The sequence below is a fragment of the Cnephaeus nilssonii genome (assembly GCF_951640355.1).
Source record: "Cnephaeus nilssonii genome assembly, chromosome: 1".
In the NCBI taxonomy this organism is placed as follows: Eukaryota; Metazoa; Chordata; class Mammalia; order Chiroptera; family Vespertilionidae; genus Cnephaeus; species Cnephaeus nilssonii.
The window spans coordinates 48941164-49517879 of NC_137072.1; the positions used below are offsets into that span (position 1 = coordinate 48941164).

The 576716-nt window shown below is 38.1% G+C and overlaps 1 protein-coding gene across 1 annotated transcript; it reads right to left on the reverse strand.

Annotated features, from left to right (window-relative positions):
• Positions 1 to 56694: 56694 nt before the first annotated feature.
• Positions 56695 to 365694, reverse strand: BANK1 (B cell scaffold protein with ankyrin repeats 1; the record flags this gene model as incomplete). Its single annotated transcript, XM_079774535.1, has 17 exons — positions 56695 to 57114; positions 57380 to 57444; positions 58634 to 58689; positions 59719 to 59748; positions 63392 to 63455; positions 64820 to 64998; positions 86203 to 86268; positions 99121 to 99429; positions 103408 to 103716; positions 107161 to 107239; positions 223729 to 223925; positions 243671 to 243776; positions 262550 to 262689; positions 272017 to 272155; positions 280473 to 280627; positions 323208 to 323606; positions 365622 to 365694. The coding sequence occupies 16 exons, from the start codon at positions 365692 to 365694 to the stop codon at positions 57385 to 57387; spliced, it is 2361 nt and encodes a 786-aa protein (XP_079630661.1). The 3' UTR covers positions 56695 to 57114; positions 57380 to 57384.
• Positions 365695 to 576716: the final 211022 nt, after the last annotated feature.

Below are 576716 nucleotides of genomic sequence, written 5' to 3' on the forward strand. Positions count from 1 at the left end.
TCTTCCTGATTCAGCCTGGAAAACTGTATATTTCTAGGAGTTTATTTCTTCCAGGTTGTTCAATTTTTGGCATATAATTGTCATATTTCTTAATAATCCTTTGTGTTTCTGTGATATTGGTTATCACGTCTCTGCTTTTATTTCTGGTTTTATTTTTTATTTATATTCTTTCTTAATGCCATTGTTTCTCAACTGGCTGTTATTATCACTGTCAAATATAGTATTAAAATATTTCTGAGTAAATTGTTATTAAGTCCCTCACTCTTATTAACTTTTAATCTCTTTTAATCTTAACTTTTACCTTTAGGGTCTAAAATGTAATTTTCGAGCTTATTAAACTATTAAATCCTTCACTAGAAAGTAAAACTTTTGGGGCTGGTTATAGCAACCATGGCTTTACAATTTTTTTTTTTTTACAAAGCCATTATTTATTTATTTTTTAACCAAAAATGCTTCTGAAAGCTTTTTCCTCTACATTTCTGATTTATTAATTACAATTCCATATTCCTGCTTAAGATTTCCTCAAGTGCTCTTATTTGATCAGGTTTTCTGTCACTGAATACTACAGGCACTCCAAATATTTTGCAAAGAAATCTGGGGCAGCCGTAATTCAGGAGAAATAAGACAGGATGTTTCCAATCAGAGGAAGTACAGAGCTTAAATTAGTAGAGCTGTTGATGCACTTTCTAATCTCAGTTGTGGCAGTAATTGCAGCAAGGCAGCCTTTGATTGAAGGCATAGCCCTAATTCAAAGCTTTCTCTTCTTTACCTGCATCTGCAGGAGCGTATTTATTTTTGTTGTTACCTGCTGCCAAGGATTTGGGACTACATAGAGTTTGATGAAATCTGGTTTTAAAACCTTAGAAAAACAAGCTGAACACAACCTTATGATGTTGTGTGTGAGAAGCCAGCAGAATAGCTTCCTGTGGAGCTTTTTTACTCACTAATCAGCATAGTATTGGGAGCATTATAAAGAGCTTTCAAAACTACCTATTCCCTAAGCCTCTTTGAACACTTAAAAAAAAGGCACAGTTACCTCAATTAGTTGTGTTTGCTGCAGTCAAGAACAAATTGTAATAATTTAAGTCTATTGTGGAGCATCTTTCATCCTGGAATATTAGATCATGAAGTGAAAACTAAAGGGCGTTGTGTGGGGTGGTTTGCCTATAAGACATCAACAATTAATTTTGATTGAAATTGGAAAAGGAGTACTAGAAAATTCATTCTTATTCATACCACTTAATCTATATGAAAATCTGTGATTAATATCTCTTGAGAATGCTATAATAATTTTAATGTCATTTCGTTTAAAGAAACCCAAAAGGGTAGGAATTTATCTAGAAGCTTTAAGATAAGCTGTTTGATTTAGTTGGTTACATTGCCTGGGAGTATATTGTAGGGAAAGGGAGGTGACTAGTTGTAATCTAGTCTCAATTTTATCATTGCCCAGCCATGTGATTTTGGGCACTCACTTATATCTATGTGTCGCAAGGTTTGGAATTAAAAAGTGATGCATGTACACTTAGATTATATCTACTCTAAGTACCTTTTTAGGGATAGTGTTGTTTGAGGAAGTCCCAATGCAGATACCACACTGAAAATAAGAAAAGAATAAAATAGTATTCCAGAACACTCAGAAGGATCATAGTTACACCAATAAATAGACATTTCTCTACAAGTGACTAGAAAGAAACCTGATTATAGTATGAGGAAGGTAGAGAGTTAGGATTTTTTGTTTGTTTTCTAATTCTCTCTTTTTTTTCTTCATTTTTTAATTAAGGTATTATATGCATACATATCTTACCATTGCACCCACACCCCACTCCCATACATGCCCTCACCCCCCAGAGTTTTGTGTCCATTGGTTATGCTTATATGCATGCATACAAGTCCTTCTGTTGATCTCTTATCTCCCCCGCCTCTCCCTAACCTTCCCGCTGTAATTTGACATTCTGTTTGATGCTTTACTGTCTCTGTATCTATCTTTTTGTTCAACAGTTTATAATTTTCTTTATTATCCATAAATGAGTGAGATCATGTGGTATTTTTCTTTCATTGACTGGCTTATTTCACTTAGCATGATGTTCTCCAATTCCATCCAGGTTGCTGCAAATGGTAAGAATTTCTTCTTTTTTTATGGCAGCATAGTATTCCATTGTGTAGATGTATCATAGTTTTCTGATCCAGTCATCTGCTGACGGGTACCTAGGCTGTTTCCAAATTTTAGCTATTGTAAATTGTGCTGCTATCAACATAGGGGTACATATATCCTTTCTTATTGGTGTTTCCAGTTTCTTAGGATATATTCCTAGGAGTGGGATTACTGGGTCAAATGGGAGTTCCATTTTCAGTTTTTTGAGGAAACTCCATACCATTGTCCACAGTGGCTGCACCAGTCTGCATTCCCACCAGCAGTGCACGAGGATTCCTTTTTCTCCGCATCCTCTCCAACACTTGTCGTTTGTTGATGATAGCCATTCTGGCCGGTGTGAGATGGTACCGTATTGTCGTTTTGATTTGCATCTCTCGAATAATTAGTGACTTTGAGCATGTTTTCATGTGTCTCTTAGCCTTCCTTCTGTCTTCTTTTGAAAAGATTCTATTTAGGTCTGTTGCCCATTTTTTAATTGGATCATTTATCTTCCCTTTATTAAGTTGTATAAGCTGCCTGTAGATGTTGGAGATTAAACCTTTATCAGTGATAACATTTGCAAATATGTTCTCCCATACAGTGGGATTTCTTGTTGTTTTGTTGATAGTTTCTTTTTCTGTAAAAAAGCTTTTTATTTTGATGTAGTCCATCAGTATCAGTGAAGAAGTTCTTTCAGCATATGTCTGAGATTTTGTTGCCTGTGGATTCTTCTAGTATTTTTATGGTTTCCTGTCTTATGTTTAAGTCCTGTATCCATTTTGAGTTTATGTTTGTGTATGGTGTAAGTTGGTGATGTAGTTTCATTTTTTTGCATGTATCTGTCCAATTTTCCCAACACCATTTATTGAAGAGACTGTCTTGACTCCATTGTATGTTCATGCCTCCTTTGTCAAATATTAATTGAACATAGTGGTTTGGGTTGATATCTGGATTCTCTATTCTATTCCATTGATATATATGTTTGTTCTTGTGCCAGTACCATGCTGTTTTGAGAACAGTGGCTTTGTAATACAGCTTGAAATCTGGTATTGAGATCCCTCCTACTTTATTCTTCTTTCTCAGGATTGCTGTGGCTATTCGGGGTCTTTTTTTATTCCAAATGAATTTTTGGAGAGTTCTTTCTAGGTCTGTGAAATATGCTGTTGGTATTTTAATTGGGAGTGCATTGAATCTATAGATTGCTTTGGGTAGTATGGACATTTTAATGATGTTGATTCTACCAAACCATGAACATGGTATGTTCTTTCATCTGTTTATGTCTTCCTCTATCTCTTTTTTCAGTGTCCTGTAGTTTTCTGCGTATAGGTCTTTTACCTCCTTGGTTAAGTTTATTCCTAGGTATCTTAATTTTTTTGATGTGATGGTAAATGAGATTGCTTTTTTAGTCTCTCCTTCTGTAAGTTCACTATTGGTGTATAGAAAGGCCATAGATTTCTTGGCATTAATTTTGTATCCTGCAACATTGCCGAATTCATTTATTAAGTCTATTAGTTTTTTGATGGAGTCTTTCGAGTTTTTTATGTACAATATCATGTCATATGCAAATAAGGACAGCTTTACTTCTTCTTTTCCAATCTGGATGCCTTTTATTTCTTCTTCTTGTCTAATTGCAATGGCTAATACTTCCAGTACTATGTCAAACAGGAGTGGTGAGAGTGGGCATCCCTGTCTTGTTCCTGTTCTTAGGGGAAATGTTTTCAGTTTTTGTCCATTGAGTATGATGTTTGCTGTGGGTTTATCATATATAGCTTTTATTATGTTGAGGTATGATCCTTCTATTCCCACCTTGTTGAGAGTTTTTATCAAGAAAGGGTGTTGGATTTTGTCAAATGCTTTTTCTGCATTAATTGATATGACTATGTGATTTTTATCTCTCAGTTTGTTTATGTGATGTATCACGTTTATTGATTTGTGGATATTGTACCATCCTTGCATTCCTGGGATAAATCCTACTTGGTCATGGTGTATGATCATTCTGATGTATTGCTGGAGCCGATTTGCTAGAATTTTGTTGAGGATTTTGGCATCTATGTTCATGAGGGATATTGGCCTGTAATTCTCTTTCATTGTGTTGTCTTTATCTGGTTTTGGTATTAGGGTGATGCTGGCTTCATAGAAGGAGCTTGGAAGTGTTCCTTCCTCTTGAATTTTTTGGAATAGTCTGAGGAGGATAGGTTTTAGTTCTTCTTTGAATGTTTGGTAAAACTCTTGTGTGAAGCTGTCTGGCCCCGGGCTTTTGTTTGCCGGAAGCTTTTTGATGACTGCTTCAATTTCTTCCATAGTTACTGGCCTATTGAGCTGTCTAAATTCTTCCAGATTGAGTTTTGGAAAGTTGTATTTTTCTAGGAATATGTCCATTGCCTCCTGGTTGTCCAGTTTGCTGGAACAGAGTTGTTTGTAATATTTTGAAAAAATCCTTTGTATTTCGGCGGGGTCTGTTGTTATTTCACCTCTTTCATTTCTGATTTTGTTTATTTGGGTCCTCTCTCTTTGCTTCTTGGTGAGACTGGCTAGAGGTTCATCAATCTTGTTTATCCTTTCAAAGAACCAGCTCTTGGTTTTGTTGATCTTTGGCATTGTTTCTTTGGTCTCTATGTCGTTTATCTCTGCTCTGATCTTTATTATTTCCTTCCTTCTGCTTACACTGGGCTTTTCTCTTTTTTTATTTTACACTGGGCTTTTCTTGTTGCTCTCTTTCTAACTCTTTGAGTTGTAGGGTTAGGTAATTTATTACCATTGTTTCTTGTTTTTTGCAGTAGTCTTGTAGAGCTATGAACTTCCCACTCAAGATTGCTTTCGCTGTGTCCCATAGATTTTGGATTGTTGTGTTTTCATTGTCATTTGTTGTCATGATGTTTTTTATTTCTTCCTTGATCTCTCTGGTAACCCAGTCATTGTTTAATAGCATGCTGTTTAGTCTCCATGTGTTTGATTTCTTTGGATTGTTTTTATTGTAGTTGATTTCCAGTTTTATGCCACTGTGATCTGAGAAGATGCTTGATATGATTTCTATCTTCTTGAATTTGGAGAGACTTTGCCTATGTCCCAACATATGGTCTATCTTTGAAAATGACCCATGTGCACTGGAGAAGAATGTATATTCTGTGGCTTTGGGGTGAAATGTTCTGAAGAGGTCAATTAATTCCATCTGGTCTAGTGAGTCATTTAGGATTGATGTTTCTTTGCTGATTTTTTGTTTAGAGGATTTGTCCAATGGTGATAGTGGGGTATTAAAGTCTCCTACTATGATTGTATTGCTGTTAATCTCTCCCTTGATATTCTCCAGGAGTTTTTTTTTATGTATTTGGGTGCTCCTGTATTGCGTGTGTATATGTTTACCAGAGTTATTTCTTCTTGTTGAATTGCTCCCTTTAGTATTATGAAGTGGCCTTCCTTATCTCTTGTTATGTCCTTCACTTTGAGATCTAATTTGTCCAATATAAGTATTGCTACCCCAGCTTTTTTTTCATTTCCATTCGCCTGGAAAACCTTTTTCCATCCCTTCACCCTCAGTCTGTGTGCGTCTTTCTTTTCTGAGGTGGGTTTCTTGTAGACAGCAGATGTATGGGTTTTGTTTTGTTATCCAATCTGTTACTCTATGTCTTTTGATTGGGGCATTTAATCCATTTACATTTAAAATTATTATTGATAGATGCTTATTTTTGCCATTTTTATTCTATACCCCTGTGTTTCTTCTTCATTTCCTCTTTCTTTCTTTCTTTCTTTCTTTCTTTCTTTCTTTCTTTCTTTTTTTTTTTTTACAGCAGACCCTTTAGCATTTCTTGCATTGCTGGTTTGGTGGTAATAAACTCCCTTAGTCCTTTTTTGTCTGTGAAGCTCCTGATTTCACCTTCAATTTTGATTGATAGCCTTGCTGGGTACAGTATTCTTGGACTGAGACCCTTCCTTTGCATGACTTTGTATATTTCATTCCATTCCCTTCTGGCCTGATGAGTTTCTGTTGAGAAATCAGTTGCTAGTCTGATGGGGGTTCCTTTGTATGTAACTTTCTGTCTCTCTCTGGCCACTTTTAAGATTCTTACTTTGTTGTTGGTGTTTGCCAATTTAATAATAATGTGCCTTGGCGTCGGTCTTTTGGGGTTCATTTTGCTTGGGACTCTGTGAGCTTCTTGGATTTGTATGGGTTTTTTCTTCCCTATATCAAGGAAGTTTTCTGTTATTATTTCTTCAAACAGGTTTTCTATTCCTTGCTCAGTTTCCTTTCCTTCTGGTACCCCTATTATCCTGATGTTGTTTTGTGTTTTCCCAAATTTCGCTTAGGCTCTCTCCCTGCTTTTTAATTTTTTTTTCTAGAAGCTGCTCTACTTGGGTATTTTTTTTCCATCTTGTCTTCTAGCTCACTGATGCAGTCCTCTGCTTCTTATAGTCTACTCTTGATGCTTTCTATTGAGTTCTTTACAGCAGCGATGTCATTTTTCATTTCTTCTTGGTTCTTCATTTCCTCTTGGTTCTTACTCATATTGTCGAATTTGTCTGCCATTCTTTTCAGCCATCTTATGACCATTTCTCTGAATTCTTTCTCTGATAGGTTGCTGGTCTCTAAATAGTTTACTTCCTTTTCTGGTGATGCCTGCTTTTCTTTCATATGCGAGCTATTTCTTTGTCTCCCCATGGTCTCTCTTCTCCGGATGTCTGGTTATGTAGTTCTCTCTCTCTTTTCCGTGGTGGAGTGAAGAGCTCCTTTGAGTCTAAGCATTTGCGCCACCTGGGACTGGTGTTCTGGGGCTCACAGCTGTTCGGCGTTCGCCGCAGTTGTTGATTTTTCAGGCCTCCAACAAGATCCACTTTCCCTTGCCGAGAGTTATGATTTTAAGGTTGATTAGAAAGGAGGACTTTTCCCACTATGAGCCAGCCACTGATATTGTTTTGTAATGCCGGGGTGATATCCAGCATCTAGAAGGGTTCAGGAATCTGGAGAAAAGCTGTGAGTAAATTAATAAAGATACTAGAAATATAATATAAATTTGTAATCCATGGGGGAGCCAGAGGAAGCTTAGCTGTAGTAGTTAAGTTCTTTGAATCTCTGGACCGAAGGCTCTTTTATTCCCACATTTTGCCCTATAGCAAAGTATATATATATATATATATATATATATATATATATATATATATATATATATCAAAGGTAAGGTTTAGGATACAGTAGGCATTGTCAGGTTGGGGGAAATGCTTTCACCATTCCAGTAGGCAATAATATGTATTGTCAGCCCTTGCTGAAGGATCAAGGTCCACCAACCTTTTGATGAACTTGAATTTATGACCTGCTGGAATTAGCCTCCAGCAGTTTTGGTTTTTGAACCAAAGTATATGTCTTTATTTTATGTGTTCTCACAAATAGTAATCCTATATAATAAAGAGGTAATATGCAAATTTATCCTCACACCCTTGCACAAGATGGCCACCCCCATGTGGTCAAAGATGGCCACCATAAGATGGCCGGCAGGGGAGGGTAGTTGTGGGTAATCAGGCCAGCAGGGGAGGGCAGTTGGGGGCAACTGGGCCTGCAGGGGCGGGCAGTTAGGGGAGACCAGGCTGGCAGGGGAGGGCAGTTGGGGGAGACCAGGCTTGCAGGGGAGGGCAGTTAGGGGCATACAGGCCTGCAGGGGAGGGCAGTTGGGAGCAATCGGGCCGGCAGGGCAGCAGTTAAGCATTGATCAGGCTGGCAGGGGAGTGGTTAGGGGGTGACCAGGCTGGCAGGCAGAAGTGGTTAGGGGCAATCAGGCAGGCAGGGAGGTGAGCGATTGGGAGCCAGCAGTCTTGGATTGTGAGAGGGATGTCCGACTTCTGATCCCTGAGGGATTGGGCCTAAACTGGCAGTCAGATATCCCCCAACGGTTCCCAGATTGGAGAGGGTGCAGGCTGGTCTGAGGGACATTCCCCCCCACCCCCAGTGCACAAATTTCATGCACCAGGCCTCTAGTGTATAAATATTTATCTCTTTTCCGTGACCAGCACGACTAGAGAGCGGACAGGAGTCCTGAGTAGGGGCGATGGGGGATTGAGAAAATGAAAGAGACAGACACAAAGATAGTAGGGAAAGCTGGGACCGGGTGGGAACTGTCCTTTGATGGAGAGACAGTGACTCAGAGCTGATATAGCACGTTTATTTTATATAGTAAGATACCAGGAAGTTTTACTAAAGTTTAAGATAAAGAAAATATGTGCATTCTTGTGGCTTCTTTGTAATCGTCACTTCTGCGTGGACCCAGATAATTGTGTTTGTTTCTGGTGCCTAGCTGGATTTAGATAATGAAATCCACCCCCTGGCACCTGAGCTAAAGGTCAGACTGACAACACACCTGCCTCTGACAAGGTATGTTTCCAGGGCATGGCTCTGCTGGGTGCCACTGAATTCAGCCAACAATCAGCTCAGGGGCATTTCCCAGGTGTTCTCTACAGTAATGTATGTCCTATTTTTATCTTTCTTGAATTTTTTTCTTATATATTATAAAAGCCTAGTATACTATATATTGTTTGCTTATTTATCTTGTTACTCTCTATCCTTCCCAATTAGAATGTAAACTTCATGATATTTCTATGGAATTTTTGCCATTGCTGTATCCTACACTTAGAAAAGTGTCTGACATTTAGAAGGTATTAAATAAGTATTTGTCAATGAAGAAATGGATAAATAAATGAGTAGCATTTTAAAAATATATATATTTTATTTATTTTTTACAGAGAGGAAGGGAGAGAGATAGAGAGCTAGAAACATCGATGAGAGAGAAACATCGACCAGCTGCCTCCTCCACCCCCCCTACCGGGGATGTGCCCGCAACCAAGGTACATGCCCTTGACCGGAATCGAACCTGGGACCTTTCAGTCCGCAAGCCGATGCTCTATCCACTGAGCAAAACAAGTTTTGGCAAGAGTAGCATTTTAAAATAACCCACATTTCCTAGTGCCCACAAAACATATATTTGTTATTATTGCCTAATCCAAGAAGGATACCAGTGCATTTTAGCCAAGTTATTGCAGTCTGCATTGGTTTGCCTTTAACATAGAGTAATTTGATATCAGAAAAAAATCAAATGTAGAGATTTGTTATTATTTTCCTATGATCATAATCTAGGCCTTTTACTTTCCCCCGAGTTTCATGGAAGCTAAAGCAAGAATGAGATGTCTTGTTTTTCAGTATCATTAAGATGTCTTCAGTGAAGAAAGAAAGAATGAAACTTCTATTGAAAAGAGACTATATGTTTGGCATTTTCAGAGGCAGGACACAGGCTCAGCATACAGGGTTGGGGTGGGGTATTGAATTCATTATTTTCTGTCACTCAGGAATCTGAGCTAAGAGACAAGTAGAGAGACTCAACTTTTGCTGAAGGGCTGCTGTGCCATGATAAGGCATGAACACTGAAGTGATCTGGGATTCAACCTACTAGGAAGGCCGAAGAAGCTAGCTACTAGCAAGCAAGGAAAAAGTGCAACCTGAAAATATCTCCCCAATACTATATGGTGAGTCCTCACATATGTCATTGATAGGTTCTGTGACTTTGGGTGAAATGACATACAATGAAAACAATTTTTATACAGGTTAATTGATAGAACAAGAGTTAAAGTTACTATGACTTCTGATCAATGTTATATTGAAACCACATTATTCTAGGACCTGCGATATTTTCATGAGAGTCAATGCATCAGATCCAATGATACTCATTTTAAAATGCAAAGAAGAACGATTCAGTGATATAGACTGGGAGGGACTCTTACTTTTTAGTAATTGTTTGAACATGGTCATTTCTGAATCCCAATAGACAGTGAAAATGCTGGCAGCTATTACACACATTTTTTTCCAGGACAGTGTTGGCATTTCTGCTCTGATGAATAGTTCTTGCATCGTGAAACATAACAGACTCAGCTTTCAGGGGGAAGTCCTTAAGCACTTAATCTTGATTTATGCACTCACAATTTATGATTAACATAATCCAGTGTTGCAATAATGCAGCAATCCAGAGTTGACTACTAGTGGTTAGGTGGTTGTTAGTTTATTGATTGTTATGAAAATGAAATGTTGGGAGAACTTCAGATTACACAGTAAAGAAATGATAGTTTAGGGATGTTGAAATGTCCTTATACTGGAATTCTTGAGGACCCAGGCACACGAGGAAGACTTTAACTTGATATTGACTTAGCCTCACTTGTTATAGAATAATACACCTCTCTTTATATTGTAGCAATTGTGAAAACACTTCTGAATAAAAAAATATACATAAAAATAGCATTAGGTGGATGGAAACATATTTAATTTACCTAAACTAGTGATGGCGAACCTATGACACGCGTGTTAGCACTGACACGCGTAGCCATTTCTGATGACACGCGGCCGCATGCCAAGGATGAAACATTTACTGCTCCTGAGGATGAAACATTTGCGAGTAGAGTCTTGGAGTTAGTTTTTTCCTCAAAGTGACACACTACCCGAGTTATGCTCAGTTTTTTGGCGAAGTTTGACACACCAAGCTCAAAAGGTTGCCCATCACTGACCTAAACAATCCTTCTTTCTCTGTTTCTGATATTTTTAGCTTTCTTATTTCTCGTTCATTCTGTTTGTTGCTTTCAATTATTTTAGATTCTAGTTGCCTGGTGTTTACTTTTGTTTGAAAGGTTGAGTTGCAAATGCCATCAATCATTTCTATTCCCTGGAGGGAATGTGAAATAAGAGAGCCATGAAGGTCTTCACCATGCCTCTTTCCTCTTCCCTCACTTTCTAATCAGCATGCCCCCTCTTTTGTTTTTAAGAAAACAATTGCATTTTTTTTTCTTGAAACTTAAAAAAAATTATTGTTCTAAGCACACTTAATTGTCTTGGGTTATAGAGGCAGGCACTTAGGGTTTGACCTCTCACTAATAAAGGCCTATTGTCTTGTGAACTGGAAGAGAGTTTTATATGATTAAGTGGTCCAATTAAGCTTAGAAAGAAAAAAAATTCAATATAAGGGATTGATATTTTCATTTGCTTTAAACTCATTATAATGTAATCTAATTTAAAAATTTTATTTCTGTGGTGGGCAGTCTGGAGTGGTACATTGAATATAGATGTTGGAGTTAAGCAGATCTGAATTTTAATTCTGAGCATACTATTTCACTCTTCTAAGCCTCAGGATACTCATCTGAAAAATAAGCTCCATGGGGTGGGTAAGAGTGTGGGCTGTGACCTCTGATTGCCTGCATTCATATCCCAGCTTTGTCACCTACCTGAGTGTTTCTGTGACTCAGTTTCATCAGCTATAAAATGGGACAGTAATAGAACCACTGCATAGAGTTGTGAAAACTAAATGACTATTAAATGACTTAGTGACGATAAAACACTTAAAACAGCCACTGGCACACAGTGAGCTCTCAGCAAATGTTAGCTATCATTACTCATAGGACTGACATAAGGGTTAGGATACTTTACATGAAGTTCCTGAAGGCATTCAACAGCCTCAGCTCTTTTTCTCCATTTTTATAGCCTTTATCAAATTATTTCTTGCATTTAATTTTTTATTTTTAGTGCAGTTCCTTGCTAACCTCACTTTTATATCATAGGCTATTGGCATCTGCATTGGTCTGTATCCTACTTGTAGTAATTGTTATAACAGGGTAACATTCTTACTATGATATTCCAGAGGAGGATGATTGACTTTTGGTAGAAAATTTTCTTTTGGTGGCCACTATATTGCATACACTGTGCCAGACTCTAAAATGTTCTGGCGTCGGTGCCCTCGAGAGCTCACCTTATTTGGGGAGTTACCTAACTGAACCACACTGACAGCATTCAATGAGCAGCAAAACTCAGAAAGAGAAAGAAATGAATAAATTAATTAATTGGGAGACAAATGGGCAAAGGAAAATGTTAGCTTAGGGATGACTTCACTTAAGGATAACTTAGGGACGGCAAATGTGCCCATGGCCCTCCCTGCAGCTCCCGGAAAGCATTACTGGGCTCAGACACAGCTTTATAATTCCTTTCAACCCAATTCTCCTTGAATCTACAGCCATCAATTTGGCATCCCAAGATGTCAGCCATGTGACAATTGGGGATAAAATGATATGGTCAATTTTGCTTATCTGGATTCAAAATGAATGCCATCTTTTGGAACAATAATTAATTCTCTAAGTATCCTCAGTCCTCTCTGAACAACTATATACTTTTATTTTTTATTTCCAAAGATGGTATTTTTGAACTAGAATTTTATTTTTTCTAGTAAAAACTTTAGAGATTCTATGCATGTGTGAAGGATGGTTTACACAGATGACATATAAACGTTCATCAGTGGACTCATTACACCTGCATGTTTCTTTGACATAAAAACACGGTCTATTTTATTTGCGTGAGAAATAAAGTATTCCTCATTTTATGCTGTAACTATTTTTATATTGGGTCCATCTGAACTTCATCCGTTGGAATCTTAATAAGAATCACATATGGTGGGGCCCATAAAATTTTGGTAGAAATCATTTAGGGATAAATTATTGTGCCACTGTTTTCAGATAATTTTATGTGTTAGAAAATTGGGTAGGATAGTCCTAGTGGCCTACATGAAGGAATTAATTTCTGCTTGATAACACATTTTGTTTTTACCAAAACACACATGATGGATAAAGTCACATACAATAACTGAACTGTATATATATATATATATATATATATATATATATATATATATATCCTCACCTGAGAACATGCTTATTGCTTTGAGAGAGATTTATTTGTTGTCCACTTATGCATTCACTGATTCTTGTATGTGCCCTGACCAGAGATTGAATCTACAATCTTGGCATATCCGGACAACATTCTAACCAACGGAGCTACAATATTTCTTTTAATGTCACTACTGTGTCAGTGTTCCATAGACAACCTGAAAATGTAAGGATAGATGGCTCTCTTACCACCAAACACATAGGGGGCATCTGTTGTTCTAGAGGTCCCTCAACATGAATGGTTTCCTTTATTACTTGCTTTCCTTTTAGACAGCTTAGGTGGTGCTGGCCACAAATGATGAGCACAAATGTAATGTGAGGCCCAATCCAAATGCAGCCGCAGACAGCTTAAAGCTGAGGTGCAAAAAATGTCAGAGAAATAACATATTTTATGTAAGTTTCAAAAAGGTTTAGCAATTCATTCCCAGCCCAAGTGTGTCTGTGCTCTTCAATCAAGGGGCTACCCACCCTGCATTCTCTCACAGCCATGACAGGTGATCTAGTGTCCAGACACTTCACTTTCAGAAAGACTGAGTTAAATTATTCTTTAGTTTTGTCCTACTTCTATCTATAATTCACCACCCTGCCCCACTACCACCAAAACCACTCCCAGCATTTTAGAAAATATTTTTCTTGTTTTCTTTTTACTTTCAATGCATTTTACTTTTGACAACTTACATGGTGCATTTTTCTTGTTGTTGTTGTTTTGCTTTTTAAGAAAGAACAATGCCTCTGCTCCAAAAGGGCTGAAGTAAATGAAGAGCTCAAGATAACACCTGTCCCATTTGTCTGGTCCTGGTGTGTGGATGAAAAGCAGCACCAGCTACGATGACAGGTGATAGATCCAAATTGTCAAACTTGTGAACATTTTTTCGTTTCTGAACCATCCTTCAAGAAAATCATAGATGAGGCCACACCATCCTCACGGGGGTCCAGCAGAGCAACCGTGCCATCTGGACTCATGTTTCCTCAAATACAGAACTGGTAGTTTCGAAATGAGCAAGGATGTGCCTGATTTGTTCTGCAGCCCCTGTCATAAAAGGCTTTACTGTTTCTGGCCTCTGTTTTTCAAGTTTTCCTTTGGATGATTTCATGTAATCATTGGTGTACTTCTTGTACACTTCTTCTGTAAAGCTCATTTCCTTCTTCTCCACTCCAGAGGTGCAGACCCTCTGTGATCTCCCAGATCTTGCAGATTTCAGAGAACATCTCATCATGATGATGAGGTAGACGATCACGGTGGCATCTGGAAGGAGAGGAAGGCAGCACTGGCTGAGCTGTGTGGTACAGCCATAGTGTGTGCCGGGTCTGGGTGGGGGGCAGAGGAAGAGTGTGAAGAAAAAAACATATTTTATTACATGAGATTCTTGAAAGGCATGACCACACCCCCACCTTCAGATCCCTCAATGTAAGCTGTTCTCCTGTGCCTTAGCACATCCCATGTCCTCAATCTACAATTCATTTCCCCTTCCTTTGTTATCACATTTTTGCTGGTCTTTCAAGTCTCAGCTCATGGTCCTTCCTTTAAGAAGCCTTTCCTGGACTTCCCTTCATATCCTGGGAGAAATAAATTCTACAGTTTTGGCTCCTATAGCCTCTGGCACACAATCTTGTAGTTACACACCATCACTTGGCTGAGAAGTCACCTCTGTAACCCTATGATTAAGTGGTGTGTAGTACACAGTCCTTTAATGGAGTTTGTGAATAGAGATTATGTACTTAATTGTCAACTCTTCATGAAATGCAAGTTCTTTTCTAGAGACATGAGTGAGGCAGGGTTTTGAGGTTAACTATTGTAGAATTATGCACTGCATGTAAAGTCTGAAAACCTTGCCTTGGGAGATATCAGCCATTCTGCTTCATTCCAGTAATTGTCTGTAATTTGTCCTTCTTTTCCTAGCATATCGCTCCTGGCAACAATGGTGTAATGCAGTTACCCTGGCTGCAGGCAGGTGTGGTTGTTAATGGATGGAATTTGATTTGGAGATGCCTCAAAGATTTACTTTGGACTTTCTCTGATGTTTCAGGATCTTGCTTTTGGCAAGCCTGTCATTTGCCAGTTGTCAAATATCAGTTGAGTCATTAGTCTGGCCTTATTATCTGGGAGCCTCCAAATGATTGATATGGCTCTGCTACACTTCCCAATGGGATGATGAAGTGTCCACTCAGCTTTGTATACCTGGTTTAATAAAAAAGTACAGCAAAACAAAAAGAATCATGCCATTCCTTTTTCTACCTGTGAAAGCAGCAAGCTGTGAAAATACATTTGAACAAGCTGTTGACTCTCTAGTACCCAGTCCCTAAATGACACATGTTCTGTTGGCAAACCCAAACCTTGCAATTCATTTCAGGCTGACAAAATAATCTGCATTTGTCTACTTTGTGTAGTGACTTTGTATATATTTTCCTTAATTCTCCACAACAATTCTGTATAGTAGAAAGGATAAGAATTATTATCTTCCCATTATAGAAAATATCCTGAAACTCAGAATTCATTTTATGGTCATATTCAGTTCTTTTATGATATTTATCTCCTGCCATACCATGCTATCAAACATCCTATTGTACAAAAGGGATATCTGAATACTGCAACCACCCCTTGTGTTATTCTCCCATCCAGGGTCTCTTTCTAAAATATAGGGTGACCCCAAAAATGTAGACACACTTTGAATGATTATAAAGTCAGTGTTTATTAACATACCATTCATTTTCCAAATTTAAAAGGATCTACAGAAATGACTAATTTTTTTGTCAGGGCCTGTTTTCAAACTGATGACCATTCTTGTCGAGGCACTGCTGATAATACGAAACAACAGAATCTCAAGCATCAAGAATCATTTCATTTGGTAGTTGTGCGCCCTCAATTCATCAACTCTTGCTGGTTTTATACCGTAAACTTTACCTTCTATGCATCCCCATAAAAAAGTCTAGTGGATAAATTTTTTTGTGTGTTCAAAGCTTAGTCTGGCTTCACCCATTATTTCAAACTAGTTAAACCTGGAAAAGGGTGAAATTTAAGTAAGTTATTGGCTGTGTCTGTACTTCAACTGTGTCTTCAAACTTCCAGTAGCATTTTAAGATGAATTTCCTTTGTTCAAAGTTGAGTGTGGCTGAAAAAAAAAAAAAGCAGCATCAATTGAGCCATGAGCTGTTAAAGTGTGTATGCATGTTTTGGGGACACTCTGTATATAGTTTTTGACAATCTTCTTTGCTACAACATTAGGATCTCTTAGCTAAACCAGTGGTGAAGGAGTCAATCCATCCCCGAGTAGAGAACTTGTCTCCAAGGAAGAGCAACCAACAATCCAAATTTCAGGGTCAGATGTAAGTGATAACTCAATCCCAGAATTGGTGGGAAATCTGTGAGACATTAGTTACTTGCCTACACAAATGGTTCCTTTCAAAGGCAAGGTGCTTATGGTACCCAATGTGATGAAGTGTCCACTCAGCTATGACGCCATCCAATCAGCAAACTAGAAATTCATATTTGGCAAGGTGAACCCAGCCATGGTTTCCTGGTATGCTGAAGCAATAGGAAATGATTGGAAAAATACAGCAACAGAAGCAACAAATAGCTCTGAACTTTTGCAGCCAAACACTGTATACCAAGTATATCAAACTCGCGGCCCACAGGCCACATACCTTGTTTATTTGGCCTGTGTTAGCCTTTGAGTTTGACATGCTTGCTGTATACAAAGTGAACTGCCAAGAGTTTTCCCTGTGGTATCCTTTCTCAGATGATAACATATGACTTCAAACTTCTGCCCCTTATATCTTGGATTTGTGTGCTGGTGGGGTCTCTCAGCCTGGCCTGCGGGGATTGGGCCAAAACCAGCTCTCCAACATCCCCTGAGGGGTCCTGGATTGTGAGACCGTAGAATTGGACTCCCTTTTCTCTGGTTCCAGGTGCGTCACCCGAGAACCGCAGCTGCCAAGTCACTGCAGCTTGGCAGCTCCTGCTTTGAGCATCTGCCCCCTGGTGGTCAGTGTGCATCATAGCTACTGGTTGGAGCGTCTGCCCCCTGGTAGTCATTGTGCATCATAGCTAATGGTCGGACGATCGGATGGTCGTTTAGGCTTTTATATGTATAGATGGCTTTCACTAGTCAGACTTGATTCAACCAAAATTATTCTCAGAGTTGAAAGTTTGTCCCTCCGAGGGCCTTCAGTTTTCTTCATTCTTGCCCAATCAGGTTTGTATCCTAATATTGTCAGCTTCTTGGCTCCCTTCCCATCACTATTTTTTCCTCTATGCTTCTGTTTTGAATATCAAGATAAATCTCAAAGAAATAGTTACCATGTGATTCCTTGTAGGGCTAGGCAGGCTGTTAGCAGGAGGAGAATGTCTGGGGGTGGAGGGAGGATGAGAGAGGGATTGAACAGACTCAGGAGCAGTAGGATTTGGAGGCGACAGGGGTGGTGGTGGTGGTGGTGGTGGTTGTAGTGGTGGTGGTGGTGCATAAGGAACTTGCAAAGAGGAGCTCTCAGGCTGGAACATCTCTCTGTGGAAATCGATGGTGGGGTTAGAAGGGGTCATTTTATTTTTGTTGGGAGTTTACTTTTTCATTTGTTTCACCATTTTGATTTTGAGGTGGTAATATTTTGATTTTGTGACTATTTTACAGTGGAAAACACTATGAGTTTTTTAAAAATAGACAATTTATAGCAATGTGCTGGGATTGGCTCTCATGTACATCCAAACTGGTGTATCTAAGAACAAGCTTTCATCTTGTTGCTTGGACACTTCTGGACAATTCTGGAAAAGACTTCAAATGCACAGGCAAACATCTGATGGACTCTGTTCCATTTTTGGATTATAAAGATCAAGTTGTCAGGCAAAACTAAGTAGAATAAACCAAGATCTAGACACTCTCACTTTCTCTTCTTTTCTTATCTCCTTTTTCTAGCGGATAAATTAATGAGTATTTTTAAACTTGGTCTAGACTTAGCTAAAAATGAGTAAGATCAAAGTATCTTGCCAAACAAGATCTACTCATATTTCCTCGATGTTGATGATGATGATGTCAGGGAATATCTATTGAGGACTTACTATCTTGCAGGGACAAAGACATTCTATTACACATATGTATTACATATATTATTTCATTCACTGCTGTCAACAATCTGAGGGTAATGATTAGTTCCAGGTTAAAGATGAAAAGCCTGAGCTTTAGAAAGACTAACCTTCCTAATGGTATCCAGCGATTTAGCGGTGGAGTTAGGAGTTGAACACTGGTCTGTTATTTCAAAGCTCCTGGTCTCCTTCTATATACAGTATTATACATGAGGTGTTTTTGTTATTGTTTTTCTTTTTCCTGAGGGGGTAACCAATAAAAAATATTCCACAAAAAGGAGAGTTATCAGTGTATTAGGCAGCATTATCTAAACTCTGAGATGACTGCTGAAGTGTGGGAAGTAGGACTTCTAGAATTGAGATTATTATGGTCCATTTCTACGTAAGCCTCAGAAAAGTCCTTCTAATATATAATGTAGGCTGACCATTGCTTTTCTTATTTTAGTCCACGATTGTCCATTTTAGCTGATAAAGGTTGTCATAATTGCATGTCTGTAACTGTTAATATGTTTCATTTGCCTACTGTGATGATTTGAAAACAAGGTCTAGAGCAGTGATGGGCAACATTTTGAGCTTGGTGTGTCAAACTTCGCCAAAAAACTGAGCATAACTCGGGTAGTGTGTCACTTTGAGGGAAAAACATTATTTCGCAAATGTTTCATCCTCAGGAGCAGCAAATGTTTCATCCTCGGCATGCGGCCACGTGTCATCAGAAATGGCTACGCGTGTCAGTGCTGACACGCGTGTCATAGGTTCGCCATCACTGGTCTAGAGGGTCCCATGATTATTTCTTAATATCTGAAAGAATCAAATTAAAAATAGCACTACATACTGAGCACCTATAATACCAGACACTGCACTAGCTGCTTCACAAGGCATCTCATTTTAATCCTTACTACAATGATACAGAATGGATTGTATTTTAACTTTACCCATGAAGAAACTGAGGCTCAGAGATGGCAAACAACTTGATGACTTAACAAGTTGTGGAATCAAATTTAGAACCAGGTCAACATGACCCATTTGATCAATTCCATAAATTTCATTGAGCATCAACTCTGGGCCAGACACAGAGCGGTGGACAGAAATTCAGCAGAGCACAAGACAAACATGGCATGGTGGATCTAAGGAGCCAGGACAGTTTGACTTCCCTGTGTGTTGAATGCTTACAGTAATGACAACAAATAAATGCATATGCTTATAGTTTATATTTTTATTTCTTGAGCCAATCATTTATAATGAGAATATGGAAAACACACCTATTAAATAGTACTTTGTTCATGTTATTGCTACTGAGCTCAACATAATATTCTTGATATAATTACAGACTTTCTGATGGAACATAACTTACTATGGACAAGACAGGATTGGGGGTAGATAGCTTTTTCTTAAAAATCACTAAAGCACAACAACAAAACCAAACAAATACTAAAACTCTCTTTAAAGGTGTTTTCAACTGCAAGTCCCAATACATAACATTTTAAACAACTAGTCAGTAAACTTGTTCTTGGAAAGTATGTTTCCCTCTCTTGAATATGGATAAAGAGATCTTAAGTCAGGTGGTAATTGCCCTAACTTTGGCCAAAAATGCCAAGAGAATTCCACTTTGACCTTCCTTGAGGTTGTCATTTTAAAGTGCTGTCTTTGTTACACATCTCTTCCCATTTCTAAATTTAAGCTGAAATTCTATGCTGAGAAGCTGCTACTTTTATCCCATGATAATAAAAAATAATTGTCTCTTTAAACCTTGAAAAGGGAGCTTGAATATTTCTGTTACTAGGAGCATGGGCATACTTCAAAAATTAAAATTTCGTCATGTTTTTCTCCCTATGGAACATTTTATATTTCTATTTGCCCTACTTCTATCTTCCATGTTGCATATATATTTTTTGTTTCAAACACAACTCCTTGTAGCTTGTTGTTTCTTATTGAAACCAGAGAACAGATTATTGTTATGAAATTTAAAACCATAAATCCCCTGAATAAACTCCCATGAGGAATATTTGAAGCAGGTCCATGTATTTACACTAACCCTTATAATTTAGAACTTAAATGAACACTGCTTATAAAGCAGAGAAATACATTTAAAAACAACTTTAGCTACCTCTAATAATATTACCTTCAAAACAACTACCACTAACTCTACCCTCTATCTGCTACCATCTGTGAGCTAAATGTTTTCCATATATTAGTTTCTACTGATGCTCACCATGAGCCGTGTATCAACTCTAATTATGTCTCATTGTACAGAAAACAGGACTCTTTTGGTCAAGGTCAGAAACTTTTAAGTGTCATAAGCAGGATTGGAGGACAGATTTATCCAATTCCAGAACTTGAGCTAACCTTCTTTTCTTAACATTCAATATGCGGCAGTTACTTATTGAGCGTTTACCATGTATAAGATGCTAGGGATACATTGGGAAGAACAGTCTTACCTTTGAACTCTAAGAACATGCAGGTCACCTGGGGGAAAGCCATATGAATAGGCAATAAAGAGCAATGAGTATACACTGAGGAGGTAGCACTTGGCGCTATTGAAATACAGAGAAAGGCTCTGCTCATGGGCATGGGCAAAGGGCAGGAAAGGTGCCCAGCAACTAGTATTTAGTTGAGACCAAAAGGACAAGTAGGAAGTTGGTCAGATATGGAAGGCTTGGAAACCAGAGTGAGAGGGCAATTCCAAGCACAGAGACCCAGACACAAGGAGGCCCTGGCATAATAGAGTAGGTAGGTATCTCCATGGTGGGGAGGAGGGAAGGAGAAGGACTATATACTGTCTGCTAAGGAGCTAGGATTACCTGATGTCAAGGAAGGTTATCTGACTATACAGTGGTCTTTGGAACTATAATTTATAGGATTATTTGCATTATTGGATCTCCTCACCATCCCAATGATTAGATTTTCTAACGCTCCATCCTCCATTGAGAGCATTTACTCTCAGTGGCTGCCTTTTAATTCTGCCCCTTGTTTGCTCTCCTCTTTATAACCAGGTGCTTCTCTTGGTTATCACCTTAGTCATGGGAGCAAAACTGAGAACACTTGGCCCCGGGAACACTGAATGCCTAATAGTAGGGCTTCTTCAATATCAATGTGAGTGTTAATAATGTGAAATCTTGGCACTGCCCTTCAGCACACTTTTCAGTGCCTGCTTCTATTCCCTTTGCCACCACTCTAATTACACATTTTACAAAACCCAGGAAGCATCATGAAATACAGACTGTGAAGGAAATCACTAAACAAAACCAAGCTGGATTATGTTGCTTCATTTCCATGATGCCTGGTGGCTATTCAAATAAATACATGCTTTTTCTTTTTCATGATGCTTTTTAGCAGATGGAATCCACTTGTGTTAATATAATTTCTATTCTTAAGAGGCATACTCTATTTTCTTCTGGGTGAATCTATAAGGAGGGAAGTGTTATCACTCAAGATATTAGCAGCCGATGGATTACAGGTAGGAATGATCAAGTTGACCAATGAGAGGAGAACAAATTTCATGATTTATTGACAGTAACTGCTGGTGGTATGGTTCTTTGAAACGCAAATGATCATTTTTCAATATACAATCCAATTGACCACAGAGAGCACTGCGGATTCTGACAGACTTTTGTTCCACAAACCTTTGTCTCTGTTTTAAAATAAGTGTTTGTCTAGCACTTTGTCACCTTCACCAGTCTCTTCATGAGCAATGCTGGGAAAGCAAGGATTGTGATTCCCATTTTACAGAAGTGGAAAGTGAGAGTCAGAAGAAAAGTAACCTGTTATAAATATTTTAGCATGTCATTAGGCCTTAAAGTTTCTAGTTTGTTGCTAAGCTTATTTAGTTTTCCTAGTGACCGAGTTGTGCTGTCTCTTTCTAAATGAGCATAGCAACTCTTAAGAGGGGCACTATATTTAGAGTTTTGGGTTAACATTTGTGCCATACATTACTCAATCCCACTAAAGCCCTCTACTTGCATACTTTTTTCTTTTGTTTTTGTCATTTTAGAGATTATATTTTAAAGGTTGAAAAATAATAGAATATGTCTGACTCTAGTTCCCTTGTGTTAAATAAAGAAGAGACAGTCCTTCTTTTATAAATTAAAAAAAGAATAATATATAAGGCTATTCACTACAGGGGAAAAATTAATAGTACCAAATGCTCATGCTAAAGAATCCTGGTGTTGCAAGGAAAGTAAGACACACAGATAACTATATAGTAATATAATATTAACAATAGCTTAAATTTATTGAGTGCTCGCTGAATTTCAGGCACTTTGCAAACATTGTTTTATTCAATCCTCACATTAGTCCTCTGAGGAAGGTAGTATTATTGTCCTCATTGTATATTTGAGAAAACGAAAGCTTAAATAGGTTGAACAATTTGCCTGAAGACATGTAACCAGAAAAGCAGAGTCAGATCTCAAAATTCCATGGTCTGACTCCCAAATTGATGAGTCCTCCTTTTTTGCTCTTCCTTTTCAAAATTGTTTAGCTATTTATGGCCAATAAGTTTTAGAATCAATTTTTCAATTTGTCTAAAATATCTTGCTGGCATTTTATTTTCAATGTAATATCTTTAAAGATTAATTGGGAGAAATAAGACATTTTAATAATAAATTGTTTTATCCAAGACCAATGGCTCTCTATTTATTCAAATGTTCTTTTATGTTGCTAATAAAGATACTTGCTTTTCTTCATAAAAAAATGTGCGTTTTTAAAACAAATCCAAGTAACAATTTTATTTTATTCTACAGCACATTTTAAATATAGATGTTAGTGCTTTTGACAGTGTTATTTATTTATTTAAAATGTTTCACATTATTGCAGGTGGCCCCTCCCCTCCCTCTTCCCCCCTCCCCTTCCCTTGGCCTGCTGTCCCAGTCCATGAGTTATGCATCTATGTTCTTTAGCTATTCTTTCCCCTTCTGACAGTATGAATCTTGAGCAGACTTTAAATGAATCCACAAAAGTTAATATATAAAAAATGAAATATGCACAAGAAAACCACAGACATCCAGATAATTCAGAATCATGCAGGTAGAAGTGATCTGGTTGGTGCTATTATTGAGTACCTTGCCTATTTAAGAATTCACCAGCAAATATCAGTTCTTATGTTCCTCATTCCAATGTAATTCACCAAAATCAGAGAATTCTAAACATACTAGTACACATGCAAAATAAATGTGCATTTTTAAATAGGTTGATTTCTGGTTATTTTATAATCTTGTTGCTAACTAAACTATTATTTATTCTGGTTTTATTTCCTGTTTGTTATTTCTGATATTAAAAAACATCATTTTTTTATGTTGACCTTGTACCTAATAACCTAATAGTAAATCTAAAATATTATATATAACTAGAAGCCCAGTGCATGATTTAATCATGCACGTGTAAGCTGTCTGTCCGCTGGTCAGCAGCTCCGAAGTCCGTGGGCCCCTAGGGCGAGGCAGGGCGGGGGCGTGGTCCTCCTCTGGGGTCTTAGCGCGCCGCCCGCCCGCCCACCCCCCGCCGCCTCCAAACCTCCAAAACGCCGGCTCGCGGCCCCAGAGGCCTGTCTGTGCCGCAGCACAGCCATGGCGCAAACGCTGATCTCGCGTCGCCGCTGGCAACGCGAGCTCAGTGTCCTGCCGGCCCAATCACCACCCCAGCCACCCCGAGTCCCGCCCCCTGTGTCACCCGCTGGCCCAATCATGGGCGTAGCGGAGTGATGGTAATTTAAATATTACCTTTTTATTATGTAAGATTATATAGTTAATAATATATTATATAGTATAATATAGTATACAATTATGTGATGATATTGATAATATAAAATATAGTGCAATATAGTTATAATAGTTATAAACATAAATGTGTGTATGCATATGTGTGTGTATGAAATAGACAAAGCAAAAGCAGACAAAACATGGAGTGAAATGAATAACTAAATCTTATACCTAAGATTTATCAATCTTGACTACAACTATAGTTTTGGACAGTTTGTTTTTGTTTATAGATGACCATAACATCTTAAAATAGACAGTTTTGTCCTTTCCTTTCCAATTCCAAGACTTATTTTTTACTTTTCCTTCTGACCAATGGTTAACAGTGAAGACAACAGTGAACATTCTTACTTTCTGATCTCAAAGGAAATAAATCTCAAAGAGATATTTTATGTGATATTTTTTGAACAGGACTAATCAAGTTAAGAATAGATTCTGAGTTTTATATCTTTGTTTTCTCCTTCTGGATATGTGATGACTGATAGATTTTCTGTTTTTGAATTATTTTTACATATTTACTATGTGGAGGGAAATGGAGGAGTTTGGGCTAAATCCTATTTGATCATATTTCTTTCCATTTTATTAATATTAGTTTGGATATATCTAGGTAATATTTTATCTAGATATTTTGTATAAATGTTTATTAGAAATTTAGTTTACATTTCTTTTCTTATATAGATTCTCATTTGGTTCTAGAATCAAGGTTGAACTAGATTGATTCTTAAGTTCCATCTTTTTCGGCTTCTTGGAACAAACTTGAATGGGTTAAGAATTATCTCGTCTTTTGTTGAATTCTACAAGATATCACCAGGCAACTTGTTATTAAAAAAAACCTAACTTCATTCTGCAGTAAGGGAGAATGTCACTCTGACAGAATCTTGGTGTTTCAGAGGAAAAGTCTTAAGTGGGATACTTGTAGGGTTTTGGGGTCTGGGCTGAAGTGGTTTAAGGGGGGTCTTTCAAGGAAGGAAACTGAATGAGATTGGGCAAAGTTTGTAATATAATTTAGGTTTGGTGGGTACAGTAAGACAAGGGACTTGGACATGGGTCTTGATAAGTAATCTGTTGTTTGATGAGCAAGTTAGTTACTCAGGTGAGTGCGCTGTTTTTGCCAATAAATTGATCTATAGAAATTTCCCAAAGCAAACTGCTCACTGAGAAGATGATATCTGAGCAAAAGACAGAAGAACATAAAGACATATGAATATCTAGTGGGAAATTATTCTAGGCAGAGGGAATAATAACTATAGAGGCCCTGCCCCAGGAGGAATGTGTGTGGAGTAGCAGGAGGCTGGTGTGGGAATAGTCAATATCAGAGCATCATTGGGACAACTAAGTCACAGAGAACATTGTAGGATGTGGAAGTTTAATCTGAGAGATGTAGGACACTATTGGAGATTTTTGAGGAAAAGAGTACCACGATCTAACTTAGATTTTAGAAGGATTACAGTGGCTAGTGATGAGAGTAGACTTAGGAGGAGCAAAATAGGATATTACAATACTTTAGGTGAGAGGTGATATGATGGTTTCTTAGGTGAGTGTGGGATCAGGATATATTTTGCAGGTAAAGCAAATAACTGGAGATAAAGCAGTTTAATTTTGAACATGTTGCTATGAGGTGGATTTTAGCTACCCAAGGTGGGATATCAGTAGGTAGTCAGATACACAAGTCTGGAGCTCCAAGGAGAAGTCTAAGGTAGAAATAGAAATGTGAAACTCTTAGCAAATAGGTGGTATATATATCCATATAAAGTCATGGACTAGATGAGATCACCTGGGGGACCAGTGGGATAAGGAAGAGCTCAGGCATTGGGCGTTAGGCTCACAATGTTTAGATGATAGAGGGAAGAAGAGGAACCAGCAAATAATATTGGGAGGAATAGCCAAAGTTATGAAAGGAAGCAAGGAGAGAGTGGTATTCTCAAAGCCTCATGACATAATTGTTTCAAGGAGGAAAGATGAGCATGGATCATATTTGGATCACCTGACATAACACCGTGGAAGTAATTGGAAACCTTGAAAAGAGCAGTTTGGGTGAGTGGTGGAAGTGAAAACCTGATTGGAGAAGGTTCAAAAACAGTGAAAAGGAGTGAAGGGGAGGCAGGGAGAATAGACCACTCTTATGGGGAATTTTGCTATAACTGGGAGAAGGAGAGATAGCTAGAAAGGTAAGTGGCATCACAAAATTTTGTACGCTAATGTAATGATTGAAAGGAGAAGAAATAAAGTATGATTCTAGAAAGAGGAAGATTGAGTGATATCAATTTATCTATTTCACCCATAATTCTGTCTGCTTTTGCTTTATCTATTTTATTCACAAACATATAAATACACATATATGTCTATAACTATTATAAATATATACTATTTATTACATTATTAATGTATTTACACAATTATATATATATAATGTTTTAAATTGATTCTTTCTATATAGAACAGTACTTCTGGTGCCATATGCCTTTTCTGTCTTCTGTTTGTTTTTGATATTGCAACTATAGCTGCCTTTTGTTTCAAATTTGCCTGAAATATATTCATTTATCTCTTTAATATAAACCTTCCTATAGTCTTTTACTTTTAAATTTTTCTCTTATAGATAGCATATTGTTGTTTCTGATTTTTCAGTGTAATTTGAGTGTCACTACTTTAATTTGTGAATTTAGTTCACTTATATTATTTAATTACTACATTACTTCTAATTTCTAAGATATTATTTGATAACTATATTTATTGTATATATTGTCTATATTTCATTAAATAGATGGATTTTTCTTATTTAGTTGAAAGTTATATGTCCTGTTTATACTTTGAGTTGTTTTTCCCAAAAGTATTAAGGCTAGTACATATGATTATTTCTTTCCCTAAAGAAGGATGCCTTTAGCAAGTTTTTATTGCCTTTGTTCTGTCTCCATCCTCACGTACTTTTTTTTTATATTGATATCCCTTAGACTTTAATTTTCTGGGTTTTAAGAATATTTCCTCTTTTTTGGGTATGTTTTGGTTTCCTACTTCTTGTTTGGTAATTGTTTATTTGTATCATACCATAAAAAGGTATTATATGGTCTCCTCTTATCCAGGAAGGCTATGTTCCAAGATCCCTAGTGGATGCCTAAAATCTCAAATAGTATTGAGCCCCATATATACTATGTCTTTTTAAATACTTACATAACTATGGATAAAGTTTACTTTATAAATTAGACACAGTAAAGGAATGAACAAAAGTGACTAATAATAAAATAGAATAATTACAACAATATACTGTAATAAAAGTTATGTGAATATAATCTCTCTCTCTCTCTCTCTCTCTCTCTCTCTCAGCAAACTGGTGTGAATTTCTCTTTTCTTCACAAATTCACAAACAGAAGATCCATTCTTACTGTAGAATAAACAACCTCAACATACAATCTTTTTTCTTTTCTTATTAAGTCAAGAAGTTTCATCTTTTTACTTAAAGGAAGTAATTTATGACTTTTCTTTGGCATACACAAATTGCCAGCATCACTTCCTTGAGCTTTGGGGCCTTCATGAAATAAAATAAAGGTTGCTTGAACACCAGCAGTCACACCGTGGCAGTGGATCTGATGGAACCAGTGTGGAGATGCTGGGCAAAGGGACAATACCCATCTCAGGAGGGATGAAGTGGGGTGGCATGAGGTTTCATCTCTACCCAGGATGACATGTAACTTAAAACTTAAGAACTGTTTATTTCTGAAACAGGAGCTATAGATAAGGGAAGACTATTGTAATTTTTCTTCTCATATTTTATGAAAGAATTTTTACATTGATTTCTTTTTTGTTCATGAATGATTCTTTCAAGAACATTTAAGGATGAGTTCTTGTATGGTAAATTTTCTGAGGCCTTCTATACCCAAACATATTTTCATTCCACTCTCATTTAAAAATTAATATTTTAGTTGTATATATTCTGTTACAACATCCAGTCCTTTCACAGTGCAAAAATATTCCTTTATTGTCTTCTTGCTTCCAGTGTCCCTGACAGCTGATAGAAAGTCATTATTGTTCTTTTTTGGGTTGTCTATCCTTTCTCTCTAGCAGATAGCTTATAGACATTTGTTGTCTCTCAATTTATGATAAAAATTTGTTTTTGAGGTCTCTTAATTTATGATAGTGTGTTTAGATGTAGATTTTTTTATTCTGTTGGGTACTCTTTATTTTAGATATTGGAACAATAAAACAAGATGTGGTTTGGCTGCATAAATATAATGCCAAATATATTAATGTGCATGAATGATTTTTCATATTTGCCTACTTACTATGCAGAAAATAATATCTATCCATTTATTGATTCTTATTATGCTACACTCTGTGCAAAGAGTTTTTCATGCATTATTTTTTAACCATCACAACAGCTTTTATAGATACTATTGTTATTTCCATTTTTAGGAGATAACAGAATTGAAGTTTAAAACACTTTCATAACTTGCCAAAGATCATTTTGTTAAGGCAGGATCTAAGTCCAGGGTGTTTAACTCAAGATCTTCCCCATATCACGTTGTTACATTATATGTCTAGTTATATACACATCGTGACAAATTTTTCCTACTTGATTGATCATGTATGGTTTTGTTTAGTATTTTTTTTAAAAAGAGAACTTTTACTTAACTACAACTAAAAATAAATGACATTATTACTTACATTTATATGTGTGTGGGGAGGGAGACAGTTTTCATGCAAACTGCTTTGAGAATAATTTAAATTTGGTGCAATCGTGATGAAAACTTGCTAACTGCAATGTCTGTCAGAGCAGAGAATGGCTGTGCAAATGAAATGGTTAGAGACACTCTTTGCTCATTACTCTTTCTTCTGCAAACTGTCATCCCCTCCTTACTCCTGAATAACTTCACTATTAGTAAAACAAATGTAAGATCCACATTTGAAAGAAGAAAGATTGTTAACTAAGAGCTGTGGGTAAGGTTCTAAGCCGCTCTGTCTTTGTTCATAGGAGTACACACTTGTCATCTGTAAGTCCTGTTAACTGTTTTTCCTAATGTTGTTCCTTTATGTCTAGATCTGATGACAAGTTGGAAAGGCAGCAGTAGTATCAAAATCAAACTGATAAAAATGGGTAAGGGATGCTGGGGCAGTGGTGGGAAGAATTTAAATGCCAATTCTAGAGTCACTTTCTTCCTAGATAATTAATCAGAGGTCGAATTATAATCTCCAAAGAATATATGTGATTTGAGTTTCAAATAAAAACAAGTGCTATTTCAGTTCTTTTACCTGTCACCTTTACCATGTCTCTCTCTAACGTCTTACTAATTCTGTATTGAATTTGAGACCATGTCAACGTGGGAGGAAATTCTTTTGACCGAAACAGATAAAACTTGTAGACAAGGAAGCTATTTCTTCTCTTTTTCTTTGAACTTCTACATTTGTGAATCTCCTATTGGTTTGGGAAAGAATTTTATTTTATTTATTGGTGTTCACTTGTAAAAAAAAAAAAAAAAAAAAAGAGGCCACTGTGTTCTAAAAATAGTTAAAAAAAAAAAGAGGCCACTGTGTTCTAAAAATAGGATTCAAATAGTACTGGTTGCTGTGATGTAACATTTTAAAATATATATTTTTATTGATTTCAGAGAGAAAGGGATAAAGTGATAGAAATATCAATGATGACAGGGAAGCACTGATTGGCTGCCTCCAACATGCCCCCTACTAGAGGCAATGCAGGCATGTGCCCCGACCTGGAATCAAACAGTGAACTCCTGGTTAATAGGTGGACACTCAACCACTGAGCCACGCTGGTCTGGCGACTGACTGTAACTTTTATGGTTATACCTGTCATAATATTAACTACCATTTATTGAGATGTGCCAAAAAATTAGAATACACTATTTATGGTCCTCTCAACCATCTGTGGGGTAGCTATTGTTATCCTCACCTTACAGATGAGCAAACTAAAGGAAAGTTCTCAAGGACACCAGACTATGAATGTCAAAGGCAGCTTTCAAATGGAGGTACACTTCAGTGCCCCTGTCCCTCACCCATCACTACCTCCTCATCTTACCTAGAGTATAATGGATCTTTACTTCTCTTCACTGTGCTCATTCATTGTCTTTATTGAACTCACTTTGCTCTTTCTCCCTTGGTACCATGTCAATAAGTGCCTTGCTTATGAGTAGTTAAATGATGACATCCTAGGCCAAAGACCTGTGTTTTTATTTTCAGAGCACATTTAATATTTAACAGTTTTCTAAATAAAACATTTCTCTGCTCAATAATTTTGAGTGGATTCAGACTTGTACCAACTTACTATTGGATTGCAGGTGGGAGAACAGGAAGCATGTGCAAACACAAAGACGATTTACTTTGTTTGTTGTAGTTTATTTTCCTTGACATAGCTGAATCTAGTAAAGGAATTATGCCTTCAATGTTATATAACCCACTGATGAATTGCTACCAGAAGACATCTATAGATTCGATTCAGTTAGGAGGTTGCCTTCTTATGGCTGAGCCATCTGATGAGTTTTCTCCCCTGCTATTTCACAGTGCCTGTAATGATTAGTTCAGTTCAAAGGCTAATTTATAGTTAAATCAGATAATATGATTTCTAGAACCAAGGATGTCTATTCATGCACTGTTCAACATGGCAGTCACTTGCCACAGGAGGTTATTTAAATTTAAATTTAAATAAGTTTAAATGAAAAAAAAAGTAAAAATTAATTTCTTTGTCATTACTAACCATATCTCAAGTGCTTAATAGCCACATGGGGCTAGTGGCTACTGCAGTGGACAGAGAAGCTGTAGAGAATGTCCATCGTTGCAAAAATTTGTATTGGGCAGTTCTGCAGCATAAAAATGACAAATACAGTTAAGAATAGTTAGTTCACAGGGCATTCTGTTCAGCATCACTTGAGTTACAGAATAAAATGGGTCATGCAGCATTGTGATTCCCTTTGTAGTTATTTGCTTCCTAGATATCTACTGGGAGGAAGCGGTTCTGTCATAAGCACACACAGTGATTGACTCCCAGCGGCTCATAAAATATTTGCTCAATGTTGCATGAATGAGAATCAAGAAAATAAGATGAATAGAGTGAATATTTGGGCAGTATAAATAAAGCAGCCATTTCCTTTCCAACCTGAGTTCTGTTAGCCTTCAAGATGGAATAGTTGATCAAAGAGTGTTTTGGTTGTCCAGACTCTGAGGCCTAAAACCCCCTGTCACTAGAAAAGGAAAAAGGAAGCCAGAGCTTAGTCACATGGTCAAGTTTAGTTTACTCTGATTTGGAGAGGGTGTCTGTCAAGTCAGGGTGGAACATGTTGCTTCTTCTAGTTGAATGAGACTCTGAAAAGGAAAATAATCTTTTTATTCTAAGTATTTTAATTTATTTCCCACTCTAGAGCTAAGTCAGGAATAAGATTGGAGAAATAATTGGGAAGTCATTTACAGAAGCTTTCATCTTTTGGGTTATGAGAAAGCCATGATAAGGAAACCACTTGTCTTTGCAATGTATTAGATTACAGCAAAATATAGCGGTGCTCCGTCTTTATCTTCATGTCTCACATGTTTAGTAGGCATATTCTATATAAATAAAGAGAATGAATTACAATTGTGGATATAGTAGAGAACATTTTTTTGTGTGTGTGTGTTTGTGTGTATGTGTGGTTGGCACGGCTGGTGGGGGGAATGGAATCAGGATTCGTTTTGGCACTGTGAAAGAGAGTTGGACTTGAGATTTAGTTGACATTCCTCTTGCCTGTAGTTTACCACATGTTTTATGGCAGGCCATCCTTCATATGGTCACTTAGAAAAACAATAACTGAAGCGTGTGTGATTAACCTCACCATGCACGTGGTTTTCTGTAAGGCATTCCATGGTTGTCACAGCACGCTCTCCTCTTGGCCCAGGGCTGCACCTGCTGACCCAGATCTATGGGCATGCCCTCGAGTTGTTTTTCCACTGCGAGTGGAGGGTTTTATGCTTCCACTCGTATCCTTTCATCTGGTCCTCATTTTGTCTAGACAAGCATTTTTTGAGTTAGCAACTCCAGCTAGCGTACAGAACAAGGACACCTGATTCCAACATGGATTAGATTTGACTCCTATCTTGCATTAAATTTTATTTTTCCATTAAAGTCTATATTCAATATTATTTTGTATTATTTTCAGGCATACATAGTGGTTAGCATAGTGGTTAAATAATCATATAATTTACAGTGTCCCCCCTCCCTCGATATTTCCAGTACCCACCTGGCACCGTGCATAGTTATTACAATCTTATGAATAATATTCCCTACGATGTACTTTACATCCCTATGACTACTCTTAGGAGATGGGGTGAAAAGGTGAAGGAATTAAGAAGTACAAGTTGGTAATTGACTCCTATCCTGATTTCACTAACTGGATGCTCTCAACAACTGACACATGAAGGGAATCAGCAGCTCAAGGCACATCCTCGGGCTTTGGTGCTGTAACTTTTACATGGGAACGTGCCTTGGGAGGGTAGCTGGAGATGAGAACATTGTGGTATTGTTTTGGTATGATCTCCAGCAATCTTGAAGTTAGATGTAGAGACCAGGAAGACATTGGCTTCAGGTTTTCTTAAATTCTATTCCCCAAAATACAGCACTACTCAACATAGAGAGATGAAAACTGAAGGAAATTAATCAACCAATACTCCTTTAAAAATAATTTATGATTGTAGCTTTTTACTTATCTAAATATTTCTTCTTTATCTCTGAATACTTTATAGCTTTGTGGACTTTTGGGGAAAAAGTAAATCTTTTTATAGTGTAACTAGAGGCTCAGTGCATGAAAATTCATGCACTGGAGGGGGGTCCCTAAGCCTGGCCTGCCCCTTCTCATAGTCCAGGAGCCCTCAGGGGTGGGAGGCAACCTGGCGATCAGGGGAAGGCAACACCCCCATCACACCTCTGCTACTGCCACTGCCAGCAGTGCAAGCCTCGGATGGTCCTGGTTATCTGAGCCTCGGGCAGCCCTGGGCGGCTGTGCAGCTGCCATCCGAGGCTTGCCTGTGCCTCAGGCTGGCCCTGGGCAGCTGGGGGGCTCAGAGGACAGGGGGACTCTGGAGGCAGGTGTGTGGAGCGTCCGGCTGAGGGGTCTGGGCACCACCATCTTGTGGCTGTGGGTGCTGCCATCTTTGAGGGCGTGACAGTCAATTAGCGTATCCCCATTGGCTGTGGGCACTGCTGTCTTTGTGAGGGTGTGATGGTCAATTAGCATATTCCCTTTTTATTAGATAGGATAACACTTTAATGTCAAACTGATTAGAAAGTAATTGGCTACTCACATGACAGATATGTTAAAGTGGTAAAGTGTCTCCCAGCTGGCATGGCTTAATGGGTGAGTGGGGACCTATGTACCAGGAGGTCGCAGTTCCCTTTTGGTTTTCCCGGTCGATAAATGATTCTCTCTCATCAGTGATGTTTCTCTCTCTGCCTCTCCCTTCCTCTATGAAATCAATAAAAATATATTTAAAAAAAGAAAAAAAGAATGGCAAAGTGTTTATCACACAATTTTGTTCTCTTTTTCCTTTCTAAACATTTTCCCTTGCTACAACAAATAAGGTTTCTCCTTGCAACCTTGCTCCATCTGCCAGTCCTATAAAAAAAAAAAAAAGAGACTGCAAACCAAATTAAGCTCCGTGGGAGTTTAGGAATAATAAAGAACTGGAACACGGCTGGTCCTGCCATCCCACACAGAATAGAAAACACTCTGAGTTAGCATTGCTGGTAAATCATACATAATCAAGAGATAAATGTCCCCTGTGTTTTGATAGAAAGCAGGTATTAAGCGGTGAGTTGGAAGGAATACATCAAGCTGCTGAGCTATATATATATATAAAAAAAAAACACCTTAAGAAATAACACTAGAATATTGAACCCAATTTAAGAAAGCTTTGGCTGCTTGCCTGACAAGGTGTGTCAGAGATGGGCAAGAGAACAGGTTCTCTCTGGAACTTCCCGGCAGCGCACAGCGCTTTCTCTTCCCAGGGAGCTGTGTTATTAAGAGATCCAAGTGTGTCCTGAGGATGTTAGCTGAGATTGACTCTGGCAAGCAGCCCTGGAAAAGGAAGCCAGTGAGCTCCCATTCAGAAGTGCCCTGAAAGTGTTTGTGACATGCTGGACGAAGTTGAACTCCATCACGGACATGTGGCACAGTCATTGTTTAAAGCTCCACAGTCACACGCAGATCGATGCCTCTCTGGAGAGGTAATTTACTTCTCCTGACAGGTGCGCAGGAGTCCTTGCCACACTAAGAATGCCACCAATAGCGCATTTTAAACCAGGGAGCCATTGCTGGACCCTCTTTAATTTAGTTTTCCAATTAGCTTCTCTAACATTAAAAATCTACCCATTTTTATAGCAAAAGGGTTCAACGTGATGGGAAAGGAATCCCGAGTGTGGCAGGTCTGAGGGACACACCAGCTGCTGTTAGAGAACATGTATTTAAATCTCAGTCTTTTCTTACAGTTGAAGCTGCAAATTGCTGAAGGCTCTGTAGGTAAAGCAAACCACTTCTCCAATTGCCAAAGGACTTTTCAGGTACCTTGATAAGTTTGGTGTTCTTTATAGGAGGGTAAAACTATTTTGGGAAAAAAAAAATTGAAATGAAAAAAACTAACAAACAAAAAAAATAGATTTGTCCCTCTGGTGAAATACTCCAGAGCTATGTCGATGGCTGAGAGGTTTCCTGAGGACAGTTCTGAGCAATTTTCATAAGTACGAGTGTCCCGGTGCATGAAATTCGTGCACATTAAAAGGAAATTATTTAGAGGAAATATTTTAATATTGCTATTTGCCCTTTCTCTATAATAGAAGTGTCAGAGGTGAAAAATATTAGTAAAATGTATATGAAAACCTTCCTCCTGTCAGAGTCTAGGGCACGCCGCGGGACCCAGAGTCAAGTCCCCACCCACCTGCGTATGCCTCAAAATCATGCAAGCCCCAGACCTGGCCGGCTCCACCCCTGTCAAACCCCACAGGGAGGGAGGTGCACCCTCAGGTCCCCTGGCCTGGCCTCATGTCCCCCAACCCCGGTGCCAGGGCGGGGGTGCAGCCTCAGGTCCCCAGGCCCTGGCATGAGAGTGCAAGGGCGTGAGGGCGTGAAGGCGTGATGACCATTTGAATATTAGCTCTTTATTATATAGGATGTTTTGGAATCTGTTCATGTTAAGCCTCTTTCTTTAGTTTGGACAGTTGTCTGCAGGCACAGGCATGTTAAAAATTGTGCTACCTCGGGGTCTGATCTCCCATTGCTTCTAGACTAGCCATGTAAATGGACCCCCTCCCCTCCCCCTCTCCCTGCTCTGAAAGAAGCTGCATTCCCCAACTCTGGGGCATGTACATAATGTTTAGGTTTCAGATGAACTGGTTGTTGGGATGATCCTTCACCCTGAGGATCGTGCTACCCAGTTGTTCCCATCTGGGGTTGATTGTACCATCCCCCAGGGGACATTTGGCAATGTCCAGAAGTATTTTTGGTGTCCAGTGCTGGGGGATCACCTAGCAGGTAGCAGCCAGCCAAGAATGCTGCTACACACCTTGAAATGCCCAGGACAGCTCCTATTCAGAAGTGACCTTAAAATGTTGGTCGCTTGCTGGAATATGTTCAACTCCGTCACGGACATGGAGTTTAACATATTATTTGGCCCAAAATGTCAGTAGTGCTGAGGTTGAAAAACCTTTTGCTACACTGTATGATGATGGCAGACCTTTTGGTCAATTCCTCTGCCCAGGTGACTTATTCACATGAAGCCAGCAGCACAAAGGCAGCAGGGGGCTGACGCAGCGCCACCGCCAGGGAGGTGAGCACTTGAAAACTCAGCTTTCCTGTGAACATGGTCTCCGTGAACCTTGTCTCATGGCCTAACATTTCAACCTTGGGAGAATGTGCTCAAGAGAGCTGTACTCTCTCCCCACAAACTGTGGATAAGTACACAAGTGGCTACCCAGAACACCTTTCTTTACTTCAAGGATCATTTACTATGTACTTTCTATTATGTATTAGCTACAAATTACCGATTACTTAATTGGTGTCAGGTGCATGCTAAGTGCTTTACAGGTTAATTTATTTCACTCTTACAGTATGAACTGATGTCATTATGTGCGCCATTTGTGTACATGAGGAAACGGAGGCTTAAAAGCAGGTCACTCTTTGTAAATATTGAGCTAAGATATGACGGTGAGTCTAGTTTGACAGTGAAACATATATTCTTAAGCAGACTGCTAAATTAGTGAGTACCCAACTAGGTATGATGGAGAACAATAACTAAGACACACATACCAGCTTGAAGATACGTTGCCATGCTTGAATTGTTAATATTTAGGCATAAACACCATGAAAAATAAAGGACCCAGGCTTTTATATAGTCATCTGAACCAAATGTCAGGAAAAGAGCTGCTGTGCAAGAATTCTAAAACATAAGTTTCTATGTGTTTTTTTTTTCTTTTCATTTTTTTTTCCTGTATCTTCAGTACATGGAATAGTAATTGGCACACAGTAGATACTAGATTTACATTGTGTTGAATTAATGATCAGAATCAGATAAAGATTTCCATGGTGACATTATCTATCAAACCCATGTTGCTTCAAATGTCAGTAATTCCTTTCAGAATAACTTAACCAAACACAAATTAAATCCAAGCAGACACCTTCTGGCAGCTTATGGAACACAAGGAAATACTGAAGTGCAAGGCCATGGGAAGAACTCAGGGTAGTTCTAGAAGGCTCTTGGACCTTCATTCTAGTGCTGGGACCAATTAACAGTGTTGTTTGAGTCTCCAGTCTAAGATTTGAAGAGCTTCCACTTGGCTTCTGCTGAGACAATAAGTTGTCTCCCCCAGGTCAGGTGATAACTTGGTCCAATAAGTTGTGGCCAGAGACAAGTCAGTGCAAATGTGGGCAACAAGCAACCACTGTTTGTGGCACAGCAACAGACAGAGGAGGAATACGTGGCCAGGATGGGCACCTTCTAAGATGCGTGGGATGCCAGTGTTGCTGCCATAAGAATTTGCCTAGTGGCCTCTCAGTCTGATATTGATACCTCCTGCCTTAGCATACCAATGAGAGAGAGTAGCTTTTGTTGGCTTTCATTAGCTCTTGAAATTTTTTGTGTATTTGGAACTTAGTTTAGGGAGAGAATAGTGTCCAAAGAAAGCATGTTATTAAAGTGATTAGATTTTTATACTTGGTAATTGGCAAACACCTATTGTTGGCAGATGAAAGTTGGTTTTAACTGATGTGCTGATTTTCTGAATTAGATGGGCAAACTAACGGTCTTAGGCTTCTCTTTCAATTTCGAAGTACAGAATGGATCATGTACTGAACAAATTCTTATTTCCCATAAGCAAAAGCCCAATGTCTTAAGTAATTTGCAAATAAGATTCCTCAGTCTCTGGTGAAGTGTGTTTTCATTCATGTGCATTTAATGCTTTTATTGAAGCTTTCCACAATAGATATATCAGGAATAATATTGGGTGATTTGAATTAAAGAGGAGTGGTCACCTGCAGAAGAAATGATAGAGCCTGAGGTGTATTGTAGAGTAGGGGATCATGTTTTCTTCTCCCTCATTCAAAGATTGGGTTTGAAATCATTGTCCTAATTCATCAGGTCAAAAGGACATTTCCACGGACTTTCTGCTTTAACCAGTGGTGTAATCCTGGCATCATTATGTGGTTGTCTGTGATGTGTAGAAACTGCAGGTCCAATAGGAATACAGAGCTGATGGTTTCAACCTGTTGTGACTGGATTGTAAGACTCTTTTGAGGGAGATGACCACATTGCTGGCTTAATCAAAAAAAGCCCGATCCCTAGCCGGTTTTGCTCAGTGGATAGAGTGTCGGCCCTCCGACTGAAGGGTCCCGGGTTCAATTCCGGTCAAGGGCATATGCCCTGGTTGTGGGCTCGAACCCCAGCAGGGGGCGTGCAGGAGGCAGCTGATCAGTGATTCTCTCTCATCATTGATGTTTCTATCTCTCTCTACCTCTCCCTTCCTCTCTGAAATCAATAAAAACATATATATCCTGAGAGGACCTACCTGAGCTCAGTAGGACCACATTCTAGCATGTAGAGCATATTTTCCATATGAACACCTTTCTAATAATGAGGTGTGTTACTTTTCACAGAAGTGAGAAAATGTATCCTATATTGAGTGCAGACATGTTCCTGACTTTTTCCTCCTACTCCCCTGTCCTTCTTACTCATTACAAGATGCTATTAATGGCCAAACATCACTTATTAAAGTGCAAGGACCACAGATCACTATAGCAGCTGAAGATTCTCATGGAAATTTGCTTAGTGTGGCATTCTTTTTATTTTTTAATATATTTTATTGATTTTTTACAGAAAGGAAGGGAGAGGGATTGAGAGCTAGAAACATCGATGAGAGAGAAACATCGACCAGCTGCCTCCTGCACATCCCCTACCCGGGATGTGCCCGCAACCAAGGTACATGCCCTTGACCGGAATCGAACCTGGGACCTTCCAGTCCACAGGCCGACGCTCTATCCACTGAGCCAAACTGGTTTCGGCTAGTGTGGCATTCTTATACATACAAACTTAATGGTCATCCTATTCCTTACATCCTGGCTTTTAAGGCTCTAGAGGATTTGTTCTTTGGATGTTTCTCTGAAGACATTTCTACATTCTACCCCTCACTCACCCATTTCAAGTACACTTAATTTTCATCAAACATCTCAAGTATATTCCCAGCTCAGATCTTTGATTTACCATTTCCTGGGTCTGGTAAGCTCTTCCCCTATATCAGCAGAGGGCTTGGGCCTTCATTCTATGCAGTTTCTGATTATATTTCCTCCCCTGACCACAAAATATAAAATGGCAGTCTTGTCACTTCTATTTCCTTCTTCTGGCTTGTGTTTTATACAGCTCTTACTTCCACCTGGTATAAAAATCTATCTATATAAAACTCTAACATGCAAATTGACTGAACAGCAGAACGACCAGCGGAATGACAGGTCACTATGATGTGCACTGACCACCTATAGAATAAGAGTTAGGCAGAATTTGAAGTGCACATGGCTTATCTTTAAGATCCTTCCTATATTGAGGTTTGTTCCATATATCAGATGTTCCATTTCTGGTGCTGCTTTCTCAAACTTTATAGTTTTTGTCCTTACCTCTTTTGACACTATTCTGCTGGAACCCCTTTCTTTTAGAATTTGGAGAATTTATGCTAACAAATTACAACTAATACTAATAATTTTCAAATAGTTTACATAATTATTAATTTACTAGGTACATGCCCTTGACTGGAATCGAACCTGGGACCTTCCAGTCCGCAGGCCGATGCTCTATCCACTGAGCGTCAAAATTTGTGCACAAAATTTGTGCACGGGCGGGGGGGGGGGGAGGAGTTCCTTCAGCCTGGCCTGCACCCTCTCACAATTTGGGACCCCTCGGGGGATGTCTGACTGCTGGGATTGGGCCTAAACCAGAAGTCGGACATCCCTCTTATAATCTGGGTCTGCTGGCTCCTAACCGCTCACCTGCCTGCCTGCCTGGTCACCCCTAACCACTCAACTGCCTTCCTGATCACCCCTAACCACTTGCCTGCCTTCCTGGTTGCCCCTAACCACTCACCTGCCTGCCCGATCACCCCTAAGTGCTCGCCTACCTGCCTGATTGCCCCTAACCTCCTCTGCTTTGGCCCCCGCGGCGGTGGCTTCGTCCAGAAGGATGTCCAGAAGGTCATTCAGATATCCAGTCTAATTAGCATATTACACTTTTATTATTATAGACAATTACTCAAATAATTCAGATGATTAATAATCACGTTGATAAATTAATATTTTGCTACAGGGCACCTTACTAATGAGAGAGGGGCTGAAGTCTGCCATCCAATTATCATGAGTTCTCCCAGCATTTGGATGGTGGCTGTCTATTTGGTATTCCTGTTACTCAAACTTATTTATTGACTACTTGATAGTGACTCATGTGGTACTAGCAATTCAGATGTTGTTAAGAATGTAATCATACACTTACCTGAAGGAGAATTTGGCAGGGCCATATGAAGCATGTGGGAAAATACCATACAACAGAACAAAAATGGCTCCAATGCTCCTGAATGGAACATGGTGGTTCACCATCTTCCCACGCATTATTTCTCCAGAAGACAATTCATTTTGTTATCTCTAGCATGGAATCAAGTTTAGGGAAGAGGATAGTTTTTATTCTGATATGTCAATATTTTAAAAAACAATTGAACAATGGCAGTGGTAATTTCTGCAGAGCTTTAACATGCATCAACCTTTACGTCTGTACTATCTTAGGTTGCAGAGATCTTAGCTGGAGACCAACTATATTCATTGTTGATGTCCAGATAGAGTTAATGAATATGAAGAGAGGCCACCAGAAGTTAACTTCCATAACGGGCTGAGGCAATACCTAGGGCAACATTGCTCTATTAATGAAGTAGCTCATAATTGTCACTAATGCTTGTTATCCAATGGCTATGTTTGAGTCCAACAAGAGGTAGTTCTGAATCCTTGTTGCAGATCTCTTCAGAATAAGGACTTGGATACTGACTTTATTTCTGGACCCCCTCCCAACCAAATAAAGAGAGTATCTTTCTGGTACATATTGCAACAATTTTCTGAAGAAATAAAAACTAGGTAACATAATGATCAAAATAAGGGTAGGTAGTTTCAATTTTAAAGTCACAGATGAATTTGTGATTGTTAAATGCTGAAATCATTTTACAAATAACATAATCAACATGGGTCTAAATGTGTTTTATGTCATTTTAAGAGTAGAAAACAAGTATGGATTTTAATTACACTAGTTTCCATTAGTTTTATCTTTTCTTGTGTTTTTTTTCTTTTTTCTTCCCTCCACCTTCTTTTTTTATTATTTGCCTTCAGGCTTTTCATTTATCTGCCAGGGACCTCCTTCTTCCTTTGGAGGCAGGAAAAGTGGGATTTCTCATATCAACTCCAGAGAGCATTGTGTCTTTTCTATTTTCTTAAAGGATAGAGAAGGTGACTTGCTTCCTCATATCTAATTTAAGATGTTCATTTGGAAAGAAATTTTAAAGCAGCAATTTCTATTTCTTACACTGAGTTTCAAAGGTTGGTTTTATACCTATTTTTGTTAGTTTGTGAAGGGAGGTACGTCTCTGAACAGATTGGAAATTAGAGATTCTGTAGGCTTTAAAAAAGAAAAACTCTCTCATTTTTGCTAGAGGAGTTAGCAACCAATTTTAAAACTTAAAATGAGCCTCATATTTCTGTTCCTTTGGGGCTTATTTTGCATCTTCTGATGACCGATATGTGCAGTCTTAAAGCAAGCCCCATGTTTTTCTCAGCTTTACTGTGTCTTCCTCACACAGCTGTCAGCGGTGCAGTGTGTGGGCTTATCTGTGGGTAGAAGAGCTCTCTGGGTGGGCACTGTCTGTGCCCTCGAATGCAGATGGCACTCAGGGGATGGAGCAGCCACTTTCTTTCTCTCTGTCCTCCCACTCTACACTCTAATAAAAATTCCTCCTCGGTGTCTGCTGCATTGTGGGGAGGTTGATTAGCCTACGGTTTCCATTTTCTATGTTTACAAAGAAAATAAGAGTTTATAGGGAAGCGACGCAAATGGATAATTTAGTGCCACAATTGGTGCAGGAAAAGGAGGCTGATGATGTAGACAAACCTGGAGTGAATTAAAGCTTGAAAAATAATTTGTAAAGAAATATGAAATTACTTCCAAAAGTCCTTTCCAAGATTAAATTTACAACCTGGGTGAGTCCTAATGCATAATGTACTTGCTAGTTGTGATCAAATGAATTATAAGCTTTGAGGCATTACATACTTCTGAGGCCAAAGTTATTTAGGTTACATTAACTCTATATGTGCACTTACCTCTCTCCAGGTACTGAAACACACAAAGCGTGTCCGTTTAGAATAAGTATCTAGTGTGAGTAGCTATTCTTAAGTAATGCCTATTTTTAGAAAATGCCAAGTCTACTAAAAGAGAGCAGTTGCTCTGCATCTATATAACTTCTCCATCAATATCAATAGAACAATTTTACTTTGAGCGAGAGATATGGAGCAATGAATATAGTAGGAAGGCCAAGAAAAGGGAATTTTCTATTTGAAATCGCTATGGGAAAGCATCAATTTCAAAAAGAAATCAGACTTTCGAAATGGAATATGCTTGTTCTCTCCAGTGGTTAACATTCATTTAAAAGTTTCAGCTGTTGTTTTGTGTCCCTGCAAGATAAGCCAGACTGCATTGATTTATATACTTGTTGGCATCAGTTCAGGTGCTCCAGTAAATGGACACCACGATGGAATTAGAAATGCACGAGATTTATTGGGGGAAGGGCATGGGAGAGACGCAGGGGAGGGGAGGGTTAGGCAAGGAGTGGCTTTAGGCTGGACTGCTTGCCTGATACCTGTGAAAGGAGTGGGGGAAGGAAGAATGATTTGGTTGAATGATTTGGTTGGAAGAGCCAAAGCATGCAGTGCCTCTCCAAGAATGCGTTGGTGAGGCACCTGGGCTGCCCCAAATCAAAGTCGTCCGTGAGAGGAGTCCCAGTTGGGCAGAAATGGCCTATCTCTACTTCCTGCTTCGTGAGCAGGTGTTGGCAGGGGTCGGGGGACAGCCAGGGAGGGTGTGAGTACTGAAGTGGATCTCAGAGATGGGGAACCTAGCATTGGCAGCTCACTGGGCTCTTTGCAACAGCCTCTCTATTTAAAGGCCATCTGAGTGGCATACCTCTAGGGGTAGCATACCATTATGACATGTTTGACTAGTACTTAACTCATGGAAATTTTATGTCCTTTCCCATCCATTTCTGCTAGTCTTAGCCGTTAAGTTGCTGTATGGAGGCCCAAGAGTTTTAGTATATATTTCATTAAACCTCATCCATTTATTGCTCTGTAATTGGCGTCTGTACCCAATCACTCTGCTCATTCGGGCTGTCTGTTTCCATGGGATGTGTGACGTAAAGAAAAGCTGAGAGTCATGACTGATCTCTGTCCCACAGCCGAGGCTGTGCAAAGTATGTCCTATTTCTGACACAGTTTTTTGCTTCTATTTCTCTTAAATGTTTTCCTCAAGGTGTGCCCCTGACTGTTTAAAAGTAAATTCATCATTGTCTCTGAGATTAAGGACACTTGTTGGGAAAGCCACCCCCCCACCCTCACTCCCCACCCCCTGCCTCTAACTTATTTGGGAACCCACAGCGGTGGGGAAAGGGAGGGGACGGTGGCTCTGGGTGAGAAAAGGATTCATGACCTTTCTGCCCATAAGCCTGCCTCTCCTCCTGAGGGTGGTCATAGCAACATTCCCATCCTAATGCAGTCCCACCCGGAGGCAGCCTCTGAGACCTCAGGCTGGGCTCTGAACCCCAGCACCCCATTGTGCACACAACCCAAATGTGTTTGAGACACACTCTTCAGCCTGCAGACACCTACAGCATGTCACCCGCCTCTAAGACGTGGTGAATCATAAACCTGGACAGCAAGGCGGCTGTACGGTGCCCCATGTGACTCCTGGGCTTTGTGCACGTCTTCCTCTTGGGGCTCCTGGGACAGGATGATTTCCCTCCGAGAGAACAGAATGACGAAAAGAGGTGTTACAGAATTTACCAGGTGACTGAAAAATACACAGGCGTGCCCGGAGATACAGGAAAAACCCATTTATTTCTCGATGTACTAGTACCGTGACTCAGGGGAGCCTGTTTCCAAAACCTGAGCAAACCAATATGGAGGAAGCTTTCTCTTTATACCCTTTGGTTTCTTTGTCCCCCAAATAAGGATCAGACTTCTGGACCTTTCTCGGGCTTTGCAAAAAGCCCCGTGTGTTGGGATGGGGGCCGTGAGACCACACCTAAAGGCCTGGCCTGGCACCAGCGCTGATAACCCCCTCCAGGGGTTGTATATTGTTCATGGTTTATGGCCTCTGTAAAATGGGAGTATTTAGGTAAACAGGTCTTGCAAGACCAGATCATTAAGGAAGGGGCAGTGACTAGACTATAGACTCACAGGAATGTGCATTAGGGATACTAATTAACTAGGTACAGAGTCAGGCTGCTGGTCTCCCCCCAAAAAAGGTCTTATTTTCCTCATCAGAGGCATCAGGAAGGCAGCTTTTAACATCATAAAGGCACCTTTCCAGATTAAAAAACAGAAGATGCATAATATAGGTGGTTTGAAAAAAAAAATTTCTAAGCTGACTTTGGGATGGCATTTTTTGCATAAGTCTTTCACCCTGATATATTTCCTTTCTAATTTAGTTTTATGTTCACGTAAGCCAGGCCTCCCATCCTTTATCCCTGGATCAAATGTGGATATATGTACTTATTTGTGTAGATCCTTTGTTAAAGGTTTCCTCCAAACAACTTGGCCACCCCCTTCCACAGAGGTAAGGATGCTTTCCCCAAATGGGACACACTTGGGTTGAAATGAATTACTGTGAACTGTGAGGTGATTAAGTGCTCTTATAATTAGCATTGCAAAGAGTACAGCTCCTAAAAAGTACCTTTGAGATTCAATTCCAAAAAGCCATGGGTAATTCTTTTTTCAGGGATGCAGCATCAGAAAATCAGTTGCTGCCACTACTAGTTTTTATCCATATCATTCCTAAATTAGGCTACCACTAGGTCTACAGGAGGGGAGAATGATACCCAGCTGTTCTCTTCTCTGCATGAGTGAGACTGCTGTCAAAGATCTGTGTCAGGTTAGCGCCCGGGGCAAATGTTTACTGTTGTAACGATTCTGTCAAAAGCAAGTTTGGGTCCTGACAGCACATTCACTGTCAAATTGCTGGTGGACACCTGCTCAGTACAGGCTGGTTCAGACACTCGGCTGATAGGAAGAAACCCGATTCGGTGCTGTTTCCATAAGGAGCAGCACTTGAGAAACCCTCTTCTGATTATGACCTCAGGCTGCCACTTTCCATGCTTCTTCGTTGCCCATCTGGCCTTAAAAATACACCATTTCTGTTATAAAGCAGGGAAGGCTTTGCGTGGAAAAGTTCGTGTATTTCTGGCACTCAGGGGAACTAATAACAGAAGCAATACCATTGAGTTAATTGCTCAAAAGGTGAACCTACATTTTTTTATTCGAAATTGTATTTCCTAATGGAGTTAATGAAATAATAATGCTGAAGGAATTAAGCTGATTCTTTCCAACAGCACAAAGAAAAGTTGGTCTTCATCTTCCTTCCTTACCAAATGTCTAAATTGAGGCCATAGTTTGCTGTATTTAGTTTGCTAGTCTCCTTTTGGCACGGCGGTGGAATAGTACATATTTAAAGACTAGTATTTGGAACTCTGCAAACCACATAAGTGTTTTTGCTGGAGAAGTTATTTCTGTTACTTGCTTTACTTACAAGTTGACTATAACACATCATGAAGTTTATGCCCTATATAAATGGCTTTAATTAGGTTAGGTTTATGTAACTTCTTCTTGTTTGTATAGGCTAAATGCGGGCACAAAATTTTTTTTCTAAAAACACAAGAAGTTCATTAAATGTCACAGTAAATAAATGAAATCATATACTACTTAAATCTAGATCATTGTCTTTGCATGACAATATTGCATTTTGGTAAATTAAGTGGGAAGAATAGGCCAGTATTCTTGGCAAAGCCATCCCAGATGGTAAGTGTAATTCTTAGACTTCCAGTTTACCAACATAAGAATTCTTCCTCTCCTCTCCTCTGGCCTACAGAAACAAATGTGGCCCAGATGCCTGATAAATATGTGGGAATCATCCTATATGCTTGCAGGAACATTTGTCATGGCCACATCTAATTTAACACCAAGAAATATTTTCAGCTGCTTCTATCTAGCTGATACATTTAATAACAATATCAGAAAGAATTTTGAGGAATTTTGAAATGCTGGAAGAGCTAATATATGATGAAAATCCCAGTAGAGAACAAAAATGCCAGCATAATACCTGTAACACACGTTTGTTTGCCAAGTATTATGCAGTCAAATTTGATTTTGTAAAATAAAATATAACAAAAGGTCAAGAAAGTTCAGAACTCTAATCATTGGCTATTTCAATTACATTATTATTGTCTGGCTACCCGATAAGACAACCTAGTTTTAAGCCCCTCTGGATATAGTTATTTTAGTATCTCTGTGTCTTTCTGTTTAATACTTCCATATTACCTCTCAATCATTCACAGTACATTGGATATGAATAGAAGTGAAAAAATGTCCCACCTGCTTTCCTTATTATATATCTCAGGGTGGTGATAGCGTTGTTGGGGTGAAAATCCAGATCTCCTAAAACCCTGTGTTACTATGTAGTTATCTAACTCTTGGTTTGTAAGGGTACAATTTAATTTATTTTGGCAAGTATTTTAGAATATTCAGAAAGTGGTCTGGTGGATATGAGGAAACTTCTATTATTGAGTAAATAACACGATGAGTAAAGTATTGGGGAAAAGATAATAAGATAGAAAATACTTAATTTCTTAGGGTAATCCCACTCTGCCATGTCCTTCCTGTTCCTATGCATGCTTATATGTACATAGTTATTAAAATATTGTCTATAATGTTGTGTTCTAGTTCACAAGCACTGTTCTGCATAGGCCTCATGATAATGTTGAGTTAATACCCTGTGGGGAGTCTTTCCTGAAACCCTGAATAATCCCCCATTCTCTCACTCCCTGACCCTTCCTGATTTGTATCTTTTCCTCAGCATTTATAATCATCTGACCTTATAGTATATACCAATTTCTTTTTTAAAATATGCTTTATTGATTTTTTACAGAGAGGAAGGGAGAGGGATAGAGAGTTAGAAACATCGATGAGAGAGAAACGTTGATCAGCTACCTCCTGCACACCCTCTATTGGGGATGTGCCCGCAACCAAGGTACATGCCCTTGACCGGAATCGAACCTGGGGCCCTTCAGTCCACAAGCCGAAGCTCTATCCACTGAGCCAAACCGGTTAGGGCTATACCAATTTCTTCAGTGGCTAGCTCCCCTAAAATATAAGTTCAATGTAGGAAGGCATAGAGGAGTGGTTAGCACATAGTGAGCACTCAAAGGAACATTTGTTGAATAAATTGATTAATAAATGTCCCAAACACTGTTGTTTGAATGGATACCATTCTTTTGCTATTATAGTTAATGCACTAATAAACATCTTATTGCATAGGTTTGGCTTCTTTTACATTTTTCCTTATGATTACACTGATAAAGAAAATGTATTAAAATATGAATAATTTTTATTTTATTACTCTTTTTTATTCAATCTTTCCTTCATTGATTTACCAAATATTTAAGTGTCTGTGCTGGCCATTATTTTAAGACAAGTGACAAAGTTGTGAAAAAGGTAGATGAAGTTTTTGACTTTATGGAAGATTTATTCTAGTCAGGGAGATAGGCAATAAATAAACTGAAATATTAGATAGTGATAGGACTATGGAGAAAATTGAAAAAGAAGAGGAAAAGGTATACTGTTTAGGCAGAGATGTCAGAGAAAGCCTTTCTGAGAAGGCAAGTTTTAAGGGGATTCTTGAATGAAGTAGGAGGTTGAGCCATATGAATAGATGATGTAGAGAGAAAAGCAAGTACAAAAATCCTGCTGCAGTAGTGTCTTATATTGCCATATTATGCCAATGGAGTTGGGTCTCATTAATTTTATTTGCTCTTAGCTAAGTATTTTTTTGGGGGAACTAATTTACTAAGTGTAATTTCTATTTTAGGTTAGCTTTGATGTCTTTGATCACAAATAAGGATAAACCTTTGTTCCCTGTATTTTGTCCACTACTTGCATTTCTTCTTAAATGAAGTCTTTGTTGCTGTCCTTTGGGAATTTACCATTGGCATCTTGTTGCTTTTCTTATAAATTTGAATGTGATCTCTATATATTAGAGACACAAATACTTCTCTGTGTATTATCATTTAAGTTGTGGTTTTGCTACTTTTATTGTATAGCTGTCCTCTGTGGCTTTATATGCATTTTAATGGAATAAAATGATTTAAGAAGCATCTGTGATAGATTGATTATATTAAGAGACCTAACTTCTCCCCTCCTACATGTATCCACATCCTTTGCCATACGACGTTTTCTTCTCTTCTGCATTGACTATGGGCCAGCCCTGTGACCTACTTTGGACAGTGGCATGCGGTAAATGGGGCAGCAACAGAGGCCTGAAACAATAGGAAAAGAACTTATGCAATTGCTGTCTCTCTCTTGCTCTCTGCAGTTGCCATGGGTCTCTGCCAGGGCTACACTGCAGGAGGATGGTAGACACTTACTACAGAGGCAAGTTGTGAAGCCCTCGCCCAGGCCATCCTAGATTAGCATAGCCAGCTGACCCTCAGGTAGGTAAACAAACCGAATCAAGACCAGCAGAGCCACCTACATGAACCCGCAGATAAGAACATAGTCACAGGCAGGACTCAGTCCTGAGTAGTTGAGTGCCCACATACTTGTGAGATAAATAAAGACTCATAGTATACAACAAGGAGGTTTCATAGCTGTTTTCTATGTAGCATGTCTGTAGAATAGTTAATTGATAGAGTGCCCATCTTTAAACTACCACTCTGGTTGTGTTATTTGTGCCCTGCGTTGTTGACTGATTTTAGTGGAATACAATTTTCTAAAAATGTTAAAATCAAATGCCAATGTTGGTCAAATAGTAAGATCCCATGGTATCACCATGCCCTAACATGCACTGGATGGGTAAATTTGTATTGGTTAAAAAGATAACAATTCAGAAAAACATCCCATGATGGAATGACTTAGTGAGGATCAAAGAATTCTTTGCCTAGTAAATCAGCATGAAAGAGGGGACTTCTGGCTAATGAAGAAGAATACAGGCATTTCCAAGAAGGGAGGATGAACACACTTCTCAATCTGATACTGTCCTCTCTCTGTGGAGAACAAAGATGTAACAATGTTTCATCAAATGACTCTTTGTCTGTTTTTCTGAGAGCACTAAGGTCATGCCCTTTATCCCGGGGACATCAAATCACAGTGCTCAGTGATTGTCAAGTAAATGGCATCATTGCCAGAAGAACTTATTCCCTGTTGTCTATTGTTTCTACATCAGACCTGTAATGGCCCTTGGTCTTAAGAAAACCTTAGTATTTAGCTCCAAGGTAAAGCAAATGGACCAGAGAAAGCTATACCAAGCTTTCTATGCGGACCACTGCACTACACCTGATGTGAGTGCTTTACTCTGCTCAGCCTCATGGCCTAGAAAGAGAAATAACTTGAACTTGAACTTGCTGAGGTCACCCATTAGTATTTAATTCACCAGCTTTAAAAACAACAACATTTTTATCTTTGTGCATCTATTATATTTTAAAACCAAGGAAGTTATAATCCAGCCACAACGCTGATAAAAGTTTAAATATTTCACTTGGGCCAGGTTTTCTAAAGATTTTTGTTTTTGTCTTTGCAATCTATACCTTCAAAGTATGATTAAAGTTGGATTATGAGGTTATTAATAATAAAGACCTGAACATATTTTAAGAGGAAATAATCATATTCAACAAAATCTAAAATTTCTATGTAGAGAAGAGAGCTAATCAATAAAAAATTTAATGCTGCTGTTGCCTTGATTATAAATGTAAGTAAAATTATTCCTGAATTTGTAATTTAGTATTTTTAGAGTTTCATGAAAAGTGAGTTTAATGAAGGTCATTTGATTTAACAAAATATTGTTTAGAAATAACATAAAGAAAATCTAAATTCCACAAGTAGATACTCAATGAATAAAGCTTTGGCTGCACCTCTGATAATACTGGGATTTATGTTTTCTAAAAATATGCTGTAAGATATTATATATATGCTTAGATTACATAAAATTCAAAAGGATTTTACATTGATTAGACACATCTGTGTAATCTGATGAATATTACATTAGATTGATTTGAAAATGGATTTAAGACAGCATCTGATAACATTTATTCATTTAACAGACATCAAGTAAAAAAATTGAAGCCTTATCCAAATTTTTTTTATCTTCTCTATCCTATCCCATCAGAAAATGTTGTTGACTCTAGCACCAAAATATGTCTAAAATCTGCCTTCTCTATCACCATATTTTCCCCATTCGTATTTCAGAGACTGAAACGAGCGTTTGCTTTTCTGGATGAAGAAGTGGCTTGTTCTGTAGGAAAGCCTCACACTTGCATCTCTGCTGCCTTTCTCAGTTAGGCGAGGAAGCAGCTAGTTTTTATAGTGATACAAGGGGTGTTTTGTTAAAACCAGAAAGATCAATTTTAACCAATACCTAAATGGGAAGGTCTATAAACATTCCAGTCAAAATAAGCTCTAGAGAAATGCTGTACGTCATGGTACCTGTAAAACAGCAACAATGTATTATTGCACATTTAATAATTTGTTAGGAGGATAGGCCTTATGTTAAATGTTCTTGCAAAAAATATGATAAAAAAATAAAATAAAATAAAATAAAATAAAATGAAAACATGATATATGGTCATAACCGGTTTGGCTCAGTGGATAGAACGTCAGCCTGCGGACTGAGGGGTCCCAGGTTCGATTTCGGTCAAGGGTATGCACCTTGGTTGTGGGCTCATCCCCAGTGGGGGGTGTGCAGGAGGCAGCTGATCGTTGTTTCTAACTCTCTATCCCTCTCCCTTCCTCTCTGTAAAAATATCAATAAATTATATATATTTAAAAAAGAAAAAGAAAAAAGAAAACATGATATATGGAAGCCAGGATGAGAACATATGATGACCACAAAGTAAGGTTCCTCTGGTCTTCACCGTCACTGTTATGACAGGTCATCTTCTGGGAACCCCAAGTCTGCTGCTGCAGAATAACTGAGAGGCATCGGGCATGACTGGCCAGTCTGAGTCACAGAACACCTCCTTTCGCAACACGATGACAAATGTCAGTGACTGGCCAGGATGCCTAAGGTTCCTTAGTGTGACTGCAAATGCTTTTGTTGAGTCCCCTGCATCAGTTCACATGACCACGAATCCTGTGTCTTTCTTTTGCTCAAATGAAGAAAAGAGATAGTGCTAGGGGCAAAACGGTAGCACCTTTATCATAGCTGATGTAACATGTCCATTGTCACCTTGAGAAAGAGACAATCCATCAGAAATTATTGGTTGATTTGCTGAGGCAAAGTTTTCTCTCTGAGGGCCATCTATTGCTACAGAGGACAAAAAGCCAATCTGAGCAACACTATCCCACTGGTATTCAGAAGCTCAGAAATGGCTTCAGTGTCTGATACATTTCACTGCACAGCATCTCTGAGTGATCTTGCACCATTCCGAGTGGAACCAAGCTTGATGTTGATTTGAAGACACCCAAAATTCTATCTAATAAAGACAGAATATGCAAATTGACCATCACACTGCCAAAAAGATTCCCTCAGCCCCACTGAAGATTACTATGGTAAGTGGACCGAGAAGATTTTCAGCAAGTGTGAGAAGCAAGAGTGAGAAGCAAGCCTTGGTAGGATCGAGGGAGAGCTGGCGGGCTCAGGGCCGCTGCCGCCTGGGGAGGCCCTCGGAGTTCGAGTTCGATTCTGAAACTGCAGGGACCCGCTCCAGCACAGGCTGGGGGGGAAGCTACACTGCTGCCCGCCCAGCGCCAGATCCCTGGTTAAGGAAGTGGGTCCAAGTTGCAGCCACGGGGCCTGGCAGGGCTGTCTCACCCTGGACCATCGTGGCTGAGCTCTGGAAGGGGCGGCAAGTGCCTCCGGGATCACTGTCTGCCCCCGGGCCGCCTGTGGACACCAGTGGAGCAGGCGCGGGTTGAACAAATGAAAATGGGACGCCTGTGCCTCACGCTGTCACGCCCTGGTCTCCGGTGAGGAGAGGGCAGCGGGATGGGGGCGCAGCCTCGGGACCCTGTTAGGAGGCACTGGGGCTCAGGAGGGGCTGGGAGCAGAGGGCCCCAGTTGCCGGGCTGACAGCAGGACGGACCTGAGGTGCCTCCAGTCACCTGCCCAGCACTGGGCCGCGGGCCCTCACTCCAGAGCTCAGCCATAGGAGGCACTGGCCCCGGGATGTTTTTCCTGTTATCTGGCTGGAAGTACAGGAGGCAGTTGAATTAGAGTCATGATTGTAATTTAATTTCTCCAAACTCAGAGCTATTTTCTATCCAAATACATCAGGGGCCAGGAAATGTTCAAAGAACTGGGGAACCATTCCCAAATCAGGAAGGGAAGTCACAGGTGTATACTATTGCTATGAATACAGTATTTCCTACTACTTACAACATATACAATGTAATGTATTATATGCCTTCCTATAGCATGAAGTACATATTCTCATAGAGTAATACTGGTAGATATGTTATAGTTATGGCGGTATGTCATATCCTATCTATACTAATAAAAGAGAAATGTGCTAATTAGGCCGGAGACCTTCCGGATGTCCTTCTGGACAAAGCATGGTGGCGGGGCCAAGGCAGAGGCAGTTAGGGGTGATCAGGCCAGGAGGGGTGGGCAGTTGGGGGTGATCAGGCTGGCGGGGGGCGGGCAGTTGCGGGCAAGCAGGCCAGCAGGCAGAGTGGTTAGTGGCGATCAAGCAGGCAGGCAGGTGAGCAGTTAGGAGCCAATGGTCCTGGATTGCGAGAGGGATGTCTGACTGCCAGTCCCTGTGCGATCAGGCCTAAACTGGCAGTTGGACATCCCCCGAAGGTGTCCCAGGTTGGAGAGGGTGCAGGCCAGGCTGAGGAACATCCCCCCATGCATGATTTTCGTGTACTGGGCCACTAGTATATTAAAATAGGAATTAGTGTTTTACTCAGAGAGGAGTTTACTAGTTTACTTGCTTCAAGACAGTATTGTGACTGAAGCTGACTTTTATTATTTGCAAAATTTACAACTTAAACTTTTGCTTTATGCTAAATAACCGAGTGCAAATCTTGAATGCCAAATAAGTATCATGCATGCCAACACTTTCCTCACTCAACACACCATTATCCATGGCAAACACCATTGATGGATTTCGGCACAGTTTCCCATTGAACCCACGTTTTAGGTGCCATCTCATCAGATCATTGCACGCATCTTTCAGCCATTTTTTCTTTTCCCATTAAGTGGAAAATGGGGCCAGCTTACAATATATACATAAAATATAAACCAGTTTTTTAAAATGTAGAGACTTCTGTATTGCAAGATTACTCAGACTTCAGTACTTTGATACTTAACATGCTCTTCTAAAAGAGGCTAAAATACATAGCACCCCTGAGCTCACTTGATCCCAAAACCCCTTCTTAACCCCATAAGAGTCCTGGTAACACAGCTTGGGAAACAATGCTATAGAATCTTACCATTGACAGATTTTTGCACTTCTGATGTTTATGGGTGACCCAAGTGGGCATTTTTTGCAATCATTTGTTTTTTAAAATAATGATATGGATGTGATTCATATGCTATAAGGCTGTACCTAAGAGCCAGTCAGATAACAGTCAGCCTTGTGTCTCAGGCAGCATTCACATTTCAAGGAGGATTTTACCCCCAAAACTATCTTCATTGACAATTTACTCCAAGTCAAATGTTCTAAGCACTTCCATCTCATCTTAGTAAAATGACTATATATCCCAGCTTATGCCTGAAGTAGTCCTGGTTCATGCCTGCTTTTCCACTGTACTTATTAAAATGACTTCATTTACCATCAAAGGCATCCTCTTTGAATGATAAATTAATTAACTGATCTCCTTACACTTAATTCTTTAACAAACAATGCTGATGTTGTTACTATTAACACCATTTTACCAAGAGACTGGCGTAGTTTGCACAGCGAGGACAGAGCTGAGCCAATATTCAAAGTAGGTCAGTCTAACCTCAAAGCTCATGCTCTGGAATATAGTACTGTCCTGCTCATGCAATACATGATGTCATTTAATATCCATAAAATTATGTCAGAAGAATTATCTTCTGCATTTTGAAGATGGGAATATTGGGGAAATCATGCACTGTAATTGAGAATCTTGCCTCTGCTGTTATTTAAAGCTCAGTCCCACTCAATAAGTTGGCTGACAATTGTGGCTGGTACGGCTACACAATGGGCTGCAATAAGGTCTTGGACCAGCTCTGTGCTAATCTGCTGGGACCCACTAGATCCAGCTCATGATGCAGATCTCTCCTAAATATTTACCAATTTAGAAAAGCAATACACAGTAAAATTCAGGTAAGTCTAAGTTATTAAAATCAGACTCCAGGAGCATTATAGAAAACAAGAAGGAACTCAGATGAGCAAATACTTGGTGTACAATAATATTAATAATGACACAAGTTAAAAGGTTATTTTCTTTGGAAAAATAGTAAGAACAGTCTAAAAACTGGAGTCTCTATTGGTAGAATAATCTGATGTTTGATTTATGACAATGCATTAGAGTCAACCATTCTTTTGAGTATTTAGTGATGCATTTAAAGTTAAGCCAAATGTATTTTAAAATAAAGGAATTTGATGAGTTGATGTGGCTCAGTGTTTGAGCATTGACCTATGAACTAGGAAGTCACAGTTCGATTCCCAGTCAGGGCATATGCCCGGGTTGCAGGCTTGATCCTCAGTGGGGGGGAGGGGGGGAGAGGGGCGTGCAGGAGACAGCCAATCAATGATTCTCTCTCATCATTAATGTTTCTATCTCTCTCTCCCTCTCTGAAATCAATAAAAATACATTAAAAAATAAAATTACAGTTATTTATGCTCTGATAAGGATTTCCACTTGCAGAAAATTTGGTATAAAGTTAACTGTTTTCATTTTAACAACACTTTTTAAGTGCTAAACTCATTTTACTTTACAGTCTAAATCAGGGTTTCTCAGCCTCTTCACTTTTGACATTTTGGAGTGGAAATTTCTTTGTCCTGTGGATTAAAGAATGTTTATTAGCTTCCTTGTCTCTGCATCCTAGATGCCAGGGCTACCTTCTCTGTAGTCATGACCATTAAAAATGTCCCCAGATGTTACCAAATGTCCAGGGCAAAAGAACAAAACCACCTCATTTGAAAAGTACCGGTCTAGATGCTTCCTTTTTGTTATCCTAGAAAATTGACTCATGCAAAAGAAGGGAGTTCATATTGAACATCAACTCCTTTTATAGCACTCAGGACCTGTTCATACTTCTCTAGGAGTCAGAGTCATGGTAAATTTAGGAACCTAAGGAAAGGGCTGGCTTTTGGCTAAAGTTAGGAGTAATGGCTTGTTAGGAACAGATCTGGTTTGAGGAAGGGATGAAGAAAAAGATAAAGTATATTAGCTACAGGCTGCTCAGGCTTCCGGAAACAGCACAAAATACTCAAAAGTTCTCTTGTGAAGGTCTTTCCTTCTGGCAGTGACGAGGGCTCCTTGAGAAATGGCCCAGGCCTCTCAGGAAAGTTCACATGTTTCTAGTCTACATCCCGGCCCCTCGGCCCTGTCCTCCAATCTCTCATCTCTAAGGCAAAGCTTCTGTTGTGTGGCTCCAATTTGATGGACAGTATTCCATATGTTAGGGAGAAAGCCCAGAGATCATAAATATTGCTTCCTATGGAGCATTTACATTTGGGATCATTTCTACATTTGGGTTACCCTTCCTCTGCCTGTGCATTTCTCTACTTTTTACCTCTTTCTTCCATTCAATAGGTATAATATGGACTCTCCTGATCCCCCAACTCCAACCTTGTCTAGCCAATGTTTTCCTTCTGGCAAAGCCTAATCAGCCAAGGACAGGATGAGCCATGGTAAAGGAAGCATACAGAGGACCTCACATTTTTTTGGTTTCTTTTTCCATGTGTCTCTGTGACGGCAAAGTGGAAGATTCCAAGGGTCAGAGTGTCTTGGGAAAGAGGCTATTAAGTGATTTTATTCTAAGTTAGCCCAGTCCATCAGGGTGGAGTTTCAAAGATTCTGAATTTAGATTTCCATCTATGTTAAAGATCTGAATAACACTCAGGCCTTATCTCCTTCTTCCACCCTTAACCAAGTCTCAGGTAAGAGATGATCTAATTGCATTTTAATCAGGAAAGTTAACATTTTACCTGTCACTGAATTTCACAATTTTAATAAGACTAAAGTTACTGGTGGAATTGTCGGCATCAGTCACAGGATAATATGGCAGTTTTTAACTTTACAGACGTTGCATACATTTACATTTTATAAATGGAGAAAATGATAGAAAAGCAGTCAGTTTTCCTACTGCTCTCCCTAACTGTTTGGGTGCGACAATCCTCACAGATGGGGGCTCAGTGCGTGGAAAGGCATGTCATTTCTTGAAAGTGTAAATGTGAGTATATAGGCTGAATTTCCAAATATAGTAATCAAAAGCAGCTTCTATAGGGATTAATTAAACCGATGACTTGATGAGCTTTTAAAAGAATGTTTATACTATTGAGAATCCTCTGATAGATGTTTTTCAGAATCACTTTTAAAAAAATAGTCATTCCTATTACTATTTAGAACAGTGATGGGCAACCTTTTGAGCTTGGTGTGTCAAACTTCGCCAAAAAAATGAGCATAATTTGGGTAGTGTGTCACTTTGAGGAAAAAACATTATTTCGCAAATGTTTCATCCTCTGGAGCAGCAAATGTTTCATCCTCGGCATGCGGCCGCGTGTCATCAGAAATGGCTACGCGTGTCAGTGCTGACACGCGTGTCATAGGTTCGCCATCACTGGTTTAGAAGCTAGAAAAACACCATTTGTGTTTATTCTACTTTATGGGCACTACACAGTGAAATTAATCAAGCTCGCTTGTTTTCAAATGATTTTGGTAGACTCTCTCTGTAACCTGGTAAGCAGAAGAATTTAGTGGTTAATTCTCATGTATGGATTTTGAAAGTCAGACATAGCTTTAAACATTCATTTTATTTGCAGCAATTGTGCATGAACATCATACAATGGGAAATCCACTTTCTATTCTAAGCTAGCAAGGTGTGCCCAAGAAGTAAGTTGGTGAAATTTTAAGTCTTTTAATAAGGAATATAGGTTGTAGAAATATATATTAATATGAGATACAAAAAGTTAGGAAAACAATTTTCTCAGGATTATAAGCAAATAAGCACTAAATAAGGGAAGGTTTCCACAAGCATGCTGTGACAATAGTTGTTCTGAATGTGAGAAATTCAGGAAATGGGCCAAGCACTGCAAAGGCAAATATGTGTTGAACAAATTCGTATTTTCATGGTTATTCCAAGGACAAAAGGAGTAATTTATTAAGGTTAGTGCCTAAAACAGGCCCCATAACTGCTCCAGAGCATTTTATTTTTCTGCTCTTGTTTTCCTTCCATTTTCAAAATAGGAAATAGCTGCTTCAGTGGGAAAGTGCATTGTAAAATGCAAGAATTTCATTTTCAAAGAATGCAATTGCTGGGGCACTCAATTTTAGGCTTGATATACCCATCTGAAGCAGATACAATGTCCATAAATTGTGGCAATAATAAAATCTGAAATCCAGAGGGCTGCTTTTTCTTTCATGGTATAGATTTGCCCTGAAGACAGCAAATCCAAATGCAAGCTTGCTTCACACAGAAAGCACAGTGTCTGCAGATTCTTGTTTCATTATAATAACCTGAAAACGAGATCACAGGAAATGTATCAGTGAATAATGGATCATCAATTGAAATTGATTAGCTAGCATGAAATCACCCCCATACATAAATCTTTCTAAGGAACAATCACCTTTGGCTTGAAAAATACATGGGTTTATTCTTTCAGAAGAAGAAAATGAAATATTTAAGAGTATTCTGTTTGCTAGACAAATGATTCCTTCAAGTTCCTAATAAGGCTGCTTTAGGGTGTTTTTTTAAAAATTTTAATATAGCTGTTTTTCTTACCTTCCTTAGTGATCTTTTCTGCAACAGAAACCAAATTCCTTTTCAACTTGGAGTCGAGCAGGAGGCTAAGAAAACAAAAAAAGATAAAGAACTATCTATTTCTTCATTTTTTAGACTGAGCAAAGAAGCATAATAAAGTCATAGTTGCCTTTCACAGTCACACAAAAACACCTTTGTAGAGGGAACTGACAAGACAATTCTCCATCTTAAAAAGAAAGAATCACTGTAAAGCTTAACTTCATCAAAATCCTGAGTTCAAATTTTATTTCCCAGTGTTGGGAATTTGTATTCTTGTCTCTTATCCAAAATCTTACTCCAAAATGACATGTCATGGTTGTACAGTCCTTTAGCTGGATCTTCATTTGACAAAGATATTTTCATAAATTCCTGGGCCTAGCAGAGTGAGTTTAATGAGTCTATGTATTATAGACTCATTAGGTCTATAGCCCATTGGTGGGTCACAGAATGATCCAGAAATGCAAATACTTCAATCAGTTCTTAAGAGTGAATGGCTTTTATGATTACTTATGACTTATTTGAAACATTAGAGATATTGAGGGTTATTAAAATTTGGTACACTAAAATTGGTTTATTATGAGAAGTTACCAAGGGCTCTAATCCTGGATTTTAGCAAGAAATCCAACTGCCAATGACTTGGAGTAACATTTTCTACATCCCATAATATAGATAGTTGGAATCACAATTTTTATGAAGAAAAATTTGTCTTTAGGTCATTATCAGTATTGTCTTGAACTGATCTGGGTTTTCAATTGCTGCTGTTTTTGTTTAGTGTTATTTTTAACTTCTCATTAGCAATTCATTATTAGTTCACTCTAGAATGTGAAGTAATGCATATTTACATGAACTATATATATATATATTTTCTATAACTAGACATTAAGGACTGTGTACATTGTGAGACAAATATTTTGTGATTATATTCTTACTGCTAAAGATGATGTCTTCATACCTCCTCTAGGATTTATTGGTCCATACTAGTACATGAGGAATTAAGCACACTTTGGCCTCAATGCCTTTTTCCTTTGGTCTAGTTCCTTTCTTGCTTTTTTCCAAATAGTTGATTTCTTTAAATTAATGCTCATGGATTTTGCACACAAATGCTTATGTAAGCTATTTTATTCATATTTTCCAAATGTTTCAAAGCATAATCAGGAGAGAAGGCTCTTATGGTCTTTCTTAACAAAATTCTTTTTTTTTTTGCATTTTATAAAAATCAAGATAAATACAACCTACCTTATTGCCGAGGGGTAGGCTATATAAAGTATTTTCATTGTGGACACGTTCGTTACCTAGAAATACAAACTCTGTTATTATCTCTTTAGTCATTCACACATTTAATGATTCATTCATTCAGCACCTTTAAAAATATGTATATATCCAAAGAGTAGAATACGGGTAAAGAGAAAAATTACTAAAGAGATAAAAGGGCATACCAAAAAGGCACACTTGGCAAGTATGCTATTAATTTCTCCTACCCATAAAGATTCACTTAGGTAGGACACTGAGGAATTGCTTCAGCTCAGAAAGAGTTCAACACCTTTGAATAACAACCCCCACTTGATTATTCCCTCTTCCTTTATTTTTCTTTTCCCCATGTACCAGGATTCGCCAATAGCAAAATACACTTTTTAAGAAAAATGATTCCTAATACCTCCCGTTGGCTCATTCTACTACCTTCCTGACTGTAGCACAGGCTTCCCATTTTCCACCCCAGCCACACTGCTCACTTCTATTGCTTCTCCATCCCCACAGTCAGTGCTTTGGTTCGGTCCATAGACACTTGCTTCTGATTATCCAACAGCTGCCTCGCTGACCTCTATTTCCTCTTTGCTGTCCCAAGATTCTGCGCACATTCCTCCCCATCACACTAAAGTGAATCACTCTCTCAAGTGTTATTTCAATTTCACTGGTTCTATCAATAACTTCCACTCGTCAAACATCAGCTCTTATTTATATATACTGTATCTTTATAGCAATTCCCATGGTAGAATTCTTACCTACATTTTACATATGAGGAAGCTGAGGCCTAAAGAGTTTAAGTGACTTGCCAAAGGTCACAACTAGTAACTTGTAAAGAGCCAGGACAGGGAGAGTTCAAAGTACAAGCTTCTTTTACTATATAACAAGGCCTCTAGCATTGCTATTCTAAAACTTTCCCACAATTTATTGGTTATCAAGTGGTTTTGCATATAAACACAAAATCTATGTGAGATTATACACTGATCTGCCTAATAACATTAGGTTTAATGTGTATTGGAGTTGGTTTACTATGTGTGTTGACTTAGTCCTAAATCCTCCCATACATACCAAGCACTTACCGTTTGGATGGTGCACGATGGTGAGCTTATCTAGAAAATAAAAAGACAAAAACCATCTACTGGGTTTTATATAATATTTATTTTAAGCTTCCTTCTTTTTATTGTTTTTATTGTTACTTATCTTTAAGGTGAGCATGAAATTTCACAATCGGATTTAAAAAATACTAACCTCCATCCACTAAGTGTGAGAAACCATGTCTTTTATTACCTTTGTCTTTTTTTCCTTTCGGTGCTTGTCCCAAGGTATTCTGATTTTAGATATGTTTGACACTTAATAAAAGCTTGCTATTCTGCTTCAATAATCTTTTAGCATGGGCTACTCCATTCTTTTATGAAATTAACATTATTCGGTAATAAGTACATATAGTACAATTCAAACATTTTTAAGAGTATAATTTTGACAAATTTATGCAGCCAGTTAGGAAAGAGAACATTTTCTCCTCCACAGAAAATCCTCTTGTGCCCCCTTACATCAATCCTCACCCCACCAATATTTCTGATAGCCCCTGATCTGATTTCTATCTTTAGTGGATTAGTTTTATCTAGAATTTCAGAGCATACTTCTTTGTGTCTAGCATCTTTCACTCAGTATAGTATCTGTGATTGTTTTTATATCTTTTCCTATTTTGTATGATATATTACCCAACTTAAGTTTAGGCTTAGTCCCACTGAGGGCCTTAGAAAAGACATGGGGCTCTCTGTAAGTCAACCCTGAAAAAAGCATAAAGCCAAGCCTATGTAAGTTCACGTCAGTAATCGAACTCTCTGCTAAAACCAGAATCTACACTCATTCAGATTAGACAGCAGATTACCTATAATGTCTAATACTTAATTTTTTAAAGGCAGAGATATGAAAAAACTGAAAAATATAAATCATAGAAAAGCAAATGAAAACCATCAATAAAAACCTGAGATGACCCGATTGCTGACTTTAGCAAAGATTTTACTGTAGTTCTGATAAACATAGTTAACTTCATAAAAAAATGGTTTTAAGGAGTGAATAACAAAGAAATTTCAGCAAAACATTGAAACTATATAAAATAATGAAATGGAAATTATATAAATTAAAATTATAATAAAAGAAATAAAATTTTATCTGATGAGCTTATCAGCAGATGGGATATAACAGAGTTAATAAAGTTGAACACAAAACAATATAAGTTATTCAATATGATGAACAGGAAGGTAAAAATCGTTAAAAAGAACAGAGCCTCAGAGACATGTATGTAGAACAATATAACACAATGTAGCATGAATATAATTAGAGTCCCAGAGGCGATAGGAGTGAGTTTTGGACAAAACATTTAAAATAATGGCCAAAACTTTTGCCAAATTTAATGTAAACCACCTCTGTACAGTTCCAAGAACTTAAACAAACAAACAAACTCCAAATAGCATAATTGTTAAGAGGACTCCATATAGGAAACTATAGTCAGACTACTTCTAACCAAAATAAATAGATATTCTTGAAAGTAGCCAGAGAAAAAAAATTCGCATTTCATATAGAGGAAAAAGGATAGAAATACTAATTTCTCAGCTGAAATAATGGAGGACTAAATAAAATGTAATAATATCATTGAAGTGCTACAAATAAAAATGACCACTTAGAATTGTAAATCCAGAGAAAATAGCCTTCAAACATTTGTTGAAATAAAGACATTTTCAGGTAAATAAAATCAGAGAATTTGCAGACAGAAAAATTGTAATATAATAAATGCTGAAAATGTTATATAGGGTGAGGGGATATTGGAAACAGAAAATTATACATAGCAGGTAGATGTAAAATATTAGGGAGTTTTTTTTCCTGTGTTCCACATGGATCTTAGAGCGGCTTGGTTTTAGACTTGTAATAGTGGGTCTACAAGTGGGTCCTACTCTAAGTCATGGTCCTTACACCTTACATTTCGTGGCATCACAGCAGAATGCCAGGTATTTTAACTAAGTGTTAAGGAGACCTATCTACTCTGTCTGGGCAGGAACTCAAATATCCCAATATGGCTTTTTTCTAACTCCACTCAAATTCTAGAGTCTGTTCTGCATCCAGTGCCCTCGAAACTGCTACCTTGTGTGCCTCAAGTGGTCTTGCTCTGCAGAGTTCATCTCCCAGCCACAGCTCTGTGGAGTCCCTTGCTCCCTCTGAGGCTACCTCTACACAGCTACTGCTTCAGTGCTCCCTGGTCTTGGATCTTTGTCTCCTCAGTTTAATAGGGCTGCCTTGTTTTGCACAGTTTGTAGCCAGGAAATTAGTCTCTGGGAGTTATGGGAACTACTACAGAAGTTTTGCTTGTCTCTGGGATTCTAGCTTTAGGCTTTCTACTGTCCACTTCTTGAAATCAGTTGTCTCATATTTTTGCCCAGTATTAGTGTTCTGTACAGTGGGAGAATTTATTTGCTACTAGTTACTCCACTTTGGCTGGAAGGAGAGCTAGTAGATTTCTAATTAGGACATCAATGATTAAAAGCATTGACTTTGGATTCAAACAGAAATAGATTTTAGTTTCTAACCTATATGTCTTCAGATGTCTTAGTGTTTCAGAGTCTTAGTTTCCTTATTTATAAATTGGAACTAGTGCCTACTTAAAAAGGTTACTATAGGAATTAATAAGGTAATGTCAAGTGTATAGTAGATAGTCAATAAATATTAGTTACTACTACCACTTAATGTTCCTTAGTAAAATTATTTATTTTGTAATTTTTTACTTTGTTAAAATTTTCATCTCATTCCACATTAGAATGGAAACCTGTAGAACTTAGTTATCTGTTATTTTAGGAGTATTTCTTTTTTAGAAAACATTTCTAAGAGAGCTAGAAGAATTCTCTATGGAAAAGTAGGTAACAAACCAATAATATGAAAAGGGTGACTTTTAACAGGGTGACTTTCAACATGAAGCACTAGCTAAAAGCTATGCAATATTACTGAAAATGGACAAGATGAAAGCTTGCAAGCTTTACTAGTGGTTGTTAGTTTTTAATTATCTGGCAGGAGCAGGGACTTGGGGAAAGAGTGGTCAGATAGTGAGAATACATTTATTTTCAAATTTGGAATGTGTTGTTTATCTTTGGAGAAGATTTACCATCTTAACAATGTTTGATTTGTGTTAACATTAAGATGAGTATTGTTCGTTTTTTGTTTTTGTTTTGCCCTGAGAGCAACTGTTAAATATTAGCAAGGGGAATCTGCATTGCCAAGAAGCAGGCTAGCTGCAGGGGAAGGCAACAGGAAATTTCAATATAAAATGATCCACATGTGGACAGTTGTGAGGACTGACTATATTGAGACTATTTTACCTTATTAAAAAAGTGTGACGCCTTAAAAATGTAATACTCTGTATAAATGACTCCTGTATAAAAACTGGAGCAGAATCATCTTGTTTTCAACTTACATCGAAATCAAAGGAAAAAAGGGTGACTGGCACTTCCTGAATGTCCATTATGGGTCAGAGGAGGTGAAAGCATTTAATATGTTAACTTATTAAACCACTTTCAGCTATGGGTACTTGTTCCTGTTTTGCAGACCAGGAACCTGAGTACCAGGGGTTAGAGGCATTGTCTGGTCACACAGCTGAGAAGTGATAGAGTATGGATATGAAGTCAGGACTGCTTGATTCCAAAGTCCTTGTGTTTTCCCCTTCTTCACACTATCACTTTTGAATAGTAGGTAAGTTGTACTTACCATAGACATTTGCTTCTTCTGGCCTCTTCCCAATAATGCAATCCCGTAGTTGGCGTAGTTTTTCCTAAATGAGGGAACAACCCAGAAACAGAAATCAAGATTTACCCAAATTTTTATGGGTCAAGATGAAACACCAACTACTATAGCCAATTGTTTATTTATTTATTTACTTATTTATTTATTTATTTACTTACTTATTTATGTTTTTATTGATTTCAGAGAGGAAGAGAGAGGGAAAGAGATAGAAACATCAATGATGAAAATCATTGATCGGCCACCTCCTGCACACCCCCTCCTGGAGATGGAGCCTGAAACCTGGACATGTGCCCTGACTGGGAATCAAACCATGACCTCCTGGTGATGGCATTGGCACAGATTGAGAAGCATGGACAATGATCAGTTACAAAACTCTACAACCAGCGTTCTTCACATTTGTTTGGCAAAGTCACTGCTCTTGCTTAGCACTGCAAAGCCTGGACCATGTCTTACCACCAACCCACAGCTAGAGCTGCCCCTCAAGACAGATGGTTTCTGACATGGGGTCATCTCAGATGTACTGGGAAGTCCTTTTGCCTAAACTATGCCCTGTGGATATGACATATTGTTTATACTGTTTTCATGAGCATTGTTTTAAAATAAAAACGGATCCCTTAGGAAAGACAGCATATAAAGTTATTAGTGATTATTTATACTTTGGCCTAAACTAGCTAATTAAATGTGTTTCATCAAATACCTGCCTGACAACTGGTTTCTAAGACACTGGAGCTTTCTGTGATGAGAAGATAAAAACAGTTGGAATGTTTTGGTGGCCTGTGGGATACATAGAATAAGATGCTGATATCCCTCCCTGAGGAATGTCCCCGGGTATATATGGTGCATCTTGTTTTCATTCTCATTGCTGAACCACCTATTCCAATCCCCTCTCAGGATGTAAATTATATTTATAGAAGACAACACTAGTCTTATCTGAAGTGAATGCTCATGGCAGGTTAAAGGGAAGAGAAAATAATACTTCTTACATTGCATTTAGGACTACTGCCTGATATGATTTCAATCATTTTCTTGTTTCAAATCTGGTCTAAATAATACTCTTCTGAATGTTGAACACATGTTCATGTATGGATGAATCACGCTAATTTCATCAATGAGATTCATAAAGCATTCACTCTACTAACGACAGCCTTAGAAGCTGGTTAGGTATTAGCTCTAATGCATTGTGTCTCAGGACTGAATTCACCAGTGGTTTGTAAGCATGCAGTCTGGATATTTTCAACTTTTAATTGGTAGTTTGAACACATCTACTTTTTGTAGCTATTTGAAAACAAACAAACAGTTAACTGTATTTCTTGTGAAGAGTCAACATTTACAAAGAGGCTTGGAGCTCTGTCCATGGGGGAATGTTCCAGAAGGGATTGGGGACAACATTACCTGCTGAATCATTTCCAGGCCTGTCTTTCCCATCTGCCAGTGTTTAAATTTCTCAAGGGCTTGGTCCACAGACAGTTTCCCATTCTTCACTTTCTCCTGCAGGAGGATGAGTTCGTCTTGCCCAGCAGCCAGGCAGCCCCTCAAAGTGGAACAGGCTTGACTCTCTATCCGAGGTCTGTCTGCAATATTAGGGGAGGGTGTTTCAACAAGAAGTCAGTCTATGGCAACTGGAAAAGAAAAACTCTAAGAAACAAGCAGCTTGAGTTTCTTGTTCTTGCTGGTCTAGGAGTAGTTACAGAATAAATCAGTAGACATTGTTAATGATTTTTTTCTAAGGATGGTGGTGCCTGGCACGTAGAGTCATGGTTAAAAATAATGTGTTGCATCTCTGAAAAGAAAGAGAAGAGGAAAAACAGTAGCAAAAGTTCCACCCTGCACTAGCCGTGGGCAGTGCCAACCACATGGTCTTTTTGTGAGGATTCATTTAAAAATGTGCACAGAAATACTTAGCATAGTGCCTGCCACATAGTAAGCTAAATAAAGGTTAACGTTATTATTAAAACTACATATTTGTGGAATAAACACAATCTTTTCAGCTTTGGGAAAAGAGATCTCAACCAAATTCCTAATGTCACAAGAGGGTTAGGAACATTTGAAAGTTTATTCCTAAAAGATTTTAAAATAAATAATTGCAGGTCATTTTGTAGTGAACTGCTTTCTTTTTAAGAGTTTATTTTTGGAGCAGCCCAGGTATTGTTTGCTCAGCACAAAAAACAACAACAAAAAACAACAACAAACGTTAGATGGTCCGATGTTCTGTGTGTGGCTGCTAATGCCTCACGAGAGGCTGCCTCCAGTGCATAGGTGCAGCCATGGGGGACTTTAGTGTTTTATTTGTCCCACGTGGGGTTTGAAGATACACAGGATCCACCTGCAGGCCTTTGGGGTTATTACGTGCTCTTCTCGCCACATCCATCCCTGTCACTCCTGACACTCACTGGATGGATCACACTTGTGCTGCCTGCCTGGCTACAGAACTCATTGGAGTTTGTAGCTTCTCATCCATATATTTCTATGAAGTCCAACATACTCACTGCCTTATCTCAGGAGGGGTGGGGTCACTCAGCAGCAGCAGCACACGTGTTGTGCACTGTCAAATCTAAATATGCCCATAAAGTCTAGAAGCAGAGAATAGGTGGTCCTACCCCTGTGTACTAAGGAGCTGTCCCCTGGAGAAATCACTCCTTACTTGGGGTCCCTTCTTCAAGAAAGAAATAGATCAATGAGACTGTCTCCAGAGCATACAGACAAGGGCAGGGAGACGGCGAGGGCATTCAAATTCTCTAGGAATAAGGATTCTTTGACAGTGTCAGGGTTGGTTAGTCTGGAAAAGAGAAGTTTCTTTGAGCACCTGATGGCAGGTTTAAGTATGTGAAGAGGACTTGAGCCTTGGGGCAGTCTTGGAAGGACTTCTGACGTGGCTCTCAGTTTTGAAAAGAACTCTAGCAGGGCATCTGGGAACAGGGATTCAGAGAGGGTCCCTTTCTGAAAAGATTCCCATGCACCTAAAAATGCTCCGTGGCCCATAATTCCCACGGGACTTCCTTGGCTTGTCTCTTCTCTTCAGAAGTCCTATTTCCCCAGAACTAACAAGATGTCAACAGATTCGGTACTCTAAATCTATTCTTTCAGGGATGACGAAGCATGAAATCCCAGGGGAATTGGAGTTGCTCAAGTCAGCCAGAGGGCTCACTGGTTCAGCAGCCAAAAGCACAGATAACAATTGAGGTCTTGCTCCTTGTACCATGTGCTTTTTATAGGTCTCCACACTCCAGTTCAATTCAGGAGATGCAGTGTGCTGGAGAATTTTACCTGCCATTCCTGCCAGCGTGTGGAGGGTTAGCATCATCATCTAACAGCTATGCTGTTTAACTAGAACCTCCCTTCTATCATCTCTTTGCCTAAATATGAATCCATTTTTATCTCAAGTAACCCATGCATTTTTAAGTAACCCTGAATTTTCTGCTTTTTGTGGAAGTTGTCACAAGAAAAGTCTTCCTGGAAAACTGTACCAACTTCATTTTTGCTATACATGCAGATTTAGCTTAACTAAAAAAAGAAATAATGAATCCTTTTAATAATATTCATTTCAATCACCCCTTCATATTTCAAATTTTAGCTACTAAATTAAAAGTAAGATGATTCTTTTTTGGGGGGAAGAGGATTCAGTCCCCTGTAGTTGTGCAGAGAGAACAAAATAACAAGTCAGGAGCAGCAGAAGTTCTATGTACCAAGTCCCGGAAGTGGGGTGTTCACAACTAGACTAATTTTTCATACATCTGCTTTTACCTTTATTTTCACATGAGAAAGATGAAAGAAAATTGCTTGATAAATTGCTATTAGGCATGATAAGTTGCAAAGGAAAATGATTTAGGCACTTTACTAGGTTTCTTCCCAAGGGTAGGCTAGTCAAACCAAGATGTGCAATCTGTAATTTTAGGTAGGGTGTGCAAAATTGCTTTCTTGTATTTAGATTACTATTTTATGGAGGATGGAAGGATTTTTTCTTTCCTCCCCAATTTTATACATATTGTTAATTTTCAGAAGCATTAGTATGAATTTAACATGCTTTTCCATGGAAAGCATTAGTCAGGCTATGAAGTGTACATACTGCAGACTCTCGGTCTCTTATTGTAAAAGCTTCAAGACAAACTGTAGTTTCTAAAATTTTTTTTTAAATCGCTTCTTGGCCTTTTGGCTAAGATCGAGTGTAAACTTTTAGTTTCTTTTGGATTATTCTCTCTACAACACATTCCATTTGAGCAAATGTAGGTCCTATAAACATCAAGAAACCTACTGTGGTGAGTATATACATCTATAGATTAGGTAAGAAGGAAAATTGGGCTTTTCATTAAAATTCTTTCTCTTTACTCAGTGACTGGCTAGAATATATTTTTACTGAAATTTGGAAAAGAAACAACTTGATTGCCCAACAACAAGGAATGTAAAATATAAAATATTTGCTTAATAAATATTAGGTAATTATTAAAATAACTAGAGGCCTGGTGCACGAATTCGTGCCTGGGTGAGATCTGACTGGCCTGCCCTAACTGGGGCCGATAGGGCTGGGCCGGGGGGGAGGGGCTGCATGTGATTGGCCAGCTGGCCCCGCCCCTGATCGGGGTGGGGGTGGGGCAATCGGGGCAGCAGTGCACCTCAAAGCAAAGGGTCATTCTGGCGTTCTGGTTGCTTGGCTTTTATATATATAGATAGCAATAACTAAAAAGACCATGTGGCAACATGAAAGTGCTTATTATGTAATGATAAGTATAAAAGTGTAAAAGCAACATAAAAATAGTATATAGAGTAAAATTTTAACAATATCAATGTCGTGTATATAATAAAGCATAGGAGAACATTTTTAAAGATGATATCAGTTGATATCAGTTGCAGTTGCTCTGATCAGAGGTGATAACTTTTTTTTTCTAATTTCCAACACTATAATACTATGTTGTTTTCACAATAAAAAACATCTTCCACTTTGCTAATGGGGTTACCCATGGAATCCATGCCAGATAGAGTATACTTTATCGTATTGTACCATCTTACCAAATTATTTTGGGGGCAATTGGAAAGAACTTGTCAATAATAGTACTTGGAGAATCAGTGATCAAGATTTGAATCTGAAGTTACCGTTTTGTTCTATAGCCAGGGCATTGGCAGGTAAATAAGCTCAGGTCCACATGCTCAGACTAACAAATACCAGGAATGTAGACTTATTTGTAAGTTCCAAGCAAGTCTCCACATTTCCTTAATGTAGGGCTGCATATTAACAAAGAGTCTGTCCTTGACTAAACTTTGGCCCGACCAAGTCCTTTTCCAAAGGACGCTCACCTTTGTACTTCCATGTTTATCTTTGTGTTGCCTAATTTCACAGGAATTATGCTAAGCCAGAATCTCCCCCTCCTGATATCTGATCAACCTCAATATTTGATCAGTTTCCTTATCGTACATCATCCCCCAGGTAATGTCTGATCACCTGCCAGCCTTCAGCAGGAACCCTACTAGGTCAATTTAGCCAGAATCCCTCTTAACCGTGATGTTTTCCCTTGGTAATTTTCCATCCATTCCCTGCCCCTTCCACACACTCTACTGCTTGGCTATAAACCTTTTTATATTCAGACTAGAGGTCCAGTGCATGAAATTCGTGCATGGGTGGGGGTCCCCTCATCCCAGCCTGCACCTCTCCAATCCAGGACCCTTGGGGGATGTCTGACTGCTGGTTTAGGCCCAATCATGGGGATCGGGCCTAAACCAGCAGTCGGACATCCCTCTCACAATCCGGGACTGCTGGCTCCTAACCGCTCACCTGCCTGCCTGCCTGATAGCCCCTAACTCCCCCCCCTGCCAGGCTGGTCGCCCCCAACTGTCACCCCCTGCTGTCCTGGTCACCCCTCATGGCCCCCCCCTGCTTGCCTGCTAACCCCCACTGGCCTGGTCACCCCTCACTGCCCTCCTCTGTAGGCCTAATAGCCCCTCACTGCGCCCCTGCCATCCTGGCCCCCCCAAAAGCCTCCCCTGCTGGCCTGGTTGCCCCTCACTGCCCCCCTCTGCCAGCCTGGTCACCCCTCACTGCCCCCCTGCTGGCCTGGTCACCCATCACTGCCCCCCCTGCCGGCCTGGTCACTGCCAACTGACCCCCTCTGCTGGCCTGGTTGCCCCACACAGCCTGCTGTTCAGTTGTTTGGTCATCCCTCACTAACCCACCTGCCATCCTTGTCACCCCACACAGCCTGCTGTTCGGTCGTTACTAGGAGGGTGTCCTGACCAATTTGTGTATTTTATTAGTATAGATATGAGACCAATGTCTCCTCTACTGCAAAACCACACTGCAGTGGTCCCTGTAGGTAAACCATAGTCCTTCTTACTGTTTTGACAATCATCCAAATAATATTTTCATTGAGAATTATCTTTGAACATGACCTTTACATTACCATTTAGAAAATAAAGTACTAAAAGACAAAATGACTATCACTTAGTGTTAGTGTTAGAAACATTTTAGTGTTTCTCCTTTTTTTTTTTAAACCCTCACCCAAGGATATTTTTCCCATTGGTTTCTAGAAAAAGATTGAAAGGGAGGGGGAGAGAGAGAGAGAGAAACATCAATGTGAGAGACACATCAATTGGTTGCCTACTGGGGCTGGGGAACCTGCAACGGAGGCACGTGCCTTTGACTGGGAATCGAACCCAAGACCCTTTGGTCCATAAGCCAATGCTCTAACCACTGAGAAAACTGTCCAGGGCTAGTGTTTCTCCTTTTTAATTGTACAGTTATTTTATTTTCCTAAATTGGGCTGATATTTTTCCTGCTCTTTTTTCTTATTCATATAACCTAAGAATGTTTCCATGCCACTAAGTATCCTTTGAAATGTGTTTTAGTGGCTATGTCTCAAAGTTTGTAGAGTCAATACAGTATTTAACCATTCTGCTACTATTGCTATTTTTTATTCTTTCTACAATTATATATTCTTACTTAAAAGTCTTTTACATAAATCATTGGCTGTTATGCTGTTAATTGTCTTAGAACAGACTCCTAGAAGTGTAATTTTTTTTAGTTTAAACACTTGTAAAGGTATTAATACTTAGAGCCAATCTGCTTTCCTGGAAATGTATTGCTATATTCAATCTCACTGAGATGATGGAGTGCCTCACTTTTGCACTTGTGGTAATATTTTGCATTATTTAAGTAAAAAAAAAATCACAAAATCTTAATAATTTTATAATCTAAACCTTTCTTTCACTGCTAGTGAATGTCATGCCAATATAACACTAAGCACTGTGTAAACACTGCAGAAGTAGCAGACTTAAATGACATTTATGGCAGGAGGTGCTGCATTAATCTTTTTATTTTTCTAAACGATTGCCTGATTTCAGCTCTGTTTTTCTATCTATCTATTATCTATCTATCTATCTATCTATCTATCTATCTATCTATCTATCATCTATCATCATCATCTATCATCTATCTATCTATCTATCTATCTATCTATCTATTATCTAATTTTCTTTGTGAATTTAGAAGCAGTCTTCCAAACTGTTGTCTCCTCCCTCCCCCCCCCCCAAAAAAAAATATAAATCCTTTCAATCTTTTAAAAATGATTGGGATTTTATTAAATCTATAAATCATCTTAGGAAGAATTTAGACTATCTATTTATGCAGAAAAATGATGTTCCTCTTTCCTAGTGGGAACTTTTTGTGTTTTCAATGTATAGCAAATATGTTTTCTTTATCTTGTTCCTAGCCTTAAGGAGAATAGCTCTACTCTTGAACTAGGAAGATATTTCTAAACATGCTAAGAAATCATCCATCTTTTTATTATGTAAGATTTTTAAAAATTATGAATAAACACTAATGGTTTATGTCTTTTTCATCATTAACTGAAATTATCATGTATTCTTTCTTAATGAAATAACTAGCGTATTAAATTAATATTTCTACTACATGGGGTGGTTCATATGATAAAAAAAAATCTTTTACTTGAGTTTGAAATAACCCAGTGGCAAAACTCACCCCTGATTATTTTTTGAGTTAAAACATTCCTTAGTTATTAATCTAGCAATATTTTTTAAGATTTCTTTTTTTACCTGTTTTTTAAGTATAAATTAAGTGTATTTATTTTTAAAGTACGTTTTATTATTCAAAGCAGTTTCAAATTCATATTAAAATTGAAAAGAAGGTTTCCCATCTACCTCCTGCCCCCACACATGCATAGCCTCCCCCATTGTCAATATCCCCCTATCAGAGTGGTACATTTGCTACAATTGATAAACTTATATTAATACATCATTGTCACCTGACATAATTTTGTGAATTAGTATTTCTCTTTAAAAAGTCATATACTTTCATATCCAAGAAAAAAATAATTCCTTTGATTCTGTATACTTTCATGGTGCATTTTTTTTCCCAATTGGTGTTTTCTCTTGATTAGATTTGCCAGAGGACTTGCTAATTTCCTCTTTTTAAAAATAAAATTTTAGATTTACTCAACATTTATTGTGTTTTCACATATGAATTTTTCAAATTCTACCATTATTTTTCCATTTTTATTATATTTATTTCACTGGCTTCATTCCCTAATGTTTTTCTAAAGTGTCTGTTTCCTGTCTTCCTTCTCCTCTGTAATAACTACAGTTTTAAGGCTCTGATGTTGGCTCTGCTTATAAAGTGTGTAGGTCTGTTTTCTAAGCAGTCAATTGTGTTTTAATTTTCTTTGCCTTCAGAATTTTTTCAGTTGTTTTTATTTTAATTTTTGTTATTAATACTTTAAATATTGTATTGAGATCACAAAGTATGTTAAATATATACTATTAAGTTTATTTTATCAGCTAGCATATTAAATTATCAGTTGGGGATCTTGAAAGTGTACATTACATTAAGTACAAACATTCTAATTTTTATATGCCCCCTTTTATTTATATTTTTTCATTTTTACTACTTTACCAAAGATTCAAAGTGTTTATAACCTTTCACTACTACTGTGGTTATGTCAGGTTCTTTTATTTTATCACATTTTATTTAAGTATTTTAATCCTTTAATACTTGTCACATAAAAGTATGTGAATGACATGCTTTTATCTGAATTTTAAAATTTAAATAAATAGAATGATTTTCTTTGTCTAATAAGTACTTTTGCCATGAATTCTATTTTTTTCTAAAATTAAGATTGAAACAACTCCTTCGTTTCTGTTTCTTTAAGCAATCATTACTCACCATTAATTTTCAAATTTTCTTTAGTGATTTTTGGCAATGTATCTTTTTAAAACAACAGAGTTTGATTTTGTCTGTTATCCAAATTTGAGTCTGTGTCTTTTGTAAAAGAGAACTATAAATTTGGACCTGATAGATGGGGGTACAAATCTCACCTCTGCATCACCCCACCTTTGTCAACATCAGTTTTTCTGTCTTTAAAATGTGTATAAACTTGCTTTGAGGCACAAGCAAAAACCCAGGAAGTCAAGAGATAGTTGTTATTATGATTACCTGGATAGACATTATAGTAGGTGATTATAAATAGGGGTTTAAGAGTAAAATGGAATTAAATTCACATTTGACCTCTACCACTTATTAGCTCTGTGAACTTGGTTACATAACCAATCCTTCTTAAATAAAAGAAAATATCTATCTCATAAGATAGCCATGAGGACATAATGAGCTATTGTATATAAATGCTTAACACAGTGCCATTTGTCCTCAACGATTGTTACTGCTCTGTGAGGATGTTCAACTGACACATGTATTGTCATAGCTGTTGTTCTTATATATAATCTGGTTTTGTATACTTTTTTGTGCCATTACTTATAGTTTTTTACTTTTTTAAAAATTTATTTTATTGATTTTTTACAGAGAGGAAGGGAGAGGGATAGTCAGAAATATCGATGAGAGAGAAACATCGATCAGCTGCCTCCTGCACACCACCCCCCCCCCCCCTGGGGATGTGCCCACAACCAAGATACATGCCCTTGACTGGAATTGAACCTGGGACCCTTCAGTCCACAGGCCGACGCTCTATCCACTGAGCCAAACCAGTTAGGGCAGTTTTTCACTTTTTAAGTAAAGACTATATATATATCATCTATACTAATAAAACGGTAATATGCTAATTAGACTGGATAGAACTGACGTCTTCCGGACAAAGTTACAGTGGCGGGGGCTGAGGCACAGGTGGTTAGGGGTGATCAGGCAGGCAGGCAGAGTGGTTAGGGGTGATCAGGCAGGTGAGTGGTTAAGAGCCAGTGGTCCTAAACATCTGGACAGATGACCGAACAACAGACTAGGGTCCAGGCTGGGTGCGGCAGAAGTTAGTCCTGGGTCTCAGTGGTGTGGCGGGAGTCAGTCCTGGGTCCTGGCTGCCCGTGATGCGGCGGCGGGAGGGAGCTGTGGGAATGGAGCCATGCTGCCATTGGCCTGGCCTCTGGGTCCCTCCTCCCACCCACAGGCTCCAGGGAACCAGAACCATGCTGCAATGGGACTGGACCCTATCCGAGGGGTCCTGGATTGTGAGAGCGTGCAGGCTGGGCTGAGAGACACCCCCCCCCCCAGCACATGAATTTTCGTGCACCGGACCTCTAGTTTATGTATAATTATGTAATATTAAGTGATTTGGAAGGTACATACTCTATTTATTTTAAAATAGTGGTTACTTTTCTAAATTTTAGAGATTTTTTTTTACCTTATATTGTTTTATTAGTAAAATCACAAATAAAAGGGCATGATTTTATTTTTTTCATTTCTTCTAGTTTTAGACATTTTTATAGTATTTGAGAATTAGATCCATATTATTATAATAAAATTATGATTTGATGCATTATGTATTTGTTCTTTATCACCAATGTTTTACATTCACATGGTTTATAAATAAATTTATAATAATTACTTAAATTGAATCCCATGGAAAGGAGTTTTTAGGGTTAAAATAGGCAGGTTTAGGAAGTTTTAGGAATTAGGGGGTCCATGGGGAGAATCACAGGGCTGCAAAGCTGGGAGCTGCCCAAAAGTATACATTCACAGAATAATAGAGCTTCAGAAGGTGTACATTCACAGAATTATAGAGCTTCAGAAGGTATACATTCACAGAATAAGAGAGCTTCAGAAGGTATACATTCACAGAATAAGAGAGCTTCAGAAGGTGTACATTCACAAAATAAGAGAGCTTCAGAAGATGTACATTCACAGAATTATAGAGCTTCAGAAGGTATACATTCACAGAATAATAGAGCTTCAGAAGGTGTACATTCACAGAATAAGAGAGCTTCAGAAGGTATACATTCACAGAATAATAGAGCTTCAGAAGGTATACATTCACAGAATTATAGAGCTTCAGAAGGTATACACTCACAGAATTATAGAGCTTCAGAAGGTATACATTCACAGAATTATAGAGCTTCAGAAGGTATACATTCACAGAATTATAGAGCTTCAGAAGGTATACACTCACAGAATTATAGAGCTTCAGAAGGTATACATTCACAGAATTATAGAGCTTCAGAAGATATACATTCACAGAATTATAGAGCTTCTGAAGGTATACATTCACAGAATAAGAGAGCTTCAGAAGATATACATTCACAGAATTATAGAGCTTCTGAAGGTATACATTCACAGAATAAGAGAGCTTCAGAAGGTATACATTCACAGAATAAGGGAGCTGCCAGAGGGCATACATTCATAAAATAAGGAGGCTGGGAGCTGCAGAAGGTATATATTCACAGAATAAAGGAAAGGAAGCCACTCATTCAGAGAGGGAAGAAGAAGGCCAAAGAGAATAGGAAAACAATAAGGGAGAAGAAGAGGGGAACCTCAGGTGAGGTTTGAGCTCTGAAGCTGTTATAGTGACCAATCAAAGGGGATATCAAGACACAAAGAAATGCAGCCTTAGAAAAGAAGGACTTAGTGGGTCTCTATCCCCACATGGGAGTCTGTGCTTGTTTCTCAATAAATTTCCATCTTTTCCTACACCGCCTTTTGTCCATGGTTTCATTCTTCGACTCTACCTGGACAAGAACCAGGGACGCCATCATGGCATCCTGCCCAGGGGAACCCCATGCGTTCCAGTTCAATTTTTGTGTTTCACCATGTTTTAGTGAATTAATTTCTCAGTACAAATTCTTTAAGACCATGACTTCTTTTTTGAGCTATTTATTTCCTTAATCTCTCATTTACTTAGAATATTTTTCTGGTAACAATTTTATGATGACATAGAAACGTTATCCTTTCTGAAACCTTAGATATCCAAATTATATATTTGTTTTCTTCTGACAAAACAAAATACCTGACTAAATATAAACATAAGTAACAATCTTTTCCCAATAAAATGTGCAGTCCTTTAGTTCAAAGTTTTGTTATATAGATTATGTAATTTTAAACTGATTTTTATTTTTTAAAAGAAAATCTAAGTTAAAATATTTCCTCAGTACTTTAGGATTGTTTCTTCACCTTTATAGTTTAAAAGATTTGCTAGGGTGCTTTTAAATCTAGATATATTTCTTTACTTTTTTTGGATCATAGTGAGCACAGACCATCAACATATTCCATTTCCCACTACCTCGTTCTCCAAAGCTTCGTTTATCTATTTATTTATTGTATTGTCTAACCTATTTTAAATATATCTATTATACAAGAGTTGGGTCTCTGTTCTCTGTATCCTTTGTTTTCAGCCTTTCCATGTACTGAGAACAAACCCTTCTCCAATTACTTCTCTATTTCAATAATTGATTTCACGCACTGTCAGCCTTTTTGTTGTGACCAATGTGGATTTTAGTTTCCTATTGAAATTTTAGCTTCTAACTTGTATTTTTATTATACTTTCTCTTGCCACTGATCCCTTTTCTTCATGTCACATGGTTCATCTCATCCTGCCCTCTTATAAAAAATGTCTTTTACCAGCTCACTTTCATCTCAGCCTGAATTTAAAGGCTCACATACTTTTTATAGTTTAGTGTCTTAGAACATTTTATAAAAAGATAAAATGTTTTAAAAAGTTATAAATTGTTAGTTGAAGTGTGTGTGCGCGTGTATGCGTATGTGTGTGTGTGTCTGTATGTGTGTGTGTGTTTCCCATTATCTCCATGTTAATACCTTGGCACTTTGTGGAAGACATGGCAATCTTACTCACTATAGAACTATTTACAGAAGTTATCCCGAGTTTCCAAGATGAAAAGTTCCTTCCTTTCCTCTGGAGTAATTTTTTACGTTCTCATATTATTTGACCTTCTTGAAAGAGAACACATCTATAGAATCATGTTCACCAAGAGACTTAGTGTTTATTTATCCTCTGAGTCTATTCCTTGTGTTCAGATCAAACTTTGATTTCTACTCTAGGACCGCAGAGGTCTTTGGTAGGTGTGGTTCACAGCTCAAGATCCCAGCGTGTAGCAGGCTTTTGTCTAGTGCAGCTTTGTCCCCTGCAGGTGGGCCATGATTCTTTGGCATTACGTACCGACAGGTCTGCAATCCTAGCTCCCTGCATAAACTACTACCACACCTCTTCTTCACCATCCCTCCACCAGAGTTCTACTTCAGGCTCTTACGAGACAAAATGTCACATGAAACACCTCCTCTCACTTTCTACCGAGGGGACTACTCTTTGCATGTACACAGAAAGACCAGAGCTGGAGAGGGCAGAACGTTTACAAATTAGCATCTGTGTGAGTGATGGCTGTGGATCAGTTGGGGGACTACTGACTTCATTTGTTTCAATCTTTTCAGTCTTAGAATCAATTGGAATAGTTCCAGCCTCTAGCATTAGATTTTTCTGGTCTTTGTTTTCACTGTTATTAAAAATTCCATCTTACTGATGCCTTGTCTCCACAAGTATTTTTGAGAAGGCCACACTGTGGGCTGTTGACACATCACTATTTTAGACAAGAACTCAGCTATTACATTTTTGCCAGGTATAAATTTAATAAAAAAAGCTTTTGTGAACAAAATGGCAAATGGAAATGCAAGTTATACTGAAAAACAGAACTGAGTCCATTATTCTTTTATGGAGTACAAATGACCACATTTTGAAAATTGTCTTTTTTTTTCTTTTTAATATATCTAGTACTGGCAAAAACAGCTTCATGAAAATACCTCAGAGACCAGTATTCTCTTTCCCCAAATAAGGGTAATGCCATCCACATTTTCCCAGGTCTCCTACTTAGAGAGAGTTTATTCTTTAACATTTATCAAACTGCTGCAGCACTGGGCGCTTAGAGAACACACCAGATATATTCTCTGACTATATCTTTCCCAAGAGCATGAACACCATGAAGGCCAGCCAATAACGATTGTGCAGTCTGTAGAGAAGAATTAGTGGGCAGAGACTGCACCAGGGATTGCAAACTCATAAACCCACAGGGGCCAGGGAGATAGAAATACAGGGCAGAGAAGGCTCAGTGCTTGCTTATTAAACACACCCAAATAGTCTTCATTATCACAAATAACTATCTTCTTTTTCATGTTTTTATGATAACATGAGTCTCTTGATATGTTTTTTTATTTTGCCATTTGGATAGAATTATAATTTTAGAGAAATGTGTCTCAAAATAATAAAACAATAAGGAAAGCATGTTAACAAATGATAATAGCAAAAGTCGTTTGTAGCAAATGATATAATTACATGATAGGAAATGGCTGGAGATTTGAATGAAACATGGGTTTAAACATGGCAAAAACATGGGTTTTAACATAGCAAACATTAAAAAATTATTTTGGAAATATATTTAGAAGCCAAATTTGACCCTATGCCTCTGAAATAGTTTCTTTTGGTTAGATTTTTTTTGTATGTTGGTCTTGAGATTATTGCTCATTCTCATTCTCATGTGTTCTACTTTAGCCCATGTTTACGGTCAGACTTAACCAAACACATTTTAGAACCTCTACAAACAGTTCTTATGCCCATCTAAGGCTGGGAATCACTGTACAGGCATCTGGTTAGGGTGGATGTGCTCCCTCCCCTCAACTTAACCCCACCCTCAAAGAGAGGGTTTGCCTTTCAAGAGCAATAGCAACAACATTTCCTTGATTCAATTCAGTGCTGAGTATTGAACAGTGTGGCTGAGATCTGTGATGTGACTCATGATCACAGTGTGGCAGTTAAGATGTTAAGAATGCTAAACCTCATTAGTTGCCATGTGCCATGTCTGAAGTAGGACTACATTAATAAAATGGGGCTGATTCTGAGGATAGAAAAGGCCCCTTGGCTGCTGGAAACTATCCATTGTCAACACTATCATGAAAGTGCAACAAGGAACTTGAGAGGCTGATGAATCGTGAGCTTTAGCAAGGGCTAACGCTATGCACCAATTGTTCTGTCGAGATAATGGTGGCTCAAGCAACTTCCTGACTTAATAGCCTTTAAGTAAATCTTTACTAATATTTGAGATAGTCTGTCTGCTACCAGATTGCCTGCCTAACTGAGGGCAAGATGTGTATTATAAAATTGAATAAAAGCTAGCAGGACCAGGGCTCTGGGGAGCCTCTCCACTAGAGAAAGGTTTCTGCCTGGCCACCAAGCCTTCTAAATTCATATTTTTTGTCTAGTGCTTTCATTTGTGTGTGGTCCCTTTTCCAGATCCTGAATCCTCCTTGCAAAAGGTTGTGGCATTCTGGTGCCTAAAGTGGGGCATCTGGATAAGAAGATTCGCCTGAGCAAAAAACGAAGACAAAAGGAAATTCACCAGAAAGGTGGGAGGTTCACCAAAAAGGTAGGGAAACTCATTGCACATAAAGCCTATGCCAGCTTCAGAGTTGCGAACCATAAGTGGGCAGGAACGTCTTTTATTTCAGCCAGGCTATAATGGGGAAGAATTTGAGTAAAAGGCAAAAACATCATTGTAAATTTTTAGCCTGGCTGCACAAGGATAAAGGAATTATAATGTCAAAAGGTACTCTCTTAAATAAGGCTCAAGGAAAACAAATGCCCTTGTCATCTTTAACTAAGTGGGCTCTTGTTCTAACTGCATTATACCCAATTCATATTGGGGATCAAAAATCTGTAATACCTAAGGCCCCAGATCCTCCGCCTCTAGTGTGTAAAGGCTCAACAGCTAGAGAAAATGGGGCTAATGGTTCTTTTACAAAAGGAATCCTTAAAGCTTTGTCTGAAAATTACCATATAATGCCTTGGAACAAGCAGATTTTAGCTAAAGCAACTTTAGATGCCAGTCAATGCTATGGAAAGCAGAATATAATAAAATCTGTGAACAACAGGCTGAGATCCAGGCTGCATTCTGGCTTCAAGTTCCAGGCAATATAAAACATCTAAAAAACCATGAAAAGAACTCTCATTAATTAAGTCTTGTCTATGTGTTATGGGTGCTCGCCTGTTAATTGTTGTTTTATCTATTTTTGTTGTTTGGTTTAAATTGTTTATTGTTAATCTATTAAGCATGCCTTTAATTTAATTTAATTTAATAGAAAAGAAACATTAAATGGCCAGGCCATTACAAAATTTCCTCAGAGCAAACAGAATGTGGTATGGGGAGAGAGAGAATATGAGCGGTACACATGGCTGATAACACAGGTTCTAAGAAAATTCCATAGACAAAGGGAGGTAACTAAAAAAGACCCACACCCATTAATTACCCCTTGTTAACATTTGGTTGAGGATATGCTTGTGTATTTCCAGGAAACTTCTCCAAGCCCGTGTGGATTCCTGCAAGAAATATTAAACTTCAACATGGATCCGAGGGAGGAACTGACCAGATTAATGAAGACCTTGCATTTGGAACCACACCCTGTACCTGCAGCTGCAGACAATTGACTACTCCATCCACAGATAGCAGTAGCCCCAAGCAACACACTGAAGATAAGGAGTGGTAGGAGAATCAGGATGACAAACAGTCTGGAGATGACCTGGGGGATGGTGAAGAAGACGGTCCAGAAAGCTGAGCAAATTTGTGAGGAGACCAAAACCCCAAGAATGCCTGAGAACATTTTTCTTGCCATGCTAGCAATCATCAGTTGTCCAGTAATACTACCAGGGGCAAATGGGAAAGTACATTGGACTTATGTTCTTGACCCTCCATGGGTAAGACCCCTTACTTGGGCTGATCCCCCACCTAGTGTAGTCACCAATAATACCAAGCACCTTGGTCATCCAGGAGGACCACAGGTGGGACAAGGAATTATATGGGCAAAGTGTAATTACAAGCCACCCAGCTTCCCTTTTGTATGACACAAAATCCAACTACTGCTCCTTTGTGTGTAGAATTAAAGAGAGGTTTCTGGCTAGCATGGACACCAAAGGAGGGGAAAGCAAAAGCCCAAATACATCTACTATCACTACTTGCTCCTGGGAGAGGTACAAAAAATGTAACATTACTAAGACATCTCTCCATTAAGCCTTTATGTAAAAAGTTTTATGAATGGCACCCCACCAAGGAAGAAATTAATTGGCAAGACTGTTATAGTGATCACTCCACCAGCAGAAAATTTAATAACAGTTTTCCCTTTGTGGATTGGAGCCCCTAAGGGTCTGCATATAGTAACAATCGCACCCTAAAATGGAAGGGGACCGCATCCTATCTATATGTTGAAGCTAATCACTCCATCACATGGTATGGAGGAGGATTTGTTGGATCTCAATTACAACATGATAATTGGCCCCTATAAAACACACAATGTAAATTAGCTGCTGCACTTGCACCTATAAAATGGTATATTTTTAACTATAGCTCAGATAATTCCATTCGTACCTTATGGGAAACTCCCACTAAGAGAGTATTTGCCACTGCTTGTGTATTTGATCCTTTTGTTCTCCTCTCAGGCCCCATCCAGATGTGCCTTAATGCAACAAGCCATCTGTATGAGGTGTCATGCACAGGCTACACACTATCCCATTGTATTAATTCTACATTCCAAAAAGATTCCCTCATGATTTCAAAATAACCTGCTTTTGCTTGAGTTCCTGCTAACCTAACTGAGCCTTGGGAATCTCATCAAACCTACAAACTGTTACATGACCTGGTAAAAATCTTAAAATGACAAAAAAGATTTCTTGGAATGTTAATTGCAGGATTCTTTGCTCTTGTAATGTTACTTACTTCTGTGGGAATTGCTGCTTCATCCATGGTACAAACTGTTCAAACTTCTCAGTTTGTACAACAAGTTAAGGAAAATGTAACTAAGACCTTGTCTATACAAAAAAGAATTGACAGCAAGTTTGAGATAGAATTATCAGCACTAAAGTCTACAGTTTTGTGGATGGGTGATAAAATCCACAGCCTAGAGCAAAGAATATCCTTACAGTGTCATTATTATTTTTCCCAGATTTGTGTTACCCCTGTTCCCTATAATAGTACCTTATATCCTTGGGAAGCAATAAAATATCACCTTCTTGGTTCTTGGGGTAAAGGTAACACAACCCTTGATATTTTAGAATTACAACAGCATATTGTACAATTATCCCAGGCAAACTTACAAATTAATTTCTTAGATGCCTGGAGCAATTTAAAAAGGACATGAAAGAATTTAATCCTTTTCACTGGATCTCCTTACATTTGACTCTTAGCATAACCACTATTGCCTGTCTTATTCTTGTTCTTATATGTTTATTTCTAGTCTGCAGATTTGGAATGAAGCGTCTTAAAAGGACTCAAGCCCTTCAGGTGGCATACACTTTTCAAGATTTATTAAGAAAACGACAAGGGGGACATGCTGGAAACTATCCATTGTCAACGCTATCATGAAAGTGCAACAAGGAACTTGGAAGGCTGATGAACCTTGAGCTTTAGCAAGGGCTAAAGCTATGAACTGTTCTGTCAAGATAATGGTGGCTCAAGCAATTTCCCGACTTAATAGCCTTTAAGTAAATCTTTACTAATATTTACTGACCTTTGAGATAGTCTGTCTGCTACCGGATTGCCTGCCTAACTGAGGGCAAGATGTGCATTCTAAAATTGAATAAAAGCTAACAGGGCCAGGGATTTGGGAAGCCTCTCCACTAGAGAAAGGTTTCTGCCTGGCCCTCATGCCTTCTAAATTCATATTTCTTGTCTAGTGCATTCATTTGTGCATGGCCCCTTTTCCAGATCCTGAATACTCGCTGCAAAAGGTTGTGGCACTTGGCATTGTCCAGGAAAAAAATAGCATAGAGAGAAAAATATGTAACATGTCTGGGAGACATGATCAATCTTAACCATGGATCATTGCATGATTTTGTGAGCAGGGAAAAGTAAGCAGACTTTTCCATATCCTTGAAGAAGCAGCCCTTACATTCCTCCAGCCTCTTTTGACTTGATCATGTTTACCTAGCAGTTTTCTGGTTACTAATTTTATTTTATAGATACTTTATTATTTGGCAGGGGCCCAATGAATGCAAACAATCTAATCAGTAGGAAAGAATATAGTCACTGGAATGTATAGATTTAATAGGTTGGAATTGGGAATTATAAATTAATAGTCCTCTATGATCTTTTTGTATATGACTTAGACTTCAAAACTGTGATCAACTCCAAACTCACTAACAAAATTTAGGTCTCTGGCTTGCAACATGAAGCACAAAACCTTGACTGGCCTGTGAGGCTCAATTTTGGGAAGGGGTGGAAGTGTGAAAGCAGCACATTCTGCTATATCACTCTGGCATTTTCTAATTTCAAAACCAAATTGGTCTCCCATCCAAGTACTAACCAGGCCCGACCCTGCTTAGCTTCCAAGATCAGACAAAATGGGGCACGTTCAGGGTGGTAAAAAAAGAATGAATTCTAACCATTTGCAACAGCATGGATAGACCTGGAGAGCATTATGCTAAGCGAAATAAGTCAGTCAGAGAAATATAAATATCACATGATCTTACTAATTTGTGGAATATAATGAACAACGTGAACTAATGAACAAAAACAGATCCAGAGACAGAGAAGCATTGATCAGACCGTCAAACCTCAGAGGGAAGCCAGGGGAGGGTGGGGGTAAGGTGGAGAGATCAACCAAAGGACTTGTATGCATGTATATAAGCCATCCAATGGACACAGACACCAGGGGTTGAGGGCATGAGTAGGGGGGTGGGGGGCAATGGGGGGATAAGGACACATATGTAATACCTTAATCAATAAAGAAAACAAATAAAAATAAAATCACCAAATAGCTAGAATAGAAAATATCTAATGACATTAAAAAAAAGTGGGGAAAATTTATTTTGAAATTGCATTTTGACAGCAACTTTTATTTGCGATCCAAAGCCCTCAGAATTTTCCTTATATTTTTTCAAGATGTAAGAACTGAGTTGAAGAAATCTGTGGAGTTTCCATGGAAATGGTGCCAATTCTTTTTTTTCCTTTTTTTTCTGTTCCTCAGGAAAATTCCTTGGTTTAGTAATAGTGTAACTTCCTGGCAATCCCTTGGCAGTTGTGAACATAGGGCATCTGAAACACATTCTTTTAGTGGGAAAATAGTTGGCTCTCATAAGTCCCTTTTCCTTTCAGCATATAGTGAAATAAATAATTTCTTTAACCTTTTTAAAGATAACTTCTACAGTTTCTTTAGAAAATTTTGACTTTGACAGCTATTTAATAAAAGGGCCTTTTTTGTTGTTGTTGTTGTTGTTCTCTACCAAATAAAGAGATTATCATTGGTGAAGCATGTACTGATTTTCCTATTATACCACAGAATCCCAGGATACTTCAAAAGTATTCATTAACTCAAGAATAAGCAGTTTTGATTGCCTTGTATGTCCAATGGACTGGACAGTCATAAATATCTTAAAAGGTTTAGACAAAAATGGTTGGATACAGTAAACCCTTTTAGGTACTTATAAGTCTTTAATTAAAAAAAAACATTCCCAATTATTCTTAATTCTCTTCTCTTTCTCAATTTACAGTAACCAGGGAGGTTTTAACTTTTCATGAGGCTTATATTTCTCTAGTCCTTGAAAATAGAACAATATTCTTTTCTGTTCTGCTGAATTACTGATGTCCAGAATTAAAGGAATCTAGGGAAACTGCTCTAAGTTGAATAATCAAGAACATAATCAAGAAGTTGAATTTAAATATCTAGAAAGAAAAATATATCTAGAAAGAAAAAATTGATTAAAAATTTCAATGTCCTACCCCTCAAAGAGTTTTAAAAATCACTGACATTTTGAAGCAAATTAGGTAATAAGATATGAACAGATATTAATCCAAAAATTTTATAATTAGGTCCTTGTTTCTTTTTATTATTCTCTCCTTCCTTTTTTTCTGGGCACAAAGGGACTATTTTTCTATACACATGTTAGAATAATAATCAGTCTCATCTAGGCTTCATGGACACTGGCAGTCTTTCCATAAATTGTTCTCTGTTAAACAACCAGAAGAATAATTGATAAGATCAAGCCTTCCAAGGATCTCTCATTACATTTGTTACTTGTCACCTTCCTTCAGCTCCTGTAGCCTTTTCCCATGTCCCCCTTAATTCTAATAGAATCTAAATTAAAATATGGTAATTGAAAAATTTATAAAAAGTGCTTCAGCGAAATATTTTCTTAAAGAGCTCAAAGCATCCCCTCTCCTTACTCTTTCCAAAGCCCTCTGAGGTATGTGGAGGTGTCCACAGAGGAAGGGTCTTTTTAAATTTGTTTAATTCTTCAGTGACTGTTTGATGCTAATTGCACAATGAAGTTCTGCATTAATTTCTTATGCGAGCCAAAGGCTTGGTGGTAGAATAAATATGGAATCTTAGAAATGGAAAATTGTAAAACCGAATTTTTGCATGTAAATCTATAAGCAGAATAGCCAAGTGATTCATGGGAGACTAGAAGCTCAGCTTTGTCATGTGTTGCCTTCAAACACCATCTACTTAATTGGAAGAATGATCAAAGTAGAAGCTTTTTTTTGCTGTGGAAAAGACTACTTGAAGCCATGGATGAATATTAATCATTTTAGGGACACAGCTTTGCTTGGAGGACATTCCAATGAGCAGGTCCATTGAAGTTCTGTATATAATACTCAGTAGGTTTTTGAAGTTGGCACAGTCAGTACTCAGCCATCTTCACAATGGCACAAAAGGTGACTGACTATGTGCATGTTGAGTAGCTATTGTGAAATTTCCTGGTTTTATTTTAATGCCTCTCTCAATAATTTACTGGTAATAATTTCAAGGTATTATTATTTTGGACTGAAGTTTTTCCAAAGGTAGGTTGAAGTTAAAAGTATCTGAGCATGCTCATTGATTATCAAGCCAGCTAGTGTTGCTCCACCTCTGCCACCTTTTATATTTTTCATTTTTGACCTTTAACTAAGGCCTTATTATCAGAAAAAAAAATCATCATAAATAACTAGATTCTCTTTTTTCACTAGGAACCAACTGTGTGAAGGAAAACTGGAGGCAGCTGCCTCTTTAATAAGCAAGAGGAAAACAGTCCTCTTGTAGGATAGGTCTCTATAGATACAGGTTTTAGCTCTCCTCTGCATGACAATTGCTCAAAAAATGTTTGGATCAAGTGTTGAAGGCAAGAATAGTGAGAAAAGGGTGCAAACTTTGATTGAAGTTTAGTATAGAGCACAAAAAGCCCAAGGCTGGTCCCATTTTGGGGGCAATCTTGTGGCCCTCCCTCCAAGTAATCTCGGAGGCTTCTCTCTGAAGGTCTATGGAAGCATGGTCTCTGATGCATGTTTGAGAGTTTGTCCTACTTGACTGTCCTAGAGCCCTGATCAACATCATCAACACCACAAATATGCTGGACTTTGCCAATTAAAATATTGTTTTGTATTAGTATTATTATGGCAACATTTTATTTGGGTTAGACAAAAGAGTAAAATTAGTCAAGTACACTTATTTACTTCTATCCCAAGAGACTTTATTTAGTGTTCATAAGGCTTCTTTAACTCTCACTTAGAGATAAACAAACCGAAGTGTGTGTCAGTACCTTGTTTCCTGGGACCATGGAACTTGTCACCATCAGACTGTCTTCTGGCTGCCTTTTGTTGAAACACTAAAAAATATAGCACAAGTTATTTATTAAACATAATTATCAATAAGAACAAACTCTGGAAAACTCCAAGAAACTAGAATGCAACACATTATTTTTCTTAGTAATAATTCTTGAATTGCATTATTTTTGAGTAGGAGGATTATTAAGTTTACAGTTTTCTCATTTGTGCAGCTTATCAGTCATTTCAAAAGGCATTTTCTGTGGGCTGAGTAATATAATGCCGGTGCAATGCTTCATTAAACCATTTAAATCAAGATATGATTCCATTTTGATATCAGGTAAAGATAAAAGCTGCCTTTTGTTAAAAGTGATAAATGTTAAAATCATATGAAAAATTCCATTTGCACGGAAATTACTCATGCTTGACTTCTTGGTGATAAGCAAGGATAATGACTGTTTCTTCCAAAACAGATGAAAAGACTGCTATATTTCACAGATGTAATAATACAAAAACGCACTTTATTCCTGCATCATCTAGCTGGACCTCAGAACCATTAAAGCAGCTTATTTGAATTATTTCATTACCTAAAAAGTTCTTTGTTCTCATTTATTATTTCTCACAGGAAATTCTATGAGACAAGTCAGCATTACTCATCTCATTTTGCAGATAAAAGATAAAACTGATTGTTTAATATTTATTGAGCACCCACAAGTTCCGTATAGCTTCTGAAATTTGTTAATGAAAAAATGTCTACCTTTTACAACTTGACTTGAGAAACGGAACATTACAGTTTCATTTTATTTTTATTTTTATGGGTAGCTTGAATTACATGGTTTGGGAACTGAAAGAGGCCTGAGACTTAGTTCAGTCTCGTGTGTTTATAAGTGAAAGAGGTGGAAGTAACTAAATTATAAAGGGCTAAGTAATTTTGCAATGATAGTACAGATATGACTTACACCCTCAAGCATTGAACTTTAATCTATTGCTTGGTTCTTTACAACACTACTGTCTCTTCACTTCCATAACTATTTGGTTCAGCCCAAGTGCCCATCAGTAGATGAGTGGATAAAAAGCTGTGCTATATTTACACAATAGAATACTATGCAGTTGTAAAAAAGAAAGATCCCTTACCCTTTGAGACAGCATGGAGGGACTTGGAGAGTATTATGCTAAGTGAAATAAGCCAGCGAGAGGAAGACAAGTATCACACGATCTTACTTATATGTGGAATCTAATGAACAAAATAAACTGATGAATAAAATAGATTCAGAGACATGGAAAGGTAACAGACTGACGAATCTCAGAGGGAAGGGGTGGGGCAGGAAGAGAATTTATATGCTTATACACATAACCCATTAACACAGACCATAGTGTGGTGAAGGCCTGAGGTGGGGGTGGGGGTGGGGTCAATGGGGGAAAATAAGGGGACATCTGTAATACTTTCAACAATAAAGACAAACTCGCCAAAACCGGTTTGGCTCAGTGGATAGAGCATCGGCCTTCGGACTGAAAGGTCCCAGGTTCGATTCCGGTCAAGGGCATGTACCTTGGTTGCAGGCACATCCCCAGTGGGGGGGGTGCAGAAGGCAGCTGATCGATGTTTCTCTCTCATCGATCTATCCCTCTCCCTTCCTCTCTGTAAAAAGTCAATAAAAATATATTAAAAAAAAAAAGACAAACTTAAAAAAATAAAGATAAGAAGGGCCTATAGGGAGGGGATTGAAAAGAACCTTAGAGCATTTTCAATAGGCTTGTGTCTCTTGCTCTTAGCTCACCAGGATTTTCTAGAAGAATGAGGCTGAGGATGTGGGAGGAAGAGCTGTCCAGTTGAATGGTGCTTGACCACTATGATCAGGAGACCATGCATCACAGAAGTTACCTTGGATCTCTGTCTTTGGTTTTAATATTCTTTAAACCCATCTAATACTAAGGTCATATCAGGGTTACTCCAGATGACACTATTTCGATTTTTTAAAAGTTCCCTAAATCATATCAAATCAATAATTATTTATGAAGCATACTAGAGACCCGATGCATGAAATTTGTGCAAGGGGCTTGGCCCTCGCAGCCCCGGCAGCTTGCCTTGGACCTCATAGCCCCGGCTTTGTCTGGAAGGTCATTTGGCTGTCCAGTCTAATTAGCATATTATGCTTTTATTATTATGGATATAAGTTGCCAGTTATTGTCAAGAGAGAGAATACTCTACTGTCCACTTACAAACAGGAGAAGCAAAGATTTTCAAAATGTGATGTATTTAAAGAAAATTATATGCATGAAATGTTTCTGGTTGAAAATCAATTTTCTGCTTCAAAAGTTAGTATTTGGAAAGCATGCTAAATATAACTTACTGGCAAGTTCTGGGGTTTTGGGCTTACATTTTTTTCTAAAATAAAATAAAATATACTGATAGATATATGACCTGTGACTATGTTTTAGAATATTAGTAGAATTTTTAAAAGTGTTGCTTGATTTTTTTTTCCCATTGGCCAGTTCTAAAAGTCTTGAAAAAATAAAACACTTTTGAAATTTTAATAACATGCAGACACTCTGTACTTTTCCCCCAATGTTGTTACGATAATAACTAAGACTGTTTAGTAAAAAATTCTGTAGTGTGTCATCATCAATCTGGGAAATAACCAGAATCCAAAGATAAATTCAGAAAATATGTTCTTCAGATAAAAAGTACATTAATTGGTAAGTTTTAGGAATTCTGCTGAATTTTGAAGCTACTGAGAACTTAGAAATGTAATTATTTTTCCAGTATTTTGACATTAATTTGTTAAAAATCACTTTAGGTTTTATATAAAATATATTTTATTAAAACATGTTTTGTTGACAAGTGCCCAGCTTCCATGAAATACAATAAATGTTAAATCAATACTTTCAGTTTATAGATTAAGAACTTGCAAGCATTATACTTATTTATTGTTGAGATTTTATCAGGGTTTGTTGTCGAAACATAAGGGATGAGTTGGAGAATTGCAGAGGGAAAGTAGGATGTTTTGGGTAGTACTGATAACAGAACTTTTTCAAGGTAAGAAGTGCACTAAGTCTCACCCCACAGTACAAAGATCCTCTCTACCTTAAACCTCCCCTGAATTCCCTCCAGCTGCACCTATTACAACTGTTCCTTGCTTCCCCCTCTATAGACAAGTTCATTTCCTTACAAAAACCATATTAGCAATTAGCATATTGCCAAATACACTAATTTCTCCCTGCTGTGAAAACTAGGAGGTGTTTTTGAATATGAGGTAATCTTGGAAAAGACCTACATTAACTTGTTTCCTGAAGAAAGAGCTAGCCCATCAAAGTGATCGCTGATGCAAACATGCATTCCAAAAACGTGAATATTGTTAGCCTTAGGAAAGGAATAGATAGGTGTAATATTCCAGAATTTGTAAATCTTTCTTTTATAGTAAATATACGTAAATTGAAACATTTAAAATTGCTTCCACCAGTGAGACCTTTGTTCTAAAAAGCTTTATACACTTTATATTTACCATGTTCACCCATACTACCATTATAAGAGATAAAAATACAATCCATGATATGGTGGGAACTGAGCATTCGGTTATGGGTCATTCAGAGTTATATATGAAAGACCATATTTTTGTACTACAATATTTGTGGTGAGCAAGATGAGAGTCTGTTTTAAACATATAGTAATTGAAAGAAAATCTGTATACCAGAATATTAGTGTACTTGGCATAGTGGAAAGAATGTAGTTTTGTCTTAATATTAACAACATGTGTGACATGGTAAAATGGCTTTGTTATTTATCTTGTTAATAAAGTTAGGGCTTAGATGAGATGATCTTTAATGCCTCAGTCAGATGCTATCAATTCTTTTTTTCCAAGTCATTGCAGGCCAAATGGTGCCTGAATAAGTTAAGTGAGTATAAATTTAAATAGAATACTATATTTTTGAGGAAGAGATTATTTTGGCTGGGAGCTTAGCCCAATAGAAAAACCAGAAAGTTAAATCACAGACCAATGTTAATTTTTTATAATATATGGAGATGATCCTGTCACTGTGTTTGAATTCTTGGAAGATACTGCTTTTGGCCACATTTGATTGCATTAATGTTCAAATAATGCTATCAAACCAATTATGACATATGTCAACTTTGATGACTCTGCACCAGTGAAATCTTATTTTTCTCTTCCTATGTAAAGAGAATAAAGAAAAATTAATCCATTATTATTAGTTGTCAGTGCTTTCAAACATTAAAAGAAAGTCCAAGAGAAAGTCAAACAATTCTTGAGATTCAAAATAATCTTAAACAATGTAAATGTCCCAAATACCACCCCTATTTATTTCAAATATTGGCAGAATGACTTCTGTAAAATTTTTTTTTCTAAAATGGAAATGACATTGAATGGAAAAAATTAGCATAGTATAAAATATTCAAAATGTTAAACAAAGCAGAATTATCAGAAAAGCAGAGGAGGGAGAGAAGGTGAAATATAATGAATTCACTATTTGTCTTTCCAGGTTGCTTCTGAAAGAACAGTCTTCACACCAACCTCATTTGCAGCCTATTTCAAGCAAAAGGACTCTTCCAGAACTGCTCTTTTTAGATATCTGATAAAGCTTATTTGGCACTAGAGGCCCAGTGCATGGGTCTCTTGGCCTGGCCTGCAGGGATCAGGCCGAAACCAGCAGTTCGACATCCCCGAGTGCTCTCTCGCACTCTGCAAAGTTGCTGTCGCTCAGCAGCTCCTGCATTGAGCATCTTCCCCCTGGTGGTCAGTGTGAGTCATAACTACTGGATTACTGGATGGTCTGCTGGTCCTAAATGTCACTTAGGTTTATATATATATATATATAATTTCAAAATAGCTAAGGTAATGAAAAGTCTGTGCAATAGCTAAATGCATTTGTAAATATATGAATCATAAATGATAAAACCCTTGATGTTCCATACTCATTAGAAGTCTAAAATGAAATGTTTAGAACTAAATGCCTATCACTGATTCTTGAAGCTAGAGATTTGATGTAAAATAAAACATGCAGATCTGTACTGTATTCTGGGTTCTCAGGGAATGCTACTGTACAGGTAGCAGCAGTGTGTTTATTATTCACTCAACAAACTTCCATTAGGTTGCTAACTCTGTAGTCAAGTGCTATGCTAAGTCCTGAGGATACAAAGGTAAGTAAGACTCAACCACAATTTCCATACTGTCCTCTTTAAGCAAAGGTCAAATGTGTCATTAGTGCCTACTGAAGAGAGAGGATAGAGATTAAAATACTCAGAAAGGACAAGGGTCGTAATGCAGCCCTTACAGCCTTACTCTTCCTACCTCTTCCTCCAATGTGCACCCTGAAAAAGCTAATTATAAAAAGGGAGAATGAGGTGAAATAAAGAAATATAAACAACCCCTTTGTCTGGCCAGCAAAGACAGGGAAGAAAATGTTCTAATCCTGTAAGTGGTCATACTTACTAATCAAACTGAAACTCAGAATAGAGGTATAGTCTCTTCTCAAATTGGCTAAGGCAGTGGTCAGCAAACTCATTAGTCAACAGAACCAAATATCAACAGTATAATGATTGAAATTTCTTTTGAGAGCCAAATTTTTTAAACTTAAACTTCTTCTAACGCCACTTCTTCAAAATAGACTCGCCCAGGCCGTGGTATTCTGTGGAAGAGCCACACACAAGGGGCCAAAGAGCCGCATGTGGCTCGCGAGCCACAGTTTGCTGACCATGGGACTAAGGTAAACTGTGCACTCCAAGCAGCTTAAAATCACCATTTAATTTACTAGCAATATTCCATGTTATTAATTTGGGCAAATTTATCAAACACAGGTTACCACATTTGGATAGGTACACTTTGGGTAACATAGCCACAGATTGTCATCTCAGCCACATAATATGAAGATCTCTCACCTGAAACTAGTTTACTGCCAGGCAGACATATAGAGATATAGAGTCAGGAATAGGGCTTTTTTTTTTTTTGAGAATTTGCAAACAGCCACCAGCACATATGAACTCATTCACATGATTATAGTTTACTGTTGAGACTGGTAGAAATGGAAAGTTGGAAAGCACACACCTGTGTGAAGGAAAATGGCACAGAGATTCTAATTCAATGGCAATACCAATGGATGCTTTTGTTTCCTAAGGAGAAAACATAACTTTTCTTTTCAATTCATAATGGAAACTTTGTCTGATAAGAGTGTTTCCATAAAAGTCCTCTCCCAAACCAGGAAATCTCACTATAAATTATTCTTTCTACTTCTAAGGACCTTAATTTTACAAGAGTAAAATACCAACTGTTTTTGTTGCATATTTACTCCTTAGAATGCAAATAAGAATCTTTCCTCTCTAGAATGCTTCCACTAAACCACTGGGCAAGCAGGTCTTATTCCTCTTGTTACGAGGCATGCCACGTGTATTGCTTGCATAGCACTGGGCTGAGGGTTCATCTCCTCCCATATGATTTCATTCTGACTCATTGCTTGAGTTTACTTTTTGACCATTTGTAGTCAATAAGAATATGATGTAAGTGTATATATTACTCTAGTGACATCCTTAGTAATTTTCCCTATTGTTTCAAAGAGAAGTGGTAGCGTTGTTAGAAAGTCACTGTAATACTCTAGAAACTATGATGAGTTCACCTTTTGGTTCATATTTAGTAGTCACCAAAAGTAATTTCTCTCTGTGTTTTTTTGTTTGTTTTTGTTTGTTTGTTTTGTTTTCCTATATGTCAGGAAATATTGCTATCCTGAGAAGCAACCAATAGGATCTGAATCTGGTCATGCTTACTTTGAACAAACATTAAATACTAGGTATGTTAATAAGACTCTAAGAAAGAAAATTTCTATACATGCAGATTGAAAATAACATATACAGAATGGGAAATTTCAAAAGAACATGGCTGTGCCTACTTGTTCTATGTAATATTTAATATTGGTAGTTAATAATTTTGAAAAGTCATGCAAGATGATGTCTTGGGATAAGAAACCCAATGGAAGAAGCAAAAGGCACAGTACCTGGGGAGATATGGTGGGTCCTGTCTTGCCTCTGTACTACAGCACACCTTTCAGCATAGAGACTACCATTTCTGCATCCTACTCCGTGCCCTCTACTATACATATGTAGTTGTAGTTCTCATGAATACTCTCCAAAGTAGGTATTAGTATTTCTTTTTTTAATATTAAGCAAATAAAACAAGATCATGTAATTTCAACATAATTATAAAACTTTTAAGTGGCTAAGTCAAATTCAGTTTCTTCAGGCTTCACAAGCTTCATGAATTTCACTCTACCAGCTGCCAGGTCCCCAGAGGTGCTTCCCAGTGGAACAGCCCCACAGAGCACCTTATTTTTCTCTAAAGAATACATATTTAAATTAGAATAAAAAAGGCACATACATTAAAAGTGCTGGTGAAAACTATTGTGAATTCAGGAACTCTAAAGTGAGAATAAAGAAAATTTGTGTTGATAGCTAGCTGTTTGACACATCTATGATTTCATCTTCAGATGACCGTTCTCTCAAGTATTAAAATGTTTACTCTGTCTTAACAATGGAAACAAACTAGGTCATGGTTTCTCAACCTCGGCACCATTGACATCTTGGACTGGATAATTCTTTGCAGTGGAGCCTGCCATGAGCATTGCAGGATGGTTAGCGGCATCTCTGGTCTCCATCCACTAAATACAAGAGTACCGTCCCAGTCGGGACAACCGAGGACGTCCTGAAACATTGCCAAATGTGTTCTGGGAGGCAAATCCCCACCAGTTAAGAACTACTACTCGGACTATTAAGCTTCTTACTGAAGACATCTTTAACAGAGACTCTAGAAATGCCATGTTTAGGAGAAAAATATCAGCATTCACTCTGCTGCTGAATGAAAATCTAAGCACTTGATAATATTTGCATTTATTTTCACAGGAAATGCAAATCCTTTAATGTCAATTCATACCACAGTTGCATACTGCCTTTCCCCTCCTTCACTAATATAAAGAAATTGAATTTCTGGAAGATGAGGCTAGAAAAAGTTCATCATTATTATGCCAACACTCTAACAGATGGTCTGCAAAGCTCTTCTTAAGTTTTATTCAATATCTCTGTGATATTCCACTGTGAGAAGGAGAGAGTACATTAAAACACTTGGGTTACATAAGCAGGCTTGATACCCTCTAAAGAACCAGCGTGCACCTAGGTCTGAATAACTGCTCCTTTGAAGAGCCGCACCAGCCCCCTTTCAGGGGAAGGAGAGAAGCAGAGATAAAATCACAGGGGAAGACAAGGATAATGACTTACCAATAGAATGATAAATGTTTCTCTGCCCCAAGAGCACCTGTAATGTTCATACCAAATCCTGAAGCTAAATGGTTTGGACAAGGTCACCCAGCCAAAGAGGAGGACCAAAGGTCCCTGACTTAAAGCCTACTTTAATCCACTTGGCCATATTTCTTCACTAATGAGGACAAAGACCGTTCCACTCTGTTACATTTACAATGATATGCATTATTTTTCCTAAGAGATTTTACAAGTCCCCCCCCCCCCCTTGCTTTGCATTTCAACTGCATTGTATGTGATCCATTTCAAGTATAAGTAAATTGCAAGTGGAAAATTCCCAAGAGCTACTGAGTTGTACTTGACATTTTGGGGTCCTTGTAGCTGAGTGGCTCTCAAAAAGGTCGTACACAGCTTTGTTGCACTGCAAAATGCCAAGGGCAACTGAGTAGCAATTGAAAATTGAAAGGGAAATTATATTCTACTCCAAATCAGAAACATGGACTCTGAAAAGGATCTTGGTTCTATTAATTATGTGAGAAAAAATGGGAAATTGTCCTTTGATGTTAAAAAATTTTCCCCAATAGGCAATCATCTCTTTGCATGATTTGTGAATATAGTTTCACTACCAATTTATCTATACTATGCAAGTGCTCATTTTCTTTCCTTGAGTTGTCTTAAATCAAGAATGCTGTCACCAAGAAGCACTGTAAATCCATGTTAATTTCTCTATATTCTCGAAGCTTAATGAACCTGATCCTTTTCAATATTACATGGAGAAAAAGGTGGGAGAATACAATAACTGAAAGCAAGCAGACTTCAAAAACTTTACATTAAAAAATGAGTTACTTTTTTGTGGTTGTTAACATAAAATTAGGTATAGTATAAGAGGGATAGAATTTTAAAAAATGAGAAACATAGCTCTCAAGTAAAATAATCCATGCATTTACTTGTGCATTGATGTTACATTTTTGGAAGTAGGAGACGGTGGTGATGGTGGAAACAGCTTCGCTCTGATACGTTATGCTGTATGAAAGCAGTTAGAATGCTTAGCTATGTGTAAATGTCCTAGAACTTTGTCCCACCCTGTGTGGGTCCCTTCTCCACACAACTCAGGGTAACAGTTACTTACATTTATGTGTTTATATGTTTATTACAGGATATGATAAAGGATACAGAGGCACAATCAGATGAAGAGATACATAGGGTGAGGTCTGGGAGGATCCCAAGCCTATACGTTTCTGTCCCCATGGGTGTGTTCCCCTCCCAGTATGGACATGTGTGCCAGCCTTGGAAGCTCTCATAATCCCCTCCTTTTAAGATTTTATAGCAGCTTCTTCACGTAGACATGATTGATCCTTAACTCCATTTTCCCTTCTCAAGAGAATGAAGGTTGGGCCAAGCTTCTAATCATGGCTTGGTTTTTCCAGTTACTAGCTCCTCATTTCAGAGCCCACGCAGAGTTGCCTCATTAGAACAAAAGACACTCATATTACTCAGGAAATTACAAGGGTTTCAGGAGCTCTGTGCCAGGGGTAGACATTCTATATAATAAAAGGGTAGTATACAAATCAACCGAACGGCTGAATGACCGTTCACTATGAGGCGCACTAATCACCAGGGGACAGATGCTCAATGTAGGAGCTGCCTCTTGGTGGTCAGTGAGCTCCCACAGGGGGGAGTGCTGCTCAGCCAGAAGCTGGGCTCATGGCTGGTGAGCAGAACGGCCCGCCTCCATGGCAGCGCTAAGGATGTCCAACTGTGGCTAAGATGTCAGTTGGACATCCCCCTGAGGGCTCCTGGACTGTGAAAGGGTGCAGGCCGGGCTGAGGGATGCACCCCCCACCCCTGCTCAGTGCACAAATTTCATGCACCGGGCCTCTAGTATCTCTAGTATGTATATATATTTAATTATCTCACAAAAGCCAACATGATTTTCCTGTATGACTGGTTTGTTTGCCTAGTCCCTTTGCCAGTATTTTCTTGAGTTTCTGAAAGCGTAAGTTGGAATTCTGCATCCTGCTTTCTTCTTTCCTTCCCTGCTTCACATCCTTCTTCTTTGGCTACATTAACATACCCTGGATGTGCCTATATTCTGCTACCACTTCAGTGGTAATTCTATTTAATATATTCATGTGAGCTAGAAATAAAAAGGGAAGATCTGGTGACTTTTACCCCATGGAATGCAAATAACTTCAAGAAAGAATTGGCTGACGAGGAAACTACCTTTTATATACTTAAATGTAATTTTTTTTTTAAATTATACATTATAACACTGGTTCCTCTCTGCATATAACACACATGTTGTGAGAACAAACTAGGTTGTGGTTTTGAATTAGAAAGAATTCTTATGAAGTTTAAAGGGTGTCTGGCTTATAAGTATGTGAGATAAATAGCCTTTATACTTTCTTAGAAATTCAAGATTTCTAAGATTCTTTAAAGTTCCTTTGTGTGTGTGTGTGTGTGTGTGTGTGTGTGTGTGTGTGTGGCCAGAGTGGCTCAATGGTTGAACATCGACCTATGAATCAGAAGGTCGCGGTTCTATTTCTGGTCACATGCCCAGGTTGCGGCCTCGAACCCCAGTAGGCGGCGTGCAGGAGGCAGCTAATCAATGATTCTCTCTCATCATTGATGTTTCTATCTCCCTCTCCCTCTCCCTTTCTCTCTGAAATCAATAAAAGTATATTTTTTTTAAAAAAAGAAAAAAAATGTAGCTAAGATTGCCAGATATTTTATCAAATATTAAGCATTCCAGACAGCACAAGCAACAAATGAAGATAACAAAGACAACATGAGATTTGAAGAAAAATAAAAATCCCCCAAATCCTATATAATAAATATGTAATATGCAAATGGTCGTTACACCATGAAGTGTAATGACCGACCGCGTAACAGCCAGATCACGGATCAGCCAGAGGGTGGGGCAGTGAGCTACAAGCAGGCGGCGGAGAGCTACAGGAGGGGGCAGGGCAGCAAGTTTTGAGTGGGGGCGAGGGAAGCTACAGGAGGGCGGGACAGCAGGTGGAGAGCTACTGGAGGGCGGCAGTCAGCTCCTGGGGAGCTACTAGTGCATGGATTCATGTGCAGGACTACTAGTTTAAAAATAAAAGCACAATGAAATATAAACAACAACCAAATTTTGAATTATTATATACTGTCCCCCCCCAATAAAAAGAAAAGAATAGTACACCAAAGAAGAAACAGAGAACAAGAAAGAGCTCATAGAAAATAAGACTATGGCAGCCAATTGAAGGTCGAGAAGATAAAGTGCAAAGAGGAGAACCACACAACAGGAGAGTCTGTACTTGTGGTCCAGAGAACTCCAGGCTCACGACAGAGAAGATGATGTACCTCCTTAATGATTTCTAAAATATAACCAAATTATTGTATTAAGCTACATCTATGTTCTCGCTTTAAAAAATATTCATTGGTAAATAGCAACCTTGTCAATGAGCCAGTAATATTCTCAAGGTTACTATGACAGTCTCAGAGTTTTTAATTACAGCTTCTCCCCTGCCTTAATAATCTAGATAATTGTTCCAGCACATATAATTTTAGCTGAAACATTTTTAAAATTTGTCATCATTTCCTATTTTTAATAGTTTTTTGAACATTATCAGCAGCAGATTACTGTTAAATACTGGTAAGTACATTATACACTGGTAAATAACATATATACTGTCTCAGTTTTCTTATACAAATCTCTCAATGCAAATAGCTTAAGTAATAGAATGGTTTCTTTTGAACCTATCAAGCACAGATAAGTAACTGTGTTCCTTTAGGGTGGATTTATGGTATACATATCTAAATTTTCTATTTTGGTAGTTGATTTAGATTATTTCAATGTGTAATGTATTTCCTCTTAGCTTTAGTTATCACCCAAACATTTTGTTCAAAAATCTCTAATAAAGGGTCACATTGTACTCTGTATTATTTGCATATTTGTTGCCTAGAAACTCCTCTGAGATGGAGACGTTGTTTTATTCCATATTCTCAGTTCTTAGGATGGCATCTTAGCCCCAAAAGGCACTCAACGCATTCATTTGCATGCCTTGCACTGATGAATAAAAGTCCTCTCCTACACATTATGGACTCATGGAGTATACCAAACCAGAGTGTTAGTAAGTGAGTGGAGTCAATACTCCTCTTGGGGTTTTGATACAACTGAGTAACAAATGAGAAAGAAACATTGATATAGAAAATAAAGTAGAAATTCTATGACAGACGAAGTGAATCTTAATCATTGGGGTGAAATGCAGTTATCAGAGAAATTATGGTTATATATCTGAGATCCTAGGATCTCTTAAATGGAATTAGGAGCCAAAAGTTAAAGTACCTACTTTATTTTCTTATGTTGCACATCATTCAGAGTTGAGCTTCCCTCTTGTAGAATTATGGAGGGAAATGTCAAAAAGAATTTCTTCACACATGCTATGGTTTCATGTTCGTTGGAAGGTTTCTCAAAATTATCCTTCTTAATGAAGAATTAGAAACCAGACCCTTGCTCACTAGTTCTCTTTAATCATTGTTTCTAAATTTTACAATAGGCCTGTGTAACTTACCTATGATATGGAAATATATTTTTTCTCTTTGGGATTTTAGATCCCACCAAAAAGAGGACAATCCGACGCCCGAACAGACACAAACAAACAACAAAAGACGTTACCTTGAGCTATGTAAGGGGTGGTTTCTGCTTTCCGAGGGATATTTGTGGGTCGAGGTGTAGGAGCAGGAGGCCTGTTTATAATGAAAGACCGGCCTCCAATTCTTTTCTTTGTACTTAAATTGGCCAGGATCATGTCATAGTCACTGTCATCAATCTCCTCAAACGTGTACGGGTCCTCCTCCTCCTCCTCCTCCTGCTCCTTTTCATCGGTCTGTTCGTCCTCTCCTCTGGGCTCACCTCCTGTTTCCTGATTTGCACTGGGGTCCCACCAATTTTGACTTCTTTCCATTTGGCCTTCCAACATTTTCCCTGCTTATGAAATATTTAGATGGTGGTTACTCTTCAATTATATGCAATAGTTTTTGATGTTCATCTATTACTTGCCTGAACTTCCCCTATAATAATTTATATATTATATCCTAAATTCCAAAAAAAGAGAAAAATGAACCACGGAATTTACCAGCATATCCTCCTGCAGTTTGTAATTGCTAACTTTGTTAAGAAAAAAGTTTGTTTGAGACACGGATTTCTTTCAAAACATAAATAAGCATATAAATGGTTTTTACGTAGTTTATGAATGATTTAGTATCAGGAAATTGAGTTATAAAATTAAGCCTCAAAATCCAAATGCTTTGAAAACTTGTGTTTTTCAAGTATAATACTCTTAGATTTTTTTTTTTACTTGACGTCATATTACTTTCATAGATGTTGCACTGGGCATTCTGCCTAAAATTTAATTTCTCTGAAAACAACAAGGTGGGATATCTAAAAGCACTTTCATTTGGTTTCTTATGGTAAATCTCACTTTGATGAGGACAAACTGACCTTCAAACTCTTGACTTCTACAAGCCAACATGAACCTCATTCTTAGGTAAAGCAAAATGAAAGTAGGGCTTATGACCTAAAAGAGGACCTGAATATTAATTCTTATGAAAAGAATGAATAGTCTTTGATGGTTTTTATACTTAGTAAAATCTTTACATATTTTTATGAAAATGTATTAAATGTTTTAGTAGCAGTTACTTAGAAGATAAAGACATCATACTTTGATTAATGAATAAGTTGAAAATAATTTTGATGGCTCTCTGCCAGACCAATGAGAATTTAAAAAAATTGTCCTTTGACAAATGTTTTGCTTAAAATATTAATGAAAACAATAAAATGGAAAAGATTTCAGTTACTGACAAACAAATCATTACTTTTCTATGTGGTTTTGGGAAATTCAGGCATGTGAACTAAAGGAGGATGAGTCTTTCCCTTGGGTGAAACTCTGACCAAAAAAATTAAGTTAACTTACAGATGTTTTAGTGGAAAAAATTAGGAACTACAGAGAAAGACGAGTTGTAGAGAAGAGTAAGAGGAGATTATTATATGAAATTCATCAATTTTGGGGGGAATGGGCATATGAGGAGAGACCAAGATCATTTTCCAAGTCTTCAATTTGATTGTTTCAGTTAACTTAACCTAATAAGTATACAGGCCAAAACACTTGTAACTAACTTTTAAAAATAATGTATCTTTATTGTTGAAAGTATTACAGATGTCTCGCTTTTTCTCCCCATTGACCCTATCCACCCTGCTCTCCCACCCCTAGGCCTTTATTGCATGACTGTCTGTGTCTATGGGTTATGTATACACACATACAAGTTCTTTGGTTATAACTAACTTTAAAACACCATGACTTGCCTTTCCCCTAAGAATAATACAATATTGAGATTTTGACTTCATGACTATTTCACTGACAGCATCACAGGTGAAGCCAGATTACGTGTGTGGGAAACACTTTTACAGTCTTTTATTTTTGGTGGAATGTGCCAACTATCTTACTTTTCAGAACTGATTTCCTGAACTGTTACCTTTGTTTCTCCACCCACTTCCCCTCCCAGCTCTTTCTAAAGTTGGGCTTGCACCAGAAGTAATACACTTGACTTTTTATTTCCCAGTGCATCAGGTGATACTTTTCACGTTAGAGTGGGACCTGCATTTTCTCAATGCAGGTTGTACATTAGTAAGTAAAGATTACAATGATTCCAATTTTTGAAGTAATTGGGGCAAGAGTGTATAACAAAGAGAAGAATCCCTAAAACCCCAGGAAACCTGTTCAGAGAGGTATTTGACATGTTCTAATTATAGACTCTATGGTCTTGGATCTGAGTCAGAGAGGGATCCTAAGTTATAGCTGCCTTCAAGCTTATTGTAAAGATAGAAAGAGACACGCATGCTCTTTATAAACTGAAAAGTGGCCTGTAGTATTTTATATTATTGTTTCCTACAGTGAATATGTCTATAAATCCATCATGGGGAATTTGATTCTTAGGTCATTGATGAGGAGGCCTTTCTTTTACAATAACTGGAGAACATATGGAAGCTACTCTTAAAGAACAATTCCTGAAGGTATCACTATCTGAAGTCAAAGATCACATATAAAGTCACCAGCCAAAAAGTAAGGGAAGCTTTCAGTCTTACTTTCCCAAACCTTAATCAAAATATTTTAAGAAAAATATGTTGGTATTTTATTTTCCATTTACTGCCAAATCAGCCCTATGAAAAGATGAGATTAAAAGTAGCAGTATATGAAATGTGAAAACAGAGATTTTAAATAAAAGGTGTGGGTTTTTGTTTTATTTTGCGTTTTATATTTGGTACTTTTCAGAAAATATATTAGCCAAAATTACACTTTTGGTCTTAGATATTTTGTGAATACTCTGAGCAGAGTAGTTTTAATATTCCTAATCAGCATAACATATGCAGAAATTTCCATTAGGAAAAAATACAATTTAATATTAGTTTCTTTGAGAAATTTAACCTGGTAGAAGACAACTTTGCCTCTCAACAATTAATTTTAATACTTACATGAAATTATTCACATCTGTTAAAATGACATAAATATACCAGAATTTTGATGCCAGTGTACTACTAATCTATGTCACTCCCCCCACTCCCAAGATTGATCTGTCTTAATGGTCTATGTGAGCTTGGCACTTGGTAGGCAATCAATAATATCTGCTGAATGAGTGAATGGATCAGAGGAGTTGCTTCTGAGGTTTTCCATACTTTCCATTAAGCAGTAGTTTCCATCTCTAAATACAGTGCATGACCTTAGTACAGGTTAAGTTGATCAATTTGAACTTTCATAGAGACAGGGACTTCAAGAACACAAATATTAAATGTCATAGCTTCAAAATTTACTTTTTGAAACAGCACTCATATATTTTATAACCTTCTAGGACTCAACAACTAAAGTACTGTGACAAATGGAGTTTTGATATTTGTTTCATCTTCCTTATTAATTTTTCTTTGTAAGAACATTTTCTGAATTTGGAAAGTAAATATAAAATAGGGATCAATAAAGTGAGTGAAAATGAGCGACTGTAAGAGTGAACGTGAAGATAGAAGTTTGTCAGTCTGTTGCATACTCCAGGCTAATAAGACCCAAATCCCAGGAAACCTGTTCAGAGAGGCGTTGGACACATTCTAAGTACTGATTCTATGGTCTTGGATCTGAGTCAGAGAGGGAATCCTAAGTTATGGCTGCCTTGCAAGTTTGTTGTCAAGATAAAAAGGGACACACATGCTCTTTATAAACGGAAAAGTGATCTGTAGTGTTCTATATTATTGATTTCTTCAGTGAACATGGAAGCTCTTCTTGATACTCCCTAACCCCCCTTCTCCCCCATTACACCCCTTAATCCTGCATCTGGGAGCAAATGCGGTCACAGCCATTTAACTGTTCTCCCACTTAAGCAATACATGTGTGGGGTGTTCTTAGACTCTGGTCTCAGTGCAATGTGATAAGCCTTCAGCCACTGGCTTCCTTTGAAGCTACCGACTGAGTGAAATGCCCAAGGTCATTTTCAAACCTACTCTAGCCTTTCTTTTTTGCTAGAAGAGCATTTTTTAGAAGCAAAGTTGTCATTTACTTTTCCATATTAACTGAGGTTTATTTCATGGGAAGAGTTTACAGACTATTTCCTTGTTTTATTTTTATTTATTTTTACTTAATTAAAGCTTTGCAATGAGACTTTGTTCCAGAAGAAAGGAAGGAAGGAAAGAAGGAATAGAGGGAGGGAGGAAGAAAGGGTTAGTGGCAGGGATCTCTGGCCTATTTCCCAGGCCCCAGCTGTTAAAGAACAGAGTAAAGTTGCTCTTAGTTTTAGAAGCTGATCTTCTCTGTATGGATTTGCCACTGCCTATATGCTATGTACTTCTGTCAAAGTGTGTGTGTGTGTGTGTGTGTGTGTGTGTGTGTGTGTGTGTGTGTGTGTGTGTTTTAAACCTTGAATTTACCTTGTAATGTGAAGGGAGGTTTATCCAGTTGCAGGGCAGCAACTGCAGATCGCGGTGGGGGAAGAGGTGGTCTGTCATCCGTGAGTGGTTCTTGTGAGCTGATTTCTGCATTATCTCCAGGAATGAACATATACAAGTCATCATACTGGTCCTCAAAGCTCCCACTGTCAACCTCGGGTAGGCTGTGCTTGGTCTCCGTGCCTGATTCATCCTCTTTTTCTTCCTTTGCTGTTTCATTTGCCTCAGCTCCTTCAGCACTCTGCCGCTCTGTCTGCCCACTTTCATGATGAAATGCTGGGTTCTGTATGGCTGTTTATGATAAAGATTGTATGATTTCATTTAAACAAACCATCTGGAGGCATTTCCTAGTTTGTAATTTCATACAGAAGTGGTAGTTGCTAATAAAACTTTTATGATGTGGTATAGTGGAAAGCTGACAAATGCATAATTTTGGTGAATAGTCATTCTTGGGCTTTTAAAATATTTACCAAATGAACAGTTAAAGCTCCATTATATCTTGCTACCCCAGTATGAGGCACACTCATACGTATAATATTCTGATTCTCTAGAGTTCCTGTTTGAGCAGATTCATAGATATGACTGCATTATTGCATTTTTATTGGAAAACAGTATAACTGACATAATAAGTAATAAGTGATGGAAAAGGTAAAGATGAGGAAAAATAAATCTTACCTTGCTTGTAAACAAGGCAATAAAAATATATTTGTGATTCTTATTTAGTTATTATTTAAATATTTACTTATCAAGAGATGATACTCTAATTCTTGAAAATGTTACTTGAGAAAAGTGTTAATCCATTTTGCATGAGGAAGGCATCCAAATTACCCATAGTAGGTGAATCTTTCTAAGGTTCAGTTCTCACCTATAAAATGTATTCTATCTTGAAACTTAACCAAATTCCCTCCATCTGAGAATCATAGTTCCAACATTTGTGTTTATACTGGATAAAATAAATGCTCTCTAACCACTCAGGAAAAAGATTAAAAAAAGATATTATAATGCAATACCTTTAAATCTTAAAAATTGTTAATATTCTCTTTATAATAAGTCTGCTCTAAATTAAGGATCCACAAAATTTTTAAATAAAAACTTTTGATTCTCTGCATTGCAGGGAATATGTGAATTGTTGTCAATGTCAGTGCAAAGGAAAAGCAGATAATTGTTTTAAAGTGCTGCTAAACTAAAGTATAGCTAAAGAAGCAGAAGAGCGGAGTATGGAAAAAGGACAACAGTGTGGTGATTGCCAATGGGAAGGGGGATGGGAGGATGTGGAGGGATAAATGGTGATGGATGGAAACTTAACTTGGGGTGCTGAACACACAATACAGTGTACAGGTGATGTACACTGTGCACCTGAAACCTGTGTAATTTTGTTAACCAGTGTCACCCCAATAAATTCAATGAAAAGAAAAAACAATGTGGGGAAAAAGAAAAACAATTTTTAAAATGCAAGTTTACATTGTAGAAAATTTTCAGCAGTAGAAATATCATGCCTCTGAGGGTACCCCAATTTTTCTATACTGTCTAAGCAACAGACTCTCCTTGGTCCTGTTGATCATTCCCAAACCGGGAATCTAGCCCTGGAGAGTCAGGTAAGGTAGTGGGTCCACAGGATTTAGGAAGCTTCATAGCAATGGTGGGAGCCATGGGAATCTGCTGACTAAGGGTGGAGCTCTATGCTTCATCCCCTCTCCCATTGAAGGAGCCTGAGGCCTGAGTCCCGTCACGCTGAGTTTCACATATGAGACAGTTCCAGGTCCAAACTGTCTGTAGGAATGATATTGTTCTGTGCAAATCACTGAAATAATGTTTCCTTACTACTGTTCTTCTGAGGATTAAATGTCATATTGAATATATGGCCATTATTAATGATGGTCTGTATCATCACTTTCATTATTATTAAAAATAATAATAACATTTATAACATTAAAACTTCATGTGTTAATGCATTACTTTAATATTTAGCATTCTTTTGTGTTCTGTGATAATGTTTGAAGGAGTTTCCTGATTTTGCCAAAGTATGCTCCTTAAAGCATTGTATTTGAATTTATTTGATTGGCAGGTCAGCCTATCATTTGGAAAACTAGTGGTCAATAATACTTAACTGAGCATCAACTGCACACTGTTAAAAGCACAAATGCCCCGAGGCAAAAGCATGCTTGATGTGTGAGATGTCACCATGGCTGTGAACATGCAGGGGAGTGGTGACAGATGGGATGACGATCTAGGGACTTGCGGGCAATGATACAGATTATATGTATAATGTACAGATTATACGTATCCTTCATGACATAGTGTATTTGGGTGGCAAATGTGGAAGTTGCTATTGGCAGGGTTTCTTAAAAGCTGTGTTATTGACATGTTGGACTCCTGTGTTGTATGGGGCATGTCCTGTAGGATATTTAGTAGCATTCTTGTTATCTCTGCTCTTAAATGCCAGTTGCAAATCTCCCTTCTCAAATCATGTCAATAAAAAAAAATATCCCTTCAATAAGTCAGTCAAAAACAAATACCATTTGATTTCACTTATATGTGGAATCTTAAGAACAAAATAAACAAAGAAAAGTGAAACAGACACAGACACTGACACAGAGAGCAATCAAATGGTTGCCAGAGGTGGGACTTGGGAGACTGTGTGAAGAGGTGAAGGGATTAAGAAGTACAAATTGGTAGTTATGAAATAGTCACAGGGATGTAAAGTACAGCATAGAGAATATAGTCGATAGTACTGTAATGACTATGTACGGTGCCAGGTGGGTACTGAAAATATCAGGGGGACCACTTTGTAGAGTATATAATTCTCTAACCACTATGCTGTACACTCGAAATGAGTACAAACTAACACTGAATGTAAACTCTAATTGGAAAAAAACCTCTATTCATTGACAAATATCCTCTTTTGGGAACAGAAAATAGCCCTCCATTGAGAGCCACAGTGCTACTGCAATGATCCAGGGGAGCTGATGACAGTGTGGACTAGTAATAATCACAATGAACGCGGGAAATGGCTGAATGCTGGCTCTATTTTGAAGCTACAGCCAACAGTATTACCTGACAGGTTGGATATGGGGTAGGAGACAAAGTAAAAAAGCCATGATGACCAGGGTTTTTGGCCTGAACTGACCAACGATGGAATCTTCATTTGCTGGAATGGGGAAGTCAGTAAGTGGAGCAGGTTGGGTGTGGCAGGAATCAGGGCTTCCAGATTTGGAAATGTTAGGTGGGAAATGCGTATCAGACACGCTCGTGAAGCAAACTGTCCCATACCAATGAAATCTGACATAATGGGCGCAGTGACATAGCTACAGGACACTGAATTAGTCTTCAGACATGAGACTATAGAATTACATCCCCTTGCAGCCAGTGAGGAGCTTAGAGAATGTCTTTGTCCAACTTTCCAACTTCCTAGCTGAGGAAGCTAAGGTCTGAAAAGAATGTTTAAAAATAAAAAACACACTGAAAAAATATAGTTGTTACATAATCAGAATATTTACATCAACCTGACTTCTGTATTTTCTTTGGGTAGGAAAAACTGGTGTTTGATTATTAAGCATTGAACTTAGAAGTACTTAAATTAGCAAAATAATTTCATAATATCTGTGCCATATTATAAATTGAGAGTATTTAAGTTAATTACCTTTTCATGCTCTCTTCAGCCTTACTTTTCCAGTTACATACATGTAATACAAACATTACATATATACATGGTATATGACATACAGGAACACTTACTGGGAAAATATGCAGAAAGTGAGGTAGCATCCTCTTCATAGTCATATTCTTGTTCATTATTTCTACTAATTTCTTGGATCTGAAAAAATGAATGTAATTTTCAATAATATGCATTAATCTTAATAAAACTGCATTTTATTATTATTATTTTATATTTTTATTGATTTCAGAGAGGAAGGGAGAAGGAGAGAGAGAGAAACATCAATGATGAGAGAGAATCATCGATTGGCTGCTGGGGATCAAGCTTGCAACTCAAGCATGTGCCCTTGACTGGAATCGAACCCGGAACCCTCCAGGCCAACACTCTATCCACTGAGCCAAACCAGCTAGGGCATAATCTGAATTTTAAATATGCTAAATTAAAAGATGATACATACAAATAAAAAATAGTTTTAAAGTTTTTATTTAAATACTTTAATTTGATTACATTTCCTATCGTTATATTTGTGCCATCTATGATTGCTCAGTGACACATAGTATTTAAAGTATAACTGGGGCAATAGAATATCTAAAATAAGCAATACATTCATTTAAAAATGAAATTTACTGTAACTTCTTTAAGATTCAAAGAAATAACCATGAAATTTAGGTGTAATAAATAACTCCCAAATAAAATTGAACACAACTATTTCTCTTGAAAACCATGAAATTTGCTTCCTTTGAATATTTTTGAATCTTTTTACCTGTTCAAAAGGCATTCTTAATCACATCAAGTATATAACACAGTGAAAGACATGAAGTTGTAAAGTGGTTTATTTTCAACCTTTAAAAAGAAACCAAGAAAGGGAATTTATGTTTGTCTCTCTGAAATCAGTTCCTCTACACTTAGAAGGGAGAATTACTGAGAAAGGACAGAAACCTATTCTTTCTGGAATTGCTAGTCTTATAATCTCTGAAAGAGGCACTGGTTCTACATTCAGGAAACATCTTTGTGTTCATCGAGAAAGTTAGTAGATAGCTCTATTTATGCAAAAGCATCGAGGGCAAAGAATGGCGCCTGTTGAATTAACATAGGTCATATTTTGTCACCATGAACTCCACATAATTATTCAAATGACTTGTGCCTTTGTTCTTAATAAAATTGATTGAAATAATTATGTTATTTGCTCTTCAATTGGACTGACCCTTTAAAATTGAAAGCATCCATATTACAACATTATTAAATTTATGGCTGCCTTGGTATGTAAGGATATTTGGCCTACATATTGATTTCAACAATTTGGTTTGTCACCCACTTTGGCTATTTGGAGTCCAATGGAACTTCCTCTTTTTAAATAAAAAAACTAAAGCTATTTAGAGAAGCAGCCCAGTCTTTCATTTCTAGTGTAATCATAAAAATAAAAATCTCTTCAGTATTTTTTTAAGAGAACTTGATGCAGAAGCTCATGTTCTATTTAAATTATATTTTCCCCTTAGTGGACTCAATCAAATGATATGTAAATCATGTAACTTTACTGGGGAGATTGACATGTTGATTGATATTTGTATGCTTTGGTATTAAAATAATTGTTTAACATAGCCATTCATTATTTCCAAGTAGCCTGACCTCTACATTTCATAAAGTAGATAAAAAACCCATTAAAAATCCATAATACTCTTAAATCATAAAAAGAAAGTTTTTGCTAATTGAAAAATAGGAATGGTTTTCAAAGATTTCAGGAATTATGTAAACATTTTCTTTATACTATTCACAAGTATAGATCTTATAAACCCAAGATCAGCGGGAATTTATAAAAAAGCTGTGTCCAAGTGTATATAAGTGTAGGTGAGTTGACTGAGGTTGAATCATAATGCCATCAATTTGCTGGGAGGGTTAAATTAGAATAATGTAAGCAAAACACGTATCAAATCTACCACATAGTGAGTACTCAATAAATACAATCTGCATATGTTAGATTTTCCTTCATCATATAAAATATAGATCTACATTTAAGAAAGAATAGTGACCACATTAGTTTAAAGGGGGGGGGGCATTATCAATATGTACCAATAGTTATTTAATGCATGTCTTCTTAATTGTGTGCCTCTTGAAGTTCTGTAATATTAACTTTCTAATTAGAGTGTGGCAGTATGATTTCATTAGTAAAATTATTAAAATAGCTCTATAATTTCAGAGATAATAGAGATGATAAGAATCATGAAATAAGAGATAATCTAATTTTTTAATAACTTTTACCCCCTGAATTTGGAACCTGACTTTATTTGTTCATTTATCAAATATTCATGCAGGTCTGCTATCTAAATACTGTTGGCAATTCAGAAAAATAAGTTAAAAAAAAAGAGATGTAATTCCTTCTCTCAAAAAAATCACATTTTTAATCAGGAGAGGAAGAAAAATAATAAAATAATTAGAATACAACATTTTATTTATTGCACCATAATAAACTCAGTTCTTACAGGTGAAATAGAGAATTAAGAAATAATCAAATAATTAAGGCAAAGTTTTATTTATTTGCTTTTTGTGTAAGGAGATTGAATTAAACATATTCTTAGAAGGTAGAGGGTATAATGCTAAGTGAATTAAGTTAGACAAAGAATGATAAACACAGTATGTTTTCACATATATGTCAAATCTTAAAACAAAACAAATAAACAAACAAAACAAAACAACTCATTGACATAGAGAACAAACTGATAGTTGCCAGAGGGGATGGGTGAAAAGTTGAAGGGGAATGTCAGTCAATAAAGTTAATGGTAACTAGACTTAAAGTGGTATTTACATCATAACATATATAAATGTTGAAGCACTATGTGTTGGACATATGAAACTCATATAATATTGTGTGCAATAAAAATTTTTAACAAATTTATCTTGACATTTGCCTGATTCTCAATTCTCTAAATGAAACATCCAGCATAAAAAATAAAATCTATTAGTTAAAATACTCAATGTAATAGTCCAACCCATAGAGAGTCCATGAGGTACACAATGTTTAATAAATTTAAAATCTGAGAGATGCAAATCAAAACGACAATGAGATACTATCTCACACCTGTCAGAATGGCTATCATCAACAAATCAACAAACAACAAGAGCTGGCGAGGATGTGGAGAAAAAGGAACCCTCGTGCACTGCTGGTAGGAATGCAGACTGGTGCAGACACTGTGGAGAACAGTATGGAGTTTCCTCAAAAAACTAAAAATGGAACTCCCATTTGACCCAGTAATCCCACTTCTAGGAATATATCCCAAGAAACTAGAAACACCAATCAGAAAGGATATATGCACGCCTATGTTCATAACAGCACAATTTACAATAGCTAAGATTTTGAAACAGCCTAAGTGCCCATCAGCAGATTAAAAAACAAAACAAAACAAAAAAACAGTGGTACATCTAACACAATGGAATACTACACTGCTGTAAAAAGGAAGGAACTCCTACCATTTGCAATAGCATGGATGGAGATGGAGAACATTATGCTAAGTGAAATAATTCAGTAAGATAAATATAAATATCATATGATCTCACTCATTTGTGGATTATAATGAGCAACATAAACTGATGAACAAAAACAGATCTAGAGACAGAGAAGCATCAATCCGATGCTCAAATCTCAGAGGGAAGGTAGGGGAAGATGGGGTAAGGGGGAGAGATTAACCAAAGGACTTGTATGCATGCATCTAAGCCTAACCAATGGACACAGACATCAGGGGGGTGAGGGCATGAATGGGGGGGAGCAATGGGGGGATAAGGACACATATGTAATACCTTAATCAATAAAAAAGGGAAATAATTTTAAAATCATTTATTACAAAAGATAAACTAAAAAGAAAACTGCTTGTTGACTGAGGTATATAAAGTTCCACATGGCTTTGGCATCTAGTACTGTACAAATTGATCATAGTATTATGATTTTGAGGGAGTGAATAAAAACAATCTTCATATAGCAGCTGTTGCCCATATCTCTTTATGAGATTCTGCAGATATTGTAATTAGCGCCAGCTCTTGCCCAACTTTCCACTGTGTTAATCATAAATGATTGTACCAGCTTTAAAGCATATAGCAATCTGTGGAATGACAATAATAAGATTCATGCATATTTAAACAATAACAAGTTGACCCTATAATATTTCATATATTACCAAAAATTAATGCACTGGGCTACAGAATCTGAGATGAGATTTTGATTGAAATAATAAAAATTATTCTTACTAAATGTTCAGAATAATATTCAATGTTGTACTAAAGTCATGATAAACAGAAAACATGGAGTCTCAGAATTTTTCTTCAAGGGTACATTGTAGAAATACATATCTTAGCTCTCATTATATCTTTTAAGAGGATTTGTTTTTCCTTTGACCATCTAGGAATATAGTCTAAAAGCATATTATAGCATTTAGATCCCAAATTTAAAATGAAATAGGAAAATCCCTGAAAATAGTTCATACATGTTACAGTCAAGATCACTGATGACCCTGGTGAGGGGAATTAGAATGGAATAGAGTGAATTCATACTGGATTGAAGGATCTTGAAGAGTAAAATAAAGAATGGAAGGCATCTTGTATATAGAGTCCCCTATGGGGGTCCAATATGTGAAGAAGGGCTGTAGGACAATTGTGCTTAAGATTTGTTTTTAAAAAAAATGAGTTGAAGATGTCGGCAAAAAAGTGCTTTAATGTAGGCAAGGGCTATGGAAATGACATGTGTAACATCCAGAGTACAGGTGCACAAAACACTGTGAGATGCACAATATGAACATTTCATAACCCCAAACCTCAGTTTACAATTAGTGGGGAAGAGAAGGAATATAGATAAGGCAAAATGAAAGAAGCTTTAAAATATGTACATACTTGCAAAGTGCTATAAGACAGAGAGAAACATGTAATCATGTCCATGGCATTAATGGAACAGAGAACATTTCAGAGTAGGTGGTATTCAACCTGAGTCGTAAAGGAGAAGTATAGTTTTAATCTGTAAAAAAGAAGGGAAGGAACACATTCTTGGTCAGTGGGTGAGCATGACCAAAACAGCAGGATGACTTGGTGAATGGTTCATAGTTGGTTTGATTAGGTTGCATGGATTAATCTATTTGGATGTCAAGATGGGCTGGTGCATTCAGGTTTTATTTTATGAAGTTTTAAATGATTTTTACCGTATATGTAATTATTTTTCTAAGAACTGAGAAGTAGCACGTTTCTGCCTGTGTTTTTGAAAAATAATTCCAAAAGCAGTGTGTAAGAGGGAGAGGGGGTTATTTTAAGAGTCGAGGTGAAGGGTAATGATGATAGTGAAAGAAATTAGTGGAAAAAGCAGATTATAGGAATACCAACGAGATGGAATAGACATTTTTACAGCTTCAGTGCTGAAGGCTGGAGGCCAAGGATAAATGAGACTATGTTAAATTTTTGTTTAGCATAATGACATCTGGTAACCAGTTATAATGCTTAACACACTTTCTTTTTATGACACTCCTCCAGAGAACTCTTGCCATTTAGGGCTGAGGACACTGATGGAAAATAAGTTTTCTATGCAATTTGAGATGAAAGTTTGAGGTGAAGATATAACATCAACATTCTTGGAATATCCTTTACATTACTTCATGTAACACTTGGAAATATATATCAGAGTGGGTATATGGGTATTAAATGGTGAGTACTCCAAATATTTTATAAAGTTAAGGAGATTACCAACTTGAGAAAACAGAAGGTAGTTCATGTATTATTAGTTTATCAATTTGATCAACAAGACAACTATAAAAAACAGGTTGATAGAATTAAATTGCAGAATCACTAAATATAAAGTCCAAATTAGATTGTAAAGATATTTTTAAAAGTGCTTAGAAGCAAGCAATTGAATAGCAAACTATGCATTATAATCAAATTTTACTGTATTTCTTTCTAAAAAATTGAAAATATTTCAAGCAAGCTTGCTATGAAGTTAAATGGATTAGACATAAGTTGCCTCTGAACAATAAATACACTGAAAAAACACACACCCGTACACTTGTTTCCACCACTTAAAAATGAAATTAGATGTTGAAAAGACTGCAGAAAGAAAGGATTTAATAAAAGAGAGAAAAAATGTCAGAGATAGGAGGATATAATCACACTAATCAAAGGTCAAAACTAAGCAGATAATAATTAAAAAATGTTTTAATTAATTTTAAAGAGAAAGAAAGGAGGGAGAGAGGGAAGGAGGAAGAGAGAGAGAGAGAGAGAGAGAGAGAGAGAGAGAGAGAGAGAGAGAGAGAGAGAGAGACTAATGTGTGAGAGAGAAACATTGGAACCTGCATACTGTGTATGTGCCCTGTTCAGGAATTGAACCAGGGACCTTCTGGTGCATGGGATGATGCTCAACCAACTGAGGCACACTGGCCAGGGCCAGAGAATATTCTTAATTATCTTTCCTTAATTTCAGAATGAATTTAGAACTCAGCTAAATTATCATGATGAAGAATTAGTTTCTGGTACAGGAGACTTTATTAACTCATGTAACAAGTTAGCTCCTTACTATGTAGTCTAGACATACCATCTAACATTTTGAATCATGATAAATTATCAATAACCTTGTTTAATCAGTCAATACATATTTATTAAATGTTTTCCATGTACATAGGCTAGGCAACTTTTCAGGGGCATATACAAAATATGTAACATGTTCTGAGGATTCTGAATATATAACTAGGGAAATAAAAGTGAATTTCATGAAACAACTATAGTCTTTGGTTTGACTAAAGACCACAATAGAAGGTAAGAAGAATGAAATCATTCTAGGTTGGAATAATTAGAGCAGGAATTTGAAAGATGAGTATAATTTGAGAGATAAATCTTAAATATAGTCCTAGCAGCTAATGTATGCTTTTTGAGGTGGGTTTATATGTTTCCAAGTTAACACGTTGGACTTAGTGAAAAGGTAGTCAGGTTTACATGCATGTTGACTACTTTTGAGAGACTTTTTTTCTTTTTTTTTCTGAGCTTTTGAAAATCTAAGTGAGAGTCAAAAAAACTAAGTGGGGAAAAAACAACAAGACAAGCCAAGTAATAAAAGGCTAGCATTGTCATCATCATAGTTGTTGGACATTTCTTTTATCTAAAAGCAGAAGCAGGTGGTTTCTGAAATACAAGCCAGAAACAAACATAAAATATCACTTAGAGACCCAGCAATTTACCACAAAGATTATAGTACTATTTAGTTGTTAGGAAGTGTTATTTGACAAATGAAACAAAAGACCCTTAAATTTATATTATTACTACCAGAAAATAAGAGGTTTTGATAAATTAAATAGAAGAATCGCAAAGCTTAAATGGTTACTAATCTATTTATTGCCATTACGTATTAACTTAGCCAAAATAATCCCTAGATTCCAGTGCAGAATAAAATTCAGTTTTATTGATCAGAACACTTAAATCATGAAAGATCAATAGTCAGAAAAGTGAATCATAAATTACTAAAGCTATAGTGAGAGAGTAATTAAAATTTCTCGCCTCAAACCTTCAATTTGATGGCAGGAGACAATTTAGGAGAGGTTGTTCCTATGGGGAAAAGTCAGTACAGATAAGAGTATATAAAAATACTTATTTTCTATATTGCATATAATATTATTTTTATATACTGCAATGCACCATACTACTCTAAGTATTTTTTCCCATTTAAAAATTTTATATTGAAATTGTGGTGTTTAACTAGTAACACTATTAATATCATTCAGTAGCAGAGCAGTATCTCATAATCAGAGAAATGCGTGACACAGATATATCCCCAATGAATACTTTCTTCTATGCCAATTTACCAGATTCTACTCAAATCAGTTTTCAGAAAAACTTTTACCATTCTGCTTATCTTTGATGACTGCATTGGCAAGATGTACACACTTAGATCTTACCTAAACACAGACTTATTTAAGATGATGTATTACAGAGGTATACACCTGAAACCTGTATAATTTTATTAACCAGTCACCCCATAAATTCAACAAAAATGTAAAAAGAAACATTATGCAAAAATGCATTTTCATTTACCAAAGAAAACTTAAAACTATAGCAAAATATATTTGACTAGAGGCCTGGTGCACAAAATTTGTGCATGGGCAGGGTCCCTAGGCCTGCCCAGTGATCAGGGCCAATCTGTGGGGCGACTGGCAGAGCGATTGGGGGGCCACTCCACTGGCACCTGCCTTGGCTGTGCTGGGGCCTGCAGGCTGGGGGCAGCTCCTGCATTGAGCATCTGCCCCCTGGTGGTCAGTGCACATCATAGTAACTGGTCATTCTGCCGGTTGAGCCGCCATTCAGTTGATTTGCATATTAGGCTTTTATTATATAGGATAAGTTGTTAGGGGAACAAAACTGTTGAAAGCAAATTTATATTGCCTTTATGGTGACATAAAAGGAAAAAAATTGTGGTAGAAGAAACAACATTGTTATATATTAAAGAAATATACTTCCCCTATACCTGCATATAATATCAAAATAGAAGAGCATCAATAAAACCAATAAGCTCACTTTGGAAGAAAAACATAATTTTCTTTAGCACAAAACTCTGAAAGCTTTTAACTTGTAATAAAATAAATTTTATTTTGTGGGAGCTTTAACCAAGACATTAAGGGTGCTGATTTTTATATTCTATAATTACTAAAAAATGAGCCTCATTCCACTTTATTCTGCTACTGAGAATAGCAAACTTTCTGGTAGTGAGGTAGTAATTTAGCATTTTAAAACTTCAAGTGACTTATTTGGCAAAATTCAGTCACTTATGAAAATAATTCATAATCTTCATATTCATAGCCGAAAGGAAATCAGGACTAGTCTAATGGAAATCAGGGTGTGCCTAATATTAATTGTCTTCTGGAAATAACTCCATAAGTGTGTAACCTTGTGTGAAGTTTACATAAATTTGCCTAATGCAGTTTATCTTCAGCTTTACCTTTATGTATCTTGTAAGAAGGATTTTTCTAGTTTGAAATGCAGATAATTACTTCTATCCTAATGTTAGGCCATGAGATTTAACTGGAGAATGGTTTCACAAAGTAATAAAGTTTAAAGTAGTTGTTTTTAATTTAAAAAAATCATAAATATGGTCAACTCATCTTTGATAAAGCAATGAAGGCAATGCAATGGAGCGTAGGCAGTCTCTTCAAAAACTGGTCCCGGGCCTGGCCGGTGTGGCTCAGTGGTTGAGTGTCGACCTATGGACCAGGAGGTCATGGTTCGATTCCTTGTCAGGGCACATGCCTGGGTTGTGGGCTCAATCCCCAGTAGGAGGTGTGCAGGAGGCAGCCAATCAATGATTCTCTCTCATCGTTGATGTTTCTATCCCTCTCTCCCTCTCCTCTGAAATCAATAAAAACATTTAAAAAAAATTGGTCCTGGAACAACTGGGTATCCACATGCAAAAAAAAAAAAAAAAAGAATCTAGACACTTACCTCATGCCCTTCACAAAAGTTAATCAAATGGATCATAGACATAAATATAAAATGCAAAACTATAACATTCATGGAAGATAATTTAGAAAATAACTGTTCTTGATCCAATCTTATAACTGAATATAAATTATGGCATAAATAAATTTTAGTAATATGAAAGAACCTAGATGACCTTGGGTATGATGATGACTCTTTAAATACAACAGCAAAGTCATGATCCAGGAAAAAAATAGTTAATAAACTGGACTTCATAAGAATAACACCTGTTCTGTGAAAGATGACATCAAGAGAATTACAAGACAAGCCACAGACTGAGAGTAAATATTTGCAAAAGACATATCTGATAAATGACAGTTATTCAAAATACAAGGTAGGGCAAATGTAGATTTACAGTTGTTTATATGGAAAATAATACAAAAATTAATAAATAATAATATAAGAATAAACCCCATGTTTTGCTTATTCAGAACTGTAGACCCACTTTTGCCCCACCCGGTATATAAAAAACATTTAAAATTCAACAATAAGAAAATAAAAAACTGATTTATAAAATTGACCTTAATAGAAACCTCCTCAAATAAGATATACAGGTGGCAAATAGGCATATGGAATGATATTCCACATCATATGCCATCAGAAAAATAAAATTTGCAATAAGGAGACAACGCTACATACCTATTAGAATGACCAAAATCCAGAACACTGAAAACACCAAATAAAAAACACTGATGAGAATATGGAGCAACACATACTTTCATTCATTACTAGGGAGAACACAAAATGATACAGCTACTTGGTTACACGGTTTCTTACAAAAGTGAACGTTCTCTTACTAACAATATAGCAATCTCATTCCTTGATATTTGTCGAAAGGAGTTGAAAATTGTTGATTGCAGCTTAAAAACATTTGGAAGCAAATAAGATACCCTTCAGTAGGTGAATGGATAAATAAAGTGTGATGCATTCAGATAATAGAATATCATTCAGTGATAAAAAGACATGAACAACCAATCAAGGTATAGAAAGACATGGGAAGCCTTAATTGCATATTACTGAGAGAAGCCAATCTAAAAAGGCTACCTACTATATAATTCCAACTTATGACATTCTTGTAAAGGCAAAATTGCGAGTCAATGAAAAGATCAGCGGGTTTGAGGCATGATTGGGGAGAGAAATGAACAGTCAGAGCACAGAGGATTTTTAAGGCAGTGAAACACTTTGTATGATATTATCATGATAGGTATATATTATTATACTTTTGTTCAAACCCATTGAATGGACAACATCAAGAGTGAACATTAAGGTAAACTGTGGACTTTGGGTGATTATTATTTCTCAGTGTAGGTTCATCCTTAGTAAATGTACCATTCTGGTGAGTGATGTTGATAATTGGGTGGCTATGTATACGCAAGGGCCAGGTGTGCATGGGAAATTCATTTAACTTCTTTTTCAATTTAGTTGTAAACCCAAAAACTGTTCTAAAAAATAAAGTCTATATAAAATTAGAAAGGAATTCATATGCCTTAGACAGTGATTTAATGTTAATTCATTTTGTCTGAAAGTGCCTCTAAAACTGTTTAGGGTAAAATTCTATAGAAATCAAAAATGTCTTGGCACATATAAATATAATTATTGACTCACAAATTCAGCCAGACTTTTAACATTACATACTAATATTATGTGTATATATTTGAACCCTTTACATTGCTATGGACCATGTAATTAAATAGAAAGGTAATAATTGAGTTACTTTATTTACAAATCCAGCCAGACTTTTAACATTACATACTAATATTATGTGTATATATTTGAACCCTTTACATTGCTATAGACCATGTAATTAAATAGAAAGGTAATAATTGAGTTACTTTATTTGAGATTTGCATTTATTAACAGCTGAGACAAAATAATGAATATAAAATTGAATTTTATGCCCTGTGTTTGAGGACATTTTGAAGTTTTATAAAGATATATTCCACATAAAAAAAAGTTGAATTGCTTGGAAATTCATCAAAGTGAAGCAAGTATAGCTCAGTTTAGGCAAAATTCAATATCTGGAAAATTACATCAATGGCATAAAGACTATTTTTTATTTACATATTTAAAAACATTTATTCGGAAATCACTAAATATTGGAAACTAGGTTAGACTAAATATATAAAAGCCAAGCGACTGAATGGCGGGGGGAGGGGGGCACGAGGCAGAGGGGGGATGCGGGGGGGGGGGCAGGGAGCATGGTCAGCCAACCACACGTGGCCCCTCAGTTGGAGGGACAACTGATAAAATTTTGCAAGAAATTCACAAGTCTCAGGGTGGTGGCTTGCATCTGAGACATCTTTGAAAGATAATAAAGCATTTAAAAACAGGGCCTGGGAGTCATGGGCAGCCACGCAACATAATCAAGTGTGGACGTGGGAAAGCATAGGTCATGATATGGAAACAATGGGTTGCCCAGCTTAACTGTAGGAGGGTAAGGTCAACAGATGTCTGTCTATAGGCGCTATGGATGCACACAAACGCTAGTTGCTCTTCCTGATTCCTCAGTAACTCAGGCCTTTGGATCAGGTGGCTGGGAGCCGGGCTGTCTAGCAATGCAGCCTGCAGAGCACACTCCGAGATGAGGGCCATCTTGGCCATTGCCGGAGTTTTGAGAAGAAAGAAGGCCCTCTTTGGTCCTCAAAGAAGAGAGGAGCAAACATCAATAATGGCATTTGAAAGCACCAGCAAGACACCATAAACCCATATCATAGTTGTATGGATGCTGATAGAGGAGGGGGAATGAGGCACCGGTATCAGGGGCCAGAGAAAGCAGGTGGCATGCAGCACAGAGGGCTCCAGGCTTCCCTGTTCATTTTCCCTGGCTGCCCCTGCTTGCAAAAGAGCCAGGTATTTTTTGAGAAGCGGGAGACAGCTACATTTTCACATTTGGCTCGGGTACAAACAGAGTGAAAAATGTCTTACAGATGTTTCTTGTGTTCTGAGAAATAAAAACAGGGATGAATGGAGATATGTTATAATCAGAAAATCTTGCTTTAGGCCCCAATCTTTCGGAAAAAACACACACACAACAAAAAATGTTGTAAGATGAAAATATTACACGTAAAAACATATGGGTTTCACAGTAATAACATTTGATAACTTAATGGGATGTTTCTCCTTGGTATCACAGAACTAAAGTGTGTGTGGCTCTTATTCCTTCAAATTGCTACCTCAAGCAATAGATACAATTACGTGTTACTATACTCCTATCACAAATGGGATAACAGAAATCATATCACAAATGGAATAATGGAGGCAGAGAAATGTTTTAATGGTTTGTTCAAGGTCACTAGATGAAGTGAGTTTCTTCTAATCAGAGTTTCATACAGAATTCCTTTCTGAGATATATGTCATATATGGCTAGAAGCACTGTGATTTAGGAAGATCTTGATTGCACTTCTCTACATTTATAAAGCAATTAACATTTTCAAAGCAGTTTCATGTACTCTAGTATGTCATCATCCTCATATCAGTGCTACCAGTTAGGCAGGAGGAGCCCTACCTATAAAGATAGATGAAGAGATAGTGGCTTAAAGGACAACATCATATATTTCACTTATATGCAGAAACTAAAAACAAACAAACAAACAAATTAACAAAGTAGAAACAGACTCCTGGATACAGAGCACAGAACAATGGGTGCCAGAGGGGAGGTAGATTGGAGGACTGTAAGAAAAAAAGTGAAGAGATTAAGAAGTACAAATTGGTAGTGACAAAATAGGCACAGGATGTAAAGTATAGCACAGGGAATACAGTCAACAATATTGTAATAACTATGTATGGTGCCAGGTGGGTACTTGAAATATTGCGGTGAATACTTAGTAAAGTGTATGATTATCTAACCACTAGGCAGTACATCTGAATTTAATACAAAATAGTATTAAATGTAAATTTTAATTAAAAAATAAAATTAAAAAAAGAGATAGTGGCTTGTCCACAGATCACAACATATAAAGGAGAAAAGGAGAGAGATTCAAGTCCAGGATAACCAAGGGTGTGGGGTTCACATATTGTGGGTCCAAGTCCGGTGCTTTTTACACTACAACATGGTGCTTTTTGTCTAAACTGTCTGTGCTGTAAACAGATGACACTAAGAGACCTAGTGAAAATAATAGATATCTGGAAATGAAACTTTATTCAGTGAAGAAATAATATCTAACTACAGATCAAAGTTATCTTATATAATAAAAGCATAATATGCTAAGTGTCCAGTCGTCCAGTCGGCTGTTCAACCAATCAAAGCATAATATGCTAATGATATGCTAAGGCCGCTCAACCGCTCGCTATGATGTGCACTGACCCCCAGGGGGCAGATGCTCCGACCCGTAGGTTAGCTTGCTGCTGGTGTCCCACCCATCGGGACTGAGCGAGATGGGCCAGACATGCCCTGGAGCCCTTCCATGGTCCCTCCCCAGCTGGCCAACCTCCCGCATCCCTCCCCAGCCCCGATCGTGCACTGGTGGGGTCCCTCAGCCTTGTTGCTCCCTCTCGCAATCTGGGACTCCTTGGGGGATGTCGGAGAGCCAGTTTTGGCCGGACAGTGGAACCACTGGCCGCTATGACACTCAAAGCAGGAGCTGCCCCCTGGTGGTCAGTGTGCTCCCACAGGGGGAGTGCTGCTCAGCCAGAAGACGGGCTCACGGCTGGCGAGCACAGTAGCAGTGGGGGGAGCCTCTCCCACCTCCATGGCAACACTAAGGATGTCTGACTGATCCCCAAGGGCTCCTGAACTGGGAGAGGGCGCAGCCCAGGCTGAGGGACCCACCTCCAGTTCACAAATGTTGTGCACCGGGCCTCTAGAATTCTATAAGTTAAAATAATAAAGGCTTGAAAATTTATGTTGGTGGTAAGAATAAAATGGAAATTCATCTCCTTTATCTTTGACTAATAATGTACTTTCTAGAGAATGTGAATAAGAGAAAATTATGGAGGTAATCCAACAAAATCTAGTAATCAATTAAAATCCTGTGACACAGTTCAGGATGGATGATCACCATGACTTTGAAGTCATTTAAAGATGACTCTGAATATTCCCAATGATAGAAAAGTCCGTGTTTTTTTTGTCAGTTTACCTACAATTTAAGTTTCCAGAACATGTTACCATTTTCAACAGAGAAACATGTTCATCAGGTAGATTTTACCTGCCTTTGACAGATGTAATAACAAACGAAATAAAAGTAAAACCCCACAAGCTATAGTTACATTTGTTTGTTTTCTGTCAGGAAGACTAAAATTACTTGTAAATTATGGTTTCAGATTACTTTACCTCCCTGGCCCCCATTACCAAATAAAATTTTATATCCATGCTTTCTTTCTTATTTCCTGAATCTTTAGCCAACATTTCAAAGATAAGCCAAAGCACTCAGCCTGTTAGCACTGAATTATCTCTGAAACACTTTTGTTTGGCAGCCTTGTAGTCATTATCAACTCTTCCCGTGCTAAACCTGTTGACAGGTCATTTGCTAAAACAGAGGCGTTGGATTTGTGCTTGTTTCTCTAATTATTTTTATCTGGCCAAATTGCTGTCCAGATATGCATTTCCACTTTATCAAATATTTATGGATGATGATGCAGATGGTAGGTATTGCATTTTAGGAATTATATTCCATCACCCTTCAGTCAACTTATTCTTTTTCAGACTTGCTATTAGCTCTATGTTTTCCTTTTCTTTTACTTTTAAGAAGAAATAAGTAGAAATCAGGGAAAGATGGTTTTTTAACTAATGAGTGAACCAAGCTTTATTGTCAGCTACAGCTGTAATTTGCTGACACGCTTTCTTTAGCCAAAGGTAATGCAGCTTGACTCAGGTTACCCCTATGTTATCCTTTGTGAAAGATGCACTAACTGAAAAATGTGTGGGCCCAGTTCATTAAAGATAAAAATACAGTCAGAAGGCACTTTGAGTAGATTATATGTTATGAAAAGATTATCTGTCAGGAAGATCGAAAATACGGTAAGTGAATTTAGAATTATGACATCCTACTCAGAACCATCTAGTTATTTGTGACTAGGCTCAGAAATCCATTTCACATTTAATCTCCATATCTTATGTGAGAAAACCATACAAGAAAGCACTGGAGAGTTCCAATCATCAAAGTTTCCTGTTTATTCTGTACCCTGTCCTAGAAAGAATAATCTAGATTATTGCATTTTTAGCAGGTTGAAACCAAAGATAACTTTAAGATGAGGAGCATTATCAGTAGAGTTGTGATCTTAGCTGTGGATGCACATTAAATTCAGGTGGAGAGCTTTTATAAACTACTTATCCCCAGGCTCCAGCCAAGACCAACTAAATTAGAATCTCTAGAAGTGGAGCCCAGTCAATGGCATTTATCAATGGCTCTGCTGAGGAGTCTATTATGTATCCAGGAGCAAGAACAACCATGAGGATAGTGATTTCAAACACAGATTTGGACTGAGATGACCTAAATTAAAAGTGGCTCCTGACTATCAATTATAAACAAGCTGTTTAATCTTTCTCAGAGCTACGTTTCATCGGTTTCACGGGTTAGATGAGGTAATTCTTGGCATAGATTAAGTATTATAAGTATTACTAGTAGCCCGTTTGCACAAAGATTCGTGCAATAGACCTTCATTCACCTGGCTGCCTGCTCCAGTTTTCTGTAGGCACCAGGTTCCCAGGCCTTGGCTGTGGCCACCGCCTTCTGCCTTTTTCAGGGTCGGGCTGCGGCACCCAACATCCTTGCTAAGGATCGCAGGAGCCGACCCCCAGTGGTTTCCTGCGATCCATGCAGGCTCCCCACTGGTGCCCAAGGCCGGGAAAGCCTCCGCCCCAGGCTTTCCTGGCCTTGGGCTCGCCGCACCCAGCATCCCTGATACCGATCACAGGAGCCGACCCCCAGTGGTTTCCTGCGATCGGTGCAGGCTCCCCGCTGGTGCCCAAGGCCCGGAAAGCCTCGGCCCCTGGGACCCCCGGGAGCGGCGGGAGGGGCCGGGCCACACCCCCCCAGGTGGCCGATCGACCCCCGGAACCCCCGGGAGGGGAGGGATGGGCCCGGACACGCCCCCCTAGGTGGCCGATCGCCCCAGGCACCCCCGGGAGCGGCGGCATGGGCCCGGCCACGCCCCCAGGGTGCCCATCGCCCCAGGCACCCCGGGGAGTGGCGGCATGGGCCCGGCCACGCCCCCCCGGGGTGCCGATGGGCCCGGCAACGTCCCCCCGGGGTGCCGATCGCCCCAGGCACCCCCGGGAGTGGCGGCATGGGCCCGGCCAATGGGCACCGCCATCTTGATCTTCTCAACGGCAGATATGCCACCCGGAGTCCCGCCCCCAGCCTCCCGCCGGCCCAATCGTGGGCATAGCGGAGGTGCGGTCAATTTGCATGTTTCTCTATTATAAGGTAAGATTACTATTATGCAATGGGGGGAAAGCCACCTAATGTGCAGGTGAAGTGTGACAGCATGCACCAACTTCTGAAACTGCATTTTAGTTCCTGGACCCCAAAACATGATGGCATTCCAGATTTTCGCTATCATATCACTTCCTGAAATAAAACTTAACATTTTTTTCTTTATAGGTAGCATTGTGCCTTCTTGAAGTAATAAAGCGGTGTGATTAAGAGTATGAACTTAGGAGCCAACATTTAAGTTCAAAATATGACTATGCCTTCTATTAGCTCTGTAATATTGGCCACAAACACTAAACTTTCTGTCCCTCAATTTGCGCATCTTTAACATGGGTTACTAACAATACCTGCCTCAGAGGACTGTTGTGATATGTTCCCAGCACCTTGTAATGTACCAAATAAATGTTAACTTTAACGATGATAATAATAAAGATGATATTAATAGTGAACTCCTTTACTGATGTTTTAATTAAAACTATTTTCCATGAGTGGAAAAAATCCAGCACTGTGCCAACCAGACCTTTTCATTGTTCTTAGCTATTCTCCCATACCATGTGCACCAGAACCAAGTGTGGAGAATAAAGTTTTCAAAAACAAGCTTGAAATTCTCTCTCTTTTTTTTTTTGCCAGTTCAAAGAATTTTGGAAGTAATGATTCAAATCCATAACTACTTCTTAAAAATGGTTTGAAAGATAATCTTTTATTGATAATAAACTAGTAGCATCTTCTTATATATGCATTTGTTTTATAAATATGTCTTGATCACATATCATATGGTTATATGTGATCAAATATTAATGTTGATATTAAAGGCAAATTAAGAGAATCCACAAGTTATTGCTATGTTGCAGTTCTTGCATAAAATCTTTTTTTGGAGCTTTGATAAAAAATATTCTTAATGATATCCTTAGATATCTTGAGTAGAGATACTTGATTTTCTCCATAGTGTTGAATATCATATTTAGCATTTTATGATTCTTTTTGTACATTTAATAAAAATTTAAGATAAAAATATGCTGTACCAGAGAAACATTGTGTAACTTATGAATTTTACTATGTGTTTCCCTACCATAGGAATGAGAGAGTATTTCATCACAACCAAAATGCCTCTGGAGGATGCCATGTCATCAATCAAGGACCCTAATGGCTCTCACAATTAGTAGCCGGCATGTGTTTACAACTAAAGCTGTGGAAGTACTTGTCGTAAGGATTCACTATAACACATCTCACCTGATGAAAGGCACATAATCTTTTATTGCTTTCCATGCTTTGAGGGCTTTAATTTTTCTAAAGCCAAACAAGGTCTTTTCACATCGTTTTTACTTGACGCTTAATGTGCCAAAGGTATACTTTCTGAAATAAACACTAGTATGAGCTATTAAAACACCTCAAGGCAAAGCAGACAACTTATTAAGTTTGACTTTATGAGGCTTCACGAATTGCATCTTGTGGAAGGCAAATAAAATCCTTGTATCTGTCACTGCCTTTTTCTTAATACTTCACAGTTGCCATTAAAAAAAAAAAAGCCAAAGCTTCTAGCAATGGTTGGTCCATGAGAGAGAAGTAAAATGTAGAAGAAAGTGGCTCTAGCACTATATTTTCCATGGGATTGCAAATTCAGGTGTCAGGAGCTTACATGACATTCTTGCTCTGCCATGTCCCAAGTTTGTTATATATGGAAGAGAGTGGCACCAACCTTTCTTTTAACTGATGTCTCAGTGTTAACCTGAGAGCCAGCATCTATGAATTCATAACCCTATATATTGAAGGCAGTGTCCATTCATGCATTCAACAAATGGACTACCTAATATGCTCCATGCAGTATTCTGGGTAATAAAAATATATTAATAAACAAACTGTGATAAGAATCCTGCCTCCATGGAACTTCACTCTAGTGGAGTTCAAACAGATAATAAAAAAATAAGTATATAATGTGCCAGGTAATTACAAATGCTATGGAAAAAGTAAAGGGACATAGGTAATACAGAGTAGAATTGTTATTTTACATAGCTCAATTACTTCATATATACATGACTATGAAATATATGTCTGAATATGAAATACACACATATACATATATGTGTATATATGCATACATACATTCCCATCCTCTATATTTCCCACTCTACATGCTCCTCCAGAAACTTACCACTTCCTCACAAAAAGTGTTTATGTTCTCTGTTCTTTTTAGTTTCCTCGACTAAAGAGTAGGACAGAAGTATCTCTGTTATTTCTGAAGTTAGGATATGAAAGTGACTCAGGATGTTCAGTCTTAAAACTCAGTGACCAGACTATGAGGTATATACTCAATCATATAAAGAGGAACAGAGGCATAGTACCAGCTAAGCTCTCAGCCTAGAGCTTCAGTTACCAGACATGTGAATGATCCATGTTTGAGTGTTTACTCCAGCCCTTGTTTAAGCTGTCCCAACTGCACTCATCTGCAGCAAAGCTGAATGGCCCCTTCTGAGCCTTGCACACCTAGCAGACTTATAAACAAAATCAATCATCATCATGGTCTTGATCCACTAAGTTTTGGGGTGGTTTGTAAAGCTCTATTCAGTGTGTTCCTTCCAATGTTAAGGATTAGATGGCAAATAAAACAACTTGAAAGTAACTTGGATGACTTAGAGAGGGACCACTGTGTCGCCCACCATAGCGACTGACAACAGCAGCATTATCTATTTTAGTGGGTTACACCCTTGGTAAGGTGTATGAGGTTGAAGTCTTAGAGAAGAGCTGGACATTTCTCCGGGAATTGCTTTGAGTCCTGTGTTCAGGTTTTCCCAGGGCAGCATGGAACCTGAGATAAATTTGTGTATTGAAGCTCTACTAGCTAAGGATGTATAACTTGAAATAAGTCATTTAACATTTAAGACTCTCTTTTTGTGTGTTTGTGTGTGTATACACACACATATATACTTACATATATGGTTTTAGGGTTAACAATAGTAATAATAATTGCTAATATCTTGAGTGCATTTTATGTGGTAGGCACTGTACTATGCGTTTTTCTTACATCATCGCTTTTGTTCCTAAAACCATTCAATTTCTAAGGTATTATGGTTATCTCCTTTTTTTTTCTTTTTTTTTTTTTTTTTACAGAGGAATGAAACAATTTACTGAGAGATTAAGTAGCCCAAGATCTACCGTAAGTAATGGAGTGGTATTTACAAAACCAAGTTTTTGGAGAGCATTGTCCAGTCTCTTATTCATGATGTGTCATATCAAATAAGATCATATACATGACATATGTAAAATGCTGAATACATGTACATGAACAAAGAAGCAGGACAAGATTGTACATACGGAAGGAGCAGAAGTGCTACAGAAAATGAATTGCAAAGAGAATTTTGGAAAGGTTGGCCACTACAGGCACTGACCATACTACTGTTATAAGGTGTGAAGCCAAAAAAATGAGGAGCTGGGAGACAGGCAGCCCAGACGCCATGTCCCTGCTGTGAACGATAGGGTTTCAGAGAGATGGGAGAGAATAATCATAGAGGAATGAAGCAAAGGGACCCTCTCTTGGTTTCGGTATCTTGTGGTACGTTGATTACTGGCTTCCTGATGATATCCATGATTAAATCCCCAGAAATTGAGGATATGTTCCCTTTTATGGCAAAATGAACTTTGCAGATGTGTGTGGTTCACTTAAGGGTCTGGAGATGGGGAGATTATCCTGGATTATCTTGATAAATCTGATATAATCACAAAGGTCCTTATGAGAGGGAAGGTGATATAAGTTGGGGGCAGGGAGGGATTTGAAGATGCTACATTGCTGGCAATGAAGATGGGGAAAGGAACCATTAGTCAAGGAATGCAAGAGTGAAGGCAGACTCTAGAAGCTGGAAAAAGCAAGGAAGTGACTTCTCTAGAGCCCTTGGGAAGAAAAACAAAACAAAACAAAACAAAAACTAGCCCTGCCAAATCTTGACTTTAGCTCAGTGAAACTTAATTCAGACTTCTGACCTACAAGGTTATAAGAAAGTTCATCTATCTGTGTTGCTTTGAATCACCAAGTTTACGGTAATTTGTTACAGCATCTGGAGCTGATTAATCTGGTGTATAAGTAGGTAAAAACTTGCAGAGGCTTGAAAAAGTACACCACTGCCAGCACTGTGACATCAAGATCTGGTTAGACAGCTAGAGGACTTCACATACAAAAAAATTCTCAAAATACCTCCAAACTGGAAGTCAAGAGTTTGATATTGACATGAATGTCCAGTAAAAGTAACGAATAAGGATCCAAATCCTGTCATTTCACAATGAAATTTGAAAGCATACCACAAGCTAGAAGACAATGGGGCAATGTCTTAAAATTTCTAGGATAAAATATTTTCCAGACTTAAATTTTATATCCAGCTAAATTATTAAGCAAGGGTGAGGTTAGGCTATAGATATTGTCAAAATATTTTATGGGACATGCACCATTTCTCAGAATTTTATCTAAGAATGTGCTCAAAATATAGAAGTAAATGAGGAAACAAGAAGACATGGGACCAAGGAAAGAGAATTCAAACAAGAGAGCTAGTGGCTGGGAGACATTAGTGGGCCCAGAAGGCTGTCTGTACGGATTAGAAAAGAATTGCCCAGCCAAAACCAGTTTGGCTCAGTGGATAGAGCATCGGCCTGCGGACTGGAAGGTCCCAGGTTCGATTCCGGTCAAGGGCATATACCTTGGTTGCGGGCACATCCCCAGTAAGGGGTGTGCAGGAGGCAGCTGGTCCATGTTTCTCTCTCATCGACGTTTCTAGCTCTCTATCCCTCTCCCTTCCTCCCTGTAAAAATCAATAAAATATATTTAAAAAAAAAAAAAAAGAAAAGAAAAGAATGGCCCAGGAACAGATAAAATTGACAGACCATTTGATAATTGTGAATGCATTGGGTTGAGGTTTAGACTATTTCAGAGGGATTGGATGTGACTTACTGATAGTAATGCAGCATATTAAGCAGCAAGCAAACAATAGCAATAAAAATTAGGTCCTACACACTCCAGGGAGAAAAGAGTGAAATAAGATAGGAAATGTAATAATTGTTCTCTGAATGGCTCAGCTATGAATATTATTAAATAATTATTTTGTGCAAACATTGAATATAATCTAACCAAAATGAAGTGTATAACTATATTAAGAGGATGGGGGAGGGGGTAGAGTGGGGAAGAAGATATGTTGGGTGGAGATGTACAAGAGTTAAAACTCCCAAAGTCTATAGTAGCAAGTTGATAATGATATCTAAAACTAATAATCATGAGCTAATACTATAAAATATTAATTTGGAAAAGTGAAAGCAAGAAAAATGTAACAAAAGAACAGCACATATAAATAAATGTGGTGCCTCTAGGGCATCACAATTGCAAATGGAAAGAATAAAATTGACAACATCTTTTCTTTTGTTATAAACGCTGTAGAATTACTTGGCTTTACAACTGGGTCCACATGAGACTTTCATACAATAAAATAATTTAAAAATTTTTGTTTCTTCTCTTTTCACTCTCATTATGGAATCAAAGAACATTGAAAAATGTACTTCTGGAAATGAGAAAGATATACATTTCTGGAGAGAGAGAGAGAGAGAGAGAGAGAGAGAGAGAGAGAGAGAGAGAGAAAGTATCAGGACACACAGGTCTCTGCTTTGCCAGCAATGAGCTGGGTGTTTTTCCTCATCTCCAGTATGAGGGCATTGGACTCATTGATCTCTAAGGCCCCTCCCAGCTGTAATAAGCTGTCTCTCTGATTTCATTGCCATGTACCAGGCACAACAGTATTTAGCTCATGTTCTTCTGCTCTTTTTTATTTTTCAATTGACATGAAGCATTTTTTAAAAATCATAGATTCTACAAATTTCTTAAGAAAACCAATAACTGCTAAGAGACAGATGCTGAAACTCTTACAAAGGACAAAGCAGAGCAGGTGGGATCATGTGCAACCTTGTCTAAGAGCAAAAGGGTCTTTGCGAATGAATCCCAGCTTTTACAGGAATCCCCCAGAGGTTGCCTTGTGTCAGGAATAGTACATGAACTGCAACAAGCATTTCTGCAGCATACAGCACACTAGCCCCCAGGCTGTGCGTACTCTGCATGGCAAGCTAAAACCAAATAACTCATTCTTTAACTGGAATTTGACAACACTTAATATAGATTTCATTTTTGATAGCTTTGAAAGAAAGTTTCTTTCCTACTTACTTATCCTCAATTTTAACCCAAATATAGACCATAAAATAGTAAAGCTGGAGACCACCTTAGTCCAACCTTTCCATCTCAGAGAGAAAGAAATCAGGGGCATAGGGTGATTAAGTGCTGTGTCCAGGGTCACGCACAGTGATTGGCAGCACTGCCAGGGTCTCTGCACCATGTTGGTAAAGACGAAACTACCTAATATTGCCAGGATGAGCTTGTTATTAAAGCTACAGTAAACATAAATTGGAAGAAACGAAGTAAATATAAAAATGGTAGGAAAAGCTTGAGCTCAAACTGCGGATTGCTGGTGGATCTGATAGAAAACAGAATCCGGAAGGCATTTAACCAAAAGCTTTACATCATTGACGGGGTTATGCCAACTTTTTAATTTGACAGAAATAAAAAATATTCCCTGTAATCAAACACTCTGCCCAAGATTCTGGGCTATAATAAATTAATGAAGTGAGCATCTCCACTCTATTAGATTATCAGTGGCTACCATTTTCTAAGACAGAGATAATAAAACACCATACCACAAATTGCTTTATCAGCAAGTGTTCCTTTAGTGCCAAGTAATTTTTAATTCTGGGAAGGAAACATGCTGGATCAGCTTTGGCAATGCATTTAAAAACTTCAGGCCCTGAAATCTCCACAGCCCCATGCTCCAACTTACCACTCTCACTTTTTCAGCCATACTTCTCTCTTCCTGTTGCTTTCTGTAATAGAGACTTTTAGAATAGCAAAACTGGAAGGATGTTACAAGGATTCTCTAGGCTAACAATTCAGGAGGAATAAAGTAAATTGCCTGAAAGAAACTATTATTGCTACTGCTGGTGAAAGCCTCACCAAAAAGTATTACAAGACTATATAACACTTTCCCCAATTGTTTAAGGGCTCCTGTCTGTCCGATTCCGGAGTTATCTCCATATTCTTTCAGACCCAGAGCATGCAGCCACGCATGCCTACAGCTCCTTATGTGGGCAGGTGCTTTGCAGAATCAAAGACTAGGTTTTCAGATAGAAGATTCCATAAAGCTTGTGATCTAGAAAGATGGAACATAATCTACAGACATGAGAACAGATTCTGTCTTTGTGAGTGGTTCAAATTAGCTGTCTGGAGAATAAACAACACTTCCTGAGGGGATTGTGGACTTCCATACCGGTTTGGACTGACAGTACGATGAGCAATCTAAACGGTCCAGATTTTAGCACTGGAAGTCCTGAAGCCCACCCAGGAAACATTTCATTTCCTGGCAAACTGAAACAACATGTCCCCCATCGTACAAAGTATTGTTATTTTTAGATTTCCAAGTATTTGGGGAAAATCATAGGATTATATTTTGTCATAAACTTTTAAAAAGCTTGAATCTTAAGAAATAGGCATTTTACATCCAAAATCTTTTCATTTCTAGCAGTCATCTTGCATACATTATGGACTTTGGGAAATGTACATCTTACTTTTTATTTACCTGGAATTTAAATGTTTCACCAGAAGCCAGGTGGGAAGGAGAATATGCAGAATGAGTCACCCTCAAAAGAGATATGAAAAAGGCAAACGAATTCTGAATAATGTTGCTGTGCTCTAGTCTACTACAATTTCTATGAAGACAAGCTCTATAAAAGGACTGATAAGATAATGGTATGATTTGAACTTAAGATCATGGAATCTAAGATAATCTTGGTTGATTAAGAAGAAATACTTGTGCCCATATTTCCTATGCTCTCACTTTGGGATTTTGCTAGATTTGCTTACAAATATCTACATTATTTTGTAGCCCTTCTTTTTCAGTTATAGTTGGCTTGTTTTGAGAGAGTCCATTAAATGGTCATTAATAAATGATTCCCAAAATTTTCCTGTTCCCTTTTGCTTTTTTTTTTTATTATCCCTATTGATCTAAAACAGCAACATGGTTATGTAAGAAAAACACATGATTGAAATAAGGCCTGAATTAAATTCCTTCTTTGACCAACAATAGCCATATAATTTTTAGACATCCTTAAGAATCTGTAAAATGAAGGATTTCAACCATGTAGGTTGAAAGCATTGCTTATATCCAACACACCTATGTGAACCAAGAAGCAGTGAAAAAGGGCCTCTATCATTAGCTTTCAGGGTTCAGAAAGAATTTTGTACATTCATAGGTGTTGGTGAGCATGCTATGGCAAATTATTCTCTCTATACCCTTTAAAGACTGGGTATGCTTAAGAGATGACCCAAACACACACACACACACACACACACACACACACACACACACACACCAACACACACACACCAACACACACACACACACCACATATACACACGCACACACACACCACACCACCACACCACACACACACACACACACACACACACACACACACACACACACACACACACAGTATTTGTTCATCTTTCAAAAGTCCTCATTGGTGTTTTTTATTTCTTCCAGATATACAGGAAACTGTTTTGTGTAAGGCACATGTAGAACACTTGGTAAGTCTTATGGAACCTTACAGTATGGCTGAGGTTTGTATGAATTAGAGCTCCACATGGTTACTTGCTCGAGGGCCAATAAAAGCCATTTACTAGACTCCTTTTTAAAGTCAACAACATGACACCCCTGTGAGATATAGCTTCTCTCTTTGTCTCTCTTTAACCCTTAGACAATGAGATCCACAAAGGTACAAAGTACAAAGCAAAAGCAAAACAGAAACAATTTACTTGCTTAGGAAAACCCAGAGTTCATCTGGGACACTGTACGGGGGCATGCCTGCTACAGTCTTGTAAGTCATTCATTTTTTCAACTGTAAGTGACCACAGTTGCAAAAACTGTCATAATCACTCACTCTAGATTTATTGCATTTCAAGATTCAAATGAGAATATTCTCACAGGTACAAGCTAAGGAAGGTAGGATAGCAAAGGAACTAAGGAAATGGGCTTTGAAGACCATGGAGCAGGATTCAAATCCCAGCTCACTCGCACCAGTCAGTAGGAGTTCAAGAGTTTCATGACCATCCTAAGAATTCCTTTCCTCATATACAAAATGGAGATAATATGGTTTACCCAAGAGTTGTGATAAAGATTAACATCTTAATATATGAAAACTCCCAGCATGTTACCTTGTATTAAGTAAATGTTCAATATATGGTAGCCATTAAGAAAGCATTTTTAGTTAACTTTATTGGATACTTATCATATGCCAAGCACTGTTCAAAGTACTTTAACTCATTATCCTCACAAGAATCTTATGAGCTAAGTACTATTATCATCTCAGTTTTATAGATGAGATAATGGGAGCAAAGGTAAATATCTTGCTTAAATTTTCTTGCATAAGTAATTTGTATTTTGATGATCATCAATGTTTCAAAATATATTGCATTCTGTGATCTACTTTGTAAAAGCGAAAAGAGATGTAATTACATTTTGTAAGTAGTGAGGCCAGGACTCAAACATGGTTGTTAGGATCTGGATGATTTTTGCTTAATCACTATGTATACTGTTTCTGGAGATCCTCTGATTCTACTGAGGGTAAAAAGATTTGAAAGAAAAATGCATCCCATTTTTACATGTCAAAACAATTGGCAAATGTCAATTCTTTTTCTAAAAAGTTTGCAAATGACAATGCTTGTTCTTTGAAAATACAATAGCAGTAAATTTTAGCAGAAACGTAGTGAAAATTAAGGAAAATATCTTGAACTCATGGGGAAATATATTTAATAATTAAAATATATTTAATAGATTTTGCCGGGTATGCACAGAATGCAATATATTTTGAAGCATTTAAGGGCATCAAAATAGAAATATTTTATGTGAGAAAAAAATTCTAATCATAGAGTCATTCATTCTAATTTGCAGCTAGAGCCAAAGAATACCATGTTTGTTTGTTGCTTTGCTTGTTTGTGAACAGGAAAAATAATTGAATTTCTCTTGTGAATCTATGCAGTACCTAGGATGCTCTCTGATTATCTGCCCATTTTGCTTTTTCACTAATGCAGTTATTAATTATTACAATCTGGGGCTGAAGAGTATATGGATCGGCTTCTGGAAGCTTTCCTAAGAATGTGTAATCAGAAAATCAAATAGAACCCCCGGAAAGTGGTAGGTAGTGGTGTCATGCTGTTGGATGCTTTGCTGGTTTTGCCACTTAAAGCCATCACTCTGCAGATGAGGACAGATTGGAAGTGACAAGGTGGGGATTCAATCAATAACCACATTATACAAAAATTCTGATAATAATTTGGTTAACCATGTCCCTTCTGCCCACCTCTGCCTATGTTCTTCATCCTCATCCTCATCTTAAACTCTGAAATCCAATTTTCAAGCCAAATTCTCCCTTCCTCTTTTAACTCTTTTTTAAAAAAATAAACTTAATTTTTAGAGAAGTTTGAGGTTCACAGCAATATTGAGGAGAAGATATAAGATTTCTCATATACCTCCAGTCCACAGACATGCATAGCCTGCCCCATTATCAACATCTTCCACCAGAGAGGTCCATTTGTTACAACTAATGAACCTATAATGACACATCACTATCACTCCAAGTGTATAGTTTATATTAGGACTAACTCCTGGTGTTGTAATGTACATTGTATTGTATTAGACAAATGTATAATGCCATGTATGCATCATTATAATATCCTACAGAGCAGTTTTATTGCCTTAAAAATGCTCAGTGCTCCACCTATTGCTCCCACCTCAATCCCTCCTAATCCCTGGCAACCTGATCTTTTTACTCTTGCCATAGTTTTTAACACCTGGTTTTTATTTTGCTTGCACTTTAGCCTCATTTAAACATCTCATCCCTCAATTTATTAGGCTTGTGATGGTTTAAATCTCAATCACCAAACAATCTAGACTCCACGGTCAATCACTTCTACTTGCGTTTCTCATCACCCTGCAAGCCAGATCTCCTTGTCTTTTCCTGTGTTTGCTCAAACATTACTTAATTTAGTGCCAATCTGATCACTTGCCTTTCTTTGCCAGCTTTGGAGAGCCACGCCTTTAACATTTATCGAGGCAGACCTCCAGGTATGAGTCCAAACATGAAGCTCTTCCCAAACAGGTTATGTTCAGGTGAAGTCACCTGGATGGGCTGGTGCTTCCCTCAGTTTCCAAAGTTGGCCTATCAACAACCTCAGATTGTTTGCCTTCGTCTACTTCTAGTGCTTGTACAGATTATATGTGGCACCTGCTTCATGATAAACCTAGAGCAGTGATGGCGAACCTATGACACGCGTGTCAGCACTGACACGCATAGCCATTTCTGATGACACCTCAGTGGCCGCATGCCGAGGATGAAACATTTGCTGCTCCTGAGGATGAAACATTTGCGAAATAATGTTTTTTCCTCAAAGTGACACACTACCTGAGTTATGCTCAGTTTTTTGGCGAAGTTTGACACACCAAGCTCAAAAGGTTGCCCATCACTGACCTAGAGCCTTACCAACCACACATACTCGTAAACCCATTTTTGTTTTCCAAGTTAGATTTTTGCATCCCATCCCTGGGCTCTCAGAAGCTAACCTGAGCCTACCTATGATTTTGGCTTCTCTCTCATCTCAATTCACAGCTGAAAGTTATCTTCCTCCATGAAATTGAAGCAGAACAGCCTTGCACAGATTGGTTGGCACCCAAAGGAAAATTGCATAATTGTGAAAATGTGTCTGCATGTGTGTGATGGACTTCAGGCAGGCCTGAAATCCGAGTTTGCCAATTGATGTTATGCCAAGGAAGTTGACCTTTGATTCATCCAATCTCATGACAAAAGCTCAGGCATGTGCTGGGGTTGTTTTATTGTATCTAGTGCACAGGCAAGAATGTGTTCAATCTTTCTAATGTTCAATTGCAGTTAGATGGAGGATGGGCAAGTGGTAATTTCACCTTCCTCATAAATATAGAAAAGAAAAGCTATTTAATTGATAGGTTCCTCAATCTGCGTGGATGGTATTATCAGTAGGTTTTTGACCCTATAAATATGTGGGAAATTGGGTACCATCTTATTGTCTCCTGTTTTGTGTAAATTTTATGTTTAAGTTTTTATATTTTTTTAGATAAACAAATTATGTAGCTTTAATAGTGTGGTATTCTGGTATCTTTCTGCCTATCACATCACCATTCTATTTTGTGACTAGCACACAGTGTATTTTTGGTTTCTAAATTCAGATGCTCAGAGCTCAGATCACTTTTATTCACCTCTTGTCAGCTTCTTCTTCCACCACCACTACTGTCTACTGCCTAATGCACCCTACCTCATTAATAGTCTGGGTAACTTGAATTTGCATTTACCTTTACATTACATTAGATTAGTATTATTTGTTTATACTACTATTCTATTTGAAGCTGATCTTCTCTTACTGAGCTTTCTCACTTTAGTGCCTAGAGTATTATTAAGTGTGTAATAAATTAGTGAATGTTCTATCTTAATGCCACCTATTTAATATTTTTTGAAAGTTATCCATCTTTATATCCACATTGCTTTGTTATTTGAGGGACTTATAGTGATATGCATTGTGAGCAAATTAAAATTGTTTAGTAAACAGTAAGCAAATTAAAATTGTATGTAATAAGTTTGGAAGACTTTCTCTGTAACTAAGATAGCTAACACATGTGGGCAAAGTTGCAGAGTGGCAGTATGCAAATAACATTGAGCTTGAAATCAGAGAATTGAGTTCCAGTCCAGTTCACTGGCTCTGTGGTCTCAGCAAGGACCCACTTAAATTGCCCATGCCTCAGCTTCCTTATCTCCAAAATGGAGTTGAACTAATGTTCATTTCCTTCTAGTCCTGTCAATGTTCTGATTTATTCACACTTAAAGAAAATGCTGTTTGTACTGTATTTTCTTGTTTTCTGATTTCTCTTCCTAGTCAACACTCCAAGTTTTGGTCACTCACCCCAGTTGCTTTTTGTTACTGCCCTTTATTTTGAACAAATCTTGAAAGATAGCAGATTATATGCATTTCAATTATTCTTATGCATTTTAAATATTATCTGTGAATTATGATTTTATTGAAATTATTGATGTTTGATGATTTGCTAAAAGTTTCTTTTTAAATTGTATAGATCATTCAGTTTCTCAACAGTGAAGTTAGTCAGATTTCTATCCATTGAATAATAGTTTCTCATAGGAATGAAATTGCTATTTTTTCTTTTTATTAGATGATGTATCACCAGTCAATATTTATGCTTTCAAAATAAGTCAAATTGTATTATACCAAGTTTTACTAGTCTGCAGAATGTGGTATTTGCAGCCTCCATCGAGTTTAAAAATCCTTCATTGTCAAAATATATGAGCAAAATTTGTAATAACTTTTGTTTTTCCTAACACCATTTTCTTTTGTCACCTGATGCAAACACCTTATATTCTCTCCAAGATTCAGGTTCTTTGTCTTTAAAACAAGCGGGGGAGACAACTCACAAGGGTCTTAGGAGGATTAAGTGAGATCCTATGCATGAGAGCACTGTGTAAAACATTAAACATGAAGTGAATATCATTTGTCATATTTAAAATATTTAAATGAAAACTCTTAAGTTTTAATAATTTTGGAGGTAGAAATAATATACTTACTTGAATGAAATTATTTTTAGGAAGAAGGCAGGCAGCTTTTAGTCATTGTGCTCAGAATCTACAGACTGTTTTTTCCTATTGCTAATTAGGCAGAGGGACTCCAGGCTCAGCATCGCACATGCTGACTGACACAATTTGTGACTCCTGTCCTTGCCCATGATGCTAACTACAAGAGAGCCTTCCAGCCCATTCTGGCTCCTGTAGGCATTCTTTGACATTATGCTTCATAACTGCAAAGCACGAGGCTTTTCCTCTTGTCAGGCTGTGTTCTGTTTGGCGTCAGCCTAAGTGCCATTAATTGCCCATTTTCTGAGAGGTGTGAGATCACTGCCCTGGCCTCTCTGAACCTTGGATGGAGCTCAGTCATACTTAAGTTCTCCAAGTATAATGTATGAACCCTCCATCTGCACTGCCAAATGTACATTGGATTCTAAGCGACTCCGCTTTCAAGGTACCTTCTATAAATTATTCAAGAATTGTAGAATGGGTTGAAACCAAGCCTGTGCTGTTTTAGGAGAAAAAGAAAACCAGGTGAAAGGGTTACTTAAGTAAATACAAGGAACTTATAATAAATTTCTATAATGCACAGCATGCAAGTTTCTTTATTTAATTATTTCTTGTTAATGAAGTCGCTAGAAGGAAATATAATTCCAGTTTTACTCTGAAAGCTTTAAGTTCCAGAATGGAGCAGAATGTAATTATTCCCTCTTTCACTTTTTTACCATATGTCTGCTGCTAGGGCTGGAGTATATTTAGGACAGAATTTTAGGAAGGAACTGATGTGTTCTTAAGCCAAATTATCCAACCTTTAGGCCATATTTATATAAACTTTTCTATAAAATTGAGTCCCATTCTGAAAATACAGAATGAGCAGAGAATACTGGGAATCTACAAGCTTAATTAGCAGCTCTTAAAACTTTTCAACTATCATCACTTCACATCACATTTGGGAAAAGGAGAAGAAAGCAAGGAGCGAGAGGTAGCATATGAAATCATCAAAAAGTATTTGTTTGTTGAAAAAATTACTTTACAGTGGAGAAATCTAGAAGACATCACTTTTTTCAACTGATCAAAGTTAATATAAATAGTAATGAGAATAAGCAACATCATGTCTCTTGATACGACACACTGAAAAAGGCACAAATCACTGCTCTGGCATTTTTACAAAAAATAAATAACCTAAATTTAATCATGATAAAAAAAATTCAGACAGGCCCAAACAGAGATATTTTATGCAAAATAACTGTAATTTTCAAAAGTGTTAGTCATGAAGGAAAAAGAAAAACTGTCGGAGATTAAAGGACCCTTATTGGACATGACAACTAAATGCACTCTGTGATACCGAGTTGGATTCTGGCTCAGAAAATTATATTAGGAGCAATTGACAGAAAATAGAATAAATTCTTTAGACTAATTAATAGTATTATACTGTATCAATATTTCTTTTTCCGTTTTAAAAATTGTTATGTTGCCATTTAAGATGCTAACATTTTGGGAAGCTAGGTGAGGGTATTATGGGATTTGTACTATGTTAGTAATATTTTCTAAGTTAAAAATGACTTCAAATTTAAAAGGACAAAGAAAAATGTAAACCACAGGTAATTTACATGTCCTAGATCACAAAGTGGCACATGGTGTCCCAGGCAGGGCTCCACCCCAGGGCTTCTCATTCCAAAGTCATGCTGCTGAGAACACAGGAAAAAAGCAATTGCAATGTGTTTTAAATTTAAGCTTGTACTATATTGCTACACCTGAACCCCAGGTTTATCATTCTATAGAAAAGACCACATTATTCAGTAAGAAATGGTTACCAATCATCTATTTGAAATTACTTCTAAATTCAGCCCTATAATTTTATGAGTAGGAGCATAGCCTCAATTTTTCCTACTGAATTAAAAATATATATATACACATAAAAATATATATATTTAAAATATATATACATGAAAATGTGATATATATATATATATATATATATATATATATATATATATCACATTTTTTTCTCCTAGAAAATCTGTACCATTTCTTAACAATGTGGGGTAAATTAAGAGAAAAACACTCCCAATGAGGCACAATCCCCTTGACATTTTCTGTCACTTTCATGAGGACTGCCCTTAACACTCGATGGCCTCAGAATTGATTTGTATGAGCACTAACTTCAGAAATAACAAGGACAGGTGACTTACCTTGCTGAATTTTATGTTTTTGACTACACAAATGAGCACAATATTTTGCTTGGAATTTAAAATGAGTAAGAATAAAAACTTTATTAAATATATTTTAATGACATATATATATATATATATATATATATATATATATATATATATATATTAATTTTTATCAAGAACAAATCATATATGATTTATTGCTAGATAGCTAAGCATTAATTACTCTATTAAAGATAGAACCATTTTCCCCATGAATCTTTTAATGTGAAATCTAGTCCTGCTGCCGGTGAGGTGTACTGTGAGGGAAGAACTGAACATTAAATTCACACTTTTCAGAACCCTGATATCCATCATAAATTACTGAAGCTCAAACTCTTTTACAACAGTTTATCCAGCTGTTTAAGTACCAAAGTAAAACTATCACCAAACTCCTCACAAACTTTTATGTTACAAACCTAAGACCACTGACTATTCCAGCACCTTCCTAGTTTGCACATTCTGACCAAACCTTGCCAAGACTGTCCCCAAACCTTGAGTATCCTCTTCCTACATTATCACTCTTGATATGCCTTCTCCACTGTTACCCATTTGTTACCCATGAGGTGGTCTCCCTTGAGGGCCAGACTCCCATGCAGCAAGTAACAAACCTAACTTTGTTGTCTACAAATGTGTTTCTGGAGGTTTTTGGCTGATAGGCATTGGCGAATGTTATTTTGTAGAGTAATCTTAATTACTAGAATTTTATTTTGTACCTAGAGGCCCAGTGCACAAAATCGTGCACAAGTAGGGTCCCTAGGCCTAGCCTGTGATCAGGGACATGTCCGATGCTCCACAATACCCCGCGATGCCCCTCAAAGCTCGCCTCCACCATCCCACGATGCTCCCTGCCCCGCAACGCTCCCCGCCCTGCAACCCTCCTCTGCCCTGTGACACTCCACAACGCTCGCTGCCCAGTGAAGCTCTGCAATGCTTGCCTCCACAGCCCCGTGATGCTCCATGAAGCTCCCCACCCTCCAACGCTCCTCGACACTTGCCGTCCTGCAAAGCTCCACAATGCTCGCCATGGCCACCCTGCGATGCCACTCACTGCCCGCCACCGCTCAACAGTCCCCAGTCCTGCTCTGCCCACCCCCCCACCCCCATTCGCCATGGTTCCCCGTTGGTCGTGCTGCGATCAGAGCCTGTGGGATTGGGGGGGTGGGGGGTTGGGGGACTGACCGAGAGGTGGTCAATGCACCTCATGGCAACTGGTCATTATGCTTATGGTCCTGGCCTTTTATTATATAGGATTTTAAGATTCTTGAGAAGTGATTTTTCTCAGACCTGTTTCAATACCTTTGGAAAACAGTTAAGTACAAAGACAAGAGAAAAATGAGTACCTATATTATCAAGAAATAGAATAAAAATCCCCCATATTGGAAATAGAATAAAAATTCCCCATATTGTGAAGATCCAAATCACTTTATGAGCATGAGGAATGAAGTGCAATTCTCTCCTGGGGTTGACAATAGGCAACAGCTCTCAACCTTGGCTGCACAGGAGAATTATTCTAAGGGGCTTTTAAACATATGAATTGCCTGGTGACCACTTTAGACCAATTTAATTATAATCTCTGGAAATGGACTCCAGGAATATGTATTTTAAAAGCTTCCAACATGATTCAAATGTGAAGCCAGAGTTGAGAATCACTACTTTGGAGTGTCCATATATCATTCTACTATAATACTTATTATAATGTTTACTAAATGCCAATCCATTCAACTACCCATCTGTTTAAAAAAGACTTATTTTGTGATTTGCTGTAAAGCACCATAGTTGCAAAAAAGAGAAAGTTGAACATTTAAGAAGTTACTTTACTCTGATAAATTTGATGAAAACACAATAAAACCTGCTAGTAAAACCTGAATTTGGAATGGCTGCATCCTGACACAAAGGAGGTTTCTGAGAACTGGAAAGTCTGATCATTTTAGAAGATGCCATTTCTGAACAGATGTATACAGAGAAAAGAAGGAATAAGACATCCACTTAAATAGGCACATCAACTCTAGAGATAAAATGATGTGGTAAATGTCAGGGGCAGCTGCTGGGTCACACCTCCATGCTCATTAATTTGTCTAGTGAAGGCCAGGCGCTACAAAACTGGAGGATAAAGATGTGGCTTTCATAAAATGTTATGTAATGATCTCCAGAGCCAAATATTAATCTTTTTTTGGATCAGACCTGGTTTTGAATTTATGTATAGTGCTGTTTCCTTTCATGAGTTTGAATTATCAAAGACTTGCCCATTATAAAAATGAAGTTCAAGAATGATCCAAGCTAAAATGAGTCAACAACTAACTCAGTCCCCGAAGAGTTCTCTAAATATTTGTGAAAATTTAGTTCTTGGAGCTGTGATGAACGCACACGTTGTGTGCCACATCTACAGTCAACAGCTAATGTAAGAGTGGGAAGGAAGTGTTGCAGTGGAAAACTTAATCAAGTGTATTAAAACACTCTGAAAAATGCTTTGTTGGTGCACCCTATGTCTCATAGTCTGCAAATAAAGGAGCAGAGTGAACAAAACATTCATAGCAACTAAGAAATGTGAACATTAATGACACCATCATATGTGTAATTATGAATAAATATGTATGTCAGGGGACATCCCTGGAAGTGAAAGCATAGGTTATTTCAGTGCTAAGTAGGCCTTTATAATTATCTTAACACCCAGGAAATGTTTCCACCCTTTAAATTTATAGAACACACATGCTGTAACAACTCAAAAAAGCACAAAAGTTGAGATAAACAATGCCACAAAATTTGCTAACTGTTCTAAAATTTAAGCGTTTTAAATATACATATGTAAATTACATAAAATATTTCTAATGTTTAATTAACATTAGAAATAAAAAAAGAGGCAGGATAAACTGGTTTGGGTAGTAACTGCAAACATCTCCGGAGTTTTACTCAAAAAATGTGTGCTTCTTGCTCAGGAAACAAACATTTTTTGAGTTAAACTCCTGAGATGAGTTGCCAGAGGACCCCTGCTCTCCAGGGTGATCCTGGGGCTGCGGCTTTATGTCAACCCTGCCTCTAGGACCACCTCTGCAATGGGAAGGGAATGTGGAGAATCTTCCTGCTTTCTCCCACAACAAGACACAACAGTGCTACTCACATTTCATTGATCAACCCAGTTTAGCATCCATACTGACTTCAAGGGAGCAAGCAAAAAACAAAACAAACAACAACCAAAAACAACCATATGTCCAGGAGGAAGACTGGAAATTTTGAAAACAAGCTCTAAACTTGTATCAGATTCAAATTAAAGTCAGAGCAATAGAGGTAAAATATAAATTCTGCTCTATTTTTAATATTTGTAGTGAACAGAAAGGCTTTTTTTCCCACTTAGGAAGTCCTGAAAATTATTTGGAAAAGTAATAAACACTGATTGTACAAAGACCTGAAGGTCATTGAGAGAGAATAATTCACAAGAGATAAGCTTTGTTGGTATGAAATATTTTTGTATTTGTGCTTTTATTTATTTTAATTAATTTATTTTAAAATCTTTATTGTTGAAAGTATTATATATATCCTCTTCCTCCCCCCATTGATCTCTTCCAGCCCACCCCTGCCCCCACCCCAGGTCTTAACCACCCTATTGTCTGTGTCCACAGGTTATGCATATCTATACTAATAAAAGGGTAATATGCTAATTAGACTGGATGTCTTCCGGATGACCTTCCAGATATCCTTCCGGACAAAGCCATGGTGGCAGGGCCAAGGGAGAGGTGGTTAGGGGTGATCAGGCCGGCAGGGGAGAGCAGTTAGGGGTATCAGGCCAGCAGGCAGGTGAGCAGTTAGGAGCCAGTGGTCCTGGATTGTGAGAGGGATGTCTGACTGAGGGGTTCTGGATTGGAGAGGGTGCAGGCTGGGCTGAGGGACCCCCCTTGTCTATAATAGGCCTCTAGTCTATAGTAATAAAAGCGTAATATGCAAATGGACTGAATGACCAAACAGCAGAATGACCATCGGGACTACCTTTAGGACGACCACGCTATGACACGCACTGGTGCCAGGCAAGCCAAGGCGGGTGCGATACGATTGGTTGGGGGGGTTCCGCCATTGCCCCATGATTGCCCTGCAGTGGGAGGCCCAGGCCAGCCAAGCGATCACACCCCATGCCTGTTGCCCACAGAGGGAGGTGACCAGTGGTGGGGGAGGGGAGGCAGTGCCGCATAGATGGCAAGCAGTGGCAGCAGCGGGGGCAGGGCCAGCTGCCAGCAGCCAGGGGAAGGAAAGCACAGATTGGCCCTGATCACTGGCCTGGCCTAGGGACCCTACCCGAGGGGTCCCAGATTACGAGAGAGGGCACAGGCCAGGCTGAAGGACACCCCCTTCCCCTGTGCACAAATTTCGTGCACTGGGCCCCTAATATGCATATAAGTTAATTGGTTGATCTCTTCCCACCCATCTACCTTCTCCTGCCTTCCCTCTGAAGTTTGACAGTCTGTTTGATGCTTCTATGTCTCTGGATCTATTTTTGTTCATAAGTTTATGTTGTTCACTTTTAAATGAGTATATAGGATGATATGAAACATGAGAGTCAGTCTATGAATGGTTAACACCCTGGAGGCCAAATTGAAATCCTGGCTCTGCCACTCACAGGCAGCATGACCTTGGGGAAGTAACTTATCCTCTCTGTGACTCAGTTTCCTCATTTATAAGTGGGGACAGAACACTGATGTCTTCTTCATAGTGTTTTATGAGAAGTAAGTAAGTACATGCGACATACACACTTTACTCATATACTATTAGTAAATGTTATAAGTGTTTGCTATGATTAATTGGACTAATTATCCATTAGACTCGTGCCTTACAAGGGCTGAATCAGTGTTGAGGATAATTTGGTCTGGTAAGATAAATAGCCATGCTACCCGAGAGACAGTGTCACTGAGACTGCGCCTTGGGATGTCTGGCTCCAGCGGCACCTCTAACTAGTTGCGCGTCCTTTCGTAGGCCACATTTTCTTGGCATCTCCTTTCTTTCCTCTCTTTCTTTTGTTCTTTTTAGGCTAAGTGAGCCTAATTCAATTCAACATGTATTTACTAGGAATTCTACACTGTAAACAATGTAAAAACTTTACTGTGTAGCAAAGGAACAATCACATTAGAAAAATGAGTAAGTTAGAAGTAAATTTGACGTAAAATATAGAGCTTCAAAGTTAGAAAGAATTTTACCAGGTGGATGGTGATAGGGTATTCCAATACAGAGAGCATAGCATGACAATGCTTTAGTAATTACAGTAACCGCCATTCATCGAATGCTTACAAAATGCCACGTACATTTACCTTTATTTCTTGTCATCAGAAAACTCAGAGGGGTGAACTGAGCATCCACATTTTTAAAACTTGAAAGAGGCAGGATAAACTGGGTCAGCAGGACAGAGTTTTGTTTCTCGAAGGGAGGAACAAATCACAACTTATTCACTTTCAATTCCCTCAGCTCCCATCACAGTAATCAGTAGACTATTCTATGACTTGAGCATAATTTTTTCCTTTTAAAAATTACTTCCTTTCATTTTCATATTGGAAGATATTATGTACTGATAATAAACATCATGGATACTCATGATTTAACATGCCAATATCTTACATGCAACAATTAAAAAAAAATTTCTGTGCTATAAAGCCAAGCCAATTAGTACTGCAGTGACAAAAAACAGTAACACTAGTAAGTAGCTCTCATTTCCATCATGCAACTGAGAAGTTAACATTATTTCTCCAACATTATGGAATTTCTGCTATGGGCATTCAATAATATTAAGGGGTAATAGATTAATGAAACTAAAGAAAACGGATTGTGTGGGGTAAATCGGGCACTCCACTCTTCACCTGATCAATGATTGGCAGAGGTTGTCATCTTTCCCAGTGATTGACACTTCAGGCCACATTCACGATCATATGATCTCAGAACTGTTCAGATACTAAAAGGATCTTGCTCCACCCTCTCATTTCTTATATAGAGAGATATTTAAAATAAGCCTGGGGGATAGTTTTCTTTCTGTTTGTATAGGTCTCTAAGAATGAAATGACATTTATTCCTGCCCCCAGAATCTCATTTTCATGTTTGTCACAATGCTAAATGGCAAGTTTGTCCTGAAATCTCGTTGAAATCTTACCTTTAATTAAGTTAGTTTCTTAAAATGTTGTTATTCTATAAAAGTGCCAGTGGAAGTAATAATAACCAGCCTTAGACATAGAGTTATTGTACTTAACATTTCTTGTGATGTGTGTAATAATTCTGAGAGATAAGTTATAAATGACATCCTATCTCTGTTTTCTGGATAGAGACGTTTCATCAAAGAGCCTTTCCTGGTAAGCTAGAGGTTTTGAAACTGGAATTAATTATATTTTATACACAGAGAACAACTCCTTGGTATCATTTTCATAAAATTCCACTGTATCCTTACCTGGAAAATGGCATTGGTCTTGACTTCTACTTTGTAGGCTAACAACCATAATCCTTAACTATATTTTTAGGACCTCTTTTCTAGAGTTTTTTCTTTTTTTTTTTTTTAATTCCTCCTTTTCAAGCTATCTTAGGTCTTTTATATCCTTTTGGAAATTGGGCACCTTAAGCTGAACACAACAGTTCAGAAAATTATGATTAACAAATATTTAGGTTTCTTGTAAAATTAATTAAATTCTCTGCTTATGGGGGTTGGGTGTCAGGATGACTTTATTTGTTAAGCATCCCCCTTTCTTTCCTACTGTGAACATAATGGTCATTGAATACACTGGAAACATATTATGGTTGGCTGTGGATTTTTATTTCTGAAGTACTTTAGGCTTTTATATTATCCTCTGAGTACTTCTCTGTGATGCTTACGCCACAACAATAATGCTGCCCCATATGATATTTGGGTTACTTTTTGGCAAATGAATTAAAATAACATTGAAAATGAATAAGATGATTTGGGGAGGCTTTGAAGCACTGACAAATCGAATGCTTCAGGCTAAATCATTTCTTTCTGTGTTAAATAGCTTGTTCAATATCTGGAGCCTTTTTACCTCCTTCTTCAAAAAAATGCCTTTGTGGTGGGAAATCTTTAATTAGTTCCACCCATTTCCTTTAAGCTCATGGTTAGCTTTGAAATAGAAGAGAAGACTTCACTGTGCCTCAACTAGATCAGTTATTCACAATCTGGCCTTGCAACAATAGGAAGCCTCTAATTATCTGAGGGGATGTCCTGAAATTATAACAGCTGCCATGCTGTGCCAGGCATTTTTTATTCTTTACACAGACATACATACGCCCATCTCCTTGCCCTGCCTGAGTCCTCCTGTCTGCAGCCCTTCAGGAATGTGCTTCCCCTCAGTGTGTCCTCCTCCCTCCTTTCTAGCTTTCTTGGGAAGAAGCATCCAGGCAGGTTTCCCGGGCCTCCTCACCCTGAGGGAAACCAGCCACATGCCGGGAATGCCTGTGAGCGACACCAACAAAATGAAAAGGCAAAGTATGGAAGGGAAGAAAATACTTGCAAACTGCTTATCTGATAAAGGGTTAATATCCAAATATATAAGGAATCATGCACCTCAATAAATTAAAAATGTATAGAGGCTAGCCAAGGGTTTTTCAATGTTATTAAACTTTTCAAAGAAGCAGCTCTTTGTTGTATTACTTTTTGTATACCCTTTTTGTTCCCTATTTCATTTAATTCTGCTCTAATTTTTATTATTTCCTTTCTTCTGTTGACTTTGGGTTGGTTTCCTTCTTTTTCTTTAAGATGTAATGTTAGCTTGTTTCCTTGGGATCTCCCTTGTTTGAGATAGGCCTGTAATGATATAAACTTCCCTCTTATTACTGCTTTTGCTGCATCCCAGAAGTTTTGATATGTGGTATTGTCATACTCATTTGTCTCTATATATCTTTTGAGCTCACCTTTTATTTCTTTTTTGACATAGTCAAATTTTAGCAGTATGTTGTTTAATCTTCATGTATTTGTGGGTTTCTTTACTTCTTTTTTACAGTTGATTTCTAATTTCAAGGCATCATGGTCAGAGAATATGCTTGGTAAAATTTCAATCATCTCGAATTTGTTGAGGCTAGTTTTATGAACCAACATCCTCTAGAACAGTGATGGCGAACCTATGACACGCGTGTCAGCACTGACACGCGTAGCCATTTCTGATGACACGCGGCCGCATGCTGAGGATGAAACATTTGCTGCTCCTGAGGATGAAACATTTGTGACTAGAGTCTTGGAGTTAGTTTTTTCCTCAAAGTGACACACTACCCGAGTTATGCTCATTTTTTTGGCGAAGTTTGACACACCAAGCTCAAAAGGTTGCCCATCACTGCTCTAGAATGTTCCATGTACATTGGAGAAGAATGTATTATCTAAAGTTCTGGTATGAAAGGCTCTCTTAAATGCCAATTATGTCCACTTGGTCTAATGTGTCCTTTAAGTCCGATATTTCTTTATTGATTTTCGGTTTGGATGATTTATCTAGAGCTGTCAGTGAAGTATTAACATCCCCAACTATGATTGTGTTTTGATCTGTTATGTTTTCTTGATGTAGTGTCCCCTTTATCATTATAAAATATCCATATTTGTCTCTTGTTACCTGGAAATATATTTTGTCAGATACAAATATGGCTATACCTGCTTTTCTGTGGATATTATTTGCTTGGGGAACAATTTCCCACTCTTTCACTTTGGATCTACCTTTGTCTTTGTGGCTTAGATGTGTCTGTTGAAAGCAGCATATGGTTGGGTTTTGCTTTTTGATCCAATCTGCTACTCTGTGCCTCTATTGACGAATTCAGTCCATTTACATTTAGGGTAATTATTGACATACTAGAGGCCCGGTGCACGAAATTCGTGCACGGAGGGGGGTTGTCCCTCAGCCCAGCCTGTACCCTCTGCAATCTGGGACCCCTCAAGGGATGTCCGACTGCCCTCTCACAATCCAGGACTGCTGGCTCCCAACTGCTTGCCTGCCTGCCTTCCTGATTGCCCCTAACCACTTCTGCCTGCCAGCCTGATCACCCCCTAACCACTCTGCTGTCAGCCTGTTTGCCCCCAACTTCCCTCCTCTGCCGGCCTGGTTACCCCTAACTGCCCTCTCCTGCAGGGTTGATCACCTCCAACTGCCCTCCCTTGCAGGCCCGGTGCCTCCCAACTGCCCTCTCCTGCTGGCCATCTTGTGGTTGCCATCTTGTGTCCACATGGGGGCAGGATCTTTGACCACATGGGGGCAGCTATATTGTGTGTTGCAGTGATGATCAATCTGCATAGTACTCTTTTATTAGATAGGATGACATTTCTTTCTTTTTTATCCTCACCTGAGTATATGTTTCCATTGACTTTTAGAGAATGTGAAAGAGAAAGGGAAAGACAGAGAGAAACATCAAAGTGAGAGGAATACTTAGATTGTTTGCCTCCTTCCTGAGCCCTGACCTGGGCCCCAGCCAGGGAGGAGCCTGCAACTTAGGTTCATGCCCTTGATCAGAATCTAACCTGGACTCTGCGGTTGGCAAACCTAGACATTATCCACTGAGCCAAACCGTGTAGGGCAGGTTATGACATTTCTTAGCCCTCCAGCAGCGGACCTTCATTTTTTTCTCCAGGAGTGTGGTGGAAAAGCCCTAGATCACTTTTTTGGATTCTTATACCCAAGTTACTAAGAATATTACCAGTGGCATACAGGGAGCTTAGCCAATGAGGGTCAGAAAAGGTATTTCCTCTGTAGTTCACACCTATCTCCTGTGATCTCCGGCTCCACCCCTGCCAAGGCCTAAAGCCTCCAGCCCTGGGCAGGGACCCCCAGCTGGCTCTGATCGCCCTGCTCTACCCCCAGCCAAGGCCGCAAGCCTCTGTTTGAGGCTCAGGCCCTGGGCAGGGACCCCCAGCTGGTTCCAATTGCCCACAGACACCCACAGCTGGCTCTATCGCCCGGCTCCACCCACGGCCAAGGCTGCAAGCCTCTAGGCTTGGGCCCTGGGCAGGGACCCCCAGCTGGCTCTGATCGCCCACAGGGGACCCCAGCTTGCTCTGATTGCCAGGCTCCGCCCCAGCGGCCAAGGCCGCAAGCCTCTGGCAGAGGCTTGGGCTCTGGGCAGGGACCCCCAGCTGGCTCGGATCACCTGCAAGGGACCCCAGCTGGCTCCGCTGGAGGGCTCCACCCCAAGCCAAGGGCTAAAGCCTCTGGCTGAGGCTTGGGCCCTGGGCAGGGACCCCCAGCTGGCTCCGATCGCCAGGCTCCGATCACCAGGCTCCGCCCCAACGGCCAAGGCTGCAAGCCTCTGGCCAAGGCTTGGGCTCTGGGCAGGACCCCCAGCTGGCTCTGATCTCCCTGCTCCGCCCCCATCCAATGCCGCAAGCCTCTGTTTGAGGCTCGGCCCCTGGGCAGGGACCCCCAGATGGCTCTATCCCCCGCTCCATCCAAGGCCAAGGCCTCAAGCTTCTGTTTGAGGCCTGGGCCCTGGTCAGGGACCCCCAGCTGGCTCCAATCACCGCAGGGGACCCCAGCTGGTTCCAGTGGCCCAGCTCCACCCACAGCCAATGCCGCAAGCCTCTGGCTGAGGCTCGGGCCCTGGACAGGGACCCCCAGCTGGCTTCGATCGCCTGCAGGGGACCCCAGCTGGCTCTGATCACCTGTGGGGGACCCCTGCTGGCTCTGATATTCCCCTCTGATCTTCGGCTCCAATATCCCAGTTCCAACAACTGCTCTCCAAGGCTGCAGCCATCTTGGTTAGGTGTATTTGCATATTCCCTTTCTGATTGGCCGGTGGGCGTGGCCGGTGGGCGTGGCTTGTGAGTATAGCGGAGTGATGATTTGCATATTACTGTTTTATAGATAGGATGTGGATTTCCTGTAGCCATTTTATCCTTCATTTTCTCTTAGCTCTGTGTTTCAATTGGTTCTTCTCCTGTGTGTTTCTGCCTGTTTTTGTTTGGTGGTATTCCTTACTTCAAAAGAGAAAAGACCCAGATAAACAAAATCAGAAATGAAATAGGAGAGGGCACTATAGCCATCGCAGGTATACAAAGGATCATATTAGAATACTATGAAGGATTATATGCTACCAAAATTCAGTAACCTAGAAGAAATGTATAAGTTCCTAGAAATATATAACCTTCCTAGACTAATTCATAAAGAATTAGAAACTTTAAGTAAACTGATCAGCAGTGAGGAAATTGAAACAACCATCAAAAATCTCTCCAAAAATCAAAGCCCAGGACCTGATGGATTTACCAGTGAATTCTACCAAACATTCAGAGATTTAAAATCTATCCTTCTCAATTTTTTTTTAAGAAGCCAAAGAAGAGGCAATATTTCCTAACACATTTATGAGGCCAACATAACCCTGATACTAAAACCTGACAAGGGTAACACAAAAAAACCAAAACTATAGACCAGTATCTCTGATGAGTACAGATGCAAAAATCCTAAACAAAACACTAGCAAATTGAAGACAACAATACATTAAAAATAATACATCACAATCAAGTAGGATTCATTCCAGGGGCACAAGGATGGTTCAACATATGCAAATCAATCAATGCAATACACCACATTAGCAAAAGAAAGCCAAGCTCAAGCTATGAAGGCAACTTAAGTGCTGTTGATGGGTGAATAAATAAAGAAAATGTGGTATAGATATATAATGGAATATTACTCAGCTTAAAAAAAATAAGGAAATCCTGTCATTTGTGACAACATGGATAAGCCTGAAAGGCATTGTACTAAGTGAAATAAACCAGACAAATAAAGAGAAATCTGTATGACATGACTTGCATTTTAGAATCTAAAAAAAAAAAAGTTGAACTCATAGAAACAGAAATTAGAATGGTGGTTGCTAGGGGTTGTGAGATGGAGGAAAGTGGGGGGCGGGGGAAGGTGGCAAAAGGGTATAAATGTTTAGTTACAAAATGAATAAAGTCTGAAGATCTAAAATACGGCATGGTGACTATAGTTTCTAATAATGTATTATACTGTTGAAACTTGCTAAGTGCATGGAATTTAAGTATTCTCACACACACACTAAAGATAACTATGTGAGGTGATATGTGTTAATTAACTTGATTGTAGGAATTCTTTCATAATGTATGTGTGTAAGTCATCCTTTTGTATACTTTAAATGCATTACATTGTTATTTGTCAATTATAGTTCAATAAAATAAAAAATAATTTAGTAAAGTACCAGCATCAATACATATTAATCATATTATATACTAGAGGCCCGATGCACAAAATTCGTGCAAGAGTAGGCCTTCGCAGCCCAGGCTGCCTCGGCTCTCACAGCCAGCCCCAGCTGCCTTGGCCCTCGCAGCCCTGGCTTTGTCTGGAAGCTTATCCAGACAGTCATTCTGCTGTTTGGCCATTCGGTTGGTTTGCATATTACGCTTTTATTATTATAGATAAATAATAACTTGTTACAAAATAGAGATGGGTAGGGGGATGGGTGAAAAAGGTAAAGGGGAATAAGTGGTACAAACTTCCAGTTATAAAATAAATAAGTCATAGGGATATAATATACAGCATAAAGAATATAGTCAATAATATTAGAATAACTTTGTATGGTGACAGATGGTTACTACTAGTATATTTCTTGTGACAGCACACCTTAATGTATATAAATGTTGAATCACTATGTTATATACCTGAAACTAATATAAATATTGTATGCCAACTGTACTTTTAATAAAAAAAATACCGACAAAAATCCCATTTATAATTTGAATAAAAACCAACTGCTGAGAAGTAAACATAATCAGAATGAGACCACAAAGAAAAATGTAAAACTATTCTTAAGGACATGAAAGAAAACATGAGGGTAAATGGAATGACATACTGGTTTTTTGGAGAGAGAGATTTACCATCATAAGGGTGTCAATTGTCTCTTAGGTTATTTTGTAAATAAAAACAATCCCAATCATATTTTATTGCTTAAAACTATACAAGGTTTCTCTAAATTTTGGAAGAAAAAACAAATTCAAATATCCAACACATTTCTGAAGAAGAAAAGCAATGGAAGATGCAGAATCGGCCTTACCAGATCAAAACACATTTTGATGACTTGTTTATGAATAAAAAGGAAAAGCAATAGAACAGAACAACTGAAAGTATAGAAACTGACCAAAGTACACATGGATATTTATTATGTGAAAATGGTGGCATAGAAATAAGTGGGGGAAATCAGCTAGACTTTTTTGGGACAATTAGGTACCCATTTGGAGGGGAAAAAAAGTAGACCCAAGCTTCACTTATTAAACCAACAAATTCCAAATGGATAAATGATTTAAACTTAAGGTTATGAAAGAAATATGACAGAATTCTTTATAATCTCTTCAGTAGTCTTTCTAACATTGACACAAATTGCTATAAACCATAAAAAGAAATGATTGATGAACTTGGCATCACAAAAATGTTCAATTTATTTTACAGAAAAAAAAATAATGTAAGTAAACTCAAATGACCAAGAAGGACTGAGAAAAAAAGTTTACCATTTATGTTATAGACAAAATGCTAATCTCCCCAAAATCTAGATGACTCTTCAAAATGGAGAAGGAAAAGACTGACAACCCAGCAATAGTAACAATAAAATATATGCATTCCTATGTTTATAGCAGCAGCCTACCTAATAAGACAAATATGCAAATTGACCGTACCTTTGCCATGCCCATGATTGGCCAGGAGGCGCGGGGGGGCAGGACTCGGGGTGGCCGGGGTAGCTGATGGGCCGGCGGCGCGCTGAGCTGCGTCGCCAGCAGCGGCACGAGCTCAGCGTCTGCGCCATATCTGTGCTGCGGCACAGAAGGGGTCTCTGGGGCAGCGAGCTGACGTCCCGCCGCGCGGACCATCAAAAGCGGGGGAGCTGATGTCCCCCCACAATCGAAAGCAAAAGTGTGGGAGCTGGGTGCCTGTCCACTCAGGCACCAGGCCTTTCAGAAGCCTCCGCCACGCTGGAGGCTTCTGAAAGGCCTGGTGCACAAGGGGACAGGCACCCAGCTCCCCGCGTTCAAAAGCAAAAGCGTGGGACCTGGGTGCCTGTCCACTCAGGCACCAGGCCTTTCAGAAGCCTCTGCCACGCCGGAGGCTTCTGAAAGGCCTGGTGCACCAGCGATCGAAAGGAAAGTGTGGGAGCTGGGTGCCTGTCCACTCAGGCACCAGGCCTTTCAGAAGCCTCTGCCACGCCGGAGGCTTCTGAAAGGCCTGGTGCACCAGCGGACAGGCACCCAGCTCCCCTGTGATCGAAAGCAAAAGTGTGTAGGGCACCCTACACGTGCATGATTCAATCATGCACTGGGCCTCTAGTTATTTATAACAGCCAAGATCTAGAAAAAGCCCAAGTGCCCATCAGCAGATGAGTGGATAAAAAAGCTGTGGTACATTTCCACAATGGAATACTATGCAGTTATAAAAAAGAAGGATCTCTTATCCTTTGCGACAGCATGGATAAACCTGGATGTTACTATACTAAGCAAAATAAGCCATCCATAGAAAGAAAAATACCATATGATCTCACTAATATATGGAATCTAATTAACAAAGTAGAGTGATGAACAAAATGGAACTGAAAGCATGGATACATTGAACAGACTGTGTGGTGCCTGAGGGGAGATGGGTGAGGTGAGTGGATGAACAAGGCAAATAGATTACCTAAACAACATATATGCATACCCCATGGACAGGGACAATAGTTTGATGAAGGCCAAGGGAGGGGAAAGAGGGCATTGGGGGAGGTGGGCAAAGTGGGAGAAAAAGGGAGACATCTGTAATAACGTCAACATTAAAAATTTTTAATAAAAAATTATTGGCAAAGAATATGAATAGAATGTTCATAGAAAATATCAGGCAAATCATTTGAAAACATAAAAAGATGTTTAGTCTCATTTAATATAAGAGAAGTGAGAAATTCCTTTACCCTTATGAGAATGGCAAAGTATTAAGAGTTTGATAATTCATAGCAAGGAAAACAAATATTCTTCTACATTGATTTAGAAAGATGTAAATTGATTCACCATCTATGGAGGGCAATTTGGCAGCCCCTATCAAAACACATATACAGGTATCCCCCTAAAATGTATACAGGCTTTGAATAATTATAAAGGCAGTGTTCATTAAAATTTCATTTTCAGTATGTAATAGAATTAGCTGTTAAAATGTGTACATTTTTGGGACACCTGTGTTGATTTACATATTTATATTTGTATATTTGTTATATGTACATACTAGTATATATATATATCGATATATACATTAGAAGTCCCTAAAAATGGGGCAATCTATATCATAGAAGACAGATGAGATTTTGTTCTAATGACCTAATTGAAAGAGCAGCTTTCACATCATTTATTGAGCCTTTTTAATTGTTTTCTCTCCATTTTTATGTTTTTCTGAAGACAACTTATTCCTTAAAAATTCTGATGATTGACTCTATGAAAAGGAAACATTTAATAGCAGTGTGAGTCATTTGAGGCATTTCAGTAAGAGCCTGGTAGTTTTCCTACTCAGAACAATAAAGGGTTGTTTACTGTTCTTTCTCTTTCTGGATTATATCCATAGCTTTATTGGTTTTCTTTGAAGCCATTTATACAAATTAATTTTATATGGTCAAAAACCAGTGCTATCCAGTTTTAAATGCTACCAGAGGCAGTCTTTTTTTCTTAAAAATGTTTTTGTTACAGAGAGATATAACAATGCTATATCTCTTTTCAAAGAATAGGATTTTACATTGCTTTTCAAAGAATAGGATTTTACATTGGCTATTATGTTGCAAACATTTACTTAAATTTATTTCTTCTTGTCTTATTTTCACACATATATTATGTTTCCATTTTATAAAACTGACTAGAGGCCCAGTGCATGATTTAATCATGCACCTGGTGCACCAGCGGGCTGTCCGCCGGTGCCCCAGGCCTTCCGAAAGCCTCCGGCGCTGCGGAGGCTTTCGAAAGGCCTTGCGCCGGAGCAGACAGGCGGCCAGGTCCCCCGCTTTGGCCTTTGATCGCGGGGGACCTGTCCGGCTGGCTGTCCGCAGGCGCCCCAGGCCTTCCGAAAGCCTCCGGCGCTGCGGAGGCTTTCGAAAGGCCTTGCGCCGGAGCAGACAGGCGGCCAGGTCCCCCGCTTTGGCCTTTGATCGCGGGGGACCTGTCCGGCTGGCTGTCCGCAGGCGCCCCAGGCCTTCCGAAAGCCTCCGGCAGCCATGGTACAGACGCTGAGCTCGCGGCGCCAGAGGCGCCGTGAGCTCAGCGTCCTTCTGGCCCAATCAGCTACCCCGGCCACCCTGAGTCCCGCCCCCCTGCGCCTCCTGCTGGCCCAATCGTGGGCGTAGCGGAGTGATGGTAATTTACATATTACCATTTTATTATGTAGGATTGATTCTATCTAATATTTGCATTACTGCTTGTTTTTGCATGTCCCATACTCTGATAATTCATCAGAGATAATTAGATGCAAAAAACATGTGTTATCTCAAACATAATTATCTGCCAGCTTCTTTGCCAAATAACATCTACTGAGTTTACATTTACATGGGAAAGCTAAATCTTAAGGGAACAATGATTCATCACACTGATAAAAACAAATGTCACAGTATCTCAATTTTTGAAATTTGATGATGTCAGTTAGATGTTAAATAAATGTTAGTGTTTACAAGAAACATATTGCATGTAAGTCTGTATTTCAATAGAAAAGATACTTTAAGCAGAATTCTGTCCTTAAATAAGAAAATTAATCAAACATAATGACATTTTTATTGTGGTCAAGCCATTATACTCCTTTAAAAAAAAAAAAAAGCTGGAAATAGCCCTACCTGGTTTGGCTTGGTGGATAGAGCATCGGCCTGAGGACTGAAGGGACCAGGGTTCAATTCCAGTCAAGGCCACATGCCCAGGTTGTGGGCACAATCCCAGTAAAGGGCGTGCAGGAAGCAGCTGATCAATGATTCTCTCTCATCACTGATATTTCTATCTGTCTCCCTCTCCCTTCCTCTCTGAAAGAAATAGTAATATATTTAAAAAACAAAACAAAAAAATAAAAACTGGAAATGGAATACACTGTAACAAATTATGGTCACTGGTGTCTAAATTGTTTCAGCATACTTTAAAATATAGCCATGAAAGCTTTCTAACTTCCTTGAACAGTCTATACATCTGGAAGTATTTAATCAGGAGCTAAATGTCTACATGTCAGGAATACTTGAAAATAAAAGTATTGGGAGAAAACTTGGAATAGAGAACTACCTCTATGGAGTAACAATTAAATTGAGTACTTACTACATTACAGACACATAATATATATTATTTTAGTTAATCTGCTATGGAATTCATAGTTTTATGTCTTTCCCATGTAATTTAATGTCATGGAAGGCAAGGATTTGGTCTATGGTGTTCACCAGAATATTTATTGGGCCTCAGTTTCACCATTTGTAAAATAATTGGCCCACGTTATATAGTCTTAGAAGAATTCTGTGCTTCAAAATATTGTAATTCTAAAAAATAAAGTCCATCATTTTTTTTAGCCTGTAATTACAAAATTGGGTAAAAAAAAATCACTAGATTTTCATTGTTTTACTTTTTATTCAATAGAGTACCTATTTTATTTTTTTATTATAACTTTCAAAATTGTTTTAGAAATACTTCTTTAAAACTAAATTTTAATACATTGTATTTTTTCATTGGATTTTGTTGAAATTGAAGACAGAAATATTTGATTTTTGGTAAGTGCAAATTCATCTTTATGCATATTAAATAGAATCATCTGTTTTTAAAATAGTAGTTCTTATAATAGTTCTATCATTTTTCTTTAAGAACAATGGAGAAATAATAGAAGTGATTCACTTTTTGTCAAGGATAAAATTTCTGGCTAAAATTACCATGAGTCTGACTCAGTGTGGGAATTCATGTGACCTCATTGATATATGGTCCGAAAATACATGGAAGTAAAAAATTAGAGCAATTCAACTATTTCATTAGTCTGAAATTGGATTCTTAAGAATTGTCAACCTGCTATTCACATTAACCTAATAACTAATAGGGGAGAAGAATGGGTCATGCCACAGAAATGCCTTGGTTTTATAAGTAACAATGGTGTACATGATCAAAAGGATGTAGATAGTAGCACAGAGTGACCTTCGTGACAAGCACACTTTTAGGGCTACTTTGTGCCATGAGGCGTATTCCAATGTCGCAATCCTCCTCACTTTGGGCACATCATAAGATGGGGTTGCACTTAATCTCTGAGTTAGGCTTGGTATGTGGCTTCCTTTGTCAGGAAGCTTGAGAACCAATGTGTGATTCACCCTATTCCCTGGCCCCTGAGGCAGAAGTGTGGAAATATGAGTTGTGATGGACTCTGCCAGACTGGGTTCCTTAGTGACTTGATGAGCAGAGGCCCTGAGGCTGAGCTGCATTCAACGTGTGGAGTTTGTGTGTGTGCTTTTAAGCCACTGAGGATTTAGTGTCTTCTCTTATTGCAGCTAGGCCATCCGGTCTGAAACAGCATTTCTTGGAATTCAAGGACTCTCTCCAACAATATGCATCAATCTTGACTAAATGCACAAAGTCCTTCCTGATGATTTCCAGAACACTAAAGTGTTCCGACTTCCCGATCCATAATATTTTTGATTTGTAATATGATTAATTTCATTGTTAGAGTTAAAATAAATTGAATATGCATCTCTGTAAAATAAGCCTGCCCTGAATATTCTGATGCACAAGATTCAGGTTGCATATAAAAATCTGGTATTACTAAAACTTTAAATATTGCACCCATTAAAAATGCCTGTGTTAAGCTGGCAGATTATTTAATTAACACCATTTCTCTACTAAAGAATAAGCTTTTCAGAAGCATTAGTTATAAAATTGAATAAAACTCAGATAAAATTTTATGATATTCATATAAAGCATATGGCATTCTAGTAAGAATAAAATGAACTTTGTGGTTGATAACTAAAATATGATGCTTATTTGGCACGTGAGGGGCACAAACCTGGATTTCTTTTTATGCAAGTTTTTGATTTTAGAAAGATTGATGCTCAAAGGAGAAAATTGCCAAATCAACATTTTATTTTGGCTAGAAAATTAAAGAAGATGTTAAGATGCCAAATCTACAGGAACTCACTAAGTTAAATATTCCATTTTAATGACTAAAACATTTTCAGACCTTTTTGTACATTATTTTTGTATGTTCTTTGCCAGCATTAATCCAAATCCTGGATAGCTCAATATCTTCCCAGTTCACAGCAAAGTATTAGACTTAGAAAATTAGCTTAGAAAATAGAGAAATTTAGCCCCTACTCTCAGCATCTTGTGTTATTACTATCGATTTTCCCTGTCATTGAAGTACAGATCCAGAGACAGCCAAGATGCACTTAGAATACTGAAAAGAGGCAGCAAAAAGCAATATCTCTAATTCACTGTTTATGACCACAGCTACATCAGATCTTTGGACAAACTGAGCACCTGAGATATTTCTTTAAATGCCTTCCAGGGCTAGTTTATATACATATCCGGGGCTGAAAATTATTTGCTGAATAAATTAATATCTAACCAGAGTCTTTCCCTTGTTTGGGGAGGACATATGGTGTAAAAATGTCTTTGAGATAAGACCTCATGGGAAAAGGCATACAATAAAGAATAATATATCTGAATAAGAAAACTGGCAAAAAAATAAGAGAAGTTAGCAAACACTGCTAGTAAGGATCATTGGTCATGGTGCCATTCTCATTTTAAGAAGGCTTGCACATTTATTTATTCATTTAGGAAATAGTGATTGATCCTTTGCCATATCTAGACCTGTGCTCTGTATGATGAATAAAGGGCGGAAATAGAAATGAATGGTCTTTATGGAGCTTACAGCCTACAGAACAGCCAGTAAATAAAACAAATAATAACAATTATGTCTAACATTTGAGTGTTATAGCCAACCACTAGTAAAAGTACTTTTTAATAAATATTGGCCAAGGTGCTTTTTTTGTTTTGTTTTGTTTTTTTATTTCAGAGAGAGGAAGGGAGACCAAGAGAGAGATAGAAACGCCATTAATGAGAGAGAATCACCAGTCAGCTGCCTCATGCACACCCCCTACTGGGCACCGAGCCCACAACCCAGGCATGGGAAAACACAATTAATTATAGGCAGAGCAAAGTTCTAAGCAGTAGCACAAGGCCTGCACCTCTCATGTTGTAAAGTCTCTCTCATGCATTGTAATGACTGCAACAACGAAGGATACACAGGGATCGGTGGGCTTTTACGGCAAGCGTAAGAGTCTACACTTTCATGAAGGATTTGCCTTTAATCTGCAACCTGAGGGAGTTAGTCAGGAAAATATTTTACAGCACTTGCTCCCAATCCGAATAAAACTAAAAAATAGCAAAACGTGCTTAATGACAATCTAAGTGTTATCTCTAAAACCACTAATAATTCATTGAAAATAATCTTACATTGACTCTCCCATCATTATAGAAGTAACTGCTTGTAAGGCATTTCACCTTGAAACAGCATTTCCTTATCCATATTCTAAAGAATTTCCCCTTGACATCCCTGAACATAGGTTTCCAATGAAGCAGATCCCCACCCCCTCATTGTCTCTCTTTATGTTAAACATAAGGAGCCATGCTTGTTCTTTCAGGCTTCATGGGTACCAGTGAGCATACTGTATGGTGTACACTAAGGTTTCAGTTGAGAGCTATGTTATCAAGATGAAGCCCTCCAAATGAAAAGTCAATACCACAAGAGGCTGACTAGAACGTCTATGAGACATAATAGAAGAGCTGCTATTGAAAGTGTATTAGACTTGGAGTCATATAACATTCCTGGGAAAGTGCATTATGTGCAACAACTATCTGAAACCACAGAATTAGTTGTTGCTGTGGAAGTTTGCTATTATCAATTCATTCCTGAAAATCTTACCTTTTTGTTTTGTTTTGTTTCTTTTTTTATATTACACTAGAGGCCCGGTGCACAAAATTCATGCACTACGTGGGGGCAGGGGGTATTTCTGAGCCCGGCCTGTGCTGTCTTGCAGTCTGGGAGCCTTCGGGGGATGTCCAACTGCCGGCGTAGGCCCGCTCCCCTAAGCTGGCAGTCAGACATCTTTAGTGCTGCCGCAGAGGCGGGAGAGGCTCCTGCACTGCTGCTGCGCTCGCCAGGATCTTTGTGTTTCTATTTATTCAAGGTCAAGTATAGAGAAGAATATTGTTTAGGACCCTTGTCTGACCCTATTCTCTGCATTTTGATCCAATTTCCAGAGGATGCAGAGCATTCATCTTAATCAAATACAAGATGCTCCAAAAGGAAGGTGGGGGAAGGTAGAAGAGGGTAAAGGGGGGATAAATGGTGATGGAAGGAGACTTGACTTAGGGTAGTGAATACACCGTACAACATACAGGTGATGTATTATAGAACTGTACACCTGAAACCTATACTTTTATTAATCAATCTCACCCCAATAAATTCAAGCAAAAAAAAAGCTCCAAGTCATACCTAAGCAAGCTGTGAACAGTCTGGCCGCCTTCTAATGAGCTCAAATCTCAGATTCTCACAATTGCTTTCTTTGTCTGTTTTCAGAAAGCTTCAACTATCCCAAACATCTGGGAATAGGCTTTCTCCTCTGTTCTGTATTGCCACCATCACCTTCGGAAATTCCCATTCTCAATGTGATTTTAGCATCATGTCGTGTTCAAAATGTTCTTTCCTTATTCTCCCATCAGTTTTTCTCTTGCTTGCTCATCAGTAAGAATTTTATCTATGTGGATTTTCCTCTCTCTTCCTCTTCCGTAAGAAATGTTCTAGCATTTTCATGCTAGGTGAGGAAACCCTCCTTACTGATGTTTTATTTCTTTTCTCTGTAATCCCCTGTGATTTTTAAAACTTTCCATTTCAGATCAAATTGGTCTCATTTCCTTCCTCAGCAATGCCTGTGCTTTTTGTTCTCTAGCAGCACGGACTCCACCCACTGCCCTGGCACTTCTCTGGTTCTGTCCCTGCAGCCAATGGGACATCCTGTAGCACCCCACTCTGCCAGTGCCACGGAGGACTCGGCAGTGAGCCCCGAAGCCCGGAGGCTCCTTTCTGACTCCTGGCACGCCCAGCGGCCTACTTTTGAGACTACGTGTTCAACACACACACACACACAAAGCAACATTTCTGTACCATTCCACCTCGCACCTGAGTTTTTTAGGCAGGCCCAAATCTACCCAGAATCTCGTGGGGAGAGCCTGTGACATGAGAGTGCCATATCTGCAGTCGCATCACAATGTTCTTTACATTTTGTGCTTAAATTGAATACGCCGTTTTCATTCTGTGGCTGTTTAACAGGTTCCCTGCAAATGCCTCCCAGCAACTTTGTGGCTTCCCTGTATACTTATTTTAACATTTGTCATGTATTATTCCATCCCAGAAGGTTAAATCAAATTTCTTCTTGCCTGCAATTTAAATTGCGGTAAATATGCCTTTTGACATAATTCCCAATGAATTATTGATGCCCCCTCCCTCTCACCACATAGTCTCCTGTGTGGGCATTTCTTCTTATCACTTGTGTGTATTACACTGACATGAAATTGCTGTTTCAAAGGTTGTGTTTTTTTTTTTTTTAATTCATATGCTACCTCTTGTTACCAGCATTCCCCTCCCATGCCAGGCCACCACCAGCTTTATCTCATCTTTTGCTTTCTCTAATAATGTGTCTATGCAATTGGTTGCTTGAAAACAGCTACATTTTATGCTTTTTGCATCTTATTCTGAATCATCCTAAAAGTCTTTTGTTTCTCCACTGCCGCTTGATTTTAACTTGACTTCTCCCAACAATCTTCTCCCTTCTATTTTCCCAGTTACCTTTCATGCTACTAGTTCTGCTTGGTCCTTTCCTCATAAGTAGCAATTGGGTTAAGGTTTAAACCAAAAGAAGTAGCACATAAAGATGGAAATCAGACAACCTGGGATATGTAGTTTGATCCTATTATATATGAGCCTTGCGAACTTAAAAATTTCTCAGAGTAACTACTTTTTTTTTCAGTAAAATAACAAACACAGGATAATTTTAAAGACCTGTGTATTTATGAGTTTAATGTTATTTTCTCTGAATACCTACTCCATACCTCCTTCCCAATTTGACTAAACCACTCCTTCCTCTCTGCTGCTTTGTACCTCTTAAGTTTTCTAGAACCAAATCAAGACCATTGAACTGTAACTATTTCTCCAGAGATAGTGAAGTGATTGTGAGCATATAAATTCTGGAGCCATAATCTGGAGCATGAATCCTGGTTCTAAATTGTTGAATACTTGCTGTAATTTCCGTGGACTCTCTGTCTCAGTTTTGTCATCGAGGCATATAATAGCACCAACTTCATATAAATGTTGTAAGAATAAACTACTTAATGCATGTAAAGGACTTAACATAGTGTCTGGCACATAGTAACTGATTAGCAAACATAATGAGTCTCCTTCAACTGTAACCTCTTTGATGGCAACATTTCAGTCCCACTCATTTATTTCTCCCTAGAACCAAGCATATTGCCTGGTATAAGTGCTCAATTAATGTTTAATGAATTGGAATAAGCTGAGTAAAAGCATGCTTTGTGAAGTCATGTAAGACACTTGACAAATGTTTGTTTTCCTTGTGACAAGTTTTATTAACTTCCCTGAAGGAAGAGTGAATACTGTTTTCCTGATCTGGAGAAAGTTGGTCACAGAAAAGCTGTGTATGCAGGAGCATATGACCTGGAATCCAGGTGCAACAGAACCAGGTGTTCTCAATGTCAGACTGAGATATGCTGCTTCAGGAGCTGACTATGGGTCTTAAGTTCACATCGCCCAAGTCTCACATCTTGGCTAATGGCTAATACTTCTTGTCTTTGAAGATGGCTTTATGTGATTTATTCTGGCTCTGTGAACCAAGGCTCAAGGTGGGCTGTGGCTGGGAGTTCAAAGTGTATCTGAAACAATTTGAAGTTCCAATCTATTTGTGAATCAAGACTAATGAAATATCATGGATATTTAATAATTTATAATCCTTGATATATCAGTGGCAAATGACTTGCCTTTCTTTTTATCCATACTTTTAGAAGTTTGTAAAAAAAATCAAAGAATTGAATAACTACATTCCATATTAACCATTCTTCATGATGTCTATACCAGTCAGACCAAACACTTCTTCTTCTTCTTCTTCTTCTTCTTCTTATTACTTATTAAATTGAACACTGGTGGTCCAACTTTTCTAGATAACAAACTCTTGTCTTGCTTTTTGGCATTAAATGGAAGCCTACTATATACATTTCCTAAAACCAAAATCAACTGCTCATTTTAAAATCATCCTTATATAATGACCTCTGTGTGGTAAAAAAAAAAAAAAAAAAGGAAGAAAGTGGAGGAGAAGAAAGAGAAAGATTGTTTTAAAAAAATGGAAAGTTGAGTAAAACATTCAGTGAACAGCCTCTTTGAAGAGGTTGACTAAAAATAAAATTGCTTCAAAATATTGCACATGAACTATGATACCAATTTCTAATCATTCGGTTCTGATATGCTCTATATGAGCATATATTCTAAGGTATACAACAAATAACGCATTAATAATGAGAATTCTGAAGACTGCATATGATTTTTTGAAAGTTATAAATCAGAGATTAAAGATTACATCTGTAGCAGAACGCTTTGCTTTGGTTTTCAGAAGAGGATGTTGACGGACAATTCTTTATGGGCATCATGTTTCTGCACACCTTATGAATAGAGATGCTGGCTGCCCCGTGTTCAGGGCTACATTTTCAGATGTAAAGTGAACAGCCATGGAAGACTGCAATAGCATCTGCCTCTACAGCAAAGGAGAGTTTGCTTCACAGCCTTGGGAAACAGGATTAGTGTCTCCCTCGGGCGCAATAAGCAGGCAAGTTCACTGTCCAGAAGAAAGGCCCCCGGATCCCTGAAAACAGGCTTCCTCCCTTGAACCTCATTTGTGAGTGCAGGTATTACCTGGCCCTCTTCATGCTGCCCTGTGGGAATTAGAGCTCGGGGAACCAGCCTAAAAGTAACAAATGGGTAAGGAAAATGGACTTATGCTGGGAAAAACTCCTGGGAAAACAAACCTCTCTTGATATTTTGTGTTTATCACTTCGCTTGGGTTTGATGGAGCAGCAAGCCACAGAACAAAGAGCTGCTGACTTTGCAATAAGAGGGCTACCAAGCCTTCCCAGATATCATAAGGCTATGAATTAGTTCCAAGTGCATCATTCCAGCATGGCTTACACGAGTAGAAGATGGAAATTTCTGAAGAAAAGTCATATCAGCACAACAGCTGGCAATTATAAGAACTGATATGACAACACTGGTAGGTAATCAGAAAACTCCGCGGGCAGCCGACCATGTAGATCTCTCTCAGGGAGTGTCCGCCAATGTGAGAGCAGCAGGTTTGCGGAGAAGCTACACGATGCTGTGCTGCTCTAGGAGCTGCTTGCTGGGACTGGAGGCTCATGCATCGTAAATGTTGCTGCTTTCACAGGCACTCTGTGTGGCTTCATGGAGAAAGGTGCTTGGTTTTTTACAGTGTCTTAGCTAGGAGACTGTTTTAAATGAAGAAAAGGTTGGCAGATAAAACCAGTCTGAAACTCTCTTTAGATCTCAAAGAAACCTTATTCTTGTGGCACTGCACCATTAAATTAAGAAAAAACAGGCTTTATCCTCACCAGGGCTTATAACACGACTCGTTACATTTGCTTCAGTCCAGACCCAGTTGTGTGTACACTTTGTGGCACTGCTTTTTATGTAGGTGGTTATGCAATGTAGAAACACTGCAATGGAGAGTGGCAAAAGCTATTTAGTTTCTTCTGAATTTCAAAGAGTCTATTGTTTTAGACAGAAAATGTTTTCCCTATTTTATTTTGAGTAAAAAGAATTAGACTAAAAGGCAGATGGCTTTAAAATATTATAAATAGAAATAGGTCAGTGTTTTGTCTATTTGTTCCTTCATTAGAATATTTCTTTTATATTTATTTTAACAATCTCATCTCTAATAGAAAAAACCATAGTTGAGCTTCTCCAACCCTAAGGGAGAGGAAAAAACTGTTTCTGTAAAGAACTTATTTAAAGTAAAACCTCTGTGAAAAATGATACCATTATAGCTTTTAATATAAATGGATTTTATAAGTTTTATAATTGAACCCCAAGGTATATACTAGTAAAAATTGCAATATAAAATAACATTATGTACCTGTAAAATATAAAATTAAGTTATAAAATAAAAGGAATATATTTTTCAAAGTAGAACATTTTAACAGCCAGAAGAGAAGGCAATTATAATTCCAGTTCTATATATTGATTAAGATTTTTCAAATTTTTGTTCCTATGGGGCTTCATGAAGGTGCATTTTCTTAAAGAAGGATTACTCATCAGGAACAAATCAAATAGCATTTTCTATGAGCATATAAGAAGACTGTGTTCTGTTGACCTCATCTAATTAATCTATTGGTGATGGATGGTCAACCAAACTTGCATCCATCCATGATTAATGGTATAGCAATGGGATGAATAGAAAATGGAACCCACCTGGCTAGGATTCTAGGTTCCAGACACTTGATTTATTGAATAAAACATCTATATTAAGCTCTCTAACAACAAAAAAGGAGGCAGCACTAGTTGCTGGAGAAGATACAAAGATGACAAAAGATAGCTCTTGCCTCCAACTCATATGTAGTGTAATGGTTGGTGTCCAATGACTTGTACAGAAAAAAGGTGCTATGGGACCTCTCACTATAGGATGAGGTTTCAAAGGAGGGAAAATGGAAATGATGTTAAGGATATCAGGAAAGGATTGATGGAAGAGAAAGAACCTGCAGGATGGACTTTTTTTTTGACAGGTTGTAATGATGAAGTGAAGGGAAGAGTACCCAGTGGATGGTAGGTTCGAAAGAGGGAGTCAGTTTGGTTCAGTGTATGAGAATAGGCCTTTGATAAATAGTTTGGTTGAATATTTGCTTCTTCCAACATGAAAAATCATTGGTACTGTTGTTGTGTTTGCAGTTTGTGAAGTAGTATATCTCATAGTAAAATAAATTAAAATAGCACAGAATATTTTGATGAAAATATGGAAGCCGAAGAGAATTAATAAACAAGCAAGATAGTTAGGTTGGGTGGCAAATCCAAGATTAGACTAATGCCATCAAAAGCAGTTCTACAGGTCAATAATAACCAGATAGAAAATATAATGAAAATTACATTTGTGTAAATAAAAATGTTGCTAGATATGAGTCTATTAACAAGTGTCTAAGGCATAAATTGAGAAAATTATAAAACATTAATGTAGGATGTTAAGAAAATAAAATATTTGGAGAGATATTTATCTTATCTTACTTCTGAATAGAACTATTCAATATTTTAAAGACCCCTTACATTTAATGCATGTAAGTAAAAATATCAATTAGTAATTGGAATCGCAGATGGCCAAATAAATTCTTAGAAATGTTAACCTTTTACTAGAAGAATAGCCATGGACATTTGGAAAAGACTAACATGGGAGAACATACTAAGCAGATATGAAAATGCTATAAAGCTATAGTAGATAGGATTGTATGGCACTGGCAAAAGTCTCATCAAAGATCAACAGAAATATATTATAAGTAAAAAAAAAAAAGACTAGTACATACATAGGAATGCAAAATGGCATTTCACTAGACAAAACTATCTACCACTAGAATAAGTATAGATAGTAAATCCACTGTTGGAACAAGGCAAATTTGTACATTTGAGGGCAAAAATTTGACAATATTCTCAGAACTTAACTGTTCATACCTTTAGATATAGCAATTTTGTATAGATATATCAATGATGATTTAATTGTAGCATTACATATAATAGGAAAAATATTGGGGACAATCTAAACATATACCAACAGGCGATTAAAGAAATACCATATTCCAATACTCTGGAATACTACACAGCCATTAAAAAGAACATATTGGCAAGAAAACTGGTGAACAGGTATTCAAGTTGAAAATGGCTAATTGCAGGATGGAATTTAAATAGTGGTTTTTATTGGTTGAAGCCAGTGTGGAGAAAAGCAGGCAGGAAAGACAATTCAAAAGTATCCACTCAACTTCAGATAACTGGGAAATGGCAAAGAAATTAAAAGAAAGAGCCAAAAAGGAGCTCTTTGGTGGAGATGATGAACTAATTTTTAAAATGTCAACAGCTTGCCCTAACCGGTTTGGCTCAGTGGATAGAATGTCGGCCTGTGGACTGAAATGTCCCAGGTTCGATTTCGGTCAAGGGCATGTACCTTGGTTGCGGGAACATCCCCAGTAGGGAGTGTGCAGGAGGCAGCTGATCGATGTTTCTCTCTCATCAATGTTTCTAACTCTCTATCCCTCTCTCTTCCTCTCTGTAAAAAGTCAATAAAATATATTTAAAATAAAAAAATAAAATGTCAACAGCTTGCCAGAGATAAATCCATGCCTATAGGGTCAAGTAATCTTTGACAAAGAAAGCAAGAACATGCAATAAAGACAAGCTATTCAATAAATGGTGCTGGAAAAATCGAGCAGACACATGCAAAAAGAAATGAAACTAGAGCACCTTGTAACATCACATAAAAGAAAAAACTAAAAAATGGATTAAAGACATAAATTTAAGACTTGAAATCATAAAGCTCTTGGAAGAAAACATAGGCAGTAAAACCTTGGACATTTCTCTTAGCAATATTTTTTTCTGACATTTTCTCAGGCAAGGGAAACAAAGAAAAAACAAACAAATGGGATTACATCAAACTAAAATATCTTTTCACAACAAGGGAAACGATTAACAAATAAAAAGACAGCCTATTTAATGAAAAAAGATACTCACCAATGATAAGGGTTAATATCCAAAATTTATAAAGAACTCAGATAACTCACCAAAAAGCAAACAATCCAAAAGTGTGCAGAGGACCTGAGGTGACAATTCTCCAAAGACTTACAGAATAGACAGAAGATGACATACAAAAGGCCAATAGACATGAAAAGATGCTCAACATCACTAATCATTAGGGTAATGTTAACTAAAACCACAATGAGATAGCACTTCATACCGGTCAGAAAAGCTCTCATCAGTAAATCAACAAACAACAGGTACTGGTGAGGAGGTGGAGAAAAGGGAACCCTGGGCACTATTAGTGGGGATGCAGATGGGTGCAACCACTATGAAAAACAGTGTGGGGGTTCCTCAAAAAATTAAAAATGGAACTGTTATAAGACCCAGTGATTCCACTTCTGGATATATATATATATATATATATATATATATATATATATATATATCCTGAATTACTAATTTGATAGAAAATATGCACCCCCATGTTCATTGCAGCATTATTTACAATAGTTAAGATATGGATACAACCAAAGTACCCATCAATAGATGAGTGGATAAAGAAGTTGTGGTACATATATACAATGGAATATTACTCAGTCATAGAAAAGAATGAAATCTCATCATTTGTAAGAGCATGGATGGACCTAGAAGGTATTATGCTAAGTGAAATAAGATAGACAAAAAAAGACAAATATCATGTAATATCACTTATATGTGTATTCTAAAGAACAAAATAAATGACCAAACAAAATTGAAACAGACTTATAGATACAGAGAACAGACTGGTGGAGGCCAGAAGGAAGGGGTGTTGTTGGGGGGGGCGGGTGGTGAAATAAGGTGATGGGATTAAAAAGTACTAATTAGTAGTTATAAAAAAAAAGACTGGGAATGTACACTAAAGCACAAGAAATATAGTTAACTAGAGGCCCGGTGCACAAAATTCGTGCATTGGGGGGGTGTCCCTCAGCCCAGCCTGCACCCTCTCCAATCTGGGACATCCCTCTCACAATCCAGGACTGCTGGCTCCCAACTGCTCGCCTGCCTGCCTTCCTGATTGCCCCTAACTGCTTCTGCCTGCCGGCCTGATCACCCCCTAACCACTCCCCTGCCAGCCTGATGGATGCCTAACTGCTCCCTGCCAGCCTGTTTGCCCCTAACTGCTCTCCCCTGCAGGCCTGGTCACCCCTAACTGCCCTCCCCTGCAGGCCTGGTCACCCCTAACTGCCCTCCCCTGAAGGCCTGGTTCCCCCCAACTGCTCTCCCCTGCAGGCCTAGGTCCCTCCCAACTGCCCTTCCCTGCAGGCCTGGGTCCCTCCTAACTTCCCTCCCCTGCAGGCTTGACCACCCCCAACTGCCCGCCCTTGCAGGCCTGGTCCCTCCCAACTGCCCTCTCCTGCTGGTCATCTTGTGGCAGCCATCTTGTGTCCACATGGGGTCAGGATCTTTGACCACATGGGGGCAGCCATCTTGTGTGTTGGAGTGATGGTCAATCTGCATATTACTCTTTTATTAGATAGGATAGAGGCCTGGTGTATCATGCACTCGAGGGAGGGGGGCGTCCCTCAGCCCAGCCTGCGCCCTTTCACACTCTGGGAACCCTCGGGGGATGTCCAACTACTGGCTGTCGGACATCCTTAGCGCTGCTGCAGAGGCGGGAGAGGCTCTTGCCACTGCCACTGCACTCGCCAACCATGAGCCCAGCTTCTGGCTGAGTGGTGCTCCCCCTATGGGAGCACACTGACCACCAGGGGACAGCTCCTGCGTTGAGTGTCTGCCCCCTGGTGATCAGTGTGTGCCATAGTGACCAGTAGTTCCGCCATTCAGTCTATTTGCATATTAGCCTTTTATTATATAGGATAATATTATAATAAATATCTATGGTGCCAGGTGGGCAGCTGAATTATCAGAGGGAACATCTGTAATGTATATGAATATCTATCTGGTGTGCTATCTACCTGAAACTAATACAAAATAGTGTTGAATGTAAATTCTAATAAAAAAGTAACATTTAAAAAAATGTCAACAGCTCCAATTGATGAATTCATTAACCAGGCAATTGCAAGAGGATGTTAGTGGATAGTTTGAGAGAGGCAAATAGTTGGGGTCCTCTACATAAATATGAGAGTTGAACCACTGTGGATGAGCTGCCTGTGGTGGTAGAGAAGGCAGAAAGAAATATTTCAAAGGCAAAACATTGGCAATGCCTGTGTTTAGGCAAGAAGAGAAGGGCAGGAAAGAACACAGGGTACAAAGACCAGAGACAATGGAAGAAAACTTGGCTTGCTTGATGTCATTGGGCTGATAGGAGAGAGTCTAAGGAGGGTAAACCATGTTAACTGCTGTAGAGAGAAGTCCATCAGAAGCAAACCTTGAGCACAGGTGACTGACATGTGGGATACTGATAACCTCTGAGAGAACAATCAACGGGAATGAGTGATAAGAGAAGATTGATTGCAAGGGTGTGGATGATAGCACCCAAATAATGTATTTGATATCTCTCCATTCCATTTGCTTTGTAACCTTTCTAATTATTTTATCAGTGAGGCAGCAGAAATGAGTTGAATATAAAGGAGTGAAACAGCAATGACAGTAAAATTATTCCTGGTGACTAAACTTACATAAAGAGGCATCTTCAGGTCTACCTATCAAATTTTCCAATTTGTACACTAGGCATTTCAATATACCACTTAGCAGGGTAAATTGCTTCCCATTCTTAAGAGACCCAGTTGGATGGAGCTGAGAGGTGGAGGGGAAAGCAGAGGATGACAGTATTTTAAATTGCCCTGCAGGGGCTATATTTACTCACTCTATCTAGTAAAAAACATAAATGAAATAAGACACATTTCTTTAATCTGTCTGAAACCTTTAGTTTCCTTTTCACCCGAAGCACAGTGGCTTTTTAAAGAACCATTTATTTGTTTTAGAATTTCTCCAAAGTAGTCAATTTCAAAATAATAGTGTGACAGTGAAATCAATGTGATCACAAAAAATGCAGGCAGATTGTGACTATGAAGGAGATTCTAAGAAGAGGAGAAATTCTCTTAGTTGAATCAAAAGATACTGACTAAAACAAATACAATTTGATTCACCAGGAAAAGGAATCTCTTAAAGTCTCCTTAAAGTTGGCAGCTTAATGCCTTCATGTGTCGGAGACTCTCCCTGAGTAGCTGAATAAGCTAATAAGAGACCCTCATCATAATAGAATGATCTAGTAACACGAGAGGTGGGACATGGTGATGCTATATTTGTGTTCTGACAAGAGCAATGTCACTGTCACCATTTCATTAAACAGATGTGTCCATCTAATGAAACTTCATTAAATACTAGAGGCCTGGTGCATGAAAATTTGTGCGCTCGGGGGAGCGGGGTCCCTCAGCCTAGCCTGTGCCCTCTCACAGTCCGGGAGCCATCAGGAGATGTCCTATTGATGCCTTAGGCCCTCTCCCCACAGTCTGTGGGAGGCAACCGGGAGGCTGATTAGGGGATGGCACTGGTGGCTGGCGCGGCCCCGCCCCCACCCCCCATCACCCCTCCATCACGACTGGTAGCTGGTGCCCCCCCATCTTCCCCCCCCCACCACCACTGTCCCCTCCCTCTGCCCGCTGGCATGTGCCTTGGCTGGCCTGGTGCTGCCTGCTGGTGGCTCTGCCCCCCGCCAACTGGTCGTTCCACCATTCGGTCGATTTGCATATTATACTTTTATTTTATAGGATTGTGTCCTGACTATAAAATGTTCAAAATGTTGCTGTTAATAATGAAATAGTTTAATGTTATCTCTGGATATCTTCCACACAATACTGTTATTTACATTTACTGGCAAATAAACGGAGGAAAAGGATTTAAGAAGGAGCATCACTACCTCCAATCCACATATTTTCTGCATTTGACCTTTATTACTACTTCATCTTCTCTTCCTTCTCAAATTAGAAAGATAAAGATAGACAGTCAAGACGTTTTCAATGATCATCTGTTTAAATCGTTCCGTCTTAGAAACCGAGTCTCTCAGAGGTGACTAACCTGGGGTCAAGTAAGGTGTTAATAGAAAAGGCAGAGCTAAAAATCCTGTCACTTTACTCACAGTCCTTGCGTTTTACGTATATGACAAATTGAACAGTTACTTAGCTTTTGGGTGGTTAATGACACATAGTTATGCTTTAAAATCACTTAATGTGCAATATCTAGATCTTGCAACATAGAATCTCATACCTGAAACCTATATGTTCATGTTGAACAATGTCACCTCCATCAATTTAATAAATAAATATTAAAAAAATAAAATTAATCTTTCCTGTGAGACTGAAAAATCACTTATTAATTAATTATTTGTGAAGATTTGGTATGTTTCAGCAAAGCTGGACAGAACAATAAAAAAAAAAAGCTTAGAATCAGACAGGGAAGACAAACTAATAACCACCTCCATTTTCTTTCATCACAGATAGAAATAATTTGTCTTTTCCTCTGCTTGACCCCTATTAATTTCTCCATTTCTTGTTGTCTCAGTCTGCAGCCTCCTCAGACTTCTGAGGGTTCTCCACTGCCTACTAACTCACCATCTGCCCAGTCAAACACCATACTCGTGTGTGGTAAAAGTGCATAGATATGGAATTCAGCATTCTCAACCAGAAGCAGAATGCTCCCAGTAGCCAAAGGTTCTTACTGGTGTTAGCTTTCCAATCTCACCATGCCAATTTGTATATCGTTCCCCCTTATCTGCAAGGGAATCATTCCAAGACCCCTAGTGGATCCTGTGACTGGGGACAGTACCAAACCCTAAATATACTACAGTGTTCATATATATATATATATATATATATATATATATATATATATGATAAAGTTTAATTTATAAAGTAGGCACACTAAGAGATTGAAGCTAATAATAAAATAGAATAATTATTATAATATACTGTAATTAAAGTCATGTGAACATGGTCTCTCTCAAAATACCTTATTGTGCTGTACTCACACTTCCTGTGATGATATGAGATGATACAATGCTAACGTGATGAATGAAATGAGGTAGATGAGATAGGTCTGGTGACATAGCATGAAGCTACTATAAGGGCTACCTGAACACAGGCACTGGGATTCTACAATAGTCAATCTGATAATAGAGTTGGCTTCTTAAGTGACTGAAAGGCAGGAGTGTATATGCTGTGTCCACTGGACAAAGAAATGATTCATGTCCTGGGCAGGATGGAACAAGATTTCATCATGATATTCAGAATGGTGCACAACTTAAAACTTATGAATTATTTATTTCTGGAATTTTCCATTTAATATTTTTTTAGACAATGGTGAATGGTGGGTCACTGAAACCCATGAAGAGTGAAACCACAGATAAGTGTGTGGGGGGGACTACAGTACTTGTTTATGTATAAAATTGTAAATGTTCTACATGTATCCTTGAGTAGAAAATAAGATATTTAAGCAGAAGGACCATGATGACTCAACATTTTTTAAAATCCATTTTCCTTACAAGTCAGTATGGTGCAGTAGAATAAGGGGCCCAGAAGCCCCTTAATAAATTCCACTTGCATTTTTAGACTGTGGTGATTTGGTGATTTCCAGTAAAAATATCTTCCTACTTTCCTTTATTAAAGGAATGATAAATGAGAATTCGAGGTTTTGCTGCCAGATCTACCTGTAATCATTCATCTGGACTTCAGGCTTTTCATCTGTAAAGTGAGGGAGAGCACTTACCCATCTCTAAGACCCCTTCCTGTGCTAACTTCTAATGGGTTGATGTCAGAATCCTGACTCCTGAGGATGAGATCAGGGAAGGGAATTACTACATTTTCTAAAAAACGACACTGAGTGCTACTATGGGAGGGAGGTTACTAAACTTTAAAATCTCTGACTACTTACACCATAATCCATGCATTGTTTTTAAAAATTGTGCAGCAGGTTAGCCACAAAAAAAATGTTCTTGTCAACCTAGCTCATGATGGATAGATTTCTGCTTCTCTGGCCTTGGTCAGAGAAGCTGTGTTGGTGCAAGCATCACTGTCATTTAGTGGACTGACTGACCACATTTGATTCACTAGCTAATGAGCCTGCTTTTCTGTTAATGCTAAAGGTGCTTGCAGATAACACGGGGGACTGTATGGGAGAAGTGTCCTGTGATACTAACATAATCTTTTGAAGGGTATTGGCATTATTCATTATCCTTTTAGCTTTGCCTTAGCCTTGCAGGCATTCTCATGCTACACTTGACTTTTCAAATTCCAAAAAGATGCCCCTATCTCCATTTTCCTCGTCTCTATAAACCAGAACATCAGAAATCTACTCTCTAGGAACCAGAATGATAATAGCTTTTGGAGCTGAAAGTAAACATGTCTAGCTGTACAGTGTGCGCCTTCAAATTTCTATGTCCTAATCATGCATCCATAGGAGAATTCTGTTTTTATAAGGCAATCCATGAGATTCTATACATCAGAGTGAAATTATCCGCCCATCACAGAGTCCTCTTGATGATATATATTCTCAGCTAGTCGAGGTGTCAGAGTTTCTCAAAATGCCTGCACTGCCATTCAGTCTGCCACCAGAGTCCTGGAACCCAGCCACCGTGTTCGCGGGGAAGCCGTGCTCCGGCATCGGGACTGTGCAGAGCTGAGCGTGCGCGGTGGATGGATGTCAGTCTCTGCTATTCACACAGCTGCTTGGGATCCTGCTGACACCCTCATGACATCCAAATGCCCAGCTCATCAGAATTGTCTGCCACCAGGTGATCATGGTAGAGTGACCATTGCAAGGTGAGTGTCAGAAGAAATGTTTTAAGATGTTAACTCATAACTGTGACGAGAGGCAGTGCCGTGAAATTCTCAGAAAATAGCACCAGATGGGCCAAGCTGGCACACAACTATCCGAAACAGCAAGAAATATTTTAAGCAAAAAGCATTTGGGCAGTCTGCGAAGTAAAGAGAAAAACGACAGTAAGTGTTTTTAACATCACTTAGGAAAAAGGGTATATGGGCTTTAAATTCAGACTTGCTTTTAAATCCCAGCTATTTAACTTACTCGCCTATTTTAGGAAATTACTTATCAACTTTGAGTCTTAATTTTAAAGAATCCATAAAAAATGGCGATGGGAGTGTTTTTTCTGGCAGTTATTGTGAAGATTCAGTATGTCAAGTACATAGTGTCCAGTACATACCAGAAATGGTAAGTGTAAGCAAACACGGATGCCTATATAGCAAATCTAGGATTATTTTCATGTGCACAAAGTGCAGAAAAAAACTTGGCTCCAAAGCCTGTGTTTCCAGTTACACTTACAACATCAAGACCTTCAAACACAATATTAATAAATTAAGTAAAATGAAAAAAAAAGTATCACTTTAAGTGGAATATTGAAATGTACACCTGAAACCTATGAGACCCTATTAACTGATGTCATCTCAATAAATTTAATTGAAACACTTTCAAATTGTCCACATAATCTTGAAATGTTCACACAGCGAAAGGACAATGTCCCAGTCTATTCTCTTCAAGTTTCCAGGGTGAGTGCAGCCAACGTTTTCTTTATGACGTGTGAACTGCCCCTAAACCAGTGACTCACGGACCCAACTCAATGGAGAAGGGCTGTGCAGTGCCCACATGGTGGGTTTCTTGGAGAAAGGCCGCCCAATCAGTGTCTGTTAGGTCCTGAATAATCACATAAGTCAAGCTTACTTCTTATTATTAATTAGAAGAATAAAGCTACTCCAATAGTAGGTAACTGGACTCAGGGACCACAGGAATACAGCCACTTTCAACACGGGAATCTTCCGAGCCAATGGCTGTGAGACTGAAGGAGTGAGAGGATGAACAGAATGGTCCAAGGTGGTCCCACTACTTAGTAAAGGTAAAATGCAGAGATTCAGCTTAAACAGTTCGCATCATCAAAGGCATTTCTTGCTTTATGTGAAGCAATACAAAGCTAAATGAGATTCTATGTGTATCTTCTTGTTAGGTGATATAGCTTCCAGTGAAATGAAGCTTATAGCCAATGGGAAGGAATGGAGTTGTTAGACTTATCATCATAGGGAAAGATATGGCCGTGGGATGGGCCTTTGGAGGAGATGATGAGCGATGCTCTTTCAGAAGGAAGCAGTCGGGAGGCCTGGAAAAGATTAAGATGTCAGGAGAAGTATGTTCTTGCAAGTAACGTGCTGTTAAATTATCTGACACTGAGTAATTCATGTGCCTCCCCCATAATTGTCCATTTTCTATCTGTATTATGAGGGCTCTGTGGTTTCTCCTTTCTACATAATTCTCCTCCCCAAAGGAAAACCAATGATTGAGTATTTTCCCTGCAAATTCATGTGGGCAGACTTTTTATTATTCTGCTTGTTCTACATTGGCAGTAAGGCAGCGCAAGTCGGGGACTGAGCAGGAGTGATGAAAGCCAGAATGCTTTCTGGTTTGTTCTCAGATAAGCAGAGAGCATTATCTTCCGAGTTAGCCTGGCGCTTCTCCAGGTCTGCACATTATCTCAAGTGCTGCATTCTAGGTTGGGATCAATTTGATGAACTTTTATTTTTTTTAAATATATTTTTATTGATTTCAGAGAGGAAAGGAGAGGGAGAGAGTGATAGAAGCATTAATGAAGAGAGAGAGAGTTATTGGTTGGCTGCCTTCTGCATGCCCCTTACTATGGATTGAGGCCACAATCTGGGCATGTGCCCTGACTGGGAATTGAACTGTGACCTCATGGTTCATAGGTCGATGCTCAAACCATTGTACCACACTGGCCGAGAAACTTGATACATTTTGAGGGTAAGGTATTACCAAGGGGGTTGCTCAAACAGCCTGAAATAAATTATATCTAGGGCTTCCAGGTGAGTGAAGATCACTTGTTTCAGTCCTCTCTTCTGGGTTTTCAAATTGTAACTAATAATAATAAAAACAAAACAAAAAAACAGAAAACAGGTGGTATTAAAATTGCCTGACAAACAACCAAATGGGAGAAATCATTTGCAAACAACACCTCAAATGATGGGTTCATACCCAAAATATATAAAGAATTCATACAATACAACAACAACAAATAAACACTCCAATTAAAAAGTGGGCAGAGGGCCTGAACAGACAGCTCTCCCAAGATGACAGAAATAGCCAGAGATATAGGAAAAGATGCTCAACTTCATTAACTATATTAGGGAAATGCAAATCAAACCCACAATGAGATACCACCTTGCACCTGTTAGAATGGCTATTATAAAAAAGACAAGTAATAAGAGGTGTTAGGGAGGTTGTAAAGGAAAAGGAACCCTCATTCCCTGCTGGAGGGAATATAAATTGATACAGTCATTACAGAAAACAGTGTGACCCAGCAATCCTCCTGGGTATCTAACCCCAAAATTTGAAAGCCTTTATTCATAAAGATACATGTATTTCTATATTCATTGCAGCATTATTCACTGTGGCCAAGACATGGAAAAAAACAAAACAAAGTGCTCTTTGCATAAAGAAGATGTGGGACATACATTTAATGGAATATTACTTCTCCTTAAAAAAGATACAACACTGCCATTTGTGATAACATGGATGGATCTTGAAAATATCATGCTAAGTGAAATAAGTCAGATGGAAAAAGTCAAGAACCATATGATTTCACTCACATGTAGGATACAAAACTAAGAGCAACAAACAAACAAACAAGACAATCAAACGAACAAAAACTCATAGACACAAACAACAGTATGGTGGTTACCAGAGGGAAAGGAGGGGAACAGGGGAGGTAGGAAAGGGTAAAAGGGGTCAAATATATGGTGATGAATGGAGACCTAACTGTGGGTGATGAACACACAATGCAACAAGCAGATGATGTTTAATAGAATTGTACACCTGAAATCTATATCATTTTATTAACCAATGTCACCCCAATAAATTGAATAAAGTTAAAAAACAGCAAAAAAAACCCACCAACATTGCTTAACCATTTAGAACGTTGTGAAGGCAAACATGATGATAAAAAAGAAGGAGCTAGGCCTAGTTTCTGTGGAATGCAGGATCGAGGCACCAGGGGAGCAGAGGGTATTTAGACCTGCCTTCCACCTACAAGGGCGTCCCACACTGGCCCTTCCCCTTTTGCTTGAACATTTCACTGACAAGAAACATGTTTCTTGACAAGAAACTCATGTCTGGTTTTTAATGCTTTGATTGTTAGGGCAATTATACTCATTTTGAGCCCCTAAATTATATTTTGTTATAGTCCCAAAGTAGCATATAGAGAATTATATTTTAATCTATTTAACATTATTTTAAATGAAAGGATAGCATTTTAAAAATCCCATAGCAATTACTTTGAAAATGCTTAGTTTGAAAACACTTTAGTTTTCTTTTGTGTAACAGTTATTGAGCACTATGCAGACATCGTGCTAAACATTTCACATCAACTATTTCATTTAATCTCCACAACAATGTATAAAATAGACACAATTATGTCCATTTTACAGATTAAGATACTTGAGTGCTTTGTCTCAGTTAAAACCTATGGCTAATTTCTGGAACTGGGATCTAAACATACTACATCATAAAGTTATTATTAATTTTTTTCTAGTTTATGTTGCTTTAATCTACATTCTTACATGTCACTTCTAAGTGGAGACATTGGATAAGTTTAAAATGTTGATGATCTTACATAACTTTAACCAAGGAGAGGAGCAGGGAAGAGACCATTTTCTCCTCAACAAGAAACTGAGTATCAAATTCTTGTTACATAACCAGGCTGCATTATCTTTCAAGAGGTTGGTGGTAGAATGACATACTGGGCATCCTTTTTCTTGTTTTATATAATAGAATAACAACATAAGTGGTAAAATACATGATGTGAAAGGTAAAGAAACAATGGCTCTAGCTATGTGGTGGAGTTAGAGTGAGAAAGAGGGATAGCCACCTTGCACTAGGAAATGAAAATAAGTGCAGGTCACCGACACCGAAAACCAGCAAGAGACCTTGTCTAAGACCTGATCATTTTTTTCTAATCTAAATCTCGAAGGGATCTTTTGAGCAATCTATCTGACTGTGTGGTACATCAATAGATACAATGGCTATGCCAGAAAGATCTGTAGTCCCGGGTTGGAGTGTCTCTTAGTAATGACTTCATTGCTGTTTCTGGCTGCTCATTTGGTCTAATGTGCTCCCCCTGGCTGCACCGTCGCCCGCGTGTGCAATAGCTCATCTGTCATCCTCCTTTCTAGAGCACCTGTCACTGGAGCATTTATGAGCTGTAAATGAGGACTGCACGCTTTATGCCCATGGAGCTAACATTTTAACATAATCCCTCATTAAGAAAGGTTTCTTTTTTCCTTTCGTTCATTAATTCAACTCAGGCCTACCTACCATTGATCTTTACATTTCTAATGTTTGGCTCTACAAACCATACATTGTTCTTCATGAAAAACAGATAAAAAATTAGAAAATATTCCTTCTGGTGCTCAAAGCTGCTGTCTCATCTAGCAGTGGGAGATTCCTTTTTGGTAAAGTGCAAGATTCTCCCCTCCCTTTGTGATTTTAAGGCATGAGTATCTGTTATACGTCAAGTAATTGCATGTGGTTCATAAAAATTCTCCTCAGAAAATCGGTCACATGTTTGGTGAATTGTAGTGACAAGCATCTTAGGAAAATTCACAAACTCATTGAATTTAGGTTCATGGATATATCTTTTCCACCACTATCTTGGCATTTCATTTTCTACATGCCAAGTCTCCAAGCCCTTACTCAGTCCCTTCGCACCATCAATCTATCATCTCACTGGTCTGGCTTCTTGACAAAAGAGTTCTCATACCTTGGGGTTTATTGCCACCTTTTCCAGGGATAATAATGTGTACTAAGGGCTTTATTTGAACTTGATATTCTCACTGTGTGTGGACATCAGGCGAAAAGCAAAACCCCACAAATGAGTAGTAAATTTGCCAAAATGTAAACACTCAGCTTCATTATTTCCTCAAAGTGAGGTTTCCTGAGGAGGGTGTTGTGAACTGAATTGTACCCCCGCCCCCAATAAAAGACATTTTGCAGTGTAACTCTTGTGACCTTGTTTTGAAATAGGGTCTTTGCAGATGTAATTGAGCTTAGATGAGTTTATACTGAATTAGGATGTGTCCTAGGTTGAATGACTAATGTCCTTTTAAGAGGGCCATCTGAAGACAAAGACACACAGAGATGCACACGAGAACACCATGTGATGTCACGGGACACCAAGAATTGCCTACAACCACCAAAAGCTCGGTGAGAGCCAGGGGGCAGACTCTCCCTTAGAGCCTTGAGGAGGAATCAACCTTGCTGCCACCTTGATATCCTACAGACAGCCTCCAGGACCCTGAGAGAATACATTTCTGTTGTTTTAAGCTACCCAGTTTTTGGTAATTGGTTACCGCAGCCCTAGAAAACAAATACAGAAAGCAAGCGGTACAAGACAGTTGAGAAATATTAGGCTTAGCATATGTGTACCATATTATTATTCATAAAGCAGAAGGCAATCCCTCTACTTTTTAAAAGTCACAAGTTAAAAATTCGTATTAAAACGAATACCCGATACTGAGTATTTGTCACTAAGGAGGAAGGAATGCAGGGAGAAAGGCAGTTGGCAGCATACTTCCTCTGCTCTTGTTCAGAACATGGTTTATTCTTCCCTAAATGGATCCGGAAAAGAAGTAACACTGCCGGAGCAAGTTTGCTGCCAATTTCAAAGTTCTCTGATCATCTGTCCTACAAATACCTTTTAATCAGTCTATTCTCTCCACGCAATCCTGTCCTAGTGTGATCCGGATACGGTGTTTACTGAGCAAGAACAGAGTCGCTGTCATTGTGAGTGGGTTTTCTCATTATTCACCCTTTCAAGATAAAGTGTCCTGAGCAAGGCGTTTTCTATAAATATGACATGAGATTGGAAAAAGGAGATGGGAATATTTCAACACCTGCTCACTTATTATTTATGCTACCTTTGTTCTCATCTTAAAAACATCAACTTAATGGATGAAGGAGCACTATTGTATCACGCCCAGGGTTCTTACACATAGGAAAGCTTCAGGAAACAAAATGTCTTGTTTTATTTCATTTCCATCATCTAAGGTTTGGTGTAAAAATTAACCTTGACTCACATCCAACCTCTCTCCATTGCACCAGTTTAAATAGGTGTGGGGTGCCCTCTATTGGTGCAGATGTGGGCAAAAGGACTTGCCTACTTATTTGCATTGGTCACTAATCATTAGTATAATGATGATTTTTGCTTTATTTCTTTGGTTGTCAGTTCATTGAGAAAGAAGGAAGGGAGGGAGGGAGGGAGGGAGGGAGGGAGGGAGGGAGGGAGGGAGGGGAAAGAAAGAAAGAAAGAAAGAAAGAAAGAAAGAAAGAAAGAAAGAAAGAAAGAAAGAAAGAAAGAAAGAAAGAAAGAAAAGAAAAGAAAAGAAAAGAAAAGAAAAGAAAAGAAAAGAAAAGAAAAGAAAAGAAAAGAAAAGAAAAGAAAAGAAAAGAAAAGAAAAGAAAAGAAAAGAAAAGGAAGAAAGAAAAGAAAAGAAGGAAGGAAGAAAGGGCTAGAAACATCAAAATTATTGATTTGGTTTTAATTATATGCAACATTTACTGGGCCTGAATGGGACATGGCGTTGCAGAAATGTAGGAGCAGTATAGGCTGAGCATCAACTCCTGGATTTAAAAATCTGCTTTAACTGTGAAAACGTTTATTAACAGCTCATGTCCCACTTTGCTACTATGACCAACACAACACAACTGTCCTACTGATTTTTTTGTAACAAAGGCCTGGCATTTATTTATTTTACAAATATTTACTGAATATCTTATGTGCCAATGTTATAGAGGCTGGAGACATGACAGTAACCCAAACAGACAAATTTCTTTCTTCAGACTTACAATATAACAGATGTTTTGTCAAATTAAGCCCTAGCCAGGTGCTCAGTGGTTAGAGCATTTGCCCATGGACTGAAGGGTCAGGGGTTCAATTCTGGTCAAGGGCATATACCTCATACCTTGATTGCAGGCTCAATCCCTGGCCCTGATCAGGGCACGTGTAGGAGGCAACCAATCCATGTCTCTCTCTCACATCGATGTTTCTCTCTCTCTATCTCTCCCCCTCCCTTCCACTCTCTCTAAAAAAATCAATGGAGTAAAATATCCTTGGGTGAGGATTAACAACAACAAAAATTATAAGCATATTTGAAACACTTAATAAGTGTTAGTTATTTTTATTGTTATTACTCTTTTCATTATGACTACTATGGAATTACTAAGCATGAATATCTTTTTTCTTAAAGTTTAATTTTCTATTTAGACTGGGAATCTACTGTATACATGGGAAACTCCACTCTGAAGACAAATACAGAAAATCACACTAATTAGAATGTTACTAGTACACATATAAAGGCAGGTATATTTAGACATGATGTATGCTAGTACTTTGGGTCATTTATTTATTTCTGTAATAGACAAAAGCCACGAGGATCTGGCCTAGAAACTAGACAGTTATTAAGAAGCATCCATCAGGTAGGTACTCACTTTGTTCTAGAGGGAAGTATACTAAAACAGCACGTGGCCATTCACTTGCCATAGCTGAGCACTAAAATGGTCATAAAAGTCTCACATTTTTCTATTTATGAGCATGCATTCATGATTACTTTGTTTCATAAATGTGATGGGCTCTGAATATAAACAATAAAAACAAAAAAAAACAATCATTTGTATCCATAGTTATAATTTTGGCTAGATTGATGAAGGAAAATCCCAGCAAATGTTTATACTATATAGGTTTGTTTCTATTGCTTTGTAGGCAATGAAATAATCATCCTTAGTTTCCACATTAGAAGACTAGAGTAACAATTATAGGCATCCTCTTGTACTTCAGTTTATCAGAGAAAAACATTTTTTTTTAAATCTCAAAACCTGCATTTTTGTTTCTTTGTTTCCTCATTATAGCCCATAAATGTCTGCATTATATAAGTGTATGAATCTAAGGATTTGTTTTTCTTACCAAGAGATACTTTAAACTAATGTCTTTTGAATTTCAAATGGTAAAAATAAGAATGTTTTAGATTTGTTCAAGGAAATGTGGAATAATAGTGCAATTATAAAATATTTCAACTTGAGATGTTAACTGTAAAAATAATGGCTTTTAGTTATCTCTAACTTTTCCCTGTAAATTAGTGTTTGGGGTAAAGTTTATGTAAACAGTTCTTGGCAAGAAGAAAAATAATACTATTATCCTATATAATAAAAGGCTAATATGCAAATCAACCAAACAGTGAAATTACCAGTCACTATGATGCGCACTGACCACCAGGGGGCAGATGTTCAATGCAGGAGCTGCCCCCTGGTGGTCAGTGTGCTCCCACAGGGGAGTGCTGCTCAGCCAGAAGCCAGGCTCATGGCTGGCGAGCACAGCGGTGGTGGTGGGAGCCTCTCCTACCTCCATGGCAGGTCTAAGGATGTCTGACTGACGGCTTAGGCCCGGGATGGGGGGGAGCATGTGGCAGCTCTAAGCCATCCGTCGGACATCCCTTGAGGGCTCCCAGACTGTGAGAGGGTGCAGCCTGGGTTGAGGGACCCCCCCCCCCCCCCCCATCCCACGGGTGCACAAATTTTGTGCATCGGGCCTCTAGTTGAATAATAATTATTCAACATATTTGTAAAAATACATTTCTTATGTTGTGTTAAAAAAAACACACCTCTGAGTTCTTAACCAAACTGTAGGTTAGAATTAGTTTTTAAAAGTAATCTCTTCACTTGTAAGTAGTTTTATATTTAAAGAAAAATTGTGAAGCTTCCCCTGTAATTAAGAGCTGATATTAATGTAGTACATTTCTTTGACTAGTGAACTAATATCAATCCAATACTAAAGTCCATGTTTTATTCAGATTGCCTCAGTTTTTACCTAACATTCTCTTTCTGTTCTAAGATCTCATCCAGGATAACAAGTTACATTTAGTTGCCATGTCTGCTTGGTTGTGATAGTTTCTCAGTCTTTCCTTGTTTTTGATGACTTCTCTGTGTTAAGAATTGCTGGCCAGGTGTTTTATAGAAATGTCCTTTAAGAGGGAAGTATCTAATGTTTCTCTAATGAATAGACAGAGGTTATGGGTTTGGAAGAGGAAGACCACAGAGGTGGAGTGCCAATCACATCACGTTACATTACGTCACGTCACGTCACATCACATCACATCACATCACATCAAATCACATCACATCACATCACATCACATCGTCACGTCACATCACGTCACATCACGTCATGTCACATCAATGGCTCAGAAAGACTGTCCAATGGCTCAGAAAGACTCACCGCTGTTGCTCTCCTCCGTCACCTGACTGGGGCAGTGTTGGCCAGGTTTCTCCACTATAAAGCACTACCCACGCCCACTGCATACTGTAGTTTGTGAGGAAGGAAGTCACTATGTGTAACCCACACTTTAGGGGTGAAAATTTAGCATTTTTAAAAAACTTTAATTTTGATATGAGTTTTTAAAGAAAGAGCAAGAACATGTATACATAGAAAAAGGTCTCCTTTCTTATGGAAGGACTTCTCTGGGGGTGGTGTTCCAAATGGCGGCAGGACCCACTGGAGAATTCTTAGCCTCAAAAATTTTATCTGTGTAGGTCCTAGTTTCCCTTTAAATCTGAATAATTCCAAGATTTCACATAGAGTTTTTACATCTACCCCATAGCTTTTATTCTGCTCTTTGAATATTCATCCACCGTGCACATTGTAACCATCATCTTTAAATTTAATCATCATGGTCCCTGTGGCTTATCTATTACAGAGTTATTACTGAAAGAAACTAGAAACACCATAATGATGGAAAATCTCCACCAGTGGGTCTGGCCAGTCACATCTTTCATCACCTTACTTCATCAGTTAGCTTGTCTAGAGGCAAGGCGCCTGGCAGTCCAATCAACTCCAGGAATAATATTTCTTAGGATCTCACTTGTGCGTGCAGACAGACAGACACACACACACACACACACACACACACACACACACACACACACACACACACCCCTTACTTCCTTAAAGTAAATTGAGTTTATAGGTGTTCCTGCCCATGGTTTAATGATAAGATGCTCTGGAGCCAGTCTGCTCCTAGATAAGTCAAGACTTCTCTCATGTGGCATATTTTTGCTCTTTGTTTTCCCCCAGAATTTCACTTTGACAAGCCACATCTACTTCTTATTGCAGAAATTCAGGCTCCATTTCAAGTAACATTGAGTAACTGTGAATGGGAGGCATTGTGAGGGACATTTTCATATATGCTATATTTTAAAAGCAATATACTGATCTTATGTATTTATTGCTTCTATTATCTAGGTAAGAAAATGGGGCCATGTATTCTTACCCCATACCAATAGTCCTGTTCTCAGTTGTACAAAATTTCAATCCAGAGTTTAACATTCATTCTATTACATAATAAAATAATAGCTTTTACAGAAAACTTAGCATGTTCCAGGAACTATCCTAGAGGTTTACATGAAATGTCTCATTGAGTGCCCACACAATGTTAGAGAGGAGGTTTAAATTTAAGGAAAGAGAAGCTTAGAGAGTGTTAGATTATTACATTATAGTTCTAATTAATGGTCTCCTTATATTCACATCCTTTGCCTTGTAACTCTATAGTCACCTCCCATATTGACTCCAACCTTGTGACTTGGTTTGGCACAGGCCAGTGACAACCTTGATGCAACCAGAGGCTTGAAAAGAAGCTTGCATGTTTCTGTTTTCTGTCTCACTTCCCTGTGTTCATCAAGGGAATGTGACCAGGTTAGCCTGAGAAGATGGCTGGTCTAGCCTGCTGGGAGGACACAGGAGACATATGCATATGAGATGACATGGAGCAGGGCCAAGCCATCCCAATCAAGAGCATCCTAAGCAAGTCAGCTCCTGGCTGACCTGTCAGCTGACCACAGACACATGAGGAGTCCCAAGCCTCAGTGACAGGGCCAGGACTAGAGTGAGGCAAGTGAGGTATTCATACTGGGTGCAAAATTTAAGGGGGTACCAAAAACCTCAGAAATAACAAAATATTACAATAGTTCAAAAAATCAAAATGATGCAAAACTCCATGATGAACAAAATATCAACATTTTCTAAAGACTTATTACTGAGTTTCCCCTTTGCTTCCTGTTTAGCAGAGCTACCTACCTAGCCAACCTGAGGAATCATGAAAAATAACAAATGATTATTGCTTTAGGCTACTACATTTTGGAGGTTGTTTCTTACACATCAATAATGTACTGCTAAGAATTAATTTCAAGATTATACAGATAATACTTGGAGAATCTGCATTCAAATGAAAGCACTTTGACCACAAAATCTCCCTTTCTCATCTTGACATTAACGAGATATATATTTTAGAAAACCTTTCACACAAAAAATTCTGATTTTGAAAAATGTGATGATGAGTGAGTATTGTGATAAGTAGTATAAACTTTAAAGTCAGATGGATCTGAGTTTGAATCCAAGCTTTCAACTTACCAGCTATGTTTTCTTGGAAAGTTACTGACATCATATCCCCACCTTAACTTGTATGCATATATGCATAACCTGTGTACACAGACAATGGGGTGGTGAGGGCCAGGGAGGTGGGGAAGGATGCAAGTGGACTGGCAGAGGTTAATGGGAGAAAAAGGAGGACCTATGTAATACTTTCAATAAAGATTTTATTTAAAACAATGTAACTAGCAAATTATATACTATATTTTATTAGAATTAGATAAGAATATTTATATGATAAAGTTTAATATGGTTTAGAATCTAATGTGTAGAAAGTGCTTGATTAATGTTCATTACTTCACTTTGAAAATATTAATACTATGTATTTCCATTTCCCACTTAAATTATGTTCACTATACCCTCTATTTACAAGCCTATACTGCTCTGAGGCTTAGCCTAACAGGAACAGCCAAGGTGAGGACAGAATAAGGTTATTGTTTAGCCTTTATTTTGGAAAGACATGTTTTATTGAAATAGAGAAAAGGTTTTCTAAAATTTATAGGTTTCTATTATATTGGAAGGTAGGTCTGGTAGATTTGATCATGGAGTGTTACACACAAATAAAATCCAATTTAGGCTGAAAGAGAAATAGGAAAACCTGCTTTTCTAGACTTGGTAGATTGTGGTAGGAAAGAAGACAGATAGAGAGTGCCCCTCTTGGAGCCACAACCCTTAGAGGGTTGGATGTAGCATCCTGGTATGGAGAAGCCCAAGAACATCAAGACCCCTAGATAAACCCAACCTTCTTTGTGGCACCATGACCATTAGGCCTTTGGAAAACAATGCTGGTGTAAGATTTCTTGATAGATGAGTCTGATGTAGCCTCACTGACTGAGGTCATTTTAGGCAGAAGTAAGGAGCAAGGGGAAAGTATAAAAAACGATCATCCAACAAAGACTGAGTTTCCTAAAATGATTGCTTTGATTATTGAATTGTAGTGAATTTACTAGATGATAATAAATCATTCCCCTTCTCACCCTTGGGATGACAGCATTGTGAAAACAGGATCTGTATCAAATGTTTTATTTGCACATCTGAATGTCAGTTGTAAAACTTTGCAACCTGTTTATATTATTACATAACCTCTGGAGAAAAGAAGTTCCCATTCACAGGGCAATTCTGTTGAAGGTGATGCAGAGGTCAGGGAAAGGGCATGTAGGCAGGGTACTTATAGCATCCACTGTATAAGCTCAAGTACAATGTGGGTGTCAATGTGGTGGTAGTCTCCCAAACTACTACAATTTTAAGATTTTTGTCATTTTCCTCTTTGGTAGGGATATGTTCATACACTGCCCTTTTACTTGCAAAATACTGGTAACTGAAATGCTTAAAAGCCAAGTTCACTATTATTAAAGTCCTAAGTAATACACATTCATTTTTTTTATTTAATGTACTGCATTGCAGTGTCAATTAATAACAAAATTACAACAGTAATAATTACTTATACTGTCTCACATATACTAAATATATATTAACTAGAGGCCTGGTGCACGAAATTTGTGCATGGGGGTGTGTGTCCCTCAGCCCAGCCTGCACCCTCTCCAATCTAGGACCCCTCGGGGGATGTCCGACTGCCCGTTTAGGCCCGATCCCATGGGCCTAAACGGGCAGTCAGACATATCTCTCACAATCCAGGACTGCTGGCTCCCAACTGCTCGCCTGCCTGCCTGCCTGATTTCCCCTAACCGCTTCTGCCTGCCAACCTGATAACACCCTAACCACTCCCCTGCCAGCCTGATTGACGCCTAACTGCTCCCCTGCCAGCCTGTTTGCCCCTAACTGCCCTCCCCTGCAGACCTGGTCACCCCTAACTGCCCTCCCCTATAGGCCAGGTCCCCCCAACTGCTCTCCCCTGAAGGCCTGGGTCCCCCGCAACTGCCCTTCACTGCAGGTCTGGTCACCCCTAACTGCCCTCCCCTGCAGGCTTGATCACCCCCAACTGCCCTCCCTTGCAGGCCTGGTCCCTCCCAACTGCCCTCCCCTGCTGGCCTGACCATCCCCAACTTCCCTCCCTTGTAGGCTTGGTCCCTCTCAACTTCCCTCCCCTGCTGGCCATCTTGTGGTGGCCATCTTGTGTCCACATGGGGGCAGGATCTTCGAACACATGGGGACAGCCATCTTGTGTGTTGGAGTGATGGTCAATCTGCATATTACTCTTTTATTAGATAGGATAGAGGCCTGGTGCAAGGGTGGGGGCCAGCTGGTTTGCCCTGAAGGGTGTCCCAGATCAGGGTGGGGTTTCCCTTGGGTTGTGGGGCAGCCTGGGCGAGGGGCCTGTGGCGGTTTGCAGGCCTGCCACGCCCCCCCCAGTGACCCAAGCGGAGGCCCTGGTATCTGGGGTTTATTTATCTACAATTGAAACTGTAGCCTTGAGCAGAGCCAAGCCTCTTGTTCGCTCCATGGCTGCTGCCACTTCTGTTGGAATTAATTTATCTTTTATAATTGAAACTTTGTACCCTTGAGTGGAGGCCTGGGCCTGCCAGGGTGTGTGGAAACCTTGGCTTCCTCTATTGCCAGGGAAACCCAAGCCTCCCTCCTGCTGGCTCAGTGGCTGCAGCCATCTTGGTTGGGGTTAATTTGCATACTCACTCTGATTGGCTGGTGGGCGTGGTGGTGGGCGTGGGTTGTGGGTGTGGCGGGGTGATTGTTAATTTGCATATTACTCTTTTATTAGATAGGATGTTTAAAAATGAATGGATAATCCTGAGAAGGAAAGAACTGTTGCCTGGAAGAAAAACTGTCTATAAATTTCTATCAGTGTCAGAAGATTTTTAATGACTTACAGAAACAGGAATAAAATATTCCAAATATTGTATATCACTGATTCTTTTGATATAATGGAGAATAATGATAAGCAAACATGATAAAACTTGGGATTCTTATGATAATACTGGAGGCCCAATGCCCAAAATTCGTGCAAGGGGCTCGGCCCTCGCAGCCCTGGCTTAGTCCAGAAGATAGTCGGAAGGATGTCCAGAAGGTCATTTGGCTGTCCGGTCTAATTAGCATATTATGCTTTTATTATTATATATCATGTCATGATTTGTGAGAGCAAAGTTCAGCAGAATTATTCAGAGGAATAGATGTTAAACATGATTACATTTATCTCCTTGTGCATAGATTTAATTTTGTAATTTACATTTTCATGGTTTATGGGTTGAATTAATGAATCACAAGGAAGAAATTTGCAAACATGAAATCTAAAATGCACATGGAAGGACCATGTAAAATATCGCCACCTGGAGCTCTCCTGAATCAGACTGCAAGCATCTGTGCTTCTTCTTGAACCTGACAGACATCTTTAATACATTCAATTAAATGTGGCCTTTCATGACGTTTTCTATTCCCTGACTCTCAAGGGAACCCAAGGGCTCACACACTGATTAATCTCCTGTGAGATGGAGGGTGTCGCTCCTGAATATGTTAAGGAATATAATGCATAATACATATTTGCAGCCTCTTCAACCACCAACCTCCCTCTCACTGCCTCTGAATCCAGCTCTTACTTTTTGCAGGGTTCACATTTGAATACATCTACTTTGAGAGAAAGGTAAAACCCTAATGAATATTCAGAAGTTCTGAGGCCCTGAGTTTAGGACACATTTCTCCTGTGGCATCTACTTGTCAAATTGAGAGCATGTTGGAGGAGTGCTCAGTCCTCAGGTAGATATGATATTGCATGTCTGTCTTGTAAATGGTTGGGCCAGTTTTTTTCTTCATTTCCCTTGGGGAGTATTTGGAACAGAGGAGGTTAAGTTTCCTGCCACTCCCCAAACCCCTCTTCTTTTGAATGTAGGAAAGAGTAAGTGCCCCCACATGGAAAATACAGAAAAAATTAAATATGATAGTAAAACAATACTAGCCTCAGAAGTAAACTTCTTTGGGCAAACACCCTCCAAAGCAGCATTCCTTGTAAATGTTGATGTTTTTCTCAGCTTTGTGCCACCTGAGAAATTGATATTCAGGAATATGGGTTCAAGTCATGGTGAAAGAAAAGTTGACTAGACAGGGCTAAGTAATAAGATCTATAACAGTACACTATAGGATTTCCAAGCTGATATCAATCCATTTATCAACACTTGATACTATTACTTAACAAGTAAAGAATCTACCTGTTTCATTTTTCAGGGCTTGCTTCTCTATCTTTTCCAAAATGTAAACATGGAAAATAATACCCAACTTAAAATCTCAACTAAACTATTAAGCTTATCAAAAAAAAGTGCATTATTTTGCATTTCTGATATTATTGAGAACAATTATTTCATTTGTAAATGCCTTTTCTCTCCTAAATATTAATAAATCACATTGTTGTCTAGAAATTCACCAGAAATTCATATATTGTTGTTCTATAAGGTTAAGGCTATACCTTTCGATAAGGACACATATGTAATACCTTAATAAAGAAAAACAAAAAGGCTATACCTTTCATCTACTTCTGGAAAAATCAAGATACTTGCCAAACTTGGCACTTCTCAAATTTCCATGATTTCTCTAAGATTACCAAGAGTAATCTCTTTAATGACCTGTCATTTCATGTGACTGAGCTTTAAAACTTGGATTAATTTAAAAGAGTGAGATGGCCCTGGCCAGTGTCGCTCAGTAGTTACAGTGTTGGCCCAGGCACCAGAGGTCAAGGGTCGATTTCCTATCAAAGGCAAGTACCTCCGTTGCAGGTTCCTTCCCTGGCCCTGGGCTGGGTGTGCATTGGAGCAACCAATGGATGTGTCTCTCTCACATTGATATTTTTTTCTCTCTCTCTCCAGCCCTTCCACTCTCTCTAAAAACCAATGGAAAAAATACCTTAGGGTTAGAATTAACAACAACAAAAAAAGAGTGAGATGGCCTTTAATCCTCTCTAATTTTCAAATCCTTGGTTTATGTTTTTGTTTTTTCCTTTATGTGTTGCTTTGACTTTTCTAGTATGAATATGCTTCACTTTAGAGGAGATGGAAACAAAAGGGGTCTCTACATTTTGTCATCTGCTACCCTAACATTAGAGCAACCCCTCCAAGCTGAGCTCTTGGCCCTTCTTTATGATAGGCTTAAGTCATTAAATAATTAGGCTTAATTAATACAACTTTAATCCTTCAGAGCATCTATTAGGTGCCAAACACAAGGTGGCACATGCACAGGCTCATGCCACTTCCACTTTTTTTTGGGCACTGTTTTTCAGAGCCATTTTTTTTTTTTTTTTTTTTTTTTTTTTTTTTTTTTTTTTTTTTTTTTTTACTTGCTATGAAGTCAGATCATCACTCCCAAAAGAGCTGATACTAATTACTGGGCAAGCTTCAAGAGAACACACCTCTTTTTACACCAAAAACCTTTTCTATAATAATGGCCCAGAGTATATGGATAAACAGTGCAATGAAGATGGGGCGATTTCAGTTTATTTGGTGAGAATTTGAAGTAGCCTTATGGGAAGAGAAACTTTAACATGAGTTCACTGTGTGGATACCATTTGCATTAGGTTATTAAGACATGGCACTAAATATTATTTGAAATAGGTATCAGTTTGGTCGAAACCCATTACAGATTTAATTTAATTAGAAGTGAGATACATACAAGAAATTTTGTGGATTGAAAATATAAGCATTATGGAAAGGTCAGAAGCCATCAAATCTGAGAAATTTGGAGCAACAATTGAGGGAGTGGAGAAAGAGATTTCAACCCACACAGCAAATCCAGAGTCAACTTGGGGTGATTATTTTTCTTTTCTTTTAATATTTTAATTTTTTTTATTCCCTTCATCTATATCTCCCACCCTCCATCCCCCTCCTTGCAACCACCAATCTGTTCTCTATATTTATGAGCTTGATTTTTTGTTTTATTTTGTTTTTGTAGATTTCACATAAAAGAGAGGACATATGGTATTGGACCATATGTGCCTGGCCATCTCTCCTTTGATCTTCTCTATGTGTTCTTTTTCAATATGAGCTCATTAGAGAAATTACTATAAAACTCTATTCACTTCTTTGTAAAATTTCCTCTCCGTGTTTTCTTATTGTAAAGTTAAAATTTTATTGGTTTATGTTTATTATTGAATTACATTTATCATTTGCCTGTGATTATTGTTACTATTTAATAACCCCAAATTAAGTTTGCTTATTGTTCAACCTTCAGAGAGATGAATTTTTCTGCAGGGTAAGGGAAGAATGTGTTCTGTGTTATTTTTAAAGGAATAGGCTCCCATTATATGTGTATAGATAAAGTTCCTTCTCACTAATATGTTTTGTGTTTTTGCCAATTTTAAATACTCATTACTAGACTATATTCCACATAGTATATGGGCTGATGTCATCATATCTCTATTTTGACTTGACTTAATATATTTCAATAGGCTGCAACTCTCAGTTTTTTCATTTTCATGGATTCATTCAGCAAATATACACTGAGAGTTTACTTTGTGCCAGACACAATTCTGCCCTCCCCTGCCAGCCCGGTTGCCCCCAATTGCCCTCCCCTGCTGACCTGGTCACCCTCAACTGCCCTCCCCTGCCGACCAGGTCCCCCCTAACTGCCCTCCCTCCCCTGCCAGCCTGGTCGCCCCCAAATGCCCTCCCCGGCTGGCCATCTTATGGCGGCCCTCTTGTGACCACATGGGGGCGGCCATCTTGTGCAAGGGTGTGATGGTCAATTTGCATATTATTTCTTTATTATATAGGATATTTATTTAAACATCCTTAAATTGATTTGATTTAATCAAAATGAGAAAGGCCCGTAGTACAAATTATTAGCACAGTACCTCAACCCCCAAATTAGAGGGAAGGTTTAATTGAGGAGCCTTTTGAGAACTCAGATAAACTTTCTTCTTCCTTTTTTAAAATCTTTATTGTTGAAAGTATTACATATGTAGCTTGCCCCACCCCATTGTCCCCTTATAGCCCACCCCTGCTCCCTGCCCCAGGCCTTCACCACCCTATTTGTGTCCATGAGTTACGCATATGTGCATACAAGTTCTTTGATTAATTCCATCTATGGTTGCCACACCCTTTAGAAAACTGAAGTATCTTTTTTATCTGGGACCTGAGTACTATTATCCATTTAAAATGCATTCTCTCTCTCTCTCTCTCTCTCTCTCTCTCTCTCTCTCTCTCTCTCTCTCTCTCTTCTCTCTCTCTCTAACCACTTGGTTTGTTCCTGGTCCCTCTTACTCACACTGGTTTCTTTTCCTTCTCTTGAGTTCTTGAATAACTATGAATAACCAAAGTGCTTTGAGGGAGAAGAGGCTATGGGAAACATAACTAGGGATGCTTAAGCTGAGATGTGGACAGTGGAAGTTGGCCAACTGTAAACATTTGTCAAATGTCTTCAGAAACAAGTGCAAAACTTCTAAGGACCTTCCCTAAGCAAAGGGAGATCATGACATTGGAGGAGCCAAGGGAAGTCCAATAGGACTGAAGCTGAGGGAAAGAGGGGAGAACTGGGAAAATGAATCATTATATAATACTGTTTTACATTTTTGCAACTCTTTTAAATATGGATTTCCTGGCAAGTACCATGTCTGATGCTTCTCAGATAGTTTTTCCAATATGCTATACACTAAAACTTGTTGATTTGGACATTGACTATAAGGAAAAACAGTGTATTAAGAAGTCTCAAATAAATTAGGGACTCCATACATGCACACATGCACATATACATTTATTGGTTACCTGCAAATACCAGGCACCATTTAAAGAAAATTGCACGTATCAAATTTATTTAATCCTCTTAATTATTATACTCATTTTACAGAGGACCCTAAAGCCCAAAGAAATTAAGTAACTTTCTCAAAATTAAACTAATAAAAAGTTTTCAAAACCAGAACACCAGGTGGAATAGCTTCTGAGCTTAGGTATTTAGTCACTATGCCATGAAAAAAATTGCTTTTTAATTAATTTTCATGGTAAGCTAATAAACTGTTTTCCTTAAATTAAAAAAAAAGAAGAAGTGCGCTGTTATAGTCATGTTTGCCATTTCCATGGTCTTCCCTACCTTCACTATTTCACTGTCTAAAGCAGGGGTGGGGAACCTTTTATTTTGCCAAGGGCCATTTGGATATTTATAACATCATTCTCGGGCCATACAAAATTATCAACTTAAAAATTAGCCTGCTGGATTTGGTCAAACATTTAATTAACTCACCCATAATGCCTTTGCAGGGCCAGACCAAATGATTTTTAGAGCCTTATATGGCCCACGGGCCGGATGTTTCCCACCCCTGAAAGTCTAGACCTTTTGCCTAAAATCTAGGTTTTGGTATCAAATTTTCTACTGGCATCCAATTGAAATATAAAACAAGCACTTCAACTCAACCTGTCCCCGTCCCAAACTGAGCCCACATTTCCCTCTCAGATTCCCTTTCCTCTTTATTCACATGCCAGTTAAGAGTCCCACCATTTACTCAGGCATTTAAGCCAGACACTTGCTGCTTCTCCAATCCCAGTATCAGTTCAGCCACCATGACCGGTTCTGTCACCTTAATGCCTCTCTAAGTGGACTGCTTTTTGCCTTCCTCTCTATCTATCTCAATTCAGCTCCCCATTATCATTCACCTAATTGGTCCCTTTGCACCTCATGTTTCCTTATAACACATTCTCTATCATGTGGCCAGAATGGTTTTTCTAATTCTTGATGCCTATCACTCTCTTGCCCAAATCCCTTAATGTTCTCCATTGTCCCAAGGACTATGTATTAATTTGTTAATATGACTGGCTTCAAGCTCACCTCTCTAGCTTTTTTTTACTGCACATTTTCCCTTACGTGCCACATATCTTCTTTAATGTTGTTAAAGGCACATTAACTTTTTAAAAAATAAATCATATTCTCTCCTTCTAGCCTCCTGCTCATCTTGCCTAGAATGTCTATTATTTACTTCTTCTCTTGGCTAACTCTTACTGGTTTACTGGAAATCAATTAAGAGGTTGGATGGCACTTCTGAGTGTTTAAAAGATATCCTTATTAACAATACTTATCACACTTATTATGGTCATACTAGATTGTCATATCATCAAAGGCAGAATCCTTTCATTAATATTTGTATCCTTTAGGTGAGCCACAGTACCTAGCACCCTGATTGGTATTCACTAAATATTTGCTCAATAAAATAATTTATTTTTAATAAATAGAGTACCTCAAAAGCTTGAAATTATAATTTTCTGTTTTTCTTCTTTTTCTCTCTTTTCCTCCCTGCATTTTATTTCTCAGGTCTATGTATAGAACTTGCTAAAGAGTCTGATTTTAGATTAACACTTACCCTACTTAAAGTATGGAATTAAAAAAATGAGAAATATAAAATGTTTAAGACTCTTTTTTAAAGAAAGAGCTCAATTTTCAATTTTTCTCTGTACAGTGATTTAACTTTAAAATGAAAACAATTTTAGAATTCCTTCTATCTTGCACATTCACTTATTTTCCACATGAGAGCAAAGTTGAGATGTGTATATGCTGTTTCACTTATTTATGTTATTGTCTCAATTTTGGTTTTCTAGCAAAACCCTTGGTATACAACAGTCTAAAGAAAAATCTGGGCCTCGAGCTCTCTGACAAAGAACAGGCCCAAGACGCCCAACATAGGCCTTTTCCTTTTGCGTGGTGTATTGGGGGTGTTTCCCAGTATGGTGATGAAGGGGCCTGCCAGATGGACCAGGACGTTCAGTGTGCATTAAAAGCAGGCTCTGAGACTGTGGGAGTGAAGGAAATTTTGTGGAATGACTTTGGGTGATGCAGCTGCAGAATCAATTAGGCTGAATAGAGTCTCTGGTTGCCAATTTTAGGAATAGCAGAAAAATGAAAATGCTGAGGCTGGTAGTCACCCAGATGTTTCGCCCTGCTGACGGGCACATCAGTATTCATTCTTCCTGATCTGTCTTTGGTTCTTGGGCATACCTCATGATATAAATAAATATTGCTCTTACTGTCACATGAAGGCCGATCACTGGAGGGGCTGGAAAAAGTATAGTAAAAGCCATATTCCATACTTCCATTTTCATAACTAAGGAGTCTCAGCCACCCCTACACAAGTGGATCATCAGGAAAGTCAGTAACAATAACACTAAAAATGAGGAAGAGAAACAACTTTAAGGAAATATTGGGGAAGTAATGGCAATACTAATTCAATTGTCAAAAGGACACAGACAACAGTGTGACTGATGATGGCTAGAGGGAGGTGGGGTGGGGGCTGAGTGAAGATGGGTAAAGGAGGGGAAATGGGGGTCATCTGTAATAGTTTCAACAATAAAGTAAAAAAAAAGATAAAAGACCTAAATAAAACAATTTTTGAAATAAAATTCAAACCTCCCTACTTTTATTAGAAAGTAAACTTCTAGTTATTACCTTAAATATAAATAAAATACATTTTGGCATATATAAGTTATATATATATATATTTATCGACTTTAACATATATTTTATAATATATATATATAATTATCACACTGTGATATAATTACTATATATATATTCCCACAGTCCCATTTACTGCTGATTAATGAAGGCTGTAGTCCACCAGGAAAGGCCCCCACATTCATTTTTCAGCACTGGCAGTTCTACTTTATCCCTGTGCAGGTTTCCACAACTAGCAAAGTAACTCAGATCACAAGGAAATTTATTTCATCTAAACTAGGACTTTTTGAAATACCAGTAAGTCTGAGGGTGATCTCAATTAGAACTGAGTGAGAAACACATATCTTTCTCTGCTTTGTCAGCTGAGAGGCCTAGAAGGAATCGCAACCCAGTAGCAATGGGCTGCATCCTGATCTTGATTTCTAAGACCATTTTCCAAAAAGAGGAACAAAGCCTCCTTGAGATATGGCTGATACTAGGACAGGCAGGAAGCATACAAGATAATATGCAAGACATAGTGCCAGAAAGTAGTGTTAAAAAAATAATGATAGATATATCAAGGTGACAAAGAAATCAACTGAAACATGCCCAACATGCCCAAAACATGTCTACGCTAGAAGAATTTGAGCAACAAAACAAAGTAGGATTATAACCCAAAGTAAAAGATAAACATAAATGAGTCCATATTGATATAAATAAATTACTGCATAAAACAAATAAATGGGGGAGATGGGCAATCCTCCTGTGCAAGATTCTGTGCACTTTATGTAAATAATGGCCCCCAAGGAAATGAAACATGGACATCTGGCCATGCCCCAGGGGTGACCTTCTGCTCACTATGACTCTGTCTGGGATGGGAAGTCTTGGCAAGGATTTGGTGTTTTATTTTATTTTTTTAAAGGAGGTAAAGCATAAATCTCCACTATTTAAGAGTGAGCTGTGTATAGTGACTTTCTTTCAAAGAGGACAGTATGGGGGGCGGTATTTTATAGTAGCGGACTCTAGCAAATACTGCTCCAGTCTGGTGATCAAGGAGAACATCAGTGGTGAGTCCTATGGGCAGCCTGAACAATTGATGTGATTGGCACTTCACCTCTGTGGTCTTCTCCCCCAAACCCACAACTTCTGTCTAATCATGAGAGTAACTTTAGATAAGTCCCTCTTGAGGAATATTCTACAAAACACCTGACCAGTAATCTCTAACACTGAGAAGCCATCGATAACAAAGAGAGTCTGAGAAACTGTCACAGCCAAGAGGCACGCATCTAGGTAGATATGACAACTAAATGCAATGTGGTGTCCTTGAAGGGCTCTTGGAACAGAAAAAAAAAAAGATGTTATATAAAAACTAAGGAAATGTGAAAGTCTGAATAAAGTATGTACTTTAGTTAACGGTAATATATCAATATGGGTTTATTAATTGAGACAAATGTGTTCTAATAATATTGGGGGTTAATTATATATAAAGCTGAGTAGGGAGTATTTGAAAAGTATACCATCTTCATAATTTTTCTTAAAATCTAAAAGTATTCTAAAATATAAAGTTTATTTTTAAAAATGACTTTACAAATCACTTTATTTTAATTCCTGGAAAAGTAAAGGGGAAAGTCCTTGCCATTGGAGTATTTAATATACAAAACATTAATCATTCTAATCACGTTCATTTATCTAGAGAAATAAGTAAATGCCTCATAATGACATACAGCGGAGGGAATGCTGAAAGAACAAATGTCTTAGGGGAAATAAATTAGAATGAGTAGACAACAGATGAATGTGCTCTATGTAGTTTGGATTTTAGATGCAACAGAGAAGCTAGGAGCTGAATTTGCTCTTGTTCAAGTTAATCATGTCATTTAGAGAATATTTGAGCAGTACCAGAGAAGCTAACTTAAGGAGATTGGTTACAGTAATTTTAGTGCTTTTTGAAAATTACTTTCTTATTCATGCTTTTTATTTTATCTTTGCTTGTGCCCTCCTTCAGAATCAGCACACATTTACAATTACTTTTTAAAATTGTATTATTTGAAGTTTGATTTATCCTGTTAGTGTGCATAGATAATGTACAAAGCATGCATGATAAGAGTTCTCACCCAATATTCCACATGTTCTACATTTCTCAGAATCCCTTGTAGTTGAGTTGGGGCCAGATGACTGGTTTAGGCCTATGATTTGTGAAGGAAGTGATGTCAGTTACTTCTGGGCAAAAGCAGTTAAGAGCCCAGGAAACAGAAATGTTTCCTTCCCACTGTAACTTCAGAAGCCATGATTCCAGCTGCTGTTGCTATAAGATGGTGTAGCAGTCATTAGCCTAGTTTTCTGAGTTATCAGGTGGGGTAGATCTCCTTCCCCAAACCCTGATAAACTATGATGAACATGAGATATCCTACATAATAAAAGCATAGTATGCAAATTGTCCCCTTGACCAGGAGATCATCTGGGAGTTCGACCAGGGGGTGGGGCTTGCCGGGGGAAGGGAGGGAGTATCCAGCCAGCAGCTGCAGCAGCCACTAGGGACCCTACCAGTGCACGAGTTTCATGCGCTGTGCCTCTAGTGTATTATATGCTATATTAAACTATAAAACACTGGAGTTTTTTTTTGTTGCTCTATGAAGTTAATTAACTTACTACAACTAGAAGAAAAACTGCATATATTTTAAAAAATTAATATTACATTTTAGGCTATTTCATAATAGGTAGTAAAAAGTAACTTTTAAGATTTCTATAAGCTTTACTTGTCACCATTTCCAAATTACAATGCTTTATACCACACAGAAATACTGTAAATGTTAAAAGGCAGCAGGTATAAAAATTATGAATAGTGATAGAGGCCCTTGTTGAACAACCCATTTGGAAAGGAAAGTGACTCGGTCAAGCCAGGAAAAATGACAATAATTCAACCTACTGAAAGAATAGAGATTTAAGCAAAAGATTATAATTTCATTGCATAAAATTTAGGAAAAGACACATATCAGGTAGAAAGAGTAGGTAAGTAGTACTACTGCTTGACCTGATTTTCAGAAACATAGAATAAAGAAACATAGACCATGCTATTGCTGGAGGTAGAGAGAAATGGGCATTGACTGGATATAGTTTAAAGTATTTTAAAGACTAACTGTAAGATGCCATGTGTAGTTTTGATAAAACATAGGAGTATGAACAAGGAACACATTCGTACTCTAGATGTAAAGGTATCACAGACCAGCTTTAGAACACAGTGTCATTAGTCAATAAAGAACATGGGTTTTATGGACTGAGGTTCCCCAAGAGCTATCTGCAATTTACTTAATCATGCCTGACACATGTGTTTCAGGTTTGTTTTTCCTGGTAATTAAACTTTTTAACATGACTGTAGTTAGAACTGTTTGTCCCATGTTTCATATATTCCCTAGGATCCTCCATAAATTAATTACTTGAAGGAAACTTTACAGGTTCTATCAATTATGATGTTACCCATAAATGAGATTTTCAATGGCATTTGATGATACATTAAATAATAAGTAGGTTGAATTGAAGAAACACCCATTTCCCTTCTTTGTAAATGGCTTTAAAAATTTTAAATAAATACTTTCTCAAAATGTGTACATGGGCCTTAGGTTAAAGCACTGATGACATAGTATTTCTCTCCACTCAGCTAATGAGTAGTCCCAGTGCCCTACTAATGAGCCAAATGTATTTTTCAGAAAATTAACAGCCCTCAGAAAGATTTACATTTCAATTTACATCCACAAGGCAATTTTCCGACACAGCTGTTTTCCTGATTGACTCCTTAAAAACTTTTCTTATAACTTTTTCATTGCTTTGCTTTTAGAATTGCAGTGTGGGTGTTGAATCGTGCTATGTTAATTTAGATAATGTCTTCTTCAACTTTAGTAAGATTTTTAATGCTATAAAAACAAATGAAGATCCCTGTCCTCATAGTACTTATATTCTCAGTGGTACAGGGGGAGGCATATAATAAGTATTGTTACGTAGTATTTCAGAAAGCCATAAGTGCTCTGGAAAAATGGAAAATGGAGCCGATAAGGGAGAATTGAAATGCCAGGTGAATGAGGAATTGGGGTTGGCAATTTTAAGTAACGTTGTTAGAGTAGACTTAATTGAGATGCCATTTCAGCAAGTTCTTAAAGAAGGTGAGGAAGTCAGACATGTTCCTGATGGTGAAAAATAAGAAGATAAACAATGCCCATAAAATACATGGGCAGTGAAGGATTGTGATATAGCTGGAAATATACAAAATTTGGAAGCATTTTGTCTAGCAAAGTTGTTTTAACATGGTATTATGACATTAGTGCAGTCACAGTAGTGCCTGTTCAGCTTATTGGTATATTGTTCTGTCTATAGTTGAGTTCATGGTTTGGTTTTGTCTGTCTGTTTGTTTTTAAGCTATGGCCATAAGGCCACTGACTACATCCATCAGGGAGGCTTTTTAACCTTGGATTGTCTTGGTTTGACAGAAATGACAATTTAAAATTTCTGTCATACTTAAACCTAAAACTAGGTTTGCTCTGGTTTCTAGAATTCACTTGGGATGGAGGCTCTCACTGTTCATAACTTCCATTTGATCATGAGTTTCTCCTTCAAAGATTTTAGTCAACAAATCATTTCCCCTTTACTCTTCCCAATTGTTTTCTATTGTAAAAGCCTCTTAGCTTATCACATACACAACCCAGGTCACTCATCTAGTTACTGCTGGATAGAGAGATATTGAAAAACCCATTGTAAACAAATAAGTTGTAGGACTACAGTCTCCTTCCTTCAGCAGAAAGCTGTTTCAAAAGATTAGCATATTCTTAATGCTGCTAATGAAGGTTTTCATAATTCCCTCTGGAGGCTTCATCATAATTCATGCTCAGACATGCTTGGCCTTCCTTCCGGAGGTAAGAGATCCCATCTCCTGTGCCATGCCTTTGCCTCTTGGCTTCGCATCTACACTGGACAGCTGGCTCGTGTCATTCTGGCCCTAAGGCAGGGTTCACAGTATTTAAGTGGTTGCAGTGAGACACATTTTTAGACACCAGCTTTTTTGGCAGCAAACCGGAATGAATGAAAAGATTGAAATCACTTTAAACAAGCCAGCAATAATGATAGGACAATCCTGACTGCTGAATAACAGTGTCTCACAGAGCTTATGTGTCCACAGTCATGGCTCCATCCATTCGGTGAATTGTTGTCACTGTCATGAGGTCTGAACAGAACTGTTTCTTGCCCTGACCAGCTTTCCACTAAACTTGTGAGGCAGAAACTGTCACCTTTTTTCAATAATTATTTAACCTTCCATTGGTATACACTCGCTTACTCTTCTTTTTGCAGTAAGTTGTTTTTGTCTCTATATTACATTGTGCTACCTGGTTCAATATTCTCTTTGATAAGCATCACTATAACATTATGTATGCTAAATTATGTTTTAAAATACATGTGGATCAAAACTGGATGATATACTTGTGAAGAGATTGCAACACAGCAGTGACAATAGCTGCTGGGGAAACACTCCCCTTTCTTATTGGGTACAGATATAACAATCTTTTGAATTAGGACAAAGGTGGTGATGCCACAGCCATATAAACTTTGCACTTCTTTAATATGCATCTTTCACAGACCTGTTTTCTCTGAAAAAGAAATTACTTCTAGTGGGTGCTCTCATGCTTACCTCTTTATTTTTCTTATCTTATTCTGCTCTAATCATTATATTTGCTACCTGTTACTCCTACACAAATAACTCTCAATTTTGTTTCTATTAGTTTCTCCAAATAATCTCCCTTTTTATACCCCTACATCTACCATGGACCATTGTTTTTGATAAATTTCACTACAACTACTTGCCAATTATTCATGACAGTATGTTGAGAACTCATGTTTGCATTTGAAAGGGAGCAAGGTTTGCAGTGTAACTAATTCACACCATAAATTCTGGAGGCAAGAATATTTTTCAGTGCACATTCTCCAAATGATATTATGGTATCTCCACATTATAGGCCATTTTTAAATCCTCGCCTGAGGGTATGTTTATTGATTTTAGAAAGAGGAAAAGAGAGATGGGGAAAGAAGGGGAGATAGATAGATAGAGAGAGAGAGAGAGGAAGAGACACACACACAGAGAGAGAGAGAGAGAGACAGACAGACAGACAGACAGACAGAGAGACAGAGAGAGACAGAGAGAAAGAGAGAGAGAGGGGGAGAGAGAGAGAGAGAGAGAGAGAGAGAGAGAGAGAGAGAGAGAGAGAGAAACATCAATTGATTAGTCGCCTCCCAGACTTGCCTGACTCGGTATCAAACCAAAAACCTAGATCTGTGCCTGGACTGGGAATTGAACCTACAACCCCATCTTAATAATTATTCTCATCACATAGCTTTATGTTTAGTCTTATCCTGTAATTTTTGCCCCCCCCCCCCCTAAATCTATTGTTTTGCTTCTTATCTACCTTTGAGGGATGACTTAACTCCATTTGAATAGAAACACTTCTATGTTCTATCTCCGTTCCCGGGACAATGGGTGGTCTTACCTTATTTCTTCTTTCATAAATGTAAAAATGCTACTGACTACTGATGTAGGGGAGAGACAGCTCATTAAAGTAAGAAACAGCCATTTAATGAATGACATTTATTGCAACATCACCTGTAATTTCACCTTTGATTTTACTTTCAGAAGCTCTTTAGACTGTGCTCAATGGTAATGATGGTGGTGATAGCTGTGTCTCACAAAATGGCAGCCCTCCACTTTCTGACATACTACAATTTACTAAAATACCTAATATAGAAATATTAAAGAAAACTTAATTACAACTGGACAACTACTCTGAAGACATAAAAAGTCCCCTTAGAAAAATAATGCTAAAAACATTGCAAAAGTTTGTATGAAAGGCATTTGCAAATTCCAAAGGCCTTTCATATACACAATTTGAAACTTAACAACATTCTGATATTTAATGAAGTAGATTTCAGAAAGAAATAAAATGAGAGTTTTCTCTTTTCTCCCTCTCCAACAATCCTGTGATGTAAGATAAACAATGAGTGCTCAATAAATATTTGGAATGACTGTGGTGACAGGAATATAGTGATGAGGTTGCCTTTCTGGGTGGGAGAATTATGTGACCATGAGGTTGGAATGTCAAGGAAAGGACACATAAGAAGGTTGCAGGTGAGGCCTTGGCTCACTCAATTAGTATTTTTTATTCTATGCAGGTCACTCTGGGTCCCTTTGGCTGATATAAAATGCATGCCCCTTCTCTTCCACTCTTATAGTTTATGCTAAAAAAGAATCATTCCAGTAATTACAAAATTCATGGGGTGAGACCCTGAAGTTAGTAGGTTCTTAACACTTTTATGGCTAGCCATCTTTTTAAAAAGTCATTTAATGAAGATTCTAGCTCCACGGTTTGCTAGCTCTCCAACATGTGAGCCTCAGTTTCCCAAAATGTAAAGTAAGTAGTAAGTAGTTCCTTACAGATTAGTGGAGAAGGTGGGATAAGGGAATGTGCATGAAGCTTCTAGCCCAACCTATTACACAGTAGGTCTTCAACAAACAATCAGGCCAAGGCTCCCCACTCCTACAGTATTATTGCAAGCAAGCTGCAGGCTTGTTCCGCATCGCGGGTCCAACATGCTGTAATGAGCCAGATTGCTCAGATAATTGGCCTTCTCCCACCAAATGCAAGACTGACAGATTTAATATAAGTCTGTGCAGTTACCCATTCCTGTAATAGAGCGTTCTCATTAAGGAAATGGATTAATTGGCTTACTGATGTTTCAGTGAAAGCCAGATCTGAATAAGTAGACTCCGCAGTACTGAGAAAAGCAAATTAAACACTAATAAAGAGAGAAATGTGCTTGCTTTGGCTGAAGTCTCAGCCATAAGCTCAAATCAAGACTCTGCAATTAAGATCTGTCAGTGTGAGTGGACATTTATGTCTGACAGTTGAAACTGCTCTGATTTCCCCCGGACAGTTCACTCTCCCCAAACCACTCACACCGGTTGGAGGCTGCACGAGTGTCTCCGCTCTGGAAGACTTTCATCGGGGCTGCCTAACCCCTCGTCAGGACATGTGTCTGATACAGACCCATCCTTCACTCTTTTTTCCCATAAACAGCTAATAAGACATATTCGGGACAAACTAAATTAGAATAAAATATTCATCAGAATTGTTCCCAAAGTATTACGAAGCTCATGCTTCACTAGAAAATTTTGTCTTAATCTCTCTTCTCCCAGTGAACCACTGTTCTATCTTTTCAAAATCTGGAAAGACTCTCTATTATGATTATTTTAAGGAAAAATATGTAAATAAACACATATACATATACATATATGCATATTATTCATATCAGCATCCTTCTTGCCCTATTAAACGGATATAAAAGTGTTTGGCCAGTGTTTTTTCTCTTTATCAGAAAAACAAATTTTTCTCTCTATTGATCATTCCCATTAAATTACAATCATGTAATTTCCTCAATCTTTAAAAAATGAAAAAAATGAAAAACTCTTCTATTGATCCCATGTTACCTACCAGCTATAATACCTTTTCTCTGTTTACTTTTATAGTAAAACACACCTAAGGATTACTCTATACTCATTATTCCTCAATTTCACTCCTTTTCTGACTTGATCCTCTCTAATCCTGTCAAGGCTCATCACATCTATACCCTTCCCTGCAGCGCACTTCAGACAAACTACTCTTGATGGCCACATTGCTACCTACATTCAAAGGTTGATTCACTTGTCCTTATCTTAGTTAACCTGTCAGGAGCACTGAGACAGTTGACCACTTTTCCTCTGTAGATTTTGAGGTCTCTCCTTATTTCAAAGGATGCTTGCTCCTTTTTGGTCTTTTCTACTGGTACTCCCTACCACCTCAACTTCTCAACTTTGGAATATCTACTAGTCATTTCAAATGTAATATGTCCAAAACAAACTACTGATCTTTTCCAGCCAACCTGTTCTTCATACAATCCCTCACCTCAATGCATAGGAATTCATTTCTTACACTGCTTCTACCACAATCCTTAGAGCCATCAGTAACCACTCACTTGTATTTTACATCTCACCACCAAATAATCAGTCTGTTGACACTCCTGTAAAATTCCAATATATTTCAAACATAACTACTTCTCATGATCTCTGCCTCTGTTATCCTAGTCTAAGCTATTATCATTTTATCACCTATCTTCTGGATTATTGGACTAGTTTCCATTCAAGTTCCCAATCTTCTTGCCTTGTCCTGAACAGCAAGCATGCTGTCAAAAGAGCAGCCAGAGAGTTAAATCAGAATATGCCTCTCTTCAGAATTCTCTAAGGACATATTTTCTCTAAAATCTTCACCATTGCACATATAAGGCCCTACATATCCTGGCCTTTATTACCTTTCTGATCCCATATATTCCAATTATCTTTCTCTCTGCTTAAGTAACATGGGCCAACATGCTCTTTTACAGCCTTTGCATTTGCAATGTTTGCTCTCATTGGAACAGTTTTCTCCCAGATATCTGAATGGATTTCATAGCTTTCAGGGTTTTACCAAAGGCTGCCTTCTCAGTGAGGCTTTGGAAACTACTCATTTCAAAACTGCTCCCAACTCCTCCCGTATACCACCCCAAATCTCTTTAAACACTAATGTCTGTCTACCATATTATATGCTTTAATTATTTATTTGTTTATAGTTTTTCTTTTTTTTCCAATTTGAGTCTGAGTTCCAAGATATCAGGAGTTTTAGTCTGTTTTAAATTCCAGTGTTTAGAACAATACCTGGCATCTAATAGTCCCAATAAATATTTGTTGGAACAATCCATAAATGGATTTGTTAAACTAAAATCAGGGAAATTATTGATTTTCTGGCTCAAGTAAAAGTAGATTATTTAAAACAAATCCAAAATTTGTCCTTCAACTGATACCATCTAGTTTCCAGTTATACTATGTGTTTAGAGGCAAAATAAATCAGACAGAATCCTTAATTTCTCACATCCATATATATCACAGGAAGATATCCTACATAATAAAAAGGCAATATGCAAATTGCATCACTCCGCTACGCCCACGATTGGGCCGGCTGGAGGCGCGGGGGGCGGGACTCAGGGTGGCCGATTGGCTGGCGGTAGGAGCGGGGGGCGGGGACTCGCGAGTCCCCGACTCCCGCTCCTCCCACCGGCCATTAGGCCAATGCTGCGGAAGGACCCATGGGGCCGGCGGAAGACGCTGGTGGTGGCCGATTGCGTGGCTGCTGGCAGCAGTTTTCCGCCAGCACCAGTTTTCCTCTGGCCACCCGCCCGATCGGAGCGCCTCCCGGATTGGAGTTCCTCTCGGGGTAGCCGATCGCGCTGGCGGGAGGCGCTCTGATCTGCGGGTGGCCAGAGGAAAACTGCTGCTGGTGGAAAACTGCTGCTGGCAGCCAGGTGAAAGTCTATTGCCCGAAACTTCGCGCAACGGGTTTCTAGTTCCTACATAAAGAGAGATGAAGAAAAATTAATGTTGCTAGGCTCAGAGCTGTGGTATTTAATGAATATTTCGTATATGTATATATACTATACTTCTTTCATTGGATTATATTATATACCCTTTTCTATCCTTAAGCATCAAGAATGATTAAAATGCAGAGCCAGTTAATAGAGAATTCCTGAGACTTATATTTTCCCACTGAACTTATAATTTATTCGCCTTTGCATACTTTCATTCTGAAAGCATAATGCCATTTCGTGAGGTCCACTTTCTAAAGCTGTGGTGTCAATACCCATTGTTCTAATTAACATTTGTGATTAATTGCACACTCATTGAAACTACATTTCCTTATGACCAACAGGCGTGTAAACGACAGCTCTAGACTATTCTGTTCTGCACAAGCTAATTGGTTTGAAAGAAGCCAGAGAAAAACAAAGGGATTCAAGTTTGGAAGGTTTCTGAGAAATCTGAGGATTATTAAACTTAGGACTTCAAGGAACTTAGAGACAATTTAGACACCGTATGCAGGGGTGTAATCCTTGTAAGAAAACTGCACTGTCTGTATCTGAAGCAAATATATAAAAGATAATGAATTATGTATTTAGAATGAGATGCTATTTCAATCTTGAAAAAAATTTAATGATATGTTAATGATCTCTATTGGACAGGAACTGTAAGCACATATATATGGTTTCCCCCTATTACTTTCATGAATTGCCTTGTCACCTATGGATAGTCAATTGATTTTAACTTAATAAGCATTAAAATCATTACCTACTGAGCCAATAGATAATCAAAATAATACTGTTGCTTGTTCTCATATACCATGGCTGCTTTCCAAGAAGCTATGGCATTTGGAACAGTGAAGATCAGAGTAGAGATATTATAAATTCTTAAATATACATTTGCTAAGACTGAATTTGTCACCCCCGCTGTTTTCCATGTACTCTGAGATTAGAATCCTGGAAAATGAGCCTAAATGTAGACTGAGGGTCTTACCATGGGTGTAAAAAAATATTTTTCAAAAAGTGAGGATGAATATATATACAAATAAATGTTGCAAGATAAATCTCATTTAGGAATGAAATTATGCCATCTCCTCAAAGGCTAAGATTTTCCTCTGCCTGGAACAATGAGGCATTACTTCTCTGGGTTCAGCTATTGTGAGAACAAAGTGTCTTCTAGGGTTTATTGAAAGTCATCAATTCTTGAAACAATTGTTTTAACAATAAAGTATTTTTTAAAAAAATACTGATTATACAACTGGGGTAAAAATTTATTTCACAATTTTGAAGTAAAGGAGATAAAACAGAACTTGGAATCTGAAGGATGACAGATGATTCTATTATGATCAATGTCTATATACCCTTTTAATAAGAAAATAGCATGGAGATAATAAACTGTGTCTATCCCAAAAATTGGAAACATAAAACATGCACTCTTTCAGCATGACAAAATCTATTCTTTGTTGCAGTTTAACTAGAGCTAATTTCACCTAAGGTGATACAAATTGATAATACAATAATCTGTATAAGTGCTTGAGTTGGAAAAAAAACAAACACTCAAGGACTGTTCAGATATTTTACTCATCTTGCTTTTCCCAGTGGTACTTGCCCCCCTAATTCTCCCAAATGATTACACTGTCCTGGAGACTATTGGGTCTTATCCTGACTTTGTTGCTTCTGGTTCCTTCTGTGTGGAGGCAGATAAGGGGTAAGAACCCAGAACAATTTTTTTGGGAGGTTATATTATGTGTCTGTAAAGAGAAAATATAAAGATACTGTTAGCTGTTCTAAGAACTTTATGAAAATATGAATAATTTATTAGGTAGCAATACAGTGAGAAAACAGCAGCTGTGACATATGTGAATAGTTCCTACTGTGAATTACAAATCTGGTTTTTGCTTGGCTCTGTTACACCAGACTAACACCGTTTCAGGGTGAGATTATTGTAAGCAGTTCACTGGGCTTAGTGGCCAGGAGAAATGTCTTTCCTAATGGTCATTCTAGTGATGTTTGGCCTAAGGATAGTTTTCTTAATTAATAATTCATAGTTGATAAAAATAAATTTGGAAAATCACCATTACAATTTCTCTAGTTGGAATTAATATGTCTTCTATATGTTGCATTAAACATATAACCTGTGGTAAAATATGTAAAGAAATACTTAATTAAAATTTTTTTTTTCTCAGCATAACTGGGTAGGCAGAAATAGCATAGATTCTTGCCTTACCCAATTCTTTAGTTTTCCTAATGTCTGTTTCTTGCTCTCACTTTTTTCTCCCATACAAGTTTTATCTGATTTTTTAGCTCAGTGGGCACATTTTAGACAGGTTCTAAAATCAAAACAAAGATAGTTTTTGTTGTGCATTTGCATTTTGTAAAACTTAAGAGATTTACACTAAAAATTTAATGAACAATTATTAACAAATTATCATATTGAAGCAATATCAAGTAAGTATTAGGTTAAATCTCTCTCCTCATTGTCTGTGATAATGCTTGTTTAAGCCCAAATATTATCAAAACAGCACAGTATGTGATAAAATAAGTAGTATTGCTTTGGGCTCTTAAATGTTACTATTCCTCTTTCCTCTCATCAAGTCTGTCCTGGATTATTCCCTAGAAGTAAATATCAGTTTTATATAAGGGTATTAAACTATGATTAGGAAAGAAAATTTTTATCAAGGGAAATAAATCCCTTCTATTCTTAAAAGAGAAGAATTGTAAGAGTCCAAGGCAGAGCTGCTGGGCTTGGATATAGGGAATGTTTTGTCCCCATGGGGGAAAATTTGGCCACTTCCTGCTTCTATTGGCTCAGCACTGTATCTGATTTAATGAGCTCTTAAAAACGTATAGGTTGACTTATAAGTGGCATTCATATTTTAATCATTTTAAGAACAGAAAATGAAATCCGTACATTCTCAGCAATGAAAATGGATATATAATTATGTTTTATTCTTAAAATATCAACAACTTGTTTTTATATTTAAGTTGAATATATATAAAATAAGAACTGAATTAAAAATAATAACTACCTTAAATTCTTAGAAAAGTAGATATATAAGTAATAGGAAAGGAAAGCAAAGTAGATCTTTTAGCAGATGTTAAGTGCATTGCCTATTAATAAATACAAGTTATTAAAAGTTAACAAATCTATTTTCAAATGTTACTTTTATTTTTACCAGCAAGAATTGGGACTGTAATAAAAATGATTCCTTTAAAAGGTAACTATTGTTTTTCTCTTTCTCTCTCTCTCTCTGTCTTACTAGGTAGGTTTACTTTATGGTATTCTGCAGCTAATCAAACAAAGACACCAATAAATGGCAATCTTTATTTTCTTCTCAATTTTGTTTAATCTTTTTCTCCCTTGAAGTAATAAAAAATGACAAACATTTAGAAAAGAGAATCATTCTATAAAAAGAGATTAAAAGAATAAAAAGCATCTATATTTACTTCACTTTTTTCTATTTCTCTTTTTTTATTGATTAAGGTATTACATATGTGTCCTTATCCCCCCATTTACTTCACTTTTACTTTTAGTAAAAAAAAATCCTACTGCCTGTATTTTTAACTACCTACTATAAATATGTTTATGAGTTCTTCTGTGCTCTAAACACAACATTTTTTGGTATATATTTTATTAATATCCTATTTTAAATGTTAAAGCTTTTAAAAGTAGATACATGGTCCTTCCCAGTTCATTATTGTAAACAAGTCAAAGAATAATATATATCTTATGAAAAAATCACATAAGATGACTAGGTTTTCTGGTCCACGTTGGAGCTTACATTTGCTCTCTCTGCTTTTTCCCCACAATTGCACATTCCATTCCTTTCACCCAGATGCATCCCTCATGTTTTTCCATTAAATGCTTTTTATTTAAAATTCTGTTCATGATTTATCTTCTTCTTAAAAAATTTCCATGTGATTGCAGTTGTTACAGTTATGACACTGCCTTCCATTTATGGGTATTTTAATATTTATGAAGATGTTTTGAACATTTTTATGTTCATCTATTTCATTATCTACTGAGACACTAGCTATTGCTTTATTTTTCATGAACAAGTTCAGCACTGAGACTTTCTTTTGCCTGAGGTACTTTGCTCATTGAGTACACTGCCACCACAGGGCTTCAGCCTTAAGCATTCATAATTTAAGAATATAAATTATTGCACATTTTTCCATTTACATAGAAATATTCTTTTACCATTAATTGAGAATGCAATTATAATCAGGAGTTAAATCCATGTGCTTATCTACAAATCCTTTCTTTTTCTAAGTAAGTCTTCTCACTCCAACCCAAATTGATTACATGCTTCTCCATTAGACATTGTTTCATTTAACTACAATTTGCTATAATACAGGATAAAATATTAATTTACTTCTTACATAATAGTATTGAGGCAAAAAAAAAGTTTTGTATATTTGTTAACACAAGTCACTTTTTAAATTCAAAATGGTAAAAAAAAAATTTAAACCCAAATTTAAAGGTATTTTGTTATTGAATTTTAGCCCTTTAATACATGTAGAAACTGCTTTGTCTCCTCTTTGGTTTCTGGGTTCCAATCTTCAATAAAATTTTTTCATATGAGATTCAACAGAGTTATAGATATATCTGTATACTACCAAAATATAAATACTGAAGATGGGTAATGAAAGATAATATTTTAATGGTATACAATTTTAAGGAATACAGAGAAAGGCAGTAGTTTTAAAAGGCTTTAAATGGAAAAGAATTGGACTTAGATGAGAAATACAGCTGTTCTATATTAGTGCATAACCCCAAACAAAGGGCAGTTTCTGAAGTTCAGATCTGTAAAATGGGAGTAAAAATACCCAATGACACAGATCCTTATAAGGAGGTAATGGAAAAGCACCAAGAAAATGCTGACACAGAAGCACTCAGCAAAGGCCAGTTTGTTGTCTCTTTCTCTTCCTTTCCTGAGTCAGATCTATACGAAACAAAAAGAAGGCACTTGATCTGGATAAAGAGTAAGATACCTTTCAGGTAATATTATGAAAACAATGCCACTAATCTCAGGGATCTTAAACCAGTAGATACAATGTGAACAGCCAATTCATAATTTCATGGTGGATGCTCAGCATCAGGAAAGTCAAACAACCTCCACTCTGATCTCGGATATTTTTATTTATTTATTTATTTATTTATTTATTTATTTATTTATTTATTTATTTATTTAATTGTCTATGTCTCCTTTTTCCCCAATTGACAGCCCCCACCCCCGATCTTGGATATTTTCATAGTTGTGTATTTCCATGTGAATGTCCTTTAAGACTTGCTCCAAACCTGTGTTATTTATAATTCCACTATTCAAAATCATTTGTTTAAATAATTCATAGTAACTATACTTACAAGTCAGGAAATGCAATAAATCGCATTCTCATGCTCAGTAATTGGTCACTGGCTACAGAATTTATTAAATGGACAATAACGTATATGAAATGAAACTTCTTACTTTTTTGATATTGACAACAGAAGTATACAATCTCTTTTCATCTCTTGTCATTTGAAATAAAATAACAAGCACATACTTTATCATCTATTTGCTAGGTAAATGCCTAATATTGCCAGAACAAGTATTTTACACATTAGAAAACTGGCAAATCTAAATACTCTATCTCTAAGAAAATAAAATTTAGTAAGAAAATATTAAAATAAAGTCACAAAATAGCTCTAGATATTTAGATAAATGATGGGAAAATGCACGGGGTAATGTTTTAATGCATTGCATTGGCCTGAATCTAGTTTTAAGGATAAGAAAAAAAGCTGTTTGTGGAGGATTTGGAAAGATCCTCAAAAAGATTAAGTGTGTGTATTGATGCTAAAACATTGGAATATTTGCCAATATCAAAACCCCTTGTACCATGATAATGAACAGTGTTAAATGTCTCCTTCACCAATGGTAAATTTCTGGAAGCCTCTAGAATTTACTTATTTATTTAATGTTTCTTCTAGCTGAATTTTACTTTCCCATAGCCACTTCTCTTAAACAACTACAGGAAAATAACATTAATTTTTTATTAAGAAAGAGTGAAGAAATAAAATGGAGTCATTATAGTCAAGCTGTTAAGTTACTAAAATCAAGTAGAATAAAGCATGAGGAAATGATCCTATTCTTAATTTAACTGGCCTGAGACCTTAAACTTTCTGAGCTGTTCAGTTGTGCATCAGATCCTGGAAGAGAACCCTGTGGAAAACCACTTGACATCCATTATCCAGACCACTGGGAATCTAGGCGATTACCATCTCAGATCAATCCAGAGTCTCAAAATGCAGGACTGATTCTTCCTGAAGAAGTACTTTTTAGTATAAAAATTCTCAGCTTTTCTTCCTTCTTTGGAAACTCTGGGTATTGCTTGGTGGTGGAACCTAGTATCCTTAAAACTAGATACATAGCTTAAAACCCCTGAATAAATTTTTGCCATTTATTTCTAGCCACAGCCTCCTGACTGTGTATCCTCAACATGATCTTGGTTGAATTTATCCAAATCATGCTTTTACATTTTATGCCTTTGGAAAAGAGTCTTTGCTATTGTTATTATTCAACATTTACTATCTACAAACTGAAAGACATTATGGTAGGTACTACCGGGAATATGGAATAAATGAAGCATGGTACTTGCCTCCAGGAACTGAGAAGTTGATAAAAATCAACACTGATTGACTACTTAATTCATTTCAACACATTAGTAGTGAACCTAGGATATTTGCCAAAAACTATGTTAGGTACTGGACATACTGTGGCAAATGAGATAGAACAGACCTTGCCTTCACGATATTCATAATTTATTGGAGAGACAGGAAAAAACCCCACAATAAATTTTAAAAAACCTAAAAACATTCACCAGTATTTACTTTAAATTATAAGTAGTTTCACAAAAGGGTCCTCCAAGAATGAATAATAGAAGAATAACACCTAATAAAATTAACATTTATTGAGTGCTCATTATTTGCAAGGTTGTTGTACATGTTTTACATGTATTTATATTTAATAATCATAACCATACTATGGAGAAAGGTGTTCTCTTTATCTCCATTTTACAATTGAGAAAACGGAAGCATAAAAAGAGTAAGTGACTTGCTCAGGGGTACATGGCTACAGAAAAGCAGAGCCAATGTTCAGACCCAGGCAGGTGGCTGCAGAGCACATGTTCTCCGCCTTTTTCACAATATTTCTAGATTATACTAAAATTTTCAATGGAGATTAGATTAGAGCTATGCTGTGGTGGGTCTTTGATGCCCAATGACTGAGAGGGAAGACCTCTTAGGAGGCCTTTTCAGGGCAATAGACCAAAAGAGAGAAAATGAGGTATATATTAAGGGAGCCACAGAGAGAATAAAAAGAGGGACCAGATGCAACAGATTACAGCTAAGTAAAACTGTTGAGATATGATAACTGAATTGATAGTCTGGATGGGAGTTGTTTGAGGGAGAGGGAGGTTATAAAAATGGGATCAAGGTTTAGTTGGACACTTTCTAGCTACTTCATCTCTATAAGTCTCTTTCTCCTATGAAAAAATTGGAAATAGTAAATAAAAAAAATAGTAAAATTAAAAAAAAAATAGTAAAAACTTCCAAAATGCATGTTGGAAACTTAAAATAAGATAATGGAATTAGAGTGTTATGCAGAGGGTTTGCACAAAGTTAGTGTCCTTAAATGACATTTGTGACTATCTTATTATGATTTGAAAATAGCCGATGATTATGCCATTAACCAGGATGGAGCAAAAAGATATTTGGGTATATTGAGATCCAAATGCTTGTAATATATCCAAGTAGACATTTTCAGCTTGGAAGCTGAAACCAGAGTCTTTAGTCAGAAGAAAAGTTCAGATTAAAGATAATCATTTAGCTATCAATCACAAGAGACAATTGCAGAAAGAATCAGCTGGTGGAGAAAGAGAGGAAAGTCAGTGAAATTTTAGGGGTCAGTGAAATTTAAGGGTCAGTGAAATTTTAGGAAGAAAACCAGTGCCAAAGCTGGAGCCAAAGGACATCTGAGAGGAATGAGTGAAATGAAAAGGCAGACCATTCATTGAAAAAGAGATTGAGGAGAGAGAACCAAGATGGCCAGCATAGGTAAACGCCTGTACTCGCTGCCTCCTACGACCACGTCAATATTACAACTAAAATACAGAACAACTATAATCCAGAACCACAGGAAAGCTGGCTGAGTGTAAGTACTACAACTAGTGAGGTAAAGAAGAAAGCACACTGAGACTGGTAGGAGGTGCGGAAGTGCGGAACGGGCTGGTCCAGCACCCAGGTGTGCTGCTTTTTTAATCAGGAGGGAGATCACCTTTTTGGAGACTGTCTGGAGGAGCCCAACCCCACACCAGACCCCCAGCCCAGGGTCCCAGAGCTGGGGAAAGAAGTCCCTATAGGCCGTAAGAACTATGCACTGTAAAAACCAGTGTGGGTTGGGGCTGAGTGGCACATAGGCTGCTGGAGACCTAACTGCTCCTCTTAAAAGGCCAGCACCATGAACTGAATTTACAAGCTCCCACTTCCTCTGAGCTCCAGTGCCCGGTGAGGTTCTGGGGGACTCAGACACATACAGGGAGAAACTGGACTGTCTGGCATCAGGGAAGGAAGTTGGGGGCAGTTTTCTTCCACATGGAGGTACTCCAAGTGGTCATTGTTCCCATGCTGCGACCTCCCTGGTACAGGGCTGACTGGCCACCATTTCTGTTTGTGCCACCATGATGATTCACTGAGACCTTGCCCCACCCAATTTACAACCCCACCCCAGCTGTGTGCAGTGGCTTTTGTATATGAATGACCTGTACTTTCTCAGCCTAAAACCTGTCAAACAAGCTGCAGCTGGGTCAGGGAGACCCAGAACTAGCAATAAAAGGCCCAAGGCTGGCACCAGCACCAGCCTGCCTTTCTTCACAGCTAGGCCTTCACTGACACTTCCAAACCTGATACAAAGAAGAGGAATCTGCAGATCTCTCTGTAGTTCCTGCTGGGTGGCCCTAGGCAGTGGCTGACTTTCCACCTTCCTGGAGACCCAAGAGCCAGTATACCCAGTGGTCAGTGTGAGACCATACCAGATTACAACTCTTCACATCCATAAGAGACACACTCAGGGGGCAGACTCAGTGAGCACTAAAGCCCCACTGAAGCAAGTCCTGCTCCATAAGGGTGTCTCCTGCACAGCAACTCTCCCACTGTAGTCTCAGCTGGTCCCCATACCCAATTGTCCTAGAGGTCAATTCCCTACACTGATACCAACAGCAATCAAGGCTCAACTAGAACTGTGCTCACAGCACACAAAGGGGTGCACCAAGAGTGTCCACCTCAGGTGATTGGGGAGGCCGAGCCACTGGGCCCTATATGACACCTACCACACAAGCCCACTATATCAACTCAAGGAGACCTAGCAGCTCTATCCAATACATAGAAACAAACACAGGGAAGCAGCCAAAATGCAGAGACAAAGAAACATGTCATAAATGAAAGAAATGGAAGAAAGCAAACTACTGGATATAGAGTTCAAAACCACAGTTATAAGGTTACACAAGAATCTTCTAGAAACCTCCAAGGAACTTAGTGAGACCTTCAAGGATCTTAGTGAGAAGCCCCCAAAAATGTAACAGGACCAGTCAGAAATTAAGCATACACTGACTGAAATAAAGAATAATATACAGGGATTCAACAGTAGATTAGAGGATCCTGAGAATCAAATCAATGATTTGAAATATGAGGAAGCAAAAAACATCCAACCAGAAGAGCAAAAAGAAAAAAGAATTCAAAAATGTGAAGATAGTGTAAGGAGTCTCTGGGACAACTTCAAGTGTAACAACAGCCAAATTATGGGGGTGCCAGAAGAAGAGAGAGAGCAAGATATTGAAAACCTATTGGAAGAAATAATGACAGAAAACTTCCCCTACCTGGTGAAAGAAATAGACTTACAAGTCCAGGAAGCACAGAGAACCCTAAACAAGAGGAATCTAAAGAGGACCACACCAAGACATATCATAATTAAAATGCCAAGGGCAAAAGACAAAGAGAGAATCTTAAAAACAGCAAGAGAAAAAGAGTTAGTTACCTACAAGGGAGTGCCCATACAACTTCCAGCTGATTTCTCAACAGAGATTATGCAAGCCAGAAGGGAGTGGCAAGAAATATTCTAAGTGTTAAATAGAAATAACCTACAACCAAGATTACCGTACCCAGCAAAGCTATCATTTATAATTGAAAGTCAGATAAAGAGCTTCACAGACAAGAAAAAGCTAAAGGAGTTCATCACCACCAAACCAGTACTATATGAAATGGTGAAGGGTATTCTTTAAGAAGAGGAAAAAGAAGAAAAAGTTAAATATAAAAAATTATGAACAACAAAGTGACAACAAATATGTATCTATCAACAAGAGAATCTAAAAGTCAAATGAATAAAAAATCTGATGGACAGAATAAACTAGTGAATGGAATAGAATCAGGGGCATGGAAACGGAACAGACTGATGATACTCAGAGGAAAGGGAGTGTGGAGGGGTGCAGGAAGAGATTAGACAAAGTTCTTATATGCATGTATGCATTACCTATGGACACAGACAATAGGGTGGCGAGGGCCTGGGGTGGGGTGGAAACCGGGTACATGGGAGCTTTGTGGGGAGAGGAAGAGGAATATCTGTAATAATCTCAACAATAAAGATTAAAAAAAGAAAAAGAGATTGAAAAGAAAGTAGAGTTCTTGGGAGTGTGTGTGTGTGTGTGTGTGTGTGTGTGTGTGTGTGTGTGTTTATGTCTTCTATTTGTTCAGAGAAAGAGCGGGTCTGAGTCAGTTCTTTGTAGATATGAATAACAAATCAAAAGAAAAAAGGTAAATGCAATATCACTTATTATGGATCTACTATATATTTAATGTTTTCACATTTATTTCAACAAGTCCTAAAAACACCTTGTAAGGAATTATTTTTCTAATTTTCAGATAAGGAAACTGAAACTGAGAAAAAAACAGGAGTTGCCCAAAGGAAAAAAAAACAAACTTGAGTTTCATTAAGTTAGGATTCAAATCTAATCCTGACTCAATCTCAAGGCCCTATGAGTAGAGGAAAATGAAAAATTTGACAAAGAAAAGAAGGGAGTTGAGGGAGTTTAACAGGGTGCTTCGTACTGCAGATTTAGACTTGGAAAAAAGTAAAATTCTATAATAGCCACTATAATAGCCACTATGGTGCATTTAACAGATTTTAGAAAGAGATTGCTAACTAGCTCCAAAAGCTTAACTGAGACATGAATTTGTAATGCATGCAGTCAAGTGCAGTTATGTGACTTGTTCCAGTTTCTTCAGTTCTAACAGAACATCAATATTGAACAAAGGCCAGACTTCTAATTGTAGGCTGGCCTATTAAAATATATGCTGAAGATAGCAGTTTGGCTATTTATCTATGAATTCTCAAAAACTAAGCTAAAATATTGAATATGGAAAGAATATGAGCAATTATTTTATTTAAAATATTGGATCTGTTTAAGGGTATTATTATGTAAGTGAGATAAAATAAGTCCTTAATTTTGAAGCTTGCCTTCTATTCCATAAATGAGTAAATACATGCTGAGCATATCAGGTGCATTTGATGTGGGAAGGGAGTCATTATACATGATCAGCTCCTAGACTCATCCTATATAATAAAAGCCCAGCGACCATAATGTCATAATGACCAGAATGAACGCTCAACCAGTCGTTATGAGGTGCATTGACCACCTCTGGGTCCCTCTCCACCCCTGCCTGCAGGCTCTGATCACCGGATGGCAAGCAGTGGTGGAGCGGTACTGGGGACTGGTGAGGGGAACCGGGTGGGTGGTGGCGGCGGGGCGGGAGTGGGGACTGGCAAGCAGGTGGATAATGGCCTTAATTGCAGGCTAGGCCTAGGGACCCTACCCATGCACTGGGATTTTGTGCGCTGGGCCTCTAATAAGAAATAAAAACCACATAAGCAAAGCAGACTATGCTACCACTCAGATTCCATTAGTATACTACTATACACTAAGTGGAGTGGAACAGTCTACTAGAGAACAAAACAGTATAGGAAGTACCGAATGAGCAATGCTAAGAATAACAGAAATAAAGGGCCAATAAGAGTAATGTTCACTGGCCTTATCACATAAAGCCTGTCTTCTGAGTAATTGATTCTCTACACCAGTCAGTTAATCACTGCTCTTCATTAAAATACTCTATGTACTGCAACATCTACCTCTCTGCACCTTCATTCTGAACCCTTGGCCATTTGAAAATGATCATGGTTATTGTCTATCAGCCAAACTCACTAGAGGGCAAAATCATCATGCTCTCTCTTTTTCTCTCTCTAACATACACACACAAACACACTCACACCAGCCCAATCACTGTACACAAGGGCAGAGTGTCTAATTAAGTCAATGAGAGCAAGATGTCACAGGATTCTTATCACCAACCTGAGCAATAGAAAGATTATCAGTCAGAAGTCCTCCTAAAGAGCCCGCTAGAGAAAGTGCATGGATGAATGATTTTTCATTTCATATATATATTATTGATTTTTTACAGAGAGGAAGGGAGAGGGATAGAGAGTTAGAAACATTGACAAGAATCATCGATCAGCTGCCTCCTGCATACCCCCTACTGGGGATGTGTCCGCAACCAAGGTACATGCCCTTGACTGGAATCAAACCTGGGACCTTTCAGTTCACAGGCCGACGCTCTATCCACTGAGCCAAACCGATTAGGGCTGATTTTTCATTTCTTAAATTCAACTGAAGATTATTTATGACTAAGATCTTATTAACATACACACCAAACTACATGACCTCTGTGGTGGAAGAAAGAAGACACCATCTGGATACTGTTCCTAATTTAAGTAAACATCTGTTGGTTCTACACCATCTGTTGGTTCTACACAACTCCATAGGGGCCCAACAGAGAAGCATATATTTTCCTACCTACTTATACATTGATGTAATCATTTTATTTTAAGTGTTCAAAACTGATAGAGATGTATGAAATGACATGCTCAAGATAATATAAGAAAATATCACGTTACTTTGCTTAAAACACATTATAATTTTTGCTATATACTTTATCTTAAATCACAACATATCTCTTAATCTGTGGCCAAGTTATAGTTTATTTTCAGTATTTCAAGTGCTTTTGATTGAAAATATAAGTTTTTATAGGACTGAATTAATTTTCAATATTGTACTTGTTATTGACATAGTCTGGGATTTTCTCAAGCATCCTGTTAAGTAAATTGTGGTTCACACCCAATTGTGGATTTAAGTGCCAACACTTTTGCTCTTTGTCCAGCCACCTTTCATATTAATTCCCCCAGAAGACATTGTCAGAAACTGACAATTGAGTAATTTATTTGAAAGACCTTTATGGATTATAGAAATATTTGGTATTATTATCTTTAACAGTACTGAAAACATGAAAGAAGTGTAGGTGTTAATTAGACAACTTTATGAAAACATGAAAATTACTCATTAGTAATGAAGAGGTTCTGTTCACAGGTTGTATGCAAATTATTAACCTCTCAAAGGAAAAGGGTCACAAAAAATGTAAGAAATGTGACTTGAGGCTTCTTCATCTTTCTCCCTCCTCCACACAGCTAACAGTAAGATACAGAGGGCACTTATTTGTTTATGAATGCATGCAAATGGTTCTCTTTTTTTCTGTATTTTTAAAAATCATGAGGCTTTTTCCTTTTACCCACTTTATTCAGTAATGACCAAATTCACTGTATTTTAACTCCCTGTGAAAGCCTAAAATGAACAAAGTTTCACTGATGGGGAGGGAGTTAGGAAGAACTGAGCAAATAACTAAGTCAGCTGGGCGGGGTGGCAAAATATGCTTGAATTTAAAAATATGTATTTCTGCAGGACAGAAGTAAGGTCCATTGGTGTATTGTAAACCTCAAACATGAAAGAATATCTACTCCTTTCAATAATTCTGAAACAACTGTTTGTGGAAAAACTGAATTTATATGTATTAATCTAAGATTTATCAGAATGTGATTATAACATTAAAGCGATTATAAAGAAAGATTAAAGTATTTTAACAGCATAATGCATATTTTAATTGCATATTTTTCCTCTACCAGATTTAGCTATGTTATTAAAAAGACAGAGCTACCATAATTTAGAATATAACATTTCAACATGTGAGTATCTGGCATAATGTCACTAAGAAGGTATGACTTTTGGATTTATATTAACACATTTTTTTCTTGTGTGTTGACTTTTAGGGGAGTATAACTGAAGTCCACCAGTAGTTAGAATAGGGTTGCAGGGAATTGTGATGTGCTGACTTAATAGTACCAGGGGCAAACACACAAGGTTGAACTGAGTCACTGACTTACCCGAGATAGATGGCATGTTTTCATATGGCACTGATCAACGATGACATACAGTGGCTAATTACTAAATGAATGTACTCATCAGATATATAAGAATTACCATAAAAATTCTTTCCAGGAATAAAAATAATTTTTATTCCATACTTGAAGAACATAGAATAAAATCAATCTACTTTATTAGTTTTATTATAAAACTTCATGATGTATTTATTTTAAATACAGGAAAAATATATCCTGTTATAACTCCAGATAGTGAATGATATACATGCTCTTCTGATAACTCTTTTGCTATTTCTTGAAAGTGGGGTGGGGGGGGGGAGTTACATTAGTTGTCATTTTGCTTTCTGGAAATCACATATACCAGTTACTTTTAGAAGTCCAATATCACACTGATGTGATCTAATAGTTAGAATAAATGCTAACAAGTCCAGAAACTATTTATAGCTTTCAATGTTTTATATTAAATGTTCATGGGCAATGAAATTATTTATTTTGTGAAAATGCAAATATTGACAAATTCACCAATAGAACCATTGTCCTATTACATTTTTCTCGGAGCCATCAGAAGTATAATTCACTTTTTTGAGCAAAATGTGTATACTTCTGTTACAAACAGACAATCATTGCTTTTCTAAAGTTGGTTATGAAAACACAAAGTATGTTTTATGTACTAAGGTAGCATCCGTTTCTTCAAAATCTTCCCTTGGTTGCATTCTTACAAAATTAATATCCAATAGTGTTCTAAAATTTGGGGCTTCAACCTCCTTAATAAGAAACTGGAACTTAATAAAGAGAGAAAAGGAATCACAGGTGAAAAACAAATTTAAGCAACATTATTTAATTTTTATGGGGTAAACTTTTTGAATGATTATCAGAATGTATTCTTTTAACCTAATAATTGTTTATTTCATTTTATGTGCCCAAAAACGTCTTTTTAAAAAATTTTAACATGTTTATTTTACATCATGATTTCTTTGTCTTTATGGATACAATTTTGGGAAATAAATATTCCCTTCTCTTTTTCACTGCATATGTATTAGTAGGGGTAGGAAACACAGAATATGAAAGAATAGGCCAAGGGTGTAGAAAGTGGAAAGATAAAGCTGAAGAGAGAGGAAAAGTGAGTGTTTATATGAACCCTTCTGTACCTAATAATGTCTTATTTAGACTTTTGAACAAAAGGATGAAGGTAAAGATTTTTATTTCCTTCTCACTATCTCCTCTCTAATATTGAACAGGCTATATGGAAGCTAAAAAGACCAGATAAATTTCAAAAAAAGGCTATGTAGGAGTGGGAGTGTGGAATCAGAGGTTCTTTATAGCAAAACAAAAATAAGTTGACTAATCTTGCAAAATGCTTAAGACAATGAATGACTCAGGACCGACAGACACTACCAACTAGTTGCTCAGCAGCATCATTTTCACAAAGCATTGTGTGTATGCGCACGCGCACACACACATTTAATAAAAAGAATTTTAGACATGAAATGGGGGAGACTTACTGAGAAGTCTTCAAAGATTTTCTTGAGTTCCTTGTGACCATGCCTTTCAGCAATACATGCTGGATCTGAACCCTCCAAATTTTTTATCTGAGACGCCCAGGTTGCTCCCGAACACTGAAGCAAATGAATAGCCAAGTTCTTGAAGCCAAATTTTGCTGCACAGTGGAGAAGAGTCGGAAGTTCTTTGAAGTGAGTATCTATAAGCATAAGAATTAGTATAATTTAGTGTGTTTATCATATCTGCAATCCTATGAGAAAAAAATCGAACACAATCTGCTCCTCAATGTCGTTCCCACGTAGCAGAGCAGACTTTCAATGTGATTTTACATATAAGAAACCGTCAGTGGTTTTAGCAATGCAGAATCCGCCCCTTCTATTCCTCATCTTAAAATATATATAAACTAATATTCTCACTAGCATTAATGTCTAGCTCTTACTTGTGGGTAAGTTTGATTTGGAAAGGAAGATCAACCTCTCAAATATCTATAATAATAAAAGCATAATATGCTAATTGGACTGGACGTCCTCTGGACAACCTTCTGGACGGAGCCCCAGTAGCAGGGGCTGAAGCAGAGGCAGCTGCCACGGTTGGTGGGGGCCCAAGGCAGCCGCCACAGTGGCAGGGGCGGAGCCCTGTGCCACACCGGCAAGGCCAAGGGTGAACCCGAGTGGGGGCGATGAAAGGATTAGAAAAGACAGACAAGAGAAGGAAAGCTGGGGCTTGGTGGGACGCTCCTTCCCTGATGGGGAGCCAGCAGCACCATGGACTACAAGCCCTGTCTTTATTTTATAGCGGATGCCACGAGGCAAAGTAAGGGCGTGGTCAAGATGTTTACAGCATTCTTGTGGGTTTCGATCCTACTCAATTACATGCACCTGATCAAGCTTTGTTTACTTGCAGCCTATATCACTTAGGTACATGGGGCCACATGCTTGGACCATAGGTTCAAGCTTACAACTACAGCTGTTGGCTATAATTGTGCTGGGAGGGCTCTGACCTCCAAGCTGGGACTTGCACGAGGCCAGGAGAGGACTGTGCCCTCTCATCAGTCCAAGGCTTGAACCTGTCCAAACACTGTAGCTGCACCCCACAGAGCCCCTTGCACGAATTTCGTGCATCGGGCCTCTAGTAACAAAATAAAACACTAAATTGTAATAACTCCTTTTGACTGTAGTTTGATATTATCAAACACTAAATAACAAAACTAAATAAGTTCATCTATACAACTTCCGTGTTTTCTACTGCCAGGCTAGTATGCTTCCTTCTGAGGTTGAAATGAACATTAAATTCCTGGAGGGGTTATATATTAGATTTCTAGGAGAAATTGTTTTTCCAAAAAGTAACTGCAACAGAAAGTCTAGGTAAACAGTTTTATAAACATCTCCAGTTTGGAAATTTCCATTAGGATTTTACAGCTTTCATATCAAGGTTTTGAAGTTTGAATTTCATAATTATAATACTTATTAGGCATCAATTAGAATACATCATTAATTATGCATGTCTATAAAGTGATAAATGTATACTGCTATCCCAATGACAAAACACACACACACACACACACACACACACACACACACACACACACTGGTGATGATGATTTGTTATTCTACACTTCCACATGTAAATGGAAAAATACGTATTATAGAAATTACACACCAGCTTCCTTTAATAGCTGTGGCTTGCCAGTAGCAAGCAAAGGGAAGACTTACAGCAACAGAAACCAAGGCCTCAAAGCAAAAGTCAATTCTCTTTCAGCAAAATTGTACAGCAATGAAAACAGCCACCATACAATGTTTTTGAAAACTGAATCTGGCCTCATTTACCGCTTTGCTATTTTGCAGTTGAGAAAAAAAGGAAGAGAAGAAAAATAAACCTTGAGTTTTCAATTCACTTGGATGTTTCAGGGCTGAAGAAATTTTGTTTGTCAGTATATGTTTTAACAGAAAACAAAACAAAACCTTCCAGACATGTTAAGAACCTTATTGTAAAAAAATAATTTACCCTTCAAAATGTGTTGGGACTAAATGGTTGTATGTAAATCTATTGTCATATTTCAATAATAAACGCATTGGTCCCTTTTTATATGATGTGCAATGGGTCAAAATTATCAAATATTTCATGAAGATAAGCTTATGAAAGCTAAGGTAGAAACCAATTTTCTTTTTATTTATTGATGTATTTGTTTATTTATTTTAAGAATCTGAATTGTTGAAAGTATTACATATGTCCCCTTTTTTCTCCCATTGACCTTATAGACCAACCCTGCCCCCCATCCCAGGCCTTTACAACGCCATTGTCTGTCTCCATGGGTTATGCATCTGGTACCAAATTTCAAAATAAAAATAATATATTTTCTTAAAAATATCTTAAGATATCATTTTCTATTTATTTTCATTACAATGCATTATAAAATGTAATTGTCTGATGTAATTAAACCAGCCAAAGTTAATAGGGAAAAGTATTTGCAGAGTAATATTAGATTTTTACATGCCCTTGATCATGTCTTTGCCACATCACTCAATATTTAAAAAAATCATTACCTGGCAATCTATGTTTTATGCATTGATCCTAAACATTGCTATTCTGGCAAATTTTTAAATCACTCTCAATGCAGCTGAAAATGTTATTTTTATTAAATAAGTGTTTAATCATTATAGGAACAGTTCCACCTTTTAATCTAACCAACCTCCACTGCCAGTAAATTAATCAACATTAAGGTAATATAATATTTTAAAAACTTCATTAAGAATCTCTCTACTTATGTACAACAAAAACAGTAATAAGGACTGCAACAAGTGGTCATGTTTTTTCAAGGAACATGTCTTAACAGTCTTGATACCCTGAACCATGTTTTCTGACACACAAGAGGAAGTTCTGCTGACTTAAGATTTTCTTACTGTTCGCCCTGGCCAGTTTTTCTCAGTGGTTAGAGCGCTGGCCTGCGGACCAAAGAGTGGTGGGTTCAATTCCCGGTTGAGGGTATGTACTTCAGTTGCAGGTTCGATCCTGGCCCTGGTCTGGGCATGTGTGAGAGGCAATCAGTCAATTTGTCTCTCTCACATGTATGTTTCTCTCTCTCTCTCTCCCCCCTTATCCCTCCCTTCTCTGCAAATCAATGGAAAAAATATCCTCTGGTGAGGATTAAAAAATATATATTATACTGCTGATACTATAGGGGGTCACAAGTTTGAAGGTTACTTTCTTTATCTTTCATTTCTTTATTTTTAGCGGTAGCTTAAAATCCATTAATCTACTTGCATCCTTTGTGAAGTTATAGACAGAAAAGAGGTTTGGAGGACACCTTTCCCATCTCCTACATAGGAAAAGAATTGTGTTCCTAGATGATATTCTAGGTACTGTTTGCATACCTCTAATGATAGTGTGATTTACTTCCTAAGACACCTGTTTCTTGGTTATATAATCACTAGAGGCCCAGTGCATGAATTCATGCACAGGTGGGGTCCCTTGGCCTGGGTGGTAATTGGGGCTGATCGGGGCCTGCGGGGGAGGGACCGAGGGAAGTTGGCCAGCTGCAGGAGATTGGCTGTGGGAGCACACTGACCACCAGGGGGTAGCTCCTGCGTTGAGCATCTTCCCCCTGGTGGTCAGTGCACATCATAGCCAACCTTAGGCTTTTATATATATAGATTACTTCTGTTGAGGTGAAATGTATTTCTTCTAAATTTCTATATCTTCTTATCCTTTGAGCAACATAGAATGAAAGCTACAGCATGCGCTTAGAATCAGCAGGCTCTGCCATTTTTTCTCTATGTGAACTTCAGTATGCTACTAGTTATCTGAGTCCAGCCTTCTCATCCAAATTTGTAAGGCTATTGAGATCATTAAATACTTAACATATAAAAAGTGCCCAGCAAGGTGTTTGAAACATTCAATAAATATTGGTTTCCTTCCATTTCTCTCTCTGCATCAAAGCATCTTTGTCCTAAATCACCTTTGTTCCAACCTTATGATCCCTAATTCTTTTCATTACTATAAAATACTTACCATCCTAGATTGGCCCATAATAGTTGGACCTTTATAAAATGAACATCAGTTTCAAACTGCCCAAATGATCATCTACACAAACCCTTTACATTGTCTTGAATGGGGTTATTTTGCCTGCTTATTTTCATTAAGTAAGAAATGCTTAGCCTGCTAATGTACATGGCCAATAACTAGAAAATTTCTAACTTAAGGTTTTTTAAAATTAAAATGTGACAATTAACCTTTCAAAGAATTTGAAATGATTCATGAGAGTTATATTAGTTATTTTAATGTTAATCAATTCATGATCTTTAGCATTATTTTTGCAGGACATCAAATTAAATAAACTCAGTATGTGCATATCGTATTATATTAATACTAGTATATGTATGATATTCATATATATTAAGGTACTCATATCAACCAAGTGTGATTAATACTAAGGACTAGTTTGGGTTTTTATATTATACATTTTATAAAATCATACTTTTTATATATTCACTTTGATTTTATTAAGATGAAAATTTGATATATTGGTGATTTCCTCTGTATTTGGAACAGGTATGCTTGTAAACAGCATAAGGTGAGGAAGTCCTTTAGTTTAAAAAAAGCTTGCTGTGAGGTAACCCCCTATCTGGCACGCTCAGCATCAGAGAGTGAGTGCTGATCAAAAAAAGTGCCTGGGACTCAGAGGAGTATTACATGCTGCCCCTCACTATTCTTCAGTCTTCGTGGAAATCTCCAGCACATGATTGCTAATGCTTTTACTTAGAGATATTTACTGTTTTTATTGAATTTTTAAAAATTAGTTATTGTCTTAAACTCATAGAATTTATTTTATAGTTTATAATCTTACTATCTGATTAAAATAACAGAGTCCTCAATAAGATATTTAAAAAAAAAACCTTTTAAAATATGCTTAACCTGCAGTATACCTCTGCTTCAATTTATGGCAATTTTCATTTAATCAACCAAGGTTCATTACATCTACTTTTATTGCCAAAGTGTAAATAATGAAGCCATTATTCACACTAAGGTCTGGCCAATTACTCTTGACTTTTTTTATGTTTTTCAATTGTTTCAGCCAATGTCTGTCAAATGGGAATTTAAGGAAAACAGAATATAATGTCTGAGAGATATTTTTCAAGGAAAATCCAAGTTTAATAGTTTTTAAAATAAAATAAATAGATGAGTTGGCATGTAGTAAAGAAATTGAGTCACATATTTGTTTGTGCTGAGCCATTTCTAACAGTTCAAGGTAATCCCTATAAAAGATGGACAATGATTCCATTAAAGTAATCAAACCAAAGCTTTCAAAAGATTAACCTAGTTCACCAGAATAATAAAATGGGAATATATGCAAGGTTAGAATATCAGCTTTAAAAATTTAAAACTAAGATGAGTATGCAAACTGGAAGTACATGACCATGTAATCCATTTGCTCTCATAAATCACTATCTGTAATCATAAATATTTATTCACTTGGAATAGGATGACCAGGTGGCCACTTTAGGACAAAACAATGAAACACACAACATAGAGAAGATAAAATCAGGAGATACGTATTCTAATACCAGCTCAGCCACTAAAGCTGTGGTACTTAAGAAAGTTCCTGCATGTCCCTGAACCATTTATAAAATAGAGGGTTGGGTTCAGAATTGTAGGACTTTTGACATCCTTCTGAGATAGAAACCACACCACTGATGGTTTTAAAGTAATTTTCCCTGGATGCTAATCAGATATCAATTAAAGGAGTAAGGACCATAGTATTTGTGAAGATTGAAGAAAGGTAATGATTTTTATTATTTTCATCATATGTTTTGGAATCTGATGAAATGTTAGTTTTCTGCGTATCTATAAAACACAATATTGCTGAGTTTATGAATCCAATTGCTCTGTGACAGGAGGAGCATGTATGCAACACATGAGGTATCACTCTTCTCATCCTGTAGAAAGAGCAGACATGTATAGCAAACCTATTTAGAATTCCAAACAATAAAACTTACTGCCAAGGTTACCATGTTTCTAAAACCTTGATAATATAAATTACATGAAAAGGGAAATAATGGTCCATCAAAGTCCTTTGCTGCAGTTTTGTTATCTCCCATATTATGTAAAATATTAGAGGCCCATTGCATGAAGATTCGTGCAAGAATAGGCTTTCCTTCCCCTGGCTCGATCCCGGCTGCCTGGGAGCCTGCAAGTCCTCACTCCTGGTCACCAGGGAGTGCCGCTCCTGTAGCTCCCTCCGCCTCCTGCCCTCCCCTTCATAGCAGGCATCCCACCCTGCCAGGCCGCTTCATGCCTGCACATACAAATTAACCCACCATCTTTGTTGGGTTAATTTGCATGCTCACTCCTGATTGGCTGATGGGCATCATGGAGGTATGGCCAATTTGCATATTTCTCTTTTATTAGTGTAGATTAAGAGTGGGAAGCCCATAGATATACACATTAATATCAACCTCAATTGTGTATTCACCTTGCTAATTTTTGTACTTGAATTCTTGATACTGAAACATTCTTTAAACTTGTATCCATTTTGTAAGTTCCTTGTTAATTTTCTAAAGAAACTTCATACCAGTTATTCTTTTTACAAATGTTTTAAATAGTTAAATTTCCAATCAACATTATATTCAAATGAATCCTGATTTCATCTTTAAAAAAATTAAAAATGATGCCTTTTGTTATTTTAAACCCTAAATTGAAAATAATACATTTAAAATTTAATATTATTTCTCTTACAAGAGACAATATTGTATAGTTAATGATTAAATATTAAGGCTTTGGAACAAGATTACATGGATCGAATCCCAACTCCAGCATTTATGAATAGTGTGTTTGGACAAACTACTAGAACTTTCTGTGTCTCAATTTTCTGAACCATGAAATAAGGATAATATCTATTCAATCAGGTATTAAACCTAGGTCCAATGTATTTTTTTCATACAAATAAGTACAGTTGATCTTCATTATTTGAAGATTCCATATTTGCAAATTTGCCTATTCATAAAAATGTGTTTGTATGTCCAAATCATACTGTGGCATGACCAGTCATTGGTGGACACGTGCAGAGCAGTGAAAAATTTTGGTTACCTGAATTGCACATTCCCAGTTGAGGTCAGACAATGCTTCCTGTTTTGGATCTCATACTGTAAACAAGTTCCTTTTTTTTAATCACACCTTTGTGTTTTTGTTGATGACTTCATTGTTGAAAGTGGCCCCCTGCTGTAAGTCTGCAGTGCTGTCTAGTGTTAATAAGCACAAGAAGGCTGTGATGCACTTTGTGTAGAAAATAAGTGTATTAGATAAACTTCATTCAGGCATGAATTAAAATGTCATTGGTGGTGAGTTCAATATTCATGAATCAAAAGTATATATTAAATAATGTGCCTTGAAACAGAAACACACATAAAACAAGGTTAAGTATTGATCCGTTGATAAAATTGTGACCAGAGGCTGGCGGGAACCTTGCCCTGTATTAGTCCTGGGAACAGTGGCTCAGTATTCTCTTGTTCAGTGACTGTATAGAACATAACTACTATAAATAACGAGGATCAACAGCAATTCCAAGCTATCTAGAGGCTCCTTTTTCCTTTTGGAGAGAGAGTTCAAAATAGGTTTCAATTGCAATGCGGCCAGTCATTTTCAAAAGTGCGGTGCCTTCTTTTCTTTCTTCCCCACAGCTAAGGAGGCTCTGAGTACAATCCTGTGGGACTGAAGGAGGAAGCTGTCCCAGTCCAAGCCCATGATTTCTGAGACATTCTCCCTGGCTGTCTCTGTGTTTAGGGCCTACCGTTTTAAAATGCAAACTGGGCATGGTGAGAGCTCACATTGGCAACCACTCTGGAGATAGATAGAGCCTTAATTCTGTCATGTTTATTTTTCTTTATCAGGCTTATTGGGCAAAACAATAGGAAAAATACAGGATGAAAGTGAATCCTTACTCTGTTGTTCTTAGGTAATACAAATATCTTTGAGTGATTTACATCTTTTTAATTTTAATGAAAATTCTGTATTTATGTGGTAACAGTATGTTTAAGATTTGGAAGTTTGTTTAAAGTATAAAACTAGACTCTGGAAGACAGATGTTCTGTATATGCAAATATCTGAATAGTGAACTGACAAGAAGAATGAGGAAAAAAAATGGAGCATGTAAATTCGAGTCCAGAAAAAGTTCATTGTTTACTGAACACCCTAGAAGGTAGAATCCACCATAAAATTAGCAGCAGTAATAGCAAGAGAAAGAGAAAACGAAAAAGGGAAGAAGAAAGAGAAAGGAAAGGAAATGTGATGGCTAATGAGTGGGGTTGAGAGGTAGGGATTTTAGGCACCCAGGTCAGAATGAGCAGGACATGTAAATAGCAGGTTGGCGCTAGACCGTTTGATCTCAGAGAAGGAGTGTTTGAGGACATAATGTGAAATGCCTCCTTATCCAGGGCTGTGGGCCAGGAATAGCCAGAGAGTAATAAGGCAACATACAGAACAAGACTAAGGTAGGCCACAGGCCACATGAACAGCCTGGGAGCTTGGAGACTATGTCTGGGGATAATTTTAGGAAGAAAAGGGTGATGCACAGTTCTTACCAGAACTTCTTGGAATTGACAGCAATTAAGGTTAAATCTCATAGTGTTTGAACACATTTACTTATTATCCACTTTCCACTAGCAAACCCAGACAGTGATGAGGTAATGAAGAGTGGTGCTGCTCCGTAATTAACCAATCCAGCTAGTCGGTGGTTAACCTTCAGTTAAAATAAGAAACCTCTAGAAATTTCAGTCTATACATGTGTGATTATAGTCTGTTCCTCTGTGTTCATTAAAAAATACCTTTTGAAAATTATCAACATTGACTCTGCTGAATCTTAACAGCAAAGGAGCCGAAAACAGAAAGGACGCAGGAAAGAGCCTAGAAAGAGGCAGGAAACCCGGAGAAACAAAAGTGTGGAAACCGGGTAGGCTGGGTTGGGATTAGAGGGCTCGGTACTCTCCTGAAGGTCACATCCTACAGGTGGTAAGCTGTCCACTGGCTTTGATGGAAATCCAAGAAATGTGCACAAGAAGTACTAAATCAACCTATCAGGCAAGTATGCTTGATTTAATTGTGTGGGTTTTTTTTTTAAAGATATATTTTATTGATTTTTTACAGAGAGGAAAATGAAAGGGATAGAGAGTTAGAAACATCGATGAGAGAGAAAAATCGATCAGCTGCCTCCTGCACACCCCCCACTGGGGATGTGCCTGCAACCAAGGTACATGCCCTTGACCAGAATCGAACCTGGGACCCTTTAGTCCACAGGCTGACGCTCTATCCACTGAGCCAAACCGGTTACGGCTTTAATTGTTTTAATTAGTGAGGATTATTCAGCATTTTTTTTAGGGCTTCTTATAGTCTCCAGCACCAGAATTACATTTATCCAATGGAATACTATGTGGGCATAAAAAAGAAGGATCGCTTACTCTTTGTGACAGCATGGATAGACCTGGAGATTACTATGCTAAGAGAAATAAGCCAGTCAGAGAAAGACAAACACCATATGATCTTACTAATATGTGGAAACCAATGAACAAAATAAACTTATGAACAAAATAGGTCCAGAGGCATGGATGCATAGAACAGACTGACAGATCTCAGAGGGTGGGGGAGTGAGGGGTACAGGAAGAGTTCAACCAAAGAACATTTGCATGTATATGCATAGCCTATGGACACAGACAATAGTGTGGTGAAGGCCTGGGGTAGGGATTGGGGGGAGTTGGGTGCTCAGGGGGAGGGAAGTGGACATTTGTAATACTGAAAACAATAAAAAATATTGATTTTGATAATAAGAATGAACTAAGGCAAGGAAAAAAATCTGGGCAGTTCTCTGGGCAATGAAGTAACTGGGTAGAGCTTCAGTTACCTATGGGAGCACCATTTTATGTAATATATAAATAGAATAAAAATGGAATATGAGAATGATTAGGGAAGCCCCTATTTGCAGGATGAATTGGAAAGAAAGATGAACGATGTTACAGAAACCTGCTAGAAAAATCTTTCAGGAAGAAGGACAGATAATTGATGGTCTAAATTAGAGTGGTGGCAAGGAAAGTAAACAAGAAAGAACAGAGATGTCAGACATCTCAAAAGAAAAGTTAAGAGGACGTTGTGATGGACTGTGTAGGCTCTGAAGGAAAGAGCTGGATTTCAGATAACATTCAGGTTCATGACTGTGAAGTTACAAGGTAAAAAGAAAAAGAATATTCATTAGAAAAAATGACAAAGGTTATTGCCATGGAGATGTACAGGTGTGGGTGTTGATAAGGTAGCTGCCAGCAATATAATTGTAAGGGAATAAGTCAAATTAGAAATATGTCTTTGAGTAGAGCATATTGGTTATATACTTAGCTCCTGTATCATTAAATATTGATAATCACCACGGAACACTTGTTTTGTGGAAAAGAAGGCATTCTGATATAGGACCCCAGACAAAGTCCCATTTGCCATATAAGGGAACATTCACATCACAGATTGGGATGTGAATATCTTTAAGGAGTACTTATTTAGCTTCCTACACAAAGCAAGATATGGTAACTCAAAAGGCACTGCATGAAACAGAAAATAGCTCCATCATTCAGGTAATAGCTCCATAATTCAGCCTGTCTTAACACAATAAGCAACATCTACCTTTTTTTTTCACCAAGTATTTATATTATGGACATGGCTCAAATTATATCTGTTACCGCACAATCCACATATCCTCTATCTATAAACTAGAATAGAATGTTTAGGAAGATTTTTCTACCCACTAGATTACAGTTTCTTCATAAACCTATTAACAAGCATTTTTCAAATTGATTGTTGGGGGTCCCAAAAACTGTGTGAGTAAATTACAGTTGTTCAGAGCTGTCAAAGACTGAATATGATAATGGTAAGTGTAATAGTTAATTTTTGTGTCAACTTGGCTAGGCTATGGTGCCTAGTTGTTTAGTAACACACCAGCCTCGCTGTTACTGTGAAGGTATTTTTAGATGTGACTAATATTTATGTCAATAAACTTTGAGTAAAGGAGATTACCCTCGTTTTGCCAGTTGAAGGCCCTAGGAGAAAAGACTAACGCTCACCAAAGAGGAAGGAATTTTGTCTCCAAACTGCCTTTGGACTGAGGACTACAACATCACCTTCTGCTGGAATTCCCAGCCAGCTTGCCTGCCCTGCAGATTATAGAACTTTTCAGAAATGTTAGACATTTGAAGACACTTGGCTAATGGAGTGAAGAAAATGACTATGGGGGTATAGGTAAACCACAACCTATAGGTACAAGACATTAGAGTAAGTTCTTCTATATCTTTGAGTTCCTATCCTTCTCAGAGTATTGCAATGATTCCTTAGTCCTACAGTGACACTACAAAGATCTTCCATAACTGTATGTCAATGGCAGAATCCAGAGATCAAATGAGTCCCTTTAGGATGTGGAAGGAGGTATGTCAAGAAATTCAGAGAGTAAAAGCTGTAGGTTTGAGAATCATTACTTCACAACAACTGCACAAGTTAGAGCGGGTTACTTAAATAGAAACTTACTCAACTTGTTAATCAAAGAGCCCATTTTTATTTTGCGTGTGTGTGGGCATGTGTGCATGGGTATATACGTGAGCCTAACCCATATGTGCATTTTCCTTAGTAAGATGAATGAATATTTCCTGTTATCAGTTACTAATGAACAGTATTTATGCTTTTTTTTTTTTTTTGGTAACCCTATGATGAACTTTAGATGTTTATTACTGTTAATCCTGAAAATCCCATGTCCCAGAGAAGATGAACATATGTGTGCTGGTTATTTGGGCACAGGCAGTTCAGTGCAGCACATTCAGAAGGCGTGTGTGCCAATTTTTCATGCTGCTGATGGCAGATGCCATGGCTAAGAAGTAAAAAATAAAAGACAAACTAGTGACATTATAAATAACTGCCTTATATTCTTACAAATAAGCACCCTTGTTTTTGGAGCCCAAATATCATTATTCTATATCTCCTTCTATCGAGGGCCTTATTGATTTTGCTCTATGGTTAACTTTGTTGCCATTAACTATTTAATTAATGTACCAAATGTGTATAGAGCGCTAGAAACTCTCCTAGCCACTGGGAATCAATCCCTGAACAAAACAGACAGGGCTCCTTCCTAAAAGACATTATTTGCCCATGGAGGCAAATAGGGGATTTGAAGAAAATCATGCACTATGAAAAAAAAAATCACTGTACTTCTAGGATTGCAAAAAATAACACAAAGAGCATCTGAGACAACTTGCCTCTTTAAATTATTCATGAAAGTAGTCATTTAAAATAATTTAGCAGAAATTAATAACCTTCCATCTCCCTGGAAAGCTTCTTCTGATCACCCCTCTTTCTCTGGGCTCCCATGACCCCTGGAGCTCCTGCTCACTGCAATATAGGTCACAGTTGTCCAGGGGTTAGCAATGGGGCCCACAAAATGGGCTCTACCACTGTTTGGGCAAGTAATGTTACTCCCCATGCCTCGTCTTTAAAGTGGAGATTAAAATAGGATCCACCTCAGGACTGTTGTAAGGATTAAAGCATGCCCAGTGCTTACATTTTTCTGGACACAGAGTGCACAAAATCTGAGTGTTCGCTTTTATGAGGAGAGCGCACACTATTTTAGTGGCACTTATTTTTGTGGTTATTGTTTTCACTTCCCTGTTTTGAGTTCCCTCTGAGTGTGTGGGTTGTGTTTTATTTACCTCACATTGCTCTACCTTTCCTCAGTATCTAGAAAAATATTTGTGCTAGCTTACAGTTTCACCAGCAGTATTGTGCATTGCTCCACATCTTTTCTATGTTAAGAATTATGAAGCAATTTATGTTTGCCAGTATGACAGATGTGATACTTTTAATTAATATTATCATTACAAATATAGCTGAACATCTTTTCTTCTGTTACCTTACAATTTCATTTTTCTTCAGTGAATTTCTGTTAAATAGTCCTTATTTCTGTTAGATGCTATTTTTTCTTATTGAATTTTTGGATTTTTTTTCTTTTTTAATATTTATATTCTAGATAGTAACCATTTTTCAGTTTTATATGTTGTATTTACTTACCTGATGGCTTGTCTTTCTTTTTTTTTTAGTTAACCACATAATATGTATAAAAATCTACATGTACACATATACAATGTGTTTTGATGAGGCATTCAAAGTTAATACAAAAATATACATCTGATTATTCTTCTACTTTTCTAGTGCTCACAGATCTCACAGGTAACAGGATTAACAGATCTGGCCAGTACCAAAGACAACTGTAGATGAAGACTTCCCAATCAGGATACTTCGAACACTGAAAAATTTTACTTGTTTTTCTTTTAATATATTTTTTCTTTATTGATTAAGGTATTACATATGTGTCCTTATCACCCCCCCATTGCCCGCCCCCCAACTCATGCCCTCACCCCCCTGGTGTCTGTGTCCATTGGTTAAGCTTATATGCATGCATACAAGTCCTTTGGTTGATCTCTCCCCCTTACCCCCACCCTCCCCTACCTTCCCTCTGAGCTTTGATGGTCTGATCAATGCTTCTCTGTCTCTGGATATGTTTTTGTTCAACAGTTTATGTTGTTCATTATATTCCACAAATGAGTGAGCTCATGTGATATTTATATTTCTCTGACTGGCTTATTTCACTTAGCATAATGCTCTCCAGTTCCATCCATGTTGTTGCAAATGGTAAGAATTCCTTCTTTTTTTACAGCAGCGTAGTATTCCATTGTGTAGATGTACCACAGTTTTTTACTTAAACTGTTTCCAAATCTTAGCTATGGTAAATTGTGCTGCTATGGACATAGGGGTGCATATATCCTTTCTGATTGGTGTTTCTAGTTTCTTGGGCTATATTCCTAGAAGTGGGATCACTGGGTCAAATGGGAGTTCCACTTTTAGTTTTTTGAGGAAACTCCATACTGTTCTTCACAGTGGCTGCACCAATTTATATTCTATCTTATAAAGTCATATGATTAAGTTCACAATAAAACTTGATATCTATTAGAGCTGATCCCTACCTTATTTTTTAAATTATTTTTAATCTCCTTTTTCCTTTATTTGCCTATAATATTTAGGATCAGCTTGTCAAATTTCATTAAAAAAACTCTAAAGAAATTTGAAAATATCTAGCATTGCAGGATAAGTACATACCTGTTTAACTCAGAAATTCTAATGGTAATTATTTCTACTGAGAAATTATCACACATATACATGGGCATTCCTATGAAATAACGTTCATTGTAGGATTAATTGCAATGATAAAAAATCAGAAATACTACCTGTTAATAGAGTATATACTAGCACATATTGTGGTATAATCAAATAACACACTACTATAACTATTTCAAATGAATGACCTAGCGCTACCTATACACATGTACACATATAAAAAATAGTGAGCTGAAGGAAAAAAGGTGTTATACAATTTACATAGAATTTACAAAATTGCACAACAGTATATGAACTGTGGAAACAAACATATAGTAAAGGAATTAAGAACTGCATAGTAATGATCATCAAGAAATTTAAAGTACTAGTTGCTTTTCAAGTGTGTGAAATAACAGGGAAATGTGGAGAAATTGAATGAGATCTGAAATGTTTTATTTCTTAAAAAATGTTGAAGCAAATCATGACAAAATGTTAAGATTTTTTGCAAAGGTAAGTTGTGGGTAAAAGATTGTTCTCTATTTGTCTGTATGATTAAATCATTTGATGATATAAAAAGAGACAACACAATGGCATTTCATTCTCCTCTACTCAGATAGCAAATGGGTTATATTTTCTGTGAAAGTAAAGCTATTACAAATTCAAGATAAACCTTAGACCTACAGTCACTACTATGTATGTATGAATATCTAGTGAATGCTCTACATTTTGTAGACATATTAGGAAATACTAATCTGAGTCAATACTTTCACATGTCACTGGACTGGTGATCGTATGCTGTTCTCTTTCAGATTAATATATTGTTGCCGAATGCATATATGCTTTGACATACTTTTCTAGATGTTGGTGTGGGCTTTTCAAAGCCTGTTCTCCTTTCTGGGTGAAGGTAAATAATCTGCCTCAAAGTAACCTACTTTCCTTTTTCTAAAAACTGCCACATGCAATAATTGAACCAGCAACTATAGCTTCTTTTAAAAACAAATTGAACTATTTATTTTTCCTTTCCAAGACAAGAGATTATCTGCACAACCCAGGCTTTGGAAGGCTTCAAAGATTCATGTACCTTCTGCAGTAACAGGAGACTACTAAAATGGCTTGAAACAACTGTGCTTGGCCACTTGTGCTTTTCTGCCTTGTCGCCATACCAAATTGGGGGCATTGTAACTGATTTCATGCTGACCCAAATCACGTGGGTTTATAAGTAAATCTACAACCAAAATGGAAGTTGATCAAAGTCATACTTACTCTTACTTTAAGGAATGCATTTAGATACATTTTTTTTTTATTTCAGTATCACATGTATCAGTATAAAAAAAAGTGCCTGTTACAATCCCTTATATTGATTTCACAGTCCCTGATGATTCATACACTAGAAAGTTGTGCATGAATTATTTCTATGACTTGTATTCAAAAGTTCTATATTACATTAATATATCAAGTTTATCTGAAAACTTTTTATTATTCTTCCCCCAGGGAGAATGTTTTTCTATGGAAAATTCTTACCAATGGAAAATGTGTTTTAAAATCAATAATGAAGCATTTCAAAGAAAGAGAATATTTATAGCTTTTCTCTGCCACTTCCCACCAACACCCCACCCCCTCCAAATTTGCCTGCCTAGGGTGGAAAAAAAGTCAAATGAGGAAGTTTGTTGACTGGACAGGAATGAAAATGAAAAAGACATAATGCCATGGAATAGCATTTTACATATCTATATAATAAAAGCCTAAGCGACCATTATGGTGGAATGACCAGAACGACAAGTCACTATGATGTGCACTGACCACCAGGGGGCAGACGCTTAACGCAGGACCTGCCTCCTGGTGGTCAGTGTGCTCCCACAGGGGGAGTGCTGATCAGCTTGAAGCCAGGCTCATGGCTGGCAAATGCAGTGGTGGTGGCGGGAGCCTCTCCCACCTCCGTGGCAGCACTAAGGAGCAGTGAGCCAAGTGGTAAGGAGCAGTGAGCAGGCAGGCCGTAAGGAGTGAGGGGTCTCAGACTGCGAGAGGGATGTCCGCCTGTAGACTTAGGCCCATGGGAATGGGCCTAAGCTGGCAGGTGGACATCCCCCAAAGGGTCTCAGACTACAAGAGGGCACAGGCCAGGCTGAGGGACAACCCCCCTCCCCAGTGCACAAATTTTGTGCACCAGACCTCTAGTTATAAATAAAATAACAATAAACCAAACTCATAAATTATTAAAAACAACTTGAAAAAGAAAAGAGGATGGGGCAATAGTAAGATAGACAGTTTTGACTCAAATATCATTTAGTTCCAGACATTTAAAGAACTATACGCATCTGTGAATATGCCAAGGCTCATCCTTAGGGGAGGTCAATGCTCAAGGTCAATTTTTTATGACTACCATCCCTTCATAGTTCCCTAACCTCCAATTTATTTCAGCTAAAATATAGAGTAATTAATTAAAAAACAACAACATTTCACCAAAACATTGAAGAACTGTCCTAAGGTACAGACATCTGAAATTACACCTGGTCATCATTTGCTGAATTTCTCTCTCAGAATGCCTCTAGTGGTATTTCTGTAGAAATTCCTCAACAATTTACCATTTCTTTCCTAAACGTTCTCCTCCCTCAACTAACTTTACTTTATGTATAAAGACATATCAACCCCTATCATAGATTCACCTTGAAAATTATGAAAATGCAAGTGCAAAGTCTTAAAGACCAGGTATTCTGAAGCTGATATTGATGAAAGATTATAGGGTCAAGACAGCCAGCAAAACATGTTCATGTTCATCTTGCATATTTTTATTATGCAATTTGTATCATGTCATTTTGTACTTCAACTAGGAATTAGAGCCCAATGTTATAATAGTCATTTGTTCTTTTATAGGTTTAAAAGCAACTATTATATAGCAATATCCAAATAAGGTTTCTGAGTGGATTACTTAGCTTGTATTGAACTTTCCATTTCTAGCTTCTGCTAAAATGTGACTGATTCATAAAAAAAATTTTGTCAAGTACAAAATAATCATTTAATTCTAGTAATGGTTCAAAATTTTATATACTACTAACTTTCTAACCGTTGCAAAAAGAGAATAATATTTTCTCTATGTCAAAGGTCAGCATGAGGATGGGTTGTTTGGCTGGTCTGTAATACACCGAAGCAACTTGGGGCTGGTAAATTTGCTTGCCAATTAGGATCACCTGGGAAACTTTAAAAAGCACTGAGAGCTGGGACCCGACTCCCCCCGATTCTTCTTGCTATAAGGTGTGGCTTGGCATGGAGACTTGAAAAGGACCACAGTTGATTATACTGTGCAGCCAAGGCTGAGAACCACCTCTGTAAGCCCTTGATGCTCAAGAAGTCTGAGGACTAGCATCAGCTTTTACCTGGGAGCCTGTTGGGAAAGCACAAGCCCAGACTGTGCCCCAGACCTACCGAGTCAGATCCACATTTTCAGGGGCTCTGATGTAACCCATTCAGAATTCTTTTTCTATTAAAATAAGGTACCAAGCTAATCCATCCATTCCAACTCTAAAATTCATATATATATATATATATATATATATATATATATATATATATATATCCTCACCTGAGGATATTTTTTCCATAGGTTTCTAGAGAGAGTGGAAGGGAGGAAGGGAAGAGGAGAGATAGAAACAACAATATAAGAGAGACACATCCATTGGTTGCTTCCCACAGGACACCCCACCAGGGGCAGGGAAACTTGAAATTGAGGTATGTGCCCTTGACTGGGAATTGAACCCGTGACCCTTGGGTCCATGGACCGACATTCCAATCACTGAGTCAAATCGGCCAGGACCCAATTCTAAAATTCTTATTTCACAACCTAAACAACACACTGAGAAGCACTTTTAAATTTATCTAGAATTCTTTACCAATAAAAATGAAAGACTACAACCATTCTATCCTGTTCAACCCTACAATTCTCATTCCACAAACCTATATAAATAAAGTGCTGAGGGAATTCATAAAAATGGTGTCATAACTCCATTTTCTGTTTCCTTTCTTCCTCACTAAAATCCTATCCATCATTTAAGACATAAGTAAAATAAAACCTCCTTTAGGAAGCAGGTCCTGAACAATAAGGTATATTTTCTCTAAAATTCTATCATCAATATCATGAGTTCCACAAAGTTTAGCACATTATTTCTTTCTGTTATAACATATATTATCTCACTTCTCCAATTAAATTATGTGCTTTCAATGAGGAATTATGTCATGTTCCTTTTCCATCCTAATCTAATCTAGGTAAAGTATACATAGTTAAAATATATGCATTGCTGCCCCAAAGCCTGCCAGCCTGAAGACAGAAATGCTTGGAGTAGACAGGGGCCCTACAGAAAAAAATCCTCTGCTCATTAGTCCTTAATATGCCTATAGTAGAACTTTCATATTCTTTAGCTCCACTCCTGTTTTACTCAACATTCCATCTCTATCACAGTGTTTGGCACATACTGGGCATATATGTAAGTGCACTATGGAAAGTATGTCAACAAACAATGCAAGAACAATTTTGAATATATACTACTGAGCTCATGATATCATTTAGAAGTGTGTGTTTTGGTAGTACATCCTAAATATACTTTCTTGATACACACACACACACACACACACACACACACACGCATTATTTTCATCATACATATAATACATAGTCTTTAGAAAATACAGATTAAGTAAAATTTAAAAAAAAATGTAATCCCGGAAATTTTACAACCTCAAACACAACTAATGCTAACAGGTGCATGTCTGTCCAGATCAACAATTTATAGATATAAACATATATGTTATTAAACATATGTACCTTTTATTTTTATTTGTTTTTTAAATGTTTCTACTGACTCTAGAGAGAGAGAACAGGAGAGGGGGAGAGAGAGAAAAAAACTACGAGAGCTAAACATTGGTCAACTGTCTCCTGCATGCCCCCTGCTGGAGACAGTTGACCAACTTGGGAATTGAATGGGTGACATTTCAGTGCATGGGACAAAGCTCAACCAACTGAGCTATACCGCCCAGGGAAAACATATGTACTTTTTTTAAGATGATTGCATTTTACTGCTATATACGCTACTTTTATTGAATTAAGTATATATGAAAGCATCATTCCAGCCAGCCTATTAATTTAAAATAAAATTTTTAAAAATATATATTTTTATTGATTTCAGAGAGGAAGAGAGATAGAAACTTCAATGATGAGTGAGAATCATTGATGGGTTGCCTCTTGCATGCCCCACACTGGGAATCGAGCCGCAACCAGGGCATGTGCCCTGACCGGGAATCACACCATGGAATCAAACTCTGACCTCCAGGTTCATAGGTTGACACTCAACCCCTGAGCCACATCAGCCAGGCAAAATAAAATTTATTTCTTACAGTTGCTTTAATGAATGCACCAAAAATCATTTAATTAATTATCTATCTTGTGAAGATTAAGTTACTTCCATTTTTTGTAATTATATACAATGTTGTAATTGTTGATGAACAGTCTCTATCATAAGTGTACTTTGTGAAATATTTCCTTAGCATAAAAATCTAGAAAGTAGATTTACTGTTTTTTGTTTTTTTTATGCACATTTTAGAGCTTGTGATAAAAAAAAATAATTGCCAAATTGACCTTCAGAAGTTTTGTAATAGTGTGCTCTCTCACAAAGTGATGGGAATTTTCTAAAATATCTGATCAGCAATTCAAATATATTCTTAGCTATAAAATTTACTACCAACTGACATACACTGAAGTATGACATTAAAAAATAATTGATGCAATTGTGAAGTACTCACATTCTTTTTGAGGGTAGATTTCAGTTTGAAGAGATTGGAACTTATAATTTGGTATCTCTTGTTTGAATATGGATGTCAGAATATCATCAAGTTCTTCCATGTCATTCTGTTTTCAAATGAAAAGGACATATAGTTCAGTTATTCACATAGAAACTCATCTTAGTGCAATATAATAATAAATTATTAGTTGGAGTAAATACCGAGTAATCTTCAATAATACTGTTACCATTTTTAAAGACTCATACAAAACATTAGGGTTTGACTAAAAAACAATTATTATGGTAATAGAAAAATAGATGCAAGAAACAAGTCTTTGCTTTTGGATGAGCAACTTTACTTAAATACTTATTAATTACAAAAGAACATTATAGCATGTCAATAATAACACTGAAATTGTTTTAATTAAATTTTGTAAAATATATGATCTATCTATATAAAGAGCCAGGGTCCGTAACGTCCAAAATGACCGAACAGATGACCGAACACTGGAAGTCAGTCCTGCAATCAGCACTGTAGGTACCATGGCAACCCAGCACTGACTGCTGAGGGGGCTGCAGATCAGGCCTGGAGAGAGGCCAGGAGAGAGAAGTAGGGTCTGATCCACAGCCCCCGTGGCAGTCAGTGCTGGGTTGGCGCTGCGGAAGTCAGTCCTACAGTCAGTGCTGGGTTGCCTTAGTGACCCAGCACTGACTTCTGCCACTGCAGGCACAGAAACCCAGTGCTGACTGCCAAATGGGCTGTGGATCAGGCCTGGGGACAGGCCTGGAGAGAGAAACAGGGTCTGATCCGCAGCCTCTGTGGTAGCTATTGATTAGCCCTTGCCTCTCTTTCTCTCTGGGCCTTGCCAGCAGCCACAGGGGCTGCTAATCAGCCCTGCCTCTCTGATCAGGCCCTGAGATAGCCCTGGAGACACTGACTGGCATAGAAACCAACCAATCAGAACCTAATCTGGGTGAACTGCGAAGGCAGAACCTAAGGTGGGGGCTGAAGAGGGGGTTTAAGGGCAACAGCTGTTTGGTATAAGGTGTAAGAAAGTGGTTCAATTTTTTTAATGACCAGTTTGGCAGCATAGTGCATATGGCTGGCTATCAGTCCAGATATAGGGATTATGTATTTTTGTCTGCCAAGAGCATCTCCTGCTGCTGAAAAAGGCTTCTCCTCTCCTCCCCCCCATTTAAGCAATCCTATCCTATATAATCTATCTTTACTAATAAAAGGGTAATGTGCTAATTAGACCAGGTTGACCAGCCATCTTCTGGACGTTCAACTTCCTTCTGGACAAAGCCATAGTGGTGTGGGCCGAAGCAGAGACAGTTAGGGGCGAGATCAGGCCAGCAGGGGAGGGCAGTTGGGGGCGAGATCAGGCCTGCAGAGCAGAGGCAGTTAGGGGCAATCAGGCTGGCAGGGGAGAGCAGTTAGGGGCGAGATCAGGCCAGCAGGGGAGGGCTGTTGGGAGAGAGATCAGGCCGGCAGGGGAGGGCAGTTGGGGGCAAGATCAGGCCAGCAGGGGAGGGCAGTTGGGGGTGAGATCGGCCTGGCAGGGGAGGGCAGTTGGGGGTGAGATCGGCCTGGCAGGGGAGGGCAGTTAGGGGTGATCAGGTCAGCAGGGGAGAGCAGTTAGGGACAAGATCAGGCCAACTGTTAGGGACAAGATCAGGCCAGCAGGAGAGGGCAGTTGGGGGCGAGATCAGGTCAGCAGGGGAGGGCCGTTGTGGGAGATCAGGAAGACAGGTAGAGGGGTTAGGGGCGATTAGGCAGGCAGACAGGAGAGCGGTTAGGGGCCAGCAGTCCCAGATTGCAAGAGGGACGTCCGACTGCTGGTTTAGGCATGATCTCACAGAGATCCCCCAAGAGGTCCCAGATTGTAGAGGGTGCAGGCTGGACTGAAGGAACCCCCCACATCCCATGCATGAATTTCGTGCACTGGGCAACTAGTGTTTAATAAAATAATAAAATAATGACTCTGGTTCTTCAACTTAAGGGTTAGAAATGGGATAGGATTATTTTATTTCTGTGAAAAGGAAAAGAAAATATGCATCTCAGCTTTTTTTTTTCTCTTTCAACTATAGAGTAACTATATGTCTACTTTATTTCCCTAATTTTGGAGGAGGCAAGTAGAACTTAACTGTTCTCCTATTGATGGCATAGCCTATTACAAAGACCAGCATCTTTTAAAATTGTGTTTTGTGAAGCTTTTGATGGAACCAAATTGACTTGAGACATAGATGGTTGTAGCCGAAGAGATAGGCCAATGAAACAAAGCCATTGGTGGGGAGAGGATTATGGAACAAAAGTTCCTAATTAAGATTTTTGAAATGATTTCCAAATAAAATTAGACATATTGCCAATACATAGTCTCATAAATTAAATGGCTGGATTGAACAAACAGACACTTGTGTTACTCTATTTCCTCATTTTTCAGTAATCTGAGTGCCTCAAATAGTCCAGTGACTTAGGGCTAACTGTATTTTCTAAGTTCTGCTGGGAGAGGCCTTGCTGGGAGAGGCCTTGCTGTGGTGAGCACATCTTTAAGACATAAAAATGTCAAATCACTATGTTTTACACCTAAAAATAATATAATATTTTGTGCCAAGAATTGTTCGTTAAAAATAGAAGTTGGGGAGGGAATGTAAGTCCTTTTCTCAATCTATAGCTATATAGTATAGAGAAAAACCCAATATTAATCTATTTACTGCTGTGGGCTATGTGGAGCTCTTAGCACTGAGAGAGAGGGGGAGAGAGAGAGAGAGAGAGAGAGAGAGAGAGAGAGAGAGAGAGAGAGAGAGAGAGAGAGAACAGCAAGCTCTGCCTTCAAGGAATTCACAGCCATATAATTACATATGGGCATCACATTGAGTTCTGGGTACTATGATAGAAAGTCACTATGGGTTAGAAGCAGAGTGGGCAAAAGGTAGATGGCTCAATTCCACAAAAAAAGAAATGACCAGGAAAGACTGTATGGAGCAGATGCATACAAGGAACATTCTGGATTAACTGAACAAATTGCTTAAAGGCATGGATGAATCATGAATCATGACCCGGTTATGTATTTTTGGAATTTATATAAGACTATAGTAGAATGAGAGAGAAGAAAGAAGTAGGCATTTCAAAAGGTACCTGGATATAAAACTTAATAATTCATACTATAAACATTGAGAAGTTTAGGGCCTATATGTTTGACATGGAAATGTTTATTATTTGGATTAAATCAAGTTTATTTAAGTTGCAGCATTATTATGAGCACTTATGTGGCTGAATATTGATATTGAATGAAACCTATTTTATAAATAAAGATGTGAAACTTTTATATTAGCAATAATTACCCTTTTTTAAATTGAGATATAATAGGCATATAACATTTTTGGTTGTAGATGTACAATGTAATGATTCAGTGGTAGTATATATTGATTTATTGAAATGACCACCACAATAGGTATAGTTAACACCCATCACCATACATAATTAAATTTTTTTCTTGTAGTGAGAATTTTTTTACATTTTTAGCAACTTTCAATTATGCAGTAAAATATCATTAACTATGGTCACCATGATGTGCATTACATCCCTATGACTTTATTTTATAATTGAAAATTTGTACCTTTCAACCACCTTTATTCATTTCTCCCAATCCCAACCCTAGCTTCAGGGTACCACCAACCTGTTCTCTTTATCTATGAGCTCAGTTTTTGTTTTAGATTCCACATATGAGCTCCAATAGTATTTGTCTTTGTCTAACTTATTTCACTTAGAATAATGTCCTCAAGTTCCATACATGTTATCACAAATGTCAAGATTTTATTTTTTTTCTTTCCTCATGTTTATTTTTTATTTATTTTTTAAATGTCATTTTATTTATTTTTTTTACTTTTTTTTATTGGTCAAGGTATTACATAAGTGTCCTTAACCCTCCATTGCCTCCCCCACATCCCCCACTCATGCCCTCAACCCCCTCTTGTCTGTGTCCATTGATTAGGCTTATATGCATGCATACAAGTCCTTTGGTTGATCTCTCCCCCTTAACCCACCCTCTCCTACCTTCCCTCTGAGGTTTGATGGTCTTATCGATGCTTCTCTGTCTCTGGATCAGTTTTTTTTTTGTTTTTTTTTTAATATATTTTATTCATTTTTTACAGAGAGGAAGAGAGAGGGATAGTTAGAAACATCGATGAGAGAGAAACATCGATCAGCTGCCTCTTGCACACTCCCCACTGGGGATGTGCCCGCAACCAAGGTACATGCCCTTGACCGGAATCGAACCTGGGACCCTTGAGTCCGCAGGCCGACGCTCTATCCACTGAGCCAAACTGGTTTCGGCTGTCTCTGGATCAGTTTATGTTGTTCATTATACACCATAAATGAGAGAGATCACGTGATATTTATCTTTCTCTGACTGGCTTATTTCTATTAGCATAATGCTCTCCAGTTCCATCCATGCTGTTTCAAATGGTAAGAATTCCTTCTTTTTTACCACAGCATAGTATTCCATTGTGTAGATATACCACAGTTTTTTTTGTTTTGTTTTGTTTTTAAATATATTTTATTGATTACTTACAGAGAGGAAGAGAGAGGGACAGAGAGCTAGAAACATCGATGAGAGAGAAACATCAACCAGCTGCCTCCTGCACCCCCCCCCCACTGGGGATGTGCCCGCAACCAAGGTACATGCCCTTGACCGGAATCGAACCCGGGACCCCCCAGTACGCAGGCTGACGCTCTATCCACTGAGCCAAACTGGTTTCGGCTACCACAGTTTTTTAACCCACTCATCTGCTGATGGGCACTTAGGCTGTTTTTAATCTTTTCGTGGGTAAATAATATTCCATTATCTACATATGTCACATTGTCTTTTTCCATTCACCCATAGATGGACACAGGCTCTTTCCATGTCCTGGTTATTGTAAAAAAAAAATGCTACAATGGAGGTGCATATATCTTTTCCAGTTAGTGTTTTCATTTTCTTCAGATCAATACCCAGAAGTGGAATTAATGGATTATATACTTAGTTCTATTTTAATATTTTGGGGAACCTCCATACTGTTTCCCATAGTGGTTGCACCAATTTACATTCCCACCAACAATGCATAAGGGTTCCATTTTCTTCACATCCTTGCCAATATTTGTTATTTCTAATATTTCTGATAATTTCAATCCTAAAAGGTATATGATTATATCTCATTGTGGTTACCCTTTTAATCTTTTCTGGAAGTCTTTGATAGGAGCAATGGAGCAAAACATTGTTAGCAATATTTTTGCATTTTCTTTACACTAAAGCTCAAAAGAATACATTGTAGCTGTCTGAGATGAAGCGGGAAATTAAGAAAACATGAAAATAATAATACCAGTTTGTACTTTTTTCTCTAAATTTGTGTCAATGGTCACAAGAGTTCTGCATAGTCTATTACCTAGCTGGTAATTTTACATACAGAGATAAACTTGCTATTTCTTTCCAAAACTAATAAGATTTAGTAGGTATAGATTGGTGTGCCATAGAGTTGCTACACTCATAAATAAGTTAGTCATAAGATAACCTCTGGGATCACTACCAGCTCTGAGATTCTGAGACACAGATGAGAATTCAAGGAGCAAGAGTTCCAACTAAAAATGGAGGTACCATGATACTTCAATATGAGAAATGCAATAGCATTGAATTAAAGAAATGAAATAGCAGTGTCCTCGGAAGAAAAGGTCCTTACAATGTAGATGAAGACATTTTATTAATTAGGAAATAATACAGATATTTTACAATATTCTAGCCTAGCATAACTAGTTGAATCACTTCTATTTTAATTTCATAATCATATTACTAGTGTTATGCTTGCATATAAATAAATAGCATAGAACACAAAAAATAATCCCCAAATTATTTCTCTCTAGAAAATATCCTAACTTGAAAACTCTGATTTGAGTAGTTATGCTATATTAATATTAAGTAGACATCAGAGCAAAGAAAATTACCAGAGTGAGAAAGGAACATTATGTAATGATAAAAGAGTCAATCCACCAAGAAGACAGAGTAATCCTAAATGTGTATGCAAAAAAGCTTAAAATATGTGAGATAAAGATGAACAGAATTGATAGGAGAAATAGATAAATCTATAGCTATAGTTAAATACCCCTCTTTCAAAATTGATAGAAATAGTGGACAGAAAGTCAACAAGAATATAGAAAAACTCAAACACTATATCTCATTTTCCAATGATCTAACCAACAAGGATCTAATTAACAGAACATTCCATTCAGCAACAGCAGATTACACATTCTCACCATAGAAATAGCAATGAGGAAGAGAAACACAGATCAGCTGCTTCCTGCACATCCCCTACTGGGGATTGAGCTCACAACCCAGGCATGTGCCCTGACCAGGAATCCATCCAGTGACCTCTTGGTTCATGGGTCCATGCTCAACCACTGAGCCACAACAGCTGGGCAAGGAGATGATTATTTTAAAGGATTATTTTAAAGATCAAGAAAATTGACAAACCTCTAGCAAGATTGATCATAAAACAAAGGTACAAATGACAGATGTCACAAATGAAACAGGAGATATCACTGCACACCCTGCAGACATAAAAAGGATAATAAGGGAGTACTGTGGACCACTCTATACACATCAATTTGACAAGTTAGATTAAATGAACCAATTCCTTAAAAGGTACATACTACCAAACAAGGTCTTTCTCTATTATTTCTTACAAATACATGTAAATCTACAATTTCTATTAAGTAAGAGTTTAACTGAATATAAACAAACCAGAAAAAAAAAAGATATTCATTACGCAAAGTTGAAGTCCTTAAGATAAATAGCTATTTACATTGACCCCTTCAAAGTCTAATTTGTTTCTTTCTTGGATGAGGAGTGTGAAGGCTGCTTGAGTAGGAAGGCATTGAGAGACTTTAAAAGAACTTTAGGGCAATTTTTTTTTCACTTGGATTATTGCTTTTTTACTTAGTTTTCAAACAATTCTCAGTGAATATAATTCTTTTTTATTCTTTGTTTTAGCTAGTGTGATCCAGGAACAATGAGGAAAATAGTGTAGGAATAAGTGGGAAGGAAGTAGAATGTTTCTAGGACCTCATTTGAAGAGATTTTCTGTTCTTTAACTATTTAGTCATTTAAAATCAATTGAGATTTGAGGTTCAAAAGTAGAAAAATGGCATTTCTGTGCTCTAATTTTCTTTTTTTATTGATTAAGGTATTAAAATGTGTGGTTATCTCCCCATGGCCCCCCCACCCCCCAATCCTGCCATCACCCTCACCCTGCTGTTGTCTGTGTCCATTGGTTAGGCTTATATGCATGCATACAAGTCTCTTGGTTGATCTCTCCCCCTTACCCCTACCCTCCCTAACCTTCCCTCTGAGGTTTGAGCATTTGATCAATGCTTCTCTGTCTCTGGACCTTTTTTGTTCATCGGTTTATGTTGTTCATTATAATCCACAAATGAGTGAGATCATGTCATATTTATCTTTCACTGACTGGCTTATTTCACTTAGCATAATGCTCTCCAGCTCCATCCATGCTGTTGCAAATGGTAGTTTAATGTAAATAGTTGGTAGATACCTCAGATCTTTGGAATGGTGTGAAAGGTAAAATTAATGTATACAATGAACTAGACTCAAAGAGTTTTGGTCGAGAATATGTTTGTATATTTTCAGAAAACAACTCCGAGACCATGTGGATTCTGGCAACAGAGAGGAATTGACAGGAGTGCTCCAGCCATGAAGACAGAAGAGAAACAGTCCAGAGATGGAAGACGCTGACAATGCCTTGCCATACTAGCAGTCAGCAGATGTGCGTTACTACAGATTGCCCAGGACCAAACCAGAAAGGATCGGACCTGCATTACCACCATTTGTCCACCATCCAGAACTGAAATATCATTGCTTTTATGTATACATAAAGAACTGTTGGACATAGAAATTGGGACTCAAAAGAACTGTTGGCCCAGAAAGAAACTCACTAGAGACTGATTCATTTGCCTCTCAGCATAACCATTATTGCTTGTCTCATTTTCGGTTCCTATAAGTGTATTCCTAGTATCACATGAGCTCACCCATCTAGGGGAAAAGATGAACAACATAGACTGAAGAACAAGAACAGCATCGATCAGACTGTCAGACCTCAGAGGGAAGGTAGGGGAGGGTGGGGATAAGGGAGATAGATCAACCAAAGCACTTGTGTGCTTGCATATGAGCCTAACCAGTGATCACGGACAACAGGGGGGTGGGGGCATGCATGTGGAGGGGTTTGGGATGGGAATGGGGGAGGGGAGATTTAAGGACAAATATGTGATACCTTAATCAATGAAGTAATTAAAAAAAAACAGCATCCATCTTATATGAAAACTGCTGTTTGAAATTTTAACCCTGCTAATTGCCTTCTGTAAATTCTTTCTTGCTAAGACTACTCCCACTTCAGTAAGGCCATTAAACTTTCCTCAGACAAGGTCATCAGTGCTGGCGCCAGACTAGGCCTCTGGTTGAGGTCTCAAGGCCCAGCACATACGGGCTCTTTAAGAACTTGAAAAAGGGGCCTGAAACACTCCATATTTGGGAGACAAAGAAGGTAAAATCATATAAATAGGGAAAATTCCTGCATGTTGGGGCCCAGAATTTGAGAGACATTTTCCTCTGGACCCGCGCGTAATAAATGTAACTCCATCTCTCTGGTATTGCTTTGTTCTTCTTCGGTTTTCTGTAACATAAGTAGTAATAATAACTACCACATATAGGGCACTTATAATGTGCTAGGTTTTATATAATTTTCATAACATTTCTACAAGATAGATTTTTTTAATGTCTGTTTTTATAGAAGTGATAATTTGGGCCCCCCAAAATCAATAACACTCCAAATGGCAGAGCTATGTAGTAGAATAAGAATTTTAACTTATGCCTTCACATTCTAAATAAATTGCATTTTATACCACATTCTAGTCATAGAAGGAAAAATAAAATCTGAAGTATAATTTGAGTAAAGTAAAAAATAAATTATATCCCCATGGTTTCACGATGGACATCACATTCTTGTTTAGGCATACCTAGAGGGGGGACACAGAAGGTGTCTATTGCCAACCATATCTATTCTTTTGTGTGTTTTTTTAATTGGAAAAACAAAAGCTCTAAAGTTGTCCCTTTGGCTAAAATTCTCTAATGTAGCCACTCTAGCTTCACAGGTTTAAAATGTGAAAATTTGGCTTTCCCAGGTTTAATAGCAAAGATGTCAAGCAAAGGAGGTTTTAACATTGATGGTGGGTGAAGAAACCTATAAAGTTGGCTACAGAATATTAGTTTTAAAAATCGGTTGGAGGAAGACAATAATAGAGTTTTGATTAACAACAGAAACAACTTCAGTGACATAACCATAGAAGGCTTGTGAAATATTCATCATAGGAGACAACATTTATGAAATAGTTGCAGCATTTTATACTTTACCTTCAGATATCTAAAAGGGAAGTCAGTAGTTGAGCTGAAAACATCTAGTTCTTATTATAACAAATTGCTATACTGTTTAAGTTTCAGTAGTAAAAAAAACACAAAGGTCACTTTATTTATTCTATTGTTCATAATGTGTGCTGTGAAAGGAAGCCAAAATAGCCATTTAAAGGGGAATGTGATAAACAGTGTACATAACATATCTTAAACAAAATTTCCCACTGAAGCTTGCAAAGAAAATGATAGGTAAAAGAGCGAAGCAAATGCTTGTTAGAATTATGGAAAGCCCTTTTCTCTTTGCCTTTTTTCTTTTTACGTTGTGAGTCCAAGGAGTTGATTTAAAAGAGTAATCTAAATAAATGAATACAATTTTATCTTTTGTCAAATTTATTTTTCTATGTTTTGAGTGAGTCAGTTCTTAGAATTTCAACATATTAGTGATGACATATGCAAAAATAAATATAAAAATATAAAAAAACACAATTTAAGGCTACCTTTATATATTGTTATTGATTCATATTGTTGTAGAATCTCTTTCAATAACTTAAAAGTTATATTCTAACAAGAAGAAAATATATTTTGAGATCTGAGAAGCCTGTATGGAAATGTCTGCTCCAGGACTGACTACTTATCCTATCTAATAATAGAGTAATATGCAAATTAGACGTCACTCCGCGACAAAAATGGCGGCCCCCATACCCACAAGATGGCGGCGCCCAGTCCCCTCAGCCCCGCTGCTGGAGTGTCTGGCCTGTCCCACCAGCAAACAGAGCACTGAGAGCAGGGCATGGTTGCTTCCTTAGTGCTGTGGCAGCGGGAAGCCGCCAGGCCCTGCACACACGGAGCCGGTGGAGGAGCAGGGCATGGCATCTTCCCGATGGTCACCGCGGCGATCGGGAAGCCGCCAGGCCCTGCACACACAGAGCCGGTGGAGGAGCAGGGCCTGTCGCCAGGGCGATCGGGAAGACACCAGGCCCTGCGCACACGGAGCAGGTGGAGGAGCAGGGCCTGTCGCCAGGGTGATCGGGAAGATGCCAGGCCCTGCGCACACAGAGCCAGTGGAGGAGCAGGGCATGGTGTCTTCCTGATGACCGCCGAGGCGATCGGGAAGACTCCAGTGCCAGCAGAGCAGGGCATGGCGGCTTCCTGATCTCGGCAGCCGGGAAGCTGCCAGGCCCTGCAAAGCCGGGCATGGTGGCTTCCTTAGTGGGGCAGTGGCAGGGAAGTCCCCAGACATGGCAGACAGAGCCCAGACAGCAGGGCTTGGGGGCTTCCTTAGTGTGTCCGTGTCTGGGAAGCCCCCAGGCCCGGCAGACAGAGCACACTGCAGGGCATTGGGGCTTCCTTCACATGGCACATGGCAGCAGCAGGCAGAGAGCGGACAGCAGGGCATGGGGGCTTTATCTCCATGGCTGCAGGGAAACCTCCAGGCCCCGCAGAGAGCAGAGAACCATGGGGAGTGGGCCTAAGCCATCAGTAGGATATCCTCTGAGAGCTCCTGGATTGTAAAGGGTGCAGGTTGGGCTGAGGGACCCCCGTGCATGAATTTCGTGCACCAGGCCTCTAGTAGATCTTAATAATACTTATCACAAAATTGCATAGAGTTTAAATTAAAATATATGTAAATCTCCAGTAAATATTAATTTTCTTTTCTCTAAATACTATGATGTGATCTCTCAGATATAACAACACATGGAAATAATAATTGTGATTCAGAAAAGTACACAAGTCTATCAATGAGAAGACTTGGTCCTTAAACTTATTTTTGCAGCAACTGAACAAATAAATTAGTTTTCTTTTTCTTTCTAAATTCTTTAATTAAATAACATATCTTTTAAATTATTTTGAATGTAGGTTTTGCTATTGTAATACAGAGACCAAAAATGCCAGTGGCTTAAACTAAGATAGACATCTATTTATCTTTAACATAAAAACCTGGAATTCAGCAAACCTGGAATTCGACATGGTAGTTCCCTGGTTAGGAGATCAAGGCTCTATTTTGTTTTGTTACTATATGTCATCCTCATGTTCCTAGATGTTTTATCCATCATTCCCTTGTTGGCACTGCAGCCAAAGTAAAAAGTCAGTGAGGGGGAGAGCATGACTCCTACCCCTCTTTTAAGGACGTGATCAGAAATGTGCACATATCACTTCCAGTGACATGCTGTTGGCTACTAGTTCTGTAGCTATACCCAGCTGCAAGAGAATCAGGAAGTGTAATATCTATGTGAGCAGTCATATGTCCAGATAAAAATTATGTTATTATGTAAGAAAGAAAAAATAAATACCGGGGGACAACCTGCAGTTTCTGCCATCCCAGTCAATCATGCAAATGTATAAACATCATAATTTATATAAAGGCAATCTGATAAGTTTTTTAAATAAACTTTTAGATTGTTTACTAACACTTGATTGTGCTGAATTTTTCAACATTGACCCCCTGTAAATAATGTCAAAGTCTCAAAACTTTAATTTGATTAAACTTGAATAGATTCATTAATGGGGATATTTAATGACCATATTGATGAAATACAAAAAGCCAAAGTTTTCTATTGTGGACATTAGATAGAGTCATCATAAGCAGCATCTCTTATCTTACCCTTGCCTCCCTTTAGCAATCATTTTGTAACAACCTACTGTTAAATATGAAATAAGACAAGATTTAAAACAAATATAGCACTAACACATACAGAGAAATGTCTTTTTTAAAAAGCTTCTCAAGCTTCTCTTGTGCCATGATTGAAAAAAAAAAAATTCTGGAATTATTCTACTGGATTGTTTTAGGCTCTAGTCTCCAAGCTATACAACCCAGAATTGGTCTCATCATTTCCTCTTTCCGAGTTTTTTCCTTTGTTGTCCTCCCTTTGCCTTGCTCGTTCTACAGCAATCAGAAGCAGCACTGCTTCAGCCAACATTCCAGTAACCTTCTCGAACAGGGCTGTTGGAACAAGGGGCTCTGGTGGGTGGGCCACTTGCGTTGGGTGGCAAACAATGTATACATTTCTTTCCCTTTGTCATTATTTCATCCAATGAAATATGTATTGAGTAGCTACGTACATCTCTGTCAGTGTACCAGGTTTTAGAGATGAAACAGAGAACCAAATAAGATAGTATCTCTGCCCTCGTTGACCTTGGAGTCTAATGAGAGGCAGACACTATTTTGAGAAATATCGCACACATCAGTGTCCAATTAGAATGTGATCAGTGTTACAAAGAGATACATAGGGGATGTGTGGGGTCAGAAAGGCTTTACTAAATGAAGAGATGCTAAAATTAAATTTGGAGGATGAATTAATTAGGTAAAGATAGTGAGAGAGAAGGAGGTACTGAAAACATGTTTTAGTTACAGAGAGGAGCTTACATAAAGGTCCTGTGATAGAAAATTAGGTACTAAAAGTCCAGGAACTAAAATCAGGCCAGTGTGCCTGGAAGGGGCGATTAACTTGGAGAGAAAGAGAGGTGAAGGTCACGACCGGGCTATATTGTTCATGATAAAGATTTTTTAAAAATCCACACAGTAACAAAATTATTGGAGTGCTTAAGCAGGAGAATAACATGCTAAAATCTTTCTTTTTAAAAGAACCTCTCAAACTATGGACTTAAGATAAGTAGGCCCTGTGTAAGAAACCAAGGGGACCAGGTGGGAGGCGATCACAGTTGTTTAGGCAAGAGGAAAAGTGGTGGACCAAAGTATTGGAACTTGGGAGATGTATAGAGATGTAAGTAGTAAGTAAAACTGATATGGCTTAGTGATGAATTGAATTTGTAGGGTGATGGAATAGAAGGTATTAAGGAGACTCTTACTTTTCTGTGTGTATCCTTAATTTAAATTTTTTAATTTAAATTTTTTTATTGTTGACACTATTGCAGATATCTCCCATTCTCCCCCCACCCAACCTTTGCCCACCTCCACCCAGCCTCTGGCTCCCTCTCCCTTGGAACTGGATTGATGATGAAGTATATCCCTAGTTAGAAAGACTGGGGCTTATCTAGTAAAGAAGAAACACATTTTGGGTATATTTTATAAGTTAACTAGAGGCCCGGTGCACGAATTCGTGCACCAGTGAGATCCCTTGACCTAGCCTGTGGGATAAGGCTGAAACTAGCTCTCCGACATCCCCCGAGGAGTCCCGGGTTGTGAAATGGCACAGGCCAGGCTGACAATCCTCTTTAATGGAGAGTGGTCATAATTTCCAATGTAGTTAAGTATATTTTTCTTGGCATGAAATTATGGACTATTTCAGTTGGAAGTGACCCTGGCGATCATATACTCTAGCTTCTTCATTGTACACATAGGGGAGTTCCTTCAGCACTAAGAACACTGAGTTCTCAGGAAGTAAGTGATTGCTGATTCAGTAAAGGAATCTAACTCCTGCTCCTGCCCCATAGGGAAACTAATTTTCCTTTGCATGCTGCCACTTGCCAGTTTTTCAAATGGCAATCACTTTGTGTTATCCTATTTTTTTAAGCAATAACTATCAGTTGTGCCCCTTGCATTGGGAACTACTTGTGTGACATAAACTGGGTGTGCATAGATGAAAGGCACAATGCTCCTGCCTTTAAGAAACTGAGGGTGGAGGGAGGATTAGTGTAGTGTGCTCTACAAATGAGCAATCCTGATGGCCAGAACATAGGAGTTATGAAAAGAGTTAAGAAGACATGGAGTTGAGTTGGAAAAGATTTGTGATCCTGCAGCCTTATGTGCCAATCAAAGGAGTTTGGACCTTATCCAGGGAGCCACTGGAAGTCTGTAGCCAGGGAGTGTCTTAGGCAACACTGGCATTATGGTGAAGAGACTAGATGCATTTGTACCTCTCATCAACAGTTGATGAAAAGAGGAAGTAAGTTGTCCACCAAACTTTTGAGGGAGGCATGGGCGTAAAACAATTACTGAAAGATCTGGGAATTTCCAGTATCTCCCAATGAGAAGAATCTCCGGAAGATTCTTATTTTTTAATTTTAATTTTTTTTATTAAATGTATTGGAGTAACAAACTATTTAATAAAGAGGGAATATTCTAATTGACCCTCACACCCTTGCAAAGATGGCAGCACCCACAGACAATAAGGAGGGAATATGCTAACTGACTGCCTCACCCTCAAAGATGGTGGCGCCCACAGTCACAAGATGGTGGTTCCCAGTCCCCTTAGCCCTGCAGGGGCAGCAAGCATGCGGCAAGGCCGGGCCCATCCCCAGGTGGGCCAGGAAGCTCCGCGCACCTGCCTCCAGAGTCCCTCAGTCCCCTCAGCCCCACCAGCCTCAGATGTTAGCTGCCCAGCCACCTAGGTCCAGCCTAAGGCACAGGCAAGCCTCAGATGGCGACTGCCCAGCCGCCCAGGGCCACACAAGGCTCAGGTAACCAGGGCCGGCCAAGGCTTGCGCTGCTGGCAGTGGCAGCAGCAGAGGTGTGATGGGGCATCGCTTTACCCTGATTGCCAGGTGGCCTTCCGCACCTGAGTGCTCCCGGACTGTGAGAGGGGGCATGCCGGGCTGAGGGACTGCCCCTCCAGTGCATGAATATTCATGCACCAGGCCTCTCGTTGGTTAATAAAATTATGTAGGTTTCAGGTATACAGTTCCACAATACATCATCTATATATTGTATTGTATGTTTACCACCCCAAGCCAGGTCTCCTTCCATCACCATTTAACCCCCTTTACCTTCCTGAACATTCTTTAAAGGTGACAACTGCTAATACCTGAGCTTTAACTTAGTGAAGAAACTACCATGCAAGGGAACTAGTCACAACTGGGAAATTCCAAATGATAAGAGAGTTCCCTAAGCCTGTACCTTGTCTCACCCAACTGCATCTGGCTTCATGTTGTCTCACCCAACTGCATCTACCTTGTCTCACCCAACTGCATCTGGCTTCATGAAACATCTGCAGGTAGCAAACCAAAGATTGAATAATATATATATAATTGCATAAAAACTGGAAATGAAGTGTACCTAATATGAAGATGAAAAGATTTAAATAAGTGTAAAGTAAAACACGCAAAATGATAAATACATGGAAAGCAAAGTTACCATTTTACCAATAAAAAATACAACTAAGAAGAATTAGTTGGTACCATTTCAAAAACTCTTAATGAATAGGATCCTAATGCTTTGATCAATAATTCTGTTCTTTTAGCATTCCAACCTAATTTGGTTTTTATACTGTACCTAGTTTTTCCTATACAAAGTTAACTTTATTGTTTTCCCTAGACACATTTGTAAATAGTATGAAAGTCTCAAAGGTTTTAATAATCTCAGTTAAGTAGGAGTTACTAGTATTTCTAATACTAGTACTTGAATTCTAATTATCTTCCCAAATTGGGCTTTGGATTTTGTTTTTTCATTGAATCTCAGTTGAATTCACCATTATAGGTTATGATGTGGAAAATGTATCTTTATGAGACTATGTGCTGGGATTTAGTATCTATTCAAAAAAGATGAAATGATTTTAGGAAGCAGTTAGATAATTAAGCTGGTTTTGGTAACGTATTCTCACACCTAATGGACATCATTAAAAATAAACTGAGAGAATCAAATTTCTCATTACCATTTCTTTTCTCAAATTCATAGAATAGCCATTCTGCTATATGCTCAAGAGGTTTTAAATGATAATGTAAAGTCTCTTATTGCAAATTCTAGGATTACTGAAAAATAAAACCCACACAGGTTTCTCATTAGTGTTCCTTTCCTCAAATTCAAAGAATGTTCATGTTATTATATGCCAAATAGCTTCTAAATTATTATAGGTAATATTTTATTACTAATTTTTAGGATTACTTGAATCACATCTACCATTAAAATGTATAGGAAAACTCAAGCTAGCTCTTACAATATACCATTCCAGCTAAATAGGAGGGTATATGTTCTTACAAACACACAGTAACTATAGTGAATAAAATTACAATGTATATTATTCTTTGAATAGAATTGTTCAGTGGACTATTTGCAAAATATCCACATTTCCCAATTAAAAGACACAGTAGTAAGCACATGAAAGAAACAATTACTGTAATGTTCTATAATGGAATGAAAAAAACAAATGTTTTTACACAATTTCAAAAATATGATATATGGGGGGGGGGAATCAAATGTCAAAAATATAATCTACGTGGGAGAAGACCCACGCGCCCACAAGGAGAAGCAGTGTGGGCTGGACCACCTCTTTCGAGGCCAAACATCCCTAAAACACGCCAAGGAAATGCCACTGTGCTTCTTTCTTTTTCATCAAGGACAGAGTCTGCCATCCACCATCTTAATGAATTCATAACAGGTAGAGCATGTGTGGTCCAGATGGCAGTGGATTAGACAAACCCATGTCATACTTGGTCTGAGAGCTGGGGAAGTCTGACTGAACTGCAGACTCTTCCTTCTTTTAGGTGTTTGATGGTATAGCTGAGTCTGGTCTGAGATCTGTCTCAGGATTAGTTTGATCTAATCCCACAACTTGTCTAGGTCCCCTGATGACAATAGCTAAATCTCTAAGCTTATCTATCTTAAATTGTATATATTAAACCTAATCTCTTAATGATGTTTCTTCTTACACTGCAGTCTGCTGTCACCAAACTAGAATAGTTCTACCTCAGGACTCTCACCTTGAGTTTAAAATGGCTCTTTCCTGCCAATGACAGCATGAGTCAAGCTGAGACCGTCCCCATTCTTCCTTTCACTAGACCACCAGGGCTCGGTGGAGAGGAGAATCCTGAAGATGCAATCATAACCCTTACTGACCTCTCATTTCTGACACTGAGAGCGAAAATGAAACAGAGCATTTTCTAGTTTTATCTAAAAGTTTTCATCCACTCAAAGCTGTAGAAGAAATCAACACTTGTACTTTACAGAATTCTGAAAAACTGTCCAAGAGTTATAAATTACATTTAATTTTGACTCTACATAAAAGTATTTTCCTCCCTAAAGGCAAAACCAACACAAAAATGTGTTTTGGGGACTACTTTACTTCTATGTTGACTATATATTAACAATGCTATATATCACTTTTATTAATCTTTTTGTAATGAGCAGAATTTTTAAAGTAGAAGATATGGTAGACTTGTCACAAGAAAATGAAACATTCTGTATTTCAGGCTATTACTTTTGTTCTTGCTTTGCAATTACAAAATAGACATTTTGTCAAATGTCCACAGACTCTCTGGTTTGACAAATGGTATTTTACTGCCTATCCTTCTCTAAGACATTTTTACCATTTTCATTGTTCTAAAATATGTCATTCATAAGGGAGAACTCTAATAGAAAAATGTGTCACACAAAATAAATAACAAAACTTCCAATTCTAAACTAGCTTAAACATATAAGGCTTCATGACAACCTGTCAACTTCACTATCATTGATGGTTTTGTTACACATTATTTTGGAGTGTTTTGTGGTGAATTTGAGGATCACATTGTTCATTTGACTACCTCTTTCATTGTCCCTTCCATCTTGTACTCTTTCCCTCCCCCACCCCCCCACACACACCAAAAATGGCAATTAAGCAAGGTTATACTTCTAATTATCTCATGGCTATAAAAAGAAGTGACATTTATTTCAATCTGAGAACTTGATGGAATAAGCACATAAAGGATAAAAGTTCCACATCAAGCAAACTCCCTCTCTATTGAAAATGGGTCAGGTAACAAGAAGATAAATAAAATGCAGAAATTAAAATAATGGCATAAGATTAATCAAAATGCAATAATTACATTCTAATTTCTGAGGGTAGGGGATTCATAGCATCTACACTCACTGGAAAATGTCCCAAACAAGGGCTCTCTGAGGAGACCACAAACTCCTCACCAAGTCACCACTGCTGAATAATAGAAGCAACCTGGGGCTTCTTTGTACACTTACAATACCCTTTTGTATACTTACCAGAAAATGTTAACCTCTGGATTTCCTAACAAACATTGTTAATTTGGAGCAAGAATTTTCACTATCAGATAACAGTGAAAATGAAACTAATAAAAAATACTAGTACACTGAGCTTGGAAATTTCCACACGAAAATAACAATCTCTATCTAGATTAACACCACAGGCTCCCTTTTGGGGGGTATTCTTGGTTTGTCTGACTTCTTAATCTCTAAGCATCAGATGGCCTGACTTTTTGTTTGTTTGTTTTGTTTTGTATTATCCAGACCTGGATAAAGAGGAAATTAATTTCTTAAGACTTCTCTTTAATCCTTCTGTCTTTCTTTATCTGCTCTGTAACAGCTTTAAAATGAGTCCATCTCAATAGCTATTTTACAATTGGTAACCTGTCTCTCAGTGACATTATCTGGAATGGTTGACTTAAGCAAAGTAATTTATCTGCCACACAGAGGTTCTGTTTCTTCCCTTTCTATTGATCAGTAATTCATTCTTATTCAACCAACATACAGTGTTTCTACAAAAGTGTGCATTCTTTTATCTGCATTGGGTTTTTACACCATTATCACCTTCATGGAAAGATCAACTTACCTGACACACACCACCTCCTGGACCTGCCACTTCCAATAGGCCTCCCACAGCCTTTTCTGTTGTATAGTATTTCATCTTAGTTTTGGCCTTAATAATTCCATCACAGTAGACATGGACATTGATGGAGCCAGCAGGAAAATCTTATAAAACACAAAAATAGAGTTAGGAGCTGAGTATATAATTTATCTCTCACATTATTGTACCTCTTAGAGAATATGAAGGAAGGCTTTAAGAATTCATAATGATTTTACTAACTTCTGGCACTGATATTTTCTTTTTTATCTTTATAAGTTAGAAATCACATAATAGAATGTACAATTTTACAAGATAACACATAATAAAAGTATAATAAAAGAAACCTTACAAGATAACACATGGTAAAAGTGTAATAAAAGTAAAGCACTAAGTTCTTTCTCCCTAACTACTAACTTACATTAAAAAAAAAATCTGTGATCATCTTTAAATAATAGTTTATAATTTAGAACAGTAAAATTGCTCATAAAAAAGTATTTGTTACTACTCTTAAGAAGAAAATTTCCATAAATTATAGACAAGTTTCTCAAAATTGTCTTTGAACAGAAAAAGAATAGAGTCAATTGAAATTATAGAACTTCTACTCAATTGATTATAATGAAAAACCTTTGGGAATGCAAGATTTAATGCCCTGTTATTTAAGTACCAATCACACCATACATTTATTTATCCAAAGTCTTTTGTGAACATCCTGTTTAAAGTGGTTAATATACTTCATTGTGAATTCTGACCTAACACACTAACAGTTAAAGTTACCTAAGAATTTTGGGCTTCCTGTGAAAGAATAACAATAAACAGTCATTTCAATAGCAAAGTCATTGTGTTTTATTGAAACAAAAATAAACAAGACTTATCTTTAAATTCATTTCCAGAACATAGTTTAAAAACTTTCACTCTTCGTCTGGAAACATTTTCCAAATTATCCTGGGAAAATTTTGTCACCTTAAACATCTGGGGTTTGGAATAAGCCATTAAGAACAAGACTAAAAAGCTACTTATAATCCTAATCCCTGAATGAAGCTTTGAATATTTAAAAGTTCTTAAGATTTAAGCATTAATTTTACTTTATCTCCTAAAGTAAAGGATCTTATAGTATTGCTTGAGGTAATCTAAAGCCCACAAAAGCAATCTGAAGCTTAGCTAGATGAAACTGAAATTTCCTCTTGCCTGACTAGACACTTAACCTATATTATAAAGGAGAAGCTCCGTCTTCCGAAAGTATCTGTCCAATAGAGAATGGAAGAGAAATAACAACAAAAGACTGAAAGTTGTAAAGTGCATATCATCATCTACAGCCATGCACATATGGTGACAGGGGTTCTGGAGTTTTTGGAGTGAAATGAAATCAATCTCAGTAAATTTCATAAGGATGATTTTGAATGAAGAAATTGATTTTGTTTATCTGAAAAGAGATTAGGAGTTTTATAATGGGGTGATGTTGTTGCCTTTCTGAAAGAAAGTCAGGTGATAAATGATAAGAGAGATATGGTCAGATTTACTTGCTAGGTCTTTGATATAGAATACTAAAATATTCTAGAATAGAAGATTAAAATAAACTCATTTGTTTCTTTTTTTTTTAATATATTTTATTGATTTTTCACAGAGAGGAAGAGAGAGGGATAGAGAGTTAGAAACACAACATCGATGATAGAGAAACATCGATCAGCTGCCTCTTGCACAACCCCTACTGGGGATGTGCCTGCAACCAAGGTACATGCCCTTGACCAGAATCGAACCTGGGGCCTTTCAGTCCGCAGGCTGACGCTCTATCCACTGAGCCAAACCGGTTTCAGCAAAACTCATTTGTTTCTGATATCTGGAGCCATTCATTGACTCAAAACTTTGCCATTGGATCTATTGATAATGATGCTGATTTTGGAGTAATCCTCCAGAGAGATGTCCTTTGAAATACTGTCTTTGTTGTGTACATTTTCACATCTATTGAATGTCAGTGATTAAATAAAACCTAATTACCATTTCCATATGGATTCATCTGCTCGGGAGGGCCTCCTTCAGAAGGTATTTCTGAAATGGCCTTTCTTTGTGACCAATACCCATGTGGCTTGAACATTATTTTACATTAACTGTGGGCACTATGGTGTCTACATTTTATAGCTCTTCAATGAAAATAAAATCAATTACTTTAATGGTTCAAATAGAAGAGAGGAAAAGTGAATTCTGGTACTTATAATCTAAAGTAGGCAATTCACATTGAACACTGGAGGTAAACACAAAGATAGGCCAACGTCACCAAGCAAGCAAGGGTGTAAGAGTCAGCTATGAGGAAGCAAAAAGGCTTACAATGGAAGAAACACAATAGAACTCCTTACTCTCATCAAACATAGATACACAACAAAGTACACTTACAGAGGAGCAGTGGTGCTAAAATGTTCTACTTAAATTTCAAATCTCAAGCTCTAGGCTCTTCAAGAGTCCTTGTCAACCTTTCCTGTCTCTGTGATTTAAGTGGTCTGTCCTCCCATCTGAAGGAACAACTAAAGTAATTTATGGAAGATATAATCCAAAGGTATTTCTTAAAAGTCAGAATTACATTCACTAATTCCACTTAAAAGGATATTTCACAAATCCATTATTTAAAAGTGTTTCACTTTCTATATTTCCATTGTATGAGAAGCTGTGTTCCTTTGTGAACCAATTTTAGCCCATATCACATGGTAAACCTTAAATACACCTACCAAATGTTTCCATGGGAACTGAAATCAACATGACTCTTTTGATTAGAACAGTATAATTAAATAAATACTGGTAGCTTCAAAACCTTGGTCATGCCTAAAAATTAATATAAGTTTTATATATGTTAAAGTCATCTTCCTGAAGATGATATAGAAAATTTTCTTATTGTTATTTTTATAAGCAGGTTTAGATTAATACTTGGTACATCCTAAAGTATTTTTCATCCTTTTAAAATGAAATATGATGTTATAATTTATATTATTCAGAACTTAGTTTCCTAATTAATAGACTTTATATCATTGTGGATTCATTTTATATTATTTTCAACTTTTAATTGGGTGTCCCTGTGTTGTATAAAATATTTTTCTGGCTGAGCTGTTAGGTATCAGAGGAATACCCTCTTCCTTCTGAGTAAGAATTAGTTAATACTTCTAGTTTAAAGCCTTAACATGTATTTTTATATGTTTTGGCATAAACTGGACTATAGTAAATTTAAATTCTTTCAGCACAAAACAGTTTGTCTCTGAGACAAACCTGTGGATACCAATGGGAAGGTTTGGTTTTAGAAAATAAAATAATTACAAGTTTATCAAGTTATTGAGCTGAGAAGGAGAAGGAAAAATTTAGAGGATATTTTCTCAAATGAAAAAATCCAGTTAATATTTATAGGTGTGTCAGAAGGGAAAGAAAAAGAGAAACTTAGGATTTCTTCCCTGTGTAGCACACTGTACTTTCATATAATTTTGTTATTCTCTGAATTGTTACTAAGTTAGAAAGAAACATACATTTAAAAAGAACATTAATATGGCATAGTGTTGGGTTGAAGAAAGAGAAATCTGAGACCATATATTTGATTTCTCAATGTTGAGAAACTAGTAGTACACACACACACACACACACACACACACACACACACACACACATACACACACACATTTAGATGGTTAGGAGCAGGTATCCAAACAAAGAAAATAGAGTATTTGGTCTTAGGGGTAACCTTTTCTAACAGAAATGCTAGTTGCCTACCCCAATGTATATTATCTTCTTCCTTTTAGAAAGAGATTTTGATTTTCTTTTGTTGTTGCAGGACACAGTTCCATCCAACTAAAAAGACTAGCTTTTCTACTCTTCCTTTCGGCTAGATATGACCTTGGGATTAAGTTCTGGCTAATAGGAAATTTATTATAATTTAATGAAACTTTCATTTCTTTATCTCAGTGGTGTGCTGAGAAACTAACTCTCCAGAAGGAAAGAAGAAGAAGAAGAAGAAGAAGAAGAAGAAGAAGAAGAAGAAGAAGGAGGAGGAGGAGGAGGAGGAGGAGGAGGAGGAGGAGGAGGAGGAGGAGGAGGAGGAGGAGGAGGAGGAGGAGGAGAGGAGGAGGAAGGAGAGGAGGAAGAAGAAAGAAAGAAAAAAAAAAAGCCCCAGTATTTAGATTTGCCCATATCTGTGGTGTAAATAATTACACTATGGCAGATTTCAAGCTACCAACGTGTTATGGACTGTATGGTATCCCCCCACCCAAATTCTTAGGTTGAAGCCCTAACCCCTAATGCACTGGATTTGGAGATAAGGACTTAACCTTTTGCACTCCGATGTCGAGTGTGACTCGACATGGTTAGCATCGGTAGCAGCTCGTATGTCGAGCCACACTCGACACGTAGTTTCACCGTTGGGGGGGGGGGGAGGGGGATTTTTGTCTATTTTTCCAGTATCTTTTCTTGTTTTCATTAGCATGAAAGGACAAGTAAAATGTAAATGCCATCTCAACTGATGCCAAAAAAGAAAAAATGAAAAACCGATAACGCATGTGAAATTTATTAGGAAACTAGTACATGATCTTGTTGGAGAATTCAGAGATGGTACACTAACTTCCAAGGGTAGATTATTATCCACTAACTTAGAGCAATGTTTAGATGGAAAACTCCATATAATCACACCTCACCCTAACAAAAAACACAAAGATTGTGTTGTTTGTTCTAACAGAAAAATCAAAGGAGGAAGAAGAGAGACGATTTATATTTGCGAAACATGTGAATGTAAACCAGGTCTTCATGTGGGTGAATGTTTCAAAAAATATCACACCATGAAAAATTATAGAGATTAAAATTATTCTTTGAATGTATCAATAATTTGAAATATAAAAAAATCCAAATAAATAAGTTTGTATGAAAAGAAATTCCAGTTTTTTATTCTACTGCTGCGCTTTGTAAAATCTGGGGTATTTAAAAAATTAAATCCCGAGTAGAATAAAGGAATCGAGAAAAAAGCAAGCGAGTGCAAAGGGTTAAGGAGGTAATTAAGGTTAAATAAGGTGATAAAGGTGGGGCCTTCCCTAATAAGACTGGCATTCTTATAAGAAGAGGAAGAGATACCAGAGAAAAGGTGCGCAGAGAAAAGGCCATATTTGGATAGAGCAGGTGGCCATCTGCAAGCCAAGGAAGGGGATTTTGCCATAAGCCATCTGTTGGCCTGTTGATCATAGACTCTGAGCCTCCAGAGCTGTGAGAAAATAGATTTCTGTCGGTTAAACCATCCAGTCTGTGATATTTTGTTAGGAAAGTCTGAAAAGTTTAAAAGTGGTGTAACTGAATATGAATTAAGGAAGAGATACAGAAATTTGGCTCTATCGATCCAGTATGAAATGTCCCCAGCACACCACTACGTCATCATATGGCTCTGAACATGGGTGTGATGGCAAAAGTCTTTGGAGCCATCTTCTTCCATAATAATTATGGCCACACCCTAGGACTGTGGAATGGTGACTAGAAATAAGCCTGTGTCCTGGACAGTACTGTGAAGCTGCCATACCAGCCCTCAACACAAACCAGATTTAGTATAAACAACTCTGGTTATTTATTCAAGAGAACATTTATAGGAAGCAAACCACATTTTAAGTCATGTGACTGATTAACTTGGTCCGGATGTTCAAAAATCAAGTCACATGAGCATGTTTTCTAGGCTGAAAAGAGACTGGATAGGGGCCTCCTCTTGACACTGATGCATCCATATTCTTTAAAAGAATTCTGAGAGCGGGAAGGAGTTTTTGATATGCGTCCACTTTAATTTTTGATCACTCCATTTTAACTTGGTATTCAAAAAATTACAGAAAAATGTTTTAAAGATGATGTGCAAAGAGTAAAGCTGATTTATTTATTTATTTATTTGTTTGTTTGTTTGTTTTAATTTATCTTTATTGTTGAAAGTATTACAGATGTCCATTTTTCCCCCATTCACCCCTTCCATCCTGAACCCATCACCACCCTCCACCCCAGGTCTTTTTAAATGGTTCACCACACCCCTCCCTGTGTTTAAGGGAATTGCTAGAGGGAGAGATTGACACTTTGTTCCTCCATTGGATGTCTGTTTAAGTGTGGTCTTATATCTTATCTTTTAATCTCAAAAAATCCCATAAATAAGTACTTGAAATATAAGTAGATAAGTCATTTCATTAATAAGAAAATTGAGGCACAGAACAATGAAGAGACTTGTCTAAAGTGACCCAGTAAATGGCTCCACACAGAATAAAAACAGCTCTCTTGGTCACTAGTTTGTTTCTTTGGCTACCTGCAGATTCTGGACCAATCATTAGCCTTTAAGAGCATGCTGGGCACTCTCTCTGACTCTATAATTGGTGTAGAGAAAAGGAAATCCTATTGTACAGTCAGTGCTTTTCAACTGAACTTCCTGAGATGATGGGTATGTTCTAATAAATCATTTGAAATGTGATTAGTGCAACTGAGGGACTGAATTTTCAATTTTGTTTAATTAAAATAAATTAAAGTTTCAAAAACCAGATGTGGCCAGCAGCTATAGTATTGGCCAGTGCAGCTACAAAGCATACTTACTCCAGATCCACAAATACATCATGACATCAGTTTACTAGGTGTTAACTAGCATTTACAAAAATGAAAATAAATACAATCCCTAGTTCTCTGATTATAATGCCCATTGCATGTTCTTGCATGTTGTTGACTTTTTCATTATTGCTCTTAACATATTAGCCAGAGTTATTTAAAATTCTCTGTCTGAAAACATCTGTGCCACAACTAAATCTGGTTTGAAGTTTGCTTTCTTTCTTTAGATTAATTCTTTTTCTTGGCTTTTGGTATGACTTGTAATTTCTCATTGAAAACCACATATATTGTGTCAGGTATAAGGAATGGCATGCAGTGAGAATGTATAGTAATCTGGCTAGGACTTGGGCTGTATTTAATGTTTGCTGTAACTATACATATCAGAAATTTCAAATTCTTCCACTGTCCTTGTTTTTGTCCTCCCTCTTGACCTTGTGTTTCCCTAAGTGCTCCTCCTCAGAAAGACTGCGTCTTGCAGTACTGTCAACTGTAATGCATTGCCATTAGACTGAACCCTGCAGAGTGGTGCTGGTGGTCAGGCTGAGAGAGGGGAAGCATTCTAATCTTATAATTCAGTCTCTTAATGGGCCCAGGTCTCTTGGTTTGACCTTCACAGATGTTTCCTCCCCACTTCCAGGAAGACCAGAGAGGGTACAATGGGGTGCATGCCCTTTCCCAGCTGGGATAAAACTCTGGAAAAGTAGTTTCTTCTGTAGAGCTGCCTTTGTTATGGAGAACATATGTGGAGTATTTCACCATGATTATTCTTCCTCCGGCCTGGCAGAGCCTCCAGAAGATCTCAGATCTTCACTCTGAGAAGCAGAGAGGTTCCTGGAGGCAAAGCCCACAAGATTACAGTCCCCAGGAGATTCTTACTCTCAAACTGGTCCACACTCAGCCACCAGAATTTCATCAAAATTACCATGGAAGTGCTCCTACTGGTTTCTGGCTCTAGTGACTTCTGCTCCAGAGGAGCAAATCTTGGATGTCACTCTCTTGATGTACGTTTCTCTCCAAATTTTGGAACAGTGGTTTGCCCTGCAACCATACTAGTAGTTTTCAATGAACTCAGGAAAAGTTATTTATTTTCTGTTTGTTCAATTTTTTCTTGTTGTAGAATGGGAGTGACAATATCCAAGTTCTACATGACAGGGCTAACTACCATTAGCCTAACTATTGCTTTTAAAACCTTTGTTTTAGTTATGCATTTATGCATATGTACTGGCTCATGATATAAAATGTAGTTCTCACTAGGGCTCAAAAATTTTTAAGAAATTGTGCCATGTGGAAGAGAAAATAAAGTTCTGAGGCCATTTCTGTGAGACATGTCCTGTACATATTCCCACATATACTCATGGAATCAGTCTACATATTCCTACATAGCACACAGCAATTAAAATCTCATAAGAAAATCTCTCATTAATGTGCAGAATATACCAGTTGAAAGAAAGACTTGGAGAAGTTTACTTAGCACAACTAGTAAGTAGTGGTTTGTTTTGTTTTGCTACAAACTTGCTCTTTAACTATATAGACATTATGAACTAGTATATCTTGGAAAATATAGACTATCAGCTTTCTGCTTTACTGAAAAACATTTGCACTTTGACATGCTTTACTCTTTGCACTGCTCTTAGATACTAAGTAAACTGAATATAAAAATCTTTTATTAAAATTCTCATAAAATGTTAATATAAGTAATTTTATTTGACATTTTGGTCTGCTGTTTGTGAAATATTATCTAAGTTCTTCTTAATTTGCTAAATTGATCTTTTGTAGTGATTTTAGTCTAACTAGATTTAGTTTAAACTCCAAAACTAATTAGTTAGAAATTATTCTTCATTAAATCATTTAAAACTGTGCCATAGGAAGTAATGGTCTTTGGAAGAGAAACAAAGAGACAGAGAGTTCTTTCTCATCTCATTTCTGTACATCCTTGTCCATGAGAGGAAGCAGTATCTACAATGTTATAAATGCTTGGCATAGTCTTTCCTTTCTATAATTGAACTCTCACTTTGGCTGTGCGAGGAAATCCATAGAGGGGACTCATGCTTTGAATAACAGCTACATAAAAACCTCAGGATGCATTTGATATAGTCTTTAACTTTAAATACTTTACATTTCTAAATTTTTAGTAAGATTGCATATCTTTTACTTTAACATATTTTATGAAGTTCAGATTTATAAGGTTTTGTAAGGTAATTTTATTCTCTGATTATAAAAAGATAAATTAAAAAAACAAGTTGTCCTAAATTGTATATCAAAACATTCTGAAATTAATATAGTTGCTTTTATTTTAGTACAATTATCATGCCATGTGTGGATATTCCATCTGATATTATTTATCGAGGTGCAAGCAAAGTTGCATAATGAAATGGTTAGCTTCATAAATTAAATAAGGAAAAGAAGGGATGATTGTATATAGAAATGTTAGCCTGATGACAAAATAGTGAGAAAGATTTATGCTTTCCAAAACAACCAAAAATATACTCAAAAAGACAGAGAGTAGGAGGTAGAGAGGAAGAAGAGAGAAAGAGGAGCAAAAAAGATTTCAAAGTTCATAATGAACATCCAAATATCTACTAGTCCTATTACAATAAAGCTGATAATTTTAGATCCATATATACTAGTTGGTGTATATTTGAGTGCTTTCTGCTGACACATATAAGAACATATGATGTTACTGGATGCCATTTCACAACATGGTACACAAGCTAATTTCTCATAATTTACACATTTGTACTTTTGCAAATTCAGATTAATAGTGAAAGTTAAGCACAGGAAACACCTGCAGGACAATATTAGTTTCTGTAGGGAAGTGAATAAATTTATTGAAAAAAATTCAGGATGATATTTTATATTTATTAAAGCATAAAAGAATTTCTTACCTAAAGCTTTCATACACCAGACAGATTTATTCCAAAGGGCTGGCCGTGTTCTAATGCATTTATTATTTGACATAAATTCAACTTCCACCATATCACCGATTACTTCATCTCTCAAAATAATAAATATTTCACCAGGATTCTATAAGATGAAAAAATATAACCCAATTAAGCATTTGAAAATTTTTATATTAACTAAATAACCCATTACATTCATTAATGATAGAGGTTGCACGTGGTCATTTTATGTCTTCTATCATGTCCATATTTTCAACCATGTTTAGAAATGAAATATGTAAATGTGATACTCACTACATTTTGAGCTTATGGAGTTGTTGTCTATTGAACACTTAATTTTCCCCCAATACCATACTTTGAAACTGAAAACGTAGTGATAACATAGCTGCTCCCCTTTCCTCTTGCCTCTTCCGTGTGTGTGTGGCTCTGTATCTCAGGGGAGTGAGCATCACTTCACAGACCTCCAGAGAGCTGCAATTCAATTGTTAAACAGACCCTTTTTCCAAATCTTTTCCCTCCACCTTTCTAGAACTTGATGTATTTCTCTATAAATAAAAGGACTGAACATTAAATATGATTTTTTAAAATTTAAATATGATTTTTTTAAAAAAAGAAAAAATAGTTTTAAATTGTACCTGAAAAATATTCTCTTGCTAGCCTATTTATGATGGTTATCACTGAAGGTTATTGAGTTGACAAAAGGTTATAAAACTAAAAGCTTAAAGATTTTTATTAAGGTGGGAAAGCTAAATCTATGTACATAATATAATAAGGGTTATTGAAAACCTCTTGGAATTATTTTAAATTAGGAATGAAAAGATTAACATTAATACAGAGAAAAAAGAAATGAATATTTATTAAACATATATTTTATACTAAAAATGATTTTAAGCACATTTATATAGAGATTTTTAAAAATTCTAATCAAAACATACACACACAAATACATACATGCAAATAAATGCACACACGAAAACCAGAATGAAAACTATTATATTTACCTTTTCTGAATAGGGTAACTAACATACAGAGTTAACCTGAAGATGAATCAGAACAACCCAAATTCAAAATCGGTGCTCTATTTTACATCATGTTGTTTAACCTTTCAAATTAACTAAAATGAAATAGTATTTTTATGATTATCCCATATATCACCCTTCAAAGGCTTTTTTCAAAGTCAAACTAAACTTAAGTTCCTCACAAAATAAACAGGAGCCTCTTATCCAATTGTGATTACCCAAAAGTCATTAATTACAAAGTTGTTTTATTTAAATGTTATCTCCCTAAGCAAAAATCAACCACCAACAAAGCTTACATATTTAATGCTCTGTACCAAAGAGTTTATACAAATTCCTTGATGTTACAAAATCATTTCAGCTGACACACACATCCACTTTGGCCATTTCCACCAGCACCCAGTGCTCCCAAATATTTTCCCATAGGCTATTTTGATCTAAATCTCTCCTCACCAATTAAATTGTACATCAAGAAAAGATCCCACCTGGCTGGTGTGGCTCAACAGCCTATGAACCAGAAGGTCATGGTTTGATTCCCTGTCAGGGCACATTCTCGGGTTGTGGGCTCGATCCCAAGTAGGGGATGTGCATGAGGTAGCCAATCAATGATTCTCTCATCATTGATGTTTCTACCTCTCTTTCCCTCTCCCTTCCTCTCTGAAATCAATAAAACTATATTTTAAAAAAAATAAAAAAGAGCCCTAACTGGTTTGGCTCAGTGGATAGAGCGTTGGCCTGCAGACTGAAGGGTCCCAGATTTGATTCTGGTCAAGGGCATGTACCCAGTAGGGGGTGTGCAGGAGGCAGCTGATCAATGTTTCTCTTTCATCTATGTTTCTAACTCTCTCTCTCCCTTCCTCTCGGTAAAAAAACAATAAAATATATTTTTAAAAAATAAAATAAAATACAAAAGAAAAGATCCCATATCCAGGGAACTACCACTATTCCCCCCCTCACTCTTGCCCCACACATCCAATATGTCAGAAAGACTTTTTTGTTTTCTTCCCCGTACCTTGCCCAATGCACTACTTTATCTGTGTCCTGCAAGTTAGGACTGTGAGCCTCTTCTGCTCCTCGTATCTTCAACCTCTTCTACCTGGCACCTCAGGTCTAGCACAGCTCCTAGTTCCTTTGTTGCTCATGTCTGTCACCTTTCTTCCCATATTTAATGACTTCTCATTTCACTTTGGCTCAGATCCCCAATTCCTGCTTCGAAGTTCTTCAGAGTTCTGTTCCATGGAAACATCACTTATTATTTAGCTGTGTCCTCTGTTTCCACACCATGTAAGCCTAAGCATCCTCCCCAATGTTTTATTAACCCAGGCAATTCATCCTCATTCCTGCGTGTTCCAACAGGCTGCTTCTTAAGCATCGATCCTCTCCTTGATAGAAGGCACGGCTCCACCTTTCCACCAGAGAAAAGTACTAAACAGAAGACAAGCATATGACCACCCCAGATGAGGCACTGACATGTCCACCTGTACGCAGGGCCAGCTTCATAGGCAGGCAACCTGTGCAACTGCACAGAGCTCTGTGCTTAGCAGGGCCCTGAGCTTAGTTTAGTGTTCTGCTGTCACTGCCTAAAATACTTAATAATTTGAACAAGGGCCCCTGTGTTTTCATTTTGCATTAGGCCTGCCGATGAGGTAGCCAGTCCTTTTTGTACATAATGTTGGCTTCTCATTTCATTCCTTATCTCCCTCCATCTCTCCATACTTAGCTTCTCCATCAAAGTCCAACTCAGGTTTCACCAGCTCCACAAATCCTTCCTACAGTTTCAGCCCATGAGGAGTTTTACAAATCCAAAGGAGTCACAGAGAATTTACACCTACACTCCTTACTTGACCCCTTCAAAGTTATGCTCTCTGCTCTTAATAAGCGTTCTATGTCTAAGGCTTGCCTTTCCAGCTAGATTTTAAGCATCCTGAAGGTGTTTTCATTTTCTCATATCATTGGGGAATCTTGCAAGATCTTTGTACCTAAGATACAGTCTGCTCATGTTTTTAAATTAAGAGAAAAATAAGACTGTGAAAATGGAGCATACTCTGCTGTACTTCTTGTCTCCCTCAGGACTCACAGCCTCATCTGGTCCCTGCATCTCCATGCAGGAAGTACCTGCTCCAGGAGGGAAGGATGCACTTGTCCAGCCTTGTCGTTGTGGACATCTTAATTAAGGGGGAAATTATATGGACACATGTAATTCCATGGAGAAAATGCTGGGATAGTCAAGTGGTCAAACATTTAGTTTTATCCATTATGAAGTTGTTATTTTGCTCTCAATCTTTTCTCTGTTTATTCCTTATTTAGTTCTGAGCATTTGAGTAGAAAGAAAGGGTTATTACGCTTATTATCACTTCCAACTCCTAATGTTTTGCTGCATTAGTCAAAAACTTTGAGATGTAAACAAAAGGGCTAGAACTTGGTCTACAATATGACATACAATATACAGATAGTGAAGTGTGTGATTCTGTCAGGGTGGGTGTCTTTATTTAGCACAGGCAACAAAAGAATTTTGATCCTAGGGGTGATACTATGACTTTTGTACATGGGCCGATGGCTCTTTTCCTATATCCATGACTACTTTAAAGCCACTAGCTTAGCAAGTGTAGTTTCATGGTCCTTCTTAAGCTCGGACTGTGCAGATTGCTACAGTCATCATGGATCTGACCCTTGGCAATAGAACAGAGATTAGCTTATGGTAATGGTTCTAAACTGAGATCCTAATTCTCATCCTCAGAATCACCTGGGAAGATTCTAAAACTCCCAATGTCCAGGCCATCACCCAGGGCATAGAATTTAGGCAATACTATTATTTTTTTAAACCTCCACTAGTAGTCACTATATGCATCTTAGTTTGAGAACCACTTGGTTAAAGGGAAAATACTCCATTATATTGGTCACTGTAAATTTAAAGCCTGACCACCAATAGGGCAGTACTTCACAACCTCGACATTTTTGGCTTTGATACACACAGTACTTTTTTTGCTACTTTTACTGTAATTTTTTCAATTAAATCACAAGATCAAACTTTAGGTTAAGAATGATCACAAAGAACTAGTGTGTGATTTGGTGTCAGAAATAAGTGGGCAGTGCTGCTAGCTTCTACATATTGTTTTACTCTGGAATCGGAGCCAAGTGATAAGTAGGTAGGAAGTAATCTGAGATTCTTATGGCTTGCCCACGGGCCCATACCGGCCACATCCACCCAGATAGTCTCAGGGTTTCTCTAGATTTTTAATTCACATAATCTGTGGTCTGTACTATGGGCTTGGAGACTTATATTATGGTTGCAGCCAGAGAGGTATATCAATGAACAGGTCAAATAAAATGAAGGCCTTTATTAAGGAATATGCCGTGTTCTAGGATTCAGATAGAAAGACAATTCAAGTTATTATAGATCTAAATGCCGACAAAGCTGGTTAAAGGGCCTTTAGCAGTTATAACTGTAACTTTAAGAATTAAATTTGCTCAAGAAACCAAGTGACTGAACTGATTTTTAAAATGTGCTTCAGTCTTAGAGACTTCCTCTTAGAGCCTCAGGTGTAATCCATAAAAGAGTGCCTGGAAGATAGCTATCTATGCTCACCGCTGTGGCACCAATGCACACACAGGATGGGGCCCCCGAGTCTGGCACGGCGGAGTGCCTCTATGACAAGCACACCCTGGGAGACAGTGATGCAAGCTAAGCCTAAGGCTGGCTTCCCAAGCCACAGGGTGACTTAGCTGGTCACCAAAGCACCTCATGCATGCTGTGGCTACCTTTACCTTTCGTAAAAGTTGTACCAAATCATCTACTTATGTTCTTTCCTTTGCACCATTCCTTCGTATAAAGAAACTTGATACCCACCTCCCCCTCCTTCTCACCCCGCAAAAGAATAACTGGAATCTCTGCTGAGAGATTACACAGCCCCAGCAAGGGATTGGAGACAACGGGGTAGGTTGAAGAGAGGTCTCTGAAGGGGAGCGCTGGATTTTTGATGCCATTCTTAGGTGATTACTACTGTGAGGGGGCATGAATGTATCTCCTTTCTTCTGGGACAGGATTTAACCTTGGCACTACTGACATTTTTGGAGCAGCAACGTCACTGTTGTGCATTACAAAATATTTAGCAGCATCTCTGGCTTCTACTCGCTAGATGTCCATAGCAGCCCCCAAGTCATGACAACCAAAACTCTCTGCACACTTTGTCAAATTTCTCCTGGGGGAAGGGAAGCAAGATCACTCCCAGATGAAAATCATTGCTCTGAGGGAATTTGCCAGAAGAATTAATGAAATTAAGACTTTGAAGTAACACAGAGCACCTGGAAGAGACACTAGAAAATATTAATCAGGTCCAGTTCTGGATTAGATGCTGTTCCAGTGGGGGAATGCCTCCCAGGTGGCATTTTCATCATGGATATAAAATTGGATAAGATTCATTAGAATAATGGGTGCATTGGGCAGACAGAACTCACTGACTTCATATCTCTCATAATCAATTACCCCTCAAGACAAAATCAAGAGGAATATGCTAGGAAAAGAAATGCCTTGGCCCATAAAAAGATTTTAAAAAATCAAAATAGCTAAAGAACATATCTGCACACCCCATGGACACAGACAATGGTGTGGTGAAGGCCAAGGGAGGGGGAGGCAGAAGTGGGTGGACGTGAGCAGAGGTGGGGGAAATGGACATCTGCAATAGTGTCCACATTAAAAATTTTTAATAAAAAAGCTAAGAAATAAAAATATCAAAATAGGACAAAGGATCTTAATCCTAAAAGATGGTAAAGAAAGAAGCCAAAATTAAGTAGCAGATTTAACCTGTTAAATTTCATCTAGGTGTTTCTCAAAGAGACGGGGAACAATTCAGATAAATAGAGCACTAGAGGCATATCTTCACCAGTGAATGAAACACACACACACACACACACACACACACACACACACACACACACACAAATGCTGATGAAAAAAAAGCTTTTCTGCTGTTTTTAAAGTGGCGCATGATTTTCAAGGCCCAGGGAATAAACAATCCATGGAAAGTAACAATGCAACCATAAACAATCCATGGAAAGATGACGAGGCTGAGGGAGCAATGCTCCCAGGCTCTTGGGCTTAAAAGCAGCAACAGCAGCCTCAGTTAGATAATCCACTCACGCTGATTCTCCCGCACAGATGAGGGGACGAGGGAGGGGACGGAAAGCACTGCTCTGGGAGGCAGTCCCCAGACCCAGGCGGCTCCACAGCAGGAGGCAGTAACAGGGCAGATAAAAACAAAACAAAACACACACACACACACACACACACAGACACACACACACACACACACAGACACACACAGACACACACACACACACACACACACACACACACAAAACAAACAAACTCCCTGTGCATCAGAAAGACAAAGATCATGCCACTAGGGTGAACTCACAGAAAACTCAGCGCTGGCATGCTGGAAACACAAAAGCCCATAGAAACATGAATAGATTTGGGGGATGCTGGGTGTGAAAGGCACACCTCCAATAAGAGCTGGTAGCTGGCAACGATAGCATTGTAAATTTCTAGATTTTGTAAGATGGCAGAGAATCAACTATCACCTCCTGGGAGAGGAGGCTGTATTCTTCAGGGGTCTCCATTTACTAAGTCGAAGCCTTCTCAGAAATGAGTAAGTTCAAAGGTTGTGCTTTCAGGCAACAGGCATAGACTGAATGTTTTCCTGTCAAATCTGGAACATGCTTTTCTCTCATTTGTTTGCAATTGATGTCTCCTGCGTGCTTGGCAATTGTCATATAGATTCCGATTGTGTACTAAGATCAAGGTTTTGAGAGAACACAAACTTTTGACTGAGGTAACTATTGTTAGTCCAAGGATTAGCTTATTTTTAATTTTTAGGGTTGTGGAACGGGTACTAAAATGTTCTTTTGTGACCTTTTAACTCTTAGGGTTGCTTAAAAAGTGGGGTGCCCAAGAGAAACTTGAAAAAGAAATCATTTCACTTCAGAGGGTCAGGAAGAATTATTTCCATGTCAAATAATAACTCGCCATGATTCTGCCAATGAAAGAACCCTGGTCCTAACCAGTCACCTCTGCCTGGAGGACAAGGAGCTTTCCTTTTTGAGTTTTAATTTCTCTGAAAATTTAACATTGGAAAGGTTTTATATTATTCAAATTTTACTGTACAGATATTTTTAAAAGCAGTTATTTAGAATCATTGCATAATTCTTGGGGAGCTAGTTTTAGTTCCAGAGGGTTTTTTTTTTTCTTTTTTCTTTTCTTGTTCTGCTTTGATTTGATCTACTTGAGAACAGTTCTCATTTTTTTTATTACAGTCTCTTCTATTTATTGCTGTCTCTTCCATTATTTCTGACCCAGTAGAAGCCCCCAGTTCTGATTGTTTAGCCTGAGGATCCTCCCTTGAGTCCTTTAAGTGGGTTACAGTTTTTTCCTTGCCTGATTATCTGTGCTAGTTACCTTGAACCTGTGCAGTTTAGGTTCCTGGGGTCTCTAAGGAAGCACCTGAGAAGTTTTTGTTTCTCTGGAGGTAGCATAATAGTTTAAAAATGCGATTCTTCTGCTTAGGCATGGAATCTGGGGGTGAGAAAATGAAACTTTGCCCAATGGCCCAGAATGGGCAGCTTCCCCCAGGACCACTGGTCTCAGCAGGATCAGGAGAGTGTCTCCCAACACACACCTCCCAGCAAGCAGACCATGCAGCCCCTGCCACCCAGTCACATAAAGCCACTCACAGTACCAGAAGGTCCTTTGCATGCATCTCCCACGGCTCTCCTGTATCTTTGGCTATTCCCACTAAAGACACAGACGCTGAGCAAGCATTCTTCCATTGTCTAGAGATCACATAGCCTGAGATTCCAGTCAAGCTCTACCAGGAGGCTTATTTCAAGTAAGACAAGAGGAAAAACGTCAGCAACATGTGTTCATGTAGTGACCTTCAGAAAACCACCTCACCCTCCATTAACCTTTTATTCCCGAAAGGACCAGCTCTTCTAGATCTTATGATATTTCCCCTTGATAATATAGGCCTTTGATACATGTTTTATAATGGAAATATTGAACACCCTGAAAATAAGTATTTTCAAATTAAAGAATATATTTCCCCTTATGAAAATAAAATATTTGCTTTGGTTAATACAAGCCCAGTGTTCTTTTTTAGGTAGCTTGATATATGTAGCAATTGTCAATCTGTTTACAATGCATCAGTAACAGTTGATAAAATTAAGCTTTCATATATTCTCCAGCAGTCGATTGTTTGACAAATAAGGTATCAAATGCCTACTCATGGCCAGATGTTGTTTTGGGTTCTGAGGACATAGCCATGAGCAAAGTAGGCAAAAACACCAGTCTTTTTGGAGCTTACATTTTATTGACATGCAGTATCCATTAAAACAATAAGGCCACTTAAATGATAAGGCATCTTAACTGACCTCACAGGGAACTTCGGTGGGAAGCACCATTGCCAGTGGTCGGCTGCTTCCTGGAACTTCAGAGAAGTCTTCCAGTTGCTTCCTCTCACTTACTTCGCCAGGATGTTCCACTCTTATGTCTGTCGGAATACTGAACTCGAGGTAGTCGTTAGAACCTAGAGAAAAGGGCATGGATGCCTATTATAATATAGCGAAGGTCATTTTATTTCCTCCACTGTTATAAAGACTAAGTGCTGAGCAACCCATTTAATTCATATATGGAACAACCGAGCTGAGTTTAAGAACCAATGTTAATAATTAAGATAATGCTACACAATTAAGCTAGTGTTATAACCTTAGTAACTAAACTATAGCAACTACATATGTTCATTACTAGTTAAATATTTTCCCTGAAAAATCCAACCACCACTTAATATTTTTCTCTTACTATTAAAATAGCAAATCTGAAAAATGTGCAACTATGTATTTTCAATAACTGTAATTAAGAAAATTTATTTCATTTTAAATGGAAACAATTTAAATCAGAAGAATTATTTACCTTTTACATATATTTCTAGTTTTTAAAATAAAAAAGCTGAACTAGGAGACACTCACTAAATAAACTATTAAAAACACTAGTTTACTGGTGGAATATTAGTGTTCATCAACATGTGAATATGTTCTGTGGGGAAAAAAGTTCTATATTAAATAAATTGGGGGTTTTTATGGCAGTTTTACTAAGAAAACTGAAATATGCTAATGTGAATTTTGAATTTCAAAGAAGAAAAGAACAGCATTTAACTTTTTAAAATTTTAACATTTAGTAATTTAGCATTTGACCTCAATCATTGAAACATTTTTCTGTATTGAAGAAAAATATGTTGTGTTAAGAGAGATAATAATATTGTTATTACTCAGTGCTTCAAAGCCCAAAGCATTTTATTAGGACACCAAAGTAATGTGGCTGAAACCAAGGCTGTCACGACTAGATCTCATCTGTAGAGTGTTCGGCCAACCCCAAGAGTAGTCCTCAAATTTCCCCAAAAAAATGGCATTGGAAGAAAGGAAAGAAGCCCCTGACAGCTAGAAACTGGCCAGAAACTGTGCAAAGCCCTTGGTGTTGCTAAGAGCAATATCAACATCGGACAAGGCCCCTCTGTCACCTTGCTGGACCAAGTTAGAGATGAGACTGTTTTGTAATCATGTCCGACTTCAGGCAAAAACATGAACATTGACCAAATGCAAACATGACCAATTATTCCAAGTCCTGGCTCCTGTGACTGTTGTTGCTTCTTCACCAATTCCAGCCTCAGCTTTTTATTTCTCTTGCCTTCCAGATACAGTAACCAACTCCTCCCCGTTGGCCTGGAATTTTCCTGGTTTGGGCACTGAAAATGCTGTGTCCCAGGAACCCTCTAAGACGCAAGCATACTGGGAAGGTGGGTAACCCTGCTTCTTGATAAGAGTCATGATTGTATGAAATCATAAAATTACACTTGCTTTTCGACAGGAGCCATGCATCCTCGAACCCTCCCTCAAATCACTTAACACAAGCCTAAATCCTACAACATGTTTGTTTTGTTTTGTTTTGTTTTGTTTTAACAACCTCTTCTTGAGATACCCTATGGTTCCCCATGGTGCCCTCTATCAATTACAAATAGCAAAAAATTCAAATAGTTCAAATACAGGTGTGTTCTTAGTGATCTCTGGCTAAGAGATATTGACAGGATAAAAAGGAAGAAGAAGAGCCAAAGGCAATATAGATGGAAGTATAGAATTTGGTCTCATAGTATCCAAGAAAAGTGAAGTCACCATTTTTATACAGGTAATTCTATCAGGATAGCAGAGTAACAAAGGAGATGCCCCCTAGAGAAAAGCTGTCCTCATGCCACAGCTAAGAAGGAGGGTGTGTTTATTCTACCTTATGAAAGTTGAAGAATAAAATCACAAAAGCACCTGGGATTTGCAGATTTCTCCTAGGATTAGTCTTGCTTGAAATGAAATTTAAAAAATGGCCTTTATTTCTCTAACAATTCAAAATACTTCCATAAAATGTGTCATTCTTTCAGTGTCTCTCTCTTTCACACACACACACACACACACACACACACACACATATACATCAAAACAATAGAAGTTTTATAGAACTGTCTCAATAATTTTGTGAATTTATAAAAGAACAAAGACACTGATTGTATTTAATACACCTTAAAAGAAGGAGGTGTAAATTATTCTACCACTGAAGTATGTAGGTTGTGTTATAATAATTTCTCTGTACTAATAGGTTAAGATGAGCTATTTTATTTACCCTGAGGACATAATCATAGATGTACAAAATGGTTTATCTCACAGAAGCACAGTTTATATTGCAGAAAATTGGAAGCAATATGAGCAATAAGGGACCAGATAAAAATATGTAATGTCAATAATAAAAATTACATGAAAAAATATTTAACAAGGAACAAGTTTATAATATAATTGAAAAAAATTCCAGTTACAAAATTGTCAACTTGGTAGGTTCCCATTTTAGCTAAAAAATAAATAAATAAATAAATAAGGATCTCTGGTTTCATATTTCACATGTAAAGGAGCCTTTGAAGTCACCACTCATTCTAACAAACAGAAAGCTGAATGGACTAAAAAGTCAACAACTCTTTTCTTGATATTTAAGAAAGGTGCAGACACAGCACAATTGCTGACCCCAAAGTTGAAGAGACAGGCAGAGGCAGGCAAATACAGATATCCTCCGCAATGTAAGCAGAGAGATGGAAATCCTAAGAAAGAATAAAAAATAATTTTAGAGATCAAAAACACCAACATATGTGAAAAATGCCTTTATGGGTTTATCAGTAGATTGATAACAACTGAGGAAACAGTCTCTGAGCTAGACAATATCTCACTAGAATTTTAAAAACTGAGAAGCAAATAGAACAAAGACTGAAAAAAAACAAACAACCCATAATGGAATATCCAAGGACTATGAGAAACCTGTAAATGGCATAACATATGTGTAATGGGAATACTAGAAGAAGTAAAAAGAGACAAAGGAACAGAAGAATTATTTCAAACATTAATAACTAATACCAAATCATAGATCCAGGAAACTCAGATAATACCAAGTAGGATAAATCCCAAAAAAGTATAGGAAGAAATAACATTTTGACATGGCAGAAGATCAAAGACAAAAAAGAATAAAAAGCTAAAAGAAAAAAAAAACCTTACCTATGCTAGAACAAAAATAAGAATTATATCTGAGTTCTCAGAAACTATGCAAGCAAAAAGAGAGGGAAGTAAAATATTTAAAGTGTAAGAAAAATGAACCTCAAACCCAGAATTCTGTACCGTCTGAAATGAGTCGTTAAAAGTGAAAGAGAATTAAAAAAAAAAAAAAAGTGAAAGAGAATTGAAGACTTCTCATACAAACAAATACTGAGATAATTTGTTGTCAATAGACCTGTCTGACAGAAAACTTAAAAAAAAAGGTTTTCAGTGAGGAGGAAAATAATATAGGTTAGAAACCCAGATTTACATACAGAAGGAAAGAGTATCAAGAAGAAACAGCTAAAGGTAAAATGAAAATATTTATTTTTCTTATTGTGATTGATATAACAGATAACAGTTTATTTAAAATAATAACAATGTATACAATTACACATGTATATACTGATATATATATATATATATATATATATATATATATATATATTTATATGTAAATAAAATGAATGATGGCAATAATGAAAGTGAAGTGATGGGAGAAAGGAACTGGAGTCCCTTATAACCAAGGACATATGGAGGAGACCACATTGAGTTTGTAGGAAGTGCAGAGGCCCCAGAGGGCTGGCCAGGCTCCCACAGACAGTAGCTAAAATTCTGGAGGGATATCTCAGCTGTGGGGGGTTCCCCCTGAGAAGTTTGGGGTCTAAACCCCAAACTGAGCTCCCCAACTCAGAGCACCAGAACTGGGAAATGTACCCACGTAACATCTGGCTGTGAAAAGTAGCAGGGTTTCCATTCAGCTAGCAGAGACAGCTGGAAATGCAGGCACCCTCTTAAAGGGCCAACACATTGATTATGTGGGCAGCTATTTGCCTTGGGCTCCGGCAGAGGGAGGGCAGAGTGGACTAGAGCTGTGTGAGGAAAATCCAGTGGCTCTGGGGAGAGAGCTGGAGGGGACAGCCACTTGGATCCTTGTGCTGTCATTCCCCCATACTGCAGAAGCCATCTTTTTCAGGCAGACCTTTACCATCCAGGAAGCATTAGCCTGGGGGGAAGCAATTGCCCCACCTATAGGAAACTCTCTCTACCCCACCCTGTGTTAATGCCACCCTGAACTCTAGAGCCTGAGGCTCATTAAGTGACTGAGTCTATCAGCCTGCAGGCAGAGGCGGGTCATTGGTGCTTTGAGTCTTTACCTGACCTGCTTCTGTGCTCGGGTCTAGGAAAAGCAGACAGTGGTGTGCAGTTTGTTCCTTTCCACACACACCCAGACCCAGCAGATGGCTCCACAAGCTGTGGGTCACTGGTAGCTCCAAATAGGGGTACTCAAGGCAAGTCACAAATAGCATCTGACATTGGTCTGCACCAGAGACCCTTTGAAGAGACCAAAAACCAATAAACCCAGTGGCTTCAGATAACAACAGAGTAGGATCCAGTAAGCTTCACAAGGAGATATTGGCAGTCTCCAAACCTGGCTGAGGTGAATTCCACTTCATGTGATAAGCAACTGCATAGCAACCTGCCAGCTGTGTTGGGGGTTGAGCCTGTCAGCCAGCCTGAGGGTTGAGCCCACGCATGAATGGGCCAATAGCAATCAATACTCAATTACAACAGGAGGACCCACACAATGCACACAAGGGACATTATTAGAGCATACAGGTCAGGGAGACTGTGCCACTGGGTCCCACAGGTCACCTATACTTAAGGCAACCCTAGCAAGACTTGGTGTCATAGAAACAAACCCAAATAGGCAGCCAAAATGGGGCAATAAAGAAGCCCAAAATGAAAGAGAAAGATAAACTCTAGAAGAGCTAATACATAGAAACAAACCCAAACAGGCAGCCAAAATGGGGCTATAAAGAAGCCCAAAATGAAAGAGAAAGATAATTCTCTAGAAGAGCTAAATGAAATGGAAATAAAAATTTATCAGATATAGAGTTCAGACTAATGATGGCAAGGATGCTCAACAGCATGAGAAAAGACATAGAAGCTATGAAAATTACATTTGGAAATGAAGAATTACATAGCAGAAATAAAGAATACATCTGAAGGAATAAGCAGCATTATTAGAGGAAGCCCAGGATCAGATCAACAAATTAGAAGACAAGGAAGAAAAAATCATGCAAACAGAAAACCAAAAAGAAAAAAACAATTTAAAAACAGGAGGGTAGCTTAAGGGAGCTGTGGGACAACATGAAATGTAACAATATCTGCATCACAGGGGACCTAGAAAGAGAAGAAAGTGTGCAAGGGATAGACAACCTGTTTGAATAAATAATGGCAGAAAACCTCTCAAACCTGGTAAAGGAAAAAGTCATACAAGTTCATGAGGTACAGAGAGTCCCTCACAAGAACTCAAATAGGCCCACACCCAGACACATCATAATTAAAATGCCAAAAATTAAAGACAAAGTAAATCTTAAAGGCAGCAAGAGAAAAGCAATTTGTTACCTACAAAGGAGCTTACATAGGCTGTCAGCTGATTTTTCATCAGAAACTCTGCAGGCCAAAAGGTAATGGCATGAAGTATTCAAGGAAATAAAAAGCAAGGATCTGAAACCAAAACTATTATATCCAGCAAGTGTATCATTCAAAAGAGATGATAAAGAGCTTCACAGACAAAAAAGTCTAAAGGAGTTTAACATCACCAAACAAGCATTGCAAGAAATATTAAAGGATCTCCTGTAATAATATGAAAAAATATATACATAGAGAGAAACAGAGGCATAAGAATAAAAATGGCAATATATAAGTATCCTATCTAATAAAGAGGGAATATGCTAACTGACCATCATGCCCTCACAAAGATGTTGGCGCCCACAGCCAATAAGGAGGGAATGTGCTAATTGACTGTCACACCCTCAAAGATGGTGGCACCCACAGCCAATAAGGAGGGAATATGCTAATTGACTGTCACACCCTCAAAGATGGTGGTGCCCACAGCCACAAGATGGCAGCAGCCACTCCCCTCAGCCCCGCCGCGGTGGCAGGCAGTGGCACAGCCAGGCCCACCCCCAGGTGGGTCCAGCCGCTCTATGCCCCTGCCACTGGAGTCCCCCGGTCCCCTCAGCCCCCCAGCTGCCCAGGGCCAGCCTAAGGCGCAGGCAAGCCTCGGAAGGCAGCTGCCCAGCCGACGACCGAGGCACAGGCAAGCCTCGGATGGAGGCTGCCCAGCCGATGCCCGAGGTGCAGGCAAGTCTTGGATGGTAGCTGCCCAGCCGCCCAGGGCCTCCAAAGGCACAGGTAACCAGGGCCGGCTGAGGCTTACGCTGCCAGCAGTGGCAGCAGCACAGGTGTGATGAGGATGTCACCTTCCTCTGATTGCTGGGTCACCTCCTGCCCCTGAGGGCTCCCAGACTGTGAGAGGGGGCAGGCTGGGCTGAGGGACGCCCCCCTCCAGTGCATGAATTTTCATGCACCGGGCCTCTAGTCTGTTAATAATAGACTTAAATGTAAATTGATTAAGTGCTCCAATCAAAAGACATAGAGTAGCTGTATAGATAAGAAAATATGACCCATATGCACTGAGTGGCCAGATTATTATGATCTCTGAACGCATAATAATCTGGCCACTCAGTGTATATCCTATATAATAAAAGGCTAATATGCAAATTGTCCCCTCAACCAGGAGTTCGGCCAGCAGGAAAGCCAGCCAACTGCCCATGTCCCCCTCCCCCTGGCCAGGCTGGCTGGACCCCACCCATGCACGAATTCATGCACCAGGCCTCTAGTATATATGTATATACTAGAGGCGGGTCATTGGTGCTTTGAGTCTTTACCTGACCTGCTTCTGTGCTTGGGTCTAGGAAAAGCAGACAGTGGTGTGCAGTTTGTTCCTTTCCACACACACCCAGTCCCAGCAGATGGATCCACATAGTATATATATGTATATACTAGAGGCCCGTTGCACAAAATTCCTGCATGGGGGATGTGTCCCTCAGCCCAGCCTGCACCCTCTCTAATCTGGGATCCCTTGAGGGATGTCCAACTGCTCATTTAGGCCTGATCCTACCGGGACTGCTGGCTCACAACTGCTCGCCTGCCTGCCTTCCTGATTGCCCCTAACCGCTTCTGCCTGCCAGCCTGATCACCCCCTAACCACTCCCCTGCCAGCCTGATTGATGCTTAACTGCTCCCCTGCCAGCCTGATTGCCCCTAACTGCCCTCCCCTGCAGGCCTGGTCACCCCAAACTTCCCTCCTCTGCAGGCTTGTTTGCCCCCAATTGCCCTCCCTTGCAGGCCTGGTCCCTCCCAACTGCCTCCCCTGCTGGCCATCTTGTGGTGGCCATCTTGTGTCCACATGGGGGCAGCCATCTTTGAGCACATGGGGGCAGCCATCTTTTGTGTTGGAGTGATGGTCAATTTGCATATTACTCTTTTATTAGATAGGAGGATAGAGGCCTGATGCACGGGTGGGGGTCGGCTGGTTTGCCATGAAGGGTGTCCCGGATCGGGGGGGGGGGGTTCCCTTGGTGTGTGGGGCAGCCTGGGCGAGGGGCCTGTGATGGTTTGCAGGTTGGCCACACCCCCCGCAACCCAAGTGGAGGTCTTGGTATCTGGGATTTATTTATCTTCTATAATTGAAACTTTGTAGCCTTGAGCAGAGGCCAGGGCCGGCCAGGAAGCTTGGTTTCCTGCATCACCAGGGAAACCCAAGCCTCCTGCTTGCTCTGTGGCCATAACCATCTTGGTTGGGTTAATTTTCATACTCACTCCTGATTGGCTTATGGGCGTAGCTTGTAGGTGTAGCAGAGGTAAGGCCAATTTGCATGTTTCTCTTTTATTAGTGTAGATATATATACACACACACTGAGTGGCCAGATTCTTATGTGTTCAGAGATCATAATAATCTGGCCACTCAGTGTATATGCTCTCTACAAAAGAACCACCTCAGAACAAAAGACTCACACAGGATGAAAATGAAGGGATGGGAAAAAATTTTTCCATGGAAATGGAAAACAACTGGGGTAGCAATACTTATATCTGACAAAATAGACTTCAAAGCAAAGGCCATAAGAAGAGACAAAGAATACCCACACATAAACGTTCCAACAAGAGGATATGGATATAACCCTGGTAAACATATAAGCACCCAGCATCTTGGAGGACTTTAACAGAGATATTGATAGCAATACAGTCATAGTAGGGGATTTCAACACCCCACTGATTTCATTGGATAGATCTTCCAGTCAAAAATCAACAAGGAAACAGTGACCCTAAATGACACAGTAGAACAGATGGATTTAATTGACATTTATAGAACATTTCACCCCAAAGCTGCAGAATATACATTCTTTTCACATGTGCGACATTCTCAAAGATAGACCATATGTCAGGACACAAACTAAGTCTCTACAAGTTCAAGAAGATTGAAATCATATCAAGTATCCTCTCATCACAATGGCATGAAACTAGAAATTAACTATAACAAAAACATTCAAAAATATTCAAACACATGGAGATTAAATAGCATATTATTAAACAATGAATGGGTTACCATTGAGATCAAGGAAGAAATTAAAAAATTCCTGGAAACAAATGAAAATGAACACACAACAACACAAAATCAATGGGACATACCAAAAACATTCCTGAGAGAGAAGTTCACAGCACTTCAAGACAACCTCAAGAAAAAAGACACAATATAAGAAATATTTCATTCAAGGCTATTATTAATGACTAGAGAGAAGCCTGGTGCACTAATTCGTGCACCAGTGGGGTCCCTTGGCCTGGCCTGTGGAATCAGGCCAAAACCAGCTCTCTGTCTTCCCCCAAGGGGTCCTGGATTGCAAGATGGTGCAGGCCAAGCCGAGGGACCTCACTGGTGCATGATCAGAGCCAGGGAGGGACACCAGAGGTTGGCCAGCTGGAGAGGGACCGAGGGAGGGCTCCAGGGTGTGTCTGGCCCACCTCACTCAGTCCTGATCAGCCGAACTCCAGCAGCAAGCTAACCTACCAGTTGGAGTGTCTGCCCCCTGGTGGTCAGGGCATGTCATAGCGAGCAGTTGAGCAGCCTTAGCATATCATTAGCATATTATGATTTCATTGATTGAACGGATGCCTGGACACTTAGCATATTAGGCTTTTATTATATAGGATAATGATTATTAATAATGATAACAAGTCCCAGATGGGTGGTTAAGTTGGTTGGAGTATCATCCCATATACCAAAGGGTTGTGGGTTCCATTCCCTGTCAGGGTACATACCTAGGTTTGGTTTAATCCCAGGTAGGGCATTTATGTGCTTAAGGGAGGCAACCAATCAATGTTCCTCTCTCTCTCTCAAATCAATAAACGTATCCTGGGGCTGAAGATAAAATAATAATTATAATAAAACTTCTTACCTACTATATACATATATATATATATATATATATATATATATATATATATATATATATGAAAATACTCAATATAGCCAAGGAAATGTTGGTTTCTAAAAGGAAGGACATAAATCTACTTTGTTGTAAATGTTCATTTTTTTCCCTGGCACTCTAACTACACAAACTCTACCAGCTAAAGTTCTCTCTTAGTTAGGCTGAATGTATATTCTTGGTACTTTAGTCTTTATATATATATATATATATATATATATATATATATATATATATATATATTATTGATTTTTTACAGAGAGGAAGGGAGAGGGATAGAGATCTAGAAACATCGATGAGAGAGAAACATCGACCAGCTGCCTCCTGCACAGCCCCCACCGGGGATGTGCCCGCAACCAATGTACATGCCCCTGACCGGAATCGAACCTGGGACCCCTCAGTCCGCAGACCGACGCTCTATCCACTGAGCCAAACCGGTTTCGGCGGTACTTTAGTCTTTTAATTTTAGTTCATAACATTCAGGATAATTCCAAAGTATATGTAAGGAGATTTTATCTTTTGTGGCCTGTGTGTTTAATTTTACTGCATTTTCATCCCATGTTATTTATTACATTTTCTCCTTTTTTACTACCATTTTTCTCTCCTTTTCGTTTTCCATCACCCATTACTCAGTCTTCCTATAAGCACCTTTTCCTTCCAATCTCTTAGTCAAATTTGTCACACAGAAATAGTACCAAACCTTGCAACTCAGAGTGTGGTCTTCAGACCAGTTGCTTATCAGAAATGCAAATCCCCAATCTCCATCCAGACTACTGGATCAGAATTATAAAAGGCAATTGATTTTACATTGCAGTTTGAGAAGCAATGTGCAGTAACAATTTATACCTTGATTTGATATGTTTCCATAATATTATCACAGCATAAACCATTAACTAAAATTATATCTGTCTCCTTGTTTCTTGTCTGTCTTTCTAGAATGCAAGCTTTTGAGGTCAGGCAATTCATTCTTTTTCTTCATCTCCATATCTCCAGTGCACACAGTAGGGCCTTTCACATAGTAGATGCTTAATATTTGTATAAGTAGACATAATAATAACATGCTATATATTAATGCATAGTAGGTTCAATTATTTGTTGTGTGATTTAAAGATTGAATAAATCCATGCTTAACTTGCCTTTGGGAGGGAGTATCAGGGGCTCGAAGGATGGCTGGTATCTACTGTACATTAATTTATTCCATCTAACACACTCTTGCCTGACTGTCTAAAGAAAGCACATTTGTACCTCAATCAGTATAACCCTAAGACAGGAACTAAATAAAGCCAGAGAAAATCACCATAACTTAGCAGTACTAAGTTTGCTTCTTGATCTCCTACACGTATCACTGTGTACTTTTTCTTAGAGTTGCTAAGGCAATATTTGCATTACCCATGCCATCGAAAGTTATTTCCTGCAGCTGAATATCCGTAGCACTGAGACTTGGAAATCACAAGGCTAGTTAATGAAACAAACCCTAATTATATCCTCCATGAAGCAGTTCAATATGAATTAGTGATAATCCTTTTCAGAAATTGTCCAGAATGAAATAAAAATCAAGGTCTATTGAATATTACAAACAATAGCTGACCACTGGACTTTAAATTTATGTTATTTACTGAATGACATTTTGAAATTTTTAATATTGGCTGTTACATGTTTTAAATTTAGGCTACAGAAAAAATTTGTGCATTTACTGATTATTCCAATTTTGAGTGTTCAATTATACATGGGACATATAGTTCATGAATAATGTCTTTTTGTTGTCTAAATATTGTATTGAAATACCTAGGGCATGATAATGCACACTCAACCCAGGCAAACTCAACAATTTACAGTTTCTTTTGGTTATTATTTTCTTACAATTAAGAAAGAAGCATAGTTTGATTTAAATATTGATTCATAAAATATACAGTTGAACATTGTTTCAAATAATGTTGTAATAGCATGACACAATAATTTGCTATGTTATCTGAATAAAAACCCATAACTATGAATGGAATATTACTCAGCTATAAAAAATAATGAAATCCTACCATTTGCAATATCATGAATGAAACCAGAGCGTATTATGTTAAGTTATAGATGAAGAAAGATAAATATTAATGACTTCACTTATATGGAGAATCTAAAGAACAAAATAAATGAACCAACAAATTTGGCACAGGCTCATAGGTACAGAGGTCAGATGGATGCCAGAGCGGAGGGAGTTGCATGAAACAAGGTGAAGGGATTAATAAGTACTAAATGATAGTTATGAAATAGTCATGGGGATGTAAAGTAAAGCATAAGGTATAGAGTCAACAATATTATAACTTCTTATGGTGCCAGGTGGGTACTCGAAATGTTGGGAGGAACACTTAGTCAAGTATATGATTGTCCAACTGCTATTCTGTATACCTGGAACTAATATAAAATGATGTTGAATGTAAATGTTAATTTAAAAAAATTTGAAGAATTTTAAGAATCAAAGATGCCTTCCAAGAATTAAAAAAAAAATGTATATATGTATATGTATATGTGTGTGGATATATCCATATGTATATGCATATGTATATGCACATGTTTATACATATATGTAAGTTTATACATATTCGCATACTATGTGTATATGAGTATATGAGACAAGAAAAATATTACTATTATCTTAACTGATTATTTATGAGAAGTGATAAATATCATTTTAAGAATTTTCTTCCTCATTCATTTATGTATAACAGACTTTCAACAACTCACAAATGTTATTTTTCCAATCAGTAAGACAAAAATAAACATAATAAAGAAGCTATTTATCATTTTTGTTGGATGAGAGGATAGCAGCAATTCCATTTTTCATAATCAAAATTATGTATTTTTATTTAAGTGATATTCATTATGTATAATTTAGAATACACAAATAAAGAAAAAAGAAAATGGCCTATAATTAATTATATTCCCTAGAATAACTTTTTGATATATATCCTCCTAGTCTCTGTTTGAAGAATACAAATGCATATTTTTGAAAAATTAAAATGGGACAACCTTAAATGTATTTACAATATTAGGTACAATAATAATACTTTATATTCCAACTAGAGGCTCGGTGCATGAATTCGTGCACAGGTGGGGTCTGGCAGGCCTGCCTGGATCGGGGCGATTGGGCCAGGCCAGCCAGGAGGAGGGGCTGCAGGCAGTTGGCCTGCCAGCCCTGCACCCTGGTCAAACTCCTGGTCGAGGGGAAAATTTGCATATTAACCTTTTATTATATAGGATGACTCTTTGCCATCAAGATTTTCCCAAGCGTAGACCTTATTTTGAGCACACACTTAAAACTATAATACCTGTGCAATGCTGGAATAATGAATTTCTGTCAAACATTTAAAACTATTTATAGATAGCTTTCAAATTCTGTGAGTCAGAAACTGTTCCTCCCCCATATATTGTTCAGCTAAATAAGATGATCTTTTATTCCTCTTCTAATAAGTTTAAAAATGTGAAGACAACATACTACTTTGCATTAACTAGAATTAAAAAATAAAAAGGTACAACTAATCCAGGAATAAAGTAACACAACCATCTATAGTAAGATCAATAGCAAATATTAAAATTTGCAAAGTAAATGATGAGGTTCTTCTGGCTTTTAGGTAGAAAATAAAATTGTAATACTGTTTAGAAAATGATTTGAGTTTATTTTCCTCCTAATAAACTATAAGTAGTTTATTTATTTTGACATTACTCTGTATATGCATATCCTCCTCCCTCTATATATAATATATATAAATATGTACATATATGTGTAATATGTATGTTTGTGTGTGTGTGTTTGGTGTGTGTGTATATGAGTGTGTATGTATATGAGAGAGAGAGAGAGAGAGAGAGAGTCCCAAAAATACGTATACACAGCTTAACAGCTGATAGTTTAATTTTGAAAATAAAATATATTATAGTAAACACGGCCTTTATAATTATTCAAAGTGTGTGTATACATTTTTTGGGACACCCTATATTTCCTATATCCTAATTAAGAAGACTAATACCATATGTTAGTTGTTAAGATAAAAACCATTATGATGACTAGGTGTTCAGGTTGGCATTCTCAGAAGTGGGCCTTAAATGTGAAATGGTGAAGAAAGGAGAAAGAGAACATTTGAATCATTGGAACCATGCTCCCATCACACTTTTCTTCAATCTCCCTGAGAATAAGAAATGGACTCTCTTGTTCATTGTTGAACACATGATAGGTGCTCAATAATTATTTGTAAAATGAAGGGATTAATCCTATATAATAAAAGTCTAATATGCTAATTGCCTGGTTGTCCAGTTGTCCATTCAACCAATCAAAGTGTAATATGCTAACGATATGCTAAGGCCGCTCAGCCACACGCTATGATGTGCACTGACCACCAGGGGGCAGACACTCCGACTGGAAGGTTAGCTTGCTGCTGGGTCTGGCTGATCAGGACTGAGCGAGATAGGCCGGATGCACCCTGGAGCCCTCCTGCAGTCCCTCCCCAGCTGGCCAACCTCCTGCTTCCCTCCCTGGCCCCAAATGTGCACGGGTGGGGTCCCTCAGCTTGGCCTGCACCTTCTCACAATCTGGGATCCCTCAGGGGATGTCAGAAAGCTGGTTTTGGCCTTATCCCGCAGGCCAGGCCAAGGGACCCCACTGGTGCACGAATTCGTGCACCAGGCCTCTTAGTATATTATAATTGGAAATGCTTGAAAGTGATGAGGCTAGGGGAAACAGATTAAGAATGGAAAAGTGCCAACTTCTCTTTGCAAAGGATCTACCTGTAATTGTCTTCCCTTTGAGACTCAGGGAACCATTCATATTCATGACTATTTTAATGTATCTGTTTTTAGTATTGCCTTTGGTACAGGTATTTACACATCGCTATAGATCCTAGTGTGAGACAGGCTTCAGGACAATACAGAGGACTAAGTATAGGGAAGCAAGAAAGAGCCATGTGTGTCTAATCTGACCTTCTCAGTGGCTCAGAGGAGAAGAGCACCAGCCTATGGAGTAGCTAGACTTGGAGAAGGATTCAATGGCTAAACGGGAAAGGAGGGAAAAGACCAGAAGGACAAGAACAGGATCCTAGAAAGATAGATCATTAAGAAAGAGGAAGGCACATCCTTTTATAATGTCTAAAAGTTAGAGAGGACCCTGATTTTGGAAAAAGTAATTAAAACATGCCACACATTTGTAGTACCTAAGTTTAAGTAACAATAGAATTGCTTTGTTTTACTCCCATAAATGAATAATTAAATTAGATAATAAAATCATGACTAAAATTGACATAAGAATATTAATTTCAAATATTAATTACACTTCAAATACCATGCCCTCGCCACTGGACTTGAATTTCTCTTCCATCCTCAGTGCATGACTACATTATCTTAGCAAGAGAGTCTAACTCCTGACCCTTCCCCTTGCAATGCAGCAGGGTCAGCTGTAAGTTACTGTGTTTAGTGATGTCTTCTAGCTTAACAAGTGAAAGGGAAGCTATAATCAATTTATTGCCTAAAAGGAAAATAATTTTAAACAGAGATCAGTTCTAAAATGAATGCCCATGATTTTATAAACAAACTTCCTCAGGAATATTAATAACAGCTACAACTATTGAACATTTACTATGTGCTAAGTACTACTTTTAGTGCTTTGCATCTATTAGCAGACAATACTCTACAACTCCAAGAGATAGGAGATAATGTTATCTTTAGTTTATAGATTATTTTTTTTTATTCTTGAACAAACATTTATGAAGTACCAGCTATGAACCAAGTGCTATACAGGATGCTGGAGGTGAGCCTTACTACACAGGATTTGAAATGTAATGGGTGGAAGCACACAAATGCGGAGTGGAGCAGATGTGGGGAAGTACTGGAAAGAAAATTAAAACTAGCCTTGCCTGTGTGGTTCAATGGTTGAGCACAGACCTATGAACCAGGAGGTCATTGTTTGATTCCCAGTCAGGGCACATGCCCTGGTTGGGGACTCAATCCCCAGTGTGGAAAATGCAGGAGGCAACCAATCAATGATTCTCATCATTAATGTTTCTACCACTCTCTCCCTCTCCCTTCTTTTCTGAAATTAATAAAAATACATTTCTGTCCTAACCAGTTTGGCTCAGTGGATGGAGCATTGGCCTGAGGACTCAAGGGTCCCAGGTTCGATTCCGGTCAAGGGCATGTACCTTGGTTGTGGGCACATCCCCAGTAGGGGGTATTGCAGGAGACAGCTGATTGATGTTTCTCTCTCATCAATGTTTCTAACTCTCTCTCCTCTCCCTTCCCCTCTGTAAAAAATCAATAAAATATATTTGAAAAATACATTTCTAAAAACTTAAAACTAGGAAGGCTGATGGGGAGTTCAGGGAGATGGGGTGGGGGTTGGTGTTTTAAATGAAGAAAATACGTTTTTGAGCAGTAAATTAAGTAACTCTCCCAAAGGCCATACAGTCAGCCAGCTGTTGATGGAGTCAAAGAGGAACTAGCGAGGCAGAATTCAGAGACCCCCCAATCACTACACCAAACTGTTTCCTCAGCCACAGTCAAATTCATGCATATGACAGTCCATTGTCACAGGAATGATATGATAGAATCAAAGACATGGCATTTTTAGAGCTGCTAAAAACAATGTATGGCCCAAAAATCCAGTGAAAATGTATAAGGCATTAATTCTTACAATAATATGAGATTATATTCCACTTGACATTAAATTGATGTCCTAGTTAGGATTGCTAATTTACACAAAACTGGAAGCTTATGTGTGTGTGTGTTTGTTTACCATTCTGTTGCTCACCAAATTATCTCACAAGTATATTTTATTTTACAGAGAATTTCCAGGGGTGGTTTGTATGTGGTCAGATTGACGCTTGCTGCCAGAGGAAATGACTCAATGTCAAACATGTGGAATTGCTACCAATAAGGAATGACATTTCTTCTCTGTCTAAATTGGATTTGAAGGAGACAAATGCATTTCTGGCTTTTTCTCTTCAAATATCTTCATTCTATACATTTATCTAGGAGAACTTGAACTTTGATAGCAGACTTAAATTTTTTTAATGTTGTTTACCAACATTTTACACATTTAAAATAGTAATCAACTTCTAAAATGGATATATCTAAGAATATATCCATAGAATATCATGGACTCGGTACCTGAGGTTTTTATTTTAACTTACAAGTTATATAAATAAAATCTTCAGTGCTGTATATATGTAAATAAGTTTAGGATGAGTTATAGTTTTTAGTTTCATAGTTTCATGTAACTAGATAAAATGACTTTGAAATTTTATCTAGTTACATGAAAGTAACTAGATAAAGCTTCCACATAAAAGTAGCCTTTTAAAGAATACATTGATTTATTTCACTTTCTCAGGAATATCATATATAAGTATAACCTTTCCTTAACTTGAATAAAAACTATAGTAACTGAGTCTACTCACCTCTGTGGCAGAAATAGGTTTAGCTTTTATCTCATTTATTCAGTGAGATATATTCAAATGAGAAAGGACTCTTGGCAATTAGTCTTAGGAAAATTTTCCTTGGGGTTACCTTGTGGATAGGCCCCTAGGTCTGTTTGTGTTAGGGTAAAAATAAAAGGTAACATGTAAGTCTCAATTACTCTAGGTGGAGGTTTATATATATTCTTATATTTAATCCTCACAATAATCATAAAAGATGCATACTATTATTTTCTGATTTTACTGGTGAATAAATAAGCTTTTAAATTTTTAAAAAATTGTCATAGATCACCGAGCTGAACTCAAATCCAAAATTGGACACCAAACCCTTGACCACAGAGTGAAGGTTTCCATGGAAGGTTAAGAGTCTTGGCTGAACCACATCTTGCCTCACACACAAGCAGACTTCCCTCTGTTCAGAGTGAAAAAGGGCCCTAATGACCCACTTTGTTAGCTTCATCTGTGACAATGTTCTGCTTCCATTGTACTCATTCCCTCTTCCCGTCTCTGAACATAACCATCGTCTTTCATTCTTTTGTGAAAGATTCAGAAGTAGCCAAGGTAAAACCAATGAGTCACTGATGTAGTAACTGGTAAAAATTTATTGTGCACACACCAAAAAGACGGTTTGCAAACCAGGAGAACTCAAATCCAAACATGGAATGAGGCTTAGGGATGTACCACTACAAAGCAGCTTATAGAGTAAGAAAGTAACATGTGCAAGGTGATTGGTAATTAAGCTAAATTAATAACTAAACTGGCTTTGTCTGCTCAGGGAAACTTCTAGGCTAGTCTTTGTTTGTTTCTAAGACTTTCATGCATACTTTTTTCCTTTTTGCCTACTGTGCCCAGTCCCATTTTCCTCCTAATTTTCAACATTCTCATCAATGGTTGCTCCCAGTATAAGACCATTCCCAGCTTCCCCATAATAATAGCTCTTTGGATACACAGTACTTCATTAGAAAGTGTCACATGGATCATATTATTTACATATCATTTACTTTCCTGTAACTGATGGCCTTTGTTTCCTTCTCAACTCCAAGTATTTGCCAAAGGTCTGCAACACAGTAGAAACTCAATAAATGTCAATTAGCTAAAACAATTAGTGGAAAAGCAACCAAGCCAAAAGGGAAACCATGTATTTGCTTGTTCCTTATAGGCAATACGGATGTTTCATGGGAAAATTATGCAAAGTGGAGTAGTGCGGAAATACCAATTATACACACATGAAACTAACTAGCATGAAGAGTGGGCAAACATGTTAGACATTGACAATATGGAAAAAGTATTCCTAAAATTTAAATTAATTTCAGGATTATGAAAGAAAAGTATTTCTAATATCTAAATATAAAAATTAAGAGGGAACATTATAAAATGCTTGATTCTCATGTTTCAATTAACAATGAGAAAATACATTTCAGATATCAAAAGATTAATATGAAGAAAGTATATAAATTCATGAAGATCAGATTAATTTGTTATGATTAATGTGCTGATGAAAAGGACACTATGTTATTAACCATTTCATGTTATTAAATCAAAGTTAATATGATGGAATATTTATCATAAAGAGTATAAAATAGGAAAGAAACATTGACAAGGAAATGTGTAAAAAAAATATCCTATAATGAAATGAGACAAATAAGAGAGATGAATACTGATAGACCAGGAAAAGCAGATAATATTTTTTTTTGCAATTTTGAAATATGATGCCTGAAATGATAAAGAATACACTTTGGTTAAAATGGAAAATGTTTTTAATTGAAATTTCAGAAACTTCCTTATTTTAAAAGGTTTTAAACATTGCTATACTATTAGAGAAAGGAAAACTTTCAAAATCTCACTTAGCTCATGAGGAAGGTAACTGAAATGAAAAGACTACCTAATATTGCATTCAAATTAAAATATATTACAAACTTGTAAATGTAAATCAAGACACAGGGCCTAAGGCATAACATACATTAAACTGTGACCCTATTCAATCTAGACTGTGGAGGTGTCATAGAAAGAAAGCTTAGGATCTCCCCACCGAATATATAGATGATGGGTTAGGAGAGGATTCCCTGCCTATGACAGCAATGGCCTCAGCAAAGCTCATTCCAATTATTGCCACTTCAGGTTTTCATCCAAGACTCTGGAAAGTAAAATTCTGGATGATTTTAAGAACATTACAATTAAACTTAAGCATGTATACATCTAAAAAGTCAAAAAGAGTCTGGTACTCCCAAAGTACCCTAAAAATTATTTTTTCAAATCCAACAAAATTTTTCCAGTCATGTATTTACTAGAGGCCCGGTGCATGAAATTCGTGCATGGAGGGGGGTTGTCCCTCAGGCCAGCCTGCACCCTCTCCAATCTGGGACCCCTCGAGGGATGTCCGACTGCCCGTTTAGGCCCGATCCTGGTGGGATCGGGCCTAAACGGGCAGTCGGACATCCCTCTCACAATCCAGGACTGCTGATTCCCAACTGCTTGCCTGCCTGCCTTCCTGATTGCCCCTAATCGCTTCTGCCTGCCAGCCTGATCACCCCCTAACCATTCTGCTGCCAGCCTGTTTGCCCCCAACTTTCCTCCTCTGCCGGCCTGGTCACCCCTAACTGCCCTCTCCTGCAGGGTTGATCACCTCCAACTGCCCTCCCTTGCAGGCCTGGTCCTTCTCAACTGCCCTCCCTTGCAGGCCGGGTGCCTCCCGACTGCCCTCCCCTGCTGGCCATCTTGTAGTGGCCATCTTGTGTCCACATGGGGGCAGGATCTTTGACCACATGGGGGCAGCTATATTGTGTGTTGCAGTGATGATCAATCTGCATATTACTCTTTTATTAGATAGGATAGAGGCCTGGTACAGGGGTGGGGGCCAGCTGATTTGCCCTGAAGGGTGTCCCTGATCAGGGTGGGGTTCCCTTGGAGTGTGGGGCGGCCTGTGGTGGTTTGCAGGCCGGCCACGCCCCCTGGCAACCCAAGGGGAGGCCCTGGTATCTGGAATTTATTCTCCTTCTACAATTGAAACTTTGTAGCCTGGAGCAGAGCCAAGCCTGGGGCTCCCTCTGAGGCCGGCAGCCATTTCTGTTGGGGTTATAATTGAAACTTTGTAGATTAAGCGGGTGGGCCTGGCCAGGGTATGCGGAAAGCTTTGCTTCCCCTGTTGCCGGCGGCAACCCTGGCCTGCTCTCTCAAGCTCTGTTCTGCTGCCATTTCTGTTTGAATTTGTTTACCTTCTATAATTGAAACTTTGTAGCTTGAGTGGAGGCTTAGGCCTGGCAAGGGCAGGCGGAAAGCTTGGCTTCCTCTGTTACCTAGGAAACCTTGCTCTCTGTGGCTGTAGCCATCTTGGTTGGGTTAATTTGCATACTCGCTCTGATTGGATGGTGGGTGTGGCTTGCGGGTGTGGTCAATTTGCATATTTGTCTATTATTAGGTAGAATTTAATATGTGGATGCTGAAGTATCTGATCCACATTCAGGCTCTGTCATTTTCTAGTTGCCTACCTTCTTATGCTGTATTTTTACTTAAAATTCAGAATGGTAGTTTTGAACCTTATTGTTTTTGTGAAGGTTAAATTTAAAATGTGTGTAAGGTTATTAGAACAATTTTGGCTCATATAAATTCATAAGTGAAAATTAGAAAAATAATTTTTAAAGTTAGGAATAATGGAATGGATCAATCATGAACAAATAATCAAATAATGCAAGCACTACCAGTATCTGAGAACTGGACTTATGAAGGGAGGAGCTCAGACTCTGACTCCGCATGGTTTTCCCCAGATTCCTCCCACAACTACACTATGGGTCCTGAACAAATAATGAAACGTCCCGGGGTCTCAATTACATCTCTTGTCAAGTATGTTGGAAAAGATATTATTTGAAATCAATTTAAACTCTAGCACGAGTCTATGATTTATTTATAAAAAGAGACTTTTAGAAATAATTATTCATATAAAGTCCTAGAAAAATTGTCATTATAAATTTATATCTTCTATTTTTCATAATAGTTCATCCGTTTGTAACTCATCTCTGGAACACTGTATTTTGCTTCTCCCTACATCAATATTTTGCATAATTCTGTGTAATGAAAGTTATCTATGCCTCCATATATTAATCTTTTGTTTCATTATTATGAACTATTTGTTCCAAACTGGAATCTTTCATTAGAGTGAAACATTGATTTTGGGAGATTTTCATTTTCTCATGGAACAGTTGTTAATACATCATTTCTGAGCCAAAGGCAAAATGTGACATCCTGGCCTTTCATTTGAGATTTTTAAAAAATGTTATTCCCACATTCATTCAGCAGTAGAGTCCTAACTTGCCACTTAAGCCTTGCCTTTTCCTCTAACACATCATGATATTGTTTTAAAATGATCCTATGTACATATTTGGCAAGTACTCTCTTAACTTTTAAATAGCCTATATTTTATACTATAAATATTTTTCTTTGGAAGGAAATATGCAAGAATGTTAACAGTGATTGCCTCTAGATAGTCATTCTGAGTGACATTTTTTCCTGTTTACATTTACTATTCAGATTTTTTACAATAAACATATATTATTTATATCATTAGAAAAAATAAATTTAAAATGCTTAAATATTTTTTTGGATTAAAAAAATTCTTCTGCATAATTCAAAATTAAGATCAAGTAAAATAAAAAAAATAAATGTTGGGAATTATGTAGTATCTTTCTTAAGGAGAATAGAAAGAAAATAATTTTATAACTCCTTTTTCCTAACTTCTGAACAACTTTGAAAGACTAAGAAACAATTACAGATTAGACATAAACCATAATTTCTTGTATTTTAAAAGAATTTAAGTAAGTTATAAATAATAGATGATTGTGTATGGCCTACTCATTGTGAATAATGGAACAATGATGGAGAAAATGTCCCTTGCTTAAGAAGCTTCAGATTAGAGAAAGCCATGTCAGGAGACTGGGTGGCATTCAACTGGGGCTGAAAAATATATGTTCTCTATTACCATAATTTTAGCTGAATTGAATTTCTAAGGTGCTTGAGAAAAAGGAAATGTTGAATAAAAGCTAAGTTTCTTCATATGAAAAGTTATTAAAGATATAGATTAGCATTACTTATATCCCTACAAATACATTTTATAGCATTATGATACTATTAAGAGCCCCAAACAATACAACTGTAGGATGAACTTAAGAAGAGGATTTATATTCATTTCTGTCTTCCAAATATTCTTATTATAATTCAAAAGAAAATCATAAATGCAGAGTAAAGAGTCCAACCATAAAAATTTAATAAATAAAGATAGTTGCTGGGAAGACATGTAAGTCTAACTCTGCTATTATGCAATATGCAAATGGGGATATTTTTTTTAAATTGCAGTGCTCCCATTTTATAGGAATATTAAGATACTAGTAAAAGTAATTTGAAATATCTCATGCAAACTTAAGGTGAAAAATACATATCCTGTACTAATGTAACTGATGTCTCATTTGGTGGTACCATAAAATGTCTGATTTTTTAAATCTATTTTTACTTATCTACATGATTTAAATAGCCTCTGTTGTTTCTTGGTTAATAATTAAATTAAAATATAAGCACCTATCACTTTATTCCCTATATAAAATATAAAAATATAGTAAATCAGTGTTAGGTGCATCACTTCGTATCAAGCTATTAGTTAACCTGATATGATCCCATGTTTTATCTTCCAGCATAAATGTGAGTGTGAATGAGAAAATGTTACTGATGTTAAGAAAATAAAAGTTTAGAGTGTCTGTCTAGGAAAATAATTACTGAGACTGGTCAATGGTTGGTTACCAGTTAGAGTGAGGCGTGTTTAAGTCAAACACAGATAGCACGTACAATTTCCTTCCAATGGCTCAGTCATCACTTCAGGGTGGAGTTCAATGGACCGTATATTATAGATTTGTAGATTTCAGGATATTGACTACCTTGATATAGATTTCACAGCTAGATATTTTATTCAATCAGAGATAGTCGTATTTTGCTTTTTTGCTCTACACATAGTTTCTTCCTTTTAACCCTATAATTATTCTTCAGAGAAGCCTTTGAATGATGCTGTTAATACAGTAGATGGGAGGAAGAAAGATGGCAGTATAGGTAAACACCTATACTCGCCACCTCCCACAACCACATCAAAATTACAACTAAAATACAGAACCACCATTATCCAGAACCACTGGAAAGCTGGCTGAATGGAAGTTCTACCACTAGAGAAGTAAAGAAGAAAGCACACAGAGACTGGTAGGAGATGAAGAGGCCCGGAACAGCTGACCAGGAGGGAGATCATCTCTGTGGAGGCTGCCTGGAGGAGCAAGGGGTCCCAGCCCCACTCCAGACCCCCAGCCCAGGGTCTCAGAGCAGGGAAAAGATGTCCCTGTAACTACAGGCTGTAAAAATCAGTGAGGGTTGGAGCTCAGTGACACAGAGCCTGCTGGAGACCCAGCTGTTCCTAAAAGGCCCGCACCACCAACAGAACTTATAAGGTCCTGCTTCCTTTGAGCGCCAGAACCAGGTCTAAGCTTTGGGAGACACATTTTTGTCTGGCATTGGGGCAGAAACTTGAGGGCATCTTTCTCCCAGACAGAGGTACTTGCAGTGATCATTGTTCCTGTGCTGGGACCAACCTGTCACAGGGCTGACTGGCAGTCATTTCTGTATGCTCCACCCTGGTGATTCCTTAAGACCCCACCTCATCCAATGTATAACTCCACCCAAGCTGCTTGCAGTACCTTTTGCATATGAATGGCCTGTCCTTGAAAATCTCAAACAAGCTTCAGCTGGGTCAGGGAGCCCCAAACCTATCAATAAAAAGCCCAAGACTGGGCAGTGGCACCAGTACCAGCCTGTCTTGCTTCACAGCTGGGCCTCGTCTGGGCATTTCTAAATCCAACACAAAGAGGAGGAATCTGCAGATCTCTCTGTAGCTCCTGCTGAGTGGCCCCAGGCAGTGGCTGACTTTGCACCTCCCTGGAGACCCAAGAGCCAGTATACCCAGCAATCAGTGCCAGGCCATACCAGATTACAACTCTATATATCCATAAGTGACACATTCAAGGGGAAGACTCAGTGCGCTCCAAAGCCCCACTGAAGCAAGTCCTGCTCCATAAGGGTGTCTCCTAAACAGCAGCTCTCCCACTGTAGTTGCAGCTGGTCCCCACAACAAATGGGCCTGGAGGTCAATTCCTCCCAGTGACAACAACAGCAATAAAAGCTCATCTATAACAAGCTGTTCATAGCCCACAAAGGGGTGCACCTAGAGTTGCCATCTCAGGTAACTGGGGAGGCTGATCCACTGGGCCCTATAGGACACCTACCACACAAGGCCACTCTATCAACTCAAGGAGACTTAGCAGCTCTACCCAATACATAGAAACAAATACAGGGAAGAAGCCAAAATGTGGAGACAAAGAAACATGACACAAATGAAAGAAATGAAAGAAAGCAAACTACTGGATATAGAGTTCAAAACCACAGTTATAAGGTTACTCAAGAATCTTCTAGAAACCTCCAAGGGACTTAGTGAGATTTTCAAGAATCTTAGTGACAATGCCAAACACATGGAAAAGGACCAGTCAGAAATTAAGCATACACTGACTGAAATAAAGAATAATATGCAGGGATTCAACAGTAGAGGATTCTGAGATTCAAATCAACAATTTGAAATATGAGGAAGCAAAAAACACCCAACCAGAAGAGCAAAAAGAAATAATAATCCAAAAATATGAAGATAGTGTAAGGAGCCTCTGGGACAATTCAAGTATACCAACATTCGTATTATGGGGCTGCCAGAAGAAGAGCGAGAGCAAGATATTGAAAACCTATTTGAAGAAATAATGACAGAAAACTTCCCCCACCTGGTGAAAGAAATAGACTTACAAGTCCAGGAAGTGCATAGAACCCCAAACAAGAGGAATCCAAAGAGGACCATACCAAGACACATCATAATTAAAATGACAAGGTCTAAAAACAAAGAGGGACTCTTAAAAGCAGCAAGAGAAAAGCAGTTAGTTACCTATAAGGGAATGCCCAAATGATTGTTAGCTGATTTCTCAACAGAAACTATGCAGGCCAGAAGGGAGTGGCAAGAAATATTTAAAGTGATGAATAGCAAGAACCTATAACCAAGATTACTCTACCCAGCAAAGCTATCATTTAGAATTCAAGGTCAGATAAAGAGCCTCACAGACAAGAAAAACTAAAGGAGTTCATCACCCCCAAGCCAGTACTATATGAAATGTTCTTTAAGAAGAGGAAGAAGAAGAAAAAGAAAAAGATAAAAAATATGAACAACAAAATTCAACAAATACATACCTATTAACAATTGAATCTAAAAACCAAAATAAACAAATAAGAAATCTAATGAAAGGAATAAACTGGTGAATGAAATAGAATCAGAGGCATGGAAATAAAGTGGACTGACAATTCTCAGAGAGAAGAGGGGTGGGGGGGAGAGGGGATTGAACAAAGATCTTGTATGCATATATGCATCACCTATGGACACAGACAGTGGGGTGGGGAAGGCCTGGAGCAGGGCAGAAATCAGGTGAAGGGAGGCAATGGAGGGAAAAAAGAGGGACATCTGTAATGTTATCAGCAATAAAGATTTTTTTAAAAATACAGCAGATGATCGGATCCCATGTGGAAATGAAACATGAAAAGGAAGAGCAGCTTTAATAAAAATGAAGAAAAGAATCCACAAAGGAAGTGGGATTTTTGGAGTAGCAAGGAATGACACAAACTAGCCATTATGTTGTTAATAACATAATGATCCTGAGTAAATGAAACAGTGCACCTTAGTTTTGATAAAAAATGGAAGTAGTAGAAATATGGACTAGAGGGCACTATATTAATAATGTGAATATAGTGAAAGCTACCTGGAGTAGTGTTCAAAATGCTGTTAGTAGCACAACTAAAAATATCCTGACCAAATGCTTTTATTTTATTAGCATTAAAGAACTTGTAACTATACTCTGGTGTCTAGGACTAATACACTAATAAAGATAGATAGATATAGATATAGATATAGATATAGATATAGATATAGATATAGATATAGATGATATAGATATAGATATCTATATACATATGTATATATAATTCCTCAATACAGATAATAATGATCCCAAAATGCCGTTAAGAAAAAATACAAAATAAAATAAAATAATGAAAAATAGAATTTAAAAACATAAATTGATTAAAAGAAAAAAAGATAAACTTCTTCAAAGAGAAGCTGAATTTGTATCATCAATTGAGGAAAACACCTTGAAACCTCAGTCTCTGCAGCCTCAGAATAATTGGAACTGTGTTATTAAATCATGCAAGTCAGAGAAGCTTTCTGGGACAAAATAAAACCCTTGTGCAAAAAGCATCACACACCTGAACTCATATTTATAATTCAGACTTTTTGAGTAATATACTTTTCAAACAATCCATCATTTTAATTGGAATTCTGAAGTTATAATGAACTATTCATTTCTTAGAGAAAGAAAAAAAAAAGAAGATATTCAATCCTTGAATCTAAAAGTTGGCAGCTAATAATTTTTCAAACCTTAATACATTCCAAAAGTACAAAAACAGTTCTATGGCCTTTGTCCTAAATATATCAAGTTATCATTATGCATTTACTATTAGAATTGATTCATTATTGTCTGAATTAGTGAACAAGCAATGTAGGGGTTTTAAATCATATTTCTAATTTTCTAAAATGTTTTACATAATATTTGATTATGAGCAGCCTGTCAGATGCTCTAAGGCACTTTGAATTTACTCTGTAGGTGATGTAGAGCCCATAATTGAGTGTGTGTTTTGGAAAGATAGAGAAGAAAGAGAAAGGCCACCAGCAGTGAACTGTAAAAGAAAAGATGATGATCCAGGACAGTGGGGAATAGACACACTTCTAAGGCAGAGAAACTAATTAAATGTGAGAAAGAGAGGTAAGTTTCTGTGATAGCACTGGGGTGATGGGAGTGTAGTGATGCCTTTAACTAAAATAGTGAACACATGGAGCTATATTTTTAAATAGAGGGAGGATCAGAAAAATAATAATTTTAGTAAATCTGAATGGGGGAAATAAATAATGTGAAATGTAGAGGAAAAGTGTGGGCTAGAAAAGTGACTAAAGGGGTCCATGAGGTCATAACAATTTTCAAAATACTAAGATGTAATTTGCCTATGATAGTGCACAAGTAAGGGAGAGTAAAACAACTGTCATCTAAGCATTGATAATAAAAGCAGTGGCACCAAACTTTAGTATTAACCACCATACACAGTGGTTAAATGTTAGTTTTATCCTATATAATAAAAACCCAGCAACTGAGATGGCAGAATAACCAGAACAACCAGGGACCAGAATGACCATGGCCCCTCACCCCAGCTGGTAGCCCCCCAGCGAGCAGTTAGGGGAGATCAGGGAGGCAGGCAGAGTGGTTAGGGGTGATCAGGCAGGCAGAGGTGGTTAGGGGTGATTAGGCAGGCAGAGGCGGTTAGGGGCAATCAGGCAGGCAGGCTAGTGGTTAAGGGCGATCAGGCAGGCAGGCAGAGGCAGGCAGGCAAGCAGTTAGGGGCATTAGGCAGGCAGGTGAGTGGTTAGGGGCAATCAGGCAGGCAGGTGAGCAGTTAGGGACCAGCGGTCCCAGATTGCGAGAGGGATGTCCGACTGCCTGTTTAGGGTTTAGGCCTGATCCACAGGGATTCCTGCGTGATCGGGCCTAAACTGGGAGTTGGACATCCCCTGCGGAATCCTGGATTTTGTGAGGGCTCAGGCCAGGCTAAGGAACCCCTCCCCACACCCTCCATGCACTGGGCCTTTAGTATAAGATAAAAACCCACAATGAGATACTGCTACACAGCCATTAGAATGGCTGAAATTAAAAAGACTGACCATGTGTTGGTGAGAGTGTTGAGCAACTGGAACTCTCAACATTGCTGATGGGAATGTAAAAAGCTATAAAACATTTGGAAAATTGCTACAAGGACTAATGACATTGAGTATCTTTCCATCTGCTTACTTGGATATCTTTTTTGGTGATGTATCTATTGAAATATTTTGCCTAGTTTTTTTATTGCTTTGCTTTTTTTCTTATTATCAAATGGTGACTTCTCTCTATATTCTGAATACAAGTTATTTAAGATTAATTTTCTATTGATTGTGCATAAAATTTTCCTGCCTTTTGCATGCTCGATAATTTTTGATTTGCTATTTGACATTAAGGGCTTTGCCTTCTTGGGTGCTATATTCCTATAGATATTCTTGAGGCTTGTTCTAGGATGCAGTTACTGTTCTTGAAAACAGTTGGATATGTTTATGTCTTGCTTTTAAATTTTATTAGGCATGGCCAGAACAGTCTTTAATCTAGGGCTCATTGTGCTCCCAATACCTAGGCAATACTTAAGTATCCTACTTAATTTTTCTTGGATTATAGGTTTTCTTCTGTTCTTGGTGGAAACACAAGTTATTCTCAGCCCTGAGTGAGTTCCTGAGAGTGTCCCTCTGCTCCAGGCTCCCTCTCAGGTCAACTCCTTCCTCTCCATTAAGCTACCTTGAGAATTCCAGTCGCTTTAGCCTCCCTGTGCTTCCACCTTCATATTCCAAACTCTCAAAAACTGTTCACTCCACTTGGGTTACGCCTTCCTGTATTATGGCATGGAAACTTTCTCCAGATAGTAAGCTGGGGCAGTTAGAGGACTTAGCTAACTATTTCCCCACAGGAAAAACTGAACTGCCTGATATCCAGCATCTACAAATGGGTATATAGTCCATTTTATTTAGCTGTACTGTTTCCTAATTATACCATTTTGGCAAGAAGGGAAAATCCAGTACATGTCTTATTAATATTCTATGTGGCAAAATGCATATAGCCCTCTGCTACAGAATGAAGTTCAATAGTTATGTCAAGGAAAAGCACCTGTGTAATTCTTTGAGTTGATGCTAATAAAACGCCTGCCACTTATTGAATTTTAGTGTAGTGCTAAAAAAGAATGTGCCTCTCTTTTCTAACTACATATCGGGTGAGGCAGGATTTTATTTGCATATCACATGTTGCTGATGCCAGTAAGAGAACTGAACTGACTTTTATTAAATCAGACATTAAAAGTTTTGCAAAAAGATAAAGCAATGACACGTTTCCCACTAATTGATTTTATTTTGAAAATATAGCCCTTTTGCCCTAGCCAGTTTGGCTCAGTGGATAGAGCATTGGCTTGCGGGTTCCAGGTTCGATTCTGGTCAAGGGTACATGCCTAGGTTGTGGGCTCGATCCCCAGGTGTGCAGGAGGAAGCTAATCAATGATTCTTTCTCATCATTGGTGTTTCTAGGTCTCTCTCCCTCTCCTTTCCTTTGTGAAATCAATAAAACTATATTTAAAAGAAAATACAGCCTTTTTTTTTTTTACAGGACAATGAAAAGATAGGAAAAATCCAGGGCAAGAGGAATAGGGAAACGGAGACAGGAAAGTTAAAACAAGGCCAAACAGTGTGGGCAATTTGCAGCTGGCTTGTAAATAACAAGCCATTATCTTCCCCAGACCAAGGACACTTTGAGAGCAAATGTTTAAAAGTCTCCCTAAGGAGTGAATGCAGGAAAAAAGGGGGGCAGTGGAAAGGAACAAAGGGCAGATTTACTCCCTAAACCAGGGAGGAGGAACCTCCCCACCATGCCCCGCACCCAAGGAAGATTTGGATATTTATAACATCATTCAAGGGACATACAAAATTATCAACTTAAAAATTAGCCTGTTATATTTGGTTAAACATTTCATTAACTCACCCCTACTGCCTTGGCAGGGCCAGACCAAATGATTCTGCGGGTCTTACACAATCCACCAGTGGGCTGGAAGTTCCCAACCCCTGCCCTGAACCGAACAGCCAGTAGTTTCAGGGTTTGACAAGATAAAGTTGTCAAGTGCTTCTCATGAATTCTGGGAAGGCCACAGCAAAGTAAAATGGGACCTTGCGGATTCATCTGCACCAAAATATTCAGCAGAGGAATTCTGAAACCTATAGACAGGAGGGTATATAATTCCTCGGACCCCAGATTAGCTGAGAGCCCATCTGTGCTTCATAAGCCAGGTGTATAGGTTTGCTAGGCTTGCTTCTTTAATACAAGTGCATGCTTCAATTGCTTTAATAAAGTTGGCTTCATCACAACACAATCACCTGGCGTTTCCTCACTTAAATTCATTCATATGAGAATACAAGAATCCAGGTTGGGGACAGCCCTCTCCCTCCAACTCAGGGGGCTGCCCAGGACACCTCTCTGGAGTCTGTGAGAGGGGCCTCTAACGCTTTTGCATAGATATATGTTCGTTTTGTTAACATGCAAGAGATATCTTATTTTTAAGTGAATTAATAAATGTTTCTTAACAATTCTACATTTTAATTTTTGACATATTAGAAAAAAAAACAGTAGATTTAACTAACATAAACAAAAGCCCTCCAAAAAATTTTAAGAATATACAGTTGTCTTGAGAACAAAATGTTTAAGAATTGCTTGCCTAGAATTATAGATTTGAAAGTCTTCAGCTTAGAGAAAATGTTTTAAGCCACATTTAGGAACAGTCAGTTCATCAACCTCTGTACATTCAATCTGTTTGTTTTGCCCTTTAAGCATCTTTATAAATTGTCCTCTAGTGGGCATTCATCTCTGTGTTAATTCCTTAATTCAGGCCCTCATCATTTCTCTCCTTACCTAGTCTTCTAGCCATTATCTCTACACCACACTATCAAAGTAATCCTTATATACATCCTGTATCATATGATTTCACTCACATGTGGAACTTAATGAACAAACTGAACTACCACCTTAAAGAAAGATAGATTCATAGGTAGCAGGCAAACAGCTCTGGTGTTGGAGGTATAGGAAGGGTGGGTGGAAGAATTGAACAACAAAAAAAGAGAGAATTTATGGACATGGACAACAGTGTGGTGATTGTGGGGGTGAGTGGTGGTTGAAGTGGTCATATAGGGGATAAATGGCGATGGAAGAAATAAAATAAAATAACTTGCCTAGTTTACGTTATCCATATTTGAAAGGGCTTTAAAATTAGTGCCTTGCTGTTAAAATTTCAGCTCCATAGAAATAAGAAAAACTCTGCTGATTGCCTCTAAGCTAGTTCTCCAGGCTCTTATACAAAAACACCTGTAAGTAAATTACAGTCATTCAAAGCTACATGAAGTTTTTTCTCACTGAAATAGATTTGCCCTGGTCTCAAAATAGTTGTTCATTTTGTCATACCCCAAAAATGAAATAACTTAAATAAAAACAAGTAATTGAAACTTCCTAGAGTCATTTTTTCACCCTCTATTTATGAGAAACAGTCATTATCATAAATATGTGGCTAGACAATAGTGACTCAAAGGTTTCTTTTCTAATCTGGTAGACAATTATGCAACAATTAGATACCCAGTGCATGGATTCATGCACATTGAAAGGAAATTAATTAGAAGAAATATTTTAATGTTGGTATTTGCCCTTTCTCTATAATAGAAGTGTCAAAGATGAAAGAAAATTAGTAAAATGTATATGAAAATAATATATCAATTGGTTAATAAGTAAACAATAACAACATGATATAACAACAAAGACATGAGATAAAAACAATAAAAACATGATATAAAACAATATTGATAAAAACAATGACTGATAAATTAATTAAACTTATTCCAATATCTCCCTGTATACTTGCGATTGGCATCAGTGAGAGCTTTATATGTATCGTGCATGCACGAGTCAACGTTTATTTTTAAATTGCCAGTGCTTGTCATATGTTCTGGCTGGTTGGTTGGTTGGCCGGCCAGTCAGCCGGTCAGCCGGTCGCTTAGGCTTTCATATATATAGATAGGATTGACTATAAATTACATGAACACAATGTTTAAATGACTGAAAGCAATCACCCTATGTAAGGTCTGCACTTTCTGCTCATTGAAATTGACTGAAAATTTAAAGAAATTTGTAATAGACAGTGGAAATGAATTTCATTGTTGCTATTTATGTCATCTGCTTACAATCTAAGAGTTTTGAATTTATGTGCAACATTCTTTTTTTAGTTATACTATCATCATAATGTGGCCTCTCCTGCCCCAACCCCTTCATAACTCACTATAAATTAGAGGCAAGGGCATTAGAAGAAAGAATATTCAGTAAAGCCAAAAGTAAACTTAACTTTTAAGAACAGATTTTATACCATATTTTCTTCAAACACATCCAACCAGAGGTCAAAACAAAAAAACATAGTTTCCAAACATCCTTTCCAAGGGGGTTTATCACTGGGATACATAAAACCAGTTTCACCTATAGTAATCTCCCCCCAAAAAAAATTTTAAGGAGGAACCATAACACAAACGTTGCAATTTAATTAATGTGCACTACTACACTTATTTCCAATCTGTTGTTATAAACATAAATCAGTGAGTTTTCTTAAACTGTAAAGTCTACCATGAGAAAATTAGTCTTTCCTTTGACATGACTCTGAATTCAAATATCTAATGCAGTGTTATGTGTGCTAACAAAACATGAAGATTACTTAAACCACATCATGTCTACAATGAAATAGGCCTATTTACTGTGTTTGATAAGTGACAGGTGATGGGAAAAATAGAACACAGTTCTTATTTATTGAAAGAACTTGTTTTCATTTCATTTAAAGAACCCTGGATAGGTTATTTTTAAAAATTGATTAAATATCAGCTGTTTCTAAGGAATCCCTTTCTCAGATAAATTTAAGTATAACTTCCTGTTGAAAGGAATTTTAGAGACAAAATATGCAGGTTTAGGGAATCTTAGAGATAAAAAGGGTTCATGGGAGAGGAATGCATAGATGGGGGCTTGAAGATGCCAAAATGCTTATCTTGTACAGAGGATAGAGAATGGCACAGGAAGGGGGGGTGGGGTCCAGGCAGATGGAAACATTTCGGGCCTGAGCAATTAAAACAGCCATAAACCAAGGACAGAGGTATCTCTGGCCTGAGCATCTGGGAGATCAAAAGCAACTCCAACCAGCAAGATAAGGGGGAGAGGAAAATTTTTCAGATTATGGAAATACATGGAATTTCAGATCTAAGAAGTTTAAATAATTATGTACAGGATAACCTTTAAAATAAATATCTAAACACATCATTATAAAAATGAAGAAACCCAAGTACAATGAGAAGATCTTAATAGTTGTTAATGAGAAAAATAAGTTGACTACAGAAGAATGGTTGCCAGATAATCAACTTCTTAATGGCAACGCAGACAGGAGAAGAGAGTAGGGACATGAGAAGAGAGTACGGACATGAGAAGAGAATAGAACAATACTTTCAAGGACTGAGAGAAAATAACCCAACTGCTATATCCACTGGGCCTATTTCCAGCGATGATTAAAATACAAACTGAGGTAGTTTATTACCAACAAGGCTCACTAAAATAAATGTTTAAGATATGCTTTATGGAAAAAGAAAATTATCTCAGGAAGAGAGTTGAGATAAAAGAAAGAATGGCATATAAAGAATAGTGTAAATAAGTGGTTTAAACTAAACAAATATTGGTTCTCTAAAAATCAAATACATGGAAAAATGTCAGATAGAATAATTATTCTATAAAACTGGAAAAGGAGATGATTCAAGTTAAAGCATTACAAAAGGCCTTTATACATTTTTAATAAGATAGAAAATTAAATATGACTAATAATTAAAATGGTTAATAATACTATTTTAATGGTTACATTAAGTATACATCTTGAAATTCCTAGTATATCACTGAAAGAATAAAGTAGCACACAAATGGAGTGGGGAGGAACTCAATCCAAAAGGAAGCAAGAAAAGTTAAAGAAAAAATAAACAAAAAAATGAAACAAAAGAGGAAGCAATAAATAAGATGGCAAAATTGAATCCATTATTGTTTTTTAATAAGGTACATTTACAAGAGCTAAACTTTTTAAAAATTCAAAGAAAGTAAAAGGAAATAAATATTAAATATAATACAAAATAAATAAAATTTTATGATAAAAATACTTTTTAAAAATTCAAAAGGTTGTCTTTTAAAAGGGAAAATGAAATTTACAAACTTCTGGGAAAATTAATTGCTATTTAATAAAAGAGACACAAATGAATGATCTTTAGAAATAAAAAAAGAGCACACAATTTCATATAGAGCAAATATATAAAATAAAGAAATGTTATAAACAATTTTATGTCAATGAATTAGAAAACAATTGAAAGCAGCAAATTCTTAGAAAAAACACACAACAAAAATGACTCAACTAGAAATCCTGAATGGTTCCAAACTGTTATATATATTCAACTGAAACATTCAAAGAACAGTTCATTCACATGGGAAAAATAATCTGGCATCTAACCACACATTGCACACAGAATTAATTCCATATGGATGTCATAATTTAATGAGAAAAGTCAAAAGTTTCAAATTTTAGAAGATGTATGTATGACCTAAAAGAGGCAAAGATTTTCTAGACAGGATATAGAAGTAGTAAATTAAAGAAAAATATTGACATATATAACTATATTAAGAACTTCTGTTTATAAAAATATTAACTATAGCCATACTAGTATTTCCTAGTCCAGTACAATTCAGGATTAAATATTATATGTAGTTTTTGTGCAACTTTAAATTCATTTGTGAACAATAACTTATCCTTTCTTTTAGTTTCTAGACTTTAATATATTTGAAAAATATGAAAAAAATATTTTGTGGAATCTAATTTAGGTTTGTTTGATACCCCTCATGCTTTGTCTAAGGTTGTGTATTTTTGGCAATAATATACAGAACTTTTTATCATTAAAAAAGTGAAAACCCCAACTGCACCAAAAACATTTATAACCTGCACTTAAAAACTCAATTTGGCCTGGCTTGCGTGGCTCAGTGGTTGAGCGTCGACCTATGAACCAGGAGGTCACATTCAATTCCAGGTCAGGGCACGAGCCCGGGTTGCAGGCTCGATCCCTACTGTGGGTGAGCCAATCAATGATTCTCTCTCATCATTGATGTTTCTATCTCTCTCACTCCCTTCCTCTCTGAAATCCATAAAAATATTTTTTTTAAAAAAACAAACACAATTTGTACTCTTCTATTACTTTTTGAATGGTGTGCTGAAATGTTTTAGAAAAAAAGTCATCAGGATTACATTTTTAAAGCAGAAAATAATAGGGAGAAGAAAAGGAACTGTCAAAAATAATTACAAAGAATGTAATGAGCAAACAATAATAAAAATGTAATAAAATTAGAGACTGAAGAAAATAATTTTCAAGAAGAAAGACTCTGAGATGAATTCACTGATAAAGCAGCTTTTCAGCTGACCTTGAAGGAGAGCTGGGATTTCCACTGAAAACAACAGTGGTATGAACGTAGAAATGGTTGACTGTGTTTGTTCAGTGGGAGGTGATGCAATTATCCTGTGTGCAGCATATACCTGCACTAAGGACAGAAACACCTTTGCTGGGGCCGTACCTTCCAGGAGCTGGAAGACCATGCAAAAAGGATGGACTTCATTTGAAAAGCCATGAGGCCTCATTACCAGGGAACCAGAGCTCTTCCAGCAGGTCACAGCTCAGATGGAAGGAAAGAAAAGCAAATTGCTTCTGCACAGTTTGTTTCTGTTGTGTGGTTGTTGTTGTTCTTATTTTGTTTCTCTAGTAACTCTAATGTTACATAGCTATTCTTCATTTTAGACTTCTTCTTTTATGCTTCATGAAGCTAAAAATTTTAAATCTTTGGTTTTGTAATATGAAAACAAAATTAAAATGTTAAGGTTATTTGAGAAAGAATTAGCAACTTTCCCACTACCATTACATTTATAAGTTGACAATAAATAAACTACAATAAGTATGAAATATTTAAATATAAAATAAATGTAAATGTAAATAAAATAAAGCTTAGAGGGAAATGACTTAATTGTTGAGAGCAAACCAGAGTGCCTGCAAAGGTCCAAAGAAAAAAGATATAAGAATGAAGACTAAGAGCAAGGGAGAAAGGAGACTCATCAGATGTGCCCTGCTCACAGAAACTGGTTAACATTTTTTTAAGGGGATGATTTATAAACAACAAAATTCACAATGGTAACACTCCAGAAATGTTCATTGTTTTTATATAAGTTTGAGATAAGATCATTTATATTACATACTAGAGGCCCGGTGCATGAATTAGTGCACGAGGGGTGGGGTAAGGGGGAGGGAGAGGGAGGCTGTGGGAGGTTGGCCGGCAGGCACTGATCTAGTTGTGTAGATGTGCTGGGGTAGCAGCAAGCAAAGACCACAGACAGAGCGCCCCCAAATGGCCTGAACACCAGCTATGCTCTGAGGTGGACATACAGCTCTACTTCGCTGCCCGGGGCAAAGTTGCTGACAGACAGACAGGTCGGCTCTCCTACCTCGGCCGCACATTTTCTCAGGACTCCACTCCCAAGCATGACAGGTAGCTGACTTAGGCCAGTGGTGGCACACCACCGTAGAGCGCTTGCCAATCAGCGGCTGGGAGCCTGGAAAGACGTGGGGCCGAGCTAGAAGTGGGGCCAAGCTAGAAGTGGGGCTGAGCTAGAAGTGGGGCTGAGCTAGAAGTGGGGCCGAGCTAGAAGTGGGGCCGAGCTGGAAGTGGGGCCAAGCTAGAAGTGGCTGATGAGGGCAGAAGGGCGAGCGGCGTGGTGGGGTGGCAGAGGTAAGATGGTGGTGGTCTTACTTTACATCTTTGCAGTTAGGCTGCTGCCTTGCCCCTTCTGCCCACTCTGAACTGCTACTCTGTCTCCATCAGCATTGGGGTCGCTCTCCTCCTACAGGCTTCCCAGACCCAGATTCTCCAGTGCCCCGAGCCTTAACAGGGGGGGAGGGACTGCAGTAGGTTGGCTGTGAGAGCACACTGACCCCCAAGGGGCAGCTCTTGCATTGAGCATCTTCCCCCTGGTGGTCAGTGCGCATCACAGCGACCGGTCATTCCAGTCATTTGGTTGTAATGGTTGCTTAGGCTTTTATATATACAGATAAACAATGCAGTAAGAAACCTAAACATGTGGAAAAACTAGAAGCAGACAATGAGCTAAAGACACAAAAAATAAAGAAGTAGAAGACAGAAAACAGATGAACAATGGTCAAAATAATTATACTACACAGAAAGGTGGGAAACATATAAATTTGTATTAATCCTAATTTGGGAATTAAAGAGACAGGAAATTTAGCTTTCTTAATTCCTAAAAAGGAAATAAAATCCTCAAAACAAAAACAAAAATAATGATATTAAATATGAATTACTATGTCTTTTTAATTTTTTTAGCATTCAAAACTTCTCTCTGAAAATTTGATTTATTATAAAATATCTTTCTCTTTCATTACGTTTTATAAAATGTTGTCTGAGTTTTCTTTCTTATGTAAATATATTAGAACATTTAATTATTTCCATGACTATTCTCATTATCAGGTCATGTTTCTAAATAATAAGTTCCCTTTCTTTTTTTATATAATTTCTCCATGGGATAGAGAAGTAGCAATTACAGTAAAAACTGAATTCCTTATTCTTTCATTTTATATCACCCATTTTTTAAAAACTAGACTTTATGTATCCAACACAACGATAGCAATTTTTGTCAAGGTTCTCAACCCATATGTAAAAGTTATTTCATGCATGGTTTATAAATTGCTTAAAGTTCTACATTCTGGTTGCATGCTCATAGTTAAGACAACTTTATCATTTCTGAATGTGTTTTCCTATGCACATTGTTGTGTTTTTCAATTGGTATGTGCATCTAAGTTACTCTAAGAAATAGAGTCCAAAATTTGAATGTGGAAAGATGAGAGTTAATGATGTCTTCAAAATAATCCTAGTTTTTCATAAAGCATGAGGGTATTTTAATTTAAATATCAATAAGAAAATAATTTGAAGATATACAAGAACACTACTGACATAACCACATAAAGATAGTCATCATAAAATAAAAACACTACAACAACAGGTTTTCGGTCAATATTTTTATGTAATAGTGACAGCATAACTTAAGTGGCCATAACTCATCTCTTTAAGGAACTAGAAATGATAGGAGTGGAGAATCATTTAAAGTTTTGCTTCCAATTTGTAGTGTTCCTCTGCCTCGGGGCTGGGGGATAGGGAGAGAATTAACATACAGTTACTTGTATTTTATGTCCATTGTATTGAAAATTTTTCATTTTCCAGTTGTAACATTTTTCCTTTTCAACAACAACAACAAAACACACGCAAAAAAAAAAAATTAATGCACTTGAGGAAAACAAACAAACAAACAAACAAAAAACAGAGGTAAGAAAAAACTTGAGGACTGCCAGTTTCAAAATTTTACTGTATAGTCAACATTTCCCCTTTCTATTCCTGAAAATCATCCCCATGATCAAGAATGAGAAACAAGTATGCAAATGTCTTATTTACTGAAAATAGAAAACAGTGAAATTCTAGACCTCCAGATTAATGGAGTGGTTCCAAAATCAGTGACGATGAGCTAAAGCATGTGCAGTAGGAAACAGGGGAGAGAAACCTTGAAGACTTAATCTAGAAACTGCAGGTTTCAAGAAGAGCTAACAAACCTACCTCCCTCTAAGGGTAGGGGCCACACATTTTTATATTGTAAACATGATGCGACAGTTTCAGGTGGAAGCATCTGTGAAAGCAGTTTGGTTCCAAAAAGCAGAGAAAGTAGGGTTAAATGAGGAACTACACAGAAAAGACATATTTGCAGAAAGCAATCTATATATGTGGAAAAAGGGAAGTAAAGTCTTTCATTGTGGGGGAGAAAAACAGAAGGAACAGAACAAACAACAAAAACCCACATTGCCTACCTCCATTGGCTAGACAAAAAAAAACACAAACTCACTTTGTTCAGTGGCACAAAAACAAAACAAAACTGAGCAACCACAGAGTCTATATAAAGATTCTACAAGAGAAAGAGAAAAAAGTAAAACCAATAGCACATCAGAAACACACAGCTAAGAACATGTAGCCATAAGAGAAATGGAAAATTGTGATCAAGCATTTCACCATGAATTTTTAAAATGTAATAAATAGCAACCACCTCTTTGAAGCAGTTATGTAGTGCAGAATGCAAGATGTTAAGGAGCAGTTAGCAAGACAAGAATAAGAGATGAATTGTAAACTTTCAATGCTCAACCAAACAGTGTAATGGGAAATAGTAAAAGCACCATAAAAGTGAGAGATAAATTGGACAATATAGAGGGGAAAAGAAAGTACTGAAAACATAAGAAGACAGCAAAAACTGATGTGATAATACAAAATAGGTAATGAATATTAATAAAGAATCAAAATGAATTGTTTGAATGTATCACAAATAAAATAAATTTGACCTACACATAAAAGGAATCCCTGAATTTTAAAAAAATCATCATAATAAGATTGTGCACAAGTTTAAATATATAAATCAAGACATTGTTTCTGAACTAAAAGAAGACCTGAATCTACATCTTGGGGAGGGAGTGGATTGATACAAAAATAGCCAGGTCTATGAGCAAAATAGTTTAGAACAGTCAGTGTTAACAATAACGGAATTTTTGGACTGGAACCTGGATTCTTTGTCTGCCAGAATCAAAGAATGAATCCATGGACAGAAAGTGGTATAGCAAAGGAAGTTTTATTGAAGAACAAGTACAGACTCCCACATGGGGAGAGGGAAGGAGTCCCACAGAATTGACTCCCACATGGGGAGGGGGAAAGTGTCCCACTGAGTTCCTTTTCCCTATGGCTTATAAAGGCTGCAGATCCTGGTGCCTTGATATCCCCTCTGATGGGTCACTATTCCCTTAGACTGGTTACTATAGTAACTCCTGGCTCAAAGGTTGAACCTCACACAGCACATGTGAGGTTCTCCCCCCACCCCCCACCTCCTTCCTTAATTGTTATCCTGTTCCCTTCTGGCTTTCTTCTTCTCCTTCTGAAAGAAGGGCTTCCTTTTCTTTATTTTGTAAATATAGACCTTTTGCTGTTCCCAGCTCCCTCATTCTATGGAAACGTACCTGTTGTAGCTTTTCAGCTCTCCCATTCTATGGAAACGTACCTGTTGATGCTCTGCAGCCCTGTGCTTCCTCCATGGTCCCCCTAATTTTCAACATTTCTAATATTTCCTAAACCTGTCCTATCTTACCCCTAAAATTTCTGTTTCACTAAGATAACATTTCAGTGAAGTCATTAGATTTAAAACACAAATGAAGAATCCTTTAGTGAACCAGGCAAATAAGATCTCCCGAAATCCTACAATGCTAGAAGAAAGAAGAGCAACATGGTCCTCAGTCAAACTGTACTTCAAGTACAAGACAAAAGACAAAGACTTTTGAACATGCAAGATTTCAGAAACATTGCTGCCAAGGGCCCTTCCTCGGGAATCTAGGAGAGGGGACTTATCCAACCAAGAGACGATTAAAAATTCAGTGACAAACTTGCCAACAGTATAAGGTCCTTTGGGAAGCAAATCCTCCCCCAGTAGACAGTGGAGGCTTATGAACCATTGTAGCTCTTGACAGCTTGACTACAACCACTGATCCAGAACCTCCCAGATGAGCTGCCCCAGATTCCTCAACCATAGAATCTGTGATAGAACTATTGCTTATTGTTTTAAGTTGCTAAATTTTAGGGTAGCTTTTTAGGCAACATAGATTACTTAAACAAGGCTTTAAAAATATTGAATTTGAAAATGTTGGAAGGCTGGAAAATAGAAAGAGGATTTTTTTAAGGAGAGTTGTTAATGTGTTATGAGTCTCACCATCCGCCACAGGGAAACCAGAGGGATACCACCATCCTCACCCATAGTGATAAGGGCTGCCAGCAGATCATTGGGGGTTGACAAGTGTTCACTGAGACTCATGTTAGGCCCATGTTTGGAAATGATCAAAGGCAAGAGGCTGTGCCTGCATTGTTGCTCTGAGGGCAGGATGGTGGTGGCTGTGCTGGGAATGGATTGCTTGTGCAGTTTGTCAGGGCAAATGACAAAGGAATGGTTCTACAGACAGACCTGAACCAGGTGAGAGAGAGAAAGGACCAGCCAGGAGATATCTCAGAGAGACTTTGATCAGAAGAGACACATGAGGGAGCCATGGAAACCCACAGTTAGAATCTATATAAGGTGGACCACCACACTATATGCTTAGAAGAGAGGAAACACTCTCTGCAGGTGGGGCATTCTCAGTGAATGAGGGGATTACCAAACAACCCAGAAACATACTCCAAGAAAAAGAGCCAAGCCCTGTTCGGTTTGGCTCAGTGGATAGAGCGTTGGCCTGCGAACTCAAGGGTCCCAGGTTCGATTCCGGTCAAGGGCATGTACCTTAGTTGTGGGCACATCCCCAGTAGGAGGTGTGCAGGAGGCAGCTGATCGATGCTTCTCTCCTATCAATGTTTCTAACTCTCTATCCCTCTCCCTTTCTTTCTGTAAAAAAAAAACCAATAAAATATATTTTTAAAAAAAGAAAAGAAAAAGAGCCAACACTTTATCCTATATAATAAAGAGGTGATATGCAAATTGACCATCACATCCTCACACAAGATGGCCACCTCCATGTGGTTACAAGATGGCCACCACAAGATGGCCGGCAGGGGAGGGCAGTTAGGGGTGACCAGGCTGGCAGGGGAGGGCAGTTAGGGGCACTCAGGCCTGCAGGGGAGGGCAGTTGGGGGCAACCAGGCCAGCAAGGAAGGGCAATTATGGGTGACCAGGCCTGCAGGGGAGGGCAATTAGGGGCAACCGGGCCAGCAGGGGAGGGCAGTTAGGGGCAACCAGACTGGCAGGGGAGGGCAGTGGGGGGTGATTGGGCTGACAAGGGTGGGCAGTTGGGGGCAATCAGGCTGGCAGAGGAGTGGTTAGGGGGTGATCAGGCTGGCAGGCAGGCAGACGAGCAGTTAAGAGCCAGCAGCCCCAGATTGTGAGAGGGATGTCCCAAATTGGAGAGGGTGCAGGCTGGGCTGAGGGACAACCCCCCCCCCCCGCCCCAGTGCACGAATTTCATGCACCATACCTCTAGTATATTATATAGCCACTGGAAAATAAGAACCCCACCTCTTTCCTGCAGCTGGAACACTAGGAGTTAAAGGGAAAGTGCAGGTTGAGAAAACCAGCGAAGGGGCTGACCATAGCACCCCTTCCACACCAGGCCTGAAGCAGAAGAGACAGGGGAGGGCGAAGCTTTAACGTTAGTAAGCCTCAGAGTTCTGACTGTTACGTGGAACTATAATTAATTAATGAAGGAGCCCTTGCATTTTGTTCTTTAACACAATGGATATATGATTAAAACAAAATTTGTTTTTAAAGTTAATAAAAATAACAGTATTTCATGCCAGTAATAGATATCATACAATTATCAACACAACAAAAGCTCCGAGTTCTAAACCAGACCTTCAAACACGGGACTGCCTCTGCGTGGTAACATTACAGCAAGTTACGTAGGAATCTAGCTTCCAGAACCAAACTGCTATACAGCAGCTTAGCATACCATTTTTGTCCAGCCACGTATAGTCTTATATAAGCTTCCCTAAGAAATATATTTATAAACCATTTTAGAACAACCCATAAGCCCTTATTGGAATATTGCTAAAAATTGACAACCTCTACGCATTTTGAGGAAAGTGCAATATACTGTTAAATAAATTCACTTTCATTTTCATTTTTTTCTTTTTTATCCGAACATCCAGATATTCATTCTTTAAAAAACTTTAGATTTTTAAAAAATTATAATAAGTAGACAAAAAAATGAAAACAACTAGATAAGGAAGATTGGGTAACACTACCTCCGAATATGATGCTCTCGATTACAGAGATGTAGTCTTCGGGCCCCTGCTCAGTTGAGATCTCCCATCTGCCTCCAGGGATATTTAACAACTTGTAGAGCTGATCTGAACTCGCCACCCCACACAGCAGGGTAACCACACTTTCTGGTGAATGAAGTACCTTTTCCAGGAACTGACATTTCTTTGGAGTCAAGTCTTTAAGCAGGCTATCCGATAGTATCAAAAGTTTGCATTTGTAAGAGTTTAAACTCAGCAATTCCAAATCCCGAAGAGAGTAATTCTCCAAGCCGTACAACAGGATTGCTTCCCTTTTCACAATGTGTAAAAATACTTTTCTCAAGTACAGAGCCCATTCCTCAGCATCCTCTTCATAAATCATTAGGATGTCTTTTGTATTTTCTGGAAAAAAGAGACAATAATATATTACTTTTCTTATATTTAAAATGCTCCCAGATGGTTATATTGTTATTTCTCAAACACTTTAATGTACTCCTGAGGGGATGTATTAATTTGCTAATATGAGACTAATAATATAATTCATATTATCCCCATCATAATCATATGGGATTAAACTAATCCTTCAGATGCAACCAAGTTCATGCTTTGTGTAAGTCTACACTGTATTCACTGTACAAATGTGAATCTAGAAGATGCTCAAAGGAAGTGAGAGGCCTGGCAGTAGAATAAGAGAATTTTCTATAGAATTAGGGGCTCTGGGCTACCAGGTATGGCTCTGCCAGTAACCACAAATTTACCTAGATTATTATATTTAACCCCTTTGAGCCATTGTTTCTTTTACCTAATGAATCAGATTATTCTGAGAAGAAATGAGAGAATTTACATTAGAGAACCTCAAAATCTTCCTCCCAGGTCAAGATGGGTACATAAAGACAGGTTATAGAATTTCCATGCCCAGAAAACCAACAAAATAAAAATTAAAAGAAATTCAATAGCAAAAAGAACCAATAAAGGGTACTATTGCATGTCATAAACTATAAAGTTGATTCTGATAAAATAAATAGAAGGTTCTGGTGGGGAAGTACTAATCCTAAGCTATCTCCCACCCTAGAACTAGTACCAATGAAAACACTGGAGTTACCAAAACCACCAAGTTTTCTCTTCATATAAAAACTATCTCTGATGACAGATGCTTTCTCTTTCAACTCATTGATTCCTAGCACTATTTCTTGAACAGATATTTGACAACAATTTAAAATATATTTACATATATAGAATGAGAAAAAAAAAAACATCTGGCAGAAAACATATGAGAAGCATATAGTAGTTGTGTATGAATCATCAGTATAGTTGTTATTCTCTAAGTAGTGTCTCACCCAGCCTGAATGCTAAATAAATACTTGTTGAACAAACACAGGCAGAGTGTCATAATTCAGTATGTTTATGTTTGAGGAACAGTAGAGGAGAATTTCTTTATATTATAACTAGCCAGAGTAACTGCTGTATAGTTATAGAATAATTGCAGTAAAACTTAAAGCAATAATATTTTTAATTACCAAGTACTTAAAATAAACTAGTACTTTTCCTATTTTACATATGTTATTCACTTAATTCTCAAAATAACCCTATTAATAAAGTAATGTGATTCTGATTTTACAGATGGTAAAATGAAATTGGTATTAGAATTAGGATTCTAATGCAGGCAGTCTGACTCCACAGTCTGTACTTTTAACCTCAAAGAGCAAAGATCACAGTAACATTATTTAAAAGATTCAAATAGATTTATTATAGTGAGATGAACTAGATTAGTTAATATTAAGCAGTCTATAAATTAATCCTAATATGCAATGTATGTGAAAGCTTACTGGGAATCTGATTTCCTCTCAAGGGAAAAGATAAAATAGACTACATGACGTACTCCGAGAGCGGTTATCTATGAAGAATTTATAGAACTTCCTTCTTGACTCTCAAATTTAAATCAATAAAATTATAGACTAAATTGTGAAGGTTTATTAAAGTATAGCATGAACACTGCCACATTATGTGGTTGGGTATCCCACTACCATAGAAAGACAACCATCAGAAATCAATTCCAGAGATAATCATAACCTACCTTTCAAAACTGCCCAAGAAAATGACTCTTTCTCAATATTTTATGGCTATTTTTCCTTATGTTGAAAGTGAGTTTTCCTTTTACATTTGTATTGACTTACACTGAGTCAATAATCACTGTTTGAGTTTTTAAAAACCTGAGGATTAGCACTAAAAGCCAACCCTTCCTTTTCTATAGATTTAATTATTTGGGTCTTTTAATCTTTAATTTTCTCAATTATTACTTACTAAGAGTTTCTATGTACCAGGTATGTTGCTAAGCATTTAACATGCATTACTTCATTTAATAGTCACAAAACTGCACGAAGTTAGCTTTATTATCCTTATTTTACTGATAATGACATTGAGCCTCAAGGAGGTTAGGTCAGGGCCATGAAGATAGTAATTGGTATTTCTGCTGCTTTCTAATCTTTTTGTATAAAACTGCACTGAGTCAAACTACAAAAATCAATACAAGGCCTTTTCATATCCATGGTATTCTTTTCCCTTATCCTAGAAAATACAAGCTTGTCTTTGAATAATATCTGAACTATAGACCCAACAAGAGTTCTCTATGAAGTCTCAAGAGGAGCCTACTGACGTTGGCCTTGCAATGCACTTCCATTTATACACTTAAACTAAATAAAATGTCAATCATCGTTCTGCCCATTTAAGAAGCTCTATTGTCATTAAGGTTGGCCAATTTTAATAGGCTGTGAAATGAAACAATAAATGATGAACCTAAAATATAGGAATGCACAATTTTCATTCCTGAAAGCTTCAATTTGTGATTAAGGTCAGCAAATAAATTATTTAAAATGTAAATCTCCAATCTAGCAACATAAAGTAAATGAGAACATTACACAATGGTAGGAACAAAATGGAGCCATATTAATTTTTATAAATTTACTGTAAAGTGTTCTTTCAGATTTCATAATGATGCCTTATTTATCTTGCAAAATATTATAACAAATCCTTAAACTTGAAAGTAATTGTATCAATAACTTATATCAATAATTGCTTTGGCACCAATAAGAGATTATACTACATTTTGCCAAAAGAATGAGACTGATCATAAATCAAAATTCTTCTTATTACATATTTTTAGCTTCAAATGGTAGATTTTTTTTCTTTTTGAATAAGATCCCTTATCTTACTCATGTTTGTGCCTAATGAAGAAAGATTACATGTGTATCTATTCAATATTACATGTTTTCTAACTGGTAACCAAAGTACAGGAAAAACAAACAGAAAATTGCAAAGAAATGATTTGCAGCCATAATGGACTCAGTAGAGATTAACATAAACATTAATCTTGATATAATCGCACACAAATATACCAGTACTCAGATTATATAGTAAATATAACTGAATTGATTTTATACTCTAACTTTGTACTCCCGTACAACAGGGGAACAAAACTAGGGATTTTCTATAGGATGAAGGTAGTAAAACACAGTATAACTCATATTTCTCCTCCAGGAAAGTTGGTGAATTTCACTTATTCATAGTGGCAAAAAGTACCAGGTGCTTTCTGTATATATCTGTGTAGTAGATGCTGCTGATGTCCATCCCATATGTCGCTGGCCACCAGCTACATCTTGATGGTCAGTTGTTAAGCACACTGACCTCTGCTTTGCTGCCTGGGGACTTTCTCTGGAGCTGAGGGAGCTGCTTGGCAGATCAGAAGTGCTGGGGATTTAGTGCATAGAGGGCTGGGGGAGGGCACGAGGGCAACTCCTAATCAATGAGGGATGGAAATCAATGTGTATATAACTCAGCTTCTGCCATCTTCGGTGGGACAATTCTGAGGTTTGTTCTACAGAGTAATGAGAGGGTTTCCAGTGCTATTGAATTGTAACTGCTCATAATATTATTCTGCTAATTAATATATACATTATTGGCTTGTCTCCCCTGCTTGTCTCACATTTCCCATTTTTCTCACTAGTACTGAGCTCACCTCTAAATAAAATACCTGCATTTGTGTCCATTTCTCAGTCTTCTTCAAGGGAAATTAACATATATGTTAATTAACCTAGTTCTTCCTTTTAAATACAGGAAAGTACCAACACATTTTAAGATTATGCTTTTTAGCTATAGTGAAAAACAACCAGTAAATTTATTTTTATACAAATGTAAAACTTTCCCCTTTCTTCTTCTGTTTAAGATGCAAACAAATGTTTTCATGCTTTACAGAACAACCTTGGAGGATACATTTTTTCTCTTTAAAAAAAAGCATAGTGTTAACTTTTACAGGTTTATTTTGCTAAGACCTTCTATTCTTCACATATAAACTGCAAATGTTCAACTCCCACCACTATCAGTTTTTATCACTAGTACATATTGTTAATATTTCATTTAAAATTATAAACATAAGATTCTAGATCTGTAAGGAGGTTTTAAAATGTTTCAAACTTCTTTAGTCCACGTTTGTGGAATTCTATTTTTGCAATGTCCATCTCCTTTCCCAGCTCTGATGGCCATTACTCTACAGATTATTGAATCTAAAATAACGGTGATCATAAGACAACCCATTATTGTAAGAATACTGTGATCAAATAAGCTATAATATACTTATTATATTATAGGTTTTAGGATGAATTCTGATTTCAGAGAATTTGAGTAGGCCAAAACAAACAAACAAAAACATTGTCAGAATCTATTAAATATGGTATTAAGATCATTTCACACAGTCTTTTAAAGGGCTTTGCATTTCTCCACTTCACACTCAACAATGATTTCCTTAGGACCTGAATATTTTCTGTGATCTCTCCAGATTGAATCTTCCCCTAGAGAGCATGCATATGCACTCAGAGTTACAATTGCAGTAGCAGACAAAACCCCTCCAAGATTGTTAAACTAATGTAAAACAACTGTTTTAACAAATTGGAACCATAAGACTTCAGAGAAAAGACTGGGGCAGAGATAAGGCTGATAACTTTTTAAAATATATTTTTATTGATTTCAGAGGGGAAGGGAAAGGGAGAGGGAGAGAGAGATAGAAACATCAATGATGAGAGAGAATCATTGGTCAATTGCCTCCTGCTTGTCCCAAACTGAGGATACAGCCCCCAACCCAGGCATGTGCCCTTGACTGGGGATTAAACACTGAGCCACACGGGCTAGGAGAGGCTAAGAACTTTTTAACTCCCAAATGTCCTTGGCTCTTTCTTTACTGGGGAAACCTGTATTCCATTTAAAAACAAGCAAACTAAAGCAAAATAAAAAGTTTTCAAAAATTTTCACTTGCGGCAATTGCTTTACAAGTGATGTCAACTTTTTTCATCATGTATGCCAGCACTGGGGAAAAACTAACTAAAGTTACCATCGTGGGGATTCACAGCCTCCTCTCTAGTCTTAGACTCACAGTCGTTTATCTAAGGGAAGGCCAAGTCTCTGAGAAAGGATGCTTCTCTGGGGCTAAACATGTGTATAATGTGTCATCTTCTAAGCATTCTCCAGAGTCCTGCAGCTATGTGTACTGGGGGAAAAGGAATATCCACATCTTCCAGTTCTTATTAGTTACCATCTCCACTGACACAAATTCCTGAAAACCAAATATGTCACCATAGCACACATATAAGAGTGGGAACTTATGGAAATGAGGTGTAATGGTATATCACATCAAGCCCTAGAGGTATCTCATAGAGATATTCTATGGGCCATGAATGTGTAGTGGCAATATATACACATAGGAAATGGCTGAATATCTACAGAGAATGAGAATGTTATGGTAGGAAGGAAAAAATATAAGTCTTTGGAACTGTTCAACCCCATTCCTCCATCATCACTAAAATAGCAAACTAAAACAAATACTGGAATAATTATAAAGATTAGTGCCACCAACAAAAATTTGAAAGATATAATAATGGTGGTACTTCTTTACATCTCTGCTTAATTCATTGGTTTGCTGGTATAAAACAACTATTGGTTTTCATAAATATAACCAGGTATTGATATCACCTGCTGTTGTACAAATGACCTCTTTATTGGATATGAATGTGTCTGAAATGTACTGGTACCAGTCCCAAGTGAATGGTGGCTGCATTACAGGCTCACTGAAGAAGAATGGTGGAAGGAAATTTTCCTAGTTGTCAGAACCTTGAGCGGTATCTCTAATTGTCCACTTTGCTTTAAAGAAAAGGCCTGGACTATGGATCTATATTCGGTAAAAGAAGAAAGAGTGGAAAAGGATATGCATATTTCAGATTAAAGTATATAAACTAGGTTACTAATTAAGAAAACATATCTTTGTAATATGAGCCTACAAGTTACTTTCTTCTACGTAATGATATCCTTACATTCTTTGTATCTTATATAAATGCAAGTTAGATTTGAATTCATGATTCCCTGTTTCTTTGTGAGTAACTGGGCTTATATAACAAGCCTATGGCCACACTGGTGATCAACAAATGCTTGCTGAATATTTTCTAGAATTACAACTGAGGTCCAGTAGGATCAAGGTTTGATCATTTTTTAATATAGCGGTAAGAAGATTCATCTTGGAAATACCTTTCCCTGTGGCAAAGTACTTTCCACAAACATAAAGTTAACTTCAAAGAAAAACATATAATTCAGCAAAGTTAGGATACAGATCTTGAAGATATGGGACAGATATTACCCTTGAGTAATTACACCACTAGACTAAATTTTCATGACTTATATGGATTTGTCAAATGCATAGAAATGTATACTAAAAATCAAATTTTAGGGAGAAGAACCAAGATAGCAACACAGGCTAATGCCAGTACTTGCTGCCTCCCACAACCACATCACAATTACAACTAAAGTACAGAACAACCATCATCTAGAACCACCGCAAAGCCAGCTGAATGGAAGTCCTACACCTAGAGAAGTAAAGAAGAAAGCGCACTGCGACTAGTAGGAGGTGGGGAAGAGTGGAACGGGCTGCTCCGGCACCCTTTGTGTGACGCTTTTTTAATCAGGAGGGAGATGGCCTCGGCAGAGGCTGCCCAGAGGACTAAGGGGTCCCAGGCCCACAGCAGACACCCAGCCAAGGGTCCCAGAGCAGAGAAAAGAAGTCCCTATGGGCAATAAGAATTACAGGCTGTAAAAACCAGTGCGGATTGGGGCTCAGTGACACACAGGCTGCTGGAGACCCAGCTGCTCCACTTAAAAGGCCGGCACCACGAACTGAACTTACAAGGTCCCACTTCCTCCTGATCCCTCTGAGCTCTAGTGCTGGGCGAGGCTCTGGGGACCCAGACATGTAGGAAGAGAAACTGGGCTGTCTGGCATCAGGGCAGGAACTCAGGAGTGGCTTTCTTCCAGATGGAGCTGCTGGCAGCAGTCATTATTCCCATGCTGGGACCTCCCCTTTGCAGGGCTGACTGGCAGCCATTTCTGTTTGCTCTACCTTGGTGATTTCCTGAGACCCCACCCTACCCAATTTATAAACCCATCTAAGCTGTGTGCATCAGTTTTGCATATGAAAGGCCTGTCCTTTCTCAGGCTAAAAAACCTGTCAAACAAGATGCAGCTGGGTCAGGAGCTCCAAACTTATCAATAAAAGGCCCAAGAGTATTTGGAAAGATGGCGACCGGCAGGAATGTAGGGAGAGAGAGAGTGTGAGTGAGGAACCCATAGAGGAGAGTGTAGACGTGTGTGGTGTGTGTGTATGAGCTAGGGTCAGTTAGATTCTGCAGGTCTTCCAAGGGGCTGCCTAACCGGGCAGTCCTAGACGGCGGAGCCCCGCGCACAAAGCGGACACTTCTCGGTGGCTGGTGCGGACGCGGGGACCACGCCATCTTGAGAAACAGAGCTGCCTGAGACTCGGATCCTGGCTTCAGACACAAACCAGGACCCTGCAGCCACTGGGGACAGAGAACTGCTATCACAGCTTCAGACCAACAAACAACAAGAATTCAGACTTCCTGGCAGATTTCCGTGAGTCAAAGAGCCTATCACCCTCCCCGCAGGTGCGCGGATAGCACCATAGTAACTGATAGACCTGCCCCTCGCCCAAGCTGCAGAGCTTTGTGCAGGGACGTGCTCCCCCTTAGGGAATTTGGCACACGGAACAGAAACAGCTCCCCTTCAGGGAAATCTGACAGTGTGCACAGAGGGCTCTCCTTCGGGGAATTTGGGGGAATTTGGCTTGCGGGTCACAGCTCCCCTTTGGGGAATCTTAGAGCGCGCACAGAGGGGCTTCCCTTTGGGGAATTTGGCATGCAGGACGGACTCCGCCCCCCCTTCGGGGAATCTGGGAGAGTGCACAGAGGCAGCTCACCTTCAGGAATTTGAGAGTGTGTGAAGCCCTAGCCAGTTTGGCTCAGTAGAGAGAGCAAACACAGGACGCAGCTCCACTTCAGGGAATTTGGCAAGCCGGACACAGCTGCCTGGGATCCCTGACTCACAGCACATTCACACTAAGAGCCAGTGAACCCAATTGTTGGTGCATGCACACACAGGGACCCTGATTCTCAACGAGAAACCGCACAAGGCAACAGAGACTCTGACACTCGATTCTTGGTGCAGACACAGGGAAACTCTGACTCCTGGCACATACTAAGGATCTCATTTTCTGCACATACCAACAGTGTGGTGCAGATAGGGCCCCTGATTCTAAGTGTGCACATGAGACCACATGGAACACTGGGGACACTGACCCTGGGCAAGTCTGGTTCCCACCAACCAAAGGCAGCCACATGTCCTAGTGTCAGAGCACTTCAGTGAAACTAGGGTGGAGCGAAGTCCCCACAGCACACGGCCTAGGTCCACGCAAATGGAAGCTTGAGCTTTCTGGTGATAGGCAGAATGGGGAAACGAAATAACTCACAGAGGAAAGAAAATGTGGAGTCGCCAAGAAAGGAAATTAGTGAAACTGAAGCTTGCAACATGATCGCAAAGGAGTTCAGAGTAATGGTTGTGGAATTTATACATCGGATGGATGAGAAAATCAACAACTTATGCAAGAATCAGGAAGAAGTGAAAAGTGATATAGCTACAATCAAAAACACCATGGAAAGTTTCAACAGTAGACTACAAGAAGCAGAGGACCGAATTAGTGAGTTAGAAGATCAGGTACAGAAACAAGCTCAATCTGAACAGCAATTGGAGAAAAAAATTAAAAAGCAGGAGGAAAGCCTAAGGGAGCTTCGGGACAACATGAAACGAAGTAACATGCGTATAATAGGGCTGCCAGAAGGACAAGAAGAGCATCAGGGATTAGAAAATCTATTTGAAGAAATAATGACAGAAAACTTCCCTGATATGGGAAAGATAAAAGTTACACAAGTACAGAGAGTCCCAAGCAGGATCAACCCCAAAAGACCCACACCAAGACATGTCATAATTTCAATGGCAAATATAAATGATAAAGAGAGAATCTTAAAGGTGGCAAGAGAGAGACAGAGAGTTACCTACAAAAGAGCACCCATCAGATTGTCAAATGATTACTCAACAGAAACACAACAAGCTAGAAGAGAATGGAAGGAGGTATACAAAGTGTTGCAAAGCAAAGGACTGAATCCAAGAATACTATATCCAGCAAGACTATCAATCAAAATTGAAGGGGAAATCAGGAGCTTTGCAGACAAAAAAGGCTCAGGGAGTTTATCACCACCGAACCAGCAATGCAAGAAATGCTAAAGGGAATACTGTAAAAAGAAGAAATAAACAGGTAAGAAGGACTACAGACACAAAAATAGATATGCCTACAAACAAATACCTTTCAGTAATAACTTTAAATGTGAATGGACTAAATGCTCCAATCAAAAGACATCGAGAGGCTGAATGGATAAAAAAACATGACCCATATATATGCTGTCTACAAGAGACCCACCTCAGAACAAGAGACTCACACAGATTGAAAGTGAAGGGATGGAAAAATATCTTTCAGGCAAATGGAAATGAAAAAAAAGCTGGGGTAGCAATACTTATATCTGAAAAAAAAGACCTCAAAGTAAATGCCATAACAAGAGATAAGGAAGGCCACTTCATAATACTAAAGGGAGAAATCCAACAAGAAGAAATAATTCTGGTAAACATATACGCACCCAATATAGGAGCACCCAAATACATAAAAAAAAAACTCCTGGAGGATATCAAGGGAGAGATTAATAGCAATATAATCATAGTAGGAGACTTTAATACCCCACTATCACCATTGGACAAATCCTCTAAACAAAAAATCAGCAAAGAAACATCAATCCTAAATGACTCACTAGACCAGATGGAATTAATTGACATCTTCAGAACATTTCACCCCAAAGCCACAGAATATACATTCTTCTCAAGTGCACATGGGTCATTTTCAAAGATAGACCATATGCTGGGTCACAGGCAAAGTCTCTTCAAATTCAAGAAGATACAAATCATATCAAGCATCTTCTCAGATCACAGTGACATAAAACTGGAAATCAACTACAATAAATACAATCCAAAGAAATCAAACACATGGAGACTAAACAGCATGCTATTAAACAAGGACTGGGGCACCAGAGAGATCAAGGAAGAAATAAAAAACATCATGGCAACAAATGACAATGAAAACACAACAATCCAAAATCTATGGGACACAGCAAAAGCAGTCTTGAGAGGGAAGTTCATAGCTCTACAAGCCTATTGCAAAAAACAAGAAACAATGGTAATAAATTACCTAACCCTACAACTCAAAGAGCTAGAAAAAGAGCAGCAAGAAAAGCCCAGTGTAACCAGAAGGAAGGAAATAACAAAAATCAGAGCGGAGATAAATGACATAGAGACCAAAGAAACAATACAAAAGATCAACAAAACCAAGAGCTGGTTCTTTGAAAGGATAAACAAGATTGATGGACCTCTAGCCAGGCTCACCAAGAAGCAAAGAGAGAGGACCCAAATAAACAAAATCAGAAATGAAAGAGGTGAAATAACAACAGACCCCGTTGAGATACAAAGGATTTTTACAAAATACTACGAACAACTCTATTCCAACATACTGGACAACCTGGAGGAAATGGACATATTCCTAGAAAAATATAACCTTCCAAAAATTAATCAGGAAGAATCTAAACATCTCAATAGGCCAGTAACTATGAACGAAATTGAAGCAGTCATCAAAAAGCTTCCGGCAAACAAAAGCCCGGGGCCTGATGGCTTCACAGGAGAGTTTTACCAAACATTCAAAGAAGAATTAAAACCTATCCTCCTCAGACTATTCCAAAAAATTCAAGAGAAAGGAACACTTCCAAGCTCCTTCTATGAAGCCAGCATCACCCTAATACCAAAACCAGATAAAGACAACACAATGAAAGAGAATTACAGGCCAATATCCCTCATGAACATAGATGCCAAAATCCTCAACAAAATTCTAGCAAATTGGCTCCAGCAGTACATCAGAAAGATCATACACCATGACCAAGTAGGATTTATCCCAGGAATGCAAGGATGGTACAATATCTGCAAATCAATAAACGTGATACATCACATAAACAAATTGAGAGATAAAAATCACATAGTCATATCAATTGATGCAGAAAAAGCATTTGACAAAATCCAACACCCTTTCTTGATAAAAACTCTCAACAAGGTGGGAATAGAATGCTCATACCTCAACATAATAAAAGCTATATATGATAAACCCACAGCAAACATCATACTCAATGGGCAAAAACTAAAAACATTTCCCCTAAGAACAGGAACAAGACAGGGATGCCCACTCTCACCACTCCTGTTTGACATAGTACTGGAAGTATTAGCCATTGCAATTAGACAAGAAGAAGAAATAAAGGGCATCCAAATTGGAAAAGAACAAGTAAAGCTGTCTTTATTTGCAGACGACATGATATTGTACATAAAAAATCCGAAAGACTCCGTCAAAAAACTAATAGACTTAATAAATGAATTCGGCAATGTAGCAGGATACAAAATTAACGCCAAGAAATCTATGGCCTTTCTATACACCAATAGTGAACTTACAGACAGAGAGACTGAAAAGGCAGTCCCATTTACCATCGCGCCAAAAAAATTAAGTTACCTAGGAATAAACTTAACTAAGCAGGTAAAAGACCTATACACGGAAAACTACAGAACACTGAAAAAAGAGATAGAGGAAGACGTAAACAGATGGAAGAACATACCATGTTCATGGATTGGTAGAATCAACATCATTAAAATGTCCATACTACCCAAAGCAATCTATAGATTCAGTGCACTCCCCATTAAAATACCAACAGCATATTTCACAGACCTTGAAAGAACTCTCCAAAAATTCATCTGGAATAAAAAAAGACCCCTAATAGCCACAGCAATCCTGAGAAAGAAGAATAAAGTAGGAGGGATCTCAATACCAGATTTCAAGCTGTATTACAAAGCCACTATTCTCAAAACAGCCTGGTACTGGCACAAGAACAGACATATAGATCAATGGAACAGAATAGAGAATCCAGATATTGACCCAAACCACTATGCTCAATTAATATTTGACAAAGGAGGCATGAACATACAATGGAGTCAAGACAGTCTCTTCAATAAATGGTGTTGGGAAAATTGGACAGATACATGCAAAAAAATGAAGCTCGGTCACCAACTTAAGCCATACACAAAAATAAACTCAAAATGGTTACAGGACTTAAACATAAGACGGGAAACCATAAAAATACTAGAGCAATCCACAGGCAGCAAAATCTCAGACATATGCCAAAAGAACTTCTTCACTGATACTGCCCCTAGGGCAATGGAAGTTAAAGAGAAAATAAACAAATGGGACTACATAAAAATAAAAAGCTTTTTCACAGCAAAAGAAACTATCAACAAAACAACAAAAAAGCCCACTGCATGGGAGAACATATTTGCAAATGGTATCACTGATAAAGGTTTAATCTCCAACATCTACAGGCAGCTTATACAACTTAATTAAAGGAAGATAAATGATCCAATAAAAAAATGGGCAACGGACCTAAATAGAATCTTTTCAAAAGAAGACAGAAGGAAGGCCAAGAGACACATGAAAACATGCTCAAGGTCACTAATTATCCGAGAGATGCAAATCAAAACAACAATGCGGTACCATCTCACACCTGTCAGAATGGCTATCATCAACAAATCAACAAACGACAAGTGTTGGCGAGGATGCGGAGAAAAAGGAACCCTCGTGCACTGCTGGTGGGAATGCAGACTGGTGCAGCCACTGTGGAGAACAGTATGGAGTTTCCTCAAAAAACTGAAAATGGAACTCCCATTTGACCAAGTAATCCCACTCCTAGGAATATATCCTAAGAAACTGGGAACACCAATAAGAAAGGATATATGCACCCCTATGTTCATAGCAGCACAATTTACAATAGCTAAGATCTGGAAACAGCCTAGGTTTCCATCAGCAGATGACTGGATCAGAAAACTATGGTACATCTACACAATGGAATATTATGATGCCATAAAAAAGAAGGAATTCTTACCATTTGCAGCAACCTGGATGGAATTGGAGAACATTATGCTGAGTGAAATAAGCCAGTCAATGAAAGAAAAATACCACAGGATCTCACTCATTTATGGATAATAAAGAACATTATAAACTTGAACAAAAAGATAGATACAGAGGCAGTAAAGCATCAAACAGTCTGTCAAATTACAGCAGGAAGGTTAGGGAGAGGTGGGGTAGATAAGAGATCAACCAAAAGACTTGTATGCATGCATATAAACATAACCAATGGAAGCAAAACAATGGGGGGTGAGGGCATATATGGGAGTGGGGGGGGGGGCAATGGTAAGATATATACACATATAATACCTTAATAAAAAAAATTGAAAAAAATAAAATAAAAATAAAAATAAATAAATAAATAAAAGGCCCAAGACCTGGCACCAGCACCAGCCTCAGCCTGCCTTGCTTCACAGCTGGGCCTTCTCTGGGCACTTCCAAACCTGATTCAAAGCAGAGGAATCTGCAATCTTCCTGTAGCTCCTGCTGGGTGGCCCCAGGCAATGGCTGACTTTGCACCTCCCTGGATACCCAAGAGCCAGTGTACCCAGTGGTCAGTGTGAGACCATACCAGATTACAACTCTTCACATCCATAAGCGACACATTCAAGGGGCAGACTCAGTGAGCACCCAAGGCCCACTGAAGCAAGTCCTGCCTCATAAGGGTGTCTCCTGCACAGAAGCTCTTCCATTGTAGTCACAGCTGGTCCCCACAGCAAATTGGACTGGAGATCAATTCTTCCCAGTGACAGCAACAGCAATCAAGTCTCAACTACAACAAGACTGTGCACACAGCCCACAAAGGGGTGCACCAAGAGTGTCCACCTCAGGTGATTGGGGAGGCTGAGCCACTGGGCTCTATAAGACACTTACTACACAAGGCCATTCTATCAACTCAAGGAGACTTTGCAGCTATCCAATACATAGAAACAAACACAGGGAAGCAGCCAAAATGCGGAGACAAAGAAACATGTCACAAATGGAAGAAAGGAAACTACTGGATTTAGAGTTCAAAACCACAGTTATAAGATTACTCAAGAATCTTCTAGAAACCTCCAAAGGACTTAGTGAGAATTTCAAGGATCTTAGTGAGAATGCCAAAAAAATGGAAAAGGACCAGTCAGAAATTAAGCATATACTGACTAAAGTAAAGAATAATATATAAGTATTCAACAGTAGACTAGAGCAGTGGTCACCAAGTGGTGGTCCATGAGGTCCAAAAGGTTGATGACCACTGGACTAGAGGATCCCAAGAATCAAATAAATGATTTGAAATATGAAGAAGCAAAAAACACCCAACCAGAAAAGCAAAAAGAAAAAAAATATGAAGATAGTGTAAGGAGCCTCTGGGACAACTTCAAGCGTATCAACATCCAAATTATGAGATTGCCAGAAGAAGAGAAAGAGCAAGATATTGAAAACCTATTTGAAGAAATAATGACAGAAAACTTCCCCTACCTGGTGAAAGAAATAGACTTACAAACCTAGGAAGCACAGAGAACCCCAAACAAAAGGAACCCAAACAGGATCACACCAAGACACATATAATTAAAATGCTGATAAAGGATTTTTTGCACTGGAACACCTGGGCAGCATGGCTTCCTCGGATTCTTTGTCTGTCAGAGTCTAAAAATGAAACCACTGATGGAAGATGGTATAGCAAAGGTGGAAATTTACTGAAGAACAAGCACAGACTCCCACTTGGGGAGGGGGAAAGAGTCTCACAGCACAGACTCCCATGTGAGGAGGGGGAAAGAGTCCCACCAAGTTCCTTTAACCACAGTTTATAAAGGCTGTAGTTTTTATGCCTCGATATCCCCTCTGATTGGCCACTATTCTCCTTTGGCTTGGTCACTATAGCTATTCCTTAGCTCAAAGGTCAAACCTCACATGGGATAATATAAGTAAGGCCCTCCTTTATTTCGTAAATATAGATCTTTGGCTACTCCCAGTTTCCTTATCTTATGGAAATGTAACTTCTGCCTTTCCCTTGTCTTATGGAAATGTAACTGTTGCCTCTCCCAACTCCCTTGTCTTATGGAAATGTACCCTTTTATAATTCCGTAGCCCTGTGTTTCTTCCATGGACCCCCTTAATTTAAAAATATTCCCTAAACCTGCCTATTTCACCCCTAAAATTCCTATTCCAATGCCAAGGGCAAAAGACAAAGAAAGAATCTTAAAAGCAGTAAGAGAAAAGTAGTTAGTTACCTACAAGGGAATGCCCATATGACTGTCAGCTGATTTCTCAACAGAAACTATGCAGGCCAGAAGGGAGTGGCAAGAAATATTCAAAGTGATGAATAGCAAGAACCTACAACCAAGATTACTCTACCCAGCAAAGCTATCATTTAGAATTGAAGGTCAGATAAAGAAACTCACAGACAAGAAAACCTGAAAGAGTTCATCACCACCAAACCAGTACTATATGAAATGCTGAAGGGTATTCTTTAAGAAGAGGAAGAAGAAGAAAAAGGTAAAGATAAAAAATATGAACAACAAAGTGGCAACAAATACATATCTATCAACAATTAAATCTGAAAATCAAACAAATAAAAAATCTGATAAACAGAATAAACTGGTGAATTAAATAGAATCAGAGGCATGGAAATGGAACAGACTGATGATTCTCAGAGGGAAGGGGGGTGTGGGTGGGAAGAGATTAGACAAAGATCTTATATGCATATATGCATTACCTATGGATACAGACAATAGGGTGGTGAGGGCCTGGGGGTGGAGTGGGAACTAGCTGGAAGGGAGCTATGGTGGGGGTGGGGGGAGAAGGGGACATCTGTAATAATCTCAACAATAAAGATTAATTTAAAAAATCAAATTTTACTTTATGTAGATTGTACTTCAATATTTATTATTCTAAAATAAATATATAAGAAATTAATAAAACTATAAAAATAGAAAAAGATATGTCAAGTGGCAACTGCTTAACAGAGTTAATAATATATTTAAAATATCTTTTAAACTCTACTAAATTTTATGTTCCCATAATACCTAAACCTAAAAATATATAGTCAAAATTTGATATAAATCTATATTAATTAGTTTAATAATTTCAGTAGACCTCTAATCTAAAAGTTGTAAATTCTTTAAAAGACCCAGTGGATGTTAGTGGAGACCAGGATAAACCTGCAACCTAATCCCAATCCTTATCTATTGTTGCTTTGTTAAACTACTTTGGTCCAAGGTCTTCTGTGTCTGAATGGGCAACTCAGTCTAATTCCAAGATTTCACATTACAAACTCTACTTTCTGAAAGATATACACCACATTAGCCAACTTCAATAAAAAAGGCAACATTTTATTTCTCTGCTGTCTTATTTCTCAATGTGATTAACAACTTAAGCATTGAAATGGGATATTTCTTTTCCATCTCTACCCCCATCTCCAACACAAGCCCCTGAGTTTTCTTACACTAAAAAGTGGCTTACCACATAAGTATGAATGTGAGATATTTCAAAGGAAATTCCATTCAGTAGAAATAATATAGAAAGTGCATTCACATGAATATGATGGTGTGTTTTATGCTGTATGAAACAGTTTTAAGAAAAGTGTTTGAATTCAATTTAACTCAAAAACAAAACTTTAAACTGAAGACACAAGTTAAAAAGTTTGAGAGACTTGCTGAGATCATATCAATAGTAACTCAGGAAGCTGGGCTTAAATTCACACCATCTACTGCCAACTCTAGTTTGGGTATCAAGCCATACTGCAGGCAATATTACTGAGAAAATGAAATAAAACTGCAGTCCCTTCCTTGAAGTTCCTCATGGCCAAGAGCATATAATGAGTTGATCAGATTAAAAAGAGAATAACTTCAGTTCCACTGGCAAATCTAATTTTGCTGTCCTACTTCTGAACGAGACAAAAGAGTGTTGGCATCCCCTAGTTTCTTTGTCCTCCCTCACTCCCCATGTCTACCCCTTCTTTCCAAAGCACAAGATGTGGTGTGGGGGAAAAAAAAAAGTGATAAAAGTACCTCTTTTCATGACTTGAGAGCCATGACTAAATAGTTTATGTTTTTCTTCCTAAATTCCTTTCATGGACTTTAAGCAGATCTAACAGTGCAAATGAATGCTTTATAATTCCTATTACTGAAGTATGTATAAATCAAGGCTACAATAAATACACTTCATGTTCTCAAACTCTAATGGAATCTTGAAATCTAATTACATTAGCAAATATTTAATTATCATTTAGATACTAATGTCTTTCAACAGTTTTGTTATGTCCAGAATATGATGTCACCATATAAGAATATAACTGAATAAAGACACACTTTTAGCAAAACATTCTGTGGGAAGTTTATCTCACATCCGACTGTAGGGATTATAAAATATTTTATAAATGGCTATATGCTAGAAAACACATAAATACTGAAACAAAGACAAGGACGAATGTCTACTCTTTTGTTCAGAGCATTCCAGCAAGTATGTAACTCCCATCCCTCCCTGATGTCTGTGTCCTCTGCAGCCATTCTTGACCAGAGGGAAATAGCAGACCTAGCAAGTATTTTTCTGCCACTCCCAGAGGCACCCTGGAGCCTCCTGGGGACTATGCTCAGGGAAAACTTGACTTCTAGGTAGAGCTCACAAAATGGCAAGTAATGAAAACACTGTGTCTCTTGAAAATTCCTCAACTCTGTTAAGCACTTGATAACAGCTACATTGCCCCATTGTGACTCCATTCTCTTCTCATAATGTGGTCCAGGGCCTACTTGCATCAGAACCACTTTGGGAGTTTCTAGAATCAGAATTTTCTGGAATTGGGGCCCAGGAAAGAATCATTCATCATGCAACTAAGTTCATTCAAGTTTGAGAATGACTAGTCCTTTTTGTACTGAAAATAATTCTAGTGACATATTTGATGATGATAGCTACCATATTTTTCTCTCAAGTTTTGCTGATATTTTAAAAATGAAGACTGTAAACTTTTCTAATGAGAAAAAATTTAAATGATTTATAATGTTATTGATGAAGTAATAAATGCATGTGAATAATTCAATTCACTAAAATCATTAACTTGTTCAAAATCTGCCTTATTTTACCCCAGTGATTTTGTTTGTCATATAAGGGCCAAATTGCTTATTTCCAGACAAAGCACAACATTTGAAATTATGTATCAAAAATTTAGATTGAATTTCTAAAATAAATACTGTGTTTATGATGTTAGCCAAAATTATAAAAAGTAATATAGATTGTGATTTGAAGGGGAGAGAATTTTACAATGAAATACGTGGTTAAGTAAAAGCAATTTTGAGTATTCCACTTAATGCTAACTTTTATAAAAATTTATTTTTTTATATTATTAATTCCCATGCTGCAGGTGTAATATTAGGTAATTAACAACCCAGAACTCAGGCACTAATCTGGTTACAAAAGCCAAAGTTAAAAATAATAAAAATGTTTAATTACTTTACTCATGGCTAATATTTTGTACAAGACTGAATACTAAACTCTTTTCTGAACTGAAATAATGAAGCACTGGGAATTCCTGATGGGGCCGTTTTAATTAATAACTTGACATTTGGAAGTGTATAATATAATAATACCTATGCATGAATTCTTATAAAATTGTGAACTTCTAGACAATGAAATACTACTTTAGAATATAAAGAACCAGAAAGAATTATTACACATGTTCCTATATTTCTTCTCTCCTATTAAAACCTATAAGGACGCAGTCCATAAAAAATTTAAGCTGTACATCATATAAAAGTTTTAAACATAAAGCTATGTCAAGAATATATGAAAATAATGCTACATTTATTCTTAATTTTAGTAATCCATTTTATTTATTGAATCCATTTTATTTATTAACTAGAGGCCCAGTGCACAAAATTCATGCACAGATAGGGTCCCTAGGCCTGGCTGGGGATCAGGAATGATCAGTTTCCCCACCTCTCCGCCTCCTCCTTCCCTCACTCCCTCAGTGCCCACCCCCATCACCACTGCAGTTCACCCGCCATGTTCTGCGCCACCCTTTGGTGGTCAGCGCACATCATAGCGAGAGGTTGAACTCCTGGTCAAACTCCCCAGGGGACAATTTGCATATTAGCCTTTTATTATATAGGATTACTTACATCTAAAAACAGTGTAGATATAGTCCCATTTGTTTATTTTTTCTTTTGTTTCCCTTTTCCTAGGAGATGTATTGGCGAACATATTGCTACAAGAGATGTCTGAGATTTTGCTGCCTATGGTTTCTTCTAGGATTTTTATGCTTTCACAATAAACATTTAAGTCTTTTATCCATTTTGAGTTTATTCTTGAGTATGGTATAAGTAGGTGGTTTAGTTTCATGTTTTTGCATGTTCCTGCCCAATTTTCCCAACACCATTTATTGAAGAGACTGTCTTGACTCCATTGTATGTTCTCACCTTTTATCAAATGTTATTTGAGCATAATGGCTTGGGTTGATTTCTGGGTTCTCTGTTCTATTCCATTGATCTATATGCCTGCTCTTGTGCCAGTACCAGGCTGTTTTGACTATAGTGGCTTTGTAATATAGCTTGGTATATGGTATTGTGATCCCTCCGACTTTGGCTTCTTTCTCAAGATGACTGTGGCTATTCGGTTTTTTTGGTTTGTTTGTTTTTTCTTGTTGTTTTTTTTTGTTGTTGTTCCACTTAAATTTTTGGAGTATTTGTTCTAGATCTGTGTAATATAGTGCTAGCATTTTAATAGGGAGTGCATTGAATCTATAGATTTTTTTGGATAGTATGGACATTTTAATGATGCTAAGTCTACCAATCAATAAACACGGTATATTCTTCCACTTGATTATATCTTTTTTCTCTGTTTTTCAATGAGAGTTTCCCCAAGTACAAGTCTTTTACCTCCTTAGTTATTTTTTGTTACAAATTAAGAAATTTGTTCTTAATTTCTCCTTCTGATAATTCACTATTGGTATATAAAAATGCCATCAATTTCTGGGTGTTAATTTTGTATCCTGCTATATTGCCAAATTCATTTATTAAACCTAATAGTTTTTTTGGCAGTCTTTAGAATTTTCTATGTACAATATCATGTCATCTGCGAATAATGACAGTTTTACTTCCTCCTTTCCATTTTGGATGCTTTTTATGTTTTCATATTGTCCGAATGCTGTGGCTAAGACTTACAGTACTATTTGAATAAGAGTGGTGAAAGTGCAGATCCCTGTCTTGTTCCTGTTCTTAGAAGAAATGATTTTAGTTTTTGCCACTGTATGGGATAACATATTTGGCAATGATACATCTGATAAAAGATTAATTTCTAAAATATATATTACAAAAGGAAAACAAACAATCCAATTGAAAAGTGGGCAAAGGACCTGAATAAACACTTCTCCAAAGTGAACATACAGATGGCCAACAGACATATGAAAAAGTGCTCAAAGTCACTAATCATCAGAGAGATGCAAATTAATAGGACAATGAGGTACCGCCTCATACCTGTGAGAATGACTACCATCAACAAATCAAAAAATGATAAGTGCTGGTGAGGACGTGGAGAAAAGGCAACCCTAGTACATGGCTGGTGGGAATGCAGACTGGTGCAGCCATTATGGAAAACAATATGGAGTTTCTTCAAAAAATTAAATATGGAGCTGCCATTTGACCCAATGATCTCATTTCCAGGAATATATCGTAAGAATCCTGAAACACCAATCAGAAAGAATGTATGCACCCCTATGCTCATAGCAGCATAATTTATATAGCTAAGATCTGGAAACAGTCCAAGTGTCTATCAGTAGATGAGTAGATAAAAAATCTGTGGACCATTTATACCATGGAATACTATATAGCAGTAAAAAAGAAGGAACTCTTACCATTTGCAACAGCATGAATAGACCTGGAGTGTATTAGGCTAAAAGAAATAAGCCAGTCAGAGAAAGACAAGTATCACAGGATCTCACTCATATGTGGAATCTAAAGAACAAAATAAACTGATGAACAAAATAGAACCATAAACAGAGAAGCATAAATCAAACTATTGAATCTCAGAGGAAAGGTAGGGGTGTTTGGGTAGGTAGGAAGAGATTTATCAAAGAATTTATATGCATAGTAGAGGCGCAGTGCACATAATCCGCGGGGGGGTAATGTCCCTCAGCCCAGCCTGCACCCTCTCCAATCTGGAACCCCTTGAAAGATGTCCGACTGCCCATTTAGGCCCGATCCCAGTTGGACATCCCTGTCACAATCCAGGACTGCTGGCTCCCAACTGCTTGCCTGCCTGCCTGATTGCCCCTAACTGCTTCTGCCTGCCAGCCTGATCACCTTCTAACCACTCCCCTGCCATTCTGATCAATGCCTAACTGCTCCCCTGCTGGCCCAATTGCCCGTAACTGCCCTCCCCTGCAGGCCTGGTCGCCCCCAACTGCCCTCCCCTGCAGGACTGGTTCCCCCCAACTGCCCTCCCCTGCAGTCCTGGTCACCCCCAACTGCCCCCCCCTGCAGGCTTGATTCCCCCCCCCCCAACTGGCCTCCCCTGCAGACCTGGGTCCTACCCAACTGCCCTCCCTTGCCAGCCATCTTATGGTGGCCATCTTGTGTCCACATGGGGGCAGCCATCTTGTGTGTTGGAGTGATGGTCAATTTGCATATTACCTCTTTGTTAGATAGGATGCTTAACCCATGGACACAGGCAATAGTATGGTGAAGGCCTGGGTTGGGAGGCAGGTGCAAGCCAGAAGGGTTCAATGGGGGAGAGGGGGAACATCTGTAATACTTTCAACAATAAAAAAATTTTTTATGAAAAAAAAATAGTGTAGAGAAATAGCTAACAAAATATTGAATTTTCCTGTATATTTTTCCTGAGCTTGAAAAAACATGGTGGTATTATTTACCACTTGCATTTGAGGAATAACTAGATCTCTTTTTTATTTTTAATCCTCACACAAGGATATTTTTTCCATTGATTTTCACAGAGTGGAAGAGATAAAGGGAGAGAGAGAGAGAGAGACAGAGAGAGACAGAGAGAGAGAGAGAGAGAGAGGGAAAGAGAAACATCGACATGAGAGAGACATATTGATTGGTTGCCTCCCACATGCACCCTGACCGGTGCTAGGTATGTGCCCTTGACTGAGAATTGCACCTAGGCCCTTTGGTCCTTGGTCCAATGCTCCAACCACTGAGCAAACCAGCCAGGGCAGCAATTACTATATCTTAATGTAGTTTAAAATCGTAAACAAAGTTGAAAATCAGCAACAGATATTTAACAGGGTGAGATTATTGATACAGTTAACTCACTGGAAATTCTTATTTCCAGACAGTCATATCTACACTAATAAAAGAGAAATATGCAAATTGACCTACTTCTGCAACACACCAGCCAATCAGGAGTGAATATGCAAATTAACCCAATAAAGATGGCAGGTTAATTTGCATGTGCAGGCATGGAGCGAAGACTGAATGCTCCAGCCCGAGCGAAGACTGAAGACTGAAGACTGAAGAGGCTTGGCTTCTCCGCTGTGGCTGGGGCAAAGGCCTGGGTCCCGAGTGCCGGAGGAAAACCGGTGCCAGCAGCCAGGGGAAGAAAGGCCTACTGCACGAATCTTCGTGCAATGGGCCTCTAGTTAACAGATAATAATCTTTATCCTTCTATGACCCTGATTTTCACTAACATTTTATAGTTCTCTTCACTTGGATTTTCAGATAAGTATTTTGAAATTCAACAGGCAGGATGATTTACCATGATCTTCTATAGTATCTTAATAAAATATGTCAATGTCAATTCCCTAATTATTTATATCTTTTTATATATTTACTAAATAATCCTACATAATAAAACAGTAATATTCAAATTGACCCTAATGACGGAATGACTGGAAATGACTGGTCACTTTGGTGCACACTGACCACCAGGGGGCAGACACTAAACGCAGGAGCTGCCCCTGGTGGTCATTGGGCTTCCGCAGGGGGACCTCCGCTCAGCCACAAGCCAGGCCGACGGTTGCGAGTTCAGCGGCAGTAGCAGGAGCTTCTCCCACCTCCTCGGCAGCACTAAGGATGTCCAACTGCAGCTTAAGTTCACTCCCCCTAGGGAGCAGGCCTAAGCTATCAGTTGGACATCCCCCAAGGGCTCCCAGGCAGCCAGAGAGATGTCTGACTGCCAGCTTAGGCCCGTTCCCCTGGGGAGCAGGCCTAAGCTGGCAGGTGGACATCCCCCGAGGGGTCCCGGACTGTGAGAGGGCACAGGCCAGGCTGAGGATATGTTCCTTCTAGAGGCCTTCAGGAAGAATCGTCCACATGCCTTGCCCAGCTTCTAGAAGCCATCCACTGCTCTTGGCCCACGGCCCCACCCCTCCGTTTTCAAGCCAGCAACATTGGGCTGAGTCCTTCTCATGCTGCCCCGGCTCTGGTTCTGCCTCTCCTGCTTTCCTCTTTCACTCACTTGCATAATCCATGATACTCTTCCATCTCCAAGTAAACTTATTACAATCTTAATTCCATATTCACAAGTTTGGCGATTAGGATGTAGACACCTTTGGGGAGCCATTATTTTGTCCACCACAATGCTTGAACACTGCTTTCAACTCCAGTTCCTTCTCTTCCTTTCCTAAAGACTTCTGAAGTAAAACAGATCATGTCCAATATATGCTTGGCTTCTCCTAACACAGTGTTTGTAGGTAGGACAACCCTGACTAAATTGCTGAAATGATCATGGTTTAGATTTCTCATTGAGTCAAAGCAAATGACACATTAGGAGCATTTTCTAAAAGTCAATTAGTAGGGGGTTGAAAATTCTTTTGAAGATGCAAAGCATTAGGAAGCTACAAATGATTAGCCTTGTACTCTTCATTGCAAACATTTTACAATATATTTTAATCACATCTCTATTACACTTTCATGATTTTAAATATCCTCATGGCCTTCATTAAAGACATTTTTTCTAGCATTTTATTGTAGATATTTCACTTCCTGTTATTTCATTCACCTCCAAGGTCTTTGAAAGTAGCAAAACGTTCTACATTTTTATGATTATTAGCTAGAAACTGTGGTTGTCTAATCCATCCCTTGGGAAAAAAAATGTTTCTAAATTGATCTGTTGATGGGTAACTATATCATCTTTTATGTTGCACATTTTACTATTAAAATGACTTTATGCATGGCTACTCTATTGACTTAAAAGAAAGAAATGTTCACATGGGAGGAATGCTACTCTGATATGGATGTATATATGCGTCTGTGTGAAATTGAAATGAGCTCATTTCAGAGTTACAGAGTGGTTAAAAGGCCAAGCTCCTAAAGTCCAGATTCAAGCAGATAATTACCCTCTCTGAGCCTGAATTTCGCACTTGTAACACCTGGATAACACCACATGTGAGATCAGTTGTTGTGAGAATGAAATGAGATAGAATATGGAAAGCGTATCCCAGAGCCTGTCCTTAGCTATAAGTATCTCAATACTATTTCATTTCAATGCTCACCTTCTGTTTATGCAAGTGATAATAATTTTTCACTGATGGTAGTGGTATAAATGTTCTTTTACATGTATTATATTTAAGCCAAAAAAAAGTTACTCTAAAGAAAAATGTTTCTTAAACAAGAGGATAGGTAGTATAGCCAAAAATTGAGGAAGGACTTATGAGAATGACTAAAATTTGCAAAACACTGTCCCAGGGGACTGTACTCATGACTACATTCCGAAATGAGTATGACTTTCTGGAACAGCAGTTACGCATCAGGAGTCACCCCCAGTACTCAGAGAAAACACTGCTAGCTGCTGCTAGTCCCTGCTAACTAGTTTCAATGACTGAATTATTCATATTTCTGCAGGCTGAGGATTTTTGAGTCACTGATTTGAATTAGAGTGAATATAAAAAGAAATAAAGGCTTTCAGATGTTCCCATCCATATTTCACTTAAATACAATCCCTGAGGGCTGGAGCCATTCTTTGTGTATCCCTGGAACCCAGCACATGCAATCAGGAATAAATGATTAAAGAATGAATGAAGGAAGGGCAGATAATTACTCGTGCATAAAACTATAGAGGCATTAATTCACTTTTTCTTGATAAATATCCTCAATCCCAAATGCCTAGAGAAAGCAATTTTAATTTCTGCAGTGCTTTTCTTTGAATATAAGATACATAAATTGAATTACTATGAGTCAATCATTCCCCTGAATAATTAATGTCATCATCAACATACATAATGCCTTCTGAGCATCAGAGAGGTTGCCTGGCTTGCAAAAGGTGAAGGTCCATTAGTTACAGAGCCACGACTTGATCCTATGCTTATTTGACCTCAAATCCAGTTCAACCAAAAAAGTATTTCCTATGTTATTAAAAACTATTCAGTATTAAATACCACATGATTTAACTTATATGTAGAATCTAAAAAAGAAAATAAATGAAAAAACAAAACAGAAACAAACTCATAGACAAAGAGAACAAATTGATGGTTGCCAGATGGGAGGAGGGTCAAGAGGTGGGCAAAAATGGTTAAAGGGATTAAGAAGTACAAATTGCCAATTATAAATTTAGTCATGGAATGTAACGTACAGCCCAGAGAATATAGTCATTAATATTATAATAACTATATGTGGTGCCAGATAGATATTAGCTTTATTGGGGTGATAACTTTGTGAGGTATATAAATATCTAACCACTATGTTGTACATCTGAAACTAATAAAATAGTGTATGTCAATTGTAATTGAAAAATAAATTTTTAAAATTAAGGTAAAATTTATTCAGTCTTTATATTAATGAATAATGATCTTGCATGGAAGATGATCAATTCTTTTATCCAAAAAATTGCTGTGGATTTTTCTTTTATTGTTTTCTTTTGTTTCTAAACATTGTAGAATATATGAGGAGAGAGCAAAACTGAAATATTTATGAATGAGAAGTCACCAAATGGCCATACTAATGTAATTTTAAAGTGCACATACAGAAACTAGACCACCAACTTACACCACACACACAAATAAAGTCAAAATGGATAAAGGACATAAACATAAGACGGGAAACCATAAAAATTTTAGAAGAATCCATAGGCATCAAAATACCAATATCTTTACCGATACAGCTCCCAGGACAATGGAAAATAAGGAGAAAATAAACAAATGGGACTACATCAAAATAAAAAGCTTCTGCACAGAAAAAGAAACCATCAACAAGACAACAAGAAAGCTCACTGCATGGGAGAACATATTTACCAATGTTATCTCTGATAAGAATTTAATCTCCAACATTTACAGGGAACTCATACAACTTAACAAAAGGAAGATAAACAATCCAATAATAAAAAAAAAATAGGCAAAGGACCTAAATAGACACTTTTTGAAAGAGGACATACAAAAGGCCAAGAGACACATGAAAACATGCTCAAAGTCACTAATCATCTGAGAGATGCAAATCAAAACAACAATGCGGTACCATCTCACACCTGTCAGAATGACTATCATCAACAAATCAGCAAAAGACAAGTGCTGGCGAGGATGTGGAGAAAATGGATGCAGACTGGTGCAGCCACTGTGGAGAACAGTGTAGAGTTTCCTCAAAAAATTAAAAATGGAACTCCCATTTGACCTAGTAATACCTTCTAGGAATATATCCCAAGTAATTAGAAACACCAATCAGAAAGGATATATGCACCCCTATGTTCATAGCAGCACAATTTACAATAGCTAAGATTTGGAAACAGCCCAAGTTCCCATCATCAGATGAGTAGATTAAAAAACAGTGGTACATCTACACAAAGGAATACTACGCTGCTGTAAAAAGAAAGAATTCTTACCATTCACAGCAGCATGGATGGACCTGGAGAGCATTATGCTAAGTGAAATAAGCCAGTTGGAGAAAGATAAATATCACATGATCTCACTCGGTTGTGGAATATAATGAACAACATAAACCGATGAACAAAAATAGAGCCAGAGTCATAGAAGCATCAAACAAACTGTCCAATTTAAAAGGGAAGGCAGGGGAGGAGGAGGGTAAGAGATCAACCAAAGGACTTGCATGCATGCATATGAGCCTAACCAATGGGCACACAGTAGGGGGGTGAGGGCATGTACTGGGTGGTGGGAGCAGTTGGGGAGAGGTCAATGGGGGGGGAAAGGAAATGTATGTAATACTTTAAACAATAAAGAATTAGTGCACATACAAATGTCAAATATATTAAACCTACGAAGCTGAACAAGTAAAGCTATTAAAGTAAATGTAGAAAAATAAAAACTAGAATACATACACCACTTTTTTCTATTTTTTAAAGTCTTTGTGAGATATTTTCAATTATGTGCATGCATTGTTTTAGAAAGAAAGAATACTAAAAATTTAATCTTCTAGACATACATGGAGGATATTAAATTTCATTTGCTTTTAGACTCTAATCATACTTTTTCTCTCTGCCCCAGACGATATTTTAATTAGCTAAATATTCTGTTATATTAAAAAGTTATAGAATCTTAGTAAAAATAACTAAATTACTTGTTATCAAATTAAAAGTTAATTTACCATTAAAAATGCCTTAAACTTATCTTTGGGTAAAAAGTTCCATGAATTTTTAAGATTATTTTCATAATGAAAGGAAGCCTGTTTGCAAACCTAACAATTGAAAAACAAATACCAAAACCAAAGCGGTTATCTAAGGGAAGAGAGAGGACTCTGAGGATATTCAGAAATGTGGCATTCAGAAGTAGATACATCATTATTTATGCTTTTCATAAACTTAATTGGATTCTCTAATGTCATTCTTTGTGCCATTTATCACCAAGCATCTATTAATGTGCTTATCTCTGCTGACTGATGTCCGAGGTTACCCCCTTCCTTTAAAGAGCATTCAGTCTGTCTGAGTAATAAAAGTCATTGTCATATTGATGTTTTCTACATAACCTGTTAAGTTAGTCAATCTCCAAAATATAAAATTCATTCTCTGGCTAAATTATTTGCAGTTATATCAGCTTCTGTTGTTTCAAGTAGAAATATATTTCAGCAATAATTTATTTGGGTGACTATTAATAGCCCATGTGCTTGCTTCAAACATGTGTTTCATTGAAAAACACTTTTGAAATGGAAGCAATCTGTTTATGGCCATGTAGTCAAGTTGCTCTTAATTTTGGAATGTTTTGATAAATGAAATCCCAATATTTAAACAATATGAGGCCACTTACATAGCTTACATAATTATTGACACAGTAGCAGGCTTACATGGTTTAATGTGAAAATACCTATAAAGACACCTGCTCAGTTGAGATGCACAGATGCTATTTAAAGATAAACACACACCACAAAATGTTCTTATATTAGAATCCCCTATTCAATTTCCTAGTTTAATTTGATCCACACACTTTACTTTCCCTAACAGAAAATCACCTTCTGATTTTCCTCCTATTTTCTCTAGAATAGCCCATAATCAAAGCTCCCACCTGATTAGATTAATCTTTAAGATAATTAAGAAAGTGTGTGTGTTCTTCACAACCTACCAATGCCATTTTCCCTCCTCTACAGCCCTGAGTTTCCCATTATAAGCCTCCCTCCCTTTCATTCATTCAAAATGTGGTCATCAGTGAAAGATTTAGACCTTTATTTACACATGGGACTGGAGAGCACCTACAAAAAATAGCTGAAAGCTGTGCTCTCAAGAGCTATTTGCCATTTAACAGGGATGACAACTTTGTGCCAAAGAACTTGTTTCTCAACCAATGTTGTGATGACAATACATCCCATGGTTAAATATTTTTCGAAACAATGGATTCAAGGGAATTGAAGATACATTGTTAGTTGCAAAATTTCTCAACCCATTGGAAAGTTCTAACATGTATATTCAAAACTTATTTCACCACAGGACACTTTTTTCAAGAAACATATACCCTACAGAATACAGTCCGAGTGACATAGTACTAAAGGACGAAAGCCCTGGAAGTATGAGTTCAAGTTTTCCAGGTATTGGCCATCAGGTAAGAAAAGTATGTCACCCTTCACAAAGTCCCACATGGCCATTCACTCACTTAGCAACACAGCCATAGTAACTATCGATTACTGGGCACTTACTATGCTGCAAGTATTACTAAGTGATTTTTCATCTTTTCATAATGAAGTAACTACAGAGAGGTCTTGTAACAGAGTTACCTAATCGCACAATTAACTACTAAGTGATGCAGGTAGGCTTCCAACTCTGAACCTAAGCCTAGATTTTTATATGCAGCAGATCAGAAAATTATTTTAAGGGATGCTATACTACTTATAATATTACATATAAACATACTTTTTAATGAACCTTCTATATTTTCCTAAGGAGAAATGAAATGTGTGTTAATTGCTAACTTCTCATCAATCTGACCCTAATTAAAAAAAAATAGAAAAGCTGTCCCTTTCCTTCCAAAGTTACAAATTCTTTCTAATTAGGTTACTCAGAACTAGAAATTCACTTAAGGGGAGCTTTCTGTTATCCTGTTGACTCTCAAAGATCTAGGTGAGATACTGCATAGATTTATATCCTATAAGGAATCAACTGTTCAGACATAACAAATAATTCTGAATATATCACTAAACTTTACCTATAAAACTAAATATACTCTTATTTTTATCTATATGATGTTATTAGAAATGTCTTTATTGCAAAAGTTAATATAGTCTAAGTCAAATTACTGTGATCCAGTTTTGTGTGTGTGTGTGTGTGTGTGTGTGTGTGTGTGTGTGTGTGTTGATGGTGGTGGTGGTGTTTGTGGCAGGCATGGGGAATCCTATATAATAAAAGCCTAATATGCTAAGTGTCCAGTTGTCCGGTCATCCGTCCAACCAATCAAAGCGTAATATGCTAATGATATGCTAAGGCCGCTCAACCGCTCACTATGACCTGCACTGACCACCAGGGGGCAGACAGTTGACCGGTCGACCAGTCACTATGATGTGCACTGACCACCATGAGGCAGATGGTCAATGCAGGAGCTGCTCCCTGGTGGTCAGTGTGCTCCTACAGAGGGAGCTCCGCTCAGGCATAAGCCAGGCTGAAGGCTGCGAGTGAAGCAGCGGTGGCGGGAGCCTCTCTCACCTTGGCAGTGCTAAGGACGTCCAACTGTGGCTTAGGCCTGCTCCCCGGGGAAGTTGGACATTCCCTGAGGGCTGCCGGGCTACCAGAGGGATGTCTGACTGCCAGCATAGGCCCAATCCCCCGGAGATCAGGCCTAAGCTGACAGGTGGACATCCTCCAAGGGGTCCCAGACTGTGAGAGGGTGCAGGCCGGGCTGAGGGACCCCCACAAGTGCACAAATTTTTGTGCACCAGGCCTCTAGTAATATATAATTGTGGGCTAAGTATCCTTCAAGAAAAAAGGAATAAAAATTAACCACATTTTTTATTTTTAAAAACATGTCTTAACAGAATTAAAATTCTCAAAATGAAGAAAATATTTTTACCCATTAACTATTAACAGACAATTCTCATGTATAGTTCCATGTCATTTGCTTTCATAGCAGATCACAGGTTTCATCACACTCTATTTATAGTGAATACCCAAAGAAACCTAAAGTAGAGATATTATAGTGTTTAGTATAGTGATGAGAAAAATTAAACACAAGACTGGAAGAACTTTTATGAAGCTCTCAATCCTGTGATTCATGTGTATGTTAAACTTCTAAATATAGAAGTTTAGAGAATGAGCCATGTAAACACATTCCTTCTAATAAAAAAAAAAAGTTGAATGCTAGTTCTGGCTACAAGTAATAATATTTACTATTTGCTAAATACCTGCTATGAATGTTCCAGGCACTTTACACACAGAATTACCTTTAATTATTATTATGTTCATGTAAAATAGGTGTGTTACCCATTTCAGATATTTAAAAAATCAGATCTTAGAAAAGTACTCTGCTCAATGTCACACAACAAGTAAGTGACAGATTCCATATCTGAGTCAATATAGATAAATACATATATCAGTATACATACTCAACCCCCAAATGCAAACACAACTTGGAGTTTCAGATATCTTTTAAAATAACATTTGTCAATGTTAAATTGGAAGAGAAATGTATCAGAAAACAGGTAAGTGATTAGGAGATTGGTTTGGTCTATAATACAAGTATAGATCTTGATATATTTTAAATTGCAGTGCTCTATGTAAGATAGATCCAAAGATCTATCTTAAATTCCTTTTAAGATAGCATTACATGTTTTGTTTTAACATCTCATATAGTTTAATACTAATAGAAAATTGGATATTTTTCCTTCCCATAATTTCATGCAGAGGTCACATTTTCCAATTAATGATTCAATGAACCAATTCTATAATGAAATGTTACATGGAAAGACCTTTTAAATATAGAAAGCAATATCTTGTTACATTTGCTCACAGAACTACATCAGAGTGGAAAGTTTCCAACTTTGTTATTTGATTTAAATAAACCAAGATGCTATATATTTCTTTTAAACCTATGACCTTTTATGCATAGAATTTTCTTCCAAATTAATCCAATGGAAGATTTAATAGCATTTAATGTTGATTTTCCCCAAATCAGTGCACAAATATAATGCAATTCCAATGGAATAAAAGGCATCTCTTTTGGTTGGTGCAGAGTCCACAACTAGTAGATGATGAGCTAGTATTCTTGTGATCTGGACACCAGTGTGTTCCAGGTGCCAACAGCTGGTTCAGTGCCTTCCTGATTTCCTCTATTCTTTATGGTGATAACCAATATCCCCCAGGGGCCAGTCAGGAAAATTATTCCTGGTGGCCCAGCCTAGATGTTGCTCCCAAGACACATAAATTATGTAACAACTAATTCTCTACGTTCAAGTTCTTTCTGCTTCAAACTGCTAGATTGCTTTCTACTAAATGCCTCTAAATAATTTGTTATACAACATCCCAGTTGTTCCAGGGAAAGCAAGAGAAGTAGGTAAAATAATGTAAAATGCAAGTAGAAGAATAAAAGAATAAATATCTACTAATAGCCAAGAAAACTGTGGTAAAGAAGGTTTCTCGGGAGAACTTTCCTTTGCAGATATTGACTTAGAAATAAACAAATATATCGGTAGGAGAAAATAGAGAATTCACAGTGTAAATTCCAGGATATATGAAAGTTTGCTACATGGCAACGATGGTATATCTATTCAATAGAAAGAGCATGGTTTGTTTAATAAATGCTGATACTCAATTAATTGCCCTTATTTTTAAATTTTCAGTTGGATTTCATTCTCATGCTATTCACAAAAATACATTCCAGGCACATTGTAAAAAATTTAAATGTTAGAAAAAAAATGTAAAAACCTATATTGGTCATGTAGGGGTTAGTAAGACTCCTTCAATCAAGACAGGAACAGGAACTATGAAAGAAAAGTTAAGAATATTGAACCAAGGAACATTAAAATATATGCAAGGCAACAAATGCCATAATGAAATCATTTAACAAATGATTATTTTAAAAAATGTTTGTGATGTATAAGATAAAGTTTAAATCTTCAGTATGTAAAGCCATCTTACAAATTATTAAGACCAAAGGCACAACAGCAATATGAATAAATGATATAAAAATGCTAAATTTTAATTAATATTTTATATTTTTAGTGAAATGTCACTATGAAAGTACATTGTGTAGTGGGCATGAGTGGACAGGGGTTCTCTCTAAACTGCAGGAGGAATTAGGAATTATGTTAGTATTTATGAAAATTATCTGGTAATATATATTCAACAATAGTTCATGAGAGTGAAATCAAATCTTTAATGGATTTCACTGGATTTTTTTCTGAAAGTTTAAAGCAGTATTATCCAAGATATACACTGAGTGACCAGATTATTATGATCTCTGAATGCATAATAATCTGGCCACTCAGTGTATATCCTATATAATAAAAGGCTAATATGCAAATTGTCCCCTCAACCAGGAGTTTGACCAGCAGGCAGGCCGGCCAACTGCCCATGTCCCCTCCCCCTGGCCAGGCTGGCCGGACCCCACCCATGCACGAATTCATGCACCTGGCCTCTAATATATATATACATACACTGAGTGGCCAGATTATTATGCGTTCAGCGATCATAATAATCTGACCACTCAGTGTATAATGCAAATCACATATGCAATTTTAAATTTTTAACAGCTACATTAAAACAAATAAAAATAGATACAATTAATTTTAATGTTTTATTTAATCCAATAAATTCAATATGCTTTAACATGTAACCAATAAGAAATTACTGAATGATTTTATATTCTATTTTCTATGCTAAGTCTTTGCAAAACAGTGTATGCTTTATACTTGAGGCACATTTTAATTTGAGCCAACTATATTTCAAGTGCTCATGAGCCACAAATCTAGTGGATACAGTGTTGGGTAGCACAGTATGCTATTTTTTGCCCATCAGCCAATAGAGAGTATATAACTTGTCAGTAATCTAACATCACAGAAAAATATGCATTCTACACACTTGTCAGAGAATACAATTTTGAGCTCACTGTCATTGTTATCAGAAATCTATATGAAACAATTAACATATAACAAGAATTGTCAAAATTTATAATGTGACCAACCTGCTTGAATGTGTTTTTATTAAGCAACATTCAGTGTCGTGGATCCATGGACTTATTTAGGGTTGGAGTTTACCAAGTGGGTATGACAGAGAAAGAGACAGGATGGGAGTCCAAGCATATGCAAAGATGTGATTAAAATAATGATGTATGGATTCCAATTTGGATAAAATTAGAAAGTAAAGGTAAGAAATTATTCAGCATTGAAACAAAGTTTTCATAAAAAGAAATATTTTCCACAGATATTCATGCTGAGTGGGAGAATAAGTGTGAGGGAAGGAAGGCGAAAGAAGGAGAAAAAAGAAAGCGAAGGAAGGAAACAAGGACTAGGAGGCACTCCAGAAATATGGAAGAAAAGAAGGAAAGAAGAAAGGGAGGGGAAATGAGACAGAATACTTAAACATGTGAGACAATATGTTCAAAATGGAATTTATGGAACATGAACTCTAAAAATTTTCATAGGAAAAAAAAAACCCCTCTTGTGTGATGTCATGAGCTTTTGAGTACAATTACCATAGTAGCACTGACCTTAAAACAAAAATAACAATAAAATCCTTTCCTTGATGCCATATCTCCTCCAGCTACTGCTATCTTCCTACACTCTGGCTGCCATGCTTTCAAAAGCAGTCTGCATGGTGACCATATTCTCACCTACCTCCACCCTTTAACTCATGCCAATTTGGCTCTCATCCCCTTTGCTAAAGCTACTTATTTCTCTCCCTAAGGTCATCTGTAAGTCCCATAACGCCAAATAAACCTGCTAAATTTCAGTCCTCAGTGTAATGGAACTACTCAAAGAATTTGGGCTAGTTCACCACTCTTGCCTTCCAAAAACATTTTGTTTTTGAAGTGTTGCCATTATACTTTTGTTTTCCTTCTTTTCTTTTTAGCCTCTCTCAATCATATTGGGCCAACACCTCCTTTTCTACCAACATGTAAGTATTTGTTTCCCACAGGTCTTTATCCTGGTTCATCTTTTCTTTCTAATCTAAACTCTTTCCTATGTTATCTTATTTACTGGCATAGAATGTTATATTTTAACATATAATTTAAATATATTAAGTGGTACAGTTTAAAGTACTATATATTTCCTAATTTTACATCTCCAGTTTGAGCTGCCTTTCTGAGCTCCAGATCATAGTGTCAAATTGTGTACTTACATCCTACTTGACTCTTTCTTAGGTACCTCAAATATAACATATCCCAAGTTGAAATATAGATGTTCTTCCTCTCATGTCCTAACTATTCCTCCTTCCACTTCCAATCTTTTTCCATTGGAGTAAATGACAACTTCTTGATTCTCCCATTTTTCCAAGTCACAAATATGGAATAAATTCTTCACATTTCTTTCTCTCTCAGAATCCATATCTGCTATATCACAAAAGGCATGTAATAGTTCTTAGTAAATCTGTTTATTGGTTAGTAACTCCTAATTGTTCAAGAACTTCCATTGTTGACCTCTTCTTATTTATTGTACCAATAGCAGCAGCTCATATAATCTTCTAAAAACCAAAATCTAATTAATTCATGTCTGCCTCTGTTTTAAAACTTTTCAATAGCTACTTATTATGCTTTGGGGGTTTTTTTTAGTACAGATTTATGCAATTTAGTTTCGGTTTACTTCCCCAGCTTCTTCTGCAACTCTCCCCTTGCTCATTATAACACTGAATACATAATACTTGTCAAATCTTGAAAAATTTATCATTTTGAGTCTTATCTTTCATTTACATCATTACACTTCATTTATCACACTTGAACTTCATTAATTTGTGCCTATCTCTCTAGTTCAGGAAGAGAACACTGAATTCTGATCTTGTTTTTCAAGGTGATCATTAATCCCCTTATTAACTTATCAACTGTTACTTAATAAAGACACTATACTTACACATTCTACCATGTTACTAAAAATATGTTGATCAAAGACCAATCTCTGAAGTACAATAATCATTACTTTAGACTGATATTAATCTACTGATACCATGTGTAAGTTCTCATAATTCCCTATCAGTGAAGCTATTTTTCTTCATATGCCAGGGGGATTGAGATAACAGCTAGTACATTATGCTACTTTTATTAAGTAAATGTCATAAACATTCCTTTACTTTGTATGCCTCAATAAAATACATTTTTAAAAAATGACAGAAACAATATGCTATAAATTTTTCAAATAAGTAAAAATATCCTATTAACAAAACATGAATGACACTTGTTATCATTTTATAACATCATTTGATAACCACATAATTCAAAAATCTAAACTTTTTGACAGAGCTTAAATCTTACAATATAAACCTATGAGTGAATTATTTTTCACCAACTCTACAAACTTCAAGTTTAGAGACAAAAATAACTACATGGGCTTTCTTCAAATTTTAGTGATACAGCTAGAAGGGGGACCACTAGACTTCCTCATAAGGTGCCCTATTTTCAGTGAATAAAAGAAATAGAATTAATTCTCAGATTGTTTACTTTTCAATGGAAGATGCATAAAGGACATTATTTTTACAAAAACATTGTTCTAAAAGAAGCTTATGGAAACAGATGTAGCAGTATTTGAGAAATAAAGGCACTTTAGCTTGAACTTTTGTTTCTTCCAAAAGTGAAATTCACTCAAAGTCCCTCATGTAAAAAGACAATGGGGGGGGAGGAGAAAGGAGGAGGGTAGGGTTTGGGGGGGGGGGAGATGAAGGAGGAAATGGGAGGATAAGGACACATATGTAATACCTTAATCAATAAATGAGATAATTGTATTCCCACAGGCAACTTGTCATAAACAGACAAGGTCAGATCAAGTGCAGCTGGGCCTTATTTGGCCTAGAAGTAGAAAGTCAGAAACTAAGTCTATTTCCTTTGTCTTTCATTCCTCCTCAAGTCTTTAATCTCATCTTCTGTTATTATCCATCTGGCATATGAGTCAACCTGACTGTCATCCTTTATTGTATATCATCAACACTGACCTTCCACTGGTAAGCCTCACTATCTCTTATTTGAAAGGAAAGAAGGGCTTTGGTGAGTCCAGCAAATCTGCAAAAACCAGACAACACCCACCCTTGGCCTTTAATCAGTCAACTGGCTGGCTGCCTGTCTTTGAATCAAGCGTCTATGCTGGCCCAAGTGACTGTTTCTGAGAATCTGGGTGATACACGGTTCACCCATTTTACATGAGTATGGATGGATAGGACATGATAAGGGAAGGGCCTATGGTCTATGAAAAAAGTATCCGGAGAGGAAAAAGGTCTAAACTTTTATTGAAAAGCAATGAGAGAATTAAGGAAGTCGTCTCATTAATTAAAATCAAAACAGAATTTTGCCTCAATTTTATCTCATTCAATTTTCCAATAGTGACCTTGTAGTTCACTAATTGTACTAAAAGTGCAGCTTAAGTACAGCTGAAATTTAAAAAAAATATATCAGTCTATTAAGCTAAATAAAATGTGATTGACCGATGTAGGAAATGTGTATACTTTAAGGATTTTTCATATAGTCACAAGAAATATTTTACAGTGACATGATTTTATAGACTCATGCCACTTTGATATGGAATGTTTCTCCACATCTTTGTGATGTGGGTGTTTCTCCATCTTCCACCCCACCCCTCCAAAAGAAACATGGTGACTTAAAATTAAGTCAGTTTAGGAAACTTTTTGTAGGAAATGAAAGAACACAAGGAATTATTCAATATCTTCATATGATTATACTGAACAATATAACATCTTGTCCAAAGTAGATGCTAATCTTCTGATGCTCTCACTTATCAAGGTAATGTGATATCCATATGAATTCAAAGTAGGAACACAATAAATTGTAGTTATTAAAAGAAGGCCAAAATTTCAAGTGGTCCTGACACTATGTTATTCTTCTTAAAGTTAGACATGATGTTATGGATGAACTGAAACAAAAAGAAATGAGAATATTGACCCTGATCAAAGAATGACAGTTTTTAGTATGGATCAGGACCAAAAAAATGAGGAATATAGTAAGTGGAATTCCAAGTCAGGAACTGTTCTTATACTTTTTAGTATGTCTTATAAAATAGAATACATAAAACATAGAGCAATGGGAATTACTAATATGGAAAAATGGCACAGAAGCTGAAAAGAAAGGAAAATATGACACATAGTATAACAAAACATAACTTATTTTAATGAACTGGATACAAAGGAAATCTTATAAAAGACCACAAGGCATTGATGAATTACTTCTCATAATTACAAAGGGAAGTGGTATTTCTGGATTATTTCAATGCTGCGCACTTAGAAGCAACAAAGAAATTTCGGTCCAGTGGTAAATGTCTAAAAAGCTCATTATTTTTATCTGAGTGAAAAATAAATACCAGAGGAGTATAATTCCATACAATATATGACATATTTACCACCTGGATTAATTCAATGTCTGCTGTAAAACTTAGATACTAGTCTTTATATTTAAAACAGAAATGAATTACAAAACCATATAACAACTTATTTTTAAATAATAGTTTCTGGAATGTTTGCCCTTCCTATTCTTATTTTATAGCTGTCTTTATATATTCCAGAATATATAAAGTAATAAAATAGCAACTGTAACTTAGATAATCAGGTTTAAATTCTTAAATCTGGATTTATATTTGGCAGGAGTATTCTTTACTTCGCATTACAATTTTTTCCCCCCAGCAGTAATATTTTGGTAAAATAGATTATCCATCTTCTTATAATTTGATGAGGTATCTCACAATTTTCTGTTTAATGCTTTACACACATACACACACACACACGCACACACACACACACACATATTTTAATTGGGTCATAACTGGTGCCCCATGGTTGGGAAAATAAAACATGATCTCATTCTGTCCTATTAAATTTCTATTTTATTCTTTCCTGTACCTGTCCTAGACTGATACCATTTTAATCAACCTATCCTTAGTTCTTCTCATTGTGAATTCTTTTTTTTATCATCTTCTCAGTACTACTAACTACAATATTTCCCCAAGGATATGGCAGTGTCTTTCTACAGGAAACCATACTCCCTCATTGTCTTTTTATGTGGGAGCTTGATGACTTCATTCATTTAAGTTTCCCCCTAAGGCAACATGATCAGTTTCTCAATAAGAACTCTATATTTTATATGTAAATGTGACACTATCAACCAATGCCCTACAAATTCAAATCATAGCTAACATGAATTAAGCAATTACTACTTTGCTATGGCTCCCCTGAAAAGCACTTCACATGCATGTTTCTCTTTTAATTCTCAAGACCACTCTTTCAAATAAAGGTTATTGTTCTCCCTGCTTTTGCTTTTTATATGGATAAACTGAGATAATGATTTAGTTATTTATCCAAGATCATAGAGTGGATAAGCAATGAAGCTAGACCGGATGTGAGGCAATCTGAGTCCAGAGGCTTTCATAAGTGTTCATGATCACCTGCAACATGTGTTCAGACAGATGCAGCAAAAACGTTCCTCGGCTACTTGGGACTTTGCTGTCCCAAGTATTACACCAAATATGCTGCTGTTTAGCCTAAAATCATAAACAACTGGATACGATGGAATTATTTCATATTATAGTGAAAATGCCCTAAGAAACAACACCTTTTTAAAATCTCAACAACATTAATCTTATCAAAACTTCTCCAGCTGCTCTGAAGAAAGCAAGTTTTACCAGCCACCAGAGAAGAATCAGAATCAGAGTGTCTCTGTAGAAGGAGAAAGCTAGGTTGTTGGCCATGTTGGAAGTATGCAGTCAGAGGAAAAAGCTTCAAATCTTCAAGAACTTCAAGCCATAGGAGAGAGACCCAGACAAACCAAGATCCTTACAAGCTATGTATAAGCATGTAGCACAGACAGGAGAGATGCTTTCTGTTTGTAAGCTAATGATATATTTAACACTCTTCACAAGAGACATCAAATAATTTTAATATAAATACAAAAACAACCCTAGCTGGTTTGGCTCAAAAGATAGAGCGTCAACCTGCGGAATGAAGGGTCCCAGGTTCGATTCCGACCAAGGGCACATGCCTGGGTTGCGGGCTCGATCCCCAGCAGAGGGCATGTAGGAGGCAACAAATCAATGATTCTCTCTCATCATTGATGTTTCTATCTCTCTCTCCCTCTCCCTCCTCTCCCTCCTCTCCCAAATCAATTATATATACATATATATATATAACCAAACTATAGGGTGGGGAATAATTTGTGCTTTAACCTTTTGCACTCGGATGTCGAGTGTGACTCGACACGGTTAGCATCGGTAGCAGCTCTTTTTATACTCTTTGAATGTATCAATAATTTGAAATATAAAAAAATCCAAATAAATAAGTTTGTATGAAAAGAAACTCCAGTTTTTTATTCTACTGCCGCGCTTTGTAAAATCTGGGGTATTTAAAAAATTAAATCCTGAGTAGAATAAAGGAATCGAGAAAAAAGCAAGCGAGTGCAAAGGGTTAATAAATAAACTGTTTATTGAAGGTAGCAGTTTAAATTAAATTTTAAAATCTCTAGTTCTAGAATAAAGCAAAGGAACAAAGGGAATACATTTCTATCCACTGTGAATCATTTTTACATTGTTTTAGTACTGGGTACCACTAAAGGACAAGTTGAATACTCATAGATATCTCTGATGGCAGCATACACAGATGTCGCTACAAGTACACCATACACCTAATGCTAAAAATATCTCTATAGGCCTAAAACCATGTTTACCATTTTAGATGGTATTTATCATGTTACATTTGTATTACGACACAACTCTTATGGGGGGATAGAAGATTGTTGGTGAAGTGATGCATGGATGATCTTCAAATAATGATTAATTATGGGAGAATGGGCAAATCATTCCTTGCGTCTCAGTTTTCTCTTCTCTAAAATGAAGCCGTTGCACTGATCCCTAAGTTAAAGTCTGCCATACTGTGGAGGTGCCCAAAGCAGAAAGAGAGGTCACACAAATGAGAGCTCCACTTAATAAAAGGATTAATCCAAACTAGTTCTCTTGGAAGACTAGTCCTAACTAGGAACGGGCCTGGGTTAATATCAAAAGACAACTGACAATATAAAAAAATGTCATTACTTTGGTCAAATAAGGAGGTAAATAAAGAAAATAGTAAGTACCACATTAGGAAGGACCAAATGAGACGGGAGGGGGATGGAAGGAACAGGGATAATCAGAATGAGAGAGAGGTGGGTTGACATCACTCCAGCATTATTCCGAATAGCAAGAGCCTCAAAATATTACTTGAGTATCAAGTAAAATGAAAGTCACTTTCTGGCTGTTCTGCTCAATCTAGAAATTTAAAACAAATTGCAGTCCCTTTCATTTAACTAAATTGTTAACGGAAATTATAAAACAGCTCACCTGCTCTAGGTTCCAAAGACACGGCTGGTTACTTACAAGTGTAGCTAAGGCTCCATCAGAGCCACCGTTTTCAACATTGCCAATGTTTAATATTTGAAACTTAACATATTGAGCTATCACGGGCTCCAAATCCCTTCTTGTCATTTCCCATTGTCACAAATATACTTCCCATTTTAACTGAAAATCAGCTTCTTCGACTTTATATATTAAAACATGCACTAGCCAAGAGAAGCAACTGAAGCCAAAACTACATTACCTGAAAAAATGCTAGTAAGCTATGAGAAATTCTATTCAGCAAATTCATAGAATTTCACTCAGATTTTCTTGTTGCATTTCTCACTGTGAACATCTCCAGTAATCATAACACCCAAGTGAAGGCTTAAAAAAAAAAAAAAAGTCAAACTGCACACTTTTTATAATATTATAAAGTTCACAAATGCATTTGAAATACTTCAACAAGAACTGACTACAAATGCCATGAAGTCAGTTTGACCTGTAAATGCATTTAGGTATCCAAACAAGTTGACCGTTTCTTCTATTTAACAAGTGAGCAACATCTGTGGAGTGAGGTTGGTCTGCATTAGCCGGATAAGCAGGTCGCAGTCCACCCGAGCAATTTCCCATTTTCAGCATTTTGAAAAGCTGAAAAGCGGGCAGGTAAATGGGAGGCAGGGAGGGGGGTCGCCACTGACAGAGGATGCCACAAACCTTTGGGAGGTTTTGCTGTAACATGTGGACAGAACTTTTAGGATCACGCATAACTTTAAAACACCCGCAAATCTTTAAAACACGTCCCAAGGTGATTTGAGAAACTAGAGGACTCTGTCCTGATGCTCTGGAAAGTTCCAGCTACCTGCAAGTTGGAGACACGCCAGAACACAGATTGCACTCCCACCTGGTTGCGTCCACACACCCCCAGCTACCCGCCACACACACACACACACACACACACACACACACACACACACACACACACACACACACACACACACACACCTCCCCGCAAAGAGCTGGGTTGCCAGAGGGACTGGCAGGCAGCGCTGGTCCCCATGTGGACCAGATGGCCCTCTGTCTCAGCCGCCGAGCCCAGTGCCCAGCCCGGTGCCTCGCGGGCCGCCTCCCGCTCAGCTGCCCCAGGGCGCGCCCACCCACCTGGGGGCGCTGGGCCGCTGGGCGGCTGCTCCCGGCGGCTCCCGCTCGCCCTGCCGGGCGCTGCAGGCAGCATCGCGGCGCTGGAGCCAAGGCGCCTGGAGACGGCCGCCTCCCAGCTCCGGGGTCTCAGGACTGGAGGGCCGCCGCGGGCTGAGGGTCTCCGGGCCTCTTCCCTCCGCAGCCCGCACCCGCCGCAGGCAGCCGGGGCCAAGGTCTCGGGTTACACAGCCAGGGGCTCAGGCGTCAGGGTCGGGCTGGGCTCCGCTTTGCAGGGCGCCCTAAGGAAGTGAAACTGCTCAGGGGCTTGCTCTTGTGTCCTTTTAGGCTGCTTTAGTTTCTGACACTCTCTGGTCCTGTTCCCTCCTCACCTTTTCACCCAGGGTATCTTTAAAGCTGTGTTACCTGTTACTGCAGCTCTTCTTGTCCCATTCTAGGCCTCCCACCATACCCCCACTTTGGGCAGAAATAGTTGGAAAATGGGCGGTAAGAGAGATATACAGGTATGGATCTAAAAATTAAGGTGTAGATGAAGGTAGTATTTAAAAATATATATATTTCATTTTGCACAGACTTTCTAGGTTAGATTCATAAGGTGTAAAGGACTCAGTAGAAATTAGATAAGGATCTAAGTAGGTACTCTAAACCGGAGTGCTCTTGGTTGCTTTGTTTGCTTTAAAGGCTGAGAAGACTCACAGTTGCCCCAGATTCTTAAAATAAATTTCCCTCTTCTTTCAAAGATCTCTAAATTATCTTATAAAGTAAAAAAAAAAGTTGAAGATTAATTTGAAGATTTGGTAATAGTCTGTGGTTTAAATGCCCCCCCCACCCCACCCCACCCCCCAACCCTTCCCTTTTTAGAAAAGTAACCTGAAAGGAAGGCTTGTGTAGCAACTATTTATCTCACAGTCTTTTTCAGGCACACCATAAATATCAAGTATCAAAATGTTAAATATTTGTCACATAACTGGCCTTGTTTTATACTTATAATGAGGAAAACTTGGAGAAGTCTGTAAAATGTCAACAAATTTTGTAAACTATTATAGACCTAATTGTTTTTCAAAACTTCCTCTAAACTCATAATTAATTTTAAGTTGATCTCTGTATTTGAAATAATGAAGACATTTTATCTAATTTAAGAAATAATATATTGACAAGTTTATTGTCTTCTGTGAATGCCTGTTTACTAAGAGCCCTCAGTATAATAAACTCTCAGTCCATATAAACTCTTGGTCAATATTTTCAAAAATTCAATTGTCAGGAAAGCATAACTCTTCTTAAACAAACCCACTGGGGAAACAATGTCTTAATGGATGCATTTGCTAATATATATATATTCTTTTTTTTAAATATATTTGTATTGATTTTTTTTACAGGGAGGAAGGGAGAGGGATAGAGAGTTAGAAACATCGATGAGAGAGAAACATGGATCAGCTGCCTCCTGCACACCTCCCACTGGGGATGTGCCCGCAACCAAGGTACATGCACTTGACCAGAATCAAACATGGGACCTTTTAGTCTGCGGGCCCACGCTCTATCCACTGAGCCAAACTGGTTATAGCAGTATATATATATATATATATATATATATATATATTCTCCACAAAGGATACTTTGACCAAGATTTTGAGGAGGAAGGAAGACATATAAACACTCCACCTTATACTTCCCAAGTAAGCATCCAAGTCTTCAAAGGCATCCTAGTTCGTTCTGTGGAAACACATAATGCTCACTTCATCCAGGCAAGCAAAAAAATAGTTGATAAGGATAGTCTTCAGATAATAAATTGTATCTGAAACACACATGGAGCAGTCTTCCTGTATGAAAAGCCCTGGACTGGGACTCAGAAGGCCGAGGTTGCCATGTGGACTCTCCATCTTTCTATCTCGGCGACTGGTGTAATTAATATTTCTATAATCTCAGCTAAATGAGGAAATTAGAATAATTATAGCCAAGTCTTTGCCAGCTATATAACTTTATGATCCTGTTTCCTATAATACACATAGAAAAAACAAGATTTACATTAGATAGGAAAGTTAACTATAGCTCCAGATGCTCACTTTCACTATTTACATCAATATGATACTAGTAAATGGAAAAAAAGCAAAGCAAAAAATGTGTATAAAATTATGGGTTGGTTTTTAAAAAAAACTATTTTGTTTAATAAAGCTATGTGTTAGAAAACCTTTCAAAATCTTCCACTAAAGTTCCAAAATTATTCTAGCTATGTATTTGTTTCAGGTACTGAATGAGAACACAGTTCTTGTTCACAAGTTATGAGGTAGTGTTTCAGCCCATTTACTTACTTATTCTTTTGTTTCATTAGTTGTTGCTATGAACAGCTACTCTGGTTTTGTTTGTTTGTTTTTAAGTAATCAATGTGCCCAGCACAATGTTTCACAATGTTCATGTCATTTTGTTTTCAAAATCATATGGTTTTAACCATAATTTACAAATGAGGAATCTGGGTTTTAAAAGTTTTAAGTGACAGAGCTGGAATACAGTCCTCAGTTTGACTCCATAGCCTGTCCTCTTAACAATCCTTTGTTCCTTTCAAGGTCGCATAAAGTCATTGCTAAAGATTTCATAGACACCATAAGCAATTTTATATCTAAACACATATAAAAATTGCTTTTTTTTGTACCCACTTTCCCATAGAACGATAATCTCATAGAAATAAACATTCATATTTTTTAAAATAAGCATGAGCTGAACTCATAATTCATTACAATGTCGGTGCTATTTGGCTGAGGATATGTAGACACTGTTTTCACAAAGAAAGGAAAATGTGTGGAGATGACACACACACACAGATGTAGTGACTTAAGTCTTACATGTATTGTAAGTTTTCCCATGCACTTATGAAAAGATATTTTTAAAATATGTTCACTCATTTTGGTTTTGTTTCTCAGTGTCAACTTCATCTTTAGTCACAGTTGACTTTATTTTACCCCTGCTTTTTCCCTTAAGGAAATGATACTGTCTGAAATTCTGAGTTATTTCTTGATTCTTGTTCTTAGGGAGGAGGCACTTAGTAATTCTCACTCTAAGATACTTTTCAGGCAGAAGGCCACCAGCAACCTGTAACTGCGTGTTTCTGATTTTACCTGTGTTATAGAAGGATTAAAAATGCTAGCCACAGTTGGTTTCCTGTTTCTCAATATATCAAACTCTTGGATCCATTGACTTCTTGCATTTTTTTTCTAGCACCATGTTGATAACCTCAATATTATTTCCCACTTTGTGGAGATTATAAGAGCCCCACGGTGAGTTTATGTTCCAGTAAGTGGATGGCTAAGGTTGCTCACTGTTGCCTTGTTGCCATAACCGATTCCTTGGGACCTATGCATAGTGGATTATTTTGCTAATGCTGTTGGTTTTATTTCTGCTTTTAGATTCTGTTCTTTCCTAAAGGATCAATGTATTATACAAGTGAAATCATATTTTGCTTTTTCCTGGCTATTTATTGTTGGAGAATTTTCCTCTTGAAAAACATGTCCAGATTTTTTTTTTAATTTAAATTATTTATTGTTTAAAGTATTACATGAGTCTCCTTTTTCCCCTAGTGACCTCTCCCCGGCCATTCTCACCCACTAGCACATGCCCTCATCCCCCTACTGTCTGTGTCCATTGGTTATGCTCATATGCATGCATACAAGTCCTTTGGTTGATCCCTTACCTCCTCACGCGCCCCCACACCTTCCCTCATGGGTTGGACAGTCTGTTTGATGACATGTCCAGATCTTTAGATATTGAATTATATTCTTCTCACAGTTATGCTTTTTATTTGCTAGTTCAAAATTAGACCAAATACTGGAAATGTTTGAAGGAAATTCCTAGCAATACTATTTTATTATTGTTACTGGGAGGCTTTCTTCATTTTCTTACCCTTTCTCACATTTAACTGAATTTTTTAATATTAATCTGTGTAATGGGCCTTGTCAATATATCCACATCACAATCCTCATAAGCTGTGTAAATACCTTACATTACATGGAAGCTGGAATTGAGTTAAGGATGTTGAAATGGGAAGATTATTTTAGATTAACCAAGTTGGCCAATGTAATCACCAGGGTACTTATAAAATGGAGACAGGAAAGTAAAGAAAGAGAGGTGATGAGGAAGCAGAGATTATGGAGTAATGAGCTTTGAATGTTGAGAAAGGGCTACAATCCAAGGAAGCTTCTAGAAGCTGGAGAAGCAAGGAAATGGATTCCCCTGCAGAGCCTCCCGAAAGAACCAGCCCTGCTGAAACATTGACTTTTAGCCTAGTGAGACTGATTTTTACCTTCTCACTTCCAGAACTGTAAGAGAATAAATTTGTGTTGTTTTAGATCACTGAGGTTGTGGTAATTTATTACAGCAACAATAGGAAACTAACACATAAACTTTCCAGTGATAAATTGAGTGTTAGGGGAAATTCCTTAATAAGAATTTTTTTTACATTCTTCTAAATAAACATATGGAAGAGAATATTCAATTCCCTTTAGCATTAATTTTCTAAGTCTCTGTGGAGCAATAGCTCACTGTTAATTGGTAGTTGTAGTAGCTTTTTGATATTCCATCCTGCAGGGCTATTTGCATTATGTACTTGCTTCTGTTCTCGGGTGATTGAATAGAAGTGCTGAATCTTCTCTTTTCTATTAGATTGAGGGTGACTTGTCGAATTAACCAAGTTTTCTGCTGATACTGCAGCTGACACCACCCCCTCTTGTGCTAACAAGTGACAGGGAATTTGCTCAGTAAATCTGAGTTTTAACAACTAATACTATAAAATGTTTGAATGCCAAGATAATCCAAGATCCCCCATTTCTCTTTTTGGTTGTTTTGACTTTCTTTGGGAACTCTGGTAATTGTTTTATATTATTATCCTATAATTATTAATTTGATTAAGATTTCAGCCCCACTCCCTATCTAACATGTAATAATGTTTTCCTTCATACCTATTTCACCACAGGTCTCCCATTATCTGAACCTGTTGGCTTCACTCCTCCACAGGATGGATAGAAGGTAACATTTCTCATCCTGGAGGGCATTCCCAATGGTTAGAGGCTGGGAGTGAGCACTGAAGGATTGTGGGTTTAATTCTCAGTTAAGGGTATGATCTCCCATGGGAGAGGCAACCACCAGTTGTGTGTGTGTGTGTGTGTGTGTGTGTGTGTGTGTGTGTGTATCTCCCTCCCTCCGTCCAACTCTCTTTAAAAATCAATGGGGAAAAAAAATCCTCTGGTGAGGATTAACAACAAAAAGAAAACACTTATTTTCATTACTCATTTGTTAATTCATTCAAAAAGAATTTAGTAATTTATACCACATACTAGTATAAAACACAGTGCAGGGCCCTGGATATATAATGATGAAAAGACAGTCCTTGCTTCCCAAAAGTCTGCTTTCTAGTCATTCTGCTTCAATTTGGTGGAGAATTGTATAGGATAAAGAAATACTAAATAGATCTATGGTGATTGAAAATACCTTTGGACCATTGGATGGATCAGGAATATTCTTGTAAGTAATATGATTGTGTGGGCAGTTTTTATTAAAAATAAGTCATGGTAAAGAAACTTTGAAATTGAGAATGTTTGAAACTAGAAGATAGCAGCAGGAAGTGGTTGGAGAAAAATTTCAACAGGAAGAGAAGCAAAGATAATGTATTCGCCATCGTAACTGCTTACGGCAGGTTCGAAGAACTGTGCCCCTTGACACAATTCAAAAATTGGGAGAGAATTGAGAAGGTAGTTTTTATATCTACCACATAATTCCATAGGATGGTAAGTAGCCTGTTCACAGTTTAAGAAGAGAAAAAAATGGAGACATTTACTTAAGGCAAGTGAAGTAAGTTTCTTTCCAAAATCCACATCCTCTTGGACTATGACCTGAAAAGCAAAAGTCATTGTAGTCGATGTGTCATTCAAAGAAGAAAAAGAAGTTAGAATAATGGACTCTGCAAAGAACTAAAAAGGGAATAAAAACAGAAAGCAACAATTTATGGTGAGAATTCTCGCTAAAAATATGAGTTTTCATTTCCCAAAAGCAAATAATAGAAATGTTTATAACATGAAACCAAAGCCAAGAGAAAAGTACCTGAGAGTTCGTTTTACTCCTTTCCTGTGGCTGGTTTGGCGTTCATTTCCCACCTTTTGATAGACCAGCTGTGTGGTATCAAACTGTGAGTTGTCTATGAGGTTTCCGAATACAGGCCCCTCAGCAGCACAGGCTCTGTACTCTGCTGCAGACTTCATGTAGAGCCCATGGAGCCTGAGCCTGTGAGGAATGCTGGGGTAAGCACAGGCCATCCTTATTGGGACCAATAACAATATTTCTTCATGAAGATCTCCTAGAATCAAAAACATCATGTATGCTTTTGAAGGAAAGGGAGGGCATTTCTCAGGGGTGAGTTATTTGTAAGTCTAGGTCAAATATATGTAAGAGAGGGATGTTTAAAACTATTTTGAAAAGAGGTAAGAGTTTAAGTCATGGGCATGGCTATCTCCCAGGAGGTAGCTTGACTAGCCACAAAAATAGAGGAAGTAAGGGGGATAGTGAATTTGTCTAATGGCCAGAGATGTAATGGGAGAGCACTTCAAAAATTGTGGCTGAGAAATATAAGAAATATATTTAATCTTGTGAGTACTGCTGAAAATTTTTGTATACTTTTTTTTTTTTTTTTTTTTTACGTTTAGGGTCAATTATCCCTACTCTTGACCAATTTAAACTAATTAAAATACAGTCTCTAAAGTCATCTCAATTTAGGAAAAGGCAAGTTCTCTTTGGTACATTGAAGCCATTTTCACACGTGAATTCCATCTTACACTAAAACAAACGAAACATGATAATAGATCAGGAAAGCTATTGTAACATACAGCTAAATATGTGATTTTATTTTCTAAATCTTTACTATAACTTACTCATCACTGTAATACCCTTAGCAAGATGATTTTTTTTCTCAGTCTTCTTCCCTTGAAACTCTGCTTGAAGTGGATAGATGCCAACTATATTGATAGGTTCACCTTTTATATCTTTCATATGAGGTAAAAAGGATTCCAGTTTCCGTGAGAAATAGATTGCAATTTCCATCTTGCCAGCCATTTCTTTTTTATCAGATATATTGCCTAGAAGAAGAAACAGAGAAGCTACATGTGGGGAAAGCATGTGATATTTTTTCACCCTTTGCAGAAGTACGTATTATGCAAGGGTCTGCATAGTTTCCTGTCACACAAGCATGACCAGTGAGAACAGGAGTCATTAGGGTCCTTTCTATTCCAAGGAGGAGGCCCATCTACCTACCTCCTACTCAAACATACTAGTAAAGGGAAGAAGAGATCCACTATCTGACATGTGTCCCAATGAACTGGAAACCACAATAGAGGTCAGTTTGAGACTGGTGGCCTCTTTGTGACTCTGAAATGGGCTAAGTAGTTAATTCACATATAGTTCAGATCAACCCTGCTTTAACAGAAACCAAAGGGGATTCCCTTCTTGAGCTTAAGAGTGGATTTGTCAATCAATCTAAAATTAAATAATCTGAATAGATTTGACTACATCTTCCAGTGACTTTCTTGTCCACTGTACTTATTCTTACTTTTACTATAACAAACTTATATATTTGATTCTTATTGATTTAAATGTAGCCTACTCATAATAAGATGTAAGTCTCATAAGAGACTTTATTCATTTTTTATCCCCAGGCCTCTCATAGTTTCCAATATAGAGCAGGTAACTATATGTGAAAACTAGTAAGTGATTAATTAATTACTGTGAGAACTATTAGAAACATAAAGTTGAACAACAACAAAATCGCAGGTCTCAAAGAGCTTTCAACCTAATGAAGAGGACAGATATGTAAATAATTTACATAAAGTTAAACCCTAAATAAGCTTGCAGAAGAAATTGGTTAAGCCTAAAGTGGAAGAGGTGATAAAATATCTTTAACAAGCCTGCTGAGCAAAGTATGATTTGGAGTTTGGTGCTTTAAGATTATGGATTATATCCACAGTCAGGTTATTTCCACAGAGATGATGGAGGTAAAATCGGAGAGCAACTGTGCTATTTGTAAACCTTGGACTTTTATTATTTAAACAGCTTCACTGCTGGTAGCATTGTTTAAGATTTCAGCAGAAGTCATGTATCAGCCTTAACTCTTTTGTCTGGACATGATAGATATGAACCCAGCTAAAAGCAGTTTATGTAATATGTGATATATTAGTGGATCATGTAACTAAGCTATGGGAATGGGAATGGTATACCTATGCCTTGTGGAAAACAGAAATAAAGGATTACTCTCTCTTCCTCTACTTTTTTTTGTCATATTCTAAAATAGCCTCAAAAAGTTAAAACATTAGCTTTTCAAAATGGTGGCCAAATAGGTGGACGTATCCTGTGCCTTCTTATGGAGCAGATAGAAGGAACAACTAAATCAAATAACATTCACCTGGAATTGGTGAATTAAACACAGTTGGTGAGACAATCTGTGACTGGAAAGGACAGAGGTCACCTGGAGAATGGTAAGATCTGGGATCTGGGCTGGAGAGAGAGATACGCAACCACCAGGACGAGAGGGTTAGAAGGAATCTGTGCTGCACCAAGTCTGCGTCCCTTGGGGACATGTGTAACACTTGACTGTGTAGGAGGGTCCACAGGGCTGCTGGCAGCAGGGGAATCTAAATATAAGTCCACAGCCATGAGAGGCTACACCCAGAAATGCAGCCTAAGGAATTGCTCTAACCATACGGTACCGGGGAGGGGGGGAGGGTTGGGGGCAGAAACTCACAGTGGTGTGGTACTTTTGCCTTTATCTGCTAAACACAGTTTATAGGACAGTGCAGCTGGAATTGCAGTTTTGTGGAGTCTGGGAAGAGCCTGTGGAAAGGAGCAGTGCAGGGAGAGGTGACCAGGAATCTGGCACTGGGACATTCCAGACCCTCCAACCATAAGCAGCCATTTTTCTCCTGAGGAGCCAGCCACGCCCAATAGCACCCACAGGACAACTAGTGCAACTGCACCCAGCCTGGAGCTTTACAGAGGAAACAAAGAATCTGAGTAGCCCCAGGGAGCCCTGGGAAATGGATTGAGGGGCCGTTTGGTCCCAGAAAACGATAAAGCATCACCCCTACCTAAAACTAGTGTCAGAAATAGATGCTTGTATAAATAAGACTGAAAACAGGCAGGCAAACAAAGCAAGCAGATTGGTCCCGCCTGCCTGAAACCAACTGCTGTAGACACAGACACAGAGGAGCAGTGGATTGCTGGGAACTTCAACATGATGCTGACTATCTAACAGGAAACTCAGAAATGGCAGATAGAACAGTAGAGAGGGGCATTAAACTAGCCCCCATGGACATTAAACCTGGCTGAAGCAAATGACACTTCATTTTTTATTTATTTTCTTTTAATTAAAAAGAAGATAAATTTTTTCTTTCTTTTTTTAACCTTTATTTTTTGTATTATTTTTATTCTTTGTATTATTTTTCCTCATTCTATTTTTATTATTTTATTATATCTTATTTTTTCCTTTTTCCACCCTTTTCTTCCTCACTTCTCCCATTTTCATCCTGTTTCTCTTCACCTATCCCTGCTTTAATTTTTCCCTCTCCTTTATTTTTACCCCTTGTTAAAAATTGATCTTCTTTATCTGCTTTATTGATGTGTTATTATTATTGTAATCTCTGTTGGCTTATTCAAATATCTAATTTCCTCTCCCCTGCTCCAAGTCCATACACTATTCTTTTTTCTCTTTATTCGCTAGCCAAATTTTTTTAAGCTTTTGTTTTTCCTCTCTTCTCTTGCTCTCTTCTTCTCCTAGTTGCTTAATTAGTTTCACTCATTAAACTCAAGCCTATCTGCTCTCTCCTCTATTATCCTTTTTCAAAATAGATGAATATATGGATAAATAAATTTTTAAAAATTTAATTTCATATTTTTATTTATTGATTATTTTGTTTTTTATTTTTCTTCATATCCACTCATTCTCTTCTTACCTCCTCTATGCTAAACCATGGCCATTCCCCTATTCATTTAATTCCTTTACTTTACTTTCTGAATATAAGATCTGCCTCTACAGATTCTGTCTTCCCCCTTTTTTCAGGTGTTTGTTGTTTGCATTTTTTGGTTTATTTGTTTGTTTTGTGGAGTCTTCTCCCCATATATGGACATATTTACCCCTTCTTTTTCTTTTCTCTCTTACCTTTTTTCGTTTTCTCAATATCATTTTTGCTCTCTTTTCTCTCCCCAAATTCTCTTTTCTCTGGTGGCAATTTTATTGGTATATCAGTCATGAGTACATTCCTGTTTTGTTCCCTTTATGTTGTTTCTACTTGAGTTGTATTTTCTGCTGTTTGGTCATGTGGAAGAGAGTAAGCCATATAACCAGACACCCTGGGAGGAGACTCCATCCACAAATGGGACAATAACACTCAAGACCCAACTACACCAAGGGAACCCAAATATCCCAAGTAGGGGGGAATCCCTAGAATACCCAGACCAGAAGACCTGAGAGATTGCACCACTGGGTCCCTCAAAACATCTACTATATAAGAAAAACTCAAAAACTAAATCGGGGTGACAAAGAAGTTTGATCTAATACATAGAAACAGCCACAGAGGAACATCAAAACTGGGGAGACAAATACACAACCCCAAACAAAAGTAAAGGAGGAATCACCAGAAAATGAAGTAAATGAAATGGAGGCAAGCAATTTGACAGAGAAAGAATTCAGAGCAATTCTTATAGGGATGCTGAAAAGGATAGAAGACAAATTCAACAACATGTGTAAGAATAAAGAGGAAGTGAAGAAGAACCTATAGAAAATGAAGAATTACATAGCTGCAATAAAGAACACAATAGAAAGCATCAACAGTAGACTAGAATAAGCTGAGGACCACATCACTGAGCTAGGAGATAAGATAGAAAACAACACCAACACCCAAACAGAGCAGCAACAGGAAAAAAAAACAAAAACTTAAAAAGCAGGAGGAGAGCCTAAGGGAACTTTGGGACAATATGAAACAAAAGCAACATCCACATAATAGGGGTGCCAGAAGGAGAGGAAACAGAGAAAGGAATAGAAAATCTCTTTGAAGAAAAAATGACAGAAAACTATTGGGGAAAAAAAAAAAAAAAAACCTCACACAAGTCCAAGAAGCAGACAGAGTCCCAAACAAGATGAACCAAAAAAGACACACACCAAGACATATCATAATTAAATTGGCAAACAGCAATGACAAAGTAAGAATCTTAAAGGCTACCAGACAGAGACAGAAGTTACCTATAAAGGATCTCCCATTAGACTCTCAACTGATTTCTCAACAGAAACTTATCAGGCATGAAGTGAATGGAATGAAATATACAAAGTGATGTAAAGCAAGGGCCTGAATCCAAGAATACTATACTCAGCAAGGCTATCATTCAAAATTGAAGGTGAAAAAAGGAGCTTCACAGACAAAAAAAGGCTAAGGGAGTTAATTACCACCAATTCAACAATGCAAGAAATACTAAAGGGAGTGCTGTAAAAAGAAGAACTAGGAAGGGAAGAAGGAACACAGGCATAAAGAATAAAAATGGAGACAAATAAACTTAAATGTAAATGGATTAAATGCCCCAATCAAAAGACATAGAGTAGCTGAATGGATAAGAAAACATGACCCATATATTTGCTGTCTCCAAGAGACCCACATCTTAACAAAGGACTCAAACAGGCTGACAATAAAAGGATAAAAAAGAATTTTTCAGGCAAACGGAAATGAAAAAAAAAGCTGGGGTAGCAATACTTATATCTAACAAATAGACCTCAACGTGAAGGCCATAACAAGAGATAAAGAATGACATTTGATAATACTAAAGGGAGCAATTCAACAAGAGGATATAACACTGGTAAACATATATGCACCTAATCCAGGAGCACCCAAATACATTAAAAAAAAACTTCTGGAAGATATTAAGGGAGAGATCAACAGCAATGCAGTCATAGTAGGGGATTTTAATAACCCATTGACACCACTGGATAAATCCTCTAAACAAAAAATCAGCAAAGAAACATCAATCCTAAGTGACTCAATAGATCAGATGGAATTAATTGACATATTCAGAACATTTTACCCCAAAGCTACAGAATATACATTCTTCTCAAGTGCACACAGGACATTTTCAAAAATAGACCACATATTGGGACACAGGCAAAGTCTCTTCAAATTCAAGAAGATAGATATTATATCAAAATGGTATAATATTATAAATCAACTACAATAAATACAATGAAAAAAAAATCAAACACTTGGAGGCTATATAGCATGCTATTAAACAATGATTGGGTTACCAAAGAGATCAAAGCAGAAATAAAAAGCATCCTGGTAACAAATGATAATGAAAACACAACATTCCAAAATCTATGGGAAACAGTGAAAGCAGTCCTGAGAGGGAAATTCATAGCTCTACAGGCCTACCTCCAAAACCAAGGAAAAAATGGTAATAAATTAGCTAACTCTACAACTTAAAGAAATAGAAAGAGAGCAACAAGAAAAGTCCAGAGTAAGCAGAAGGAAGGAAAAAAATAAACATCAGAGTGGAAATAAATGACATAGATACCAAGAAAAACAATACAAAAATAAAAAACCCAAGAGCTGGTTCTCTGAAAGAATAAACAAGATTGATGAACCTCTAGCCAGGCTCACCAAGAAACAAAGAGAGAGGACCCAAACTAACAAAATCAGAAATGAAAGAGGTGAAGTAACACTGACCCCACAGAAATTCAAAGGATTGTAAAAAAATACTATGAACAACTCTACTCCAAAAAAACTGGACAATCTAGACAAAATGGACATATTCTTAGAAAAATACAAGCTTCCAAAACTCAATGAGGAAGAATCAAAAAACGGAATAGGCCGATAAGTATTCATGAAATTGAAGCAGTAATCAAAAATCTTCCAGCAAACAGGGAAAAACCAAGATGGTGGCATAGGTAAACACCTAAACTGCTGCCACGCAGAACAATTTCAAAACTACAACTAAAAGACAAAATGTCTATCACCCAGAACCACAGGAAAGCTGGCTGAGTGGAAGTTCTACAACTAGAAGGAAAGAGGAAAGAGCATTGAGACGTGCAAAAGCACTGAAAAGCTGAGGGACGGAGGTGTGCGAATTGGGCTGGTGGTGGGCAATTGGATGTGCTGCTTTTTTTCAACCCGAAGGGAGACAAGCTCCCGATTACTCTGAAATCCAGTTTCTGGGGAAACGCGGGGGACCCAAACTCCTACGGGGAGAAGCTGGACTGTCGGCCATCGGGTCAGAAAGTGAGGGTGACTTTCTTGCAGAGGTGCGCCCAGCAATCATTGTTTACTGCGCTAGAGCGCAGGACGCGGGGACTTGGAAACACGAAAACGCAGAGAAGGCTGACTGGCAGCCATCACTGTTTGCCACGCCTTAACCTAGTGACGCCCTGAGACTCCACCCTGCACAATCTACAAAGACACCCAAGCTCCATGCAGCGGCTTTTGCATATAAATGGCCTGCCCTATCGCAGCTTAACCAAACAAACTACAGCTCTGGTCAGACAGCTCCAAAACCTCCAATCCCCAAGCAAAGAGGAGAAAACTGTTGTTCTTGCTGAAGCTCCTGCTGGGTGGCCTCAGACAGTAGCTGACCTGCACCCCATTGGAGATCCAGAGCTAGTGTATCTAGTGGTCTGTGTGAGACGACACCAGATTTCAACTACTCTCATAAGGGACACATTCAAGAGGCAGACTCAGTGAGCACCAATGCCCCACTGAAACAAGTCCCGCCCCATAAGCGTGTCTCCAGCACAGCAATTCTTCCGTTATAGACACAGTGAGTCCTCACAGCCAATTGGCCTGGAGGTCAATTCTTCCCAGTGACACCAACAACAATCAAGACTTAACTACAACAAGGATGTACACACAGTCCACAAAGGGGTGCACCAAGAGTATCCACCTCAGGTAACTGGGAGGCTGACCCATTGGACCATATAGGACACCTAGCACACAAAGCCACCCTACCAACTCAGGGAAGCAGCGAAAATGAGGAGGCAAGGAAACAGATCACAAACAAAAGAAATGTAGGAAAACAAATGACTGGACATAGAGTTCAAATCCACGGTTATAAGGTTTTTCAAGAATTTCCTAGAAAAGGCCGATAAATTTAATGAGACCCTTGAGGACATGAAAAAGGACCAAATAGAAATTAAACATACACTGACTGAAATAAAAAATATTATACAGAGACCCAACAGCAGACTAGAGGAAAGCAAGAATGAAGTCAAAGATTTGAAATACAAAGAAGCAAAAAACACTCAACCAGAAAAGAAAAAAGAAAAAAGAATCCAAAAAGTTGAAGATAGCATAAGAAGCCTCTGGGACAACTTCAAGCGTACCAACATCAGAATTATGGGGATACCAGAAGAAGAGAGAGAGCAAGATACTGAAAACCTATTTGAAGAAATAATGACTGAAAATTTCTCCCACCTGGTGAAAGAAATAGACTTACAAGTCCAGAAAGCGCACAGAACCCCAAACAAAAGGAATCCAAAGAGGACCACACGAAGACACATCATAATTAAAATGCCAAGGGCAAAAGACAAAGAGAGAATCTTACAAGCAGCAAGAGAAAAACAGTTAGTTACCTACAAGGGAGCACCCATATGATTGTCAGCTGATTTCTCAACAGAAACTATGCAGGCCAGATGGGAGTGGCAAGAAACATTCAAAGTGATGAATAGCAAGAACCTACAACCAAGATTACTCTACCCAGCAAAGTTATCATTCAGAATTGAATTCAGATAAAGAGCTTCACAGATAAGAAAAAGCTAAAGGAGTTCATCACCACCAAACCAGTATTATATGAAATGCTGAAAGGTATTCTTTAAGAGGAAGAAGAAGAAAAAAGTAAAGATAAAAATTATGAACAAAATATACATATCTATCAACAAGTGAATTTAAAAATCAAGTAAATTAAAAATCTGAGGAACAGAATAAACTGATGAATATAATAGAATCAGGGGCATAGAAGGGAGTGGACTGATAATTCTCAGGGGGAAAGGGGTGTGGGGGGTACGGGAAGAGACTGGCAAAAATTGTACACCTATGGATGAGGACAGTGGGGAGGAGGTAAGGGAAGAGGGTGGAGTGGGAACCGGGAGGAGGGGAGCTATGGGGGGAATAAAGGAGAAACAATTGTAATAATCTGAACAATAAAGATTTATTAAATTTAAAAAAAAACAGAAAGAAAAGAAAAGAAAAAAAAAACTTCCAGCAAATAAAATCCCTGGTCTGGTCAGCTTTATAGAGGAGTTTTACCAAACATTCAAAGAAGAACTATCCTCCGCAGACTATTCAAAATATTCAAGAGGAAGACACACTTCCAAGTTCTTTCTATGAAGCCAGCTTTACCCGAATCCCAAAATCAGATAAAGACACTTCAAAGAACGAGAATTATAGGCCAATATCCCTGATGAACATAGATGCTAAAATCCTCAACAAAATTCTAGCAAATCAGATCCAGCATTACATTAGAAAGATCATACACCATGACCAAATGAGATTTATCCCTGGGATGTAAGGCTGGTACAATATCTGCAAATCAATAAACATGATATATCACATAAACAAACTGAGAGACAAAAATCACATAATCATATCAATTGATGCAGAAAAAGAATTTGACAAAATCCAACACCCTTTCTTGATAAAAACTCTCAGCAAAGTGGGAGTAGAGGGATCACACCTCACCATAATACGAGCCTTATATGACAAACTTACAGCCAACATCATACTCAATGGGCAAAAACTAAAGCCATTTCCCCTAAGAACAGGAACAACACAGGGATGCCCACTTTCACCACTCTTGTTTGACATAATACTGGAAGTGCTAGCCATAGCAATCAGACAACAAGAAGAAATAAAAAGCACCCAAATTGGAAAAGAAGTAAAACTGTCATTATTTGAATATGACATGATATTGTACATAGAAAACCCCAAAAACTCCATCAAAAAACTATTAGACTTAATAAATTAATTCAAGCCCTAGCTGGTTTGGCTCAGTGTATAGAGCTTAGGCCTGTGGAATCAAGGGTCCCGGGTTCGATTCTGGTCAAGGGCACATGCCCAAATTGTGAGCTGGTCCCCAGTAGGGGGCCTGCAGCAAGCAGCCACTCAATGATTCCCTCTAGTCATTGATGTTTCTATCTCTCTCTTTCTCTCCCTTCCTCTCTGAAATCAATAAAAATATATTTTAAAAAATAAAACAAAATAAATGAATTAGGCAATGTAGCAGGATACAAAATTAACACCCAGAAATCTATGCCTTTTTTATACACCAATAATGAATTCACAGAAAGATAACCTAAAATAAAATCCCATTCACCATTACAACAAAAAAAAACTTAAGATACCTAGGGATAAACTTAACTAAGGATGTAAAAGACCTATACTTGTAAAACTACAGTGCATTTGAAAAAAAAAGAGATAGAGGAAGACATAAACAAATGGAAGAATATACCGTGTTCATGGATTGGTAGAATCAACATAATTAAAATGTCCATACCACCCAAAGCAATATAGATTCAATGCAATCCCCATTAAAATCCCAAATGTCATATTTCACAAACCTATAACAAACATTCCTAAAATTCACCTGGCATAAAAAACGACCCTGAATAGCCGCAGCAATCCTGAAAAAGAACTAATTTGGAGGGATCTCAATACCAGATATCAAGCTACATTACAAAGCAACTGTTCTCAAAACTGCCTGGTACTGGCACAAGAATAGACATACACTAGTAGACCAATGGAACAGAACAGAGAACCCAGAAATTGACCCAAACCACTACGCTCAATTAATATTTGACAAAGGAGGCAAGAGCATATAATGGAGTCAAGACAGTCTCTTCAATAAATGGTGTTGGGAAAATTGGTCTGATACATGCAAAAAAATGAAACTACACCACCAACTTTCACCATACACAAGAATAAACTCTAAATGGGTAAAGAACTTACATGTAAGATGGGAAACCATAAAAATCTTAAAAGAATCCATGGGCAGCAAAATATCAGACATATGTCTTAGCAATATCTTTATCAATACAGCTCTTAGGGCAATGGAAAATAAGGAGAAAATAAACAAATGGGACTACATCAAAATAAAAAGCTTCTGCACAACAAAAGAAACCATCAACAAAACAACAAGAAAGCCCACTGCATGGGAGAACATATTTACCAATGTTCTCTCCAACAAGGGTTTAATCTCCAACATTTACAGGGAACTCTTATAACTTAACTAAAGGGAGATAAACAATCCAATCAAAAATACGGGCAAAGAACCTAAATAGACACTTTTTGAAAGAGGACATAGAGAAAGCCAAGAGACATATGAAAACATGCTCAGAGTCACTAATCATCTGAGAGTTACAAATTAAAACAATAATGTGGTACTATCTCACACCTGTTAGAATGGCTATCATCAACAAACAAGTTCTGGCGAGGATGTGGAGAAAAAGGAACTCTCGTGCTCTGCTGGTGGGAATGTAAACTTGTGCAGCCACTGTGGAAAACAGTATGGAGTTTCCTCAAAAAATTAAAAATGGAACTCCATATGACCCAGTAATACCACTTCTAGGAATATACCCCAAGAAATCAGAAACACTAATCAGAAAGGACATATGCACCCCTATGTTCATAGCAGCACAATTTACAATAGCTAAGATTTGGGAACAGCCTAAGTGTCCATCAGCAGATGAGTGGATTAGAAAACTGTGGTACATTTATACAACGGAATACTATGCTGATATAAAAAAGAAGAAACTTTACCAATTGCAACAGCATGGATGGATCTGGAGAACATTATGCTAAGCAAAATAAGCCAGTTGGAGAAAGATAAATATCACATGATCTCACCCATTTGTGGAATATAATGAACAGCATAAACTAATGAACAAAAATAGATCCAGAGACAGAGAAACATTGATCACACCATCAAACCTCAGAGGGAAGGCAGGGGAGGGGAGGGTGGTAAGAAATCAACCAAAGGACTTGAATGCATACATATTAGCATAAACAATGGACACAGATACTGGGACAGTGGGGGCTTATCCTGGGGAGTGGGAGTGGCTGAGGAGGGGGTCAATGGGGGGAAAAGAAAACATATGTAATACTTTAAACAATAAAATAAAAAAAAGTTAAAACACGCCCAACTGAAGTAAACTGCATAGCATCGAGAGTTACCCTGTCTGGTATCAAGTTTAAAAAAATATGGACACAAATGCCCATAGCAGCATTATCCATATAGTCATAAAGTGGAACCAACCCAAATTTCCCAGCAACGAATGAATGCATGAAAAAGTTGGTATATCCATACAATAGAATATTATCTTGCAATTAAAAAGAATGAAGTACTGATGCATTCTATAACATTAAAGTTTGTGCCAAGTTAAAGAAGCCAGTCACAAAAGACCAGATATTGTATCACTTTATTTATGTGAAATGTCCAAAATAGGCAAATCCTTAGGGACAGAAAGTAGATTGGTGATTGCCAAGGATTGGGGTTAGAGGCAGATGGAAAGTGACTGCTGAGTGCAGGGTTTCTTTTTAGGGTGGTAAAAATATCATAAAATTAGATAGTGGGTTTGATCATGGGACTCTGTAAACTAATAATGACTGTATTATACACTTTAAAGGGCTGGGGTTTATGACATGTGAATTATATCTCAATCAAATTATTATAAAAATTCATAATGAAGGGCATTTGTTGACCTAGATTAAATTAAGAGCTAATCTTTGCAGTCATGAAGGGAGGTGTGGAGCATTCTGATTCATTTGGTTGAGGTCAGCTGATCATCCTTGGGACAACCAACAATAGTTAGAGGAGTGAAAATATGTAGGAAGATGACCACAAAAATTCAGGGCCTTAATAACTTGAAAACAGAGAATACACTTTTTTTTTCAAGCAACACAAAATGCTAATTAAATTTCATATCTTAGACTGAGGAAAAACCTCAATAAACTCCAAAATGTAAATAACACTCTCATTACTTAGTATGCAATAAAATTGGAAATTATTAACAAAATCAGAAATAAGAAAAAAACCTCTAGTGTCTATAAATTTTAAAACAATACAATTCTTTCTTACACTCTTGGTTAAATAAGAAATATAAAGGCAAATTCCAAAACATTCAATAAGATTGGGGGAGGGGGAGTGGCATCTTATGTAATATAGCTAAAGTGCACTTCAGAAGAAAATGGATAGCCATAAAAAAAAATGTACAAGAAAGAGTGCATGTAGATGTATACAGCTTTCAAGTTTATGACTTAGAAAAAGAACAATATAATAAATCTCTAAGCAAAAGTGATGAAATTTAAAATTGAAGTAAAATTTACTGAAGTAGGAATTCCATTTCTGGCTATGTTGCAATAGCTGGTATCAGACTAAGCCCCCCACCCCACTACCAATTATAGCTGAAAATGTGGCAGCTGACCTTGACCTGCACCTCCCTGAGGCCCCAGAGCCAGCAGACCTGGTGGACTGCTTCAGACCACATCGAAGAACCACCCAACCACCTCCACAAATGATACAGTCAAGAGGCAAACTCAGTAGGCAACAGAGCCCCACTGAAGCAAGTCCTGCTTCTTGGGGATGTCCCCTGCCTAGCTGATCCTTCATGGTGGTTGGTGTCACATCCAGTCCTTCTAGCCAATTAGCTTGGGGGTAAATCTCTCCCATTGATGTGCCAACAGCAATCAAGGATCAACTACAACAGGAGAGTATACTCAGCCCACATGGGGCATGAACCTGGAGTGCCCAGCTTGGATGACAGGGGAGGCTGTGACACTAGACCCTACATGACACCTACTACATAGGCCACTCTACCAAGCCTGTGAGATGTAGAAGCTCTACCTAATACATAGAAACAAATACAGGAAGGCTGCCAAAATGAGAAGATAAAGAAACATGCCCCAAATGAAAGAATAGAACAACGCTCCAGATGAAGAATTAAACAAAATGGAGATGAGCCATGTACTATAACAGAATTCAAAACACTGGTTATAAGGATGCTCAGTGAACTTAGGGAAGAGTAGATTAACTTAGTGAGAACTTCAATAGAGATCTAAAACATAAAAGTAGAGATAGAAAACATAAAAAAGAACCAGACATAGATGAAGAATATATTACAGGGAATCAACAGTGGAACAGATGAAGCAGAGGATCAAATTAGAGATTTGGAAGATAAGTAAGCAAAAAACATCCAATCAGAACAACAACAACAAAAAAAAAAGATAAAAAAAAAAATGAGTTCTATAAGGAGCCTCTGGGACAACTTTAAGTGTACCAACATTCACATCAGGGGAGTGCCAGCAGGAGAAGAGAGAGAACAAGGACTTAAAAATCTATGTAGCCAGCTTTAATGGCTCAGTGGTTGAGCATTGACCTATGAACCAGGAGGCCATGGTTTGATTCCCAGTCAGAGCACGTGCCTGGTGGGGCATGCAGGAGGCAGCCATTCAGTGATTCTCTCTCATCATTGATGTTGCTATCTCTCTCTCCCTTCCTCTCTTAAATCAATAAAAAACAAGCAAACAAACAAACAACTATCTAAAAAGATAATGGAAGAAATCTTCCCTAACCTGGTGAAGGAAATAGACATATAAGTCCAGGAAGTGCAGAGAGTTCCAAACAAGATAAATCCAAAGAGTATACACAAGACACATCATAATCAAAATGCCAAAAGATAAAGAAAGAGAGAGAATCTTAAAAGCAGCAAGAGAAAACAGCTGGTTACCTACAAGAGAGCTCCCATAATACTGTAAACTTAATTTTAACAGAAACTTTTCAGGCCAGAAGGAATTGGTAAGAAGTATTCAAAGTAATGGACATACAACCAAGATTACTCTACCCTGCAAAGCTATGATTTAGAATCAAAGGATATAAAAAGAGCTTCTCATTCAAGAAAAGGCTAAAGGAATTCATCACCATCAAACCAGTACTACATGAAATGTTAAAGGATCTTCTTTAAGAATAAGAACAAAAAAGTTAAAACAATGAATAATAAAATGGCAATAAATACTTATTTTTCAACAGTTGAATAAAAAAACAAAGTAAATAAACAAGCAGAACAGAAACAGACTCACAGATAGAACATTTTTACTATTGCCAAGTGAGAGGGTGTTTGGGGATATGGGTGAAAAATGTGAAGGGATTAAGAAGTAAAATTGGTAGTTACATAATAGTCATAGGGATGTAAAGTAGCAGATAGGGAGTATAGTCAATAATATTGTAATAATTATGTATGATGTCAGATGGGTGTGAGATGTATCATGATGATCACTTAGTAAGTTATGTAATGTCTAATCATTGGGTTATACACCTGAAACTAATATAATATTGTATGTCAACTGTAATTGAAAAATAATAAAAAAGTATTTAAAGTAAAAAAAAAAGTAAAAATGTAAATAAATATTTTTAAAGTGTTTTATCAAGACTTTTGAGAATAGGACAAACTGTATACAAGAAACCAAATCCTCATGAGAATGGAAATGCAGGAAAACAGTAAGTTCTTTACTAGATGTCACACACACTCTTAAACAATTGCTGATTCTTACCATAAAATATAGGTGTAGAACAGCAAGAAGTAGATTAGAGCTTGCTGCAATCTCACTGGGCTTGGGAAGCAATTTAAAATTCAACATTATCAAGACTTCTAGGATTGATGGCTAAAATTACAGAAAAAAACAAGTCACAGAAAATGAATCTAGCATACAGATTATAATTTTTGTAGATATATTTGCAAATTCCTAAGCTGTAAATACATAGAGTATTAGTTCAGAAACCAAACAGAAAGTGGCAAAAAAATGAAGCATGAATTTTTGTGCTCTCCTAGTGCTAGAGTTCAGTGTCTGCCACAGAGAAGCCATGAGAAATACCTGAGCCTTCCCATTAAGAATCCAGAAAAAAACATTTCCTTCAACTAAATGCAAATAGGAAATAGACTAGCCTTAACTAGATCAAGGTAAGCTGACCTTACCCAGTTTGAATACTAAGGGGAAAAAAATGTTCTATTCATTGGAAGATTATATAAACCAAGGCCTCTACAATTTTTCATAAGCAATGTCAAACATTCAACAAACTATGACAGTCTTGTCAAAAATTAAGAACAAATGTCCAAAACCAAGAGAAAACACACACACACACACACACACACACACACACACACACACACACACACTGCAAAAGGAAAACATGCCTGGTTAATCTAGCTCTTTCAGTTATAGACTTGGATCTTAATGTACCTGTAATGAATGGACATGTTTAAAAAATTGATAAATAAATTTCTTTAGAATAATGGAATCTCTATAAAATGAAATTTAAAAAGTCTTAACACTGAAAAATGCTAAATTATTTAACTAAAATTATCTGAAATTAAAATAAAATAAAATATTTACTTACAGATTAAAGTTTCAGCAAATGGGAAGGAGATAGGTTTATAGGAATTTGAAATACAGGCAGAATAATGGGGGGAGAAACACAGTAATAAAACTTCCTAAAAATCCCAGGAATCCCAGGAAGTGACAAAAGAGAACAAATAAGTGACCTAACATTTGAGGAGATAATGATATTTAGGAAATTTCTAAAACAAAATAAAAGATATAAAACCACAGATTCAATAACTTTTATAAAGCCAATCAGAAAAACAAACAAACAAAAAACAAAGATAAAATCACTCACAGAAAATTTGCTGGAGGCAAAATACAAAAGCAATGGGGGCGGTGGGGGTGGGGAGGTGGAGGTTGGAGACACTTCACTTTAAAAGGAACAGCCATATTTTAACAGCTGATTATACAACAGAATATATGGAAGCCTAGTGGTAATTAAATATCATCTTTTAAATACTAATAGAAGACATTTTTCAATTCAGAATAATATAATCAGCAAAAAATATCATTCAAAATAAAGGCAAATGAAGACATTTTCAGGCAAAAAGAAAGAACTGAAGGAAATTGTCACCAGTAGAAACACAATAAAATAATTACTGAAAGTTCTTTAGGGAAAAAGAAAATTGTCCTGGATGAAACCACAGTAATGCAGGAAAATTAAAAAACAAAACAAAAGATGATCAGAAAGTGCAATTATTTCTGTAAATCTAAGTGAGTATTTATGTAAAATGGTTATTATAATACCTTTTGAGTTTTCAAATATGTGTAGATATAAAACACATGATAAAAATAATACAGAAAACAAGAGAAGATAAATAGGATTCAAATGTCCTGATAATCTTGCCTTGTCCCTAGTAATAATAATTTAAGACTGACCATAACAATTCAGGGATCAAATTGAAGTTCAGAGCAAGGGTCAGGAAACAGTGTCTGAAAAGGGTCTCATAGCAAATATTTCAGTCTTTGTGCATCATGTAATCTTCGCCAAACTATTCAACTTTATAGGGATGTAAATTAATTCCATTATTCCTCTGTAGTGTGAATGCTGTCAGAGACAATGAATAAATTAATTTATTATTATGAGTAAATGAAAATAAATCACTTATTCCAATAAGACATTGTTTACTACAAAAGCAGGTGACAGGCTGGATTTGGGCCATAGTTTGCTGACTCCTTTAGAGCCTTTACTAATAAAATAGCTAAAATTGTGTAACATGTATAGCTATAAACCAAATAAGGGGAGGGAATAGAATATTTTAAAAAATAATTTAAAAAAAGATGGGATGAAAAGAAAAGCAATGTTATTGAGAAGTTTTGGTAAGAAAATAAATTAATAATGATGCCACATGGTTATTGTTTAAAAGAAAGTTATATGTTATTGAAGAGATTGGAAGATTTTTGATTTGTGTATTGACAAAATCAGGTGAAGTATTTTTATTTTAAGTGTTAGTAAACACAGTTGGAATTGTATTTTTATATAATGTCTTGTTAAAACATTTTCCCATTGCACAGTGCTTGGGCAATCATATTAGTGTTCACTGGAAGGTGAAAGTAGACAAATAAGTTCATAAAATAAATCCTAAAAATCTTTTATTCTTCCTTAATTTAAGTTTTCTTTATAGCTCTAAATTGACATGTGGACCAGCCTCTTATCTTATATAATAAAAGCCTAAGATGCTGTGTCCAGGCGATCAGTCCGCCATTCAACCAATCAAAGCATAATATGCTAATGATATGCTAAGGCCGCTCAACTGCTCACTATGACATGCACTGACCACCAGGGGGAAGACGCTCCCACCGGTAGGTCAGCTTGCTGCTGGGGTCCGGCTGATTGGGACTGAGCTAGATGGGCCGGACACACCCTGGAGCCCTCCTGTGGTCCCTCCCCAGCTGGCTAACCTCCTGTGTCCTTCCCCAGCCCTGATCATGCACTGGTAAGGTCCCTCATCCTGGTCTGTGCCCTCTCACAATCCAGGACCCCTCAGGGGATATCAGAGAGCTGGTTTCAGCCAGATTCTGCAGACCAGGCAAAGGGACCTCACTGGTGCACAAATTCATGCACCAAGCCTCTCATCTTTAAATAAAAATGTTTGATGTTAAGAAAAAACAAGCCTCTGTGAAGTTAGGCTGGACCATTTAACTGCTATTAAGCATATATGGGGCATGCACATAACTGAGAGAATTGTGCATTTCATTGCACCTATTTTCTTTCCCAGAATATACAATAACATCTTCATATATTTTCTGTTAAAAACTAACTTCAAATAAAAAAGAGGAATTTTTTGTAAATCTATTATAAATAAATGACTCTTTGATAAAGATATATAAATAATAGATCAGCTCTCAGATATTGCTGCCATGTACTATTAATTAAAAAATTAAAGATCAAATCTACATTGAAAAATACATCTTGGGATCTAAGCTGTAATGTGTCTAACAGGGAGATTAAATTTTATGGGGAATGAAGTGGCCTTTCTCACATTCATGATGGCTCAAGGCCTTTGAACAGTCTATTCCTCTTCAGTACTACACACACTTCTTTACAGATCAGTCTCAAAACTCACTTTTTTCTGTTCATAGTCAACTCATTTTTTCTGGAAACATTCCTGGAATGAATATCACCCAGATTTGTTCACTGTGTGCTCACTAATACCATAGGCAGCATTTGCGAACATAGGCAGCATTCTCACTGTGATTATTGTTGCCCTCATTACCCTGAGTCTGGTGGTGTGCCATGTTTTCTATACATCTCCTGTCTAAGCATGAATAAACTATTATGTTTGGCACATCTGAAACATTCTGGAATATTCTAAGTAGTTCTATAAACTCCAAGAGATTACCAAAGGAAAATAAACACAACCAATAGAAATCAGCCTTAACAAAGCACTGGTAGTGAGACTAGCAAGATTTAATTTGTCTTCAAGACTCACATGCCTTTTCTTATTCTATATAATTTCTAACAAGCACTCTATCCCCAACTTCTTGGTAGAAATTCACTAGACTAAATCTATCTCATTTACTGTTGTATCTCAGTTGTTATTGTCTATTTCTTTTTCACATCTCATGAGGCTTGGCTCTGCTTGAATTCAGGAGATTGACTTACTATTTACTGCAGCACATTTTAATTGACTTCAAGTTCCTGTTTGATATTCGGTATGCAAAATACTCTGGAAAGAAAATCTTGACAACAGAGTCTTATTTCTTATTTGCTTACATTATTAATGATAGAAATAAATAACATGTTTGGCAAAACAGAAACCAACTCATAGATACAGAGAAGAAACTTGTGGTCACCAGATGGGAGGGGATGTTGGGGGCATGGGTGAAAAAAGTGAAGAGATTAAGAAGAACAAATTGCCAGTTATAAACACAGTCAAGGGGATGTAAAGTACAACTTAAGAAATATAGTCAATAATCTATCTATATATAAGCCTAATATGCAAATTATCCCCTCAGGAGTTCGACCAGGAGACTAGGAGTTTAATAGCTCACTATGGCATGCACTGACCACCAGGGGGCAGCACGGAACAAAGGAAGGCCCAGGCTGGCAGTTGGCAGCCAGGGAAGGGAGGACCTGGCCAGCAGTCGGAAGGCCCCAATCGGTCCTGATCACTGGCCAGGGCTAGGGACCCTACCTGTGCACAAAGTTTGTGCACCGGGCCTCTAGTATTATAATAGCTCTGTATGTTGTCAGATGGGTACTAGACTTACTGGGGTGATCACTTTGTAAGTTATATAAATGTCTAATCACCATGTTGTACACCTGAAAATAATGTAATATTTTATGTAACCTGTAATTATAAATTTTAAAATATGCATTTAATTAAAAATGATATTTTACCACAGATCAAGATTAATATTTGATGTCACACAAAGAATTGGTTTGCCAAATCAGACTTATATGAATCAGAGTTCCTACCTAGTATTCATACATACATACTGGACTGTTTTCTTCCCTCCTTTATGCCCTTATTATATAACACTAGGTTATTAATAGTAGTTAAAATTATATCACAGTACTAAGTTATGGGATATTGAGAAGAAGAAACACCACCCAAGAACTTTACATTCTCTCCTGGGGAATAGTGTGTTTTTGGTTGTAACAGGATAGTTTTTCCTGTTAGATAGGAGTATGATTTTGTTACCTTTTTTATTTGGAGATTTTATTGGTTTGAGGGTATATGTATGGGTGTCAAATTGACAAGGAGTAGACTGTAGTAGTTTATGTTCCAACTTAGGTAGGCTATAGCACCATTATTTAATCAAACACTAATATGTGTATTGCTGGGAAGATGTTCTATAGATATGGTTAACACCTACAATCAGTTGATATTAAGTAAAGGAAATTACCCTCAACAATGACTCTGGGGCTCCTCTAATCAGTTGATAGGCTTTGCAGGCAAAAAAACCTGAGGTTTCCCAGAGAAGAAATCTGCCTCAAAATTGCAGTGTCAACTCTTGCTTGAGAACTTCTATTGCTGGCCTGCCCTACAGATTCCAGACTTGCCAGCTCCTGCAATTGTATGAGTCAATCCTTGCAATAACTAGTCTCTCTTTGTGTCTGACCCTATCTCTCTTGCCTTCTGTATGTTCACATAACACATGTAAAACTGACTGAAAATCATAGTTAGTGGTCACAATACACTTTGCCACTAGAAATGAAAACCAACTGCCTACAAGAAGATCCAGAAAAATGCCATTCTTGACCTGTTGTCCTGACCTGCAACATCCCTTAGTAGTCCATTCTCTTTCGTCTGTGAGCAGGGCCACAGGCACTCTATAAATGGTTTCCTGTGCCAGAAGTTTCAGGAAATCACTCCTACCACAAATTCATGTTTGCCCCTTTAATGTCAGTTGCTCCAATTTTCTCATCTCATTGCAAACTCTGCTCTTTGTTTCTCTACTTGAGTCTTTGCCTGTCTTTCTTGGAAAGGGATTTTTGCTTCAATTCCCCTTTATCTCACAGCCTGCAGATGTAAATTAATCCCATTATTTCTCTAAATCCACCCACACAAAGCAGAACAATTGCCCCTCCTGCATGGAGGCTTCTCTCTGAAGTGTCCAGGAATATTCTTTCCCAGTCAAATCAGTGCCTCTCTTCCTATGTCCCTTAGCAAACAGTGGCATCCAAAATAAAACACAATATGACAATAAATAATACTAAAATTTTTATTGCTACAGTAAGCACATTAAATTACATATTGTTTAATTTTTGAAAATTATTTTTCAGTTATTTAATTATATACTTGAAATAATGAGTAAAATGTGGTACGTGACTAGTAGACCTAAAAACAGTCTACAATCTCAAGATTAGAAATTTATTACATGAATAACATTTCCTTTTAATGGTGGAGCTGGGTGAGCAAGTAATTGTGATACAATATCCCAAGACCAATAGGGAAGTTCTACACATAGTGATATTGAAGCATAGTAGAATTCCACTTCTATGTAACAGGTGATACTGCAACCAGACTTTGAAAGATGGTCAGGAATTTTCTAGACAGTGATAGTGGTAAGAGCATTCCAGACAGAGAGAATGCCATGTTCAAAGGCTCAGAGATATGAAAACGTATGCTGAGCAGAAAATCGGTCAGAGTATGATGAGGTATGTAGAACACTAAGTTTAGGATTGAACTGTGGAGACAATCAGCTGCAACACATTATTTAAACTTTATCCTACAGTTAATATGAAGCTGTGGGAGGTTTCAATGCATAGATGAGACATAAAATATATGACTTAAAAAAGAATACAAAGCCAGAAGAGGACAAGACTAATTAGGAAATTATTACAACACACTACATGAAAGTTGGTGAACCAGAATCCACCCAGTTCTGAAAACTAGAAACCTGAGCCATCCTCATCTTCTCCCTCTCCCTTGCTGAGACAATTACCACATCACTGAAATATGGTGACAGCCAGTCAGACTCAGCTCCTAGTTAGGAGCATATGTGCATGTTGGAAAACTGAGGTGACTGATTTTGAATACTGTGTTCCCCCCGAGTGTAGCCAGGTGTGCTTTCATGGTTGTAGGCTGAATGCAGAGTAATCTGAAGGCGCTAATGTGTGTTTTAGCAAATGGTGGGAAGAGAGCAAGAGATAACAATGAGGAAGGAAGGTGTTTGAATAATCTTGATGAAGATGATGTATGACTATCTGAGCAGCCAAAGAAACAGTCACCAATGGAACTTGTGACAGCAAAGAGAAGGCTCCAGGAAGTCTCTGAAGATAGGAAGATAGGAGCATATTTTGAAAATAGCAGGCTAAAATCAGGTTATTATGGTCCAGAATCATGTATAAGGGGAATAAGGTAGGAACTCAATCTATAGAATTGAGATTATTATTTGAGGGGGTGATCACAGAATTAAGGTAAGGATGCTATTATTGAATTAGAGAATAAAGTCATAACAAGAAACAGTAAAATTGACCTAATGTTGAATCACTGAAAGTTAGTCCAATGATGAAGATCACAGCTGGAACAAGCACTGATTATTTGAACACAAGATATAGGAAAAAATGTAACAGTATCTTCCAATATTTAAGAAAACAATAAGAGAGCAATTTTATGAAGAGTATAAGTAGGCTTCAGAGAATAGATCCTTACATCTCCTATAAAGCAAGAGCTGATAATTGAAAAGTAATTGAAGTTTTTGTCATCTGATATATATAAAATATCACCAACATTATATTGATTTATTGTGCTATCATGTTAATAAATATAAATAAACTAGAGGCCGGGTGCATGAAATACGTGCTGGGGGGTATGTGTGTTCCTCAGTCCAACCTGTGCCCTCTTGCAATCTGGAACCCCTTGCGTAGGGTCCCCAGACCTGGCCTGAGATCAGGGCCTATCAGGGCTTTCCTTGCCCCGGCTGCCGGCAGCTGGCCCTCCCCCCAGCTGCTGCCACTGCTTGCCATCTCTGTGGCGCTGCCCCTCACCCCCTGCCACTGGTCACCTTTCTCTCTGCAGGTGACAGGCGTGGGGTGTGATCGCTTGGCTGGCCTGGGCCTCCCTCTGCAGGGCAATCACTGGCTGGCCCCACACACCCACCATAGTGTTGCTGGCCGGTGGCCTGGGCCTCCCTCTGTGGGGTGATCAATTACAGGGTTCCATGATCAGTCGCCCAGCAGGGGGAGACACTGCCCACCTGCTGCAGCACCACCAGCCACATAGCCTGGGCCTCCTTCTGAGGGGCAATGGTGGGGCCCCCTGACCAATCACATTGCACCCACCTTGGCTGGCCTGGCATCAGTGCGTGTCATAGGGTGGTCATCTATAAGGTCGTCTGGACAGTCGTTCTGCTGTTCTGTTGTTCAGTTGATTTGCATATTATGCTTTTATTATTATAGATAATAATTTAATACTCTAAAAGCTTTCATTTATGATGCCTAATCCCTTACTATTAATTTTTCCTCATGAATTCTTATATTTCTTAATTATGTCTTTTGCTACTATTGGTTATTATCAGTAATCTAATCTTCCCAGTTGGGGAAGAAATGACAATACATTTCAACCAGCATCATTGTCATCCAAAGTCTCAAATAGTTTTATTTACCAAAACAAGGCAGCTTGTTTATCTGTGATAAACCTTACTTTCAGTCCTTCTTTTCCCCACTAACTCTTTCGCTATCATTTCTCCAAAATTCTGATTTTTAAGAACAGAGATAGGGAATGAGCCAAGTGAGTAATGGCAAGGGGAAAATCTAAGAAATGACAGACAGGAAAGGTCTGTAACTGGAAATTTGATGACCAAAGCAGAAGCAAAAGTCCAAAGACTTCTTGTCAAACACAGAGATTATGGGCAGAGCAATTCAGAAAGTCAGAAGCATCCATGCGGTGAGTAACTATGAGGACTCGACAGAAGAGAGAAAAGCAAGGAGCAAAGTCAAACTGTTAACAGACAGGAAACAGGAATCAAAAGAAAGAATAAACCAGGCTGAGCCTTCAGATGTCAGAAGGAACCCACAGAGTCTGGGCAGACAAAAGCAAAACACCATGGTGATCAGACTTTAGTAAAAGTAGTGTACTTTCTCTGAGGAGTTAACCCGGAGTTACAGGTAAAACAGGTAAGTGGCTACCCATGGTCGGAAAATACAATGGAATTTTAAGAAAAGGAAAATAATGGGGGGAAATTAATATTTGGATTTTATTTCATTTATCTGCTGGTAGGACAATGGTGGGTAAAGAAGAGAAAGGAATTGAGGCTAAAGTTCTTAAGAATTCAGGAATCTAACAGTTCCAAAATGATTTAAACTATATAGATATCCGGTGCCTAGTTTTTCTAAAACTTTGATTATCAGTTTTTCATAGATCTTATTTGTTATCTAAGCTACCTGAAAATGTTACCTGACTGTGAACCTCAAAGATGACTCTTAGTGAAGGCATAAGGAATATAAAATTTCATTTTAAACCTGATTAGAAGCAGTGTAAGTTGAGGAAAAACTAATGTTGTGGGGAATATACACCATTTTTTAAATGAAAGCATTTTTAAATAAAATATTTCCATGCATCAGAATTGAAAGTTTCATTGATGTTGTTACATTTTTCTAATTATAAAACAGTAAAATATTATTTACAGATTAAATATTATACAATGTGAGTAAGGCAATCAAAGTTTTGATGAATTCTATTAAAATCTATTTGTTAAGGACTGCAAAATTTTTTTAAATTCAAATTGGACAAAAAGTTACCAAATCTCTTAATAATTAGGAGTTTAGTCTCAATAGTTATTCTATTTTTCATTATTAATTTGGACAAAAGTATACACATACATTAAGTCTTCAGTAGTGGTAAAATGAATTACTATATATTTGGTTCCCTTTGTTTTATGGTTTACCATAATATGCCATAATATTATGGATAATGGAAGCTTATAAGCCAAAACAATCAAAGACAGTTAAACTAGACTTTAAACAAAATGTGCTTTATTAGCACCATGTCAAATAGAAAATTCAATGCTAAATCTAATTTTAGTAACCTGGTAACATTAGTTGGTACATACTTTTGGATATAGGGCTTCATCTAGAAGTATCAGTTAACACTTTTAGCCAAGGACAATTTCAAGAAAACACCGAGTCAAGAACATTGAGAAGGAAATCCAAACACAATCCTGAACACAACAATTTCCCAAAACACTTAATGTGGGATGTGCAGCCTGGTCATTATTTCCTTTGTGCTTCCATATATAATGTACTCTTCGCTTTGATGTTTTAATATTTTTTCATCATTAAAAGATAAGGAGATAAAAACTTTTCAAAAATTTGAATACAGTGTGCTTTTGTCTGAGCTTTGTTCTGTTTATTATTCATGATGTTTATTGTATTTCTTGGATGCATAGATTTAATAAAATTTGTAAACTGTTCAACTGTCTATTATTGTCACAAATACTTTTCTGACTCCCATTCTCTCTCTTCTTCTGGGACTCAATCTAACTAATAAACTGCATATATGATAGGCCACTCAATATGGTCACACAGGTCACTGAGACTTTTCTTACTGTTTGTTATATTTCTCTTTTTGCTTGATTTTCAATAGTTTCTATTGCAAGGTTTTCAGAAGTTGCATTTTCCAGCTCTTCTTGGTAGTCCCCAAGACATGACAACTGCTAAGTATTGAGATGTGACACTTTTCCCTACTTATCTAACTCTTTCAATTCATAATATAGGAAATTACACTTAGATGTATGAAAGACAAATAAAATATGAGGAATAGATAATTTTTATATTACAGAGAAAATTGGAAAGGGTTTTTGTTCTAATAAGAGGGGGAAATTTTATATATGGATAAGTCTCCGTGCTGCTCTATTTGATTGCATTATGATTTATTGCTTGTTTGTATTTCTTTGTACCGTGTTTATTGGCAATAGTGGAAGAAAATGAAATGTTTATTCAGCTTCTATTTCTGATACTTTTATCTACCAGAATTATAGAGGAAAGTTTGTCATTTATCTCTGTAATTTAGTTTTTCATCTTATGTCATTACAGGAATGCATTTTGCTGTCTTCAGATAAAGAAATCATAAAAAAATGTATTTCTTGTTTTTGAGGGAAAGTTTCATAATCTTATCTTGCTTCATAAATATAAGCATATTCTACACAAATTTGAGGCATTGAGGCTGTTGTCAATTAAATAAGTTAGAAGCAAAAAATTTCCTGAAGAAAATAGCCTGTTGTACGTTCATATTTGTAAACATAATTGTTGAAATATTTCTTCAGCTGTAGATCCAATTATAAATCTTGAAATCACACCATAGTAGAGAAATAAATTCATAACAACCTTTTTTAGTAAAGAAACAAATAATCTGAGACTTAAGGCTTCTGAAAATTAACAAAATAATTGAATTTAGAATATTTGATAAAGAATTATAGCTAATTTTTAAAAAGGCATTTTTATTTAATCTACCACTAAGTTAGCAAACTATTTAGTGATTGCAGGACCACTCAAAACATTTTCTAAAAGTAAAGTTATTGAAATTCCTCTTTTTAATATTGTAATATGAACCATAAGTAATTGATAACATAAATCAAAGCAGTCTAACATTTCTCTAACAGAAATAAGAAGCGATCACTTATCTAGTACTGAAGTGGGTGAGGGGACCAATTCCTTGTGAACCTGGAATAATCACATCTTGGGAAGAGTGAACATGAGCCTCCACGGGCTGCCCTAGTCACACTCCCACAGCAGAAAGCACATCAGATTTCAACACCAACAAGCATCAACGAATTGCCAGTGGTCACTTATTTTGCACAGTACCCCAGATCAATAATATGTCTCTAATACCCATTTGAAAAATCAAATTATGATTTAAGAACAGGCAACATGTAACACCATGTAATCTTTACTGAAAGCCATCTGTTCAGCATTTGCGTAAGTTCTATTAAATAGCATTTTTGTATTTTATATTATTACTAGAGGCCCATTGCCATCTTCGTCTTTGCTGCTGACTCTAGCCGAAGTCTGCCGTCTTCATCAGCCAGGCAGAGGCCAGAACTCAGCTACATGGCCATAACTACCCTACTGCGAGGGAGGCTGGAAACGTTATGTACCGAAGAGAAAGAGAAAAAGGATTTTCATGTCATGAAGCATCTCTGCTAAAATAACCACAGAAAAAAAACAAAAAGAGAAAAAAGTGGTGTCTAACTTTCCTGTGTATCTTATTCTTTTGCTTTGAGCTCACAGTTATTTGTTCTTAATTTGTGCAGATCCTTAGAGTTGACATTGGAGATGCTTTCCTCCAAGACAATTTGGCTTTGCTGTTATTGATAGCCAGAGGACACTGCTGGCCTTTCCTTTCCTGGCGGATCAGGGCTCAGTGGGAGTCTCAGGGGAGTTCTGCTTAGTGCTCAGCGTGAAAACCATGTTTGCTCTCAGGTCAACCCAGCCTCTTCAATCTGTTCATTGGTCAGAGATCACAGCTCTGGACCCAGCTCATAGGACTGAGCATAGAGATTGCCTTTTCTTCTTATAATATGAACAATGCTCTAAGAGTATGTTTTAGTCAGGAGGTAGTGGTTTTGTAGTGGGAGGACTTATAGTTAAACCTATTCACCATACAGATAAAAATGTAGATCCAAGGCAAGATTTTTTTTTTATCTCCATGTTTAAAGATTTCACTTTGGCCTACTTCTCCCTTACATTCTCAAATAATTTTGAAATTACTTTTTTCTCAAATGACAAAAAACAAAATACATCTTCAAAGTTTGTTTTTGAAGACAAACTATAATTACATAATTTATGCCCTTAAATATACTGTATATACGTCTATGGCTAAAGTATATTTTTATTTATTTTTATTTTTATTATATTTTTTCTATCACTATTTATCCCCCCTATACCCTTCTCCACCTTTCCCACCCCCCTTGTAATCAATCACCACATTGTTGTCTGTGTCAGTTAGTTCTTTTTCTTTGTTTTCCTTTTTTGTTCAATTCTTCCCCCTCTCCTCCCCTAGTAAGTACTTGATAAAATTTTATACAATGAACTCAAATTTGAAAACTGGTATCAACAAAATACTTAATTCACCAGTCACCTCTTTGCACAACTTCCAGAAATTTCTGATGACATGATTCAGTCTTTTTAGTATAAAATAAAGTTTTGCATGTTATTCTTGGTTCACAAATATTTTGAAAATTTTCTAGTCTATTCCAGCTGGAAGAGTGTTATACAAAATATTTACAGTAAAGAGACTGTCCCAGGATTTTTTCATTTCTAACTCAATTTTAATGGTTTTCAAGCTGTGTCCTGGAAACCATAGTGTCCTATTGAGCATATTAATAAGTATCCTATAACAAAAATGTTCTATGATCAAGTAAATATGGAAAAACTCTGTTTATTAGGGCTGTCCTTTAGAGATTAATAATGTTCATTAGCACACTGAGCTCTTGATGTATTTCCACACTCTCAGTGAAAGTATACATTTTGAAATCTTTTTGGGGAGCAATTTAGCATGATCTCAAGCAAAATTTTATACATTTTGGTGACAAATTATCACATGGACTTTTTTGCCACAATTCAAAAATAATGGTGTTTAAAAAGAAGGCATCCACAACTGAGCATGGCTGCAATATCAAGCAACTGAAGCAGAGAAATTATATTTATGCATCAAACCATGAGACAAAACTGGGTAAGTGTCAACAAGAACTTGCAGTTGGAAGGGGCAAATAGTAGCATGGCACAGGTCATATGAGGGAAATGTCCTAAGTTAGTGAATGCTTTTAAAGCGCTCTTTGGCATTCTTTATTATATCCTAATGAAAAAAATGTGATTTTGGCTTATGAAAAAAATATAACTCTGGGCTAAGTCAAGCAATACATTAGATGAATTTAATATTTGTAGCTAATTTTGATAGTTTTAATATTAGAGTTGCAAATAACTTTGGGAGGGGATGGAGGGGCACACTGGTTTTATCTTATCTAATGAGAAAAATTGAGTACATTGGGAATTACCATTTTGAAGCATGGAAAAAAACACAAGTCAGAAAGGCAATTAAAAATTATTATATACTTCATTATTTTATCTAGCTCTGCCTTAACAGGAAACATCTTCATTAACTGATAATGCTATACTAGAGACAGAGCAAGTCACAAAGCAAGAAGAGTCACACACATCAGAAATAGAAGAACACAAAGTTATGTTTCATTTGCAGGCAACTTGTTTCATATTGTATTTTATTTTTTTCTTTATTGATTAAGGTATTACATGTGTGTCCTTTTCCCCCCAATACCCTCCTCCCACTCATGCCCTCACCCCCCTGGTGTCTGTGTCCATTGGTTAGGCTTATATGCATGCATATAAGTCCTTTGGTTGATCTCTCCCCCTCATCCCGACCCTCCCCTACCTTCCCTCTGAGGTTTGAGGGTCTGATCAATGCTTCTCTGTCTCTGGGTCTGTTTTTGTTCATCAGTTTATGTTGTTCATTGTATTCCACAAATGAGTGAGATCATGTGATATTTATCTTTCTCTGACTGGCTTATTTTACTTAGCATGATGCTCTCTACTTCCATCCATATTGTTGCAAATGGTAAGAATTCCTTCTTTTTTACTGCAGCATAGTATTCCATTGTGTAGATGTACCACAGTTTTCTAATCCACTCATCTGCTGATGAGCACTTAGGCTGTTTCCAAACAGCCTATGCTGCTATGAACATAGGAGTGCATATATATATCCTTTCTGATTGGTGTTTCTAGTTTCTTGGGATATATTCCTAGAAGTGGGATCACTGGGTCAAATGGAAGTTCCATTTTTAGTTTTTTGAGGATACTGTGTTTTAAATGAGTCTTTATTTACTTCAGAATTATATTAAATTAGTAACAGAGAAGTTAATAAGGATACTTAATTTATAGAGGTAATTTTAAGTTCATATTTTTTTATATTTACATTTTTCTTAAGTATGCTGTTATCCCTAAGTGAAATCTACATGAGTATTTAAGTTTCAAGGAACATTTCATATAACTAATACACAAAGTTTCAGCCATGCCATTGCAACTGTAGTATGAGCATATAAAACCCAATGTGTCACATAGAATTATTTCAAATTCACTTATCTTTGACAGTTTTTCCTAAAACACTAAATTTAAGGAAGGTTAAGTTTTTAAGCCAGTGTTTTGAAAGCTATAGCTTGTGGGTTATTAGTTGTCATTGAACATTTCATGAAGATAAAAAACATTTCCATGTTCCTTATATTCATAATTCTATATAATAAAGAGGTATATGCAAATTGACCTTCATGCTGTAATGCTATCACAAGATGGCTGTGTCCACAGCGGAGGAAGGGTTCTTGTAATGAGCCATAACAAGCGATCAGCAGCGACCTGAGGCTGCGTGGCGCCGGGCTGGAGCAGGGGACCTGAGGCTGTGCCCCCAGCCCAGCAGGGCTTGATGGGGGAACTCAGGCCGCGCCCTCCACCCTGGGACTGGGCCGGGGGAACTGAGGCCATGCCCCCTACCCAGTGGGTCTTGACGGGGGACCTCAGGCCGCACCTCCTACCTGTCAGGTTTTGATGGGGGACCTGAGGCTGCACCCTCCACCTGCTGGGGCTTGATGGGGGACCTCAGGCTGCACCCCCCCCACCCTGGAGCTGGGCCAGGGGACCTCAGGCTGTGCCCCCCCAGCAGGGCTTGACAGGGGACCTCAGGCCATGCCCCTCACTCTGGTGCCGGGCCGGGGGGCCTGAGGGTGCGCCGGTTACCTAAGACTGCGCTTTCTGCCTTGCGTGTGCTGGGGAACCTGAGGCTGCACTTTCCACCCAGTGGGGCTTGACAGGAGTGGGCCAGCCAGGTCTGGATCTCACTCAATGGGGGTGGAGCCAGCCAGGTCTGGGTCTCGCGCGATTTCGAGGCTCATGCTTGTGGGTGGGGACTTGACTCTGAGTCCTGCGGTGTGCCCCAGACTCTGACAGGAGGAAGATTTTCATATACATTTTACTAATTTTCTTTGATCTCTGACACTTCTATTATAGAGAAAGGGCAAATAGTTTTATTAAAATATTTCCTCTAATTAATTCCCTTTTACTGTGCACAAATTTCGTGCATCAGGCCACTAGTATATTTATAATTCCACTACAGGGAATCTGGAAGCCATGTTTGGTTTTTGCATGCAGCATAGTTAGATATAACTATAGTCTGTTATCACAGCTGAAAAAGTGAAATAGGCACAGTACCATTACTTTGTACTTTGTAAAGGTTTTTTTATTAAATATATCACAGAAATGAAAAGAATAGATTTTAGAGTTGAACTGCCCACTTTGAAAGGCAAGATCTGCTGCTTCCAGCTCTGTAGTTTAATTTATTTGTGGTTCTGTTTTCTCACTTTTAAAATGGAGATAATAACAGGACCTGCCTATAAAGTTTTCATGATGATTAAATGAACTAATACTTGTAAATATTAGGAAAGGTAGCTTTGCTGGGGCCCTGGTGGACAGTAGAGGACTGGATTTTGATAATGGCTTTAGGTATTAATGCATCAGCAGAGATATGATGATAATAATTATACTATCATTTAATATTAATTTCTTATAAATATTAACATTGCATTCATCACTGTTAGAAAAACTATGTTTACAATAGAATAGAATACAAAAATAATGCCATCTTCAATTTCTATAAAGAAATATTCTATAATAGTCTTCAGAGTTTCATAGATGTCATTCCATTTATATTGGGGCTTACTTTCTAATAAGCATTTTGCTGTGCAAGGTCCACTTCTACAGCTGCCCACTGTCTTTTGAAGAGAAAGACACAAAAGTAAACAAATACTAACAAGCAATGCCAGCAATGGAAGCATGAACAAAGTCGTAACACTGACGAGAAGTCATCACAAAGGAAGTTATGTTCAGGTGAGTTTTACAGGAGTTAAAGTTCCCTTATGAACTTTGTTGGGTTTCTGCGACAGACTTAAGGGTTAGGAGGTGAGGAGGACAATACTCTAGACCAAAGGAACCTGAGACAATTCACAGAAACCTGAAATAGCATCGACATTCACAGAACTATATGCAGTTTGCTAGTGTTTTGAGAAGTGGTGAGAGATGTATGCTGTGGTATGAAAGGTGGACTTTATTTTAAATGTGATGGGAAGGTTTTAATGGGCTTTAAGCAAGGGAACAAATGATTAATATATATATATATATATATATATTATATATACTATATAATAAAGAGGTAATATGCAAATAGACCATCACTCCAACACACAAGATTGCCACCCCCATGTGGACACAAGACGGCCACCACAAGATGGCCAGCAGGGGAGGGCAGTTGTGGGCGATCAGGCCAGCAGGGAGGGCAGTTGGGAGGGACCAGGCCTGCAAGGGAGAGCAGTTTGGGGTGATCAGGCCAGCAGGGGAGGGCAGTTGGAGGGGGACAAGGCCTGCAAGAGAGTGCAGTTGTGGACGATCAGGCCTGCAGGGGAGGGCAGTTAGGGGTGACCAGGCCAGCAGAGGAGAGTAGTTGGAGGCGACCAGGCCTGCAAGGAAGGGCAGTTGGGGTCGGGGGGGGGGGGCAGGCCTGCAGGGGAAGGCAGTTCGGGGGACCAGGCCAGCAGAGGAGGGCAGTTAGGGGTGACCAGGCCTGTATGGGAGGGCAGTTGGGGGTGACCAGGCCTGCAGAGGAGGGCAGTTGGGGATGACCAGGCCTGCAGGAAGGACAGTTAGGGGCGACCAGGCTGGCAGGGGAGGGCGGTTAGGGGCAATCGGGCTGGCAGGGGAGCAGTTAGGCATAAATCAGGCTGGCAGGGGAGTGGTTAGGGGGTAATCAGGTTGGCAGGCAGAAGTGGTTAGAAGCAATCAGGCAGGCAGGTGGTGAGCGGTTGGGAGCCTGCAGTCCTGGATTGTAAAAGGGATGTCTGACTGCCCGTTTAGGTGGGATTGGGCCTAAACGGGCAGTCGGACATCCCTCGAGGGGTCCCAGATTGGAGAGGGTGCAGGCTTGGCTGAGGGACACACACACCCTGACCCCCGTACATGAATTTTGTGCACCAGGTCTCTAGTTATATATATAAATGAATATATACATATGAGTATATGTCTATAATATATCACAATCTAGCACCCATTTATGACAAAAACCCTCAGCAAATTTGGAACAAAAGTTTGTTAGTCAAAAAAGGGCGACTAAACAAATCCTACAGCCAACTTTATACCCAATGGTGAAAGACCAAATGTTTGCCTCCTAATATCAGGAAAAAGACAAGAATGTGCGTGTCCCCCACTTCTACTCATTCTATGGTGTTGGTGGTTCAAGCCACTGCAGCCATGCAAGAAAAGGGAATTAAAGGCATCCAGACTGAAAAAGAGGAAGCAAAACTGACCCCATTCATAGATGGCATGATTGTTCTTAGAAAATCCCAAGGAATTTATTTTTTTTTAAGCTGTTAGGACTAATAAGTTAATTTGGAAAGCTTGTAAGACATAAGTTTATTAAAATAAATTGTATTTCTATATATTGAAAGAGAATCAGAAGTTAAAATTTAAAAAGCAATATTATTTACAGAAGCACAGAAATTAGGAAATACTTCATAAATTTGATAAAATTTTGTGTTATGGGCTGAATGTTTAAGTCCTTCCCCAAATTTATATGTTAGGGCCCTAACCCTCAGTGTGATTTTATTTGGAGATGGGGACTTTGGGAGGTAAGCAGGCTTAGATGAGATCATAAGGGTGTGGAGCCCTCCCAGAAAGGCCCATTTGAAGTACACGTTTAAGTACTGTGCAGAGAGCAGAGCCCACCAGCCCAAGACCTCCTCAGGTGTGCCCTGATGGGACACAGATCTACACTGTGGAGGTGGATGCAGCTCTCACTGCTTTGTACCAGGGTTCCTCAGCCCCCAGACTACTGACAGTTTGGACTGGCTGATTGTTTATTGTGGGGGTGTCCTATGCATTGTAGGATATTTAACAGCAATCCAGGCCTCTATCTACTAGATGCCAGTAGCACTCCTCTATTTCAGTTGTGACAACCTAAAAAAAAAAGTGTCTGGATGTTGTCACATGTCCCCTGGGGGCAATATCTCTCCTGGTTGAGAATCAAATGGGATTGGTTGGTTCCTTGTACCAACCACTAAAGAGTTTAATCAGGAATCCAAACATTTGTTCTGCTTCTGTGCTTTCCAAACCATCTACTGAGGTGGCATTATTAAAGAGCGGGTGAGACCAGATTCCCTGGATTCACAACCAGATTATGCCATTTATTAGCTGACTAGAGGCCGGGTGCATGAAATTTGTGCACGGTGGTGGGGGAGGGGGTCTCCTCAGCCCAGCCTGCACCCTCTCCAATCTGGGACCCCTCAGGAGATGTCCAACTGCCGGTTTAGACCTGATTGGGATCAGGCCTAAACTGGCAGTAAGACATCCCTCTCACAATCCAGGACCACTGTCTCCTAACTGCTCACCTGCCTGCCTGCATGATTGCCCCTAACTGCCCCCCTTACCAGCCTGGTTGCCCACAACTGCTCTCCCCACTGGCCTGGTCACCCCAGACTGCCCCCCTGCCAGACTGGTTGCTCCCAACTGCCCCTCCTGCTGGCCTGGTTGCCCCTTACTGCCCCCATCTGCTGGCTTGGTCACCCCATGCAGCCTGCTGTTTAATCGTTTGGTCGTCCCTCACTAACTCCCCTGCGGGCCTGGTCGCCCCACGCAGCCTGCTGTTCGGTCGTTACTATGAGGGCGTCCTGACCAATTTGCATATTACCCTTTTATTAGTATAGATGATGATGGTCAAGTTTCTTGACTCCTCTGTGCCTTAGCTTCCTTGTTTCTAAAACTGGGAGAATGATAGTATCTACCTTACAGGATTGTTCAGAAGATTAGATCACAACTTTTGTAAAGCACATTAATCAGAGCCTAGTATATAATACTTTATTAATAATTTTAATTAATTGTTATTATTAGTTTCACTTACACTCTCTTAAAGATAAGTGATTCTTTCTAGTCTACTTGACAGTTATGTTTCTCCTTATTAATTAATACATCGACATTCAGCTTTCTGCTAGTCTTCTGTAATTTTGGTAGGGGTAAGCTAGAGCTCTGAATTTGGTCAGCTGTTTGATGCACTTGCATGTGGAGATTCTGCAAGCTGAGAAGACTGTGTATTGCCATAACTAATTAAAGAAAATAGAGGGAGGTGTCTGAGTAGCTCTATCTCACTACCTGCATCTTTCAATTTCAACAAGTTATTGTTTAATTATCATGCTATCATAATAATTATAATAAAAATAACTCATTGCCCTCCCCTTCCATTAATTAGTTGGTCATGTACATATCAATTCACCTTACCTATGAAATGAGACTAGGATGGAGCTAAAGAGTCTCTATGTTCCTTTACAGCACTAATGTAACCATGAATATAAATATTCACTAGAAATGTTCCTAACAGGTTTATGAGCCCTATGTAGTGAAGAGGGGGGCTTTGAGAATTTAGAAATGACAAAGGCAAGTTTTGATTGGGTGGGAAATAAGGCTGAATGGGGCTGTGCAAGGAGGAACCCTGGACCACACAGATTAGGAACACAAAGAAACTGCGCTGAAGATAAGCTTCTAAGTCACAACTGTGCACAGCTTTACCTGCTCATAGAAGTCCTGCCACAGCTGTCTCCCACCCTGCAGGGAAGAGAAAGGGCCCAGTCTGCCTTCCTGACATCACGCCCTACTGACAGCTGGCATTTGGAGAAATCACTCTTCCTGAATGACAAGTGAAAGTTAAGCTTTTATTTTCTAAAGGAGCTCATAGCATTGAGTCAACTCCTGAAGTGACAGCTTAGTTTCCCTGACAATGCAGCACGGTGCTCCTCCCTTCAGCCTGTGAACAGTGCATTGACTTTGACAGCCCCATTGTCACTCCCTGCAGAGCCCCAGGAAAAGGGGAGAGGGCTGGGTGCTTGCTGTCCATTCCAGTTGTTGTCCTGCCAACACTCAGCGCACTCCCACCCATATGGCTGATGTCTGCAGCCCAGACTGTCACTTCACCCACGCTCCCAGTTACATGCCTGCAGTGCACTCTTAATACCAAGCTGCCTTGCAACTCTCCATGGAACAAGCTAACATATAAATAAGTAACACTGCTATGAAGAGAAATATGTTCCAATGCAACTGTGGGTGCACTCTTTCATTAAAGTAAAAAGAACTATGTGGGGTGACTCTAGCCTTGGGGGGCAAAGGGCATTTAAAAATATGAATACGAAATACCAGAATTGTTGGAAATGCTGATTCAGTCTGGGCATGGTAAAGTTAGCTTTAAGAAGAATATTTATCTTCTACATATCTAATCTTCCTTCTGGGGGAAAAATGAAAATAATCAGGTACCTACCCTGATACTTGTAATAAAATCAATTTTTGTCCTTGGACCAGCAGGCCTTGTTTGATCTATGATTAAAGTAGTACTCAAAGAATTTGATCTTTTTAATTCTTAACTGTGTCTAGCTAAATTTGTTCCTACAAGTTACTTGAAAGTGAAAAGCTGGCTTTAAGTTTCTGAAATGCAGTGTTAAACTCATTTGTTGTGAATAATTATATATTGTGTTTTGCTTTTATATCTAAAGGTAAGTGGGAGTTATAATTTTTCATGAATGCCTACCACTTTACAAAATCAAAGTACTCAGTAGTCTGTAGAGGAAAGCTTTTGTTTTTGCCCCTGGAATCTGAAGGGACTGTCAGTAGGAACTGCAGTGTCAGGAAGGGCTTGCTCTAAAGTGACTTGAACATTTAGTTACATTCACCTGGATTTATATGTTTAATCATGAAATAAGTAAAGTACTGTGGTCTAACTTGCTCTTAACTAGAAAAGAGATTGTTTTGGAAACCTTTAGTGGGTTCCTGGCACACAGTATATGCTCAATGTATGCATGGTCAATAATTCATTGACTATCTAAAATGTTTTCTTTATTAAATTCTTCTTCATTTTATTTAGAAATAAAAACTATGATTCCATTCTCTGCCAGGCTAAGTTGAGAACACAATGGTGACCAAAACCAGAAGAATTTTAATATGAAAATTAAGTTGATTTAAATAAATAGAATTTTCTTTATAATTGTGAAAGAGTCTCCTTTGGCAATTCTCTCAATGCGGTTTCTCTATGCTGGTACTCATAAAATCAGTTGCAGACTGTATTTCCTGAAAACACATTTGAATGAGTGGTTCACCTTTCATAGGGAACAACTTCAATCTGTGTAAGTGAGGATGACTGAGCAGCAGGTGCAGAGCCACGAGAAGGAATTGTGTTGAAAGTGTGCTAAGATTATGAAGTAGGACAGTGGAGTTACTAATTTGACCTCAGATAACATGCAACTCTGGTCATCTGATGCAGCCCTTAACCTCAAGTAAGACTCGTAAAAAGTCCTAAAACTTATCATGACCTATAAAAGGCCCACCTACATTGAAAAGCTCTTAAAGAGAAGTCCAAGTTTCAACATTCAACATATCTTGGCAGGACACAATACATCAAGTGTGGGGATTTTTTTTTAAAAAAAAAAAAAAACTGTCCCTAATAGTTTGCTGTCAGAAAATGCTAGAGAAAAACTTTTTAAAAAATTTAATAAAAAAATAATTTTTCTTATCTTCTTTTGTTCAAAATTATCTTTATTTCCCAAATAAAATGCTTTAACTTAATATGCATTAACAAGGCTATTCAGATCCATGACTGTTTCAGTATACCAAATTCAAAAAGTTTATAAGTAAACAGTTTATGACAATTTAAAAAACCTGTCTAATATCTTATATTCTCAGGCCTTGCATTTCAGGTTTCCCTCCAGAAAGCATAAAACACAGAGTTAATTTGTTATGTTTGCATTATTTACAGTGCACTTAACTTCAAATAACAAAAGACTTAAGAAAATACTTAAACATAACATAACAGAAACATAACAAGAAATACAGAGATAAGGCAATTACAGGATTCATTAATGTAAGGATGACACAATCTCAGCCTTTGACCTCTCTGGTCTGCCACCATGAACTTCATATCGAATTCCTTTGTGGAAAAAGAAGGCTGCAGCAATTGAGCGATCATTTCCTTGCACAATAATTTGTTAGGGCCGGAAGAAAGGATATATTTTCCTTTAGTCCCTTTTCTGGAGTAAAGACAACTGCCCAGAAGCCTCTAAACCAAACTGGTCTTCACATTTCACTGGACAGGATTGCATTGTATTCACTTTTCTACTCCTAAACCAGCCACCGGAGGGAGAAAGGACAACTGTGGAACTGCTGCGTTGGGGGCCTCAGTAATGTTGACCCACACCCTGAGGACTAGTCCTTCTCCCGGCCTCCCATGGTGGACAATATAAAAGGAAAATTAGGATTCTGATGCAAAGAAGGTGGGGTTCAAAGGAAGAAGAGGTGAGGTTCTGTATAGCACAGGGAGTTGGAAAATATCAACCTTCCCATCATGCATGCATATTTTTACACCCCCTAGAGCATTTCCACGATGATTAAGATTTCTCTACCAAAATATGATCAGTTTTGGCCCTAGAGTTAAGCACCTAAAGTTTGAACTGTTTGAAGGAACTTAATATTATATACTTGTAAGAAACCTGTGTTTTATACTATTAACTCCCATACCCCTCTTTTGGAACATTTTTTAAAAATATTTTATTGATTTTTTTACAGAGAGGAAGGGAGAGGGATAGAGAGTTAGAAACATCGATGAGAGAGAATCATCAATCAGCTGTCTCCTGCAACCCCCTACTGGGGATGTGCCCGCAACCAAGGTACATGCCCTTGACTGGAATCGAACCTGGGACCCTTCAGTCTGCAGGCCGACGCTCTATCCACTGAGCCAAACCAGTTAGGGCTTGAACATTATTTTTAACACTATCACAGATGTTCCTATTTCTCCTCCATTTTGCCCACCTCTTCCTAGCACCCACCCCCTTCCCTCTGATCATTACTTACACTCCCTTTTTTAAAACTGTGACTTCCAAGGAGAGTTTTCCTTCATTTCTCCAGCTGTTTAGAAATATATAATAACTCATTTGAGCTCCAAATATAACTAAAAAATATCAGTCTCCCTCTCTAGGGTCTCATTTGAAAAGTTTTGTGTCATTTAAATAAAAATACAAACAAATCAAAAACTTGGGTGTGATTCCATATAAACAAAAGTCAGCAGTAGTTGCTTAAGACTTTACAAATGTTAAGGTATACTATTAAATGTCTCTTTCTGTCTTAGGGGAAAAAGCAAAAACTAAGCTACATTCACATGATGTGGAGATAGGAGTATAGCCAATTGGTTAGGCAATAAAAGCACATTTGGTGTCATTTTCACACAGAACACAAATGTGGTGAGTGAAATGGTAGAGTCTAGAGGCCATTGATATTGATAGGCTCAGCACTCCAAGCTCTGTAAATTCCTAACTGCTTTCTCCACAGTATGCAACTGATATGGTCTAGGACAGTGGTCGGCAAACTCATTAGTCAACAGAGCCAAATATCAACAGTACAACGATTGAAATTTCTTTTGAGAGCCAAATTTTTTAAACTTAAACTTCTTCTAACGCCACTTCTTCAAAATAGACTCGCCCAGGCCATGGTATTTTGTGGAAGAGCCACACTCAAGGGGCCAAAGAGCCGCATGTGGCTCACGAGCCGCAGTTTGCCGACCACGAGTCTAGGACAACAAATCTAGGTGCAAAACACCAACACACCTCAGTAGTCTTGGCAGATATTACTGAATCATATAATTATAGATTTTCACAATGTTTACTGCTGTCCACATAGTATCTCCATTCAATTTTATAAAGATTTACATCTAAGAGAATTGATTCTTAAATTATCATTTAAAGTATAAGCCTCACTTACTAGAAAATTACTTAGAATATCACATGTTTCAATTACCTTAAATAAAGGAACCATCAGTCTAGAATGGTGGGAATGCATTTTGATAATACGACATGAGAAAGACAAAATAATCATCTCCCTTCTTTACACCATAGAGAATGGCCTTCCATTAAAGTATGAGCCTTATCAAGCAATCCACACATCCTTAAAAGAATGATGAAGCATCCTGCCCCCAGCCTGTCATCAAATTCTGATGACAAACACCAGTACTACCCCTGAGCAAATGTGCTGTGATCTTTGTGGATATCTTTGTGGGGGTAGATGTATAGATCTAGAAATAGATATAGGTATAGTTGTAGATGTAGATACAGATATGGAGATAGACATATGCATAAATATAGTTTTTAAACCACTATACTGCACTGTTTCTCCAGCATACTTAGTGCTCAGACATTAAGTGAGCAGAACAAGCAATATAAAATCATTTCTCATTTGTATTTTCCAAGAATTACAATTTAAGCTCACTGATCTTTTTATTTGTTTAAATTTCTTTGTGAGAACAATAGGTGTTTAAGATGATTTTCATGAAGGGCATAGGCCCTCCTAAAATATCTCCCTATGTTAAGCCAGTTCCCTAGACCACAACTGGCCCCTTTGCCCTATATATTTCAGTAGCTTCAGCAAATAAGCAAGAGTTCATCTTGTCCTTGCCTTTCCATACACAGTAGCATGTTTACTGAGCTGCTCCTTAAAATAAGGTAAGAAACCTACTTAGAAACAGTTCTGTAAAGTTGTTGTCACTGCATCTATTTTAAGGATAACATTGAAAATGCTGCTCATTACTTCCAATAACGTCCTCTTTGTGAACAACTTCAAGAGAAATTTTTGTTGGCTCTTAGTACCAAGAACAGATATTCAGTACTACCCCTGAGCTGTGTAACTAAAAAGGTATCTTTTGCATCTGAGTTTCAGAAACTTAGAGCTAATTTTGAGGCCTACATTGAAGTTGTGTATAGCCATGTGGAGTTTTCACTGTAGTCTCATCTTGGCTTATTTTTTTCTCCATCCTGTTTATTTTTTTAAACCTCTTTCACTGCAGTTTAATGTGTGATTTTTTGTCATATTTTATGTACCACTGTAAAGTATAATTTTGTTTGGGAAGGAAGTTGATAATAAATAAAAATTCCATTATTTTAAACAATGTTGCTCTTTCAACAAATATTTGATAGGCACCCAGTTTGTTCTGAGAAGAATGATATGTACTATCCTATTTTATCCACCAAAATAATGCTGTAGTTTAAGTATCATATATTTTATAGGGAAGAAATTGAGTGTCAGAGATGTTAAGTTACTTGCCTACCGAGCAGAATTGTATCCTTGGTGAGCAGAATCTCAAAGTCCAGTGCTCTTGTCACTAAATCCAGAGCTACTTTTGGAATTAATTCAGATGCATTTTACAGTTGCATAATAAAATCAGGCTAATTACAGGAATACTTACATTTTGAGAATCTTTTGTTGTTTTTTTTCTTTTTTATTTTATTTCCTTTTTCTTTATTTTTATTGTATTTTTTCCATCACCATTTATCTGCCCTATACCCTCTTCCACCTCTACCCATCCCCTTCCCTCTGCAATCACTTTTTAGATTGCAGATAATTTAGACCCATTACTCTGGCATCTTAATCACAATGATCACCCCCGATGCTTGACCAAGTAATGTGACTAAAATTATATTTAATCTACCTTTTAGTTGGCAATATGTTTTTATATCTATTCTTTCATATTTTCTTTCTATTTCCTTGAATAAAGTCAAGCAGGTGCTATCCCACCAGGTAGCCCTTATGTTAAAAATATGATAACTATAAATATCCATGCTTAAGCTATAATGACTATCCCTCCATCACTAGGCTATGAAGTAAAAACTCATTAAAAAGCTCACTAACGTAGTGAATTTGGAACTTTGCCACTCTTTTAATCACCCAACCTGTCATGTCTTTATTCATTTATGCTTATTCTGAAGATTTGCGGTAGAAAAGAGAGATTATCTCTAGTTTCCTAAATGATAGCAATACTGAACATGATTCATATTTAATACAATCAGCAGGTGGCAACGTCTGTTATTATTGTAAATCAAATTAGTTCATTTTGTACATTTGCTGATTTGGTCTTGTTATGTGTACTTTGTTAAGAGCATTAAATCTTTATAAATATTGTTAAACATAAAAGTGACCTTAATCTCTAAATAATCTCTTCACTATCTGGACTGTTTGCTGTTGTTGAGTCAATTACAGGCGTCTACTGTTTTGCCCCCTTTTGCCTCCCTCTACCCTGCCTCTGCCACCCCCAGGCCTTCACCACATTATTGTCTGTGTCCATGGGCTATGAATATATGCATATGTATTCTTTGGCTGATCTCTTCCCATCCTCCTCCCCTCTGAGATCTGTCAGTCTGTTTCATTTATCCATGCCCCTGGTCCTATTTAATTGGACTTTTATTGATTTTTATTTATGCTGTAAGGCCATGAAGTCTATAGAAGAATTTATGCCAAATTAAACTGAAGAATGGTAAATTATGTGTTTTTAAAGACTCCACTCCAATGCTAAAATGAGTGTAAACCATGATGAGCATAGTATAAATCCGTGTTCAGACCGAGGACAACCTGAATATTTCAAATTGGCTTCTCCAAGAGCATATACTGAGGTGTTGAGATCTGTGTTCAGAAAGTTTTTGCAGAGTGCTAGGAGGCCAATGGGAGCAGGATTAGCAAAGGGAGAAGTTGGGCTGCGATGCAGTTGCAACAGCAGTTTTAGTCAATGCCACCCAGAGCTCAGAAGCAGAGATGGAGATTGCAAGATGGCTGTGGAGTAGGTGGAAGCTACATTCACCTCCTCCAGGTGCCAAATGGATTTCCAGCTCAATTATAGCACAATCAACCAGAATAACCAACTGAAGGGTAGCTGAGCAGAAATATTATAACCAAGGATTTACAGAAGAAGCACATAGAGACTTACAGTAAAATGTGCAAAGATGCACAAAGGGCTGGCCCTCGCACCCACGTGTGTTGGTTGAGAACTCAGAGTGATATCTTAGCTACAAAAGTCCTCCTGAGGAGCATGGGGTCTTGACCCTCTGCTGGGCCCCCAATCCAGAGCACCAGAGCTGGGAAGAGGAGCCCACATAGCATCTGGATGTGAAAATCAGTGGGGGCTCTGTTTGGCTGGGAGAGAAGGGAGTTTGCTAGAAACACGGGTGCCCTTTTAAAGGGTCTGCACACAGTATCTTGCTCTCAGACACTCACTTGGGGACCCAGTAGAGGGAAGGCAACTCATCCCATATGGGAGTCACAAAGCGAAGATCTGGGTAGTATGGCCCCATAGAGAGATCTGAAGAATCACACACTGAGGTCCTGTGCTGAGTCCCTATTCCACAGAGCTCTTAAACATTATCTACCCAAGGTGGAGCACTCCTATTACTACAGCACCAGTCAGCGGAGTGCACTATGCCAGTCCTCAACCACTGACGACACCACCTGCTAGCTCAGGTCCTACAGAAGGTCTGGTGACTGCACCTAGCAGGGACCTTCGGTGTGCTCTCCTTCTGGAGAAACTCTTAATAAACCAATTACAACTAATGACATAGAACCAGTAGCCAAAAACCCTCAGCAAACAAAAGTCCTGGGCCAGATGGCTTCACCTATGCTTCTCCTCTTATTCCAGAAAATTCAAAAGGAGGTAAGACTCTCAAGCTCAGTTTACAAGGCCAGCATTACCCTAATTCCAAAACCAGATAAAGATACTAAAAAGAAAGAAAATTATAGGCCAATATCCCTGATGAACATAGATACTAAAGTCCTCAACAAAATACTATATTATCAAACCGGATCCCCCCACTCCTGGCAACCCCTGATCTTTTTACTGTTTGTATAGTTTTGCATTTTCCAGAATGCCACATAATTGGAATCATATAGTATGTCGCCTTTTCAGACTGGCTTCTTTCACTTAGCAATAGGCATTTAATTTTCCTCCATGTCCTTTTGTGATTTAATAGCTCACTTTTTGCTAGCGCTGAATGCTACTTCAATGTCTGGATGCACCACAGTTTCTTTATCCATTTATCTATTGAAGGACACCTTCGTTGCTTTCAAGTTATGGCAATTATGACTAAAGCTGTTATAAACATTCATGTCCAGATTTTTGCATGGAAATAAAATTTTCAATTTCTTTTAATAAATACCAAAGAGTGTGATTGCTGGATTGTCTGGTAACGGTATGTTTAATTTTCTAAGAAACTGCCAACGTGTTTTCCAAAGTGACTTTGCCATTTTGCATCCCCATAACAATGAGAGTTTCTGTTGTTCCACATTCTCACCAGCATTTAGTGTTGTCAACATTGTGGATTTTGGTCATTCAACTAGGTATTCACTAGTATCTCATTGCTGTTTTATTTGCATTTCCCTGATGACATTGATATCAAACATCTTTTTATATGCTAACTTACCATCTGTATATCTTCTTTTGCAAGGTGTCTGTTCAGGTCTTTTGCCCATCTTTAAATTGGGCTGTTTGTTTTCTTATTGTTGAGTTTTAAGAGCTTCTATATATTTTGGATAACAGTCTTTTATCAGATGTGTCATTTGCAAATATTTTCTCTGTGGCTTGCCTTCTCAATCTCTTGACATGCCTTTCATAGAGCAGTTTTAAATTTTAATGGAATCCATCTTACTAATTATTTCTTTAATGCCTTAATGGTGTAACTAAGAAGTCATTGCCATAACCAAAGTCATCTAGGTTTTATCTATGTAGTCTTCTAGGAATTTTATAATTTTGCATTTTACATTAAGGTCTATGATTCATTTTGAATTACTTTTTATGAAGGATATAAGGTCTGTGTCTAGATTTTTTTTCACATGTGGATGTCCAGTTGTTCCAGAACCATTTGTTAACACCTTATGCTGTTTTAAAAACTAAATACTTGCACCGTATAAGAAAATTAAATTCTAGATAAACTACAAAATCTAAATTAGAAAATAAAAAAATATTTGAAAAAAATAATGGGGAATAATTACATATACTCTGAGTAGAGGTGAACTTCCTAAATTAAGCAGAATATCTATGTGCCATAAATATGAAAAATAGAGAAATTTGACTGTGTCAGTCACAGAGAGTATCTATGAAGAACTTAATGTTAAGAGGCAATGAAAAGTCTAAGGGAATTTTATTTTATAAAAGACAGAAAAGAGTTGATAATTGCACTTTACAAATTAATAAGAAGAAATAAAAAGGGAATTCCTTAAAAAAAATTCAAGAAGAAGGAGGATGAAAAGGAACAAGACTAGGAACAGAAAAAAAATGTATGGTCTGCCAGAGTAGTAATTAGGAATATGCAAATATAAATAAGAATGAGACATTTTCTTCCACTTACCAGATTAGCAAGAGATAAAATGTTTCAGAACATCAAGTTCTGGCAAGGTAGTAGGCCCTGCAACATGCTATTTGTGAGAATGCAAATTGATACAATCTTTATAAATGTAATTTTAAATTAACATTTAATTAACAGTTAAAATCTGTGTATCTTTGACTAAGCAGTTTTACCTTTATAAACCCATTCTCATAAGTTGGAGATGTTTAAGGATGTTTATCCAGTTTATTTTATTCATCTGTGGGAGGACAATAAAATAAATTATGCTACATCAGCACTGTTGGAATACTGTGCAGTCATTAAAAGAATTCAGTAGACCTGTTTGGTGCTAAGATAAAAAAATGAGCCCTAACCAGTTTGGCTCAGTGGATAGAGCGTCGGCCTGTGGACTGAAAGGTCCCAGGTTCGATTCTGGTCAAGGGCATGTACCCTGGTTGTGGGCACAACCCCAGTAGGTGTGCAGGAGGCAGCTGATTGATGTTTCTCTCTCATCAATGTTTCTAACTCTCTATCCCTCTCCCTTCCTCTCTGTAAAAAATCAATGAAATATATTTTAAAAAAAGAAAATGATCATGATAGAATGCCAAGCCTAAAAGGTAAATAGCAAAGTTGTACACTTTTATTTTCATAAATATACATATATAGTAGATTATGTATAATGCATAGACATATATTTATGTAAATGCAAAGAAAATAGAATGCTACATTCAAAACCCTTAGAGTAATTTTTCTGGTGAATAGCACTGGATAGTCAGGATGGGGAAGGTTCGGCCTTTTCTACCTAATTTGTTAAAACATTGTAGGATTATGGGTGGTTTTCCCTTCGTGTTTGTGGAGAACTATTATTAATTTTTAAATATAAAAAGTGTTTTTTAAAAAAGCACAGCCCTAGCCGGTTTGGCTCAGTGGATAGAGCATCAGCCTGTGGACCAAAGGGTCCCAAGTTAGATTCCTGCCAAGAGCATGTACTTTGATTGCAGGCTCCTCCCTGACCCCGGCCCAGGTCAGGGCCGGGCAGGAGGCAACCAATCGATGTGTTTCTCTCACATCAATATTTTTCTCTGTCTTTCCTTCTTTCTTCCACTCTCCCTAAAAATCAATGGAAAAATATCCTCAGGTGAGGATTAACAACAACAACAAAAAAGTATAAAAAGTTTATGAGATGAACACTTGGATAGAAACATAGCATGCTAATAGAAAAGCGAAATCCATGGAACTGTAGAAATAGTGGTAATAATAGTGAAAGCTATGCAACTCCAAAATCTATTATCCCAAATGTCTTTAGAACTCAGATTATTTTTCAAATTTCCTAAAGGTAACAAAGTGTGTTTACCTATTGGGATAGGGAGGGGAGGAGAAAATAGAGTAGATTAGGAGAAGGGAGAGGAGGAGAGAAGAGAGGAGAGATGAACAGTAAAGAAAAAGAAAGTAGAGTGAATGAGGAAGAGAAGGAGTGATTGGCATAAGGAAGAGCCCCTGTGTGTGATGTCACCAGGAATATTTGAAAGTAAACTGGCCCTAAATTGTCAAAAGCGCTCCTAAGTGTAGAATAATCTGACGGACCCTTGCAATATGAGCTGGTAACACCAGAAACTGCAGTTAGGCACAACCACTAGGATGTCTGTAATGATGGATGTGTGAAATTATCAGAAAATGAACTAAGGTGGAAGCATTAAAAGTTGAAAGAAAATTATGAATTTGCGCCAACATCATATGCTTCAAGATATTACTGAATCAAAGTGATCTTGCCATGTTCCATAATAATTCTAATTTATGATGAAGCTAATATTTCCTGGTCTTGCAATGGCTCCATCTCAATATTGCAAGGCAGTTTCTCATCTTTATTTAGCCTCTGAGCTGAGGACAGTTCGGCACAAACTTGCCCAGGAGGCTCATGTACCACCCACTCACACCTACACATCCCAGTGCCTGGTACTCACAGATGGCCAATTTCCCCCACAAATGTGATTGTGTCAATCAGTAGTGAATTAAGCCCAGAGATTTTTCTTATGAAACCTTTGTCCTGAAGTGACTTGCACAGGAACACACAGTAAGTTCAAAATCTATTGACTAAAACCAGTTTTGGGGGTTGGTAGAGCCCTCATCAAACGAAGACAACACTTTTATCCTAAATAAGAAGGTGACAAGGAGAAATCTCGCTAACATAACTCACTGAGTTCTAAAAGTGTTCCATTTTGGGATTTTATTCCTTGTTTTAAATATTTTACTTTGGCTTGGCATACAATATTACCTGTTTAGGAGGTCTCTTTCTGAGTCAACAGTAGAAAAGCAAGTCTATTCTGTGCAGCTATCATTCACAGGAAGTCACTGGCGAAAGACCTGGAAGATTACTGCTTGTGGAGATACTTAACTGTACATTAGGGAAACTGAGCATCGTATAGGAGCTATACATATAAATCTTTTTCAAACCAAGGCAAGAGAGAAAGGAAACAGAACTGACACTTCACTACAAAGGGGCCAAATTCAATTTTAGGCTTAGTATTGCTGTGATAGGTGACTAGGTATCTCCAGTGTCTTGGAATAAGACTGAAGGCTAATTAAGCAATTCAAATGGAGGAAGTAGCAATGCAGACAACACTAAATCCATCACTCATTCTCTTATGCTCCAGATTCCTAAGACATTCTGGGATTCTTTTTCTGCATTGCACAAAAACTGAAGAACCTTTAAAAGAGCTTGGCTACAAGTAAAGTTTGCATTCAACCATAATAATATTATTTTGCTGGCTTGAGCAATGTTTAAGAACCTGGTATTATAGTTCGGTATTTTTCTTTTGTTTCAAGTTTTTGAGTACACAAACGTGTTGTCATAAATAAGAGATGACTAGACAGAAGCCATTATGCCCTAAATGTGACTTGAGACAGTTCTCACCATTCAGACTCCTGCCTATTTAGTACCACAGGGGGTTTATAAACCTATTACTACTTGACAAGCTTTCTTTCAAAATCTTATAAAGACTGAAGTGGTGAAATAACAACCACTTTCCTGAGAATTTAAATTGTGCTGTAATTTGGACTGAAGGCTCAAGGCCTTGGATCCTTCTCTGCAAGTTTTCCCGTGTCTTTGTTAGAAAATGTCATCACAATGTTTCATATTCATAGTCACCGTAACAAAGGTGCCTTGAAGGTCTTCATAAAGAGATAATTAGAAATAAGAACTCTGGTTGTAAGTTGCAAAATCAACCTGACCTTGCTTTAGTTAAAAAGAAAGTGAGAATTTATAACAATATAGAAGGGTCTCATGAAAAGTTATTATAGAAATGTCTGGAAATGCGAACAGGAAATCCATCAGACACAACCTACGTTTTGTCTCTGTGGTTCTCTAAACATCTTTGTTCTTTCCTCTCTGCAGATCTTTTGTCTAGCTTCTCATTCCATGTGACAGAAGAAGATCGAGTTACAGGCCCTAAGATTATAGCATCTCTCAAAGCAATGCTGAACTAGAACATGTTAATTCAAAATAAAAAGTGATGGGGTCAGTTTAATTGGCCTTGAATCAGTTACCTACCCTTTATCTGATCAGAGAGAAATCCACTACAACTATGGATGGAAAGTAAGCAAGTGGAGGCCCACTTAATATCGTTTTAATCTACACTCTAGGATATGTGAACTAAAGCATCCTCTTTGGATCCTCCACAGGCAAACACACCCTTCTTCCCACACATGCAGTTTTAAAGATGCCTTCACATAATGATGTAGGCAGACTTCTCAGATAGTCCCCAGGGAGTCCCACCTCCTAATATACATGTTCTTACATAACTCTCCCCCATGAGTGTAGGCTGAGCCTACTTACTTACTTCTAACCAATCGGATATGGCAAAGATGATGATAGATCACTTCTGTGATTAGATAACAAAAGGTTTTGACTTCGTTCTGCCCAGAAGATTCACTCTTGCCTTCTCAATTTGCACGCTTTGATGAAGCGAATTTCCGTATTGGAGAGGCCCACGTGGCAAGGATAGCCTCAGGCCAATAGCCAGCCCAATGACCCATGAGAAGCTGATTCCTGCCAATAATCACATGTTTATCTGCTTGGAAGCAGAGCCTACCCAGATCAAACTTTGAGATGACTACTGCCAGGCAATACCTTGATTGCAGCTGGTGAAAGAAAGATCTGGAGGCAGAGGTTCCTACATTCCTAACTCACCGAAGTTATGTGATGATAAATGTGTATTGTTTTAAGTTGCTAAGTTTTGGAGTGACTTGGTATGCAGTGATAACTAATGCACGATACGTGATCTACTTATCCATCTACAGCTGCAAATATGCTCACCCCCAACTTTGTAAAGTGACCATCCAAAGTCATGAATGATTCCTCATCCAGAGGTAATATCTTTGAGCTATTTTGCTCCCAGTTTAAAATCTCTGGATGACATCCATTCTTCCTCTGATTTAATCTTCACTTAATCTAGGGTTACTTCTTTCTGCATTATAAACTTAATATTAATTTACAAACATTTATTGAGAAGCTATTACTTGCCAAGCATTATTCTATGCACCTGGAGTATATCAGTGAACAAAACACACAAAGAAATGCACCGTTATAAACTTCCATCCTGACATAAGGAGATAGAAAAAGTTTGAGTTGGAAATTTTTTCATTTCGGCATCTTTAAAATCTATGCACATCCAATAATTGATGGCATATTATAATTTGATTGGCGGCTTTTCTTCTTTCTTAGTTGTGCATAAGATAATGGTACATCATGAAATTATCAATCCTTAGCTTTGCTGAAATACTGCAAGTAAATTACAAAGTATATTATAAGATATAAATAGTATGAAAAAAAAGTTGAGTAAGGTAAGGAGATCAGGGCTGAGGATATGTGATGGGGATTAACAGTAGCATTAAATAGGGTGGTCTGGGTAGGTCTTTTTCTAACTTATCAAAAAGGTGACAGTTGAACAAAGCCTGAAGGTGTGAAGGGGCGGGGGGGGGGGGGGGGGGGAGGAATGCAGGTTAAAAAAAAAAGAAGGTGTGAGGGAGATAGCTAAGCAGGTACCCTAGAAAGAGCATTGCAGCTGGAGAGAACAGCTAGAGGAGACGCCTCCAGGCAGAAACATGCCTGGCATTTTCAATAGTAGCCCACCGGCCCCTGTGCCTAAAGCTTACCTAGGCAATAAGAAGTATAAGAGAGAAGTGGACAATGGAAATCTGCTCAGGTAGGGCCTTAGAGGTAGATGCAAAAACTGGCTTTTTTTCTGTCTAAAGCTGGAAGAGCTACTAAAGGATTTAAGATGAGTGAGAAAACCTGGCAAGTTTTAAAGAGTTACTCTGGCTGCCATGTTGAGATGAGGGTGGACTCCAGCAAAGGTTCTGCTATTATTTTATCATTTGCATGTAACGCTAAAAATATTATAAGATGGGTTCCTCTTTCTTTTGGTTCACCTCACTCCAGTGTGGGAAGGAAATTTTAAAAAATCATATTTCCTGTTCAAAGTTGATGTAACTAGACCTAAGTCTTTAATTTGATTATACATATTTTATTGCAAAGGAATTAAAGATATTGAACTTTTATTGAATATTTATTGGAGGTAAAGATAAAATTCAGAATGAGTTTAAGGGAAATATAAGGAAATAAATATTTTTGAAAAGTTGATTTTAGGTAAAAAAGCATCTATATCAAAGCAATGAGAAGTTTCCTTATGATTCAGCCTCACTTTTTGGAAAACTGAATTTGAATTTGGGGTAATGTCCCATTTAGCAATGAAACTTCAAATATTCCTCTTGACTTGCTTCACCTTGTGCAAATATCCATCGACTGTGGGGCTGCAGAGTGTGGTATGTGGTTAGTCAAGGAGAAGGACTCAGGTATTCTGTATCTCAGGATCTGTGCCCATCACTCTAGATACACTTGCACTGAGAAAAGTGAATTTCAAGAATATGTAATATTGCCCACTGATGACAACATGTGGCTCTCTTCAAAATGTGCTGCCCTTTTTCCTCAATTCAGGAAATTGAAATCAGAAATACAAAAATGGAGAAAATAATGATCAAATTTCAGAATTCTGTGATTTAATTCTAGTGCTTGATTTGCTTGATTTTCCTGAACCTGTTTGGATGCCAGCTCTGCAATGAAATATCTGTCTAACACACAGCTTTAGAGAACAGATGAAAAGAGATTAGACTTTGCCTTAAAACAACTTGCCATTTGCATTTGGGAATTGTGAAGGGGAGGATTAACTTGTGGTATTGTCCCATATAATACCCATTTGGTTTCTCTTGAGGTTTATTTCCATTTGCTCTGCTCTAATGCAACCCTTACTATTTCAATAAATGGTTAATCTTATTCTCTATCTGGGAGGGTCCTGTTTGCAGCACACTCTAGTCCATATGCCAATAACAATGTTCAAATAATACAAACACTGGCTTTCATCATTGCAAATGAACTCATTTCAAAATTGCATTTTATAGATTCTTGTTATTCTATATTTACACAGCTTCATCGTGGTCTATATTCTCACTGCAAACTTAGTGGAATTATTTTGGCTATACACATTCATTTGTACAACACTGGGACAGGAAAAACACTAAACAAAGCAGGCTCTGTAGTTGATCATTATTTTATAATCATGGTACTTGAAAACTTTAATGGAAGAAAAAGAATAATTAAGAGTGAACAACTATGCCCCATGGATACTACCTCTTAAAATATGTGTAAATGTAGAGTTATGATTGTAATAAAGTTACACTACAGCTAAGCTAATAGAGCACATTTTTATTAATCCATCATCTTTGCTCTGCTCCAGTAGGCCAACCTTGAAATGGTCACAATACAAATGAGCTTCATTTTCTTCATCTGTAAAATGAGGAATTGACTTAAATAATCCGCAAGGTCTCTTTCAGATCTATAAGTGTGATTCTCAATGTACATATTCTGCTATATTATAACTAGGCACATTATACAGAGCTATTATGAATAGCTATAATTATTAAAACTTTTGTACAACAAGTTTTTTTCTTTAATGTTTATTTTTCCAGCATCAGCAGTTACTATTGACATCAATGATGAATTATCATTACCATTCTCATATTGACATTTGCTCATGGTGAAAAGTTAAAGCCTGGCCATAGTGAAATACCTCTAGCTCTTACCACTTTGCCCACTGGCTCCCACTGACTGACCCCTGAGCCTTTGCATGTGCTGTTCCTTCTTCACAGGTCACTCCTGCTCAGGATGCTCCTGACCAAGCCCCCACTTTTCCTGGCCAGCTCTAATTCATGTTCCATGATCCCTTTCAAGTCAGCCCCATAGCACTCTGCACTTGGCCCTGTTGTTATACAATACATTGTAAACACCTATTAATGTCCATTTCCTATTATACTGTCAATTTCAAGAGGGCGGGGACCAAATTGTGGTTTTTGTCCTTACACCTGCCAAAGCTCAGCACTGCGCCTGAAGCAAGATCCTAGTAAGTGCTGCTAGACATCTGGCCCAGAAAGATGGAAAGGAGGTATACCAGGGTATAAGGAGGCAAAGAGATAGCAGATGGACAAGTCTAGTTAAACATTATAGACTACATGCTGAGATATATTCCTGTGTATCTATTAGCTTCAGGAAATGTGCCCTACACAACCACATCTGGGGTTCCTCATTCCCTAGAGAGTAGTTGAGGGAGAAGAGGCTCAGAGAACATCACTCACCCCTGTAAAGCTTCAAAGAAAACTAAAGCAAAAGTAATTGGGAGCTGCCCTTTCCCACAAACCACACAAACATTTAGATCCTCTAATTTCATAGGGGGTTGGGGAAGAAAAATGTTTACTTGGGTGCATACAGTTTGCTGGCCTCTGAAAAAGATTTCAGAAGTGGCAATTTTTTAAAAGGAGATAAACCAATTTCCCCCCATAATCTCACTCATATGTGAATGGATGTGAAAGAATCTAGTGCAGAATCAAATACAGAGCAGCAAGTAAACTGGAATTTTTCTGGAATTGAAACGTAAAAGTTTAAATTAAGGCAAATATAGCAAAGGTGATTGCATCGTATGGTGTGCATATATGACAACCAAAGGGGTAATGTCCCTGATGATTAGGGAGAAGTATTAGCAGCAGGTGGTCTAAAGGGGGTGGAGAGTATGCCACAGAAGAGTCAAAGCCAGGATAAAATGGACAAATACCAACTTCTCTGCAGTTTAACAAGGGCCTGCCAGTTCCTCTACATACTCAGCTGTGCACAAACAAGTAGATCGTGTGAGCAGAAATATCAGGCCTCTCCAGCTCCCCCTCCCCCGCCGGCTGAGCATGCAGGCCTGTTCACAGGAATAACAGAGGGTAGGAAGTGTGATGAGGGTCCTAGAATGGGACTCCCTCCTTGCAAATAGCCGCCTGCCCCTGGTGAGCAGCTTCTCATGCTCAGAGATAAGTGAAGAAGGCTTATTTCATTTGCTCTTAATCTAGTCTACCTCTGGGTATTGGAGGCAGATATATTAAAAACCTGGGCTGCTAACGGCTGGAAATACTGACTTGTCTCATAAGAAACACTGCAATCGACAAATATCTAGTTCTCAATATTCTCCTGAGGTATTTGACAGAAAAAGCACTATCAACTTGTCGCTTAACTGAATTAACTGAAAACCAAGCAAGGTCAATTTTAAATGCATGTGTGCAGCATGTAAATGTGCATATTCAAACACATAATTGCATAGCATTTTCATAATTGTATAACATTTTCCAAAATACAGTAACAGCAAGCATGAATTTATGGGGGGAAATATTCTGCTCTCCTGCCAAAGAATGAGTTACATTTATGGAGAATAATTTGGTGAGATAGACCAATTTAAAATTAAAACTGAAATAATATTGTAAAGGTTAAATCCTTACAGGCTCACTCGAAAATTTAGTGATGAATGCAAGTCCCTCAGCTCTTACTCCAAATAGCTCACCAGCCAGTGCCTCAGCCTACCGCGGGTGTTTCATAGCCTCTATATATTGCGGGTGTTTCATAGCCTCTATATATTCAAAGTTGATGCTTGGGGCAGTTACTGTTTTCCTCACCTTCTTCCTGAAACCGATGCACAGTTTTCTCATGGAAAAAAGATAGGGAGACAAAGAAATCTAGCACTGATTTTTCAAAAGCTACCCTGTCATGAACTCTATGTGCTAAATAAAACTGAGGTACGGTGGAAGTGGTTTCCTTGGCAACGATAGCTACAAAAGTCATTTTCAAACTTTGAAAACTTTCTGTGCTTTTCTTTTTTACTGTAGAGATTCAAGTGGCACAAGTAACCAAATCAAGAGTAAAACTATGAGGGAAATAAGGGAAGATTCGAGGCCCTAGATGTGGACAGTTTGGTTAAATCACGGCAAACTGGGAGTAGAATAACAGGTTATGTGATATAAAAAGCTGAAGTGGGAAAGAAATGAATTATTTAGCTTGGTTCAAGGGAATAGAGGTAGGTATGAAATTCAGAAAAGAAAACTTAGTCTGTCAAGAGAAATACCCCAAAGAGAGAAAAATAACGAGTTAGTAGTTCAGTTACAAATTTCAAGAATAGTCTCTGAAAAGAAGGCAGGCAAAATGCTGTCCTCCAGGACAATGGAAAAGTGAATCATTACAAAACATTAAAGGGTGGATAAGAGTAAGCCAATTAGTCCCAAAGTGAAGATTTACTCTCTTCCAGCCTCTAAATATTATGACTTTTTGGCTCACTTGATCTGTAGTAATTATTTTTTAATAGAAAAGACAAAAAAAATTGTAATTATAAACTAATGCATAGGATCTCTCTAAAGAGAAAGCAAATACTAATGGGCACATTTTCATTCTTAAAAGCAAAATGTGTACACTTCTGAACATCTCAAACCAGGGCATATTTTCGAGCTTGTGAAAGTGGTGAAGAGCCTAATTACTCTAACAGTGTGTTCCCAGTGGAACCTAACAAGGCTCTAGCATCCTATTTGGAAACAATAGGTGGGGCAGACATGGTACAAGGCTGACAATTTCAGGTTAAGCGCTTCAACAAATCTTTCAACACCTCGGAGAATATGACAGTCACAAGGCCACTTGCTCCATGGAGAGGGCCTCCATTTACACTAAAGTCTGTTTCAACTGTAGACACAGAGGTTCCCAAAGTATCTCCATGCTCTCAGGGGAAGGGAAAATCTATTCTTAAGCACCTGTAACTGAATTGTCTCTCACTGTTCACTATATATAGAAATATCATTTCTGATAACAGAGGAACCATCACCCACAGATTAAATTATAGCAATACTTACGTATTTCAAGTGCCTACAGTGCATTATCGTCAATCTTCTCAAGAATGCTATTTGCCCAGCTTTCTCTCTCTCTCTCTTCCCGCTCCTCTCTCTTACTCTCTCCGTAAGGGGGTTTATTTGGTCTAAGCTTAAATAAGAGCCTAAACCAGGACTTCAACTCAGCTATACATACCTCCAGAGCTCTATTTTATTTTGCTACATTCCTAAAGCTTATTCCCTGATATTCAAGGCTTTTCAGAATCTGATTCCAATGTATATTATTACTCTTTATCTTACCACTGTGTATTATAAGTCCTATATGTAAGATGAAATGAAACCACTTACTGTTCTACATATATTTTCTGTACTTCCATGTACAGTATTTACAATGGGCACATACTAATGATTCCAAGCCATTTCCCTATGGCAAATCCCAATTGTTCTTCAAGATCTCACTCAAATACTTCTCCATATTATTGTACCTCTTCCCCTATCAAGAAATTTTGATGTGTTTTCATAGCATAATATTTTTCCTTGTTTAAATAACAGCACTCTTTTTAAAAAAACCAAAAAACTTGGATGCCTTTTATTTCTATTTCTTTTTAAATTTATTTTTAACTAGAGTTAGCATAGATTATTGTAATAGTTTCAGGTATGACATTTATCACTCTTATCCTGGTTTTGTTATTTGTAACTCTCTTATCTGTGTGATTAGCTTCTATTTAGTGGTAATAGCTATATCTGATTTAATTAGTTGCCAATAAAGTATTTTAAAAGTGGATAATGATGAAAATATTTTTGTTGACTTTCTTAATTAATGAATAAACCTAAAATGATCCATTTAGAAATCAGTCAGGTCCTCATTGTCATCAGCATTAATGCAGAGGTAGCTTGTGAGACATAAACTCCTGAGTACTATATGAAAAATATAATTTGTGGATGGTTAAGTATAGCTTCAGGGAACTTTATTAAAAATTCCATAGTATTAAAATATCTTCTCTTTCTAAAATATTACACATATATTTCTTGTGAAATATCTTAAGATGGCCAAGAAGTTGGAAACTGTCAGAAACAGTGACATCTAGTGGTCCAATGAAGGGAAAGTTCTATGAAAGCATATGAAAAGAGACTACAGATGGCTTAAGACCCTCTCCTCTTAGAAATTTCCTTAACTGAAAGTAATTAAAATAATGATAAGGTAATAATAAAATAATAGGTATTATTTATTGACTTTGTACTCTACAACAGTCTGTTTTAATAATTTTCCATGCATTAGCGCATTAATCTTCATAAAATGCTGTTAGTAACTATTGTTATTCCAATTTGCAGATGAGAAAATTGAGATTTGCCCCAAATCACAGTGAGTAATTCAATGAGCAGTGATTTGTGCCCAGGCCCCCTGACTCCCAAGTTGTTACTTTATTCTACATTTCCTATAATTTTCTTTTTTTAAAAATATATTTTATTGATTTTTCACAGAGAGGAAGGGAGAGGGATAGAGAGCTAGAAACATCGATGAGAGAGAGACATCGACCAGCTGCCTCCTGCACACCCCCCACCGGGGGATGTGCCCACAACCAATGTACATGCCCTTGACCGGAATCGAACCTGGGACCTTCCAGTCCGCAGACCCACGCTCTATCCACTGAGCCAAACCGGTTTCGGCGATTTCCTATAATTTTCAAGTGGACACAAAACTGTATAATATTGGCTCATCATTAAACTACCAATAGTGTAAAACCAGGATTGAAACAAACATATCATCCTGGTTATCCTAGAATAGTCTATAGTCTCATCTAGAATGGGTTTTACTGATCTTTGAATTGTAAGTATTCTAGAATATCTGGAATTGGACAGTGGTCTTATTATCTTATAATCAGGATCTCAGAAGACAGCATGTGTTGACTCAACAAAGGGAACCATCCATTGGATTTTTATTTAATGGGTTTGTTTGATATGGAGTTTCTAGTTGAGGAATCTTTACAATGAAATTCTACGCAAAGAGCCCTGGCCAGTGTGGCTCAGTTGGTTGGAGCTTTGTTCCACACCTTAAAAGAACACAGGTTCAATTCTCTATCAAGGCAAATACCCAGGTTGTGGGTTTGATCCCCAGTTGTGGTCCATATGGGAATATGGAGCCAATTGATCAATGTTTCTTTCTCACATTGATGTTTCTTTCATTTTTACTTCCTCTTTCTCTAAAATAAATAAAAACAAAAACATAAAAATGAAAATCTATAAAAAGAATATAATATAATTATAGAGCTGAATAGGACTTACGTGTATATGTTTTTTTCATCCTCCCTCTTTATTTTACAGATTAGGCAACTGGGAAACAGAGTGACTTGTCACAATATGTAACTAATTAGGATGTGCTCCCTTTTGGGGAGTACGTTATTAGAAAATACATTTAAATTTCAAGTTGGTTTTTACTGCTCATTCTTATCCTTTTGAAAATGTTTCCTTAAATACTTACCACATGCTGTATGCTACTCTGGTTTCTAAAGATACAATAATAAATAAAACCAATCTTTGTACAGGCTCCTGGGAAAGACTGACAAGAAGTATCTTGACAGTCACGAGGCAGTGTGGTGAGAGCAGCAACTAGTATTCTAGATGCATATAGCTAGAATAGCTCCTTCAGAGTTTGAATAAAACATGAAATCTTAAGGAGGGGAAGGAGTCAACTAAATGAAGAGTACAGGGAAAGGAAGCAGCTTTCCAAGCAAAGGGAAGAGAATGTACAAAGCCCCAAGCTAAACTAAGCATGGGACATCTTGAGGGAACTTAGGGTAGTTTAATGTGTCTGGACTGTAATGTTCAAGCAGAAAGTGGTGGGAGATAGATCTGGGGTCAAATTGAGATAAGCTCACTGTGACATAGAGAATGTATCAAAAGGCTCTTTCTTAGAGAAACGGAAACCCATTAGGAGACTACTGTAATCCTAAAATGCCAGTGACACCGAGTGAAGCAAAGCAGATAGATTCCAGAAATATTTAGAAGATACTGTTGACCAATTATTCATTGAACACGGAGGAGAGTCATTATTGATACCAGTTTTTGGCTTGGGCAACTGGCAGATGTTGCCATTTACTGAGATGCGGAAAGTAGAAGATGTAGTGATTATACTCATATTTCTGAAACTCAGTAGAGTTATGGCCTGGAGGTAAAGGTATAAGAAGAACCAACAAGTAGATATAGCTGAAATGGTAGAAGAAGAAGGTATTGTATATAGCCTATCACTCAGGAAGAGCCCCAAAGAACATTAATTTTTCAAGGACTGGTCAAGGAAGAGGCGCTGGAAGGGAGACCAAGAAAGTATTCAGGGAAGAATAATGAAAGTGCAGATAGAAGCTTGTCCTAGAAACCAATAATAAGAGCATTTTTAGAAGAAGGGAAAAGTCAACAATAATGACAAAAACATAGTAACATAGCAATTGCAAGTTAAAAACTAACTATGTGAGATTTGAAGCTCTCACTAACCCTATGAAGTCAGTTTGATTATTATACCCATGACACAGATGAGGATAATGGTAGTGCCTAAATCATAGAGTCATTGAGAGATTCTACTGCAAATGTTTCCATTCCTGTAAGAATAGTTCCAATAGAATGATTAGGAGTAGAAGCCAAGTAACAGTGGATTGAGAAGTATAAGGGAACCAAGAAATTAAGCCAAGAGATAGAAGACATATTTAGAGAACTGTTTTAGGATAAAACATGGTTTGCCATGCAAGGGGGACTCAGGAAAAGATAGTGGAAAGGTTTAGAGGAGAGAGGGAAATTGGGATGAAACCAGGAAGGAGAAACTGCAGAACACAAAAGGACTGATTGAGGTAAAGTGATTGACACAAAAAGATGCTTCAAGGATAATAGATGTGAGATACAGGGTTTTGAGGTCACAGTGAGTAATCAAAAACATTAGTTCCAAGTTGGAATGAAAGTCAAGAACCACCCTGAGTCAACTGTAGTTTGAAAGAGTCCCAGAACCGGTGAACTGGTGAAGTGGTTAACAAAGGATCAATTCACTTAATCTGGAGGACCCTCCTCACTTATTGAAAACAGTGTATGAATGGATTCTGGTTTTTGCACTGTACCAGAATAGAGGTGCAGATTTTATGCATCTCCCTTAGAGGCTTAGGTCTCAATTTTCTTATTTTTAAAGAGAAAAGATGGGCCATTACAACATGTAAGCAGAAATAACTGCCACTATTATAGCTTAGATGCTGTCGAGGTGTCTGTCCCCTGCTCCCAGTGGCCTGGTCAAACTTAGCATGAGCTCTAATTGGTTGATCTTCCTTCCATGGGAAAGTCTAGAGCTTGATTTCTGATCTCAATGAGTTTCCAGCCACTAACTTTCACATAGCTCTCTCTGGCCCACATTTTTTTTTTTTGGAACATGATGCCTCAGGCCAGCCCACCAGTGCAAACCCCAGGCTCTATATCTAATCCTACTCTCAAAAATTACTTCAAGTATTTTGTAATTTTATTTCAAATTTAGTAATTGGATTCATTAACATGCAGAGGTTGCCTTTGTACTTTCTCACTAACTCCCCACATTTTTCAGCTTTGTTCGTCGTTCTCCCAGTATAGCAAGTAAACCATTCACCGGGGCTTAAGCAAAGATTTTGGTCCACGTTAAATCCCTGCATGTTCCGCTACTACCCCAAAGTGGGCTTAGCAAAGCATTTCTCAGCGACATTGTGGTTTCAGCAACATTCTCTTTTTACTGAGAAAATATCTTTTCTCTACATTTTCACAACTAGAAAGTTTAACATGATATGTTAAGAATGTTAAAATATCTTCATACGCAATTCTACCTTCAGAAATGCTAGGTCTCTGCACGTATTCCATGAATCATAATCATCTTTACCCACACTAGCTACTTCTGCCCTCCTACCAGACTTAGCTTTCTATACTTCATGCTATTCCTCCAGTACCCTGAGCCTGACACTGTCTTTACACCTTGAAATTCAACAGGGAGTTGACTAGACCCAGTTCTTATTTCCCAAATAACAAGGTTAATTTTGGTTTGCATAAGAACGAAAGAAAAGATGTTGTTTCAGTTAAAGCGTCAGAGTGGAAAACTTGAGTGTGCAAAGTGCACCTAGAAGTGCTGGTATTACAGGGTAGACAAGCTAAAAAGAATTAGAGATAGAAGGCACTGGTCATAAACTTGGTCAGTCTTAGAGCTCTTGAGGTTGTCCTTATTCCCCAATAAGCACAATATCCATATTCTGTTAAAACTAAATAAAAATAGGATATAGAGAAAATGCAAAATGGGCAATAAATTGCTTACTGAGCTTATTTTTACAATTATGATAGGAAGAATATCCTACTCAAACAAAAGACTAATTAGGTCTTTTTCTACTTTCACTTTATCCTAGCAACATAGACAATTTCTTATTTTGATAGCAATAGAAACTAACATTTAAGTAGTAATTCCAAAGTTATAAAGTTCTGACATACATTATATTGCTTAAAATACTGTGTGAATTCTAATTACGAGTATTTGGACAAAAAAAAATGAAGGTCAGAGAGGGCTAACACAAACATCTTCTCACCCCAAGCCTCTTTTTCCTTTGCTATTGATTACAAAAGAATAACTAATTTAAAATGAGATGCCTTTTCTCCAGGATAATATACCTTTTCACTGTCAGATGTATTTGCCAACCAGGATTAGGTATAAATAAATATAAGGGCAAAATGCTACTGAAGTTTAGACTTTTGTCTTTGAATATTTGATCTTTAAAGCCATGAAAATGAATCATAGAAAGAGTGCGAGAAAGTAGGAGGGTAAAGAAATAATATCCAAAGTAGCAGAACATTATTCCAAGAAAATTGAGACTGAGTCTATTTTTAAACAATGAGCCTCCTACTTATGAGCCTTAGGAACTTCAAAAATCATAATGTGAAAGTCTAGAAATCTATTTCATGGTAAATTTATCAAAATTTTTTGCAAAAATGAGTGCTCATATCGGTGTTTTACATATGTGAATTAATTAATATGATATTAGTAACTAAGATTTAAAAAGGCAACAAATTAGTTGCCCACCTACCATGAATTAGAACCCTTGTTTTGAGTTAGTATCTTGCTTAATCCTTATGACACCCCTGGGGTGAGAATTGTTACTCCTCTTCTGCAGATAAGGCAACTGGGGCTCCTAGAAAATATCCTCCAGCAATTGTACTGTTACTGAATAAGTAAGACTTTAAAACAGGCTTTTTCACTACTTATTCTGCCACCCAACACTGCCTCCAGACATAGAACATAAAATGTAAAGTTGACCTGCATTAATAAACTTCAGAACACCAGATAGAGGGTGTCAATAGGTAAAGGATTTGGCTACTGACAGTGAAAACCCAGCTCCCTCCTCTTCTCAGGGGAACCACTGTGGGCACACTCGGAGTCCCTTGCAGGCTTACTGCACATTTATTATGTTGAGTACGTTGACAGGAAAGGTTAAGATGCTTGACCAAAAAAATCACATTTGTACCAAAAAAATCCAAAATGAAAAGCCAGTACTATAAAAATGTGAATCACAGATATTGATACACAATGGAAGCAACATATATACTAGTAGATACATAAAAAAAAATTAAACTGAAAATAAATGCAAGCATTTCTAACAGAAGAATGGATAGAGAACAAGATCAACCATGGCTCATGTGAGAAGCATGCATAACCTGGGCGTTCGTGCCTGCCTCAAAGTAAATAAAGAGCTGAGGGATATAATTGGTCAGCTTACTCATCATGTAGCCCTGGAGAGATGCAGCAGGAATCCCTGGCTATATATCACTGGGAAGAGGATTAGTCAGGTTACATCTGGGCTAGCAATTTCATAGCTCTGCCTCTTCTATTCTTGATAAGAGTGAGGTGATCAGAGAAAAGAAGAACCAAACATTGCAGGAAAAGGCCACAGAAACTTTGCTAAGATGTGACCTAGGACCCGTGTTTTTGTCTGCACTAACACTGAAAGTGAGCTCACCCCTCCCACGGAGCACATGCACAGAGTAAAGTCCCAAGTGACTAAATGTAGTATGTTCTGTGGATTTCCATGGAGTTCCATTTATTTCACTTCCTGGCCTTTCTACATGTTGCTTCCTTTTTACACACTTTCCTCTCCCCTTCTTTCTCTCCTCTACCCTGGAGAGCTGATTTACTACTTACACCTCAGTTGACACATCATTGATTTTCAAAGGCTACGTTAGATCACCCACCTTGGGAGCCCATAGCACTCTGTAGTTATTCAAACTGGAGCAGGTACCACACTGCATTTTGACTGTGGATTGCCTTGATTCTCTGAGCAAATACGATTTGAGCACCTAAGACATGAAAGTGATTGTTTTCCTTTCTAGATCGGGAGGATATCATGATGAGCAAAGGGGAACATGGTTGTGAACTGTGTGGATCCATTTACACCAGATTTTTTTTTCCAATAAATACTGTTGCCCTTCACATCAGGGGATTTTCCATCTTTGGAATTAACCAACCACAGATACAAAATAGTATTTTTGCATTCCCAACCTCGGATTCCCAACCATGGGAGTTCAGATGCCAAGCAACCAAACAAGCAAATATAATCCAAACAAAACGAGACAAAAATGAAGGGCCCCTGTAATTATGAAATCATATTGTTCCCTATCACACCCCTCTAAGCTGTCAGCTAAGGTTTGTTCCCATGCTAACTCCAGTGCGGAAGAAAGAGATTTAAAGTAACAGATCAAAATAATAAAACAATAAGTAATACTTAGCAAAAAAATAACAGTATACAAAATATTTAATACATACTCAGAGATCTTATATCAGGATAAAATATTACAACCTACAAAAAGTACATTTAAGCTCAAACTAAGAAAATGGGGTGAACTAGATTTCAATCTGCTTTTATAAGCACTCTAAAAAAAATAATTTTATCTGAAATCTTGGTGTATTTTATAACATGGAAAATGCTTTTTTAAATATAAAATATTTCATCTCCATTTTTCTTTTTTTGCCTGCATTTGTGAAGTGTTCTCTTTGTTAAAAGCATTTCATATTTTACCACCTGTATAAGTTAGAGTAGGTTAGGTTATACTGCAATTAAAAACAACTCCAACTTTTAGTGCTGTTGTACAACAAAAGCTTAATTTTTTCACATGCAAATTTGCAGATCTGGACATCTCCCATGCTGCTGTGCTGTGTCAGTTCCAATTTCTGTGCTGCAGGTGACTCAAGGCAGCTGCGAATCATTCTATGCTTCTGAGCACCAGGATGGGGAGTCTCAAAGCCCAGATCGTATCCATTAAATGCTTCTGACTGGACTGGACACATATCACCACTGTTCACATTTCATTGGCCTAAGCAAGTCACTCTTCTGGGCATAAATTTAAGAGCATGAGGAAGTGAGGTCTCCCATAGCCAGGAAATAGAAGAGGAGTTGACATTGGTGAATGCCTACCGCACCATCAAATACTGAATAGCCAATGTTAGTGGATTTCTGAACAATGTGTAAAATGCAGATTTTTAAAAACTTGTCTGCATTGAAAAGAATTGAGTTTATTTTTAAAAAAATCTTTGATAGTCCTTGATAATAATTACTAGAAAACTTTTCATGAATTTTAAAGTGGGGAATGTTCCTGTTCTTTCACAATTAAATTTCCATGAAAATTGTACTGGTAGCTTCCAGATTAATAAGGGTTAACTCATCCTTTCCCTCCTAAATGTTGCTGTTTTGTGCTGTTGCTTCTATAACAAATATCCACACACATTAAATTCTACAAACACCAAACTAATCAAGACCAAAAAAAAAAAATAGACAAAATATACATACCTATATTTTAAGCTACCAACTTATTTTATTTAAATGGCTGGAGGCATATGAATATTCCAAACCCATTGTTTTCACTGTGCTCAACACAACAAATGTTTTTAGTTGAACACATTTTAGTTAAGTACATAGTACATAATGTATTTCAATAAGTTTCTAATCTTGCACTAGAATATATGAAAGCTCCACTACTGTACAGTGGAGGTCAAAAAGCAGACTTTATGCAATTCTAATAATAGCAGTACCTTAACCCAAAGAAAAAACAAAATAAATTTTTGTGTGTGTGTGTGCACGTGTGTGAGTGTGAGTGTGAGTGTGTGTAATGCAGCAAAGAAACAATTACGTAAATACCTGGGAAGTTAATGAAAAGCAAATTAAAAAAATAATTCCAAAACTATTGGTACAAAGAGAGTGACTCAGTTTAAATACGTGCTCTACAAAATAATTTAATTGCTAGTGTGAAAAGGGAAAAATACACAATATCAAAATTAAATGTCAAGCTTTTCTTTCAAGTTAAATATGTAGCTATATAGCTGAAAAACAGCTCACCACAAAATATCTAAAATTGGTGTACAGACTATTTTAAAACTATTTTTAGTACATATATGAACTATAAATGTGAAAGAAAGTTAGGAAAATTCCTTCTCAGGGGCCAAAAATGAAGCAGCCTTATGAGTCTTGAGAGCAAAGGAGAAACTTAAGCCAGCAGCTTTCATGGAGTGCCTGTCACCTTCAGCAACATGGAGTTGTAATTTCAAAAACCAACTAGGAGATACAAGGCATTTGAATAGTTGTTGTATTGGAGACCCACTCATAAATCTGACAGCTCTAATGGGCTACATCAACTGTAAAATGATGAACTAGAGAGAAATTGCTTTGCAAGAGAACTCAGCAAGGAAACTTGTCTGGAGGGACCCACTCCCCACCTCACACAGCCTCTGAGTGAGGTTGGAATGGTTGAAATAGTCCCTGAAAATGTATAACTAGAAGCTAGTCATTATGTACTAATTGCAGGTCTGAATTACAGTACTTGCTTGATGCAAAACACACACACACACACACCAAGAAAATAGATTAAAGTGGCCCAGTTATAGCAGAGATTCAGTGTGGCTGGTGGAAATTCATGCAAATCATCTTTGCAGGATTCTCTCTGCATTGTACATTAGTGGCTTATCTCTTACTGAATATTACTCATTGTATATCAGTGAAGAATGAATAAATAAATTGTACTGAGACAATTGTGGTATTCATATGAGAAATAAAAGTAAATTTGAGCCCTATTTCATACATACACAAAACCTAATCCCTGCTGCTAATAGACTTAAATGCATATGTAGTAGATTGCCTTGATAACCCTGGGACATGAAAGATGTTTGTGATCAACACGCAAAGAACATGTTTATGAACATGTTATGTAAGAAACTAGATTAAAGACTAAATAAAATGTGCAAATCCTGAGGGAAAAGAATAATAAATTCAACCGTATTAATTAAAGAACTTCTGCCCATTAGTCCTGCCTTCATCTGCTGTTGTAATAATGAGGTGTAACAAATCACGTCAAAATCAAATGTCTTATAACCACTAGCATTATTTGTCTTGTTGCCGGGTCTATAGGTGAGCTGGGGTTGGTTCCAGACCTAGGATTGAGCTAAGGCTGCTCCAGGTGTCCTTCTTTTACTAGTTTCTCACCAGGATATGCTCTCCTTATTGAGAATGGCAGGAGCACAAGATGGCACCCTGAACCTCACAAGCAACATTTAATGCCTTGCTTGCATGACATCTGCTCAGATCTCATTGGCCAAAGCAAGATTTTTGGCCAAGCCCAACACTAAGGTGACAGGGTATCATATTCCCACTGCTCTGCAGGCGGGTCCCTATAGCTACATGGCAAATGGTGTGAACAAATCACCCTGCTCCAGGGAGTGAATTGTCACCAGTACTCCTATCAACCACTGGTACCTTAAACCACATGAAAAGCAAGCCAATATTTGGGTGAAGATGTTTATCACATGGGTAACTGACAGTGGAGTATTCTACCAAATATAAAAACATGTTTTATGAACCAATAAGAAGACAAGCAATATGAATTAAAATAGGCAAAGATATAAAGAGGCACTTGACAGAAAAAGAAAGCATGAAAATACAATAAAAAATAAATGTTTAAATGTATTGCAAAGAAACCAAAATAAGACAGCATTTCACACCCAAATGCTGGCAAAATTTAAAGTATCATAATATTAAGGGTGGGTGAGAATGTAGGGTAACTTTTATACTACTTGTGGGAGTGTAAGTTAGTGTGTTCATTTTGGAAAGCAACTGACATTATCTTGTAGCCACAAACATATTTAAATTCTTTGAATCACTAATTCTTCTCCAAAAACCCTTGCACACAGGCTCCAGAAGACATGTACATTACAGCATCTCTGTAAAAACAAACAGGAAAAGCAAATTTCCATCATGGTGAACAGAGAAATAGGAAATGGTACAGTCCTTAGATAAAATATTTACAGCGGTGATAATAAATGAACTACATCTCTACAAACCCCAATAAATGAAAAAACATAATGTTGATTTTTAATAAAAAGCAAGTCTCAGAAAAATACAGAGAACAGATACCATGATACGAAGTTCAAATAAAAGTACAACCAAACAATTATGTTGCTTAGGAGTTATTAATATATTGTGAATGTATAAAGAAAAACAACAGAATGATAAACACAAATTTCAGTGAGAGTTGAACAGCAATGCATGTTTTCTTTTTTTAACTGTATTTTGAGTACATAGGTGCTGGTTTTACTAGTCTTTACACCTTATATACATATTATTTTATAGCTGAACAAAGTAAAAAATTCAATTATCGAATTAATTAGCAGAATTTTGTTTTTCTTCTTGAGCTTTATTTATGTCTTTACAAATTGGTATTTAGTCAGCTGCACATCCAAATTTTTAAATACTGTCAATTCTGTAACTTTTTTAGTGTTTCCTATCTAGACATATTCACTACAATACTGCTCTCCACTGTGTTTGAATTAGGATGGGAAGCATTTAACAAGTGTTCAATTAATGGGGTATGCAGACACCTGTCGCTGGCTAAATTTAGTGGTTAAATTTAGAAAAGTTCCAAGATCAGCTGGCTAGAGAGAAATGAAGAAAATATTTTTAAAACAGTAACAAAGTGGTTAAACCTTTTCTCTATAAGTTGTTTACCTTGAAATAACTTGGAAAATGCCCTCAACTGCATGGACCGGTTCTCTGTGCAGCCTCATTTCACAGAACTGAGGCACAGAGTCGTTATGTAACTTTCCCAGTCACTCAGCTGTGAAGTGATGATGGCGTTGCTTCGCACGCCTACTCTTACCCACCATGCCTTACAAAATTAAATGTTAAAACAAAATCACAGGGCAATCAACTTAACTGTCAAGGAACAAAACACGTACTGATTATCATTTGTAAAATATAAACACCAGCATTTAGAAAATCTGCGAATTAACTGAATAAATTATGCACAGAACGGTACCATTGGTACTTTGCTGTGTATCTGTCCATATGTCTTCTCTCATTCTTTCCAACCATTCATTTTTTGTTGCCTCGCTTCCTCTCCATCTTTTTTTCTCTCCTCCAGGATTATCTGCTTATTTCCATCCCCAGAATGTCTCTCTTACAAATTTTCCACAATTTTGTCCTGTTTAAGTTATTTTCTTGTATTGAAATGAAGATAAAATCCAATAAAAGAGAGAATCCTAAGTAGCCAGAATTACTTTAGGTTGAAATAAGGCTGTCTTTAAATAAGTGGTTTAATTTACCTATTTCAACTTATCTAATAGGGGGACTATTCTCATCTTCATGCTCAAGAAAGTTTAACTTTTGAACTCTACCACTTCCAGTTAAGTGTGTCTCAAACCCAGGGCGCCAGGTCAGGCCAAAAAAAAACCAAAAACACCCCTCACTTTCTTATGTATCAGACAAGCTTCTGTGGGTTCTGGGTCCTTTAATCATACCCATATTTTTCTTCTGCTCTAGTTTAAGACTAGAGGAGAGTACAATTCTGTCACGTTAGATATGAGAGGGTAAATGCTAGGGGCTTCTAGGACAACGTGTGTCATCCTTAAATAAAAGAATGCACTGCCTTCCCTTCTGGCCTGTGGATATTGCTGTGCAGGAGGTGAAACCAAGCTGGTGCAACTGCCTTGCGACCATGAAGGAAGCAGATGCTATGCTGAAAATGACAGAGGAGAAAAATGGAAAAAGAAACCCTGGATCTTTGATATTGTCATTAAGCTTCTGAATAAACCAATATTAAAAATGCCACACCTCACACCTTCCATGTGATAGCAGATTTGCCTTATTGTTTCCTTATTAATACTTGCAGCTGAAAACATCCTACACATGCCCTAACATCCACTCTGTCTCTCAAGAAAAGAAAGTTGAACACAATATTATTAGTTTTCTTGGGATTATAGAATTCAAATGAAATATCTGATTGAGAGGCAATCTGGAGCTGAAAGTCAACTAGAAACCTCAAGAGTCACCACAGCAGACTCCCAACATGTCCCACTAGGAAAAACCTAAGACACTGTTTTCTCCTGGACTTCATGGGATGTGGAGTTGTCTACCTTGGCCAATATCTTTAAAAGCCCCAACTCCATGAATGACATCAGGGCCACACAAATGAAACCCTTGAACAAATGATGAAATTTCACAGAAATGGTTCCAGGAATTTTCTTGATCCTTTTGTTCCACCCTCTGATCTCTGTCACCACAGTCTTGAACTTCAGCCATGTTGTACATCAACTCATACCTAAGAATTGTGGTGAAACTGTGCTACAGACTTCCCTCCAACTGGATTCACCATCTGATTACCTGAACGTTGTCTCTTCCCCATGGCCCTTCAGCAAACTCCATAGGGCACAATCATATGATCTCTAAAACCTCTGTGTCAAAATACTAGCACCAGTATCAAATCACAGACAGATGTCTTACTATACTTTGAAATAGCAGAAATTCTGTCAGCTTCAAGTCCTCAATGCTAAACTCACTAAGTCAGCTTTTTTTTAAATTTATTAAGCAAACATTTTATGTAAATAGGTAGTACTATTAAAATTAACTGGAATGATTTACTAGAAAAAAATTATTCCTTTGGTTTTAGAGAAAAACTTTGTTCAAACAGAAGTCTAAGGAAGTCATATTTCCACATTCCCAGAGAAAATGAATTTGGTCACACTTGCCATCTTTGCTAATACTGTGCTCTACCATCTTACACACAATTTCATTTCATTTGTAACCTATAAATTATAGAACAGAGTCCTGGCATTGTTATTTACATGACCCAGTAAACGCCAATATTTCCATCTTACAGTCTTCCAGGAAGATCATAACAGAGTTATCATTGAGTCTGACTGTCTAAACCCATCTTCTAAATCCCAGTTTACTAATATGTATATCTAAGATTTGATTAAAGGTCCTAATTAGAAAAATAACAGTTGAGAAATCTAATTCTAATGGGTTAATTTCTGCCAATATTAAAGCTGATAATGCCTCCTCCCACTAATTAATAACATTAGAATTCTCTTCTGTTTTTAAGGGTGAATTTTTTGGAATTTTCCATAATAACCTGATCTTGCTTTAAAGAGACACCATGAAAAAGCAAACATTCGCAGTTTGCTGAACAATTAAATCTGTCACATTGCAACTGGCATTCTCAAACACCCTAGAAGATGCTGCTCAGTAGAAATTTATTCGATGAACACTTGGCACACACATCCAGAGCCCATCCTTTGAAAAGCAGAATATAAATACCTGTAGTGCTAATGGGTCTTTATAGAGCCATTTCTAGGGAAAGGCAGAGCAGCATTACATTATTTGAAATGGTTTTCAGCTACAGCATCCCTAGGGATTTGCAGGAATAAGTAAGAAGCTATCGCTATTACAAACTTAAATTTTATAAGCATCTGTGCCAGTCATTTGCCCACGACCATGTGCAATGTAGTTAGAACAGTGTGTAATTGATATTCCTGTGTTTACAATGTTGAATTCACATTTTCAGGATATTATAAATTTATGCAAGGATATTGATAGAACATAACCACTCCATGTAAAAGAAAACATTCAGATGAAATAAAATTGTATTAAAGGTAATTAAAACTGCTACAAATAGATTCTGCCCCAAACATGTATGGGTTAGCATAGGTAAATTTATCCCTGATAGGTGTTCAGAGAAAAAGTCAACTTTTAAGACCACTAGGATATTATTTGTCATTGATACTGGGATCAGGGGGAAGGGTAGAAAGCTCTCTGGTTGTTTATGTTCTTATTATGTTACTAGTGGCCCAGTGCACAAATTCGTGCACATTGAAGGGAAATTAACAGAAGAAATATTTTAATATCATTATTTGCCCTTTCTTTATAATAGAAGTGTCAACCAAATTCACGATCAACAATGACAGATCGAAACACACATGTGCAATTGGCACCAGCCAGAGCTTTATATGTGTTGCACATGCACAAGTCAACTTATCCTTTTATATATATATATAATAAACTTGTTTAATTAGACTTGCTTTCTGATTTAGCTAAACTTTTTCCAGCCTAGTGAAGCACCCCAACTTTTCTTTCAGGTAATTGTCAGCAACACAGCAGTAAATATCAACATGAAGCAGATTATTATTGTAGATCACACAGGGAGAACAAAGGGTAAAATATTTAACTGCAACAGTGTTTGACTATATTCTGCACAGTGAGAAAGCCTGAAGTCATTTTCAAGGTCTACCATTTCTTACTTCTTTTCAGTCAGGTCAAGTTTCTAAATCTCCATTTTTTGGCTAATGAAAAGAAAATATGAGTCCACCAAGTCTTCTACTGTGAGGATCAAATGAGATGAGGCACAGGAAAATGCTTCACAGACAGTTGGTTAACGTGTACCTGGCTATAAAGGAAGTTGTGTTCCTGGGCTAAAGAAACTGCAAGAAGACTAGTCGGTAGGGAGAGAAAGCCAGGCGTTGCTACGTGACGTCATTACCTGGATGGACACTTAGCATACTAGCCTTTTATATATATACTAGAGGCCCGATGCACGAAATTCATGCAAGGGGCTTGGCCCTCGCAGCCCCAGCTTCATCCGGAAAGTCATTCGGCTGTCTGGTCTAATTAGCATATTATGCTTTTATTATTATAGATAGAGAGAGAGAGATGTTTTCAAATGGACAGTAACTTGGAAGAGAATAGATTTTGAAGGCAGACTTTATGGCTTTCATTTCTTCATTCTGAATATTAACTAGTAGCTCAATAAAAATTCTGGTTTGTAGGGGAAACTGACTGATTGATCCAGTTACAAATATTTTATGGAATTTGGAGACAAACTAAAGAACCTCTTATAGTATTTTTTATCCCTAAATGTCAAAAGATGTCTTAAGGAAAATATTGTGTATGGAATTTGAGGATCTTTTTGCATTTTTTATTCTTTGCAATTTCTATAACTGATAAAGAATTCCTTAAAAAAGTTAAGGATAAGTCAAATAACCCAACAAGTGAACAGACAAAATATATGAATAGGTATTTTACAAAAGAGAAAACAAATGAATCCAGGAAATGCAAATTAAGCCTTACAGAAGTACCACTTGATAAACACTAGGTTGGCAAAGTTTGTTTTTCTTAAATTTATCTTTATTGTTGAAAGTATTACAGATGTCCCCTTCCACCTCCCCCCCCCCCCACCACCAATATGCCCTCCACCTTTCACCCACCTCTCCCAGGCCTTCACCACACTATTGTCTGTGTCCATGGGCTGTGTGAATATATGCACATAAGTTCTCCAGTTAATCTTTCCCCACCCACCACCCACCCCTGCCATCTCTCTAAGATTTGACAGTCTGTTCCATGCTTCTATGTCTCTGGATCTACTTGTTCATCAGTTTATTTTGTTCATTAGATTCTACATATGAATGAGATCATGTGATACTTGTCTTTCTCTATCTGGCTTATTTCACTTAGCATAATACTCTCCAGATACCCCCATGCTATCTCAAAGGGTAAGGGTGTAATTTTCAGAATTAGATTCAAATGCTATCCTTTTTCCATTTGACTTATTTCACATAGCATTATAACCTCAAGATTCATCATGTTGTTGAAAATGGCAATACTTCACCTTTTATGTGGCTGAGTAGTATTCCATTGTATATATGTACCACTTTTTCTTTATATATTCATCCATTGACAGACATTTATGCAGATTCCAATAAAATTTTAATTTTGATAATTGAAGAATTACCTAAATTGAAATGAAGAAAGAATTTCCAGTGACACAAAACAAACTGTAGAAGCTCAGCTGTGAGAGATTTGACCACAGGGCTCCTCTGGTTTGGGGCTCCTCTAGCTTGGTGAGCTCTTAATGCATCAGAAGTTTTCCATGGTGCTTTTTAAAGCTTTAAAATAAAACCGAATTTGGATTTTTCTTTTTTATGTGTTTCTTCACAGATATCTTGACAAGAGAATCTAAAACTGTCACACTCTCTTCCACAATAGTAAAGCAAAGGCAAAAAGAAGGTTAGGGGTAAGCAATGTCACAAAAAGATGAAAGCAAGGACCACAGAGTGAGGCCAACTTCTTTTATTTAAAAAGAAAATTATATTGATATTATAATAAGAGATGGTAGAATACAGGAGAAAGTCCTACTCATAATCTAATAGATTTATTTCTTTGGTATTTCAAGGAAGTATATGTCTCTCAAATGTAATTAAATATTACCAAACTAGAGGCCCGGTGCACAGATTCATGCACCAATGGGGTTCCTCAGCCTAGCCTGCAGGGATTGGGCTGAAACAGGCTCTCCGACATCCCCTGAGGGGTCCCAGATTGTGAGAGGGCGGTTCTCAGGTGACACACCCTGGAATCAGGCTCCCTCCTCTCTGCTGCCAAGTGACCACAGCTCAGCAGCTCCTGCATTGAGCGTCTGCCCTCTGGTGGTCAGTGTGCCATAGCTACTGGCCTGTTGGCTGGTGGGCCAGTCGCTTAGGCTTTTTATATATACTAGAGGCCCGGTGCATGAAAATTTGTGCACTGGGGGAGGAGTCCCTCAGCCTGGCCTGCCCCCTCTCACAGTCCAGGAGCCCTCAGGTGATGTCCTATTGTATGCCCGAGGGAGCAGGCCTACGCCACAGTCTGGCCTCCTTCTGCAGGAGGCGACTGGCTGATCCAGGGAAGGCACCGCTCCCATCACACCCTTGACGGTGCTGCCTCTGGCCTTCCTCTGTGGGAAGCAACCGGGCCAATTAGGGGAAGAAGACACCCCCATCATGCCGCTGCTGCTGTCACTGCCAGCCGCCGAAGCTGCCTGAACCTCGGACTGGCCCTCACAGCAGCAGCTGCCATCCGCAACTGCCTGAGCATCGGCTGCGAGGGCCGAGGCTCAGGCAGCTGCTGCGGTTTTGTCCAGAAGGATGTCCAGAAGATGTCCGGTCTAATTAGCATATTACCCTTTTTTTAGTATAGATACTAGTAGATAGATCAAACACATGACTGTCAAGTTCAGCTTTGTAGATGATCCATTTATACCTAAATATGGTTCAGAAAAATGACCTAACTTTTCATGGAAGCCAGACTCCATTATGTTCCCCAATGATCCTTGCCACCTGGTGTTCACACTCTTGTGTAATTCCTTCCATGTTGTACTAGGGATGGTCTGTGTGACCCATAAAATAAGGCAAAAGTGCTACCATGTCAGTTCTGAAATTAGTACTGTGGCTTCCCTCTTGGTAGCTTTCTCTTACACTCTCTCTCTCTCGCTCTTGGATCACTTGCTCTGGGTCATGAGCAGCCTTGTGAGAGGCTCACATAACAAGGAACCAAAGCTCCTGCCAATGGCCACTTGAATGAGCTTGGGAGCCAATCCTCCAGCCCTTGTCAAAGTCTTCAGAGACAAGCAGCTTAACAGACTTGACCCACAACCACCCAGCTAAGGCACTCCCAGGTTCCTGGCCCCAGAAACCAGTGCCATGGTAAATATTTGTTGTTTCAAGCTGCTAAGCCTTGAAGTAATTTATTACGTAGCTAAAAATAGCAAATATACTTCTTATCTCCTTCCTCTGGCAAGAACATTCTAGGACAAAACGAGGCTTCTGTGCAGTACGTTACAGTCCTGAGGGCAGGTGTGGGAGCAGGGCATCGCTTACCTGCTGTGCCCAGAAGTGATGTCAAGAAACAGTATCATGAAGAAATTACAGATAAGGACAAAGTAGACAATTTGTAATCAAGATGCTACTATCAAACAGGATGGCAAAGAGATAGGACAAAGGACAACATTAAAAAGAAATGGGGGTGATGGGGCCTGGAATACCTCTTCTGAGAGTCTGAGATTGCCTTATCTGTTTTTGGTGCCCCTAAAACGGATATGCCAGAAGTATTTAAAGAGGCTGCTGCCAGCAGATGTTAATGTGACATTCAAAGGCTGCCATGGTCAAGACCAATTTCTCTTTAATTTCTCTTACTAATCCCATTTCTCTGCTTCAAATAGACACAGTACTTTCTTATCACTGTGGTTTTATGGAAGCCATTATATCCAACAGGAATTCCTGTCTCCTATTCACATGTCCCTTGGACTGGACCTATCTTTGGGGTCAGTTTGATTCTTTTTGCAGTCTCCCCTCAACAACACAACTCTTAGGGATCACTCCCTCCTCTTATTAAGAAATCAATACCGGTGCCACTCATATACTGCCTTCATTTTTTTGTGCTATCTCTACAATATATAAACAATTTCCAGAGGGCAGTATTCTTTCTTAATACATTATTGTATTTTCTACAAAGATTCTAGTATAATACCATTTATTTGGTGGCAGCATGATAAATATTGGTTGACTTCTATAAATTTTCTTATTGCAAAATGAAGGCCTATTTTTCATAGACAGTTTTTTTAAGAGTCAATCAAAAAAGAGGGGGGAAAAATCAACGTACCACCCAACAATAACCACTCAGTATTTTTGGTATAGACTTTTCTACAGGTGTATATGTGTTATGTGTTGTGTGTGTGAAATGGAATCTGATTATGAACTTGCTTATTTGACAATGAAGGGCAAAACTTATTAACTGAATGCCCACTTTGGGGGCCTTGAGCAGAGTCTTGGGATGTAATTTTTAATGTAACTCTACATTAATACAAGGTACACTTTGCCTATAAAAGGAATGTGTCACTTATTTCAGACCCTGTATGGGCTATTTCTATTAAAAGTATTGCTATGATTATAAGCAACATTCTTAGTATGGATTTGAATGCCAATTCATAAATGGTATCATCACCACAAAAAAAAAATAAACAACTATTTCAGTGAGATTTAAATAAAGCAGACAAAGAAGTTAACTGCAACTCAACATCTATGTCTAGCTCTCCTAATTTTCCAATATTGCCCCCAAAAAATCTGTCTGCTTTCATTTTGTCACACTTAAACACGACTCTAAAAGTGATGGAAAATGACATAATTGACACTCCTTTTCCCTTCTAATGTTCCTTGTTTTAATCTCTCTTTTTCTATAGTTTTTTTTTTAATCATGTGACTTACCTATTCAGCTTCATAATCTACGAAATGGCAAATAATGGTACTTATCTAGCAATATCTGGCACATAACAAACACTTTAAAATGTTACTACATATTGTATCTGTCTTGCTTTCTCACCTTAACAGCACATTTATGCATGCATGCATGTGCCAGCTTGTACACGTACACACACACACACACACACACACACACACACACACACACACACTCACCTTTTTTTTAAACCAAGAAGCACAACTCTTACAAGATTCTTGATGTGTTACTTCTATCTGTGTCTTCTTCTTGATTACTTCAAAAAAGGGTCAGTTACATAATTAATTAAGCAGGTAAGTATGAACGTCTCACAAGTAAAGCCAACAGATTATTTCTGTTTAATAATAAAATGTTCATTAGTTTAAAAAAAAGTACAGATTAAAGATCACTAGAAGTAAACAATTTGGATGGCTTGAAGACTGGGTATTAATGCACAGTTAAAAACTTGTAATTAATATCAGAGATATTTATTTTCTTATTGAGAGTGAAGGGTTGGTATTTCTAGACTGATAATCTATAGCAGAAAATTGTATTAAAAACCCTGATATTTAATCTTAATATTCTCCTAGTACTCTCTTAATAACTGCTAAATGTGCCATGATCCTGGCCGTGCATTATGACTACAAATCACATCTGAGTATGTAAAGTCCTTCTCCCCCAAGAGACTGACTACTGGCTCAGGAATCCCACAGACCATGAGGCAACATGGACATGACTATCTTCACCCCCAGTCACGGCTGCAGGCAAACCATAAGTCCTGACTACATCTCAGCGACTGAGCATGGTGGCAGCAATGCCAACAGTCCTAGCTGCAACTCAGGCATAAAACTCATTCCTTTTTTTTAATATGCCATTGTATTTGATTATATTTTTTATAAATCTTCATTGTTGGAAGTATTACATATGTCCCCTTTTTTTCTCTCATTGTGGATACATAGCCTAGGGCAAAGGAAATTGAGGGGAAAAAATTTAAAAAGTGAGACTACATCAACATAAAAAGCTTCTGCACAGCAAAAGAAACCATCAACGAAATGAAAAGGGAGCCCACTATAGGGGAGAACATATTTGGGATGAAACTCACTGTTGAACATCAGAGCGATCTCGGGGAAGAACTTTCTCTCTTCAATGTGCCCTCTCCCAAATCCACTTCTATCTCCAGAATCCTCGGGCTCTCTTTACTCTCTCTTACCCAAACTATTTACATGAAAGTACAAATGACCAAGAATTCTTAAAGTATTATTTTTCCAGGTAATTGCATTCATTTGGAGCCAAGCTTTAACTAATGGAAACCATTTATAAAAGTTATAAATGTAAGCATCGGTCTTAAATTACTGTATTTAGGGACCAAAATTATTTGAAAACACATCACACAGTCTCTTAACTAAGCCATCCTATTGGCAATAATGAATCTGAGAATGCAGGTGCCATGTATCTGGTATTCTGCATCAAGTGAACAAATCTGACATTCACAGTATTGGATATGTTTTCCTACCACCAGAGACAGGCCTTAAGGAGGATAAAAGCACCTCAGCTGGGGACAAGGGTAGAAGGATGAAGATAGAGGGTTTTAATAACAATGTCATCTAACCACTTGATTCTTAAGAACTTACATATTTCATAAATGTAATATTCATAACAAAATTAAGTAATTTTATCAATAAGCCCATTCTGCTTTTGTGCACATTTAATAATTCACTCATCAATATTTATTGAGAACCTTCTCTATCCAGTGACTTGCTATGCTCCCTTTCAATTACTTTAATCCTTATCCAGGAAGAATTTTAAATACTCTACAATAATACATAGCTAGATTTTTTTTTTCATTTACTATATCATAAGCATTTTTATGTGCTGCTAAAGATATGACTTATATCTGACACATTTTTCAAAAAATAATCGTTCTTGACATTAACTGAGTGAGAGGTAGCTGGGGAATGCGCCTTTCCGGAAATTAATGAGAGGCATTATTAACACCATGAAAGCCCTTCCCATAATTCCAAACCAGTTTACCTGGAAAATTTCCAAGGATCATCACCATTTGTTCCCAGTGCAAGAACGAGGCAGCTTTTATTGGGTTGGAGAGATGCTAATATCCCTCTGAGAACTTATTAGGTATAATTTATTTACATACTAGACACTAGTATATCCTCACAAGGTGTTTTTCAGGCTTCTTCTTGCAAAAGAAGTGCAACTGTGGTTTGTTTCCAATGCAGCTCGCCAGGCTTGGAGGCTTTCCTGTCAAGGTTCTGGTGAGTTTTAGAAACCAAGTGAGAGTGATGGGTTTCCCAGCCTCGGGCCTCCTCTGTGCACAATCAGAAGGCGCTAAAGGCTCGGCTGCACTATCTATTTTGCTTTCAAAGGAAAGCAGGCTGCATAAAGGCACAGGCATTGGAAGTGAGCAGAGGAAGGGCAAGTGCAAAGAAATGGGGACTATTGTATTTAGGAATATCCTAAATTTAACAATAGTCTTCTAGGCCACCTTCCCATTTGTCTAAAATAAATATGATTCAAAGAGGAAAATTACAAGGTAGCATTAAAGCTCACTTCTTCCATCCTTAAAAACACAAAGATTAGTCAAATTTTTCATAATCAGGCTCTGAAAACAAGACGAAAGTAGTATGCCGGGACAGGGCAGAAGAAGAAAGCAGGGCAACATTCAGGCAAGGGCCCCCGGTTAATATGCTGCTACCACATGGAATCATAGTTGCTGTTAAATGTTTGACAAGAAGCTGAAGAAGTGAAAGATGAGAGCGTGTGGATTCTGTGAGTATAATGGATTAATCCTATCTAATAAAAGAGAAACATGCAAATTGACCATACCTCCGCTACGCCCACCAGCCAATCAGAGCAAGTATGCAAATTAACCCAACAAAGATGGCGGCAGCCACGGAGCTGGAGTGAGCAAGAGTCTTGGGTTGCCAAACTTCCAATCCGCCCTGGTCAGACCTGGCCTCTGCTCAAGGCTACAAAGTTTCAATTATAGAAGATAAATAAATCCCAGATACCTGCTTCCAGCTGGCCCTGGCCTCCTCTCAAGGAGGCGCTGAAAAAAAAAAAAAAAAAGGAGGGGCTGGGAGCTTGGGTCGCCGGGAGCCGTGGCCAGCCTGCAAACAGCCATCAGCCCCTCACCCAGGCTGGCCAGGCATCCCAGCCAGGACCCTTACCCCATGGGGGCAAACCACCACAGGCCCCTAGCCCAGGCCACCCCAACCCCAAGGGAACCCCACCCTGATCCAGGACACCCTTCAGGGCAAACCAGCCGGCTCCCACCCATGCACCAGGCCTCTATCTATACTAATAAAAGGGTAAAATGCTAATTAGACTGGGAGACCTTCCAGGAGACCTTCCAGGAGACCTTTAGGACGTTCTTCTGGACAAAGCCATGGTGGTGGGGCCAAGGTAGAGGCAGTTAGAGGCCAAGAGGGGAGGGAAGTTGTGGGTGATCAGGCCAGGATGGGACAGCAGTTGTGGGTGATCAGGCTGGCGGGGGTGGGGGGCAGTTGGGGGCGAGCAGGCTTTCAGGCAGAGTGGTTAGGGGCAATCAGGCAGGCAGGCAGGCAGGTGAGCGGTTAGGAGCCAGCAGTCCCTGATTGCGAGAGGGATGTCTGACTGCCGGTTTAGGCCCGATCCCTGTAAACCGGCAGTCGGACATCCTTCGAGGGGTCCCAGATTGGAGAGGGTGCAGACCGGCTGAGGAATACGCCCCCCCCCCATGCACAAATTTCATGCACCGGGCCACTAGTTAAAGAATAAATAGAAGACTGATTAAGTATTAAAATATTTTTTCCTTCTTTTTTTTTTTTTTTTGGCAGAGGTTTTGTTGTGATAAAAGCCCATCAATAATAAATTGTGTTTTCTTCGTTATTTTTCCCAGCACTGATCAGAGTATCCACCCACCTTCCTCTTCCCACAGCTCTAGCTAGTGCATCTACTTGCCCCCCTTACAGTAAGGGGACCAGTCCCTGTTAGTCACAGCGTGCTCCCAGACCACAAAGTGTACAACCTCCACTTCCTATTCCTCCTCTACTCCTACTATACCGAACTGGCCTTAGAACAGAGGACTTGAAATACTTTTAAAATTATGAATTAAAGTTATTTATTAAGAACCTGTTATGTGCTAGTCTTAGATCCATCAAATTCCAAGTGCCCTGCTCTTGCTGTTGAACTGCATATACAACTTTTGGTCTATATTTTCTTACAAGTTATAGGTTTTAAAGAAAATAAAGTGGGGCAGTAAAAGATTCAAGATGTTTCTTTACTCAAGAATGCCTCAGCTACTTAAACTGCTGCATGAATATTTGTATATCCAAGAAAAAAATTGTGAGGAAGGTACCCCAAATTCCTGGACCATGTTACTTCTCCATTTTTGCCTTCCTTTGCCTTCCCTCCATTTTCCCTACCTTCCCCTTACATCTCTTCCCTTCTTTTCTCTTTCTCTGTCCTCTCACTCTTTCCTTCCTTCCTTCCTTCCTTCCTTCCTTCCTTCCTTCCTTCCTTCCTTCCTTCCTTCCTCTTCTCCCCCTCCTCCTCTTTCTTCTTGTTCTTCTCTCTCTCTCTCTCTCTCTCTCTCTCTCTCTCTCTCTCTCTCCCCCCCACCAGACTCTTGTAGGCCTTTCAAGGAATTAAAACAGACAAATTGATTTTAAATTTCTTACAGAGAAAAGAGAGCATATTTAAAAAGAAAGAGAAAAATGACTAATCATTTCCTTCTGTGGCAAAAATTGATTAAGGAAATAAAAGATAGACCTCTACCTTGCTTAGCATATTACATATTTAGGTTATCTAATTTCAGCTGAGCTTTTGCTGCTGCTTGGCCAATCTCCCCTTGTTGATTTCATAATGCATTCTCCAAAGCATCTATTACAACCCTCCTGCTTTCCTGAGGTCCCTGTCCTGCTCCCCCAGTCCACCTAGCCCCACCCCAATCCAACTCTCAGCAGATGATTTGCCTCCTACTTCACCAAAGAGTGGGGGGGGGGGGCATCCAACACAAACTCTGCCATTTGTTCTCCTTACACCCTCACTCTAATTCTCCTCAACTGGCTTTTCCAAAAATAGATCATTATGTGTCCTGATTTTGATACTAGATGAAGTGGGGTTCCTTTCCGCGCTGGGTGCTGCTGGGAGTGGCATCATTGTGATATCCCAAGAGAAGGAATTTCTGAGACACTCACAGGAGACCAGTGATTTTATCTGTGTGAATTTAAATCCCTGAATTTCCAAAGTCCCATTTCCTTTAATCTGGTCATACAAGAAGTGTAGCTGGGGTTTCAGGAGAGCAAAACTCAGAGCCAGTATCCAGAGTTTCCATTCCATGTTGGAGGAGGGGCCCAGACAGCATCAGGCTGGCTGCAGTCCATTAGTCCATTGTGTGTGGGGCTCCGCATGGCTGTGGATCACGCAGGAGCATGCCAGGAAGCCAAGCATGAGCCATGAGCCAAGCATGCCAAGAGGAACCAAGAGTGAACTTCTTTCTTCTGGAAATTATATATCCCAAATTTCTGTGCTTGTAGTGGCCATGCTCATTTTGGCCAATGACTTCTGTTCCCAGGTGTGACTGACAGGCAAGTATCTTTCCTATGTCATCCCAACTACTTTGGGCATGCATCTGTCTTCCCTATGTGGTTCCCTCCAACAGTATTTTTCAGGGTACATGCCTATAATGTCTGGCCTTCCCTGTGCTCCTTTCCTATTATTAATAACTGGCGATTACAACAGTATTAATTTCACTCCTCACGAGCATCTCCATCTTCCCTATATCCTGTGCTTCTAGACCTTCCTTCTGCCTTTAATAGAGTCACACTTTATTCCCACATCCTCCAATTTTCTTTTTTCACTTCTGAGCAAAAATATAAAGAGCTTATGTTATAATCTAAGAAATCTTTACCTAAAGCATCCATCGGTTTTTGTTTATTTTTAACTAGAGGCCCAGTGCACAAAATTTGTGCACTCGAGGGGGATCCCTCAGCCTGGCCTGTGCCCTCTCGCAGTCTGGGAACCCTCAGGAGATGTCCGACGGATGGCTTAGTCCCACCCCCCCTTACTGCTGCCACAGAGGCAGGAGAAGCTCCTGCCCCCACCGCTGTGCTTACCAGCCATGAGCCTGGCTTCTGGCTAAGCAGTGCTCCCCCACTGTGGAAGTGCACTGACTCCCCCCCTCCACCTCCATGCAAGTGCAGTTGAGCAGGATTGGGCTGAAACCGGCTCTCTGACATCGCCTGAGAGGTCCCAGATTGTGAGAAGGCGCAGGCTAGTCCGAGGGACCTCACCAGTACATGATCATGGCAGGGAGGGACGCAGGAGTTTGGCCAGCTGGGGAGGGACCACGGGAGGGCTCCAGGGCATGTCTGGCACATCTCTCTCAGTCCCAATTTGCTGGACCCCAGCAGAAAGCTAACCTACCAGTCAGAGCATCGGCGCCCTGGTGGTCAGTGCACATCATAGTGAGCAGTTGAGTGGCCTTAGCATATCATTAGCATATTAAGCTTTGATTGATTGAACAGATGACTGGACAACTGGACACTTAGCATATTAGGCTTTTATTATATAGGATAGTGACTGGTTTGGGCTTCTATATAGTAGATGTGAACATTTAGGAAAAAGAGATTCCCTGTGTCCATATTTATTAACTCTGACGGTTAAATGAAGTAGAGATTTACAAATGGATCACAAATACAAGTTTCAAATCAAGCATTTAATTGAAAAGAAATTCAATGACTAGTTCAACAAGTCCCTGACATTCATTCCAGCCCCATGAAATTCTTTTTTCAGTGGGTTTGTCTCTGTGTTCTGGGGTGAGGGGAAATCAAACCCTCAGTTACTACTTTCTGAGATGTCCACCATTCACTGCGGACTTTGGACTTTGGTGATTGTCCCACATGGTTCACAGGTGCATTCTTCCTCATCCCCAGCTAAAGTAGGGCTCTCCTCACAGTCTCTCTCTCCCACCCATACTACACCACCCCCCATTCTGCATCTGCTCTTCTCTTTGTGAATCTCTGACATTCATTCTGCTCCTGCCTCATGCTGCAATACAGACAACTTGTGACTATGTCACACACATCTGCCTAGACGAACCACTCAGGTCTTTCTTCTCGGTGGTCTTGTCAGCGCCTTGAGTCTACCTGGCAAAAGAGGCACAAGTCCCTTCTGCTGTGACATCCCCCCGTTGGTCTTCACTGCTGAATCTCAGCTTGCATGGAGCAGGGAACAGTTCTTCCCTTTCTCAGACACCCACGGTGACTGCCCTTCCAGCTTCCCCTGTGCCTCTTTTCCTCATCCCAAAACTTGAAGCCTCAGGGAGTTGCAAGACTTGTTCTGACTCATCAAACATTCTCTCTACCCTTAGTTCTCTCAGGAGATAGAACGTTTGAAATTTCACTGCTGCAACATTCCTTCCCTCAGGCAATTGATGCTGCAAGTCCTAGATGTCTAAATGACTTGTTAATATGTAGACAAGACATCTTGCCACAATGTCTGTTCCAATTTACTCTAAAGCCATGCATACTGATACATCCAAACATGAGCTTTGGGGCCTCACCTCAGGTACTGGGGCCACCCAGTGTACAGACCAAGCCCATAGCCACACTTCTAGCTATGCTTTCCTACAGCCGTCACCAGCCAGCTTCCTGTTAAATGATGCAGGATTCTGTGGAGGCTGTCCCAGTGCTCCTGCTTCCTGCAGCTACCACTGTTCTGCTCCCTAATATCAGCTGCTGTTAAGGGTTGTTTGGCACTGGATGGGCCGCTGCCGTTGCTGCTCAGAGTGGCCCTCTAGGACTCCTCACAGGAAGGGCGGCAGTGTCTTTCATAAGCCACAACTCTTGCTCAAGCAGAACAGGTTTCTCACACACATGGACTTGCCTGAGCTATAAGATACAGACCATCAAGATAACTTGGTCACTATTGTGGGACAATTTCCTCAATAGAAAGAATTATGCATTCCTAAAAGAGCTCTTACCATTCCTCTTAACCCCAGTGTGCACCTTTCCTTCCCCATCCCCCCGCCTACCCCAAAGTCTATTCCCACCTGGTAGTTAGTGCAAGTTAAAAAAAAAGACAAAGTCAAAACATGATGATCATCTGCTCAAAGCTCTCCAATGGCTCTCTACATGACTGGGAAGAAAAGCCAAATTTTTACCAAGGTCTACACCATGCTATGGGACCTGGTTTCCTATTTTCTCTTCCTATACTCTGGCTTGCTGCTTACTTTGCTGTAGTCTCTCTCTTTTTAACCCTGGTCCTGGAACACACTAGCATGCTTCCACCTCAGAGTCTTTGCAAATGATGCAGTCTCCTTTCCCTACAACACTCTTCACTCTGGCGATTTGCCTGGCTCATTCCTGTATTTCATGCAAATATTTGCTCAGAGGAGACATTCTCACTGAAGCCTACCCCTAAAGTTGCAACCTCCAGTGCTCCTTACCCTTTTTCCAGATTTATTACTTTTACTAGCACTTATCACTTTTTAACATCCTCATGCATTATTTATTAACCCTGTTTATTTACACCTCCCCCCCGCACCCCCCCCCCCCTACACACACACACACACACTAAAGTGTAAGTTCCATGATGGCAGTGATTTTTATCAATTGTCTTTTCACTTCTCCATATGAAGTACTCAAAGCAATGCCTGGTACATTCACTCACACAATAAATATTTGTAAAATCAATGAAAGATGCGTATTTCTCAGGAGCTGACTGAGAAGCAGGGAAGGTGCCACCCTTCCATCTGGTATCTGCAGAGCTCCTTCCCTGAGTCCTCCAAAGGGAAGCTGTCTCTTGGCACCTTCTTCACCTCAGCAGGGGTCTTCCTGTTTAGTCATTCAATCTTCAAAGAAATTGAGTAAAGGTACAGCCCCCTTTCTTTTTGTGGGGAATTTGGGCTGGTGCCAGGGTTCTTTCTGCCCCACAGATCTTTCACAATCTAGCTCAGCAAATCCAAAAGCTTCCAAGCAAATTAAAGCTGTGATGCTCTTTTCTAAATTCTGAGTGTTTCTAAATGAATGTGGTTTTCCTAAGAACATTAGAGTAATAATGGGAATAATTGCCTTTTATGGAGCATCCTCTCTAAGTTACTACACTGGGTGCTTTATATATGTTTAATTTAATCCTCAGAACCACCATGTAACAAAGGTGTTATGTTCATTTTACATATAAACTGAAGGCTCCAAAATGGAAACTAATATTCCCATAGTTTACAAAGAAAGGATCCTAAAGCTCAAAAATATTTCAGAGACTTCGTGAGCCCCTGCAACGCTCACAAAGACATCAATTCTGAAAATACAAAAGCCTTTTGTCCTCTTATGTCTATTCTCTAGCAAGTTCATAAGCCCTATTGGGAATTAGGTTGTGTCTTCATCACCTGGCATATACCTGCCATGTATTTCTTGCTAAATAAATATTGATTAAATTCAATGAAATCAAACTTCATACCTTGCAAGAACATGATATTTTGAGATGTAATCCACAAAGATAATTCATTACACATCTTAGAGTGATAAGTGGTAATGGGAAATTTAGACACAAGGTAATTCCCAAGAAAGTCAGAGATAAAAAAAAAAAAAGACTTAGATAAAACTATTGTAATTTGAGATGTGCCATTGTGTCATCACTGATTTTCAGCAAATAGCAAGAACCACAAAAATCCATTAATTTTTTATCTGCCCTAGAGCAACAGTCCATAGCAATAGATTAGAAAGTAATATTCACATTGAAATGGTCAATATTTCAATCTTTTGTTTCTGCTGTTTCTAATATTCTCTGAAAGAATGAATCCACCCCAGGGGGCATGAATAAAGAAATTGTTATATTGACATACAATCCACTTGAATTATAGTTGACCAAGTGTTGGTGTAGCTGATGGCTTTTATACTTATGTCACTTGACAATGTCTATTGCATAAAACTGCTTTGCCATAGTGTTGTTGGGGAATTTTTGAGGTATTCCTTTCCCCACTGAGTGTTGTGGGTGGAGTCCTTACAATATCTTGAGAAAAGAATTCTCTGAGACTCACACAGGAGGATGAGTGGTTTTTATTTGTGTGGAATTACATCTCTGGGATGCCAAAGTCCATTCCAGTAATAGAAGTGCAGCTGGGGATTCAGTAGAGCTCAAAGCAAAGCCAGCGTCCAGAATTTCCATTCCATGTTGCAGCTGGGTCCAGTTCAGCATCAGGCTAGTTTACAGTTCATTAGTCCATTGTATGGGGGTCCACATGACCCTGGGCCACACCAGAGAATGCCAGGAAGCAGGAGCGAGAGCCCTGTAAGCAAGAAGTCAACCAAGAGGGAAAAAAAGAGAGCAAACTCCTATGTTTAGGGAATTAAATATCCCATACTTTACGCCCTTGCAGTGGCTAGGTCTATTCTGGCCAATGACCTGTTCCCGGGTGTGACTAACCACAAGCACCTTCACTAGTCCCCCCAATTTTACTGGACATGTATCTACTTTCCCTTTGTTGGACTCCTGGGGAGTATAATGTTGTAGTTTCCTGACAAAGTTACCCAAATGACATACCTACAATATTTGGCCTTCATTTATTAATAACTATGTTATTTACAATGGTATCAACAGTAAAGACAGAGCATGCCTCTTTACTATATCTCTGTACCACATTCAGACATATTAGGGGTCCTAAAACATTCTGAATTTTGAGAATCCAACAAAAATCTTAGTGAATTCCCCGCTGTAAATTTAGTCTTACCTCTATACTGAGTTGAGTGATTTCCATTCTGGCCATCTGGAACTCTGACTAGGCTTAAAATGGTTTTTAAGTAAAAATACCACACTAGCTAAAATAATATTTCTAAGACCCATATTCTATTTGCTTAGAAAACAAATGTACTCAAACTAAAAGGAAAGAGATTATTTGAGTTGCCATTTAATTCCTAACAATTCCATTGTATTACCTATTCTTTTTCATGTCCAACTGGATATATTGCCTGTCTCTGGGGAATTGTTTCTGTGGGACATGGGAAGCCAGGATTCTAGGACTATTTGGCTACCCAAGAATTTCTAGAGAAACACAGTATTTGTGTTGGTCTTCCATTTTGTATTCAAAGCCCCTTTAGTTCTTTTGGGGAGACTGCATCATACTGATAGAATCTTATCACTCAAATTACTTTCAAATAGATAAAATTATCAAATACCTAACTGATAATAGCCTGATTCCTTACCAGAAAACTCTACTCAAGCAGTCACAATAAAAGGGAAACTAAAAATGAATTACCATACTCTGATAAACACTCAAAGCAGTGAGTCAACGTACCTCATTCATCAACTCCAAAGGACCCAAACATGGGGTTTGTTATTCCCTATCACATCACCATGAGAACCAAATGACTTAAAAAGATATCTGAGCAAAACAATTCTCTGGTAATACAGTTAAATATGATATTCCCAGAGATCAGGTTATCTTATTTTCGAACATCTATATATATATATAAAGAGTCAGAGACGGGAATTCCATAATACCAGAACGACGGTTGCTATGATGCCCACTGTGGCCAGTGAACCAGCCCAATCAGGGGGTGGGGCCAGCGGCCAACCTCTTGCAGCCCCTCCCCCTGACCGGCCCTGCCCCTGATGGGCTCCCACCACCCTGATCGGCCCGCAGCCCCTCTTCCCCGCCATCTCCACCCCCGCTCAGGCTCCCCCACTCTGATCAGGGGCAGGGCCGGCCAGACAACCACCCATGGCCCCTTGCCCAGGCCGCTGGCCCCAGATCAGCCCCCCCCCCATTCTGGGGTGGGGCCAGCTGGCCCACTGCCCACAGCCCCTCCCCATGGCCGGCCCCAACCCCAATCAGCCCCCACCACCGTGGTCGGCCTGTGGCCCCTCCCCCCAGCCAGCCCGGCCCTGATCAGGCCCAATCGGGGAGAGCTGGCTGGCCAACCTCCCACCATCTCCTCCTCCCAACAGGCCTGGTCCTGATCAGCCCCAATTGGGGCCGGGTGGGGCGGACCCCACCTGTGCATGAATTGGTGCACTGGGCCTCTAGTGTTTTTATAACTGACTGCTTTTACAATTAATTTCAGAAGTCTGAATCTGCACACCAAGATTAACTAGGAAAAGAGGTAAGTACTGTCTCAGCCCAAAACATCCTAGAAAGTTCAGAGCCAAGACAGTGAATCCAAAACAGAACACATGCTCTTTGCCATGGAAAACAGTGTTATATCTCCTTATTTGTACTTGTCTAATTTATGTAAACCAGAGTCAACATGGACAAATTCGGGTCATGTCTGTTTTGCCTGACAGAGACAGTGAGGCAAGCACATCCAGACCTCACCCCATGAGACGCTTCCAGGAAGAAGAGCCCCTCCCTGAGAGAAGCAGTCTCTTTGAGTTGGGAACATGAATGCCGTCCTTTCTGCTGCTAGGTTTTGGGAACTAGAGCATGTCACAAAACACTTTGGCATTCCAACCAAGAAGCCAGCTTTCAAACAGTGTTTCTTTCTTTCAGGTGTTGAAAGATGCTATTCCTCAAGCAGTAATGATTCATTAGCATAATAGCATAGAAAAACAGATGACCAAGAACTGTGTGAATGGATTATTCTATTGCTGGGATGGGTAATGAATCATCATTTCCACTCAATACTCCTCCCTGCTTCTCATTTTGGGTAGCTTCCCCTTTTGGAGGAAGAAATTCTGAGGAAGAAACTTTATAAGCAAGAGTTGGGAGATGATGCCCTTTAGCTCTGACTCAGAAAGTTGGCTTAGGAAATTTAGCTACACGTACCAATATTTCAAAGTCAAGTTCAATATTTTCATTAACTTTTAAAATTTCACACACACACACACACACACACACACACACACACAGAGAGAGTTAAGGTTAGGTCTTTGTCTTAAAATATTTTTTCTTAAAAATACATTTTGATACAAAGCTCAAAGGTATATTTTTTTTAATATCAAACTTTCTCTTCCTTCCACATACATGGGCAGGGATTTCTCTTAATTAACTGGGCTAGGCTGCGAGACTTTTTCCTGATCAATGATTTAAAAGTTTCTTATAGCAAAGGAAGGGAAGGAAGAGAACCGAAGCTCTAAGAGATCTTAAACACAGAGGCGAATCTAATGCATCTAGCAGCTTTCTCAGAGACATAGCATACACCTCCATTTGCATCCCTACAATTCCTACTTTACAAGTGTATTTTTTTAAAAAATCAGGAGCATATTCTTTTTAAAAAAATATATTTTATTGATCTTTTACAGAGAGGAAGGGAGAGGGGTAGAGAGTTAGAAACATCGATGAGAGAGAAACATCAATCAGCTGCCTCCTGCACACCCCCTACTGGGGATGTGCCCACAATCAAGGTACATGCCTGTGACCGGAATTGAACCTGGGACCCTTCAGTCCGCAGACCAACGCTCTATCCACTGAGCCAAACTGGTTAGGGCAAAGGGGAGGTCAACTATTAGCTCAGCCTTCAAGACCTACATCTCCACTCGTGTTCTCATCCAGTAGACAATGGTGTAAAGAGAGAGTGGGAGGAGAAGAAAAATACTTTCTGTATATAAGACAAAGTTATTGTTTTGTTTTTGTCATCTTCTTTCATTTTAAAAGAAAAGTTTGTACCTAAGCCAAATCTAGGAGTAGAATGACAGCTGGAAGCCAGATCAGGTAATTAGTGAGAACTGTATTGGATGGAGAATCCAGAGGGCTTTGTCATACCTCAGCTCTGCTCCTAACTGGCTGTGTGACTTTGGCAAATCCTCTTTCCAATTCTTACACGAAGGGGATTAGGACCAAATGGGCCAGTTCCAGTGAATTTCCCCAATAAATGCAAATTTCTAGCTAAATGAGACAAAGCTAAGGCGAGAATACGGTACAGCCTCTCGGATCCTCCATCAAGTAAAGGATCCAAGAAAGCTGTGTTGGGGGAAGTGGTCCTGGGATTCGGTCCTGTTAGTATCCTCACTGTATTCCACCACGAGGCTTCTCACACTTGGGAAAGGAAAAAAGGGAAAGCTGGGAAGGTGATTCAAGGTACAGTTCTATTTTTCAAGAAAAGGAAACATTCATACCCGTTTTATGAAAAACCATACCTACAATACAAGCCTGTTTCGTCAGTTGTTCAAGACTACCTCACCCAGAGGTGATGTAAGAAACATTCAAACCTGGCCACAAATGCCGGGAAGCAGAATCTCAATGGCTTGAGCTAATGCTCCTGAGAACGGCAGTGTTGCACTTTGTTCCATACATTACAATCAAAAGAAGAGATGTAAGTTGGTTACATGAAATCCACTGATGATAGGTTAGGGAGGTGGGAGAAAGCCAAGCAACAGGCAGGTGGGTGTGGGGGGGGGGGGGGCGCGTATCTGGGATTGGATAAAAAGTAAAATGATAGACACATGTCTTTTACTTAGGTAAGTGCAGGATAGCAACAGTCAACAATTAATAACAATGAGGGGATATGTGGTCTCCACAGTGTGTCTATGCTTTGAGGGGCTGGAAAAAGGGAAATTACTTAGACATTCCAACCATATGTTATCATAGGTGCAGGAAGACAATAAACAGTCTCAGTTAAGGTAAAGATTGACCTTTGTCAGGGAAGATACCAGCCTAGGACATGACTACTCACCATAAACTGCTTTTAGTTTAAAAAGTTTTAATTTCAGACCATCCTTTGTGGTTACCTTAGGCCTCTGAGTTTGTAAGGCTACCATGCAGGCCTTCCCTGAGCTAGTCAGGTTAGCATGAAGCCTCTTTTCACACACGATAGCAAAAACTACTATTTGCAAAGGATTAGCACATTTTATAAACACGAGAATGAGAAACCTATTAAATTGCTGTTTGGAAAATTTGTCAAAATATTTCACCAAACCTGAAGTGTTACATTTTACTCATTTACCATAAGACGGTAGAAATTAGTGTTTTGAAAAGTTAAAGAGCCCAGCCGGTGTGGGTCAGTGGTTGAGTGCCGACCTATGAACCAGAAATTCACAGTTTGATTCCCAGTCAGGGCACATGCTTTTGTTGTGGGCTTGATCCCCAGTCGGGGGTGTGAAGGATGGACAATTCTCTCTCATCATTGATGTCTCTACCTCTCCCTCTCCCTTCCTTTCTGAAATCAATAAAAACATATTTTAAAAGAAAATGGTTAAATGTTGTTTTTATTTAGTCCTGCATGCAGTTTATATTTAGGGTTCAGAATAATGGGGTGTCTATACACTCCTTTTGAGAAACTGCTGCCATGCATTTGAGCAGCCTCAGCCCTAGATTCATCATAAATATTATTGTGGACCACTCATTCTTACTCCTCTCTTGGTAATTCTCTTGGAAAATAATTTCTCTACCTTGCATAATGATTCCACCTTTATTAAGGGCCAGCTGTATCTGTTATAATGTAAAAGAGTCCTCTGCACTTAGCCATGCGGCTAAATGCCTGAATGACACTAGCAGGTTAAAATAAAGTATGTATTTAAATATTTAAATTTGAAAAAGTATGTACAATTTAAAATTATTTTGATCCTCAGATTTGGTGTGCTCAGCATTGTGATGTATGCAAAGCATAGCTATGAGTTGGCAAAAGGAAGATATTTAAACATGCTATGATTCTGTTCTTTGATGTTAAAATTAGAAAAGGAATTGAAAAACTTAGTTCCTTTAAGATTAAAGCAAACACATGTCATTAATATAAAAATCGATTCAATGCCTTAAATGATGCAATGAAAATGGAACAGGACTGAAATTCACAAATATATTAGTTCCAATGATAAATATGATAGAATAGAAAGAACATAATCTGTGGAACAACACAAGTCTGGTCTGAGTTGAAAAAAACAACAACACCTAACTTAAAAAACCACAAGTCTGTTATCATAACAAAATTACTTAGCCAGTCCAATTTCTAGCTTCCAGATCTGTAAAAGGGATCCATACCATTTAACTTATATTTATAGAAATTAGTGATTCTGCGTATGAAATAATAGCTGGTTAAGTCACTCAGCATCAGTTTTCTTATCTTTCTTGTGCCTAGTCAAAACAAATATGACTAACATAAAAAAATACAATCTGCCATGAACCAACTTTGCAAATTTTAACATGCTGGCAACAGCAGCAGCAGAAGAATGCCCTTGGCTGGATTTTGGCTGCTATTCCAAGAGACACATGATTGGCATTAAGTGCTTTCCCTTGGGAGAAACATCGATGCCTGGGATGCTTTCCTACTCGTAAGTTTTCCTCTCACTTGCAGCTTTTTAAAATTTTCCTAATTCCCCAAATATGTGAATCTTTGATGATGAAACATCTGTTATTTGTCTCCCATATGAGTGAATACTTCCAAAAAAATTAAAATTTCTATGAGAAATAAAAAGTGAAAAAATGTGGTTTAAATGTGTGGGCAAGTGCACTACCAAAAGTGGACACTCAGAACAAGGTAGACTTGCCCACCGAGTAGCCCAGCACTGGTTCTGACTCGACCTCCTCCCCAACCTGCGGGGCCACCATAGGATGTACATCCAGCCTGGGTGAGGAAAGGAAAATGCATGATCCTTGCATGCAGCTCATGTCCCGAGGAGAAGAACTGGGGAGATATGTGCATATAATTATTGCTCACCAAACACACCCATCGAATTAAGTCATTAAATCACCCTCCATGGAGCAAAGTGTGCAAGGAAGTGGAGAGAGGCCGGGAGAAGTCCACTATGAAAGACCTCTCCACGTGAAAGGAGGTCATTTAAGAGCCAGAAGTGTATTGACAAATGCACTAAGCCTTTGTTGGGACACAGTTTAGTTGATAAACACAAACAAGTTACGAAAAAAATTACCTATTCAACTCCAAAATTTGCTAGCTATATGAAATAGATGATAGAAAAGGTGTGAGAATTCACCATCGCAATAGTTATCATGACAATCACCAATACCATACAGGGTGGAGCAAAAGTAGGTTTACAGGTATGAGTACATGAAATACAGAGTTTATTCTTGTATTATTATTAACTAGAGGCCTGGTGCATGAAATTCGTGCATGGGGGGAGGGGGGAAGTCCCTTAGCCTGGCCTACACCCTTTCTCAATCCAGGACCCCTCAGGGGATGTCCGACTGCCGGGATAGGGCCTAAACTGGCAGGCAGACATCTCTCTCGAAATCTGGGACTGCTGGCTCCTAACCGTTCACCTGCCTGCCTGCCTGATCGCCCCTAACCACTCTGCCTGCCTGTCTGATTGACCCTAACCACTCGCCTGCCTGCCTGATTGCCCCTAAGTGCTCACCTGCCTCCCTGATCACCCCTAACCATTCTGTCTGCCTGCCTGGTCGCCACTAACTGCTCACCTGCCTGCCTGACCACCCCTAACTACTCTGCCTGCCTGCCTGATCACCCCTAACCGCCTCTGCCTCAGCCCCTGCCACCACGGCTTCATCCAGAAGGACATCTGGAATGATGTTCAGAAGGTCGTTTGGCTGTCTGGTCTAATTAGCATATTATGCTTTTATTATTATAGATTAACTAGAGGCCTGATGCACGAAATTTGTGCAAGAGTAGGCCTTCCTTCCCCTGGCTGCCATCACTGGCTTCCCTCTGGCACCTGGGACCTGGACTTCCCTTGCAGCACCGGCTTCATCCAGAAGGTCGTTTGGAAGGATGTCTGGTCTAATTAGCATATTATGCTTTTATTATTATAGATTATTGTATTATTTTAAATTAATTTATTATTATTTTTAATTTTAATGTTGACATTATTGCAAGTGTCCCTTTTTTTTGCTTCTGCCCACCTGGGCCTTCACCATACTATTATCCATATCTATGGTGTATGCATGTATATAGCTAATTCCTTTACCTCTTTATCAAATCACCCCCACACCTCTCCCCTCTGGCATCTGCCAGTCTGTTCCATATATCCATGCTTCTGTTTCCATTTTGTTTGTCAGTTTAGTTTGTTCATTAGAGTCCACATATTAGTGAGATTATATGTTATTTGTCTTTCTCTGACTGGCTTATTTTAATTTTATTTTATTGATTTCAGAGAGGAAGGGAGAGGGAGAGATAGAAGCATCAATGATCAGAGAGAATCATTGATTGGCTGCCTCCTGCATGGCTCTTGCTGGGAATTGAGCCCACAGTCCAGGCATGTGCTCTGACAGGGTATCAAACCATGACCTCCTGGTTCATAGGTTGAAGCTCAACCACTTAGCCACACTGACAGGGCTGTATCTGTTGTTGTTTTTTAAGATTTTTAAAAATTGATTTTTAGAGAGGAAGGAAGGAAAGGGAGAGAAAGAGAGAAACATCAATATGCGAGCAAAACATCGATCAGCTGCCTCCTGCTCAACCCCTACCAGGGATCAAGCCCACAACCAAGACATGTGCCCTGAGCAGGAATCAAACCAGCAATTTTTCAGTGCCCAGAATAATGCCCAACCAACTGAGCAACACCGGCCTGGGCCAAACTTCTATGTCTTTATTCTGCTTCTCCATGATGGGATACAAAATCAGGTCACAAGTCTTCTGATGTTCAGTACATAAAACTCAGCTTCTATATGTCCAAACTGGCAGGAAGAACATCTTTTTTCTGAGTTTTCCTCTTTAAGGATTCATAAAGACCCCTCTAAATTAATCATTTGAACAGATTTTTCTAGGCTTACCTATTGGACTAAATCAGATTGCCCATTGTGACCAATTTTTAGACCTCAAATTTAAGCAGCACCCACTGCTGGCCTACTCAGTTTCTCAGAAGGTAGCTCTATATACTTATAAAGTATGGGGCCTGGTGTCATTGCTAAAACGAGCACAGTCCAGAGTTTGGTGCAAGGCCCTTTCAGTAAATTTCAGTAAAACTGCTGGTCTTGCAGTGTTTTCTCAGCTGCTAGGAAGAATACACCTGTCTTCAATTTTATGCTCAGCAACAAGTGTCCCATAGGTCTAGCCCCAGGGTTATATGTCTGTATAACTTGGATTTTTTTACTTACTCATATGCATAGTTTTAACTTAGGACAGAAGGTTGTCAACAGAACAGCTGGGTCAAAGCAGATTCCCCTGTAAGTCACCTAAAGTACCTTCAATCTTCCATCTCAGTTACCAGCCCATTGTTCCTGTTTCAGTCTCTTACTTCAGCAGCCTCGTTACTTTTTTTTACCAGACAATATTGTCAACAATAAACAAAATAAAATAATTTGTTTTAAAAAGGAAGAAAATAAATCAAAGGATGTGTTTAAAGGGGGGGGGAGGGAGATTTCTGATCTATCCAAAACTTTCTGATAAATTTCACTTCACAGCAAAGTACTCTAGATCTTGACCCCTCTTGCCAAAAAGATCTCTGTGCTTATAAAACAAATGTTTGCAGCTTTTCACCAAGAACTCCCAGCTCCTCACAGCAATGAGTAGGAAGACAGGACAAGGAGTCACCTCTCCCTACTGATTGGCTTAATACAACTCTCACTGTTAAAAGCTCTCTTTTCTTTCCCCTCTTTTCATCTCCAAAACATCGCATCCCGCAAAAATAAGTAGGCATCCTCTCTTACCTAAATGGAATTTATATCATTTTTCTGATAGCATACGTATGGTACATATCATCAATATATAAATTTGCATTGATATTTTATCTTTCCATCTTGTTTGAAATATCGTATCTTTTCTCTAAAATTAATACTACTATCAAGATCCTGTTCTTTCCTAACTGCTGAGGGAACTTGCGACTTCTTTCTCTAATTGAATGCTTTCCTTCAAACATATTGTCCTTATTTGCCTTTTTAACAACACGCTTGCATTTGGCATCTCCCACATGTACAACCACCCCCTACCATTATCTCTGCCAGATTTCTTGAATGCATTATCTATCTCAACACTTATTGATTTTATTTCCTCACCCTTTCATTTCTTCTGAACTTATTTGAAATCTACTTGCCCTAAATGAGCATCTATATCTAAAGCAAGGAATGGCTTTCTTCTAACCAAATCTATATAGCTTCACAGCACCTTTTCTTTTGTTTCTCCTTATAATAATTGATGTTTATACTTGATCCTCCATATCTCTTGTGGCCTTGAACTTTGCCATTTGTTCTTTTTTTTTTTTGTACTATTTTTGTGAGAAACATCACCCACTTTCACAGGTTCAATGATGCCTGATTGTCAAATCTCTACCTTAGGCTCTGATTTCTGTCAACTTTTTGCCTTTTCCCCCAGCATCCATTTCACTATTTGAATACTGCAAACCATGAACTCAGTACTGTATGCCTAAATTTGATTCACAATTCTGTTCCCATTCTACCTCCACAGCCTAAATTCCTCATTTAGAGATGAACATTCAAAATCTTAGATTTATCATCCATTCTAATCTTCTTTTTATTTCTTATATTCAATCAGCTGTCAAATTCTGTAAACATATCCATCAAAATGTCTAAGATGCATCCTTTTATTTTAATTCAAACTCTCACAGCTTCTTGTCTAAGTTATTGCCATTGCTTCTCAAGTGGTTCATCTAATTTCAGCCTCCCTTTCTTATACATCCCGGAACACTGTGTTCAGTTTAGTTTTGTAATACCTGAAAGTCCTGTTTTCATAATTATGGATCAAATTTCTCATCATGGCTCTTTAGTTTATGATAAAATGGTTTCATTTACTTCTCCAAATATCTATTGTTTTGAAACAAAATTTTCTGCAGTTAAATTTTCTCACCACCTTCTCCAGATTTTGCCAAATATTCTCCTCCCACCACCATCACACACAAACATTCCATGTTCAGTTTAGTCTCCAACTTTTTTAATAATTATTTACTAAGATAAAATAATATATAAAAATTTTACCCAAGACAAACCTCTGCTTCTTTGAACCATCTTTATCTCTATTGCTTCACTTTTCTCCTAATTTGTTTAACAATTGTTAGTTATACCATATGCTTTGTACCCATGTTACAGAAGACCGGAGAAAAACCAAACAATGCTTAGAGAAAGGGGAGTTACATTTTCTTATAATTATGCGCAGGCCCAGAGAAAAATGTGTCTTTCAAATTCTGAACCCCCCCAACATGGAGGAAACTTTTTTTATTTATACTTTTTCTAACTCTTTGTCTCCCAAATTTGGAATGAGACTTCTGAGCCTTCTGAGAAAGAAGGCCTGCGTGCTGGGAAGGGACCATGAGACCCTATCTCAAAGCCTGTTCTGGTGCCAGCATGACAACTCTGTCTGGGGCATAGTTTATGGCCTCTCTGGAATGGGAGTAGTCTTATTTTCCTTATTATTTAAGCAAGCAAGCATTTTCAGAAGCCAAAATAGCAGGGTTAAAATTTCAAACAGCAGTTTTTATATAAGATGGAGGCTTCACCCATACCAAGGGTGGTTATTCCCTGGGGGAGGGGGGGAGTGTTTATACTTGATTTAAAATGTTTAGATCACTGTCCACTTAATTTACAGCCTTCCCTATTTAAAATTTCATTTCAATTATTCAGATAAAATTTTGACAATTGCCTCATTTAAGAACCATTAGCATTCATCTATCTCTCTTTAACTTGTTTATGCTAAAGCATCCTGATTACAAATGAGATAGCATATAATAAGTACCTTGAATTATAAACCTCTGAATCAACAGGGTTATGTTTAAGATTAAAAATGGTGGCAGAGTAGGAGGATGCTGCATGGACATGCTCCCAGGAACAAGCTGGAATTACAACTGAAATACAGAAAGGCTTCCTGGATAATCAACAGAAAACTCATAGGAGAGAACCCTGATACCCAAGGACTGAAGATAGAGACCACATAGAGACTTGTAGGAGGGGCAGAGGCATGAAAGGGCTGGCTGGGCACCCATAGACGGCAACTGAAGTCCTGGAGAGATATCTCAGCTGTGGTGGGGGAGCCACTGAGAAATCTGGGATCTAATTTTGAAGCTGGGCTTCCTAGCAGAGAGCACCAAACTGAGGAGGGTACCCACATAACATCTAGCTGTGAAAAGCAATGGGGTACAGTCTTCCAGGGAGTGGCAGCTGAAAGTGCAGGCACCTTCTTAAAGGGCCAATGCACAAAAATTCCCTGTGGAGCCACCCACCTTGTGCTCTGGCAGAGGGAGGGTAAAGTGGACTAGAGCTGTGAGAGCAGAACCCAGGACTGGGGTCTCGGGAGATAGAGCTGATACCCCAAGTTTACTGGGCTGAGTCATTCCCTCACACAGCAGAGGACATATTTCCCATGCAGACATTTGCCTTGCCTGAGGGAGGAAGACAGTTGACACATCCTATTGAAAAACACCTTTCCCTGAGGCCACTTAAGAGATTAAAAGTAACAATTAGCCTCCAGGCAGAAGCAACTGCCCCTACCTTGTTGAAAAAAACACCTGAGGATGATTGCCTGGGGGAAATTCAACTCAGAATCCTATTAGTCTGTATTGCCTGATCCAATTAGTCAGAAACAGCCTTTAACACTGTCCTGCACTAGAGATTGAAAGGTGTAGAGGATCTACCTAATACATAGTCACAAACCCAAACAGACGGTAAAAATGAGGAGACAAAGAAACAACCCCCAAATGAAAGAACTAGCAAATTCTCCAGAAGAAGAGATAAATGAAGCAGAGATAAGAAATTTATCTGAAACAGAATTCAGAGTAATGATGTTAAAAATGCTCAACAGTATGAAAAAATATAAAGTAACTATGAAAAAGAACCATCTGAGATAAAGAATGACATAACACAAATAAAGAACACATTGGAAGAAATACACAGCAGATCAGGGGAAGTAAGGATCAAATCAGTGAATTAGAAGACAGAGTTGAAAATATCACTCAATTAGAGAACCAAAAAGAAAAAAAAAAAAAACAATTAAAAAACAGGAGGCTAGCTTAAGGGAGCTGTGGGACAATGTGAAATGTAACAATATTAGAATAGTAGGTGTGCCACAAGAGGCAGAAAGAGAGAAAGGATTAGAGAAGATGTTTGAAGAGAAAATGGTAGAAAACTTCCCTAACCTGGTAAAGGAAAAAGTCACACAACTTCAGGAGGCACAGAGAACTCCAAACAAGAAGAACCCAAATAGACCCACGCCTAGACACATCATAATTAAAATGTCAAAAATTAAAGACAAAGAGAGAATCTTAAAGGCAGCAAGAGAAAAGCAAACTGTTACCTACAAAGACTTCCCATAAGGCTGACACCTTATTTCTCATCAAAAACTCTACAGGCCAGAAGGGAAAGCAAGGATCTGAGACCAAGATTAGTATATCCAGCAAGACTATCATTCAAAATAGACAGTCAAATAAAGAGCTTCCCAGACAAAAACAAACAAACAAAAAAACAAAAAAAGGCTAAAGAAGTTCATCACCACCAAGCCAGCATTACAAGAAATGCTAAAGGGATTTCTGAGAAGAAGAAACAGAGAGAGAAACCTAGCCATACAGAATTAAAATGGCCATAAATAAGTACCTCTCAATAATAACCATAAATGTAAATGGATTAAATGTTCCAATCAAAAGGTGTAGGGTAGCTGAATGAATACAAAAATATGACCCAACTATATGCTGTCTACAAGAGACCCACCTCAAAACAAAAGATACACACAGGATGAAAGTGAAGGGATGGAAAAAAAATTTCCATGCAAATGGAAAAGAAAACAAAGCTGGAGTAGCAATACTCATATCCAACAAAATAGACTTTAAAAGCATCATGCTAGGTGAAATAAGCCAGTTGGAGAAAGATAAATATCATATGATCTCACTCATTTGTAGAATATAGTAGTAATGAACAACATAAACTGATGAACAAAAATAGAGCCAGAGGGGGGAAAATATTCTAGAATATAATAGAAGTAATCCTGTTATTTGCAGATTTTTAATATTGCCTATGACTTTTGTGATGTCATACTGTTAGTACAATTTTGGTAATATTATTATACTTAAAATATTTTTATTCTTTTTTTTTTTTTTTTGACTTTTATTTTTTATTTTTATTAAGGTATTATATGTGTACATATCTTACCATTGCACCCCCACCCCCACCCCACCACATTGACTTTTATTTATTTATTTTTTTTTTTTTAAATTTCTTTATTGATTAAGGTGTCATATATTTGTCCTCATCCCCCCATTCCCATCCCACCCCCCTCCCCATGGATGCCCCAACCCTCTGTTGAACTTAAGCATTGGTTAGGCTCATATGCATGCACACAAGACCTTTGGTTGATCTCTCCCCCCTCCCCCCACCCTCCCCTATCCTCCCTCTGAGGCCCGATAGTCCGATCGATGCCTCCTTGTTTCTGGTTCTGTTCTTGTTCATCAGTCTATGTTGTTCATCATTTCCCCTAGATGAGCGAAATCATGTGTCACTAGAGATATACTTATAAGAATTGAATGTGCGACGAGCAATAATAGTTATGCTGACAGGCAAATGAATCCGTCTGTAGTGAGTTTCTTTCTGGTCCAACAGTTCTTTTGAGCTCCAATATCAATGTCCACCAGTTCCTTATGAGTACATGTCGGCACTGACCCCTCAGCTCTGGATGGTGGACAAATGGTGGTAATGCAGGTCCGACTCCCTCTGGTTTGGTCTCGGCCGGATCCAGGGGCACGGCTTCACCTGGATCCAGGGGCCCACGGCCTCACCCGGACCCGGGATCCAGTCTCACTCGGATCTAGGGGCACACAGCCTCGCCCAGACCCAGGATTCAGCTTCATCCGGACCCAGGGGCGCATGGCCTCACCCGGACCCAGGGGCGCGTGGCCTCTCCCAGACCCAGGGTCGCGTGGCCTCACCCGGATCCAGGGGCCCACGGCCTCACCCGGACCCGGGACCCAGGCTCACCCGGATCCAGGGGCCCACGGCCTCACCCGGACCCGGGGCCAGGCTCACCCGGATCCAGGGGCCCACGGCCTCACCCGGACCCGGGGCCCAGGCTCACCCGGATCCAGGGGCCCAGGGCCTCACCCGGACCCGGGGCCCAGGCTCACCCGGATCCAGGGGCCCAGGGCCTCGCCCGGACCCAGGGCCAGGCTCACCCGGATCCAGGGGCCCAGGGCCTCCCCCGGACCCGGGACCCAGGCTCACCCGGATCCAGGGGCCCAGGGCCTCCCCCGGACCCGGGGCCCAGGCTCACCCGGATCCAGGGGCCCAGGGCCTCCCCCGGACCCGGGGCCCAGGCTCACCCGGATCCAGGGGCCCAGGGCCTCCCCTGGACCCGGGGCCCAGGCTCACCCGGATCCAGGGGCCCAGGGCCTCGCCCGGACCCGGGACCCAGGCTCACCCGGATCCAGGGGCCCAGGGCCTCGCCCGGACCCGGGGCCAGGCTCACCCGGATCCAGGGGCCCAGGGCCTCGCCCGGACCCGGGACCCAGGCTCACCCGGATCCAGGGGAAAATATTTTTATTCTTGAAATATTATTTTTTTGCACATAATATTATTGTATGTAAGATAATTTTTCTTGAATAATTGGTGTTTAGTGCAAGTAACGTTATCATATTTAAAATTGTTTTTTGAGATAAAAAAAGAACTATCAAAACAGATGGACTTTAATAAAGTAATTAGAAATTAAAAAAACAGGATTATGTTTAAATACAAAGGTCATACAATTTTTGAGATTGAAGGGAAGGCAGTTCAGCAGCGATTTCTTGAGCATGTACTATGTTCTGTCCTCTAAAACCTTTCCTGGGACAAAGACCCTGGCTTTGTAATGTGGATTGGTAATCAAGGGGATTCATTTTTTTTTTTTTATTTTTTTTTTTTTTACAATGGCACATCATCAATATTTTTTTAATTATCTGAACTCTAAGTATTCAAGTAGAAGGTGGCATATCATTTTAATGTCATAATAGAACATTGTTTAAAGGCCCAAACAATAATTATTTAATTATCTAGGTTAATGTATCTCTGTTTACCTTGCTATTTATATGTGAATGAAAATAAGTTGTTTTGAGGCTACATGATTTCTGTCCAGTAGAAAAAAATAACTTACACTTTTATTGTCCTGCAGGACATTAGCTATTTTTTATAGCTAACCAAGCACTCCTTTTCTTTTACATTTTTTAATTGAATTAGCCTAGCACTCTTAACTTAGCCTTCTTTAAAAGCTCTTCTAATGAGTTATACCAATGAACAAATATATGTTCCTTCTATATCTGCATGACAGTGAATATTAAAACCAATATTATTTCCTGCCTGTCCAATTTTAAAACATTTACAAAGATGAGGCATATTTTTCTGTCCCTATGTTAAACAACACTGGGACCAACTTAAAAAAATTCTCAATAAAATACACATGCTCCTAAAAGATAAGACTATAAAACAATGAAAACAGTATGTGTATTAAAACTAATAGCTTGCTTACAAAGATTTGTTCTAAAACCCTTGCTTTGCTGTTCTCACCAATCCAAAGCTACTATATACAAACTCTGTCTAAACCTTGGCAGTTCCCAGCCTTACAAACCTCATCCTAAAATCACCCTGTTCAGCACCTAAAACCCTAAAAATATTCTTACTTAATTTCCCCTAATTTGAGACCCTACTGCTGAAGTCTCCAAAAAGTCACCAAATAATGAATAAACCTAAGTGCATTAAACTGTAGTAAAGCAGAATTCCATGTTAGCAGTGTCTCAGAAGAGGGGAGTAGAGGGAGAGATTTGTAGATTTTTTTACTTCTGAGTTAAAGTGGTTCCATTCAGGTGGGTCTTTCAAGTTGTTCTAGGGAAAGGAACGTATGGGGAATGGGCAAAATTTATAATAGTTTGATGGATGCAGTGAGATGAAAATCTTGAAATGAGTCTTCAAAAATCACTGTTTGAAAAATGAGATGTTTATCCAGATGAGCAGATTATTATCTCAGAAAAAATGGACTTACATGGATTTACTGAAGCAAACAGTGAAAGTATTTATTGGTTTACAGTCTTATCTTTCCAGAGCAAATATTTCTTGGGCCCTAACCGGTTTGGCTCAGTGGATAGAGCATTGGCCTGCAGACTGAAAGGTCCCAGGTTCAATTCCTGTCAAGGTCATGTACCTTGGTTGCGGGCACATCCCCAGTAGGGGGTGTGCAGGAGGCGGCTGATCGATGTTTCTCTCTCATCGATGTTTCTGACTCTCTATCCCTCTCCCTTCCTCTCTGTAAAAAATCAATAAAAAATATATTTTTAAAAAGATTTCTTGGGACAATATCACCTTGGCACAGGTTATCTCAGTTCTTAGTGCTAACAGCTGTGTCTGTTGATGTAGGTGGTCTCCTTTCTAATTAAGACCCAGTCAAGTTGGTATTGTCCCTAACTTCAATGAGTCTAATAAACCTAGCTTGACTAGCTCAAGATATTATTGTTTTGGTCTTAGAGTGATTTATAGTCAGCAAGAGATATTTTTAACTCATAGAAAAATATTTTTTGACATTGGGTCAAGTTTAAATAATCTAATTTTAAATAGATGACCAATAATTGCTAAAAGAGACATCTTATGACACACAATGTAATAAAATTATTCTATTAAATGGATTAACCAAAGAACTTATATGCATATATACATAACCCATAGACCCAGACAATAGTGTGCTGAAGGCCTGGGATATGGAGTAGGGTGGAGGGGTTGATAGGGGGAAAAGGGGGACTTCTGTAATACTCTCAATAATAAAGATAACTTTTTTAAAGTGAGGGAGCTATATATTTTAATTTGGTTATCTAAATATGTCATAATTAAATAATTATTTTAATTATGTTTTAAACATAATTAAAATATTATTGTTTAACAGAGAACATTCATGGAATCCCATAAGTTTGTCATGAGAAGATGGTTTCATTGTTGTGATGTTTAATTTTATGTATCAACTGAGCAAATAAATAGCTAGTAAAACTATTTTCAACTATGCGGGTACTCTTGGAAGAGATCAGCACTGAATCTGTAGACTAAGTAAAGGTCCCCTCAGCAATGGAAGTGAGCATCGTCCACTCTGTTGAAGGCTTGAAGAGAACAAAAGGGCAGAGGAAGGACAAATTTGCTGTCTGAGTGAGCTGGAACATCCATCTTCTGCCCTCAGTCATTGGCACTCCTGCCTGGTTCACAGGCCTTATGGTTGGGACTGGAACTCCACCATCAGCTCTCCTGGGTCTCCAGCTTGAAAAATGCAGACCATGGGACTTCTCAGCCTCCATAATCATGGGATCCAATCCCTCATAATTTATCATCTATCCTATTGATTCTGTTTCTATGAAGAACCCTGACTAGTACAGTTGTCAAACAAACTTGATAAATGATCATTGTATTGTAGACTCAGTATTCATATTAACACATAAATAGAACTGAGAAGCTTTATATTAAAGAACCAGTTTAAATTATACATAGCATTACCTAAATTTATTTGGCCATAGAACTCTTTATTTTTATAACTTTAAACAGTCTATAGGATTGGGTTCAAATAACATTTGGAGGAAAACAAACCGTGACCTTAAACTTGTTCTTATTTCTGTTATATGAGCTCAAAGGAATTCTTGTCAAAGGTATTATTGTAAGCTACTAGTATACACATACTACTTTCTTAAATACTTGATGACAATTATGATTGTTTTAGTAATTAACTCAGAACTAAGGCTAGCCTCTAAAATATGGATACCAATAAATCTAAGTGTTTTGTTTTTCATAATCTTTATCACTATTAGTTTACTTTAGCTCACTTCTTTTTCTTATATAATATTCTGCCTGCATCTTGTGTTTACAAGATTCAATGGAGAACATTTTAGGGTCAATTTTTTTAGAGTAAATAATTTTTCTAAAGTAGTTATTAAATGGACTTTTTCTACCACTTGCTATTGAATTATATCTTGCTAACACTTTAAAACTAAAAATCATAAAGTTCCCTGAAAAATAAAACTTGTGTCATTTTATTCCAAATTTCTGCAGTGAAATAATCAAGATGTTTTATAGTGTTTGGATAACCAATACTTCAGGATTGTTTTCAATAATTCCCAATAATCTACACTAATAAAACGGAAATATGCAAATTGACCATACCTCTGTGACGCCCACCAGCCAATCAGGAGTGAGTATACAAATTAACCCAACAAAGATGGCGGGTTGATTTACATATGCAGGTGCGGAGCTAAGATTGAAGGCTCCGGCCCAAGCGAAGACTGAAGACTGAAGACTGAAGACTGAAGAACCTTGGCTTCTCCACTGCGGCCAGAGCAGAGAAGCTAAGCCTAACTGCGGCCAGAGTGGAGAAGCCTCGAGGCTTGGCTTCTCTGCTGTGGCTGGAGCAAAGGTCTGCATCCCAGGTGCTGGAGGAAAACCAGTGCTGGCAGCCAGGGGAAGGAAGACCTATTGCACAAATCTTCGTGTAACAAGCCTCTAGTCTACACTAGTAAAAGAGAAGCATGCAAATTGAACTTACCTCCACTACACCCACAAGGCACGCCCACCAGCCAATCAGGAGCAAGTATGCAAATTAACCCAACCAAGATGGCTGTGGCCACGGAGCGAGCAGGAGGCTTGGGTTTCCCCGGCAATGGAGGAAGCCAAGCTTCCCACACACACTGGCCGGCTCTGGCCTCCACTCAAGGCTACAAAGTTTCAATTATAGAAAATAAATAAATCCTAACAAAAATGTCTGCAGCCATGGAGCAAGCAGGAGGCTTGGGTTTCCCTGGCAATGGAGGAAGCCAAGCTTCCCACTTCCACCCCAACCCCGACCTGCCCTGGCCTCCACTCAAGGCTACAAAGTTTCAATTATAGAAGATAAATAAATCCCAGCTACCAGGGCCTCTGCTTGGGTCACCGGGGGGCGTGGCTGGCCTGCAAACCACCACAGGCCCCTCTCCCAGGCCACCCCACGCCCCAAGGGAACCCCCACCCTGATCTGGGACACCCTTCAGGGCAAACCAGCCGGCCCCCACCCGTGCACCAGGCCTCTATCCTATCTAATAAAAGGGTAATATGCAAATTGATCATCACTCCAACACACAAGATGGCTGCCCCCATGTGGACACAAGATGGCTGCCCCCATGTGGACACATGATGGCCACCACAAGATGGCCAGCAGGGGAGGGCAGTTGAGAGGGACCAGACCTGTAAGGGAGGGCAGTTGGGGGTGACAAGGCCGGCAGAGGAGGGAAGTTGGGGGCGACTGGGCCTGCAGGGAAGGGCTGTTGGGGGGACCTAGGCCTGCAGGGGAGAGCAGTTAGGGGTGACCAGGCCTGCAGGGGACGGCAGTTAGGGGCAAACAGGCTGGCAGGGGAGCAGTTAGGCATCACTCAGGCTGGCAGGGGAGTGGTTAGGGGTGATCAGGCTGGCAGGCAGAAGCAGTTAGGGGCAATCAGGAAGGCAGGCAGGCAAGCAGTTGGGAGCCAGCAGTCCTTTGATTGTGAGAGGGATGTCCGACTGCCGGTAGGATCGGGCCTAAACGGGCAGTCAGACATCCCTCAAGGGGTCCCAGATTGGAGAGGGTGGAGGCTGGGCTGAGGGACACCCTCCCCCCCATGCATGAATTTCGTGCACTGGGCCTCTAGTTTAATAATAAAATGGGAATTGTAACTTCCATTTGTTATCCCATATAATACCAAACGTGTAGGAGTTTTTCAATCTTTTTTTGAAATTATTTCATATTTTAGACACGCTGATGCATTGATATCTTCAATTCATGGGCATGGTTTTCAAAAATACCATAAACGAGGTACTTTGAATTATCTATAAGGAAGCATGAGTTTTGTTTATTAAAGTAATTTCATAAGGATATCAAGGATGCTTTCTGGCATTTGAATCTGAGAATGATTTTTTTATAGGATCAGGCCTCTTTCTGTATTTTTAGAGAGGGTTAGTATTCTAATGCTCTACAAGTACCATGAATTGTACTCAAGGAGAAAAGGGTGAAAATAATCTACAGAAGATAAAATCTTAGCAAAGGCAAGAGACAATGTCTTGTGCCTCAACCATCCACACTACTTTCAGCACAAAAGTCAGATTTTTCATCGGCGGTTGCCAACATCCTTGCAGAAGCTTCCTTATAAATTCTGACAGTATTGCTACCCATTTCTCAAAAGGACCTGTGGCTTATCTTGCCAAGAAAGCAGTTGTGCAAAACACAAACAGCAAAGAAACCTAGTTAGGCTAGAGCCCTCCAGGAAACTACAAGTAAAAAGTGGCAAAACACACACACTCTCCCCAGTATTTATTGTACCTGATAAACTTTGAATACAAATTGAATATTTAATGAAAAAAGACTCGAACATTTTAAATTGTTCTATTTTTTTGCTTGTGTATCATAACCACAGATAACAGGGTGTGGATCTATTTCTAGCTTATCGCAAAGCCTCAAGCCACCCAGGGAGGCTTTTTTTTTTTTTTTTCTGTTGGTTGGTTTGGTTTTGCTTTTGCCTTTTCCCACTTGAAAAGCCTGGGCAGTGACTAATAGAGGAGGAGATTCCACTGGAATTTGGATGAGGCTTTTCAAAAAGGCACATAGACACTTCAGCATTTATAAAAGCTAAACCAGTGGCTATGTCCCTCCAGGCATAACAGTATCTCATAATTAGTCAACTGTTAATTGGGGAAGAGACCTCACTCTCTTCCTAAATGAGCTTTATGCTTAAGGCTCTGTTTTTCTTGCTTGTAAAGAAATGAGGAAAGCAAGGCCTAAAAAGGCAGCGAAGGATTTAGCGTTATCTTACTGAGACATGAATCATTTCAGTATGTCCCTTAAAACTATGGACTTGCATTTTAAGAGCACTGTATCAAGTTAGAACAAAGGCAATAAAATATTAAATTGAGTAGAAAATGGCATGAAGGTTCATAAATGTGAAGTTGCTAAGAGCAAGATGGCTTACGAGGGATTACAAAATGTATGTAGTTATAGTAGTGATATCGCAAAATTTCCACTTTTCACTGGCCTTGTTGCCCTCTACTACCCATTTGAAATGGTCTTTCAGAAGAGAAAGAGGTCACTGTCAGTGATTACTTGGTATAAAACTGCAGCATCTCCAAATCCAGGACCTCTCAAGCATAAAGCTTTCTTAAAATAAGCTCCAAGAGGGGGACCGATCTTATATTCACCCAATCTGAGAAGATGTGTGGTAGCAAGATCAAGTCTGAATCATGGTGTCTAAAAGCCAACTAACAAAAAATAACACAGGTTACAAAAGGACATTTTGTGTTCATTTTTAATGATTAAATGTTGCATATAAAAACTCACTTATCTTGCATAGTCAGATATAAGACTTTCTAAATAAGCAAATTTCACAATAGTTTTTGAGTCAAGCTTTTGATTTTCTTTCCAAATCAAGTTAGGAGTACTTCTACAATGATTACCCATTCCATGTCTTATTAAACAAATATATCTAACAACTTTTTGTGGATGGCTCAAATTTATTAAAAGTAGCAATTATAATATAGTGCTGGAAAAATACTACCACCTTCAATCTTATTGAAAGTAGGCAAGTTCATTACCCCTAAAATAAGTGGGTCAAGACTAATTTATTTTTATTTTTTGTGACTATTTTAACCATTTTTTCTCCCTCTTGTCAGTCTATTTGCTATTACTCTAACAGACCCCTTTATTCTTCTTTGCCCTGAGTTTGTTCCTTCTAACCTGCAGCTCAACTGAGCTGTCATAATGCTGTCTGTATTTAAAAAAATAATAATAACCCATATGTTCTGAATGAAGGGCTAAGGAGTTCCTCCATGAATAAAATAAAAAGGTCCATGAACTTAAACCCAAGTATCTATCTTTGATCCTGTGCAGATCTTTCTCTTTTTTTATTCAATCTGTTTTTTCACCTGTGTTCACTAATTAAGTAATATACCAGATAAGTTACTTTTAAACTCATGAGTTATTATTGTCTCTATTTAAAAAGCAGAGTTTTACATACTACTTGCATTTTATAAAACTTGATTTGTCCAGAGCTCTTATCAGAGAAGATCAGTTACCTCTTATTAGGAAAACAAAATAAAACAAACACTTCACTGGCCCGTTCACTCAGTTCGTTGGAGCGTCATTCTGAACACCAAAAGGTTGGAAGTTCTATTCCCAGTCAGGGCACATACCTAGGTTTTGGGTTCCATCCCCAATTGAGGCATCAACGGGAGGCAACAGGCTGATGTTTCTCTCTCTCTCCCTTCCACTCTCTCTTGTGTGAAGATTAAAAATAAAAATTAGCCCTGGCCAGTTTGCTTAGTGGTTAGAGCCGTGGTTGGCAAACTGCGGCTCATGAGCCACATGCGGCTCTTTGGCCCCTTGAGTGTGGCTCTTCCACAAAATACCACAGCCTGGGCGAGTCTATTTTGAAGAAGTAGCATTAGAAGAAGTTTAAGTTTAAAAAATTTGGCTCTCAAAAGAAATTTCAATCGCTGTACTGTTGATATTTGGCTCTGTTGACTAATGAGTTTGCCGACCACTGGGTTAGAGCATCAGCCCTCAGGATTGAGGGTCGCAGGTTCAATTACCTGTCAAGGGCATGTACCTCCTAGGTTGCAGGTTCCTCAGTCCTAGTAGGGACACGTGTGGGAGGCAACCAACTGATGTTTCTCTCTCACGTTGATGGAGATGCTTCTCTCTCTCTCTCTCTTCCTCCTCCTCCCTCCCTCCCTTCTACTCTAGACATCAATAGAAAGAATATCCTCGGGTGAGGATTAAAAAACAAACAAACTGAAAAAAAACTGGTTTACCTGGCATACAGTAGGCTCCCATAGTATCATAAATATTTATTGAATGAATGCATAATATACTGATATTTTATGTATATATACATATATATGTATACACACATATGTTGCTTGTCATGGGTCGGCAGTTTTAACTAGAGTATAATCATATGACTTTATTATTATTATTATTATTATTATTTTTATTATGACTTTCATATTAGGCATAATACAAAACCAGGATTTTCTCTATTTCATTCCCTTTTACCAAAAATTGGCGATACATTTTCTTCGGTCTTTCTTTGTATGAATTTTCATCTCTATTTTCTCTCTAAGCACCCTTTATCCTAACCTTCCATGCCTAACATCTCTTCACCAAATGTTCTCTGCAATAAAAAAAAAAACAAAACCCACACACCTTAAAATGGAACCACTGTTTGAATATAGGCCACAAACATTCCATGTGGTAACTCAAGAGGATGTAACAGTTTCTGCCTTGTGCCCAAGGGCCCTGACCTACACATACCCAGGAGGCTGACTGTAATAACACCTCAGTGTAGGTGGTGCTGTTTATTAAGACATCACATAGAAAACAGATGGTTACAACCTAATCTCCCATGACTGCTCAGCATGACCTTGTCATCACCAACTACATGGTGTCATTAATCTTACTTTGTGAACCAACTGCAGAGCATCCCATTTCTGGAACATTCACTTATTCAGTGAATTTCTCAGAAGAAAATCACAACCATATTTAATTAATAATGGATACTTTAAAAAAACTTGAGGCTTAGAGATTCCTGTATTATATCAGAGTCAGAGTTGACAGAAAATTGTCCTATCGTTATTATTTAATGGGACAGACATCAATTGGGTATATAAAAAAGTCCAATCAGAGTTGTTCCTCAGAATTAGAGAGTGGAAAGAATGTGCCTCACATTTGGAAATATAGTAATCTCACTTATTTTTTTTTCCTGATTCCCTTTTAGAGAAAACTGATTTACCTGATATATAGGAAGTACCCACAAATATCTGTTGAATGAATAAGTTACATGCTGATATTTCATTAATAAATTTAAGAAGTTGTGTTTTCACTTGGGTAGTACCAAAGAATTGCTAACAGAGACTGAAACCCCAAAGCTATTATCTAAAAAGTAAGGATCTGGTATAAAAGTAAGGATCTGGTATTACTTGGATCTGGCATTACTTGGTATGGCATTGCCATGGTAGGGCTTAGTTTAATTTAAAAATAAACAATCATTAGCATCATTGATAAAGCAAATCCATTTTACCTTAATTCGCTTTTCTTCAAGTCCTTAAATCTTCATTTAAGTAGTTGTTTAATTTTAATTAAATTTATTGGGGTAACATTCATTAATAACATTATATAGGTTTCAGATGTAAAATATTATAACATAATATCTGTATACTCCATTGTGTATAAGTCTGTCTCCTTTGATCACCATGTATTTGACCCCCTTTACTCTCTTGGTCTTCACAAACCCCCCTGTCTCTCTGGTAGCTATCATTCTATTATCTGTACCTACTAGTTTGAGTTTGTTTACTTTATTTGCTCATTTGTTCATTTTTGGAAAGAACCTAAATGTCCTTTGACCAACCAATGATTGGCTACAGAAGATACGTAGAATGGAATACTACTCAGCCATAAAAAAAGATGAAATTGCCATTTGCAACAACATGAATGGATTTTTAGAGTATCATACTAAGTGAAATCAGTCAGACAGAACAGGACAAGAACCCTATGATTTCAACCCATGTGGGATATAAAACAAAAATCTATTTAGTTTTAATTGTGTTATTTCTAAACTAGAGGCCCAGTGCACGATTAAATCGTGCTTGTGTAGGGTCCCCTAGGCCTAGCCTGCCATCAGGGCTATGTCCGCTGCCCCGTGACACCTCACACACTCTGTGGACGCTGCTGGCGCACCGTGATGCTCCCAGCTCACACCCTTCCCAGCACCGCCTCCCCGCGCCCATCAGGAACCCATCCCCCACGCCCTCTTGGCCATGCAGCCACGCCCGCCCACTGCCTGCCTTGCTGCTCTCTCTTCACCGTGCAGCACCCTCCCGCCAGCCCCGCTCGAGCTGCAAGTCCCGGCCCGCAAGAGGTGCTCCATGCAACTCCTGGTGACCGGTTGTTTGGTCATGACACTGTAATGGCATCACGACCACAGGCCTTTTATGATATAGATTTTTGTGGGGTTAAGATGCTGTGATAATAATGCACTGTCTCTATCAAGCAAAACCTCCATGCTCCACAACTTTGACAGCTGCTTCTCCAAGAAGGGAAAATAAAGAGGAGCCCAGGGGAATGCTGAGCTCGTGTCTCTTCCTCTCAAGTGTATGCAAATCATTCTCCATGGTACAAATTAAAACAAAGCTAGTTGATTATATTTCTGTCATTATTTATTAACCCTTAAACATTTGTCAAGTGTTTCATCAACTCTTCAAAGTCTAAGTTGTCTCAAGAAAGTCTGTTTCTCCCAACACATACTCCTTTCATCTTTTTAAAAATATATATATTTTTTTATTTCAGAGAGGAAGAGAGAAGGAGAAAGAGATAGAAACATCAATGATGAGAGAGAATCATCAATTGGCTGCCGCCTGCATGCCACACACTGGGGATTGAGCCCACAACCCAGGCATGTGCTCCGACTGGGAATCAAACCGTGACCTCCTGGTTCATAGGTGGATGCTCAACCATTGAGCGACACTGGCCAGACACTCCTTTCATCTTTTAAGGTGGCTATTCAGGTCTAGGACTTGCTCCTTGTTTTTTGACTTCTTTCATTTTAGAGAAGAGGAAGGCGATGACAAAACTGAATCCACCTCCTTTTCTTTTAACCTAAGTATACTGTTCTTCCTTAGAATTCTGCTTCAAATTGTCTCTTGATTCTTAATATTTTTTCTTCTAGAAAGAAATAGATAACATGTATTTATTTTGTTAAACAATTTGAGTAGTTTGTACATAGTATACACAGACTAACCATCTTTCAGATGGGAAAAATTTAGTTTTTGCATACACCAATTTAGAATTAATGCATTTATTTAATAAAGAAAAATGATCTTCATTTAAGGTACAAATTAGGAAGTTACCCTTTTTCTCTAAAACAACTTAAGACAACTCCCTTTGGCTCTGTCCTCCAGGTTAGAGAATCCTCTGATGGTAAAGAAGAGAGGTCTTAAAATAGTAATTAAATAGCCAAATGACTTTAATCCAGATAAGAATTGTCTTCCCTCTTTACTCAGTTCTGAAGGAGAGAAATTTAAGGTTTATTAGGTACACAGGGATAGGCAAAAGTAGGTTTATAGTTGTAATACAAATAAATACAATAATAAATAATAATAATACAAGAATAAACTCTGGGTTTCATGTACTCACAACTGTAAACCTAACTTTTGCCCACCCTTGTATATAGAAACCATACTTTCAGATACTATCACATTTATCTTTTTTATTCCAGAAATGAGAATAGTAAGGCCCATAGAGAAAGGGCATTTATCTTTGGTAATGAACTATATTCAGTGATCAATAATCAGTAATTTATACTTAAGTAAACATCACAGCCATCAGCTTTGAAATATATGTAACTCCATATTCTGCTCATTCAGTCATTATTCTGTATTCGCTGTCTCCAAAGAATCACTTTAATCATATGGTGTGGTGATGCTGAGAGCTAGTTTAAGACCTTTGAGACCCTAAATACTGTAGAGAGAACGCTCCCCCACACATGCAAACCATGACCAATACCAGACCATGAAATAAGTATTAGGAATTGCAAGAAGTTTCTGATTTTCCCATAGTGACTTTTATTTTTTAATATCATGTATAAAATTATTTTTAAAAAAACATTTGGTATTCCTGCTTGCTGAGCCCTCTGCACTGTCTTGACCAGCCTCTTGTGTGTTCCAGAGTGATAATGTCTCAAACATCAAAACTGCAGTAGCACCAGATCTTAGCATTTAATCTGTTCCCTTTTCTCTGAATCTTCTTGAATACTTTAATAAGCAATCATTTTAGTAGACACATTGGAATTACCTAGCATAAGCATACTTTGCAATCCATATGCAAAGGAACCATGTGTCACTGAATCATGATGCTCCCAAACCCACCAGGAAGCTGCTTCCCTAGCCCTTTCTGCCACTCCACTGTTGCTCTGGACACCAGGGGAGAGGAGAGGAGGGTGAGCCTCAGACCCCACTGAAGTCACAACAGAGCTGCGGTCCTTCCATATCAGCAGTTCTCTGGATGCCAGCAGCAGGGGCAGTGTGACACTCTCTCCGTAGGTATATCCCTGGAATCTCTCAGAGACAAATTGTCTGCCCTCTTACAGCAAAACTCCCCACTGTATTTATTTGGTATGTTGGATCACAGAATATTATTTTCAGACCAGACCTGAGAGTTCATCTTGTCCAATCCAAATTTTTTATTTTGCATTAAATTTATTTTATTATTATTAAACTAGAGGCCCGGTGCATGAAAATTCATGCACTGGAGGAAGGGTCCCTCAGCCCGGACTGCCCCCTCTCACAGTCTGGGAGCCTTCACGGGGGGAGGCGACCTGGCGATAAGGGGAAGGCAACATCCCCATCACACCTCTGCTGCTGCCACTGCTGGCAGCGCAAGCTACAGCCGGTTCTGGTAACCTGTGCCTCGGGCAGCCCTGGGTGGCTAGGCAGCCACCATCCGAGGCTTGCCTGTGCCTTGGGCTGGCCCTGTGTGGCTGGGGGGCTGAGGGGACTTGAGGACTCTGGAGGCAGGCACGTGGAGCATGCCTGCCACCCTGGGGGCTGAGGAGACTGTGTGCCACCGTCTTGTGGCTGCGGGTGCCACCATCTTTGTGTGGGCATGATGGTCAATTAGCATATTCCCTCTTTATTAGATAGGATAATATATTTATACTGTAGACAGATTAGGAATTTCATCAAGTAAAAAGAAGAAATATAAGGTTGCCCTGAATTCCACCTATTGGATATATTTCCTTTTAACATTTTGGAGACTATTCCTTGGTAACAGCAATTACAAGATCAGTCCCAGCAACTACATCACACTGGTCCCTAGGAATAACACTATACTATTTGGCCACACTCTCAGCTGGCTGAGAGAATTGATAAAATAGAGTAAAATGGAGACCAGGTTTAAAGATCCCTTAAGCAGACAAAACTGGTTAAGTCAGGTAAGAAAAGCTTAATCTAGTTTATTCTGTGAATGTAAGTGAAATTTTACTTAGATTATCCCTTGTGAATGTCTCTGATGATTATAAATGGGACCTTTTAACCAATCCCCTGCTCTCTGGAAACCCCCATTGTAATAATCAATCAGTGTAAAGGCTAACCAACTTCCTCATTCTCTCTTAATAAACACCCTATAACAGCATGCCTCTGAGCCTCATACCATTTCAAGTTTGAAATTTCCTTGTTCACCAACAATTTGTTTCTTGCTCAAAATATTCATATCAAATACAGTTCTCTGATTTTTCTTTTGGACTGTGTGTCTGTGTGTGTATGTATACACAAATATGTAAAAATATATGTAATATAGTTTATATGTAAAATAGATTTATGTATGTATAAATGCAATATATATACATACATCTCCTACCTAATAATAGACAAATATGCCCACCAGCCCAAGCCACGCCCACCAGCCAATCAGGGCGAGTATGCAAATAAACCGAACCAAGATGGCTACAGCCACCGAGAGCAAGATTTCCCAGGCAACAGAGGGAAACAAGCTTTCCGCATGCCCCTTGCCAGGCCTAAGCCTCCACTCAAGCTACAAAGTTTCAATTATAGAAGGTAAACAAATTCAAACAGAATGGCGGCAGCCACGGACCTGGAGAGACCAGGCCAGGGTTGCCCGCGGTAACGGAGAAAGCAAAGCTTTCCACACACCCTGGCCGGGCTCAAGCCTCTGCTTAAGGCTACAAAGTTTTAATTATAGAAGGTGAATTAACTCAAACAGAAATGGCTGCTGGTGGAGCATGCAGGAGGCTTGGCTCCGCTCCAGGCTACAAAGTTTCAATTGTAGAAGGTAAATAAATTCCAGATACCAGTGCCTCCACTTGGGTGGCCAGGGGGTGTGGCTGGCCTGCAAACCACCACAGGCCCCTTGCTCAGGCTGCCCCACGCCCCAAGGGAACCCCCACCCTTATCTGGGACACCCTTCAGGGCAAACCAGCTGGCCCCCACCCCTGTACCAGGCCTCTATCCTATCTAATAAAAGAGAAATGTGCAGATTGACCATCACTCCAACACACAATATGTCTGCCCCCATGTGGTCAAAGATCCTGCCCCCATGTGGACACAAGATGGCCACCACAAGATGGCCAGCAGGGGAGGGCAGTTGGGAGGCACCCGGCCTGCAAGGGAGGGAAGTTGGAGGCAATCAACCCTGCAGGGGAGGGCAGTTAGGGGTGACTGGGCCGGCAGAGGAGGGAAGTTGGGGGCAAACAGGCTGGCAGGGGAGCAATTAGGCATCAATCAGGCTGGCAGCAGAGTGGTTAGGGGGTGATCAGGCTGGCAGGCAGAAGCGGTTAGGGGCAATCAGGAAGGCAGGCAGGCAAGCAGTTGGGAGCCAGCAGTCCTGGATTGTGAGAGGGATAACCAACTGCCCAGTGGGATCGGGCCTAAATGGGCAGTCGGACATCCCTCGAGGGGTCCCAGATTGGAGAGGGTACAGGCTGGGCTGAGGGACACCCCCCTCCATGCACGAATTTCATGCACCAGGCCTCTAGTATAGTATAAAATACACTTTCTTTAAAAAAAAAATGGGATAAAGTCATATATATTTTTAACCCACTTAATCCCAGCTCTGCCACTTACTGTGTGTCAAATTACTTAACCTCTCTGTATCTTAATTTCTTCATCTATAAAAAGGGCATTAAAATATAATCTTAATATCCTAGGGTTGTTATAAAGATTTAACACATTGATACATGTAAAGCACTTTAAACAATAATCCATAAACAAACTAACCAATAAATGTTAGTTATTATCATACTACAATTTATTAAATGCTTCCTAATTATTGTTCATCTAAGCGATGGCCAGTCAATCCTTTCATTATGCCAAGTGAGAACTCTAAACCCACAGAGTTAATTGCCTTGACAACTTGATGTCATCTGGCAGAGCCAGGATGCCAGGACTTGGCCTAGTACTGCCCACTTCCTAACACGCAGAGTGCTTCCTGCATGCAAGGCCCTGTGCTGGGAACTTTGTAGCCATTAATTCATGCATTTTTATACATAACTTTAAAAAGATGATTGCTGTTACAATTCAAATCTTATCCATGAAGAAACTGGGACATGTACAAATTACAAGTTACCAAATCTGCCTAAGGTGTCATCACTAACAGTGGTAGAGACATATATGAACTCTGGTCTTCTGACTCCAAAATCCTTGCCTTGAAACACTATCCTATGGCATAGCACATGAGAATTTCTTCATACAAATAATGATGTGAAATATCTAAAGGTTATTTAAATTATAAAAGTCACGAAGAGAGCATATTTCCTTAATGATCTAACTCATTATAAAGGAACTTAAGTACCACAAAGAATCCAGTAGCCTGACATTCAAAGATGTAACTTAATTCACCAAGGGTACTTATATTCCTACTTTCTGCCTCATAGTGTCTTAGGCACATCAACAGCATGAAAACCACCCCCTCTATGCTAATATCTCACTCAGTACACATTCTGTTTTGCTTATAATGAAAAAAGAAAGAAAGAAAGATAATCCAATTATTTTCAGTTGGGTTTTGAAAACTGCTTTAGTAATGAGATAGAACTTCAGATACTACACTTGATCTTAGCCAAAAGGCCGAGAAGCGATGTGATAGAACTTCAGGATCTCAGGTTCGTCTTAAATGGTTAGGGAGGGATTAGGGTATTTGTCAGGCTTCAACTCACTGTTCTCTCCCAAGGCTGTGGGATACGTTTTCAATAATGTAGGAAAGAGCAGGCATGCTTAAAATGTTTAATAGATTTATGAGCCCAGACAGAAGGTCATATTTCCCCTTTTGAAAAGGAAAATTCCTAGGCAATCTTTTGTGTTGAAATATGAAATTATTTCATCCTTTCAATTCTTTACTGCTTTCATATATTGCTCACTTGTATATCATAGTGAGTTATGCCTGCTGCAATCCAAGTTTTGTCTTGATTCATTGTAACCACCTTCTTTCTCATCAGCTCAATTGATGAAAACTTCAAGTCAAACGACAATATATGTTTTTACTGATTTTTGTATCCAGGCAAAACCTTCAAATGAATGTTGGAAAACTACAGCAACATATTTCACCCGTAAACAAAGGAAACTCCAGGTTCTGAACACTCAAAGGGAAAACTGGCCACATCAGTATAGAATTCCAGATGTTCATTTCATAGGCCAGTTACAAAAAGTTTACAGAATATTTTGTCTTTATATACAGACAGATGCTTCTCTTTTATAGTAGAATACTAGAGGCCCGGTGCATGAAATTCATGCATGGGGCAGAGGGGGGGTGTGTGTCCCTCAGCCCAGCTTGCACCCTCTCCAATCTGGGACCCCTCAAGGGATGTCCGACTGCCCGTTTAGGCCCGATCCCACCGGACATCCCTCTGCCAATCCAGGACTGCTGGCTCCCAACTGCTCGCCTGCCTGCCTTCCTGATTTCCCCTATCCGCTTCTGCCTGCCAGCCTGATCACCCCTAACCACTCCCAGTGCCAGCCTGATTGATGTCTAACTGCTCCCCTGCCAGCCTGTTTGCCCCCAACTTCCCTCCTCTGCCGGCCTGGTCACCCCTAACTGCCCTCCTCTGCAGAGTTGATCACCTCCAACTGCCCTCTATTGCAGGCCTGGTCCCTCTCAACTGCCTTCCCTTGAAGGCTTGGTCCCTCCCAACTGCCCTCCCCTGCTGGCCATCTTGTGGTGGCCATCTTGTGTCCACATGGGGGCAGGATCTTTGACCACATAGGGGCAGCTATCTTGATCTTGTGTGTTGGAGTGATGGTTAATCTGCATATTACTCTTTTATTAGATAGGATAGAGGCCTGGTGCACAGGTGGGGACCAGCTGGTTTGCCCTGAAGGGTGTCCTGGATCAGGGTGGGGTTCCCTTGGGGCGTGGAGAGGCCTGGGCGAGGGGCCTGTGGTGGTTTGCAGGCCAGCCACGCCCCTGGCGACCCAAGCAGAGGCCCTGGTATCTGGAATTTATTTACCTTCTATAATTGAAACTTTGTAGCCTGGAGCGGAGCCAAGCCTCCTGCTCGATCCGTGGCTGCCGCCATTTCTGTTTGGATTTGTTTACCTTCTATAATTGAAACTTTGTATCCTTGAGTGGAGGCCTGGGCCCGCCAGAGTGTGTGGAAAGCTTGGCTTCCTCTGTTGCCGGGGAAACCCAAGCCTCCCTTCTGGTAGCGATCTTGGTTGGGGTTAATTTGCATGGTTGCCCTGATTGGCTGGTGGGCGTGGCTTGGCTGGTGGGCGTGGCTTATGTAGCGGAGTGATGGTTAATTTGCATATCACTCTTTTATTAGAGAGGATGTTTTTGCCCAAGGGAAATTCTCATAGAAGATGACACTTTGGATAAATAATGGTAAATCCAAGAAAGCAAACTGAATAGTAAAGGATTTGTGAAATAATTATTTACCACCCTACACATTGATTCAACCAATTAACTCTAGAATCCATTAATGATAACTCTGAGGGTTAAAAGGTTAAGAACACACTGGATCAGATCAGGAAGGCAGGCCAGACACATCAGAGTGGGATAATATTGTTTCTTCAAACTGTGAAATTAAATGCAATTATGTATTTATATGCATAAACAGTGCTGCACATAGTAGATGCCAAATAAGAGTTAAAAGAAGGTAAAAAGAGTAGCCAAAGGACATATATACATGACCCATGGGCACAGACAACAGAATGAGAAAGGCCAGGGGAGGAGTGGTGGGGCTTGGGTGAGGGTGTGCAAAGGGGGATAAGATGGGAGACATCTGTAATAGAGCCAACTATAAAAAAAGTGACCTGAGTCTATTTATTGGTTACTTAAAGAAAGAGTTAATTTATTTTTCCCTTAAATTTTATTGATTGGGAAACCATGTAATTTTTTAAAAACCAGTAAACAATGTGGATATTCTTCCCATAATATACCTAGAAATATTTGCATCTCAAAACTTTACCATGAAAGGTAGGAGGCACAGACTTTACAAACAGGTCCAAGCAGCAGTGAGAGAACATCCACAGTCCACAGATGGGGAGGAACAAACTACTCCCTGCAGGAAGCCTTCCCCCAACTCATGCTTTTCTTTCCACCTCCCTCTTGTGGGAATTCACATTCTCGTTCCACCATGCAAGCATTCCCCATCGGCTGGAAAGCACTTAGAAACACAGGAGTGTGCTAACAACGTTTCTATACTAAGTTGAAGAATGTCATCTGAGCCTCAATTAAATTCAATAAATACCAATTCTCAAATCACTAATAAATGTACTCAGGGTCTTCTCAAAATATTTTAGTCCAAGATTCTGAGAGAATTTTGTTTATATTTTGCCTTTGTTTATTTTAAACAAATAGACAGCCAGATATTTTTCCAGCAAAATGAATTTATCCATGAATAACAGAAAATTACAATTGGGTACATGTGGTTTAATGGCAACACACACACACAAGTCCAGAGAAACAAAGGAGGGACAGGCTCTTTTATGAACTTGAGAGGGGCTGTTGTAAACAAAGAGTCCATTGGAGGAAACTGAATGTTCCAAGTATAGTGACTTTTCATTGGCTGAGTTATGGCAGTCTCCCATTAGATAAGCTATTACTGGGCAAGAAGGAATCTTCCTTCCTTCTGCTGAGGTAGTAAAGTAGTATCATTCCTTTTTTAAATTCTTTTTTAAAAAATCTTCAATGTTGAAAGTATTACATATGTCCCCCTTTTTTCCCCATTGACCCCTTCTAGCCTGCTCCCACCCTCCACTGAAGGCCTGCACCACCCTATTGTCTGTGTCCATGGGTTATGCAAATATGCATACAAGTTCTTGGTTGATCTCTTCCCACCCACCCACCCCCGCCTTCCCTCTGATTCGACAGTCTATACCATCCTTCTATGCTTCTGGATCTATTTTGTTCATCAGATTATTTTGTTCATTAAATTCTATTATCTGAGGGAGATCATGTGATACTTGTCTTTCTCTGGTTTATTTTACTTAACAAAATACTAAAAATTAAACATCAAGTGTTCTTTTTAAATTTTATTATTGATCTTTTTAGGAAGAGAAAGAGAGAGAAACATCGATTTGTTGTTCTACTTATTTAAGCATTCATTGGTTGATTCTTATATGTGTCCCTGACCAGGGATGGAACCAGCAACCTTGGCATATCTGGACTATGCACTAACCAACTGAGCTATCTGACCAGGGCCTAGAATTACTTCTTAAAAACTTTTTTCTTTATTAATTAAGATATTACATATGTGTTCTTATCACCCCATTACTCCCCCATCCCCCCAACTCATGCCCTCACCCCGCTGTTGTCTGTGTCCATTGGTTTATATGCATGCATACAAGTCCTTTGGCTGATTTCTCCCCCTCACCCCCACCCTCCCCTACCTTTCCTCTGAGGTTTGACTGTCTTATCAGAGATGTAAAGTATGCCTCTTCCTGTTGAGGTCAGTAGTATGCATTGAGTGACACATGCCTGAGAGTTCTCTCATCCAGCCTCCTGACTCTATTTTAGATGAGATTTCTCTTTATTAATTGTACACCTTTGCTTTTATGTATATTTACAAATGTGTCTTTTTGTTCTTAGATATTTTATATCATTATATCTTTCATATCATTTGTTTAAGCATTTAAGATGTTCAAAGGTCAGATCTATTTCACTAGCTCTTTGTTATTGGGTCCAATAAATCACAGGAGTTTAAAAACAACTAAATTTAATAGACATATACGAAGCAGCACTGCAATTTTTACAGTATTGGTGCATAAGTACTTATAGAAAGTTAACTTACTGCTCTTCAACTCTCAAAAAAACCTAACCTTGTCAGTGAAAGCAACAAACAAACAAAAAATCTCAACAGGCTTGTTTAGGATTTTCCATAATGAATAGCATGAATATAAGTGTTGAACACAAATATGTTTAAGGCTTGGTTGGGATCCTAAGATCGAGCTGAGTCCACACAACTGTAGGGGTACATTGCAAATTTGAATAACTAGAAAATTGCTTTCCCACCAAGTATCTAAGAGTCAAGAGGCTGACTCTAACGTCAGCCCTGAAACCAATTGCGTGATGCTGCGTAAATCACCTAACCCCTCTAGACGTTTCTTCTCTGCCTGCAAAGTCAAAAGTTTTAAAAGAGGTCTCCATTCCCTTTCATCTCTAAATGATGGTTACTTTGCACAGGTGGCTCAGTGATCAAACACTTAGAAGAAACAGACTGAGGGTGATTGCAGCAGTGTACCATTTACCATCTAGTTGATTACATCAGTGATGGTCTGATAAACTGACTAGGGGGCGGGAGGAGTTGCCAATCTCCTCAGTATTTGCAGCATTTAACAATTTCCTCAGTATAAATGGTTCTACCTTTGCCAATTTCAAGTTTTCTATGGGAGTCACTGAACTCAAAATTGGGAAGAGATGTATATATTCAGATCTCAGAAACTGGTTCAAGCAGGTTCCAGCACACCTCTGACTTCATTCTCCAGATCTAAAACTTAGTCTCAAGCTACAGATGACAAATATCCATTATCCCTTTAAAATGATGCCTTAGTAACAAACCAAACCAAGCTTTCCTAGGGAACATTTTCCTATTTGGGTGAAAAGACACTCAGTACCCATTAGTTTTGGCCTTGGGGAAATAAAAGTGCAAACTAATATCCCTCAAAGAAATGCACAAAGCACATCTCAGGTTCATTTGCACTAAAGTAGTTTGCAAGTCTGCAAATTCTCATTTAACACAGGAGCTCAAGTGAGTCCTTTCACTCAGACAGGCTGGAAACATGTCTCTTAACATCAGGCTACATTTACATCAAATAAAGTTGAGCAACAGCTTAAAGTTGGACAAGTTTCAATTGAATAATTCAATTGAACATATTTAAAAATTGACCAAAGATAGTACTACCTTTCCTGGAGGCATCACTCAAAAGTATCTTCACCATTTATAGTATCAGCTACATTTACAGTATGGAGAGACTTTGAAGAAAAAATATGTCTTACCACAGCATAAAGCAGACTCTGAAAAAAGGGCTTACATGTAGGTAGTTTATTTCCAGAAACAATCCCAGGGAATAGGAGTAGGAAATGAAAAAAAAATGTAAAAAAGAAAGAAGAAAAATCAATATTGGGATGTTATCAAGCTGGCCAATGCTCTGGCCAACTAGACCTTAAAAGTTCTAGAATGAGCCTCAGAATTTTCTCCCGGATAATTGGAACTGGGGGTAATTTATTTACAACCTTTTCTACCACATTGGTCAATGGTTATCCCATGCAATTTATTAATTTTAATATTTTATTGAGATAATTTACATACATCATCCTAATTTAAAGTATCCTAATATCCATGAAATTCACCACAATCATCATTTCAAACATTTCCATTGTCAAAAAAGTCTCTTTATATCTCTTTTCAGTTCATCCCTCCTTCTATCTGGGTCATCAGGCAACCACTGACCTATTTAGTTCAATATGGTTTGTTTGCATTTTCTAGAATTTTATATCAATGGGATCATAGAGTACATACTTTTTTGTCTAGCTTCTTTCACTGTGCTTAATTGTTATTAGATATATCATTTTTATTGCATGTATCAGAAGTTTATTTCATTTTAATTAAGTGGTACTACACTTTGTCTTACATTTTCTTTATACATTTATCTTTGTTTCCAATTTGGGGCTATTACAAATAAAGCTGCTATGAATATTTAAGTACAAGTAATTTCAGAGACATATGTTTTTATTTTTCTTATGTTGTATAGTAGATGTGTTTAACTTTTTAAGAAACTGTAAATTGTTTTCCAAAGTGATTGTACCATTTTACATTCCCACCAATATCATATGAGAGTTCCAGTTGTTCCATACACCTGCAAAAACACTTGGTATTATTAGCCTTTTAAATTTTAGTCATTGCAACAGGTGTATAGTGCTGTTTCATTATGGTTTCAAACTGCATTTCCCCAGTGATTAATGATTCTAACCATTCTTCATATGCTTTTGACTATTCTACTTTGACCACGTCTTCAAATATTTTGCCAGTACTATTATTTTAATTTCTATAATTACATATAGGGCTTTTACATATATCTATATCTATATCTATATCTATATCTATATCTATATCTATATCTATATCTATATCTATTTATCTATCTATCTATCTATATCTATATCTATATCTATATATATATATATATATATATATATATATATATATATATAAAGGTAATATGCAAATTAGCCGAGACGTCATAATAGTCACGACCAGCTCATGAGGAGGCTGTGCTCACAGATGGGCCCGGAGCGGAGACGCATCACACAGGGGGGCCCGCCCTCACTGGGAGACAGCGCGCCAGCAGTACAGCCTCTGCATGTGAGCTGCAGAGGAAACACCTTTTCTGACCGCTCATTGGCTAAGCTCCCTATATGCTACTCACAGTGTTCTTGAAACTTAGATAATAAGAATCCAAGAAGGTGATCTAGGGTTTTTCCACCTCACTCCTGGAGAGAAAAACAAAGATCCACAGCTGGAGGGGCTAAGAAATGTCATATCCTGCTCTAGCCGGTTTGGCTCAGTGGATAGAGCCTCAGCCTATGGACCGCAGGGTCCAGGTTCAATTCTGATCAAGGGCATGTACCTAGGTTACAGGCTCCTCCCTGGCCGGGGCCCAGGTCAGGGCTCATGCAGGAGGCAACCAATCAGTGTCCCTCTCACATTGATGTTTCTCTCTGTCTTTCCCTCTCTCTTCCACAATCTCCAAAAATCAATGGAAAAATATCCTCAGGTGAGGATAAAAAAAAAAAAAGAAAGAAAGAAATGTCATATCCTATGAATGAGACATCTTGAAAATGCCTAAAGAAAGTGGTCATTTTTTCGTGGTGAAGGGACTGGAGTCCGTGTTGATGAAAACACCTTAGTGGCTGCGGCGGCCAGCAGTGGCAGCAGCAGTGGAGTAATGGAGGTGGCGCCTTCCCCTAATCAGCCCAGTTGCCTCCTGCAGAGGGAGGCCAGACTGTGGGGAGTGGGCCTAAGCCATCAGTAGGACATCCCCTGAGGGCTCCTGGACTGAGAGAGGGGGGCAGGCTGGGCTAAGGGACCCCTCCCCCAGTGCACAAATTTCGTGCACTGGGCCTCTAGTCTATAATAATAAGAGCACAATGTGCTAATTAGACCAGACGTCCTTCCTTCTGGACAAAGCCTCAGCGGGCAGGGGCCAAGGCAGAGGCGGCGGGCAGGGGCCAGGGCCAAGATTCTTGCACGAATTTCATGCAATGGGCCTCTAGTTATAAATAAAAGTCCTTTGAAATAAATCTTGTGTTTTCCCCCAATTTGTTGTTTATTTTTGTTTCCTTAATGATGTTTTTTGAAGAGCAAAATGTTTACTTTTGATGAATTTCAATTTAACAACAAAAAATTTTTTTCATCTATTTTTTGTGTTCTGTTTAAGAGATTTTTGCACATACCAAGGTTACAAGGATTTTTCCTACAATTTCCTCTAGAAGTTGTATTGTTTTAGGTTTTCATTTAAGTCTCTGATCTACTTCAAGGTAATTTTTGTGTGTGCTGTGAAGTCAGGATTTACATTCATTCTTGTTCATATTGATATCCAGTTAGTTGTTCAAGTACCACATAGTAAAATAAAAACAAACCCTCCTTTTCTCATTGAATTGCCTCATCACCTTAAAGTTGAACTACTTACATCTATTTAATGCTTTCATACTTTTCTCTGTTGTTGTTTTTTGTAATGTAATAACTATTATTAGATAACTTGGGTCAGTTTACTTTTTTCACTGTATTTAGTTTCTGATTATGATTTCTACATATTCAATGACTTAGTAATTTTCCTGTGTTCGTGGATTGGTAGAATCAACATCATTAAAATGTCCATACTACCCAAAGCAATCTATAGATTCAATGCACTTCCCATTAAAATACCAACGGCATATTTCACAGACCTAGAACGAACTCTTCACAAATTCATCTGGAATAAAAAAAGACTCCAAATAGCTGCAGCAATACTGAGAAAGAACAAAGTAGGAGGGATCTCAGTACAAGATATCAATCTGTATTACAAAGCCACTGTTCTCAAAACTGCCTGGAACTGGCACAAGAACAGACCTATAGACCAATGGAACAGAATAGAGAACCCAGAAATAGACCCAAACCACTATGCTCAATTAATACTTGACAAAGGAGGCAAGAACATAACAATAGAGTCAAGACAGTCTCTTCAATAAATGGTGTTGGGAAAATTGGACAGATAGATGTAATTTTCCTTTTTATCTGACGCACCTTCTTGTACTCTAACCCTCTCAAAAATAGACTATATTTGAAACTTGAACTCTATATTCCCTGTTTATTAATGTCTTTAATACACAAAACATGAATTAGAGATATCTTTACATCAGGGTTTCTCAACAGCTGCACTAGTGACATTTGTGTTGGATAACTCTTTGCTGTGGGGAGCTGTAGAGTGTGAGGTGTTTAACAGTATCCTTGGCCTCTACCCAATAGATGCCAGGAGCACCCCCCAAGTGCTGACAAAAAAATGTCTCCTGGTGAGCAAAATTGGCCCTGGTTAAGAACCACTGCTTTACATCCATGGGTTATTTAATAAAAATGTATACGATTTGCCTAAAATTTGGGGGCAAATAATCCTTCAATCATGACATTTTTGAAGTTGGTATATTCACGCCTCAATTTTAGTAAGTAACTAAGTTTTTCTATGGATGTAGATTAGCATACAATATTACATGGGCTGTGTCATTCATGCAATGCCCTGTCTTTTCATCTAATAAAATTTGTTGTCTTTCAAAAACAATAAAAGCAGCTTAAAGGAGTGACTTGTACCGTAAAAATTGATATTTTGAGTCTTACATGTTGCTATTAAAATTTATTTCACTTTTTATTTTACTTGCACTCTGAAGCATTTGACAAGTTGGTTCAATCAAAAATAAATTTGTTCAGTCAGTTCCAACTCATTTAGATAATTTTAAGAGCACATTAAGAAAAAAATAACATTCCTTAAGGAACACCTCTTCTGAGATATTAGCAGAAAAACTTACATAGGCCAAATACTTGAATATTTTTAAGAGTTGTTCTTCAAAGGGTGGGGGTTATTTATACCCACAAAGTTAGGTGATATGTTCTTGCTGAATATTAAAAGTAAAACTAAAAGGTATCAAGTAAAAGCTGTTCTAAGTTAGGTTTAAAATCTCAATTGAGAGTCAAAATTCATAATCTTTGTCCATAAGTCTTTGTGAATTAAATAAGTAAAATGTACACTAATTAGTTATTTCTATATCTTAAATGTTCTTACAAGTAAGAAGGTTTTCTGACACCATAATTATTTACAAAAATTTCTCACTCACCATGCATATGCTTACATGTACTTGACATGCTTAAGACTCTAAACTAAATATCTTGTCAGTATAATCTTGCCTCTCTACATGTCAAGGAAAGTCACAGGAAAGCACTTTATAAAGTAAGGTCTAAAATAGAAGTATAAAAGTGTGTGTATCTGTGGCTAAGAGGAAAACAAGAAAGAAGTAAAAGGTCCAGGAGTTTGCATCAGAATTTTTGAAACTGAAGTATACTTTAGGAAACATTTTTTAAAAAGTATTTTTAAACATGTTCATAATTTGTGCCATATAAAAATTGTGACATCATAAGAGATGAATAATTTGCAATCATATTTAACCATATGCTGTAGTGTGTGAATTGTTTCTTGTGTGCTTGACTGTCTTGGTAGAACTCCCTGGAACATTTCCAAAAGGATAAACAGTAAGTAGCAGTTAAAGCCACTTTAGTTCACAAGTTGTATGTCCATTTTTCTTATTGCTGAAAGAGAATCCAGAATGCTAATGATATGAAGTACTGTAAATTATTGTTTTATGAAGAAATGGAAACTATAAACTGCTTGTGTATGGCATTATAGAGGGATTAAAAACTCAGCTTTAAAAACAGGTATATCTGGGTTTGAATCCTAGTTCTATGCTTTCCTACCCACATAACCATAGTGAGGTTTCATAACCTCCATAATAAAATACGTAAAATAAGGGTAATAATATCTTTTTTACAGGTTTACTATGATGTTCAGTAAGATGACTAGGGCCCATGAGGACAAAGTATTGAGTTGATATTATTGTTGGTTGTTATTATTATTTCTAATCCTCGCCCAAGGATATGTTTTTTATTGATTTTAGAGAAACAGGAAGGGAGAGAAATGTTGATGAAAGGGAGAGAGAGAGAGAGAGAGAGAGAGATTGGTTGCCTCCTATAGGCATCCTGACTGGGGATCAAACCTGCAACCTAGGTATGTGCCCTGATCAGGAATTGAACCCACAACATTTTGGTATATGGGATGACACTCTAACCAACAAAGCCACCTGGCTAGGGCTTGTTGGGTATTATTTTTGCTGCTGTAGTTTTTGTTATTATTCATAGTAGTACTAAAATTCTTCCAGATGAAAGGGGAGAGTCAATGTATTAGAATGAAAAACATTTTCAAGGGACAGTCTCAAGGGACTTTTTAATCATAGTTAATATATGAAAAATAAAACATAGGATCCAGAACTCTGGTGACATTTAAGATGGTCTATCTCTGGCGCCCTGGGACAGCTAAGCCAGCTCCTCCCGCACAGTGTCTTCCCTTATCCCTGCCTACAGGTTCTTCATACTTGCTGACATCCATCTACATGTCATTCTTCATTGTAACCTTCCTACTCAATCCTGGGATTACACCCTTTTCTTTATTCATGAGCTTTCAAAATTCATGAAAACCCTAAAATCAATGTCAAAAGATGCATGAAAATCTTTTTGTCTGCTTCCAGCAGAAGAGATTGATTTTCTTGCAATATATACTTTTAATATGTACTAGTATTTTTAAGAAGAAGAAAGTTAATTTTCATTGTCAGCATCTTTATGAAGTAGATAAATATTATAACCCCATTATCCAGAAGACTAAAATAATGAACATAAAAATACAAGTATTTTACCCAGGTAAGATGGCCTCTCACTCTCATTGACTAACCAACACAGGCTGTCCCTAAGTATTTGAGGGGCAGGCAAATCACCACCTTGTAGGTGTTTTATTACAGTGAATTTAGTTTTAAGGTACCTCAACAGAATCTTAAAGGAGAAAAAAAATGACACTTGGGTCAAAATGCAATATTTTATTTTCTAAATACATATGTCTTCTTTGGATTTTTTTATTTATGAGTTCTCAATACTATCTCTAAGGCCGCTCTTTCCTGTTCTCACTGTTTCAGTAATACCACTCATATATGTGCTTTATCTAAGAGGGTTAGATAAAATATTCTTTAGTGATCCTTTTCTTTATGACATAGTGGGAGAAAAGTAGGCATTAATTGGAAAAGAAAAGATGTGAAGCGTGAAATAATGTCAGTTTGCAAACTAACTCCATATACAGAGGGCAAGGAGAGACTGAAGGTGGAGGCAGCCACTGCAGATTGATAGGTGGCAGTGTCTATGAGCAAAAGAGCGTACCTCTGAGGCTTGTCTTGGAGAGCCAGAAGATGAGTAGATCTCCGCACACACCCGCCAGAATCTTAAAAGTACATACAGAAGCCTTAATGAGGTTCAGCCACATATGCTGTCCAGGTGGTCTCAACAATGCATTGCCCTCTCAAGGCTGTATCCTTGAAAACAGCTCCCACTGTGGGAATGGTGGGCAGAACGTGCATTCCAAGACTGGGTCCAGCTCGGTGGCCATGCCCTCTCCATGACCTCCTCCTCCAAATCATTTGTTCAGTTTGGATTTTAACCCAGGTTTAAGTCATGAATTTATGTACTTCCACCATATTAATTTGCCAGATTAGGAGTTGTTCATTAGTCCCTCATGTTTCTAATTAACAAAGAGCAATGATCCCGGAAAATATTTTCTTTAAGGATGTTTCTCTCTTCAAGGCCATGAAGTGAAGGGTTATCAAAGCATCTTCCAGGAAATGCAAACATATTTTCTTCCCCGAACTGTGATGCCTAAGATCAGTCTTAGCTTTACATCTGAGACTCATCATAAAATGTCTGAAGCAGCAAACCCGTTTTGATCTCTCTTTTTGTCTGGGCTCGAGTGTTTCTATGGCCTTATTATCAGACATAATACTGTACCAGAGTAGAGAGATGCACTGGGAGTCAAAGAAAGGGGTAAGATACTTAGAAGGTCCATTAAAAGATCCCAAATTGCAGAGAAATTGGGGGGGGGGGGTATTGTTTGTTTCTTCTGGAAGAAAAAAAAAACAAAAACACTGTTGAGTCATTTTTAACATGTTTATTTTTTTAAGCTCAGAAATACCTTTCTGTCTCTTGAATGATAAGATGGGAAAAGTCATAGAGAAATTTTGATTAAATAGATATATGTCCCAAGATAATCACTGAGGATATAATTTTTTTTTAAATGTAAAGGGCGACATCATAAGATTACATACGCTTTGAGCTTTTTCCTATGCTCTATAAACAACTAGCAATGGTGGATACAAAATAAAATCTAAACACTAAAATGTGGCAAAACTAAAACAAAATGAAGCAAAGAGATAAATATGAACCAGTCAGGATCCCAGAAGGAAACAGATGTCACCTTCCAAAGGGTTTAAACTGTAAAAAATTAAATGAGGGGACCATATGTGGAGGTGTAGTCAGGATTAAGGGAATCAATAAAGGATGATGAATCATCCAGGGGCAGATGACAGGGAGAAGAAGATAAAGGAAGGGAATAATGACACCAGGTGTGGTGAAAATCAAACTTTCTTTAAAATAAACTCATCAGCACCGACCATCTCCATCACAATTAAGCAAATTATATGGTCCATTTCTAAACTCACCATTGCAAGTACTAAAAACTAAGACAAATAAGGTTCACTCTACTTCAGCCATTCTAAATTTTACTACAGAGGCTCAATTTGTCTTAGTCTATTGTCTTTCACATTTTCTCATAACCAACCTTTCACTTATTTGCTGTCTTTTCCTCTTCATAGACAAAAATCAAACCCACGATTCTCCATAAACATTTAGATTTCTTTGTGACTTTCGAATTTATTAGAGCCTCAATTACCAAGGATAGCTTCAATTCTTAATTGAAGTTACTATTTTCTGTTACAGACCAAAAAGTACTAGGAAATAAACCAAGAACTGTCTGTCACATACAAACACATTAGCTGAGCAGCAAAATTCCCAATCTTCACGGCTCTGTTGGAATGTTTTACTTTCACTCATTTGCCATGGCCTGATGTTAGGTGAAGTGCATTTCTTCGCCTCTTGGCTTGGGATTGGCCTCATGCCCGTCTTTGGCCATTGGGGTGCTAGTATACAGGAGTCAAGTCGAGGCTTGAGATGTTCTTTCATGACACAGCATGCCCTCCTGGACTCCAGTGATCCACTTCTCAGAGAAAAATGCCCCAGGTAGACAATGATCTTTAGTCTATACCCCAAAACTAATACACCTGCTTCATGGAGCCTGGAGCCTGAATCCCAGAGCTGGGAGCCTTGCTCAACAAATTGCAGACTACCTGCAGACAAAGGAACAAGGAAATAAATGTGTATTCTTTCAACCCACTGAGTTTGGGGGTAATTAAAAATGCAACATTGTTGTGGTAATACCTGATTGGATCACACTACAGTCACATACATGTCTTTTACATTTGTGAAGGTTAATAAGCATGTATACAAAATATTTTATAGCATGATAAGCTTAAATGGCAAGCCATTTTAGAAAATACTGTTATAATTTAGTTTGGTTGTATAATTAATTTTTACCTAAACATTTTGTGGAAAGAATGATAAGTTATTAGACTTATAAAATCACTTTATTGTCCGGACAGTGTTGCTCAGTAGTTGAATGTTGACCTATGAACCAGGAGGTCAGGGTTTGATTCCAGGTCAGGGCACATGCCCGGGCTGTGGGCTCAATCCCCAGTGTGGGGCTTGTAGGAGGCAGTAGATCAATGATTCTCTCTCATCATTGACGTTTCTATCTCTCTCTCCCTCTCCCTTTCTCTGTGAAATCAATAAAAATATATTTAAAAATAAAATAAATATAATCAGTTTATAAAATTAGAAATTACAGAAGAATTAAGCTTTTTATGAACAAACTAGAGGCCCGGTTTACAAAATTCATGCACGGGGGGTGTCCCTCAGGCTGACCTGCACCGTCTCCAATCTGGGAGCCCTCGTGGGATGTCCTACTGATGGCTTAGGCCTGCTCCCCATGGTTCTCTGCTCTCTGCGGGGCCTGCCTGTTCCACACTGCAGTGGCTGCTAAGCAGGCCATGCTGGGTGCTGCCTGCTGGCTGTGCTTCACTGATCCTGGGTCGCTAAGGCTGTGCTGGGAGCTGCCTGTGGGCCCCGCTTCCCTGCTCCATGGTCACTGCGGCAACAGCCAAGCAGGCCGTGCTGGGAGCTGCCTCCTCCCTGCTGTCTCCACGGAGGTGATGAAGTTAATTTGCATACTCACTCCTGATTGGCTGGTGGGCATCGTGAAGTGATGGTCAATTTGCATATTTATCTTTTATTAGTGTAGATAAACATATCTTACATAAATTAAAACATCACTAAATATAATAAAACATCTTAATATTTTTCAAATTGTGACAAAGTCAGGGAGATGGCATATGTTGCTTTAAGTCAAAAGTATTAAACCAGTATAAGTTGTCCAGATATTCACTTGAAATAGAAATATCATCTTAACTATTTTCAACATTTATATACAAATACATTTTTAATTATTTTTTGTTTTGTTTTTCCTAAGGTGATTTTCTTATTTCTTTTTGTCTTTTAACACTCTGACAGATGTTAAAGTACAGAAAAGTTGAAAGGATTGGCCAATAAACATCCATATATAACTATTGCCTAGATTTACCAGTCATTAATATTTTATCACATTTGCTTTTTCTCTCTCTAAATATGCATAATTTAAAATAAACTGATTTTTTCTGGAATCCTATCTAATAATAGAGTAATATTCAAATTAACCATCACTCTGCTACACCCACAAACCATGCCCACCAGCCAATCAGGAGTGAGTATGCAAATTAATCAAACCAAGATGGCTGCGGCCATGGAGCGAGCAGGAGGCTTGGGTTTCCCTGGCAATGGAGGAATCCAAGCTTTCTGCACACCCTGGCTGGCCCAGACCTCCACTCAAGGCTACAAAGTTTCAATTATAGAATATAAATAAATCCCAACAAAAATGGCGGCAGCCACGGAGCTGGAGAGAGCAGGAGGCTTGAGTTGCCCCTGGCGATGGAGGAAGCCAAGCTTCCAAAGCCCTAGCCTGCCTTGGCCTTCGCTCAAGGCTACAAAGTTTCAATTATAGAAGATAAATAAATCCCAGATACCAGGGCCTCTGCTTGGGTCGCCAGGGGGTGTGGCCGGCCTGAAAACCACCACAGGCCCCTCGCCCAGGCCGCCCCACACCCCAAGGGAACCCCCACCCTGATCTGGGACACCCTTCAGGGCAAACCAGCTGGCCCCCACCCATGCACCAGGCCTCTATCCTATCTAATAAAAGAATAATATGCAAATTGACCATCACTCCAACACACAAGATGGCTGCCCCCATGTGGTCAAAGATGGCTTCCCCTTGTGGACACAAGATGGCCACCACAAGATGGCCAGCAGGGGAGGGCAGATGGGAGGGACCAGGCCTGCAAGGGAGGGCAGTTGGGGGCGATCAAGCCTGCAGGGGAGGGCAGTTAGCGGTGACCAGGCTGGCAGAGGAAGGAAGTTGGGGACGACCGGGCCTGAGGGAAGGGCAGTTGGCGGGGACCCAGGCCTTCAGGGGAGAGCAGTTGGGGGGTACCAGGCCTATAGGGGAGGGCAGTTAGGGGTGACCAGGCCTGCAGGGGATGGCAGTTAGGGGCAATCAGGATGGCAGGGGAGCAGTTAGGCATCAATCAGGCTGGCAAAGGAGTGGTTAGGGGCAATCAGGAAGGCAGGCAGGTGAGCTGTTGGGAACCAGCAGTCCTGGATTGTGAGAGGGATGTCCGACTGCCTGGTAGGATCGGACCTAAATGGGCAGTCGGACATCCCTGAGGGGTCCCAGATTGGAGAGGGTGCAGGATGGGCTGAGGGACACACACACCCGTGCACGAATTTCGTGCACCAGGCCTCTAGTAGGTTTAGATTTACAGAAAAATTACATTTATTGTACACCTTTCACTCAGTTTCCCCTAAGGTTAACATACTACATAGCCCTGGTTTCTGTTGTCAAAACTAGGTAATTAAAGTTGGTATATTACTATTAACTAAATTGCAGATTGTATTTGGATTTTACCTTTTAAGTGTACTTAGAAGTACTGATGCTCTTTGTGTTTTTTTCTGTTTGTCTTTTCTTGCTGTTTGTCTGATACCAATTTCATTTCTGTACTTTTTATGTTGTAACTTATCAATCAAGTTCATTGTTTCAATGTTCTCTTTCTTTTTTTCCTTGAGTTATAGCCCAACAAGCATTTAACGTTTTTTTGCCCAGCCAGTGTTGTTCAGTGGTTGAGCATCAACCTATGAACCAGGAGGTCAAGATTTGATCCCCAGTGGGAGATATGCAGGAGGCAGCCGATCAGTGATTCTCTCTCATCATTGATGCTTCTGTCTCTCTCTCCCTTTCCCTTCCTCTCTGAAATCAATAAAAATATATAAAGATTTTTTCTGTTTATGGAAGTGTATGAATTCTCTTATTTTAACTTTATATAAGCCTTACTAATCTCAATCACCTAATAAAACAAGAGCTTTAATAATTTTGAGCAAATTTATAATCTATTAATTTGTCTTTGGAGATAGGCAATTTTATATATCATTCTGTTTGTTTAGAAAATATTTCAAATCGCATAATGGAGAATTGCTATCAAACTCCAAGGCAGGCTGAGGAACTGTTGGAATTTGTAGTTTTATTTCTCCCTAATACATTAACTGTTGCTTTGGCAGCATTTGTCTGGTCACACTGGGGAGAGGGAGAGTCATGCTAAGCAAATATATTTTAAAGTTTATTGGCACCATTTTGTTCGCATGTGAAGCTTTTTCTCACATCTTCTATGTTCTATGGGACTTCTTTATTTGTAATAGAAAAGAGAAAAAATGTCATATATCAGAAATCTGAAGTTTTCTAAGAAATTAATGAAGACAAGCTGGAAGCCATATTTTTAGTCTAAAAATACTCAGGACTATTTTTTAAATTTAGATCTAAAAAAGAGCAAAACTTTTTTCCAAGCCATGAAAAATTATTCAACCTTATTATTTATCAGGGAAATGCAAATTAAAACTCCAATGGGATACCAGTTCCCACACACTTGAATGGCTACAATTAATATGACTGGCAATATTCAAAGTTCCTGTCTCAAGTGAAGGATCTGGGAATCGCATACATTTCTAAAGTGAGTGTAAAGTGGTAAAAGCACTTTGGAAAATAGGTTGGAAGCTTCTTATAATAAAGAACATACACATACCCACTGACAGTAATTTTACTTCAAATTTATTTATATAAATAATGTTAAAATATGCTCACAAAAAACTGTGGATAAGAATGTTCATGTCATTTTTAGTCATAACAATTTCAAAGTAGAAACATTGTGAGATTCCATCAATGGGAAAATGTATGAAAAAACTAGTAAATTTATACACTGTGCTATTGTTCCGCAATAAAAAGGAATAAACTACTAGCACAAGATAAACAGATCTCTAAAGAAACATGCAGACACACACACACACACACACACACACACAAACAAAAAAACAAAACAACAACATAAGAATACATGCTACATAAGTCCACTGTTAAAAAGGTCAAGAACAAACAAAATTAACCTGTGGTGATAAAAAAATCAAAAAAGTAGAGAACAGTAAATTTTCCTATAGGTACTTTAGGTACTATACTTTATCAAATTAATAAAACCTTTACAAATAAAAACCTTATTTGCAAAATAAACACTGTATATTCTTTAAATATCATATCTGTAAATTATTAAGGACAGATATTAGAAAAAAATGGGGTGGGGCAAGAATAGATTTTCTAGATCAATGATCTTCAAACTTCTCCCACAAACATCTAAATTTTTTCTTTACACACACACATACACACACAAAATAAAGTAAAATTTTTCTTCACAATTAAAAAATAAAAATGTTTACCTTTTACTAATGCAAAAATATATTCAATCTTATTCTGATTGCATTATTGCAATTATTACTAATATACATTTATTTAAGACTAAATTCTAACTTTTGAAGGATATTAAGTATGCAAAGTTATTTTTATTGCAAATGCAACCCATAAGAAAATGAATGGGGCTTGTTGTAATTTGTTCAGGATTTCTCATTACATGTTACTTCTTGTTCAAATAATTTCTCATATCTATATATGCAAGCAATGAGAAAAGTGGGTTACATAAGTAATTTAATGAAAATGAAAGAAGTTTTTATAGCAATGTCACTCAATTTGTTGAATGCCTTCAGAGTTATATATCACAAATTACATAGTGAACATTCACCACAAGATATTTTCTTGGTTTACCAGTGGGCAACTCAAATTTTTTTAAACAAAGTAGAAACTATCTGGCTCACCAGAGAATTTTTGGCCCTGTAATTCTGAATAATTTACTTTCACAATTTCTGGGAAATATATAAAATAATCTTTACCAAGACTTACCAAATAACTATTAAATATGCTCATAACACTTTTGATAGAATTTGCCTTGTTAACATTATATGTTTAGAAAAGGTTAGAAATATGTTCATTTTAATACATACTTTTAAGTATGTTATTTTTTAAATAAATTATTTAACTAGTAATTTAAATATATATTTTCCAAAAGGGTTTGAACTCCAAACTTAGCTCATTAAATGGTAAAATGTTTGCTATCAACATAATAGGCAAATCCGGTCCTCATTATCAAGCCAATGAACTTTATTTTCAATCAGATGAAATATGGTTTAATTTTTCAGTTGAAATAAACATCTTACTACACATCTCTATGACAATAATTTCACTTCTGAATTCCAACTTTAACAAAGCTACATCTGAAAGCTGAGCATGTTTAATCAACAAAGATTTTTAACATTTATCTGGGCATGACACTTATCAATGCCCTCTTTGATTTGCTCTCTCAAATTTCTTTTTCCAAGAACTCAGGTGAGAGAAAGGTATACTTTAATTTTATAAAGTAAGAGAAGGCTGACTTACGTGAGGGGCTATTAGAAAGAACAGTTGGCACAACTTTGACCATTTTTAAAGAAATTATTTTAAAAATAAGAACATTTTTAGAGAAATTATTTTAGGAATGTGTTCATAGGAAAATTGAGAATCTTGGAGTTGATTCTTTCAAAACTAGCATGACTGTACTATTTATTACCTAAACCAGGTCATTCTGAGAGTAAAAAGGGATTATACTAATAATAGGTCAATAATAACAGACATCAATCAGGACTGTGTAGACAAAGCAGGGCATGTCTGATCACTTAGCTTGAAACTCTCTATCCCCATGCATCCCTTTGAAAGTCTTCATCTAACCCAAGAAGTACATATGTCCCATTTGAAGACCACTGCCCCAGGTTGCAGACTTGGGAACATCTGCTAATACCAGCATTTATTCAGTGACTACCATGATCCAAAGATGGTATTATGTGATTTCTTTGCTTTATATTAGTTAACCCCATAAGACTCTGTATATAGAAACTTTTATCATGTTTTACAGATAAGAAAAATGAAGTATAATGAGATGAAGAGATGTGTCCAAGACTACATACCAAGTAAATAATTGAAACTAAATTGGTCAGTCAGCAGAGTTCTAAGATTGTGCACTTTCAAACTCTGCTGTGAAGGGTTCTTAAGTGGTGTCAGCAAACACAGTCATTAAGAAAGGAGCCTGGTACTTTATCAGGCTTCATTACCAAAGACTTATTTTGCTGATTCATTCTCTTATTCAGATTTTTATATTATTTTTCCTATTCAATTCATTGATTAAGACTCTGCAGTGTACCAGATGCTATTTTAGTACTTTAAAAAAATAATAATAACTTTATTTCATGCTTACCTGCTCTGAGCCATAGGTCTTATTTGTAAGGAAGAAACAAACTCAAAAAAGGGAGTTAATGTAATCAGGGCCACACAGAAGGTGAGATCATTTACTTTAAGCCTAGTTCTTTTGATCACAAGTTCCCAGAAATGTATATCATAAATGTTGAAGTAAAAATAAAATATGGATGATACTATAGCAGTTCGTTATACTTTCAACACACTTTATACCGCATATAACTCCAGGTTTTTCAAAAAAATTCTTATTGTAATATAATCTTTAATATCATTAAAATATTTTTACTGAACTCATCCCGACCATGAATACTGATAAGTGAGTCCTAAATGATCTTCTCAATCCTACAGAGCTGCCGAGTGGTTTTAGGTACAGAGAATGTTGTTGTTTGCAGTTCTTAGTATTTTTATTACTAGGAGACCAAAAGCTCAGAGCAGTAATTTAATATCTGAAAACCAACTATGGTAGATTAAAGAATTAATGTTTCTTTCTATAATAGTATCTCCAGAAAACACTTCTAAAGAAGGTTATCTGGGTTGAACTTCTGGTGTGCTAAAGAATATAGTTGTTAATCACCAACTGTGAAAGTAGAATAATCTTTTGAATCTAACTCTAAATTTCAATGCAATTAGATTTGCTAAGTCATTTAGCAAGCTCTTCTCTCTATTTGCCATTGAAATGTGTCTTAAAAATATGAACAAAGATCCTAAAATTCAGTTATATAGACATTTTCTAAATATATATAAAAGGATATGGTGGGTGAGTTATATTGGTTTCTGCAATCTGAAACTCTATTATCCATTAAGCCATTAACTATCTCTGAGTAAATTTTCAGAAGAAATATAGTAATGCATTTCTATCTATCTATTTCTCTCATGCACACAAACACATACACATCCAATTAGTATTTTAAAAGCTCACTTTGTGCACTCCATAAATTGCATAATATGCTGAAGTATTAAGTTTAATACTTATACAGTTTAATTTTTATACATAGGTATAACACATGAGTTGTTTGTCCTAATTCATTACCAAAAGATTAAACTACATTGTGCTAAAAAAGAAATTCATAATATTTTTATGAGAAAAGATTTATTTACTTTTATCTTCTTTGAAATTTGTCTCCTTGCATTTGGTCCCAAAAAGTTAAATTAAATTGAAGTAATGTTACTTATTTTGTTTAATTTCACTGAAATCTTATAAGTACTAAACCAAATGACACTGGCTGCCAGGTTATTCTTCCTAAAACATACTATATTGTACTTTTTAAACATATTTTTATTGACTTCAAAGAGGAAGGGAGAGCCCTAACCAGTTTGGCTCAGTGGATAGAGCGTTGGCCTGCGGACTCAAGGGTCCCAGGTTCGATTCCGGTCAAGGGCATGTACCTTGGTTGCGGGCATATCCCCAGTGGGGGTGTGCAGGAGGCAGCTGATCGATATTTCTCTCTCATAGATGTTTCTAACTATCCCTCTCCCTTCCTCTCTGTAAAATAACAATAAAGTACATTTAAAAAAAAAAAAGAGGAAAGGAGAGGGAGAGAGAAATAGAAACATCAATGATGAGAATCATTGATCAGCTGCCTCCTGCATGCCCCCATGTGATAGACACTTTCTATATCAATATTAAATTTCACACCTTCTATTATCTTTATTTCACCAGTAACAGGTATGAGAATTAGAGTAGATATCCAGGTCTCATAGCTAAGATTCAAAGTAAAATTTAACACCAAAATAAATTATCTTTCTCCTAATTAGGTTTATAAGTATTTAATTACAAAATCTGTTTAAGAAAAACTGAAAGAAAGAAATAAAGAAAAGGGTTTTTTACTGATTTAATATTTATTGTCTAAAAATTGAAATATATTCTCAATCATTCACTTTATGGATGTCACCCTTAAACTTCTCACTTTTTTTACTCGTTGTGATCTTAGATGCTTTCTGTATATATCCAGCAGTTGCATATTTGGAAATGTAATCAATCAAAAGTCTATTTAATAATACTAATGTGCATACATATTTAGGAAAGTTAAGTAAAAATGAATTCAAATAGTTAACTAAGTATTGGTGCCTGAGAATGTTCAGCTTTTCTAAAGCACTAACATGTGACACGCTCTGCAATGCAAGGACAAGTGGTAGACCGTTCATTAACAATTTAAAAATCTTTAAAGGCAAATCAAACTTCTTTTTGTAATAGTAAAATAATTCATGCCAGGCCATTTGAGATGGACTCAGATGGAAAATGAAAAGCAGCAGGGGTGTTGGGGGTGATAAATTTATGTGGAAAACTGGAAGATCAGCATTAGGACAACGGAAGAAGGACCCAAACACACTGCCAACTGCACACAGCCTCTTGGTCAGACATTAGCAATGAAAACATTAGTTCTGAATTACTGCTGTCTTGCTCATCTGTGATGAAGAAAAATTTATTATCTTCTCTTTAGAGAGAATAGGTTGATGCATGAAGTAAAGGCATAGGTCTCAATCACAAAGCTGAGACCAAGACCCATCTCATTGACTTTCACTGTCTTATATCAGATCACACAGCCTCCCTGAATAGTTGTATCAAACTAATTATGATTTGAGCTGTTCATGCTGGCTGACTTCAGATTTTAAATATAGATAAACTTTAATAATAAGGGTGAATGGTTTTAATTACCAAAAGCTAACCCTTGGAGTATTATACTGGCAAAAGAATGCTTCACAACTTCTTGAACTATTAAAAAAAGAAAAACTTCTTCATCCTTATCTTCCCCTTAAGGGCTCTACACACCATTTTCCAGCAGGAATAGATGGCCATAAATAACTTTTATTGACTTTATTAGTTAAATCCATTGATAGCACTGTACCTTCTGATCGTTTTTCCCTTAGCAAAACCACCATGTGGACTCTACAGCTGTACTACTCTGTCAGAAATTAATATGTGCTAAGTGGCAGCCAGGAAACTCGTGGGTAAACATGGTGAGATGTTATTCATATTTAATTTATATTATATATAAACCAAAAAGCCAAAGCCCCTTATTCTTCAGACAGGTCATTTTACAAGTATCATAATAATGCCTCTTCAAGGAATATTACTGTGAGATTAGTGTCTGTGTTTATGCACATGGCTTTATCTGTACTATCTCATAGTTATGGAACTTTGTATTTTCAGTGGAAAAAACACTTACCTTTCTTAAAATTAGAAGAAATTCTCATCCTATTGTCGATTCTTTTCAAAAGTGTTGCTGAAACATTTGGTCTGAAACAGAAAAAAAAATTACTTAAGGTTAAAGAGGGATTTATTTTGTAAGCTCCCAAGTTTGACTTAATTGAGTGAAAGAGGTTTTTTAAAATATAATTAAATCTGGAAAAATATTATTGAATGAAACAAAATGGAACAGGGAAGAAGATGCATTTCAATAAAATTAAAAATTGATAGCAAGTACAGGTAAAGTACTAGGAATTTTGACCCCATTGAAAAAACTTATTACTATATAAACAAGAAGAATAAGAGGTTGCAATTACTTTGAAATAGGTAGATCCTAAATAAGCTCTTTTTGTTTTATTTTTTAAAATCATATCTGGGCTTTATTTAGTGACCAGTGGTATATATATATATATATATATATATATATATATATACTTGGTAAAATTTCTATTCTATTCTCCTTTTTTTCCTATTCATAATAAACATGTTTAGCATGCTTTTCTTCTCTTTTGTCATTGTAGACTACATTGTTTTAAGGTGCATGGTGTTTAAAAGAGTGACCTCTATGCAGTCTCAAAACAAGGATCAAACTCATTCTGCCACTTGCTGGAGTTCTGCCTCTATTTCCACACCCTTATTTTACTCTGAGATAGGACTAATTGTATAGGCAGTGGTGAGGACTGCATGTGATAAGACACATCAAGCCCTTAGTATACACAGTTAGCACTCAGTAAAGGTTATTAATTATTCATGCAAGCAAACTCACCCCATGACATCTCTACTTCCAATTCATACTATGCTTACAAACACCAGAGATTTTTAGAGGTTTTTGATCATCTGACAATAAGCAGCTATTGCAGTTTTTCTCAGAGTGAATGGTTATTTGAACAATTTCTTGCAGTGCCAACTCAAGAGAAGCAGGAGGCACCTGGATGTCTCTAATTTCCATCTCCAATAACTTCCTGGGGCCTTAGATCCATCAGTCAGCACTGAATTAAACAGCAGGGCTAAGGGGCTCTGCTCCTGGATCAGAATTCAGTCTGCTACTTCAAGATGCTGTGAGAACTCCTTGAAATCCAGGCTCTGTGTCTCCTCTGTCAGTCTGAAGCTGGCCTCGCCTCAGCAAAAGGTTTCTTCTCCCGGAAAACCAAGAGTGCTTCCAGCCCAATTATCCTTTCAGAGAGGTTTTAGCTCTTTTTTTGCTCAACATTTCCCCTTCAGAGTAGGGCCTAAATCTTTCCTTTGCAAAAACAGAAGTTCTACTAAAGTATTTTTTCTTGAGTAAAGGAACAGTTTTTCTGAGTGTTGAGGTTTGTCAATAGTCTTTGTGCAATAGTTGCAGCCTGCAGGCCACTTTCAAATGGCACATTTCTGATCCTGATATGAAGTGTTCATACACTGTGATAGGAATAGGCAGGGGGGCGGGGGGGGCGGGGGAGGGAGTTAGTAATCCATTCCAACCTGGGTTCCTGAATTATATTATGAGTTTGGCAGGCAGACACCACTGAGTCTGATGTGTCTGGAGGATTACAAGTGACTTGGTCCAGGTTGAAAGCAGACTGCAATAGGAAAATGGGGCTAGGGTGGCAGGCACCAGCCAGAGATGGGCCATCTATGTCATAGTAAAAAATGTGAATCTTATCCATGAAGCATGTTCTTCTAAACCTGGATGAAAAGCTTTTTAAACAAATAAATAGAATTTTCCAAGTCCCACTCCAAACCTACTACATCAGAATATCTACAGGAAAGTCTTCTCTACTGTTTCTTAATACAATCCAAACTCTTATTGCTTCCCACATCTCACCAGGACAGAAATCGCTGTCAAAATAAAAAGAGAAAAATGTTACTAATTTTGAAAGTCCTGTGTTAGAATTTCATACCAAAAATGAATTATATGGAAACATATAGCACTGTGCAGAGATCCTAGTTGGTCAATATTTATGTGTTTGATTGAGGTCTTTTCAGCAATTAGATATTATAATAAAACCACTCTATATTTATTGGTACTCTGTTGATGATTTTCAAATCTTCTCAAGTTTTGCCATAAGGCTATATCATATGTATACATACATACAAGAATATCTGTTCTTCCTTAGGGCCAAGAAGACTAATAAAAAATAGGGAATGGAGAAAAGAGATTGATATATAAACAAAGACTGATGTAAAATATAGAATACAATCAATATTATAATACTGGTTTCTTATAGTTCATGACAGTGAAAGGGAAAACTGGGATGAGCCCTATGATTTGCTAATGGAGCATCCTTAATAGAAAGATGATACAGTCCAAAGAGGGCTGTTAAACAGATGGACTTGATCCTAAATGATTAAGCCAATTGATATTGGAATTTCCAGATTATTCAAAATCTCAGAAATAAGTCAAAGCACACAAAACCTGGCATCTCTCTCCTGCTTTCTGTATATACCACCAGTCATGAGTCCTGATGATTTGTCTCATATCTATCTGTCTTTCTCAAGCTCACTTATGATCCACACCCCCCAAAACTGACCTAGTTCAGGTTCTAATTTCTCTTGCTTATATTCAGGCAAATCTGTTCACTGTGCATGCAGCCTCCAGCATCTTCCTATTGTAATCTTCCGTACATTATAATGGTATCTGAAAACATACTGATGTATCGATTTCCAAAATATAGGGAATCACATCCTTTTTAATAATTAAAACTTTTAATCACTACAAATTATTTCTAAGTTCAAGTCCAAATTCCTTGACCTAAAGGAATAGCACATAGAAGGCTATGTTAGGCCCTATACAGTCTTTCTTTAACTCTGATGACTCCATTAGAAATCTAAAGAACATAATCAGACTTCAGCAAGGATTGCTTTACATGGGAGTAATGAACCCTTGAGTGGTTTCTTGTCTCGCCCCCAGCCCAATGTGATAAAAAGTTCACAGCCTCCATCTGCTACTCTGAGGCTTTACTCCACAAGCCATGCTGTCTATCCCTTTTGGCTGGGTCTGGAACCAGAGGCTTGTTATTTGTTTCTCTATCAATGCGAATAGCTAGTGCATCTCATGAATTCTATGCAAGAGTTATTTGGTAATATTGGTAGTAAATCGAAGTAAAAGAAAATTTTGAACATAATATGAATGGTGATCCTCATCAATCAAGTCTAGACTAGCCCTTTCTAGTCTGACAAAATATATTTGCTGACCCAGACCCAGCTTACATTTATAATAAATTTTCCATCCAAGTCTGCCACACTGCTCTTTAATCCAGGCACTCAAAACTACTCATGCTTCTCTCAAAACACAAAGCCCATGCACACCTCCCATCATTGTTATTACAATCCCCTTCTTTCTCTAAATATAACTCATATTTTAGAACCCAACTTATGCATAATTCTTCCAAGAAGACTTCACAGATGCTCTCCTTTCCCTCCAGGCTGGGATAGGCCTACTTCCAAACTGCTCCCATGTACAGTTCCGAATACAAGATATTGAATGTCTTTACTTGTTGGAATTCCTTTCTATATTATAAAATCCTTGAGAGTGGAATGTATTTTATTTCTTTCACATACCCATGCCAAAAACTATGCCTAGAATACTCTCATGCTCAATGATTGTTTATTGAACAGAATTATAGACAGGTGTGTGTTTTTTTAATTTGGAGTGAATGAAATTACTGGTGCTCCCTATTAAGATATGTACATAGTTCTAACTTTACCCAGATAAAATATTGCTATAAAAAAGAGGAAGATTCTATTTTCATTCTTATTCAACTCTAACCATTAACAAAATCTGTATGGAAAGTTCACAATATGATGATGACAACAACTAATATTGACTGAGGACTTCTTAAGTCTAAGCCCAGCATTTTCTGTACATACTATTTTTTTTCAATCTTACAACAGTAGGCATATACTGCTATTTTCCCTGTTTCACATATGTGAAGCATAGAGAGATTAAGTATTTGTCCAACCACACAGCTACCGCATCCCATTGGCTCTAGACATCCGTCAAAGCATTTTCCAAAACAGTAACTATGATGAGATTACAAAGCTGAACACAAAGTGACTCTTTGAATCACATTTGGACTTTAGTGGATAAATATTACTGTATATGTTGGCTAAAATATTACTGTACGTGTTGGCCAAAAGCCTATTGTGGCTTATTGTTGTAGCATCTTTTTCTTGTAACTATACTGGGCCCTCCTTGAAGGCAGAAAGCATGCAGAGACCATTGTATCCCCCATTGGAGCTATCACAGTTGTGAACACATGGATTCTTGAGATATGTGTATTGGCTAATTTCTTATTTAGAAATTTTTAGAGGAGGTCTCAAGCACTTAATATATGTCTCTCCTTGTGGAAGCAAATATTTTACCTTTATTCACTGACGAGTGCAGTAGGAACACATTTTTCTCTTCCAATTTTTTTCTGACTCTTCAGTTTTCACACAGTTCCCTTGGCATGTAGAACAGACACCATTACTCCATGTTCCATCTACTTCCTGGCTTGACCAGAATCATTTCTCTCAGAGAACAGTGGATTTTTCCAATTAAGCTCTGGACAAATTAGCAATGTATTTTACATAAGCCACTAAAACTGTGTTTCGCTTAGCTGCATTTGGCCACTTTGGTCCTAGATGAATTTCACAACGCTGCAAAATACTGCCCGCTTCTACCTAATTTTCTAACCAAGTATTGCCCATTCTGTAGAGTTTACACCTAAATGTTACAAAGCTTTGAAATGGTGTTAATATATTTTCTAGGTCTCAGAAATCTTTGGAGACACTGAAAAAAAGAGGGTAATTTTTTAACCTCCTTTAATGAAGCAGATTCTAATTTTATTCTAGGTTGTATAACATCTGAAAAATCCGCCTTCCTAGCTTCAGTCACCCAGTGGTTAGCATGATATATAATTGCAGATGCTTAAAGAATATAAAAATCCTGCTCAGCCAGTGTGGCTCAATGGTTGAGCATCGACCTCTGAACCAGGAGGTCACGGTTTAATTCCACTTCAGGGTACATACCTGGGTTGCAGGTTCAATCTCCAGAAGGGGGTGTGCAGGAGGCAGTTGACCAATGATTCTCATCATTGATGTTTCTGTCCCTCTCTTCCTCCTCTGTCCTTTCCCTGAAATTAGTAAAATATATATATATATATATATATATATATTCATATATTTAAAAAAGAAAAAGAATATCCAAATCCTGTGGATCCTGTTATGGTCCCCAGTAAGTCATGTCAGTTCATTTGTGTTATAGGAAACTCCTGTGGTATCCTTTTCATATTTTGGGTTAAAAAGAAAATGCTTTATGCATGTTAGATTGAAATGTCTAATGTTTACTTCCATTTAAGAACAAACATAATGAAGTTATATTTGGACTAATTTTCATAAATAATAAGGACAAATTGTATTTGTCCCAGCATAACTAAGTAGAAGACACACTACAATCTAGTCCTGTCTATGATTGCATTTGTTTATCAAGATTTAAATTATTCCAAATAAAAATGTTTTATTTTGTGTAGGGACTTAGAGAAAAGTAAAGTTGAACTTTGGTCCCTTCTTACATCTATTAGTCACCACACTGCTGATTAACCAGGACAAGTCGCAAACCTTATTGAATAATCTATCTATACAAAACCCTAATATGCAAATTGACCAAATGGCAGAACTATTGGAGGAACGACCGGTCGCTATGATGTGCACTGACCACCAGGGGGCAGACGCTCAATGCAGGAGCTGACCCCAGCCCTCAGGCCTCGACCAAAGGTGGCGGAGGGTGGGGCGGGCGAGCAGGCAGGGCCAGGCCAAGGTGGGTGAGAGGGAGGGTACCAATCACCCCCGCCCCAGTCCCCCACAGATCTGCCCTGATCGCCGGCCAGGCCTAGGAACCCTACCCATGCACGTATTTCGTGCACTGGGCCTCTAGTTTGTATATAATACTAATAAGCTACCAAAATTAAGTGTGGTTATTATGTGACATTAAAAGAGTCAACTAACCTCTCTGTGCTTTGGTTTTCTTGTCTATAAAGTTATATAGTTAATGATTCTATAAAAATTACCTTCTAGTGATTCTAGTTAGAATTCAAAAGCAGATGTATATTTGGGATGTTAAAAGGAAACTTTCAAACATCAAAGTTTTCTTTGGAAAGATAGTGTTGTCTAAAGACAGATTTTGTCCCTTGACAACATAAAATTGATTCTCAAAGATAAAATTTACTAAGTATCTGTTCTTGACCTCACTGTAAAATGAAGAAATGAACCATTTATCCTGAATAGGTGTAATGAGTTTTTAAAATAGGGTATAGAAACTGACAGCATAAAATATATATTGCAATAATTGTAGCTATTTGGGACATAATGGGGTAATCTTTTCCATCACCCCTTCATTCTTTCACATCTTCACATATGGTAGCAAAGTGCTTTTCACATAAGAGTTCATAGATGCTGTGGGATAAGAAGTGAAGGACACTAATAATAGAATGGTGTATTGCTGCTCTAGATATCACTCCTGCAAATTCTGAAAAATCTAAGCAAACTCTCAGGAAGCATGAGTAACCACAACATGAGGGGATAAAGCTGGAGACAGGATTCTAGCCTTCTGGTTGTGATCTCCCAGGGTCAGCTTCGACCACTTAAATGAGATGCAAAAAGCAGACAAATAAAATGGAAAGAACAGAGAAGACTAACAAAAGGGAAGGTTATCTGTAGCCTCATGTGAGGCCATTTCTGTAGGATTAATATATAAGCTGTTAGTGATTATTAAAATAAATGTTATACCACCTTTATGAATCCAAGTATCTATGTAATTTGCTATTAATCAGATTTTGTTCCTTCTCTAACAGATGAACCTCCAGACTTTTCTAGATGAGCACAGTGAGTTGTCATTATAAGGAAGGAAGAAAGGAAAGATTTCATTTGTGATCTTGTTAGTTTGTGCACTGAGACGAATTACGTGGGAAGAAAAGTCAATCGCCTCTCATGCAGAAAAAAATGGCAAATGACCTGTAATTCTTTATAAGTTTTCTCTATATGTTGTTTTAATTTACATTTATTTATTCATCTACTGTGGGACCTTCGATTCTAAATAACCAACCTGCAAAATAATTTGGAGGTTCAGCAGACAACTCAGAAAAAAAGAACTATTGATTTCTTGTCTCTGCCAAACTTGCCCTACCACCAGTCCTCCTCAGCTCATTGAGCAAGGAAAACAAATTTCTATCTCTTCTTGCTCTCTTTCCCTCATCATACACCCAACCCAACAGAAGCCATGTCCACTAAACTTCTAAAATGTATCCTAAATCTTGCACATCTCTCTATTTATACTATTTCCAACATAATTCAAACCACCATACTCTCTGGGACAAATTAATACTCCACATAAGTAGTAAACCAGATCACACTGCTCCTAATTTATAACATTTCAATAGCTTCCCATCAAAATTATAATAAGCATCGGACTTCTTACCCTGGTGAACAAAGCCCTATGTCATCTGCTCCCTCCTTCCTCACTGACCTCATCTCTTGCATTCTCCTTTCCACGCCCCCACCCCGCCCCCCGCAAGCCTCAATGGCCTTTCCCATCCTAAAAAGTGCCAAGTTCATTTCTGCTATAAGGCTTTTCACTAATTCCTCATCTGCCAGATTCATGTGTGTGTAATCTGTGCAGTCACACATGGCCCTGGTATCGAAAGGGTCCTATCCTATGTTTAATGCTCTACTGTTGCCTTCTAATTTTTATTTCTTTTCCTTTCTTTTCTTTTCTTTTCTTTTCTTTTCTTTTCTTTTTTCTTTTCTTTTCTTTTCTTCCCTTTCCTTTCCTTTTCTTTATTGATTAAGGTATTACATATGTGTCCTTATTCCCCCATTGCACCCCCCAACCACCACTCATGCCCTCACCCCCTTAGTGTCTGTGTCCATTGGTTATAATTATATGCATGCATAAAAGTCCTTTGATTGATCTCTCTGCCTTCCCTCCACCCTCCCCTGCATTTCCTCTGAGGTTTGACAGTCTGATCAATGCTTCTCTGTCTCTGAATCTGTTTTTGTTTATCAGATTATGTTGTTCATTATATTCCACATATGAGTGAGATCATGTGATATTTATCTTTCTCTAACTGACTTATTTCATTTAGCATAATGCTCTCCAGGTCCATCTATGCTGTTGCAAATGGTAGGAGTTCCTTCCTTTTTACAGCAGCATAGTATTCCATTGTGTAGATATACCACAGTTTTCTAATGCACTCATCCGCTGATGGGCACTTAGGCTGTTTCCAAATCTTAGCTATTGTAAATTGTGCCGCTATGAACATAGGGGTGCATATATCCTTTCTGATTGGTGTTTCTAGTTTCTTGGGATATATTCCTAGAAGTGGGATCATTGGGTCAAATGGGAGTTCCATTTTCAGTTTTTTGAGGAAAATCCATACTGTTCTCCACAGTGGCTGCACCAGTCTGCATTCCCACCAGCAGTGCACGAGGGTTCCTTTTTCTCCACATCCTCGCCAGCACTTGTCATTTGTTGATTTGTTGATGATAGCCATTCTGACAGGTGTGTGATGGTACCTCATTGTAATTTTAATTTGCATCTCTCGGATGATTAGTGACTTTGAACATGTTTTCATATGTCTCTTGGCCTTCTGTATGTCCTCTTTCGAAAAGTATCTATTTAGGTCCATTGCCCATTTTTTGATTGGGTTGTTTATCTTCCTTTTATTAAGTTGTATGAGTTCCCTGTAAATGTTGGAGATTAAACCCTTATCGGAGATAACATTAGCAAATATGTTCTCCCATGCAGTGGGCTTTCTTGTTGTTTTGTTGATGGTTTCTTTTGCTGTGCAGAAGCTTTGTATTTTGATGTAGTCCCATTTTTTTTTCTTTTTAGTTTCCATTGCCCTAGGAGTGGTATCGGTGAAGATGTTGCTTCAGCATATGTCTGAGATTTTGCTGCCTGTGGATTCCTCTAGGATTTTTATGGTTTCCCATCTTACGTTTAAGTCCTTTATCCCTTTCGAGTTTATTTTTGTCTGTGGTGTAAGTTGGTGTAGTTTCATTTTTTTTTTTTTTTTGCATGTATCTGTTCAATTTTCCCAACACCATTTGTTGAAGAGACTGTCTTGACTCCTTTGCTGTATGCTTCCTTTGTCAAATATTAATTGAGCATAGTGGTTTGGGTCAATTTCTGGGTTTTCTATTCCATTCCATTGGTCTAAGAGTGGTTCTCAACCTTTCTAATGCCGCGACTCTTTAATACAGTTCCTCATGTTGTGGTGACCCTCAACCATAAAATTATTTTTGTTGCTACTTCATAACTGTAATTTTGCTACTGTTATGAATTGTAATGTAAATATCTGTGTTTTCTGATGGTCTTAGGCTACCCTGCTAGCAGTTCTCAACCTGTGGGTCGAGAATTGCTGCTATAGAGCCTAAGACCATCAGAAAACACAGATATTTACATTACGATTCATTAACAGTAGCAAAATTACAGTTATGAAGTAGCAACGAAAATAAGTTTATGGTTGGGGATCACCACAACATGAGGAACTGTATTAAAAGGTCGTGGCATTAGAAAGGTTGAGAACCACTGGTCTATATGTCTGTTCTTGTGCCAGAACCAGACAGTTTTGAGAACAGTGGCTTTGTAATACAGCTTGATATCTGGTATTGAGATCCCTCCAACTTTGTTCTTCTTTCTCAGCATTGCTGCAGCTATTTGGGGTCTTTTTTTATTCCAGATGAATTTTTGAACAGTTGGTTGTAGGTCTGTGAAATACACCGTTGGTATTTTAATGGGGAGTGCATTGAATCTATAGATTGCTTTGGGTAGTATGGACATTTTAATGATGTTAATAATTTCATCTTTTAACTTGTATTTTGTAAATAAAATCCAATGGCATAATGGAGCACATGGGTGAGCAGAAGAAACATATAATATTTCCATCATTCATTGCCACCTCATTTGCATGTAGCGTTTGCAAAGGCCCATGAACAGGGAGTTCTGATGGACCTGCAGTGTGTAGGAGCTCATCATGACTCCAAGTGAGAACAAGGTAAGTGGGTAACGTCTAGAACTGAGTAAGCAGGGGCACAACAGCTCTGAGGGGCCATGCCTGCTGTTGAAAACAAGCACTTGCTTCATAAGTAGAAAGGAAGCAATGGCCTTCTAAGAAACAGGAATGATCAAAGAGCCCTATCATAACCTTTCTTGCTCATGTAACTTCCCAGTATTAGTAACATCCTACACCAAAAATTAAGAAATATAAAGAAAAAAATAGGACAACCCATAGTTTATTTTCATTTAGTCATTCTTTACTTATAAGTAAACTGAAGATAGAGAGTGTGCCTATGAAGTAGTGAAATGAAAATAGTGGAATCGATATTGTACGGAGTTTCTCATATGCGGGGGCCTGATGCGGCGGGGGGCAGACATGGCGGGGATCTCCCTTTTCCGCGTCCTGCTTGGAAAGAGAGATGAACGAACCGGTTCTAAATGGAGGCGGCCAGGGATTAAGAAAATAATAGAAATAAAGAAAACAAGACGCAGAAATAGATTCATGAAGCTGGGAGCCTGGGTGGATCTTTCTGTGCCTGGCTGAGGCCACAGAACCGATCCAGCCTGCAAAGCTGAGGCTTTATTTATAATCAGGGACAAACAAGGCAATTGACAATGTTCTTGTAAGTTTCACTTGTTTTGGCAGCACTTGCTGCCCCTCCCACAGCCCACTAGCTACCCAGAAAAGAACTGGGTAGTAGTTCTAGGGATCTAGGGATCAGTTACAGGATCAGGCTTAATTATGGACTGTGCCCTTCCAAGCTTGGGACTTGTTTGTGACTTTGCCAGCAGGTCAGTCCGAGGCTTAACCCTATAATCGCTTCCTACACCCCTATGTATGTAAAAACTATGAAATAAAAAATGTGCAATTTTGGTGATGCCACGATGAGTTAAATGTTGCCATTTTTGCTTTTAAAATAGCAAGCACTACACAATATAAAGATGAATGGTAACATCCATCTAATAATTAGGAATTTTACTCTTCTTTGCTTAGAATAACATTAATATGACATATTAATAATGTTAAACTATGACAAATAGCAAACACTATGACAAGCCCAGAGAAAAACCAAAGAATACGTGAGTAAGCTTTATATTTGAGTTTCTTTGACAGCTCTTTTTTTTGCTTTTGGAACAAGGGGTCATATATATATATATATATATATATATATATATATATATATTTCTTTTTTTTTTTTTTTTTTTTTTGCAAGGGGCCTTAAAAATTATGAAGCCATCTCTGCCTGCATGGAATATTCTCCCCATGCCTCCAACTTCACAAAGCTGACTCCTTCATCTAATTCATGTGTCTGTCAAATTATCAACGTCTTTGGAAGCCCTCACCCACCAATCTAAATCACTTACCAAGTACTCACGAGCAAACCATCCTCAGTACTCTGCATACAGTTATGTCTGAATGTTTGTCTGTACATTTCTAGCTGTCTGTCTGTCTCCTCCCTTGTGGGAACAAACCGTTGACTATTTAAAATAAACATTTTTAAAGTTACAGTGTAATTAAAAAAAATCAGAGCTTTCACTATTTAGAAAATTTAGAAGTGAAAAAAATCAATTTTGAAACATTGGGAAACTGATGAATTGTGAAGTTGGTAACATCCAATTTTCAGCTTATTTTAGGCAGTATGTTTATAAAAATAATGGTGTTGCAATAATATTTTTCTACTGTCAGTCATATGCTTTTAAAAAAGCTTTCATTTACAAATTATCTTCTGTTTAAATGTTCCCTATAAATGACTTGCTATAAGTTTCAGGTGAAAACTAACAGTGTCATGCTTTTTATTTTAGTCTTAAATAATTTTCTCATAAAATATATAGAATAGGAAAAGCAAGTGGACTTCATGTTGTATGTAATGTTGCTGGATAGGAAATAGTTACCTGAAAGATTATATTTAAAAGGATAAGAATCCTTTGTCTTACTGTCTAGACTAGACTGCCCTGGCTGATTCATGATGTCGCCATGGATGTAGAAATGGGGAGTGGGAGTGTGAGGCCGTGTACCTGCCATCTCCAGTCTGAGGTACTCATCAAATGGGCATGGGATACAGAAAAAAAATATGCTTTTCTGGTCTAGAATAAAATGTACATTTCTGTGCGACCAAGACAACAAATTTACCCTAGGCCACACTGAAAATAACTGCAACTAATAATAAAAAATCAAAATTCTACAGAACATGAAACTATGTCACTTGTGATTTGCTATGAAATATAGAATATCTGTAGAGCCAAAAATACAGCTACACCTAGTCACTGTAAACATTAATATATTTTCATCTTTAATAAGACGAGTTACGTACTTTTTTGAGGGAGATATTAAATGGATATATTTGGGATATTTAGAGTACAAAGGTAAAAAGTAAATACATATGTACTATATATTATTTTTTAAATCTGTTTGTCTTTTATCTAAAAGATTAGAATGTAATCTAGTAAAACTATTTGCAGAATACTTCTGGTTGTCAGGACTTTTAAGAAATTGTTGCCATAAATAATTTTACTGTCTACACCAAAGATAGATAAAATGGCTTTTCATTCTTCTATTTATCATTGAGTACTCCATGACACCTGTTAGGGAATGATCACATAAGTTATGCATATCTCAGGTACTCCAAAGGGATATTTATAATAAAATAACATATTCTTAGTAAGTAAATAAAATGACATAGATAAGTTTATAAAATGATGATGCAAGGGAATATTACCAGCAACTCCAGATAAATAAACTTAACAAGAAAGAAGAAATGATCCAATACTAAAAAATAAATTAATATATCTCATCATATTAACAGCTAACGAAGCAATATCACGTGATCATATAAATTGGTGCAGAGAAAGCATTTTATACAATTCAATACCCACTCATGATAAAAACTCTCAGAAACTTGGAATAAAGCTGAAATTTCCCCCTAATATCAGGAAGAAGGCAAGGATTTCCTCTCTCACCGCTCTTATTCAACACAGTGTTGAAAGTTCTAGCCAGTGCAAAAAATGAAAGAAAAGGAAATAAAGGCATACAGATCAGAAAATATCTATTTCTTTTTGCAGATGACATGAAAATTCCAAGGAATCAAAAACAAACTCTTAAAAAATTGTATTTCTATATACAAACAATGAACACATGAGAAGCAAAATTAAAAAGATATTACCATTTACAGTTGCTCAAAAAGAATAAAATACTTAGGTGTCAACCTAACAAAATATGTAAAGGCCTTGAATACTAAACTAGAAAATGCTAAAGGAAAAACAAAACAAAGATAATCTAAATAAACAGAGAGACATATCCTGTTCCTGGGTTGGAAGAGTTAACATATTAAAGGTGTCAAATCTCCCCTAAATTGATATAAAAGTTTAATATAATTCCTTCCTAAAGTCTCAGCAAAATGTTTCATAGATATAGAAAATTCTAAAATTTAAATAGAAAGTCAAAGGAATTACAATAGGTCAAATAATTTTGAAAAAGAGGTATAGAGTGGGAGAAATTAGTCCACCTGATTTCAAGAGTTATTATCTAGATACTATAGTCAAGACCAAGCATGTCAAACTCAAAGGCTAACATGGGCCAAATAAATAAGGTTTAAGTTTATGTGGTCCGCTAAGAAACAAAAGCTTCAATTTTCATAGAAACGTAGATTTATTTCCATAGAGACATGCTGAATACAAAGGGCTGAAATAAATGAGTAATCATTAACATAAAATAATAGAACATTTTAATAAAAATTAGTATTTTTTGAACATTAACTTACCAGACACTGAATAACTGCACAAATTAATAAGCGTAATGCCAATAAACCTATTTTTCTTGTTCTCTGAAAGTGAAATAGTTCCTGTTGCACACACCAAACAAGTCAGTCCAAGACTAATGATGTGACAATCAGCTGCTAAAATATTTGCTGCTGGTATTAGTGGAGAGAAATGGTGCGCCTATGCATGAGGTGCATAAGGGAAATGAATGCAACACGATTACAGTAATCAGTCATTAGTGAACGTTGTAGTTCGTTATTAATAATTATGTATAACAGGATATTGTAAAAATTAAGTGATGACATTTTTATTAAAACGTTTCTTACATACCGTTATATTGGCTGGGCCACAAAAATATTCGTTGTGGGCCGCATGCAGCCCATGGGCCGCGAGTTTGACATGCTTGATCAAGATTGTGTGGTACAGGCAGAAGGATAGACACATAGATCAATGGAACAGAATAGAGAACACAGAAATAAACTCACAGAAGTATAACTATAGTTGGCAGAATAATGGCCTCCCACAAAGCTATCCAATTCCTGGAACTATAATTATGTTAGGTAAAATGGCAAGAAGGGACTTTGCAGATGTAATTAAATTAAGGATCTTTAGAGGGGGAAACTATCCTGGATTATCTAAGTGAGCATAGCATAATCCCAGGGGTCTTTAGGTGAAAGAGGGAGGCAGAAAAGTTAGTCACAAAATCTGAGAATGCTATATTGCTGACTTAGAAGATGAAAGAGGACCATGAATGCAGGTGGCCTCTAGAAGCTAGAAAAGGCAAGAGTTTCCTTTATAGTCCCCAAAAAGAATGCAGCCCTGATAATACCTTGCTTTAGCCTAGTGAGATCCATTATGTATTTCAGGCCTTTAGAACTGTGAAATGATAACTGTGTTGTTTAAGCCACTAAGTTTATGGTGGATTTTTCTACTTCAGCAGTAGAATACAATGGCCAACTTACTTTTTACAAAGATGCGAAAACAATTCAATGGACAAAGGATAGTCTTTTCAACAAATGTTGGTGGCAGAATTGGACTTCTATAGAAAAAAAAACCTAAACCTTAAAAAAAACAAAACCACAATTTATTCAAAAGTTAACTCAAAATAGATCATAGATTTAAATGTAAAATATAAAACTTTAAGGAGATAATAAAGTACAACAATCTTTGGGAAATAGGGATTGGTGAAGATTTCTTATATGTGACACCAAAAAGCGTAATCCATAAAATAAAATAAAATAAAAATTAATAAATTGGACTTCATCAAAACTAAAAGCTTAGCTCTGTGAAAGACCCTATTGAGAGGATGCAAAGCCAAATACAGACAGGGAAAAAATATATATCTTCAGGTTAGCAGCCAGATATCAACACATTTCCTCAATAGATTAGATATTTCCTCTCTGTCTGCTATTTCCCAGATTCTAAAACCCAGCACCAACTCTCATCTACCTAACAATATCATGTGCCTAGAATGAGAAGTCTAGTAAAAGTATGTAAAGAGATCTCTAAGAAATAATCGACTTTCAGATCTTGTAACCACTCAAAACACCATTTAGTAACTTTTACCTTAGAATTTGGAAGTAAACCCTCCTTCAATACATTTCTACTTATATAAAATTCTCACAAGAAGACCGCAGGAATAAAGCCAAGGCAAGGCTTTCCTTCATGGACATTTGTTGAAATCAAATTTTCAGGCCAAATAAAGCATATATCAGAGAATCTCATTTGTTCATTTAGCTCAAAGAACAATTCCCAATGCAGAGTAGTCCCCATGCAGGCCTTGCTTATCATGAATACCCTAAGAGGCCTCCAAATATTTTAGGAGATCATCATCAAATGTCACAGTCTTAAAACAAAGATAACAATAAGCAACATCAATATTTATAAATGCTTTGTGACATGTTTAGAATTTTGTAGAAGAAATGACCATAGAGTGTCAAAACTCCCCTGCCAATGTTAAAGTACATCCCAGTACCAAGTATATGTGTGTGCATATAATTTATTTTATTATATATTTACATGTCAAAAATCAATATATCTATGTCTATATTACTGCATACAGCTAGATAGAGACAGAGACAGAGACAGAGATAGAGATAGAGATCAATGACTTGAAAATATGTCATAACTCCATGAAGAAATGGCATGGATATTTAAATTTACTAGCCATGATAATATATCATAACATTTTTATTTATTATATATATAATATATTTTCTTCTAAACTTTTTTGGGTAAAATTCTAAAAATAAGAGTTGCTGTCAGTTAAATCTGGAGGAAACATGCCTTTTCCTTCAGAAAGAAAAGTATGGAACATTATATCTTTACTTACTTTTAGGGGTTATCGTGAGGCACTTTCATGTCCCCAGTTAAATGGTGTTTGAGATAAAAGGCAGTCACTCCTGTATCATAATGAACTTCCTCATTTAATGTATAGTGTTGATTTGCTTCATTGTTCTCCACCAGCTCAGGACTGAGTTTTTATTGCAGACAGACAGTGGCTTCATTTCTAAGCCAATAGGGAAGAGTACTAAGGAGGAAATAAAAGTCTTAAAATCAGTTAGTTGGGTGTATAAAATTGCAGCTCTTTCTTGAATCCATCAGTAGGGGCTTTCTTTTTGCATTATTAGGAAAGGTGGCCTTTTTAAAGATGTGGTAAAATGTTGAAACAAAGTGACTCCTAAAGTGGTGTGGGGCAGGTTATGCTAATCTTTTCAAGGGCTTTTAGGATTCAACACAGACTCCCCGCTCCCCCATCCAAAGGCACATTAGAATTTGGAAGGTGATGTTTATTTTGACGAAAACCTCTCCAGGAGATTCTAATGGTTCTGCACTTCATTTAAGAAGTAATTACTTAATTCACTTCCAATTCTGAACTTTCAGAAATTAAGAACTCTTCCAATCAGCCCTAACCGGTTTGGCTCAGTGGATAGAGCGTCGGCCTGTAGACTAAAGGGTCCCAGGTTCGATTCCGGCCAAGGGCATGTACCTTGGTTGCAGGCATATCCCCAGTGGGGGATGTGCAGGAGGCAGCTGATCGATGTTTCTCTCTCATCGATGTTTCTAACTCTCTATCCCTCTCCCTTCCTCTCTGTAAAAAAATCAATAAAATAAAAAAAGAACTCTTCCAATCAGTGCAACAGGTCCACAATTTTCCTGGTATATGTAAAAATGTCTTGGACATATAAACATGTAGATCCCTGGCTCCATTCCCACAGATTTTCGTTCCCTTGTCTTGGGAAATCTGCATTTCACAAAACTGCCCACACCCCAGATGGCTTTGATGCAGCTAATCTAAGGGTTGTGATTTGATAACAACCAACGCCAGGGTAGTGTTTTCCAAACCTGGAAGGTCATCAGAATTACCCAGCATAGTTTTAAAAATACAAATTATTTTACCCCATAATTAAATTCTGTTAAACTGGTTGGTTGCAGAATATGGAGTGTGGTTGTTATCTCTATTTTTCATAGGTTCTTTACATCATAATAATGTGAAATCAAGTTTGGGACCACTGTTTGGAGAACCCTAGTGAATTTCAGCATGTCAGTTTAGTCTTATTATACCATCTCTGTTCTCTTTACAATAAATTTGCTTAAAGAACATTTACCAAGTACCTACAACATACCAGAAATGGAGCTAGTGGGATACAGAAATGAAATTCATAGTGTGGCCCTGGAGATGTTCATTGTGTAGACCTGAAGCCAGTCCTTGAATGAACAATTACAACAGAGTGATACTTTAACAGAGATATTTGCAGGCTGCTCAATACAGTGACCCTCTGTGTTCAAAGATTTATCAGAATATGAACAATGTGACTGATCTATTTAGGAAAGCACATCTTCTTTGACAAGAGTGAGAAAGACAGGAAACAATTATTGACCCTTTACCATATGTTCTGAATTATGCTGGGTGGTTTCCCACTTCATCCCACTTAATCCCTGCTGCATCCCTTGAGATGGGTTGTATTATCACCCCTCCTTTACCAAAAAGGAAACTGCAGGTCAGAGTGATATGACCAAGGCTTTTTATCTAATCTAGAAAGTGTGTTCTAGCCAACATCTAAACCTAAATCCATCTGACTCCAAAGCCATGCACTTTCCTCTCCACCTGGCTAATGTTTACGGGGGAATGGTCATCTAGTAGTATGTGCAATACACAGCTAGTTATTTGCTTCCCCACCCTGATTTACTGATAGTACATGTGAACTGATTGCCCTTGTCTCTAAGTTGGTTATTCAGCCACGCCCACCAGCCAATCAGGAGTGAGTATGCAAATTAACTCAACCAAGATAGCGGCAGCCACAGAGCTGGAAAGAGCAGGAGGCTTGGGTTTTCCTGCAATGGAGGAAGCCAAGCTTCCTGCCCGCCCTGACCAGCCCTGGCCTCCGCTCAAGGCTACAAAGTTTCAATTATAGAAGATAAATAAATCCCAGATACTTGCTTCCAGCCGGCCCTGGCCTCCACTCAAGGAGACACTGAAAAAAAAGAGGGGCTGGGAGCTTGGATCGCCGGGGGGGGGGGGTGATCAGGCCAGGTTGGGACATGGGACAGCAGTTGTGGGTGATCAGGTGGGGGGGGGGGCAAAGCCTTTGGGGGTAAGCAGACCAGCAGGGGGGCCAGTTGGGGGTGAGCAGGCCATCAGTGGGGGTCAGTTAGAGGTGATCAAGACAGCGGGGGGGGCAGTTTGGAGTGAGCAGGCCAGCAGGGGGGCAGTTGGGGGCAAGCAGGCCAGAATGGAGGGAAGGTGGGGATGAGCAGGCCAGCAGGGAGGGCAGTTGTGGGTGATCAGGCTGGTGGGGGGGCATTTGGGGGCGAGTAGGCCGGCAGTGGGGGGAAGTTGGGGGCAAGCAGGCTGGCAGGCAGAGTGGTTAGGGGCAATCAGGCAGGTAGGCAGACATGTGAGCGGCTGGAGCCAGCAGTCCTGAATTGCAAGAGGGATGTCCAACTGCCGGTTTAGGCCCGATCCCTATAAACCGGCAGTAGGACATCCTTCGAGGGGGTCCCAGATTGGAGAGGGTGCAGGCCGGGCTGAGGAACACCCCCCCATGCATGAATTTTGTGCACCGGGCCACTAGTGTATAAATATTTAAAGATGTTGCTATTATGATTATTAAAATACAAATTTATTTGAAAACATCACTAAAATTTTAAGTAGATTTTATCAATTTTGTATTTCTGAATAAATGCAGTGTTTGTGTAATTGGTAAAATTCTGTAAAATTTTGGAGATGTTAAAAATGGATCTTCTTGAGTAATCATTGTCTTTATGTCTATTTTGCACAAACATGTAAACCCATGCCCTAGCTGGTTTGGCTCAGTAGATAGGGTGTCGACCTGCAGACTAAAGGGTCCCAGGTTCGATCCCAGTCAAGAGTATGTGCCTGGGTTGCAGGCTTGATCCCCAGGAGGCAGCTGATCAATGATTCTCTCTCATCATTGATGTTTCTATCTCTCTCTCCCTCTTCCTTCCTCTCTGAAATTAATAAAAAAGGACTTGTATGCATGCATATAAGCCTAACCAGTGGTCACGGACAACAGGGGTGTGGGGGCATACATGGGGAGGGGTTTGGGATGGGAATGGGGGGATGAGGACAAATATGTGATACCTTAATCAATAAAGAAATTTAAAAAAAGGAAAGAAAAAATATTTTTTCTTTTTTTAAATTTTTTTTTTTAAAAAAAGAATGACTCCAAGGTGTTTTTAAAAAAGAAAAGATGTACACCCAAAAGATACCAAGTATGGAACTATGTTAGAGATACCTTGCTACCAAACTGCTTCTGCTATTGAATTTAAAGCAATCACTGCAGGAAATATGAATTATCACTGACCCAAGAAAAACATTTTTTCTAATGACAGGAAGAGAGCTGAATACACAATACCTTATTTACCTCTCTTTTTAGTTTATACCCTCGTCTTCTGGGAAATATGTGAGTCTAAAAACGCAGGCACCAGGCAGAGAGAGTATGGTCTCATAGATAAAATTATTTGTTGATATTTCCCAACATTTGCTTTCAGATTCCTCCTCTAACAGAGCTCGTGCTCCCAGGGGATACTAGATGAAGTAGGAGGTCTTCACACTGGCTTCCTTAGCTCAGATCCCTCTGCTCACTGTCTCCTTGAGGCTTATTTTTTACAAAATAACCCCACCTGGGTTGCCAAAGTTTAAGAACTTGTTTTTTGTTTTGTTTTGTTTTGTTTTTTTAATCTATTCTATTTCTCTACAGAATCTACAACATTTAAAAGAAATAAAGAGAAAACAAAAAACCCTGAACCTTGATATAACAAGGGATAAAAACAGAATAGCATGGGATTCCCCAGTAACCCTGCTATTGTTCTTGGTGATGTCAACAACTGCAAAGAAGGCATTGGGCACTGTGGCTTCTCACTCCCACCATCATTTCCTCTGCCCCCTGTTCCCACCCTTTGCCATATACTCTCATTGTCTTCCCCAATAAGTAGAGTAACACCGTTGAAATCTCAGTGGCAAATCAATACTGATTACCATTTTCCATTTTCCTGCTTATAGAATCTCAACAGCTCTCACACTTTGAATATGTTGATTCCTTTCATTCATTAACCCTATCATTTTCCCCTTCTCATTGGCTAAGCAATGTCTTTAACAGAGGGTTGCACAATCACATACATAATTTTATTTTTATCCATGGGCCTCATTTGATTGAGAATTTTTATTTTTTTTTACCAGTTAGGAGATGGAATGAGAGGTGGTTTATCTTCCAACTCAGCAAGTTCTGGATCTTTTCTATTTCCCCTAAATTCTGCTTGCACACTAACCCGTTTGTTCTACTTTCTCTCTCTTCTCCTGAATCTTACCACACAGTACTTAGAGTGGCAGCCGAGAACATGCAACATTCTGCCTATAGATCCACAGTTTATTAGGCACATTCTCTACCTTTGCATTTACCACAGGCAATTTATTACTGGTGCCACGTTCCAGCCTCCAATGGCAATGTTCTCACTGTTGTGGACAAAAAAGCAGTTCTGGGGGGAAGTACTTTGCAGGGAGGTCTGATCATGAATTCCTAAATTGGCAGGTCATGGCCGGCAGTCACACCCTAGGCGTATAACTTTTTTAGTGAAAGATTTATCTTTGCCTTAAGCAAGCCCTGTCCTTTTTTGTTTCGTTTTGTGTTTGGTGCTTCCAGCTTAGCACACCCTTGAATTAAGCAGTAACTGCCCCCAAGAGAGCACATACTTGTAACTATCTTGTAATCAAATCCCTGCCTTGCTTTCTCCCACCTTTATGTAATCTTCCTTACAGTCCCTCCTTAATTTCAAATGCATAAAAGAAACTGCAACATATTATTCTCGGGAACATTTGAAATCTTGCTCTGTGCAACTGCCGTCAGTTTTAGCTCAAATAAACTCATACAAATCCTCTACAGGTGTGGACGTTTCTTCTGTTAACACTGCTCTTTCAGCTTCCTGCAATAGTCCTGTGGTTCACTCTCTATCACTGACCCAACACTGCTCTCAAAGCCAATACCATATTTTTAGGTCTATGTTATAGCTGCAATTTACCTCTAGGTACTAATTTTGGTCGCAGGTAACCATTTAAGCACTAAAAAAATCAGCCTGCCCAGCCAGCATGGCTCAGTGGTTGAGCATCGACCTATGAACCAGGAGGTCACAGTTCGATTCCCAGTCAGGGCACATGCCCGGGTTGTGGGCTTGACCCCAGTGTGGGGCATACAGGAGGCAGACAATCAATGATTCTCTCTCATCATTGATGTTTCTCTCCTCTCTCTCTCTCTCTCTTTCTCTCTCTCTGAAATCAATAATAATAATGATAAAAATATCAGCCCAAGACATAGTGGCTTAAAATGATAATTTATTATTGCTCATGACTTCTGGATCAACTGGGAGGTTCTCTGTTGTGTTCTCATGTGATTGAATGGGCTGACAGCTTCCCTGCTTGGAGGGTGTAAGATGGCCTCTCTCACATGACTGGGAATTAGTGCTGGCTGTCACCTAGCCACACTCTTCGTGTGGTCTCTCATCATTTAGTAGGACATCCTGGTTTCCTCAGATAGTGGTGGGAGCATTTCAAGAAGGCGAAGCCTAAAGCTGTAAGGCCTCTCAAGACCTCGGCCCCATGACTCATACATCTCCACTTCTACCACATTCAATTGGCCAAGCAAGTCACAAAGCCAGGTCAGATTCAAGGTAAGTACAGAAACAAACGCTTCCTGAGAGAAACTACAAAAAAAAAAAAGTGCAGCCATACTTAACCTACTACACTCTATAATGGAAAATATGAGTTTATAACTTTAAAAAAGCAGAATAGTTTCCGGTAATGAAGTCCCTTTGACTTTGGGAAAGAGTATAGCATTGGTTGAATTAAATTATCACTCTGCACCCTTTTTTCTTATGTGGTTTCCAGCAAGCAATTTCTCAGTTTTGTTATTTGTCAAATAGAGATATAATATCTACTTCTTTAAATAAAATCAAATGTAAAATATTCTTAATACATTAAGTAGCTAATAGCATTATTGGAGCAATTTTTAAGAGAATGAAGCAGGAAAATTAGTTCCCAACAGGGAAGGCTTAATTGTAAAGGAAGGAATGAGCTGCCCAGAAAGAAGAGAAAGAGCAGCTAGGACTCAGAGTGATGAAGAGGAGCAGGAAGGGCAGGGCCATAGAACAGTGATAACAGATAAAATGTAGTGAGCAGTCATTTTTTGTCAATTTTTCTATATATTACATCACTCAGTTTTTCAATTCACACAATGAGGTGGTTAGTATTATACCCATTTTCACTAAACAACAACAAGACACACCTGGATTTCAGAGAGTTTTCTCAAGCACCAAAGGACAGTAACTGGCTAAAGTAGGGTTGCAATCTAAATGTGTCTTGTTTATTTATTTATTTATTTAATATATTTTATTGATTTTTTACAGAGAGGAATAGAGAGTTAGAAACATCAATCAGCTGCCTCCTGCACACCCCCCACTGGGGATGTGCCCACAACCAAGGTACATGCCCTTGACCGGAATCGAACCCGGGACCTTTCAGTCCACAGGCTGACGCTCTATCCACTGAGCCAAACCGGTTTCGGTAAATGTGTCTTGTTTTTTTAAAAGAGACAGTAATCATTCTATTCTGCTCGGCTGGAGGTGGGATTGTCTGACAAGACAGTTGGTGACAAGTTCAATTAGGATCAGATAAAAGAGAGGAGTGGAAGCTAAGGTTGAACTATAGGCTGGGGCAGCCTATCAAGATGAGCTTTTGTCGGCAATGGTAATCCTCAGAGTCCCCTTAGTGGAGACTATTTATCCCCTCAATTCTGTTTAGTTCAGCTAGTGTTTACTGGGTGCTCACTGTGTCCCAGACATTTTATTAGGATTCTGCATATCAAACATTATAGTGAGATGGGGAGACGGACACAGACATAAATGTAGGTTGAAGTTAAGTCTCTCACAGTTGCAGAGATACACACCAGTTCATGTGAGCGGCTCCGAGAGCCAGAGCTAAGGTACTGGTGTTCAGGATAAAAAGAGGCTTTGGTAATTGGATATTTGGTGAGGGAGAAAGTATATTCCAAAAGGAAATTGAGACTGACTTTTTAGCTTAAGGTAACTGAATGTAAGGTGTTGTCCCCCAAACGTTAGGAAACACAGGCTGAGAAGCATGTTTGAAATTTGAGTTTCTTTCTGGGCAATATCAAATGTACGTACAGACACATTCAGGTGGAGAAGTAATAGCAATCCCAGTCCCGAGTGAGACCGAGTCTGCATGTATACCTTCAGAGTTATCAGCCTACAACCTAACAGCTAAACCTAAGCCCCCAAAGCTCTGACAATCACACAACTTCTTGCTTAGTGGAAGGGGGTGCAAGGAAGCTGTGGAGATTCAGGAAGTGGCTTGTTTCCTACTTGTTTCAGGCAAAGCTGAAGTGCCACAATTGACTAAATTATTCCGGCTGTTGGCATATGCATTTTAAATGGCATAATTCTCAGATCAACTAGCATATACTTAAGATTAAGCTGCTATTGACAGTAATAAATTCAAAAGGAGTTCCTGGATATTTTCTAAATCAGGACCACCTTTTTTTTTTAAATATTTAACCAGCACTACTTGAATATTAACCATGAAAAAGATAAAGGAAAATTTTCAGTGGTTTTGTGCCTGTCATTATGATACATACTTTCCTACAATATTATTTAATCCTCCCCTACATCTTTTGGGGCAGGCGTTATCATCACCACTTTGTAAGTGGGGAAACTGAAGTTAAAGGAAAATACATGGTTGGGCAAAAGTAGGTGTGTAGTTGTGAGTATGCAAAACACAAGTTTATTTTTGTATTATTATTAATTAATTATTATATTATTTTCTATACAAACAACTATAAACCTACTTTTACCCAACTCTGTATTTACTAGTAACTTTCTAAAGGTCACAGTATGTGGGGAAAATGCTTAAAAATAATATTAGTAAAATAATTTATCCTTCTAGAGCTCTTTATAAATTTTTAACGGGTTTCAATATTTATATCTCACAGAATAAAATTTACTGTATCACTTCATAATACCTCTTTGCTTTCACTGGTATGTCCCTCTCCCATCAACGCTGTTTTTCTTCCCTCATCTCCTTCCTTCCTCTCTTTATATACATTGCTGATTTTTTACAATGGATTCAAAATTTCTTGACTTTCTCAAATAAAGGGCATTTCCATCCTGCTTCACTTCAGGTCTTCATTCCTTTGGTCACTGGGAATTTCTGCTGGAGGCCTCCAGGGATAGCATCAGCTCCTAATTGAGTCACCAAGTTCTCCATGCCCTTGACACCTCAGATCCTATGGCCCTAGCTCTCTAAATATGCTCTTGTCTATTTACTTTCCTTGACCCTTGGCATTTCACCACACACATGCATAAGAGATAATCTTAGGTGTATCAATCTGACAACTCACTTTCTCTGTTTCTAAATAACAGCTGTTCCTGAGCCCTACTGCATAGGATTACACAATCCTGCAGATGGTTCCCTTGCCAATTCAGTCTCCAATGAAGGCAGCGCTTGCTGTGCCTCAGAAAGTCTTCTCTGTGCCCTCAGTTACCTCTTCTATTCCCCTCAGTGTCTAGTTTCATTTATTCTTTAAATCTATTCTTTACTTTCACTTTCACTTTCAGAAAATAATCTGAATCCCTACTTCGCAGAGAAAACAGTGATGTCCTACAATATCTCCTCCATCTGTCCAGTTAAGTCATCACCCATTCTTCAGACCACTTTCCTTGTGTGTTATCAGATGTAGTTTTCTTCTATTGATGGCTAATCCCTCAACTATGCAGTGGTTAGCATCTTCATAACTCATAGCTCTAGAATTCTCAGGATCCCTTTCCTTCAAAATTACACTTTTTTTAAGAGAAAGAGCTCATGGACATGGACAACACTGTGGTGACAAAGGGAGGGAAGAGAGTGAGTGGAGGTGTAAGACAAAATAGGGGGATAAATGGTAATAGAAAAATATTAAATTAATTTTTTTAAAAAAATTACACTTAAAAAAAAATGATCTAGACTTTGATTTTCACTTTAACTCCCCAGACTCCTCAATCTGTTGCAATCTAGCTTCCATCCTCACCAGTAAAGTGTCTTCATGGTGAATTCTTGCTTCTCAGTACATTTAGATTTGGTATGGCTTACTCTACCAGCTTCAGTTACAACATGGTTACCCTTTGCCTCTAAAAATTCCTAAGTCCAATATTGTTCCTTGTAAAAAAATCTCAAAAGCTGGGGCCATATTGTAAAATCCAGACAATAAGAGCACTTTCTATAATCCATCTGATTCTCCTTTGAAGAACCAGTGGCTTTGTTTTGTGATTTTTTTTCTAGGCTACTCATGCACTATTCTACTTGACCTACAGCATCATAGGAGTAGCAAAGAGTACTTGCTATAACCTATTTTTCCTTTATCTAAGTTGAAATTAAGGTCTAGGTGATTAACCATGGTAACTCTGAATAATAAATTAACGTTTAAAATAATTTGGGCTTCTAATCTTTTCCTATGTCTTCCATAATAAGTTTTATGCTGTGTCAGTTGTTAACAGAACCTTATAAGCACCTTTCCTGTTGAGGCTCCAGGACAGTTTCTTGCTGAGGCCTTTTGTGGAAGCCCAGATCTCCGGGTTTCAGATTATGCAAAGACGGCTTAGGAAGACATTTAGGGATACATCTTTTCCCTATTGGTGATCAAGCTTCTTTGAGTCTCCTACAATAATCATATCAGCTTCTGATAGAGCACAATCTAGAATTGGAAGTAATTCTCAAATATATAAGCCAGGCCTGTTATTAATTGAAAAATAGATAACTTGTGGATACTAGAAAGGATTGATTTTATTATCATCAGGCCATTGGCAGTAGTTTGGGCTTTGGTAGTCTGAAGTCCCTGAAAGATCTGTTAACTATAGTTTTAGAATCTCCTTGGTTCTCTTCATCTTTCCTGAAGTTTGGGATGATTAGGATGTGGAATTTTGAGTAATTATTTTTTACAGAGGTCTTAAATAATGGTGTCCTTAAAATGTGCATCCCTATTACTACAGAAGTAAGCTGGAATTGTCCAAGTTGGGACTAAAAATCACATTGGTTTTGTGTGTTTTTTCCCTACCATTACAACCATAGGTCTCTAACTTAGTAAAGCCCACAAATGACCCAAAGGATAAATAACAATAATTAGGACTTACTCATACTGTATTTGGAGATATTCAAAAGGGCTCCAGGGCTTATGTTTCTGTCCATGCCCTACCTTTATGGGTTCACCAAAATTGTGTTATTAGCAGATAACGCCTTGTAAACATCTTCAACAGTACCCTTAAAATATCCACAAATTTGGCTCAGTACCATGGCTAATTTATTTCTGCTAATGTGGTTAATATCATGAAACGCTTTTGTAAATTTCACTTTTTTATCAAGGCATAGGAGGTTGCCATGATAAAAAAGTGAAATTTACAAAAGTAATAGCAAAGAAGTTCCAAGGATTCCTGGAGTAGTCAAGAATTTCAAAATCATGGATTAACCAAGTCATATATCTACTATCAATAAAATGTTTCATCTTTCACCTTTTCTCAGAAGGCAGATCTAAATAATAGCAATTCATTTAGCCATAGAAATTGATTTAATTCTGTGAGCAGCTTAAACTTTAAGAACACGTTTATGTCTGTGATAGCATAACCAACTGGGAAATTTTTAATGTTTTCTCTTTAAGAATAAAGCATCCATAAACACAGGTAAAGCAAGATTATCTAAGGGAGTCTCTGACTAGGGACAGAAGCATGGCTAGCTCTCTGAGAAGGTAACTAATCAGGGGATTTTCCTTCCATAAAGGAAAGAGGTGGCTTGCCTCAGAGCATGGATGACGAATAGTTTCATGTGAATATGGAAAGCAACACTAGCTCATAGTTTGACAACTGGCCAAATAGTGCTAAGGCTACTTTGTTAATAGAAGAGTTTGAATAGCATGGGAGACCATTGAGCTTAGTGAGCACTTTAAATCAACTGAGGTTTTCTATGGCTTTTTCGCTCTTGGTCAATATATGTCTTGGCTATTGAATCTAAAGAAAGACTGAAGTAAGCCATAGGCTGCTGGTGATTTGTGTGTTATTGAGGCATACCCCTAATATTTGTCCAGAATTTAAATAAACAAAAACAAAAGTAAAAGAAACAAATCTAGAATCCTGAAAACAAATGGCTTTGGTGATAGTTACTGCTCCTATCTTTGAGCTGAACCAGGATTTAGTTTTAGTTTGAAGGGTATTCAAAAGATCATTTATATTCACATATTTACTAGGAAGACAAACTTTCCTTAATTTTACAGTTTTTAATGTATTATAAGTTTGGTACATAAAGGCTTTCATAACAGTTTCAAATTAAAACTTGTAGGATTTTTAGACAAACCTAATCATTCCTATGTTCTTTTCTTTTATAGGGTAAAGAGGAAGGCTTTATATTATCTAATGACCATTTTGAGAAATCCAAATATACTGTAGGCATTAGTGGTTTAAAAAAAACAACTTTTTTTAATCTTAACTGTATTTCAATTTTAGCAAATATTTTACTTAACAATTGCGGATAATTTTTATGTCTTATGGCTTTGTCGGTATATAATTATTAAAGCAAATAAAAATCAGTGAGAAGTTGTCAGCATGAGCCTGGAGAAGAATCAGCATTAGCTCCTTAGGCAACTGCTTTCATTCAGAGGAGGGCTGATGGAGAGAGGAGGCTGCCTCCAGAAGCAAGGGAATCTCAAAGGAAGCTGGAGATTCAAGATCTCAGTCTCAACCCACATTTTTACAAATGTCCTCAACCCAGATATCAAGGCCCCACTTCTTTCCACCAGTGTCCCAGCTTAGAATGGGAGACCTGCTGAGAGGGAACATCCAACTGGGCTGCAGCTCTGCAGACCTCACACTCACACTCCCAGATATGCAACCGAGGAGAGGAAGAAACCCTTCCACGCTGCCTTGGAGCCTTCTAATCTGTGTTCCTAACTGCTTTTTTTTTTTTTTTAATGCTCTCTAAGACCCAAAGAGAAAACTGGTAATTCCACACTTATGATCATCTCTATTGTTTATAAAACAGCTAAATTCCTCCACCAATCCTCCACGTCTTTCCCCTCACTTGCACCTTGTCTTATACTATCAAGCATGACCATGTGTGAAAGGGAGATTCTACCCTAAGCCATGGATTGCCCATGTCCCTTTCATACTAGCATTTTATCTCTCAGCTCCTTACAATATAAACCGTCCAGTTCCAGATACCCATCTCTAAGGTGTATTTCTTAGTTTCACTTATAATACAAATTAGTATTATCAGTCAGCTTTCCAATAGGAAACAGTTGCCACACTCATGTTAGAACAAATTGGCAAGTGTCTATTTACCAAGGGAGTCTTTGCAAAGATGTTGCAGGATGTAATGGAACCAAAAGGGATAGGACAGGATCCCAGGATTCATAAGAGGTATTATTATCCCTCAGCCTGGACAGGTGAGAGGAAGGAGCAGTTACCAGAATCTGAAAAGAGTATGTTGGGTAGAGAAGCTAACTTGAAAGTACCTGCAGTCCAGGGGCACAGACTCTCTGAAGTAACCTTGAAGGAAAGAGGCAGGAGAGTAACTACCCTAACCTCACTCTTGATCTCCTGTGGGTACTCCTCATTGGCCAAACCCACGTGGAAGCTAGAAAACAAGGAAGAGCACCAATGTAGTCCATTCAAGTCAGCCATCTGAGACAGAAAGCGGAAAAGGGGAGGTGAAGACAAGATCTGGAGATAAAACTAAATGAGGTCTGGCTCACTTCTACTAAGGACATTCTTCCATGCTCCTATTTCTGCTCTTCTGGTAACTAGAATCATTATTGGTGGCTTCCATGAAATCCTATACTCTCAGATGTCCTGAAAGAGGCCTCTCCAATCTTTGCTTTTGCAGCCCTTCCAATGGTTATCTAAGCCTCAAATCCATTATATTAATTTTCTTTCCACTAAATATACCGAGAGTGGCTTCTGCTTTCCCACACAAACCTGACTGATCGAAGAATATTGCCTCCCTTATAAGGAGCTCTATAGCCAAAAAGTAAGCGATCAGAAGCAAATCCAACACTTCTTTCTCCAACCCTCTGGTCGGAGAGATGGTGAGAGCTGAATCGAGAGGATTTTTTTATTTTGTTTCCTTGGAGACCTGTGATATTGAATGAAAGTGAGTGAGAAGTCTGAAATAACATATTTAGCCACATCTAAGAACATTGCATTTCAAGATCAATAGATTTTTTAAAAAAATTATGGATTGATTTTTATAGAAAGCGGAAGGAAAAGAGAAAGAAACATAAATTTGTTGTTTCACTTACTTATGCATTCATTGGTTGATGCTTGTATGTGCCCTGACCAGGGAATGAACCCACAACCTTGTCATGTTGGAGTGACACTCTAATCAACTGAACTACCTGAACAGGGCCTCAGTTTCAATAGATTTAAATATGTGTATACAACATTGAGGCAGATAGAATAGAGGCTTGTTAAGACAGAATTCCTATAAAGGAGTGTTCTTCCTCTCTTGTACTCCAAAATTTAGACTGCATCGAGTGTTCAGAAAACAACCAGAAAGGATCTTCCAGACCTAAAGATGTTTATTAATTCAAGACAGATGAGAAGGAAGAGCTGAAAGCAAATGAACAAAAACCATCTGTAACTCACTTTGCAGTTAATCTTGTCATCAATCTAGACAACTAAGAAAGGACAGATCTTATATTAATTTTTAGAAAAATTGTGAAAACCTTTAATCCCATCTCAAGTTCGGTTCATGCTGTTTTCTTCCTAAATCGGATGACACTCTTGTTTGCCACACACTTCTTTTTTCTTCTTCGTTCATACTTCAGTGTTGTAAAGCTTTTTGCTTTCAGGTACCACACATGTACTTCCTCAAATTTTATTTTAACTACAGCCTTCATCAACAATTAGGGAGAGCAGCCACAAGCTCTTGAGGACTTCTATTCCTGCCATTGCATTAGGCACTCTCCAAATGCACTACCAAACTTAACGCTCACGGCAACTATATGTGTTAGATAATTATCTTTTTATTATTTCCAATTTACCGGTGAGAAAATAAAGACTCACTGTTCCCGCCTAAAGCTACAAGTTATAATGCAAATGTAAGTCAGACTGAGTTTAAAGTGATTGTTCTTAATCCTTATATTGTGCCCCTTCTTCCAAGAGGATCTGCCACTTACCTGGGAAATGCTTTTTCCCTTGGTTTCTCTTGTGCTTTTGTGTGTCTCTCTCTCCACTGTGAACTGATAATTCTATTCCCTATGTGTTTCCTACTGTATTATTCTAACTGCAGTACAGTGAGGAAAAGGATTATATTCCACCAATTTTGTCAGGAAGGAAAACTTACTGATTGAGTAAAAGCTGAGGATGCACTGCTAATTCCTATGTAGCACTATGAAACTTTTCCCGAGACAGAACCATTTCAGGTCCTCTTGGTGGGGGTCACAAATTGAGTTTTTATCAGCCATTAACACTTAACATGACCTAGAGCTGCATCCTATTTGCACAAGCCTTGTGAATTCAATGGAAAAACAACAAAAACCACACATTGGAACCATGGAGGTAAAATACAGGTGAAATGGAAAACATCCTTTAGTCATCACCCCCCCCCCTTTCAAATGACACTTGATTATGGAAGTTATTTTACTGGACCAAACAGAAAATCTAAATATTATATCTTTGATCAATTTGAAGTCTTACTTTCATTAAAACAGGGAATAAAATATTTGCTAATCAATAAAGAAAAAAGCAGCAAAAACCCCTGGTAAAGCTCTACAGACATAATTACAAATTTATATTTTACCAGTAGAGATAGTTGAGGGGTAGCTACGAAGAGAGAGAGAGAGAGAGAGAGAGAGAGAGAGAGAGAGAGAGAGAGAATGTCTAGAAACTGGTGCCAAACCAAAGTAAAAGATGAAGTCTTTGGTGCTTTTTCTAAACTCCTGTCCTATAATAGTGTTTCTCGATATTTTCAAAAGGAAGACTGCTATGAATGCACCCTATCACTCCAACTCATCTCTCCCTTTCCTGTTTCTCTCCACTCCAGGAAATAAAAAGGAAGCATAATTCTCCACCACATGGTGGCTTAGGGGAGACAAGAGCTACCTACTCCACTAGCTCAGGAGACAGGGATGATCAGATGGCTCTTTCTAGGTTTAACAAACATAAACAAGGAACAAGATCATTTGGCAGTTGTGTTTTAAGTTATAGGTGTATAACCTAGTTCATGAAAATAACAAAATTAAGTCAGAATTTAAAAATAATAATATTTACTTACAAATGGGTGCGGCTCAGTTGGCTGGGTGTTGTCCCATGCGCCGAAAGGTTGCCCATTCTGTTCCAGGTCAGTGCACATGCCCAGGTTGCAGATTCAATTCCTGGTTGGGGTGTGTGTGGGAGGCAGCCAATCAATGTTTCTCTCACATCGATGTTTTTCTCTCTCTCTCTCCCCGTCCCTGCCTCTCTCTCTAAAATCAATAAAAACATATTTAAAAAGAAAGAAAAGCTTCAAAACCAGAGTATGCTGCTGTGCAAGACTGTCTAATGTGCATGCTAGGTATTAGAAAGGCATTTTTACCAAGGGGCAGTGTGGATTGCAATTATTAACAGAAAATGTTGGAATATACAGGTGCTTGTGAAACCCAGTGAAGAGAGGAAACACTGGCCAGGGCCACTGAGCAGGTGCTTTGGGAGAAAGCCTCTGAGAAAAAAAGAACACTGTCCCCAGGTCTGCGGTAGATGCGTGGCCAACCGTCTGAGCTCCAAGGGAGAAGAATACAATTGTCAGGATTTGAGAACAGAGCACCAGCCTCTAGTTTCCATTCCCAGGTGGAGACGCTTTCCAGACTTCAACAAGTCCTCTTCAGGAGGGCTTGCCTTCCAACGCATCGCAGTAAAGGTGGGTACAGGAAACCTAAGATAATAGCACCTGTGATTGGGGGAAATCCAATCTGATCAGCAACGATTTATCCAGGGGCCCTTGCTACGACGTTCAGGTTTGGGGCCAATTGGACGCACATAACAATATAGGGTTGCTTTGGCGTCTCTCTGGCATCAGAGGAAGGGCCTGCATCTTTGAAGCTTTCACTCGCATCTGCAACAGCTGGTTCCAGCAGAACCTCTTCCCCACCAGGTTGCCCGTTAAGGGAGCAGGTGGGATCAGCAACTGGCCCGTGGGATTCCAGCCACATCGCCTTCAAGGTGTTGCCCTTCACTACCTCCTCCAAAGGGTAAGTAGGTGACAGGGTCTCAACCCCTTGCTCCTTCCCATCACGGCCACTTGCTTCCACAGTCGCCAGGAAGCCTGACACACCCCTTCTCCATTGCTATCCCGGTTTCCTCTGCTCCAGCTTAGGACTTAAATGGCTCCAAGGCTTGCTGCTCCCACCTTACCTTGCTCATTTCTAGAAAACTGCTCCCACCTGCAACACTTGCTTTCTAGGAAGGAAACATCTCACCTGTATCTTTTGTTTTCCTCTTATTCACCACAAAGAGTGGTTATGAACTCAAATAAAAATACAGAAAATCTAGATATGAATACACACTCTGTGTTAGCAGCCAGAAATGTTTTCTACAGATTGCTCCTTTGATCCAACGATTTTAAAGTGTTTATAAAAGGTAACTAACTAAGCTTCGCTAGAGTCTTATAATATCTCTAAAGCACCTTGTTACAAGGTTTTAAAACATTTAAGAAGAGCTTTTAATCCCACTGAAAACCAAAGAAAAAAATTGGCTGTACTGTCATGCCACTTGTCAGCGGAGGTGAAAAGTAAACAGATCCTGAAGTGTGGTTGGCTCTGGCTCAGGGATGCTCTGAAGCCTTCCACAGATTAGGGGACAGGCCTTCCTTCTGAGCCACGGGAAGGCCGTGGAGTGCCACTCTACCATGTGCCCTGTTGTCTTTATTTTACAAGTTTAAAACAATGTTTTATAGAGAAGTTTTTTTTTACCAAGATCTGAAACTGATTTAAAACTCCCTGTAGGTATAACAGAATGATGAGAAGTTCAATTCAGGTTGAAATCTCCCTGCTTAGATACAATTTGCCAAGTTCTTGGCGTGGGTTTAAGTCATGCAGTCTTTGTGGAGAGATTTTGTGTATGCTGTATGGGGCAACCTGGGAGCAGCAGGCTTTTCTTAGGTATATTTCCATCCTGCTCCACGTGCTGGTGCAGTTGTAGATCTAGATCGAATGGTTTACTCGAAGGTGGGCTGCTTTCTGGTGCAAATAGGAAGAATGAAATAAAAGACTTTGCTCTTGTGCATATTTCTCGGGTTTCTTATCTGACTTCACTGAAAACTCAGGTAGCTGTATGACATTTTTAAACACAACAGCCTGAATTTTACACTTACTTAACATCTAATGCAGAAACTAAATCAATTATGGCCAGGACAATAGATTCTTACTCTCAGGGAATTGCTACGTGTACACTCATACTCTCTTCCAAAGTAATCTAAAATGAAACTTACCCAGTAACAAATAAATTATACTAGTATTAAATTGAGCAACTTTATGGCTTATTGGTCATTTTGTTGGTAATATCTCCGATCATTTCAAATACCCACACAAAATGAGTTTACAAAAAAGAAAATAATATTGAACATTAACGTAATGTTCTCAAAAATCAGAAGCCAGATTTGTATACCAAAAAAGATAATTTCCAACTGGTTTAAACCTCCATGACATCAAGAGTTACAAATAAATTATGCAAATATTTGTTCCTAAAGGTGATTAAAATCTAGTACAAGTGCTTAATTCAGATCTCTAACTGATAAATTGAAGCTAATTAGAAACAGCAAATTTTAAAAGTTAAAATGGGATAGTCCAAATGGCCTAGCTAAGAAAAAAATCTTTGTTAAAAATAGAAAAGAAATGTCAAATAACAAAGTATTGTTTGAAAGATGCACTTACGAAAAACGTATTATCCATTTATAAACTCTTCTGAAAAAATATCAGAGTTAGAGATATAGTGAGTCATATTTTGTAAATTGGTACTATGAAAAAGCTAAATGGACAACCAGAATTCTCTATGTTTAATCATATGCTTGGTACTTTCACTTGAATATGGATTTAACTTCTGAGAATTCACAATATGGTAAAATAATTTATATACTAGTATTTCAGAATTCTTGGTAATTCATATCTGAGTTCCGATGAAGTTTATTTTTATACTGCCTAAATACAGAGAATTTTACTAAGCAGATTAAAATAATAGATGAGATTACACTGGAATGCATAACATTCTAAATGCATTGTCTTTAAGTGCTTTATAATTGTATTTACCTTCAAGTAATTTATCAAGTGCTCAGCCTTTTAAGTGCATTATCTCGTTTAATTCTCATAACCTAGGAGGAATACTCAATTAATAGTATCCCGATTTCATGTAAAGTACAACATAAAGAATACAGCCAATAACTATATATGTTGTCAGATAGGTACGAGATTTATTGGGATGATCACTTAGTAAGTTATATAATCTATATATATAAAACCCTAAGCAACTGGTCGCTATGATGTGCACTGACCACCAGGGGGAAGACGCTCAATGCAGGAACTGCCCCCTGGTGGTCAGTGGGTCAGTGTGCCGCCCCAGCAGGAGCGCTGCTCAGCTGACTGACAGGCATCAGATGCTGGGCTCACAGCTGGCAAGCACAGCTGCAGTGGCACAAGCCTCTCTCGCATCCGTGCCCGTGCTACTGAGCAGTGGCGGAGGCAGGCACTGGGGGGCCAGGATGAGCAGGAGCAACATGGCACCCGGCCCAGGCTCGGGCTCCTCCCCAGCCACCTGTCACTTTGTGCAGCCTGTGGGCAGGGTTCAGGCCGAAACCAGCAGTTCGACATCCCCCAAGGGGTCCCAGATTGCGAGAGGGCACAGGCCAGGCTGAGGGACCCCAATGGCGCATGAATCTGTGCACTGGGCCTCTAGTGTCTAATAACTGGGGTGTACACGTGAAATGTAATATTGTATGTCAACTGTAATTGAAAAATAAAAAAATGATTAAAAGTATCCCCACTTCACAGATGAAGAAACAGGTGTAAAAAGACTAACTTCCCCAGGCCACTGAGTCAGTAGATAATGGAGTTTGAATTTGGAGAGTGTTAGACTCCAAACCCCTAGCTTATACCACACTCCTTCCTGATGAACTCTGAAAAGTAGGCCCTAGCAGTGTGAGAATATGGGTGACAGAGTAAACTAGACATATGGACTCCTTGGTTGCTTTCCTCTTTACTCCCATATTGTTACAGGCCCTATAGGAACCTGTAGAGCAAGCATGTCAAACTTGTGGCCCACAGGCCACCTGCAGCCCACAATGAATATTTTTTGTGGCCCAGCCAATATCACGGTATGTAAGAAACGTTTTAATAAAAATTTTGTAACAATTTTTACAATGTCTTGTTACACATAATCTTATATAATAAAAGCCTAATATGCTAAGTGTCAGACTGTTCTAACGTTTGTCCAGTTGCTATGACATGCACTGACCACCAGGGGGCAGACACTCTAACCAGTAGGTTAGCTTGCTGCTGGGGTCTAGCCAATGGGGACTGGGTGAGACAGGCTGGACATGCCCTGGACAAATCTGTACACCAGGCCAATTTCGGCCCGATCCTCGCAGGCCAGGCTGAGGGACCCCACTGGTGCATGAATCCGTGCACCGAGCCTCTAGTTATTAATAATGAACTACAATGTTCGCTAATGACTGATTACTATAATTGTGTTGCATTCATTTCCCTTATTCTCCTTACATGCAGGCGCACCATTTCTCTCACGAATACTAGCAGTGAATTTTTAGCAGCCGATTGCCACGTTATTAATTTTGTACTGACTTGTTTGGTGTGCACAAGGGGAAATATTTGCTTTCGGAGAATGAGAAAAATAGGTTTATTTGCATTACACTTATTAATTTGAGCAGTTATTCAGTGTCTGGTAAGTTAATGTTCAAGAAAAATATTAATTTTTATTAAAATGTTCTATTTTTTATGTTAATGATTACTCATTTATTTTAGCCCTTTGTATTCAGCATGTCTCTATTGAAATAAACCTACGTTTCTATGAAAATTGAAGCTTTCGTTTTTTTTGTGGCCCACATAAACTTAAACCTTGTTTATTTGGCCCATGTTAGCCTTTGAGTTTGACATGCTTGTTGTAGAGCACCTGCCCAACCTGCTTTCAGTGTGAAGAGAAGATCTTCCCAATAAAAACATTTACTCATTATTGAACGTCCACTCTATTCCAGGCATAGCTCTCAATGTTTGTGTACATCAATGAACAAAACAGGTAAAGGGCCCTGGCTGGTTTAGTTCAGTGGTTAGAGTGTTGGCCCATGGACGGAAGGGTCACAGATTCAATTCCTGGTTAAGGGCATGTAGCTCTGTTGCAGGTTCCCAAGCCCCAGTAGGGGCAAGTTTGGGAGGCAACCAGTCGATGTGTCTCTCTCATGTCAATGTTTCTCCCTCCCCCTCCTCCCTCCTTTCCACTGTCTCTAGAAATCAATGAAAAATATCCTTGGGTGAGAGTTAAAAAAACAACCAAAAATAAATAAATAAATCCACTAAACAGGTAAAGGTATATATCTAGCAGGGAGAGACAGACAATAAACTATTATAACAACAAATAAGTGTATTTTATGCATCAATTTAGGAGCTGACAATTCTCAGGGGAAAATTGATCCGTGAAGGGGATAAGGGTGTGTGTGTTATAGGGTGGACTTTGCTTTCAATAAGATGATCAGGTTAGGGTACTTTAAGTTTCCATTTGACAAAATGCTTAAAGGAAATAATAAAGTTAGCATACAGAGATATCTGGAAAGAGAAACACCAGTGCAAGGGCATTGCTGTTCGATCTTGCCTGCCAGCTCAAAAAACACCAAGGAAGCAAGTGTGATGTGGGTGGAGGGGTGGGTGGGACAGGGAGGGTCGTAGGAAAACAATGTCGGTGACACTAAGCTAGCAGGTTTCCCTCTTGTAGGCGCAGGCGTGGATTTTGACTTCTTCTCTAAACAAAATGAGGAGGCATTGCAAATTTTGAGCCAGGGTGACCTGATTTTCACAGCTTGCTGTGGATGCTAGGTTTAAAAGGGATGATCGTGAGCAAGGGAGGGAGCAGGACCATTGCAAGTGAGAAGGAATGGTGGCGGGGAAGTAGCAGCAGTGGCAGGAATAAGAAATGGCCAGGCTCTGCAGTAATTTTGAAGGTAGAGTCAAAGGACTTCATAATTATTGGATGCAGATTGGGGGAGAGAAAAAAAAAATAAGCCCAAAAGGAAGAAAACAAGCAGCCTTAAAGAGAGAAATTTTGACATATGCTACAACATGGATGAACCTTATGCTAAGTGAAATAAGCCACTAACCGAAAGACAAGTAATTTTATGATTCCAATAATCCGAGGCACCTACAGCAGGCAAATTCACAGAGGCAGAAAGCAGAATGGTGGTTGCCAACTGGTGCCTCGGGGATAGAAAGTTTCAGTTTTGCAAGATGAAATGAGTTCTGGAGATTGATTGCACAACACTACACTACTGAACTCTTCAATTAAAATGGTTAAGATGATAGATTTTGTGATATGTGTAATTTACCCCAACTAAGATTTTTTTTAAAAAAATTTTTAAGGAAGCAAACTCTAAGTCAAAGATGATTCTGAGCATTTTGGCCTGAGCAAATGAAAGAATAGAGCTGCTAACCTTAGACAAAACCTAACTCAGTTCTTATCCCTCTGAGAAATCCTCAGAAAAAGTGACCACAGTTTTCTACTTATAGTTAAAGTCTCCCCTAAGAATAGATTTTAACATAAATTGTTTCTGGGAGTTCCTCCTTGGTGCTAATTGTCTTCATGCAAACAGTGAGTAAATATATGCTTCTATCTTAACCACACTAGTTTAATATCAGCATAATCATACAATACTTAGTTCCTACCAGTGCATAATAGCAACCACTATGCTTTGTCTGTACATTTTGATTGTTTATGAACACCATGGGCCATTAGCTTATATTCTTAAACAATTGTTTATAATGCCTTTTTTTTTTTTTTTTTTTACACTGCATCTCAACTTCTGCCCATCAGAGTGACTCTACAACTTTTGGAATCCTTTTAACATTATTAACCTCCAACAACAGAACATTTTGCCAACTAGCTAGTCTTTTGATATTGCTTTTTCCCTTTTCTCCACTCTTTTTCCCTCGCTGGGGGCATGCGGCCTTGATAACACACTTGAATCCCAAGGCTGCTTTCCTGTCCTGTGAGAATCACCTTGGCTTGAGCTCTATGTGCATGGGTAAGCTCCCTGGCTATTTTCCTAAAGGAAACTCTTTCTGTTTCCCTGGGACCATCTTCTTTGGATAAAACGAATATGTAGGGATGGAAGGTGAAGGGTGGGGGAGGGAAGTAGAGTGAAGGTGGGTGTTGCTCTGACCCAAGGTAGTCAAATATGACCTGTCAATAAAAGCCTTTCATTTCATGTAATCACATTAATGGGGCTTTCACATCCAGTGTTTCTGTAAGGAATTTTTTAAAATTCTTTACGACATCCATTAAAATGACAGTTGTATTCTCTGTTAGATTGACTCACATACGCTTGATTCCTGCCTTTTCCCACTGTGACTTCTTAGATTGCTGCAGAGTCTAGGAAACCAAAATCTAGACTCCCATGGAATCAGGGTTCTAAAAGCAAATTAGGTTCCATCAATTATATGTAACCAAGTAAGTTTAGAAGGTAGAAGTGCAAATGAAGCCATCTTTTTGTTGCTTTTGATGGTTTCATTAAAAAAAGGCAGTTTCAATGGAGGCAATCTTTTTATTTTGTCTTCCTGATTCCTGAATCACAACTATGAGATACATTTTTGAAATCAATAGTGGCTGCAGAACTTGCAGAAGAGTTTCCATGGAGCATCAGTTGAGATATTTGTCGAGAATTATCCTAAGAGCCCATTGTTCCTGCTGTGCCCACAACCCCATAATGATTTGTAAATATAGAACTGGCTGGATTAAACACCTGCCTTCCTAAAACGGAGTGGTTTCTGTTTTCTGAACACGTAGCAATGCATATGTGCAAAGAGATATAGTCAAGGTTGTTCACATTTTGTATCTTTTTCTTCTTAAAGAAGACCCTTTAACATTCCATGTAATGCTGGTTTGATGGCAATGAACTCCTTCAGCTCTTTCTTGTCTGGGAATCCCTTTACCGGTTCTTTGATTCTAAACCATAGCTTTGCTGGGTAGAGTAATCTTGGTTGTAGGTTCTTTCTTTTATCACGCTGAATATTTCTTGCCAGTTTCTTCTGGCCTGCAAAGTGTCTGTTGAAAAGCACAACAAAAACTCATAGATACAGAGAATATTGTACGTTGGTTGCAGGCACATCCCCGGTAGGGGGTGAGCAGGAGGCAGCTGGTCAATGTTTTTCTCTCATTGATGTTTCTAGCTCTCTATCCCTCTCCCTTCCTCTCTGTAAAAAATCAATAAAATATATTTAAAAAAAAAAGAAAATAAAAATCACTTTTAAAATGGAGGGGGAAAAGGTTGTTCAATATACTATTGTTAGTAATGGCAAAATATTGAATATCAATAAGCAGACACTGGTTAAGTAGATATTGCTGTTATACAGAGATATTGGGAGTTTTTCTATAAATATGACATAATCTCGAAGTCACACACACACACACACACACACACACACACACACACACATTTCAGAGAGGAAGAAAGAGGGAGAGAGAGATAGCAACATCAATGATGAGAAAGAATCATTAATCTACTGCCTCCTGCATGTTCCACACTGGGTATTGAGCCCAAAACCTGGGCATGTGCCCTGACCAGGAATCAAACTGTGACCTCCTAGTTCATAGCTGATGCTCAACCACTGAGCCATGCCAGCCAAGCCAACCAAGTTATATATTTTAAGTGAAATAAACAAGGTGCATTGCAGGTATATTTATAGTATGTTACCATTTGTGAATGTAGATATAGAAAAAGATACAGATATAGAAAAATATATGTCTTTAAGAAACTAATCATGTTATTTCCTTCTGGGGGGAAAATCTAGATCGCTAAACAGAGAATAGAATATATACTTTTTTACTGTGGTTTTCTTTGTAGTTTCTCAATTTTAAATCCTATTATAATTAAGTTCAAGACCTCCACGCCTATCCTTTCTCTTACCATCCTGACTTGTGAATATCTTTACTCCAATCTTTTCTGGTCAATTTATGTCTTTTCTTGCCATTCCTTTTCTATCTTTCTCCTGTAGCTTTGAGTAATTTTTCAGGCCAAAGGTCAGGGAGGGTTTGGGGAGCGTTGCCTCTGTAGAGAACAAGAACTAAATTCTTAATTCCTGGGACATAGTGGAAAGATCTGAGAATAGAAGGTGAATGTTTCATGAAAGTTGCTCCACTGAATTTAATTAAAATATAGAAAAGAGATCCTGGAAGAAGAAAACTGGTGATCATTGTTTTATTGCATGGAAAACTGAACTTTGTCTGGGGACTTAAGAATTATTATTAATTCTGTTTCAAATTCTTATTTTGTGGACCAGTATATTGACCCACCATAACTACACTTATTTTCCCTACAGAGATGTCATCTTGTTCTCTTTATTTCACAGTTAGATTCAAAGAGTTGAGTTTTAACAAAGGGCTAACATGATATGTAATATTTAGCTAAAAAGTTTTAAATTTTAAAAATTATATGAAGTACACATTTAATGTTACATACAGATTTTGTGTCCTCCAAACAATGGTCCCTGCTTTTAAGAATAGAAGTTAATAGAGCCACAACCTAATTTATAAAACACTCTAAATACACGCTCAGTTGATACCAGATAAGAACATATATAGTAATGGAATCAATGATTTTGGCTAGTAAATCACTTAGAGAATGTCATTGTTGTACAGTGCACACAAAGTCCACACATGTGTGAGTATAATAAGGGTAATCAATATAACGGGCCATTAAAGCCAATCTAATTTTAATACCATTGTGCTGGTAAGAACAATGATAATGATAATTTAGCTAATATTATTATATGCCAGACACAGTGCTAATTATTTTATTTATTTTACTCTCCCAATACATATTCAATACATGACACCATCTGTACTTATGGGGAAACCAAGATTTAAAGATGCAAATTAATGTCCTAGTGTTGCACAGCTAGCTAGTTGATGGCTGCCCAGGTTTGAACTCTTAATGACTATTTTACACTATTGGTGTCTATATAGCAGCTACATTTGTTTTGCTTTTATTTATATGATTTCTTCTGTATGCTACAGTGAGTATGCTATAGTGGATTCAGGGATGCCCTTTTATTCTTCAGGCCACCCTACAGGGAACCAAAGTATAGATCCATCTACATGGAGACACTTTTCTGAAGGTAAAAATGTTTGCACCCCATCCACCTTGGCAAGTGAAAAGCCAGATTATATAAAAATTCACCAGAAATATACTATTTTTTATATCTGGGACTTAGATCATATATCATATCCATCTGGGTGAACAAAAGAACTGTACAGATTCGAGACACTGTTTGCTACCCCTCTGGTGAGGCAGCATGCTGAGCCATTTGCAAGAACAGCACTCCTACTTGGGATACTGTCTGAAGATGAAAAATGAAATCCAGGGCCAGCATTCTTGGCAAGAGTGTATCAAATGGAAAGTTCCTGGGCTTCTGGGCCTTTTGCAATTCCAACTGAGATACAAAGAATATGGGTATTTTCTTCCATTTCCCTTCACGGATGATGTAACTCTTACCTACTTAAAATATAGTTTACATATAGGATGCTTTCACTGCCTTTTAAGATTCTGGAAACTCCCACATATGACAACTGCAAAACTTGGCTAAGGAAGTTAACCACCGGCTCTTTTACCCCCCCTCCCACGCACACACACACACACACACACACACACACACACACACACACAGCTTACAGAGCTCTCAGAAATCAACTGTAAGAAAGTTTGCCTTGACTAGTACTTATTTTTTACTAGTCACTAACTCAGAAGTCATCAGAAACTATTGCACCTTTCACTAGAAACACTTGCTAGACACTAAAGCAGAGCTGGAGGGACATGGAGTCTCAAAAGGCAGCGACCCTGTGGCTAGCACCTTGCTTTCTGGCAGATTTCCAGAATCAGCAGGAAGTATATCCAGGAAAATTCTGCCTCCAGGCTTCGAGTTCTAGGCCTTTGCTCAACCTCATGGATAAATGTTTCTGGGGCACAGACTTCTGTGTTTTTAGGCTCTGTAACACGAAACTGATACATCATATTCTTGCTTACGTCCTTTTGAGGGTTGCTTTGATAATCAGCATAAAATATGAAAAGAAAGAGAAATAGACAACAGATATTGGTTTCAGGACCCTGCCTCGATACCAAAATCTCTAGATGCTCCAGTCCCTCGTGTAAAATGACATAGTATGTGCATATAAACTATGCACATCCTCCTGTATACTTTAAATAATCTCTAGATTCTGTGTAATAACTAATACAATGGAAATGCTATGTAAATAACTGTTATATTGTTTAAGGAATAATACTGAGGGAAAATGTCTGTACATGTTTAGTACAGATGCAAATATCACAGGTCTAACTACAAAGTATATACATCAACAATATAAAAAAATTTTTTTCAAATATTTTCCATCGCAGTTGGTTGAATTTGTGGATGTGGAACCCACAGATACAAAAGATTGATTGCACTAATTATTTCTCTCAGAGCTCAGATGAGCAAAGCCATGTGCCCTTGTACACAAAGAAAGAAAATATTCCCGGCACATGGTCCCATCTCTCCCCTAAACCCAAAATAGTTCATGAACACTAATTTATTTCCACTTCTTGCTTGTTGTCTCCAAATAATTTTGTGTTTGAGGAAAACTCATGGTATTTACTATAATAGACTTTTTTGTTTGTTTTTCTTTTGCCCCTATCAGTTCTACAAAAAGGTACAAGCAGAAGCACCTGGAATTATGTAAGACTAGAGTCCTGATGCACGAAATTCATACAAGGGGCTTGGCCCTCGCAGCATGGTGGCTTGCCTCGGCCCTCGCAGCCCTGGCTTCGTCCAGAAAGTTGTCCAGAAGGACATCCGGAAGGTTGTTCAGCTGTCCGGTCTGCACTGAGTGGCCAGATTATTATCATCTCTGAATGCATAATAATCTGGCCACTCAGTGTATATCCTATATAATAAAAGGTTAATATGCAAATTGTCCCCTTGACCAGGAGTTCGACCAACAGGCAGGCCAGCCAACCGCCCATGTCCCCTCCCCCTGGCCAGGCAGGCCAGACCCCACCCATGCACGAATTCATGCACCAGGCCATATATATATATATATATATATATATATATATATATATATATATATATATATATACTGAGTGGCCAGATTATTCTGTGTTCAGAGATCATAATAATCTGGCCACTCAGTGTAATTCTTATGCTTTTATTATTATAGATGGGGAACTGGTAAATGTGGTCAGTCTGGTGTGTAGCAAATTAATCCTCCCAATGTCAGTTATGCTATGTCTTTCTTTCTGGAAAATGTGACAAGCTGTTTCTAGAGATTTGAACAGACACCTAAGTGATAGAGCTGAGGCAGCAACTGAACTTATGTCTATGATATATCTCTAATATATTTTTAAAGAGAAACATACAGGAAAGTCTTCAGTGGTTGTTAATATGCCTGAAGCCTTTTTAACTAAAAAATCTAGCTTCATTAAGTTAGAAACATTAGTACTGTATTACTGCTGTGTTTTCTGTTGGGTTAAGCTCCTATGCACATTTTATGAGGAAAAACTGATGAACAGATGTAAAGGAAATGAATGGTCTATCTAGCACTTTGCATAGTTAAGTATAAACCCCTGAAAACATTAGGTCTTGTTAAGTTTAAGATTCAAGTTCAAGTTTTAGGGACTAGATTTGTTCACTCTGGGTAGAAAAGTCTTTACTGCAAAATATTCTTTTTAGCCTATCTAGTTCATATGCCTCTCCTTAATATCTAAAGGAGTAGGTAAATCCTAGATTTTCAAAAAGTACCAAAAAAAAAATCTTAAGCTAAGAATAATCAGATTTACCCATTCTAATTGTATCCATTGTAATTCAATGTTGTACTTTACTAAAATCCTAAATAAATATGTGCTGTGTACAAAAATGTGTATCATATATAATTATATGCATACATATCAGATTTAGAAGTAACAATTATTCCTTCAGTTACCATATCAATATGGCTAACATACCTCTCTCATAATCTTCACATAAAATATCTAAAGCCATTAAGAATTTCTCACTAGAGAATGTGAAACTTTGAAAATACAGGTAACTGAACAGCTAATGAGAAACACATAAGACTGATGCCATAGTCTCCAGAGCAGGCCTAATTTCTCTGCTGGTTTCTCCAATTCGTGCAACCATTTGGACAGACCCTGCTGTCCTTCCTGTACATTCTGTGATTTCTCAATTTAGAGTCAGTCAGTGGCTTGCAAACAGATATGCTCCACAGTATACAGGCATATGTACCACTATATGATGTATGGCTATCATTACAGAATAATCTCTCTTCATTAGAGAAATTATGAAAAGTTTAGCTAGGATTTAACCATGAAAAAGAAAATGATAATAGTCCTTACGTTTTGAGTAAATATTTTAATACCTTTGAGCCTCAGTTTCCTGTTTTGGAAAATGGGCATAATAAAACCTATTTTAAAGATTTATTGTGAGGATTACACATGATAAAACAATAGACTTTACTTTTATGCCGAAGCCATTTGTTTGTTTCTTTTTCATCATTACTGTCCTGTGTGCGTTTATCTGGTCAACATTACATGCCAGCCTGGCACAGCGGTCACGCTCTCATACCAGAAGTGATACTCGATTTGCTCAAAGGTCAGACTTCAAAAAGAACAGTTTACTTAAACTGTATTTTGCAAGTTCTAAACATTTCATATCCTATAACTCACCCAATCTGCATGGAATGCTGTTATTTCATCGATGTAAACCATACAAAATTGCTGCCACAAATGCTCTGCATCTTGTGCAGGAGTGAGAAATATTATTTTTAGAGCACTCAGGATTTTAGTGGAAAAAGAAAAAATTTCTGGATTATCTTCTACCGGAAAAAGTACCGTATCCATACTTGGGGACATTCTGTGCTTCTATTCTGAGCATCATTTCCAAAGTCCCCACTATCTTACCCAGCAATATTCTCTGCCCACTGGTCCCCAACTAGCCCCATTAATCATACAAAGCCATGGAAATATGACTACCGACTTTAATATTTTCAGCATTAGATGGATCCACCCACAATGTTTGCTTAACTTTGAAAATATTTTTTGCCCTCTCCTAGATAGTTGCCAAAAAACATTTCTGCCTGAAATCATTGAGTCAGAGGCTGTATGTAGGCACAGTTTATTCTGCTGTATGAATTCAGACACGTTAATTGACACTTTTGGTCCATGACTCACCATGTCCTGTCAATTTATATGAATACTCCTTTGTCAGTCTGTGGGTTGAAAGGAGTGATCAGTTTGTCAACCATAATATTGGATAATTTTATTTTACTTTTTATTTTCATTCTTTTTCACACTCTGTTTTATCTATGGTGAAGGACCAGTTCTATCACTTCTAGCAAAACAATATTGCAAAGTGAAATATTTCTCAAGTTCTCACCCTCAGTTTTCTTCTTGCTTAAACTTTTACTGACTTTCATTAAGTTAATACAGGTAGCTTCTTTTGTTTGTTTATTTTATTTAGGAAAAGCACAGCTTAGTACTGGGAGAGGTAGATCCTTTGAGAAATGGCAATAAAAATTAACCAAGATTATTTACCTGAAATAGAGGAATTGTAAAGTTTATAACTGAATCAGAGAGAGTATGGGAAATTGTAAGCCATAAATCATCATAGAATCTATAAAATAGAAGAATTAGAAGTAATTTGCTAGTTTTTTCAAGAGAACTCTTCAAGGAAGAAGATATTTTTATTCCACACACATCATCCTGATTCTTGAACAAAAGTAATCTTAAAATAGAAATTGAAAATTTATCAGGTAAATCCTTTTGCTTCAAATCTGTATTTCACAAACAGTCCTTTCCAGTTATTATTTGATTTCCTGAATTCATCTACATATTCAAGTCCCAGATCAGTGCACAACACAGAAGAGGTTCTCAACAAATATTTGTCAACATGATTAAAAGAATAGAGCTTGTTTGTTTTGAAGAGGGGTATAAAAAAATGACCTCATCTGTTATATCATCATTTATTATGTGAGAATTCTAAGTAAAAGAATGAGAAAAACTCAGTAAAATCCTCACCATTACAAATGACTAAAAGTATACGAGTAGCCTATAGATTAAACTGGATTTTTAAGCAACATTTCAAAGGGAGTAAACATAAAGGAGATATTGGCTTTTACATGCTTGTATTAATAAGCATTTATTTATCAAGTATTACTTTTATTATTTTTAAATATGTTTTTATTGATTTTAGAGAGAAAGGAAGGGAGAGGGAAGGAGAAAATTGGATGCCTCCTGTAGGCCCCTAGTGAGGATCAATCCTGAAACCTGGGCATATGCCTTGTGCATGGGATGACTCTCAACTAACTGAGCCACACAGGCCAAGGCCCAACTATTGTTTTTAAAGCACAGTGAGAAAAAGTTCAAAAGAACTGGTCATTTTGTGACAAATAAAATCTAACAGAGATGGCAAAACATATATAACAATAACATAAAATGCAGCAGCAAAAGTAAAAACCTACCTGAAATCTTTCTATCTATATATACTAATAAAAGGGTAATATGCTAATTAGACCAGACATCTTCTGGATGTCCTTCCGGACAAAGCCACAGTGGCAGGGGCAGAGGCAGAGGTGATTAGGGGGCAATCAGGCCAGCAGGGGAGGGCAGTTAGGGGCAATCAGGCCATCAGGCAGAGGCAGTTAGGGGCAATCAGGTCAGCAGGCAGAGGCAGTTAGGGGGTGATCAGGTTGGCAGGGGAGCAGTTTGGGGCATCAGGCCAGCAGGCAGAGGTGGTTAGGGGTGATCAGGCAGGCAAGCAGGTGAGCGGTTAGGAGCCAGTGGTCCCAGATTGAGAGAGGGATGTCCAACTGCTGGTTTAGGCCTGATCCCACAGGGCTTAAACCAGTAGTCGGACATCCCCTGAGGTGTCCCGGATTGGAGAGGGTGCAGAGCGGGCTGAGGGACACTCATGCATGAATTTCGTGCACTGAGCCTCTCGTATATATATAAAGACCTAAGCAACTGAATGACCAAACGACGAGCTGACTGGTCGCTATGACGTGCACTGATCACCAGGGGACAGACGCCCAATGCACAGGATCAGGCTCCCTCCTATCTGGATTGGGCCTGCAGGGATCAGGCTGAAATTGGATATCCGACATCCCCCAAGGGTCCTGGATTGCGAGAGGGAGCAGGCCAGGCCGAAGGACCCCATTTTGAATCCATGCACCGGGCCTCTCATTTAAATATAAAAGAAATCACAGTAAGGAAGAAATTGGTAAAGCAGGGATTCAAGAATTCTGGGAGCACATAGTGTTTTGTGTCAGCCTTTACTGGGAAATAATCTTACAACCCCTTAAACCTCCTACCTAGGAATTACAAATTGTTAGCTTGTTCCATACTGAATATTTTCCCCAAAAGGAAAAAAATAGATTTATGGAAAAGAGCATTGTTAAAGAATAATTTTTAAAAATAAAATGAAATCAGGATTTTCATGCAAATGTGAAATGAACACATGCCAAAGATTCTACTCAATTCGGTAATCAATGAGTGAAACAGTAAAATGTTCTGAACAGGCCAAGGGCATTTGAGAGCTATGTCCAAGTAAATACAGAACTATTAGGAAAAAATATCTGGGTTAGAAACAAAACTGGTTTATGACTTACAAAATAGTGAGCCCTTTGGGACTGTTTCTTCCACAAGAAATAAATGACTTGCATCTCTACCAGACAAAAGCCTACCAGTTCACCTCAGCCCTACAGAGCTGGAAAAGACCCCAACCTCCAGCAAGTCCAGCCAGCACTGCCCTGAAGCACACTCAGCAAACACTTTGGCCTGTTTACAAGTTTTAGAGAAGCTTTCTGACAGTGTGAATATACATTTTTATCAAGCAAGCCTCCCTCACCCCAGTATACTGAATGAGTTCCATGTATATATTTTTAAAAAAATGCTTCTAATCTTAGCTTGTTTGTTGGAAGAGGGATAAAGAACATAGAATCAAGAAATTATAGATGACCCTAGTCCCCTTATTGTCTACACTTTTAAAATATAACTTCTACTTTAGTGAAATATTCAGGTGTCAGAAACACACAGAGCAGAGAATGTAAGCACAAAAAGTCGAAAAGACAATCTGCTCTTTATAGATCACGTGACTACATAAGTACCAAGGAGTGACTCTATCAATCAACTTTCCTCCTCATGGCAGAAGACAACCACTTGGCATTTTCAGCTGTAAGAATGGAAAATTTATACAAGCCACCTTGAGGATACATGTAAATTAGAACTGGCAAACTGTCAGGGCAAGACATTGCTGGAAATGAACTCCAGCCTCTCCCTTTCTCTCCCTTCCTCCCTTCCTCTCCTGAACCTCCCTTCTTCTCGTGTAATCTTTGTCTCTTATGCTCTTTGCCTCCTGTTAAGAGTGTCATCTGTCCTCTCAAAAAGAAAAAGAACCATTAACCTACCACATTCTATACAAAGCCCACAGGGAGTTAGAACAGTGGGGACTTTTAACTACCAGTGCCTACATTAGGAAAAGCCCTTTGTACCATGACGAGCAATGGGTTCACATTAACCTAGGTTAAGCACTTTTGGGCCCGGGGCATTTCTAGTACAATCAATGCCTATTCATAAACAACAGAAACGTAGCTTGCTTCTCTGAGACACAGGGGGGAGGTGCACTGTCAGGTAGGGAAGAAGACGTTTTCTAGTTTCTGGAAAAGTTTGTTCTAGATTGGGGTTTAGCTGTTCTGGAAATATTTGGTATAATTTGTCTTGTAAACTTGTTTGGCCCTGACATTTTCTTTATGAAAACATTTCAGTTACTCATTAAATTTTTTTAACATTGTAATGGGCCAATACTGATGTTATATATTTTCTTTAATCGTTTAAAACAATTTACTCTTATTGGTGGGGGGAATAGAATGTTTTCTCTGATTACGAAAATAGGCAAAACCTTGGTTTTAGGATCAGGATATTGGTTTCTCATAATGAGGGTAGGAATGAGAAGGGAGCACCGAGGAGCTTCTCTCTTGTGTTGGTAATGCTGTCTTTCTTGATTCGGGTGCTGGTTACAAAGCTGATGCAATCTGTGGAAATCCATCAGGCTGTCACGTAGAGTTGTGCACTTCTATGTTCATCTATTACATTTCATTATACCTTTAAAAATTCAATAATGTGGTTAAGGAAAACAAAATAAACACAGTGAGATTGTTTTCATTAAAGAAAAATATATTGATTACATAAAAATTTTAAATTCTTTTTATAATAAATAAATTAAAGGGCAAATGCTAAATTATAAAAAATACTTGCTACTTTAATGTCAGATAATAGATCAATATCATTATGATAAATAGGCCTTTTACAAATCAAAAAAATTTGGTGTGCCTAAGCAATTCACAACAGAAAAAAATGAATATTTTTCATAAGTTTATTAGTCATTTATGCTTTTTACATTTATATTTAATATTGTTTTGGTAAAAGATTAAAGCTGAAAATGGAGTTTATTAAATTTTATCCTGTGTGGGAAATACCATTCTTTAAACACTTTTTGTGATAGACTTTTTGGAGGGTAATTTGGCAATACGTGTGTATCAATTGTCTAAAAACTGATTTATTTCTGACCTAGCAATTCTATGAACAAAGCCTACGTAAAATAATCATTAATTTGTAGTAAACTCTGTCAATTGCTTTGCTTGTTATATTATCTTTACAATAGCCAAAATTCAGACTCCAACTACATGTCAACAATATATGATTGATAAAGTTATTCAAATGAGAGCCATACATTTGGATACTAACTGGGCATTAACATTATGTTATCAATGAATATTAAATGAGCTGAGAGAGAAAGAGAAAGAGATATTTTTAATTTATTATAAGGGATTGGGTCATGCAATTTTGGAGACTTGTTTAATCTAAAATATGATCGGGGAGGCCAAAAGACTGGAGATTCGTGGAAGAGTTGCAGTTTGAATCCAAAGGCAGTCTACTAGCAGAATTCCTTCTTGCTCAGGGAGGTCAATCTTTATTGCTTTAAGGCTTTCAACTGATTGAATGAGGTCCACCTACATTGTGGAGGTAATTTGCCTTCTCAAAGTCCATCAATTTCCATGTTAAAGGTGGCCAGTTGAAATCATGAATTACCACTAAATTCCTCTCCCATTTCCCACCTCTCCTCCTTTCCCCCCCACCAATGTCAAATAAACAAGTGTGAAGGGATAAAAAGGAGGGGGGGAAGATGCAACTCACAAAGGTAACAGGATTGGGAGAGGAGACAAGCCACAGTATTTTGGAAGTTGGAAAGCCATAGATAATGGTAACTGATACCAAATTCCTGGTAAACAGTGGGGAAAATAGATCATCACTATGCTGCAAAACCCCCAAAAGACTTAAGAATTTAAGCTGGAGTTAAAATAGAGGATTGTTTAAAAGTCAGATTAGAAAGCAATAATCAGACTAGTCAGTCTGTTCCTTCGCTTCATGCCATAGGCAACTGCTCCCAAATCCCGTAATGCCCTGGCCGCTCCCTTCCTCACACCTTTTTATCTCCCACCAGGGCCTCCAGTGAAGAGTGAAGGGTTACTCTGTGGAGAGGGTGAAGTGGAAGGCCTCTAGACCACAGAATACCAGGGATTGCTGAGGACAAAAGGGTACAAAGAGCAGGAGGATTATATGTGTTCACATTGTGAGTACTGTACTGAGAACTACTAATTGCTTTTTACATAGTATCTTGGTCTTACAACACTACTATGCCTTCTGGCTTATTTTTATTTAAATTTATTAATAAACATATATCTGTGTTTACATATATTGACTTTTTACCAAAATTAATTTTTGCCCTTCATATGTTGGCTTAATTCACTTATCTTTTTTAAATAAGTGATTGATCTTACCTTACATCTGATCTATTATTTTATTCATGTTTTTAATACTGCCTTAGTGATATTTTTGTTGCCAGTTTTCTTGTATTCAAATATATATATTTTTTTTTACCTGTATGTTCTGTTTCCATATTTTATTTATTTACCTTTGAGACTTTGAAAGGCAAAATTAAACCTGTGTTGTAATTAAAATCAGAGCCAAGAGTGAAATGGCATAATTTATGTATCACTTTCCTCCTTCAAATGTGTTAAATTCCTATGTGACCAAACAATTTTTCCACTAACCTTCTCTTGATCTGTGTTAGACTAATCTAGGGTTTTAAATCCAGATAATTATTTTATATTTTCTTTAGATAATGTCTTTTATTTTTAAGAATAATTTTTTTGTTTAATTCACTTTCTAAATATTCATAACTATTTGATTTTTATACATTGAACTAGTTTGTCAGTCAGAATCCAACAACAACATAAAATGTAGAAACCCCATTGCCTTAGTAAAAAAACAATTTAAGGCAGGGACTTTGCTGCGCAGATGAAGGGCAAGCTGAGAGGCCATGTAAAAGGCAGTAACATTACTCAGAAATTAGCAAAAACAAGGAGCCACTACCGTGTGGAGGGACTGTAAGAGGTGGGCAGTAACCCTGGGCGAGGTCGCCTATGGTAATCATGGTGGACCTATCTGGAGAGAGCTGGAGCCATCAAGGAGATGAAGCTCTGGCCAGATATACTACCAAAAAAGCTAGTTTCCTTCATTCTTTTAATCTTCCATGACAGCCTCATTGGCTAAACCTCAGCCAGAAGCCAGTTGACAAAGGGGTTTGACAAGAGTTAGACCCATATGATATATAGCAGAGCAAGGAGAGGGCAAGGGATGGATCTGAGGGCCCAGAGGCCCAGAGCGTTCACTGTCCACTTCCTTCTATTACTCAGCATTCATTTTCCTCTTTCTAATCATATTTCGTAACCATGTGTTTCCACCTAACATGAAGCACCTTATTCATTGTACAAATGTAGATAATCTCATTCTCTTCCCAACAAGGGAGACACTCAGAACCATCAGTTGTTGAATCAAATTTAAGTTTAGGATCTCCAAGGTAATCAGTCCTTACTACTCAGATCTAGATATAGTTCTTTATAAACCATGACCTATGAATTAATTTAAGTACCAACATCGTATCTCATAAAAATAACATTGAAAAGAAAAGGAGTCATGGTAGTGTATACCTTAAGAATATATACTTAGCTGCTATAATTCTTGAGTCTGTTCCTAGTTCCAAGGGCATATTTATAAGTTTCTTCCTGCTGTCATTGTGATTCCATTGTCTTCAGCAGTGCCTCAGTTGGTTGGTGCTTTCAACTGGTGGGATCATCTAAATCATAATTCCCAAAGTGTCAGTCCTTGGTGCCCATGCTTTTATTGGGCTACTCTATCTTTCCCCTGACATTTACTATCAAACATGGACTTACTAAGAGGTACCCCAGTTAATTTCTAGGTTGTAGAAATAATACCAACTGTTCTCATTTGTAAAAAGAATCCAATGGTCCTCTTTGTAATTGGGATCAATTATTTAAGTTCCTTCTCTATCTGTTGATTCTGTCATTTAACAGGCTCCCAATACCTAGGTGGTGGTCTGAACTTATAGTTTGATGGGACTACCATTGCTTTTTCTATTGGAAACATTCCATCAGGAGAGTAAATAACTCACTGCTAATTGATTCTTCTAGTGAAAGCAGTTCTTTGGTGAGAAGCAATGTGTGGAACACCATCACGACACATAGGGCTTTCTCTAAGTCCTCTGATGTTGTAGTGGTAATATTGTAAGGAAGGAAGCAAAGTCCAAACTCAAAATAAGGATTTCAGTGAGGAAAAATCACTTCCTTCTCCCAGACAGGAGAGGCGATGTAATTAACCTACCACTAGAAGGTTAGCTGGTCTTCTAGGAAATGGAGCCATATCAGGTCCCCAGAATTGGCCTCTGCTATTGGTAAGCTGAGCAGCCAGCAGGGGCAGTAGCCATATCAGCCTTGTTTGTGGAAGGTCTGTGGTTGAATCCATGCAAAGCTCCCAAAGCCATTTTATACAGTTATAGAAGGCCTAGGGATATATAGGGCCAGTGTCCCCCCCCAAAAAAATACACACACTTTAACAGCTGATAACTGCCAAAACCGGTTTGGCTCAGTGGGTAGAGCGTCGGCCTGCGGATTCAAGGGTCCCGGGTTCGATTCCGGTCAAGGGCATGTACGTTGGTTGCGGGCACATCCCCGGTGGGGGGTGTGCAGGAGGCAGCTGGTCGATGTCTCTCTCTCATCAATGTTTCTAGCTCTCTATCCCTCTCTCTTCCTCTCTGTAAAAAATCAATAAAATATATTAAAAAAAAAAACAGCTGATAACTCACTTAATGTTCACTCTTTTTCAGGTTTAACTGATTTGAACTAATAAATGAAGCCAGACTAAGTTTTTAACAAAGAAAATATATCCTAATGTGCCACTAGACTTTATATTATGGGGATATATGAAGATAACATTTACGGTACAAAACTGGCAACAATTAACAAATTAAGAGCACACAAATACCAAATAAAATGATTCTTGATATTTGTGATTCCATTGCTTCACGTTATCAGCAGTGCCTGGACTAGAATGGTCATCAGTTTGAAAACAAACATTGACAATATATATATATTCATTTCTGTAGATTCTTTTAAATTTTAAAAATGAACTGTATGTTAATAAACACTGGCTTTATAATCACTCAAAGTGCATATACATTTTTGGGACACCCTGTACATATATTTTCCTCACCAGATGATCTCTGCTGAGTGGGCATGTAAAATAGCAAAAGATCATTTCCAGCTTGTACCAGCTTATCCTGCAGAGCTCTCTATAACAAGGCCAGGGTGTTTTTTCATTGCATGTCAGCTATTTGAAAGAAACTCTCCATGAAGCCATGGGTGTAGGCAGAAGGAATCGTGACAATGCAGCATGAGTAGGTGTCATGCAAGCCTGAGCCACCTGTCCACGCAGTGTTCTTGTTCTTTGCATACATTCATGAGTCTATATAACCTAGATCATCATACTTCAGTTTCATAATGGTTGATCCTGCACAATCGTATGGATAAGACTAATAACACCTCATGCATGGTAGACATCTCAGGTTACATAGTGTTGTGGTGTTCAGTGGTCTAGAACTCAGCCTCTACCAGGTCCCAGTAGCAAGTCAGGAGTTGCTTCTCAAAATGAAACAGTTATCAGCAGAAGACCTTCCCTCCAAACCCTAGGGAATTGTGTAATGTATCTTTTAATGTATCTTGATAGATGTTTTACATGGCACCCTTACTTATCATTGTGATTCTTGGAGCACCATTGGATCTGAGAGATGACAGGGCAGTTTACAGAGACTCTGAACCTGTTGGCAGAGACTCCTTGTTTTCTGCTCTCCCTTAACACATGAAGCATGATGGGTTACTCAATGAATGGATCAGAGCATCACTCCCAAAAGGCCTCCAGAGATGTCTGCCAAGTGTTATACTACTTCCTTATGGCAGGCAATACAAAGTACAGCATCTTAGTTTTCACTTGGAAAGACATATCACAGAAGTTGGAGACTTACCTTCCCTGGATGTGCTACACCATAAATGGAGGAACTTTAAGGAAGAAAAATCCTGTCTGGAGGGAAAGAAGATGGCTGCCGACGGGACGGCACACTGCAAGATAGTGTGTGAGTGAGAAAACAAAGGGAGAGTGTGTGGTCGCACGGGAAGTGTTTGTTGGTGAGTTGAGGGACAGCTATACTTCAGGAGACTGGGAACTGCTGGACGGGGTTCCCCTGACCGGGCAGCCCCCACTGCTGCTGGGTTCCCTCCCAGGGCTACCAGCTCAGACACGGAGACCGCGCCATCTTGAAGGGGAAAGTGGATATTATCAGAAGCCTGAAAAGCCTGGGGAATCTACAAGTACGGCACCCACCGAACAGTTGCAATCCCGAGAACACAGGTCCCCAAGTGGCACAAGCACGCGGATTCAGAGGAGCTCTACACTCCCTCATGGAAAGGTCAGATTTCGCCTGGGATAAGTTGAGGTCTGTGGTCCCGGCAGAAGAGAGAAACGTGCACACTGCAGAAGCTGGAGAACCCGGGGAAGGCTACGCCTAGAAAAATATGTGGATGTTGGGGCTGGCGTGATCCGTGAATGTGGAAGGGGGTTCTCAGAGCTGCTAACAGAAGGGAACTCTAAAAAGCAACCCATTTTGATCTGGGCACAAAAGGACAGCCTAAAAATTTTAAAAGTGTGGCAGCTGCTTAGACCCAAGGGGAAAAAAAGACTGCACAGACTTGCACGCAGCCCTGGAGTTCACACACTTACTCTGGCTCTTTTTTTTTTTTTTTTTTCCCTCTTTAAATCCTTGCTTCTGATTACTAAGCCCAATACATAGGATCATCCAATTGGAGACACTCTAAGAGACTGAAGGGGAAAGTTGTTTTTCTGGAACCTGGGGATCAGAGTGGGGAATAACCATCAGAGAACCAGCTCTGGGGCAACCCACTCCTCCAAACTGGTATTAAGTGCCACAGGGAAAACAAAATCTAAACACTAGCTAGAGAGGACCTATAGACCCAGAGGTCAATCCAGAATCACTGCCACCCAGGAGATGAATCACAAATTGACTCTTGTGTAAACACAAATAAAGGAATATAAGAAATAAAGATGTACCACCTGCTTAAAAATCAGGGCTGGCTTACAACACTGAAGAGCAGTGGAATGCAGGGAACTTCAAAACTGTCCTGACTAGGAAACAGGTGTCCCAAACAGAACAGTAGAGGGAGTGGATGACCTCACTACTGCACATCTTTATTTTTATATTTTTCATCTTTTACTTAAGAAACTAATTTTTTTCTTTTATCCTCACTTGATTTTACCTTTTTAATTATTGCATTTTTATTTTCATTCAGTATTATTACTACTACTATTTTCCTTTTTTCAAAAAAAGTGTCATTTTATTTTCTCTTTATTTTACTTTGGGATTAGTGTTCTACATTCTATTTTCATCTTTCCTTTAGCATCAGTTTACTCTATCTCAACTTTACCTTTATGCCATCACTCTCTTCCTCACTTTTCCCCTTTTGTTGTTCTGTTTCTCTTACCCTATTCCTGCTTCAGATTTTCCCTATTCCTTCTTTTTACCCACTGTTAAAATTTCACCCTATTTATATATCTAATTTCCAATTCCCTGCTCCAAATCCATACACACCTCTCTCTTCTCTTTCTTCACTATCCAAAATTTTTTCTCTCTCTGTCCTTTTGTTGTTGTTTGCTTGATTGTTAATTATATCAATTTTTTATGCTTGTCTGTGAGATTGTTTTGCTTTTTCTTTTTGTTTGTTTTGTTTTTGTTTGTTTTTTGCTTCTGTTTTCCCTTGCCTCACTTGATATTAGTTGTTGTTAGTAGTTTGCATTCATCTCCAGGTACTTGTTGCTGGCATGTGTTGGGATTAGTGGCTGTTCTATTGGAGTTTTCTCCCCATATATATAGTTTTTTCCTTCTTCTTTCTTATTCTCTCTATTTTTTCTCTTATTTTTTTTTCCTTTTTCCAATTTCATTTTTGCACTCCCCCCCCCATTTTTTTTCTCTTCTCCTTTCACTCCTATCCTCCAATTCGCCTTTCTCTGGTAGTCACCTTTATTTGGGGTTATTAGTATCGTGAATACATTTGTGTTCAGTGCCTTATGCATTGTACCTTGTTGTGTTGTATTTTGTGCCTTTAAATCAATGCAGGAGAGAGAATTACATAACCAGACACCCAGAGAAGAGAGATCATGGGGAGACAAAGAAACAGCTCACATATGAAAGAAAAGCAGGCATCACCAGAAAAGGAAGTAAATGAAATGGAGGCAAGCAACCTGTCGGAGAAAGAATTCAGAGAAATGGTCATAAGGTGGATGAAAAGAATGGAAGACAAATTCGACAATATGTGTAAGAACCAAGAGGAAATGAAGAAGAACCAAGAAGAAATTAAAAATGACATCACTGCTGTAAAGAACTCAATAGAAAGCATCAAGAGTAGACTAGAAGAAGCAGAGGACCACATCAGTAAGGTAGAAGACAAGGTAGGAAAAAATATCCAAGTAGAGCAGCTTCTAGAAAAAAAAAATTAAAAAGCTGGAGGAGAGCCTAAGGGAACTTTGGGACAGCACGAAACAAAAGAACATCCGCATAATTGGGGTGCCAGAAGGAGAGGAAACTGAGATAGGAATAGAAAATCTGTTTGAAGAAATAATGACAGAAAACTTCCCTGATATAGGGAAGAAAAAACCCACAAAAATCCAAGAAGCTCACAGAGTCCCAAGCAAAATGAACTCAAAAGACCGATGCCAAGGCACATTATAATTAAATTGGCAAACATCAACGACAAAGTAAGAATCTTAAAATCGGCCAGAGAGAGACAGAAAGTTACCTACAAAGGAGCCCCCATCAGACTAGTGACTTATTTCTCAACAGAAAAACATCAGGCCAGAAGGGAATGGAATGAAATATACAAAGTCATGCAAAGGAAGAGTCTGAATCCAAGAATACTGTACCCAGCAAGGCTATCAATCAAAATTGAGGGTGAAATCAGGAGCTTCACAGACAAAAAAAGGACTAAGGGAGTTTATTACCACCAAACCAGCAATGCAAGAAATGCTAAAGGGTCTGCTGTAAAAAAAAAAAAAGAAAGAAAGAAAGAAATAGGAAGTGAAGAAGGAACACAGGGGTAAAGAATAAAAATGGCAACAAATAAGTACCTATCAATAATAACTTTAAATGTAAATGGATTAAATGCCCCAATCAAAAGACATAGGGTAAGGGATTGGATAAGAAAACATTACCCATATATCTGCTGTCTACAAGAAACCCACCTCAGAAAAAAAGACGCACACAGACTGAGAGTGAAGGGATGGAAAAAGGTTTTTCAGGCAAATGGAAATGGAAAAAAAGCTGGGGTAGCAATACTTATATCTGACAAATTAGATCTCAAAGTGAAGGACATAAAAAGAGATAAGGAAGGCCACTTCATAATACTAAAGGGAGCAATCCAACAAGAAGAAATAACTCTGGTAAACATATATGCACCCAATACAGGAGCACCCAAATACATAAAAAAACTCCTGGAGGATATCAAGGGAGAGATTGACAACAATACAATCATAGTAGGAGACTTTAATACCCCACTATCACCATTGGACAGATCCTCTAAACAAAAAATCAGCAAAGAAACATCAATCCTAAATGACTCACTAAACCAGATGAAATTAATTGACCTCTTCAGAACATTTCACCCCAAAGCCACAGAATATACATTCTTCTCAAGTGCACATGGGTCATTTTCAAAGATAGACCATATATTGGGTCACAGGCAAAGTCTCTTCAAATTCAAGAAGATAGAAATCATATCAAGCATCTTCTCAGATCACAGTGGCATAAAACTGGAAATCAACTACAATAAAAACAATCCAAAGAAATCAAACACATGGAGACTAAATAGCATGCCATTAAACAATGACTGGGTTATCTGAGAGATCAAAGAAGAAATAAAAAACATCCTGGAAACTAAAGACAATGAAAACACAACAATCCAAAATCTATGGGACACAGCGAAAGCAATCTTGAGAGGGAAGCTCACAGTTCTAGAAGCCTACTGCAAAAAACAAGAAACAATGGTAATAAATTACCTAACCCTACAACTCAAAGAGTTAAAAAGGGAGCAACAAGAAAAGCCCAGTGTAATCAGAAGGAAGGAAATAATAAAGATCAGAGCGGAGATAAACGACATAGAAACCAAAAAAAAAAAAAAAACAATACAAAAGATCAACAAAACCAAGAGCTGGTTCTTTGAAAGGATAAACTAGATTGATGAACCTTTAGCCAGAATCACCAAGAAACAAAGAGAGAGGACCCAAAAAAAACAAAATCAGAAATGAAAGAGGCAAAATAACAACAGGTCCCATCGAAATACAAAAGATTGTTAAAAAATACTATGAACAAGTCCATTACAACAAACTGGACAACCTGGAGGAAATGGACATATCCCTAGAAAAATTCAACTTTCCAAAACTCAATCAGGAAGAATCTAAACATCTCAATACGACAATAACTACAGAAGAAATTGAAGCAGTTATCAAAAAGCTTCCAGCAAGCAAAAGCCCGGAGCCAGATGGCTTCACAGGGGAGTTTTACCAAACATTCAAGGAAGAACTAAAACCTATCCTCCTCAGACTATTCCAAAAAATTCAAGAGGAAGGAATACTTCCAAGCTCCTTCTATGAAGCCAGCATCACCCTAATACCAAAACCAAATAAAGACAACATAATGAAAGAGAATTACAGGCCAATATCCCTCATGAACATAGATGCCAAAATCCTCAACAAAATTCTAGCAAATCGTATCCAACAGTACATCAGAAAGATCATACACTATGACCACATAGGATTTATCCCTGTGATGCAAGGATGGTACGATATCCGCAAATCAAAAATGTGATAGAGCACATAAACAAATTGAGAGATAAAAACCACATAGTCAGATCAATTGATGCAGAAAAAGCACTTGACAAAATACAACACCCTTTCTTGATAAAAACTCTCAGCAAGGTGGGAATAGAAGGATAATACCTCGACATAATAAAAGCTATATGTGATAAACCCACAGCAAACATCATACTCAATGGGCAAAAACTAAAACCATAAGAACAGGAACAAGACAGGGATGCCCACTCTCACCACTCCTGTTTGACATAGTACTGGAAGTATTAGCCATTGCAATTAGACAAGAAGAGGAAAGAAAAGGTATCCAAATTGGAAAAGAAGATGTAAAACTGTCATTATTTGCAGATGATATGATATTGTACATTAAAAACCCAAAAGACTCCATCAAAAACCTATTAGACTTAATAAATGAATTCGGCAATGTAGCAGGATACAAAATTAATGCCTAGAAATCTATGGCATTTCTATACACCAATAGTGAACTTATAGAGAGACTAAAAAACAATCCCATTTACCATCACACCAAAAAAATTAAGATACCTAGGCATAAACTTAACTAAGGAGGTAAAAGACCTATACACGGAAAACTACAGGACACTGAAAAAAGAAATAGAGGAAGATGTAAACAGATGGAAGAACATACCATGTTCATGGATTGGTAGAATCAACATCATTAAAATGTCCACACTACCCAAAACAATCTATAGATTCAATGCACTCCCCATTAAAATACCAATGGCATATTTCACAGACCTGAGAAAGAAGAACAAAGTAGGTGGGATCTCAATACCAGATTTCAAGCTGTATTACAAAGCCACTGTTCTCAAAACAGCCTGGTACTGGCACAAGACAGACATATAGACCAAGGGAATAGAATAGAGAACCCAGATATCGACCTAAACCACTATGCTCAATTAATATTTGACAAAGGAGGCATGAACATACAATGGAGTCAAGACAGTCTCTTCAATAAATGGTGTTGGGAAAATTGGACAGATACATGCAAAAAAATGAAACTAGACCACCAACTTACACCATACACAAAATAAACTCAAAATGGATAAAGGACTTAAACATAAGACGGGAAACCATAAAAATACTAGAGGAATCCACAGGCAGAGAATTCTCAGACATATGCTGAAGCAATTTCTTCACTGATACCTCTCCTAGGGCAATGGAAACTAAAGAGAAAATAAACAAATTGGACTACATCAAAATAAAAAGCTTTTGCACAGAAAAAGAAACCATCAACAAAACAATAAGAAAGCCCACTGCATGGGAGAACATATTTGCAATTGTTATTATCACTGATAAAGGTTTAATCTCCAACATCTACAGGGAACTTATACAACTTAATAAAAGGAAGATAAATGATCCAATAAAAAAAAAAATGGGCAACGGACCTAAATAGAATCTTTTCGAAAGAAGACAGAAGGACAGCCAAGGGACATCTGAAAACATGCTCAAAGTCACTAATTATCTGAGAGATGCAAATCAAAACAACAATGCGGTACCATCTCACACCTGTCAGAATGGCAATCATCAACAAATCAACAAACGACAAGTGCTGGCGAGGATGCAGAGAAAAAGGAACCCTCGTGCACTGCTGGTGGGAATGCAGACTGGTGCAGCCACTGTGGAGAACAGTATGGAGTTTCCTCAAAAAACTAAAAATGGAACTCCCATTTGACCTAGTAATCCCACTTCTAGGAATATATCCCAATAAACTAGAAACACCAATCAGAAAGGATATATGCACCCCTATGTTCATAGCAGCACAATTCACCATAGCTAAGATTTGGAAACAGCCTAAATGCCCATCAGCAGATGAGTGGATTAGAAAACTATGGTACATCTACACAATGGAATACTATGCTGCTATAAAAAAGAAGGAATTCTTACCATTTGCAGCAGCATGGATGGACCTGGGAACATTATGTTAAGTGAAATAAGCCAGGCAATGAAAGAAAAATACCACATGATCTCACTCATTTATGGAAAATAAAGAATATTATAACCTGATGAACAAAAAGATAGATACAGAGGCAGTAAAGCACTGAACAGACTGTCAAATTACAGCTGGAAGGCTGGGGATTGTTGGGGAGGGGGGAAAAGAGATCAACCAAAGGACTTGTATGCATGCATATAAGCACAACCAATGGACACAAGACACTGGGGGCGGGTGGGATGAGGGCATGCGACAGGAGGTAGGGGAGGCTGGGGGAAGGTCAATGAGATAAAAAAAGGAGATATATGTACTACTATATGTAATACTTTAAACAATAAAAATAAAAATAAAGGGTTCAGCAAAAAAAAAGAAAGAAGAAAGAAAGAAAGAAAGAAAGAAAGAAAGAAAGAAAGAAAGAAAGAAAGAAAGAAAGAAAGAAAGACATATCACAATGCCTAAGACCTTTGTACTCCCAAAACTTAATGAACTGGCAGGCCCAAAATAGGATTGATCTCTCAAACTCTAGCACATATGTATTCCAACTAAAAGTTTCTAGTACACTTGTTATTTCTCAACAGTCCAATTTGCATGATGTCATGAATATCATGCTCCATAGCACAATGTTCTGAAATGTCCAAATGATCAATGTTCAAGCAGATTATGACACATTGGTTACCAGTCCTAGGGAGAGCACTGAACATTTCTGCCATTGCACCTTGGTATAAGAGTCACCAAGAACACAATGCAATCAAGCACTGGGTGGAACAAAGCATTTCTTACGTAGAGAACAAAGAGAGCAAGATCAGCCTCTATGATGAACATTGATCCCCATGGCCATCAGGTCTCTCCCTGAGGCTGATGCGGGGCAATTTCCTACATTACCCATCTTGTGCCATGGTAGAAAGACACCCCTCCCCTCCCCAGTGAAGGACAGATATAAGAGTGGTGTCCACAAGGTGCCACATGATGCACAGACTTCAAGCAAAGACAAAAGAGCATTTCTTGAGCCTGAAACAGAAATATATTCCCACACAAGGTGACAAGCCTGGAACAGGCTGTGTGGACTATTTATCTCTTGATCTGGAAGTGTTCCAAGCCTAAGGCCCAGTCTTATGTGGCTGAATGGGGGTCTAAAGATTGAGGACATGAGATTGCCCTTCCTAACAATCAACATCCCTCTAGAGCAGTGGTTCTCAACCTTTCTAATGCCGCGACCCTTTAATACAGTTCCTCATGTTGTGGTGACCCCCAATCATAAAATTATTTTCGTTGCTACTTCATAACTGTAATTTTGCTACTCTTAATGAATTGTAATGTAAATATCTGTGTTTTCCGATGGTCTTAGGCTCTATAGCAGCGGCTCTCAACCTGTGGGTCGCGACCCACAGGTTGAGAACCGCTAGCAGGGTCGCCTAAAACCATCGAAAAACACAAATATTACGTCAGATGAAAATGAAATGCGGCTCACTGTCTTGCCAATTCCTATAATGTGGTGATTTCTTACAAACAAGGATTCTTTGCATCCCTGGATGACACTTCTTGGCAATGGGATTTAGCCATTCCTCATGTGAAGGGGCATATATTTCACCATCCCTTAAACCTGAACTGGCCTTGCAACTTGCTGTGACCAACAGGACACCAGAGAAGAAATGCTGGGAGACTTCTAAATCTAAGCCACAAAAGTCCTTGAAACTGGTTCTCACCCACTTTCTACCTAGAGTCTGACTTGTGAAGGAGCCATAAAATGGATACTGAGGGATATGATAATCTTCTGTTTTATTGTTTGGAAGTAAGGTTCACTTCCAGGGGTTTCTCTTGTCCCACTTACCTATCATTGGGAGGCAATGTGGGTTTTTTTCAGTGACCAAGAATGTTTATTCCAAATCTGCATTCAGGATCTGTGAAGATAGCCACAAGCTGTGTATGTGGACCTAGTAGGCCCTTTAAGAGATGAAATCAGGTTTGCAAAATTTTCAAAATGGAAGTGATATTTGTTACTTCCACTCAAAGCCCAATCATATGGGTATGCCACCAATCGGGGCTGGAAAACATGCAGGACAACATATTTGTAGCTAC